The 536,487-nt window shown below is 54.8% G+C and overlaps 151 protein-coding genes and 4 non-coding genes across 155 annotated transcripts in view; 78 read left to right on the top strand and 77 right to left on the bottom strand.

The window, feature by feature from the left end:
• C8A04DRAFT_33609 (NADP-dependent malic enzyme) overlaps window positions 1-478 on the bottom strand; it is a gene marked incomplete at both ends in the record, with an annotated part of 2,750 nt that extends 2,272 nt beyond the window's left edge. The window contains one exon of the mRNA XM_062782524.1: window positions 1-478. This exon is cut by the window's left edge and continues 216 nt beyond it. Coding sequence (XP_062641460.1) covers window positions 1-478 — 478 coding nt within the window.
• Window positions 479-4,039: 3,561 nt separating this feature from the next.
• On the bottom strand, window positions 4,040-6,652 carry C8A04DRAFT_33608 (uncharacterized protein; the record flags this gene model as incomplete). Its single annotated transcript, XM_062782523.1, has 6 exons — window positions 4,040-5,026; window positions 5,113-5,946; window positions 6,004-6,031; window positions 6,110-6,148; window position 6,558; window positions 6,637-6,652. The coding sequence occupies 6 exons, from the start codon at window positions 6,650-6,652 to the stop codon at window positions 4,040-4,042; spliced, it is 1,905 nt and encodes a 634-aa protein (XP_062641459.1).
• Window positions 6,653-7,301: 649 nt separating this feature from the next.
• On the top strand, window positions 7,302-10,542 carry C8A04DRAFT_23880 (SNF2 family N-terminal domain-containing protein; the record flags this gene model as incomplete). Its single annotated transcript, XM_062778858.1, has 3 exons — window positions 7,302-7,347; window positions 7,514-10,232; window positions 10,332-10,542. The coding sequence occupies 3 exons, from the start codon at window positions 7,302-7,304 to the stop codon at window positions 10,540-10,542; spliced, it is 2,976 nt and encodes a 991-aa protein (XP_062641458.1).
• A 1,254-nt stretch (window positions 10,543-11,796) lies between these two features.
• Window positions 11,797-14,453, top strand: C8A04DRAFT_33606 (uncharacterized protein; the record flags this gene model as incomplete). The annotated part of the gene is made up of 3 exons (XM_062782522.1): window positions 11,797-11,958; window positions 12,033-14,118; window positions 14,203-14,453. 3 exons carry the CDS (start codon window positions 11,797-11,799, stop codon window positions 14,451-14,453), a joined length of 2,499 nt encoding a protein of 832 aa, XP_062641457.1.
• Window positions 14,454-15,415: 962 nt separating this feature from the next.
• C8A04DRAFT_23878 (uncharacterized protein) lies at window positions 15,416-16,788 on the top strand (the record flags this gene model as incomplete). Its single annotated transcript, XM_062778857.1, has 4 exons — window positions 15,416-15,464; window positions 15,606-15,705; window positions 15,806-16,152; window positions 16,220-16,788. The coding sequence occupies 4 exons, from the start codon at window positions 15,416-15,418 to the stop codon at window positions 16,786-16,788; spliced, it is 1,065 nt and encodes a 354-aa protein (XP_062641456.1).
• A 3,997-nt stretch (window positions 16,789-20,785) lies between these two features.
• Window positions 20,786-25,434, top strand: C8A04DRAFT_23877 (ATP-binding cassette transporter YOR1; the record flags this gene model as incomplete). The annotated part of the gene is made up of 3 exons (XM_062778856.1): window positions 20,786-21,841; window positions 21,902-22,980; window positions 23,052-25,434. The coding sequence occupies 3 exons, from the start codon at window positions 20,786-20,788 to the stop codon at window positions 25,432-25,434; spliced, it is 4,518 nt and encodes a 1,505-aa protein (XP_062641455.1).
• A 1,501-nt stretch (window positions 25,435-26,935) lies between these two features.
• C8A04DRAFT_23876 (uncharacterized protein) lies at window positions 26,936-28,132 on the bottom strand (the record flags this gene model as incomplete). The annotated part of the gene is made up of 1 exon (XM_062778855.1): window positions 26,936-28,132. The coding sequence occupies one exon, from the start codon at window positions 28,130-28,132 to the stop codon at window positions 26,936-26,938; it is 1,197 nt and encodes a 398-aa protein (XP_062641454.1).
• Window positions 28,133-29,454: 1,322 nt separating this feature from the next.
• C8A04DRAFT_23875 (Fcf1-domain-containing protein) lies at window positions 29,455-30,570 on the top strand (the record flags this gene model as incomplete). The annotated part of the gene is made up of 10 exons (XM_062778854.1): window positions 29,455-29,490; window positions 29,557-29,660; window positions 29,731-29,782; window positions 29,840-29,857; window positions 29,926-29,979; window positions 30,032-30,087; window positions 30,145-30,188; window positions 30,243-30,304; window positions 30,359-30,404; window positions 30,458-30,570. 10 exons carry the CDS (start codon window positions 29,455-29,457, stop codon window positions 30,568-30,570), a joined length of 585 nt encoding a protein of 194 aa, XP_062641453.1.
• A 4,968-nt stretch (window positions 30,571-35,538) lies between these two features.
• On the top strand, window positions 35,539-36,966 carry C8A04DRAFT_8563 (NmrA-like family-domain-containing protein; the record flags this gene model as incomplete). Its single annotated transcript, XM_062785161.1, has 1 exon — window positions 35,539-36,966. One exon carries the CDS (start codon window positions 35,539-35,541, stop codon window positions 36,964-36,966), a length of 1,428 nt encoding a protein of 475 aa, XP_062641452.1.
• A 1,017-nt stretch (window positions 36,967-37,983) lies between these two features.
• On the bottom strand, window positions 37,984-38,777 carry C8A04DRAFT_33603 (C-8 sterol isomerase; the record flags this gene model as incomplete). Its single annotated transcript, XM_062782521.1, has 2 exons — window positions 37,984-38,348; window positions 38,441-38,777. The coding sequence occupies 2 exons, from the start codon at window positions 38,775-38,777 to the stop codon at window positions 37,984-37,986; spliced, it is 702 nt and encodes a 233-aa protein (XP_062641451.1).
• A 736-nt stretch (window positions 38,778-39,513) lies between these two features.
• C8A04DRAFT_23872 (uncharacterized protein) lies at window positions 39,514-40,332 on the top strand (the record flags this gene model as incomplete). Its single annotated transcript, XM_062778853.1, has 2 exons — window positions 39,514-40,083; window positions 40,156-40,332. 2 exons carry the CDS (start codon window positions 39,514-39,516, stop codon window positions 40,330-40,332), a joined length of 747 nt encoding a protein of 248 aa, XP_062641450.1.
• Window positions 40,333-41,396: 1,064 nt separating this feature from the next.
• Window positions 41,397-42,380, top strand: C8A04DRAFT_23871 (uncharacterized protein; the record flags this gene model as incomplete). The annotated part of the gene is made up of 1 exon (XM_062778852.1): window positions 41,397-42,380. One exon carries the CDS (start codon window positions 41,397-41,399, stop codon window positions 42,378-42,380), a length of 984 nt encoding a protein of 327 aa, XP_062641449.1.
• Window positions 42,381-42,816: 436 nt separating this feature from the next.
• C8A04DRAFT_8580 (pseudouridine synthase) lies at window positions 42,817-44,371 on the bottom strand (the record flags this gene model as incomplete). The annotated part of the gene is made up of 2 exons (XM_062785167.1): window positions 42,817-44,243; window positions 44,338-44,371. The coding sequence occupies 2 exons, from the start codon at window positions 44,369-44,371 to the stop codon at window positions 42,817-42,819; spliced, it is 1,461 nt and encodes a 486-aa protein (XP_062641448.1).
• A 738-nt stretch (window positions 44,372-45,109) lies between these two features.
• Window positions 45,110-47,231, top strand: C8A04DRAFT_8602 (uncharacterized protein; the record flags this gene model as incomplete). Its single annotated transcript, XM_062785174.1, has 3 exons — window positions 45,110-45,335; window positions 45,397-45,827; window positions 45,888-47,231. 3 exons carry the CDS (start codon window positions 45,110-45,112, stop codon window positions 47,229-47,231), a joined length of 2,001 nt encoding a protein of 666 aa, XP_062641447.1.
• A 686-nt stretch (window positions 47,232-47,917) lies between these two features.
• C8A04DRAFT_23868 (gamma-tocopherol methyltransferase) lies at window positions 47,918-49,243 on the bottom strand (the record flags this gene model as incomplete). The annotated part of the gene is made up of 3 exons (XM_062778851.1): window positions 47,918-48,198; window positions 48,265-49,010; window positions 49,083-49,243. 3 exons carry the CDS (start codon window positions 49,241-49,243, stop codon window positions 47,918-47,920), a joined length of 1,188 nt encoding a protein of 395 aa, XP_062641446.1.
• Window positions 49,244-49,870: 627 nt separating this feature from the next.
• On the bottom strand, window positions 49,871-49,982 carry C8A04DRAFT_t2. Its single transcript has one exon. It is a non-coding gene; the product is annotated as a tRNA-Leu (tRNA).
• A 1,052-nt stretch (window positions 49,983-51,034) lies between these two features.
• C8A04DRAFT_23867 (uncharacterized protein) lies at window positions 51,035-56,734 on the bottom strand (the record flags this gene model as incomplete). The annotated part of the gene is made up of 2 exons (XM_062778850.1): window positions 51,035-56,541; window positions 56,656-56,734. 2 exons carry the CDS (start codon window positions 56,732-56,734, stop codon window positions 51,035-51,037), a joined length of 5,586 nt encoding a protein of 1,861 aa, XP_062641445.1.
• A 1,062-nt stretch (window positions 56,735-57,796) lies between these two features.
• C8A04DRAFT_33599 (peptidase family M1-domain-containing protein) lies at window positions 57,797-59,812 on the bottom strand (the record flags this gene model as incomplete). The annotated part of the gene is made up of 4 exons (XM_062782520.1): window positions 57,797-58,081; window positions 58,134-58,636; window positions 58,708-58,817; window positions 58,875-59,812. 4 exons carry the CDS (start codon window positions 59,810-59,812, stop codon window positions 57,797-57,799), a joined length of 1,836 nt encoding a protein of 611 aa, XP_062641444.1.
• Window positions 59,813-67,226: 7,414 nt separating this feature from the next.
• On the top strand, window positions 67,227-69,617 carry C8A04DRAFT_33598 (Up-regulated during septation-domain-containing protein; the record flags this gene model as incomplete). Its single annotated transcript, XM_062782519.1, has 4 exons — window positions 67,227-67,340; window positions 67,440-67,740; window positions 67,809-68,677; window positions 68,745-69,617. 4 exons carry the CDS (start codon window positions 67,227-67,229, stop codon window positions 69,615-69,617), a joined length of 2,157 nt encoding a protein of 718 aa, XP_062641443.1.
• A 2,243-nt stretch (window positions 69,618-71,860) lies between these two features.
• Window positions 71,861-72,943, bottom strand: C8A04DRAFT_23864 (uncharacterized protein; the record flags this gene model as incomplete). Its single annotated transcript, XM_062778849.1, has 1 exon — window positions 71,861-72,943. One exon carries the CDS (start codon window positions 72,941-72,943, stop codon window positions 71,861-71,863), a length of 1,083 nt encoding a protein of 360 aa, XP_062641442.1.
• A 1,766-nt stretch (window positions 72,944-74,709) lies between these two features.
• Window positions 74,710-75,753, top strand: C8A04DRAFT_8581 (nitrilase; the record flags this gene model as incomplete). Its single annotated transcript, XM_062785168.1, has 1 exon — window positions 74,710-75,753. The coding sequence occupies one exon, from the start codon at window positions 74,710-74,712 to the stop codon at window positions 75,751-75,753; it is 1,044 nt and encodes a 347-aa protein (XP_062641441.1).
• Window positions 75,754-76,216: 463 nt separating this feature from the next.
• C8A04DRAFT_33596 (Spermidine/spermine synthase) lies at window positions 76,217-77,887 on the bottom strand (the record flags this gene model as incomplete). The annotated part of the gene is made up of 5 exons (XM_062782518.1): window positions 76,217-76,494; window positions 76,813-77,053; window positions 77,130-77,422; window positions 77,483-77,518; window positions 77,857-77,887. 5 exons carry the CDS (start codon window positions 77,885-77,887, stop codon window positions 76,217-76,219), a joined length of 879 nt encoding a protein of 292 aa, XP_062641440.1.
• Window positions 77,888-81,304: 3,417 nt separating this feature from the next.
• On the top strand, window positions 81,305-82,628 carry C8A04DRAFT_33595 (guanine nucleotide-binding protein alpha-2 subunit; the record flags this gene model as incomplete). Its single annotated transcript, XM_062782517.1, has 5 exons — window positions 81,305-81,425; window positions 81,488-81,672; window positions 81,736-81,893; window positions 81,950-82,208; window positions 82,284-82,628. 5 exons carry the CDS (start codon window positions 81,305-81,307, stop codon window positions 82,626-82,628), a joined length of 1,068 nt encoding a protein of 355 aa, XP_062641439.1.
• Window positions 82,629-86,874: 4,246 nt separating this feature from the next.
• On the top strand, window positions 86,875-89,831 carry C8A04DRAFT_8644 (uncharacterized protein; the record flags this gene model as incomplete). The annotated part of the gene is made up of 6 exons (XM_062785190.1): window positions 86,875-87,214; window positions 87,333-87,415; window positions 87,506-87,803; window positions 87,861-88,053; window positions 88,108-88,404; window positions 88,454-89,831. The coding sequence occupies 6 exons, from the start codon at window positions 86,875-86,877 to the stop codon at window positions 89,829-89,831; spliced, it is 2,589 nt and encodes an 862-aa protein (XP_062641438.1).
• A 568-nt stretch (window positions 89,832-90,399) lies between these two features.
• C8A04DRAFT_t1 lies at window positions 90,400-90,484 on the bottom strand. Its single transcript has one exon. It is a non-coding gene; the product is annotated as a tRNA-Ala (tRNA).
• A 449-nt stretch (window positions 90,485-90,933) lies between these two features.
• C8A04DRAFT_t6 lies at window positions 90,934-91,016 on the top strand. The gene has a single exon. It is a non-coding gene; the product is annotated as a tRNA-Arg (tRNA).
• A 583-nt stretch (window positions 91,017-91,599) lies between these two features.
• Window positions 91,600-91,691, top strand: C8A04DRAFT_t7. Its single transcript has one exon. It is a non-coding gene; the product is annotated as a tRNA-Phe (tRNA).
• An 848-nt stretch (window positions 91,692-92,539) lies between these two features.
• On the bottom strand, window positions 92,540-94,594 carry C8A04DRAFT_23859 (nucleophile aminohydrolase; the record flags this gene model as incomplete). The annotated part of the gene is made up of 4 exons (XM_062778848.1): window positions 92,540-92,576; window positions 92,657-93,192; window positions 93,247-94,230; window positions 94,334-94,594. 4 exons carry the CDS (start codon window positions 94,592-94,594, stop codon window positions 92,540-92,542), a joined length of 1,818 nt encoding a protein of 605 aa, XP_062641437.1.
• Window positions 94,595-96,254: 1,660 nt separating this feature from the next.
• On the bottom strand, window positions 96,255-98,897 carry C8A04DRAFT_33592 (glycoside hydrolase; the record flags this gene model as incomplete). Its single annotated transcript, XM_062782516.1, has 5 exons — window positions 96,255-96,402; window positions 96,478-98,219; window positions 98,280-98,404; window positions 98,469-98,532; window positions 98,682-98,897. The coding sequence occupies 5 exons, from the start codon at window positions 98,895-98,897 to the stop codon at window positions 96,255-96,257; spliced, it is 2,295 nt and encodes a 764-aa protein (XP_062641436.1).
• A 2,446-nt stretch (window positions 98,898-101,343) lies between these two features.
• Window positions 101,344-103,806, bottom strand: C8A04DRAFT_33591 (uncharacterized protein; the record flags this gene model as incomplete). Its single annotated transcript, XM_062782515.1, has 2 exons — window positions 101,344-103,321; window positions 103,394-103,806. 2 exons carry the CDS (start codon window positions 103,804-103,806, stop codon window positions 101,344-101,346), a joined length of 2,391 nt encoding a protein of 796 aa, XP_062641435.1.
• A 2,529-nt stretch (window positions 103,807-106,335) lies between these two features.
• On the bottom strand, window positions 106,336-108,361 carry C8A04DRAFT_33590 (dityrosine transporter 1; the record flags this gene model as incomplete). Its single annotated transcript, XM_062782514.1, has 4 exons — window positions 106,336-107,344; window positions 107,439-107,581; window positions 107,763-108,112; window positions 108,271-108,361. 4 exons carry the CDS (start codon window positions 108,359-108,361, stop codon window positions 106,336-106,338), a joined length of 1,593 nt encoding a protein of 530 aa, XP_062641434.1.
• Window positions 108,362-110,884: 2,523 nt separating this feature from the next.
• On the top strand, window positions 110,885-112,827 carry C8A04DRAFT_8649 (POT family-domain-containing protein; the record flags this gene model as incomplete). The annotated part of the gene is made up of 2 exons (XM_062785193.1): window positions 110,885-112,043; window positions 112,133-112,827. 2 exons carry the CDS (start codon window positions 110,885-110,887, stop codon window positions 112,825-112,827), a joined length of 1,854 nt encoding a protein of 617 aa, XP_062641433.1.
• Window positions 112,828-113,926: 1,099 nt separating this feature from the next.
• Window positions 113,927-115,291, bottom strand: C8A04DRAFT_23854 (uncharacterized protein; the record flags this gene model as incomplete). The annotated part of the gene is made up of 1 exon (XM_062778847.1): window positions 113,927-115,291. One exon carries the CDS (start codon window positions 115,289-115,291, stop codon window positions 113,927-113,929), a length of 1,365 nt encoding a protein of 454 aa, XP_062641432.1.
• Window positions 115,292-118,192: 2,901 nt separating this feature from the next.
• C8A04DRAFT_33588 (uncharacterized protein) lies at window positions 118,193-120,478 on the bottom strand (the record flags this gene model as incomplete). Its single annotated transcript, XM_062782513.1, has 7 exons — window positions 118,193-118,333; window positions 118,391-118,743; window positions 118,810-118,892; window positions 118,987-119,301; window positions 119,367-120,084; window positions 120,209-120,283; window positions 120,355-120,478. The coding sequence occupies 7 exons, from the start codon at window positions 120,476-120,478 to the stop codon at window positions 118,193-118,195; spliced, it is 1,809 nt and encodes a 602-aa protein (XP_062641431.1).
• A 1,076-nt stretch (window positions 120,479-121,554) lies between these two features.
• C8A04DRAFT_23852 (mitochondrial ribosomal protein subunit L20-domain-containing protein) lies at window positions 121,555-122,247 on the top strand (the record flags this gene model as incomplete). The annotated part of the gene is made up of 1 exon (XM_062778846.1): window positions 121,555-122,247. One exon carries the CDS (start codon window positions 121,555-121,557, stop codon window positions 122,245-122,247), a length of 693 nt encoding a protein of 230 aa, XP_062641430.1.
• A 705-nt stretch (window positions 122,248-122,952) lies between these two features.
• Window positions 122,953-124,594, bottom strand: C8A04DRAFT_23851 (uncharacterized protein; the record flags this gene model as incomplete). Its single annotated transcript, XM_062778845.1, has 4 exons — window positions 122,953-123,425; window positions 123,495-123,559; window positions 123,973-124,215; window positions 124,344-124,594. The coding sequence occupies 4 exons, from the start codon at window positions 124,592-124,594 to the stop codon at window positions 122,953-122,955; spliced, it is 1,032 nt and encodes a 343-aa protein (XP_062641429.1).
• Window positions 124,595-129,024: 4,430 nt separating this feature from the next.
• C8A04DRAFT_23850 (glycosyl transferase family group 2-domain-containing protein) lies at window positions 129,025-132,227 on the top strand (the record flags this gene model as incomplete). Its single annotated transcript, XM_062778844.1, has 4 exons — window positions 129,025-130,227; window positions 130,310-131,055; window positions 131,148-131,794; window positions 131,869-132,227. 4 exons carry the CDS (start codon window positions 129,025-129,027, stop codon window positions 132,225-132,227), a joined length of 2,955 nt encoding a protein of 984 aa, XP_062641428.1.
• Window positions 132,228-132,526: 299 nt separating this feature from the next.
• On the bottom strand, window positions 132,527-134,652 carry C8A04DRAFT_8667 (acyl-CoA dehydrogenase/oxidase; the record flags this gene model as incomplete). Its single annotated transcript, XM_062785200.1, has 3 exons — window positions 132,527-134,195; window positions 134,252-134,468; window positions 134,556-134,652. The coding sequence occupies 3 exons, from the start codon at window positions 134,650-134,652 to the stop codon at window positions 132,527-132,529; spliced, it is 1,983 nt and encodes a 660-aa protein (XP_062641427.1).
• Window positions 134,653-135,720: 1,068 nt separating this feature from the next.
• On the top strand, window positions 135,721-139,035 carry C8A04DRAFT_8577 (switch 2; the record flags this gene model as incomplete). The annotated part of the gene is made up of 2 exons (XM_062785166.1): window positions 135,721-138,807; window positions 138,970-139,035. 2 exons carry the CDS (start codon window positions 135,721-135,723, stop codon window positions 139,033-139,035), a joined length of 3,153 nt encoding a protein of 1,050 aa, XP_062641426.1.
• A 1,489-nt stretch (window positions 139,036-140,524) lies between these two features.
• C8A04DRAFT_23847 (isocitrate lyase) lies at window positions 140,525-142,434 on the top strand (the record flags this gene model as incomplete). The annotated part of the gene is made up of 5 exons (XM_062778843.1): window positions 140,525-140,755; window positions 140,833-140,988; window positions 141,041-141,383; window positions 141,446-141,995; window positions 142,077-142,434. The coding sequence occupies 5 exons, from the start codon at window positions 140,525-140,527 to the stop codon at window positions 142,432-142,434; spliced, it is 1,638 nt and encodes a 545-aa protein (XP_062641425.1).
• Window positions 142,435-149,514: 7,080 nt separating this feature from the next.
• C8A04DRAFT_23846 (uncharacterized protein) lies at window positions 149,515-152,180 on the top strand (the record flags this gene model as incomplete). Its single annotated transcript, XM_062778842.1, has 2 exons — window positions 149,515-149,675; window positions 150,347-152,180. The coding sequence occupies 2 exons, from the start codon at window positions 149,515-149,517 to the stop codon at window positions 152,178-152,180; spliced, it is 1,995 nt and encodes a 664-aa protein (XP_062641424.1).
• Window positions 152,181-156,531: 4,351 nt separating this feature from the next.
• C8A04DRAFT_33581 (cytochrome P450) lies at window positions 156,532-161,895 on the top strand (the record flags this gene model as incomplete). Its single annotated transcript, XM_062782512.1, has 7 exons — window positions 156,532-156,547; window positions 157,006-157,113; window positions 157,193-157,289; window positions 157,361-157,965; window positions 158,057-159,137; window positions 160,616-160,831; window positions 161,052-161,895. The coding sequence occupies 7 exons, from the start codon at window positions 156,532-156,534 to the stop codon at window positions 161,893-161,895; spliced, it is 2,967 nt and encodes a 988-aa protein (XP_062641423.1).
• Window positions 161,896-162,986: 1,091 nt separating this feature from the next.
• Window positions 162,987-163,946, top strand: C8A04DRAFT_23843 (uncharacterized protein; the record flags this gene model as incomplete). The annotated part of the gene is made up of 1 exon (XM_062778841.1): window positions 162,987-163,946. The coding sequence occupies one exon, from the start codon at window positions 162,987-162,989 to the stop codon at window positions 163,944-163,946; it is 960 nt and encodes a 319-aa protein (XP_062641422.1).
• A 548-nt stretch (window positions 163,947-164,494) lies between these two features.
• On the bottom strand, window positions 164,495-167,982 carry C8A04DRAFT_23842 (uncharacterized protein; the record flags this gene model as incomplete). The annotated part of the gene is made up of 5 exons (XM_062778840.1): window positions 164,495-165,868; window positions 165,949-166,112; window positions 166,181-166,221; window positions 167,519-167,884; window positions 167,939-167,982. 5 exons carry the CDS (start codon window positions 167,980-167,982, stop codon window positions 164,495-164,497), a joined length of 1,989 nt encoding a protein of 662 aa, XP_062641421.1.
• A 552-nt stretch (window positions 167,983-168,534) lies between these two features.
• Window positions 168,535-170,687, top strand: C8A04DRAFT_23841 (GTPase-activating protein gyp1; the record flags this gene model as incomplete). The annotated part of the gene is made up of 5 exons (XM_062778839.1): window positions 168,535-168,573; window positions 168,648-168,663; window positions 168,740-168,749; window positions 168,820-170,350; window positions 170,424-170,687. The coding sequence occupies 5 exons, from the start codon at window positions 168,535-168,537 to the stop codon at window positions 170,685-170,687; spliced, it is 1,860 nt and encodes a 619-aa protein (XP_062641420.1).
• A 656-nt stretch (window positions 170,688-171,343) lies between these two features.
• Window positions 171,344-172,805, bottom strand: C8A04DRAFT_23840 (NASP-related protein sim3; the record flags this gene model as incomplete). The annotated part of the gene is made up of 2 exons (XM_062778838.1): window positions 171,344-171,920; window positions 172,009-172,805. 2 exons carry the CDS (start codon window positions 172,803-172,805, stop codon window positions 171,344-171,346), a joined length of 1,374 nt encoding a protein of 457 aa, XP_062641419.1.
• Window positions 172,806-173,833: 1,028 nt separating this feature from the next.
• Window positions 173,834-177,170, bottom strand: C8A04DRAFT_33579 (uncharacterized protein; the record flags this gene model as incomplete). Its single annotated transcript, XM_062782511.1, has 6 exons — window positions 173,834-173,845; window positions 173,917-175,129; window positions 175,229-175,717; window positions 175,790-176,399; window positions 176,460-176,668; window positions 176,740-177,170. 6 exons carry the CDS (start codon window positions 177,168-177,170, stop codon window positions 173,834-173,836), a joined length of 2,964 nt encoding a protein of 987 aa, XP_062641418.1.
• Window positions 177,171-178,140: 970 nt separating this feature from the next.
• C8A04DRAFT_33578 (flavoprotein) lies at window positions 178,141-179,815 on the top strand (the record flags this gene model as incomplete). The annotated part of the gene is made up of 9 exons (XM_062782510.1): window positions 178,141-178,253; window positions 178,322-178,350; window positions 178,449-178,649; window positions 178,835-178,858; window positions 178,933-178,958; window positions 179,051-179,164; window positions 179,242-179,393; window positions 179,523-179,548; window positions 179,733-179,815. 9 exons carry the CDS (start codon window positions 178,141-178,143, stop codon window positions 179,813-179,815), a joined length of 768 nt encoding a protein of 255 aa, XP_062641417.1.
• Window positions 179,816-180,357: 542 nt separating this feature from the next.
• On the bottom strand, window positions 180,358-184,983 carry C8A04DRAFT_23837 (uncharacterized protein; the record flags this gene model as incomplete). Its single annotated transcript, XM_062778837.1, has 4 exons — window positions 180,358-183,438; window positions 183,503-183,555; window positions 183,618-184,500; window positions 184,552-184,983. 4 exons carry the CDS (start codon window positions 184,981-184,983, stop codon window positions 180,358-180,360), a joined length of 4,449 nt encoding a protein of 1,482 aa, XP_062641416.1.
• A 2,415-nt stretch (window positions 184,984-187,398) lies between these two features.
• C8A04DRAFT_8641 (Sec1-like protein) lies at window positions 187,399-190,149 on the top strand (the record flags this gene model as incomplete). The annotated part of the gene is made up of 9 exons (XM_062785188.1): window positions 187,399-187,438; window positions 187,507-187,646; window positions 187,764-187,837; window positions 187,943-188,328; window positions 188,387-188,400; window positions 188,472-188,711; window positions 188,765-188,915; window positions 188,991-189,432; window positions 189,489-190,149. The coding sequence occupies 9 exons, from the start codon at window positions 187,399-187,401 to the stop codon at window positions 190,147-190,149; spliced, it is 2,148 nt and encodes a 715-aa protein (XP_062641415.1).
• A 2,073-nt stretch (window positions 190,150-192,222) lies between these two features.
• On the top strand, window positions 192,223-195,505 carry C8A04DRAFT_33576 (chitin synthase I; the record flags this gene model as incomplete). The annotated part of the gene is made up of 4 exons (XM_062782509.1): window positions 192,223-192,241; window positions 192,730-192,908; window positions 192,964-194,708; window positions 194,785-195,505. The coding sequence occupies 4 exons, from the start codon at window positions 192,223-192,225 to the stop codon at window positions 195,503-195,505; spliced, it is 2,664 nt and encodes an 887-aa protein (XP_062641414.1).
• A 4,416-nt stretch (window positions 195,506-199,921) lies between these two features.
• C8A04DRAFT_23835 (uncharacterized protein) lies at window positions 199,922-200,416 on the top strand (the record flags this gene model as incomplete). The annotated part of the gene is made up of 1 exon (XM_062778836.1): window positions 199,922-200,416. The coding sequence occupies one exon, from the start codon at window positions 199,922-199,924 to the stop codon at window positions 200,414-200,416; it is 495 nt and encodes a 164-aa protein (XP_062641413.1).
• Window positions 200,417-201,370: 954 nt separating this feature from the next.
• Window positions 201,371-202,817, bottom strand: C8A04DRAFT_23834 (Actin2-like protein; the record flags this gene model as incomplete). Its single annotated transcript, XM_062778835.1, has 4 exons — window positions 201,371-201,433; window positions 201,537-201,851; window positions 201,935-202,390; window positions 202,509-202,817. The coding sequence occupies 4 exons, from the start codon at window positions 202,815-202,817 to the stop codon at window positions 201,371-201,373; spliced, it is 1,143 nt and encodes a 380-aa protein (XP_062641412.1).
• Window positions 202,818-203,718: 901 nt separating this feature from the next.
• Window positions 203,719-204,977, bottom strand: C8A04DRAFT_23833 (uncharacterized protein; the record flags this gene model as incomplete). The annotated part of the gene is made up of 2 exons (XM_062778834.1): window positions 203,719-204,041; window positions 204,110-204,977. The coding sequence occupies 2 exons, from the start codon at window positions 204,975-204,977 to the stop codon at window positions 203,719-203,721; spliced, it is 1,191 nt and encodes a 396-aa protein (XP_062641411.1).
• A 2,200-nt stretch (window positions 204,978-207,177) lies between these two features.
• On the top strand, window positions 207,178-208,898 carry C8A04DRAFT_23832 (Trans-aconitate 2-methyltransferase; the record flags this gene model as incomplete). Its single annotated transcript, XM_062778833.1, has 9 exons — window positions 207,178-207,222; window positions 207,304-207,321; window positions 207,435-207,540; window positions 207,614-207,655; window positions 207,833-207,934; window positions 208,042-208,085; window positions 208,155-208,192; window positions 208,254-208,394; window positions 208,478-208,898. 9 exons carry the CDS (start codon window positions 207,178-207,180, stop codon window positions 208,896-208,898), a joined length of 957 nt encoding a protein of 318 aa, XP_062641410.1.
• Window positions 208,899-210,176: 1,278 nt separating this feature from the next.
• On the bottom strand, window positions 210,177-211,467 carry C8A04DRAFT_23831 (GHMP kinase; the record flags this gene model as incomplete). Its single annotated transcript, XM_062778832.1, has 3 exons — window positions 210,177-210,518; window positions 210,618-210,916; window positions 211,035-211,467. 3 exons carry the CDS (start codon window positions 211,465-211,467, stop codon window positions 210,177-210,179), a joined length of 1,074 nt encoding a protein of 357 aa, XP_062641409.1.
• Window positions 211,468-213,443: 1,976 nt separating this feature from the next.
• On the bottom strand, window positions 213,444-219,204 carry C8A04DRAFT_8658 (uncharacterized protein; the record flags this gene model as incomplete). The annotated part of the gene is made up of 4 exons (XM_062785195.1): window positions 213,444-213,478; window positions 213,552-213,933; window positions 213,970-215,502; window positions 215,581-219,204. The coding sequence occupies 4 exons, from the start codon at window positions 219,202-219,204 to the stop codon at window positions 213,444-213,446; spliced, it is 5,574 nt and encodes a 1,857-aa protein (XP_062641408.1).
• A 2,610-nt stretch (window positions 219,205-221,814) lies between these two features.
• Window positions 221,815-223,170, bottom strand: C8A04DRAFT_23829 (interferon-related developmental regulator-domain-containing protein; the record flags this gene model as incomplete). The annotated part of the gene is made up of 1 exon (XM_062778831.1): window positions 221,815-223,170. One exon carries the CDS (start codon window positions 223,168-223,170, stop codon window positions 221,815-221,817), a length of 1,356 nt encoding a protein of 451 aa, XP_062641407.1.
• A 2,208-nt stretch (window positions 223,171-225,378) lies between these two features.
• C8A04DRAFT_23828 (uncharacterized protein) lies at window positions 225,379-227,062 on the top strand (the record flags this gene model as incomplete). The annotated part of the gene is made up of 4 exons (XM_062778830.1): window positions 225,379-225,390; window positions 225,452-225,636; window positions 225,694-226,187; window positions 226,236-227,062. The coding sequence occupies 4 exons, from the start codon at window positions 225,379-225,381 to the stop codon at window positions 227,060-227,062; spliced, it is 1,518 nt and encodes a 505-aa protein (XP_062641406.1).
• Window positions 227,063-228,265: 1,203 nt separating this feature from the next.
• On the bottom strand, window positions 228,266-233,060 carry C8A04DRAFT_33569 (uncharacterized protein; the record flags this gene model as incomplete). Its single annotated transcript, XM_062782508.1, has 9 exons — window positions 228,266-228,660; window positions 228,787-228,982; window positions 229,490-230,704; window positions 230,738-230,921; window positions 230,954-230,967; window positions 231,095-231,888; window positions 232,128-232,461; window positions 232,522-232,708; window positions 232,996-233,060. The coding sequence occupies 9 exons, from the start codon at window positions 233,058-233,060 to the stop codon at window positions 228,266-228,268; spliced, it is 3,384 nt and encodes a 1,127-aa protein (XP_062641405.1).
• Window positions 233,061-238,913: 5,853 nt separating this feature from the next.
• Window positions 238,914-240,098, top strand: C8A04DRAFT_23826 (WD40-repeat-containing domain protein; the record flags this gene model as incomplete). Its single annotated transcript, XM_062778829.1, has 4 exons — window positions 238,914-238,935; window positions 239,001-239,022; window positions 239,125-239,623; window positions 239,682-240,098. 4 exons carry the CDS (start codon window positions 238,914-238,916, stop codon window positions 240,096-240,098), a joined length of 960 nt encoding a protein of 319 aa, XP_062641404.1.
• A 1,050-nt stretch (window positions 240,099-241,148) lies between these two features.
• On the bottom strand, window positions 241,149-244,001 carry C8A04DRAFT_33567 (armadillo-type protein; the record flags this gene model as incomplete). The annotated part of the gene is made up of 7 exons (XM_062782507.1): window positions 241,149-242,420; window positions 242,473-242,767; window positions 242,825-243,198; window positions 243,257-243,403; window positions 243,467-243,577; window positions 243,649-243,786; window positions 243,879-244,001. The coding sequence occupies 7 exons, from the start codon at window positions 243,999-244,001 to the stop codon at window positions 241,149-241,151; spliced, it is 2,460 nt and encodes an 819-aa protein (XP_062641403.1).
• A 5,640-nt stretch (window positions 244,002-249,641) lies between these two features.
• C8A04DRAFT_8627 (aconitase family-domain-containing protein) lies at window positions 249,642-252,147 on the bottom strand (the record flags this gene model as incomplete). Its single annotated transcript, XM_062785184.1, has 2 exons — window positions 249,642-252,011; window positions 252,103-252,147. 2 exons carry the CDS (start codon window positions 252,145-252,147, stop codon window positions 249,642-249,644), a joined length of 2,415 nt encoding a protein of 804 aa, XP_062641402.1.
• Window positions 252,148-253,332: 1,185 nt separating this feature from the next.
• C8A04DRAFT_23823 (uncharacterized protein) lies at window positions 253,333-255,385 on the bottom strand (the record flags this gene model as incomplete). Its single annotated transcript, XM_062778828.1, has 4 exons — window positions 253,333-254,396; window positions 254,453-254,488; window positions 254,555-255,288; window positions 255,378-255,385. 4 exons carry the CDS (start codon window positions 255,383-255,385, stop codon window positions 253,333-253,335), a joined length of 1,842 nt encoding a protein of 613 aa, XP_062641401.1.
• Window positions 255,386-256,892: 1,507 nt separating this feature from the next.
• On the bottom strand, window positions 256,893-257,714 carry C8A04DRAFT_8674 (Cut8 six-helix bundle-domain-containing protein; the record flags this gene model as incomplete). The annotated part of the gene is made up of 1 exon (XM_062785203.1): window positions 256,893-257,714. The coding sequence occupies one exon, from the start codon at window positions 257,712-257,714 to the stop codon at window positions 256,893-256,895; it is 822 nt and encodes a 273-aa protein (XP_062641400.1).
• Window positions 257,715-259,485: 1,771 nt separating this feature from the next.
• C8A04DRAFT_8561 (uncharacterized protein) lies at window positions 259,486-260,898 on the top strand (the record flags this gene model as incomplete). The annotated part of the gene is made up of 1 exon (XM_062785160.1): window positions 259,486-260,898. One exon carries the CDS (start codon window positions 259,486-259,488, stop codon window positions 260,896-260,898), a length of 1,413 nt encoding a protein of 470 aa, XP_062641399.1.
• An 891-nt stretch (window positions 260,899-261,789) lies between these two features.
• Window positions 261,790-264,323, bottom strand: C8A04DRAFT_8548 (uncharacterized protein; the record flags this gene model as incomplete). The annotated part of the gene is made up of 2 exons (XM_062785155.1): window positions 261,790-264,111; window positions 264,201-264,323. The coding sequence occupies 2 exons, from the start codon at window positions 264,321-264,323 to the stop codon at window positions 261,790-261,792; spliced, it is 2,445 nt and encodes an 814-aa protein (XP_062641398.1).
• A 3,177-nt stretch (window positions 264,324-267,500) lies between these two features.
• Window positions 267,501-269,334, bottom strand: C8A04DRAFT_8518 (uncharacterized protein; the record flags this gene model as incomplete). Its single annotated transcript, XM_062785147.1, has 5 exons — window positions 267,501-268,419; window positions 268,491-268,773; window positions 268,871-268,888; window positions 269,017-269,151; window positions 269,262-269,334. 5 exons carry the CDS (start codon window positions 269,332-269,334, stop codon window positions 267,501-267,503), a joined length of 1,428 nt encoding a protein of 475 aa, XP_062641397.1.
• A 1,636-nt stretch (window positions 269,335-270,970) lies between these two features.
• C8A04DRAFT_8698 (uncharacterized protein) lies at window positions 270,971-273,259 on the bottom strand (the record flags this gene model as incomplete). Its single annotated transcript, XM_062785209.1, has 2 exons — window positions 270,971-272,495; window positions 272,583-273,259. The coding sequence occupies 2 exons, from the start codon at window positions 273,257-273,259 to the stop codon at window positions 270,971-270,973; spliced, it is 2,202 nt and encodes a 733-aa protein (XP_062641396.1).
• Window positions 273,260-276,175: 2,916 nt separating this feature from the next.
• C8A04DRAFT_33560 (aspartic peptidase domain-containing protein) lies at window positions 276,176-279,289 on the bottom strand (the record flags this gene model as incomplete). The annotated part of the gene is made up of 5 exons (XM_062782506.1): window positions 276,176-276,364; window positions 276,440-277,270; window positions 277,328-277,717; window positions 278,481-278,503; window positions 278,554-279,289. The coding sequence occupies 5 exons, from the start codon at window positions 279,287-279,289 to the stop codon at window positions 276,176-276,178; spliced, it is 2,169 nt and encodes a 722-aa protein (XP_062641395.1).
• A 686-nt stretch (window positions 279,290-279,975) lies between these two features.
• Window positions 279,976-282,086, top strand: C8A04DRAFT_8566 (uncharacterized protein; the record flags this gene model as incomplete). The annotated part of the gene is made up of 4 exons (XM_062785162.1): window positions 279,976-280,164; window positions 280,290-281,256; window positions 281,314-281,787; window positions 281,851-282,086. 4 exons carry the CDS (start codon window positions 279,976-279,978, stop codon window positions 282,084-282,086), a joined length of 1,866 nt encoding a protein of 621 aa, XP_062641394.1.
• A 1,166-nt stretch (window positions 282,087-283,252) lies between these two features.
• C8A04DRAFT_23814 (t-SNARE) lies at window positions 283,253-284,485 on the bottom strand (the record flags this gene model as incomplete). Its single annotated transcript, XM_062778827.1, has 3 exons — window positions 283,253-283,630; window positions 283,691-284,314; window positions 284,423-284,485. The coding sequence occupies 3 exons, from the start codon at window positions 284,483-284,485 to the stop codon at window positions 283,253-283,255; spliced, it is 1,065 nt and encodes a 354-aa protein (XP_062641393.1).
• A 1,237-nt stretch (window positions 284,486-285,722) lies between these two features.
• C8A04DRAFT_23813 (anticodon-binding protein) lies at window positions 285,723-286,751 on the bottom strand (the record flags this gene model as incomplete). The annotated part of the gene is made up of 3 exons (XM_062778826.1): window positions 285,723-286,360; window positions 286,441-286,684; window positions 286,746-286,751. The coding sequence occupies 3 exons, from the start codon at window positions 286,749-286,751 to the stop codon at window positions 285,723-285,725; spliced, it is 888 nt and encodes a 295-aa protein (XP_062641392.1).
• Window positions 286,752-287,385: 634 nt separating this feature from the next.
• C8A04DRAFT_33557 (P-loop containing nucleoside triphosphate hydrolase protein) lies at window positions 287,386-290,783 on the top strand (the record flags this gene model as incomplete). Its single annotated transcript, XM_062782505.1, has 2 exons — window positions 287,386-287,693; window positions 287,846-290,783. 2 exons carry the CDS (start codon window positions 287,386-287,388, stop codon window positions 290,781-290,783), a joined length of 3,246 nt encoding a protein of 1,081 aa, XP_062641391.1.
• Window positions 290,784-292,405: 1,622 nt separating this feature from the next.
• Window positions 292,406-293,581, top strand: C8A04DRAFT_23811 (AhpC/TSA antioxidant enzyme-domain-containing protein; the record flags this gene model as incomplete). Its single annotated transcript, XM_062778825.1, has 2 exons — window positions 292,406-292,618; window positions 292,769-293,581. The coding sequence occupies 2 exons, from the start codon at window positions 292,406-292,408 to the stop codon at window positions 293,579-293,581; spliced, it is 1,026 nt and encodes a 341-aa protein (XP_062641390.1).
• Window positions 293,582-296,583: 3,002 nt separating this feature from the next.
• Window positions 296,584-297,749, top strand: C8A04DRAFT_23810 (uncharacterized protein; the record flags this gene model as incomplete). Its single annotated transcript, XM_062778824.1, has 3 exons — window positions 296,584-297,025; window positions 297,116-297,636; window positions 297,687-297,749. 3 exons carry the CDS (start codon window positions 296,584-296,586, stop codon window positions 297,747-297,749), a joined length of 1,026 nt encoding a protein of 341 aa, XP_062641389.1.
• A 519-nt stretch (window positions 297,750-298,268) lies between these two features.
• Window positions 298,269-299,660, bottom strand: C8A04DRAFT_23809 (aminotransferase; the record flags this gene model as incomplete). The annotated part of the gene is made up of 2 exons (XM_062778823.1): window positions 298,269-298,442; window positions 298,512-299,660. 2 exons carry the CDS (start codon window positions 299,658-299,660, stop codon window positions 298,269-298,271), a joined length of 1,323 nt encoding a protein of 440 aa, XP_062641388.1.
• A 2,942-nt stretch (window positions 299,661-302,602) lies between these two features.
• On the top strand, window positions 302,603-304,640 carry C8A04DRAFT_23808 (uncharacterized protein; the record flags this gene model as incomplete). The annotated part of the gene is made up of 2 exons (XM_062778822.1): window positions 302,603-302,817; window positions 302,882-304,640. 2 exons carry the CDS (start codon window positions 302,603-302,605, stop codon window positions 304,638-304,640), a joined length of 1,974 nt encoding a protein of 657 aa, XP_062641387.1.
• Window positions 304,641-305,552: 912 nt separating this feature from the next.
• On the bottom strand, window positions 305,553-307,169 carry C8A04DRAFT_23807 (uncharacterized protein; the record flags this gene model as incomplete). Its single annotated transcript, XM_062778821.1, has 2 exons — window positions 305,553-306,405; window positions 306,472-307,169. The coding sequence occupies 2 exons, from the start codon at window positions 307,167-307,169 to the stop codon at window positions 305,553-305,555; spliced, it is 1,551 nt and encodes a 516-aa protein (XP_062641386.1).
• Window positions 307,170-308,527: 1,358 nt separating this feature from the next.
• Window positions 308,528-310,034, top strand: C8A04DRAFT_23806 (uncharacterized protein; the record flags this gene model as incomplete). Its single annotated transcript, XM_062778820.1, has 4 exons — window positions 308,528-308,627; window positions 308,707-308,824; window positions 308,897-309,632; window positions 309,690-310,034. The coding sequence occupies 4 exons, from the start codon at window positions 308,528-308,530 to the stop codon at window positions 310,032-310,034; spliced, it is 1,299 nt and encodes a 432-aa protein (XP_062641385.1).
• A 1,422-nt stretch (window positions 310,035-311,456) lies between these two features.
• C8A04DRAFT_8653 (WD40-repeat-containing domain protein) lies at window positions 311,457-312,721 on the top strand (the record flags this gene model as incomplete). The annotated part of the gene is made up of 3 exons (XM_062785194.1): window positions 311,457-311,726; window positions 311,817-312,277; window positions 312,364-312,721. The coding sequence occupies 3 exons, from the start codon at window positions 311,457-311,459 to the stop codon at window positions 312,719-312,721; spliced, it is 1,089 nt and encodes a 362-aa protein (XP_062641384.1).
• Window positions 312,722-313,470: 749 nt separating this feature from the next.
• C8A04DRAFT_23804 (uncharacterized protein) lies at window positions 313,471-314,361 on the bottom strand (the record flags this gene model as incomplete). Its single annotated transcript, XM_062778819.1, has 2 exons — window positions 313,471-313,998; window positions 314,200-314,361. The coding sequence occupies 2 exons, from the start codon at window positions 314,359-314,361 to the stop codon at window positions 313,471-313,473; spliced, it is 690 nt and encodes a 229-aa protein (XP_062641383.1).
• Window positions 314,362-316,848: 2,487 nt separating this feature from the next.
• On the top strand, window positions 316,849-318,611 carry C8A04DRAFT_23803 (uncharacterized protein; the record flags this gene model as incomplete). Its single annotated transcript, XM_062778818.1, has 2 exons — window positions 316,849-317,045; window positions 317,144-318,611. The coding sequence occupies 2 exons, from the start codon at window positions 316,849-316,851 to the stop codon at window positions 318,609-318,611; spliced, it is 1,665 nt and encodes a 554-aa protein (XP_062641382.1).
• A 776-nt stretch (window positions 318,612-319,387) lies between these two features.
• On the top strand, window positions 319,388-320,708 carry C8A04DRAFT_8660 (endoplasmic reticulum vesicle transporter-domain-containing protein; the record flags this gene model as incomplete). The annotated part of the gene is made up of 3 exons (XM_062785196.1): window positions 319,388-319,472; window positions 319,564-320,157; window positions 320,236-320,708. The coding sequence occupies 3 exons, from the start codon at window positions 319,388-319,390 to the stop codon at window positions 320,706-320,708; spliced, it is 1,152 nt and encodes a 383-aa protein (XP_062641381.1).
• A 268-nt stretch (window positions 320,709-320,976) lies between these two features.
• C8A04DRAFT_33552 (uncharacterized protein) lies at window positions 320,977-323,698 on the bottom strand (the record flags this gene model as incomplete). Its single annotated transcript, XM_062782504.1, has 2 exons — window positions 320,977-322,476; window positions 322,550-323,698. The coding sequence occupies 2 exons, from the start codon at window positions 323,696-323,698 to the stop codon at window positions 320,977-320,979; spliced, it is 2,649 nt and encodes an 882-aa protein (XP_062641380.1).
• A 1,883-nt stretch (window positions 323,699-325,581) lies between these two features.
• On the top strand, window positions 325,582-327,245 carry C8A04DRAFT_23800 (glycoside hydrolase; the record flags this gene model as incomplete). Its single annotated transcript, XM_062778817.1, has 5 exons — window positions 325,582-325,660; window positions 325,756-326,176; window positions 326,256-326,314; window positions 326,366-326,607; window positions 326,682-327,245. 5 exons carry the CDS (start codon window positions 325,582-325,584, stop codon window positions 327,243-327,245), a joined length of 1,365 nt encoding a protein of 454 aa, XP_062641379.1.
• A 370-nt stretch (window positions 327,246-327,615) lies between these two features.
• On the bottom strand, window positions 327,616-328,490 carry C8A04DRAFT_23799 (uncharacterized protein; the record flags this gene model as incomplete). Its single annotated transcript, XM_062778816.1, has 2 exons — window positions 327,616-327,699; window positions 327,810-328,490. 2 exons carry the CDS (start codon window positions 328,488-328,490, stop codon window positions 327,616-327,618), a joined length of 765 nt encoding a protein of 254 aa, XP_062641378.1.
• A 456-nt stretch (window positions 328,491-328,946) lies between these two features.
• On the bottom strand, window positions 328,947-330,072 carry C8A04DRAFT_23798 (prolyl 3-hydroxylase 2; the record flags this gene model as incomplete). The annotated part of the gene is made up of 2 exons (XM_062778815.1): window positions 328,947-329,284; window positions 329,370-330,072. The coding sequence occupies 2 exons, from the start codon at window positions 330,070-330,072 to the stop codon at window positions 328,947-328,949; spliced, it is 1,041 nt and encodes a 346-aa protein (XP_062641377.1).
• A 786-nt stretch (window positions 330,073-330,858) lies between these two features.
• C8A04DRAFT_33550 (ABC1 family-domain-containing protein) lies at window positions 330,859-332,840 on the bottom strand (the record flags this gene model as incomplete). Its single annotated transcript, XM_062782503.1, has 3 exons — window positions 330,859-332,166; window positions 332,224-332,374; window positions 332,446-332,840. 3 exons carry the CDS (start codon window positions 332,838-332,840, stop codon window positions 330,859-330,861), a joined length of 1,854 nt encoding a protein of 617 aa, XP_062641376.1.
• A 1,680-nt stretch (window positions 332,841-334,520) lies between these two features.
• C8A04DRAFT_23796 (uncharacterized protein) lies at window positions 334,521-334,787 on the top strand (the record flags this gene model as incomplete). Its single annotated transcript, XM_062778814.1, has 1 exon — window positions 334,521-334,787. One exon carries the CDS (start codon window positions 334,521-334,523, stop codon window positions 334,785-334,787), a length of 267 nt encoding a protein of 88 aa, XP_062641375.1.
• Window positions 334,788-336,650: 1,863 nt separating this feature from the next.
• C8A04DRAFT_23795 (uncharacterized protein) lies at window positions 336,651-339,511 on the top strand (the record flags this gene model as incomplete). Its single annotated transcript, XM_062778813.1, has 4 exons — window positions 336,651-336,758; window positions 336,809-336,944; window positions 337,004-337,166; window positions 337,222-339,511. 4 exons carry the CDS (start codon window positions 336,651-336,653, stop codon window positions 339,509-339,511), a joined length of 2,697 nt encoding a protein of 898 aa, XP_062641374.1.
• Window positions 339,512-340,060: 549 nt separating this feature from the next.
• On the bottom strand, window positions 340,061-341,087 carry C8A04DRAFT_23794 (P-loop containing nucleoside triphosphate hydrolase protein; the record flags this gene model as incomplete). The annotated part of the gene is made up of 4 exons (XM_062778812.1): window positions 340,061-340,317; window positions 340,427-340,795; window positions 340,857-340,886; window positions 341,012-341,087. The coding sequence occupies 4 exons, from the start codon at window positions 341,085-341,087 to the stop codon at window positions 340,061-340,063; spliced, it is 732 nt and encodes a 243-aa protein (XP_062641373.1).
• A 599-nt stretch (window positions 341,088-341,686) lies between these two features.
• Window positions 341,687-342,311, top strand: C8A04DRAFT_23793 (uncharacterized protein; the record flags this gene model as incomplete). Its single annotated transcript, XM_062778811.1, has 2 exons — window positions 341,687-341,902; window positions 341,976-342,311. The coding sequence occupies 2 exons, from the start codon at window positions 341,687-341,689 to the stop codon at window positions 342,309-342,311; spliced, it is 552 nt and encodes a 183-aa protein (XP_062641372.1).
• Window positions 342,312-343,410: 1,099 nt separating this feature from the next.
• C8A04DRAFT_23792 (PRELI-like family-domain-containing protein) lies at window positions 343,411-344,019 on the bottom strand (the record flags this gene model as incomplete). Its single annotated transcript, XM_062778810.1, has 1 exon — window positions 343,411-344,019. The coding sequence occupies one exon, from the start codon at window positions 344,017-344,019 to the stop codon at window positions 343,411-343,413; it is 609 nt and encodes a 202-aa protein (XP_062641371.1).
• A 1,083-nt stretch (window positions 344,020-345,102) lies between these two features.
• C8A04DRAFT_8587 (peptidase M24, structural domain-containing protein) lies at window positions 345,103-346,644 on the bottom strand (the record flags this gene model as incomplete). The annotated part of the gene is made up of 4 exons (XM_062785171.1): window positions 345,103-345,159; window positions 345,233-345,319; window positions 345,386-346,524; window positions 346,599-346,644. 4 exons carry the CDS (start codon window positions 346,642-346,644, stop codon window positions 345,103-345,105), a joined length of 1,329 nt encoding a protein of 442 aa, XP_062641370.1.
• Window positions 346,645-347,015: 371 nt separating this feature from the next.
• C8A04DRAFT_33548 (uncharacterized protein) lies at window positions 347,016-348,249 on the top strand (the record flags this gene model as incomplete). Its single annotated transcript, XM_062782502.1, has 3 exons — window positions 347,016-347,218; window positions 347,307-348,035; window positions 348,222-348,249. 3 exons carry the CDS (start codon window positions 347,016-347,018, stop codon window positions 348,247-348,249), a joined length of 960 nt encoding a protein of 319 aa, XP_062641369.1.
• Window positions 348,250-348,633: 384 nt separating this feature from the next.
• On the bottom strand, window positions 348,634-353,418 carry C8A04DRAFT_8635 (uncharacterized protein; the record flags this gene model as incomplete). Its single annotated transcript, XM_062785186.1, has 13 exons — window positions 348,634-348,783; window positions 348,857-349,342; window positions 349,685-349,795; window position 350,321; window positions 350,977-351,081; window positions 351,147-351,430; window positions 351,497-352,489; window positions 352,571-352,722; window positions 352,782-352,817; window positions 352,900-352,926; window positions 353,008-353,033; window positions 353,122-353,172; window positions 353,393-353,418. The coding sequence occupies 13 exons, from the start codon at window positions 353,416-353,418 to the stop codon at window positions 348,634-348,636; spliced, it is 2,448 nt and encodes an 815-aa protein (XP_062641368.1).
• A 1,268-nt stretch (window positions 353,419-354,686) lies between these two features.
• Window positions 354,687-355,387, bottom strand: C8A04DRAFT_23787 (ubiquitin-conjugating enzyme/RWD-like protein; the record flags this gene model as incomplete). The annotated part of the gene is made up of 4 exons (XM_062778809.1): window positions 354,687-354,940; window positions 355,012-355,035; window positions 355,115-355,275; window positions 355,353-355,387. 4 exons carry the CDS (start codon window positions 355,385-355,387, stop codon window positions 354,687-354,689), a joined length of 474 nt encoding a protein of 157 aa, XP_062641367.1.
• Window positions 355,388-356,446: 1,059 nt separating this feature from the next.
• Window positions 356,447-357,678, top strand: C8A04DRAFT_23786 (Pex19 protein family-domain-containing protein; the record flags this gene model as incomplete). The annotated part of the gene is made up of 4 exons (XM_062778808.1): window positions 356,447-356,606; window positions 356,666-356,871; window positions 356,937-357,506; window positions 357,580-357,678. 4 exons carry the CDS (start codon window positions 356,447-356,449, stop codon window positions 357,676-357,678), a joined length of 1,035 nt encoding a protein of 344 aa, XP_062641366.1.
• Window positions 357,679-358,273: 595 nt separating this feature from the next.
• C8A04DRAFT_23785 (uncharacterized protein) lies at window positions 358,274-359,237 on the bottom strand (the record flags this gene model as incomplete). The annotated part of the gene is made up of 2 exons (XM_062778807.1): window positions 358,274-358,708; window positions 358,788-359,237. 2 exons carry the CDS (start codon window positions 359,235-359,237, stop codon window positions 358,274-358,276), a joined length of 885 nt encoding a protein of 294 aa, XP_062641365.1.
• A 494-nt stretch (window positions 359,238-359,731) lies between these two features.
• On the top strand, window positions 359,732-361,073 carry C8A04DRAFT_23784 (uncharacterized protein; the record flags this gene model as incomplete). Its single annotated transcript, XM_062778806.1, has 2 exons — window positions 359,732-359,749; window positions 359,814-361,073. 2 exons carry the CDS (start codon window positions 359,732-359,734, stop codon window positions 361,071-361,073), a joined length of 1,278 nt encoding a protein of 425 aa, XP_062641364.1.
• Window positions 361,074-361,796: 723 nt separating this feature from the next.
• On the top strand, window positions 361,797-362,871 carry C8A04DRAFT_23783 (formyl transferase; the record flags this gene model as incomplete). The annotated part of the gene is made up of 2 exons (XM_062778805.1): window positions 361,797-361,924; window positions 362,010-362,871. 2 exons carry the CDS (start codon window positions 361,797-361,799, stop codon window positions 362,869-362,871), a joined length of 990 nt encoding a protein of 329 aa, XP_062641363.1.
• A 369-nt stretch (window positions 362,872-363,240) lies between these two features.
• C8A04DRAFT_23782 (uncharacterized protein) lies at window positions 363,241-365,303 on the bottom strand (the record flags this gene model as incomplete). The annotated part of the gene is made up of 4 exons (XM_062778804.1): window positions 363,241-363,466; window positions 363,534-363,690; window positions 363,757-363,833; window positions 365,206-365,303. 4 exons carry the CDS (start codon window positions 365,301-365,303, stop codon window positions 363,241-363,243), a joined length of 558 nt encoding a protein of 185 aa, XP_062641362.1.
• Window positions 365,304-365,814: 511 nt separating this feature from the next.
• Window positions 365,815-367,049, top strand: C8A04DRAFT_23781 (cytokine-induced anti-apoptosis inhibitor 1, Fe-S biogenesis-domain-containing protein; the record flags this gene model as incomplete). The annotated part of the gene is made up of 3 exons (XM_062778803.1): window positions 365,815-366,653; window positions 366,718-366,916; window positions 367,002-367,049. 3 exons carry the CDS (start codon window positions 365,815-365,817, stop codon window positions 367,047-367,049), a joined length of 1,086 nt encoding a protein of 361 aa, XP_062641361.1.
• Window positions 367,050-367,521: 472 nt separating this feature from the next.
• Window positions 367,522-369,586, bottom strand: C8A04DRAFT_33545 (Alpha/Beta hydrolase protein; the record flags this gene model as incomplete). Its single annotated transcript, XM_062782501.1, has 3 exons — window positions 367,522-368,919; window positions 368,976-369,336; window positions 369,423-369,586. The coding sequence occupies 3 exons, from the start codon at window positions 369,584-369,586 to the stop codon at window positions 367,522-367,524; spliced, it is 1,923 nt and encodes a 640-aa protein (XP_062641360.1).
• Window positions 369,587-370,487: 901 nt separating this feature from the next.
• C8A04DRAFT_23779 (SAM-dependent RNA methyltransferase) lies at window positions 370,488-371,210 on the top strand (the record flags this gene model as incomplete). The annotated part of the gene is made up of 3 exons (XM_062778802.1): window positions 370,488-370,806; window positions 370,866-370,994; window positions 371,044-371,210. The coding sequence occupies 3 exons, from the start codon at window positions 370,488-370,490 to the stop codon at window positions 371,208-371,210; spliced, it is 615 nt and encodes a 204-aa protein (XP_062641359.1).
• Window positions 371,211-371,485: 275 nt separating this feature from the next.
• Window positions 371,486-372,613, top strand: C8A04DRAFT_23778 (uncharacterized protein; the record flags this gene model as incomplete). Its single annotated transcript, XM_062778801.1, has 1 exon — window positions 371,486-372,613. One exon carries the CDS (start codon window positions 371,486-371,488, stop codon window positions 372,611-372,613), a length of 1,128 nt encoding a protein of 375 aa, XP_062641358.1.
• A 3,582-nt stretch (window positions 372,614-376,195) lies between these two features.
• C8A04DRAFT_33544 (type I 3-dehydroquinase-domain-containing protein) lies at window positions 376,196-378,496 on the top strand (the record flags this gene model as incomplete). Its single annotated transcript, XM_062782500.1, has 1 exon — window positions 376,196-378,496. One exon carries the CDS (start codon window positions 376,196-376,198, stop codon window positions 378,494-378,496), a length of 2,301 nt encoding a protein of 766 aa, XP_062641357.1.
• A 5,490-nt stretch (window positions 378,497-383,986) lies between these two features.
• On the top strand, window positions 383,987-387,067 carry C8A04DRAFT_8668 (fungal transcriptional regulatory-like protein; the record flags this gene model as incomplete). The annotated part of the gene is made up of 7 exons (XM_062785201.1): window positions 383,987-384,085; window positions 384,172-384,238; window positions 384,314-384,563; window positions 384,620-384,784; window positions 384,840-385,018; window positions 385,086-386,726; window positions 386,847-387,067. 7 exons carry the CDS (start codon window positions 383,987-383,989, stop codon window positions 387,065-387,067), a joined length of 2,622 nt encoding a protein of 873 aa, XP_062641356.1.
• A 739-nt stretch (window positions 387,068-387,806) lies between these two features.
• C8A04DRAFT_23775 (uncharacterized protein) lies at window positions 387,807-391,426 on the bottom strand (the record flags this gene model as incomplete). The annotated part of the gene is made up of 2 exons (XM_062778800.1): window positions 387,807-391,031; window positions 391,106-391,426. The coding sequence occupies 2 exons, from the start codon at window positions 391,424-391,426 to the stop codon at window positions 387,807-387,809; spliced, it is 3,546 nt and encodes a 1,181-aa protein (XP_062641355.1).
• Window positions 391,427-393,548: 2,122 nt separating this feature from the next.
• C8A04DRAFT_33541 (vacuolar basic amino acid transporter 1) lies at window positions 393,549-395,578 on the bottom strand (the record flags this gene model as incomplete). Its single annotated transcript, XM_062782499.1, has 5 exons — window positions 393,549-394,496; window positions 394,556-394,708; window positions 394,759-394,824; window positions 394,897-395,249; window positions 395,320-395,578. The coding sequence occupies 5 exons, from the start codon at window positions 395,576-395,578 to the stop codon at window positions 393,549-393,551; spliced, it is 1,779 nt and encodes a 592-aa protein (XP_062641354.1).
• A 715-nt stretch (window positions 395,579-396,293) lies between these two features.
• Window positions 396,294-397,746, top strand: C8A04DRAFT_23773 (putative dihydroorotase; the record flags this gene model as incomplete). The annotated part of the gene is made up of 6 exons (XM_062778799.1): window positions 396,294-396,602; window positions 396,698-396,991; window positions 397,050-397,097; window positions 397,151-397,256; window positions 397,320-397,396; window positions 397,486-397,746. 6 exons carry the CDS (start codon window positions 396,294-396,296, stop codon window positions 397,744-397,746), a joined length of 1,095 nt encoding a protein of 364 aa, XP_062641353.1.
• Window positions 397,747-398,300: 554 nt separating this feature from the next.
• On the bottom strand, window positions 398,301-401,253 carry C8A04DRAFT_8571 (Spc98 family-domain-containing protein; the record flags this gene model as incomplete). Its single annotated transcript, XM_062785164.1, has 2 exons — window positions 398,301-401,022; window positions 401,108-401,253. 2 exons carry the CDS (start codon window positions 401,251-401,253, stop codon window positions 398,301-398,303), a joined length of 2,868 nt encoding a protein of 955 aa, XP_062641352.1.
• A 795-nt stretch (window positions 401,254-402,048) lies between these two features.
• Window positions 402,049-403,788, top strand: C8A04DRAFT_33539 (transcriptional regulator of RNA polII, SAGA, subunit-domain-containing protein; the record flags this gene model as incomplete). The annotated part of the gene is made up of 4 exons (XM_062782498.1): window positions 402,049-402,283; window positions 402,457-402,746; window positions 402,809-402,917; window positions 402,989-403,788. The coding sequence occupies 4 exons, from the start codon at window positions 402,049-402,051 to the stop codon at window positions 403,786-403,788; spliced, it is 1,434 nt and encodes a 477-aa protein (XP_062641351.1).
• A 1,291-nt stretch (window positions 403,789-405,079) lies between these two features.
• Window positions 405,080-409,476, top strand: C8A04DRAFT_23770 (uncharacterized protein; the record flags this gene model as incomplete). Its single annotated transcript, XM_062778798.1, has 2 exons — window positions 405,080-408,264; window positions 408,327-409,476. 2 exons carry the CDS (start codon window positions 405,080-405,082, stop codon window positions 409,474-409,476), a joined length of 4,335 nt encoding a protein of 1,444 aa, XP_062641350.1.
• Window positions 409,477-411,145: 1,669 nt separating this feature from the next.
• Window positions 411,146-414,756, bottom strand: C8A04DRAFT_33538 (uncharacterized protein; the record flags this gene model as incomplete). The annotated part of the gene is made up of 2 exons (XM_062782497.1): window positions 411,146-411,898; window positions 411,958-414,756. 2 exons carry the CDS (start codon window positions 414,754-414,756, stop codon window positions 411,146-411,148), a joined length of 3,552 nt encoding a protein of 1,183 aa, XP_062641349.1.
• A 4,617-nt stretch (window positions 414,757-419,373) lies between these two features.
• On the bottom strand, window positions 419,374-421,496 carry C8A04DRAFT_33537 (mediator of RNA polymerase II transcription subunit 1-domain-containing protein; the record flags this gene model as incomplete). Its single annotated transcript, XM_062782496.1, has 2 exons — window positions 419,374-421,089; window positions 421,146-421,496. 2 exons carry the CDS (start codon window positions 421,494-421,496, stop codon window positions 419,374-419,376), a joined length of 2,067 nt encoding a protein of 688 aa, XP_062641348.1.
• A 753-nt stretch (window positions 421,497-422,249) lies between these two features.
• C8A04DRAFT_23767 (uncharacterized protein) lies at window positions 422,250-423,518 on the top strand (the record flags this gene model as incomplete). Its single annotated transcript, XM_062778797.1, has 2 exons — window positions 422,250-422,673; window positions 422,758-423,518. 2 exons carry the CDS (start codon window positions 422,250-422,252, stop codon window positions 423,516-423,518), a joined length of 1,185 nt encoding a protein of 394 aa, XP_062641347.1.
• Window positions 423,519-425,198: 1,680 nt separating this feature from the next.
• C8A04DRAFT_8586 (uncharacterized protein) lies at window positions 425,199-428,994 on the bottom strand (the record flags this gene model as incomplete). Its single annotated transcript, XM_062785170.1, has 3 exons — window positions 425,199-425,971; window positions 426,038-428,869; window positions 428,943-428,994. The coding sequence occupies 3 exons, from the start codon at window positions 428,992-428,994 to the stop codon at window positions 425,199-425,201; spliced, it is 3,657 nt and encodes a 1,218-aa protein (XP_062641346.1).
• A 2,238-nt stretch (window positions 428,995-431,232) lies between these two features.
• Window positions 431,233-432,365, bottom strand: C8A04DRAFT_23765 (60S ribosomal protein L5; the record flags this gene model as incomplete). Its single annotated transcript, XM_062778796.1, has 3 exons — window positions 431,233-432,097; window positions 432,195-432,232; window positions 432,363-432,365. 3 exons carry the CDS (start codon window positions 432,363-432,365, stop codon window positions 431,233-431,235), a joined length of 906 nt encoding a protein of 301 aa, XP_062641345.1.
• Window positions 432,366-432,795: 430 nt separating this feature from the next.
• C8A04DRAFT_23764 (putative hydrolase) lies at window positions 432,796-434,000 on the top strand (the record flags this gene model as incomplete). Its single annotated transcript, XM_062778795.1, has 2 exons — window positions 432,796-432,921; window positions 433,008-434,000. The coding sequence occupies 2 exons, from the start codon at window positions 432,796-432,798 to the stop codon at window positions 433,998-434,000; spliced, it is 1,119 nt and encodes a 372-aa protein (XP_062641344.1).
• A 372-nt stretch (window positions 434,001-434,372) lies between these two features.
• On the bottom strand, window positions 434,373-437,190 carry C8A04DRAFT_23763 (DNA replication licensing factor mcm2; the record flags this gene model as incomplete). The annotated part of the gene is made up of 3 exons (XM_062778794.1): window positions 434,373-434,636; window positions 434,698-437,095; window positions 437,186-437,190. The coding sequence occupies 3 exons, from the start codon at window positions 437,188-437,190 to the stop codon at window positions 434,373-434,375; spliced, it is 2,667 nt and encodes an 888-aa protein (XP_062641343.1).
• Window positions 437,191-437,638: 448 nt separating this feature from the next.
• Window positions 437,639-439,428, top strand: C8A04DRAFT_23762 (protein mlo2; the record flags this gene model as incomplete). Its single annotated transcript, XM_062778793.1, has 3 exons — window positions 437,639-437,757; window positions 437,821-437,875; window positions 437,926-439,428. The coding sequence occupies 3 exons, from the start codon at window positions 437,639-437,641 to the stop codon at window positions 439,426-439,428; spliced, it is 1,677 nt and encodes a 558-aa protein (XP_062641342.1).
• Window positions 439,429-441,035: 1,607 nt separating this feature from the next.
• On the bottom strand, window positions 441,036-447,682 carry C8A04DRAFT_23761 (uncharacterized protein; the record flags this gene model as incomplete). The annotated part of the gene is made up of 3 exons (XM_062778792.1): window positions 441,036-441,053; window positions 441,141-447,386; window positions 447,509-447,682. The coding sequence occupies 3 exons, from the start codon at window positions 447,680-447,682 to the stop codon at window positions 441,036-441,038; spliced, it is 6,438 nt and encodes a 2,145-aa protein (XP_062641341.1).
• A 1,927-nt stretch (window positions 447,683-449,609) lies between these two features.
• Window positions 449,610-451,573, bottom strand: C8A04DRAFT_33531 (uncharacterized protein; the record flags this gene model as incomplete). The annotated part of the gene is made up of 4 exons (XM_062782495.1): window positions 449,610-450,263; window positions 450,368-450,618; window positions 450,681-451,266; window positions 451,442-451,573. 4 exons carry the CDS (start codon window positions 451,571-451,573, stop codon window positions 449,610-449,612), a joined length of 1,623 nt encoding a protein of 540 aa, XP_062641340.1.
• Window positions 451,574-453,508: 1,935 nt separating this feature from the next.
• On the top strand, window positions 453,509-455,059 carry C8A04DRAFT_8570 (acyl-CoA dehydrogenase/oxidase; the record flags this gene model as incomplete). The annotated part of the gene is made up of 1 exon (XM_062785163.1): window positions 453,509-455,059. One exon carries the CDS (start codon window positions 453,509-453,511, stop codon window positions 455,057-455,059), a length of 1,551 nt encoding a protein of 516 aa, XP_062641339.1.
• An 870-nt stretch (window positions 455,060-455,929) lies between these two features.
• C8A04DRAFT_23758 (uncharacterized protein) lies at window positions 455,930-457,445 on the bottom strand (the record flags this gene model as incomplete). The annotated part of the gene is made up of 8 exons (XM_062778791.1): window positions 455,930-456,078; window positions 456,141-456,291; window positions 456,353-456,489; window positions 456,546-456,560; window positions 456,632-456,645; window positions 456,705-456,739; window positions 456,834-456,853; window positions 457,394-457,445. 8 exons carry the CDS (start codon window positions 457,443-457,445, stop codon window positions 455,930-455,932), a joined length of 573 nt encoding a protein of 190 aa, XP_062641338.1.
• A 2,621-nt stretch (window positions 457,446-460,066) lies between these two features.
• C8A04DRAFT_23757 (DNA repair protein endonuclease SAE2/CtIP C-terminus-domain-containing protein) lies at window positions 460,067-462,102 on the top strand (the record flags this gene model as incomplete). Its single annotated transcript, XM_062778790.1, has 2 exons — window positions 460,067-460,154; window positions 460,205-462,102. The coding sequence occupies 2 exons, from the start codon at window positions 460,067-460,069 to the stop codon at window positions 462,100-462,102; spliced, it is 1,986 nt and encodes a 661-aa protein (XP_062641337.1).
• A 1,185-nt stretch (window positions 462,103-463,287) lies between these two features.
• C8A04DRAFT_8618 (uncharacterized protein) lies at window positions 463,288-466,514 on the top strand (the record flags this gene model as incomplete). The annotated part of the gene is made up of 5 exons (XM_062785178.1): window positions 463,288-464,109; window positions 464,210-465,022; window positions 465,072-465,178; window positions 465,232-465,394; window positions 465,450-466,514. The coding sequence occupies 5 exons, from the start codon at window positions 463,288-463,290 to the stop codon at window positions 466,512-466,514; spliced, it is 2,970 nt and encodes a 989-aa protein (XP_062641336.1).
• A 1,945-nt stretch (window positions 466,515-468,459) lies between these two features.
• On the bottom strand, window positions 468,460-470,448 carry C8A04DRAFT_8550 (uncharacterized protein; the record flags this gene model as incomplete). Its single annotated transcript, XM_062785156.1, has 1 exon — window positions 468,460-470,448. One exon carries the CDS (start codon window positions 470,446-470,448, stop codon window positions 468,460-468,462), a length of 1,989 nt encoding a protein of 662 aa, XP_062641335.1.
• A 1,280-nt stretch (window positions 470,449-471,728) lies between these two features.
• On the bottom strand, window positions 471,729-472,624 carry C8A04DRAFT_23754 (band 7 family-domain-containing protein; the record flags this gene model as incomplete). The annotated part of the gene is made up of 2 exons (XM_062778789.1): window positions 471,729-472,235; window positions 472,301-472,624. The coding sequence occupies 2 exons, from the start codon at window positions 472,622-472,624 to the stop codon at window positions 471,729-471,731; spliced, it is 831 nt and encodes a 276-aa protein (XP_062641334.1).
• A 393-nt stretch (window positions 472,625-473,017) lies between these two features.
• Window positions 473,018-473,705, top strand: C8A04DRAFT_23753 (cytochrome b-c1 complex subunit 8; the record flags this gene model as incomplete). The annotated part of the gene is made up of 4 exons (XM_062778788.1): window positions 473,018-473,076; window positions 473,197-473,222; window positions 473,420-473,597; window positions 473,651-473,705. 4 exons carry the CDS (start codon window positions 473,018-473,020, stop codon window positions 473,703-473,705), a joined length of 318 nt encoding a protein of 105 aa, XP_062641333.1.
• A 1,698-nt stretch (window positions 473,706-475,403) lies between these two features.
• On the top strand, window positions 475,404-477,173 carry C8A04DRAFT_8589 (HAD-like domain-containing protein; the record flags this gene model as incomplete). Its single annotated transcript, XM_062785172.1, has 2 exons — window positions 475,404-476,919; window positions 477,022-477,173. The coding sequence occupies 2 exons, from the start codon at window positions 475,404-475,406 to the stop codon at window positions 477,171-477,173; spliced, it is 1,668 nt and encodes a 555-aa protein (XP_062641332.1).
• Window positions 477,174-478,843: 1,670 nt separating this feature from the next.
• C8A04DRAFT_23751 (uncharacterized protein) lies at window positions 478,844-479,889 on the top strand (the record flags this gene model as incomplete). Its single annotated transcript, XM_062778787.1, has 4 exons — window positions 478,844-478,856; window positions 479,263-479,567; window positions 479,631-479,764; window positions 479,838-479,889. 4 exons carry the CDS (start codon window positions 478,844-478,846, stop codon window positions 479,887-479,889), a joined length of 504 nt encoding a protein of 167 aa, XP_062641331.1.
• Window positions 479,890-480,524: 635 nt separating this feature from the next.
• Window positions 480,525-481,423, bottom strand: C8A04DRAFT_23750 (50S ribosomal protein L30e-like protein; the record flags this gene model as incomplete). The annotated part of the gene is made up of 2 exons (XM_062778786.1): window positions 480,525-481,000; window positions 481,087-481,423. 2 exons carry the CDS (start codon window positions 481,421-481,423, stop codon window positions 480,525-480,527), a joined length of 813 nt encoding a protein of 270 aa, XP_062641330.1.
• Window positions 481,424-482,051: 628 nt separating this feature from the next.
• Window positions 482,052-483,523, top strand: C8A04DRAFT_33527 (uncharacterized protein; the record flags this gene model as incomplete). The annotated part of the gene is made up of 3 exons (XM_062782494.1): window positions 482,052-482,149; window positions 482,230-483,315; window positions 483,430-483,523. 3 exons carry the CDS (start codon window positions 482,052-482,054, stop codon window positions 483,521-483,523), a joined length of 1,278 nt encoding a protein of 425 aa, XP_062641329.1.
• Window positions 483,524-484,287: 764 nt separating this feature from the next.
• On the top strand, window positions 484,288-487,041 carry C8A04DRAFT_23748 (uncharacterized protein; the record flags this gene model as incomplete). Its single annotated transcript, XM_062778785.1, has 1 exon — window positions 484,288-487,041. The coding sequence occupies one exon, from the start codon at window positions 484,288-484,290 to the stop codon at window positions 487,039-487,041; it is 2,754 nt and encodes a 917-aa protein (XP_062641328.1).
• A 399-nt stretch (window positions 487,042-487,440) lies between these two features.
• Window positions 487,441-488,307, bottom strand: C8A04DRAFT_23747 (N-terminal acetyltransferase A complex catalytic subunit ard1; the record flags this gene model as incomplete). The annotated part of the gene is made up of 2 exons (XM_062778784.1): window positions 487,441-487,892; window positions 487,995-488,307. 2 exons carry the CDS (start codon window positions 488,305-488,307, stop codon window positions 487,441-487,443), a joined length of 765 nt encoding a protein of 254 aa, XP_062641327.1.
• A 946-nt stretch (window positions 488,308-489,253) lies between these two features.
• On the top strand, window positions 489,254-490,151 carry C8A04DRAFT_23746 (uncharacterized protein; the record flags this gene model as incomplete). The annotated part of the gene is made up of 2 exons (XM_062778783.1): window positions 489,254-489,305; window positions 489,358-490,151. 2 exons carry the CDS (start codon window positions 489,254-489,256, stop codon window positions 490,149-490,151), a joined length of 846 nt encoding a protein of 281 aa, XP_062641326.1.
• Window positions 490,152-490,670: 519 nt separating this feature from the next.
• C8A04DRAFT_23745 (uncharacterized protein) lies at window positions 490,671-491,450 on the top strand (the record flags this gene model as incomplete). The annotated part of the gene is made up of 1 exon (XM_062778782.1): window positions 490,671-491,450. One exon carries the CDS (start codon window positions 490,671-490,673, stop codon window positions 491,448-491,450), a length of 780 nt encoding a protein of 259 aa, XP_062641325.1.
• A 221-nt stretch (window positions 491,451-491,671) lies between these two features.
• On the bottom strand, window positions 491,672-492,445 carry C8A04DRAFT_23744 (NADH-ubiquinone oxidoreductase; the record flags this gene model as incomplete). Its single annotated transcript, XM_062778781.1, has 3 exons — window positions 491,672-491,696; window positions 491,760-492,271; window positions 492,380-492,445. The coding sequence occupies 3 exons, from the start codon at window positions 492,443-492,445 to the stop codon at window positions 491,672-491,674; spliced, it is 603 nt and encodes a 200-aa protein (XP_062641324.1).
• Window positions 492,446-493,747: 1,302 nt separating this feature from the next.
• On the top strand, window positions 493,748-494,617 carry C8A04DRAFT_23743 (AhpC-TSA-domain-containing protein; the record flags this gene model as incomplete). The annotated part of the gene is made up of 2 exons (XM_062778780.1): window positions 493,748-494,054; window positions 494,151-494,617. The coding sequence occupies 2 exons, from the start codon at window positions 493,748-493,750 to the stop codon at window positions 494,615-494,617; spliced, it is 774 nt and encodes a 257-aa protein (XP_062641323.1).
• Window positions 494,618-496,772: 2,155 nt separating this feature from the next.
• C8A04DRAFT_8669 (mitochondrial carrier domain-containing protein) lies at window positions 496,773-498,153 on the bottom strand (the record flags this gene model as incomplete). The annotated part of the gene is made up of 2 exons (XM_062785202.1): window positions 496,773-497,578; window positions 497,637-498,153. 2 exons carry the CDS (start codon window positions 498,151-498,153, stop codon window positions 496,773-496,775), a joined length of 1,323 nt encoding a protein of 440 aa, XP_062641322.1.
• Window positions 498,154-499,473: 1,320 nt separating this feature from the next.
• On the top strand, window positions 499,474-500,006 carry C8A04DRAFT_23741 (cytochrome b-c1 complex subunit 7; the record flags this gene model as incomplete). The annotated part of the gene is made up of 2 exons (XM_062778779.1): window positions 499,474-499,592; window positions 499,748-500,006. 2 exons carry the CDS (start codon window positions 499,474-499,476, stop codon window positions 500,004-500,006), a joined length of 378 nt encoding a protein of 125 aa, XP_062641321.1.
• Window positions 500,007-501,208: 1,202 nt separating this feature from the next.
• C8A04DRAFT_33524 (Anp1-domain-containing protein) lies at window positions 501,209-502,746 on the bottom strand (the record flags this gene model as incomplete). Its single annotated transcript, XM_062782493.1, has 6 exons — window positions 501,209-501,357; window positions 501,423-501,557; window positions 501,620-501,700; window positions 501,754-501,801; window positions 501,859-502,487; window positions 502,574-502,746. 6 exons carry the CDS (start codon window positions 502,744-502,746, stop codon window positions 501,209-501,211), a joined length of 1,215 nt encoding a protein of 404 aa, XP_062641320.1.
• Window positions 502,747-504,424: 1,678 nt separating this feature from the next.
• Window positions 504,425-505,567, top strand: C8A04DRAFT_8634 (DNA glycosylase; the record flags this gene model as incomplete). The annotated part of the gene is made up of 1 exon (XM_062785185.1): window positions 504,425-505,567. One exon carries the CDS (start codon window positions 504,425-504,427, stop codon window positions 505,565-505,567), a length of 1,143 nt encoding a protein of 380 aa, XP_062641319.1.
• A 4,319-nt stretch (window positions 505,568-509,886) lies between these two features.
• C8A04DRAFT_23738 (uncharacterized protein) lies at window positions 509,887-511,224 on the top strand (the record flags this gene model as incomplete). The annotated part of the gene is made up of 3 exons (XM_062778778.1): window positions 509,887-509,938; window positions 510,001-510,844; window positions 510,909-511,224. The coding sequence occupies 3 exons, from the start codon at window positions 509,887-509,889 to the stop codon at window positions 511,222-511,224; spliced, it is 1,212 nt and encodes a 403-aa protein (XP_062641318.1).
• A 1,731-nt stretch (window positions 511,225-512,955) lies between these two features.
• Window positions 512,956-518,270, bottom strand: C8A04DRAFT_8661 (putative mRNA splicing factor; the record flags this gene model as incomplete). The annotated part of the gene is made up of 5 exons (XM_062785197.1): window positions 512,956-513,054; window positions 513,164-513,948; window positions 514,056-514,562; window positions 514,643-514,857; window positions 515,404-518,270. 5 exons carry the CDS (start codon window positions 518,268-518,270, stop codon window positions 512,956-512,958), a joined length of 4,473 nt encoding a protein of 1,490 aa, XP_062641317.1.
• Window positions 518,271-519,275: 1,005 nt separating this feature from the next.
• C8A04DRAFT_33521 (uncharacterized protein) lies at window positions 519,276-520,923 on the top strand (the record flags this gene model as incomplete). Its single annotated transcript, XM_062782492.1, has 2 exons — window positions 519,276-520,742; window positions 520,822-520,923. 2 exons carry the CDS (start codon window positions 519,276-519,278, stop codon window positions 520,921-520,923), a joined length of 1,569 nt encoding a protein of 522 aa, XP_062641316.1.
• A 1,582-nt stretch (window positions 520,924-522,505) lies between these two features.
• C8A04DRAFT_23734 (PapD-like protein) lies at window positions 522,506-523,798 on the bottom strand (the record flags this gene model as incomplete). The annotated part of the gene is made up of 7 exons (XM_062778777.1): window positions 522,506-522,964; window positions 523,040-523,162; window positions 523,220-523,335; window positions 523,398-523,456; window positions 523,512-523,534; window positions 523,603-523,673; window positions 523,759-523,798. The coding sequence occupies 7 exons, from the start codon at window positions 523,796-523,798 to the stop codon at window positions 522,506-522,508; spliced, it is 891 nt and encodes a 296-aa protein (XP_062641315.1).
• Window positions 523,799-524,695: 897 nt separating this feature from the next.
• C8A04DRAFT_23733 (uncharacterized protein) lies at window positions 524,696-525,849 on the top strand (the record flags this gene model as incomplete). Its single annotated transcript, XM_062778776.1, has 4 exons — window positions 524,696-524,780; window positions 524,844-525,051; window positions 525,111-525,261; window positions 525,325-525,849. 4 exons carry the CDS (start codon window positions 524,696-524,698, stop codon window positions 525,847-525,849), a joined length of 969 nt encoding a protein of 322 aa, XP_062641314.1.
• Window positions 525,850-526,674: 825 nt separating this feature from the next.
• C8A04DRAFT_23732 (uncharacterized protein) lies at window positions 526,675-527,393 on the top strand (the record flags this gene model as incomplete). The annotated part of the gene is made up of 4 exons (XM_062778775.1): window positions 526,675-526,763; window positions 526,851-526,906; window positions 527,026-527,180; window positions 527,349-527,393. 4 exons carry the CDS (start codon window positions 526,675-526,677, stop codon window positions 527,391-527,393), a joined length of 345 nt encoding a protein of 114 aa, XP_062641313.1.
• A 370-nt stretch (window positions 527,394-527,763) lies between these two features.
• Window positions 527,764-529,373, bottom strand: C8A04DRAFT_8701 (uncharacterized protein; the record flags this gene model as incomplete). The annotated part of the gene is made up of 5 exons (XM_062785210.1): window positions 527,764-527,952; window positions 528,015-528,414; window positions 528,468-528,634; window positions 528,704-529,089; window positions 529,160-529,373. 5 exons carry the CDS (start codon window positions 529,371-529,373, stop codon window positions 527,764-527,766), a joined length of 1,356 nt encoding a protein of 451 aa, XP_062641312.1.
• Window positions 529,374-531,444: 2,071 nt separating this feature from the next.
• C8A04DRAFT_33519 (amidase signature domain-containing protein) lies at window positions 531,445-533,554 on the top strand (the record flags this gene model as incomplete). Its single annotated transcript, XM_062782491.1, has 7 exons — window positions 531,445-531,747; window positions 531,803-531,906; window positions 532,156-532,258; window positions 532,318-532,701; window positions 532,809-532,884; window positions 533,171-533,305; window positions 533,382-533,554. The coding sequence occupies 7 exons, from the start codon at window positions 531,445-531,447 to the stop codon at window positions 533,552-533,554; spliced, it is 1,278 nt and encodes a 425-aa protein (XP_062641311.1).
• A 551-nt stretch (window positions 533,555-534,105) lies between these two features.
• On the bottom strand, window positions 534,106-535,587 carry C8A04DRAFT_23729 (uncharacterized protein; the record flags this gene model as incomplete). The annotated part of the gene is made up of 4 exons (XM_062778774.1): window positions 534,106-534,273; window positions 534,340-534,927; window positions 535,006-535,323; window positions 535,390-535,587. The coding sequence occupies 4 exons, from the start codon at window positions 535,585-535,587 to the stop codon at window positions 534,106-534,108; spliced, it is 1,272 nt and encodes a 423-aa protein (XP_062641310.1).
• Window positions 535,588-536,487: the final 900 nt, after the last annotated feature.

The raw sequence follows: 536,487 nt of genomic DNA, 5'->3' as shown, positions 1-536,487 counted from the left end.
AGATGCGCTTGGAGCTAGATATAGATGATTGCGATGACCGGCCTGACGCCACGGAGGAAGAGGGGGAGATCGACCGAGGTGTTGAAATGTCGGAGCTGGAAGTGCTGTACGCATAAGACGCCATTGCATGTGTGAGAGCCGGGAGAGGAAAGAAGGGAAGTCGGACGAGGGAAACAAGAGTGTAAATCCACGGGGCAAGCTCGAGGCAGGGCTGGACCAGGTGCAAAAGAAGTGCCCCCTGCGGCGTGAGTCTAGCAATATTATTAGAATTACGACGATGGCTGGGTCCAGCCGTCCTGTTTTTAGGCGCAGTCGCGGTTGCGGAAGCTGTCCGGGCCACCAGAGCTTTTGTCAGGAAAAGCGACAGTTGGAGCGTCTTGCCCACACGCCGGTTAGTGAGGGCGAGCTGGTTTAAAAGCTTTTGCGCGCCGGCCACTCGAGACGCGACCAGCGCCCACTTGGCTCCCCGTTTTCCCATACCCAGCCCGAAAAAAGGACGTGAAAAAGAGTTGATGCTGTTGAGGGTGGTTGATGCGACAGAGGCCTGTTCTGTGAGGTTTCGGCGCACGTTTCAAGGGTTGGCGGCGTTGAGGGCGCTTTGCCGGACACGCCTCCTTCAGTTGGTCGGAAGGGGCGCGGGAGAATTAAAAAAAAAAGTGGGAAGATTCAATCACGATGTCAGAGCAAACCGGGCCCCCTGGTAGAACCGGCGGGTACAGGTACCAAGGCCAGACACGATCCGAGGAAGCAATGGCTCCTTCCCGTCGCCGAGTTTGGTGGGCAGTTTGCGAGTCGTAAGTCTCTTTTTGGGGAAGGCACTTACACCGCGAACTGGGCCAACCGGTAGTAACCCCAGCGGCAGGAGTCACCGAGATGACATCCCGGGTGGGCACCGGAGTGGATGCCCGAACTAGCCGTTCGATTAAATCGAACCATGCATGTTTATCAAAATTGGAAGGCAGCGCGGCCACTAACAAGCTGCGCAGATTCCAGTTGTGTTCTGAATGCCTGCTTGATGGGCCGTCAAAATCACCTGATTTTTTTGAGTTGTTTTGTTGGGGGGTCCCCGAAAGGTTGAATGGATTGGGGTTCACGGATCGCTGACTGTGACCCCTGTACTATTACTGTTATGCGACATCAGCAAATGCCCTTTTGCCAAAGTTTTCCATGCGGCATCAAGGGAAGCACCAAGCAGCCTGCTGCTCCTTCAAATCGAGGACATTCGTTCTACATTCAGGTTCTCGCGGCGGACATCCCCATCAACACCTGTTCCACGCCCGAGCTTCCGATTTGTTTGCTCTTGTCGTTTGTCTCTCTCATCAAATTCAGACCGACGTTGGTCACAAGACATGTCTTCGGGATGGTCTTGGGGAAAAGTCGGTGGGCCACCCAAGTAAACACCATTCAAGACAGCTTGGGATCCATCCGTCATCCGCCCAATCACACACCGAGCAATGGAGAGCAGGTTGCCTTTTTTGGCTAAGACCACGTCCCGATCCGCCGGATGGCCGTTCGGGATCGGTTGTCTGCGTGTTGATGGTTCCTGAACGGCCTTCACAAACGAATTATTCTTTCCCTTGCCCTTCCCCTTGTCTCCGACAAGAAGTAGGAAAAGGGGCACGCGCCCTCGATCTTCTTGGGAGGCCTTACCGCCTTTGTCTGTTACCTAATAATAATCTCGATGTGCCGGGAAGTTTGGTCTCCTGGCCAAAAGAAAAAAACTCAAGATTTACGCAGCGCTGTCTCGGGGTACGGCATGGGCGTCTTGTGGCGCTCGACTAACTAGCCGCTCGGCGCTCGGTCGCCGGGAAATCCCCTATCTCGACAAAAGCCGGTCCGGCTCGAAAAAATCAAATGTTACGCCATCCTACGATCTGTGACCGTGGGTATGATCACTCCCGTCCTTGCAGACGAAGCGAGTGTCGTTCTTTTGAAAATCGAGTTGCAAACGCATGCAGGTACTTCAACGCGGATATTGTCCCGGTGATGGACGGGCCGGCAAAGCATTGAATTGAACCTGGACTTGAGGATGCCCAGCAAGACCCGCAGTGGAGCATTGGGCATCGGGACTTGGTGGGTCTGGTTGTGGGTCGTGTTTCTCAGGGGCATGGCCGGGCACCCCGGCAAAGACACGAGGGGCCAGCCATTCGTCCGACTTCTCCCGATTGCAACACCAAGAAAAGGCACGAGGGAGGGACACAGCTGGGACCGGAAGTTTGCCCATCGGGGGGTGCCCCGGACACAGCTTTGGGGAAGCGAGAAGGCTTCCAGAATAACAGAGGCTCGGGATGAAACAGGTCACACCCGTGTGTGATATTCCCTTGGCCAGCGGCCCGCCTCCACCGCCCTCAGACGAAACGAGCGGGCTGACTGTCGGTTGCTGCCCAACAATTGGCCGAGCTGTCGTCGGATTTCACGATGCTGCGACGGGCAGAGGCGTGTGCCTTGCGCGCTAAGCGCGGGCAAGCTCCTGCTCGCGATGGGGGCGTCTGAAGTCCCTCTCCTTGCTCATGCCCCCACACCTCCAAACCACGAAGCCCCCTTCCAGGGTAACGGAAGAAGAGACTCCTATCTCAGTAGCAGAGGTTGAGCAAGCGAGACGAGAGGGAAATGAAAAGTTTGCCATCCAACCGCAGGAACTCGGCATCTGGTTTGATCTTCTTTGCCCTGTCCGTGGCCTTCGGCAGCTTCACCTTCTCGGGGCCTCGTACCCGCCAAGTTGTTCGAGGTTGGCCAGGGCGAGTGTACGGATTCGTGCGAAGTACTTTGCACATGCTCATTTCATCAATGCCGCCGCGGTAGCCGTAGCCGTCCCAGCCCAGCACCGCTCTCCACACGCACGCCGGCCCGGTAATCGGCCTGTCGGCTATGGGACGGCCTTTTTTCAACATCTCTCTCTCCCGCTGTGCCTCACAACGTTCCGAGTATCGGACACGGCGGAGAATGTCGGAAGCACATGAAAGCAAGCTTCGCGAGGATCTGCTGTATTCGCACGATGGCGGGTGTACTATGTAGGACCCAGCTTATAGCAGGCTGGCAAAACACCAACATTTGCTGTGTTCATGCTCAGGACAAGGGTGCTATCCCAAAACACCAGCGGTGGCTGGCGAGGCTTCCCCAGACTCCACAATCTCCAGACAACAGGGCCAAGAAACGGTTCGGCAGGGCTCCCGGGGACTGTGCATGCCACGCTCCACCGTCCCCGCGAGGTTCGAGAACTTCACCGCTTCCCTTCCCCGGTTAACGGCAATGACCCCGGGCACAGCTGACTACACTCTGTTCCTCATCACCAAGCCACCCCCAGACTTTTAGATACAACATATCCATAGCCTGCAGCACGCTTCAGAGCCAAGAAGCGGGAACCAAGCCCTGTCTTAAATGACGGGATGGGCCAAGAGCGATGGTCCTGCTGCATGTTTGTCGGGCAAATTGCTATACTATGTAGATCGAGATTTGCTGTCTCTAAAAAAGGTCAACACCGAACCTCTGTCCGGTGTATGACCTCGCGACTGGTCGCCAGTAGCCTCGGTATTGTCGATCTCGGTAATCTACAAGATCACACATCGGAGATGGAGGGGGTTTGGTGATGAAAGGAACTGATGATGAGAAGTTGAAGCGGGGGTATCCGTGGTGAATGAGTCAATATTCCCCAGTTTCGACCCGCCCGATGGGACTCTCTTCCACCCCACTCACCTCCATGACTGACATCAAGAGATCGGTGGCTTTGGGTCTGTGCCTTGTTAAGCACGTGAAACACGTGAAGCGCGGCGAAAGGTGGAAGATTGAGAAATAGCCGCGCCCCGATTCTCCTTACTCGTTACTTGTCCGGCACTTTCCGGTTCATCCAGTCAAGGTCCCCCTTTTTCACAGCCACGGCTGGTTGACTTCGTCGATTGCCTGCTTGGGTCTCACAGGGACTCGAATTATTCTCAAGATCCTGTTCAAATTACACGTAGAAAGCTATCGCTACAGGGGCGTGTTGATACGACCTAGACTCTCTGTCCTGCTGACGGGCAACTCGCTCTAGCCGCCGAAATGTTTAAGCATCACCCATGACAACATCGTCGACATCGTCGTCTCCTTCTATCACCATCCCCTTGGCGTTCGGTACCCCCACCAGAATCTTGCCTCTGGGTACTCTCACATCCCGAACTTTCATACACCCAAACACGTTGAGCTCCCTCAAGTTGGGGCAGCTGCGGAATATGGAACCAACCACAAAGTCGGTTACCTCTTCACAGAAGCTAATCTCCAGTTTCTCCAACGCCTCGTACACCTTCTCCCCGGCCCCGGCGCGAAATACTTCCTCGAACGCCTGTGCTTCTATGTGTCGGCAGCCGTGGACGTTCAGTTCACGTAACTTAGCACCTGAATGATCCATCAGTTCGCGAAACCCGCCGGAACACAGGCCAAGCCCGTCCGGGTTCTCACGCGGGTGCGCTGAGTCCAGCTGGCGACACTTTTGTAGGTCAAGCCACACCAAGCCAGGGTTGGCCCACCCGCGGAAGAGTCGAACAAACCCAGCATCGGTCATCTCCTCGCTCTCGGTGATCCGCAGTTTAGATAGCTGCCGGCAGTGCGAGTGAAGCGCGTCGAGAAGTGTGTTGTCGGCGCCGGGCACGCGGGTGAGGGAGAGTGTTTCGAGATTGACGCCGAGGCGGGTGATCAGGTCGACATAGACATCCGAGTGTAGTTCATTGCGTAGATCAAGGCTGAGGTGCCGGAGTGTGCTGACCTGTGCGATAGACGCCACGCCAGCGCCGGTGACCTTTTGGTTGTGGCAGACTTTAAGGCGGGCAAGGAGTGGGCAGGTAGTAGGCATGAGAGCAAGCACTTCGTCGCTGAAGTGTTTGTCAGTGAAGTAGACACGCAGGGAGCGGAGAGAACCGCCCTTCTTTTGAAGGTACTCCTTCCACTTCCCCTCCGAGATTAGGTTGGCACCGTGAAGGTATAGATCTTCAAGGTCGATGTGCCGCGACATGAGATAATCGACGACTTCGTCTTTGAAGTGAATCCCGTTGCGGATCTAAAGTGGTGTCAGTGTTCTCCATCTTAAAAGTTGCGTAAGGGCTGATATCTCGAGGCCCGCTGTTTTCAACTAGGTCGACCTACCTTTAGTTTCTTGAGGCCAGGCACTGTCTGAAAGATCCGTATGAAGTCATTCGAGCTGAGCTTGGCTCCGTCGTATATTCGGACTTCCTCTGCGGCGGGCTGTAGAAAAAGAGTGAGGGTCCTCGAGTCGAGAAGGCGATGCTTAGAAAGCTTCCGCGCTATCTTGTCGATAATAGGCTCCGGAAGATCACCCAAGTCTTCAGCAAGGTCGATGTTCTTGGCCAAGGTTTCAATGCAAAGAGTCATCAGGCTCTTAGCACCGAGCGCGTAAGTCCCATCCAAAATATTGCTTTGCACTTGTCGTCGCCTGCCGACGGAACCGCCCGTGGCCCGCTTAGGCAGTGCCTTCTTCTTGGCGGCATCGCCCTTCTCAAGCTCCTTGCTACAAGGACCACAAAGTAACCCTCCCTCTGGCCCATTGCGGCTGTACGCGGTTACGGTGAAACGCTTCCCGCAGCTCGCACAGTTCTCCTGTTGCCCGGGCAAGGGCGCAGAGCTCTGAAGAAGAGCTCGGGCAAGATCGTCTTCGTCATCCGAGTCAAGACCGCGCTTCCGCTTCTGAAACTTTTTGCTAGCCTTGATCTTCTCCAGTACCTTCTGCTCTTTCTTCCGGGCTTCCTCGTCCCGCTGCGTTACCGTTCCCGCTGCTGAGCGCCTTGCTCGTGTGGCTGGTCTCGAACTGGTGGCCGGCGTGGGCGCATCAGTGGGTGGATCAACCGTGGCCGGTTCATCGTCCTGGGTGTTCTCATCGGTCTGTGCATCCCCGTTATTCTGAGCTTGCCTACGGCGGGCATCGGCATCCAGGCGGATCTGATGGGCCGAGATGTTGTGGGACTAGGGACAAGCCGATTAGCGATTGGAACAACATGTAGGAAGGGAACCAAAACTTACAGCCAAAAAATCAGTGAGAGCCGACTGTCTGCATTAAAGGATAAGCGGTGTCAGGAAAACGCTAGGATATTTGGAGGCATCGATCACATGCTAAGAATACACCTACGGGCCCATGATACGACGTTGCGGTCGCGTGTTTCGAGACCTACTTTTCGTTTAGTGAAATCGCCTTGGGTAATTCTATTGGGTACGGGAGCATACATTTTGGTAAGTTGGTATGAGAAGACGGTTTTGATGCGAGAGCCCTCAAGCGGTATTTCGGGATGAATACCTAAGTTTTCGGGTTTGGCGGAAAACGCAAATTTCGGAAAGTGGCCGATTGAGCCTCTGCTGCCTTGGTGGAAAGTGCACGGAGACACGTCTTGACGCGAAGAGGGGCAAATTGAAGAAAACCGCAACGCCAAAGCACCTGACCTGGGCCTAAGACAGTAAGGGGAGGAGAAGGGCACGGTGCGGCTAAGTAGACAAAGCACTAACCAAAGCAGGAAGAAGAAGTCGTCTTCTTGTCGAAACACTACATACGCAAGATACGCTAGGAAAGTTTCTCACAAAACCCTACAAAAAGACTTCGTGTAGTCTATAGGTCAACTAAGGGAGGCAAGGACCTGATTTGGTTGCCCGGTTGCCACTTACCAACGCAAGGAGGCATGATGGCATGTATGCACATTTGACATAATACTCACCAGGTAATGGTGGCAAGTTCTACGAAAAATTCAATCCACACATTCCATCTTCATCCTATCAAGTGGAAAGAGAAGAGGAACACAGTGTCGATAGTGTGGTCAAGATCCCCTTATTTTCCGAGCACATCTTCAGCAACCTTTCACAGACCAGGGACCATCCTGCCTTTGCCTGCTGCTGCCTGGGGCCCGAAATAAGCAAGCCATTAAAATTGATCCGCAAGTCATGTGCCTTCGCGTTTGAGGAAACGCGACCTCCACCCCCTTTCGCTGAATTCTACGCCCTTGCGTCGCAACCATCGAACATTTCTGCCCCACCAACTCGTTGACACTCTTTTCCGTAATCTCTCTCTCGGATTCTACGTCAGCAACTCCGCGAAGCAAGAAGTAACCCGCACCGTCTTCTTCCACTGCTAAAAACTGCTAAAAGTGTGGACAACCTTAGGCTGCAAGCTGGTGGTGTTGGCCCTGACTCCGGCACCCAACTTCTAGTCGTTCTCCTTTTTCTAGGGGGGAACAGCATTTTCATCTAGACTTCAAAGACCAATCCTTGATGATTTAATCAGGGTGCATCTTGAAACATATCGGTTTTCGCCCTTTCAACCCCAAGTCGTCGTCATGGTTCGAACGAGGCGGTCCCTAGCCGCGGCTGACGGCACTGCCGGTATGTGGCCTTCTCCGGCCTTTCTTGATTCCGGCTCCTCGCTTTTGAAAATGTGTCCGCTTTAGCTCGGGCTGTTTCCTTTGTTCTCTTTTAGTTTGTTTTTTGGGGCCTTGATTTTTTTCATTCCTTCATCACGATTCACGACTTTGTCTAATTCAATCATTAGTAGCACCTCCGCAGCCTCGCCCCTTGGATCCCGCTAAGCGGCCCAAAGGCCAGAGCAGCAGGTCAAGTGTGACGTCCGACTCACCGACTGTCTTTACCTCCGCCACCCCTTCCCTTCTTAGCGGAGTTACGACCCCTCTGACTAGCAATTCCGAGATGGCGACCCCAAAGGAGCCTCTGCAGCAGCCTTCGGGCCAGCGAGTCAATAGGATTGAAGTGGTACTCCCATCTACGAAGATACCACTGCATCGAAACCGCGACAATAGTCTTTTGGCCATGGGCACGAAGCGGAAACGCTCCGTGGTTCAGGATAGCGAGGAAGAATTCTCGGACAGTTCCCCGGATGCGGCCATGGCTCGGAAACTACAGGCGGAAGAGTATGCCCCCGCCGAAAACGTTGACAAGCCTTCTGTTTCTGAATCTGGCCCCTCAACTCGACGTCGCGCCGCTGCTCCGCCTGCCGCTCGTCCATCGCGACCCGCTAGCTCTTCTAAGATCCGAAACAAAAGACGGGCCGTCGCCGTACCAGATTCCGAAGGCGAACAAAGCGATCTTCAGCAACCCTCAGATGAGGATGAGAGTGACGATGAGCCTTTGCGGAGATCGCGGGCCACTGTCAGAAAAGCTTCTACGACCAAACCTGGGGCACCACCCGCCCAAGCACGAGGATCGCACAATAAGAAGCCCCAGGAGGATGCGGCACTCCCCGACAGTGATGATCTGTCAGATGATGACGCCAGTGTTAGCGCCTTTGGGTCCGACTACCTGATCTCGGACAGTGATCTTTCCGACGCTGGGGACGATGGCCGTGCCGATCCTGACGCTGGCGGAGCCCCCGACGGCAACCTCGTGGACAACGACAACGGCAACAATGATGACCATTTAGCCGCACTAGACACGGCCTTTCAGGCCGCGATGGCCCACCGCCGCGGCCTCCGAGACGCGATGACCCAGCGCCGCGCCTACCGCGCCCAGGCTGACCAGCGTCGTGTCAAGATCAGCCGGATTCGCTTAGAAACGCACCACCCAGAACTTACCACTATGTGGAAGGAACTAGAAGACATGCCTGTTTTGAAAGCTGGCAAAGCAAATCAACCAAAATCCATCTCTCGCCACCTTAAGCCCTTTCAGCTTGAGGGCTTAGCTTGGATGATGGCGATGGAGAAGACAAAGTGGAAGGGCGGCCTGCTCGGCGATGAGATGGGCCTCGGCAAGACTATTCAGGCCGTCTCCCTCATCATGTCTGACTTTCCGGCCAAAAAGCCCTCGCTAGTATTAGTTCCTCCCGTCGCCTTGATGCAGTGGATGACGGAAATCGAGTCCTACACGGACGGAACTCTGAAGACGCTCGTCCTCCACGGAACCAACTCCAAATCGAAAAACCTCACGGCTAAAGACATCAAGAAGTACAATGTCATCATCATGTCTTACAACAGCCTAGAGTCGATGTACCGCAAGCAGGAGAAGGGCTTCAAGCGCAAGGGCGGCCTATTCAAAGAAAAGTCAATCATCCACCAAACCAGCTTCCACCGTGTGATTCTCGACGAGGCTCACTGCATCAAAACGAGAACGACCATGACAGCCAAGGCCTGTTTTGCCCTCAAGGTCACCTACCGCTGGTGCCTATCTGGCACCCCTCTCCAAAACCGCATCGGCGAGTTTTTCTCCCTGATTCGCTTCCTCAACATCCGCCCTTTTGCCTGCTACTTGTGCAAGCAGTGCCCTTGCTCCACACTGGAGTGGCAGATGGACGACGACAACAGATGCACAGGTTGTGGCCACGGTGGCATGCGCCATGTATCCGTTTTCAACCAAGAATTGCTCAACCCCATTCAAAAGTTTGGCAATCGGGGCGTTGGCGCCGCGGCCTTCCAGAAACTGCGTATTATGACGGATCGAATCATGCTTCGCCGTCTCAAGAAAGACCACACGGATTCAATGGAGCTTCCAGTGAAGGAGATTAACGTGGAGCGCCAGTTTTTTGGCGAAGAGGAGAACGATTTTGCCAACAGTATCATGACGAATGGTCAACGCAAGTTCGATACTTACGTCGCCAGCGGCGTCCTCCTCAACAACTACGCCAACATCTTTGGTCTCATTATGCAGATGCGCCAGGTAGCTGATCACCCAGACCTGATCCTGAAGAAGAACAGCGAGGGCGGTCAAAACATACTCGTGTGCAGCATTTGCGACGAGCCAGCCGAGGACGCGATCCGGTCCCAATGCAAACACGACTTCTGCCGTATGTGCGTCAAGAGCTACCTGAACTCGACGACAGAGCCGAACTGTCCGCAGTGTCACATCCCACTGTCCATTGACCTCGAGCAGCCTGAGATGGAGCAGGACGAGGTCCAGGTCAAAAAATCGTCTATCATCAACCGGATTAAAATGGAGGATTGGACGTCGTCCTCCAAGATCGAGCTACTCGTGCACGAGCTCCACAAGCTCCGCTCCGACAATTCGTCACACAAGTCCATCATCTTCTCCCAGTTCACGACCATGCTGCAGCTGATCGAGTGGCGTCTGCGTCGTGCCGGTATCACAACTGTGATGCTTGATGGCAGCATGACCCCTGCTCAACGGCAGGCGTCGATTCAGTATTTCATGACCAATGTCGACGTCGAGGTCTTTCTAGTTTCACTCAAGGCTGGCGGCGTAGCACTGAATCTTACCGAGGCTTCTCGGGTTTTCATCGTCGACCCCTGGTGGAATCCTGCGGCGTATGTATTATTGCCATCACACCTCTTGCCAGCCCCCAACTTGACCTCCCTTCTCGTCACACCCTGCGGCACATAATGCTAACCCAAAGTTTGAAACAGTGAATGGCAGTCTGCTGACCGGTGCCATCGTATTGGGCAAACCCGTCCATGCACCATCACCCGCCTGTGTATTGAGGACTCCGTTGAGAGCCGTATGGTCCTCTTACAAGAGAAGAAGACAAACATGATCAACTCTACCATCAATGCTGATGATGCGGCGATGGACTCGCTCAGCCCGGAGGATCTGCAGTTCCTCTTCCGCGGCAGCTGATTCCTTCTTCCTTCCCACTGGACAAGGTCTCCCTCATCGATCTGGGTTGTATTGCTCGGGCTTACGCTCGCTTTTCGTTTTAACTTTGCTCCTGGGGCCATTTTTACTAGCACTTGTTCACTAGCGCATTAGATCATCCCCCCCCCGGTGCCCCCGAGGCCAATATTGAGTGCCAAGGGGATTACGAAGGTCATGTCGGGGGATGGATATGTATGGGATATACGGAGACAAGGTTGCGGAGTTGGGGGTTTTCATTTCCTCAGCGCGACGTTCTATTTTTTGCTCTAGGTCAAGAAGGCAGAACAACGTGGATGGCGGGGGTCAGGTGGTTGTTGAGTCGGTTAGGCGACTTTGCATGTTAAGGAATCTCCTGGGTGGCACCAGGTTATGTAAATGTACATCCTATAGATAACTTTCTAAAACTGATTTGTAAACGACTGAGCTCTTTATGAACCCGCCCTTTCTCGAGCTCGAGGGGCTCGTTTAGGTTTTCCATCTCAGCCCATCCATACAAGTATCTCCGAATTTCCATCCCAGCCGCTTCTCATTCAGAAATGGGTGACCACCTGCGGTCGAGGTGCTGCGGGGTGCGTTTCAACACACACCTAAGTCCCCACACAGTGGTGGGGACCACCAACTCAGCTTGCGCACGCCAAGATTCCGAAACTGCGGGGTTAATCAGCGCGCCAGTAGCCCTGAAAATGGAGCCCCCTAGGGCGATTCCCCAGCTTTTAGCGATTGGGCGAGGGGCTTCATGGAACATTGGAAGGACCGAGCGATCAACCTCAAGGCGTCGTCATCAAGCGTTGCTCAGCATGCCGAGGATGGAAAGGAGCTGGAGCTAAGGTCCCCCTTTTCATTCCTTTTGCCAAAAAAAAAACCGGGAACTTGAAAACTCCAGGGGTCTTTTTTATCTTGTACCGTTCTTTGCTGTGGGTTCATCCCATCTACATCTTAAACAGTGCTGCCGTAGCTAGACATTCTCGAAGTCTTAACCAGCTAGCGTGGACGCTATCATCATTACTTAGTATCTTTTCTGTTGTCTCGAATAGGTACTACGTACGGCCGGAGACACAGCCATAGGGGCGCCTCGATTATCGATTTGACAACACTTGAGCTCCCTGGCTAAGCTTCGCTTCGTACCCGACCGGAAACAGGACCGGTGCTAGGCGGCGCAGTGCAATGGGGAGCTGTTAGTTTCGACTACAGTTAACGACCTCCTACCTGCTACTTTCGACCCAGGCACCAAAGAAGATGCGTCTTGACTTCCTGGCGCTGGTCGTTCTGGCCAGCGCATCGACCCTCACCCCCAATGTTCTACCGTTGATCGTCCGAAACCCATACCTGAGCACCTGGTTATACAACGCCCGCGATGCGCCGTGGGAGAATTGGCCGGTGTTCTATACTGGAGCCCATGTAGGAAAATGATTTCAATTACTGTTATTATTGAGTCCCTATTTGCCCGCGTGCTAAAACGTTCTCGATCGCAGGTCGGTTTCTCCGTCATGGTCTCCGTCCCAGAGACCGGCAAAGTCTATCCTCTCCTCGGGCGGCCCCATGACTCCCTCCGGCACGACCATGAACATTACCAAGTGGGGTACCCCGAATATCTCGGTGCGGCTTTCGATGCGTCAACGACGAACTTGACGTATCAAGTGTCTGGGACATCGTCCGATAAGAATGCTCGGCTAACGCTGTCATTCTTATCTCCAATCACCCCGTCATCCACGTTCCGACAATCGATCCCAGCGGCCTACCTAACTGTGATCGTCGAGGGATGTCTTGATGTTAACATCTACACCGACACCAACGGCGAATGGGTTACGGGAAATCGAGGCAACGAGGTACAATGGGAACTGCACAAGCACCGCCGCTCCGGGAACGAGAGTAGTGGCAGTAATGCAAATGCGGTGCTCAAGACTTGGAAGGTCTCGAGGCTTCATGAACAGCTCTTTACTGAGTTTGCAGACCGCTCCGAATGGGGAACATTACATTTCACTGGACCCGCTGATGTTTACCATCAAAGCGGGACATCCGCGCTCCTGCGCCAGCACTTTGCAGAGAAAGGCGTGTTGAAGAACGAAGTCGACCAGAAGTTCCGCTCGGTTATGGACCAGGAACCCGTGTTTGCCTTCGCCAAGTCGTTCAAGTTAGGTGACAAGAAAGGGAAATGTCACAGGAAAACGGAGAGCGTCACCTTCACCTTCGCCCTCATCCAAGATCCGGTGGTCCAGTTCGCAAGAGCAAAGGGGTTAACACACATGAAGCCACTCTGGGAATCACATATCTCCAACCCCAACGAGCTGATCAAGTACCACTACAATGACTTTGAAACCGCTGTAACACTTGCCAAGAACTACTCGGACTCGCTTGCCGTCGATGCGTACCGCTCCGGCTCGCAAGACTACCAGGACATCGCCGCGCTCTCGGCCCGCCAGGTTCTGGGTGCTACCCAGTTCTCCGGAACGCCAGACAACCCTATCTTGTTTCTAAAAGAGATTTCATCCAACGGCAATTTTCAGACCGTAGATGTCATCTTCCCGGCCTTTCCCTTCTTCCTGTACACCAATCCGCAGTGGCTGGCGTACCTGCTGGAACCACTACTTGAGCATCAGCTGAGCGGCCAATATCCGAACGACTACAGCATGCACGATCTCGGATACCATTTCCCCAATGCGACAGGTCATTCGGACGGGAGGGACGAGTATATGCCCGTCGAGGAGTGTGGGAACATGCTCATCATGGGCCTCGCGCTCGCCAATGCGCTTCGCTACGATACGGAGCCCGCCTTCGCGAAAGCAATGGTGAGCAGCGAGGCAGGAGAATTGACGTCCTTTGCCAAATGGCAAGGTCATGTCGACAAGCACGGTTTTGATGTGTCACGAACTCAGGAGTCTGAAGCAACCACTACCAAGGCCACAGGGCGCAAGACCGCTGAAAAGTGGCTCTCTCGCTCGTACAAACTCTGGTCTAAGTGGACAGGTTACCTCGTCCGTGAGTCACTCATCCCGCACAATCAGCTCTGCACCGACGACTTCGCCGGCTGGCTAGCCAACCAGACGAATCTCGCGCTCAAGGGCATTGTTGGGATCAGGGCCATGAGCGACATCGCGGACCTAGTCGGCCAGGACGAAGATGCGAAGCGCTACAAGGACATCGCCGATAACTACATCGACAAGTGGCAGGAGTATGGCATATCACGCGACGGGACGCACGCCAAGTTGGCATACACGTGGTACGGCTCATGGACCACCATCTACAACTTGTACGCCGACTCGCTCCTATGCTTCCACGTTGAGGATGAGAACAAAGCCGGGAACGGTCGCATCGGAAGAGTCGGCCAGAAGCCGATCGGAGGCGACATTGGGAAGGAGACGGCATTTATCCCCGACAAGGTTTACCAGATGCAGAGCGACTGGTATCATGCCGTGTTGCAAAAGTTCGGCCTACCCCTTGACTCAAGGCACTTGTACACCAAGAGCGACTGGCAGTTCTTTGCGGCGGCGGTAACGGGAAGGGAAACCCGGACGGAGATCCTGACGGCCGTGGCACGGTGGGTGAATGAGACTGTCGTTGGTATGTTTATTCCTCCCTGTTGCTTACAGCACACAGTACCCCAGCGCGTGAACATATATTTGAACAAGACTGATGGCCTCGTAGATCGACCGTTCACCGACTTGTACGAAACTGAGGGCGATGGGAACTTCCCTAACAACATTCGTTTCATGGCTCGGCCGGTCGTAGGCGGCCACTTTGCCTCTTTAGCACTGGAGCGAGCTTGTGGTGGAAAGGCTGTCGAGGCGCTGCGGTTCTTGGACGAGAAACCTCCAGCTGCGCTCAATGTCGATAAGGTGCTTCAAGGGGAGCGGAATGTTGGGATGGGCGGTGATGACGAGTGGGAGGATCTCTAGGAGAGCGCCGGGTGATTTTGTACGTTGCTTTGTACGATAATGAGGGTGTCGCTAGCGGTCGACAGTATTAGGGCTTGTTGCTTCAGCTCCCACAGGAACCCCCCGCGACCCGTATGACAAACATATTGAAGCCTGAGTGTGGTTTTCCCATTTGCCACCCACGCATTGCCCCCGCATTGTTATAAGCTCTTCAACATTATTCACTCAGCGTTCCTGTCCCGGACAGCCAGGGCGACCAATTGTCAGTTGGGATTTATGTTCTTGTGGACAAGAATGCGTTTCGGGCATGATTGGCTAAAAGAAGTTGGGTTGCAGGTCTCAGAGGCTCTAATGAACCCGATTCTAGGTTATTTGTCATTTCTTGGTATTAAAATCATGGGCATTGAAAACCGCCCTCTTTCCGATTCCTGAAAGCAGAGTTCCTCATGTTGCTGAAAGGAGGGAGCGCAGAGTTGAATGTTTGCGAGCTGTGAATATCGAGCGCCAAGCCTCATTCCAGCAGCTGACTAACTAGCTCGATCAGGCTAGCTCCCTCTCTCCCAGCTGGCTTCATCTTAACTGCTGCGTATGCAATAACAAGAAGAACAAGGGCAAAAGCGCGACGGGTAACGTGGTTTGCATGCATCGTTCTCGCCTCCAAAAATTTCGCCCTTCTCTTCTTTTCTCTCCCTACCGTGCTGAGATTGAGCTCGCCATTCACCGAAGCATTTTCTTGCACCACCCTGAGTTTCTTTGTTGTTTCCCATTGGCGGATACCCGCATTGGGAAGAGCCTGATAATTCAGGTGTTGCAGTCAAATAATTTCCCGGGAGCCTGGTTGTTTTTCCGTTCTCCCTCAAACCACACAGCACACCACTTCCCCAGCTCCGCTCCACTTCGTAAAGTCGAGCAGCTCCTTTCAACCTTCTTCTTTCCTTTCCATTCCCATCCAACCGAACCACGCCTCCCATTTATCAGCCGTCATGGCGACTACTTCGATGGATTACGAGGCCACTGGCGAACGCTATGACGGTAAGCGCGCAGCCTTCCCTCTCTCTCCACCCGCGGCCACGATTGCGACACGCGTGCTTTGCGGCTAGCATCCATGTCGCCACCACCACTCATCACGAATCCTGCATCTGCAATCAGTCATTACTAACTCGCTGGGACTAGATGATGGCCCCCGCTACGAGCGCGACCGTAGTGCGTCTCCGCGCCGCGACGATGGCCACGATTCTCGTCGTCGCTCCATGTCTCCCAACGGTAACGACCGGTACGTTGCACGCGCCCGCAGACAATCACGTAGCGATTGATCACAGCCTAGACATACTCGCAATAATAGTAGCCACCTGCTGACTTACCATATCCTCCAGCGCTCCGATCAAGAGCGACAGCGGTAAACAGGATGACGATGGCGCCAGCAACCCAGGCTCCAACCTGTTCGTGACCGGCATTCACCCCCGCCTGGAGGAGTCGGAGATCACTCGTCTTTTTGAGAAATATGGTGAAGTTGAGAAGTGCCAGATCATGAAGGACCCTCACTCCGGCGAGTCGCGTGGCTTTGGCTTCGTCAAGATGGTCACTTCTGAGCAAGCCGAGGCTGCTATCGAGGGTCTGCGCGGCGAGGTAATTGAGGGCCGCACCCTTAACATCGAGAAGGCGCGCCGTGTCCGCCCGCGCACCCCGACACCCGGCAAGTATTTTGGTCCCCCCAAGCGTGGTGAGTAATAACCCAAGCATCCCCCCCTCGCCTACGTCTGAATCGTCCACGACTAAAAAGATGACAGACCCCCGTGGTGGAGGAGGTCGTTTCGAGGACCGCCGACGTGGTGGAGGTTACGGTGGCGGTGGCTATGGTGGAGGTTACGGTCGTGATGACTCGTACCGCGGTGGTCCACGTGGCTATGGCCGCGAGGACCGCGGCTATGACCGTGGATATGACCGTGGCTACGACCGTGGCTATGGTGGCAGTGGTGGCGGCGGTGGTGGTGGCGGACGGGACTACCGCGAGGACCGAGGCTATAGCCGCGAATACCGTGAGGACCGTGGCGGCTACGAGCGTCGTGAGCGCGGAGATGAGGCCTACGGCAGCCGAGTTGACCGTTATGGTAGCGGTGGTCGTGAGGACCGCGACCGTAGCTATGGTGGCCGTGGTGGTGATGACCGTCGTGGTCCTAGCTATGACCGTGAGCGTTACGACCGCCCGAGCGACCGCGACTCCCGTCCTCGCGAGTCCGCCCCCAGTGGCACTGGAGGCTACGGTGATGCCGCTCCTCGTGCTGATACCCGCGAGCCCTATGGTAACCCCCCTTCCGAGCTCCCGCTTTGCCATTTGGTAACAACAAGTAATAACTGATTGCAGCAGGTGGCCGTTAAACCATCCGTCCCGATTCCGAAATTTGCTAAGTATGGCTGCATATGCCAGCTGACCGAGTCACAGCACGGGTTTCCTTTTTTCTCTCTCGTTTTTGCGTTTGGCATGGGCACAGAATTCGGATATCCCAAAAATTCGATCGGTTGGAGTTCACGGCAGGCATATGGGGGGTTTAAACGGCCCTGTTTCGGCACATCGCCTTTCATCAGACTGGTTCCCTAGATCGTTAAGCCATGTATGGTGCGGCACTCGACATTCTCGATGGCAAATGGGACCTGGCTCAATCTGCAGCAGTTACTGGCCGACCTTTTTTTTCAGGCGCCCGTTCAAAACTGTCCCTTCGCTTCCTTCAGTTGGATCGGAAAACGGGGTAGATGGGAGCCGCCTCTGTACGATTATTTTTCTCTCTTTGCGCCTTTACGCTACTGCGGCACATCACATCACATACCCGTGACGACTCTGCAACAGCAGCAACTTTCTCATCGCCGGGGGGAGGCTTTCTCTTCCGTAGTCGACATGATACGAAGACAACCATCAACCCACAACAGGTCCTAATTGTGACAAAAATTCAACACGCGCCTAATGAATCCGCTTCGAATACGTGGAAGCGCCTTTCTCAGATCGGCCGGCAAACTATCGGCCCGTTCAGGAAACAAAACAAACACGGCCTGTTGCCCCGACCTTGTAAACTGCGACTGTCGCTCGCCTCATCCGCTCGTTGATTCTCGTCGTCCATCATTTTGCAACCCTCGATCCCGTCGTCCCTTGCGTGAATTTTGCAACTCGCTCACTGCCCGCGCCTTCGTCCCCTCCGCCTAATCCCATTCCGTGAATGGTGACGACGTCGAACGGTCTAATTCAACTCGCCTCACTTAACTTTTGCGGTGGCCGGCATTTGGCTCCGGCATGAAAGCATTACATTACACCGGCTGGCTGAATCAGGTAGGGAATTTTTCAGTACAAAAATTACTAACGTCTTTGTTCTAGTTCATTCCGGTGTGCATCGTAATGCAGAGGGGCTGTACTAGGCGGGTCCCTATTCGAACGGATTTCGCATTGCGAAAGGAGTGCAGCCTATTACTGTCTCTCTGTTTTCACTTCTCGTCCTGGCCTGATGTCTGCCCAGCGAACAGTCCCGCGTAGGGCTGATATGCACCTATGTATTCAAGATGCGACACAAATTGGCGTTAGGCGTTACATGCCTTACCTTCGGGCTATGGCGTGTTTAACCCCTAGCTTTTGCGTGCGACGGGACTGTCGCGTGCCTCTCCCGTTCCCTGGGTCCGGCTCAGCCGGTTGGGAGCATGCCGTTATCGGGCTGCTTGGGATGGTGCAGGAGGATTCGCCCGATCTCTTCCCATCGATCTAGGGATCTCGGCCGCATCCGAGAGATGCGATTGCCACGGCGGGAAGGCAATGATTGCGGCCGTTCCATACACACCCGCTCGGTCAACCCCTTAGTCTCAGTCTATTGTGGGGAGGTCGGTACCGGCCGGCTGGGTCAGGTGTGAGTTGGGCCCGGTGAGTTGGGCCCGGTGAGTCGGGTCTAGGTGGGTCCTTGTTGTGTTTGACTTCATTTTTCTTGACATGTTGAATGTCCTTGCCCGATTCACCATTTCTTAAAGGATCAAGCGATCCTTCTTCTAGTTTCCTCTTTTCTTCAACCCTCACAAGCCCACCAGGCACAGGGCAATATGGTCTGAGGCAATGACAGGTATCACCGCATACCATTTCAACCAAGATAGTCCATAGAAATAGGATACTGAAATACTACCAACCGGCTCTGGCCTGTTTTTGCTGCCCCAATATCAAGTCGTATATGACACGAGTCGGCGGACCTGACGGGCAAAGAACGTCGGCCAGGGGAGGGCATCAACTGTTCCCTCACGAGAAAGCGAGAACAAAATCCGAGCACAAACAAGAGCGAACCGTTACGGGAATTTTCTTCAATAGGATGACAAATTGACAACCCCGTTCCTTTACGTACATCCCACCTACATTCCCAAGCCGAGTCTCCCGTCGGGAGGATTGTGATACCGGCCGAGAAAGTGGGGAGGGGGGTCTGGAGCGCAAAGCTTGTGCCGGAGATAAGACGGTGCGTTGGCCCCGATCCCCGAAATGACATTCCAAAAAGGAAAAACAAGTCCGAACCAAAGAAGGATCATTCTGTGGTTTCAGTGGACAAGTCAAGGTTGAATTAAGGCACGAAAAGTGTGACAGCGCCCACAGGTTAAGTTCAATGTAACTTCAGTCATGTTCAGGAAAGTGGGGAAGTCATTTGGAGGAGGGTGAAGTGATGACGAGGCTGCGTCGGTTTCGGTTAAGCACTCGAGAAGTGTAGGAAGAGACTGGAACCGAGCATGGCGCCTCGTCGGCCTTGCTTTTTTTACTTTGGTGAGTCAAAAATCAAGGCCGATAAACCGCCATTGCAGACTTTGTGTAACCACTCCCCTTGTTGGGGTAAGTTAGGGCTTGAGGCGGACCTCCCTGGCTAAGCGGATCTGTTTGTTGAAGTTATCACGGATGGCCTGGATACAAGCTGTTTGCGAAGGTTTGTAAGCATTCAGTAGACAGTGTAAAAGATACTGTGGTAAATATGGTTTCAAAGGATATTGGCCAGGTATGCCCGTTGGCCATTAAACAACTCCGCTTCCTCCTCGGAGAGTTAACCCTCGAATTCTGATGAAAGACAGCGACAAGTGTCCGTGACATCTGCCGGCAACAAACATGGGCTAAAGGTCGAGGTCGAGGCCCATGCGATGGGCCGGGAGAGGTTTGCTTTGCTTGATCATGGGCCAATCAACAACCGACATTATTAATGGACGGATAGAACTTGCCGAGAGAGCTGTTTCCGAAGCCGGAAGCGGAATCGCCTTGTCTCCCGACGCAACCACCGCGTTGAGTTCAAATGACTCCCTTGTTTGTGCAGGAGTTGCGAGCCCGGCCGAGAGCTTCTTAAATAGGCAGCTTGAGTGTAGGTACCTAGCCTTGGTGGTAGTTACTAGTTAGTGACCTGTCTTTCCACGAGGCAGCCAAGCCGCGTGGTGCGCGACATGCCTAAAAATTCCAGAAGGCAGGTCGCGAGAATGATGGCCAATGACACAAATTGAAATGGAGCCAAGAGGTCAATTCCCTGTTATGTCCGTGGTCTCGAGAGCGGTGAGTGGGCCGGCAACTTTCTTGACACTCACCAAGCGCAGGGGCCGCAATAGGCGAAGCCAAGAGAAGGCTTCGTTTTTTCTTTTCAAGCCCGAGAAGTCCCCACAGCCGCCGGCGTTAGAAACCGCCGTGCGCCGATGGGCTGGCGCGCCCACATCCCATTTCATCTATGTCATGTCGCCAGCGCTAGTGTTAAGCTTTCGAACGTTACACTCGGCCGACCATGCATGAGGTTGCTGGGGAGGGGTGAGGTGAAGAGGAAGGAACGGGGGCGGGCAACCACGGAAACAAAATGGGGTTGTTGGTCAAGTTCTCCGGGCGCCTTCCCGAGTTCTGCATTTTTTTTATTTCCTTTCGTTTTATCTTAGCCGTGTTCCCCTCCATGATTCTGTTGGGCTATTTGTCTACTATTTCGTGATAGAATCCGGAGGGCAACCCTGACGGCCATTCTCTCGCTCGCTTGTTCCTCGTTCCCTGGTCGTGCTCTCCACCGACCGCTGTGATTTCGCATGTCCATCACGTTAATATCATTGCGCCGCCCCGTCATACCAATAGAAGGAATAACGGAGGACTTGTCACAAGCGTCTGCACCAGCATTTCTATCAGCGTCCGCGCCCGCTCCCGCACCACGGGCCCCTCGCTGCTCCCCACTTGAACCACACAAGCCGCCTCGGCCCAGGACCTGCACGCCGTGACCCATGGCCGCATAAAGCAGCCGGTATTACCGAATCAACGACGCCTTGCTCTCTAACGAGCCCGGGACCTACTAACCAGCAAACCGTACGTTGAAAGGGGTCCTCGACGCTTGCACTGGCCCGCCATGACAGACCCTTCGCACGAAAAAGAGGTGAACGCGGCTGCAGCCGGCCCTGTATCGCCCACCGGGACACCATCACCTCGCTCCGCCTCGCCATCCGCAGAGAAGGAGACCTTACACGGAGACGATCAAGGACGAGACCAAGGCCAGGACGAGCTGCAGAGGGTAGAGACGGCGGAGGAAGCGGCCGACAATGGTACTAGGCAAGCTGAGTTGGACCGACTAAGAACCGTTGCTACCGCTACCAGCGTAGCCAGCGCCACGCCAGTAACAACAAACCAGCTGCCCGAGCAGAAGCCATGGTACAAGCAACCGAACCCCCTCCGGTGGGGGAAGATCCCCCCCGTGCCCAAGGAACAAGAGGTCTGCCCGGAGTACAACGCCGGGTTCTTCAGCTCCCTGATCTTCCAATGGATCGCCCCGCTGATGAGTCGAGGCTACAAACGGCCTCTCGAGTTCAACGACATATACAGTGTCAACCCTGACCGGGCCGTCGACCCCATGACCGACAAGCTCCGGGCCGTTTTCAAGCGCCGCCTTAACGAAGGGGACAAGTTCCCCCTGATGTGGGCCATCAACGAGACCTTTTTCCGGGAATTTTGGTTCGGTGGCGCTTGTGCCCTCCTCTCGTCCGTGATGCAAGTCATGTCCCCTTTCGTGCTTCGGTACCTGATCCAGTTCGCCGCCGACGCCTACATCGCCAGCCTGCGAGGTCTCCCAGCTCCGAATATTGGTCACGGGATCGGCTTGGTCGTTGGTATCACACTCATGCAGGTTGTGCAGAGCTTGGCTACCAACCACTTTCTGTACCGTGGCATGCTCGTGGGCGGCATGACCAGAGCTGCATTGATCAGTCTGATCTACGAAAAGTCCATGGTAATCTCTGGTCGTGCCAAAGCTGGGGGGGCAGAATTGCCAGATATTCCTGCTGCTAGAGCTGCCGAAGACCAAAGGAAGAAAGACGCGGCGAAGAAGGCGAAGAAGGCCAAGGGCGCAGGACCGACAGAAAAGCAAGCGGCTCTTTCCGGTGATGGCGTTGGTTGGGATAATGGGAGAATTGTGAGCTGGACCACCCTTTTGCTCTCCGCGATGATACTCCCCGTGCTAATCAATAGGCAGATGGCTCTGATGAGCGTCGATACATATCGAATCGACCAAGCCTTTGGGTTTTTCCACATCGCCTGGACCGCTCCCCTTTCTATCCTCATCACTCTCGCCATGCTGCTAGTGAACTTGACCTACAGCGCTCTTGCCGGCTTCGGTTTGTTAGTTGTCATGCTACCCCTACTGTCCAAGGCCGTCCAGAGCCTGTTTGCTCGCAGAAGGGACATCAATAAGATTACCGATCAGAGAGTGAGCCTCACACAGGAAATTCTGCAATCCGTTCGCTTCGTCAAGTTTTTCGGCTGGGAGGAATCGTTCCTGAAGCGCATCGACGATTTCAGGAATAGAGAGATCTCCTCGATTCAAGTTGTGCTGGGCATTCGAAATGCCATCATGGCCGTCGGCATTTCCTTACCAATCTTCGCCTCCATGTTGTCCTTCATCACCTATTCCTTGACCAACCACGGCCTCGCGCCCGCCCAGGTGTTCTCCTCACTTGCCCTCTTCAACGGGCTGAGGATGCCTCTGAACATATTACCCCTCGTTCTCGGCCAAATTACCGACGCCATGTCTTCGGTTGGCCGTATCCAAGAGTTCCTACTCGCCGAGGAGCGCGAGGACGAGGCAATCCAAAAGCCCGATGCCGTGAGCGCGGTCGAGTTGCGCGACGCGTCCTTCACCTGGGAGAGGACGCCGACCCAGGACACTGAGACTACCCGTTCCAAACCAGCAGCTGCGGCCGTAGCAGCCCCGGCCGAGGGGGTTGCGGATAAATCTCACGAGGGTACGGCAACGGTCCCCAGCGAGCCGGATAGCGCTCAGGGGGGCGAGCAAGAGCCGTTCAAGATCCGAGATTTGAATTTCGAGATTGGAAGAAACGAACTTGTCGCTGTCATTGGCACCGTGGGGAGTGGCAAGACTTCCCTCTTGGCTTCCTTAGCCGGCGACATGCGCCAGACCAGTGGGGAGGTCATCTTGGGTGCCTCTCGGTCCTTTTGTCCCCAGTACGCGTGGATCCAAAATGCTACAGTGCGAGAGAACATTCTCTTCGGCAAAGAGATGGACAAGGAATGGTATGCCGACGTGATCAAAGCGTAAGTTTTTCAAGCACCTCCTTTCCTGAGGGTTTGCGTACCCCCTACGCCCGCTAACTGACACCCCGTAGATGCGCGCTGCAGCAAGACCTAGATATGTTGCCCAACAGTGACATGACCGAGATCGGTGAGAGGGGCATCACCATCTCTGGTGGTCAGAAGCAAAGACTGAACATCGCCCGTGCCATCTACTTTGATGCGGACATTGTCCTCATGGACGACCCTCTCAGCGCTGTTGATGCTCACGTTGGCCGCCACATTTTCGACCACGCTATCCTAGGTTTACTCAAAGATAAGTGTCGAATTCTGGCGACACATCAACTATGGGTCCTCAACCGCTGCGATCGCATTATTTGGATGGACAACGGCAGAATCCAGGCTGTTGACACGTTCGATAACCTCATGAAGAATTCCACGAGCTTCCAGCAGCTTATGGAGTCGACAGCCGTCGAAGAGAAGAAGGAAGAGGGCAGCGTGGCCGCCCGTGTCCCCGGTGAAAAGGACAAGTCCAAGAAACAAAAGAAGACCAAGGCGGCTCTGATGCAAACCGAGGAGCGTGCCGTGGCCAGCGTTCCCTGGTCAGTGTACACTTCCTACGTCAGGGCGTCCGGTTCGATTCTCAACGCGCCTCTCGTTTTCTGTCTCCTAGTCATCTCCCAGGGCGCCAATATCTCAACAAGTCTATGGCTGTCTTGGTGGACTGCGGACAGGTTCGGTTACAGCATGGGGACCTACATCGGCGTCTATGCTGGGCTCGGCGCTGTCCAGGCCTGTCTTATGTTCCTCTTCATGGTTTCTCTTTCCATCTTTGGCACCAAGGCCAGCAAGGGGATGCTGCGGCAAGCCGTCTCGAGGGTCCTGCGGGCACCCATGTCCTTTTTCGACACCACACCGCTCGGCCGCATCACGAACCGGTTCAGCCGCGACGTTGATGTCATGGATAACGCCCTCACGGACGCGTTGCGCATGTATTTTTTCAGCATCGCCAGCATCTTTTCCGTCTTCATTCTCATCATCGCCTATTTTTACTACTTCGTCATCGCCCTGGTGCCGTTGGCTATCATTTTCCTCTTCGCCACCAGCTACTACCGCGCCTCTGCCCGCGAGGTAAAGCGTATCGAATCGGTTCTTAGGTCGACCCTTTCGGCCAAATTCTCCGAAGGCCTGTCCGGTGTTGCCTGCATCCGAGCTTACGGGCTCAAGGACCGGTTTATTGTCGATATTCGCAAGGCCATCGACAATGTGGACTCCGCCTATTTCCTCACGTATTCCAACCAGCGATGGCTGTCCATGAGACTGGACATGATAGGAAACTGCCTCGTTTTTACCACGGGAATTTTGGTTGTGACGTCGCGATTCTCGGTCGATCCGTCTACCGGTGGCCTGGTTCTCTCGTACATTCTCGCTATCGTCCAGATGATCCAGTTTACCGTGCGCCAGCTGGCCGAGGTCGAAAATGGCATGAACTCTGTGGAGCGTCTCCGGTACTACGGCAACGAACTTGAGCAGGAAGCACCCCTCAAGACGGTCGAGGTCCGTGACTCGTGGCCGGAGAAGGGCGAGATTGTGTTTGACAACGTCGAGATGCGGTATCGTGCTGGGCTCCCGCTTGTGCTGCAGGGCCTCAGCATGCACATCCAAGGCGGCGAGCGCATCGGTATCGTCGGGCGTACTGGCGCTGGCAAGAGCTCCATCATGTCGGCGCTCTTCCGGCTCGTAGAACTCTCTGAGGGTAGCATCACGATTGATGGGCTCAATATTTCGACGATTGGCCTCCACGACCTGCGCTCCCGCCTCGCCATCATCCCGCAAGACCCTACCCTCTTCCGCGGCACTGTGCGGAGCAACCTAGACCCCTTCAACGAGCACACCGATCTCGAGCTCTGGTCCGCCCTACGACAAGCTGATCTCGTGTCTGACTCCTCATCGGGCTCGGATTCAGAGGGCGCTGCGCACAGCAATAGCAATGACGACGAGAAGGCCGACGGTGCACCGGAAGACCCGGCCGTTCCCGCGCCCGCCGCCAAGGACACGTCCCGCATTCACCTCGAGACGACTGTCGAAGAAGATGGCCTCAACTTCTCGCTCGGCCAGCGCCAGCTCATGGCCCTCGCGCGTGCCCTCGTGCGTGGGTCTCAGATCATCGTCTGCGATGAGGCCACGTCGAGCGTGGACATGGAAACGGACGACAAGATCCAAGCCACCATCGCCACGGGTTTCAAGGGCAAGACATTGCTGTGCATTGCTCACCGGTTGCGCACCATTATTGGCTACGACCGCATCTGTGTCATGGACAAGGGCCAGATCGCGGAGATGGGGCCGCCTATTGAGTTGTGGGCGATGGAAGGCGGTATTTTCAGGGGCATGTGTGAACGGAGCGGGATTAGGATGGAGGATATTCGGGGTGCGAAGGATGAGTTGGAGGCATTGGGGTCTGCGGGGCCGTCATCGTAACGATTGGGAGGGATGTGTAAAAAGGGAAAAGAACAAAAATAAAAGAAGCGACGATACTCATTATGCATAGGTACTTTTTGGGTGGGCTGTAATGGACTGTTTGGACTGTCATCAAATTGGGTACAAACGGGTGGATAGAAAAGTTTAGCGGTGGTGGACTGTTTGGGTGGACGGGTGCATACTTAGATTTCTGTTTTCCCTTGTTCTAGTCTTAATGTTATTAACCTTAACGTGTCGTGGATGCCACGACCGAGCAAATAAAACACAGGGTATAATTTCAAACATCCCATCACCTTTGACGATATAGGTGGTGCGAATACGAATTGTGAAGGAGTACCACACGGCCACACAACCTTGATATATTGTGAACCGTTTCAGCACATGATAGCAACTAGTCGACAAGACCGGAGATAAACTCCCCTACCCAAATATAAAAAAAATGGCACTATGTAACCCGCCCGTTACACACCTCACCCATGCACCCTCCCGCCCACTCGTACAACTAGCACGTACCCGTGTACACACACGTGTAGACAGACGCCCACGAATCGGCACAATCATCTGGCATAGCTCCTTGTTCCACGACATCAGTGGCTGTACTACATCTCTCCGGACTAACTACACTGTAACATGTCTCACGGCAGGCCGGGGGTACGGTACAGCTATGCCGGAACAATCATTTGGAATGGAGCAGTTACCTGGCTTTACCCTGGTTTGTGGGTGGTCGGGTAGATCTGCACGACGTAGAGCATGTCTGACATAGGGCATGGCATGTACATACACAGTCCCGTGCTGCCGGGCCCTCTTATCTACTTTCCGAAGTGACCTAACCACGGTACCTCGTGTCATGATGTTCAAATTCAAAAAGCTCAGTTACGCCGGGGGCGAGTGGCCCAAAACAGCATGCTTGTCGTGTTTCTAGAATGAGACTTCGAATTGCGTGGGTAAAATGGAAGTACTGTATTGTATGGTATGTTCATTACTAGCAAGAAAAGCATAAGGCGAATGGATGCTGGAACAGGAGATGAAAGAAAGAAAGAAAAAGACCCAGAGCTACTGTGTGTATGTACGTGCAGAGAGAGGGGAGCCAGGGGATGGTGAGAGCAGAAACAAGAAACGAAAACGCGAAGAAAAAAAGAGACAGGCTTGGTCAAGCTGACTACAACACCATCTAATGCCGGATGAAGAGAAATAGAGAGTCTCCCGGGTAAAGAGACCTGGACCAACAGAGAAAGTCTGCTGCAAATAACTCTCCGTTCAACATTGCTACGCCTTGACCACAAGAAATTTTCGATGCCCGCGATCCTCCTTTGGGAGCCGCTAGATGGGTTCCCACATTGAGGGGAAAAGGCAACCCGGCCACTGAAGAAGCCAAAAAAACGCACATCCAACCGCGGTGCAATAAGAGAAGCCGATACCCAAACCCAATTAGTTGTATATTTTTACCACTGCCCCAATCCATCGCCAGCCCCCACAACCCTACTCCCATTCAATGCAGTGCTCAGTACCTCCCGCGCTGACTCCCGTGTCCCTGCTGGGGCGGCGGGGTTCCCTGGGCGGGCGGAAACAAGCCTGGTTGCTCATCAAGCAAGTCGTCCAGATACGCGCTAGGCGCCCGCGCTCCGGCACTGGGCGGCCGGTTCAAGTTCAGCGAGCTCGTGCTGAAATTCCTGGAGGCTGCTCTTGGTCCGACGTCGGGCGATTCAGGCGGGGAGGGGCCGAGTTGGCCACCGCGGCCGCGTGAAGACGGTCGCAGCGTGCTCATGTTGATCGAATTGCCATGTGAATGGCCGCCCGCAACAGGCGAGGCTGACGCGTAGAAGCCGGAAGGGAGGAAGCGGGCCGAGTCACGGTTCGAGCCACCCGCGCCACCAGCGGAGCCGGCAGCAGTAGGCGAGAAGAACAAGTTCGTTTGGCTGGGTGTGGCCGACGGTGTTGGGCCCCGGTTGGTTCTCCGCCCCGTAGAAGCACCCAGGCCGGCACCAGCAAGGGAGGCCGAAGATTCACGTTCGATATACTTATAAAACTGGGCCGGAGGTGCCGGAAACGAGGCCGCGTTTTTGTCGGTCGGGCCGCGGCCGTTATTGGCGGCGTGCTGGGCTAGAGCGGCACGCTCTACTGACCGATGTAGCAGGCAGGCAACGATGGTACGCCAGAGCAAGATGGCAAGACCGAATGCACCAAGGATAGCACCGACCGCAATGAACACGGTACCGTCGGGGAGTGTGGAGTGGTTCATGAAGGGGGCATTGTGGGTCGGCGGGACCGTCGGCGGGGGGTACTCCGGAATATCGGTATTGGCCGTCTTGGAAACCTTGGGCATGTTCGTTGGGACAACCCGGGAAGAGGAAGAAGTAGTGGTACTCGTGGTGCTGGTGAGGCCGGGAAGCGTGGGCTTGGGGCTTGACGTGGAGGATGAGGAAGACGAAGTCTCTTCCGTCGATGTCGTTTGCTGTGTAGTCGTGTCTGAGGTAGTGGTTGGCGGAGGGGGAGGCGGAGGCGGAGGAGGGTCACCAGTCGTCGCGGGGTCTCCCGTCGTCGCGGTGTCGCCGCCCCCATTGTTCCCATTGTTTCCCCCGTTGTTTCCGCCATTGTTCCCTCCGTTGTTGTTGTTGTTGTTGTCGCCTTGCGCCATGACTCGGAGAGCTAGGAAGGTGGTGAGAAGCAAGGCGCGCTTCAGCGAAAGATGAGGTGCCATGGCCGCGGTAGTGTGTCGTCGCGCGGAGGCGACGGGTAGAGACTGGTGCTTGGTCAACGGCGGGGCTTCTCGATGCGACCCGGTCGGCGGGCCGAGATTGAGGTGTACGAAGAAGAGACGGAGGAGCGAAGCGACCGGATCTGTGGCCTGGGGAAAGCGGCTGGTTGCTGATGGGCTGCGGAAGGGTATCACAGCAGGGTTCCGGAGACCGAATTGCTGCCGAGCGACCGAACGGGCAAAACGGAACAAAAGCTTCTGTGCTGGTCTTGTGCGGCAATCTCAAAACAAAGTTGAACGAGAGAATACAACACGCATTTCAACGGTCGACCGGGAGAGAAACCAGGCAAAAAACTGTCGGTGTTGGGGTTTCAGTTCCACCCGGCGACTGGGCGAAAGGCGCAGGATCTGGCGATGGAAGAAGTGGGTTGGCTGTGTCTGGCTTTGGCGCAGCAGCGCGGAAAAAGGAGTTCGTGAACGGAAAGGTATTGCCCCTGTCCGGCTTGTTGCTTGCCTGCTTTCGCTGGGCCCGCCTCGCGCCTGGCGCCTGGCTGAAGGAGCGCCCCATGCCGCACCCTGTTCTGCCGCTGTCTCAGCTACCCAAAGGAGAACCTGCGAGCACTGTATGGGTGGTGCGGGGACACGGTCACCTCCAATCCTTCAAAGATGACGGGACCACTTTTGCGTGACTGGCTGTTCAGCGGGGCATTCTTGAATACGATGTTGGCGGGATTGTAAAACTCAGCAAGCCCCGGGATACGTATTTTCTCCGACACGACGGACCGAACGGGGTGTTGCATAGAATCCGTACACAAGGCCACAAACTGCACTTTTCCAAGACCCTGGCGGACCCTGAACAACCCTGAGAGATCGCGCTTGTCCAAGCGTGGTTCCTGCATGTCTGACAAGGAAAAGCTGTGCATGACGGGCGTGCCACATCCCAGTGACCCAGTTCGATCGCCCACTTTTCATACTGTGCCCTCAGGTCGCTCCCAATCTGGCACAAAGAAAATCTGAACCCCAATTTTAGCCTGATCCTTGACTTGGCCCGTCGCGCAGTGCCGTTCGCTCCTCCGGCAGTGGCCGTCAGCTGCCAGCGCTGGGTCACTCAGAACCTGCGGCTGCAACGACGACACAGCAACTCAAGCGCTGGCGTCTGCAGCATATAATTTTCACACGACGTCTCCAGCAACTATACTAAGTCCAAACATTTCCCACCGTCTCGACAAACTCAACCCGTTTCCGACATTTATCTCGCCACATTTCCAACAGGAATTCAAATTTGCGCCGCTCGCCACTTCCTCAAAGTACAACCGCAACACAAGATGGGCGTCGCCAAAAGAACAAGAAAATTCGCAACGGCACGTGACTTTCATCCTTCGCGAAACCTTCATGGCAGAAACAACCACCACTAACCCCCCGTATAGGTTAAGCGCATGATTGGAAAACGGGATGACCGTCGGAAGGATGACGCCGTCAAGAAAGCCGAGATGGAGCTGAAGAAGAAGAAGGAGGAGGCTGTCCGCGAATTGTGAGTTGCCTCGTTCTACCGCTAGCCCCAAGACGATGTCCTCTTGTCTCAACTAACATGTACTTTGTAGGCCCCAGATGCCTTCATCTATGTTTTTTCAGCACAACACAGCTTTGGTTCCTGTTAGTACCGTGACCCTAGAATCTATGAACCGGAATAGCGCTGACCTTTCTTGAAAGCCGTACCAAGTCATCGTAGTACGTCGAGCCGGCCGTTTGGGCCAATTCAGTTGTGGTTAACCGGGATATTGGCTAACTCACCCTAGGATACCAACTTTATCTCTAGGACAGTGGGAGCAAAGCTTCCTTTGCTGGAATCAGTAAGCTTTTCCTCATGAATAACTCGTTGCATTTCGCTAACTAAGCCAAAAGGCAATGGACTGCCTCTACGCCTCGTGCAACATCATCATCACATCTTGCGTCATGGCGTGAGTCTTACTACCCTGAGAAGTCGACCATTTGTTTTCCTGACAATTGATGTCTAGTGAGCTGGAAAAGCTTGGGACAAAGTACCGGGTGGCGTTAATGAGTGGGTGTGACCGAACCATCTTGTTGACGGGCTAAGAAACTAACCACCGTACAGTTGCCCGCGACGAGAGATGGACACGCCTTACCTGTGACCACAAGGGAACATATGCCGATGATGTATGCCATCTCTAAACTCTCCTGGCCCCGAAACAAATCAGCTAACGGACGAAGTGCATCGTCGACCGCATACAAAAGCACCGTATTTATATCGTTGCGAGTTCGTACACCCCTCCTTTTTGCCTAAAAGCGTCTCCCTAACATCCGTCGCAGCAAACGATCGTGACCTCAAAAGGCGCATTCGCAAGGTCCCCGGTGTTCCTATCATGTCTGTCACCAAGGGGAAATACGCTATTGAGAGACTCCCGGGTGCCCCGGCCACATGAGACACCCACCGGTGATCAGGCATAAAACACCAGCTTCACGAAGAAGCGATCCAAGAAGTAATGAAGCGCCGAGTCGTGGAGCGGGGCATTAGTATGCCCTGGGGACGTCCGTCTCTTGGGGACGCGAGGGCGTACGCCCGAATTTCTCAAGCCCACCAGGTCTGGTTGGTGGTGAAGATGATGATAATGAAGGCATGGGTAACTTCCTATGCAGAGCCACTTTAGCTGGCAGAGGGGAACATAGGCATCCACGGATTATGTTGAGTCGGCTGGTTTATGCCAAGAAAACGACGGGATTCGTGGTCCATGGCGGCGGATGCGCTGTTCCGCTTGCGTGAACCCTCGGGCAAAGCAAGCGACGCATCCCGCCATCAAAGGCGGAGATTTTTGGGGGGAAACGGTGTAGGGAGCCACGGTTTCAATTTACAAATTCATCAATATCTTTCACTCCTGTTCCGCCGAGACGGACTGCGACTGTTTCACCCAACTAGTTTGGCGGTATCTTGATCAATAACCACACCGACGTTGTTGTCTAAGACCACTGACCGCCATCTCAGGAACTCAGTGATATCCCAATATCCAAAACATGGCCCAAGTGAAGTCTTAACTCCGCACTTGCCCCCCTTAAACCCGACTCCGAACCCCCTGGCACGGATGGGAGTTTATCGACATCACCGTGCAGAATGGCCCCGTCATTGGACGTGTCTCCCGAATGCAGTCCCGGCGTTCCTCGTTCCCCATGCGGAGATCAGCGCGTTGAGAACAGGGGAAGGCAGCCGGATCTCGCTTAGCGCGTTTAATCGCAGAACTTCGGACAACAAATAAGTTTTGATAATAACCTAATGGAGAAAAGGTGAGGCTAGGCGCAAAAAAAAGTCAACTCCACGATAACTACATTGGCCCGGTTGTTGATACACTCGCTATCCTCTCACTTGGGTTGAAATACCCGCTTCCACCCTCCGGAACATTTATCCTCTCGTTCTCGACCCCTTTTCAGCTTCAAGGGTTGTGCTTTGGCCCCGGACGCAGTTTTGGCAAGCTGGAATAGGGGTGAGAAAGAGGAGGGCAACGCATCTTATAAGGAGAAACTGCGGGAACAGTCGTAGATAATACCTTCCTGGCCCATGCCCGATATTGTTGGTGCCGTGCCCAACGAGAGAAATCTCCGAGTCGAACTATCAGCGAGCCTTGTGTTGAGGATATTGGGGAGTTGCCCCTATGAGATTCAACCTAATCCTCGGACTTGTCCTCTTGTCTACGGGCCGAAACTTTGTGCCTAGTAAGCATGGCTTACAACAGCTATATCTTGGACGGCACGAAAGACACTACGAGTGTTGAGGTGAGCGATTGCTGTCGGAGTTCCTAGACTCTTGACTTGAAATGTTCGTCCGACTCTACAAGAGCAAAGGCGCAATCACTGAGGCGTCGCGTTTGTTGTGGCCACGATCGCGGTGATGCGGGTTGTCCCGTATACAAGTACTTGGACCAAGTTAATACTGTCCAATATCAAGACCTGTACAATGGGCTAGACTCAAATCAAATTTCGGGGACCGGATAAAACTACGAAAGGACATAGCCACGTCTACACAGTCCCCATCGCTCGTGTGTGATGACCCAATCGGCGCGGGTCTTATACTTAGACCGGTGTTTCGAAAATGGCGGAAGGTCATCACCATGAAAAATAAGTATCCTCACCTCTTCGCTCGGCACGCCATTGAGCAGCCACATCGAAACGCGGGTGAAGCTCGCTGCACCAGCCACCAAGGGCGCACCTTGGAGGCCTGGTTAAACGCGACGGAAGAACCCGTTGAGGAGAGCTTGATCCGGTAGTGCTTCGAGGGCCGTGGGGAAAGGTTTTCGAAGTTGATGAGCGTTGACTAGGAGCGAGGCTCTAACTGAATCGTCACCGTTGGCTGAGAACTGGAGTCGGTCATCGCCAGCGTACCTCCGTATCTTGCTCCATGTCAACTGGTAAGGGGTGGATGGCGAAATGCGGCGGTGGTTTCGGGCGTTCGTTCGTCACCAGTGCTGAGCGGCTGGGGAGTTGTGTGGTGGGCTGCGTCCATGCTGTGGCCGCTGGCGCTGAAAAAGTTGGGACGTTGGCTTTCTTTTCAATTACGTACAAATAGGACGACTAGTCCGCTTCCGGACCGGCCTGGGCCCTCTTCCGACAAGTTCTGGGTTGCACCACGCACCAGGGCAAAACCTGACATCTCCGCGGAAGACACCGTCTGTAAACCGGTGTTAACGTTATCATTTCTCCTGTGCCAAACACCGCGATTGCTGTCCTGTCTATCAACGGACAAGCGACAAACTGTGCATGATTAACGACTGCGTGCCTCTCGCTTCCCCGTGACAAACTTTCAAAGGGGCCACGCTAGCCCTAAGGTTATTTCCCCGCAATTCATCATTAGCTCACCCATATCCCCCAGATCGCGGGGCAAAGAGATGTCAGGTAACTATTGTGTCCACTGCGGAATCATGCCCGAGTTCGTGACCGGCTTGGCGGAGGAGAAACTTTGAAAACCCTGAAGGTTTTTTACGGTGGAGGCTCTCCTTAACACCAGCGCCCCGTCTCCCTTCCCACCCGACACTCGTATCACCAAGAGGGATACCTCGCCCGATCCCCTCAGAGCCAGAGAAAGCGGAATAGCCGCAGTTATGGGAAATGGGAAGTGTGAATCTTGCAACTCTCCGCCATCAAAGAGGGCAATTTCCCTGAGCCCGAATTCCTTTTACTGCGTATCAAATGTAGCCGATCTGATAAGGAGACGGACGAGTAAATCGAGCACCCCAGGAAGCAAGCGACATGGAAATCTAACCAGCCAGCACCTGGGGATGGGACCCGTGCGGCAGTTCCGCGTTTTTGGAGCTCAGGCTCATTCTCGAAGTCGTCGATAGAGACGAGAGGGAGGGATGATGCCTCCCGGATCACAAATGCAATTCGTCCAGCCACGATGCTTGCCAAGAGTTATTGCTAACAAAATCATCCTCGGATATGAATCGCGGAGACTGGGAGGTAATCATCAAGTAACGACAACCTCTAGCTGCAGGCGAAACCGGGGCCTTGGACCCAACAGTTCGCAGCGGCCCAGTTCCAGTTGATCGCCAAACAATTTTTGCTTGTGGGGGGAGGGGAAAGGAATGGTGGATGGGAAAATTGACGCCATCCGTGCGGACGCTGACGGTGGGAGTCTTATCTTTGCCTACCACCTGCGCAGTGATTGTGTCAGTACAGGGCCAAGTCGAAAACCAGTGCCGAGCAGCCGCAGTTGCCTCTTTAGGACAGCCCGAGTTTATCAGTGCAATGAGGAAGCGGCGAGGCGCCCAGCCCGGAAGAACCTGGGAAGGCAGTGGACGTCAACTGGGAGGCGCGTCCGGCCCCAGCACCTTGTGTGACACCTCTTGTCGAAAGTACACCGTTAACAACGCCGCAAGCAGCCCACCATCTGATCTGGTGCTGTTGGAGCAAACTAGAAAATGTGTGCCTCGTGCGCGCTTCGCTGTTATCGATGGGGATCCATTTTTTTGGCCGTTCTTCATGTACATCCCTGCATGGCCAGGTCATCCAAATCCCGTTCCTCGGCCACGGTCGAAGCAGGATGCTACTTGCCGTACGGCATGAGCAATTCGGACCCTTGATTCTGTGACAAACTGGCGTCCTTCCTGCGTGTTGTTTTTCGCAGCCCACTGGCCGAAGTCGGTGACCATGCACCATTGTGTTCTGCTTGAATTGGTGCCCGCCTAGTTGCTGGAGACCCTCTTCGAAACCTTCTCCCATCCTCCGACGGCACCACACGCCGCCTCTGCGATCTTCCCGATTGGATGAGCCCGCTGCCAAGCGTCTCAATGAAGCTTTTCACTCATGGCCGATTGAGCCTTTGAAGCCTGTGGGGACGGTGGGTTTCCATTTCTCCCGTTGCCCCTTCGTTGTTTGCACGTTTGTCGTGCCCCCCTGGGGTCCCGGGACCCCCTTTCTTCATGAACCTGCACAGGAGCACGATGGGGACGTGGGCGGTGGAGCCATCTGGCAGCCGAGTTAGCCAGTCTCCATCGAAACATACCTGTGTACTTTTTTTTCTTTTTGCTCGGTATCACCTGTGGGCGCAAATGTTACCCGTCAGCCGGACGCGATCGGTGCTGGGGCATGACCGTTGCAATCGCAGAACAGTGTCTCCATCCCGGCCGGCTGCGGCTCGTCATGTGGACAAACTTGTGGCCTTAGGCTCCCGGTCAATTTAGTCATTAGTTAATGTGCTGGACATGTCGTTGATACTACAGGACGTCCTTCCCAACGTGCCTGAGTTTCTTCTGTCCCTCGGCCACTCCCTTCCGTCCACCCCTTTGCTCTTGTTGTTGGTCAGGTGCAGTCCCTTTTTTTCTTTGCCCCAAGCTCCCGTCCAACGTTTATCAGCGTTCCTTGTCATGCAGGCAGCCTTGACTGCCCCGCAATTCGGGGAAGAACCCCACTAACAGATAAACGCGATTCCAGAATAATACACCATTCTGCGCCGAGCTTTGACTGGTCGATTGATGATATGCAGCACCAACTACCCGTCAAGGCCCTCGATCGATCTGCCCTTGCGATTGCGGACCACTTCTCACCTTGGTGAAGTTCACTTACTTCGCTACCTTCACTCCTCACCACCGCCTGCGCAGCATACCAAACGCCTTCCTGCCGCTTGTCCGTGATTGCTCTGCTGTGCATGGACCTGCAGATTCACTCAAGATAGCCAGCCCTTGCATTCTGTATCACTACAACCAAAGGCTCGGGCCATTCCGCCATACGGGAACCCAACGCAGGGAAAAAGGAGAAGAAAACAAACCACTCGTGGCCACCCTCGGGCGCATATCAAGGTCTAATCCCGAGATCTTCAAGAGGACTTCGGAGGGGGACGAGAAACCACCAAACTGGCTTAAAATTTGGGAAGATTTCTGGGTCAGCGTCACGCCCTAGCCTTCTCTCCGATGGCGGCCGAGCTGCATTCGGAACTCGCCATCAGGCCGATTCCGCGGGACATCAGAGTGGTCAGCAACACCAACAGCGAAGAACGGCGGCACAAGCACTCGCGATCGTCGTACTCAGAAGCCTCGCCTCTCACATCCCGGAATAATTCCCTAACATTTCGCCCGGCGAAACGGTCAATGCCCTCTCCAGACAAGACCATTGCCGTCATCAACGCCAGTGGGAGACAAGCCGCGTCGTTTATTCGGGTAGCTACCGCTGTTGGTTACCATGTTCGAGCGCAGTTGCGGAATCTAGAGGGCGTTGTGGCGACCGAAGTGGCCACAAATCCAAATGTTACCGTCCTTCGAGGCGAGCTATACACGAAGGAACGCCCGGCGGAAACAGCACAAGTCGACGTGACGCGCAATGGCCCCATCTCTGGCATTGGCATCAACCGCACACTGATCTCAGAGTTGTTCAGGGGGGCGCAATTGGCCTTCATTAACACCACATTTTATGGGGACGAGCAACACATCGGAGAGGCATTGGCTGATGCGGCTAAAAAGGCAAACATCCAACACTACGTCTACTCGTCAATGCCCGACCATCATGCTTACAACAAGGAATGGCCATCACTGCCGCTTTGGGCTTCTAAGCACCAGGTCGAGGAGTACATCAAGAAGATCGGACTGCCCGCAACTTTTGTCTACACCGGCATCTATAACAACAATTTTACCTCCCTTCCCTACCCGCTCTTCTGCACCGAACTCCAAAGGGATGGGTCTTGGATCTGGCAAGCACCCTTCCACCCACACGTCAAGCTGCCTTGGCTAGACGCGGAACACGACGTCGGGCCGGCCATCCTCCAAATCTTCAAGGATGGCGTGAAGAAGTGGGGAGGAGGCAAGCGTATCGGCCTCGCGTATGAGATGCTCTCTCCGACCGAAGCGTGCAAGGTCTTCTCTCGGGGTGTGGGTCGGCCGGTCCGTTACATACATGGGCCGATCGAAATCAAGACTACGATCCCGGATGGCTACCGCGCACAGTTGGAGGCGCTGGAGACTTTGTTCGGCCTGGGCCACGATGACCCCAAGAAACAACCCCCCTATTTTGGCGATGTCGAGCTCGAGAATAGCTGCCCTCGGCTAGCGCTGGAGCTCTGGGAAGGCCCCCGGGGATTGGAAGAATACGCACGAGAGGTTTTTCCCCTGGAGGAGCAGGCAAATGGCTTACGATGGATGCTTGAGGACGGCGACAACGACGGCAGCAGTAGCCAGTCACACCGGAACGGAAACGGTAACAGCCACGGTCCTCAACCGCACCCCCACCACATCAACGGCTATGTCACCACCCTTCAACAGGTGTCACTTGAATCGGATGGAGAGGATGAGGAGGACGGTCTGGTTATGAGGGGCCTCAAACGGGACGATGAAGAGTGGCTCGCGTAGGTCGCGGGCCTTGACAAGTCGCTGCCGCTTCGATGTGGCAACGCTCCGCTTCACGTATCTCATCGGTCAAAATCACTACACCCCTCTCTTCATGAACAACAAAAAACGGGAAAAAAAGGAAAGGGAACACGAAACCCGCGATCAAAAACCATGGTCTAGGGCTGCGACGGCAACGAACTTGAAAACGAATGAAATAATTTGGCGGGTCAAATGGACTCGGCAGCCCGCTGGTACACGGAACGAACGAATAAGTGGTCCACAGCCGGGTGATATGAAAGGTCAGCTAAGATCAGGTCTGGTGTCAATTGTTATCTAACCATCCATTATTATTTTCGGGGGTTGTTTTGTTTTCCCCCATCGTGTTCCATAGGCGTTCTTAAGGCGTGTTAAAGGGGGTAGGGGGCGGGTAACGGGGAGTTGATCAAGAAAAGTAAAAGTCAACTTGTCTTCAATGAACTTCTCGGCAGGTGGTATTACTGGTGGGATTGATTGTGCTCTTGAAACGGGGACTGGACCTTTTATGTTTTTGTTGGAAGAAATTGGGCCGGGGCAGCGTTCATGTTCGGTATGTCTCCGGGGTTGGTTGGGTTGACAAAGATGTTGGGATGGGAACCCGGATGAGGAAAACTGGAGGGGAAGGTCTAGTTAAAGAGGCTTAACTCAGGGACTGAGATGCTGTCCAAGGGTATGTCACCGGCTACCTATCAGAAACGCGCCGTCCAATCACCACTCATGTCGTGGCTCGAAAAGAGAACCACCGATAGCGTACTTTACTAGCGAGAGTCGGCGTTCGCCACCACACACATATTTCATTATGGATTATATATATGATCGTGTAAGTCTAGGTATGGGGTCCAGTATCCGTGAACCTCCCGTCTATCAGCTTTCAAATGGTCCGTGCCTATAACATCACCACGAGCGGTATGCCCCTCGGATGGGTTCCATGACTCGCGTGTACACAACATCTTCTTCGTTAACAAAACCATGGTTTTCTTCGTCGCAAGCGCGGGAGCTTTCTTAAAACTTCCCCCGCGCCAGGTTTCCGATCATCTGCTTGCCCGTAATCCAGGTGGTGCGCCACAGAGTCGGCACGTCCAGGGTGCTCGACAACCCATCGGCGAAGCCAAAGAACAGCATGGGAGGGATCCACCCGCGAGCATACTCGAGCGCGAAGCAGCTCTCGGGCATCTTGTACTGCTTGACGGTGCCACGGCGAAGGTGGTGGATGGAACCGGGAGGGTAAACCTCGGGCTCGTACTCCCCGGGGACGTAGGCGGTCTGGGTTCCGGTAAGGATGTGGAAGTAGTCGTCGGCGGTGTGACGGCCGGTGTGGCCTTCGGTACCGACGGCAGTGCCGAAGATGATTAGGTACTCGGTGACACCTAGGAACAAATACTGTTAGCCAAAACAAGCCCTATATCGTTTTTTTTTTTTCTTATTCTCTTGCGAGAGGGGGAGAAAGAGGGATACTGACTAGCGTGGATGATGTACATGGCACCCATAGCACCGCCGGCGTTGTTGAATACCCATTCCTCGTCGCGGTTAACAAAGCTGGTCAGGCTGACCTGGCCGGCCAGCTCGTCGACAATGAACTGGACGATGGCGCGCGTGTCGTCGCCATGAGCGGCAATGGCACGGGACGACACGTCCTGTAGCTGTTCGAGGTTGAAGATGTAGAATCGCTCCAGGTTTTGCTCCAGCAGGTAGTAAACGGGCGTTAGCACACCCAGCAGAATGGCGAAGAACTTGAGCCAGCCGCCTAGACCGCCGGCGCAGCAGCCGGAGGACTGCTTTGAGGATTTGGGTGCCATTGTGGCCGGGTAGGATGGGTGTTTTGGGATGACAAAGGCGTGAGAGAGAAACCGGGAGGAGGGTGATGAAAGGGAAAAGGGTCCACGAAAAGGTAAAGGGAATGAGGATTGTTGTTTTCTTATGGAGATTTCAGAATTGCGCGTCGCCTATTGCCCACCGCAAAAGAACTTGTTCCCAGTCGCGGCAGCACACCCCTGAACCCCGAGAACTCCGTGGCACCGAGAGAGCGAACGAAAGCTTGTGCCTGGGGAAAAACGGACATGATAGGAAGGCGGTGAGTGGGCTGCACCTGGGGTGATCTTGCTCATCGGTGGGTCTGCAGCGCACTGTGACAAATAAGATACCAGTCTCTCTCCCTGCAGGGAAATTCAAGAAGCACCCTGCACGGCAGAATTTCGTTGAGAGCCTGCCAACATTATTTTCTCGAACCATCCGGGTCAAGAATTGCCGACAGGCGCCAAGCCCAGCCAATTCATCTCTCAGTGGGTTTTGTGAGCGCATCACCACCACCACAACAACACCAAACGGCGACTTTGGAGAGACCAATCCGGAGTATTCCAGCGTTAGGAGCGGAACCCGAGACAAAAAAACTAAAACAAAGCCCTGGGATAGTCGACGGCTTTCTCCATCATAGCCACAGTTCCCAGAAACCGACCTGAGCCCTGTTCTTCACTCAGTCTTTTGACCTGCCTCACTCACCTCAACTCAACACACCCTCAAAACCAATTCCCAGATATGACGACCGCTGCCCCACCAACACTCGCCATCCCCGGCCAACTTCTCGGCCCAGCTTCGCGTTACCGGCCCGGGCCCGGGGTTCACCTACACGACGCGAACCTGTACGCCTCCTTGCTGGGGCAGGTCCATATCACGCACCCTCCAGCACCACCAACGCAAACCAGTTTGCAAGCACCACAACGAGCACCGGGACCTGTGAAGCGGCTGAACAGGATTGTTCCCGCGTCGGCACCAGTGTCTGTAGCGGCTACGGACTTGCCGGTCATTTCGGTGTCTGTGTCCGGGGCTGGATCGGAAGGGCAAGACCCAGGGGGCGAGGGCGGGGAGCGCCAGAGACAACAGAAGAAACGGAGGGAGGTACTCCCCGCGGTGGGCGATGTGGTGTTGTGCCGGGTGATACGGATTGCGCCGCGGCAAGCGGTGGTAGCGATCTTGGTATGCGGCGACTCGGTGCTGGAGGCGGAGTGGCAGGGTTTGATCAGGGTGCAAGACGTGCGGGCGACGGAGAAAGATCGGGTCAAGATTTATGAAAGTTTTCGGCCGGGGGATGTGGTTAGGGCAGAAGTGGTAAGTTTTCTTCTCTGCGTTTTCCTACACTTGTTTCCGGCCTGGGCCCAGGGGAGAAGCTGATGGTAGTAGATTTCGCTCGGCGACCAGACCAACTACTATCTATCGACGACAAGGAACGAGTTGGGCGTGGTGCTTGCGGTCAGTGAGGCGGGCAACACTATGCAGCCCGTTAGCTGGAAAGAATTCCGGGATCCTGAAACAGGCGCGATGGAGCTGAGAAAGGTAGCGCAACCGCAGCCAGAGTAAACTACTGGCTAATCAAGCTTGATTTAGATCTAGTGTGGGACTATTGCATCATTAGTCCTCGCGGATCAAGCCCCGGCAGTCGTGTTAGACGATACTTTTGATCGAAGCAGCTCAGAGGGCCGCAGCGGTTACACGAGGAGTAGTTCACCGCGAGGACACGTCCCCATGGGTTGGGTCGATGATCTGGCTGAGACAAAGTTTACGCAGAGCGGGCCGATGACACCTTATCCGGAGAAGGTAGGCACTTCTGGTGCGCTAGCCACCGGTGATCGATGTCATCCTAAAGCTCCAAGTTGTCGTCCATGACGACCCAGATAGTTTGTTGAGTGGCCGAAACGGATGATCGCACCACGGCGATGCTTTGTCCGCGTCCACACCGTGCATGACAAACATGTACTTTCTAGGAGTTGCTGAAACATCCAAAACATGGAAGTCCAACCCCAATTTCTGGGTTCATGGCCTTGAGATCGCCCGGCCGCGCTAATCAACGGCACGACCTGGTACCTGCAGCAACTTTTGCCTTCCGTAAATACTACCACGTGCGGCCCAGTCTTCCACGGGTATTGCATCTTGTCCCTAGCCGCTGAGCTCTATGTGTGCGCGTCCTCGGTATTTGGTGCAGATCGTGGGGGCTTTGCCATGCAGAACAATGCGTGAACTTCCCCATTCGGTTGTACTGGAACCACCTGCAACGGTCTTCAGTGGCTCTTTGGGTTGGAACGTCAGAGCAACCTTCCTCACTGATTGATCCCTGCTCGCTCCCCGCCAAGAAGCCACAGGTGCGTCGATTGTGGGCCACAAACCAACCAACCCCCCTCCCATTTGAAGGAGGCACCAAGTTTCCAGCCACTGCAACCCCTCCCTGCTATTCATTGTTGGGACCCTTTCCATCAATCCCACTGGTGGCGGCTCAGTCTTTTTGTCTCAAACAACAATTAACGACGGCGCTTCGGCACTAGGGCTTGGGTTGGGTTCCCAGAATATCGACAGCGCGCTGGACCGATGCTTCTTTCATGGGGCTCGCGTGAGAAAACACTTCGGATATTTTTTTCCAGCCTCGCACCATGACGACAACCGTTGTAGCGATGGCCCCCGCAAGCTCGGGCACCCTGACGGCTGGGCCTACAGCGGTGACCACAACAACAGAGACAACGTCAATAACCCATAGCTGCCCAGGTTGTGGGCTCCAAGTCGATCTAGCGCCATTCGGAAACACACAAGCGGCCCTGCTCGATGCCCAAAAGCAGATCTCAGACCTCCAGGCGCAAGTCCGCCTCCTCAACCAGAAAGCGACCGCCGCCGTCGACCGTTGGGCGGACTACGAAGACGAGCTCGCCCGACTACGCTCACAACTCGGCGTTTCCCGCCCCCAGACCCCGTCCTCGACCACTGGCCAACCGCACCAACACGGCCAAAGCCACGAACAATTACATCCTTCCCAGCAACCAAACTCCCTCCCGACCCCGCCAAGCTCGGCAGCCGGCCTGCCCTCTCCATCACCTTCACGAACCTCTTTCCTGACGACAGGCGCCGCAAGTCGTATTTCCGCACTACTAACTCGCAAATCACCGCCCGTACCCATAGCTACGCCCGTGCCAGCAGCACCGCTACCAACACCCACCCCAACACCCACTACCCTCCAACCCCGGCTCTCGGCGGGACCCCATCCGACGCAAACTCACGGCCCATCAAACCAAAATCAACAACAGCAACAACAACCTTCCCCCGCAGACCTCCTCCGAGCTCTATCTCGTGAACAAGCCCTGCGACGTGAAGCCGAGGGACGCCTCACCCAAACAAGCCGAGAAGTGGAAGAGCTCAGCGCCAGCCTGTTCGAGCAGGCCAATGAGATGGTGGCGACAGAGAGACGGGCGCGAGCCGCACTCGAGGCGCGCGTGGGTGAATTAGAACGTCGCGAAAGCGAGAAACGCGGGCGGCTGGAGAGGTTGGAGAGAGCCGTCGGGCGGATAGAGAGGGTCAGGGGTGTGTTGGCGGACGTCGATGCTGAAGTCGAGGCAGGGAGGCTTGGAGATGGGGATAAGAGGTAAAGGAATGGGAGGATAATCATAGGGCGTTCTTGAAACAACCTGGGAGTAGAACGTGGTGCCTTAACAACTTGGACGGCTGGGCGTAGGTCGGGATACTTCTTTACACAATTGGGCATTAGCATGGGAATAGGCACAGGGCGGAATGGTACATCATGGACAAACGGCGCAAAGGAACTCGGTGGTCTACTTCGAGGTTTTAGTAATCGGCATGGCGTAGGATGGCTTTAGCAAGGTACATATATATATGTTACATATCATGGGTAAAGCCCAACGTTTTCGTCTCATCATTATTGAGTATACACCGGGCCCGGGAATGGTCTCGCACGTGGCGACAACGTCTTTGGATCCCTTCCAACCATTTCTGCTTGGCCTTGCCCGGGTACTCACCCAGCGACTCGATTTTAAATCTGTGGTATGTCCCTCACAGAAGGCACAGCTATGCACCGGCCGCCGCTGCCACCGGTGTTTCTTCCTCTGCCGCTACTTGCTCTGGAATGGCCCCGTCCTGCTTCAACGACATAGGTTCTGCCGCTGGCGGCGAAATCTGTTGTGGAGTCGCTTCCTGTTTCTTCTCCATAATATCCTTCCCCTCACTGGCGGGCGCGCTCTCGGCCCCAGCGTCCGTTTTAGCACCAACAGTCGGGACTTCTACCTTGCCCCCCCCATCGTTCCATAGATTCAACATCTGTTCTACTTGCGGCCCCCACACCTGTTCACCCTTGAGCAAATTCTCGTACTCCATACAATTTGCTCCGCCTAGGACGAACTGCCCTTGCCGGGTGCGGCTCAACTCAGCCATCATGGCGCCGCACCCTAGTTTCTCGCCGAGGTCGTGGCACAGGCTGCGCACATAGAAACCAGACGTGACCGTCATCCGGATTTTGGCCGCTGCGGGACCCTTGCCTTCCCAAGGTGGAGGTGTATCAGCTGAGGGGGCCGGGGCAATCAAGTCGGAGCCTCTGCCTTTTGGTGGTAGCTGCCCGAGGGCGCCAGACATGAGGGCTGGCTCGGCAGCTGTGGCAGCGGGGGCGCCGGTGTTGGTCTTTTTGCGCTTAGCGGCCGGGGGTTGTGGTTGGTCTTGCTCCTCGCTGACGAGATTGTCGACTCGTTCCTCGGCCTCGCGCTTCTTGGTGTTGTATTCGTCACGGGCACGCGTCTCTTCCTCTTGTTGCTCGGGCGTAAGTTTGGTGATTTCCTCGTCCGTGGCGATCTGCCGTCTGGCCACACGCCAGACTGAGTCGACCAGGTTCTTCTCGGCTGCCTCAGCCTCGTCCGTAGGCCACCGGTGGTTGTGCGTGCCGGGCTCGTACCATTCAACCAGATCTAGTTCGGCTACTTCCACCTCGCGCGTCTCAATCTCTCGTGGGATCGGCCGCCCTTCCCGGGCATATTCATACAGCGGCTTTCCGTTCATCTTAAGTGCCGAGTACAACGGCGGCATCTGACGGATCTTGCCCCGGAAACCATTTAGCGCCGTTTCGGCCGCCTGGCGGGTCACATCATCATACCTGCCGCGCTTGATGATGCGACCTGTGCGGTCGTACGTATCGGTGCTGGCGCCGAAAAGGACGACGGCCTCGTAGGTTTTGGTGCAGGTCAGAAAGTTCTGCAGTGACTTGGTCCCCCTCCCAACGCCTAAGATCAGCACGCCCGTGGCCAACGGGTCCAGCGTGCCGCCGTGGCCCATTTTCACTCGGATGTCCTGTTTCGCCTTACTACGGCGTCGTTTCTGGTAGCGGGACTCCTTCTCGCGCAGTTTCCTATCCTGCTCCATCAGGGACCCAAAGACAGCCGACGGGTTGAAGTACTCCTGGCAATCGCGGATCACTTGCGCAGAGCTCATGCCAAACGGTTTGTTGATGGCTAGGTTGAAGGGAGTATCAGAATCAACCCAAACCATCCCATTGAAGGTCATATAGGTAAGATACGGATGAGAGCGATCGTGAAGAGAACGTACCGAAAACGCCTTCTAAAACCTTGTCCGCGGCCATCTTGGTGAGCGCGGGTAACCTCATCGGCCGAGATTCAATGGTCGGTGATTCATACAGTAGGACCACAACGACCAATACATCAATTTAAAGGCCCCCCTTGTTGAAGCAGCAATGTGAAAGTGAGAAGATTGCGTCGGCCAGGCTGGGATTTTTTGCGGGAGACTGGGGCGGATCCTCCCCGGCACCCTTGCTTGATCCTTATCGATTGGAAGTTGCATTGACGTAACTAGTACTTCCGTGGAAGAACCTCCAAGATTGTACGGACGTTGAAAACACGGTGCTTGGGTTCAAAGTGCAGCCCAATAAAGGTCTTTTAGCTCCTCCCAATGTATCAGAGGTATATTGAGCCTACTAGGTGTAGATTGTAGAGCGCAGCGGGGGCTTTACTTGTCCTCTCCCCAACAGTAGGCGAGGTTCAGAGGACTTGTAACGAACGCTCCGGGAGCCAACCCCACTTCTTCCCGCAGAAGTCGCGTTCAGGTGAACCTTCCCTCCCATCACGAACCGCGTAAAGGGCTGCGCATCGCGAAACCCACCAGTAGCGAAACCACGCTTTCTTATTTTCCAACACGACCGCACTGCAATTCTCCAACCGCTGAAACTCCCCCCAAAATTTTGCGCACCGCCAAATTTTTTTAAACTCGGATGATCGCACCTGGTTTAGACCATGGTCAATCGTCAACGCCGCCGCGCCTACCATTGATCTAGTCCAACTTCCTCTCCCGACCGCAAACATCCATGGCTGGCCGACCGACTCGCTGGATTAAGGAGCAGACAGTGCTCAAACCTGCACCGCAAGATGTGCCAGATAGCGACTGGCCCTGCTACGTGCTGCGCGATGCCACAATCTACCGAAAAGACGGCGAAACACTCGCCAATCCTCTGCTGGTCCATCTCGAAGGCCCCCTCGTCATTCGTGGTATCTTTGACGTTGACGACGTCGAGGAAGCACTAGTTTCCAACAGTACGCTCTAGCTCTAGGGTATTTATATTTGCATCCTTATAGGCTAACACACCTTTCCCAGTCGTCAAACCGAACTTCCGCACCGCCAAGATCGAGATCCCCCATTCTGAGCGATACTCCATCGGCTACGGTCCCCTCACCCTCTGGGGTTCGGGTGCCGCTGGCTGGTTTGAGATCCGACCATCCTTTAGGTACCAGCGGATGTACGATCAAGCTCAGGAGGCGATATCACTTTACTACAGCGCGCTCGAAGTGTACGAGCGCCATATCAAAGCGTGCAAGGGCAAAAAGAAGGCTCAGCGGCCCGCTGCTCCCACTCTCGACGACGTTTTTTTCAACTACGCCCTTAGGGCCGGAAATGGCATTGTCCGCGACGAGGTCGAGGCTTTGTGCAGCAAGTGGGCGGACTTTTTGATCCCACAATTTGACAAGGAGGCTGAGCTGGACTGGACTCCAACTAAATTTGCGAAGTGGCTACGCAAGTTGCACCCCGTATGTTTCTGGCTGCTTCCGGTAGAAAGAAATGATGGACGCACAGCTAATAACGAGTAGGATGTGCAGAAAAGGCTCGATGATATTGCGAGGGGGGTGATTCCTCCGTTGCCTCCCCCGCCAGAGGCTGATTTCGGCGACTCGCACCCTGCCAGGGGTAGGAGGAGTCGATCGGCAAGAGCCAGCAGTGAAAGCACGCTGAGCAGCCGAGATAGTGGGCCTGATACTGGAGGGGTGCGAGGCAATTCATCGAAGCGTCCTCAGAGCCCGAAGGCGAAAACGCTTGCGAGCAGAGCCAAACCCAAAATCAGCGAAACCCCTGTACCGGTACCCGAGAAATATCGTCAGCTTACCCGTCCGGCAGCAGCTGCTAGTGCATCTCCAGTTCCTTCCAGAGCTTCGGATGCTGAAGGGCCAGGCGTTGCGCATGCATCCCAGACTCATGCGGAATCAGTGAATCGACTTCTCGGGACACTCCAAGAAATCGCCGAAGAGAGAAACGTCAAGAAGTCTAGTGCTTCCTCGATCCGTGGCCATATCTTCTTCCGCTGTAAAATTCGCAATTACCATGAACGCGACAATATCATCGCATTTTATGCGAAAGATTTACTCCCCCTCCTTGACACGGCGTGGAACGACTCGCCCATGGAGGCATGGCTTAAAGAAACCAGTTCAAAGCCATGGGAGCCACTCCCCGGCCTGGATCCAGCGAGAATTCCGGAACAGACCCAACGGAGAACAAAGTTGGTTCCGAAAAAGGATCCAGCGGCAAAAACAGCCAGGGTTCCTCCTGCTGTTACTTTCAAAGCCAGTGTCACGGCCGCCCAGGCGCAAATTGAAAGCGACTGGGAGGATGATGAATTCGCAGACTTGCGCCGGATCGCATCGCGACCCCCGCCGCGGAATCAGAGGTCTGGCAAGGGGGCCACTCTGCGCCTCGCTACCAGTTCCAAAAAGCGGCCACGTTCGGAAGTTGATGACCAAAGCATTGGAAGCCAGCGCGGTAGGAAATCAACTAAGGTCAACCACAGCTTTGAAGATGAGGAGTTTGAAGAGGATACCAGCGATGAGGATGTTTCCGCTGTCGACCAGGAGACAGCGGTGGGCTCCCAGCCTCCTCTGCCCGAGGGTGTGGTTCGCGTCGTTGTCCATGCTGAGCGAGTCCCTACATCATCCCCCAAAGGCGCCGACGGTACTTGGACCTGCGAGCAGGAAGGGTGTACCTATGTCGTTCGGTCTGCCGATGAGCACGACTCGCAAGAAGTTATACAGGCACACTTCCGCGACCACGAGGCGCAAGCTGACAAGATTAACCTCGCCGTCAAAGAGAGCCGCGGCCACATGCCCATCAAGTACGCTTACTTTCCCCCTATTCTCTTAGTCGTCTGCATGCACGGCACCTAGGCTAGCTAGTGGCCAGTTGCTGTATCATATCAACCCCGCCATCCCGCAACCGCACCCCTCGGCCAACTAACCAGGAACCCACGCTAATTCTTATCAACAGCAATCTTCTTACAAAACTACAGGCCCTCGGCAAGGCGGCATTGTTCAGGGAACGAGAAACAGTGGGCGACAAGTCTGCGCCGGCGCCTGTCAAGCGTCGGTTGCTCATTTAAGCATTGCTTGATGAGAGATGGGGGATACGCATGGGTGACTGAGGTTCTCATCGAGGTAATTCACCGGGGGGGGGGGGGCTATTTTGTTGGGTTATACTATGAACTTGTACAAACGCCAGGCATATATGGCGTATCATCGGGAACGACCTTGTTTTTTGGGATGGCATGGGTCGGAGTTAGGCTGGGTTGGTGAAATCTTGCCTGCTCTAAGGGTTTTATTCGCATCGCCGTTAGCTCACGGAATTGGGCAGGTTGGGCAGGTGGTTTTTGAGGCGTTGTAAATTATGTATTATGATTGCTATGCGTCCACGTGGGCACCAGTAGGAAGCTACTATCAGGCCAGAAAGCAGGAAAGAGCAATGAAGAAATCCTTTTCTTGAGAAACACAAAGCACTCCAAAAGCATTAGTCTGGGATTCGTCCCACCCCAACTAGACGGTTTGGGTCATGGACTCGTTTCGCACGTCCCGCCCTCTTACGCATTCTTGCTGAACGCCATGACCGCATATCGGAAGCTCCCATTCGCATATCCCCGACGCATGGCGCGGAAGGCTTGTAGAAAGGCAATGCCGTCGCGCCCCTGGCTAAAAGCGAAGGCCCAAAGCGAAGGGTTTTGGATGAGGGACCAAGAGATATCCCATGTTTTGCTGACGTCCAGACTAATATCTTTAGGCCCGCCGAGGACCTGTAGCCCCGCAGTGGTGGCTAGGTTGACATAGTCTTGTTGGGTACAAAGTGGTGGAAGAAGCATGCCGTCTGGGAGAGTCGGTGTCAGTTGGTCAATGGTAAATGGGGTGGCAAGGGGGCAAAGGGAAAACAGACCTTCAATGGGCTTGATATCCGCGTCAAAGACACCCTCGCCAAGCTCCTCGGCCTTAAACCAGTCTGCCAGCACTAGCTTACCTCCTGGGCGGAGCAGCCGATGGGCGTTTTGAAAGAAGAGTGCTTTGTTGGGGAAGTGAGACAGAGCTTCACTGATCCAGACAACATCAAAGCCTTGGGCATCTCCAGCCTCAGCAGTAAAGTACTCGCCCATCTTCTCAGCATCAAGCTCGACAAACTTCACTTGCCCACCTTTTTCACCAATGGTGATGAATTCTGCATCGGTCTCGGTCGCACCATCCGCCCGATTCAGGACTACACCCTCATCGTTTGATAGAACGTTTCCACCGCTCTTTGTAATCGCGGCAGCTCGGCTTAGCCTCTGGGCAATCTGCACCTGCTTCCCCGAAATCGTGATGCCCGTCACCTGTGCCCCGAGAACCTTGGCGAGGTACCGTGTTGTCCCGCCCACTCCGCAGCCAACGTCTAGAATGCGTAGGGGGTGTTGGGGGGTTCTTTCTGTCGAGGCCACATGGGTATCGTTGGCCACGGCAATTGGCACGGCGGTGCCGGTGTCGGCTGCGGTAGCAGCGGTGGCATGACTAGCGGCCTCGACCTGAACGGCCTCGTTTGTAACCGCGGCCGTTGTCAACAGCAAATGGATGAGGTTGAGCTGAGCTGTCTCCTTGGACTCGGTAGCTTTAGAGGCGGCGGTTGGCCAGTATCCGTGATGAATATGTTCACCCCTATGAGCGAGTGTAAGTAGGGGATATATGCTGAAGCCAACGGGCTGCTAGAGGGATTCTGATCGTTCATACCATAATTTCAAGTAGTAGTCACTCGCCAGGTCGTAATGCACCTTGATGCGGTCCTTGAGCGCCTGCATGGTGGTGTGAGCGAGGCCGAGTGGGATGTCATATCGTTTGCTGAGATCCGTTGTCTCCTCGCCTGGGTTCTGGGGAACCTGGGGGGTAGACATCCTGAAGGTTTGTTGGAATTCTGGGCAGGACAACTGGTGCTACCAGTCACAGCTAGAAAATTGTATTGAGTAGGTGGCTTGAACACTGAGTCTTAGTTCAGAGCGGTTTCCGTATTCTATGCCCCTTCTTTGGTTGGGAAGAAACTCGAGCCGGACGAACTAGAGCCCTCGAAGCACACCGAAGGGAGAAAATAGTGCCAGCGACTTGGTTGTATCCTGTAGCCCTAAAATTCTTAACCACCCAAGTTGGCCCATCGTTAACAAGTCGGCAACACCTGCCCGATGTTCATCCCGCTCCTTCCTCTGGCCAGTTGATGACCCTCCGTTGCCAACTTTGGTCGAAATAGGCTGGGCATGGCAGGCGCTATGCAGTACACCAAAGATTATGAACGTCCCCAGTTATTACACGCGGCCTTTCCTTCCTCGGTTAAGCCTGGGAACGGGACTTACAACTCGACACAAATATATGGTCTCTTGGTGGTTTATTCCAGTGTAAAGGAGTCAAAGGTGTTCAGGGGTTATTCTGCCAAGGCTCCCGAGCGGGTCTCCGGCCAATGGCCCCGCCGACCCCGCTCGTAGTAAAAAAATTCAGGAACCTGTGTTGTTACAAACCAGAAAAAAGCGAGTTGACTGGAGCGCGATTCGAACGCGCGCCTCTTGCGAGAGTAGAATACACCCCTTTTCGGGGAAGAATCCAATTTCTTGAGTCTACCGCCTTAGACCACTCGGCCATCCAGCCATTTGATTGAAAGACGGCGATGGATCTGGAGCCTACATTCCCCACTCCCACCGCAATGGCCGCGGCACAACAATCAGCATAGTTAATTCATCTCGCCTGGCGGGCGAGCCGAAAAGCAGTGGGATTGGCTCCTGAAGTTTTTCGGGCTTGATTTATTCTCTTTTGTCTTTTTTCATTTGTCTAAAAGATGGGACTAGCGCCGACCACAGCGAGGTACTGTAGCCCAGATAGCTAGCTAGCTTTGTTCCGATGTATTCGTGGTCAAGGCGCCTTCATGTGAAATGGAAACCCATTGATAGTCAAGTCAAGAGTCTAAACAACAATACTATCGTCACGGATGGGCGCAACTGACCACTGCGCAACATCCTCAAACGAGGAGCCGTGGTTCGAACTGTCCAGTCAAGCGTCAAACTAAGAGTTGTGCCCATGAACCTCCGCTGTCACAATTGTGACAAATATGATCCTATGGATATTAGGCTTTTAGGCGGCTATTCCAGTTATAATCGTCAAAATCTATTAAGATACTCAAGGTATCTGGTTCGGTCTGCCGTTTTTTTGGGCCCCAGCGAGGCTACCTTATTCCCCTTCGCGACCCCTGCGATCGCTTCAGTTGTCCCTGCCGTAAGTTATTTTACGGAGCTTGAAATACCCGTTAGGTCAACTGCCATATTCTCACTCACCACGGCTGCCACCAAAAGCACGAGGTGGACGGCTGTGAAGACCGACAGAAAAGGTGTAGAAGAATGATCAGCGGAATGAAAACCGGTCCTATATTCGCGTGTAGTCGTGCCCACCCAGTCATGTGCCTCCTGCGTTAAAGCGAGAGGAACGCCATCTCTGTCTATATATATACATAGGTACGAAGTTGATAAACCAAAGAAAAAAGCGAGGGGGTTTTCTCTGTCATCCCCTGGGTATCGTAGCCTCGGTCATCATCTATAAGCACCGCCGTCTTTGTTTATCGCCAGCAACGCAACCCCTTTCCTTGCTTTCCGCCGTTGTTTCCATGCCCTTCCGTCAAAGCAAGTTTAACAAGCAAGTTCTCATCAGATTCACCACCCTCCACTACTGCCACCAGGAAGACGTGGGCTGGTCATCCCACTCCCCATCACACTCCCGCCGCGGCTTCCGAGCCCACTCACACTTGCACTCACACTACCGCTGCCCATCGTAAAGCTCTGATCGATCCTCATGATCCAGTCCATCTTATCCCGCTCGCTACGCGCCGCAAACAACCAGGTGTTGTCTGTCCCATAGACCGCAAACACCCCCGCTTGCAGCCGCTCGCTGAGCCGGCTGACCCCGCCACTGCTTGTGTTACCGCCGCTCGGGCTAGCGCCGGTCGCTCCGTTAGAGCTGGCGGCGCCGTTCCTCCTGGCTGGTGTACCGTTCGGTGCGCTAGTGACACCGCTGGTGTTGGTGCCGTTAGCCCCACCGACAGCGCCGCCACCACCGCCAGGCCAGAGCGAGGCAATCAGCCGACCGGTACCGCTAGCCGCTGATGGCATAGGGTGAGGCGAGAGCGAGCGCGATGAGGGGGTGGGCGACAACGTGCGAGTAGGCGTGCCAAATTCGTTCACGCCCTCACCACGATTCGCGTCCCCCCCATGGCCATACGGACCATTTCCCACAACCGATGCATTCCCGTTGGAATTGGCATTGACATTCAGCAGGCCCAAAATCCCCGGCTGACTATCCACCCTCGCGTTCCTCAAGCTCACCACACCCACCTCCTCCCCATCCCCGACTGTATGTACATGCAGGTACGGCCGGCGCAGTTCCACAAACCGCTTGACCCATCGCGTGGCGTCGGCGTTAGGGACCAGTAAAAGCCCGCCCTTGAGCAGCGCCGGGTTTTTGGGAACGCGCACGACAGTTGCGATCGAAGTGGGCTGCTGTGGCTGCTGGTACTCCTCTTCCTGGGCGTGTTGGTCGCGTGAGAAGGCAGACGGGGAGGGCGCACTGCTCACAACGCCGTCCTCGGGCGGGTCGGTGTTGGCGGGGGAGAGTAGCCGGAGGGTTGGGTCGGGGTAGCGGAGCCAGAGTTTGAGACATTTCTCGAGGAGGAGCGTTTGGCGATCTGGGACGGGGGGTTCCGAAGATTGTGATTCTTGTGCTGACTGCGACTGTGATGATGAGTTGGCTTGCGGTTCCGTTCCCACTTCTGCTTCGTCGTCGGACCCAGGAGGAGCAGATAGATCTTCCTCGTCATCGTCAGGAAGCGGGGGCAGATCACTGAAAGGCAACTCTTGGGATGATGTCGGCGATGGTTCCGGGGTATCGTCCTTCAACAGCTCCGCGATGGAGTCGGTGTCCGAGTTGATAGCTGGCCGGGGTGGTAGATCCAGGTCCTCAGGCTCCTCAACGCTTTCAGGCTTATCCCGAAAGCCAATTTTTCTTAGGAAAGTCTGGACAGCCGCAAGGTCCGCCATCATTTGCAGCTTTTTGCGCGAAGCAAGATAATCAGCCACCAGGGACACGCCGCGAGGTGTCCACGTGGTCAGGCTCTCTTCGCCCTTGACATAGTCGTGTTGACTACTCATGCGCCAGAGGTCACCCACGCGTTTTATGGGTGCGGGACGCAGTTGCAGCGTAAAGATGCTTGTGGCTGCGTGCACGATGCGAACTTGTTGGAAGAGCGACGAGAACATGGACGTCTGTCGGACGAAGGACCGCGACAGGATTTGGCAACACACATTCATGGAGAACTTCATGGGCTCTGCCAGCTTCTCTGAGCTGATCTCCCACGACACAGCCATCTGCACGCGGTACTTATCCGCCGTAACGCGGTCGAGGAGCAGCGAATTGTGCAAGCTCGAGTCCCACTGCCCAATCATCGTCGCTGTCCGAGTGCCGTTAGCGTTGGTCTGGAACGACGGCGCAGATGCCAGCTTCAGCGGGATATCAGGGCTAGTCGAGCCCATGTCGGGCGTCTTGCCCGCGCTGTCCATCAACTGGATTTTGCCAGCTCGCATGGCCGTGACATTCTCCCACGGCAGCGCATCCCCCGAACTATGGGTAAGCTTAATCGAAATGCGCCGCTGCAGGCCCTGATGCAGTTGATATGTGCCCCCGTCCAGTTCACTCGTCTGGTTGACTTCAACAGGTACATACTCGCCCTCTTCATTCATCTCCAGTATCTGAACGCGAGCCAGCAGGTCATGCTTCTCTTCTGTGAAAAAGTACGACTCGCTAATCCGTGCGCCCTTCTTGCCCTGCGAGCTGGGCACCGCATCCCGCATATCATCCCAGCTAAGGAGTTTATCCAGGTGCATGGTAGACGCCTTGGCGAAAATGGCCACGCGCAGCGTCGTCTGCGGGGGCGCGAACAGCGGCACGCTCATGCTATGAACGCTCTCGAACCGGATCGGCCCTTCGTCAAAGTCCTTGATCATTTGCGTTGTCGTGATCCCATCTTCGGAGATACCGGGAATGAAGAGCTGCGCGTGCACCTCGGTGCCCTCGCGTTCTGCAAAGCCAACCATCTCGTGCATGACAATGTTGAATTTGAGGGTGTTAGTCGGTGCCCGCGCGCTGGACGGCTCCAGTGCAAGCTTGATGATCCCGATAGCATGCCTCGTGTGGGGCGAGAAGACGTCAAGGGTGAAGTCCTGTACTCGGCTCTCGAAGACGGCTTTTAGGGGCACGTCAGCCTCGCCGACAAGCGTAAACTGAGGCATGCAGGTCTCGATAAAGGGGTTGTCGAGACTCAGATGCTGCGCATACTCTGGCTGGTCGAGGTACTGGTGCATTTGGCGCATTTGCCGGACGCGGTCGTGGAGCTTCTCGATACTCCACAGATGTACCACGCTGTGCTTGTAGTCGATGACGCGGACGCCAATGCACGGCTTCGGCGCGTCCTCAAGCGCAATGTCTTCCCCTTCTCCCGTAAGTCCGTTGAGAACCATGTCATACGATGAGCACACCACGTGGCCAACATCGACCACCGTAAACTGGAACACGACATGCTCGTCCAACTCATGGCTCATAATTTGCGCTTCTTTTAGCGTCGAAGCGTGCTGCAAAACGGCTTCGGCCATGCGCACCGAATGCCGGTTCCGCCAGTGCTTGACGGCGACTTTGGCCCGCTCAATCTCCTCTTCGGACAGCTTCGGCTTGGCCTTGGGCCGCTTGAGAGGGTCCAACCTCTCAATCTTTGCCTCAAAATCCCGGCGCTGTACCTCGAGCTGCTTCTGCATATCCTCCTTGAGCTGCACGAGCGTCTCCTCCATGCGGACCTTCTCCTTCTTGATCTCCTCCACCTCCACATTGGCGGTCTCGGCATTCTTGAGCTGGTCACGGTACTCTTCCTTCTGCTTCTCCAGCTGGCTCTGCATCTCCTCGCGTATCTCGCGCAGCCGGTCCTCAGCCTCACCCTGCTTAGGGGTAGACGGCATGGTGAGAATCGTGTCAAGCGAAAAGTTGTCGATGGTGCCGGTGGACAAATACTTCTCCCGAATCGGATACGAGGCCATGGACTCCATGTCGTCGTCGCCCTCCCGGCCAATGACACGCTCCGCCCTTGCGCGCTGGACATCCTCGAAGAGCGCGTTAAGTTCCTCGTCTGTGAGCTTGGCGAAGTTTTGGTCGGTGCCTAGGATCGCAGGGGCTGCCTCCCGTCGGGCGAACGACCAGTCCGACTCTTTTGCGTTGCGCTGGAAGGGTGATGGCGAATCGGGGCGGCTGTCGCTAAATTCCGAGAGAGCCGTACTCAAGCTCCTATCGTGACCCGGCCTCGGGCTTGGCGACGGCGACGTCCTCTCGAGTGCCTGCAGTTGGCTTGCCGTGATGGACTGGCGCAGCAAACTCTGCTCCTGCCTTTCGGCTCTTTCGGCACGCGCCTCCATCGGGTGGTTGAACCGGAAAATGTGAAAGTCCCCTAGGATGATGCGGTGTCCCGAGTGCAGTCTCGTCGGTTCCGTCACCCGCTTGCCGTTCACCATAACCGCGGCACCTTCCTTCGGATGAATGGTGACTGTCCCATCTTGCGCATTTTCGAAGACACAGTGTTCGTGGAGGATTCTAGACCCGTTCAGACGAATGTTGGCTTGGTGGTCCGCATTAGACTCCACGTTGCCGACAGTCGTCGCGCCGGGTTTCAAATTGTAAACCAGGCATTCCGCCAGCAAGGGGTCGTCTGAAAGATTGACTAAGTGGGGCATCTTCTTGGGCGTGGACATGCCGATGAAGCCCTTCTCGATGCTAATTCCCAATTCTTCCAAGGCAGACTCCCGCTCTTTGTGAATTTCTTCCGTTTTGGTCAGTTTTTCCTCCCACGTCTGGTTGAGATCTTGGAGGAGCTTCTCGCTTTGGTTCAGCTGTTCCGCAATTTCCGCCTTGGAAACCTTCTTGACTGAGCCGTCGGCCTGCGTGATGCTGACGATTTGCTTTTCCAACGGTGTGCCCTCGGCGTACACTTCCTCAGCAGGGACTGGCGCCCCTCCGGTGGCACCTCCGCCGCCCATCTTGCTGCGGAGAAGGGCCAATTCCTCCTTGAGCTCGCGAATCATGCGGGCGTTGGCGTCCTCGTTGATGACCGCGTGGTTCTTGATACGCTTTGCGGAGTCGGCATACCGCAGCGTGCTCAGCGTTTCGTCGTAGTTGATATCTGCCGGACTGATCGCAGCGATCATGGCCGTCATACTGTTACCACCGAGCGAGTCCTTCAGCAACCACGTCAGAACACTGTCTCGATATGGGACCTGACCCGCTGCGCCTTTCTTCTTCTTGGTCCCCGTTGACAGGTCCGCCAGGGCCGCAATGACTCGGCCAAGTGTGGAAAGCGAACGGTTGATTTCAGCGCCTTCTTTTAGGCGGGCGCCTGTTGCGCCCGTGGAAGTGGCTCTTTCCGACCCTGCAAGATCAACAAGACTGATTTTGGCTGCCTTCTCCATTTCCATTTTTGTTTCCGGGTCGAAGCGCTTCTGGGTCAACATCAAGGTAAACACGGCATGACTTCGACTCGACGTCTCGTTCATGTTGGTAGCCGCCACTGTTCTGGCCTTGTTGCCTTCGTCCATCAAGTGCTCGATCTCTTGAAAGCCTCCAACCACCAACTTCGCTAGGTCCTCGACGTATGGACCCGTTGACGGATGCTCTCGGACCTTCAAGTTCCCCTTGTTTGCCGGGTTGAGCAGGTCGCGCACCCGCTCGTTGTAAATTTCGAGGTACGACACTTCAACGGTGCAACGCAGGTTTTTATCCTGCTGCATTTCCCCAATCCTCCGAAACATGTCCTGGCAGATATTTGGGATGATACCCGCATCCTTGCCATATCCCATCATCGAGTATGACTTTCCCGAGCCGGTCTGGCCGTAGGCAAAGATACAGTTGTTGTACCCTTGAAAGGCGTTATCCAGCAGCGGTTTGCCCAGGTCGCCGAAAAGATTGTCTTGCCCGGCGTAGTTCGGCGCGCTCTTGTCGAAGGACCAGTACGACTTGTCGAAGGCGAAGACTTTCTGGCCGTGGTCCTTGCCCGTCTTCCCGGCACCATCGGGAGGTGTTAGGACAGTTTGGTTGTCTTTCATTTCCACGATACATTTCGCATTCCGGTCATGTTCTTTCAGAAGACACCACTATCAGTTATACTTCCCAGCTAACTCGCTGCTACCGTCACCAATGCCACCAGTCTACCCCCCCAAATAACCATCGAACGAACGAGCGCACAACTTACCTCTCCCATTGAACGGCCGACATCTCACTACCACTTTGATATTCCCGCCCCCACCGGGGGGCCCCGCAGCGGGTGCCATAGTTGCGAGTGTTGCAAACGGCTCTGCGGGAGCAACGATAGTGGAGCGGTTCGGCCGACCGAGGTAGCCCTCGAAAGCCTTCGAATGGCCGGTCGTCACACGTCGGGTCGTATCAAGGTCGTCGGATCGAATATAGCCTCGGCCTCAGCCGCGAGTATCCCAGAGTCAGTGCGACAATATTACTGCGCAGCGCTTCGGGGTCCCAGCAGCAGCATGCGTGTAATGCAGTTCCTGACCTGCAGTGCAGCAACCAGACACATCCTCCCGCCGCACAACAATCCAACACAAAGGCCCGCGAGGGTCAAGAGGCTGGCGCTAACGCTAGCGAATTTGTCGAGGCCCAGTCCCCTCAGTCGGCGCTTTGCTAACGCAGAGCTGTCTGTTTAATGGTGTAAACACAAGGCGACGTTGGGACGCTTCACGAGCCCCGGGGGGTGGGGGGAAGCGGGGGAGCCGTTGGTGTGTTGTTTTTTTGTCGCCGGAATGTCGTCGGGACAATGCAGGTCTTGGTGTTGGCAGGTCGTTGTTGATCTGCAGCGGGCGGCGCAAAGAAGGAATGGGCACAGGCGGGTTTCGAGAATGCGCCTCCGTGTCAACAAATTCGGGAGTTGCAGGTGGCCTGGCAGAGGGGAACGCGAGCCGGCGCGCGCCACTCGGGCCACAACAGGGGTGTGGATTGACACAGGGCTAATTTCAGTGGGGTCAAATGGCCGCTCATTGGCGGACGCGGTGCGTCATCGCTAGAAACACTTGGGAAACAATGCGGTTCCTTCACGTGTCAGGGGTTTTCATCTCAACTTCACTCCCCCAGCTCGCGGAGATTTCCCGCATGGTTTACGGATATTGAGCAGCGAAACATTATGCATAATGGACCCCCAATATCACGATAAACACCTCACTTCAAGAAAGTGAATGGTGTTAACGGTATACACGTCGTTAGTTTGTGTTGATTCCTCTATGTAACCAACTTAGATATTCTGTCCAACGTCTTGCCTCCATTTTCCGGGCTCGCCACGTTACTCATAGATCAACCGACAAAATGCCCCAATGATACCATCAAGCCTACTTCCCATCGCCCAGCCCTAGGTCTTTCTCAACTAGCTGGCGGCAGATAGGATGATAGAAGTTCTTGTTCTCTTTGAAGGTTTTGACGGCAAGGTCACGATCCACCTTGTTGAGGGTCCGGAACAGTGTGCGGACAAACTTCATGCGGCCAACATTTCCGAGGAGCGTGGCAACACCGGGGTAGGCGCTGGTGTCCTTAGCTCGCATCGCAATCTGGTAGTAAGCAGCTTTGAGCTCGACATTCTTCGAGTCGACAAGCCCATAGACTCTGCCCATGTTTTGCTGCAAATAATTAGCCCACAGGACACTGACGCAGCAGAATTCGGGCACTTACTGCTTGCTCCACCGTGAGAGGCTCTTCGAAGTCTTGCACCGCATTCAAAAACACAAGAACTTGGTTACCCGTCCAAGATGCCGTGTCCGATGCGCTAGGCGAGTACTCCTTGCTCTTCCACTTGCTAGCAAGCTCGAAGCAGACGTCGACAAGCGACGTGTTGAAATCGGGCTTTGGTGGCAGCCCAGTGTTGAAAAAACGGCCGTCCCAGTCGATCTCGGCGATTTGGCTCTTCAACGCCGTGTACTCAGCAGCATTGAAGAACTCGAGGAAGGTGTCTTTGAACTCAAACGAGTCCAGAGACTTGTTCTGCCACTTGCCAAAGTAGTACGGGATGAACTTGTCAAAGTTCTCTCGGCCGACGAGGCGATCGAGGGACCAGATGAAGTGGAATCCTTTTTCATAAGGCACTGTGCTAAAAGCATCATCCGGATCGATGCCATCATGCTTGATGGACAGTTTGGTGTACTCGTGGTCCTTACCAAATTCCTCGATAGCTTCCTCTGAATGTGGTACATCGGTCAGTAACACATAATGCATACAAGCGACAAGAGGGAAACGTGGCCCTACTAACCGAGGTGTTTCCAGCCGATGATGGCAGAGAAATCAAAGTAAGCATCGTTCTTGTGAATGGACGCAAGGATGCGGCGCTCCAAATACACAGTCCATCCCTCGTTCAGCCAGCTACTTAGGTTTAGCGGGAATGCTCCCCGGATCCTCGGGAATTGAAAGGTGACTTACAAGTGCTCCCAGCTGCAGCTCGTCACCAGATTGCCACTCCAACTGTGGGCAAGCTCATGAGCAATAACATCAATGTTTTGCCGGTCACCGCTAATAATGGTGGGCGTAGCAAACGTGAAGATGGGGTTCTCCATGCCTCCGTAGGGGAAGCTAGGGGGCAAGACGAGAACGTTGTACTCCCCCCATTGGTAAGGGAAAACGATCTTCTCAGCCGCATCCAGGAACTTGTCCATGTCATCCTGAAGCTCCCACTGTGACGCCTTCAGCTCGTTGGGGCCTGTGGCCACCGAGGAGCAGCGTCCGATGGGAGCGCTAGCAATGTCACCGGACGCCACGGCAAACAGATACGACGGGATGGGAACCTTCTGCTGGAATTTGTAGATCTTGTCCTCACCGGCATCCTCCGTAGCGCCGGGCACCGGAACGCCGCTAGCCACGACCACCTGGGGGCTCCGGATGGTGAAGTCGTAGGTACTCTTGATATCTGGGGTGTCTTGGCAAGGAAAGATGGATCGCGCATGAATGGCCTGGCACTGGCTAAACATAAAGGGCGCCTTCTTGTTGCTCGTTTGGGCTGGAGTAAGCCATTGCAGGGCGGTGCACTGCTCTGTACTTGACAGCTCAATCTCGAGCTTCACGACCTCGCCCTTGTTGGCGCCGCCAGGCACGGCAACGTGGACGGGCGAGCCGTTGGGGCCCGCTCGGTCTTTGACCTCCCATTTAGACGCCGCAGCGTTGAGCTTGATAGCTGAAACGTCGACATAGCTGGAATCAAGGATGATTTCCTGGCTCGCCTTGTCCGTCTGCGACTCAAGCTCGAGCATGACCGACCCGCGTAAACGCTTAGCGGAGAAATCGACGTGGAGGTTGGCCGTGGTGTGCCTGGTACGCCATTGATCGTAGTTGGAGACAGTGTTGGGGTCTCGCACGCGCGCCATTCTTGCTGTACTGATGCTATACCAACGGCGTTGAAGTACCAGGAGTCCGGGGGGAAGAGATCTGGTTTCTTGGGGCTTCGCGCTTCGAACAATCGCCGAGTTTGTTGCTTCCTGAGCAAGCTTTGCCCTCCCACGGAGAATAAAACCCCACATTGGCGCTCCACTTTCACAGCTGCAGTTTGACGCCCAAGCTGTCCCTCACGCCTTCCTCCTTTGTCCTATGGGTGTTGGAAGGTTCCATTTGATAGGTCTGGTGAGGATTACGTCTATTGGCCACATGACCTGGGGGCCTGGGTTGAGCGGGAATCCGCGGCTGATGATCGATTGGGCCCACAGTGCCTCCCCATTGACGAACCTACCTACCGAACTGCTTAACTTTTGCACCGCCACAGAAAAAAAAAACCCAACATCAAAAACCCCCAAGTACTTTCGCCGCAACGCTTGTTCGTGTCTTCCTCAAGCTCCTAGCCTGCACCGTAGCCCGCTTCCTTTGGCACGACGGCCAGAAATGCCCGGTTTCTTGTTCCGCTGAACACTTCTCCCACGGCCAGATGTTAAACAATGTCCGACCACGTCCGTTCGCGCGACGGACGCAACCGCTTTAGCCCACCCTAATGACCACTATGCTTCGACAGCGAAACAATCATTCCTGCTCTTATCCCCAGCCGCTCTCAGGCCTTGTTCTTGGCCCAATATTGCCGTGCAGAGTGGACCACGACCCCGTGGGCCCTTTTCAACGTCCCTTTATGCATCCAGGTAATCGTGGACGGTTGATTTGGAGCACATCGATGCATCATGAGAGCAACATCAGTCCTGCTTGCTTCCAGCAAATCACTCTCTGGTCCAAGGGCTGAACGGCCACCTGGAATCGCACCTCGATCTTTCTTCCCCAATGTAAGCAGGTTCGCACAGACACCAGCAGGTGCCTTGCGAATATCGAGCGCCCGCATACCATGTAGTGGTGTCGCCCTTTTTCGTCCCCGGATGCCACGGCATGATCAATCTGGACCCCTCGATATGTTCACCGATGTAGTGTACGTTCAGACAGCAACGGTGCTCTACAGATTGCCTAGATCCCTGTTCCGGCAGTCGTCCTTGAGCGAAAGACAAGTTTGTGCTAGGACCCCTGAGAATAAACACCCACTTCTCCTGTTTCTTGGTGGGCTCGTTGAAGGACAATAACCATCGCGGCCCTACTTTGGATGCCCGTTTCTCTCACTCGTTTTCCAAAATGACGAAAGCGGATTCAAAACACCACCTCCTAAAACACCAATATGTGTGATCGATTTAGGACAGGATCCCACAAACCCGGCCCTCGCCCGGCCCCCTTCTGTGGGGTTAAATGGCAGGGGGCTGGGATTTCCAAGGGATGAGCTCTCTGTGCTGGTGATGTATTTTGGGTCCTGTATCTGTACCCCTCCTCGTCATATTGACCAAACACCGGTCGTTGCGCCGAGACAAAGGAAACCAATTTAGTCTAGGCGAGAGATGATGGTCAACCGAGACCACGAGGAACTCCAAATAAGGTTTTCCCGTTACTGAGCTTGGGACAATCCACCCTATCACATCACCAACCCGCATCAAACAACTGAGACATGACCGTTTCGCCGTTTTACTGGGGTCTCGTTCAACGGCACGGCATGGATCCGTAGTTCGTGTCACTTGGTGATTAATGCCCGTCTTATAGGCATGCCCTCACTTGTTTGACAAACTACACAGGATTGAGCAATCGAGGAGCGAAGCAATACAATGCCTTGGGCAACGATATATTCAGTGCATCATCCGTCTGAAATACCCGAAGGAACTTTTCGAGCGAGAGGTGGGAGACGGTGCGGTTGACCAGAGAGCGATGTTGCTTCCATTTCCGCAGTAACTAGACTCTCGTTTACTTTTTCTAACGTTGTTCTTTGGGTCGCGGTGATCAACACCGTCAACCCCCACGCCATCCAGTCCCTTGATTGCTTCCCAAGGAGTGTATTCCAGGGCATCTCTTGTCCCAACCAATTCTTGTCCAAAATACACATTACACCTTTCATGCTTAGGAAACAACGTCGGTAATATTATAACGGATACGACCAGGCCCAGTTTCAGAGATCGCATTCTCAGACTCGGGGTTCATAGCCCTAGCCCGTCGGTGATGGGCCATGACGTTATCAATACCCAGGTGATTAACGCTATTTGTGTGTGTTTTGTGGTGCAAGAAAGGGAAGCTTGCTATCATACCGTATATCTAAGATACCGGCAGGCACTCTCGTACAATTGCTTGTCCCTCGTGCTGTTGATCTCATATAGGAGCCCGCATTCAATGCGAGTTAAAGTGAATCAACATTACAAATTACTAGGACCCTGCTCCTAATGCCCTGGCTCCTCGCCCGCAACTATTGTGACATCGTTTAGGTACGTCGTAATATGCATCCCTCCGCTGACAGCACCCAGGCCTTACACTACAATGCCCAGGCCAAGATCGTACGATGGCCCAGGTCCGGGTGGCCGGAACTCGACCAACAAGTCGCCACCTTGACGCCGGCCGTCCCAGCGCCGGGGCCCGGCTCGAGCCCGGGCACCGATATACCTCGCAGAATTTCGTTATTGGAGCGACAGTGGTTAAGCGAGGCAAGCATGCCCACTTGGGTTCCGGTGTGCTGGACGAACGCATGTACATACATGGGTTTGTGACCTCAGGAGCTAATCACACAGCATGCAGCACACAACACGCACAGTACTTCGCCATCCCGTGACTTACGGCGGCAATTCACCTTGCACAGATGCCGCATTTGGCAACATCCGGAATGCCCGGGGCAGATAGACTAATGCCTTCAATAGACGGCACGGCATGGAATGGCTGAGCACGGAGGGTTGTACATCAAATGCGTAAATCACCAGCAGAAAGGGTAGGAAGGCGATTTGTACCTCACGGCAAAACCTCACCGTGTTTCATGGTTCATCACACCTCCAAGAAATCCTGCTGTTGGCGGCTTTGGGCGTCACGGTGCTCCCGCAACATGATCTGGACCCCATGTCCATGACGAAAAGAAAAAGAACAACTTCCGAGATCGCATCAGACGGAGATCCTCAAGCTGTTAAAAAGGTAGCCATGCTGCTCAGCAATGGTATATTGCAGTACACTTTCCTGCGAGTTAAAACTTGTATGAAGGAGGTTGCCAAAGAGGAGAAGGGGAAAAAAAAGGGGGGGTAAGGGACAAGGCCCTTCCCGTGTCGTTGAGCAAACGCACCCAAGCGCCGTCCCGCAGCCTGCCCCGCAGTCTGTCGACATGGTAAAGGGTCAGAACCCTAAAGCGCGGGAAAGCAAATCTACACACTTTGACTGCTTCGTAAGGGGAAAAAAAGAGACGTACCTTTCACCCTACGGGAAAGGCGTCGTTTCCCCCCTTCTTGACAAGCCTGGGGAAAAGCAAGGAGAGCAGGGCTCATCAAGGAAAAGAGGAATAGGGGGAAGCCCGGAGAAAAAAAAGGAAGGCGCCGAGTCTCCCACGATGATGACTCCGAATCCATGAAACCAGGTTCTGAGCCACCCCCACATGTTCTCATTCCTCTGTAACCAACACCACCTTTTCTTCAAAACGCCTTCACCAGGAGCTTTGGTATGGGCAGCCTTGGGATGCAGTGGACACTGCTCCGGTGTTCCCAGGAGATTCGGACCGTTGACGTTCTTGACAGGGGAGCAACAGGGGCTTTGAGCGATTGACGAATCAGAAGCTCAATAAGGGGGACGAAGCTGTCTCGGACCCCTGTCAGGTGGGAGCTTGCCGTTGCCCCGGAATCAGGAAAAAAAATCCGCTTGTGAGGGAAATCGTTTCGTTTCCACGTTTTTAGGGCGGGGAGCTGTTCACCCACATTGCCATATCGGGCCTGGTTCTGATCTGTTTCCTCACAACGTGAAGAGATGACAGTTGAAGGAATTCGCCCAGGTATGAACGGGTTGGTCATGAAATATCATCACTCCCTCCTAACAAGATATCCACCTAATACGGATAATAGGTGTAATACCGTTTTAGGGCTCGAGCCCAGCAACTGAGAGGCATGAAGCCATAACAGCCATCGAGTACCGTCCTACGTCCACAGTCAGCATCAGTCCGGCTCTTTGACTCCAGAACGCAACGCTTCACAACCAGATCCCTGTCGGTTTCGGGGTTTTTGTGACCATCCTGGTGGTCTAGGTGTGCTTTTTGACTTCTCGCTTAACTTGAGATGTCGAAAACGGCAAAACCTCCAGAACGTCAGCGCCCCGACCTTGCCAGGGGCTCAAGCTTGCTTGGTCCCCCACCCCCACCCACGAATGTCCTCGACTCTCAACATGCGTTACCCACCGACGTGGTGGTCGGGAAGTCTGATTCCTTCCGAGTCTGTGGCACGGTATATCCCTCGTTGGAATCTCGCAAGTAGATCGCGTAAGAATCGTCCTGTGTCCATGCAGGCTTCCTGTCTGCTGCGGCTGGTCGAATGTTTCACGCGTCCGGGAGTCGTGGATATCTTGCCGCAATGCAGTAGCTCCCTAGCCGATCTTGAGATCACGCACTGCGAGGTCCCCATCGGGAGGACAGTGACAGCCATCGCGACTTGGTGGTGAGGGTAGTTAGGGTGACCTAACGAGCGTTATTCGCAGAAAGAGCCACGGCGACGATATTAAGAGAGCCATTGATACGTTAGCTGGATTCTGAAGTATATCCTCAAGTTGACCTGCTGTACTTACTATGGTATGTGTTCAACCAGTCCCCAGAAGCAGCCAACAGCGAAAACTTGACCCATCCCAACCTAGGAAAACCAATCTCTCAATCTTCCCACTTGGGCCAGATGCTCAGAGACAGAAACGGCAGCAAGCACGCGGTGTGATGAGAAATGCCACAGGGAGCTCTTTGCTGCAGAGGAGGTTCGTCGATGCAACCGCATGATGCTCGAGTTGACGTTCAAAACGTCCAGGTCAAGTTACTGGGCCCAGTGAAGGGCGCAGATCTCCTTGCAGTTACAGGAGAACAAGCATTGACGAGAGAACTTCCAATTCCTCCGACGACCAGCAGCCGGCTCTTGAGCGCTCAGAGATGGGACGAAACGCCAAGCGACGCGGCCGGACGGCATACTTGCACCTGTCCAGCTTCACGAGAATCCGATCCTATCAGCAAACAGCCTGCCCTCCCTACCTCGAATCCTGTAGATGGTGGGTTCCCAGTCCTCGTTGATACCGGAGAAGCGGGGGCACCATGAGGATTGCATCTCTTTGCAAGTTTCTCAAGTAGCGAAGTCGTATTCAAGCGCCATGGCGTGGATTAGCGGGCGCACTGGCCCACGAATTAATTTATCTCCAAGAATATCATGCAGTTGTCAACCGAGATCGGCTGAGGGAACAAGGTCGACGGCCCTATGTGTTAATTTCGAATCATGAGAGTTAGCAGGAGTGTAAGTATGCCGGCCGGCGGTGGGAGTTATTGAAGGGTTTAGGATGAGCGGAGGTAGGTCCTTGCTGAAGCATCTTCGTTCGATGTAGCAAGTCTTCTGAGGACTCGGGCTGGCTGAAGAAAACTGCACAGCCAGGTGCCCCCCGGCGTAGTTGTGCCCGGACCTCGCCCCTCATTGAGTGTTGGGTAGTTCCTTCCACATGATTCGCAAAATGTCTGGGATGAACACTCGGTAGTTCTTTTCAGCAAGGCTTCTAGAAAAGTCGAACGCTTCGCTTGACGCCGATCTGAGTCAGGCGTCTCAACTTCAATCAACACGCTCGTCTTATGACTCTCAAAAGGCTGTCTGCTGCCCCATGTTTGCCACCGCCATCATGCGACTTCGTTTTCCTGGGTTGGGTTCTCAGAAACAGAGCAGCGGACAACGGTCTATGCCGTCAATGCAGACTTGAACAGCGAGACAGCTCAAGCGGCTCCGACCCGTCCCCTCCTGTTTTTCATCGAGACGACCGTGCAAAGGCCAGTGTGCATGGACGAAAGTCGATCTCCGCCAACTTCCATAAAGACCGTGTTGGCGCATACACTACTACGATGTATTGTACTGAAGGAGTAAGAGCCCGCTCGGAAATTATTAGCACGGCGGCAGGGAAGGTTGCTGCCGGCCCGGTTTCCGCTGGACGAGAGGATTGGGGTTGCCGCTCTCGGGCCTCTTCATGGCTGCGGGGCTCGCGGGGTCATTGACAAAGAGCTTCTTGGGCTCTCCTCACTGCGATGTTACCGATTACCTACCTACTTAAGACCCTAGTGTAAGAATCTGCGGCCCCCCAAACGGCCTGCTTTTGAAAGTTTTGACTGTTTCGACAGCGGGGCAGAAAAGAGAAAGAAATTGGCAGAAGTGAGCATGAGATCGCAAGCATTCTCAGCGCCTAGCCTATGGTCGATCTCCCGAATCTCCAGACGTCATGATCTCAGGGCGGCCTGGCTGTGTAACGAGAGCTCTTTCAAGCCCATCATCACTTCATCAGTTTTCACCGCATGGCAATCTAAAATAGTATTGAATCTTGGGCCATCATGTCGGCGCCGCGCCCGCTCCTCTCGTCTCGTTTAGGTCAATGCTCTTGCTCATGACCTCTCGACTGCATCCGCACTTTCTCGATTTAGCCAAACGAGTCACCATTGGCCTGATTGTGGTGGTCGGTTGCAGCGTTGTCCATAGCGGCCCCCCGATATGGACAAGGCGTGGATGCGATGGGAAACCCCTGCGACAAGGACCCCTGACAAGTACGTACTGTTCTGACAGGGATAGCGGGCCAGGGTCTGCCACGGCGCTCGAAAGGGTCTTAGCGGTTTCATTGCGTTTGCCCATGCAGACGGCTTCTCGCACCTTTCGGGATCGGTCACAGCATTGCTTTCTTTCTGACGGCAAACCAACCCCATCCAGGCTGCATCTCCATGGGCTGAGAGCAACTCCACTGGACGCCCCCAAGACGATGGCCGTGCCCTCCCAAAAAGAGAGGGCCGTCTCAACAACCCCTGGCTTGTCGCCGCCTCGGGCACCGGAGGAACCCTACTTTTCTGGGAGAACCGCTGCCCTCGCTCGAACCCCAACGTGCCAGACGAGGTCCCATCGCCACCCCCCCTTTCCCCCAGCAACGGGTTTCCTGGCGGCGATGCTGCACTTGCCTGCATGGGACCACATGGCTTGGGATGGCCCCCTTCTGCGACCCAGCTTTGTGCCTTGCCCCTGATGGTCGGGGCTTCGCGACCTTCGTGATCCACGTCAACCGTGCCTCCATATAGCGGCCGGCTGGGAAGGACTTGTCCGGGTTTGGGCTTGCATCCCTTGTGTTATATATCCTCGCCGTGGCCTCAAAAACCGTCGACCGGCTCGTCCCCGCGGGAAGCTTAAAGCATTTCCCGGCTCTTGTCCGCACCGCACCCCCTTGGGCCAGTGAAAACCCATCTACCTCTAACACATCACTTGGCCCCGCCTGCCCGCCCCAATGGCTCACATCGCTTCCTGCATGCTGGAGACGGACCCAGACGACCTGGACCTCGCCCTGGGCCTTAATAACTATATAGCAAAGGCGGTCTCGCCCCAAGATCCCAATGATCTGGTATGCAACCACTTTAACGCACCCCCCACCTGAACCAGACAATACTCGTACCGTCGATAACCGCTGGCCGGAGCTGACATACTGTTTACACTATATCAGGGTAGATCATCACCCTCGGGTGAGAAACCTTTTGCTTGGAGAATGCAGCAGCCAGAGAGGAAGTACCAGCTTTTCCCAAAGGACAAACCGGCGGGCGCGGGCGCGGCGCCGGGAAAAGCACTCGATCCGGAGCAGGCGTACGCTTTGGCAATGGGGCACAGCGGTGATAAATTTGACAAGATGCCCACTGTGGCTGGGTTAAGGGTGCGGATTAAGGAACACAATCTCATCCGCAGGCGAAAGATCAGCGTCCCGGAGCTTGGTCCCATGACGACGGTGCAAGAAGCGGCCATGGACTCTCGTATGCACTCAGCCTTCAACGGCCCCTTCACCCCCTAGCATTGGTTAACCTTAGCTGACGATTATTAGCTACCATCCCAGGGCGACCGGCTGTCCATGAGAGGTCCATCAGCGCACCAGGAAGCTCGTGGAAACCGCATCAGTTGACCGAAAGCGTGACTTTGGGCCAGCCAAGGGCGTTGGATGGACGGCCCGAGCTTCGGCCAGCACACAAGAGCAATGAAGAGCTACAGCGGCTTGCAAACGCACCACGACCGCCCATGTCACCCAAGAATCTGACGCCCCTCGTCATCCCAACCTCGACGCCGACTGGTTCCGGACTGATACGCCAGTTGTCTCTCAACCGGCTTCGATCCGGGAGCGCCCCCCTTGAGCCTCCACCTCGGCCGGCACGCTTCGATGATTCTCCACGGGCGAAAACACCTTTCACGCCCATCTCTGCCTCACTAGGCACCCCAAAGTCGGCCGCAACAGTGACCACCGCTACCACCGCGTCGACTTTACCAACCCCCCTTTCCGCGCCGGCCGACCAAAGGGAATCGCCGGTACCGTGGGAAAAGCCCGCGGTGCATGCCGCCACTGCGACACCCGTGGAAGGTGTCACAGGGCCTTCTGCTGTGTTCCAGCTGGAACTCGGTGCGCCCCTCAGAAATCTTCCCTTCACCCATCGGAGGCATCAGTCGGAATCGGGGAGTATCATGGAGAGGGGGCGGCCCAGGAAACGGTCCGAGATCATCCCAACCTTGAAGCGCACCGGTTCCAAGAGGAGCAAGAGTTCTGAGAGGCAAGCCTTTGAACAGCTGCCCAAGGGGTGGAAAGCAAGCGAGGCTGTGAACGTGCTTAGCCCACCGGCCGTGTTGGCATTGCAGAAACAGGCGCTTCAACAGGCGGCCCGTTTTGAGGTCCTCCGAAGGGAGGACGTTGACAGTCTTTCACGGGTATGTACACTCTTAGATCTCTCAGATCGACCATCCATAGTGGGCACTCACTCTGACCGGTCCTTAGGAGCTTCGCCATCTGGACGAGCGGACTGAGTATCTTCGCCACACCTACACGTCGCTCCGATCGGGAAGACGCAACCTGCATACGCGCATCTGCCAGTATCTTCGATCTCCCCGTATGGCCAGGTTCAGCCCCGAGTCCATCCTCAAGCAGGAGGAAGCGCTTGCGGAGCTTGACACCTCCATCGACGAATGGGTCAACAAGCTCGAGCAGGCTGAGAATCGCCGCACTCGGGTTCGCCAGAAGCTCCTTGAACATATCGCTGCCGCCGCCACGTTGGGTGTTTCAGCCAATGGCGGCGTCGTGGGTGTCAGCGAGAGCTTACAGTACGCTCTGGGCGTCGCGCGTCCTCACCACGGCGTGAACCTGTCAACACCACCACGAAGCCCAGTCAAGACTGTTTTCGCCCCGCCGCCGTCCTCATCGCCGTCGCCTCACCGAGCCCAGGTGCCGTCGACGATCCTGGAACAACCCCTATCCGAAGAGGCCGCCGCAATGGACAACAACACCCAAGAAGCAGAAAAGGGAGCCGCGGCTCTGCGCCGAGCTGAGACCATCCGAGTGTATGCCGATAACGACGTGTACGCCCTTCTTGCGGACGTGGAGAACACCATCACGAACATGGGTAACGGGTGTGACGCATCGCCCAAAGGCAAGGACCCGCGTACGGAGCTGCCGGACGCTGAACGGAAGAAGATCTGCCGCACTATCAGTCACGATGCTCTCAGTGGTGGTGCCCCTGTCGACAAGCCCCTACCATCTTTGGGACTGGGAGAAAAGCCGTCATTATCTTCCTTGTCCTCTACCACCGCCACTCTCTCAACGGAGCCGGCCGCTGAGGAACTGTTCCTCACCAATGCTGTCTTCAAGCCCTGAGGACCGCGTTGGTTGGCATGTCACGGACTATCCTCACATCCAATGGTCGCGCCTGGCGAGACCATGTCATCCCCGACGCTTACCTGGCGTCGTTTCACGATTCCTACTGTATCACGACCAGCGTTTATGGTTTATTATTAATGACCTTTCCTTTTCTAAAGGCACACGCTCCTTTCAAATGTTTAATTTTTTCATTACTATACTTATTTTGGGCCGGCTTGCTTGTTTTTCTACTTATTCTTTCCTCTTATTCTCTGTATTTTACTTGGAGTTCAGCATACCCATGGGCCCTGGAGTTGGTGGTAGTTTCCTTTCCTATTGTTTACCTTTTTACGAATTTCTCATTCATACTTATGTCGTCACGGCCGAAGACCAACCAACCCTTGCGATATCACGGCGAGCGCAAACAAAGGAAAGTTGAACGATATACCGATGATAAGGATGATGGAGAATAATTCAACATTTTTGTGTTATTATTTACTCTATTTTTATTTTCTTAGTTTATCAGGGGAGGTGTGATAGCGAGGGAGTGTGGGGCGGATGGGAACGGAGGGTTAACACCCTGTGCACCCTCAGCAGAAGGGGGATGAGGCGTGAAAACGGACGTTCAATAGGCTTACAGCTTACTTACATCTTATTGATAAGAAAATACATGCAAATGTCCAGGATCTATTCGGAATATTCCATGAGAAGATGAGCATGACAAGGAACCCTTGATGGCCGAGCTTTTGACACTTTTGCGCAGCCCACTCTTTGCTATCAACCTCTTAACACATGCTTATTTCCCCTCACTCGTAGCAAACATCGTTCCCTCCCTTTGTCAGTTTGTCCTTGAGAATGTCGTCCATAACTAGCCCGCCAGCCCAGGGTCCCAGGTCCAGGAAACGCCTTGCCACCACCCCTCGGACCTCAGGTCCGGTTCCGACCCTTCGCAGTGTAAAATGGAAGAGATTATGGGCCAGAAGGTGACTCTGAGTACGGAAAACGAGACCTGAAAGACATCGACTCTGACTCGATCCCACGTATCTCCCGATTGGTAGTCGGGTCCGATAGGTCCATTTTACGAACAACGTGTACCTGCGAAGGACAAATCGGGACAAACAACGAGGTTTATACAGTTATGCAACAGTCATGCTTAGACTAGTAACAACCGAGCATTCGTCGAAACCCGAATTCGAAAATTCTTTCTCGAAAACCCCTAGAGATCCGCCGGCACTTGAAACTCAGGAAGTCCAAAGAACATTTCGAGATTCCCCAAGGAGAACCATGATATCCTCCACCGTTGAATGCCGTTGAACGGGGCTACCAGTGATAAGCCGGCCACAACCAGACTCAGGGAATAAAGAAGGGTTGCCCGAAGGAAACGGGGATGTGTGGTTTTGCAAAAAGCACGAGTGTAACAAGGAACATTGTGCTTTCAACGGGATGTAGGACGACGGAAGAAGCCGACTTCAACGTCCGGGATCTAGGGGACATATCGACTTACTCCCGGCAGATATTCAGCTCCACATCTCTCTCCAACATTCTCGAGCTTTATCGAGGTTTGAACTTACCTGTACTTTGGTGGGGGTCGGGGAAGTGGGCTAAACTCCTCAACAGAGAACTATGTGGTTTAAGCAGCAGAAATTTTTACATAACCGGTTTCTTTTTTCTCTTCAACATGACTTTCGGAGAACGCCGTATGGTTAACGGCACGGAACATGGGGGAACGCTCAAGTCGGGAATAACTCCATAGCATGTTGAACCGCAATGCTCGATGAGCATCCTCGGAGCTTAGGGATCAGGGATGGGTGATGTGATTTTGTGGTCAGAAAACCTCCACATGATATGCACCCCAGACGATGGCCCCCGCTGGGCTGGAACCGAGGGAGGAGCCATGGAAGTGAAAGATCATTGAACTGTCCGGGTGCTGTCGATCCACTAGCTTGGAAGTCGCCTGCAGTAGGTCTAGGCATTGGAGAAATGACAAGAGGCGGATAAGCTAAAGATGTCTAACACGGGTCAGCAAATATCACACCAACTCAGTAACAAGGAGTCCTACGTCTGGATTATTACCAATTTGTTGGATCTCATTTGTGACCAGCTGGAAGACACCTCTTAGGGGTAGATAGAAGCTACGGTACATGAAGCTAAGATGGGAAGCAAGTTCAACGATAACAGTAAATAGCTGTGACTCTTCGTCCCATCCACAACGCAAATCTTTGAACAAGTATTAAGATTCCGTTTGAAAAGAAACAGCACCATCAAGTGAGCTCGAGAGCGGGGAATAGGGAGTTTTGTGGTCTATCTCCCTTACGAGCCCGTCCATACTCCTCGAAATCTTCAATAGGGTCACTGCTGTAGTTTGGGAGAGCCCGAATGTTTGCCCGACCATCGTTGGCTCGTTTTTTCGCCCGACCCCTTCCCTTTTTAGTAAGACTGATACCGGGTCTAATCCTGGTGAGGTGTGTTGCTTTTGGTATAGTCGAGCGGCTACCAACAAAAAGTCTAGGTTGGGCGAAGCGGAACTGTTCTGTCGCGGTGCCTACTTCGACGGCTAGCGAGGTTGTCGAAGGTGCGGCGGTGTCTGGCCCTGAATCTCTGCTGTCGGAGTACTCGTGCCTCTCAAAGGCATCGTGAGAAGTGTCGACGGAATTCTCCGTCTCTATCAGACCGATCATCTTGGTATCCACCTCGGCGCCTGGGTGTGGTGAGAGGACCGAACTGTTTGACGTTGGGAAACGTGAATTTAATTGAATCAGAGTTGGTTGGTATTCTACCTCGAGACTTCGAGGACTCTCGTAGCCTGAGCAAGTCTCTGGGGGAGCTGGTATCTCGTCGCTGTTGCCGGTGCAGCCAGTGCCCACAGTCGCAACGTTACTGGCTTCGTCGGATTCGCGGCCTTGCAATGGATCCGTGAGTGTTGAGGTTTGTACGTCCAGTACGGTATTGCGTTCAGCCTCCTCAAACACCTGCCTCTCAAGTTCCTCACTCTTGTCATCACCAAAGATAAACAGTTTCCACGCCTCGTCCGCGTCAGGACCATCTGACTTTGGGGAAACTTGTCTTCCAGCTGAGGGGAGTCCTTCCGGTAACATAGGAGAGATGGTGTGCTGGGCGCCATCTTCCGTCGAGGCATGTCCCTCTTGGGCTGTGGACCCCGACGATGATTGTGTGTTCTGGCCGGCGCTCCTAGTGCGAGCCGTACACAACTCATTATCTTTTCGAGAATTGCTCTTTCCCGGTGGGTGAACCACGGCTGTACCGACATTCTCGAGCCGGTGAAGCCGAGTAACAAGTCCTTCGTACCGAGCTAAGATCTCCGAAGTATCGCTGGAGCCGGGCATGGTGTTGATACTTGCGGGTTCTTTTGTACATGATTGGGTCGTGCGGCTAGTCGTTGGGACATTCGACGGAAGCAAGGGGGCCAAGGATTCGAAACTAGTCACCGGTATTTCACTGACTCCTGGACTGATGTTATGCTCGATCGAGACCTGGCTGCCCTCAACAGCGATGTGACTACTGATGGGGCTGCTTGGCTGGCCTACCCACTGAAACCATGTATTGTTGTCGGCTTTCTGGGATGATGGCACGGCAGAGACAGCTTGACCTACTCGAGCAATAGCAGTCCCGGTTACATCCGAATCAACTTCATGAAATTGGTAGAACGAATGGGGGACGGGCCGTATCGAGAGCGGGTGTGAGAGTCGAGGATAGGAGGCCAAAATTCGGCCTTCGGCGTCACTAGATATGCAACAGCGTTGTTCACCCCTGTCACTCCGATCACTCGATGACTCCCTCATCGGCAGCACGGAACGAGGGAAGCCATTGTCGGTTTGGGGAAGGTTGCCCGTCTTCTCGCCTAACGACAATCTGTTAACACACTCATATCCAGGTGAGGCAGGGATCACATACTAATAATACTCTTGGAGCCTAGCGATTTGTGTCGGCGATTGGGCTCTGCCCCAGATCCACGAATTGAACGCGACGCTCTTGATCTAGGGGAACTTGAGGTTGCTCCTGGTCGCTTTTCTTGGCTGCCGATCTGGACGAGTATATCCTTACGGCGAAGAGTATGGGCACTTTGTTTCTTGCGCTTCAATATTTGTCCGTGTTGTCCGAGAATGTGTGACCGCACTTTCCTGCTCCTTTGAGAGCCTTGGCTGGAACTTCGATCTTGCGATTTGGCACTTGGTGGTCTTTTGGAAGAGATGGGCAAAGGGGCGCGAATGATACCCTAGTCTTTCGCGAGCAACTTTTGCCTCATTCTTTCTAGAGCTTCCTCGTCATATTCAGCGCGGGGGCAGGAGCTGTTCTGCCCCGTACATCGTTCCTGAAAGAAACGACTTATTGTAGGCAACGGCGTGTCGTCAGGGGTTTCTGTGGGCTTGGACCGGTGTTTAGGCATACCGGCCTCGTGCTGACCAGAAGCGTGAACTCGACGGCTGGCGGAAGTGGCGGACTTGTTGGAGGCATGGGAGCGTTGAGACGACGGCGATGCGGAACACTGAAGATATGAAATTGGTGGAGGGCCATTTTCCTCTGCGGCTCTTTGCTCCGCGGCCCTGGCGCGGGCGCGTGCGAAATATTCCTTCTGGCGTTGGCGGGCTGGGTTGATCTTTCGCTGACGGCCGCGATTGTAGCGGTAGAGAGTGCCTTCAGTCCAATTCATGTTGGCGAGCGCTGTGAAACTCATAGTCTCAAAACAGAGTTTTCTCTATTCAGTGTAGCTGTCGAGGCAGCCGCAACTTTAAGAAGTCGCCAAGTAGTTCATACGCAAAGGTAGGGCAGGTATGTACATGTACTTGGTGCGTGGGCCGTTATAGGTCTATCAACATTGGGAAACCCGAGGAGACAGGAGATATGGTACAGGAAGTACGGATCAGTGACTACAACATTGACCGCTCCTGCCGTCCCGGTTCATTTCAAAACGAATATCCTGAAAGAGAGCCAGGAAGACCGGCTTGTTCTTTCCGCCGTTAACCGGCGCCTATGTCGGGGACTCCGGGACGCCGGGCCCACTTAAACTTATCAGAACCCCGCGCCGATGCCCTTTTAACCCGCAACCCACTGGGGACGGATTCGGTTTCACCCCTCCCGCTGAGTGTTTGCGATGCGGACATCAACCTGGAGGACATTGAATGTCCTCACGAAACGGTTCTTCCAGCCACACACCCCTCATTCCTTCAAGCAACTATTAGTTCCACCGACGATCGCCTCTCGCTTCCGCACCATGGCGTCGTCAACGTCTCACCCTATCGTGTTGAGCCAGCCCGTGAGGCTTGCTTGTGTACAACTTGCCTCGGGGGCCGACAAGGCAGCCAATCTTTCCCATGCCTCCGACAAAGTACGCGAAGCCGCAGCAACGGGTGCCAAAATAGTCGTACTTCCGGAATGCTTTAACTCTCCTTACGGATGCGACTATTTCCCCTCCTATGCCGAAACCTTATTGCCGTCACCACCGTCACGAGAGCAATCACCATCCTACCATGCACTGGCCGCCATGGCGCGCGACAACGGCGTTTATCTAATTGGTGGATCGATCCCTGAGCTTGTCGAAGATTCAACCACATCACCACCGACAAAAACCTACTACAACACCTCGCTCACCTTCTCTCCCGCCGGAGACCTTCTTGGCACCCACCGCAAGGTCCACCTCTTCGACATCTCTATCCCGGGCAAAATCACTTTCCGAGAATCCGACGTACTTTCCCCGGGCAACTCGCTCACTATCGTGTCCCTTCCACCTTACGGCCGTGTCGCCATCGCCATCTGCTACGACGTGCGTTTCCCCGAGCTCGCCACCATTGCTGCCCGGCGCGGCTGCTTCGCGCTGATCTATCCGGGTGCTTTCAACACGACGACCGGCCCGCTGCATTGGTCTTTGCTAGCGCGGGCGCGGGCGGTAGATAACCAGCTCTACGTGGCGCTCTGCAGTCCCGCGAGGGATATCAATGCAAACTATCATGCGTGGGGGCATAGTCTGGTGGTAGACCCGATGGCGCAGGTGTTGGCGGAGGCCGGTGAGGACGAGTCGGTGGTGGTTGCCGAGCTGAGTGGGGAGAAGATCGAGGAGACGAGGAGGGGGATCCCACTGCGGGATCAGCGGCGGTTTGATGTGTACCCTGATGTGAGTGAGGGGGCTAAGGTTGACTGATTGTAGGACTTTAGGGGGAAGGGGCTATATTCGTATTTATACTGTGTATGTACGAGCGGATGGGTATACGAGGCCTCGGTGTGAAATTTCCGGGACACAAATAGGCCCAGGATTTGTTGGCTTGCACACGCACAAGATGAGCGTTCCACTTTTGGTGGTCGGTGGTTTGTTTGGAAGGGGGAAGCTGGTCGGTCTATTCCGGGCTGTGCCTCTCCTCAACCGCCTATGGGGTTTTCTTCCCCGGGATATGGCCATCTATCGGACCGGTATTGGCCGGTCTCTATCTCTTGATTTTCCATCCCCTGTGCACCTTGGCACGCATCGCATTTATTGCAGCGATTACTGAGCCCCCCTATACCCAGGCTTCTCCCAACACCTCGCGGCGGGATATGGCCGTAAGACATTTTTTCGTCCTTCCTTAACACTACCCATCCAAAATCGGACTACCTTACCAGAACGCTGCTTATTCCAAAGCCTGTTGAGCGAATGTCGGGAGGACGAAGCTGGCCTTGTGGATATCGGCGTTGTAGTACCGGCACAGCTTGCGCTCCTCCTCCTTAGTCCACGAGCGGACGGGGACGCGCACGTTACGGTTGGCGTCCTTGCTACAGACCATGAAGCCGATCTGACCCGACGGGTAGGTCGGGATGGTCGTGTACGCATACTCAGCCACGGGGAAGATCTCGCCGCAGTCCTTTTTGAGCTTGGTGATGAGAGGCAGGTGGAGCCATTGGTTCTCGGCTGTTAAATTCGAGCTGTTAGTTGGCTGTCTATCTCTCACGGGATATTATTTTGTTTATGAGATGGTAGGTGGGTGACAAGGAGAAGAAAAAGAAAACAATACATGAAGTAAAATGAGATGAGGCGACGGGGCATACGTGCCCCAGAAAGGGATAAAGAGCAAGGAGGAAATTCGTGGCAAGGGAAAGCCGAGACGAACTACCACTTGGTAGCCTCCTGAGAGATACAACGCTGGATCAGGCAATGTTGAGTTGCCTGGCCCGGAGAAAGAGGGCATTCCTCCCAGGTCTCGACCTTCTCGAGTAAATTGAGACATACAACCTTGGGTGGTAATGACGCCGCCATCGCGCAGAGCGTCGTGGAGAAGTTGGAAGTACGGCTTCTGGAAGAGCGACTCAGCCGGGCCCTCGGGGTCCGAAGAGTCCGTGATGATCACGTCGAAGGTGTTCTTGTAGTCATCAAGGAACTTGAAGCCATCGCCGACGTGGACCTTGACCTTGGGGTGCTTAAACCCGGAGGACATGTGGGGGAGGTACTTCTTGGAGAGGCGGATGACAGCCTAGATGGTGTCCCATCAGTCAACTAGCCACTGACGCCGTAGCAAAGCTCGAAATCCCTAGACCGGGCATACATACCTCGTCAATGTCGCAGAGGATAGCCTCCTCGACACACTCGTGCTTGACAACCTCACGGAGAACACCACCATCACCGCCGCCGATGACGAGGACCTTCTTGGGGTCAGGGTGCGAGTTCATTGCCAAATGGGTGATCATCTCCTGGTACGAGAACTCGTCCCGCTCTGTGCACTGGATCACATTGTCTAGAACCAGCACGTTGCCGTGGTCGGTGGATTCGAAGATCAGGACGTCCTGGTACTTGGATTTCTCATGATGCAGCACCTTCTTGACTCGTAGGGTCATGGCTTGGCCTGGGAAGTGTTAGGAATGTGGGCATGACCCGGGTAAGACCGACTAGTGATTGCACCTACCGGGCCACATCTCTGAGATCTCGCGGAACCAGCCATCTGCAAATGAAATTTTGGGTCAGTATATGTTGTTCGCGTAACGGCTATCGATGTATGGAGCGCTGCTAGCATTCCCAAGTTTGCATGAAAAAGGGGACAGAATATTTTAGCGGCGTCAAAGGGGTGTCACCCCGTACGCATCAAGCTATGAGGGAAAAATAAAGTTTTTTTCCTTTTCTTTTTCCAATTTTGGGTGAGAGTGAGTTTTTATACGCGGGTCATAAATAGGCATTTTGTGCTTCTTGACTTGACTTGAACATCGAAGGGGGGTGATGAGGGGCAATGAGGTCATAAAAACGCTGCATCAACAAACGGGTCTCAGGAAGTCAAGAACATACCCTGAATGGTAGCGTGTGTAATGTCACCCATTTTGAGGATTTGTTTGGGACGAAAGGGGTTCAAAGTAGGGGATTTGAACGTTGTTCGAAGGGACTTGGAGAGTAAACGCCACGAGGGAATCAGAGCAGCCAGCTTTTTTTTTCTCTTGAGATCGATTTGGAGGAAAGTCGAGATCAAAGCGGGGTCGAAAGTCTGCAGCAGTTCACTTTTTTTTTCTTTGCCAGTGGTAGCGCAGTTTGGAAAATTTTCGGCCGCCTTCAACACCGGGACTGACAGTATGAGCGAATAAAAACGTCGAATCCCCCAAAACTTGGGACCAATGGTCCCCAAAATGTGGAGAGCCAGAGGCGGGCGTGTGCTTCTCGAAAACCATCATCCCGTTGTGACGAGACGGTGTTTTTGGACTCATGTGACGGCTTGTCGGGGACAGCACGACTCTTCTTTCGGACTACACGGGTATGGCCCCTTGCAAAGGTAGAGACTTAAGATGTAACTTCCGGCGCAATCCCATCACGAGGAAGTCGCCGATCAAAGTTCTTACGGAGGTACTGCGGTCCCAGTTGTTTTCGTCCCCGAAAAGTGTTTTGACACGGCACGGCCTCGGGATCGAGTGGATACATCTCTTGGCGACCACCCGGCTGGCTTTTGACCGCGAATGGGCGGGCGTGGCGAGCCACCGGCGCCGATGGCGATGATAAATATCACAACAGGCAACGGGCAGCAATGGCGTTAGTTGAGGAGACAAATTCGGCCCGCAATGCGTTTTCGACGGTGCCGTGCTTCTGCTGTCAAATGTGTGAAGCATTTGATGATAGGACAACCGCACGGATGGTTGCGAACGGACCTCGTTTCTATTCTTGCGCGTTGCAACCTTTCCCCTGATGTCGAAGATGCCGGGTCCGGCCGTGGACGGGGCGGGCTTGCGAGCTGGGGAAGGAAAACATTGAGGTTGCTACATAGTAGGTAGGTTTTGCGATTGGACTGGAGGATTCTGTATGGAGATATTGAAGGTCTTTAAACCAACTTGGCCGCCGGCACATGGGATTGAAAGAGAATGTATCCGTACATACCCTCGTATCGAAGTGCAGTGCCGGTGGCTGTTCCCCTGAGTTGTGCAGAGTGTTGCTGATGGCACCTCGTTAACTTGTTTAAGTTAACGTTATACCCCACGTGGCAGTTCGAGGGGAAGACCTCCTCGCAGGGAGTTGTGTCGATTTCCGTCGCATAACTAGTTAAAAAGCACAAGAGCTGGATATCGTCGTCATCCCCTATTTGGCGGCCCTCGTTAACTATTTCCAATGGGCTCTGTTTTTGACCTTTTGATTCCCCAAGATACGCGCTAGACGCCTCAGCCTAAGGCTCTTTTGAGATGTTGTCATTCTTTTCAGCCCGCCGAATGGATCGGCACCGCCCATCGGTCGAGCATGATAAATAAGGGGGCGCCATGCCAATGCAAACTAGAAAAGGCCATCAGGATGGAAATTGATGCGTGGGCGAAAGCAACGTTCTACGGATACAGCTTTTTTTGTCTTTCGGCTCAATATTACGTGGAGTCAAAGGAGAAGCCGGGTTGCAATGTTGCATTTCTCCTGACCGGCCTCGCCGGCCCCTTCGGGGGAAAAAGAAAGCCGCGTGGCAAGGCACCAATCATGACCGGCATTTCGAAAGGTGGGATTGAAAGGGAAATCAGCTCGCACCTCAAACCCCCAGGCTCAGAACGGAATGTCGATGCATGGGGCGCATGGGAGCCGGTTCAAGGCTGCGTCTGTGCTTCCCACCAGCCGCATTCCGCGACCCTCACGCAAGGTATGCCATTGGCTTGACACCCTCGGATACTCCATTCTCTCTCTTATCGGCCTAGCGAAGCTGCAGGAGCTCCAAAAGCACACCTTTTTGGTGCTTTCTCAAGGGGTTCCAAACAGGGTCTGCCGTCAGAATAGGGGCAGGCAGGCAGAACCGGGGAATTTGTTTCATGGGGCGATGGTCTATCTTACAGTGTTTTCACAGGACTGAAAAAAAAACTGGGAGGGCTAGTTACTTGCGGGCCTCGTAAGTCGATCGATTTCCGAAGGACGCGCCGAGGAAGGCGGTTGGTGACAAAACAATTGGGAAGAGTTCGGAGAAGAAGAGCGTGGCTCGAGGTATTGGTTGGGACCAAGTTCCAACATCTCGCCTCGTGGTTCATCAGGGGCTCTCCGGATCTCAAATGTCGCGGAATGGCGCCAACCCACAATCGGCAGAACCAAATGTTCAGGGGTGTGCTGCGAAGCGAAGGAAGAAAAACATCGACGGCTTCTGATGGGGCCCATCTCAGGTGAAACTGGAGCTAATCCGGTTGCGATCGACCGCCGTTGCGGATCCGCGCGTGCGGGAGCCCCCGATCACGAAGTTAAAAGTCGGCCGGCCCATGGAAGACGAATGACGGCCCGAGGGGGGTGTCGATTCGGTATTGTGATTGTGGTGTCAAGTATCAGTTCCGTGTGGTGACAGGTCGTCGGGGCGCCTCTCTCTATAACGAAACCTTGGAAGCTGCGATTGAGTTGCTCTCGGTGGTCGATCGTCGCGTTTCCTCGTCGCCAGGACGGGAGAACGCGCACCGAGGTGGGAGCTGGGAAGCGGCAGGCGAAATGCAGAAGCAGGGAGTCCAGCCCCACACCAAGCCCGGGCAAGCAGGCCCGAGAAAGCCATGCCTGGCGGGTCTGGGTTCGGGCTGCCCTCCCTGCACCATGCAGCGAGGCAGGCGAATAACTCATTAAGACGGAGAGCCCCGTTCGTGACTGCTGCTTCTGCGCCCCCGAGCCACCGTTTCATGCATATCGAGCGAAGCAGAGGATTCTTTTTGATCTGTCGACTTATTTCCGCCGTCTGATGCGAAGGGCCCGACTCGCCCTTTTTGTACCTCGCCGCCGCCGTCGAAGCCCCGTCACTTCGTGCATTTTCTCAACCAGGACCTCCGCTGTTCAAAAATCGGCTCGCCGTCTCTGTTTGTTGCACCTGACCACCCACCTCGGCAACCGACCGACTTGATTACGGCGACATTCGCTCAGTCTCGACCACCGCCTATCTAAAGGAGTGAGATTGGGGCTTACACACGACAACCCCTTGTGCTGAGGCGTTTCGATTCGGTTTTTTCCTCAACAACCGGGCTTTGCACGCTCCTCGGTTGCGACAACTTTTAACTCAACGGTGTTGAAGCTCTTCTCGGCGTCTAAAATTCGACGTTTTGGAAGGGCGAGGCAGCTGCGGTTTTGACATAACTCTCGGAGCCTTCTTTAGTTGGCTGCCCCGCCACCCACGCCAACAGCTGCCCGCCGGGAGCTCCGCACCGACCACCGAACGACGTCAGCGGGCATCGTCGGGGCATCGAGTCTCCCAATATTGCTCGGAAGGCGAGCACAATTAAAAAGGAAAAAAAAATCTCTTTTTTGCCCAATTGGGACCGCAATCATGTGTTTCGGGGGCCGCGACAAAGGCGACGAAGCGGGCGCCGCCCGGTCGCGAGAGCTCGATAAAATAATTCGCGCCGATGAGAAGCGCATGTCGAAAGAAGTGAAGCTCCTGCTTTTAGGTACGGCTAAATTGGTTTTAGTATCGACAAGATGGCAGAGCTGATCGCGTGTGATTGTACAGGAGCCGGCGAATCCGGGAAATCGACAGTTCTCAAACAGATGAAACTCATCTACGCGCAAGGCTTCAGCAAAAATGAGAAGTTGGAGTGGAAGCCCGTGGTGTTTGCCAACATCCTCCAATCGTTCCGCACAATCTTTGATGCAATGAACGATTTGGGTATCACATTTGAAAACCCGGACAACGAGGCAAGCTCCCCCTTCTCTTCCGGCCGCCCAATCTGACCTGATTTATTAACTCGTTCGCCACAGAAAAACATGGCTCAGGTAATGGTAGAATATGAGATGACGCCACACGAGCCTCTACCACAAGAATATCTGGAGCCAGTTAGGCAGCTCTGGGCGGACTCGGGCGTCAGGAAGGCCATGGAAAAGGGGAACGAATACGCTCTCCACGACAACCTAGACTAGTAAGTTGCGCTCGACACCCATTCAACTTGTGGAAAGGCTAACCCAGAGTTACAAGTTTCTGCAACGAGGTGGAGCGTCTCTGGGACAAGAATTACGTCCCCACAGATCAGGATCTTCTGCGATCGAGGTTAAGGACCACAGGCATCACGGAGACCATTTTCGACCTGGGCCAGCTGACATACCGCATGTTCGACGTCGGCGGCCAACGGTCGGAACGAAAAAAATGGATCCACTGCTTCGAGAACGTCAACTGTCTGCTTTTCCTGGTCGCCATCTCCGGGTACGACCAATGTTTGGTCGAGGATAAAGATGGCGTATGTGTTACCCTCCCGAAGCCCTCTTACTCGAACCTATAAAAAGAGCACAGAAGCTAACAGCATGGGATACAGAACCAAATGAACGAAGCGCTGATGCTTTGGGAGTCCATCGCCAACTCCCACTGGTTCACCAACTCATCGCTCATCCTCTTCCTCAACAAGATCGACCTGTTCAAGGAGAAGCTCGCCAAGAGCCCGATAACAGATTACGGTTTTACCGACTACCACGGTCCGCCAGACAATTGGGAGAAAGCCAGCAAATATTTCACGGACAAGTTTCGGGCACTGAACAGGAACCCAGAAAAAGAGATCTACCATCACCTGACCAACGCAACCGATACCAACCTTCTCAAGATCACGATGGGATCCGTGCAGGACATGATCATCCAGCGGAACCTGAAGCAGCTCATTCTGTAAGAATCGACATATTTGCATGCTCGTGCCTTTCCTGCTGGGGTTTTTCTTTTGTCTTCTACTCCCTCCGTCATCGGGGTCCGGCGGCGTGAAGCTCGTGCGGCTTGCCTGCTGTAAGCATCCAATTGCGGGTATGCTGGCACTTGATCGAGAACCGTTGCGAAAACGAACGCAACCGTTCCGTCGCACACCCCTCCCCCACACCAGACCCCCGTTACCTTGTTTCATCAATCTTGTCGTTATGATACCACAAAAACGCTTATTATGTTATTACTGCTACTTACTACCTTGGCATTTTTATTTAAAAATGATAATCCGTCCTAACAATTGTGACTTCTGTTGATAGGGTCTAAATGCGCGCCCCCCACTTCTACTCTTCATACATAGTACCCAACCTCTCAAGGTACCTGGTACAAACCGACCGAGAAATGTGGCTTTCACGACCCACGCAACGCCCAGCCACCGAGCCCGTCCGTTTCCCGTTTTCAAGACGAGCGACCTTTTGTTTGCGGATGGCAACCTCTTTCACATCCCTGTTTCTTAATTCGTTGTACATTACTACTTGGGGGGCGACATATCATTGTCGAGTCTCCCCTTTCTTCTTAAACTAGTTTCCTGGTCACCGCTCTTCTATTACCGATATACCCACGAAGGGTGCCGGGCCAGTGCGGTGATTCAAGCTGGCCGGAAAGAAGACTGACATCACCTTCCCCATCAACAAGATCACGGTTTTTGTGACGGCAACTGAGACCCGCATTCCCGCAGCTGGATGGTTTCCTCTCTTTGCTTTTCACAGGAGAATAAAAGTTGAATCGAGACTGGCAAGAGAATGGACAGCTTCTGAGGACTAACTGACTCCAAACGAGCGCAGGGTGGGAAGGGCAATTAGAGATAAACGCGTCTCTTCTGGACCCCATCAGGAGTGGGTCTTCTTCGGCTTTCTCCCCTGACTTGGAGTTATAAAATCGCCGGCGGCCGTTTCTGTGTCTCAGCTCTTATTTTTTCCCTTTCCGTATTTCTGCGGAAAGAGTTCCGAGAGAAGGGGACGAGGCGCACGACAAAGAGTGAAAGGGAAGGCGACAAGCGTCGAGGGGAAGCGAGGAAAACGTTAATATCCTATCCCTGCTACCACTCCCCTTGCCGAATGCCGGATGTCACGATGTGGGGCAGCCGACTTCAGTAAGATGGGGGCAAACCGTTACGCCGCCCCTTGTCCGGCCCAGCCGCACACTCCCCCACCAACCACAGGCAATCCCGCCCAGCAACCTCAACCCGGGAATCCTTCCGCTTGGCCTGAGTTGACCTCCCCCTTTCCCTCGTCTCTTGTCCCTCGAACTTAGTTTGTGGTGAAGCAGTGCGGGGAGGATTTTAACTAGTTGGTCTTCGGCAAACGATTTTTGGTTCATGTTTTCTGTTGAGGGAATGGAGGAAAAGCTTGAGTAAAACCTTTCTTTGATGGAATAATGATTGATGGCACTTGATCTCTTGTTCGGATGGAATATTCTTCCTTTTATCTTTGGTCAAATTTTAGGTGTGGATGGGATGACTCGTTGAGTGGGAATGTGTTACCCCGTATTTACCAGATAAGAAACTCCAACGCAAGAAGGATGATACTCAAATCCTCATCCCCTCGTCCGCCCTGGTCCAGGTGTCTCCTCCCGTAATCCGTTCACCCTTGCAAGCTAAGACACCGAGTGTCGAAACCCCCCCCCCGGGCGCCCGCAACCACTTCGGCACTCACGAGGGCAGAATCAAGGTTTCCTCAAGGAAACCTTCCAGGATTCCTAAACAGCTTTCTTTGCTGTTAGTCGGCTGCGTCAACGAACTCGTCGGCGTTCTCTTCACTAAGCTTATTTCTTCTACGGGTAACATCTCCAAATCTTCGCCGGGGACTCCGGGAAGCGACGGTGTTGGCAACATCTCTCCTCGCTTATTTCGGTTTCGCAGTCGGAAATTTGTGGAGGAGATCGGCAGTCTCGGCTGGGGCCGTAAAACGTTGGACCAAAGATTCCCCAAATCGAGCCAGGCCCCCTGAGTGATGAAGGATGACTACACTAAATGTTATCTCCTGGTACGAATAGGACTTCGTACATTTTCTGCGTTCGTGACTTGACGCGGTCAGCTTGGGAGCCTGGTCGACCCGTCCGCTCCGGATATTCGTTGTTGTTCGTTGTGATTTGAATTAACTAGCCCGGGTGTTCGGGGGCTGGGCGTCCCCCCGACTTTGCTGTGACGGTCGTGGGGGTGCAACAGGAATTACTCGGTGGGTTTACACGACCGGGTGAAGAGGGGCAAGCCGGAGAATGACCTCCCAAGGACTGGTGGAACTGGTTCAGAATACCGAATCGATGCAACGTCTGTTCGCAGGTACCAGAGAAACACAAGTCTGGATCATCTGCTGGACGGTAATGTTAATCCTTAAGCGGCTTTGCATATGCCGGGCGGGTGGGCAGGGAGGCAGAACTGTGTTAGTGTACGCGCTTTGGTTCGCTTTTCGAGTGTATCTATACTACTCGATTTGGTTTGCAAAGTTACGACTACACTATTCGTACCACAGTAAGCAGGCATGCTGACTCCATCCTTTCGCTCACGCAGGATGATTCTCGGAGGTTACACAGCTTTCGGTTCGCAGTTCGCAGCAGTGGGTCGGGCTTCCCCGGCCGGATGTGGGAGGATTTCCCGCGAACCTGTCACCGTTGACCTTTGCTTTTTCTTCATTTTTGAAGACCCACCTTGCTTTTTCCCCTGCAGAACGTGTTTGAAAAACGGAGGGTACACTAAAGAAGCCACCGAATCAAGGAAATGGGGGCAAAAACGACCGTTTTGCGGTGGGATGGGAACCATTTCGCAATTCAAGAACTGCACGCTGGCGTCGATGGAGTTCATGCAGCGCGATGTCTCGTGGGAGACCGCTCCCCGGCACCTGGATCGGCTGTTGGATGGCGGCCACGTGGATTCCGGCCGCGGCCGTTGCATGGCGGAATCTTGCACTGGTTCGCAGCAAGGCCCCTGTCCGAAAAGAAACGATAAATGGGTCTCGCACGTTTTTTGATGTGTTTTTGAAGATGCTGGTAGGAAAACACTGTACGTGATGTTTGTCTCGCCTAAGACACGGGGCGTCATGTTTTCCTCTTGCAGGATCTCATCGCAACCGCAAAAATAACCATGCATGACGCCACAGCCGGAGTGCCGATGTTGGTTGGTGCTAATGGTGAATTGCCGAGCAGGGCTGGTCTGCTCAGCTCGCGTGTTGGTCCTCCTCCAATTCACCCCGCCAACCACGAGTTCTCCTCAAGTACCGTGCGGGACAAGACAGCTGCACGGTGAACCCGTCAAGCCATCTTGAGAAGATGTTGCCGCATTGTAACTCGCATTTTCATGTAGAATAGACGCAACTCACACTAGAGGGTGTTGATACATCTTAGTGATATTTGCGTCACCTTCGTCAATTTGCATCTTCTGATACACACTTTTAGAGAAGATTCTTGTGTGGTCGACAGAAGCGAGGAGTCGGCGTCGGTATCTGATCAAAGGGGTTTATCAAGCGACATGGATACCTGCCATCAAAATGAATCTTGAAAAACTTGAAGTCGGAGCTGTTTTAGGCAGATGAAATTAAAGTTCAATACGGCAACATCTGTTGAAGCCAAACATGTGCAAAGTTAGGTGCGCGCAAACTCGTGTCCAGGATGGCTTGATGATTTCGCCATACAACGGGTAACAGCTGACCAACAACTCGTGCACGAAATCAAGATAGCTTCCACTCTCAAAGTTAGAAATGTACCTAACTCTTACAGAGGAGTATTTTGAGCTTCGTAAAAGGGGTCGATAAGAAAAAAAGCATATAGCCAAGTTGACAAGTGCCGTGCTGGAAGCTGTGAGCACAGTGTTAGCCCGCACGGCCCAAGTAAACAACCAACAACCACAGCCGCCGGTCCCTCTTTCCTCCTCACGACGACCCCTCACAATCGGATGTAACTCCCCATCCCAGAAAACACACAGAACGCCAGACCGCACCTACTTCTATGCGATTCGGGTATCAAAAAGTCGACAATATTCTCGGCTACTTCGGGTTTTACCCCGCCTTCCATTGTTTGTTGGGTGTACTGACCCCAACCTAGTGTAAATAGACATTTGAGGCCCCAGACTCCAGGGCAACCTCAATTGACTGCACTCACGCAACAACCTCACTACCACCATTTCAAAGCTAGGCCGATTTTTGTTCTATGAGAGAACCTCCAAGTTCACCATGGCGACGAACAGTCGCGCTTCCAAACCCCTCATAGGGGACAACAACCTAGCCGATTCCAACACCCCTGCCACTGCAGATATCGTAGGCGGAAAGAGTACCGTCGGAAAGCCCAAGTCAACGCAACGGCCCTCCTTTTTCCGAACGAAACGTGGTATCATCATTACAGTGATTGTCGTCCTCGTCATCATCGGTGGTGGCCTGGCGGGGTTAGCTGCGCTTCGTAACCGGGGTGGAGGCCAGAGTGGTGATACCGCGGGAGCTGGGGAGGGGGATGGTGATGGAGTCATTACAGATGATACACTGTTTTATGGACAGTCACCGGCGGTCTATCCTTCTCGTGAGTGATACTCCTTGTTTGCGTGTTTACGCCTTTGCTTCTTCAGGTCGTTGTGATGAGGGGATGGGACAGGCCCGGCTATTTTGGAATGAACGAGCTGACTGTAATTGATCTTCAGCGAACACTCCGGGTACGGGGAAATGGCAGGATGCGACACAGAAGGCCCGTGAGCTGGTAAAGAAGATGTCGCTCGAGGAAAAGGTAACGATACAATCCGCACTATGACGCTTCGATATCTTTTACCCCTTGTGAACATTAGAGATGAAGCGGTACTGACCTGTAGGCGAGTAGGTCAGCTTGACTGGTGGCGCCAGCTCTCACACCGGCTGCTCCGGATTTATTCCAGCCATCCCGCGTCTTAATTTCCCGGGCATGTGCTTAAGTGACGCAGGAAATGGGCTTCGTGGGACAGATTTTGTGAGCAGCTGGCCAAGCGGCATCCACGTTGGTGCCAGCTGGAACAAAATGCTTGCTCGACAACGAGGCTCGGGAATGGGAGGCGAGTTTAAGGCCAAGGGTGTGAATGTGTTGCTGGGACCAGTTGTTGGACCAGCGGGCCGTGTTGTGCTTAGTGGGCGGAATTGGGAAGGTACGTCGCCCCTTCACTTGTCCATAATGTTGGAACCAATGTTGACATCGGTAACAGGTTTTGCGAGCGACCCGTATCTCTCGGGGGCTCTGGCCCATGAGACCGTCACAGCGATACAAGCTGCTGGGGTTATTACTAGTACCAAGCACTTTATCGCGAACGAGCAAGAAACAAACCGGAATCCATCGGGGACAACCGAGTCCGTGTCATCCAACATTGACGACAGAACCATGCATGAATTCTATCTTTGGTAAGTTAGGTTGCTACCTTTTATGATCCCACCTTGTTCTGATCAGACACACAGGCCGTTTCAGGACGCTATTCGCGCTGGAAGCGCCAATATCATGTGCTCATATCAGCGTCTTAACAACTCGTACGGCTGCGCGAACAGCAAATCACTCAACGGTCTCCTTAAGACAGAGCTTGGCTTTCAGGGCTGGGTTGTCAGTGATTGGGGCGCCCAACACGCAGGTGTGGCTGCTGCTGCGGCAGGCATGGACGTCGCCATGCCGAGCGGCAGTAACTTTTGGGGCACTAATCTTGTAGATGCCGTCAACAATGGCTCCATAGCGGAGTCTCGTATTGACGACATGGTTGTTAGGTAAGGAAATCCCGTTGTGATCACCAACTTCCGCGACTGACAAAAATAGGACGGTTGCAACATGGTATTTGTTGGGCCAGGACCAAGACTTCCCGAAGCCTGGCGTTGGAATGCCCGTTGACCTTACCCAACCACACAAAATTGTGGATGCCAGGAATTCGAGTTTCCGCTCAATCCTTTCCGACGGTGCAATTGAAGGCCATGTGCTGGTGAAAAACATGCGCAACGCGTTGCCCCTGAAAAAGCCAAAGATGCTGTCCATCTTCGGCTACTCGGCCAAGAATCCGGACAACAATAACCCCACGCCCGGACTTTCTCCTTGGCTCTGGGGCTCTGAGTCCTTCAACTACACCGAGTTTGGCGGGCAGTTCTTCGGCTACACCGGCGAGTATGGGCACACGAATATTGCTTATAACGGAACCATATATTCGGGCGGTGGCTCCGGCGCCACCTCGCAGTCCACTATTGCTTCCCCCTTTGATGCGCTCATGCAACGCGCCTGGGACGATGATACCGCCCTTTTCTGGGATTTTGTCAGCGGTACTCCGTGGGTCAACCCGATGTCAGACGCGTGCTTGGTGTTTGTGAACGCATACGCCACAGAAGCAGCAGATCGCCCGGCCACGCATGATGATTACACCGACGGGCTGGTCAAACACGTGGCGGACCGGTGCCGTAACACCATCGTTGTCTTCCACAACGCCGGGGTCCGGCTAGTCGACCAATTCGTGGACCACGCCAACGTCACGGGCCTTATCTTTGCTCATCTCCCCGGCGAGGCGTCTGGTCGGGCGTCCGTTGCCCTCCTTTACGGCGATGCCAACCCGTCCGGCAAACTCCCCTACACAGTCGCCCGCAACGAATCTGACTACCCGGTCCTAGGGCCCGATAAAGCGGCTAAAGGCAGCAAATTTGCTCGCTTCCCGCAGAGCAACTTTACCGAAGGTGTCTTCCTTGACTACCGCCACTTCGACGCCCACAACATCACCCCGCGGTATGAGTTCGGTTTCGGTCTCAGCTATACCACCTTCGGTTATGCCAATCTTGCCGTAAAGAAAACTGACAACGGGGACTTTTCGGCGTACCCATCCGGTCCCGTGGTTGAAGGTGGTCAACAGGACCTCTGGGACGTGTTGGTCGAGGTGTCAGCGGACTTGTCCAACACAGGCTCAGTGGCCGGGGCGGAGGTTGCGCAGGTCTATGTGGGGATTCCAAGTGACGGCACTCCGGTGAGGCAGCTGCGTGGGTTCGAGAAGGTGTCTCTGAACTCATCGGCCACCGAGACTGTAAAGTTCGAGTTGACGAGGCGAGACCTGAGTGTGTGGGATGTGGTGGCGCAAAAGTGGAAACTGGCGAAGGGGGATTATAAAATCGAAGTGGGTGGGAGTAGTCGCGATTTGCCGTTGGTAGGCAAGGTTACCATTTAGGGTCATTCATTGTCCACAATGGATGGGTAGGAGTTATGGTGATTTCGGTATTTGGCGGAAGCCGGCGAGCTTGTTTTTCGTTTTCTTTTTTCCTTACATGTCACAACGGCTATATGAGTACATGAGAGCATGGGGGGAACGATGTATTTTACGATATCGCGGCCGGCGCAAGAGCGGGTAATGAAGCACTTTCTCCTCGATGATATAGCATAACATCAGCTGTCTTGGTCCCATTTTGGGAGTTAAAGCCCCTTTTTAGGTCTTGGGCCCAGAACGAAACAGCTCTAGGTCACTTCTCGACTGATTACCACTTGCCAACACATACACAAACAGGCCCTTTTTAGATGGAGATTCTTCCAGTCTAATAGCTATCAATGCAGGTACAAGAACCTACCCTCATGTTCAGCATTTGGCCCCGAGGTACCCCACTCACCGAAGGAGGCAAGGCCTGAGAAGTAAAAGCTAAATGATGGAGCGGAAAAAATGAGAGGGGACAAATTACATTGGAGATTCGAGGAAAAGGTGAAAAAGGATGGTATTTGCTGTAACAAATACACATCAAGTGCGTTGGACATACCGCGGATTGAACGCGGGACCGTCTGTAATCAATGGATCATTGCAAAACAGAAATCATACCACTAGACCATATGCCCGTAGACTCTGATGTTATGCTGACACCAACCAACGCTCATCAGCCAGGGCGGGGTTTGCTTCCTGCACCACAATGGAGCGCACCACGGCGGGCTGCCCGCTTCTATTGGGTTCCTCCTGTCGAGCTCCAGGAGATGTGTCGTTCAGGAAAGGGTGTTGGTTTTGTTTTTGGTTAGACCCTAACCCCCGCCAAAGAATTCAGCAGGCCTTGAACAACTCCTCGCCAATCTCGAGGCATTGGACTCTTTTGTTGGGGAGGAGGAAAATCATGTATCCGCACCAAATAAAAGAGTCCCCAGTGAGATTTACAACACCTTGAAGATTTCCTCCCAAAAGAGCCCCCCAAGCCCCCACAACCCATTCAACTTTCTCCGCACTCCTCCTCCAGTTCTGCTTCCCGATTGACAAATGCATCATCACGACCCCTGTCTTTAACAAATCAACAACTATTGGTCGTGTGGCGCAATGGCAGCGCGTTACTTTCCGGTTTGTCCCACCTGGTAAAGGTTCTGGGTTCGAATCCCAGCATGATCGAAGCTTCCTGGAAAAGAAACACTTCGCGAGTTAAACTTTTGTACTTTTGAGGGTTGTGGTTTTCCTGTGGTGGAGTTCAAGGTTTATCATCGTTTATCTCGACTTGCCCTACGACTCCTTGGCAGGGGATGCAAGAGACGCACAAAAGGACGATATCTTCAGTGTGTATCTACGCTCTTGTAATGTCGCTGTATTATTTTTCCGAGAGAAACGCTTTAGGTACCTAGTAAAATGTGACAAGACTGGCGAGATAGTCTCCCTCCTCGCCTGGATGGAGAGACACCCAAGCTTCCCAGCGAGAAACCATATACCCCCATGCCAAATCCAATACCTCCCTTGGTCATATCCCAGCTTCCTCCCACCACCCGAATAAAGATTTTGTCAAATTCAAGCCAGTTTGCACGACGGTCTTAGCTCCACCCTTGTCATTAGCCGAAGACCGAAATATGCAGCCGCGCGAGACAAAAAAAGCCATCCCCTGCCATCGTAACTCCTCCACCAACCCTACCCGCTCTAGACTCCACCACGATCCTCCCATCCACAATGCATCTTTTTCTCTCGGCCACACAACAAACTAATCAATGCGGGTTTAGCTCAGTTGGGAGAGCGTCAGACTGAAGGAAAAACTTCAGGAATTCTATCTGAAGGTCATGTGTTCGATCCACATAAACCGCATAGAGCAAGAAAGCTAGAGCTTCATTTTTTCGGATCTGGGTGTGAGGGGTATGACTCAGTCTTTGTAGGTAGATTTCTTCTTTTTGACATTGCTAAAATAATGTGGCGTAATATGATACATCAACTTCGTAGCGTGACATCTCATGAACCTGATTTTTGTGGTTGGCTGGCTGGCGGAAAGCTGCAGTTGTTGGGATGTCGAAGGGTGTGTAAACTGACCGGTCAAGACTTAGACCATCACTTCACCTCACGTATCATTCTAATCACATCATGAACTCCTGACTCTTGCAAGCGCTCTTCTTTCTACTTCATCGTTGTATACAGTATAGTGATACCCATCGTATAACCACACCCGCTCCTCGAAGGCGACCGAATCAGGTATGAACGAAGCAAAACATGCCCCCGCCTGTCCCAATGAATATCGGTATGGTCACATCATTTTCCAGTCCTCGCGGCCCTTTCAGCGCTACCCGGGCATACCCATTCGCCCTTTTGGCCCGATAACAGCCCTTTGCCTGCTCTTGGGCGATCAGGTCGCCATCCCAACTAATAGCAACCCGCCCATGGGCTTGTGAAGGAAACATGAAAAAGGACAACTCTCCTTGGGTGCTCAAGTAACAGAAAATACCGCCCAACCTGAGAAGATGACAGGGATACAAAATGAACAAAAAGATGTTTGGTCCTTCTCTACCTGTCTATTTCGATGCACAGCCATTCTTTTCACAGAACAAGCCCCCTTCTTCCCTTATGAGTGTAAACGAGGCTTTAACAGAAGCAAAGAAGGGTCAAATCGCGATGTTAACACAATATTAACAGCGCTAGAAACTGAAGCAGGAAGGGGGTGACTTTTATTGGGGAGCAGGTTCGGTGGCCCAGTTGTGGAGACTAGAGAGACCGTCAAGTTAGCAAAACACACTTTGGTAGATGGGTAAGGCGAAAGAGTCATGCAAGGGTGTCACACATACCTGATATCCTGCCTGTTATTCGGGTTCGCCATCCCCGCGTTCTTGTCTTCCCCATGAGCTGCCTCGGCTGACAAGACAGCTTCTGTCTGCCTTAGCCCATTGCTGGCAACACCGGCGCTGCCCGAATTGGAGGGAGCCGGTCCGTCAACCCCGTTGTCCACCAGCGTCCGCTTGGCAACATTGACTGGCCCACCGTTGCCCACCACCGCATCTGCCGCCTGCGCAGCACTATCACCACCGTTACCGTTGCCCTCACCGCCCGCGGCGGATGCCTGCTCAGCAATCTTGCGCTTCTTGCCGCGGCTGGCGTTGAGTTGCTCAAAGTAGCCCTCGGGGACCTCGGTTTGATAGCGGCCACAAAACACGCCGACCTCAAAGTCTTCGACGCGGCCGTCGGGTGAAACCTCCATGCAGGCGGCCTTGAGGTCGTCCAGATCTTGGTAGATGACGTCGTCGGCATTAATGTGGCGGGCGATGTCCTGGCGTGTCTTTTCGTGGGCGATGAGTTCTTGCGGAGTCGCGAGGTCGATACCATACTGGGATAGAGGTTAGCTAACGGGTAGTTTGGGTCGCTTGGAGACTGAACTTACAATATGAGGATGTTTGATGGGTGGAGCACAGCTAGCGAAAATGACCTTGCGAGCACCGGCCTCGCGAGCCATGCTAACAATCTCACGACTTGTAGTACCACGGACGATAGAGTCGTCCACCAGACAGACAACACGGTCACGGAATTCAGACTCCATAGCACTCAGCTTGCGGCGTACGCTCTTCTGGCGGGCTTTCTGGCCGGGTAGAATGAAGGTACGGTATACATAGCGGTTCTTGATGAAGCCGTTGGAGAAGGGCTTGCCGAGACGCTCCGACACAACGGCCGCGGCCGTGTTGCTCGTCTCTGGCACGGGAATAATGACGTCGATCTCCTTAATCCCCTCGTCGCCGAGCACCTCGCGGATCTTGTCGGCCAACTTGGCACCCATGTTTTGACGGCTGCTGTTGATCGAAATGCCGTCCATGATCGTGTCCGGGCGGGCAAAGTAGACATACTCAAAGATGTCGGGCGAGTAGGCGTTGGCAGGAACAACCTGGTGGAACTGGGGCTTTCCACCCTTCTGGATGAAGACGGCCTGGCCGGGTAAGATGTCTTGGAAGTCACGGAACCCCAGCTGTCGGAGTGCGATACTCTCCGAAGCCAGCATGTAGTCCGTACCGCCTTCGATCGTGGACGATGGCCGGCTGCCCATGATCAGGGGGCGGATGCCAAAGGAGTCTCGGAAGGCGAGAATGCCAAAGCCAGCTATCATGGCAGTGGCCGCCCAGGCGCCCTGGCAGCGCTGGTATGTTTGGGCCAGGGAGCTGAAGATATCGTCGACATTGACACGGGCCTTACCGGTCTCGTTGAGGGCATTGGCGAATACGTTGAGCATGAGCTCGCTATCCGAGTCGGTGTTAACATGGCGATGCGCTTCCTTGTCGAGGAAGTGACGCAGCTCGGGCGCGTTGATCAGGTTGCCGTTGTGAGCAAAGCAGATGCCATAGGGGGAGTTGACGTAGAACGGTTGACTCTCGGCACTCTGTTTGTTACCGTCCGATTAGCCAATGCCATACATTCAGCGTGTAAAAGCAAGTAGGAGCGAAAAAGAAATAGGGATAAAAGAGTTGGACAAGGGAACATACAGAGCTCGTCCCTGCAGTCGGATATCGCAAATGCGCGATGCCCATGTACCCCGGCAGATCAGCGGCACGGCGGCCGTCTTCAAACACCTTCGAAGCCATGCCATTGCCCTTGCACTGAAATATTCTGCCGCCAGTTGCACATGTCGCAATGCCGCAAGCATCTTGGCCACGATGTTGGAGGTAGTATAAACTCTCGTGCAGGTCGACCGCTGCGTCGGTGCTCGACGAGTCGGCCAATATGAGGCCGAGAATGCCGCACATCTTTGCGCTGTCCGCCGGCCAATTGACCGGGAAAGGAACGACAAAGTGGTCGGAGGAGACGAGGATGGAATAATACTAGCGGCGACCCTCTTGCCGTCGTCACAAAGTGTCACAACGACAAGAAAGAGTACGAAACAAAGGGTCCGAATCGGGCTCAGTGGAAAAGTCGCAGAGGTTAAAGTTAAAGTGCCTCTTGGTGGAGTGCTGCCGAAGTCGGTCTGGGCTCTGGACCAAGGGACAGGACCCCTAGTATTTTTTTCACTCTTTTCCCTTCCGTTGGCCACACTTTGCGCACGGTTCGTTAGGTAGTTCCCAGGAGCTTGTCGCAGGGAACCGGCCTGCCTGAAGCACCGTGTTTTGGAGCAGGAGTGTGAGCGAAAAAGAAGTTTTGGGGACACTCTCAGGTCATACACCCTTAACAACAACGATGCTGATACATTCACCGCTGGGGTAGTAGGAAGACCGAAAGAGAGAACAAGGTGGGGAAGTGATGATTATGTGGGTAACTCGAATAACCTGCCATCTTCCTAAAAACCAAGATTTACTTCCCTTCTTTCATCAAAGGATGGACAGCGGCAGCTCTCCATAAATACTTTCTCCTGGGCCTGCTTGCCATGCCGAGAGGCATGTGGATGGCGGGGAAAATTTTTTGGAGGGACAGACCGAACGGGAACATTTTCACTCAGCATTGCGGGGCAACCCTGTCCTGTCGCCTTCTTGGCACCGCTAGCAGCTCTTATCTGGGCTTATCTGTTGGCCGCCGTTCCGGCAATGACGGGCGAGTTCAACCGCTGTGAGCCGCCCCCGAATCCTGAGGAAGGTGTCCGGAAAAGAATCAGAAAGTGGATAGAAGCTAACAAGACTTCCCGTACAAAGCTTGACAACACCATTAGCCAGATGGAAATGTTCTTATAACACCGCTTAAAGCAGGAGTTATTAACAAATATTAAAAATGCACATGTGAATTCCTACACTGGTAACCTAGATAGCCAGGCTTATCTGGCAAAGGCCTACCTAGACCAACACTCCCAGTGCTTTGGGTATGTACACTGGGGATCGCGGATCAATAAACTTCCCTCCAAGTACCGTGCCCGCCTAGTACCGTCATTCCGTCCGTTTAGCCCCGGGGTTATGAATGTCTGGTACCCTCTACCACCAGAATGTCCATCTCCCAAACTACCTCTGTCAATCCACCTCCCATTCTCTTTTTTCCCCTCCTCACCATATGCAGTTAGTCCGCTCCCAAATGAGGAGGCAGATATGCAATAAAACAGCGGCATGATTACCGAAACAAAAGGATCGCTGCCGTAGCTTTGGTCCTAGCCCCGGTTGCATGTTGTCTTTTGCCCTCAACCCCATGTCGAGGCCAAATCGCCAAAAACTTGTTGGCCAAAAAAAAATAGGGGCTGTGGCAAGAAAGAAGAGGAAGAGGGTGAAAAGGGAGACCATGAAGCCCGAAGTCCGTAACGATAGACCTCGCTGCAAAACGCCACCATATGCTTGGTGTGAAGGGGCCATGTATGTGTAAAGTGACTTTAACCGCCCCCGATTACCCTGATGACTAATGGCCAAACAACACCAAGCCCATGGCCAGAGGCGGGCCAAAAAAAAGAGTAAAAGGAAACCCCCCAAAGGCGGGAAAGAACAAGGAATCTCGATGCTAGACCAGCTCAGCAAGAGCTTTGGCCCGGGTTTCCTCAACTGCCTTGATAAAGGTTTCGTAGGGGGTCAACGTGCCAAGGGCGCGGCGCATATGGGCATTAACAATCTGCAGTCCGTAAATGTAGCTTGCGTTGACCCAGCCGAATCTGTGGAAGAATATTAGAAACATCGTTGACTCGGGTGCATGTAAGCAAAGAATAAAGGAGAAATTAAAAACTCACCCCTCCCTGGCAACACCCTTGAAATCTAGGCCCTGGTTGCCATACTCGGCATCGACTCTGTGAGGATCAATAGGCCTCGTCACGTCGTACTTCTCCACCACCACGCCGTTGAAATCAACAAATGCTTTGGTGATCATAAACAGCCACTTGTACGCCAGCCGCTCAGCCTCTTCAGTGAAGCTGTACCGGTACAGGCCCGTCCATGCCAGCATCTGCTGCGGTGCCCAACCATACGGGTAATCCCATTGACGGTTGGGCCGCTCCAGGCCAACCTCGCCACGGCTCTCCTTAGTACCCGACAGCAGGCCACCGAAAGCCTCGAACCGCGGCAGTGCCTTCGTAACCATGGCAGCAGCCTGCTTGGGGCTGCTGACGCCGGCCCAGAGAGCCCAGAAAGTTGTGGCACTCTCATAACTGCACTGCTGGCGCTTGGCGGTGTTGTAATCGAAGTACATGCCTTCCGTCTCGCTCCAGAGATACTTGTCAATGGCCAGCTTGCGGCGCTTTGCGCGGCGGTCCCAGATGGCAGAGGCCTCGACTTGGCCAGGAACCATGTCACCGACGCAGTAGTCGGCAGGAATGATGAGCTTGTCGCCAAAAACATTGCGGATAGTGCGCGCGATGTCGGTCTCGTACTTGAACAGCAGCGAGTTAAGGTCGATGGTTGCCAGGTCTGCACAGATGCCCTCGAAGCGGTACGTGGTGTCGTGCCCAGATTCGCGTACTGCTCGGTCGTGCATGAAATAATCATCGAGCTCGGGCTCGTGAACTTTGCCCGTGTTGTATGCCTCAACAAACTCCTCAAATTTCATCCCGTGCTTCTCCATGTACGGCTCCAGGATGTGTACGAAATGGCCAGCTTCCGTCTCGGGCGGGACGCCGAGACCTTCCGGGCGATATCGCGACAGCCCGGTGACAGGGTCTAGGCGCGGCTCGGCCACCCAGACGCTATGGTACTCCTTGATAGCAGCGAGGATAGCGGTGCGGAGGAACTCTACTGCATCCGGCTCGTGCTTAATCTTGTCGTAGACTCGGAGGGCCATGTCGGTTAAAAACGGCGGCTGCGAACGGCAGAGGTAGTAGGATCGCGTTGCGTTGAGAACCTTGCCGTAGTGCTTGATGCAGAAGCAAAAGTTGAGAACCATGGACTTGGCCAAATGGACCTTGTCGTGGACTAGCAAACCGAGCGACTCCATGTAGCTATCCCAGCCGTACAACTCATTGAAACGGCCGCCGGGGACCACAAACGGTCTCCCTTGCATCGTTTTCTCCCCTGTCGTGGGATCAACTACCTCTTCCATATCCACGGCCAACAGGCCGGGCTTGGCGTTCATGTCGCGGACAATCTCGGGAGTGATCTTCTCGGGGAGGAGTTGGACGTCAAGGCGAATGTCGGGCTTCTCCTCAGCTAGTTTGGTGTAGTACTCGTACTGCTCCGGGGCACCCCTGGGAATGTAGATGCGGGGGCGGGGATCGTCGGTCCAATCCTTGGGGTCGCGAGCGGCGATTTCGATGCTTGAGGCGTCGATGCGCCGGGTAAGGCCTTCCCAGAAATCATCACGGATCCGCCGTGAGAGGCGATTGACGGGGTTCTCGTTGAGCCGGGCTTCGTCGAGGATGATCTGCTTACGACCATACTCTTTGGCGAGTGAGAGCTCTTGAAGAAGATTGGAGAGCATGTAGGTACCACGGATATCGAATCGGTTGTGGCCGTTAGAGGCCGCTGTGCGGAGCGAGAGTACCTGAAAGAGAACAACCGGTTAACTTCCTCCTGAACCCGCTGACAAAACCCCACGGCATACCTTGGGTCCAGCATCCTCAATCGTAATCTGCATATTCTGGTCGGTGTCTTCCTGTGCTTGTAGACTCTGGAGTGTCGGCTCGACCTGGATCAGGAAGCGGCGGGAATGGGGGATGGTGCTCTCATCTTAACGCAATTGCGGTTAGTAGTTGATCGTCGTTGGGATCGTGACTGATAGAACAATACCTACCATGGCTTCCTCTCCTGTACGGCTCAGGCACCACCAGCCGTTCCATCTGCCTCAGCAAACTATTCTGTAGTACGCGAATCCAATCAGCAATTGTCACAAAGCGCACAAACATAGCCGACCTCGGCTTTTGCGACTTCAGCGCCCCCCGGCCAAAACATCGCCAAATTCCGATCATCGCCCTCCTCGACAACCCCCAGCAGGAAGCTGCCTTACCTGAGAGTAGGTACGTGTCCTTGGACCGGCACGGGTGTTCCTATGGCGGTCCTCGGCGGTGTAGTAGGTCCTCGCGTCATCGTAGACGTTAAGCAGGTCGTCGGATGACCCGGGGGTCTTCTTCAATTCACCCGGAGCCGAGGCGCTGGGTGCAGAAGCGGAACCCAAAGCGGAAGCCGAAGCAGTGGCCGCCGAGGGTGGGGCGGGCCCGCCCATCACGGAATCCGGAACAATGGGCATCGCGGGGTTTGGTAGAGTTGTGAGGCTCGGCGCAAAGACGAGGGTATGAGGTACTACTCGAGGGTACGAGGGGAGGTGAGCGGTTGGTTGGTTAATGGGTTGATTTGCAGGCGGCACCCAATAACACGAAGCTTTACCACGCCGGTTGGTTGGTCGGTTGGTCTAAACCCGAGTTCGTTCGTCGCCGCTTTTCGGGTTTCTGTCGGGTGCAAATTTTAGTTGAGCAGGCCCGAGAGAAAAAAAAGAGAAGGCCTGCAATAGCTGCTTTGTTCTCTGTTGGGGGAAGGAAAGAAAAGAAAATGGGGAAGTCGGATGGAAATTGGCAGGAAAGGCGCTCGGGTTTGTGGCGTTGCTAGGAGAAGTTGGAGTGTTGTCTCACAATTGCGTTCCACTAGAAGCGGCTAACTCAAGTGCAAGTCGGGTGCCACTTAACTCCCCGAATGCTGGAAATTCGCCAGGGGATCGCCCGAGATTGGGATCCGGTCACGCGCACCTGGAAAAAAAAAAGATATTGCACCTGGTTATTTGGTTGGTTGGGGTGGCAATGGTTTGAGAAAGGCGAGGTCTGGCTGCTACAGCCTCCAAAAATATTCCCAGACGCTCGTTTATTAGGACAAAGGGCCGCGTTGGGTTGATCGGTGCCGCATCAGTCGGTGGGTTGGCTGCAGAGCGTAAAGGGATTTTTGCTTCGAGTGGGCTCTGCCGAGGATCGGGTATCGACACAGATTCAGGCGGAGTGAGCCGCTTGTCCTCTCGTTGGTATATAAAGAGCGGTGGAGGATTGGTTTGGTGTTTAGACAAACTCCTGAAGTGAGAAGCACTTGTGAGCCTACTGGAGGCCAAACAACTGCTAAGTTCAGGGTTGTTTGGGTGTGCGCGGATTCCGTGGCAAACTCACGATCTTTTCGAGGTGAAAAGAAGGCGACTTGCATGTAGATCGTCAATTGCTTGACGTCAATTGGTCGTTGATTGCGCTTCCCCGAACCTGAGCCAACGACCACTGGACACAAAAACAGCTATTGACTTGGAAAGTTCTAAGTAGTGTCTTATCTCTATCTCTACGTTTTTGACCAGTATGCCTTTCGTTCGTGACTTTCCTTGTCCACGGGAGTCAAAACACCCCACAGCTGAGCCAACTCACAGCTTCTGCGTCCTCCTGATACCAACACACTGGGCACGGCTTGTCACAAGCTGGAGGCATGAGTGGGGGCCGATGACGCTGCGGATCGCTGCGGATGCAGCTGGCACTCACAGTTGGGTCCACTATGACGAAGCCGTTGTATGTACATTCGCATTTTGGCGGACAGCAGCCCAAATCTTGTGCACCTGTGTTCCCATGTCCGGCTTACTTCCAATTCCTGGGTCCCCATTGTTTTTTCGACAATAGTGAACAAGAAATCTAAACTTTGAATTCCCAAAAGCTCAGGGAAGCCCTTGGAGCATGAGGTGGTATCGGAGTTTCGTGTTACCGACCGCCGGACCCTGTGCTACAGGGCTGAACACCATCTTCTCGGTTCCCGATTTCATCCCCGATCACACCCCACCCACTCTCCGAATGAGCATCTCCAAATAATGGACTATACGGAGTACATGTTGTAGTGCAAACCCCCTCGTTAATCTCGCTTTATGAGGGATATTACAGATTGAATAATGACTACAAATAGAATTGTATCACCAAGTGACGCCGAAACTCGACAATCCTCAAAATATTTCTCAATCGCCCCCAGTCGTAACCTGGCTTAATCTTCTCATCTCACCCTTGAAAAAGCTCACATGACCTTTTTTAGCGCCTCTTCCCATGGTTCTCGAAGCTTGGCACCCGCTCGCCGCCAACTAGCCCCAATCAGGCAATCTTCAAATTAGCAAGGCGTGGGGGTGCGGCCGGAAAAGGGTGCGGTGAGCGATCACAGACCTCGAGCAACACGCTCAACAAGGCTTTACCCTCTGCACTCGACAGAGTGTTTGTGCGTGTGTTGGTGGCTTTGGTTCTCAACTTGCGTCTGCGCTGGGCCTGTTATTTTCTTACTCAACATATGATTTAAAAGTGTCTACGGATAATTACACACGCTTCCCCTTCCCGCCCTGGACATGCATCTGAAACAGGTCCGACCGAACGCCGCCCCTCGACCCGAAGGATGTTGGCTGTTCCAAGCCATCATCATCTTTTCCTCGATCCGGCCAATGCCCACGTAGCCCCCAAACTTGTATCCCCCGCATTTTGTGGTTCTGTAAAGATGTTACCTGAAAATGGTACAACAAAGGAAAAATGCAACCAGCCAAAACACGACCCTCTAAACGCCTTAGTGACTGACATACAGAGAGCACACAAAACCCCAAGGATAACCGAGGCAAAGGAAAAGCAGAAGCAAAACCCAACAACGTAACAAAACAGAAAAAGGATATACTATTATGTAGAAAACCCTTAAAGGTCCTCCAGCTCGCTTGGATGTTCCCACTTGATCGGATGTACCAACATGCTCCTCAAACACATCCTCCCTGTACTGCTTGCCCTCTCCTCCTCGACCTTACCCCCCCTCAAAGTACCCTCCCCGGACCGACCTCCATTAGGCCCCCGCCCATCATACTGCGCATACCCCAACCACCTCCGCCACAAGAGGCCCGCAAACTCACTGTGGTAGTACCAACTTGTCCCCTTGTGGTTGTGCTCATTGCGCAGATCGAACGGACTGCCGCGTCCGCCGCTGGTGTGATCGCGCCCGCCGTTGAAGGCCTTGTCCACAGCCGCCAGCTCCCACTCGCGGTCGACAAACACAGGGTGCGGCGCGTACACGGCCTTGAGTCCTCGATGCAGCGCTACCGAAGCCGGGAACATCTCGGTGAACATGGAGTTATGCAGGCGCCAGTTCTCTTCGTGCATGACGCCGAGTAGCCGGCGGCTAAGGCGTGAAGCGGTGACGATCGCGCAGCGTCGAGGTGGTGGGGGAAGTGCTGTATTGTAGCCGGTGACGTCGGAGGCGAATACCCAGCCGGAGTCCTCGGCGTCAAAGAGGGGATTAAGCGTGATGAGATCCGCGTCCTCGCCCACGCCACAGGAAGGGTCGGCGCGGGTTGCACAAGAGCGGGGGATGAAACTCTCGCCGGAGGCTTCAGAGCGGAGGGGGACGCGCCCGGGGAACGATACGGGGCCGAAGACGGCCGGGCGGCCGCTGGCAGCGGTTTCGTTATGGACTAGGGACGTGAAGTTTGCCCAGTCTCCGTGGTATCGTGGGATGTAGTACTTGGATGAGCGTTCCCAGGCCCCGACGCGCGACTGCTCGCGGCCCCAGTTGCCCAACCGGTCGAATAGCTCGTAGTAGTTGCCCAACCACCGCATGTCGAGTTCCCAGTTCCAAAAGTGGTCGTATTCGGGGTGGTTAAGCGCGAAATACTGCAGCGGCATGTGTGCGCTACGATACACGCCGTGGATGCTGCCGCTGCTGGGGTTAGAGAAGCTGCGCCCGAAGCCGCCGGGATAAATAAGTCGCATCTGGTCCTCCGACCACATCGTGCAGAGGCCATGGAATTCGGGCGGGATGTTGTCGTCGAGGATTCGTTGGGCCGTAATAGGATCTGCCCAGATCGCTTCGTTGCCGTCGCGTACGTGCAGAAGGAAATGCACGGTATATTCTCCGCCTGATCGGAGAGAAAGCTCTGAAATCATAGCTCGAAAGTTCAGAACTGCGTGGTGAGTCCATTGGTACCCGGTGTAGGCTCGAACTACCACGGCGGTGCGACCAATCTTCTTCTTGGGTCGTTCGCTGTGAACGAAAGTCGGGTCTTCCTGAGCCCCCTGCTTACTACCGTCCTGTTTGGCTTTTCCCGATCCAGAACCCTTCCCCGATGATGTCGTGGTGGATGGTTGGTCCTTGTCGGCAGGATCGCGGAACCTCTTCTTGTTAGCATCCAAGCACCGGGCTTGCGCCTCCGCCCAGTCGATGGTGTCATAGTTGATCTTTCCTGTTTTCTCCCATACTACTTCGTTCCCTGTCCGCTCTGTGTCCATGCCAACTTCCACACCACCCTCCTCAAAGGTGTATCCCAAGCCATACGGACCGTACCTCCCGAATCGGTCAAAACAGACGTCGTCGCGGAGCCCCAGGAGGTTATGCGAGCCGAGCACCGGTTCCGACTGGCCCTGGATGATGCCGTCGTATGCGTAGACCTCGGGGACGGGGATCTGCTTAGCTTTGTCAAGGTAACATGGTTGGGCCTCGTGATGCTCAGCGGTGTACTTTTCCGACTCATAATCTGGATGGGGCACATAGGGCGTGGGTGTGGGCAAGCCCGTGTAGGATATCGTAAGTGGGAACGGCGAGCCCTCCCCCGGTTTTCGGGGGTGTTCGGGCTGATACTCTCGAGCCGGTACGAGGGCCTTGAGGCCAACAAAGAATCCATCCAGGCTGTTTTGAGTTAGAGAACGCATTTCGAACCGGTGACAGTCAGAAGATACGGGGGTGTCGGGGTGGACTCACTGCTTGAATCGCAGCCAGTATGGCATACCCTCACGCCATGCTGGTGGGGGCGCTTTCTCCGAACTTGTTACCACCATGACCTTTTCCCTCCTACTCCCCGTAACGATGGCTTCTTCTTCAACAACATGTTCAGAAACATCGTGAGTCTCTTCGTACGGCCTAGATTGTACCAGCTCGAGTAACCTCTCCCGCCGAAGTCCGTTCTCGCTTGTGGTGGACAAGCCGAGAATCAAGAGTGCGAGGGCTGCAAGAATCCATAGGATAACCCTTCGGTAAAAGCAATGGCCTAGCAGTGTTCGTAACTTGAACCTGCGCTTTTGTTGTACCGAGCGGGGCAGGTAGTACTTTTCATCGCTGGTGGGGAGTAGGGTGGATAGTGAGGAGCTTCTCGGTAGGAATGAGCGGCGTTCCATCACTCAGGACTCTATGAGTAGGAGTGGGAACCGGTCGTTGTTCGAGGGCTATGGTGTGTATGCTTGCTGGCCAGCAACAGGCAGCGTCTAACGAGCGTGTGGTGATGAGGTTGACATGAAGATGTGGCCCGAGTATCGATTAGAACAATGGCATCGGAGGAACGGATGCCAAGTTAAGAGATCCGGAAACAGGAAGGATGACAGCATGACAGTCCTCCAGCCATAGAGAAAAGGGAAAGCGGGAAAGATCCGTACATCTTGAAAAGAAAAGAAGACGTGTCAGAGACGTAACAAACAGGGCATACGTCACAGGGCGGTCGAGTGAGTATCAGACGGCCGAGGGCGAAGGCCAACCGGACCGGTCACTTTAAAGCAGGCTCGGCAGGGCCACCGCACTGCGAGCCACCATGCAAACAGGCGGTGCCCAAAACGCAGCAACAAAGACAGGCATTGGGAAGAAGACATCAGAGCGCACGTCTTGCGGCTGTCTGGGCCCGCGTAAGACACCCACCTCCCCTCGAACCGCCTTGCCCACGCCCCTTCAGCATCGGTCCCGACGACTCCGGGGGCCAGGTGCGGCCAGGGACCTAATGGACGAGCCCATCCCCAGTATTCCCAGAAACGTTAACGGGAAGGGTGTGAGGTGAGAAATGGAGCTCAAGACTCTAGAGCCCCAGGGTGTGAGAGTAAAGGGATCGGCAACTAGCTCAATGCCTTCCCCTGTCGGACCAACCCAGCCGTTTGTGTCAGAACTTCGCAGTGAGCCGAGAAACCGCGGGGCTGCTCTCACATCCTCGCATCCCGTAACGCCGGCCGCAGTGCGAACGGACCGGGCGTGTGGGAGGACTGTGGCATGCGGTCTGATCTGGGAAGGATCGCTCGCTCACCTCACCAAGCAGCAACAAAAACCAACAGGGCTGTGCGGCAGGCAGTGACATCCTTGAAGCGAAATCGAGAAAGAAAATTTGACGGCATTCCAGAAATTCGGAATCAGATTTTAGGGAGTCGAATCAGTTACTTGGGGGGCAGGGTGAATGGGAGTCATTGAACTTGTTTGGAAGATTAGAGGTACAGAACTGATGGGGTGGACGAAAGTCTGAGCGAGTAGGTTGCGTGGTTTGAGATGGCCGTGCCTGGCAAACGGTGGGGTGAACTCAGCGAAACTCCACACATTTTAGCTGACCCCACTTTCTCGCCCCACCAACAGTTCATCCTCACCCAAATCGAGTAGCCACGCCCTCGTAACACTCGACAAAGTGCTGCAGACGGCGACTTGAAACAAACCGTCAAACACCCCCCCAAAGTCGCCGCGGCGGCCTCGGCGCCCAACAACGAAGCCACGGTTGGTCGTTTTGGATCAACCGACCCCCACACCCCAGCCATTGAGTCTCGAATTTGGCTTTGATGGCGGGTTGGGGGCTTTTTTCAGATCCATGAACGGCTAAACGAAGGCTTTGGCCAATCCTGTAACAGAAACAAGAACAAGTCCATAAAGGGTTGGATCTTGAATGTACAATGCCAGTTCATTGTCGATGAAAAAAGGGTTCATTCTGACTCCAGTGACGCACTCGAAAGCTGAGGATGTCTCAGGATCTCAAAGCGTTGCCGATCGGCTGCCAAGAATAGAATCAAGCTTTCTAAGTGCCGGGGGACCCTGGCACTCGCAGCCAAACCAAAAACGGCTTCAAGTTCCTCGGGCATTCTTCGAGCATCATCGGTTTGCCTCCCCTTTGTTTATTTTATCTACGGATAATTCCATTCTTCTACCTAGTTGCCTACTTCGGACTTTTATCACCTATCGTAGGTCACAGCGTTTTGCGGCGAACTCAGGCATCAATGAAATCATGAAACATCCCAACAATTTTTCGACTGCACCACACATGCATACCCCGAAGTGTAACAGCCGAGTCTGTTTCATAATCATCTAGCTAGCCGCACCCGCCACCCTTAAAAGCGGGAATCTGGACCGATCGTCAGTGATAACAATGCATAATAAGGCTCCAACCCAACACCCACCCAGCGACAACTAGAGCTCTAATGCAAACTTCAAGGCAACTCTACAAAGCCTCGCTCACCTGTCGACGTCGGTGTTACGTGCGGCGGTGACAACCTAGCACGGGTTACAAGAAGCTAGGATTCTCATCGGACCGGAGATCCATCCTAAGGGCCGAGGTTAACATCTTTTCCGCGGAGCAGATCTTATTTACGCTGTATTGCTTCGCCTAAGGGTCGAAGATGTTTATGCAAGTATAACGTAGGTGTTCTGGTTGAAGACTTTCAGCTATAAACCGAAGCAACTCCGGACAGGTCAACATAAGGGAATGAGGCATTTACGGATGCTAGTTATTTCTACGTACATCGGTACATCCAACCCTGAGGGTCCTCTGTTCTTCCTGCTCTCCCCGTCCCCAAGTCCCCTCGCGCGTCCTAGGAGTAACCAAAATACTCACCTGCACATCTAGCTTCGCGCGTCTATTCTAGTGACTTTCTCGCCGTAGTTTGCTGCCCCAAGGTCTCCAGTGAGCGACGTTACGCCCTATTAGCCAACCGATCTAGCTCCTTGCTAGCAATGCTCTGTTCTCCCATCCGCCTCGCCCTACGCCGGCGGTCCACACTTTCCCTCCAGTTCCTCCCCCTCCACACCGTGGCCTGCACAGCCACCGTGCTAATGACCAGAAACGCCGCGGTAATGGTTGAGAACCAACCCACCCCGATCCCCTGGACGGCCGGTAGGACACACGCCGTGGCTGCGCACGCAAAGAGGTACCGCACAAAGTAGTTGCCCGCTATGACCTCGGCCCCACGGCCCTGCATGACGTCGAGGCAATACGTGTTGAGACTTGGGAAACAAAACAGCTGCGCTACACCTTGCACAAACAAGGTGATCACTGCTAGCGGAATCCCGCCAACTTCCTTCTCTACACCCCAGCCGTAGATGAGTAAACACGCCGGGATTACGGCGCCCATAAACGGCAGCGCCGAGCGTAGTCGGTCCTCCGGTACTCGCACGCCATCGCGCTTGACAATCCACTTTTTGACAATATGGTCGGCATACCGACCACCGACCAACGTGCCCACAAGGTAACCGGTACCGGGGGCCAGATAGAACAAGCCAGATTGCATCGGCGTGGTCAGGTGGAAGCGCGGGTTGAGCACGTACCGGATCGGTGTCAGGAGGCTGTACATATTCCAGACGACGCTCGAAGAAGCTAGGCCGGTGGTGATTAGGTTGGGGTAGATGAAGAGTCGGAGCACCCGTGTTGGGTTGACCATGCTCCAGAGGACGGAGAACCGCTGGCGCGACGAGTAGCCTTCAAGATCATCTACCTTGCGGTGGTGAATCGTCTCGGGGAGTAAGGGGGTGAAGGTAAAAAGCGCCGCGAGACCAGATAGCCCAGTCTGTAGCCAGAATATGACGCGCCACGAGGTGTAAGTGACGATGATGCCGCCGATGAAGGGGCCAAAGGCGGGCCCGATTAATGTTCCCGATAGAAACCAGCCAAGAGCAGTGGCACGTTCGGTTGGGCGATAAATGTCACTATGGTAAAAAGATAGAGGGTTAGTTTGCCGACTCCAGTAATTATAGTTGCTCGACCAGCTCCCTAGATACCTCTTAGCACGGGGCTACTCACCCAATGCAAGCTGACCCAACCAGAATGAATGCCGTCCCCTCGAATGCGGTGAGGACTCGAAAGACGAAAAATGAGGCAAGATTCGGAGCTAGAGCAGTTCCAATGCTACACCCACAAAAAAGAACTGCCGTTATTTGGTTTATCTGCAGATTATGTGAGCTGTTTGTCCAGTTTCATTTCCTTCACCCCATATTTAGTGACTAGCCTCTGAGTCCCAAAGACTCCTTTCAAGCTATCCAACCCCAGCCGCGTTTAGAGTGAGACTGTTCCTTCAATAAGGGGAAGGAAGGGAGGAATAAATGAAATGAACGAGGTATAACTCACCCGCCGCCTCCCGTAAACCTCGCTCATTGGCCCCCACACCACCGGTGACAGGCCCATCATGAGCATGTATATGGCATTGACAACATTGATGACCGTCCCATCCGTCCCGTACTCGGCAGCCACCTCAGGCGTGGCGGCTAGCACGGACGTACTCGACACAGGCGATAGGAACGAACAGAACGAGAGCAGAGCCACGATGACAATCTTGCGGTGCCGTGGAAACCGGTCATATACTGCGTCCGGGATGGAGATGTGCGATGAAGCATGGGTTCCGGCGGCCGCGAGATGCTCACCAACGGAGACATGATCATCTAGTAAGGGTGGTGGTACTGGTGCTGTCGGTATTGATGCTGTCGATTTCGGGGCGGGGTGAATCGAGTCCGCTTCTGGGTCATAGCCCGGATCCGGGGCCGGGCTTGGCCCTGTTATCGGTCCCGGGGCCAAGGCGGGGTCTTTCGGAGAGGAACTACGGCGGTTTTGAGCTTCTTCGCCTAGGACTGGCTCTAACTTGTCCAGGTCAGGAATAGGTGGTGCCCGAGAGGGTTGGAGTTGGCGCCCCGTAGGCGGAGGTTCCCCTTCCTCGTGAAAAAAGGCCCCATCTTGCACACCACCGCTAGTTACTTGTTCAGGAGCAGTCATAGCCCACGGCTTTGGTTCAGGTTCGAGTACTAGCGGTAATAGCCGAGAAAAACTCAAGATTTCACCCCTATCCAGGCTCTGTGAAGTATTGTGCGATCACCTCCCACCAAGTGATAAGGTATATTGGATAACAAATGGCAAACATTGTGTGCGATGACGGACTTTTTCGCAAGGTTGTATCTTCATGCCGGAGATAGACCGGGGGCAAAAACTTCCGTTGCGGCTTCCGATCCGGGTGAAGATGCCGTCGGGCGAAGAAGAGCCGAGGATGTCAAGGATGTGATGTGTAACAGTAAGGGTGCAAAGGGAGGGTTAGGGTTGTATAAGTTCCTGCCATCGTCGTCGGAATGGCCCAACACATGAACTAGTTATTTCCTTACTATAACAGTCTGACGCAGGAGGCAAATATCTATTGCTGCAGAAAATGGACACTCTTGAATAACAGGTGGTGCTGGTGTTATGTTCGAGGAGAGGAAGTGCAAATCCAGATAGTCTAATATTTTGAAGATGCTTGGCTTCTCTCAACTTTTTAGAAGCTCGAATGCCTAGACACAAGTGCAATCCAATTCTTTGCCTTTTCACGGGCTAGGCTACTTTAGAAAAATCGCTGTCGCGAGACCTCCTGCAACACGCACGACGACGAAGCAAACATCCCGAGGTTGAAGAAGAGAGCGGATAAATTTTTCGGGTTGTTGCGCCACAGAGGCACAAGTCCCGAGTACCACTTCAACCAAATCTCAACCTCGACCGACCGTCCCAAATTGGCAGGTGCAAAGAGGATTGCCGGTCTCTTGTCCAGCCTTGCCTCTTCAGCCAATTGGGAAAGGGGAAAAATTGTCGAGAAAAGGTTACAGGATTGGCACTGGTTGGGGCGTTTGGACTTTGGAGGTCGACCTCTGTCCACACACGACCTTCCCCACACCCCCTCGCCATTGCAGCAAACGAGATACCCACCAACGACAGCATCCGAGCCGCACCAGCAGAGGTTTACTACCTAGTGTATGCTGACCATGCATACCGACCGTCCAAGGGTGTCAACGTGACACTACACTGCCGAGCGAAGCAAAGTAGCTCGGTACCTAATGGAGCGGACATGCTACGTTTCTCTCCTCCCCATCTCGTCTCCCCTCTCAGGTTTTCTTCACAAACCGACGGTCACAAACAAAGGCACAGGAAATTGCCTCTCGGCCGCCTAATGGGGCCGAATCCATCCGCAAATCCTTTACCAAGTGCAGTTACATGGCTAACCGATGGTGGTTTTGATAGTGTTTGTCAAGCCAAAACACCCAGCAACTGTTCGGGAAGGAGACAAAGCAAGCCAAACATGTGGATGGCGAGGATGAGGCTGGGCAAGCACTATCAAAACCCAAAGATAAATATTTCCATCCAAGGTTATCTTCTATCTGCAGGGAGCTCCTTGTGTGGCAGCATGTCAAATCAATACCCCCGGATTTGTTCACTACGTTCGGTAAAGCCAAGGGCCAAGGGACCGACTGAAGGCCGGCGGCGGGTGCTGCCCGGCATCAATTTCACTGGATGGGCCACAAGTGCCCCGACAAAATCGGCCAGAACTCCGGTTGCAGACGGCTTCCCGGCAAAGCGAAGCTTCCTCCACCGCGCTCGGCACGGCTCGGCATCGCTTGGCGGACACCGGACAAGACACGCCAAGCGTCGCACGACAAACATGGCCTATCGATCCAGTCAAACGAGAGTTGCCAAGCGGCTGGGCGTTGGTGTTTTTGGCTGTTGAGCCGCGGGGAAATGGTTACCTTGCTGCACCTCTCGGTCTCCTCAAGTACACCCTCAGAGTTCCTCGATTGGACTCCCAGTGGTTGCCCGTCGTGTTTCTCGCGGCCGCCGGAATATTCGAAGAGATTCGGTCAAGCAACGACGTTGTTTCTTTCTAGCGGCTAGGGGAAGATACCCGGTTAGATGTCAAACTTCGTAAGGTTCGTGGGGCCCAGCTAGATGTTCTTCAACAACGCCGTGTTTTTCCCCATTCATAGCTCTGTTCCAATCTGATATGGGGCTGGGGAACCGGAGGTCAAACCCTGCCGCTCACTTGTCTCTCCCTTGGCATTCTGAACCATCTTGGAAGGTGACAAGAGTTCCAAGACTTTTACGCACTTTCCAACACTCGTGTGCTCGCTGGATGGCCGGCCCCTCCCAGCACGCATTCTTACCTGAGGGTTACACAACTACACCAGAATTAGTTCCATGCCTATCCACTCCCGAGACGTTGCGAATTTGGAAAGTTCAACCCTTATCCCGGAAGGGTATCTTGCCATGCCCCATTGAACGGTCCCATGCGGGGCATGCGTTACTGTGACGTGGTGTGTGTGCCCCATGCACGTCTTATATATTAAAGATAAATGACGTGCCGGGCACTCGAGGATTTGATTCACGCGTCTCTCTCCACAATCTCTCTTTTCTCCTCTCTCAACCAAATATTTCGGATTCACTGATGTGTTTGCCTCTTCGCAATGGCGTCCGATCCCACCAGCGTCGCGGTCAGCGATGATGTCCAAGCCGTTGTCAAAGACAAGGAAACTACCATTGTCGACTCCGATGTTTCTCGACAAGGACAAGAGAAGGTCGGTATAAGAGCCGCCGCTGACGGCGCAAGCCCAACCGAGGAGGAGCTACACACGCTACGACGAGTACCTGACAAAATTCCTTGGAACATCTATACTATCGCCTTCATCGAGTTGTGCGAGCGCTTCTCGTATTATGGCACTACGGCGGTCTTTACCAACTTTATTCAGCAGCCGCGCCCCGAGTACTCGTCCACCGGTGCCAGCTACGACATTAACAATGGCCAGGCGGGTGCTCTTGGCCTCGGCCAACGGACGGCTTTCTCCCTAACAACGTTCAACTCGTTCTGGCAGTACACAATGCCCCTCTTTGGTGCCTGGGTTGCCGACAGCTTCCTGGGTCGTTACCGGACCATCGGCGCTGCCCTTGTCATCGACATCTTGGGCCACCTCATCCTCATCGTTTCCGCGCTCCCACCGGTCATCAAGAATCCCAACGGTTCCCTTGCCGCTTTTATTATCGGCATCATCTTCATGGGGGTTGGCACGGGCGGTTTTAAGCCCAATGTGAACCCTCTCATTGTCGAGCAACTCGACCTGGAGCGCATGATTGTGAGAACGCTTCCCAGTGGCGAGCGCGTCATTGTCGACCCTGCGGCAACGGCTTCGCGTGTGTACCACTACTTCTACCTATTCATCAACATCGGCGCACTGTGTGGCCAGCTCGCTATGGTCTACTGCGAGCATTACGTCGGCTTCTGGCTGTCTTACAGCCTGCCCACCATCCTGCTCTGCTTCTGCCCGCTCGTCCTGCTTTGGGGCCGACACAGATACAAGCGCGTGCCACCGCAAGGCTCCGTTCTCGGTCGTTCTTTCAAGCTGTTCCTGCTCGCGAACAAGGGCCGCTGGTCTATCAACCCGGTCAAGACATATCGGCAACTCCATGACGGCACGTTCTGGGAGAATGTCAAACCGTCGCGCTTCGATGCTGCCACCAGACCGAAGTGGATGGACTTCAACGACGCTTGGGTGGACGAGGTTCACCGTGGATTCAATGCGTGCGCTGTGTTCCTGTGGTATCCGTTGTTCTGGCTCTGCTACAACCAAAGTAAGTTGACTCTGCCCTGCTTGCCATTCACCACTCGTCTGCCTCAGTCCCGATGAATAAATCTTTGCATCATCTGACACTATTTCCAGTCAACAACAACCTCATCTCACAAGCCGCAACCATGAAAGTCGGTGGCGTCCCCAACGACGTGCTCACTAACCTCAATCCCTTCGCCCTAATCATCCTCATCCCCCTTCTCGACGCCGTAATCTACCCTGCCCTGCGCAAGATCCGCATCAACCCAACCCCGCTCAAGCGCATCGCCGTCGGCTACTACGTCGCGGCCGGCGCCATGATCTGGGCCTGCGTCATCCAGTACTACATCTACCAGCGCAGCGAGTGCGGCAACTACGCCAACGGCGTCATGGCCGACGGCACCGAGCGCGACTGCGCCAATGCCGACATCAGCATGTGGGCACAGACGGGCTCCTACGTGCTGATCGCCTTCTCCGAGATCATGGCGTCCATCACCAGTCTCGAGTATGCCCACTCCAAGGCGCCCGCCAACATGCGCTCCATGGTGCAGTCGGTCGCGCTGTTCATGAATGCCATCGCGTCGGCGATTGGATTTGCGCTGGTGCCGCTGGCGGATGACCCGCTCCTCGTGTGGAACTACGCGACGGTGGCCATTCTGGCGGTGATTGGAGGGACCATGTTCTGGATTCAGTTCAGACATTTGGATAAGCAGGAGGATGAACTGAATATGTTGCCTAAGGGTGAGGTTGGAGACGAAGTGGCCAAGGCCAAATTGGCGGAGGACGACAAGTCGGAGGTGAGGGTTTAGGAGGTTGGGTGAGTGGTAGTGAGGTTTGGTCAGATCTGAGCTGCATATGGATGGGTGCTGGGTTAAGTAAGGGGGCAATGATTATTTAGGTTCAGGGGTTACGATTTCGCCATGTTGGAAGGACGGTCTACGCGGGTAGACTTTTAGCCAAGCATAGGGCAGGAAATATACCCATTTCTATTGACACAATGCTCCTACCCTCGTTTATACTGACCGTAACATCCGTCGCGCCGTCGCCAGGCTCATCGTGTTTGCTGGTAAGATCAAGCCTGTATTTCCCGCCTGAGGGACTTTCAGAAGCTCTGGAGTTTGAGCAATAGGGGGTTACGAGGGGGTAGGGTATTGCCTCATGATCTTAGGGACTAGTACTCCACGTCAATACTTGGCACAGGACAGACACTATCTCCAACCAGGTGGTAAACCTCAACTGACGCAAAAAGCCCTGTGCCCACATCGAAGGATGACATTTATATATCTTTTTCAACCATGATCCACCATCTCACCCTTCCTGTACGCTGGGAGTTGAAGACCGACAGTTTTCCAAAGTGGTACTAGCCGAGCAATTTCTGTACCAACACCAAGCAAGCTCCCGATACCAGTCACATTGGGAAACCATGAACTAGGAAAAGCTACCTTCCTATCCTTAACTAGCCCGAATCGAGGAAAAACACAAGAGGAACACAAAAACCACAAAAACAGAACAAAACACAATTGGTATTTGAGCATAAACATGGCAGCAAGCAAAACTCAGACAGGGTAAACCTTCCATATCGCATCAACGCACAGAAAAATGAAAGCCAAGAACGAGGCAGGGGCGAGAAATCCAAGCGATAAGTCTCCGTCGTCGAAGCCCAGGGGGGATAAAATTCAACAAGTTGATCGCGTAAACACCCTCGGCCTCCCTTCCTCGCTTGCTCGAAATGACCAGTTACGCTGCTCGGTTGCAGCTGGTGAGGGCATCCAGCAACCTCCCTCACAACATCCGCTCCCGCAACACCTCTCGCCCTGTTTCCCTGATTCGTTCCCGAACCCGGCATGGCAGCCTCAAGAAGAGCAACAGCTCAACTGACGACCTTCCCCCTTCCGCCCGCAACCCAGATCAGATCGGACTCGTCGGGAAACTCCTGACCCCTCCACTTCCCGACACCCCACCGACACTCAAATCCCCACTGCCCGTTTTCCTCAACGCCTGGCTCATCGTTTCGATCGCAATCTCGCCGCCGCCGGTACCAGCCGAACCGCCACCAGGGAGCTGCATGCTGACAAGACTTGCCGGACTCGCCAGAGATCTGCCCCCGGCCCCGTGACTAAGGCTATGCCCGCTGGCGGGACTCGACGCCCGCACGCGCGAAGCGCCTATCCCCGCGGTTGTTGCCGTCGGTGCCGTTGCCGCGGCGCCACCGGCGCCAACGCCGAGACCGTGTAATTCCAAGCCCTTGACGGATCCGTCCTTGCTTAATGGGGGGCTGACGTTCCCACTGTAGCCCCCAACCCCAAGCTCATTCCCACCGCTCCCGCCAAAGGAGGACAATGATGTTAGCCCCGTTAGACGGACACTATCCCGATCCCGATCCCGATCTCGCGGCGGGCTGCCCGTGACGCTACTGCCGGGGAAGGGCGGCGAGCCGTGATGTTGTTCTGCCTGGACGACATCGGCAAAGGAGATGAACGAGAGGCGCCGCACGTCGGTGGTGTCGAAGGAGCCGTAGTTGGACGCGGTGTCTGGGCTGGCGCTGGTCGTTGTCGTTGTCGTGGCCGTGTTGTTGTTGGTGTTTGTGTTGTTACCGGTGGAGAAGGCGTCGAGTTCGTCTGTCCACAACGGGGGTTCGGTGGCGACGGCGGATTGTGGGCTCAGGGCAAGGCTAGACCCGTGTCCATAGCCACCGACAGCAAGCGAGGCGCCTGCTGGTTGGTGTGAGGTGTGCGTGATGATCTCGACGGTGTCTGGGCTGAGGTGGCCGTCGGTGATGGCCTCGGAAGAGGCGTCGAGTACGGGCGGGATGTAGTTCTCAGTCTGGATGTGCGAGGGAATATTGGGCGAGCTGGGAAGGAGGGCAGCAGTGCTCTCTTGGACGTCGCGCTCAAAGATCTGCGAGCCGGCCGGCGAGGCTAGTCGTGGCGAGGATGCGAAAGCGGAGCGACCACCGGGCGAGGATGGTGGGATACGGGCATGGTCGGTTTGGATAGGCGACGAGGGTTTGGCGCGGCCGGTGGTCAGCGTCGATGTTGCGGTCGTCGTTGTCGTGGGTTTAACGGCGGAGTTGGACTTGTTTGCAGAAGAGTCGTCTGCCTTTTTCCTCCCAAGCCCAAACAGGCTACGTCTCTTCTTTTTCTCCTCCCCTTCGCCAGCCCTAGGTTTCGCGGCCAAGGGCGGCTTTTGCAGTTTCTCCTTGCCTTTGGCGTCGACTGGGGCGGCAATCGACGTGGTGTTGCCCAGCGAGGGCGTTTCCGAGGCAAGACTCATCTCGTCTTGTTGGGCGCAAGACAAAAAAGGCGGAGCCTAATTAGTGATGCGGACGGTCGCTTTATCGAAGGGCCAAGCGAAAAGGCCTTGCGCAGGGTTGCAGCTTGGGAAACTCGTCCGAACTCTCCTGTAAGTGATAGTGGAGTTTGTTAGCAAATGCAGACCCTGAAGATCGGTGGAGCAGCGCTGGCCGTGATTTAACGTTAATTGATAAACCCTCGTTGTCATAAAATTCCAAACGTGTGCAAACGGCTGAGCCGTATCCGCTAACAAGCAGGTTGCACACGATGAGTGTGTTGAGTGTGTGATCCCTTGGGCCAGATGTCCGGTTCCGCCGCAAATATATCAATGATAAAGTGGTCTTGTGGTCGGACCAATGACCAGGAAATTGGGGGGAAGGGAAAGGGGTGGGCGCAACCGGCCCTCCAGTCAGTCCCTCGCGACTTAAGAACCGACTTACCAAGGGACCAACGTACCTACATGTATGTTGGTTTGCTCAAGTTATTCTTCCAGTGCTAGCTCCGTGCGACGTTGGGAGAAAAAAAAGTCTTCGAGGCCAACTGCGAACTTTAAAAAAGAAAGCGAGACCGGTGGGACGTGACGAGTGTTGCAAGTCGGCACTCAGCGGGGAAGCTCAGCCCTCCCAGTGGAATGGCTGCTTGCGTCCTTTTGCGCTTTTCAGGTCTGGCGCGAAACGAGGGCGGCGGCGTGATGCGACGATGCAACAGGTTGCAGGAAGGTGGTCGGCGTTCCCTGCTTGGTTCCCGTTCCTGGATCCAAGCCCGATTTGTTCGAGGTGTTCTTGTCGTAGGTTACCGCCCACTGCTGTGATTCCGTGGCCCAACTGTCGTTTCCCCTTCCTTTTCCTTCCTTTCCTTTCCCCTCTCCCTTTTTTCTCGCCCGGTTCCGTCGGTTCGACCGACAGCGCGGGGCGTGGATACCGTCGGTACCTAGGTACCTATGAGAAGAGGACAGCCGGATGATACGAAGTACTCGGTGCGCAATGCTGACAAGAGACACTGCACCTCCCGATATGAATGAAGTGTTGTGGCTTTCTCTTACTCTTACAAACGGACAGGAACAATAAAGTAATAAAGGCTAGCTATGTCAGCTGCAGAGACAAGGGAAGGGAGGCGCCGCCTTTCCGCATCTTCGTCATTTTTTCTCTCCTTTTGCTTTGTTAGCGGCCTGGGAAGGCAAGCGACCCGGTGACCTCGGGACTGCAAATCGCGATCAGCAGGGAATGACGCTGTTTGGCGGCGCTCCAAGGCCAAAAGAGGGGTGTGATCCAGACCGGTCCCTTGACGACGTAATGCGCTACAGTGGGGCCCACAGCGCCAAGATCCGGCTTTTTGGGCAGGCAGTCGGCCGTTTTCTCCTTTCAACCAACAATCTTCTTGTTGTCTTCCAGCTTGAACTCGGTCGTTCTCCCCCAAAGGAAGTTTGGGTAGAGGCAGCCTCAAGGTTATTGTAAGTCCAAGACTGAACGTATAGGGATATGCTACCTGTCAGTAATGCGCCGGGAATAACGAACGACCCCTCCATGCCCCCTCAACATCTGAAATGCATCGACAAGGAGGACATCGACGTTGGTAAGCTTGTATGTGTAAGTACCCATGTCATAAGCCTCGAGCTTCAATATCGGCTGCTATCGCCATGGGACATGAAACCTCCGCTGGTCCCAACTCTCTAGTTCCTTGACATTTTCTCTAAGGCGTTTACAGTCGAGCAGATTCACCCCTGCTTTGGTAACAAGAAGATTGTACCAGATTTCCATGGAATAAACCCAGCTCGTGGAGTTTCCCTCGAGCCATCCCGCAGGCTCTCAGATACTGAATCAAAGGACAACTTCCCTCGATTTTCTCCAATGGAAACCCTATGACCCTCCCATTCTCATGAACATAACCAAAAAGCGCGGGGCCCGCCCGGAGTCCTCGAGCAACTATTGGGGGGATCGAGGGCGAGATGGCTTCAAAAGCCATTCCCGTTTGCTGCTTGGCCTTCTCTAGATTGAGCCAGTCAACTTTGGTGTGACACCATTGATATTTTGATGCGAAGGCTCGGTTCGAGAGGGGAACGCTCTAGTCGCCGCTGGCCGTATTTCGTGAATGTTGGCCACGGTCCATTTTCGTTTATGCGTTAACATTGCCGTTTCCGTCGCCGTACCCTCTTACCCCCGTTTTCCTATTCTCCCAAACCGCGGCGGAGTACCGAGGCTGCTTTTGGAAGAACATACCACAACTATTGTGGTGTTCAGATGCTTCTAGGGGTTGATGGTCAACAAACGCACAAGAAGTACGTAACTATCAGTGTGGTCGAAATTCTGTTAGAAGGGCCTCTACTAGAAACACGGGCCCCGTGTCTCTAATGAATCAAAGCCCTGTTATACGGCTGCCTCACTGCAGGCACCAGGGGACGCCGTGGTTGGCGGGAACGCGACGTATTTTGTTGCACACGGGACCATGATACGTTCCTTGATGAACCAACCTCACTGTGTACTCTGGATCAAGAAGGACGCTTTGAGGCGGCAATCTAAACCGAAGCAACAATGTGCTGTTGGTTGTTGAATTGTTGGTCACCAGCTTGTTGGCCGCCAACTTGTTTGCACCCTCCACGAAACTTGGTATTATAGAGCTAGGCGCGCTGACCGCGCACCGCCTATCAACCGACAGGAAACCGTGAACGTTGGAATATGTGACCTCGAGACACCAAGCACGACCACCTCACAAGGCCCTGAGGCGGCATGAACATTGGTACTGGGGCATTGCGTTGCCCGATTCATTTATTTTTATCACGAAACTAAAACCATTCAAAAATTTGTACACGGCGATTAAGCCCGTGCGAACAAGTTAATGCAACCTTCCCACGAAAACCACATACATACACGTATATACCTATGGGTCATGTCCGGCCCCCAAATTGCCTCCACCCGCCACGTGAAGTATTATCCATCTCGGCAGCCGGCGGCCGCGAGTCCATCTCGTGAAACGCATACGGTGCTTGGGGATCCATCTCGTAATAAGTGTGGGAAGTTGGATCCACCTCATGATGGGTTTGATGCGCCCCCTGGTTCCCCATCTCATGATGGGTTTGAGGCACCCCCTGGTGCCTCATGTCGCCGCGCATTCCATGAGAATCGGCCTCAACTGGGGATCGTGGTGAGGACAGTTCTGTCGGCCCGCGAGGTGCCTCGGTTCCGGGAATGTGAAGGTATTTGTCGTCACCAGGGCCGTCGGTACCATCCAGGGTGGGATCTGTCCCCGCACTGCTGCCCCCTTTCCGGCGTCGGAGGAAGAACCAAATTGTTATGGCAATGAGTGCCAGCCCCGCAACACCACCGATAACACCGCCAGCAATGGCACCGACCGGAGTCGGTGAAGACGTCTCGGGTTCACCGGTTGGGCTTGGTTGAGTGCCGGGAGTATTGGTTGGCGTTGACCCGGGATTTCCGGCTGTGCTTCTGGTTAGCCGGCCGCCTGGCTGTGGAGTAAATGACCTTCAGGGCGCCAGAAACTCACTTGTGCTCGAAGTCGGCGAGGGCGTCCTAATTGCAAACAGCCGTTTCATTTCATTCGAGGACCACTTCACCTTGTCAAACGACCTGTGTACTTTATTAGACCCACATTCCGCAATACCACACCAACAGAGTAGACACGGAAAACAATAGAGAAAGGAGACACAAGGAAGAGACGTACCCATTGTTATACCACGTCTTCAGGTCGGATGGCCGTTCGTATTCACCAGCGGTGGCATCGTAAGAGTCTCTCCACTGCATGGCGACCAAATCAAAAATCAACATGCCGTTGGGCGCCGGGTCCTGCGTGAGCCCCCAAATATCTTTCCCAAACATGCTCAGTACATGTCTAGGCCCTATTTGCACGCAGGTGGCGTCGCCGCGCGCGCTATACGGTATATCGGGGACCTTCCTCCACACAAAACCAGGCAGGCTAAGCATGTAAGCGTCCTGGTAGGTGAGGAGATCGCGGAGGTTGATCCCGCCGGAGATGAAGCTAGAGCGCCTTGTCAGTCATTCCAGCTCTCCATTAGGTACCCGGGCCTCACCGCACACACTCACATCTCGTAACCACCGTCGGGGGATTTAATCATCGCCGTACAAGCCTGCATCCGGGGCGTCGGTGGAATTTCGCCTGTTGTTGTCTGCCAATACACCTTTTTTGTCTCCGGGTCAAAGAAGGTGAGATTATACAGATCCGAAGCCGGGGCGGTGCCATCCATCATGCCCACTCTGCCGGGTGAGAGCCCACCGAGGAGCATGATCAGGCCGTTGGACCCAACCCCAGGAAGGAAATGAGCCGAGGCTCCGACAAGCGTCTTAAACGGGCTGTTGTCGGTTTCGTTCGTCCACACACGTGACGCCAAGTTGTATGTCACCATCCCGCCCACCACCTGCCCGACGGCGGTTAAATTGGGCTCCGCGAACCTATCGACTTGACCTCCAATTATGAACGCCGTGTTATCCGTGTTGGCGGTCGCGGATAGTTGGGTTGAACGGATGGCCTGAAAGGCTCCCTCGTTTGCTGCTCTCACTTTAGACCATTCCCCGCCCCCTTTACCGTCCACCTTAAATTTCCAAAGTGCGGGCGCCGTAATATTGTCGCTCAGGCCAGCTGGAAACTGACCGCCCCATGAGTAGAATTCCCCGGCCTGGCTGTCTGTCCAAAGAGATAGGCCGGACTTCTGCGGCCCAGTTTTAAGAAACGAGCGGATTGGGGCGTCGCTGGTGCTCCATGACCTGCTGATATCGATGGAGAGGGTGTATTCGGCAGGAATGCCTATTTTGGGTTTACCGTTTAGTATTGACGGTTGCTGGCAGCCGTGATGGAATGACTTCAAACATCCTGTCCCGCCCTTTGTATGCTCGGGGCTAGATCAGGAGGTCTAGAAGACTCTACCTACCTTCCCGGACCCGGTTTACCGACCATTGTGAAAGCTCGCCCCCATCAACGTAAACATAATCGCCAATAACGGTCGCTGTCGAGACATCAGGATCATTGTACACATGGGGAAGAAAGCGCGAGTGATCGCGAAGGGAAGAAACGAACCAGCAGACTTTTCTCGCACGAGAAATGTGTTGCGCGCAGGGACTTCAAGAACAGCCGTCACAAGCGCGCAGAACAGGCTCAGGACACTGAGCACTGTCAACGATTGCCTCCTGGCGAGAGCCATTGGGGTTCGTAACTTCGCCCTTCTAGCGCGACATGAAGAAGCCGACGGCACGCGAAAAGAGTGAACGTCGCACCAATTGGGGTTGTCCCGCGTTTTGAGAGATTGTCGAGCACAAGACTCTTGCAGAAACGGCCGGGTTGCCTGGTGGGGCGGACATCGGCGCCAAGAAAGGGGGATCTTCACGCTGACTGCGGCAAGCGAGGAAGGAGATTTCAGGCGCGTCCTACCGTTGCATAGATTGCGGGACCTTGGCGGTTATTTTTGGCCCCCACAAAGGCCGTTCGTTGTTACAGCGGTTACCAAATAGGGGAGGGGAAGACGGCGTTATGAGCCCCGTCTGACGAATAGCGCAGCCCTGTCCTGCAGTGTGCGCCCGTCTTTGCCGGTGACGGCGATGCCTAGATGGCGGGGTTCGCCAACCGGCGAGCATCATCAAGGGTGTGGCCGCCAGCAACGGCGCGCAGGTGGGAAGGCTGGAAGTGCTAGGTTGGGTAGCAAACAGCAAAGGAAGAGTTTGGAAGGAGGTTTAATAGATACCGAAGACGGCAAATGGCACGATGGTCATATCCGTTTTGAACGGAGGTCGGAGATGGAATGAATTCTTCGGCGGAAGGCCGATGGCCTGGCTCCACCCGGCCCGGCGAGACTCGGGAGAGTGGGGACTCGAACCCGGCGATGTTATGATTGGCCGAACCATCCAAACCCCACACCACACACGCTAATCCCAAGATAGTGAAATCTCCACGTGACGTTGCCGGCCCGCGGCGAAAAAAGTTGAGTTCGAGAACACGACCTCATATTCGACGTCGAGTGTGTGAAGGTGGTGTGGACGGCGGCCCCCAACATCGACGGTACAGATACTCGCCCTCAATCGCAACCGTTATCTCTCTTCCTCTCCGCCCCTTCCCGCATTGAGACCGATCGCCGCGGGTACCGAGCCTGTCCCCGATTCGGGCAGCGACTTTCTCTTATCCCTCGCACATCGGGAGACCCCCCTCCCCCACCCTCGACAGATGGAAAGTATCCTCACAAGACCTGCGGCACCCTGCTGCCGGCAGGCTGTTCTCGCCCTCCGAATGCTCCCCTCTGGAGTCCGACACAAGGCGACGTCGGCCCGGACCCGGCGCGCCCTTCGAATTGGCCCGCACGGTTCGTTCATCAGCCCTGACGGGAGCCCCGCCGACCGCGCCACCCGCCCGACAGCAGACCACATCATCTACAACCCGCCAGCCTCTGCTGCCTCCGTCCTCCACACGCCATTCAAGTTCCTGCCGACCAACGACCCCCGTCGGCGTGCCAATCTCGCCTCTGAACTTTTCTCCGTCTCCCACCCCGCGTCCGCCTCACCATTACGACCCTCCCCGGCTTCTGCAGCACCTACACCTACATCTTCAACAACAGAAACATCACAAGCCCCGCCAGATCCAACAGTCACGTCCACGGGAATCTCTCCCGAAAGCTTCCCCGCATTGGGCAAGCGCAATGGCGAGCCCCTGTACAAGCCACAACACCATCTGACCAAGGAAGACATAGAGGAGATGCGGAGATTGCGCACCGAAGACCCCGTAACCAACAGTGTGCTGACGCTGGCCAAGCGGTTTAAGTGTAGCAAGCTGTTTGTGCTTATGGTGTGCCAGGCGCCGCGTGGCCACAAGGAGAAGATTGACGCCCAGCTGACGGCGACCAAGGAGCGCTGGGGTCCGCGCCGGCGGGCCGCTCGTGAGGAACGGGCTGCGCGGCTTGGGTTACTGTTTAACGGTCAACTTTGAGCAGCCTGCTTCTGCATGGGTGTGTAGTGGATAAAATATGCGATAGCTGGGGCATGGGGGGACGAAAGTTGGGCTAGCTTTTGGCCTGCTATTTGATCCCTCCGGGTTTCCTAGAAGGACTTGGTGTTAGGTGGAGGGACTCGGAACTAGCACTTGTGTCACCCTTCTGCTCCAAAGTCTTGGAACTAAATTGCTAGTGGAGGGAAGGAGACAATGAATTGAGCGCGGCCAGCACAACGATTTAACGGAGTACTCCAGTGTCGGCATGACAATGGATGGGGGGAAGATTGCGGCAGGCGATTTGCCGATGTACGATCACATATAAAATGTTGGTTGGTTGTTTAGTTGTTGGGAGGGTGTATGTTGCTCAAGGGCGTTGAGTCAATGGAAGGGGATGACTGGATGTGTAGATGAAATCAGACGACGCGGTCCTCTGTATGGCGGGCAGTCATTACATAGCCTTGCATTCACTGTATCATGACACATGTACAACTTGTATACTCTGTCGCTCATGTGCCCCCCATGACTTTAGCCTTGATCCGGCAGACTTCAAAGACCTGGCTTGTCGGATAGACAGAAGAGTCCCTTGGGCAGAACTTGAGAACTTAATTCCCAATTGTAAATTTTATAAACCTGACGACGTAAAGGCACCCCATCCCCAAAAGAACCCTGGCCTATAATCTCCATAGTGGCCCTGGAAAACCCTTATTCATCTTTCTCTTTTCCCTTCCCCGCGCCTTCGGGATGTCTATCCGCCTCGTAATCCACCGTCGACGGAATCACCCTCCTGCACCACCCGCACCAACTCCTTCGTTTACCATGCACCTCCCTGGCAAGGACCTCGGATTTTGCTCTCTCATCCTCCCACTCGGGCACACACGCACCGACCTTCACCATTCGCACCCGCATTTTCTTCATCACACCACCAATGCCTTCAACCTCATGTCTCTCATATCCGGGCTTCAATGCCGGACTCGGTGTCCTAGGATCCAAGGTACCCGACCCGCCCGGGGAGCTGACCAGGCTACTGAGGCTAGCGCTACTACTCCCAGCGCCAGCCGCGGTAGCCCACGGCGGAGCGAGGGGCGAGGGGCTGTTGCTACTGCTTGCGCCGCTGTGTGGTGTGCTCGTAGCATTCTGAAAATACTCCGCCTCTCTGGCATCTTCGGCATCGCCATCTAGGTCTTGTTCACATTCGCGTGCTGCGCAACAGGAACTCTCCCGCCCGCATATGACTCCCCGGTCACCTTCTCCGATTCCGATGCCGAGGCCGCCGAGTACTTCAGTGTACTGGTTGCGCCATTTCCAGATACTATGGTATTCAACAGTGAGCAAGAGCCAGGAGTAGTTAAAAGTTATGGGGTCTTACCCTTTGTATTCGGAGTCATCTCCACGAATGGAGCGCCCACAAGGCTGGCAAAGCCAAACGCCCGAGGTACCACACTTGCAAATGGCGCGTTCCATATCGTCTGAGTCGATTCGAACTTCAGGTCCAAGTCGTGGCCTAACAAGCGAGCCCAAAGGAACCGCTACACACGCCCGGCAGAGACGCCGATGACGGTCCCGGAGAACGATGGGGGCCGGTGGCTTGATTGCACAATTCTAATCATTTATAAGTTAAACTTTCCACTCGGATGGTATCAACGCAATGGTGCTAGCCAAATCCATACCCGACAGACCACAACTCCGCACCGCCGACACTCGGCTACCATGTCTCGAGCGCACCGGCCCGACTTCCCGTTGTAGTTGCCCCGGCCTGCGTCTTGCATGTAATACCAGTTACCGGCGCGAGCGCGGTACCGCAACGTCTCCTCGGGGTCAACGGGGAGGGCGTCATTGATGCAGCGCAGCGTTGATGCAATCAACACTTTGCGGTACTGCAACAGGCCATCGCGGATCTGGCGACACGTTCGTGACATGTTGTCGAGGGTGTTGAGGTCGATCGAGGAGGCTACCGACATGACGATGCTGGTTTATCTGGTCAGTAAGGCTTAGTCCTTGGCAGGTGTGGTCTGCCAAGGTGGTTGGTGACTCCGTGTAACAGGAGAAAATCACAAGGGAAAGGGGGTGCGTAAAACGGGAACGGTGCAGCCTACGGGTACAATCCAAGGGCCTGCGTCACGATGTTCAGATTCGGGTTCTCCCTCGCGGCGGACCCAGGTTCCTCCTCGCGTTCCATTTCTCCAGAATGGCCGATGGTGCTTCCGGCACCATCGCCGGACAGACTTCGGCCTGCGCCCATCGCGGCCATCGGTTTGATGGCGTCGACCGGGCCGCTCCACGGCGGCAAATGGTCTTGGTGAGGAGGTTCGCCGTCATCCTCACCCAAATCCACGAATACGGCCATTCTTTCAGAATGAAGGCAACCACATCAGGCAATGCCGGATGATTTGAGCGAGTATCGCAGTATTCGTGCAACAATGAGAAATTGGCCTCGAAAACCACGAGTCAGCACTTGGTCGCGTTAGGATACGATACGTATGCACGACCCGCGCGTGTCATCGAATCCCAGTAGTAGCGGATGAACCGATGGCAGAGGGCCGGGAAGGAATCAACACAAGATGATAACAACACAGAGAGGGAATCATAAAATCGACGTGATTAAACTGATGGTCATCGTAGTGATGAATGGGCTGGCTCGATGCCAGCTCAACCGACTTGAATGGATCGTAGTTCGTGAACAAAGCTCCTTCCCAAAGTTCAGTCTCCTTCCACCCCAACTCGAAGACCCCACAGCATCCTTGTGCCACGCCCCGCCTGTTAAGGAATGGCTGCACATACCATATTAACCCTAACAACGCCATTGCGCTTGACCATGTGACGTCTTTGTCCCTGGCCGCCCGTTCTCGATCCGATAAGAATCATTGCGGGCCTCGCTATGGCCAAAAAAAGCGGCAGACCAAGTCCCTGGATAGGTAACTTACTTTTCTACAAAAGTGAAAGAAGCCGAAGAGAATAATTCCAAAAAGTGAGAAAACGCGAAGAAGAGTAAACTAATCAAAATCTTTCAAGATTTGATCCAATGTTGATGGATTGGACTCGGGCTATCTGTAATCTGTTTTTGATCTGCCCCTTTTCTTTTGGCTACAGCGAGCGCTGGTCGCTGGGAGTGCAATACCTTATTGTATCTCACCCAAATGCACTTTGCTTTTCAGCATTAATTAGGACCTTAATGTTTCCAACCCCCCGCACGTAGACAAGATATTCTTGAAACATCGCCATGGTTTTCCCCTGCCTGTCTGTACATGCACCTATGCCGACCGCCGTCGCCGGCACGCCATATTACCCCTCGTCGTAGAACTGAGGGGGAAAATATACTACGACCACTACTCCTACTACTTCTTCTTCTTCTTCTTGGTGTTACTTGGTACAACGTATCCTTTGTCGAGACGTATGTTAACACGCGTTGACGTACTCGCCAAAGCGGTTGATGTTCACTTCTTGGCCTGAGGCGGTGTTAGGCGCGAAATTTCCAGACAGGACCGCCACCCAGATATTGTAGGATGGAAAGATTTCTGCGATGAGGATCGGGACACGCAAGCCTGGATGACGGATGAGTCGGTCGAGCGCCATGGGACGCTGATGGCCATCTTGTTCTTGAAAACTATGCCGAATGTCAAACTCTATATTGGGCGCGTAGTTCAGGATCCTTCTTCTCGCAAAGAAGACGACAAGGCTTTTTTGCTGTCAGAACAGTAGAAGTAACACATCCTTCTTTTTCTTTAAGCCCCGCTTCTTCTGATTTTTCCCTTGGCACGGAAGAATGTATGTTAACGCTTCGTGAAGGCGGCTGAATACGCAGTAAATAACTGGGGGGTCGATATTATCAGTATCTCTCTAAGTCTGGATGGAAAAGAAGAGTCAGTCCGCAGGAGGATGGCGTCTATCGCCTCCTAGGTGCTGGTTTTTGCCTCGGCCGGCAACGACCAATTGCCCAATCTCAACCCAATAGCGTTTCCAGCGCGTTGCCTTGGGGTGTTCAGCATACACTCCCATGATGGCTACGGCAACCCGTCCCCATTCACGCCCAAACCGCAGAAGGACTCCCCCGACTTGCAGGTCGTTGGTCAGGATATACAAGTCGTTGGTCTCGGGGGCTCAGCACCCCATACCGTTCGAGGCACATCGTGTTCGACACCCATCGCCGCCGGGATCGCTGCCTTCGTCCTCGACTTTTCCAGGGCCTACGGGAACGAGTGGAAGCGCAAAAAGGCCAAGATGGGGGCCGCCGATCGAAAGGATTACGATCTGGCTGGGTTAAAAGATACCCTCCTTGAGCGATGCCACAAGCTTAAAAGCGAGTCCGTCATGAGCCCGATCATGTATCATTGCATGACTGACCGGCTTCGGGACCAACACAACATAGTCAAGGCCGAGAAGCTGTTTCAGATAGCGGACCCGGAATGGCGGGTCCTGGTACTTATCGAAGTTGTGAAGGCTTTGAAGAAGGATAGGGGCGGAGAGCGGCTGTAGCACAGGGTTTATCGTTTCTATCATGTTTCGGTTCTTAGCGTGGGATGTAGTGGTGTAGGAAGACCAGGAACCCGTGAGTTTATTTTGATTTTAGAACTAGACATTGCTGTATCTCGGGTGAGGAACAGGTAGTTATAGAACGTGTATTTTTAGCTGGTAAGTGCATGAGGCACACTTCGATAGGTAGCAATGTTTGAGCACAGTATGAGTTCCCTTAGGCTTTTATATTGGAACTCCGGAGGCGTTTGCGTGTGGGATAACGTTGGTTGTGAGTCCTTCAGACTGCAAATTGACTCTGATGAAGAAACCCAGTTTTGACCCGAAGCTTGGCTCTTCTTTAATTTGGGTTGTCCTAGCCCGATTTTTCCCTCGACCAGAGGAAACAAAGTAGCATGGAAGAGCTCGGGGTGCTGCATCGTATTTGCAAGGAAAACTCCTCAAACTTCGAACAATTGGGTGATGCATCGTCAGTGTCACCACAGAGCTCAAGCTCTGTGGTTGATGGGCAACACGAACCCTTTGCGTCGATCATTTCCCTCTTTGGTGCTTCCGATGGCTCGAACTAAAAAAAAAACGAGGTTTGGTGGGGCCGACCCTTTCGGGAAGGTTACGATCTGGAGCAAAGACTCTGCACTCTCATCACTCAACCGATAGGTATTTAAGCTATTCAAAACGTTTTATTCCTCCCAATTCCACGACATCGGCTCTAGTGTAGTCAACCGCTGAAATCCACGGAAACCAGGATCTCATGGACATATCCTGGAGGACCCCCGACGTTTTATATGAATCCATATTGTGGTATGTGTGCATGTACATCGATATGTAACGTTATGTACGCTCCTGTTCGATCCATGCCACGAGAGTGAGATATCAGAGCGAGCCGCGAGCCGCCAGCTGAACGGAGACCTCAGAAATCGCCCAATGCAATGATGCGCCAACCGCCACGGCGAGGAAGAAATGTCCTGGTTTATTACGCGCCTGTCGGGGACATAGACAGGAACCATTGGAATGCAAGGAACGCCCTCGAAACAAACAGAAGCCCAAGGCACTGAGTAAAATTATGCCCATGATCTAAATTTGTCGGAACGCCTTCACTAGGTACATTACCTCCTTAATAATAATATTCGTACTCCCTCCCCTCTTCGGTTTTTGATACCGCCAGCGCAGTCCCACGGCCAAAGCTCGAACGGAAAAGGAAACCAATTTTTCAATTTTCAATATCGGCTTTTCAGCTCACACGTTGCATGGTCGAGATTCCGATCTGGCCGCCGTACTAATCCCGATATGGAAGAAACTAGCGCCAGCAAAGAACGCCCGCAGCAGGATAAGGACCACACATGAAGTTATCTTTGCGATTGCCTCAACTGAGAAAAACGATGGAATTGAAAGTGAGAGCTTGGACATGAATGGGTTGGGTAAATGAATTTGGCGTTTTCGATTACTCGCCTCTCCGTCTTTGGGGCTATTGTTCTTGAGTTGGCGGCTTGTTGTGTCTGTTTGCACATTGGAACCGGGAACCCGGCTCGCTCGGCCAACCCCTGTCTGTCCTGATATCCACCGGAACGAGGCCGCTTGCAGGGCTGGCCGACCACCCCTGCCTGACAAGGATGGCCGACGGCCGCAAAAAGCACCATCTTTTCTTCTCTTCTTCCTCTCCACGGGTTGCTGCGTTGTCAAAGCAAGCCCGGCTGAGCGATATTGCAACTGCGTGGGATGCGCGCCCAGAAGCAGGGGCAATCATGACCCCCTCGCTCCTCTACCCCCACTAGGGCTGAGAGGAAAAGATATCGGATTTGGACGCCAGAGGCTGGGCCAGAACTCGTAGCAGGAGCACCCACCCCGCTTGGCAACGCCATCGTCGCTCTGGTCCGTTGGCGGGCGGCAAGCAACTCGGAAGTCTGGGCGCGCGGCTTCGGGTTCGTGTGCTGTCACGGTCTCGAGCCTCTTCGTTCCAGACACGAGCGGTTCTCCGTTTCCAGCCGCATTGCGACTTGATTGTCCTGGATGCACCTCATCAGTGAACCCAGCTTCCCGCGTCGCTTCTTTTCCTTCTTTTCCATTTTGCTTCTATTCTTGTCGATCGCCCACAACCCAGCTTTCCGGTCACTGTCTCTTTGCCCCCACTCATAATCGAACTTCATTCCTTCGAGCGGTGACTTTACTTGCAATACAACAAAACAACGGGCGTTTTAAGTAAGGGGTGTTACTGAGTCGAGGCCGCAAGAGGAAAGGGGACAGGGTGCTCCGGGACTCACCCTTCTCTGACACTCACACAACCTTTGTTCCGGTCCGGTCGCTATCAAAATGAAGAAGTTCCAGTCATATTTCACGCCCTCAGGTGGCAAGGAGGAGGGGAAAAAGGAAAACAGCGGCGCTGGCAGCGGCGGCACCACCGGTGAGAAACCGCCAGCACCTGGCACTCGATCAAAACTGTCGACTTCTAAGGCAACATCAACACACCAGCTGCAACCGATCCATCCACGACAAGGAAGGGATTCGGGGGGATCCTCTGCTTCCGGCCCGCCAATACCACTCCCATCCACCGTTTCGGACCTCAATGGCCCGGCCTCTGCCCGCGCGAGCATGCTCTCTGTTCCAGGTGTAGCCACCCCGCAGCAGCAACAAGCAACGAGCCACGGCCTACACCCGCCTGAAGCACTACCCTCGACGACAAGAACCAGCCCGAATGCCTCCCGCGCGCCGTCCCTCCACCACTCCTTCCTCCCGCCCCACGACGCGCGCAGCCGCGATGCCGACACCATCAACGAGATCCGCAACGACATGATGGTCAACTGGCTGTACGAGCAGCAGCTGCGCAAGCAGTACGCCTCCGGCCTGGACCCGTACGAGGGCGTCGTGCTTAAAAAGGCCCGCGGCACATTTACCTGCTGTCCGCCGCAGATGGCCGCCATCCCGGACTCGCTGTACGCCGTTGTGTCGCAGATGAATGTGCGCTGTGCCATGACCGTCCACACCCCCATCGTGCGCGCCTTGCTCGACTCCATCATCCGCAAGACCGACCTCGACCACGTGCCCCTGCCGGACGGCCTGCGTGTTCAGGTCCTGCACACCATGGCCGACTTGCCGCGCGGCCAGCTGCACCATTTTGCGGCGTTTGTGGAGGACGTCAGGATGTTGGTTGTGTGGGATGATGAGCCGGAGAAGTTGCTTGGCCGCGTGCAGACGCTGGAGGCTCGGTTGATTGAGATGATCTGGGGGAATGGGGAGGATGATGCGGGCGAGGACGAGGATGACAGGGAGAAGAAGGGTGCCAGTGCGGGTGTTGCTGTGCAGGAGCTTGACCCGAGCCAGCTGGAAGAGGCCTTGGATAAGGAGCATAGGCCGGTGCGGTTGGAGAGTGCCTTCATGGTGGCCCTCACTATGGCACTGTGGATTGTGTGCCCTGCCTTGGGCTGGCGGTGGCTGGCGTATCAGACTGTGGTGGATGGGACGTATCTACGGTTTGCGCTTTTGGCAGCGTGTCCTGCGCAGTTGTTCGTTAGCTTGGTATGTTTATCTTCCTTAACGGGGGCCGGGTATCTTCTGGGGCTCGGGCCATCCTTACTAACCACTGGATTTGTGCAACAAGTTCTTCTTTCAGTCGATCATTACGAGCCTGTTCCAGGTCTTTGGCCCCATCTCGGCTGTCGCCAGCAACAGCAAGTACTACAGCGGCCGAGCCCCCCATCGTCTTGACCGCGCCCAGGGCACACTGCCGCACGTCACGATTCAGATGCCCGTGTACAAGGAGGGCCTCGCGGCCGTCATCAAGCCCACAGTGGTATCACTCAAAGCCGCAATCAGCACATACGAGATGCAAGGCGGCACCGCCAACATCTTTGTCAACGACGACGGCATGCAGTTGATCTCGGACGAGGATGCCCAGGGGCGCCGCGACTTCTATGATGAGCACAACATCGGCTGGGTCGCACGCCCCGCGCACAACCCAAACCCGGAGGCCGGCTCCGAGGAGAAGCGCTTCCTGCGCCGCGGCAAGTTCAAGAAGGCCAGTAATATGAACTACGCGCTGCACGTCAGCAACCGGGTCGAGGACAAGCTGGCGGCCGTGCAGCGCGGTAACAAGTGGGATGCCGAGCGCGAGAATGCTGCGTACCAGAGTTGTCTGGCGGATGTTTTGCAGGAGGACGAGGGTCGCACCTGGGCTGAGGGCAATATCCGAGTCGGCGATTACATCTTGTTGATTGATTCTGATACGCGCGTGCCGCACGATTGTTTGTTGGATGCGGTCAGCGAGATGGAGCAGAGCCCGGAGGTCGCTATCCTGCAGTATCAGTCGGGTGTCATGAATGTGACGAATTCTTTCTTCGAGAATGGGTAAGTTGACCACCGAATAAGCCCCTTTATCATTTTCCGAGTCTGGCAAAAGAGAAAGAGAGAATGAGCTGACATGACATGTTTGTTTCCAGCGTCACCTGGTTCACCCGCCTCATCTACTCCTGCATCACCTTTGCTGTGGCCTCCGGCGATGCCTGCCCCTTTGTCGGCCACAACGCCGTGCTCCGCTGGCAAGCGCTACAAGACGCGGCCTCTTTCACAGACGAAGATGGCTACGAGAAATACTGGTCTGAGTCGCACGTCTCGGAGGACTTTGACATGTCACTGCGCCTCCAGGTCGCCAACTACACCCTTCGCTATGCCTCCTACACCGGCGACGGCTTCAAGGAGGGCGTCAGTCTGACCGTGTACGACGAGCTCGCCCGTTGGGAAAAGTATGCCTACGGCTGCAACGAGCTGCTGTTCCATCCACTGCGGTTCTGGGTTGTCCGCGGGCCGTTTACGCCGCTGTTCCGCCGGTTCATCGCGTCGAGCATTCCATTCCCCAAGAAGATGACGATTCTGGCGTATATCGGGACTTACTACGCTATTGCGGCTGCGTGGCTCCTGACGCTGGCCAACTACTTTATTACTGGGTGGTTTTATGGTCTGTACGACAAGTATTATCTCGACTCGTTCGCCATCTACATTTCCATAATTGTCGTTTTTACCGGGTTGGGTAATCTCGCTTTGGCTGTGTTGCGATATCGTCTAAGCGAGCAGTCGCTTTTGTCAGCTTGTAAGCTCATATCCCCCCTTCTTTATTCTATTTTAATTTCTCTTTTTCTTATCTTGACACACTAACAATCTCAGACTTCGAAAACCTCAAATGGATCCCCATGTTCTGCATATTCCTCGGCGGCATCTCACTGCACATGTCGCAGGCCATCCTATCGCACTTCTTCGAGATCGACATGGCCTGGGGCGCCACGGCCAAAGAGCTGGAGGAGGTCCGCTTCGGTCCCGAAATCCTGCGCATCATCCGCCGCTTCAAGTGGACGTTCCTGTACTGCTTCGCCTGCACCGCCCTCATGATCTGTGGCAACACCGTGTTCCCCGTCCAGTGGCGCATCGAGACGCTGTATAGTATCTATCCGCTGGCGGCGACGGTGGTGTCGCATTTTGCGCTGCCTGTGTTGTTGAATCCGGCGCTTATGATGTTTACTTGGTAATGATGTGCGAGGTGGGAGGTGTGTGTTTGGGAAAAGGGGGAATTTAGTTATGACCGTTTGGATTTTAGGCAATTTTCACGGAGGGCTTTCTCTTGGTCTTATTTATTAGCTTGCATGGGAGTTGGGAGCATTCAGCAGTCGTTTAGAAGCGCGAAGGTTGCGGGATATCGGAAGACATTGGGAGACACTTAGCAACATATAGATTTCCTAAAGAGGTTTGCTTACTCGACGAACTGGCCCACTAAGGTCTTCAAGCTATCCATCACTTCATTATTATTTCGAGCCTTTGAAACCAACCTTCATAGCTTCGTGCCCGCAGCCACTACACCAGGCGCCTTGTCTGCTCCGTACACAATCGCCTGGTCCATGGCCAAGTCCTTCTTCCCTTCCCCTTCCTTCTCAAGGACAAACCCCTTCTCGACGAGATACCGCCGACACATCTCCTCAATCTCCGGCCCCGGGTGTGTCGCGGCGTCCACCAGGTACAACACCGCAATTAGCACCTCCGACAGTCGGAAAACAACCCCCCTAGCTTCCGGCAAAAGCTCCTCCTGCCCCTGACGCTCCATCCTATCCCTCACCTTCTCCCATTCCACCCTCACACTCTCCACCCATTCCTTCTCCGTCTTGCCCTCCTCCCTGACATACCCCAACCCCTTCTCAACAACCCACCTCAACCCCTCACTCACCGCCTTCCCACCCTTGGGATGTCTCACCGCCCGGATCGTATCCCCCGCCAAGACATCCGTCGTGCCCTCCCAGATGGCGCCGACACAGGCGTCGCGATAGATACGCGCGAGATTGGCGTGCGGCGTTTCGTCGTTGAGTAGGTAGCCGACGCCGCCGAGGGCTTGCATGCAGGCGTAGAGGAGGGGGAGGGCGCGGTCGGAGGCGTGAGATTTGTGCAGCGAAGAGAAGACGCGGAGGAGGGGGCTGGTGAGGGTTGGTGGTGGGGTAAGGGGGTGTGGTGGTGATGGTGATGGTGATGGTGATGGTGATGGTGAGGGTGAGGGTGAGCAATGGGAATGCTGCCGTTGTCTTTCGGACAGACCCAGCAGCTGGACGGTGTAGAACACCAGGAGCATCAACCCGTGGTACTCCACGGTCAAGTTCGCGAGCGTGCGCATATGTAACGGGTGGGAAGCCAGGGGCACTCGCCGGCCACGGCCCACGCCAACTTCGCGCACCAACGCAAACCCCTTAGCCACTCCGAGGCCTCGGCCAAGATAGCCGACTGAGGACACAGCCGTGTGTACCCGGGTGATGTTCAAGATCGTGCTGATTTCTTGGATGCCTTTACCCTCTTCGCCAATCAGCCAGCCGCGCATGTTCTTGAGCTCGAGTTCGGCCGTGGGGAGGGATTGTGTCCCGAACTTGCGCTTGAGACGCTGGATCGTCACGCCATTGAGCTCGCTGCTGCTGCTGCCGCCGCGGACTCCCGTCGCGGAGATGTGGATTGGGTCGTGCCGGCGCATCGGGGCGAAGAACGCGCTGACGCCCTTGGTCGGGTCGGTTTTGGCGAGGAGGATGGTCATCTGAGAGTCGGTAGCAGACGAGAACCATTTGAAGCCTGATATGGACCACGGGCCGAGCGGTATGTTCTCGTGGGCGTCCGCGAGTGGGATCGGGGAGGAGGTTGGATAGGGGTCGTAGGTGGCGATCGTTTCGGTCTGCGAGACGTCACTGCCGCCGGTGCGTTCGGTCATCCATTGTCCACTAGTCCATGTCTTGTTAGGGTCGCGGGAAGTGAGGTGATCATAGGCATTTTGGAAGACTCGGCGTTCTGTCGACGACAACTTCGTGGCCGCCTGCCCGAAGATATGGCGCTGGAGAAGCCGAGCTGCGCCATCCTGCATGGCTGCTGGGCAGAGCGTGTTGGCGCAGGAGCCCTCCCAAAGATGGCAGCGTATGAACTGGATGAGCCGGTTGTATGGGCCATAGTCGGAGTCATAATTGAGAGCGATGAATCTGTAACATAGGAAGTAAGCATAATTGACACTTACTCGAACGAGAAGGCCTATTACCCTTTTTGATACCCAAACTCTTGCAGCTTCCGCCAGCCCTCGGTCACGATCAGTTCGCTCTTGGACTTCCCAAAGGCGTCTCGACCATCGCCGCGTAGGTAAGGTTGGTTATGCTCGGCGTCGACTACCCAATCGAAGATCTGCTCTGACAGAACATCATCGCCGAGTTGGACAATATCAGGGCGAATCCCGCCGAGGACAGAGGATGGGAGGAAAACTGAGTTTGTAACCCCGTAAGTATGCTTCGAATCACGCTACCCCTCCTTCACTTAGAAGAGGAAGATGGTTTGAGGAAAACACATACGCTCGGTGATACGTCGGACGCTTACATCGTCGTGAAATTGGTTCTTGATAATGGGTTGGTCCTGGAAGAACCCCTTATTGGAACCGGACGCTTCCATCGCGATTGACCACCACGATTGTCGGAACCGACGAAGTGGTGGAAAATGTACACCGGCACCACATCCATGGCGGAAGTGAATTAAGGGGGTTTTCAATGACTTTACACTCCTGCTGCGGTGGACGCTGATGGTCCCGTGGTCAAGTGATGGTGCGGAATCAATTCCGTGGACCCTGTCAGGATAGGCGGGAGTTCCCAGTCTCACAAACCTCGGCCCCCCCTCGTCCGCCCTTGAGCCATGCCCGGCATGCCCACTGCCTCGCCATGCCTTCCAGTTCGGGCCTGAGCTGGTCGGTGATTATCAGCCATCCACGGGGCCGGGAACGCGGGGAAGCCAGGATGCTGGACAAAAGAAGCTGGAAACAGAACGGCGGTGATGGCCCAAACGGAATTCCGTCCGCGGGGAGGTACCTAGGTAGGAAGTTACATCTGAGATCTGAGTGGTTTGGCGGGCAACGTCGCTCATTTCCAGGTTACTGTGTACAATGTTTGCGACGGAAAGGGCCGGCGACTTTTAGTTGGCCCGTGAAGACCTCGAGCACTGCAGGTGTCCGCCCCGGGCCTTTCCTTCCTTGTAAGAGCCCTTCGGTCCGAATTCTGTGCCCCCATGCGAGGACACCTCAGAACATAAAGGCGGAATGAAGCCAGAGTTTCATAAGTGAGAACATTATGGCAGGAGGTACCTCGCGAGATGGATCAGAAAATGACGTAAAATTCGACGAGTCACACTCGCGTCCTCGAAACCTCGAAAAAGCCCATCCAAGCAAGGAGCAACCCATGAAATTATCTTTTAATTTGCTGCGAGAGCTAGATTCGAGCAACCTAACCCTCAGGACGGCTTGGGCCAAGGTATCCTGTAGTTATTCTGGAAGGATTGAGTCTTGTTGCGTTACGCGAGCGCCTCGCCCGACCCGGTCACGTGCGCACGCTGTGCAAGCGCGCCATCTGCGGTCCCCCACAACGCGCCCACTTCAAGCAAGTTGCACGCGCGACGGGACTTTGCTCTTCCATCCCACCCGCCCGAATCCTCGCCCTTCCCGCGCCGCCGCGATGCACTACACTCGAAAACATGGCCAGTACGATCGAGATATCGGATGATGATCTGACCGCCTCGTCGGTGGAGGATCGCAAAGCCCCGCCAAGCGCGAAAACATTGGGAAAACGGAAATCGACGGTTGACTTCGAGGAGAAGGTTTCCTGGACGGATGACGAGTCCGATTCCGGCATCGGTTCGAATAGACAAACATCTACGAAGCGTCGGGCTGTATCAACAAAAGGGAAGAAGACGGCCAACAAGTCCACCGCGCGAGGCCCAAAACCGATTAGAAAGAGGAAGCCTGGAGATCTGAGGGCTTGGGTCAATGCCGTCGACGAATCGAGCCCCCAAGAAGAATACGCCGACGCAGGTGTCCCGGACTACCTACGGAAGCGGAGGGAGGGGTTTGACAGGGATAGGAAACTGTTACAGGAAGCCGGTCTAAAGCTACCCCCAGATTACTCGGACATCTACTTCTCTGACGACGAGCATGGATCGAAACTCGAGGAGCGTCCCATATTTGAAGGCGCCAACAGTGGCATCAAGCCGTGCCGCCCGTACCAGGACATCGAGCTCGAGTACTCAGCGGGTGTTATCCCTGCGTCGGTGGCCCAGTATCTCCGAGACTACCAGATTGCTGGCGTCAAGTTCCTGCACCAGCGATTCGTGTATCAAAACGGGTGCATTCTCGGCGACGACATGGGCTTGGGCAAGACGGTGCAAGTAGCTGCCTTCTTGACCGCCGCCTTTGGAAAAACAGCCGACGAACGGGATGCCAAACGAATGAGGAAGATGCGTCGGGCTGGCGATCAGTGGTACCCACGAGTCCTGATTGTGTGCCCGGGCTCGCTGATTCAGAACTGGAAAAATGAGCTGAACCGCTGGGGTTATTGGCATGTGGATACCTACCATGGGGCTGGAAAGGAAGACGTCCTTCAGGCCGCCAAAGCCGGGCGCCTGGAGATCATGATTACGACCTACGTGACCTACAAGAAAATGCGCGAGGCTGTGAACGAGGTTGAGTGGGATTGTGTTGTGGCCGACGAGTGCCATGTCCTGAAAGATCGCAGGTCTGAGACAACACAGGCTATGGACTGTGTGAACGCCCTCAGCCGCATCGGTCTGACCGGGACCGCCATTCAGAACAAATACGAAGAGCTTTGGACATTGTTGAACTGGACAAATCCGGGCCATTTTGGGACACTGGCCGAATGGAGCAACACCATCACGAAACCTCTCACTCTCGGACAATCTCACGACGCCACGTTGAAGCAGCTCAGCATGGCCCGGAGCACAGCGAAGAAGCTGGTCCAAAATTTACTGCCCGAGTTTTTTCTGCGGCGTATGAAGACCCTTATCGCCCATCAACTACCACGGAAAACAGACAAGGTTGTCTTTTGCCCGCTCACTGAAATTCAACGCGAGGCATACGAAAACTTCCTTGAGAGCCCCCAGGTCACCTTGATCAACTCGTCGTCCGATCCCTGCGACTGTGACTCTGGTCGCAAGGGCGGCTGGTGCTGCTACAAGGCACTTCCCGACGGGAGGTCGTGGATGAGTGTGGTCTTCCCCAGCATCATGACGTTGCAGAAGATTTCGAACCACCTCACGCTGCTAATCCCGTTGGCCGCCGACCCCAATGAAAAGCAGAGCTCGGAGCTTCAGGCCCTCCAGACCTGTGTCCCCGACGACTGGGCAGAGCTATACCGAAACCGGGACTCCATGCTCAACCTGGCCAACCCGGAGTTTTGTGGGAAGTGGAAGATCCTTAAGAAGCTACTACGATTCTGGCATGAGAACGGAGACAAGGTGTTGGTGTTTTCGCATAGCGTTCGGCTGTTGCGTATTCTGCAACATCTGTTTCATAACACGAGCTACAACTTCAGCTTTCTAGATGGCTCTCTGAGCTACGAAGACCGCCAAAAGGTGGTGGACGATTTCAACTCCGACCCTTCTCAGTTTGTGTTTCTCATCTCCACCAGGGCCGGGGGTGTTGGACTCAACATCACATCCGCGAACAAGGTGGTCATATTTGATCCACACTGGAACCCATCTTACGACCTACAAGCTCAGGATCGCGCTTATCGAATCGGCCAGGTCCGCGATGTCGATGTATTTCGTTTGGTCTCGGCGGGGACCATCGAGGAAATTGTTTACGCCCGACAAATCTACAAGCAGCAGCAGGCCAACATTGGCTACAATGCCTCCAACGAGCGTCGATATTTCAAGGGCGTCCAGCAGGATAGTAATCGCAAGGGAGAGATCTTCGGCCTCAGTAACCTATTCAGTTTCCACGGCGATCAAGTGGTTCTTCGAGAGATTGTTAACAAGACCAACATTGCCGAAGCGAAAGCTGGCGTCCAACTGACGGATGTCGATCTTGAGAAAATGGCGAAGGATGAGGACGACGACCTCAATTACATCAAGCAAGAGAACGATGACGACGAAGAGGGCGGGATGAGCCAGCTCGCCAAGCTCATCACAGCTGAGAACCAGGAAGAACTGATCCGCTCGCGCAAGGCCAACAAACCAAAGAGTGATGCTATCGCCGGCATCCTAACTTCTGCCGGCGTCGAATACACTCACGAGAACTCCGAAGTCATCGGCACCAGCCGTGTCGAGGCGCAGCTCTCACGCCGTGCGGAGCTGGTGGCCAACAACCCCGTGGACAGCCAAGACCCGGAGGGCAACAGCGCACTCTTTGCGGACAGTCAGGCAAATATCGTGACTCCGACCACCGGTGCTACCGGTACTCCCGTCGGCGTGGGGGCAGGCAGCAACGGCAACCCATGGCGAATGCACCACCAATTCAACCCGCCCGAGGACGTGATGCGACGTCAATTCTGCTCGATGGCGCGCGAGTTTGGTTTTGCTAGCGCCACGGACTTTGCGCTAGTTGTTGAAAGCTGGACGCAGGAGCAGCGACGGAATTGCTTGGATATGTTTTACCGGGTGCGTGAGGTGAAGGTGTTGGAAAGGGAATTGGCGGTGCTGAAGAAGGAGGAGGATGAAAAGAAGGCGGCTGGGGTGGATCTGGGGGACACTACGAGCACTGCGGGGAGCAGAAGTCAAGAGAGCCAGACTCCAAGTGCGGCTGGGGTAGAGCAGAAAGGTACTACAGTGAAGGATAAGAAGGCAGGTTCTCCTGTACGGCTGTCGCCTTTACCGGTCATCAAGTTGGAGGAGGCCGCATCACCAGTGCAACCCCCGGCCACGCCGTTGGTGCCACGCAAGATTAAAGAGGCGGAAGTCATGACAACGGGGATGGCGACCAAAGCAGAGAAACTGCAAGCCAAAAGATCCACGACTATATTTCTCTCTGATGATGACGAGGACGATGAGCTTTGAGACGAGCCGGAGTATGAGGAATTTGGACGACAATCTACAAGAAGAGAAGATATCCCATGTAGTTATTTACAAGGCCGAACTTACGAACAAAGAATGGCCCCTGTTGATGCCATTCCCATCATCGATTCCTCTCCAACGCTGTCGAAACACACAGGAACAAATCGTGTGGAGCTCATTCCTAATTCCTTCACCTGCTGATTTGCATGTGATATCTGACCATTGTCTCTGGCTTCTCCACCTGTCATGGCTCCATGGCTCGCATGACTCCAGAATCAATTGTGGAGGGCCGAGGTCAACGGCAAACAGGGGTCTGGATGGAAAGTGGGGCGCGGGGGAACGCGCTTGGACACCAATGACGCAGCCATTCGACCCTTTCACATGCTTCGCTCGCAGGAATGCGTGATTCAAGTTCTCAAGCCAGGGAGCCTCCTGAATTACAGGAAAGAAAAAGGGAAGTCGTCAATTTATGAAATTGGAGGGCAATTAGGGATACGGGTTTGCTGCTCCCCCATCGTTTTGTTTTCTATCTTCCTGACCCGATTTCCTTTCGTGGTGTTGTCCTTGTCCTGATATCGCTTAAGCCCGGATTGTGTAGATCTCCAAATCCAAGCGGCGAATCACTCAACCGCCTTGGCTCAACGCAAGCAACTCATGAGCCTCTCCCTCAGCACAGTTTTGTTGCAAGCGATTTGGTACATAGTAATTGGCCCTTCCAGCTCCATGGTGTCGGCTTGGGCTCGGCAATCCGACGGCGGTGGTAACAAAACCGGGGGTGGGCAAGTCACTTGGCGGTTAAGGTGGGGCTTGTGCCGAGGGCACGAAGCTCGGCTCAACGGGAGGTACGTACCGCAGCAATTGTTCGACTCAGTGGGTGTTTTGTTACTTGTTTTAGGTAGGGGGATGATCATGTTGTTGGCGCTTGGGCTTTGGACTCGGTCTTTATGGTAAGTCGTGATCTCTTCGTATAGTGGCATAGAGGTTCGAGTTCGAAACGGCTACAGAGAGTAGTTGTCCTTTCATCAACTGGCCAAATCCAATGGCCGAACTGAGCGGAAGCAACCCTTCTTGTGGCATGAATGTGCCAGTCCGCGGCGCCTGATGCCATTTCCTTCATTGCCCTTTCTGGAAATATGGGCAGGGGAATAGCCGCTAGGCCGATCTCTCCCGACTCACAGGCCCGGTCCCTGGCCTCCCATACGCCCCGTTCTCCGGAAACCGCCCCGGTACTGGCCCGGTCTGGTCCCTAGGTATTCTCGGATGGGCCAGCCATCCTATGTCACGGGTGGCTAGATTTCTCGGGTCATTCATGTGCTTTTTATTGTTTTGGTCTGTTTTTCTTCGCTTTTCACCTTTTCTTCCTCTTTCCTCTGTTGACTGTTTTTTGTCAACATATCCCACTACTGATACCCATTCACCACTGGCGTCACCGCCTTCCTATTGTCCTGCTTCTCATTCCTCTCTCTACCATAACAACACCGTGACGCCCATCATGGCTACCAACAAGATGATCAACCTCTCCGTGGACCCAGCCCGGGAAGACGAGCTCTTCGCCAAGGAGGTCGAAGATGTCAAGAGGTGGTGGAGTGACTCAAGATGGCGGTACACCCGTCGGCCTTTTACTGCCGAGCAGATCGTCAACAAGCGCGGTAACCTCAAGATCGAGTACGCCAGCAACGCTCAGAGCAAGAAGCTGTGGAACATTCTCGAGAACCGCTTCCAGGTACGGCGCCCGGACGCTTAGTTGCACCCACTGATCGATAGCCAGGAGGAAATGTGCTAATACAGTTACAACGTCAGAACAAGGATGCTAGCTACACGTACGGCTGCTTGGAACCTACGGCGGTCACCCAAATGGCCAAATACCTCGACACCGTCTACGTCTCGGGTTGGCAGTCGTCGTCGACCGCTTCGTCGTCCGATGAGCCTGGCCCGGATCTGGCTGATTACCCCTACGTGAGTCACGGCCGGCTTAAAAATGAAGAAAGATTGGAACTGACGATTACAGACCACCGTTCCCAACAAGGTCGGCCACCTCTTCATGGCGCAGCTCTTCCACGACCGCAAGCAACGCCAGGAGCGCCTATCGGTACCCAAGGCCCAGCGTGCTAAACTGGCCAACATCGACTACCTGCGTCCCATCGTCGCTGATGCCGATACCGGCCATGGCGGCCTGACTGCCGTCATGAAGCTGACCAAGCTCTTTATCGAGAAGGGCGCCGCTGGCATCCACATTGAAGACCAGGCGCCGGGCACCAAGAAGTGCGGCCACATGGCCGGCAAGGTGCTTGTGCCCATTTCCGAGCACATTAACCGCCTGGTCGCCATCCGCGCGCAGGCCGATATCATGGGTATGATTTCCCATTTCCTAACCAACGAGATCATAATGAACAGTCTTCCTAACACCTTCTAGGCTCTGACCTCCTCGCGATTGCGCGCACCGACGCCGAGGCCGCGACCCTCATCACCACGACCATCGACCCACGCGACCACGCCTTCATCCTCGGCAGCACCAACCCCAACCTGCAGCCGCTCAACGACCTGATGGTTGCCGCCGAGCGCGCCGGCAAGGCTGGTGACGCCCTTCAGGAAATCGAGGACAAGTGGCTGGCCCAGGCCGACATCAAGCGCTTCGACGACGCCGTGCTCGACGCCATTGCCGCCTCGGGCACGTCTGCCCAAGCCGACCGCTATCGCCAGGCGATCAAGGGCAAGCAGCTGTCCAACACTGAGGCGCGTGCTGTGGCTCGTGAGATTTTGGGCCGGGATATCTACTTCGACTGGGATGCGCCGCGCACTCGGGAGGGCTACTACCGCCTCAAGGGCGGGTGTGACTGCTCGGTCAACCGCGCCATTGCGTATGCGCCGTACTGCGATGCCATCTGGATGGAGAGCAAGCTGCCCGACTTCAAGCAGGCCGAGGAGTTTGCGCGTGGCGTGCACGCCGTGTGGCCGGAGCAAAAGTATGCAACCCCTTTTTTCCCTTTCACCCCTTTTTCTCACCTACCCCTGAATTTTGTGACTAACATTCTTGACTCCCCTAGGCTCGCCTACAACCTCTCCCCTTCGTTCAACTGGAAGACCGCGATGCCGCGCGCTGACCAAGAGACCTACATCCGTCGCCTTGCCGGCCTCGGCTACTGCTGGCAGTTCATCACCCTGGCCGGCCTGCACACCACCGCGCTGGCGAGCGACCGGTTCGCGCGTGCGTACGGCACCCAGGGCATGCGCGCGTACGGCGAGCTGGTCCAGGAGCCCGAGATGGAGCTTGGTGTCGACGTGGTCAAGCACCAGAAGTGGAGCGGTGCGACCTACGTGGATGAGCTGCAGAAGATGGTGACGGGTGGTGTGAGCTCGACGGCGGCTATGGGTAAGGGTGTGACGGAAGACCAGTTCCATTAAGGGGTTCGATGATATTGGGGGTGGAGGGGGCTAGACTAAAGTGTGATTGTATATACCTTACGGAGGACCAATTTGGGCTGCATTGTGGTCTTGTTCAGGTTGACTGCGGATTTTCTTTTCTACTTATTTTTCTGGATAGAGACAACTAAGTTACTTTCTTTGCGTCTTCCTTCGCCATCATCTCTCCGTCAATGGTGATTTGAATCATACGTTTAATCAAGTGCCCACCCAGACGTCCCAAATCCCAAATCATCTCTCCCAATGACAAACCATCAACGGTTTCCTCGTCTGGACGTCTTACCCGCCACCTCAACTTCTCAAACAGCCCAACACAACCACCCACAACAATGAGACGAGACGGACGACAAATCCGAGCACCAACAGCCAAGTAAAACAAGGCATCAGCAAATCCCAAAAGCGGATTTATTTAGGAGCAGGCACAGTCAGCACCTTAGTCTCAGCCGCGATCCATGGTGCGACGGTCTCACGCCATTTCCTAGCTTACACTGCGGCGTGGTCAAATCCCGCCTCGTGCTGTCGTTCATGGTACACTTCATTCGCTTTCTTAGTCCGGCAGTTGTGTTACCAGCATGCCTTTTGACGTACATCAATCGGAGAATAACCCCAGGTCTGGAAATGCATGTTGGGGGTGTGGATCTTGGCCATGTGTCAATCATAAGTGCCATGCCGTTTCTTGGATGACGGTTAGTGTCACAAACAACGACAAGAGGTGCACTAGAAAGTTTCAGGAAGTGTTGAGCCGTCTCATAAATCCCCCGAGCCGTACCGCACCCAACCATCCAAAGGCACGTCCCCGGGTTGATTCATCAACTTACTCCAGACAAGATGGCCTCCAACAAGCTGGCAGTGCTCCGTGGAGAAACACCATCTAATCTGATTACGTCGCTCATAAACTCAGAGCGCCACCGCAGAGCTTCATAGCCTCTTTGACCTGCATTCAATATCTCCAATTTATTGCTGCTGTGCATAGAAATCAAGGTGGGTAGGGGGTGACTGTTGAGAATCTAACCGTTAGCCTGTTATTTGCTAAGTTTCTACACACTTGACTACGCTGATGGGTTGGACCAGACAAATTAACGAAACTAGATCCTCTCAACCGGCCAACAATGACATTCTCGCCCACAAAAACACAGATGAAGCAATCTTCCGGAGGGGGGCGTCATCCCGTCTTCATATCTCGACGGATAATACCGACCTCGGGTCCCGTGAAGGAATGGATGCATCCCTTTCGCAATTATCATAGCCACGGTCGAGAGGGCCGGACACTGCCGTCTCCATAGCCCTGACACAAGGTCCGATCCTATCGTTTTCCTTCCGAAGCGGGGAGAAAGCACCGATGGAAGCGATGGGGCTTATGCAAACTCTCGCAGAAAAGTTGCGAGCGGGCCAACAAAGCCCGGTCCCATCTAATTCCGAACCTTTGATTTCAAAAGCCCTTACAGTCCGAAATATCGCTCCGAGGCGGGTACGGTCACCGGTGTGCAATCCATATTCTAAATCCCTACCGAACCATGAATACATCGTTAAGGCGTGTTTGGGGTGGGGGTGTGTGGGTGGGTATGAAGGCACAGCCCCCGATATCGAGTCAAAAGGAGAGGCATTCACCAACAATATTTCGCCTAGAGACAAAAGTCCGTCTCGTCTAACGTTAAAGCGCCACCGCCACTACGGCGAACCCCGCCAAACGAGAACACAAGATGGCTTGCTTCTTGGGAAAACTGGGACGGGAGCACTTTCACATCCATATACGAGGGGAACCTCGCACTTCTCGCCCCCAAACTGGCGGTTAAACAAACAAACATATCTGATACAGTTCAGGGGACACCGGCGCACGTACTTGAGATGATCTGGGCTTGAATGTTAGCCAACAAATTGAGTGCACGGTCTTGTCTGTGGGTGAAACATGTTCAACACCAACAAAGTAAAAACAAGGGAATGTGCCTTTGAACACAATAGAAGTCAAACCACAACCGTACAGCTAATACGACACTTAAACGCTCCTCGCGAGTTCGGTGTAAAGAAAGAAAATAGACCCCGGAAATGAGAAGACGAGATGAAGAAGAACCCCGAAAACGAAGATACGACATTGTGGGGGCGATTCAGACTAGAAGTTGGGGGCCGCGAGGGTCTGTTGGTGAACCACCACCCGCGTGTAAGTGACGAAAAGGGAATCAAGCACGCCAGCCCCAAGCCTGACCATTCAATTCCCCGATTCAGTCAATGCCGCCGACCCGCTCACCTGCATTGGTGGGACAGGTCGACCCGTACCACGATGATGGGACGGGACGAAACGAGATGAGATGGGGGCCGTTGGATTAAGAAGAGGAGTGCAACATGCCGATAGCCATGACCTTGTCGTATTTTGCTCAGTTTAGCTCTCGAGAGTGATAATTTTCCTTCGACGGTTATGGCTGTAATGTGTTCCGGTGATATTGGAAAGACGGCGTATTAGGCATCATGTTCCTGCACGTATCCCGGAAAGAGTGCGTATATTACGTCTTGGTATCCAAAAAGACCCACTTGCTCGGTAATTTCAATGTACTGTGCCGTCCACCGTGCCGCCGAAGCGAGACGGGGAGAGAGGAATGAGATTCCATCTGAGCGGCACGGTGCCTCGATTGTGCATATTGCCCGGTTTGAGGCTGTTGGTGCCTGCTGGAAGTGCGATCTGATGGCAAAGAAGAGCAAAAGAGCCGGTGTGTGGCCAGGAAGTCTGGGTATGGATGCCCTTTTCTTGGCTTCCGTTTTTTTAACTTCCTATTTCGGTTCAACCTTGGCACGGTTGGCAAAGATTGATATCGCGGTAGGGTTGTGAAGTTGTTGAGAGAGCCGGAGGGTTAGAAACAAGGGGAGCCTGAGAGGAAGGCTGGATCATCGGAGGGCCACAGTTCTCTTCTTTTAGAACTGTCTTGTTTGTTTCGGTTTCGAAAATGTTGTTCCAATAGGTCATTAGTGACCAACAAAAACCCCCAAATGAATCATGTGGTTACACATTGCATCCCTGGTCAGCCCGAAAATTCCCCACGCGCTCGTTCAACATTAAGAACAAAGATGGGTCCATACTTACAAGAACTGGCCGAATTCAAAGTTCATTCAAAACAGTATGTATATTGTTCAAATTCTCGCGAATCGAACAGCCGAAAGACACTGAAAACGCAGGGATTTAGCGACTGTGCCGCAGACTCACGTCCGCCGATCGTCTGAATCGAGATATCGAGGCACCCCACCCCATGGAACGCCGTTAGGCACTATTTTTGGCCATCCCAACCCGACTAGTCCCCGTTGCCGCATCCAGGCACCGATATAACACTAAGGGACTGCAGGTCATCACGGTAAATGCCCATGACCCTTGCGAGGGTGTATTGCCGGTATGAACGAGAGTACAATGGAGAAACGCCGTGTAAACAATCGGCAAATTTCCCATCATGGCCAACCTCGCGACGAAGGGAGACCGGTGCTATCCGAGGTGTATGGCTCGCTCTTGAATCTGCAAAATCTAGGTCACGGTACAGAGGGCGTAAAGGATCAACAAAGTGCATGTTAGCAAGCCATCATACTCGGGCAGCTCGGATCGGTAAGCCTTCCCGAGAAGCATACGCCCAAGGTCAGTCCGTTTATTCATTGGCGGAAGGAAGGCGGCGTATGAAACCGCCAGGCAGAAGAAAGAAGAAACTTGGAAAAAAGGACATTGACCTATGGGCTCGTATCTTGATTCCTGTAATTGGCTGTCAGGTTTTAACCTCGTGGGTAAGAGCCTCGGGTTATTCTACGGACTATCCGTAGCGAGGCCACCGTAAGACGGTTGTTTCGATCCAAAGGCGTAGGTTCCGTCTATGATAGTATTTCGCTCTCTACTTCGGGACCTGGTATTCGAAATTCAGTATGCCAGTGTTCCATTCCAACCTCTCTGGGCAAGGAACAGCGCCCACTGCTACCCAAAATCTTGGGAGTTGATGTTGACGCTTCACAGGTTCAACATTCTACCACGTTGACGACTTGTTTTCCGGCACGGTACGTGAACCTATATCCGGCACTTGAGCCTCAGCCTGATAGTTCTCGCACCGCCTCCCAAGCATGTTTCGATTTGTAATCCTGGAGTTTTATAGCCTAGTGTTCTGATGACACTTGGGATTCGACCAAAGGTGGCTTTTCCTCCTAGGCTGCCGTGATTCTTGTTCAATCACTACCTCCCTCGGTCCCGGACGTCAGGCTAGAAACTTTCTCTGCTCCTATCTATACTTGGGGTTTCGACGGCGGGATTGTTCTTTCGGGCCCGGTATCCCGGTCTCTAAGTAACTTTGGCGGCTGTGGTGTTTTCGAAAGCTTCGATGACCAGGGGTGTGTCGATCGGGCGTCCCAAATATTTGTCCTCGCAGCTCAGTGTGTAAAATAGAGACGGGGAGCCCAGCGGGTGACCTTCAGTGTGGATTCCGCCGATTCTTGGGTTGCTAGTTGTGGTCGGGTGACCAGATGGCCGTGGGTAGCCACCCGATGACCGTTCATTTGTTCCACATTACCAGTTTTTGGTATCACCAAGACGCACCGCAACGCGACTAAGGGCTTTGTGTCGACATATGTACTGTAGGTTGATGTGGTGGCATTGTGCTGGCCCGTTGCCCAAGGTCGGGCACGGTGCTTGAAACCTGCGGCACCTCCCTGCAGCTGCAGGGAACCTCATTCCGAAGCTGAGTCAGAACCCATAGATTTTGGGGAAACCTCGTGCATTCAGAATCATGCCACAGCAATTGTGGTCTGAATAATTTTCCAAACGCATTCGATCTAAAGGCCACCAAACGTTGTACCAAAATAGGTGTCCAATCGCAACGTTGATTCCGTTTCGTGCTTGTAAATTACACCCGGCCCGTACCTGCGTGTGGTGTAACTTACCTGTTGTGTCTCACCCCGGACGCCCAGCATGGAATCTGCAGTGCAGATCACTTTGGTTCCAGACGCTAACCCTTGTCGGGTGGTTGACGTCTGTCTGAGGCAATGGAAGTGGGAGGTTTGTGCATCCCACCTCCAACCTCCACAACTTTCTCGATCGTTTTGTCCTAGGATTGGCGAATGGCCTCCGGCTGCTCCGCCAAAAGAGATGTTAAAGAAGGAGAAAAGTAAACATTTTTTCATGTGACCGTTATGGCCTTCCGCCACGCCCGGCCTTGAGCCAATTCCTTCATTGCTTTCTATTTTTTTTTCTTACCGTAGCAGGAACAAGGCCCTAGGGGCACGAGACCGGGACCGAATTCGCAGTGCTTTCGGTTGCTCGGGCATGTTTCTCAACACATGAGATTACCCCACGATGCGAGCGATGGATGAACCGACTTCGCCCTGAGCGTCGCAGTGACAATAGGCTCCCTGTTGACCCAGTCTGATCGCACACCGTTCCGGGGCCAAACATGGCGTCCCTCCAAGAGCCGTTTCAGCCCGTCGATCCTCGCGGCTGCTACGCCTCATCCAGCCAGCCTGCGAGCCCACAAGGCACCGGGTCTGGACGGTGCGGTCCCAAAGATGAGAACGTTCGATTGTTGTGTAGGATGTGCGTACCGAACGAGGCCTTTCCGGGTTTCCGTCTGTTGAGCCTCCCGCATCGTCCTGGACTGGGCCACCCCCTCGCCTTTCCCAGCCCTGTTTGGTAATTCGATGGTTCAATCTGTGTTGGAGGCGTTAGAAACTTGGGAGAACAAATCGTCCTGTAAGTAGTTGTGAGACTCATCTCTCTTTCTCCCCCATCTTGTGTTTGTTTCCGACCTTCTTTCACTCTTGTTGTTGTGCTTGCTCCACCAACCCTCCGATCTCCCGTACCCGACCCGTTTTGTGCTTTCTGCTTCATATGCATCACGCTACCGTTCGCAAGTCGACTCTCCTTTTTTGGCGCATCCTCGCGTGGAGTAGGTATGTGGCGACTGCTGTCGATAACTCGACACAGCAGTAATCGACAAACAAACTCCTCCCCTTCTCCCCCCGTCGACTCCTGTGTCGGTATCACTGCGCTCATCACGCAAGTGTACTAACATGTGGGCTTCTCACTCCTTCTCACACCCCCCGCCCCATGCTTGACACACATCCCAACCTTTCTTCCCTCTTCTTGACACCCACGCCCCCTGCCGGGTCACCCTGGCTCTCCTCAAAACGCCGCCCAGGGTCAGTCCCAGTGGACTCGACTGCCTGAGCTCAGACATTCACTGTTTCCAGACTGTGCCCTCGATTCATGCTCTCGAGAGGGCGGCGCTTTAAGGCCATCCCGTCTTGTCTAGTTCATCCTTCTTGTGTTCTGTTTCTTGTTTCGCCGGCTCAGCTCTGCTTGTCTCCTCGTCCTATGTTGGGTCGACACTCCTTCGACCACATTTCGACGCTGCTTTCGTGGCGGGAATGATCTAAATTACCTATGCAGCTTCCTTAGTCCTCTCCTACTTCTTTTCCATTCGCCTTCGTCGTCTATTATTTCTTCTCGGCTTGGCTCACCTTGTCCTCGTCGTTGTCGTGGATGCTCTAGTTAGCTCACATTATCATCTCTCAGGTGCCAGGTGCCTCCTTCCCGAATAATCGAGTCACGATCGTGACCAACACGATCGTGTTTTGGTTCTTGCCCTTCCGGCCGCCTATTGTTCGCATTACGATTATCCTTTCAACTCGGTACCTCCGCTGCAACAATCAATCACATGCACTGCTGGCCGGCGCGCTGGCGGCATAGTCAACCTTTTATCTCATCTCGACAACCTCACGCGGTGCCAGCTCATTGGCCAAGTCACAATGAGCGCGCCGTCAGGTATTGACCACCTGTTGAATAGGCCGGAACAGGAGGGTTGTTCACGGCAAGATGGTTCTATCCCAACTTTTTCGCCTGGTCACCAGCCCCTCATCGGCGAGGGTCCCCGCGGCCATAAATACTCGCATTCTCAATCCTCGACCGACTCTTTTGCTTCTTCCACAAACCTCCCACCTTCAGCATCCCATTCTCGCAATACTTCCTACTCAACTACTTATTCCACCACACCTCCATCCGCAAGTTCCATCAGCGGCACATTTCCGTTGCATTATAACATCGAACGTTTCAAGAAAATGGCCGATATGGTCAACCAAGCCGACCAAGCGGGCAATCCGCCGTCTCTTAACAATCGAACCGCCATTTTGCTCGAAGACGACGACCGCGCCGAGTCGCCTACCGACCTTGCGATGCCCATGTATCGCCGACAGCCTAATGGACAATCTCAGACAAGCAGGTAAGTTCACTATCGAGCATCCTCATTCATAGCGAGTTCCCCCAATCATCACCGCTGGGCAGCGGCAGCTGCAAGTTGCATTTTTATCGCTCTACGATAATCACTTTTGCAATCACCCCGCAATCCTCAGACTTCCGTTTTTTCCCCCATTCATCCCCCCCAGCCCACAAAAACCTAGACTCACAGAAGAGCACCTGAAAACGTCGGATTGCAAGTACCATGAGGGATCCCATCCCTCTTGATACTCAAGATCTTGACTTTCAGATTCCCCTTCGGTCTTGGTGGGGTTCCTGCAGCCGCATCTTGCATCTGTGGGGCTCCTGCACATGGGTGCCCCACCTTTTGCAGCCTGGAGTGCACTGCAGAGCTCGGGACCTTGCATACAGCCCCACATAGGCCAGGGCCCTGCAGATCCCCAAGCCACAATTCCCCGAAACACCATCACCATCCGGTCACCAACATGGCTGCACAAAGGCTGTGATCCCGGGTTGCTCCGGGCATTGGGCGGCGGCCTTTAATGAAAGTCTTTGCCATCATCAAACCTCATTCTATCACCGCCGCCCGTTTTCCATTACCAAATCCTTCTCACCTCCCACCAATTCTGATCAATGCCTACCTACCCTGACCTCAAGACATTTGTGCCCGGACCATGCTAACAAAACACCAAACAGCCCATCTCAAGACCAGACTACCATTGTCCAATCGGTTTCTGCTTCTCAGAGCGCCGCGTCGTCGCCGGATGCCCAGCCGACCGCTCAGCCCTCGGTCACCCCTGCGCTGAACAACAACTCCAATGCTGATACCGTTGCCGCTCTCCCCGCCGCGGCGGTTCCCACTGCGACTGTTCCCGCCGTCGCTACAGCCCCTATTTTGGCCGCTCAGTCCGCACCGGCTGTCGCAGCTTCGGGTGCCATCTTCCAGGCCAACCCGGCCAACAACCCGGCGGTGGGGTTCCGTCTTCATGACAACCTCATTGCTATGGCGGTCCCTCGCCTATGCGATACCCGCCGCCGCCTCTTCAACGAAATAAACATCCACGAGGCCCGCGTTTGCAAATTCATGGACGATTGCAACATCAGCAGGGAAGCCAATGGAGAAATCCCATGGCGCAAATCCATGTCACATATTTTTGGCCGCAACAAAAACTGCACCCGCGCGATTCCGGAGAACGTGTGGATGTGGGTCTGCCGCAAGCACTATCAGCGCGCTCGCTACCGGAATGATCATGAGTACAACATAAAGTTGTGCCGTATGGTCGAGATCCAGGTCCTACGCCTTGAGGCCTGGAGCAACTACAACATGGACACTGGTGCCATTGACGATGGCATCGTCGTGGATTGGACCCTGGCTGTTCGCCGTCGCGAGCAGCTCCGCCTAAACGATGAGACCAAGTCTCGTAAGCGCAAATCTCCTGACGAGGATGACGACGATGTGGACCCGGCGGCCGCCGCGGAAATGGACCTCAGTCTTGTCCCGCAGTGGATTCTGGCGGTGGTGGGCAGTGGCAAGCCCACACTAGAGATCATTCGCATTGTCGCTCGCATCCACAGCGAGCTAGAGGGCGGCATTCTGACCCATTTCCCGGATATCGAAATCCTCCCCAACATTACCGGTACCAGGGCTAAGCCTAGGCAGACTAGGGGCGGATCAGGCTCTGGCCCTGGCCCCGACAAGAAGGGTCGCAGGGTGCAGCAGCCCAAGCGTCAACGCTCTAACGAGAGCGACCATCGCGCGGAGCTCCCCGATGACGGTTCTCGCGGAAATGTTGGTGATCTTCAGCGTTTCCCTCCCCGGGGAGCTCCCGTGCCCAACCACTACGGCGGCGCCCCGAACTTCCAGAGCATGTACCCCGCTCCACCGCCCCAGCCGGCTCACCATCGTTCCGCCTCGCTAGGCACCAACAACTACAACCAGTATGCCCAGCAACCAGTGGGTTATGGTGGGTATGGCCAGAACGACTATAACACTGGCTCATATTTCGCCGCCCAGGCCAGCCAGCCCCAGAATGGGTACTGGACACCGGACTACGATGCTCGCCAGCGTAGATTGCAACAGGCTAATACATCCTCCTACCCTCCGCCGAACAACGGCTACATGCCGCCGTATGATAGCGGCTACCAGGGTGTCCCTTCGGGACCTGCTCCTCCCGTCAGCGCAGCTAAGCACTCGCGCAACCTGAGCACTCCCATTCGCCCTACCCAGCCCGCGATGGGTAACGATCGCCCCGCCTATCCTGGCTCAATGTACCAGTCGGGCTACCCTTCGGAGCGAGACCAGCGACCGCGCTACGATCCCGCCTCTCGCTACCCAGCCTACACCGGTCTCCCGATTCCTGGCGTCAACACCGGGGCTGACTCCATGGGCCACGCCCCCGCTGCGTCGACCACCGGTCCTCGTCTTGCCCTCCGCGGCGGTCCGCCTGGCCCCTCTGCCCCTGGCTCGGGTCCCAGCGCTTCGGGCCCGGAGGGTTATGAATACCCGCCCATTTCCAACCCCCGACCTTAAACGTCCCAAGTTAAGGGGTAGTAGGACATCATGGGTGATGATGATGAGCGAATGATGATACGATAGCGGCCCAACTTCTTTGTCTTTCGTCTTTCTCTCTCTTTTCTTCGCCTTTGGCTCACAATTCTTCATCAAGCGGAAGGACACGGACGACAAACAAATCGACATATAAGAACTGGACCTGCAACCGGATGTCAGTGTTCAGTGTGATATCTTCCGCCTGAAAGGAAAACAACAAAAAAAGATCTAAAAACAACACAAATTGGCTAAAAAAATTCGCTTCTTTTTCGATAGCCAGTCAGTGGGTCTTGCTAAATGCAGACCGTGATCCGGCCGAACACCGTTACACATACAACCTTTAATACTTCGCTTTTCATCGGTCCTACTACCCCGAACAAACCGACTCGGTCTTTTTTCTTTCTTCATTTCTTCCTTTCTTTTTTCCTTTTTTTCGGCATCCGTGGTCCGGGCACTGGGACCATCGCTCGCACATCGAGCATCTATATCAGCGTCGGCATGGAACGCGGGGGTTTGGGACATACCAACCATGAACACATCGGACTGGCGCAACGGAAAATAGCGACTTCGGCATGGAAGATAAAAGGAGAAAATTGGGTCATGGACGGCGTTCGGGGTTTATTCGTCTTCTCTCATTTTTCCCCGGCGCATCTACATTTTGCGCCGGCTTTCTTCGCACCGGTTCATTTGCTACACATATCCGAGCTGGGTTCACGTTGCTCTTCATTCCCGACCTCTCCCAGAGTGGCATATGCCTACTCACCCTCAACCTTCGAGAAACCCAGCCCCTAGCGGTCTCTTCCTGCCCGGTCTTATCTGCCCGCCTACCACGGCTAGATCATCATCGCCATCTTCGACCATCCGGCAGTGCCCGCCGCGGCAGCACAAGAGTATAATGCGGACAAAAGTCGACACAGGAGGACAACAGATTAGCAAGGCAAGGCAAGGCAAGGCGATGGACAAATTCAGGGGGGAAGGACAAAATCACGACTAGGGACGGAGGTCAACATGGGTTGGGAGAGTCCTCACAAGAGGAAACGTGGGGTCTTTTTTTCCCTTTCTTTCATTCTTTTTATCTTCACTTGTACATGTACGAATCGTTCTGTATATCTCCTTTTTTCATCACCCTTCCCCCCCCTTCCCGAGCTCCTAGCCCTCTTCGCGTCACATTCATCCTACCAACTCCATCAAGCAGTCGGGCCTTGGACTCCATTCCTCTCACGAGGGGGTTTGGTATCCTCACCTAGGGGGTAATTACATCGTCCAAAGACAGGGTGCACGAGAAGTTGGTTTGGTCGAGCTGGGATTAGTTGTCGTTCTACTTACACACAAATTTGCGTTGCAGTTTTTTTTATATTTTCTCGTTCTCATCGTGGTTTCTTCTTGCTTTTTATGTCGTCGATGGTGACTGCATGGCTTATGACTATCTATGGTTGTGAGGGTGATCTGATAGCAGTGGTTTATGATGCGGGCTTACGACGGTGTTATGGCGATGATGACGATGACTACATATGGGCGGTGAACCGCTATGCTTGCATTGGATTGGTGATGACTTGTTATATTTTTCACATATTTTCTCTCTCTTTCATGAGGTATAATGTACTCTTGGATTAGTTTGATGGTTGGGTTATGGACGGTAAAGCATCGGTTGGTGGACGTTGATGGTATTGGCTGAGTGGGTCGAAAAGCATGTGGCCGACTGAGCCTTTGCCGGGTTAGGAGAAAGTGCATGGGACAAGGACGGGGCGATGATTTCACCAAAAGCTTTTTTTCCTTTGCGGTGATTACCTAGGTTGGCGGCCTAGCCGGGTACCAGTTGATGATGCAGGTTTTCTGGGTGTTGAGGACCCTAAAGTTGTGGTAATGGGTCCATATGAGCCCAAGCACGAAAAAAAGCATTCCGTTCATCGCTTTTTGTCTTTGTGATCAGGGAGTGATATACTATCTCGTATTGTTGCAGACCACCGTGCCGTGGAGAACACACGAAATGTCAACCCTTATTCGCCCCAGGATGATCACGCTACGTCGGTCATTCTTTAGCCCTTCAAAATCAGTGGACACACATGTATGTGTAGACAAAAGCAAGGATCCCAACAGTAGGAATAGTTTCGGTGCTTCACATGCTTCACGCTGCTCCCATAGCTTATCCAACTACATAGGTATAGGCTCAGATGGTGTAAACGGGATTTTCCCAGCGAGTTTGCGGTCTAGACACAAGCTCGTCGGATGCTACCTCATAGACCCCTTCCCCGATGACGGGTAGGGCACACACTGTGTGGACAAGGTGGAGCAAAGAAAATCATCTCTTGTGTCATCCTTCTCGAGATATGATCATCGGACGGGGAGTTCCTCCGGGAGTGTACAACTGGACGATCGATCAGATGGGGTGACAGCGTTAGTCTTTCGGCTGTCTGCTCAAATTCTAGACTTGCTCGAGGCTTGCTTGGTATGCGACTCGAGAGCCGCAATCGTTACATTTGTGTCCAAGCCCCTCTTATGGACTTTCGCAACTGCTTGGAAATGGTCCATGGCGTCGAGGTCCCAGCTTCATACCCTCAAATTCGTCTCGATCTCATTCTCAATCACATGCAACCGTTGGTTAACCGTGGTATCAACCAGATTGTAAGATCGTTGCCATCATTATCATCAGCCGGCGAAAGCTTTTGCCACTCATCGTAACCTAGCCGGTAGGTTCCGCGGGAAAGCTCTCGCAAGGCGAGGTCTAGCCCAAAGGATGACGAGGGATCCATCACTCGACGCGGGGTTAACGTTGATGATTTTAAGGGGGGGTACAGGTAGTCACAGTATGTAGATACACCTATTAGCGGGAATGACTCCATGTGGATGATTCCCGGAGGTTCCGATGCCATTTACGTATCGCAAAATCCGCGAAACCCCTAATTCGCGGCTTTACGAGTTAATATCAAGGTTCGAGGAGTCTGCTATGTAGGTATTTCAGCAATTTGTTTCTGGTGGCTCACAGCTGACGGAAAATAAATAACGTTAACGTTAAGCTCAGCCCTACGCTGGCCGAGCCAGGGTCTCTTGTTCATCCCCGGTCCCCAACCCTTTCGGCCCGCCAGCTCGGATTCCCTTTTCTTCGAAAGCCATCGCCTCGGAGCGAATCACCAAGGCCGAAGGAGTGGGCGAACCGGCAGCGGGATGATCCGTTTCGGTTGTTGGTTCCCGGGTGGACAACGGCCTTGTTGGTCATTTCCCGGGCTCGTGTCACCCCAAAATGCCGGGCCTGCCCAGGCCCAGGGTGCCTAGCGGCCAACCGGAGATCGAAGCGCCTTCGTGGAATGATGGATGGCTTTAAGCAAGATTCCCTCCTGCTGGAACGAGGAAATTGAGGAATCAGAGGGCTGTCGGATTGGGGGCTGCATTTCGCAATCTAATAGTACACTAGGAGTCGTCTGTTCTGGAACGAACGGGCGGGAGACACAGCAGAATACTTACTGTATCGACGGAGATAAGGACAATCTGGTCATAACACGTAGTAATTGACAGGTAACGACCTACCGGGTCAATCGATGGGGAGAAAAGGCCTCAAAACAAGAGAAATCCGGCTCGTCAGAGATCCGGCGGGTTGGGAAGAGACCAGGTCGAGGTTGAAAAGTTCCCGCATGAAGCTCAAAAACTCGGAGAATTCCATATGGTCTACCCGAAAGCGGAAAGGCACAGGAGGAACTTTCCCCAGGCCGATCAACAAAAAGTCCAGACATGGGCGACTTGGCACTTCCAGCTGCGCCCGGAGGAGTTTAGAGGATGGAACTTTGAGTGCGAGAATGCCGACAGCATGCGAGCAATTTGATTCAACAGTCTTGTTTTTCCTCGCTGTTTCGGGCAAGCCAATGACATCAAGGTGTTTCGAGCACCTTATCGTGACACCTGTTGATCTCGAGTGCGTCACAACCTCTCATCAACTCTTACGGATCGATTAGATTTTTTTTTAATATATCTTTTTTTACCTTTCGCGCTCGAAAAGCCCCGCGGAGTGTACGTTTTTGAAGTGCTCTAGTAGGTTGCTGGTGCTCCAACGGAGGAGGGTCACCGGGCCCTTTCCCCCGTCGGACTTGACATGCGTCACAAAAGTCCAATGCAAGCGAAAGCGAGCCAATCTCTCTTCGACTTACGGCAGGTGGAGCGCAGATGTTCGCATGCACTACACAACACTAGTCTTCGGATAAACGGTCCCCGAACACCACCATGTTCTTTGGTTCTCTGAGTTCTTTTGGCCACAGCCAATCGCGCCTTCGGGTGGTGGGCGCAACAAGTTCCAGTGGGCCAAGCTCTTGGTTCCAGGGCCCGTTTCTCGGGTGTGTGTGGAAACATGGCGTGGAACTTTTGTGCAATGTCGAACGCATCGTTGCTCGTTTCATCGCCCGTCCCGTCCCCATTCCCAGGGGTGTGTGCTTGGGGGCCGGGAGGGCCGGATTTTAAGTTCTGGATCTTGCTGGGGGTTCCAAATTCTTGCTCGACCGGGAGACTGGGATGCCGTAAGTTGACCTACCAGCAAGCCCACGTTGATTAAGTTATCTCGCCCCACTGGCGAAGAGACATCATCACAGAAAAGACAGCCACGCCGCCCTTCCCGGCGTTTTCCTCTTTGTGGTTGTTTCTCCTCTTTGGCGTTTTGGACTTGTTTCGAACTCCCCATCGAACTAGCGAATACCGGACACGAACACCGGGCACGAACACGGGCGGAAGGCGGATTTTCGTCGAGGTCTATTAGGAAGACAGAAGCACTCTTCCAAAGCTGGGGCGCCAAGTGCCTCCACGGCCTTCGCCATGACCTCAACCATAGTTATTGCCTTTGGCGCCACCCTGGCACTCGGTCTTTACAAATATGTCTCAGGACTATGGATCAACGCCGCCAAAGCAAAGAAGACGGGGCTCCCATATCTCGTCGTCCGTACGTTCTTTAGAGCCTCGCTAGTTTCTTGCCCACATTTCCACATATATACACTTATCTAACCGGGTCCTTCTGTTAGCTATCTCACCTATCAATATATTGTGGCAACTCACGTTCACCTTTCTGGTTCCCTTAATCAAGCTATTACCGAAGCCATTATGGGAGAACTGGTTATTGTAAGAATGCCTCCTCACCCCTCACCCCAAACCATTAGGAACACCTAGTTAACTTACTGTCACCCTTAAAGTGTCATGATACCCGAATGGGCTTACAGCACCGGCCAAACCCACTGGGATCGCATGGGGACTGAAACTTTCCTGATCGCCTCACCCGGCGCACTCGCATTGTACAGCCAGAGCGCCGAGGTCATCCACCAAGTGACGCAGCGTCGTGAGGCTTTCCCGAAGAACATTGCCCAATATGGTCTCCTCAACATGTTTGGGCAGAACGTGCTCACGACGGAAGGCACCCTGTGGCGCCTGCACCGCAAGATCACTAGTGCTAGTTTTAACGAGAAGAACGCGGCGCACACCTTTTCCGAGGCCATCAACCAGACTAGGGGTATGCTCGACATGTGGTTGGGGCCTGAGGGCAAGAAGACCGGCATGACGCCCACGATCAAGTCACTGGAACACGATACGATGACCTGGGCGCTCAACATTATCGGTTACGTCGGGTTCGGGCTGCGGTTGCTCTGGCCTGGCCAGACGTTGCCCAAGGATATTGATCCCACGCTCGCCAAGTACGGCAGCTTGGAGCCCCCGCCAGGCCACAGTCTGACCTTTGCCGACTCGGTGGCACTTACTTTGGAGAGACTTATTACCATCATGTTGTGGAACGACACGTTGCTACGTATGTGACACCGACTTCCTCGATAATCATTGTTCTGATTTCTTCATCCCCCCCTTTCCCTTTTTGAAGGTAACGCTAATGCGCCGTCCAGGAATTCTTCCCTTTAAAGCGCTCCAGGAGGCGTACAAGGGTAAGAGCAACTACCTCGGGTACATGAACGAGTTCCTCCAGGACAAAGTGGAGGAAACCCGACGCGGCGGTTCGCCCCGTGAAGGGATGGACATTATGGGCCAGCTCGTGCAATCGCAATACAGCCCCCAAAAGGCCGGCGGCGCCAAAGCCAAGCCCGGGTCCGCGGCCGCGTTCTCGCTCTCCGACAGCGACATCGTCGGCAACGCCTTCATCATGATCGTCGCCGGCCACGAAACAACAGCCAACACCCTCCACTTCTCCCTCGTCGAGCTCGCCACCAACCCAGCCACCCAACGCCGTCTCCAACAGGACGTCGATTCCCTCTTCGGCACCACCGACCCCTCAACCTGGGACTACGAGAAGAGCGTCAGCCCACTGCTGGCATCCCACGTCGGCGCCACCGTCAACGAGACCCTGCGCATGATGCCCCCGGTCATCGGCATCCCCAAGGTGGTGCCCCCCAACACGGAGCAGACCCTCAGCATCGACGGCAAGACCTATGTGCTCCCGTCCCTCGTGGACATCACGCTGTTCGCGGTGTGTGTGCAGCGCAACCCGCGGTGGTGGCCGGTCCGCCCGAGCGAGCGCACGGGGAAGGCTAACGACTTGGACGATTTCTTGCCTGAGCGATGGTACCGCACGAGCAGTAGCAGCAACGGGAGCAGCGGCAGCAGTAGCGGCGGCGACAAGGACATCGACGACAAGGACGACTACGGTGGATTCCAAGGCAGCGACGTGGCGGCGTCGTTGTACCGGCCGGTTCGCGGGAGCTACCTGCCCTTTAGCGACGGTCCGCGGTCATGTCTGGGGCGGCGGATTGCCATGGTGGAGATGGGCGCGGTGCTAGCGGTGATTTTCCAAAAGTACAGCGTCGAGCTGGCTGTGGACGAGTGGGCGTCGGATGCGGAGGTGGAGGCAATGGGGCCTGAGGCGCGGAGAGAGGTGTATGCGAAGGCGCAGGAGAAGAGTAGGGAGACGATTCGGCAGGCGAACTCGTTATTGACGCTCAAGTTACATGGGGGGAAACATGTGCCTGTGAGGTTTGTGGAGAGGGGGAAGGAGAGGTTTGTGGGCGATGAGAAGCTGTCTTAAGGGGGAGGTGGGTATATATTTTGTACAATTCATTGCGAAAACGAGGGAGCGAATAACGAATTTCAAGGTTGGAATGGATGCATACAAAACAGAGAGTGAGGTTTGGTACTTCGTACCTACTGTGTAGGCTGATTGCGAGTTAGAGGGGCTTTCGGCTGGTTTCTGCCATGACACGACGACACAAAACAATAATGACAGACATCTGAGCTCTGGACATGAATCATTTCCCTCGATGGCCCAAAGGTTGCGATTGTGACGGCCTGAACTTCTTCTCTACGGATACTACTACCTCGTAATGGACGTACCGAGTTACGCGCTGAGCAACACAGTTGAGCTTTCGTCGAAGGGGCATTCAGGGCAACAACAACAAAGCCAACTCGGAAAACGGAACGAGACACATGATTGGCCAGTGGAGCGCTTCCCCCAGAACTTGCCTTCACTAAACTCCTTCGGGGTGCTGATGAGCTCCCCAGCCCCCCCATTTTCGGGGTAGCGTTGGCCTAAACGGGACACTCCAGGGCAATCCATCACCCAACTCAAGCAGAGAGCTCCCAATTCCGCCAGACACCCAAACACACCCGACGTTGTTGGGCAAAGAAACATAAACAACGCACAGGTCACCCCCCTCCCCCCTCTCTCACACCTCCTTCCTCCACTACGCACAACCCCCCGACCCTAGAACCCAAGCAAACCGCAGCTTTCAGAGCTTCGCTTTGCTTCCCGGAGCTCCTCCAAAACACAAAACAAACACCACCGCAGAAATCATTTCACGATATTTGGTCGTGTGCACCATCGCCACATCACCTGTTTACAGCAAGGAATTTAGTCGCCATCTTTACGCGACCGTATTGATACCGGTCTCGTTTATTGATTCCAATTTTTCTCCTTTCCTCTTTGTTTGAAGTAAAGCCATTTTGGGCTCTCGCCACCTCGAAACATGAGCGGAAACGGTTGGCTCGCGCGACAGCGCAAGGGGGATCTGGTGGACATTGCGCAGTCCCTGGGGTTGAAAGAGTATGTCTTGTTTGCCCCTCCATCTCTGGGTTTCTCCCGTTGTTTTTGGTGTTTTCGTTTCCTTTGCGCCCATGTCCCGGCGCATTCCTCTTCGCACCCTTGCACGCCCACCAAGGAGGGGTGGTGGGGTGCATAGCTGGGGAATGTTTTCTTGGTGGTGATCATGGCATTGGTGTTGTGGAAACACTCGCATCCGCATCGCATCCCGCGACATGGCATTGAATGGGATCTTATCTTGTCCCGCTCACCTCGGTGTCGTCGTCATTGCGTCGGCGCATCGTCGCACACCAACACCGCCGAGGCGTCTCCCATCGCAATGCGAACAGAACGCGTCGTGGCATCCAACGCGACAAGATATCATCGCTATCTTGCGAGAAACATGAATTAACGCGTCTTTCTCTCCCGAACACAGCTACGAGAACTTCCGCAAGACCGACCTCGAGCTCGCTATCGATGAGTACCTGTCCGACAACACGACGCGCTTCCAGTCGGACCCCAAGTTCCTGGACTACTTCAAGAGTCGCGCCCGCGCCGGCGGCTCGCCCATCAAGAAGGAGATTCCGGACCTGAAGCCGACGTCGCGCCGTCGCGCGCCCAAGCAGGTAGAGGAAATCACGCCTGCTGCAGAGTGAGTAAAAACCCATACTGTTCTGTTTACAACCAATTCGGAACATGCGCCTTCGTCGCAAGGTCCATCTGTCGCGTTCTCTCTCTCTCTCTCTCTCTCTCTCTCTCTCGGACGATCTCCCTCCGGGTAAACAAAACAAAGCGACCAGACGATCGCGAATCCACCCCCCTTTCGGTAACCCAGCTGGACAAGTCAACTGACCGTTATGCGCCATCAATAGAGAGGACGAGGAAGAAGAAGACGAGGAAGAGGAGGAAGAGAAGGAGGTCGCTGACGACAACGAACAAACCGCGCTCACCACGGCGACCCAAGCCGCCGCCGATGCCGCGCAATCCACCTCCACCGCGCTGACGCGCACCCCCGGGCGCGTTCTCGCCGCGACCGCGCGTCTGCAACTCCCGGCTACCCCCGCCGACGTCGCCCGCGCAGTGGACCGCGGCACGGTAGCGCTCCGGGCGCAGGCCACCTCGCTGCTGGAGCGCTCGCGCCTAGGCGAGGGCACGCAGCTCACACGCGAGTGGCTCTCCACCGTCCACTCCGTGGTGTCCGCGATCGCCCTCTTCGAGCTGTACTACCTGCGCCCGGAGGTCCTCCCCGACCGCTACGCCTTCACCGTGCCCGCCGTGCCCGCCCTCGGCACGCCGGATTACCCGGTCCACCTGCCCGACATGTTCGCCCTCGTCACCGCCAGCTTCTGGGCCCCGGCCCTCACCTGGGCGCTGACCTCCGTCTTCCTGCCCAGCCTGGCCGGGTACTTCTTCAACCTCAGCGGCGCGGCGGCGACTACCAGCCACAAGGCCCCAGGGGTGCGTACTCGCCGGTCCACCGCGGCGACTGCGGCCGCGGAGCAGGTCGAGTATGCCGTCGACCCAGTCGTGTTCAGCGTTGCCAAGGCTGTTGTGACGTATGTCGTGTACGCGCAGGGTGTTACGTTCGGTGGGCTTATTGATCCGACGTCGGTTAGCCGGATCAATGGCGCGCTGTACTCTGGCTGGCGCGGTGTGTTGGCGGGCACTGCTGTTTCCGGGCTCACGGCCGTGTATGATGCCGTGCTGCGGAAGTAATGATACCCACCCAGTGTGCATTGATTGACCTGGGGATGAGGCCAAAAGCTGGATGGAATGGGAAAGGTTCTTTGAACGCGGGTCGGCTCGGTTCGACCCGGTCCGCTTGGAATGTTTCATGGATTGGGGCGGTTGGCTGGCTGGCTTGGTTGGGTTGGGTTAGGTACCTCGGTTGGTCTGGGATGGGGTCGGTTGCGTAGCGGCTGCGAGCAGGCTCTTACACCCTGCTGCCGTCGGTGTGGACTCAGGGGGGCGTTTGAAGGCGTTGAAGTGGTTTTTTCCTTTTCCTTTTTTTCCTTTTCTTGTTCCGGTTTCCTATTGCCCTCGCGCCGTATCCCCCTTTATCTACCCCACCCCTTGTTTCTGCTTTTGACGATTTTTTGGTTTCTCTTCACTTTTTGTATTCCCCCCTACTGGCGTCATGGGATTCTGGATTGTCGAATGCCTGATACCAAACCATCTTTTAGTTAAACTCGTTACGTTACCGACATACCTGGCGTTACCGAGTCCCAAGTCCCTTCCTCTCCTGTTGTCCACTGTGTCTCAGTTTGGAGACGGGACAAGCTGCTCTCAGAGGACTTGGGACGTGAGCGGGCCGAGGGTGTGCTTCCGTACGCGGATATGTTGTAAATTGAATTTCACTGCTTCCGAATATCTTGATTGGCCTACTCTTCAGACTGTGACGTACAACGGCAAGTGGTTTGTTGAAATGTGATATGTTGTGCAACGAGAAGGTTAAAAGTCTTGGCATGCCGATTGATACAAACTTGGGCCGTCCACAGACGACCTAGTTTGATTAAGGACAAAATCGACGTCGCGGAACTGCATTGGGTGTTATGTTCTTTGGAACACGAGCTGCCCGTCTTGGAAGTGGGTGCCCGGGGGCTTTCCGATAAGGGGCCACAGCGGGGTCAACCCGCACTATCAACGTGACTTATACATAGCATCCCAATCTTCAGCAGCCTTGAAACCTTCGGATAGGTATTTAGAAACCAAACTCCTTCTCAATAAAAACAGCGCCGATCCACCGCATCCTGCGTTTCACGCCATACCACTCTAAACCGAAGTAAACCCAAGAAAACACCCCCAAAATGTCCAACGGCCTGACCCCCGCCCAACTTGAAGCCTTCCACCGCGACGGCTACCTCATCATTCCGGATGCTCTCTCTCCCACCACTGTCTCCTCCCTCCTCACCGAAACCCACCGGCTCCTCGACGAACTGGACCTAACCAACCACCCCCTCACCTGCTTCCGCACTGGCGGCGACGACGGCACAGACCATGTCGGCGATGACTACTTCCTCACCTCAGGCGACAAGATCCGCTTCTTCCTCGAGGACGACGCCTTCGACGAATCCGGGAAATTGACCAAGCCCAAGCACCGTGCCGTCAACAAGATCGGGCACTATCTGCATGTGCTCTCACCCCCCTTTGCTTCGCTCCTCCACTCGCCCCCTGCCCAAGACCAACAACAACTACAAAACCCAACACCCGCCTCCATAGCCCACTCCCTCAACTTCACCGACCCCCGCGTCCTCCAAAGCATGATCATCTGCAAACAGCCCGAAATCGGCGCCGCCGTCCCACCCCACCAAGACTCAACCTTCCTGTACACCGACCCGCCCACCGCCGTCGGCTTCTGGTATGCGCTAGAGGACGCCACGCTAGAGAACGGGTGCTTGAGTTTCCTGCCTGGGTCGCATCTCTGGGCGCCGGTTGAGAGACGGTTGGTGAGGCGGGTTGATGAAGGGGGGAAAGCGGTTGGGACGGTGATGGTTGGGAATGAGGGGGCTGTGTTTCCGGTTGGGGAGGGGTACGGGAGTAAAGGGACGAAAACTGGGGTTGAGGAGGCGTATGTCCCGGGGGAGGTCAAGGCTGGGTCGTTGGTGTTGATTCATGGGAATTTGTTGCACAAGAGTGAGCGGAACTTGAGTCAGAAGGGGAGGGTTATTTACACATTTCATATTATCGAGGGGGGGGAGGAGTACAAGTATGATGAGAGAAACTGGCTACAGCCGCCGGCTGAGGGGTTTACTAAGTTGTATGCTTAAAGTGCCGGTCATAATCAGAAATTTTCACCATTTGTGGTTGACGTTGAAAGACTGAGCGGTGGTCGAAATAGTGGACAATACTACAAGCTACCTAGGTAGATAACGGAAGAAAGAAAAACCCCTCGCTGTGTTTTCCGCCCGTCCCCTTTTTCCGAGTGTACCGAGTCCGAGGTTGTGTCCCACCCAATAAAGGTTCTTCTTTGACCCCCTTCCTGTACGGTAAGCACACCTTACGGCCTAGGCTTAGTCATACTACGAACCACAACCCACGCACGACATTGACCAAAGAGGTGATGATATTAAACCCAGCTCGACCCAAGAACACAACTACCAAACGACAAGCGCGAGAGAGAAAGAAGAAAAAAGTGCAAGTAGCAGAAAGAAGGCAAAGTGACGGGGCGAACCTCCAATCTCCCTCAGTGCTTGCACAATTACACGGCTAGACAGCCCATTCCAAGGTCCATCCCCTGCCGAAATCCAGACACCATAACTTGTGTGTTCGCTTTCTTTCCCCTTTCACTTTACCAAAACCTTTCGCTTTGCCCACCTTAGGTCCTAGCATAGGGATGGAAGCCTCTGTTCCCGCCCCGACCACCCCCACGGTAGTTAGCACCCGGCCGACCCGCATTCTTCGGCCCCGTCGGCGCATTCGCAGGCGGAGCATTCATCGGGTCCATCGGGTTTCCACCACCAGCTCCAGCTCCAGCACCACCGCCACCACCGCCCCCACGGCTGCCCTTGTGGAATCCGCCTCGTCCACCAGCCGCTCCTCCTCCAAAGTTACCTCCGCCCTGGGCCATGATCGGCTGCGGAACGTCGTCGTACATACCCTCCCAACTAGTTGGGCCGCCGAGACCACCGCTGCCGCCCATGTTGTAACCGCCTTGGTTGTACGCCTGCTGCTGCTGGTGATGGTGATGATGCATGTCCCCACTTCCGCCACGGCCTCCACGACGTCCACCGCCCCTGCCTTGCCCGCCCTGCTGCGGCGGCTGCTGCTGGTCGAACTGCTGTTGTGACTGTTGTTGTTGTAGCTGCTGTTGTTGCTGCTGCTGTGGGTCAAAGGCGGTGTTGTTGGTGTTGTTCCCGTTGTTGTAACTGGGCTGGTTCTGGCCACCCGAGTTACCGACCGGAGAAACACTGGAACCCGGATCAACCCCGCCCGGGCCCATACTAGGATCCATGCCTTGAGGACCACCAGGACCGCCGGGACCCATGCCACCGGCTTGCTGGTTCATCATCTGTTGCATCTGCTGCATCATAGCTGGGTTCATACCAGGCGGCATACCCCCGGCGCCACCTCCGCCGCGGCCCTGCTGCGCCATCATGTTCTGCATCTGCTGCATCTGCTGCATATACATCATCTGGGCCATGGCTGGGTTCATGTTGCGGTTCATCATCATCTGCTGCTGGAACATGGCCATGGTCTGCTGCATGCGCTGAAAGTACTGCGCCATGACTTGGCCTGACATTCCGGCGCCCCCCGCGCCCATGCCGCCCATCATACCCGCACCGGCCGCACCTTGTCCGCCGTCGTCCATGCCGCCGTTAGGACCACCCATGCCCTGGCCCTTTCGACCGAACTTGCCGCCCGCACCGGCACCACCACGGCGCGCGGCATCTTCTTCGTCGCGCAGGTTACCGCGGGGCTGGGCCTTCTTGACTTCGATCGGCTTGCCGTGGATCTCAAGGCTGGTAGCGAGACAAGCATCGACGCCGGCCTCGCTCTCAAAGGTGACAAAACCAAAGCCACGGGGGCGGCCGGTGTCTTTATCCATCATAAGAGTGGCATCGACAACGCGCCCGAATTGGGCAAAGTACTCGCGGAACTCGTGGTCCGTCGTCTCTTGGCTGACGCCACCAACAAAGATCTTGGACGTCTTTTCTTGTTCATCGCGTGGGATAGCCCGCTTAGGATCAATCTGGAGCAACCAGGTTAGTGGCGGGAACACGAAATACCAAGAAAGAAAGAAGGGAAGAAAAAAAAAGCAAAGTGACTGACAATCTTCCCGTCGAGGTAGTGTTCCTTGACCATAACAATGTTCACCGTCTTCGGGTCCTTGAAGGTGAGGAAACCGAAGCCACGAGAACGACCAGTGGCCCCATCGCGCATAACGGTGCATTCCAGAACCTCGCCAAACTGTGAAAAGTAGTCCCTCAATGATTCTTAGGGCACCAAATTAGCATCAGATTTCCCCAACCCGGTAGAGACAAGTCGTGGAGATTTAGCTTACGGTCCGTCGTCTCCCAGTTAAGGCCACCAATAAACATTTTCCTGTTTACCACAACTAGTCAGTACTGGCGTCCCACTACTAGCAAACTGCGGACGATAAAGCCTGAAAGATGTTAAATCGAGGAAAGGCATGTCGATTGGGTAGAACAAGTTAGAGAGAGACTGGATGGACAATCCCGCATCCAACACCAATAGAACGGTGAAGCCCTCGGCCGAGCAACCAGTTTACGTTGCCGATAACAGATCGCGCATCATAAAAATACTATGCATAACCAGCATTCGCCAGGTTCATGAATTGCACCCTCGCGCATTGCCCGACCTTCCGTTTTGCCCGTACTTCCTTCGGCGGCGGCGGACGGCAGAAATCTCGGCTGGATCATTTGGTTGACTTTCAATTTGAATGCCGGGAGATATGGGCGTGCTTGCGAGCGAGGACGAAACTGTTGAGTCGTCGGATGAGATCTGGGTGTCGCTAGAGCTGAGAGGGATAAAGTCGGGCCATGGCGCTGCCAGAGTTGCTTCGTTCTTGGCCAAACCCCAAGAGTGTGTTTGGTCGGGCATTTTTGGCGATGGGTGGGCGGTTTGATCCGAGGCAAGATAAAGTGAGGCGAGGTAGGGCGTTGTAAGTGAGGTGTGATGGTGTTGCAGTGCCGCACGCGGAACACGCTACAGGCAGGTCCCACGCGCCCACAGAAAAGATGCAGCGGATGACTTCTCTCTCGCCGAACTGGTCTTTCTTGTTCCTGTCTGGTGCTCTTGCCTATCGTCAAGCTAGCTGTCTCCTGGTTGCTGCGCTAATCGCCGCCAAATCTTGAACTCGATCCCCGGGGTTTGGCAGGTCACTCTGCATACGCTTGGCCCTGCCGTCCCCCGGTTGTCTAAGATTATCTGCGATGGGCTATGAAGACAGATGCGCAACTGCCAAGTCATCGTGTTGGCGCGGTCTTATCGAGCGAAGGTGTGTTTAGGCATTGCAATATCCCCCTCTTTCTCCCCTCCCAGATATTGCTCGGTAGTATACCTGCGAGCGAGGCTCTCTCCCCGGCCGTCCGTTCCACAACACGGTTTTCGAACACGACCCAGAACCATAGTCACCCGAAACCATTCGAGGCGACTCCAAATGCCATCCGCCGCTCCAAAGCCCTCCAATCCTATCCTCATTACCCTTGCCTTTGGCTCCCAGGCACCCAGCATGTACAGCATACGCCGACGAAATTGACGTTGGATGCAGGACCGGTGACCGCCATTACGACAGCCGCATAGTGTACCATTGCGATCGTTGTCCTGTGTGTCATACCCATCTAGGGTGAAAAGAGAAGAAAGAAAACAAAACACTTACCCGTCTTCTTTGGTATTCGGCCCTTTTGTATGGGCAAGAGCTGCAGATTGGCCGCCGTAGGACTGCTTCTCATCTTGCTCGTCCTGCTGGTCATGGTGATCGTCGTAGTCTTGGTGCTCTTCGGGTTCGTCGTGCGTCGTCAATGTAGGAGGCCCATTTCCGAGGTTGAAGTCAATGTCATCATCGTCATCTTCCTCCTCTTCTTCTTCATCGTATTTGATTTCGTCACCACCACTTTGATCCTGGTGCTGGCCAACGGCGTCTTCTACGTAGTCATTACTAGGCTCGGCGGCAGGCTGCGCGGCTGAGGATTCGTCGGGCTCGACGGGGCGTGCCGCCTTGCTGGTCGGCTCGTCATCGTTGTAGCTACCCAGAGTCAGTGATTAGCTGCATCCAAGAGCATAGAGAAGAGGGACATACAGGTCGGCGAAGAGTTCATCGTCAAAGTTCTCGGGTTCTGTCATGGTTGCTAGAGTTGATGCCGAGGATTTGGCCAGGTGAATGAGGTAACGCGGCAAAGGGACGGAGAAAATACAAAGATTGAAATGGAGATAAGAGGGAAAAGGAGGCCGCCCGCTCCTCAATCAAAGATGGATAAATACCGTGACGGTTTGATGATTTCTCAATGGATGACTTGGGTCTGGGTCTCGAATGCGTGGGCATTGAAAGTTGAGAGTCGAGGCGCGCTTTGGGCAGACCCTGTCATTGTTTCTCGGCCTTCTAGTTTGTCCTTAGGCCCCGCCACTCAAGCCCGGGCCATCTGCTGTGGAGGTCGATGAAAGTGGGGCACGGAACCCCAAACCAGTGGACCACCGAGCCACCCACCTCACCGTCTGCCGTGCAGGCCAGTGGGGAGCAATGCTGGGCATTGAGTTAGCGGGTGAGACAGCGGCTCTGGCCAAAGCAAACCGCCCAGAATCCAGCTAGCCCCAAGTTATTAGAACTCCAACATTCGACAACACCGGAAAGAGGAAATTGGCCATGCCATTACTCGGCGGTAGTTCCAGGACCTCGTAATGTTTTCGTCTTCCGGCGGCGGCAAGAAGGCTCCCCAGGTAAGCCCGCCACCGCGCTTTGTTTCATCGTTTCAGGGTCCTGGGCACTGACAGCAGTTGGTGGGATCAAGCAGGAGATGGTGCAAGTCGGTATGGACTGCCCGCTTCCCTTCCCATCCATACCGAGCGCGCATGCTAATTTGAGTGACTTCTATTGCTGTATCAGATAGGTCAGAGTAGGTCACGCGGTCTATCGTATACGTCTTCAGATCTCACGGCGGTACTATACTAACCCCATTCCTGCAGCTCTGCCTCGCCCTTCTGGAGGGCCCCTCCTCGAGACGCCCCGCCCCCGAAGAAGACACGCGACTCCAGTTTAGTTGTCGGGGCCGCATACTCTCATGCTGACGCCCTTACTCTTGACTCCTTGTGCGCCGTTTACCTGACCTTCCTCTACTTCCCCCTATTTACTTACACAGGCCTCAGGAATCTGTCCAGTTCCGGATCTCGACCACGAACCCCGCCTTCTGCCCCCGGGCACGAACGAACCGGTTCGATAATCTCCCCCTCACGAAAGCCGAGCTCCAAAGGGAACGTACCGCCGTTCAAGACGTACATGAATTTCTTATCCAACACCAATGATGATTGGACCGTGGACGATGGCGATGATATGTACGAGTATGAATCGGATGATGGGGACGACTTCGGTCTCCCGAGTCTGTCGAATATGAAGAGGAGGACAAAGCGGAAAGCTGAGCAAAGCAAGGCGCAAACTGAAAATGGGCTTGAGGAGATGGATGATGGTCCCTCGTTACCACGGCGGAGGAACTCGGATAGTGCTGATATTGCGATCGAGAGGCCGACATCAACATACCCCATGCCAAAAAAGAGTGAGGGCAAGATCCTACGACCACAGTACAAGGAAATACTCCGCGACCCCGCGAATGCCCTTCACTTGATCAACTATCCGTCACCACCGCCTAATGCCAGCGTCAAAGAAACCGATGCAATCAACTCGCGCGTAACAAGGATAAACAAGTTTAAACGCCTCCTCCAAGCCTCAACAATATCACTGTCTGAGCTCCGTGCGCTTGCTTGGTCCGGTGTGCCGGAAGAGGTTCGTGCCATGACCTGGCAGCTCCTCCTCAGCTATCTGCCCACAAGTAGCGAAAGGAGGGTGGCCACGCTTGAAAGGAAACGAAAGGAGTACCTCGACGGCGTCCGCCAGGCGTTTGACAAAGGTGGCAGCAGCAGCACTGGCGCCAACACCAACGCCAACGGCACTCCTAACCCCCCAGCCCGGGGCGGCCGCGGGCTAGATGAGGCCATCTGGCACCAGATCAGCATCGATGTCCCACGCACCAACCCCCATATCGAGCTGTACAGCTACGAAGCGACTCAGCGCTCGCTCGAACGCATCCTCTACGTCTGGGCCGTCCGGCACCCGGCCAGTGGCTACGTACAAGGCATCAACGACCTCGTTTCGCCATTCTGGCAGGTCTTTCTCGGCACTTATATCACCGACCCAAACATTGAGCGGGGAATGGATCCCGGGCAGTTACCAAGGGCGGTGCTGGATGCGGTCGAGGCCGACTCGTTCTGGTGCCTAACCAAACTATTGGACGGGATCCAAGATCACTACATTGTCGCCCAGCCGGGCATCCAGCGTCAAGTGTCGGCGCTACGCGACCTCACCGCCCGCATCGACGCCGGCCTCGCGAAGCACCTGGAGAAAGAGAACGTCGAGTTTATTCAGTTCAGTTTCCGCTGGATGAATTGCCTGCTTATGCGAGAAATTAGTGTGAAGAACACAATTCGAATGTGGGATACGTATATGGTGAGTGCCTCTGCTTTGAGCTTCTCTACTTCCTTGCCACGTCACGAACTCTGAACTGACAGTTTCCCCTTAGGCCGAGGAACAAGGATTCTCCGAATTCCACCTTTACGTTTGCGCCGCTTTCCTCGTAAAGTGGTCTGACAAGCTGGTCAAAATGGATTTTCAAGAGATCATGATGTTCCTCCAATCGTTGCCCACCCGGGACTGGACCGAGAAGGATATTGAACTCCTTCTCAGTGAGGCCTACATTTGGCAGAGTCTGTTCAAGGGCTCATCAGCTCATCTTCGAGGGGCGGAGGCTGGAGGGAGGACGCCGAATGCGAATTTCCAGCTGTGAACTGTGCTTGGATGATTCGCGTCCTGCTAAGTAATAGTAAGGGTGTTTGGCTGGACAGCCTTACATCGGGAATACGCATATCATACAAAATTTGTTCTGGATTGAGCATATACATAATACTGTGCGATTGGTTTCAAAGAAACAGAAATGGAATAGACTAGGAGAACGAGCATCGCATGACAGGCCGGATAGGATAAGCATAATACCCGGATTTGGGAATAATAAGCACCAGTTTTTGTGAACCAGCTTAGCATGTTGCATTCTCTTGCTCTACATTGGCGTTCCACCACTCCCTGAGCTGGGGGAACCAAAGAGAACGGTTCCCATCGGACCACTACCTAACAACCCGCCCGGATTATCTCCAGTTCGCCGTTTTGGTGGTCAAGGCAAAGAAAGGGGAGCGGAGGGTACAGGGGATGCATCGGACAAACTACGTACTCTTCGTTATCATACAATATGTCATGCAGCCCATCTGACCGAAGTCTGTACCTTTCCTGCCACTAGCTGTTGCCTAAATAGGCAAGACCCGTCACATAAAATCATGAATAACTCAACCCTTTCGGCTGACCAGAAAATGAGAAGAGGGCGGAGGGGGAAAAAGCCAGTACTGGCGCTTCACTAGGCGCCCCTGTTCATCGACCGAGGCAAGTCAAACCCTAACTCATCTCTGTATCACCGCTCGCCTCCTTCGCTTTCTTCACCGTTTCTCCCTCCCTCCTCTCCTCTTCCTCCTCCGCCTTCCTCTTCTTCTTCCTCACCAAACCAGACAAATCGGTCGCATTCTTCTTCACCTCTTCTGACACTTCCGGCTGAGGCGCAGGAGCGATACCCAGCGCCGCGTTGAGGTCAACTGGCGGGCGGCGCAACTCGACAAGCCGCTGTTCCATATCGGCCAAAACCTCCTTCACATCGGCAATCTGCCGGCGCGTGGCCGTGTTGTCGTCCGGGTTATGGAGGGTGGCTAGCTCGACCTCCTTGTTTTGTAGCTTGAGCTTGGTGCTGTTGATGGCGGCCTCCAGGGCGGAGGCAGCTTCGTCACGGAGGGTTTGGTCGACCTGATCCGCACCAGAAGCATTCGACTCGGCGTTATCGTCGGAGGACTTGGTGACGGAGGCGAACTCAAGCGCGAGGGACAACTTGAAGTGGGCTTCGGCGATGATCTCGGATTCGAAAGGATAGAGCTCTTCCTTATACTTAAGCGAAGCGCGTGAGTCGGTGATCGCATTAGGGTACCTTGAGAGCGGAGGAGTATGTCAGTTGGCCATGTCGAAAATCGGTTTCTTCAGCTCGCAGTGACCACTTTCGACATCTTTTGCCATACCTCTCGTTCTCAAGCGATATTTCCGCGAGTAGATCATGCGTATCAGCGAGACGCTCCTTAATGTGTTTGGTCGCAGCCGAGTCGCTGCCAGCCTCCGCAACCTCCTTGCCCTTGCCCTCTTGCGCCCCGTCCTCCGCTTGGACAACCTCAAGCCGCTTGTTAAAGAGTAGCCGCGCTAGGTCAAGCACTTCAAACGCCACGGCGAGATCGTCGTCCTCTTCATCATCCTCACCCTCGTCTTCCTCCTCCTCCTCCTCCTCCTCTTCATCCGAGTCGGCAAAGTTCTCGTCGCCTTGAAACTGGAAGAGGGCCATTTTCTGCTCTGTCTTGGGTGCCTCCTCCTCCTCCTTTTCGGCAGCGCCTTTCGCGACTACGTCGCCAACAGCATCATCCACCTTCCGCTCCGCCTCAGCAACAGCACCACTGCTCTCAGCCGTGGAGGCACCGCCGTTTGCAGCACCAGCCACCTTCGTGGGCTTCGGCTTAGCTTTCGGTTTCTTCGCCTCAGGTGCTTTCCCGCCAAGAACATCGCTTTTGCTTTGGCCAACCTTGAACAGGGCGCGACCGTAGAGGAAGAGGATCTCGGCGTTGTCTGGGCTCATTTCGCCGTTCATCTCCGCTTGCATCTCGGCCGCCTGGGCATACAACTCGGAGGCCTGCTCATATTCTTTGTGAGCGTACAACGCTGTCGCTTTTGCGGAAAGATCTGCCAGTGACACCTTGAGGCTCTTGACGGTTTCGTCGGGGTCGAGGTTGAGCGGCGTCGAGGTGCCGGTCGCGGGTGTAGGTGTCGTCATGCCGGGCGTCTGGGGGTTGGATGTATGCAAGTTCGCTTTTTATTGATGAAAGTTGGGAATAAAACCCACGGAAAGTCGCAATTGATGTCACAGACGGGACTTGTGTGTTGGCCCGAGTTCCAAATTGATAGTTTACGTTCCTGGCTTGATAAGCTCGCTTGAGATTTGCATTGGAAGTGGTGGGAGTGAGCTCGTGGCTCCTGACGCGCACAATGCCGAGCTTGAAAGGGACGCGTTCCATTGGCTTGGAGTGTCATGAGTGGGACTTCCCGGACGCGCTGCAGTATTCGTAGAGTGAGTAGCTAGACTGCGGAAGAAGTCTCCCTCCTTTGATTGTTCGCAGAGCCGCTTAGCCAGGTCATCGCATTTTATAGGCACAACACTACTATTTCTTTGCTTCAATGCTTGATATTTCCCCTTGTGGAATGTAAAACTCCCTTAGTTTCTTTATTCTGGTGTTTGATGGTCTGGTGCCAAGTTTATGACGTAATAGGCGACATCAAAGCGCTTCCACTCAGTTTTACGCTTTGACCCTAACCCTGAGCTGCGCAGCGCTCTGTACCCCAATTCAGCTTGAAGACCTGCTCCCAAATAGTGAAATGTCTCCAAAAACAAACAAAGCGACAGAAGTAGAAGCTTTCCAGCCCGGAGGATCCTCACCACTCAAGTTTCGTCTCCGTTCTTCTTTTCATTACCTGTTTTCTTGTTTTTCACCTGTGATTATACTCCTATCTCAAAGTCCGGCGCCCTTAAATATGCCTCGAGGAAGACAATCAACCCATACGGTACCGTTATGTACGCCTCATCGGTCAAGTTCAATTTGGTTTGCTCCGAAACATCTTCTTGGCTCAATATCGAGAAGCCGGCTCCTATCAGCACAGCCCGATTGACGCTACGTCCCATCCTCCTTCTCCCCGAGGCCATGGTCAAGTGATATCTCGACGCTCCTGGACCCGGTTCCGGCGACACTTGGCCACAAGCGAACTTCCGGTTCTGTGGCACCACCTTTTCCACGGTCGAGCAAGAATTTATGTACAGAACTACCCCCAATAATCGCCGACGCAGTGTCAAGGAGACTGCCATAAATGGTGCCTCGGTTTGGCAAGTTGACGTCCGCCCCCTGGTCGACTAGAAACTGGACAATTCCGTGGTGTCCTCGAACAACCGCCGCCGCGAGCGCGCAGCCATTTGGCCCGTACCGCAGCTTCATGTTGACATCCGCGCCCTGTTGGATTAAGAAGTCGACAGTATCGGTATTTGACTGAGACGCTGCGGCCGCGAGCGCACTCCCATGCCTCCCATGTCGAACCTGCATATTGACATCCGCCCCGTGTTGAATCAAGATCCCAATCTCTTCAATCTTTCCGCCAGCTGCCGCTGCACACAGAGCACTCCCGTACCAGCGGCCCCGGACCTGCATGTTGGCGTCTGCCCCGCCCTGGAGTAAAAGCTGGACAGCTTCAGTCCTACCCAAGTTCGATGCGGCCGCAAGGGCGCTCCCGTAGTAGCCACACCGGAGAGGCAAGTTAATGTTGGGGGAATGCTGGGTCAGGAGCTGAAGGGCCTCGGTATCCTTCCGGGCGCTGGCTGCCACAAGGGCACTACCGTACTGCCCATGCTGGTCCTCCACGTTGATATCCACCCCCTGCTCGATGAGGAACTGAATAACATCCAAGTTTCCTTGGAGAGCCGCCGCCGTCAGGGCACTGCCACAATCGCCAGCCTTGAGTTGCAGCTTAACATCCGCTCCGCGACTGACCAGAAACTTAACCATCTCAAGGTCCCCCTTGGAGGCTGTGGCAGCAAGCGCGTGGCCCCGCGCGCAGCTAGCGAGTCCGTTAATTGCGATCCCATGGTCGAGAAGAACTTTAACCATGGGTATGTCCCCCCCTTCGGCCGCAATGAGGAGGAGATTCTCGCCCACTTCGTTCTCAACCGAATCCAAAACGGGAGCATTTGCCCACCAATCGTGTATTGCGGTGCTAACGGAGCCGTAACACGCCGCCAACACATTGAAATCCTCGGGGGAAATGTTTTTTATGGTAGCACCGCGAAAACCAGGTAGCCATGCACTCTGTCCCTTTGTCGCCATTTGCCGATGCCACCGTCGGTACTGGGAGCTGCTATTGTTCGGGGGGCCAAGAAAGGCCTTGAGCAATTTAGCGAATTCTGGTTTCAGTTCCGCTTCGTGTTCTTCCCACTCTCTCTGGGCCTGGGCGTGTAGCAGGAGGTGACCGTGTACATAGTTTTGAAAGGGGTGGCGCGGATGGAGTATGTCAGGCGCATCATCTTCCGCCTCAACTTCCAGGGCGACATCTGGCTTCCTCTCGAACGCTGTTTGGATACCAGCCCTTCTGCGTTCTGCCGCACGTATTTGTTTTTCAAATACAGCCGCCTTCTCGCGGTCGACCCGCTCCAAATACTGATCATGTGGCTCTGGGTCGCCGCATCTCGCGTCGTCGTACGTCTCAAGCAACAGCTTGAGGGAAACCACGGCCGCGTGGTAATGTACCTGGCGGAGACTCCATCGGGTCTTTTCGAAATATTCCACTACTGACAGGTGGGAGAACCTCCAGACGCCTCGCAGGCTGTCAATGAGAAGCAAGTGGTTGCAGAGGTGAAGCAGCTGGGACTCGGTAATCTCGGGCTCTAGACTAAAAACATCGCTTTCGGAACCCAATCGGATCGCGGATAAAAGTTCGACGCTGGTGAAAGGCGTGCTAGCACACATTACCCACTGAAAGGCGCGGTCCGCTAAGATTCGATCATGGTGATTCCGGGCTTGTATTTTACTGTATATCTCATCGTACGTTGCTTCAAGGGTAGGGGGTATCTTCCCCAACCGGTCGCGGATGGCGGGTTCCGTTTCGAGTTCGAGAAGCTGCTGAGTCTGCAGAAACACCCACTGGAACCTGAAAACATACAGCGTGAGCAAACTCGTTCTCGTCTTCTTGCTGAGCGGTGAGGGGGCTCCGGCGTCTTACATTCCTTCGCTACGTTGAAGAAGAGTGTGCACGATTTCGTTTTGTAACGTCTGAGACATGCCCTTCCAGTTGCCGTGTTTCATGACTTCCCCCTGGACAAACTTTGTGATGTCGCCTTCATTATGCCTTGCTTGAATCTCAATATTAGGCTTATCGGCGAATTGGCGTCGGATATCTCGGTCCGGGCGACTTGATATAAATACCCTGAGCGCATTGTTGGATTTTGAAAGCAGAAACTCGATGGTGCTGATAAGCTCAGAACGTGAACTAGGCTCACACTCATCTAAAGCGTCGAGTATGAGGGTGGTCCTCGGGAACAAATTCACCGACTCCAGCAACTGGACTCGACAATTGGCGATACCGAGTTCTGACCCATGCGTCGCCCTATCCCTCCACATCTCCCGTAGCTTCCTTTGTATCTCCTTTGGGTAACCTGGTGCTGTAGCCAGCTGGCGCACAAAACTTCGAAGCACTGAAAGCGGCTTCCGGCGGTTCTCTTCATTACGATTGCAGTAGAAGAACGCAAATCCATCCCCGCCCGGCGACCTCTCAATCGAGCTCAAAACATGGTCAATGACTTTGGAAGTAAGAAACGTTTTCCCGGCACCAGCTATGACAAGTCAGCAAAAGCGTTACTGAGATGGACGGGGAACCCGATGGGGTGACGGACGGGAACCTTGTAGCCACAGAATCACAGACGAGCTTGAGGTGTTCCAGTCCCCAAACTTCTTGTGCTGTAAGAGCCATTCACATGTGTCGGGGGTCCGGGCCTCTTTCACCGTATCATGCTGTTTTCCATAAGGGATCGGGGACACCCATTCTAGAATTTCGCGGCACTCTTCATCCTCCACACGCTCGAGATGTTTAGAAAGGAGCCGTCTAAGAAACGTTGTTTCAGTGTGCTGTATGACAAGAGGTTGCTTAAAGTAAAGAGATATTTTTTCTCTTACGTCTGGTCCAGGTTAAGAGCAGCGGAAAACGTATCCCGGAACTTGGTGAGGGATTCAACGGTCCGGTCAATCTGGGCGCTCTGGAACGGCCACTTAAGGTCGCGGAGCCCAAAACGCATCAGCAACCGCCCACGTTTCCCGGGTGCCAAAGGTTGCTCCAAGGTGTTTCCCAGCCCGTCTAGTTCCGTGAAGCACCGCTGGAGCGCCGGCATCAAGAGCTGCGATGTTTCAAGCCGTGCCCCGCTTGGGCCTTGAACAAGTTGGTGCACGCCATTCAGGACGTGCCTAAGACCTTCAAGCTCGCGCTGCAGGCGTTCGATGTCGCTTTTTGCACCTTTGACGGCCTTGACATATCGGGAGCAAAGTAATGTAATCCTTTCCACGAGCTGGAGGACGGCAATGATGTTCGCTGCCGCGGAAACCGCCTCCATGGTGATGTTTTCGAAGCACGTCCGGCGCCCGATTTCCCGCGAAGGTTATCGGGCAGAGGTGAGTTCTAGGTGGGAGCCTCGCGGACGCACTTCCATATATTATCTATTGTTGGCATAATCTACAGGAGGGGCTTGCAGCAGAGCGTGGCTGAGTGTCTGCATCGTCGACAGGCAGCCTGTCGCTTGCTTGCCAATCATTGCAATCAAGCACTGTTGCGTTTAAGACGGCGGGCCACCCACGTTTCAAGCTCATGCCCGAGTCAAGGAGCAGAACAAGATGAGGGAGCAAGAGGGAAAGCTGAAAGAACAGAAAGAGGGATGAGAATTTCCTACTCCGGTGAGTACCTGCCAGGTTTTCAAGGGAGGGTTGCAGAGAATTGAGGCGGCTTGGCTTGTTTCTGATAAGATGTTTCTGCCGCCTTATATGGTGCATACGAGGGTAGGTACTTACCTCGGTAGGGAGCATGTTCCTCCTCGGGCCAACTGTTAGGTCCTCTTGTATAAAGATGGGGGGAAGGTGCGACTTTTAACACTTTTGCCATCCCGGGATTTGGTACCTAGGTAGGTAATGATGGAATAATACAATACGTATGAAGGGAGAGCGAAGCCCAGAAGGGGCAAGAGGCTAGCGACCCCACGTCACCAGTTCGTCAGACAACCGAAAAGGAGCCGGCGGGGAGGCATCTTTGAGAAAGAAAACCTGATGGGCGCACTCTCAAAACAATGCGAGCGCAGAAAACGGGACAATAGGCGATACGCTCGAGCAAAAAAATATCAAGAAGCGAAAATACAAATGAACTTGAATACTTGTGGTCGATAACGATCGATGACGAGGCGTGTTCGAATTTGTCAGAGAGGAACACAGCACAAATCGCTCGCACTTAAACTTGCCCGGGACCACATCTCGGTATCCGTACTGGACTTCAAAAACACACCGAATTGAAACAGCTAGCAATAAGGCCGGCCCATCATGTTGCAGTCGGTCGGTAACGAGCACGACGACCAATTTGAATCCGGTCAAGCCAACTCGATCGAGGCCCTAGTCGCAGCACGGAATGACGGTAGAAAGCATCTGCTTCTTGCGTGAGCGCTCATCGCTAGCCCCCTCCCTTGAGTTCACAGGCCTTCATCTATTGACCGGATTCAATCAGTGCATCGGGATCAGTAGCTACCATCAAGAGCAAGTCTAATTGAACCTCCCCATTGGAAATTCAGTCTAAATAGCGATTTTATTATGGTTTGGCTAACCTAGACACATCGCGACACAATCCCCAATAGTTCCCGTCATCGTCGCAGCCCTGGCAAAGTATGAGAGCACGCTGTCCATCCGTATCGTCCTGACCGAACCTGCCACCCACTTCCTCGGCGGACAGAGCACCGAGCAGCCCACAGTGTCCTCGCTGCTGAACCTACCCAACGTCGACGCCGTCTACCGGGATCGTGATGAATGGGGTCCGCGGCCATGGCGTCGCGGCGCGAGTATCTTGCACATCGAGTATGTGATGGAGTCCTTTCCCTTTTGGACGATTACCTCATTCTCCATGAGTACGAGTGGCTGATAAAGATGAACCTTTGTAATTTTGCATAGGCTGCGTAGATGTAAGCCGAGATATTTGAGGTGTGCCGCACGAGATAACTGCTAATAGGAGATTGGTCAAAATCAGGGGCGGATCTATTAGTGGTTGCCCGTATGTCCCTCCTTCTGATGAGCTTGTGGATTCTCAATTCCAAGATACACACACGGCCACTAACTACCCGCCAGCATTAAGTGCAAACACCTTAGCAAAGGTCAGCAGGCACACTCGTCCAAGACGACGGACCGACGCGCGCCGGCCGTTCTTAAAGGGGGAGATATTAACAACTATTCTTGCGGCACGCAGGTCGTCAACGGCATGTCAGATAATCTCCTCACCTCGATCATCCGTGCCTGGGATACGGATGCCAGCATCGACATGAAGAAGAAGATTATTCTCGTTGCCCCGGCAATGAACTCGGTAAACACAACAGCAACCCTATTCCCTCGTCTGCTGCTATCTTGAGGTACCTTGACTAACCCTAGATGCAACCCCAGGCCATGTGGCGGCACCCTGTCACGGAGAAACAGATCCAGGTGCTCACCGACGACTGGGGTGTCAAGGAGGAGGCGGTCGGCGCTGCTGGAGAAGCTCGAGCAATCGTGGGTTGGTTTAAGGTCATTGCGGTAAGTTCGGCCCCCCCTCCGCCGTTGGAGTTCAAGAATGCTGATTAACTCGCTACGTTATTGTTTCTCAGCCCATTAGCAAGTATGTCTTCTGCCGGCATTTCGTTCCTAACTCTTCCAAGAGGGCTGTTCTACTAACCTAATGCCCACAGAACACTCGCCTGCGGCGACACGGGAGGTATGTTTTCAACCCATCCAGGCACTCTTATTGATACCGAATCAGCTCTAATGTTTACTCTGCGGTCCAGATGGTTAGTTGTTTATTCCTTTCACTCAGATCCCATGGCAAGGATTGAGAGCTACGCGTATGCCCAGATGACGGAAGGAGTGCAGATGAGACTAACCCGCTTGACTTGACACAGGTGCTATGGCCTCGGTCGAGTCCATCTGTGCGGCCATTGAGCAGAATTTGAACCTTGTAACAACTGGAGAACTTCTGGAGTAAGATTGGGAGCGATGACCGGGGACGTTCCAAGTTAAGAATGATACTGTCGGGAACCGGATCAGTGAAGTCCATTTTCGTCATATTCTGTCATACCTGTGATTAGAGAGCAACCTTAGCTTGTGAGGCCTAACCTAGCATCTTAGGTCTTGGACTAGAGAAAGCTAGATGGATCACGCAACAGTTGGGTTGGCTCGGCCCCGTCGCGACAACATGAATAGTGCCACCCATGGCGACACTGCAATCACAAAACCACTTATTTTAAGAAGCAAGTTTATTCTTGGCTATCAGAGTTATGGAATTCTCCATGTTTTCCTCCGTGCGCCCAAATTCCGGCAATTGCCTCCGCAGCCGTCAACGAAAAGAAAGTATAACATGACATCGGTCGAAAAATGCAGGACCATCCATCGTCCCTGAGAAAACTAGTAAATTACAGGTTGAAAACAAAACCGGGGTACGGATAATAACGTCCCGCGGATGTTGGCCGAGCTGTGGCCGCATGATGCAAGGCCGCTTAACAGCCGGCTCAACAAGCACTCCGCCCTCTAATCATGGCGGAAAGTGCATTTGTCGCCTTTGGCGCATTGGCCCTTGGCCCAGAAGGCACAGGCCTTGGTGCCGATTAGGTTGCGGTTGATGCCGCGGAGGTGGTCGGGGACGTTGTCATTGCCCCTTCCACCACCGCTGTTGGCACTGTTACCACCGTTGCGGCCTCGGCCACTGTTGCCGGTGTTCCCGCCGCGGTAGTGGTGGTCGCGGTCACGATCGTTGCGTTCACCACGGTCACGGTCGTTTCGGTCCCAACCGGAATTATCCCTCTCCCGAGCCCGCTCACGGTCGCGATCCTGGCTGGAATCTTTGTTGCTATTGCCGTACAGGTTGCCATAGCCCTGACCGTAGTTCTGCGCCGCAGCTTGGCCATAGTACTGTTGGTAGGGCTGGGTCTGAGTGGCCGGCGCCGAGGCCTGGGCTTGATTCTGACCGTGCAGCCCGAGGGCCATGAGGACAGTGTTGAGCTGATTCTGGTCAGGGGCAGGGTAGCCAGAAGATTGGTTTTGGGCCGGAGGTTGGGCAGTCTGCTGCTGGGCCCCAAGGGCTGCGAGGATGCTGGCAACCTGGTTGTTGGAATCCGTAGCAGGCTGGTGAGTAGGAGCCTGCGGGACTTGGGGTGGGACATAAGCGTTGGCGGCTTGCTGAGCATACCAACCCTGCTGCTGCTGCTTTTGCTGCTGCTGCTGCTGGCTAGCATAGTATTGGGCCCACGCCGCGGTGTAATCGGGCGCCGCGGACTGCTGCTCGGTAGTCTGGCTAGCGGTGACAGTGGGTTGGTGGTGAGGCTGCGGGACCTCTTGCTGCAGCGGGTTGGAAGCAGCGGCCACTTTGGCTTCGCCAATCTTCTTCTCTTCGGCCTCGCTCTGGACCTTGTTGGCGTTGATTGACCCAACCACGATGCTGAGATTCTTGAGAACATTCTGGAGCTTGGGATCGTTGTCCAGCTCCTCCTCCGTCTTTCTGCGCGGCAAAGTCTCGTCATACTTGTCGCAATCGCGGAAGAACCTGGTTTTGGCTGTCGAGAGTGCCATGAGCGTTTTCCGGTCACGTTCCGCGGCTGCGGACGGGTGGAACCAAGTGCGGGGATCCTCGGCGATGGTGTCAGACGGCGGCCACTGGACTCTAACCACGGGCGCCTTGAAACTGTCGCGTGTTCGGACTATGTCCGGGTTGGCAGCGCGCCACTCGTCATGGACGCGCTGTTGATCCTCGAGTCGCTTCAGCACAGCCTCGGCAGCAAATTTGGGACCCTTGGTCTTGTACTCCCAGGCCCTCAACTTCGCTTCGTCATGGATTGCGGGCATGGACGAAAGGTTCCACTCCTTGCGCTCGAGACGCTCCGCCGGCAGCGGTGGCTCGTAAGGAGGCGACCTCGGCGTGGGCGGGATGTCGGTGCGCCTGGAATAGATAGCCACCAACTCGATGGACTCCCGTTCCTTCATCCGCCTGCGCTCCTCGCTCTCAAAGGTTTTGAGACCACCACGGGTGTCGAAGGTGTGTGTCCTTAGCGATTCATCGATGGTCGTGAAGTCAATGGGGGTCAGCTCCTCCCACTCGCGATCGTTGATATCCGTGGCTATGATGTTGCCGCCCTTGTGATGGCGTTTCATCGTCTGGGCCTCCTCCGCATTCTTATCGCGTCCATCAATGAGGGCGCTACGCGCCATGTTGGCCTCGGCAATCTCCTCGGGTTCGCGCGTGAATTCCCTAACTTGGACCATCTCATCGCCGGTCTTAAAGGCGACCCTAAGGTGGCGGCGGCTCTCCTTACGCAAGCGACGCTCGCGCTCCTCGGGTGTCTCGTTGGGGTCCACGGTCGGGGCCTTCTTCCGGTGGCTTTCCGGAGCACGAATTGTTTTCTCCTGCTGGATTTCCTTCATCAAAGTAGAGAAAGTCGAGTTGGTTGACTCGCTGGGCTTGGTCGCGTCGCCAGCCTTGGGAGTGGTCTCCGGGGCCGCCGCCGCCGCCGATGGCTTTGCAGTATTGCTCTTGGAAGCCGCCTCGGGCTTGGTCGGCTGGGGCTTAGGGGCGGGCTTGACTGTGGGACGAGCCTTTCCAGGAAGCAGAAGTCCGGTTCGCGGCTTTGGCTGGGTTGTCGAAACAGAAGTTGACGAAGCGGCCGTAGCGGGCTTCGTGGTGGGGGTTGTCGAGGCTGTTTTGCTGGCGGACGTTGCCAGAGGCTTGGTTACCGACGCGGGGTTGTTCATTTTCTTGGCCGAACGAGCATCGGCGCCGCCCTGATCTTCATCGCGGGACCGTTTGACCCCGATCGCGTTCGAAGGCATCTTTTCGGTTGCCTTAGAGACCGGCTTGTTGGCCTCACCACCAGAAGCCATCTTTTTAGATGAGGTGACTGCAGCGGAAGAGTTTTTGAGATCGCTGGTTGGGGTGGTGGATTCCGTAGTGGAAGAAGCGGCCGCCTTTTTTCGGTCGCTGCCCACGGTTGTTTGTTTCGAAGGCGGCACGGTCTGCGCAGAAGTGTGGGCGGCTTTCTTCCTACCAGCACCGGGCCTCGCACTAGGGTTGTTGCCCTCACTGTCACTTGCCTCCGGGCTTTCATCCCCAATCCCGCCCACCTGAGAAATAAGGCTCAAGCCAACCTCGTCTTTCTGTTTCTCCAGCGCCCTCTTGACCTTCCCGAGCTTAAACTTTTCCCATTGCGCCGGCGTCACACCAGTAAGACGGATGTAAAACCGGAGTATGGCATGAACCAAAGACGACGGTCTCTCACCCGTGTTGAGCAGTCTTACCAACGTGTTCATCAACCCGGCAATCATCCTCTGGCTGCCGCTCATTCTCTCGATCAAGTGGCTAGGCTCGGCCCTCAACCCTTGTTCAATCGCGCTTTCCAGCTGCGTTTTGGCGAGCTGCACTTGCGTAGCCGTCACCGACGGATTTTCGGAACCCAGGAGGCGATAGAGAGATGATGCCTTGGTCTGAATAAAAGTGCTGAAATTGGAGACGACGTCTCCAACCATCGTTGGGTTGCTAAGGTGGACAGGGTGAATCCGAAGAAGCTCCATAGCTTCAAACGCAGTGAGCATAGGCTCTTTGGGCTCAATGGGGGTATTTGGCTGTAGACGGTCAGCACATCTAGATATAGCTCTGTCGCAAAACCGCGCAGTAGGGATCGCTTACCACTCTATTGAGGCGATCCTTCAATCCCTTCTTGTACCAATCGCCCGGAATTTCTACCCCATTTGTGTCAGCATCTTAGGAATTTAGGTCCACTTTAGAAAGCAAAGATGCCTACCCATATTGAGGCGTTTCAAGTCGAGTTTAAGACGAATATCGGCACTTTGGCGGCCTGCAATGTCGACCGGGTCCTTGTACGTCTCGTACGCCTTAAAGTGGTTGCCAAGAATCTCGGCCGGCATCCAACCCCGCGATGCCTCCGGGAAGAGAGGGTTGGCTCCGCCTTTCGTCGCGAGGGTCACATACCGCTTGGTAGGGGGCCCGTTTTTAAGTTTCACGGGCGCCGTGCCAATGACGAGGTGCGCGACGCCAGGCCACGTTGTACCAGGTTGGGTTGAGGATGCTAAAAGCTCGTCATCCACAAAGTTGATGCTGCAAATCGGTTCGGCTGGGCTCTGCGGTTGAGCTTGGGCGGCGACCGCCTGTTGGATATCGGCCGGGGCCGGGGCCGGGGCCGCAGTCAGGGCCGGCAAGGCAGGGGGCGCTGGAGCGGGTGTAGGAACCCTAGTGAGTTCCACAGCAGCCGGCGCTACTTGGATCTGGGATGCTGGGCTCTGCTTTGGGTTGACATTACCTGGGCCCTCGACCGGACGAGCCGGCGGATGACCGGATGAAGGTTGAGGCTGATGGTCGAAGATCGGCTGCCGCCCAGCTGCCGGTTGAGCAGCCGGGAACCGGAACGTTTCTAATGCAAGCTTCTGTCCTGTCTGATGTGCAAATTGTGGATGGATTGATCTTGAGCTCACCGGCATCTGTTGATGTCCGTCGGGCTCAAACCTTGCAGTCACTGACTCGGCTGGGCCGTGATTGGGGTAAAATGTGCTCGATGCGTCACCCGACACTGTGTTTGCGTGTAGCGGGTTATCGAACATCTGGTTCAAGCCATAATCAGTGGGCTCCTGCCACTGTGCTAGCCGTTGATGGTGGTATCCGTCAGAGGTCTATTATGGGGGATTAGTGGTGCTTTGACTAAAGGTAAGACATGGATTTACCTGGGACATATCCTGGGTGAAGTGGTTTGGAAAACCATTTCCCTGTGGCAGGTCGACAGCAAACCGACCAGCTACGGTCTGGTTACCACCAGAGAAGTGCTGTCGATCCCGTTGGTATTCATGCGACGAAGGGGAACCTTGATTGAACGACGCAGTGGTCGCTTGCGGATGACCCGGCCAGACATCATCTTGCCGGTAAAATCCGTAGGCGTTCTGTAACCCATCGCCGTGGTTGACAGCTCCGGTCATGTGGGAATTGAGGGCGCCATTGTTAGTAAACTCCGGACTCGGGTAGTCGCCGGACGCGCCGACGTCGTGATCAAACGGGGTGGCGTATTGTTGTCCCCAGGGCTCGCCAGGACCAAATCCACTGGGGTCCCAGGAAACGGAACCATGGCCCTGGCCTTGGCCTGGGCCGTGGGTTGACTCCATGTGAGAGATTGTGTCCAACACTCTATGGTTCAGGGGTAATCCTCCCAAGTCAATAAAGGTTAAATGAATGGGCTCGGTTAAGAACATACCTCTTTGTTGGTGTATCGGGTTATCGGGGTTCGAGGTTGAAAAGAATTGGTTAACGGGGAAAATTTTGTGGGTGGCAGTGTCGTGTTGAAATTGGGTTAACGGGGTGTAATTTAATTTTCGGGGTGGAAGGAAGTGCCGTTCAAAGTTGGTGAATGGGGAGAGATTTAGTTTTCGGGGTGGGGGTGTCGTGCAAACGTCGGTTAACGGCAATTTTGCAAATATCCGAAATATTTCAGAGAAAGCACTGAGTTTGTGGGAAATAGGGAGTGGGGCTGGTGGATCTTGCACCGGATCTGGCTTAGTGCGGCAGCTAAGGAGAAGGGGAGTTAGCAAAAACGAACTGCACCACACCAAGTCATGAAAGCCAAGCAACCAAAGGCCAGCAGCAGACAGCAACAAGTGAGCTCTCGGGGAGAGCAGCCAGCAGCACGACAGGTTGTGTTTAGAACTGCGAGTGAGAGGCAAGATTGTTTTTGTCGACTCAAGAGGGGGATTCCGGCCGTATTTCGAGATTGAGACAACCACAGTCTCGTTCGTTCGGAGGGCGGTTTGGGCGTGCGGCAAGGCTCGCCCGTGGTGGTGTGAATGTGATACCCGTATAGGTGGTCGTCCAAGGCCCATGGTCAGCCAAGACTTTTCCTCGTCTGCATCACCAAGCACCCGGAAGTCCAGGACAGCACTTCAGCCCACAGCCTGATTTCTTTGTTTTGCACATCCAAAGGATTCTGCTTGTTCCTTTGAATTACCCGGGTGAGTTTGAGCTGGTCCCATTCTTAACTGACGAGAAAGGAGTCCGGTTGCTGGTGGCCGATATCTGCGGTTGGCAATGTACCCATCGGAGACCCATTCCATTCCTGGGTTTTGATGATGCGCAGGGTGCCCCGCAGCCTCCCCAATCCCAGTCAAGTCGCCTGCAGCACCACCCACGTAGCTGACAAGCCATGCTAGGCGGTTCAACTCAGTCTCAACCCCAGAGGGAATTGTTGGGACAGTGAGGTGGATGGGCTGCTCGCAGAACCGACATTTGGGTTAAATGCCGGCGCCTGCAGACGGAGGGATTTGCCCTTTTTTCCCCTCGGAGCTGTGGTGGCCGTTTGGCCGTTTCAAGTTGCCCCAACACGGTAGCTTGCCTGTCTGTCTGCTGTGGTGCTCTCCCAATGCTGGCTGCAGTTGTCTCCCCCCGCGACAAGAACTCAGGTCCGTGTTACGTGCAGCTGGTGGTAATCCAGCCTCCAACCAGATTTCCAACGCGGTTCTCCCAGCCATTTTGGCACACAGATGGGTGCTGCGAGGTTAAGGTTGTTCAAATGAACATTGCATTTTAAAGGGAAAAGCACGCATTAAGTCTGTTGGAAATTTTCAAGGGGGTGAATGGGTGAGTATATGCATACCCTTGGGCTGTGCCTGTATCGGCAACTTTGTCTCGTCCACTCCTTCGTGTCGCGATGCCACGTCATGGCCGGCGCCCCTCCAAGAGCAGCGACGAGGTGCTCACCCGTCTCTTACAGCATTTTCTGCGTCTATTTAAGCACGAGACGCCGAGTAATTGACCAAAAAAAGGAAAGAAAAAACAGTGCTGAGAAAAGGCGGGAGTACGCAAATAGCGAGAGGGGTTTAGTCGAGCAGCCGGGATAAGGCAAGTCAAAAGCGTGTTTAACGCCAGTGAAGCAGGTTAAGCTGCCTATTTGATGGCTGGACGAATGAGCAATTAAACAAGATCCACGGCCGAATGTGTAAAGCACGGCGAAGTGGTTCAAGTTGATGGATGGCGTGTTGAGGAAGAGAAGGGTCACCGAAAGATTTGATTGTTGAAAGAAGAAAAGTTGGCTGGAAGGCCAGCGGGCCAGCTGCGGCGCTTCATGAAGGGTTGGGTTCAGGGGCTTGAACTGTGGCCAGTGCGTGTGGCGAAGCCCACCTGCCTCGCACTGATGAAGACCTGCATCTTGTCTTGGCAAGCGCTCCCATCGCCCATGTCCGCTAAGCCTAAAACAGAACATGCATCAGTGGGCAGGAGTGGCCGGCGTGGCAGGCCACTTTGGTTCACGCTTGGACGTCCGGCAACCGGGAAGCCGAACTACACGACGCCTGTGGGGAAGCTCCATGACAGCTTCGTCGGAAACGAAAAGACACAAGGCCCGTTTTGCTGGTCTCCCCAATTGCGTCATCGGCTTCAATTTTCCTCTTCTATTCTTGGTCTTTGAGGCGGCCAATTCCGACGACCCTGTCGGAGCGGCGAGGTCCATTCCCGACACATGACAGATTTGACAACAACCGAACCATATTCTAGAAGTCGGATAAGCCAGCCACCGTCCCGGGGAGTCAATCATGGCTACCAGGGAAAACTCTTTGCGCGACAAGCAGATCGGTATGAGTCTCTACCTTCCATATCTCCTGCCTGGTGTCAAGATTTCCTAACCACGGTCAAACGGACAGCCTCCATCAAGAAGATTCTCAATTTAAACGAGGCCGTCGAACCGAGCGAAAGTGACGATACTCCCTCCGATGGCGCGGTGGCAACCTCTGCCCCGATATCGAAAGATGGCGTTCCTATCTGGAAGCTCCTTGTGTTTGATGTCAGCACCACCGACCAGTCGTAGGCAGGGGCGCCTCATCCGACTGTCTATGATGAAGTCCCGTGGTCTTGGCGCCTGGAATGATGGAAAGTGATGGGCTGATTTGATTCTGTACAGGACCTCGGCCGTGATGTGATTAGCCCAGTGCTCCAGGTGTCAGACCTGCGGTCGATGGGGGTGACGATGCACATGTGAGTTTCTCTGTGGTTGCAGCGCCCGTCCGGTTCCCCCCATCCCTACTCCTCCCTGTTCCTCCCTCCTTTCCCCTCGGCGCCATCACTAACTAGTCGGCCAAGGCATATTGGATCCCAGCGGGCCGCGATTCCCGACGTCCCCGCGATCTACCTTGTCGAACCCACTGCCGCGAACCTACAAGCGATCACGAATGATCTTCAAAAAGGATTGTACAGCTCCGCCCATCTCAATTTCCTGTCCTCGATACCGCGGCCCCTGCTAGAGGAGTTTGCGGCGCAAACCGCTACAACCGGCACTTCGGAACAAATTGCGCAGGTCTACGACCAATACCTCAATTTCATTGTCACCGAGCCGGATCTTTTCAGCTTGGGGATGCAAAAGGAACACACATACTGGGCATTGAATAGTGCCAAGACGAAAGATGAAGAGCTAGACCGCGTGATAGACCGTATCGTCAGCGGGTTGTACAGTGTCGTAGTTACCTCAGGTAAATGGCACAAGAGTTCTCGAGGACCAACGACCCGGTAAAGCTAACACAACTACAGGGGTGATACCTATTGTAGGTTGAGTATTCTGGAGGATAGCAACCATTCGCCAACGTGCCAACTTGTACTAACAACCAACGGCCAGATCCGCTGCCCAAGGGGTGCGGCAGCTGAGATGATTGCCACTAAACTGGACCGCAAACTCCGGGATCATGTCCTGAACTCCAAGGACAATCTATTTTCTTCTCAGCCACGATCCGCGCCAGGGGCAACTGGAACCCCTACGTCCCGGCCCGTCCTCGTCATTCTTGATCGCAACGTTGATTTGATACCCATGCTCTCTCACTCTTGGACTTATCAGAGTCTTTGTTTTGATATCTTCAAGGTAATTTCTCCTTTTCAAAGGATTGATCGTGCGTTTGCTAATCTATTTCGTAGTCGGAGCTAAACCGCATCACAATTGAGACGCTTGTTGATTCCGGTAACCCGGCAAAAGGAACCTCGAAAAAGACGTATGATCTCGCCGCCAATGACTTCTTTTGGGCAAAGAATGCTTGCCTCCCATTCCCCCAAGTGGCTGAAGACATCGGTAAGAGACCTAAGTTCCCGGAGATCATACCGCCAAAAGGACGTGTTACGAAGCGCTAACTTATCGGTGGTGAAGACGCGGAGCTTACCAAGTATAAGGAGGAAGCAGAGGCAATCACAAAAAAGACTGGGGTCAGCGATTTCGAAGACCTCCAACAAGATACGAGTGCCAGCGCGCAGCATCTAAAAGCGGCTATTACCCTACTTCCTGAGCTTCGAGAGCGCAAGGCCACCCTCGACATGCACATGAACATCTTGGCTGCCGTTTTAGGAGAAATTCAAAACCGGCAACTCGACAATTACTTTCAATTGGAAGAAAACGTCATGAAGCAGACTAAAGCACAGATGCTGGAGTTGATCAAGACAGACGGCAAAGGCCAGCCAGGCGATAAACTAAGGCTATTTGTCATTTGGTTCCTCAGCACCGAACAAGATGTGTCGAGGCAAGAGTGGTCCCAGTTTGAGGAGGCACTCGAGGCCGCCGGGTGTGACAAGACCAGCCTCGCATACATCCGACAGTTAGTCATTACCCGCACCGCCCCCAAGACTCTGCATCTCTAACCGTGCTTTCCAGGGTCCGAGCAACAACCAAAATGACACAGCTCACAACCGTGACCAGTCAAGCGACAGCGGGTCAACAACAATCCGGGTCCTCAGATCTCTTCAATCGCTTCTCAGCAATTTCTACCCGCTTGACAGACCGGCTCAAGGAGACAGGTGTCCCAACCAACGCACTTACGTCCAATGTCGCCTCGCTCCTCGGAGGAATCAAGAACTTTCTACCTGTAGACAAGGACCTGACTGTGACCAAGATTACTGAATCCATCATGGACCCATCAACTGCAAGTTCGTCCGCGATTGCCAAGACCGAGAATTACCTATACTTCGACCCACGGAGTGCCAACGCGCGAGGTACGATGCCACAACCGTCCGCGTTACGTGCAGGGGGCGGCGTGGCGACGACACCAGGTGGGCTTCCCGGGTCTGCCCTTGGCGCCCAAGCGGCCGGGACTAGTGCTAGCTTTGGGCAACGGAGGCAGGGCTTTTCGGAGGCAATCGTGTTTATGGTTGGGGGCGGGTCAATGGACGAGTACGGGAATCTTCAAGAATGGGCGACCCGCACCGCGGCCGGTGACCGGGTCAAAAGGAGGGTAGTTTACGGTGCGAGTGAACTAGTGAATGCGGGGCAGTTTATCAAGGAAGAACTTGATAAACTTGGTAGGGAGATATCTTGAGGGTGTTCTTCAGGAGGCACGGATGTAGACAACAAACACGCATGTGTAACTGATCCTAGAGACATTCGGTCCGTGCACCCTAGTGTCGCTGGCGGCTAGAAAAACGGGTTTCCCCTGTTGCAGTCGTTGGAAACCGCAGACTGCGATGACATGCAATATCAACTTTGATGTTTAAACATGCCTCAGGCCAGCCTGGAATCCAGACCCTTCTCTTCGTGTCCTCCTCTTCCGGGCGATTATATGTGGCTTCGACCCCGTCTAAAGAACGATAAATTTCAAGGGTCGGCGGCGGGAATGGGGAGACGCGCGTGGACTAAACCCCCACCAACGCTGGGACTCCCGACCTACGTCAAATCAGTGGCGCACGTCTCTCTGCTGTGGCGCAAGCCGACCTGGTGATCACGAGGCGTCACACATGGATTTGACCACCACTCCGGGGGACTTCGGGTTGGGGCACGTTGGGACACTGCAGATGCACGCAAATTGAATTCCGGGCTTTTGGCTAAACCTCAGGTACCACTGTAAACTAACTCATGATAGGGGACCGAAGAGAGGAAGGCGAACGAGAAATTTGGCGACTTCTGGGCGTCCCGTGACGCATCAAGGGGTGGACTTCAACATTCACCTTGCCACGTCAGATTAACGATCTTTCGACCCAAATAACCGGATCGGAAAGCAAAAGCACAGCCCCTTGTCCCGTCACGTCTGTGGAATCAACAAGCTGCCGCCACCAAAGTTGCGCCTCTTTGATACTTTAAAACTGGGGTAATTACGAATACCAAGCCGGCGCCATTAGTTTAGAGTCAGCCTCAGGGCAGCTTGAGGTACCGTCGGTCCCGAGGTCGACGGCGCTGGCAGCGTACTCATCCACAGAAGAAACGAGGCACAATTCTTACTACGTACACAATGAAGTCTTGTCTACCTTCATCCTCTCCATAATAGTGTAGTGTACTCCGTATTCCTTCCCCCGGCGGAAACAAACACTATGGTCAACGACGATAGGAAAAAGGTTCAATCCCCACTTCCTAGGGCAACCGGCCAGTAAGAATCCTCTCGCAGGGCAGAATGGAGCTCGGAGGTTGGCGTGTGGGCTCCCGTCTGTCACCGCCCCCTGAGCAGCCTCACTGCGCCCAATCAGCAGCGCCGCAGCCCGTCCGACGTCACTTGCCTGCCCAAACCGGACGCTGAAACACCACGCTCTGCCTGGCATCTTCCTGGCAACCGAAGCCCCTTCATTCGCGTCCAATGCAGGCCTCCTCGAGATCCCTGCGTTGCCGTCCAGCCGCCCATTGAGAATACTGCCGTGCAAGCGCAAGTGGTCGGAACGTCGCCAGTCTGAAACCTGCAACCTTTGGCTCGTGTTGCTGCTCTGTCCCTTTTCTCCCCTTTTTTGTTGGATTTGCTATCGCTCCCCGGAAGTCAGAGGACTATTCGTCGCAACCGCCCCGAACACCCGCGAGACCCTTTTTGCCGCCGCACGCCCGATTGAACGCCTGGCGCATCGCCCGTCCTCTGAAAGAACCCTCTCGTTCGACTTCTCCACACCCAACAAAAAACAGCCGGGCGGCGCAAGGAAGCGGCCGCGCGCAAAGAGGAGGCTCCTCGAAACACAGCCAAGCGATCGACGGCCGCGCGGCTGCGGCAAGTCAAAGGGGAACCCAGAAAAAAAGAGAGGGGCAAGCAAGGCGAACCGAGGAGAGAGCCGAATAAACCAACGACACGGGTGATTAAGGTTTTTGATACACCCACAGCAACCCCAGCGACCACCCTGCCCACTTTCGCAACATCGCACACAGTATTTTTTTCCAACCCAGCGAGCCGCTGGCATTTGGCGATCGATTATCTGAGACGTCCAGGTGTCCCGCATCGGGAACAAACGACCCTCTTGCGTTAGCGCTGGCCCCCTCAATAAACACCTTGACAGCTTGATCTGCCTCGACTTGACCCCCTCCACAGCCAAGCAGTCGGCGGGGTGCCGCGTGCTTCTCCTTTCATCTCCGTTTCCCTTTTCTCGATATCCTACGAATCCGGCCCTTGTGTTTCATCAACCGGCCCCGTGAGCGTTCCGGAACCATGTCGTATAATCGATTAGGCAAGTGTTATCTCTCACCCCCCTTCTCTCTACCCTTCCATTCATCGATATCCCTTCCTACCCGTCTCCTACACTACGATCAAGTTTCGAGTTTGATTTCGCCGTCTGCCAGCCTCATCACGAGCGCCCCGGTCACCTTTTCTGTGCCCATCCAGTGCAATACATTGCGATCCAGCCCTTGATCGTTGCCTTGGATGGGAAAAGACTGTCTATTGTTCGCTTTTCGTGGGCCGAACGTCAGTTCTTTTTCATCGTAAGGGTTGTATCTGCGCCGCACTTGTGTGCCGGAAAGGGGTTGAGCATAGTCGGCAACAACAACGTGGGCTCGCCGAGTTGGGACGTCTCAGATTCTACGGCGCACGTCGCTTGGCTTCCCAGTATTCCAAAGTCCACCGTCGGTCCGTCGCACACTGGCCTGCGGCTTGTTGGCCATCTTGTTTCTGCTAGATCCTAGGAGAATCCTTTGCTAACAATACCCGGCGGTGCAGACGACGATTATTACGAGAGCCACCCCATGGAGAACCGGGGGCACAGGTCGCCCTCTCCGGCGCATCCACTCCAACACGGGTACCATCTCGAGGACAACCCGTACGGCCATTCCCAACTCGACATACCTCACGGCCCTGGGAGATTCAGCCCCGGCGACGCTCTACAAATGCAGACAGCAGTAAGTGCAGCATTAGCACAACCGCGAGTGGCCCACAAGCTCACAGAATCGTTAGCAATCCGTCGACAACCTCGGGAGCTACTCCGTCAATCCCGAGGCGCATCATGATGCGTACTTCAATCAACCCTACGAGCCGAACCACGGCGGCCAGTCGGGTTATGACCAACCCCCATTCTACGATGACGACCGGCGACCGATGCTGGCGCACAACGACTCGCAAGTCGGCGCGACCGACCCATATCATGACAATGCCCAACAACCAAAAAAGAACAACGGGATTAAGAGGTGGAAGACGGTGAAACAGGTGCTCCTATACCGCGGCAATTTGGTTCTCGACTGCCCCATCCCCCCGAAGCTGCTGAACCAGCTCCCCCACGGCGAGCGCGACGAGTTCACCCACATGCGCTACACGGCCGCGACCTGTGACCCCGCGGACTTCTACGAAGAAAACTTTACGCTGCGCCAGAAGCTCTTCAGTAAGCCGCGGCACACCGAGCTCTTCATCGTCGTCACCATGTATAACGAAGACGAGATTTTGTTTGCGCGCACCATGATCGGCGTGCTCAAAAACGTCGAGTACATGTGCAAGCGGGCCGAGAGCAAGACGTGGGGCAAGGATGCGTGGAAAAAGATTGTCGTCTGTGTCGTCAGCGATGGTCGCGCTAAGATCAACCCTCGCACGAGGGCGCTGCTGGCCGGTATGGGCGTATACCAGGAAGGCATTGGAAAGCAGCAAGTCAACGGGAAGGACGTCACAGCTCATATCTATGAGTACACCTCGCAAGTCGGGATGGTCATCAAGAATGGTGTCGTGCAACTGATTCCCAAGCAGCAGCCGGTTCAGATGCTGTTCTGCCTCAAGGAGAAGAACCAAAAGAAGATCAACTCCCATCGCTGGTTCTTCCAAGCCTTCGGCCGGGTCTTGGACCCCAACATTTGCGTGTTGATCGACGCCGGTACCAAGCCCGGTGGTAGCTCCATTTACCACTTGTGGAAAGCTTTTGATTTGGAGCCCATGTGCGCCGGTGCCTGCGGTGAGATCAAAGCTATGCTAGGGTCCGGTGGGAAGAATCTCCTCAACCCGCTGGTTGCGACGCAGAACTTTGAGTACAAGATGAGCAACATTCTCGACAAACCCCTCGAGTCCGCGTTTGGCTTTATTTCCGTGCTGCCCGGCGCCTTCTCAGCCTACCGGTACGTGGCGCTCCAGAACGACAAGAACGGGCAGGGTCCCTTAGAAAAGTACTTTGCGGGCGAGAAGCTACATGGCGCTGGCGCGGGCATCTTCACGGCCAATATGTACCTGGCGGAGGATCGTATCCTCTGCTTCGAACTCGTCACCAAGCGCAATTGCCACTGGATCTTGCAGTATGTCAAATCCGCCACAGGCGAGACCGATGTGCCCGACACGGCCACCGAGCTCATTCTGCAGCGTCGCCGTTGGCTTAACGGTTCCTTCTTTGCGGCCATCTATGCCATCGTCCACTTCCACCAGTTCTTCCGCTCGGATCACTCCTTCTTGCGCAAGATTGCCTTCTTCGTCGAATTCGTCTTCAACACCATAAACATGATCTTCGCCTGGTTTGCTATTGGCAACTTTTTCTTGGTTTTCAAGATCTTGACCACCAGTCTAGGCGACCCGACCTTACTCGGCGATGTTGGGCGGATCTTAGGCGTGGTGTTTACCTGGCTGTACGGCGTATCACTTGTGACGTGCTTCGTACTGTCGATGGGTAACCGTCCAGCCGGGTCCGGTCCGTACTACATGGCTATGGTTGTTTTCTGGGCGATCCTATTCGTGTAAGTTTTGACTATAAATGCTGTTGGGCGTTATCCCGTTGTATAGCAAAGGGAGAGTACTAACAATCCTGACCAGGTACCTCATGTTTGCAGCCATCTACATCGCAGTCCGCGCCATCATGACGGACTTGGAACACAACGGCTTCAGCATTGATTCGCTCTTCAAGAACAAAGTCTTCTACACTCTGATCGTTTCCGTCATGTCGACGTACGGCATTTGGCTCATCGCCTCATTGCTCATGTTCGACCCGTGGCACATGATCACCTCGCTGGTTCAGTACATGCTCCTGTCGCCTACATACACCAACGTCCTCAACGTGTATGCTTTTTGCAACACCCACGATATCTCTTGGGGTACCAAAGGTGACGACAAACCCGACGCCCTCCCCTCCGTCAACACCAAGGATGGCCAAGGCAAAACGGATCTACCCGACGAGGGCGATCTCAACGCCCAGTACGAACGTGAACTGCAAGTCTTCAACCGGAAACCGGTCAAGGAAGTCAAAGCGCCGACGCCCAGCCAGCTCGAGGAGAAACAAATGGACTACTACCGTGGCGTGCGCACTGTGGTCGTGCTACTGTGGATGATCATGAACTTCGCGCTGTGCGCCGTTGTGCTATCAACAGCTGGTGTCGACAACCTTGTGCCGGAGAACGGCCAGGATGAGGAGCAGCTGAAGAGCGATCGCGCAAACATCTATTTGAGCGTGGTCTTATGGTCCGTTGCGGGGCTGTCAGCGTTCAAGTTCTTGGGGGCAATTTGGTTCTTGGTGGTGCGGATGTTCAGAGGTGTCTAGTTGGCGTTGCTATGGCAAGAAGCTCAAGGGCTTTTTTTTCTTTCCCCTTTTTTTTGCTTCATTTTCTTTCAACCCCTATCCGCCGCCCTTGGTGGGACCTGAGACTCGAAACCGCCTGTTCGCCAAGCGGGAACGAGCGTCTATTCAGTCTTAGACTTTGGGGGTTTGCGTTGGCTTAAGGGCGCTCGCACGTTCGCGCCGGTCACTCGTCCGGGGCGTTGGTGGTGTATGAGAAACCAGGAGTTCTCTTCACAACACCTAGTGGGCCGCTTTTTTTTCCGTTCTTTTTTCGCCTTTTTTTCGAACCCCTCAGTTTATTTGAAATTCCCAACCTAAAGCTTGCTTTTCTTTCTTCCTTGTCGCTTGGGGCAGACTATGTTTTAGCTTTGATTTGGGTTGTGAGGTGAAACGAGGGCCGACTTGCTGGCTTTTGTGGTTTTGAGAGTTACCCCGGCGTCCACACATTCATAGAAGGACGGAGGGGCAAGGAAGATGACGAGATGAGACGACGAGGGGTAGGCAGTGTGGAAGTATGTTTTTGATGATGTCAACTTTGGAGCTATGCCTGGATGTTAAGAATCATACCCCTTGATCATATCAAGTCTAGCGAGTTCATTGGATCGATTGAATGTTCGTCAGAGCGTAAACCTTCCCCGTCGACTACCGTACCGTGTCATGCTAGGTTGCGAGCGCCCTCAGTGGGTTCTAGTAGGGGTCTTTTTACGCGAGGAGCCCACCAACAGACTGGGAGTGACCTTCCTAAAGTAACGCGAGCATCGGTCAGAGGGGCCTGACATCAACGCCAATGGATGTCTTGCCGTTGAACAGGGGCAACGGGCGTGTTACTGAGATGAGCTGGTTGATTTTGTTGAAGATCGACGGACGGCCGCGTGTCGGTTGGGCTGAGTTCTGGATAGCAACGTCCCCATCCTTTCTACCGCGGGCTAACCGCTCATTTCGCGCGAATAACTACCCCGGTTTGGCCCTCACAGCGTGGCTGAGGCGACGTGTCTCATAAAGTACCGCTTCAACGGCGTGGACGGGGCCGATCGCCGGGGAAGGAAGATGTAGCCTCCTCGTCCCACCGGAAGCATGTAGGTCGAAAGGGAACGGAACGGAGTGCCTTCTCACTTCCTGCTCTGAAGCGGACGATCATTACAATATCCCTCACACCTCACCCCAAGTTTCCATTATTCTCATATTATCATACATTCCTTGTTTGTTTCCTCCGTACCTCCAGTGCTATGTCGGCATTTGTCGATGTTTGGACATGACCAAGGACCGCTGGACGGGCCGTACCCATGTAGTACAGCGCGATGGGTTCACACACCCTCCCGTCTCGTTTTAAGGTTGCCTTGAGTACTGGGAGCCCTTCCGCGTGGGTTAGCCATACACTCACTGGTAGCCAACGTAGGATATTGGTACTCAGCCCACAGCTCACCGACCTTGGGCGGGCGGCAATCGCGTCTGTGGAACAATACGAGTATAGAATCTCAACCCAGGCCTACCAGGTTGATGCTGCGAGCTCAGGCCATCCTTCCTCTCCCAGATTCTACTCTCTCCGCCCGTCTTAGGCCCGGTCGTGGCTCCGGCCTCCTACGGGTACACAAAGACCTGCAGAGAAACGTAGCAACGGCAGCAACGGTAACACGGCATTTGAGACACGGGAGGACAAGCGAAGCATCTCCGTGGAAAGCGAAAAAGCTTGTATGGGCGGGCTCGACGGAATATCCGGGGGGAGTAAAAGGGGTGGAGCGGGTGAACCGTGAGCAGGTTGTTCGGGAGGCGGGGAAGACGCGGGAGGGGATGATGCGGCGACAAAAACAGACGGCAGACTACGACAGACTACGAATGACGACGTCCAAGCATGGAGGGGGAAAGAGAGATGGGAAATGGCGCAAACGAGCGCGGCAATTATTTGGGTGTTTGACTTGACTCAAATTGCAAGCCCAAGGAAGTGGCCCTGACGGGCCCCGGACGGACTGAAGAGAGCGGCGTCGAGCAGTCACCCCATACCGTGATTTACTAGTAAAATAGCCTTCTCTGCGGGACTTCGTTCTGAAGTCGAGGTTGAGGTATTGGGACTGAACATCAGGGGGTTCCTCCACCTCCTAGGACAATTTCACGCAATCCATCTTACAGGAGGAGTTGTAGAAAATCAAGATTTTGGATCGCTGTGACCAAGGGGCGGCAATTAAAAGCCTAGCAACGGAGCACACGAAGGACCTAATTGGGAGACGATATTGTGGACATAAACACAGTTTAAAGGCATTGTTTTGTGAACTAGTGTAAAAAGTTAAACATTGACAAGGCGTGAATATAACTGACGTTAGAGTTTTCGAGTACTTCTGAGTCCTCACCGCCAAAATCCCCTGTACCGACGATGCCGTGGGAAAGAGCCAGCGAAGGGTCTGTAAAAGTCCCCCGTTCGGAAACCTCCTTCAACGTTCGATAGTTCGGATAGCACATGGTTAGTGTAGTGTAGGCGGCTCATGGGTGGACTGGTTCATCAGTGCTGGACGTCGAAGCAGACAAAAATGGAACAGAAACTTGAATCGGTCAGTGGTCCCATGATCCTTGAAAATCCGGGGTATGCTGCCTCCTGGGCTGGGTTTCTGGAAACATCGACCTCCAATTGGCGATCGACAATTCGAGACTTGGCAAAATCTTTTCACTCGAGTTGAACCCAACCACAGGGGAAACGGGAACACGCTTGTCTGCCATGGCCGCGCATGACGAAGCTGAACTTTTGATTTGAGAATCGGGGTCCCATAGCCACGAAACCTCGACCGCCCAAGGTACGGAGAAAAAATCGTGTCCCTGAAGCGCTGTCCTTTCATGGAGATGGATTTGGAACTATTCCCCAGTCACGCCATCTCCTCACCCAATCGCCGGGACCAAGTGACAACGGGGCAATCCTCAGGGCAGTTTCCAAACTGTCACGATTCTGATGCGATTCCACATTGGAAAGCGGCAAGCAACTCCCGGTCGAATCGGACAGGCTCAAGACGTGACGTGAGGAGGCTGCAGGTGGTGCAAAGCCAAGTTGCTAAACCCTGTTCGTTGCAACGGCAGGCGTGTGGTCGGACAGAATTTTTCGTGTCCCTTGTGAAAAAGCTCAGAGGAAACCGCCGGCCAGCGCCCCTTGCAGGCTGACAGGCCCATCGAATCCACCGCCGAGGAGGAGTTAAGTACTTTGGCGCTGGGCCTGCAGCGAAAGGGGTACTTCGCTGGAGGACCCAAACGATTGCGTAACAAATTGGGTGGAGCGTGCCGCGTGACCACCCCTGAGTTTTCATCAGCTAAGCGAAAAGCTCTTTCCCCAGAGGGCCAGCACGCCTGCCAGCCTCGTGAGTTGTCTGGGCCAAAGTCTCCGAGTCTTTGAGAGTCTCGGCGTTGCAAGCTTGGCGTCCTGCCGGAGCCACAACGCAAGGGGAAACGAGCACCTGACGCCATCGGGGTTATCCCCGGTGACGCTGATGAGAGAGAGCTGACCGGCAAATTTTTGGGCAAATTCGAGAGCATCGGCTCGGCGTGCTTGGCTCATTGCGCTCATCGCCTCGGCGAGCTGCGACTTTCCATGCCAAGATCTAGGCAAATCACTGAGTTGAGCTCGATTGGGCGTTTTCGGGCACTTTGGGACGAAAACTGTTGCTCGAAAGATTGAGCCAAGCTTTTGTGCGACTTCCCGCCGCATGCCGTGGCTGTCGATTTCGCCAGGGGAGCCATGAGCTCGTGACTAACAAAGTTAAGAAAGTCCAGCCTGGCTTGGCTTGGATGTGCCCCTCCTTACCCACCCCTCGTTGCCGCCCTGCCTGTGCAAGCTGTGGAAGCGGCTTGCGGCGGTTGCTTCACCCCAAGCGTTCCTTCCACAGCTGTGCCGCAGAGACGTTGATACTGTGAGGATGTACCTGCCCTGCAGCTGAAGCTGGCTCATCCGGAAGGCGCACCTCGCTGGGGTGTGTTGAGTGGTGCATTGCGCGATTCGGGCCCGGGGCGTCGTGGTCATGCGGCTTTCCCGCCCAGGAATGCGTGTTGGAGGTGCAACTTTCTTTGGATGGAGCTCGGTCTCGGCGCCAAGAGGGGCTGGCACCACCTTGCTCTCATGTTGCCTCCTGATCGTACCCACCTCACTTACACAACCGATCCTGGTCTTATAAGTGCCATTGCTCCTGCTCCAGCCTTTTTTCTTCTCCCACAAGTGCCACAGCAACCAAATTCAGGATCCGCCGCAGGTCAAAAAGCTTTGTTTGGATCATACATATATCTGCCTCGCCGATACCCCATCAACAACCAAAAGTGCTACTTTCTCCTTGCTGAAAGCCTCGCCATACAACAAGCAACACATCGTTGTCCACCACACACCACACCCCTCCACCACAAAATCTACAACACTAAAGAAACAACCGCGAAAGGATGCCGTCCTACTACACTCTCACTGAGCCACACCCAACCGTCGCCCAGAACAGCTACACGCACTCCGGGCGCGGCGGCCTAGGCAACTTCTTCCGCGCGCCCGCCACTACTGCACCAAGCGGAGTACCCACGCCATCGACCTCCACAACCGCCGCCAGCACCCGACGATTCTACTCGGGCCGCGGCGGCGCCGGGAACGCCCACTCGGCTGGCGTGCGACCCGTCTTGTCCTTCGACGAGGAGTTTGCCCGCGCCGAGGTGCGCGAAAACAAGAAGGCCTCCGGTAGCTCGGCGATCCATGTCGGACGTGGCGGCGCCGGGAACTTCATTTCTAGTTCTTACTCGAACGGCAAATCCCAACAAGCGGGGGATGACTACGATGGCGAGACGCTTGCCCGGCGGGGTTCGGCCAACACCGATATGAGCAGCCGGTCAACATCCAGCTCGGGATCCCTCTCCGGATTCTGGGGCCGCGTAAGGAGCGCTGGGCGGTAGAGCCGTCCGGGTTCTGCGAATGCGGTCGATCATCCGGGGGCCGCGACGGCTCCTGCGAAAACAGCCGCTTCTGGAAAAGGGATTTGACAATGGGCCCACGTTCAACAATAACAACAACAACAACAACAACAACCACAACCACAACCACTCTCACTCAGTTTCATTCCATATGTATCTCGGTCTGGTCACGGTTCTTTAGGGCTTTTTTTTCTTTTTCAGCAAGGTGTTATTATGGGGCAAGCATGGCGTTTTTGGCTGGTTTGGGTCTCTGGTTGACGGCGAAATCCCGATGGCGAAGCGACGGAATGGAAGGCGGGGCAAAAACGGAAAAGGGAAAGGTCAATGATGGGTCATGGCTTGGGATGGCGGTCAAAAAGGAAAAAAATCAGTTATTTGACTCGGTGTTGCGGCCTTGAGAGGGGACGATTTGTCTCTCATTCACCATGGAGAGTTAAAAGGGAGGACTGTACAGTACGAGTTACTCATATACCCCCCGCTGCGATGATTATTCATCGCAATGCATTGCGTTTTAAACCGCCACTTTTGGGTCTCCAATTTGTAGTTGCCGCGCCTAAGTAGTGCTCAAGTTTACAACATCCCTGGTAACTAAAGTACTTAACTCTCTAGGCATGGAATCAAAACTGGGTATCATTCGTTGTACCTAAAACGTCCTCGCAGCGACCTGTTGAGACAGCACATCCCCGCCCACCATGAAGACGGTGCCCAGACTACATCATACGCCATGCCATACTACTCAACTCGTCAGACATGATCCGCCATAGCTCGCCGCCACATTTGTCACAGACAGGTGGCCTGTTTCGACGCGCTCCTATCGTGGCACCTCCCGCAGAGATCCTACGCAACCATTTGCTAGAAATTTTGACACGAACTACGCCACGTGTCGAGCTGCTAAAAACACCAGTACATCGTACTCATCGTCACCCCCAACACAACTCATGTGAACTTGGTATGAATGATATCGGGGTTCTCGTGCCAGTCGTCGATGCTCACCCACATCTGTTATGATCTCGTTAGCTAGAGGGAAAGGGAAAAAAGAAAGAAAAAAGGGGAGGGGTAGATGAAAAAAAAAAGCGTGGCGTCGTAACCGGACGCAACATACTTTTCTAAAGGTGCTCAATCCCGCCAAAATACTTCCGCCAATCCAGGTCGAATACTTGCGCTCGGGTGGCGCAAAGATCTTAATCCGCATATCCTTGACGGCGACACGCTGTACTTCGGAGAGCAGACGGTCACCGAAGCCCTTGGTCAGCGTGCTGCCGCCCGACAGCACAATATTGGAGTATAGGTCCTTGCGTAGATCTAAGTCTGTCCGGTTGATTGAGTCCACCACGATCTGGTGCACACCGGGGTATTCAAGCCCGATGATTTCAGGGTCAAAAAGGATCTCAGGGGCGCGGAAGCGTTCGGCACCAATCTGGGGAGGAGAAAAGAGTCACCGGTCAGTATGAAGCTTCGTGGACGGCCGATGGAGTGTGCTACTAAACGCGGACTGCTTACCTTGAGTTTGTTCCCATCCGGTAACACATACTCGGCAACCTTCCCCTGGTCCAACTTGGCGGCTGCCCACTCCTTTTCCTCCTTGCGAGGGTCGCGGGCCACGTACGTGACCGACTCTTTGATCAACCGGACAACCTCCTTCTCGGCACTGGTGTGGAAGACGTAGCCGCTCTTGCGTAGTAGCGTCTGCAAGTACTCGGTCACATCTCTCCCGGCCACATCGATCCGCCGGATGCTGTTGGGTACCGTGAAGCCTTGGAATACTGGGACCGCGTGTGATACACCATCCCCCGCATCCAACACCACGCCGGTTGTCCGGCCGCTCGCGTACAGGGAGAGCACCGCTTGGATCGAGGTGTGGAGGGCGGGGACGTTGAAGGTCTCGAAAAGAATCTGCGCGGCCGTGTCGCGATTTGAACGCGGGTTGAGCGGTGGTTCCGTTAGGAGGACGGGGTGCTGCAGATAGTAGTGTCAGCCGACCTAGTTCTCCCGTGGTTCCTTCCAGCTCCAGTCGTCTGCTTCGCCTTCTGCCCTGGCATCCATCCATACAGAGCCACCTCAAGGGCTGATTTACCTCTTCACTAAGCGTCTTCAACCCCTCATCATACACATATGCCCAAATCTTCTCCATATCGTCCCAATCCGTCACAATGCCGTGTTCTAGTGGGTACCGGATCTTCAGCAGCCCACGCAGCTCTGTCGCCGCCTTCTGGCCGATAAACACCTCGCCCTCCAGCGCGCCCGCCAGCACCCGCAGGTGCTTCGGCCTCCCTACCCATGATGGGAAGTGGCATTTCGGCACGTCCTCCCCTGCGAAACCGGCCCGTATGGTGCCGGACCCGTTGTCGAGCACAATGGGCGCGTTGTGCAGCGTGTCTGCCATAGTATGTTTGGGGGGTTGTCGTTGTTGGTTGAGGGGTTATCGACTCAACATGCAGCCGTCGTATCTAAGGATGAGTTCGGATCTCGCTCGCAAGAGTTGTATCGCTGGCTAATGCCTTGTACCCCTTCCGCAGGTCGCCTTCGGCCCTCGTACTTGGTGATGGTGGTGTCTGTCCCGTTCTGTTACTGTTGAGAGGGGATTTTCGTGGTGACAAGGGTGAGTCGAAAGTATTTGCACAAGCACAACGTGAGATTGTGGGAATCACGGGGTGCTTTGCCTGCTGTGTCGACTGTGGACGGGTAGTTGTGTTGAGAGTTGCGTTTGCCCAGAGTCTAAAATAACGACGCGTTCTTCCTGACGGCCATTCTGTGATTGCTCTGCCGCGGCGCATCATTGGCGACTGGCTGGAGCTCCAGGGTGGGTCCGGAAGCAAGGGGTTGAAGAGCTCGGACCACTTTAGAACCCCTGTCCATATGGAAGTTAATTGTATCCCGCAACGTTATCGATACAGATGGATGTCCTTGCAGCCACAGAGAGGTTCAGGATCAGACTACACTACGGGGTAGGATGGTGCCTTCCACTGGGAATAATGTACAAGAGGCAAGTGCATTTCGCGCCACGGTGTCTAGGGCAACCTTGATCTTGGTGGAACCCATTCAGTTTCTCCTTTCTCGTTCTTGAAAACGATGTGCCGACGTCCGACTCCGGGAGGTATAAACCCCCCCCACCTCGGATGGCCGTTCCCAGGTCCAACCTGACTTCGTAGTCTCCGTTTTACTGGAACCACACAGCCGGAGTTCACGGAGTTCCTAGCAAAATTGGGAATCTGATTTCATTGCTATGCAAGTCGGAATTTAAAAACCTGTATCCCCCCCAGCGTACCCGCCCCCGTATCCCCGCCTCATGACCTCTTCAGCCGAGTCTCAAGTTGCACCGTCGCCCCTATGTCAGACGGCCACACCTTGACCAACTCCAAACCGACGGCGTCAAACATCTCCTTGAACTCCTCGAGAGTCTTCTCCTTCCCGCTAATGGACATCAAGTTCAGGTCCAACCAGTATAGCTCCTTCAAATGCCCAGGCTGGACCCGTTCAGGCACCAGCATGTCGCAGACAATCAAGCGTGAGTCGGGGCCCATGGCCGATACGGTGCTCCTGAGAATGTCAAGGCAGACGGGAGGGTAGAAGTCGTGGAGGAGTCGCCGCATAAAGTACACGTGGGCGTCTGGTGTGGATTAGCATGTTGACTTTCATACCGCTGCGGAGGTGCTAGGGAGGCTGGGAGATACTCACTTTTTACGGGCTGGGGGGTGAAGATATCGTAGGACATGGCCTCGATGTTTGGGATTTCCTCGGGCTTCAGCGAGTTGATGACGATGGGCAGGTCTTGCAGAATCAACTTGCCGCCGTAGGCCCCAGGGATTTCGTCTTGTAGCTTTAGCAGCGCCTGGCCTCGCCCGCCAGCAACGTCAACAAAGAAGGGGCGCTCCGGCTCCTTCTCCACATTCTCTTTGAGCGATTCCCAGGGGAACATGCCGGTAATGGGCATGTTCTTCTCGATGATCTGGAGGCAGGCGTTCCAGATATTCCGTTGCTCAACGTTCTCATCGATCGCCTCGTAGTACGTCTTTCCTTCCTGCCCGATGCTGAAGCAGAAGGGCGACTTCTTGATGTCGTATAGTTCCTCCGGCTGGTGTGTCTTGAAGTAGTCGGGTAGGGTCATGCACATCTTGTTGAAGTCCATGCAGAGGACAAAGAAGGGACCTTGGGCATGGAGCTGGTATGCTTGCGAGAGAGCGTTGTGCGCGTAGACGCTGGGTTCTGGCTCGTCGAAGAAGCCAGAGACGATGGCCACACGCATGAGCCGTTGGATCGCCGAGACGTCCATGTTCATCTCCGCTGCCAGCTTATCGGCCGTGATGGTGCCTTCGTCTGGGACCTTCTTGATGGCGCCGGTCATGATCAAGGTGTACATGACACCCGAGGTGCACATGACTTCCTGTTGCCTCTCGATCACATCGTATGGCGTCTCGAGGAGATTGCGCACCTTATCGACGCGCTCGAGCAGAGCTAGGTGCTGGGCGGGGGTGACTTGGGACTGGCTCTTGAGGGCATCGACGAGCTCCTCGGCAGCCCTCAGCGCGGCGCTTGTGTCATCCATGCTGGCTCACTTGGAGGTGGGAAAACGGGTTCGTGGAAAGGCGGCTGTAGTCTACAATATGCTTGATGAGAAAGAATTGGGAAGAACCTTCTTCTTGAGTACTCGAGGGAGGGAGTGAGTTGGGGAGGGGCAGGGAGCGGAGCAGCACCTGATATGGACCTGAACACTGGAGCTAAAGCGACCAGGGCTATATCACGAATTCCACCTTGTTTCCGGCTTGGGTTCAAGGTGACCGGGGACAAATACGGGAGAGCATTTAACGGTAGGCCTGGAGGTGGAGGGAACACCGCACATCCGCACTTCCGTCCGTCATCCCGTCTCCTGAGGCGGGTCAAACCCAGAGGAATGGGTTTGTTCAAGCCCTACCCGTGTCAGATCCCGGGCCCACCGGCGGCTTTCATGACTCCATTTCTCTCGGCGAGCAAGCTCCCCGGCTGCCCGGGTTCTCCTTTGTGTGAGGATGGGGAGAAAAGAATGGGTCTTTTCCCCTTTCGTTTCATCAACCAAGGGCCTGGAAACCCCGCAGCGAGCCGGTTTGTTCGGCAGGACGATTGCGTTTCCAAGAAACTCTGTTCTCGGTTGGACAAGAACCCTAGCTTGGCCAACCACAAGCCAGTGACACCGTTATCCAGCGTGGGAACCGTATTGCCGTCGAAACTATCCCCAGTCTGTCCCTCGACGAAGCCGAGCTGCCAAGCTAGCTCCTTGGCGGGAGGCTCTTCCCCCCCTTCCACCCTTGAGGGAAACTCCACGTGTTTGTTATCAATCTCCTGAAATTAAACCCGGGGTGGTTAATGTTAACGCTACCTAGACAACTAGCCTCCCGAGCACGGAGAGTAATGTTAAGCGTGATATACGAAAGTATAACCGACCTCCCGTCTCCCGACCTTGAGAAAAAATCACAACGAGCCCAGAGCAGGGAGGAGGAGTGAGAGGAGGTGAAGTGAAATCCCGAGTCGCTGGCTCCGCCAGCCACCACATGCGATGTGACACCGTGCGGGTGGAGGTGTTGCGTGACGCTGACGAGGAAGCGGAAAGGGGTGTGGAAGATCTCTCCGCCCTCAACACAAACGTGGTAATTTCAAGACAAGGAAGCGGCATTGCTAGCTCCAAGCTAAATCAGAAGAGCTTGCCTGCATGGACACATCGAATGGCGCCGACCCACCGAGCCACCCATCTGCCCCTCTCGGAACGTTTCCCTGGGACCGCGAGGGCTGGTGGGTGGGTGGTCTCGGTGGTGAGAGCCCGGCAGCCCAGCTTTTTGGGTGTTCAACCTGCCAGGCCGCTCGCTTGCCCACCTCCCACCTCCGAGCCACTCTTTTTAGTGTAGCTTCGCCGGGCGAATTGGTAGGAACGGTTGTCCACCTTGAGAAAAGAAGAGCGAGATGCTGACAAAACCTGAGATGGATGGCACCCGGTTCCCCGGGCCTGCAGAGGTTATCCCCATCGTTTCGCATGATGCTAAGTCTCACTGCGTTAGTCCATGTATGCCGTTTGCCCGTCACAGACCCGTGGATGGGACGTAGGCAAGAAGGCACACTCGGAATGGTTGAGACGCAACCAAAGAGGACAACCCTCTTCTTCCGGCTGCTGCAGGTGTCCTGAGGTGGTGGGAAGAAACACTTTAAAAAATCGGTGGGCATTGGGGGCGCTCTGGCGCTGGAACTGGCCGGGTTCGATCAACTGGCGAACCCCAATCAGAACGGGGAAGACCCTGGGAATGGGGAACTTGTGTTCACCGGGACTGGCTAGTGGGTTCGCCCTGTGGGCCCCAAGCCCCCAATGATCCCCCAAACACTGCCTTCCCATTCAGACCCCACGGCGGAACGGGAACAGCCCGCCTCTGGTTCCTTTGGAGTTGGGATAGACGCCAAGAGGGATGCACCCCGTGCGCGCGGGCAGGGAATCAAAGCCAGCAAGTGCCAACTGTGTGGTCCATTCTCTGTCTTTCCAACCGCGACCGACAAACTCCGCAATTCGCAGCATTCGACACTGCTTTTCTCCTCGAAGCGAAGTCAGCCCTTACCTCATCAACTATACCTTGTGGAATCTTTTTTGGGCATTCCGTATCCACACCCGCCTAGCCGATTAATGACCGATTGACGAAAAACGAGGCGGCGCCGACATCCGCGGAGACAATCGGTGCACGACCGCAGACAGAGAGGCCCTCGGCCGTCTCGCACCAAAACCGAAGCGCATCATGATGCACCCACAAGATGCGGAGAACCTGATTCAGGCGGACGACGTGAGTTGCCCATGCGCGTTACGGGTGTGAGCTTTTATACTCTTTATGCTGCAACACGAACCGGCTAACTGTATGCGACAGACATGGGACGAGGACGAGGTGTGTAGCAGCGTTTTTATTCCCACCGGCGCTTAGTTATCTTGCAGGGGTCGCGAGGGAGGAGAGGGGGAGAAAGAGATCCAGCCATGCTGAAACGCTCGATGAACCTATAGGGCGCCGATGTCGCGAGCTCAGGGAGTTCATTGACCTCCATAACATCTTCGGTCCTCCGAGGCAAGGTTGAGGATGGACGTGTGTATGCCGTGTACGGCAAGGAAGGTGAGATGTTCTTGCCGCGGGGAGCGCGGAATGTGGGACGGGGGAATGGCAGCAGGTCACTAACGCTGCGCAGAATATGGAATGCCGATGGATGACGTGGAATTGGACAGGATCGGTTGGTGTTGCCTTTTTCTTTCGACCAACTCTTTCATTCCCCAACCGGGACCGACTGGCAGGGTTGAAGAACGCAGCGCGTTTGCTCTCTCGCCTATCCAGCCAAATTTTTCGACAAACCTTAGGCAACCTTGATGGGAGAAAGGTTAGCATGGCATGACTAACAAGGAGGAATTAGACATGTGCCACGCCAAGTACTACGCCTTACTCGAGAAACGGCGATTTCTTGCGCCAATCACCGAAAACCCCCAAAAAATCTTAGATTTGGGCTGCGGGACGGGTACGTTATATGTTCCTTGGGCGGGGTGTCGTGCATGACGGACCCGGGGATCCGGTCCCGAGGTTTGTCTGTGTGTGTGTGGTGTGGCTAACAGTTTTGTCTGGTAGGCATATGGTCGATCGATGTGGCGGATATGTATCCCTCAGCAGATGTATGAACGTCTCACAGCTGCATGCTGTACTACCGAGGGAGGGGCTATGTGTAACTGACTAGCTCACAGGTGTTGGGTGTTGATATTGCGCCGACACAGCCAGAATGGTATGAAGATTTAGGAAGCCCATTCCTTCAACTCGTGCAAGCTACTGATACGATGGCTTAGGGTCCCACCAAACTGCCAGTTCGAGCTCGATGACATTGAGCAGGAGTGGGCATGGAGGGAAAATTCATTCGATTTCATCTTCGCCCGCGATCTCATCCTCGCCATTCGGGATTGGCCCCGACTCATAGACCAGGCTTACAGGTACGACATTGACCCCCGCTAAAGTTCCGCAGAGCCTCAATGAGAAAGTCAGCCAGGTAGTCCATGATTAACCTTGTACCCAGACACCTAAAACCCGGCGGCTACCTGGAATTTCAATGTGTAACCGGCATCCTCGGTTGCGACGACCACACCCTCCGCGAAAACAGTCCGATGCGCCGGTTCTCCGACGCTATGTACGAAAGCACCTGCCTGTATGGGACACCTATTGACGACCCCACGCGGTGGAAGCGCTGGTTTGAGGAGCGCGGTTTTGAGGACGTCACCGAAGTCATCCACAAGATGCCATTGAGTCCGTGGCCGAGGGATCAGCGGCTGAAACTTATCGGGGCGTTCGAAATGGAGAACTTGCTGTTTGGCTTGAGCGGCATGGTGACAAGGCTGTTCTCCAAAACCCTGAAGTGGACACCTGAGCAGGTCCAGGTTTTCTTGGTGGAATTGAGGAAGGAGATCAAAAACCGAAACGTACATATGTACTGGCCATAGTGAGTATCCCCTCCCTCGCACCTCTCGTCTATTTCCCCGAGCGGGCTAGCGTCCTCTTTGGCGATTCTGTTGTTGACATGCCTAGCTACACGGTCTACGCGCGAAAGCCAGGGGGGTCGACATCGTCTGAACCGACACCGACGCCGCAACAAAAACTCTCTCCAGACTCTGCGCCGGGGTCATCGCCGCCTTGAGAACGTGGCTTGGAAGGCGGCCAAGGGGAGAAGGACTATCAATCATGGAGGACAAAAAAGATTGACGCATGAGGGTATCTTTTGAGGAGCAAAAACTCCGCGGGGGGCATTTGGCTTTTTTGGTCTGGTTATTACTTTCAACGGCGTGGTACTGACAGGGGCATCATGGGAAAGCGAGCGCGTTTTATACCACCAATCCTCATCTTTACCTTGCTCCGTTTTTCTTTCTTTTGGTCCTTTTGTTTTTCTAACCTTGAATGAGAAAATTCGAGTACACAACGACAACACTTGTTAGTATAGGAGTCATGGCGTCTCTCCTAGGGCGGGACAGGGTATACGCTCTTCTATTAGTTAGGTATGGAAGACCTTGCAGTTACCCGGTTTTTAGAGAACTTGGCATCCGAAAGCGAGTGAGTTCTAAAATCTCGCTTCGAAAATGTGTCAGATCTGGCATGTTCGGTTAATTAACCACAGACAGAGCTGTTGTGTTTTACGTTCTGACACAATGCCTCCTCCCGCGTACGCCTCCTCTCGCCTAACGCGCCTGGGCTAACTCGCCTCGTGTGCACCTCGTGGGAAAAAGGGTGGGATGGGGGGATCCGTTTTCATCTCGCATTTCCATGCCATGCAATGCAGGGCGCCTTGTCTCTGTGCACACACTTGCACTGTGCGGTATGCAGGGTTTATGCGGTTTGTTGGTTCCTTTCCAGCCTGACTGCCTGACTGCCTGCCTTCAGCCTCTGGGAGAGATTGCTGCGGGTTATTTGGGTGAGCCGCTGCTCGGCGTCCTCGGCCCGGCTGCTTTCTCACAGGGAGTGGGATTTATCGAGCCGGGGGACCCAGGTTCATTGATGGAGGAGCGTGACGCCATACGAGGGTGTGGTTTGGATTGGATGGGCTTGGTCAGCGCTGCACATTGTGTGTTGCGTGGCAATGAGCATGTGGGCCGTTTTCTTAAGTGAGAAAACGATTTGAAGTGTACTGGAGGATGATGGGGTATCACAGCAATTGTATTCCAAAATTTCCTCTTCCTGTGCTTTCTTCGTTTCAAGGTTTAGCCAGCCGCCTACGCCCACGCCTGTACCTACGCCCGAGTCACCGTCGTCCCTTCGGCTGGCTCCAACACCTTCCAATTGCAAACAATCTTGTTCTCCCTGAACTTAGAAATGATGCGCTCGGCGATCTCGGAGAAGTTTTCGGTCGCCAACGCTAGGATGGTCGGCCCGGCGCCGGACAGGCACACACCTAGTAGGCCAGGTTGGGTACCGGGCGTCATGGACTGGACAATCTCGCTCAGCCCGGGGATCAGGGTCTGGCGGTACGGTTGGTGCAGCTTGTCCTGCATGGCTAGGTAGATGAGTTCCGGGTCGGGAGGCGACTGGCCTAGTGCTACGGGAAGTAGGGCGATGCGTTGCAGGTTGAAGGTCTAAAACAGCATCAACGGTCAGCTCTCCGACATTGCCTACCATCTCAACCAACAACGATAACTGGAGAGAAGGAGGGAAAGAGAGAGGACAAAACGTACCACGTCGGGCCGCGGATATTGCGCAGGGAGCACCTCGCGAGCCTTTGCGGTGGGCACCTCAAACTCCGGGATAATAGCCACGGCCTTGATTTGGGAGGCCCAGGGGAACTTGATGTGGTGACCGATACCATTGGGTGGTGAAGGTGGTTTCGCGCCGGTGTCGATGCCGCCAGCGGGAGCGGGAAGAACTTCGCTGAGAGGGATCTCCACGCGAGCCACATCCTCGGGGGCCAGTGGCTTAAGGTACGTGCCGACGAAACCGCCGAACAGAGCCGCGCCTACGTTGTCGGGATGACGTTCTGTTTGAGGTTAGCTAGCCGTCGTACTACGGGTCCCTAGACAGAACTTTGGAGGGCGAAGAGGGCCAGGTCTTGAAGGGGTCCAGGTGGGCGGGTGGGTGGTTGGGTGCTCGCTCACCAATCATCAAGCAAAAGTCAAACAGCCGCTCTGGCGTCAGATCATGCAGGCCGCCGCACTCCTTCCCCAGCATCACACCAGCCACGACAGCCGCACCCGAAGAGCCGAGGCCGCGGCCGAGCGGGATGGGGTTCTTGATGTGCACATGAGTCTCGGCGGGAAAGCTCCGCTGGTCGTGGCAGCGCAGGACGTACAGGGCGACGCGGGTGATGAGGTTGACTTGGGGGTCGAGGCTGATCTCGTCGGTGCCCTCGCCCTCACCCTCATACGTGACGCGGCAGTTGAGTGGCTGGTCCGATTTGGCGACGGAACGATCGATGGTGACGTGCAGCTCCAGGTACATGGACAGCGCCAGTCCGATCACGTCGAACCCGGGGCCGATGTTGGCGCTGGAGCAGGGCGTCTTGATGACGAAAGACTCGGTGGGTGCCATGGTGATGAATCTCGGGTTGGCGTGAGCTCGGAAAACGTAGTGCTAAGGGTTGACTGTGAAGGTCGTACTTCGTAGATTAATTAATTATGGTGACTTTCCCTGTTGAAATGCTTGTCGGAGTTTGTTATGTTAACTCTATTAATTCTCCAATTTATGCGTCATCAAAACGGAAAACCAGGGACATCAGATGAAGGACTCGTACATACCTCGTGGTATACGCCCGTTTATATACCCCAGACCCAGCGTTCAAAATCATCGAATCCTCTTGCGTGTTGTTGAGAGTCACCCACCCACGCGATCACCAGTCACCAACTGAATTTTTGATGGGCCCGGGGCCCCCGATTGCGGAGCGGGGGTGGTTGGTGGTGCCAAGCAGCCCGGTCCGGCGGGCCAGGCGCGTCCGAAACCCCCACCTTACAGGCGGCGACAGCCGGGGGGCCCCGAGCGGGCGTTGCGGCATCCGGTGATGGCCACACCGAGCGTCTTAAGTGGGAATGGGATGGAAAACCTGTGGAATCAAGGATAGCTTGCGGCTCGCAGCGAGCCCGAATGTTCATTAGTTTGCTTGGTTTTCGATCTGCCGTTAGTAGTATATCTTGGAGCATTTCATCTCGGAGCATTTTCTACGACTTGGCCGGGGTAAACATTCCGCACTTCGGCACAGAGTACCTTGAACCTTGGTACATTCCAGATTCATCATCTTGACACCAAAACATAACCTCGCCTTTCCAATACCCATACCTCAAACATTCAACCCGCAAACTAGACAAGTTCCAAAGCATTGACCTCATCCGGCTGAGACATTCCATCCCATCTGTCGCGTGAGTTTTCCCTTTCCTCTCACTCATCGGTCAGTCCAAACAGGCTAGCCCCGAAAAGAGGCAACTCACAACCACCCGCCCCCCACGCTCGTTTTCCAGGGCTTCCGACATGATAACGTTCAACAACCGGGGACAAACAAAAAACATGCGTGTCACTCGGGTCAACAGGAATGCACTCGAAATCCCCTCAAACTCGATAGTCACAAAACACGCGCGGGGATCAGAAAATGTAATCCACAACAGCAAGACAAATAGTGACTACCATTTCTCATTTCAGTAAACTCCCTCCCCTATGAACACACATCAATCGCATCGTTTACGCCACAGACAAGACAATATCAATTCACTCCACACCCTTATCGTCCCATTTACTCCTATGTAGCACACACTGAACCTCCTCCGTCCCACCGTTGCTTCCATGACAGACATCTCGCTAAGTCAACAACATCATCATGAACAAATGAACAACAAAAAGCCAGCTCTACCCCCCCTTCGTCAGAACCCCCTCCTTCCGCTTACTAGCTAGCCAACCCATCATCAGCCCGAGCCTTCCCATCCCTCCCAAGATCTCGTAGAGAAAAACAACACATCTATATGAAAACAGACCGTTTGAATCGAACCCACCCATATCACCACCGACCCCCTCCCAATGAATCATCCCTTGCGTTATGTTTTCTTTTTATTTTCATATTTTTAACCACACGAGACAACATCGAGTGTCCTCGCGATCTCCGCCCACTCCACCACCACGACCGATAAACAAAACAAGGGGCGAAACCCAGACCAGCAGGCTGCCCCTTGTCAGTGGACCGGGTTGGTTTCCTTCTAGTGAGTAATTAGTGGTCACATCTTACTTTCCCGTGCCAGGTGTTCAAATCACCTAGCCACCAAGGAGGCAACCAGCCCATCACTTTAAAAAGTACCCATCCGTGTCTTGAGAGGATTGGTAATCGCGTCTTAGTTTCCCGCGGGATGTGCTTAAATCACTTCGCCGCTAAGGAGGCAACCACCCCATCACTCAAAAAGGTTTGTCAATTAAAGGGTATCCCGTGTCTAGCGAGAATTGGTGGACACGTCTTAGTTTCCCACAGCAGGTGTTAGTTCACCTCGCCGACAAGGAGGCACCCACTTCATCGCTTAACAGGTATATATCCCTTAAAAGGTATCCGTGTCTTGCGAGCCAAAAGTATCTGTGCATGTCGTTGTTAGTTCGTGGCTCGAATATGGGATAACGAAAAGAAGATTAGCAAGAAAAAAACTGACCCCTTCTCCGATCCCTATCCTCCAACCCTAAGCTCCTCGACCCCGAACCCGACCCAGTCGGCGTCATCGGCCTCGGCCCGCTCGGTCGCCTGTTGACACCGCCGCTGGGCGCGGCCAGATGCGCACCGCTCAAGTTCCTGTTCTCCAGCCTCGGGCTCCCGTTCCCGTCCCGGCTGCTTGGCTGGCTGTGCTGGCTGTGCTGGCTCTGGCTATGTTGGCTATGCTGGCTGTGTTGGCTGATGTAACTGGCAGTCGGAACGCCGTGCGTCATGGTGCCATACCCGCTCTCGACGCTGTGGTGCGGCAGGGGGCTGCCGCTCTTGCCCTGGAGCTTGCTGATGCGCTTGTTGGTTGGGGGCGTGGTGGTCGCTGCCATCAGCGGCTGGGGTACCGGGCTCGGGCTGGGCGGGGCCCCAACGTCTAGGGCCTCCTTGGGCGGACGCGGAGGTGCACCGCCGGATGTGGCAGTCATGGCCGAAGCGGCCAGAGGGGATGACATCCAGTGTGGTTGTTGGTGTTGCTCCTGCTGCTGGTACGCATCGCCATAGCTGTCGGCACGACGGTGGCCCTGCTGCTGCTGCGGCTGGCCGAAGCGCTGTAGGCTGGTAGCCGAGCCGGCCCAATCGGCGGACCGGGGTCCCAGGCCCGAATCGTATCCGAGGGCTTGCGACTCGAGGGCCGCCTTGAAGCGCTCCGTCTGGCCCTGGCGAGGCTGGGGGTGTACGAGGTTAAGCGAGTCGCGGTGCACCTTATATTTGGGGTCTTCCGGGGTCATGTTCATCGACACCCAGTTGGCGCCACCGCCCTGTTGCTGCGAGGGTGACGATACCTGCGAGTTGTACACCGGCTCGTCGTGCTCCTCAGGATACGCATCCTGACCACCGTGACCACCGCCGTGTGACAGGTTGGTCTCCGAGAAACCGGTGTGGAGCTTGTCTGTCTGCAAGGGCTGAGGCGGGGAAAACTGGTAGTTCTCTTGGTAGTGGTCGAGGGACCCGGAGCGAGACCCTGCTGTGGGGTAGGTAGAGAAATTCTCCTCCTTGCTGGACTGCTTGCTGTGGCGAGATTCAGGCACACCACTCGACGCGGTCGTCTCGGACCACCGCGAGATCTTGGGAATGCGGAACCAGCTGGACCTCGACTTCTTCTTCCCGCTCTCCTCGGTGCGGGGCGTATTCTCGTTGCTCATAGGGTTTTGCGCCTGTGCAGCAGCACCGGGCGGAGTGGTCACCGGCGTCTGGTTGCCGTACCGTTCCTGGGTGGGCGTCATCAAGCGACTGTCGTCATTGCGCCGGGCGTGGTCATAATCTTCTTCGTTATCCTCTGGCACGGTGCTGATCCGGTTCGCCGACACCTTGCGATCATATCCCGGCTTGACCGATGTCCCACGCGATTGGATGGAAAGGAACCCCGAATGCGAGGGATGGCTTGCGGTCGAAGTGCCGGCCAAGCCCTCGGGGTCGTACCCGTGGTCCTGCTCGCTCTGGACCTCAGGCTCCAAGTGGTCGTACGGCTGCTCAGGGACGTGCGTGCTCGGAGCGCCCCCTTGACCCGGAGCGGTTTGCGCCTTGAGCACATCCACTTCCGTCAGCAGCTGCATGAGCATGTCCTCGATGCGGCCAAGGTCGTTTGCCCCCTTGGCGTTCAGGCCCTTCAGCGCACGCCGAAAGATGCTCCGCTTTTTGGCGTTGATCTCCTCGTTGATGGTGCCCGATTGCGAGCCACCATGGATGGAGCGCGGGGCACTACCTGGATAAGGACGGGGGCCGTTAATGGCGCGCTGAACAGATTTCTCGGTATTATCCTTGACCTCGGTGATGATGACGTCCTCGGTATCGGCCAGCATACGCTTGATGTCTTCAAAGTTGTTGCGCATCTCGGTCGCAGAACGCACGAGGGTCACCAGGATCTCCGTGTCTCGCGCGCTGCGCTGGGCGTCGCGTACCATCAACTAAGTCGGTGTTAGCATTTTTCTATATCAATCTTCCCGTGTTTGTCAGCCGGCTGCCATTGGGCTTCATAAACTCACATGTTGCATCAGTGCAATGATATCCTTCGATTCAATCGTCTCGATCCCAGCCCCAGTCGATGCATCGTAGATGGGTGAGCCCATGGCCTGTGACACACCACTAAGGTGTTGAGCGGCGTGTTGCTTGGGGGTACCATAGAACGGATCCTCCGTGTCCATGGCTCCCGCGCCCGGAGCGGCATCAGCACCAAGCCCTTTGCCCTTGACGCTGCCTTGGAGATCCGGCGTCTTGTTGGGCCCTTGAGAGATGTAACCCTCGTCGACCTTGTGCCCAAGCGGGCTGCGGGTGGTATACAAATCGTCATAGCCCGAGTTGTCATAGCCGGGCATAAGGTTGTTATTGAGCCCAGGGATGTTGGCGATTGGGCTTGAGCCCTCATACGGGTTGGTGATGAGTGTGTCGCGCTTCTTGTCCTCGGACGTCCGGTACCACTCGTCATGCTCCTGACTGGCCTGGTTGTTGTTGTTGTGGTTGTGTGCCGCTGCCATGCCGACAGCTGCGGCAACTGCGGCCGCCCCCGCCGCCATGCCGAGATCGTGCCCGCTACGCTGCTGCGGCAAGGTCCCGTCGTCATGGGCCCCATCAAGGTCATGGTAGTCCACATCGTCGGCACGCGCTTGGGGGTGTTGACGGGGGGTGACGTCGCCGGCCCAACGCGCTTCCTCATCGCGGCCGCCCTCGCCGTTAATCAACGACGGGTTGGTGAGGAGGTCGTCGTCGTCGTTCCAGTCGCCGATCTCGGGCATCGGATCGTTCGGGTCAGGCATGCCACTAAAGCCCAGCTTGGCTTGATCCTGGCCGTGAACCAGCTCTTCCGCGCTGGCCGTATCGATTCCCGGCCGCGGCCCTTGTTGCGTACGTTCCTTGAAGGACTTGTTCCGCTGGACGCCTGCGCCCTGGAAATCTAACTCGTCATCCGCAACAACTTGCTGTTCCTTTGTCTGATTCCGGAGGGCGGCAGCAGCAGCGCCGACTGCGGCGCTGGTGATGGCCGCCTCGGAGACGGTCGGGGATTGCCGGTAAGTAGTCTGCGGCACTTTGCGGCCGTATTCATCGAGCTCGTACTCAACAAAGTCACCGGAACGGTGGCCCGCCGAAGTGGGAGTCGCACCCCGTCCATCCACGATTTCGCGCTGGTTCGCCACAGAGCGCTTGGTGGGTGTGCCCGGATCACGGGACATCTCCTCGTCGAGGGTTGCCATCGACTCTCGGCCCCCGTAGAGCGGGTTCCCAACGGCACTGGAGGAGCCCGTCAGGGCAGAGCCCTCAACTCCCGAGCCGTCGATGAGAGATGCCACGTTCGACTCGACACCTGCGAGGTGAACGAAGTCAGGGTTGTTGTAACCCACCGCGCGAACGGCCTCGCCGGATGGGATACGGTTGAGCTCGCCGCTCTGCGCGATCACACCGTTATTGGCGTCCCCTTGAGCAACTCCATCGTGAAGCGGCGATTTCCTAACAGAAGAAACGGAATCGATGGTGCGGTGGGAAGCCCGCGAATCGGCATGACGCAGCTCGCTCCCGGCTTCTGTGTAGCCCGAAACGCTCGGGATTGGGCTGAGGCCGCGCCTCTCCGGCTGGTACGGGACGTATTTGAGAGGAGGGGGGACGTCCTGAGTGCTGTAGTAGTCGTACGGGCCATCGGGTGCATATGGCTGGCCAGAGTCGGAGTCTTCGTAGTCCTCCTCGTCCTCCTTGTAATGCTTGGAGGCGCGAGACGGCACCCTCTTGCCGTTGTCGTCAATGATATACTCGTCCCACTGCCCGGTTCGTTGGGTCGGCAAGGTTTTGAGATCTCCGTGGGAAATGTTGGCGTGCTGTGTACCCAGCGCTTGTAAGGTGACTGGCGTTCGTGTGGGTGTGGGGGTGGAGGTGGTGGATGTTTGGTCCTGGAGGAGCAGCTCGCGGCCTGGGGCGAGCTCTTCGCTTGCGGAATGCGGCCGGTCCGATTCGGCCGAAAGGATGGACGCTCTTGTCACGTCGGAGGCGTTAATGTCACTCATCAAGGGCATGGGTGGTGCTGGCGGCCCGAGTTCCGATTCCTCATCCTCCAGGGTGAGATCAGAGCCCACCCCTCGGCTTCGCAGCTCCGCGCGGCGTCTTCGTCTAGATCGCTGTTTGTCATCAGGCGGTGACAAGAACACTTCATTGGCAGCCAGGGCAGCCGCGCCCACAGCACCGCCCGCAACCGCGGCAGCTTTTAGACGATCTATCCCACGCCCCGGAGTGTCGTCTAGCTCGCGCTCGTCCTCGATCGAATCGTGGCTAAGAGCGCTGCTGTCGTCAAAGTCATTACGAGCCTCACGATCACGGCTCTCTTTGCTCCTCATGCTGTCGCGCGGCGTTGCGACTGCTTTGTCGACGGCACCCGATCTTCGCCTCTCCGCTGCAAACTCGTCTCTTGACGCCGTTGTCGTGCTGGACGTGGTTGAATCCCGGCGTGTCCCCCGGCGGCTCTGCTCCCTCTTCAGGGCGTTGAGTTCTGGCAGAATAAGGCGACGGATGGCATCTTCGACCGTCTCGAGCAATTTGGGGTTGTTGATTGAGGATGCCTTGGAGGTGGCTGAACGGATCGAGTGCTGGTCCATCGACCGATGGCTTGGCGCAAAAGCAGAGGAGACTACGCTAGAGTCTGCCCCCGAGATGAGGGAATCGGAATGGCCCTTGGATCTCCTGCGCGGCGACCTCGCGCGCTCTGAATACTTCTCATCCTTGCTCACACTGCTTGTCCGGCTCTTGCTCGACCTGTGTTTGCGGTCCCTATCCTTGCTGTCCCGGGTCTTAGACACCGAGACCCTGTCTCGATCGCGATCATCTCGACTCTTGCTTCGGTGCTTGTCGGCAAGAGCGGCTGCGCCTAACCCGGCAGCGGCACCAAGAAGGTAATCGCCGCCACGGGACGGGCTTCTACTTCGGGTGCTTTTGCCTTCCGACATGCCAAAGGATGTGGCTGGTCCGGAACCGTCAAGAAAGCTGTCTGCAGGAATCGCTGAAATCTCGCTCATTGTCGACGCATGGTAGCTGCCCTTGGCGTCAGCGGCAGGAATCAATGGGCTGGCGGGGCGGCGACGGCGTGTGATGTTGTCGCCCGGGTCGATCTCGATGTCGATTGGGTTGCGGCTGACGTTACTCTCTTCGGTCGCCGACGCATATGAGCCAACATCCTCCACGTCTCCACTCAGGACCGAAAGGTCTTCCGTCTCGCTCCGAGCAGGAACCGATCGTCGATTTGGACTCGTTCGCCTCGACTTGGTGTGCGTGATCTTGATGCGGTCTCGTTCCGATCCACCCTTGTGCCGATGCTTGCTGCTTGGTCTTACACGGACTCGGACGCTGGGTTTTCGCCGTTCGCTCGTGCCGGATACGCTGCTTGCCTTGCTCCCTTCGAAATACTCGATCAACAGCGAAGTTTGCGACTTGCTTTGGCGATGCCCTGTCCTGATGGTGACTGGGGTTCCGTCGTCAGGGAGTGAGTATGTGGATTTGTCGTCGCCGGGCTTGGACAAGTCGGTTGAGACCTCGCTCGGTACAAGGTTGCTGGGGGCGGCGGAGAGGAGGGTCGAGTTGGTTTCAGTGGGCGCGGGGAGCGGTGGAGCTGACTTGTTTCTACTCTCGATGCCCATGGTTGCGTTAAGAGCCGGTGGCCAGTGAGTAGCTCCCTACTGATCGGTTAGGTATCAGCGCGGCTTGGGTTTGGCGCCCAATTAATCCTCTCCACGGATCCCTCAATCTCGAGAACCATTCAAAACGGGCAAGACCAAATATTAAGAGGACGACAACGGGCCAAGTTGAGACGAAAGTGTCCGACAAATAAAAGCGAAGATAAAAAGAAAAAGGGTATTTGGTTGGTGGTGTAAGAATGCCGACGCCGGCAAACGGTCAAGGCGATCCCGAGTATTGAGGAAGTAACCGTAGGTGAGAGAGGCCGCCGTGAAACAAGGATGTGTGTTGCACAGCTCGTCTCCCAGCCAAACAGTGGAGCGAACGAGGGAAAAGGAAAGGTCAAGGTGAGAGAAAAACGGAGAAGAAAGACGATAAACTAGGGTCGCCGTGGAGACCGCAGAGTATGGGGGAAAAGGAAAAGTCACGCAAAGGACGAGTCGCGTTGTACGTACGGTTACCGAAAACGAACAATTTGAAGTAACGAAAAGGCGGGAAAGAAGCAGCTCGTTCTTCCGTCCGTTTGCTTGTTCGTTCGCCTGAGAATTCGTGGCAGCGGGGCAGGTCGCAACGGGCGGTCGATCCAATCGGCCTTGGGGTTGAGTGGCGAAGAAGCCAACAACAATTATCTTGTTACGCAACTCGCTCACTCTCTCTCTTAACTCAACTCACTGATCAGGTGAGGAGGAAGGAGCGAGAATGTGTTGGTTATTGGTGATGTTACGTCGAGCTTGGCGTCGGAGGGTGCCCCCCCAAGAAACACCCAAGTTAACGACTGGCGCAAACAATATGGTGTTGAGTCGGCAACCAGTCGTTTAGGTGTCGGAAGGGTCGACGATGCGTGGAATTTGCCGTCTTGGACAGTTTCTCCTTCTCTGCAGAGCGGGAGAAGGAAGAGATGATGTGGATGTGCTCTGCAGACCCCGGGAGGGCCTATCGGAGGCGTTGTGACGGGGACGTGGGAGAGCGAAAAGAGGGGAGACTGTGGCCGGGAAAGCCTGATGCGCTGGCGGTGCGTTGACGAAATGGCCAATTGGGCGTGAATCCGGGGGTCTGTGGTGCACCGACATGCAGCTCGCAAACGGTGAAGAAGAGAAAAGACGAGGCTCGGAGACGGACTGCTGCAGGGCGTCGATATGAAGGCAGGAGGTATCGAAAAACCAGAATGAAAACGAAGAAGAGAAAAATCGATGAAGAGCCTTAAGCAGTTTCCTGCAAAGTCAGGGTACTACTGTATGTACCTAACCCAAGGAACTGTAGGTCGGGCGGTAGATCGGTACTAAGCCGATAGCTTCGCCGTTTCGCTCCGCTGTCGCAACGATACCCCCGATGCAATGAACTCAAAAAGTGAAAGGAATTGAAAGAAGAGCCGAGGTGGGAAAAATGAAAGCGTGGTCATCGGGAACTCAAAGGACAGAAACGACCTCCAAATCAAGGAGGCTGGGCTCGCGAGCTGGCGGTTTGTTGACGTTCAGCTCCGTTCTTTGCCAAGAAAAAGCCAGCAAGGACCACAGCAGTTCAATCGCTGCGGGGGGCCATCGGAAGAGACGAACAGGATTCGACTCCCCACCCCTGCTCCCTGCCCCGCCAACGTTTTGCCTCGACTGGGAGCCCCGCCGGGGCGAGTCGCTCTCACTGGAAGGAAAGGTGATGGGTGATGCAGAATCACCCAACCACCCCACACAAACGCAGCAAGCCTCGACAAACGCAAGTCACTCTCATTAACTAACTTTAACGTTTGGTCGAAAAGGTCAAAATGAATCGTCTATTTTCTGGGCAGCATTCTTTCTAATGGCCTAAATCCCGGCTCCGCGGGCTGGGGAAGTTCATGCTGCGTAAGATACGGAGTATTTCGCTTGTTTCCCAAGACCCGCATCACGAGAGAGGAAGAGAGCTGGTTGGTAGTTTCTTCTGCTTGCACAGTTGGTGTATCACTTTCCGTCATTCATTCATTGATCTCGGTATCTGAACTCATCACGCTTTGAGTTCTCGATGCACAGCTAAGAAGGCTCATTTCGTTGTTTCTGCTTTTCAAGTCCACTAGCTATGCTTTTGGCTCTCTTTAGAACGAAGCCCACCAGCAGTCTCGTTCCACTCCAGCGAGAAGCACAGCGATAGGCCGCGGTAGCGGTAAATATAATTGGAAAGCTGCTTGCTTCATTCAATTCTGATACAACGAATCATCAACGGGATGGGCCCGGCTCCATTCATGGAGATGTGAGCTGTGGCAAGCGACAATTCCAAGAAGCCGTTGCCCCCGGCAATGACCCCGAGCACCTCACCCCACAACAATGTTCTACCTAGAGCTAACTACTGGTGAGAACACACAGCCATAACGTGAACACGAGCGCAACAAAGAGATGTTGATATTACTACTCTAGAGGTATTGGTCGAGAAAGGATAAGGGTGCAAAATACCTCCATGCTACGATAGTGGCCTATCCACACTAGCATACCCGTGATACGCAGGAAAAAAGGTATAGGGAAAAAAACAAACAAAAAGAGGTAGGAAGAAGGAAAGAGGGAAAGGGGGCTAAAACTATGATTACCCCTTCAGTCTGTGCCTCCGCTGTTTCATTTCTTCGGTCGCCGTTCCGAGACAAACTCGACCTCTGCGCCGCTCAGGATTTCCCGCACGAGGGGATTCTCGAGATAATGAATGCCGAACCCACCCTTCAGTAACGCTTTCAGCATCTCCACCCTAGCCTCCAATGACCAAGTATTTATCAGCAAGAACTGATTATAGATACGGATTCGTTCGCGATAGCCAAACTCGTGGAAATCCCCTTCGTCCTCCGTCCTCGCCCCGCCTGTGTGTGGGTTTGGACCCTGGCGGCCGGCCGTCGAATAACCAGGCCCTTTGCCACGTTCCAATGAAGTGAGGACGCTGGATAACTTCGAGCGCACGTTGCGCCGGTCTTTCTTCGAGACAGACTTGGACGAGTCGCGTACAATCTCTTCCATGCGCGTGGTGGTACGGTGCTGGTTATATTGCATGTCGGGGCTCTCGCCCGTCTCCTCTTCGTACTCCCGGGCCCACTCGAAGAGCAACGCAATGTTGACACCTGCGCCGGTTTGTACCCCCGCATCTGAGCTGTTCAGTTGTTCCTCGAAGGCTTCGATGGCCGCGCCTTGTTGGAAGGTCAGGTCAGAGAGGTGGCTGGCTACGAAGGCCCATCCTTGAAGGGCAGCTGTGACGACGGGCCCGCTGTCAAGCGCGTTGACGGACTCCCCGTCGCTTTCGATGATTGCAAGCAAATACTCGAGGAGATCCTTAGCTGCATCCTGTGACCCACCTCCCTGAATCACGGCAATGCAGAGGGCGCGAAGTGCCTCGACTTTATTCTCTTGTGTCTCTGCATCGTAGCACGCTTCTTCCAATATTGGTAGGGCTTCTTCGAAAACAGTGTCCGAGCCGCAGGTTAGGATCGTCAGCGTGAACGCCTGTAGCGCTTGCGAGCGCTCTTCTTCGCTGCCGCCTTGGATCAACTTGAGGAACAAGGGCAGTAGTTCGGCGACGGACTGGTCGAGCTGTCGTTGTGCAAAGTTGTGTTCGAGCAAGAAGTTGTATGCAGTCAAACTCTTCACGCGCCCCTGTAAATTGCTCCTTTTGCGATCCTGAAGCTCGGTTACTCGGTCTCGAAGCCGCTCGGCCCAGTTGCTCGTCTCCCCACCAAAGGCGCCCTCGTCCCCATCAATGGAATTAGTGTCCACCCTCATAACGTCGTCAGTTTCGTGGTCGCTCATGTACTCGTCTTCGGAAGCGTATCGGCTACCAGGGAGTGAGTTCGCCCTCGAGCCTGCGCGCGAATTGCCTGGAGAGACATTCGGAGAGGGGTTTGACGAAGAGAGGCCGGATTCGGGTTTCGCGCGTGCTTTGCGGGATACGGTCTTGCCCCCGGCAAGAGCCCGCCGGTGAAGGCTAGACATTATACTCTGGTCGCTGTTTGTTTCGTTTGGGTGTTCGGGAGTCGGCTTGCTTTCTACACCAGGTGTGTATGTGTGTTGTAGTGTGTGTCAATCTGAGCGGGCCAAAATTGTGTGTTCGTGCTCTGCTGTGAATGTTAAAGTGTCCAGAAACCGTGTTCTCGTAAAATTTTGTATTCTTCTGCCTCGAGAAGACTAAGAAAACACTGGGGTTTCAAGAAAATGCCTGGTGGGGACGTGAGAGCGAAGGTCCAGCTTGGGATGATGTCAGCTGGTAATTCTTGCTGCCGTGGAAGGAATTCTGGGAAATCCATGTGCTCTTCCTTGGGTTGGTAAGCTTGGCAAGCAAGGCAAGGTACGTGGGTACCTCGGGAGCTTTCAATAGAATGCCGTTCCCCACAAAGCTCCATGGCATTGAATGACGCATGAAACACCGCCACTGCAAAGAGGACATGACGAGAATTGAGCACAGCGAATGAAGCGGCAAGGGCGGTTCCGGGCTCGGAGGGTATATTCATGCCTCTCGTAACTAGGTAGGCTTGCTGGGAGCCTAGACAGTCTCGTAGTGTATTCATCAAACTACAACGGTGTGTTCAAGCTTTTGTAACGCCCTGCGAGCCTGCCAGTGCCTGCTCAGAAAGTGCGCATGCTGTAGGGCGGGTGCGGAGCCCGCTGTCATGGCGGGGTTGATTTGCCCCACGGTGCCACGCGGCTCCAGATCATGAATTGCAGGGTCATGGGTAGCCATATGGACTGGGAGTGTACTATGTACATACAGTCAAGAACTTCCTGTGTAGAAAACCTCTAGGTAGTTGCGAAAATCGTATATAGGTTTCGGTATATGAAACAAATAGATTCGGAAAGTAGCCATCATCATGTTTAGGTAGTACATATCCCACAGTACGGCGCCCAAACTGTCGCGGAGCATCTGTCAAGCTGGACGTACCAAATAGTGTAAACGGACGCACGTGAAAGTGGAACCAGGTCATGTCGCTAGGGTATGCGATAAGATACCTGCCTGATCAGGGAGGTTTCGGTTGACGACATTGCGGAGTTCATGGGTGCTTTCCTCAATGCAAGAATCTCTGGGAACTGGAAAAAAAAAAGAAAAAGAAAGAAAGAAAAAAGAGGGAAGCAGAAATATGAAGTATAAATTATGATGTCGGGAAGCCAGGCATCTTCAATGCTCCAACGTTTCAAGAGAGGATGTTGCGAGTTGGCTGAGTTCGTTGGTCAAAGACCCCGCATTGGTCTCACCCCACCCCAGCGCCCCGCCGCTTGGAGAGCCCCAATCCCATGACCACCAACAGGTTACCTGATTCCGATAGGAAAGAAAGAAGAGATACCTACTCAAGAACTTGCCTGAAGAATTTATGACTTTTTTTCCGCATCGTCCGGGCATTCCAAATTTAAACCCTACGCTGATTTTCAAGGAAGGAGTGACCATCCCTTGTTTTCAGAATCTCCCACCCCGAGCACGGTGCAGCCGGTCAGATCACACACACAGACGGGAGCCCTTGTGCCGGGCTCCATGCTTTGCCTAAGGTGCCCCACCACCTACCTCACTTCACGGCCGTGTTCAAGGAACTTCTTGCTGAGTTTCTCTCGCACTAAGAGCCTTTTAGGAAACAGACCTTGATTTTCCGTATCCGACCGTTCCCGCTTCTCGCGGGCAAACCAAAGTCGTCCAACATAAGCATACCGCAAGGACGGGCTTGACGCCACCAATAGCGGTAGACGACAACGCTCGTCTCGCGATCCTCTCTAGAGGTAGTTACGCCTGGCACCGTGCCCCATCTACGAGGTTGATTCTGCTTCCTCCAAGTCGATACCCATCCTCCCACGGCCCACACCGTCCTTGCGGCGGATGAAGAAAATATGGCGTCAGCTCCTGACCCCGCCAAGTCCGGTGCGTACTGGTTTCCCCTATCTCTATCTCATTTTCTTTATAACTTGCCCAACTGTTGGTGGTACGCTCGAGGCTCAACTGACATGGTCGGATTTTTAGTTGTACTAAGCCTCACACCCGACGGAGCGTCTGGTGCCAACCTCCAGATCCCAGAACGCCGTATAATCCTCTACCCCGGACATTTAGATATATCCATTGGGAGAGCCTCAAAGGATTCCCGAAAGGGGTTCGTTGCAGCCAAGGATAACGGGTGGTTCGATAGTCCTGTAATGTCTAGGCTTCATGCCAGACTTTCGGTAACAATGGACGAGAAGGTTCGTCGTCGCTAAGTAGCTCGGTGCTTCCCTCCTCAATGCATTGCTAACTATCTACCAGAAGATCCAGATCAGGGACCTAGGCTCCCTTCATGGGACATTTGTCAATGATAACGACCGAGTCCCGAAAGACCATTCATATGAGGTCAAGGATGGGGACTCACTTCGATTTGGTGCTCCGATCTGGCGAGGCACCGAGCAATTCATACCAACTACCGTCAGGGTTGGCGTACAATTCCCGAATCGGTAAGTTTATTAATCCCAAATTCCAATGAGCTACCACATTCTAATCTACGATGTTAGCGATGGGACCTTTCAAGTACCCGACGGCTCAGACGATGAAGGAACTGATGACCAAGTCATCGATCTGACTACCAATGAGTGGAAAAGTGAAACCATTGACCTTTCTACACCATTTGGGACCCCGGGTCACATTAATAGTAACATCGAGCCTGCAGAGAATCACGTGCGCAGCCCTGATATCACACTTGACTCCCACCTGACCGGCTCCCCGGCCGGGTACTCCATGAAGCCTCCAGGCCCCATTGATGTTCCGGCCTGGCATCCGCTTCAGGCTGAAGAGCACTGGTCTGGTAAGACCGACAACGATGACGAGTCCGAACTTTCTGCCGACTACGAAAGCGGGTATTCGGATGATGAGAATGAGAGCAACTTGGAGATTGATGAGGAAGACAATGACTCCTCACCCCCGGTTTACGACGAAGATCTCGAAATGGGTTCTGAGGACGAGTTGGAATCTGGGGATACCGGCTCAATGAGTGCTGAGCCCCTTGGGGGTAAGTTAACGTACTTGACCTTGAATGACACTATCTTACGCTTTCCAGTCGACCCTGGGGCCATATGGGACAGAGTTCCCTACTGCCCAAACGATTTCCCCGAAATCATGCCTTTGGTAGAGTCGTTGTCAACGCTCCCCGCTCCGTTGCCTAGCTTGCGCCAACCTAGTGTTGGATGGGCCTTGAGTGGCGGGATGCAACAGTCCTCTTGTCCGCACCCTCTACCTACTGATTCACCCACTTCAATGGAGCTTGCCGAATCTCTCGGGGCTAAGATCGGAAAAAGCGACTTCTTTCTGGCGAGAGAGGAGAATAAGGCCACTCTGGAGAAGAGATCAACACAGGCTCGGCCTACTTCTGTGCAGGACCTTTGCAATCAAGACGACTCGGTTGATGTACCAAGTCATTATAGCTTTGGCCCCGCTGAACAAGCTATTATGCCGGAGAAAGCGAACGCCAACGATATCCCGCAGTTGGAACCCGACTTTTCGGCAACACCGATTGCCCCCGCCTTGCCGCAGACGATCTCGGATGAAGTTCCTAAGGGTCTAAAGCGTAAAGCGGACGAAATATCGGAAGAACAGGAGCAATGGGCGGCAGCCGAGGATATCCGGGTTGCCTTGGAGTCTTCATTGGTCAACGAAGAGGATGGCCAACAACAACCGTCGGTACCGGAGCCTCCCGTGGCTATCCAAGAGGCCACTGAAAACGTTGAGGATAACCCCAAGGCAGCGGGCCCGACCACGGAGCGGCCCGCAAAGAAGAAGCGTATCTTAGATGTTGCCGAGCGTCTTGGCTATGCTGCCCTGGGTGGAGTCACCGCCGGGGCTATGATCGTTGGAACGCTCATCTACACTGCGCCGACATTTGCCTAAGTAGGGGTGACCCTTACCGGGATCTCCTCGATTTCCGCATTCCTGAACTGGTTTTTTTAAAACCTCGCTTTTCCTTTGTTATGTCGCTACGGGTCTGGTTTTAGGAGCATTGGGTCGGGGCTTGAAGGCGGTAGGATTGCGGATTGACTCAGGGTTGGACTTGCGCTGGAGTTTCAGGGACACCAACGCGGTCACGATCTGGAGAACGGGATAGGGCGGAAACGGGATATAGGGGCAGGGGTTAACTAACGATTCTTTCCTATGAGGTGTTTATTCGGACGAGGTGTTTTATTTGGCGATCTTGCCTGGCTCAAGCTAGATGTCTCTCGCTTCCCGACGGGCATCGATGGGGGTTGTGCTCTGGTGGTTATGGGCGTTATCCCAGTGGTCATTCTTTGTGGGCTTTACGGATGGTCGTATTATACTTGCTCTCAACTAGGAGGTTTCCCTCCACCCGTGGTGACGAGGCAAGGACGGATACCAGATTGAGACGAGTCATGTGCTACAGATTAAGATAGGAATGGAATCACTTTCATGATATGCCTTGTGTGTTTTAGGCATGTGCTATACCCACTGTGGCTTGTAGAGAGTTGAAGGCCGTGTATGCTGCCCCCTTTCCTTGACCCCACGTTTCTAGGGACGACATAATGTCTTCTATGTTCAGCGGGTCCGGAAGGGTTGCCCGTTCAAGTTGATTCATAACCGCAGCTTTGTGGTGCATCAAGTTCGTGGTTTTGCCTTGGGCTGCTACACCCGCATCGTTATTTCGGTTCCCGGAGGGCCGTGTGGTCTGATTCAGGGTGACCTAGTATATCTTAGGTTTGTGATGCAAATATAGTCTTTCATGTTTTGGGCTAATAAGAGTGCAGTGCATGTCAGGTTTTTCGTCTTGCTGAAAATAAGGTGACTATTCTCTATTATCACGAGGTTGGAGGGGTAACTTCTTTATGGGAGATAGTTAGTTCCCCAGTTATATATTCTTTTCCAAACTATAAATTTCACGCTTTCTCATCGTCCCACATTGAAGTGGCGTCTGTTCCAAACTATTGTCGCTTGAGCGATATGTGATGTGTCCTTAGTTGCCTACTGACCCTAGCTAGCTGTCGAAGACATTCATCTTGTCCGTCTCATTTCTCCAAGCGAGTATTTGACGCGGGGTTTTTGCCGTCCGTGTTTGTTATTTCCGGATTCGCACCCCCTTTGTCAAACAAGGTACTGAAACATAGCTTCATCACCTTGATTAGCCGCTTCGTGCAGCGGTGTCCAGCCCAACACATCCTGCGCATTCGCATCGGCCCCTCTCGTAATGAGGCACCGAACAACGGTATCGTGCTTTTCCTGCGCAGCCCGATGCAGCGGAGTGTTGCCTTTTCTGTTCTTCGAATCTATGTAAGCTCCAGCCTCGACCAGGCATTGGACGACGGGCTCACGCCCTCGTTTGGCCGCTAGGTGTAGTGCCGTGTCGCCGAACGCATCTTTTCTTGACAAGTCGGTGCCGGCTTCGATGAGACGCTTTACATTGGCTTGCCGGCCTGCTACAGACGCTAAATGCAGCGGTGTGCGCCGATCGATGTCCTGCGCCTCGTTGTCCAGCCCGGCTTCGCGGATGAGGAATTCGATGAGCTCGGGGCTGTCGCTTGCTGCGCCGTCCTCTGCCATGGCAGCGAGATGCAGAATAGTCCGGCCATCGTAGTCTCGCAAATTGAAGTTTGCTCCTTGGAGACATTCGAGAAGGTCTTTCCTCCCTCTGTGGGCAGCCAGGTGCAATGGAGTCCACCCCCATACATCCGCCCGGTTGATGTCCGCGCCGGCCCCAATCAACAGCTCCATTGCCCCTCGGTTTCCTCCCACGAGCGCATAATGTAATGGTGCCCTTCCTTCCATGTCTGGGTCATTAATCCTAGGGCGTGCTTGTAAAAGCTGTTCAACTAAGTACTTGTCCTGTTGAGAGTCATGGTCGAGCGGTATCCTTCCACTCAGGTCTGGCGCCGTCAGACCGGAACGCGCATGGGACAGCTGCTCGCGCGAATACGTTCCATACCAGGCGGCATAATGCAACGGTGTGCGGCCGCGTACGTCCCCTGCGTGGATATCGGCTTGTCGATGCAAAAGATATTCTGGGACACGGGACAGCCCAGCCCTCGAGACAGCGTAGTGGAGCGCTGTCCAATGAAGAACATCTCGATCGTTGACGTTCACGCCGGCCTTGGACAACAGGGTGGTTACTTCCAGGCCCCTTCCCCGAAGAGCCAGCCAATGTAGATCTTGGAAATGGAGGTCCTTGGTTTCGCACACGGTCTTTGCCTCTTCGTCTATTTCCGGGATTCCACTGACGAGGTGAAGCAACTGGCATTCCCAAGGACGGCCCTGCAACGTGAACAATGCCACAATGGTTCTCAGAACCCCCCCGTCGATTTCCCGCAAGACCTGCTCGAGCGCAGATCGGGCGTTGAGCAAATATGCTTGGACCCGATGGTCCAAGTACAGAGCTTGGCTTCGGTTGATACCATTCATGATTGTTGCCCAATATACCACTAACAAAACCACCGCCCTATTGAAATTGTGCCCAGGGAAAGTTCTCGCAGCGCGAAAAAGCCACAGATAGGCTGCGGTGGTTTCTTCCCACTGCCCGCTCTGCTGGGCCGCCGCAACGTATCGCAGGGCCCAGTCGCTGGTGTCCGGCTGCGGTAGCTTATTGTGCATACTTAGTGGGGGAATGATGGCTAGGTAGACATCATCTAGTGTTCCGATCCCGGTACCTCGGATATCCTCCGCTAGAGTCTGGATTTGTGTATCTCGTACTTCGAATGATTGCCACTCCGGAGCACCTGCATCGGCTGTGCCGTTCATCTGGGCTGGCCAAATCTCCGCACTGCCGGGTAACGGTTGCATCTCCTTCGCCGCAGCCCACATGAAGGCAGTGAGGAGGTGTTGGGAATATAAAGTTGCTAGCGGGGTGTGCGTCTCAACCGCCAAGGTCCATTGAGGATCGATATCTTCGTCCCTGGGGATGGCCTCGCGGGGTATAGGAGCAGTATACACCGAGGTCTTTTCCGTGTAGTTCCAGCTAGATGCACACCCGGCGACGCGATGGACGGCAACTTCCAGTTTGTTGGGCTCAGGGGCGAGAAATCTCCTGATCTCAACACCCGGGTCTGCTGCACAAGCGGCCACAACCCGGGCAGCACAATCGGGCACCCACCACCGAAGGTCTCGATGGAGGGCTAACGTATGGGGACCCAGGAGCTTCAGGTTTCGCTTTGCCAGAGTCCCTTTCGTCCTGAGCCAAGCGTCATCCCCGGAGCGCAGAGGCTTGATATCGAGTACGCCCTTCGCTGCCTCACTTTCTCGCCCCAGCAGCTTTCCTCCGCCCCCCAGGGGGTCTTCATCCTCATACACTGAATAGAGCCACAGGGATAGTGCGGCCTCAATCTCATCGGAGAAGGCTCTCCACCTCCCAGTCTCACCTCGCTCCACGCGGAACTCGACAGAGCCACTGTGTGAGCTCTCCCCAAGGAGGCCGATGGCCGGTAGAGACCAACGGATAACATCTCCGACTGTGTTTGTGGTACCAAAGAGCGAATCCATGGTTATTTCGATTGCATGGGTCAGAGCAATGGCCTCAGTGGCGGCAGGCCCTTGCTAGTCAGAAATCTTGCCAAGGTCTCTCCTTACTAGCATCAACTGATGCACCCTGTTTGACTGCGAGAACGGTGATGCTTCGCACTCGACTCCAAGATATGTGGCTTGTGGTGTAGCTTCCTTTTGTTGATCAGGACCCAAATTCTCGGCCATGTCATCCGCTGCTGCCGACATCGCTAATGAACTGTTGTCATTGTCGTATTCTACTCCCGACATCCTATCATAAATCTCATCGTCGAACTCACTCACCATGGTCGGAGCCTCTGGTCCGAACACGTCAAGAGCCTTCCATGAACCCGGTCTAGAGTGCCAGTTTTGGTGGCCTCTATCTCCGGGTTTCTCGGGGCTCTCCTTTGCGGACATTTCGTTGGAATCTTTCGGGATTTTAACATGCTGGGGTCCTGACATCCACATGGGGTTTGCGGTGTCCGCCCCAAGGGACATCGCTAACCAATCCAGTTCATGGCCTGGAAGTAGCGGGGCATACTCCGGCAGTGTTGCAAGATTACGGCGGACCCAAGCTCGGAGCATGACCATGCTACCGGTTGCGATGAGTTGGGCAATCGAGGAAGACCAGTGTAAGCCGCGCAGGCCAACGAACTGCAAGACAAAACCGACCAGGCTAACAACTGTTCCAACCACGGTGATAACTAGGTCTAGGCCGGACTGAGATCTCTTCCGCTTTGATGTTGTGATCAAGGCAGACGGCTCTTGGGGGTATACCGCAAAGGACTCGAAGCGCTGGTCATTGACTATTCCCGATCTTTGTAGCCAGACCACACGAGCCTCACGTCCCTCGTGCTCGGCGGGCCGGTAGCTGTCTTCTGTCGTGCTGCTCTCAACAACGTAAGAACATACCAGCATGCCAACTACTAAGAGTAGGGTGCCGGTGGCATTGCAAGGATAGGCATAGTCAGCGACGGGCATGTCATTCTTGAGCCATTCGAGCCTGAACGGGGGGTGATAAGCGGTAAATCCGGAAAATACGAGGACCCCAAGTTGTAGGAAAGTTCCGGTCGCCGCCACAAAATATAATTCACCCCGGCCCAGCTTGTTTCGTACATTGAGAGTAAGGTTTGGCGTCTGGGCGGTCACGTTCTGGATCACGGTGATCGGTTGATTGAGATTACACTCATCCAAACTTGCTGGGCCGTTCTGGCCAGTCTCCTCCAAGTTGATGCTCTCTGACGGGCTTTGTGCGGCTGTTCAAGATCGCCGCTCCGCTGAGTATTCCTTTTCAGCATCGCCTTGAGTTTGGGGACAGCGGTAGGCAAGTTTTGGACAAGCACAGACAGGAGGGTTCCGACAGCTCTGAAGAAATTTGTTGCGGCGCTACGAAGGTGAGGTACTAATGGACTCGAGTTGATTAGATTGGCTACAATGGGCAGAGAACTGGGGCTGGGGAGGTTATTGAGTAATTAACCATGTTTCTCAAGGTACTTGTTAGGATCCTGTGTGTTGCTGTCCTCGTTTCCATTACTTTCGCTCCCAATATCCTCCCGGGGATCATCTTCTGCCGTCTTCGCCTCGTTTCCTTCGGTATGGTCTGTTGTATTTCCGTGCATCTTTTCCTGCGTCTCCTTTCTTCGAAACTTGTCGTAGAGCTTCCTCTCTTCACGCTCTCTCTCGCCATCCCGCAACTCCATGACTTGGATATAGCCATCCTTCTCATCGTCCCCGCTTTTCGGGTTTTGCTCTTTAAGAAACAATACGACAAATTCCCGAATTGGGGCTTTCCCCATTACGCGAACAATCTGCTAGTCATTCCAGAGCTCACATATTTCCTGGGAAGTCTATGACATGAGTTCGGCTTCAACTGTGGCGCGGCTCTCTCTGGCTCTCCCGATAATGGCTCGCAGCCAATGCGGACCACCAATTCGAATGGCACCAACGATGGCGGTGATAACGCCCAACGGGGCCATCGCCAGGATAATATTGTCAGCCCATCCTGTAGCCTGGCTCATAAACTGCATCGTTACCCTCTCGCCAAACAATGCCAGCAACCTATAGTCACATCTAATGTCAGTTTACATCCCACTGTAGACTGTGTGATGTATGAGAGCAGGAAGTACCTACGGTGCAAGGTCAGAAAACAAATTGTTTGAGAAATCGTCTCCGGTGTCGGCGGCGACATGTGCAACAAAGCACAGGCCGGCAAGACCCCATAACCATTAAGTTGCCGGCATGTTGGGAAAGCAACCTCAACAAACCAGGAGTGGATGGGCGACTTGAGACCCGGTGACATTCACTCTGTCTTTGAAGGAAACAAGTTGCCCAAACCCCATGCTCACGCGAAGAGGGCAAGCCGTTCCGGGAAACGCTTGGGTGGTGGTCCCCCAGGCCTGCGGCCTGCCATTTTGGCCCCCAATCTCGAACCACGCACCCACGTCTGCATATGTTCGCCCACAGCCAACAGCTGGGGCAGAGGAAGACCACCAATAGGAGCAGCCTATTTCAGAGAAGCGAGAGGCTGTCGTTCCTGGATGTCAATGAGAGTCGGCTGTCTTGAGGCTGTGCAGTGGTTCGCGAAGGGCCTGAGCAGGGGGTCGGCGCCGAAGTCTGTTTCTTTCGCTGTCTCATGTTACTCTATATTTTATTTTTTGTTGAAGAAAAGAAGAAAACGCTGGAGAAAAACATCACGTATTGGCAAGGAACGGTGAATATGGCATTTAGACCCGAGTTCTCCTTACCGTATTGCCATAAAGCTAGTGAAAGTTGACGCCCCGTTGGCCGACGAATTGTTTATTAGTAACCACTTCAGAGCGTGGGTTGAGATTCGGTATCGCGGCGTTGAGGCCGTAAAGTTTATGTTGCGGGTAGAAGAGTCTAGCTTCTACACAACTCCCAACCCTCGGAGAGGGATAAAAACGGCGCAGACATCATCTAGGTTTCGTCAGATCTAACACTACTAGGTATTTTCGAAATCCGACAGTAGGGGCTTGCGTAGTGTTTTCTCCTGAGGCGCGCTGAGAGATAGAATGTATTTCACAACGCGCTGATACGCTCTGCAGCATTTTTCTGTAGCGTAAATCCTGCTGATGGTGAGGCACGCATCGCATCACTCTGGCTTATCAACCCTAACCCTAATGGTAGACGGCTAGTGGAACCCCGCACATCATAGCACATCTTGAAGGTAATTACTAGAAAAAGAGCAGGTCAAGCTTCAACCCCGCACATCATAGCACATCTCGAAGGTAATTACTAGAAAAAGACCAGGTCAAGCTTCAACCCCGCGCTTCTTTCCGCAAAACATACCCTAAACAGAGGATGGATCGAGACACTTGACTATTATTCATCTGCGGGCCAACTTTTCGACATCTTAGAGCAGAAAATTCTCCCTGTCTGAACAACGGTGTACTACTGCGTAGGAAGCCGATTACAAACTTCGAACCACGATTAACACAGGGAGAAAAGGCGGGCGGGAGGGGAGGCGGGAAAAGTTAAGAGGAGACGGCTGGCGGCGACTTGGTCGGCCGACTTTTCTGCTCAACCTCGTGGGAATTATGGCCCGAAGAACCCGTGCTCGTGCACCCCTCATCAAAGGTTGTACTACCTACGCTCCCACTCTCACGGCGATGAAAGACAGCCCCGGCCGACCTTTCCAATGATACGTTCCAGCCTGGCCGTTGTGGACCGAAACGGAAAGAGTCTTTTATGGGACCGGTCTGCATGCGCCCGTCATACCAAGACTTGTCAGGGAAGAAAGATAACTTCGAAATATGTGTGTTGGTCAGTTGATTTTGGCGATCTCCCTTCGGTTCCCGCGCCATTGGGTGCTACGTTGCAGCCTCTCCAGAAAAAGGATGGGGACCGGTGAACTTTCAACCGTTGTTCTCGTTCCCGTGCGCGACTAGTGTACATGTACCTTCATCCGTGATACACAAACTGCTCATGGAGTCCAGTCTCCTCTAAGCAAAACGGCTGAAGATATGCTTTCCCCGTTGTTTTTGGCAATAGCTTCCTCTACGTAGCGACTAGCGAGTATGTTAGACCCCTAAGGGGAAAAGTCAGAGTACGAGAGCCACATTCCAACCATAACGTGGTATTTAGGGTCGGGCGCCCCGTGGGGAGAAGGGATGAACATGCAAGTGCGAAAGCACATGTTGGGCATGCAAGGATCGACGTCTGTTGGGCAGGAGCAATCATGGGGAGCTTGGGGGGGGGGCTGACTGAGATAACCTCAGCGGGGAAAGGAAGAATGCGCTGAGCTCGGATTTCGTTGCGAGACGCAGGGTAATGGGGGAGCGGGGATAACGCCGAAATGCTATTTGCTGGTTATCGGCATCTCCTTCTAGTATCTCGAGTCCACAGTACTCACGGCTGGGAGGGGTAATACCCGCGGTCAGGACGATCAGTCCGGGTCTTGATGTACTCGGTAAGCCCATATGTTTTTGAATTCGGCCCGCTCCCAGGTTCCTGTCTCTTCCCCCTTTCGGACATCTGCCCCTCATCGAGGGAACGTGCGGGATGAACCGGTGTGATCATTGCCCCTCACTTACTCCGCGAGAGGCGCGGGTCTGTCGGTTCGTTTGAGAGTTTCTACTGACTGTAAGCTTGCATCTGCTTCCGCCTCCGATAATGTCTTAGTTTTGTCCCCAGCTGCAGCCTTAGAGAAGGGACAAAAGGAGGGTGGCTGCTCGTGTACCCGAGCCAACCGTGTCCCGGTCTTGACCACCTGGGCGGTCAACGAGCGACGGGTGGGGGATCTCTGACCCTGCCGCGGTCCTTGATGTTGGGAGCTTGATTCTACCATTGCTACATGAGAGCAATCATCGAGGGTCCAACAGGGCCCCGAAATCGTTTCGAATGCACAGGTTGTAAGCATAAATTCCATACAGCAGCTCGCAACTGGCCGCTATGGAGTGTTCGATTTGCGGCGACCATATCCGAGCTGGATACCTCCCCCTAAACGTCAGACCTCTGGGGTTATAAGAAGAAACTCGTGCTTCATTTTCCAAGAGCGGCATGCCGAGAATGTCCTTGGTAATGGAAGGCTGTACACGTGGGCACACTATACCCCAGAGTTCATGACCTTTTTGGACTGCCAGTCACACCCTCGGTCAAACGGGGAATACACCCACCTTTACCCATCCCGGATTCTTCAAGAAGCGGCACACCTGCAGGATCTCAACTACAGGGTTTCTCGCATAAGGATAGTAGATGTCTTCTCAGCGCTGCGTGCTCCCTTGGGTAATTACATATCATGTTTGCACCCGAAGTTTGGGACTCGTACCTTAGGTGCGTAACACAACTTTATATCTGCACAAGATATTTGCCCCTGGTATACTTCCGTGAAGAGAATGAAAATTACGACATGAAACCTGGATCAAAATTTCCCTAGGTCTGGCCGACCCTATTTTGGTAGACATGAAAAGCGTAGGGAAGGACGAGGGGGTAGCACAAACTGCCCTCGATGAGACCCAACATGAATTGGGCTTTGATCTTTTTTGGCGTCATCGAGCGATCTCCCCTTCTTCTTTTGTTCCCCGCCGGAGGGAACGCGGGTAGCTGCAGGAAAAAGACGCACATGGTTGAAGGGCGGCAAGTGTTCGTGGGCAGGAGCCAAGGATATACGTGACCTATGAGCGTGCTGAATTTGGACGTCAGTGGGCTGAGGGTAATACTCGCAGGACATCTCGCATGTTCTCAATTTTCATAGGCCGTTTCCTTCTGTAAAGTAAGTGCCGGTTCCGTGTGTCCGCCTTCAAGGCGAGAGATTTTATAACGAAGTATAGAGACTTCGATACTTGCTGAGTTTGTTGTAGGAGCAGGAGTGAGATTCGGCGCGAGCCGGCTCGGCTAACCCTTTCAGAGCTAGCTACTTCGGCTAAACATCAACTGAGGACTCCTACTATCTGATCGACCGGTCACAGGAGTGGCCGTCCTTCCGGAACGGAAGGGTTGCAAAAAGATGGGCACTTAGAGGTGGTCGTCCTAAGAGGAGGGGGGGGGGGTCGCCGAGATCAGCCGACCGTCATCCGTCCTGGAATGATACCCCTATTATTGGCTTGATAGCTACCGATGACTCGGCAATGTGGTGGGCAAGCGGATCGCGGCTCAATATGAACTAGGCTGTCGGGTAAGGGACCCGAAGGTAATCACTCAGGTTGATGAGCTTCGATCATAGCATATAAGACCGGGCCTCTTCTCCTCAGAAATCTTGTGCTGGTAGTAAGCACCTTCAATACCTAGTTCCTTCACTCACGACCCGTTACTAATAGCGCGCCTCATAATTAGTCTTGTATTATATTTTTCAAAGGGTCCAGCACCCGATAACCACCCCTACAACAAGTCCCACGTCATGTCCTCAGCCTGCGGTTGTTTCCAGTACCCAGACGGGTTATACCAATTCGTCAGCTGTCAGCTGTGCGCAGGAAACATGAGAAAGTGGGCGAGCCTCCTGAGACTTGTTGTCAAATCAAAGCTAATCCGAGAAGCGATTGCCCTTCTTGCCATGGGAAGAAAGTAGTGTTGAGCCCGTGTAATCACCACCGAGTGTTTGGGTCGGCTCTGGCGGGTTTAGGGGGGTCACTACCTCCCAGGGCCCCAGGACGCTCATCATAGAACCGTACACGAGGTTGGTAGATGACGGCGGGTACCATCCAAGAGCGATGGATATCACGACTTGAGTGGTATGGGTACCTTGATGGGCGGGGGATTGGTGGATTAAGCGTTGGGTTGTCGGTAGTTACGGAAGTCCGGGGAAGGGTTTTTGACATATCTGCGCTTCTGCGTCTTTTTCTGTGTTCTTGTTGGATTAGTTAGTGATGAGGAAATCGGACAAGCATGTTTTAACTCTTTCGGTCTCTTTCCCCCTTTTTATGTGTGTACCCGGCGGAACTTTGTGAACTGGTGAAATACTAACTACTTCCCAAAATCGTAACTTTCTCCTAGAAAAGACCCGAAAAGGAGATAATTAGTGAACCGTGAGGATTAGGTTATGGAAATTGGGGTCCTATCACTATCACAACATGCAATGGTCTTCGAGTATTATCGATCCACGTAGGCAATCAGAGCGTTGATTTGGAGCGCCACTGATTCCCAAGTCGGACGTCGAGCTCCACCTCACTCGTCGTGAAACTGTAATGCCCATGTACCAAAAACATTACATAAAAGAAGCACAACTCTAGAAACCACAGGTCAAAGATGTTCATTTGCCTAGTTTGTTGCCTGCAGCCGACTCTCAGGAAACCCGGAGGTCTTACGTTTGGTGTTTGCAATGGTATGTACACTCACATGGATGTGGCCTAAACTCTAAAATGGGCTGAAAAGAAACGATAGAAAGAGGTAAAGAGAAAAAAAGGTGGCCAGAAAAAGGAAGGTGGGCGGAATTTGTTTGTCTAACGGCGTGACGTAGTGGTGATACTGGAGGATGGGAGTATGTCTTAACCGTTAAGCCCACACGGGTATTTTGGCCGTGCCTTGGCCAAAACGATGCCGGTCTTGGTGCTTCAGAAGTCTTCTACGAGGGGAGGGTCTCGGAGACCCGAACCGGTTACATACATACGGTCCTCTGCCGTATATGGGACATACCAAAGTGCAGATAACTACGCAATACTCCGTCGGCTTCCGTAGGCGGGGCGTGCGCAGGTCATAGTTGTGGAACAGTCCAATCTGCTATCCGTAGTGTTAGGTCGTGCCTGATTACATTTATTCTGTTTCCACGCCTCGCCGGCTTTGGCAAACCTCGGTTGAGGGTGACCGTGACGTTGGGGGCACTAGATAGGTACCCTACCTACCTAAGTAATGCACACCAGTACTGTAATTAGTAGTTTGCGCTCAGTCTGTGCTGTGCAGCTGTACAGCGCTGGGCATTTTCAAGTTGCGGTACAAGATATTCTAGGGTTCTAAGGGAGATAAAAAGGCGATGGAGAATCATGGTGAGAGAGTTACAAATTAATTCTTAGATAGTTACCAACACGATTACTTGAAGTATTGACACAGATTCGTAAATTGGTGTTCAGTTTGCGCCTTGTGGCAGTTTAGTGAGACCCAGAGCTGATGCCAAGCCAAGCAGACAAGGGGTCAACTTGGACCCACAATTCCGGCCCCGCCTGGAACCAATCCTCGGGATTGGGTTCATGCATAATGTTGTTTCAACAACCCACCTCAACTCATTCGTACCTAGATTTCGGAACTGTTCATCACTGAGAACGGTCCAATTTCAGAATCTCAACTAAACAGCTATTATATAGTCGCGGTTGTTAGAATGTCTGTCATTCTCTGTACAGGTAAGATCGACAGGACAATGTAATCCCAGAACGAAATGAATCCATTGCTAAATGCATTGCAACAGCTGGCTACGACCACACTATTCGGTATGTCTGAGATTTTCGGTGTTCTAGGTCGCGGAATCGTCATTGCGCGGCTTGGTCTCAAATCTTGGCCCTCGCTCCCTGCTGACCGAAATGGACGCCTAGGTTTTGGGAGGCGTTGTCCGGAATTTGCTCCCGGACGATTCAGCACCCTGATTCACAAGTCAACCGATTGTGTATCTCCCCAGACAAGCGATATCTCGCGGCGGCCGGCCATCACAGTGTGAAGCTATTTGATATACGCTCTACCAATCCTGCCCCCCTCACCACACTTGAGGGTCACACAGGCAATATCACCGGCGTTGCATTCCACTGCGAGAGCAAATGGATCGCAACAAGTTCTGAGGATGGCACCGTAAAGATCTGGGACACAAGGGGCGGTCACGGTATCCAAAGAAGCTACAACCATGGTTCCCCAGTCAACGACGTCGTTATTCATCCAAACCAAGGCGAGATCATCAGCTGCGACAGGAGTGGTAGTATTCGGCTCTGGGATCTCGCTGAGAACACCTGCGCCCACCAGCTCATCCCAGAGGATGAGGTGTCTGTGTCCAGTGTCACTGTCGCAACCGACGGCACCCTTCTTTGTGCCGCTAACAACGCCGTATGTTACCTCTATCACCCATACCTTGTTTTGGAAAAGCAAGTATTGACAATAGTAGGGCAATGTCTATGTCTGGCAACTCCTTCAAGCTTACGAGCGGACCCAGCTGGTCCCCCTGACTCATTTCTCGGCACACAAGGAATATATCACGCGCATCTTGCTCTCACCGGACGTAAAGAAGCTAGCTACCTGCAGCTCTGACCACACCGCCAAGATTTGGGAAGTCAAGGACATGGAGCCCGTAGGCCCCGACGAAGAGCCACGAGCCTTCCCTCTCGAAGCCACCCTAACGGGCCATCAGCGCTGGGTGTGGGACTGTGCTTTCAGTGCCGACAGCGCATATCTTGTAACAGCATGCAGTGACCACTATGCACGTCTGTGGGAGTTGCACACACAGCAAATTATCCGTCAATATAACGGCCATCATCGCGGCGCAGTCTGCGTCGCGCTCAACGACTACTCCGAGGGTCGATAAATGCAAGTCTTCAAGTATGCCGATTGGGAGACCCCCGCCGGGCACAAGACGGCCGAGACCAGGAACAACTCTTCAACGCACTGATCGGATACCATGTCACTAGGGCCACTCCAACCTCAGGAGGCAGCGGTCGCGGTTCCGCCAAGGCAGTTCCAGCCACAGTAGCAGTGCTCATCCTGCAGGACGCTGATCAGCCCAACTTTTCCTGAAGCCCCATCGTTGTAGCAAGGTATCAGTGGGCCAACTACGACGACAGACCATCGACCATCAACCATCGACATCGGCCCTCGTATGAGCCTCGGGTCAAGTGCTCGCCGGGTTCTGAACCTGCTCCTCCTTTAGCGAAAGAAGCGCGTGAGCTGGATTGAACTAGTGAATGCACTCTGTAGGCCTCAAGTGAACCGCCTGAGCAAAAGGAGTCTTCTAGCGTGGGTTAGGTGCTTAGTTGGGCGGTTGGTCGCGTCTTGGCATTTATTTCCTGACAGTGGGGAGAAGTTTCAGGTCAAGTGGTGATAGATTTGGTGTAGTGTGGTTGTCATGGTCCGATTTCGGTTTTCCTGAGCGTGTGGTTACAGCTTGTTGGCCAGTTTGCGTTAATGTTGGTGACGAGGTATCGGGGTAGGCTTGCCGGGAGTAATCTTCTCGGTATAGATGGGCCGTATTTTATTTGTTTTCATGATTTGGGATTGCGTAGCCGGGGTATGTGTTGTTGAGACCAAGGGAACTGGCGCCAGAAGAGACACGATTTTAACTTGAACTCGGATGTTTGGCATCCTCTGCCCACAATCAACGCCGAATCGACGAATTTCACACAGCCTAATAGAATACAGTCCACAGGCCCAACCCAGTCTATATCAACCTCCTCGGTAGTTACATTCAAGCACCTATTGTAGCCAAACCTCCTCCCCTAAGTGTACGCTTCCCAATACCAATGCCGTGTTTTATGAACAAAAACCCCTGCCTTTAGGATATTTCCACCTACCCATCCATTCCTTTGTACCTACTACCACAAATGATGGGTTCCCGGCCCTCAGTGTCTACACTCATCTCTCACCACCCGCCCCACCCATCCTCCTCATCATCCGCTTGCTTCGGCTTCATGTCAATCGCTTTCTTCTTCTTCGCCGGCGCCGCTGAAAGCACTTTACTCGTCTTCCCCGCACCGCCACTTGCGGTCGCCTTCTTAGCGGGGCCTAACGAAGAATTTGACGCCCCGCTCGATTTGGACAAACCCTTTGGCAGGACTTTTCCGGAGCCCCCGCCCTTCTTTTGTGCTTGTGCAGCCAGCCAGCCCGCGAAATCTGGTTCCGAGCCATCATCGAAGGGTGTTGCGGTTGCGCTAGTAAGAGCACTCGAGGGCTTAGTGCTGCTCTTAGGAGGGGTGGTGGTGGTGGACGTCGCGGTACTAAGCAACTTCGGACCTGCCGTGGCGAAAAGTTCGGCCGCTGAGCTGGCATCGTTGTTGCCGGCTGTTGTGTCATCATCGTCAATCATGTTATCCATATCGCCCCATGCATCAGCTCCATCGTCCGCGTCCGCGTTGTCGCTGTTGGCGTCGTGGAAAGACTGCTCGTGAGAGAAACGCTCTTTGTTCGTGAGAGCGGTTGGGGTCAATGGGGGTTTGGAGATAGATGGGATAGAGAGGGTCTGAGAGGGTGTCGCAGGGTGCTTTTTTGGGGGTGCGGCCACCGCCCCATTAACGGGTGTTGAGGAAGACTGAATTTCACCCGCCGCACTAGACAAGGTGTTTGTGAAGGAGGAAATGGCCCAACCAGCCCAAGAGGCAGCGGCCGACTCCGTGGGCTGCGGGGTACTCATCCGAGGGCCAGCAGCAGCAGCAGCCGAGGTTTCTGGCGGAAGTATGGTCTCGGGCATTGTGGCCGCCGCCTTTTTGATCTTTGCGAGATAGACGTCGATGGTCTTGCTCGCTTGGTCGCGGATGAGCTTTTCTTTGTCGATCAAGGAAGGGCAAATGGCAGGTACGATGCGATGGGCACAATCCTCGTCGGAGAAGTACTCGGATGTCACGGAGAGCGCCATCAGGGATGCGTTACGAGCGTGAACAAAGGGGTCACGCAGTGACCGTGTAAAAGCGGCAATAAGGACCTTGGACCTCGAAGAGCTTCCAAGATACTTTGCAATCTTGCCAAGACAAATCGTCGTGTTAGTACGGATCCCTGGCTGCTCGTCGTTGGCTGTTTTCGCTAAGTATCGCAGCAGCTCGCCGTTTATGGTTCGATCTGAGAGTTTCGTGATGAGCGTGAGAACAGACTTGAGCGTCTGCTCTCTTACCACAGGCGCTACGTCGGTGAAACCGGTGACCTAGACTAATATGAGAATCCGGTTTGAAGGCCAATGGAAGCGATTCACTCACGATTTGTGGAAATATCTTGTCATTAACAACCCGTTGAGGTAGCCGGTCAATCATAAGAGGTAAGTTATCTAATAAGCAGACGCGGATGGCCCTGTCGGGGTTCCCAAACAGGCGGATCAATATTGGGGTGATTTTGACCTCGAAGTCCTCATTTGACAGTTTCGTGGCGATCTTCATTACGACGGAGAAGGCCTTGGGGCCTCCACCGCCGAACTCGACCGATTTCAAGAGTTCTGGAAGCACTTTCATCTTGAAGAAATCCTCGGGGAAGTCATCCGTGAGTTGCTCCAAATCGCTAAACCGGTCAGCTCGCCGCATCTTTTTTGAGCACAAAAAAATTTCAGGCACTTACTCGAGAAACGCTTCACGCTCCTCCTCTGACTTGACGCCCAAGTTTTCAATGCCGTCGGTAAGTTTGATCAATGGCGAGTCAAAGAAAGAGCCATTGCGACGGCCTTGTTCGAGGAAATGGGCAACACTCAGTCTTGACTTGGGGTTGGGGTTGGTCAAGCGCTTGTAGCTTGACTGCATGCTTGGCGGTATGTTCTTGGTCTGCCCCGCCTGGTCGCCGCCGCCAAAGGAGCCGTTAAAGACCTCGAACACCAGGGCGCCGAACTGGTAAGCATCAACAGCCTGGTGGGGACTGCGCTTGACGGCATCCCAGCCGGACCTAGCGAGTTCAGGGGGTGTGTACCTCCCCGAGTCGGGTACAAGGCTGCCATACGTCTAGAGAGACCGTTTAGTTTCACGGAGCAGTGACTGACTGGAAGTGTTGGAGCCTCACGTAGATCACCGCCTCGTCGTCTTTAACATTACTGAGCACCTCGAATCCGCCGAGTTTCCATTCTCCGCTTTCGGTGGTGTATACCGAAGCCACCTTTAGACTGCCGTGGACAGAGGATGCCTCGTCGTTGATGAACTTGATCGTTCTCTATTCTTCATCAGCATAGTGCCATGCTAGAAAGTGTTTTGCTTTGCCTCCAAGTGCACGCACCGCAACGTTGTAAAGACCCCATTTTGACGTCTCGGGGCTAAGGCTTTTGCGTTTAACAGGCCACCGCAGGGGCACTAGGCGCTCGGTCGCAATGTAAATATATGATTCGGTCTTGGTTTCGGAACACCGTGTTAGCGCCCGTTGGATGGGTTGTCCAGGCTGGAAATCGAGCGGTGTCATACCTCGACTGTGTCGAGCACTTTGATGACGCCGGGGTGTCGAAGTGTCCTCAACTTCTTAACCGCGTTCTTGGCAAGAGGCAGCGCGGAACGATTGGTAGTGATGTCGAACGAGAAGATGCTGCAGTTGGAACCGTCCTCCTACATCACGATATCAGTACAGGCGTATCTTGGGGAAGGACCGGAACAGGGAGAGAAAGTGAATGATGGTACGCCGACTGAGACATACATACCCTTCGGGTGCCGTTGTAAAGGGTCCAAATGGAGGGGTCAAGGTCCACCTTATCGCCAAAACTGTAGGGGAAAGGAGGCCCTTTGGCCATAGCCGAGGCGACGGCCGATTTGAAAAAGTCCATGGCGTCGGGTCAAGTCCACATCCACGGACGAGCGCCGGAGCTATGTGGGGCATAAGAACATGTCACTATACTCCGTCGTCGAATCGTCCAGAATAGGAGGGATTGTACTGTCCTCAAGTCGCGATCAGGAGTTTGATTTCGCGAACAACCCCGGCCCGCATTTCGAACGCTAAACCCAGTATGGTACGTGGGTACGCAGCGACGCACGGATCTCTGCAAGCCAAAGTAGACCCACCCGCACGCCTTGCTTGCCGCGGATTGAACTTCGCTCGCAGATCGAACTTCCACATTACCCATCCAAGGCCCTCGTTTCTTTCCCATCGCCTCACCTTAATGGAAAGGCTAAATCACACCGCGAGTCGTCGGGTTTCACGATTTGCCCGACCATTTCTTTTTTTCCGTATCACCGCCGCCAAACACTGTAAACTAAGAAGGGCTGTTAAATTTAGGTTTGACCTTCGGCTCCGCGCTACGCATTTTCAGCGGCAATTCAACGGTCATAGCCACGAACAAGGGAGAAAGAGCAAGCCGCCTTCCGTCCACCCAACAATCGGCTATCCGACATTAGTCGGTCCGGGCAACGCTACTTCCAAGTCGTACTACCTTTAGACTAGAAGTTCCTCCTGTATCAAGTAAGTTAGTTCCTATTTTTCTTAGTGGTCAGCCTTTGAGTTTTCCAAGCTCCCCTCGTCCCCTCCTGTGTCGATGATGAGCAAACTGGTAAAAGGTCAGACGGCCTTGTGCTCTTCTGGTATTGTGGCCCCAGGCGACGCGGTCATTGCGTCCTAACGCGTCCCATCACCAATATCCCCTCTCAGGCGCCGTCTGAGTCCGTCGGTCACGAGGGTCTGGTTGTTGGATACATCGAATCACATCATTGGCTCATGCTAGCGATGCTGCCACTTTCGGAGTCCTGCTTTGATTGATATCACAAGGCTGGGCCTAAAGGCTCTGGCAAACAACGGGATGGACTAAGGGGAGCAAACCGCTTATCCCACCTAGCCCTGACCAAATAGAGAAACGCACTGGATATCAACCTACCTACCTAATAGGTAGGCGAGGTAGTTTATCCGTCGCTTTAGGGGCCATGAAACCGCTGCAGCTATGCTGGATGATGACCAAAATGAAAACTGAAAAGACCTGAGACACATTCTTGGATTATATTGCCGGGGGTTTTCTTCTGAAATTCAAACCCGTCGCCTCATTCGAACGGAGACAGCCGCTAACTGACTTGTGGTTTTCAACTTGACAGATTGGGCCACACGAGGCCGGAGGGTGAGCTCATGGCACCCCACTGTAGACGATGCAAAGGGTGGGCGGCGGTCAGCAATCCCCTCTTCCAATGCGTTCAATGCAGCAAATACTATCATGCTGGCTGCCAGAGGCCTCATCCACAGGCACTCACGTAGGTTCCCTCTTCGCTCCCCCCATCACCATTTCCTGCCATGTATTCCGTCCCGGCGTCCCCACCCACGCACTGTTTCCTAGCCCCGGCCGTCGAAGTCTGGACACACCCATTTCCCCCTGTAGCAATCCCCGACGGCCCCCTGTACCCAATGACTCGGCTCACCAACCAGGTCCGGGTTTGTGCAGCCAGCGTCCCCACCTTACTTTTTTGTAGCCTTCCCGGTCCTCTTTTCCCATCCGGCCAACGAGCCAGCCCGTCTTCTGCTCTGCCTCGCGCTTCCCACTCCCCGTCAAACCGTGCCTCGCCCTAGCTTACCTAGCTTTCCCAACACCCGTTTTCTATCCCACCTCACCCTCACTACCACCTCAGATAATGCTCAATTGAGCTCGCTAGTCGGGCCCCTGGGTGGCTGACCAAACCAAATAAACAGCTGCAATTGGGTCTGCAAGCGCTGCCGGGATGGCCAAGTAAAGAAGAGACGCCACCTCTACCATGACAAGGCGCTGCTCCCATCGCGGGCCACCCCTCCCAGCTCCGCCATCCCAGCCCTCCACAAACACCACCACACCAGAATGTCTCCCTCCGCGGCCGCTACCATTTTCCCAGCTGCCGTACCTTTTACGGCCCAAGAAACCGACTCTACTGGACCCATCATCCGCTGCTCTGTCCCTGGGTGCCTCACCGGAATCGACAGTAAACACCAGACCGTGTGTGAGGACCATCTGCGGATTTTCTCCCAACCCAACCAAGGCACGGAAGACGCCCAGGTAAATCACACACGCATTCTCACAGGAGGCCTTTCGGGAACCTCCAGCTCAGTTTCTCAGGATCTCACTAGATCTAACCCGAGAAAGCTGTTGCTTGAATCGGGCAAGGGCCAACCATTCGTGAGACGCAAAACCGCAGTGAGTCCGACTCACTTTATGGTCCGGCAGTCAACGTCCCAAGACAACGCCCCCTCTTCTTCTCACGGTGTTTCGGCCTTGTCGCCTCCGTCCTCTCGACCGTTAGCGCCTCGTCCTCCTGTCCACTCGCCGCCCGCAAGCCCCGGGTCGGTTCGGGATGGGGATCCCGCACGGAAACGGCAGAAGCTGTCACCCCCCTCAACCCCTTTCACGGCGGCCAAAGTGAACGGAGTTGTCCCGCCATGGCTTTCAACCTCGGATCCGGCTCTTGGCAAAAATTTGAGCCAGCCGAAGAGCCCCCAGGCGGACCGCCGAGCTTCAACCTCATCTCAGTTTGGGAAATCAAGAGATGGGGCCGGTAGACCGGGCCCAAAGCCGAACCCAAAACCTTCTTTGAGGAAAGTGGCACCCAAATGGTCTAAGCTTAGGTTTATCGACGACCCCGGGGAGCCCGACCCTGTATCGCTAGGTGACCAGCCAAACTCCACGGCGACCGAATCTAGAGCCGATTCCCAGCCGCAAAGCTTCCGGGAATCCGACTTGTCACCAAATGGTGAGACGCCGAATGATGAGACGGAAGGCTATGTTGGGAGGAAACCGAGCAGTGTCGCCTCTTCGACAACCCTTATCGAGACTGTGGATCCCCTCAGCAATTCGGCCCGGAGACTATCTGAGCTTTCAACCGACCAAGGGCATAATAAGTCAGGGGCAGATATTCAAGTGCTCCAGCAGTCCTGTCAGAAGGACGATTCGACCCCAAATCCACAGCCTCGAAGGCCCTCTTTCCATTTAAGACCATCACAAACCAAACCTCCATCAGGACCTGAGCCGAAGGTTCCGGCAATAGATTCCTCCCGCTTCGACTCTCTCATATACTCTCAGCCAGGCGCCGCTTCCCCGCCGCCTCAACTCGACCTCGACACCACAGTACCAGTCAACCCCCCCGATTCATATTCAACAGTCAATGCGCCGTTGAAAGAAGACAAAGACGAAGCTCTGTACCTAGACATCGACCCACGCATCCATTGGCCCCAAACTCATTCTCAAGAATGGCTTACCAGAAAACAAGCCGAGATCCAAGCCCGCGGGAACCGAAAGATGAATTTCGGGCGTGCTGCCTCCACACTGAGGAAGAGACACCGGCAGCAACAGCAACACGCTGCCGTCCCATTTGAGGATTCTCTCCCAGAGAAGATCGCAGAGAACCCAGCTTGGGTGCGCGCTCTGACACGATTGCAAGGCTTACCGGTATCTCCGTCACTCGCTGAAGACGACAATGCGTCCGTACATCGAAGTATCGGGAGCGGGAGCGGCGCTGGATGCGAGAATGGAAGCAGTACTGAAAGTACGAACCCGGACGGCAATGGCCAGCAACCACAACCACAACTACAGGATCACCAGCGAGGGCGGGGGAGGAAAGCAAATGGTAGAAATGGCAGTCACAGCGGTGGTAATGGCCTCCGCGGGTCTGCTGGCGGTATTGCGAGTAAAAGAATTGGGAACTCAGGCGTTGTGGTTGTGACAGGTTTGAATGGCTTAATGAAGGGATTCGACAGAGATGTGTAGTAGTTTTGGTAAATTCACCCCCATCGCTGTTGAAAACAAACACGCGGAGGTGGGAAATGTCTAGTATTGGTGTAATGAATGACGCAAATAATTGGCACATTGCTAGTGTTAGCATTGATCAATGCAAGTTGAGTGTTGTAGATTGGGGGTGATCGGGACAGAAATCGGCGTGTTGAGAGTAACGGAACCTAGGTGAGGAGGTGACTACCTACCTAGGTGTCTAAGGCATCATACCACCGGCACTTTCTACAAGGACAGCGGCGTGGAGGCTTCGGGATTCATAGTCATTCAAGAGGTTAGTATCCATGATAGCAACTAACCCGGCTTGCACAGGAGGTATTACCAGGTAGAAATTCAAATTTGTGCATGCGTGAAACTTGACGTAGACCAAATCAACAACCCGTTAAGTAACAACAGGTCTCGTAAAACGCAAAGTGGCGAGAATGAATGAACGGGGCAGCGGTCCATGACGCATGTCAAGTGATGATGGAAAGGATGTAAGTCTCGCGGCCAATGTTCAGAAGGAAGTAATGAATCAATTATGCTATTCTCCTCCAGGAAGCTTAATTACCAGGTGCGATTTTGCGATTACAACGCCGACAAACATACAAATCGCTCTCTACAATCGAAACCCAAAAGTGTTGATAGTGGAATACCAATTCTGCCTCTCACCACTCCTCTCCGTGAACGATTTGTCTTCACCCGATCCGGACCCCCAAGTTCTTCATCGTGGTTGTGGGACGATTTCGGCGGTCACTTCGTTGACAAGCTATAGCGAGATCGGCCCAACTGTCAACGTTCCATTTCCTGCCAGGTGGAGGGCCCGCCGAGAAAAGTATTCGTGTTACCGTCACTTGTTTAAATTGGTGTCACAGAGGTATCAAAAGCGGTCAGTTTGCCGTGACGAGAAACGATCATCTTTTGTCATAATTGGCGAAAATATGATTAGTACATCCGGACCGTCAGCGTCTAATTAATTACTGGCTGGCGTCCGGGGACGCCATGTTGCGTCAAGTTGGACATTTTTGATCGTAGGGCTTTTCAGATGCGTTCATGGGTTGCTTTCGGGTAAGAAATACCTTGACTACCTATCCGATCAAAAACAGGATTGAAAGTATGATAGACAAGACAGTTTATATTATGATGGACAATGTGCCAGACAGCGTGGATGAGAAGACGATGGAATGGCATATTAATCGCTTCCGGAAACAATACCTCATTACCTCCGTAGGTAATCGCCAAGACTTACATTACAATTCGCGTTACTTGGACATAGGTAGTAATTAAAGCTCACCAAAAAATTAAGGAAATCATTGGACTGTATTGGTAGTCGCAATATTGGCCGATAGTGATACTGTATTCCCAAAATAATCGACACGCAAAACCGCCACGAGACAAGGACCTGGTTGTTTTCGTGCGTGTTGATTGCTTAATTAGCTCTCGTCCTCAAGCAACCATCAAATGGAACCGCGGCCGAGGTCTGCCACAGGACGACAATTTTAGGGTAAGGCCTGGGCAGAAACTACCAAATACACTTAAGGCGTTGTATTTCTATCGACAATTACCACACCGATTTTTGAGGTATCAATTGTGCGACCAAGATTTTCCTACCGTCTCATAGATTCTCCCGCCTGCACACACACCCTCGTACCTAGTCTAGTTTGGCCCCAAAAGCACAACGCCCGACTCCAATGTTGCGTGGAAGCGAAAGGCCGCTTTCTCCGTTTCCCACCGCCGTGCCCTCCCTTCCATAAATGCCCCTCATGCCCCCTTGGCTAGCAAATTCAACGCACTCCCCGCCAGGATAAAACTCGCCTGATCCTCACTCACCGCATGTTTCACGGGTATATCCACCACCTCGCCCGACTCCCGCCTCTTCACACGCAAGCTGACCTCACCCTTCCCACCGTTCTTCAGCATCTCGTGCAGCCCCACTGTCGCAACCTCATCACCAGCGCCAATACGGTCGTAGTCAGCGGGTTCCACAAACGTCAGCGGCACGACGCCCTGTTTCTTGAGATTCGTCTCGTGGATGCGGGCAAAGCTCTTGCACAGCACGACGCGCGCGCCGAGATAGCGCGGCTGCAGCGCAGCGTGCTCGCGCGCGGAGCCCTCGCCGTAGTTGTGCTCGGCGACAACCAGCCAGGGCTGGCCACGTTCTTTCCAGCGCTGTGCGAGCTCTGGGATCGTGGTGCGGGACCCGTCACCGAGGTGGTCGTAGGCGGCGTTGACCTCGCCCGTCTCGGCGTTGACGGCCGTGTTGAGGGTGTTGGCCGAGATATTGGGCAGATGGCCCTTGTACTTGAGCCACGGGCCGGCGGCGGAGATGGTATCCGTTGTGCACTTGCCGGAAACCTTGACTAGTACGCGCAATCCGCTCAAGTCGGATGACGAGAACGGCTCGAACGGCTCAAGGAGCGCGAGGCGCTCTGAGGAAGGTGAGATGGCTACCTGCACGGAGGCATCGGGCGGTTGAGAGGCAACGGCAAAATCGTCCTTGCCCTGTTCAAAGGGAGTCTGAGGCCCCTCGAGACCACGTGGTGCCGGGAAGCGGAACTCAGCGCCCGAGGGGGTGGTAAGGGCGTCGGTCATGGGGTTGAATGTGGTGGAGCCGGCGTAGGCCATGGCGGTGACGATTTCTGGTGATGCTAGGAAATTCATGGTATCCGGGTTGCCGTCGTTGCGGCCGCGGAAGTTGCGGTTGTACGAAGTGAGGATGGCGTTGGGCGTGCCTTTTTCCACGCCATCGATACGTTTCCACTGGCCGATGCATGGCCCGCAAGCATTGGAAAGGAGAATGCCGCCGGCGTCCGTAAAGGTCTCTAGGGTGCCATCGCGCTCCAGCGTCGCCCGAATCTGCTCGCTGCCTGGGGTGATATAGAAGTCGGCCTTCGGCTTGAGCCCGGCCTTCTCTGCCTCGCGCACAATGCTTTCCACTCGCGTCATGTCTTCATATGAACTGTTCGTGCAACTCCCGATGAGTCCCGCCGACAGCTTTTCCGGCCACTGCTCCTCCTGAACCGTCTTCTTGAACTGTGACAGCGGCGTAGCAAGATCAGGGGTAAACGGTCCGTTGATGTGCGGCTCAAGCTTGGAGAGGTCGATTTCAATGAGTTGGTCGTACTGCGCGCCCTCGTCGGCCTGGAAGCGGAAATGGGCATCCTCGCCCTTACCCGAACCAGAGAAGTTCTGGAACACTTCCGCGTTCCGGCTGGCCTCCTCCCGCCTCGTCGCCTTCAGGTATCGGCCCGAGGCCTCGGTGTAGGGGAAGATGGAGGTGGTAGCGCCAATTTCGGCGCCCATGTTGCATGCCGTCGCCATGCCGGTCAAGCTCAGGGTGTCGACTCCGGGGCCGAAGTACTCAACGATATAACCCGTCCCACCACGAACGGTGAGAAGGCCGGCAAGGTGAAGGATCAAATCCTTAGGGGAGACCCAATCGTTCAGCTGGCCAGTCAACTTGATACCTAGGATCTTAGGGGCCTTGAGTTCCCATGGAGCGCCCACGAGTGCCTCAACGGCATCCGCGCCACCAACACCAATGGTAATGGTGGTTAGGCCACCAGCGTTGGGCGAGTGGCTATCCGTGCCTAGCATCATCAATCCAGGGAGGGCATAATTCTCCAGGACGGTTTGGTGAATAATGCCAGCGCCAGGAGGCCAGAAGTCGATTCCATATTTTCTCGCCGCGGACTCTAGAAAGTCAAAGACCTCGTGGTTCGCCTGGATGCCGGCCGACAAGTCGTCGTCGGCACCGCGCTCGCCGACAATCAAATGGTCGCAGTGGATGCTTGCGGGGATGGCGGTGCGAGGAAGGTTGCAGGACATGAACTGTAGCAAGGCCATCTGTGCCGAGGCATCCTGCATGTTGACACGATCGGGCCGCAGCTTAAGATTGGCGCTACCCCTGATATCTCGGCCATTGTTGGTGCCAGAGAGCAGCGAGCCCTCGACGTCGTCTAGGTGGCTGTACAAGATCTTCTCGGCTAGGGTGAGCCGCTGCGGACCCAGCACACGGCGCACTTCGCTGTATTTCTCGTGGAGCTTTTTGTAGGTTGGGGTAAGTAAGGGTCCATTCGAGTAAGGTCGCGGAGCCCCGATCCGGCCGAGTTGCTGGGCCTGGAATGCCCTCTATTGTGGTCAAGTGCCGTCAGTAAACACGCTCTTTATTCTCAGCGGCGTTGACTTAACAAAATTAGATAAAAATATGCCGGGCACCCACCTTCAGGGCTGCGCCCGAACGTCCGGCAAGATTAATTGATCTCATAGTGGCTGGTCTCCCCCTTCCCAAACTTTGCTCATAAAGTGGCGGGGTTCATTGAATGGTGGGGGAATATAAATTCGTCAAAAAAGCTTCTGCCGTCACTCAGGCCGGGGCCGATTCCGGAAAGGAAACTCGGCTTGAAAAAACATGGGGTTAGGGGTCGAGGATTGGCAGGGAAGCCGACAATTCCATGGCAGTGTACTTTGTCCATGCACTGTGCTCATCTGCTAAATTTCTAACATGACTCGAACTGATTAATTTGCATGCCTTGCAGAGGCCTTCGGGCGGAACGGAGAAGAGCCTAAAATTCTAAAAAAATGGTAGGGCATCAACTAGGTAATTCAAGTACAACGTTTTAATGCTCAGACTTTTCATTTGCCCTCGCTTTACAGTGGCATTCGCCGTAAGTGATCATTTCCATTTGCCGTGGCATTTACGAAGTAAACTGAGTGTAAAGTGGCATTCACCCACGTGCCCATTGGTACAGCACTGTATCTTTAGCTGCAGGGTATATGCGGGGCGGCATCTTTTGTTCCCATCGACTTCCGTAATCGGGCGGGTCAAGGGTTGCGTTCGTGACCTATCATGGTTCAAGGAATGCAAATCGTCCGCTTTCGTCCGCCGACATCACTCGGGACCCGTACATCGTACGTGTAAAACGTATGGACTGAAGGGCAGCATTGACCTAAGGTTCAAGTTGAACAATGCGGCCATTGGGTAGGTACGTTATGCCCCATCCAAACTTCAAACGTGTGGTAAATGAAGACGATGTGAGAATTCACGACTGAATCGCATCTGTCTCCTGGTAATCTTGAACACATCATGTTCCATAACTATCGCCGTCTCCCAATGAACTGGACTCTATGAGCATGCCGTCGACAATGGCGATGTCTCTCGCCACCATTGCAAAACCCGTATCATCCCCCAATAACAGATAAAGGCCCAAAGCAAAGAAAAGAAATACGACGCCACAGAGCCCCGGCCATAGGACGTGTGAGGTAGCTAAAGCAAAGAACGCCATCCCTAAGACGGTTTCTGGCAGCCAGAGTGTATGCCACCGCCCAACCAACTAACCCTTACGTCCGTGATCCTTCCAAGAAAAACGAAAGATGGTCCCTATGTTACGAAATGTAAAGGCACAATACCCGATGCCCTCATGAAACGAATGTTTCCTTAGAACCCCGAAAATCAAGTTGTCCTCTGTCGTTTTGCATCCGGCACTTTCCCACCCATCATGCCATTACTCGACACATCCTCCAACGGCACCCTCTCTGAGGGGTTCCTACCCCCACCAGTCCCAGTGTCACCAGCGGGGCCATCCGCTGCTGCAGGCCTTTTGACCGTTGGCGGTTTGAACTGTCCGCGATTTCCTAGTGGACTAGACGAAACAGGCGCGCCGATTCGTCGCGTATGGTCAAGTTGGGGATTGACAACATTGTTCGGCCGCGCAATTGGCCCGCCGGGACGGGACATTGCGCCGCGACCTGCACCAGTACTGCCTCCTCCGCCAGCGGCAGAGACTTGATTACTGGCGGCGGCATTCTGGCCCGGCCCAATCATCGCTGCAGCAAGGTCCTCGTCACCCATCCCCTTATTTTCTCCATCTCCTTTCAAGCCGGGCACGTGTTTTCCACTACGTGACCAAGGCTTGGTCACCGTATGATCCACACCAGGTGTGCGGCGGATAGAGGGGCTTTCAAGGCGTGGGTTGAACGCCTGGCCTGCATTCGGAGCCACGTTCCCGGGCAACTTGTTCACAGCGCGAGCGGAGAAGAAGCCCACGCTGTCACCCCCTGGCAGGTCTGGTTGGTCTGGTTGGTTGGTCATATTGGGCTGGGGAAGAGGGGTCATGTGGGACTGCGGGTTCGCCATACGGGCCTGATTGGCGTTGTTTGGCTGTGGTTGAGGATGGGGCTTGTTTTGGTTGTTAGAAAACTGCTGCGGTGGGCGGGCGGCGGTCGAGCCATTGTTTTGAACGCCGGCTCCGGGAAAGTTGTTGGCGTTGGGCCGCGCGGGTTGTTGCTGGATGGGAGTCTGTGGGGCTTGCTGTAGTGTGTTGTGTGTTGTTTTTGAATTTGGATTCGAAAACTGGCGGACTGGCGGTTGCGGAGCAGGGGCAACACTATTTCTAGGCGGATTATGACTATTAGGGACAGTGTTGGCGGAGGCCAAACTTGTGTCGGCGGAGTTGGGTAAAAGAACCCCGTCAAAATGGTGCTCTTCCGCGATGTTGAAGTCTTCCTCATCCAGATCTCCAGAACCGTTAGCGCCGCCGCTGAGGGGGCACCCAATTTTGGCTGACACTTACCTCCTAAAAAGTCATCAAATGAATCGGAGTTTGGTACTATCAATGCGATCAGCACAAACCACAGCTTCTATGCATTAAATACGCATACGCCGTATCACTTACATTGCGGTCGGGGAGGTGGCGGCGCCACCTGTTGTTGTTGTTGTTGTTGTTGTCGTTGCTGCGGCGGTTCGGGCAACCGAGGGGGTGGCCGTGCCGGCACCGCCGGTATCCCTGTGTTCTGTCCCGTGCTATTCTCCTGCGGCTCCTTCTTCACCACAAAGTCAGGGTGCCGGTGGAGGCCATTCTCATCGAACCTTGCCGGCTGGACCTTCAGTTTCGTGACCTTCGCCAAATAGTCCTTGTCGTAGATGCAGTTCCCTAGAACGTTCCCAAAGTGCCGCAAGGCCCTCTTCAGCGCGTCTGTGGTGCCTTCTTTTTTCGCCTTTTCAAAGGCGGCAGCCTTGTTCCTAGCGTTCTCAATGTTCCCGTAACCAATATCCTCATGGTATGTTCCATCACGGAGGGTGACGCGCACGGTGACGGAGAGCCCTAGGTTGACTCTTTGAGTACGCGGGTCCTCCTCCACAAAGTCGACCTGGACCTCCTTAATGGCGGACGACCATCCATTGAAGCCGAATACCTCATTGGCAAGCGAAATGCATTTCTCCGCCGTGATATAATGTAGCCTTGATCCAGACGGCCCGGCGCGTGACGATAAATATTCCGGACCCAACTGCTTCTCGAGCATACATTGCAATGTTGCAATCTCTTGGGCGGTGAATTCGGAAATGCGTTGCTGCGGTTGCTGCGGCTCTGCGAATGGGTTCGGGTAACCGGTGTGCTGGTCACCTGGTCTATATGTTTGGCAGAAGTGTCAGTCGTTCGTTGATTGTTGAGCCATCCCCCTCATATGGATTGGATTGAATGGGACGGGAAAACGTACGCAGGCATAACTACGAGGTTTTCAGCAACCGCGTCGTCATCGACTCTCCTCTAGCTATTTCGTAGAGTAAAATAACTTGAGAGTAGAATGAGATTGCCAGATATCAACCGAGCGGAATATGAGAAAGCTTCAATGAAATCGGTTTGGGGGGCTTGTGTATTCGGAGTTAGGCGTTTGTTGCGACGCGTTCCAGGAAATAGCCCAACACGCGGTAGTCAGGGAGTGGGGCGCGTCGATTACAGGCTATCACGTGATTACGGGTTGCGGCCCCGCAGCCCGAGGACCCCGCCTTAACGAAATGCAGTCCATGAGCTCGAAAATGGACCACAACCACACTAATGCCCCAAAATCGCCCAAATAATCGCAGGGCCGGCGCCAAGTCTTTGGTATTCGACCCTTGACTTTTCTTGTTGACTTTCAGGTGTTCAATTTTGCTGATACCACAATCCTATGGACTAAGTTGTCCCGTGGCGTGTCTCCCCCCTTCAATAGAGGCACTGCCTTCGTCCTCGACCTAGGGGTTTTCATTTACCACTCCACTCTCATCAACTTCCCCTACGTATTTTTCAGATTCGAGTTTTTAAATGGCGGGCTTCGATCAAGAGGCATAAAGTAATAGCGGTCACCTTGAGCTTAGGGGAGTGATGCTCGTCTTCCCCGAAATTTATTAGGAACCTAAGGGAGCTTAGGAAATCGACAGTGAAGAGAGAAAAGAAGAATGACCAGGAATGATCTGATTTGCGCGGCTAGCCCTTGATCGATGGATAAGTGTAACCGGAAACTTGTGGCTAGAGATTGCAAATTCTTTCCAAAGGATGAGCTCTACCGACCCGTTCCTTTTGTGAAGACAAGAAACCCAGGTCGTTCGGGTCGTGAATCACCAATTACTTGGTTGCTAACAAAACACAACTGGTGATTAAACCTAGGGTCGCTCCATATCAACAGGGGACGGCATGATACAGGGGAATGCTGAGATCTTCCCCTGTTTCCGAAAGCGTAAAAAATTCATAACCAGATCAAAAGGTTGATACCCGCGATTGTACAAATTATTGACCAAGGAAGTAGATGGGAGGCCGGAGTCCGCTCTCGTCCCTACCCACCCTACTGCTACTAGACAATGAGGAAAAGGAATCAATCAACCAGAGTGCTCCCTTAGCATAAACATATGAGACAGAAAAATAACACAAAAACTACGGCCGCTTCCCTCGGGCTCCCAAACGGCCCCGCCCCAACTAGAAAATACGTAGGAAAATGGCGATAATGCAGCCCACAAAGCTAGTACATAGGAAATTGGCGGCGATGGATATCCGAGGTATGAAAGAGTCAAGAAGAAGAAGGTATGAACGCCGTTGGCCCCCATCCACCCCGAAAGAGTCTATGCCTCCCAACCATTCCTCCGGTTACTTGATGGCGAAACGAAGAGATAAGGGAAATAGTCGTCACGTCGTCAGGCGAGACTGGCATCCAACCGGACGATAATAGAGATCGGCTCGCCCCGTTTGTCACCACCTTGATCTACCAGGGACCAACACGGACAGGCGAACCATAGGCGCCGCTAATAAGCTGGTTCAGGATTGAGTTGGGGTCCGATAATCCGGATCCCGGGGCACCCACCGCTGCCGGGTTACTGCCAGCCCAAGGGACCTCGGTTGCCATGGCGCCCATCGCTTGTTCGAGCTTCCCTCCCGACTGCTGGTTGTGCTTAGCCAGCTTTTGGTCCCAGCCGCTCGAGTGTAAGACAAATCCCCCTCCGCGCTTAGCAGCTTCATTGATGACTAGTGCCCAGGCGCCCGAAATTTCGTCATAGGCGTTATCCTTGTGGTGGCGGTACTGCTGACTCTCCCAGTCAGGGAGTTCGTGGATGACTCTGGTTGCGGCGTCTAGGTACTGTAATGAAATGTTGGCTTGCTGCTCCACCGGCGGGAGGAACTGTGGCGTGAATTCGGAGATGGCATCGACAAGCGCGGCGAGCGGTTGTTTGACACGGAAATAAGTGTAGTCGGAGCTGGACTGTCCGAACGGGACGGCGTCCCGTAGCTTTTGTTGGTAATCACCCAGGACCTGAAGCGCTGAGGCAACCGATGGCCGTGGCGCACCCGACACAACCTCGCGCCCAATGTCTGGGTGTCGCATGCAAATGGTCTGGAGGACTGTGCGCAATTGTGTGTTGTCGAGGGTCTCGAGTAGGCGTGGGAGAGATAAGGGGCGGCCGGCCATGTCGGTGGTACCTCGTATTTTCTTCGATGGCCTCGCTAGTTGTCTCGAGGATGTTGCCGGTGAACTGAGGGGCGAAACGGACATTTCGTCGTCGTCGGCTTTCCGCTTCCTAGACGCCATGTTGTGCTGCGGTACTGCAAATGGGTCAATAAACTTGACCTTTGGTTCTGATGGCGGTGCTACGGCAAAAATTCGCTTTCTGATTCCCATCATGCGGCAAGAGGTACGAAAATGCCCAAGCGGGATCTCTAGGGGCGCTGTTTTGCGGTAGAGAAAACAAGGGTGAAGAGAGGGAGCTTACCAGGGAGCGACGATGGAAGTCGAGAGAGATCGTATTGAAGGGGGGAAATCGGGGGTTGCGCCGATAAAACAGCGTTCATTGTCCACTGGAGCAACGTAGCAGAGCGGGCGGGTGGCCAGCGGTGCTGACGTGACGATGGGCGACGGTTTTGGTTCGTCGGCCTCTTCGCTCAAACCCGGCGGAAGTCTGCAGGAGCGAGCGAGTGAAGTGAGGAAGTGAAGTCGGCGGGCATGTGGACGGGAGTGGTGTGAAAAATGAGGAGGTACTGCGCAACCTAAGCGGGCAGCGAGCGTTCCGAGCCACCCACTCAGTCCGGTCTGGGCAGGGTGTGTGAGGTGGTCGAAGCAGCCGGGGGGCAGTGGATTTCTTGCAATCACGGTCCGGGGCAACCTTGACAACCGGGCTTGCTGGACGAACCTCCCTAGCCGAGAGTTATTTTCCACTGCCAGCCGCCCATTTCGGGCTTTGTTGTGCTGGCAGGGGGTGCTCAGCCCGCTGCCCTCAGGCTCCCAGGCGATCAGGCCCCCACATGGAGTCAGGACTAGGAGGTGGTGCCGCCTGACCGCCCTAACTGTAAATGGGAAGTGGGGCGCGTGCTCACGGCTTCGTCACCTCCATCATCCAGGTCCAGTCCTGTGACTTTCTACCTGGAAGCAATGGGAGTTCAACTCCCTCATTTTTGGTCTCATTCAAGTGCCTTCATACCGCATAAAGTGTTCCGAGATGCAGCAGTGCCTCTGCTCAGTCTTTTCCCACTCCTTCCACCAACCCGTAGACACACGGCACTAAGTAGCCGCAGGTCTGTGACAACGGGGAAGAAGCAAAAGTTCTACGATTGCGCACGGTAAGCTTGCGACTGAGAACAGATTCCTTTTAATATCATACAGTAATTTAAGGTACAAAGCGGCAGATACCTAAGCCGTATCCACTCCGTGATGCAGGGCTGCCGGCCATCTCGATAGCTGCTCACAGATGGGCTTACAGAAGTATGCCCCGCCGGGGTTTATAGGATGGGAGGAAGTGAAGTCAAAAGACTTGTCGAATTGCGGCTTATGAACTACCCGGAAACCCCAGATAGTATTCCTGCCACAGCCTTAGACACCTATGCATATGTACACCCAGACCTGCTCCCCTCTTGCAACGCCCAGCAAGTGGCGACTGAACGGTACCGCCATGGAGGTTAGGCACTTTCAGTCCTATTTTCAAAAGTGGTTGTTCACAGAAGGAACTTGACAATCCTTATTTTCCCCCCTCCACGCCATAAATTTTCGGGGGTTGGTTCTATTTTTTTCCTTCTCTACCGTCCCCTTTTGTTTCTTCGAGGCGCCCCCATTTCGTGTTGACTATCGACCTCCCGGCGGCCCCACTCCCTGTTCTTTGGCTGCCCCGCACCCACCCCCTAAAAATGGAAGCCAGGGGCCGAAACCCGCGTGACGAACTTCGCTAGGTACGTTATCGCTTATCGCCCGGGGAATTTTTAGCGAAGCGCTGGGCAAGAAAACGAGAGTCGACCGATTTTTCAGCGAGAGCAACCTCGGATTCAATACCTTACCGTAATAGACCAACCACATTGGTCTTAACAGAAGCACAATGGCTATCGAAGAACCCCAAAAATCTGCCCCCGACGCCCAGCAGGCCGATCCGGCCTCCAAAAAGCGCAAACCAGCCCTGGACGAAATCGAAGTCGACCTTAATCTTCCGGAGCCTCCCTCGAAGAAAGCCCGCCGTGCGCTCAAGAAGGGCAAGGCCCTCCCTACAAAGCCAAAGAGCGACGACGAGGACGAAGGACACGAAGGCGAATCTGACGCGGCCGACGGTGCACCGGATGGGAACAAGAAAAAGAAGGAACGCTCGCCGCATGGAGTGTGGATTGGCAACCTGCGCTTCTCCGTTACAAAGCCCGAGCTACGACAATGGCTTGTAGACAACTCAGGCGGAAGCATTCCCGGCGACGCCATTACCCGTGTACACATGCCTACCAGCAAGTCCACTAGAGGTCCGGGCCCCAAGACGCCTTCGGAGAACCGCGGTTTCGCCTACGTCGATTTCGCCACCTTCGACGCCAATGTCGCAGCAATTGCTCTCTCTGAGACCGAATGGCACGGCCGGAAATTACTGATCAAGGATAGCAAGAGTTTCGAGGGGCGTCCGAAGAAGGAGCCGGCGCCTGTCTCCGCAGACGGGACCAACGGTAACGCCAATGCAAACGGGCTCCCGGCGGACGGCAAGACGAGCGCGGCGCACGGTGCTGGTGGTAGCACCAAGATCTTTGTGGGCAACATGTCGTTCAACACGACTAAGGACGACTTGCACGCGCATTTCGAAAAGTGCGGCAAGATTCGCTGGATCAAGGTGGCCACCTTCGAGGACTCGGGCAAGTGCAAGGGGTATGGATGGGTCAACTTTGAGGATCCAGAGGCCGCGGCTTGGGCGGTCAAGGGTTTTGTCAAGGTGCGAGAAACCGTCGAGACGCTCGAGGATTTCATGGACGAAGATGAGAAGGTATCAAACACAGCCGACAACGACGGAGAACCCGAACCGAAAGTGAAAGCGGAAGCAGACGGTTCCAGTGGATCCGACTCGGATTCAAGCGACTCCGACGACGAAGCCAAACCCGAAAAGACCAACTCCGGATCTAAAACGAAACCCACCCCCGTTGCCACTCGAGAACCTGCACGAACACGCACCCGTAAATGGTGGGTTAACCAGCTTCTCGGCCGCAACCTTAAAATCGAGCTTGCCGAAGACGACCAGACCCGCTACCACAAACGCTTCGGTAAAGGCGCCGCTTCCAGGCGACAGCAGCAAGAACAGAATCAACAAGACGGTTCAAGGCCGGGTGGTTGGCAGGGGCAACGACCGGCCCGAGAGAGGGGACAAGTTGGGGAGCGTAGTGGGAGGAAGGAACCAAAACCTATCGGCCATACTCAGACAGATATCAGTGTCGCGCGGTTGACTGGTGCGGCGGTTGCACCACAGGGAAAGAAGGTTACTTTCGATTAAGCGTGGCAGAGAGTAATATGATAGAGAGCTGTGGCTAGCGAGCCAAGCCACTGGTAGGTTTGGCGGCCCTGCAGGAGGCTAAAGAACCCGAGGCGAAAGGGTTAGGCAGGATGGGGGTGGGACGCGGCGGACAGCAAGCATTGTGAAGTGCTAGGTGTGAAGCTCTGTACTGTATGTGAGGCTTAATCGAACGTTTCCTCTCTTGCGGGGAGGTGATCATGAATCACTGCGGCGGAAGAGCATCAGGTTATTTACATTTCATGCCTCACATTGATGGCGCATTAGACATCACGTCACAGTGATACTGTATCAAAGAATCCTTATTTCGAATTTCCCTAAACCGTCCGTCCTAAGCTAAGACATAACAAAGGTGGTGACAAGAGCACACATCAATCTGAGCAAAACATCCCTGGAGCAGACACATCCAAAGTCAAGCAAAGTAACAAGGAACAAGGAACTAATTGCCGGGGCGCACTGTCGACGGTTGTCAACCAGGTTAAGACCGCCTCGTATTGTCGCCCGCCAGAACGGTGTGTTTGGTCTGTACCGGACCAGTCGAGGGCGATGGCTTCTGGTTGAACAAACCGCCGGGATGAGAGCAGGCCCACGTCGTGAAGGGTAGACTGAATCTGGTGCGTGTCCAGTTGACCGCCCCGAGGCTTGGTACTTAGTACTTCCAGGTACTACGTGCTGCTTCTGTGTGGAAAGAAAACGAGACAAGATGGGGAGGGGAAAGATAGGAAAATTTCCGACGGAGACGCCGACTAAAGAAAATAAAAAGCAAAGCAATCCATGACCGTTTCCTCAAAATTGCAAACATAACAAAATGACCGCAAAGTCCAGAATATCCGTAACGTCCCAATCCTCCGAAATAGTAGCCTTGGTTCAGTCCTAGTGCGCACGGCCGCCGTGGTTGGACTCCTCATCCGAGGCATCCAGAATGTCGTACTCGTCGTCGGTCAGGAAGGTCGGGCTAGAAGCGTCCTCGGCCCACTCAGCATCTTCGCAATCCTCGTACTCATCCTCCCCAGTGACATTAGACTCAGTGTTGGCCTCTTCGTGAACACTGGCCACGGGGGACTCCTTCTCAAGCTTCGGGAAGATCATTTGGCTGTGCTCCAACTTGTCTTCCGACTCGGGTGCAGGCGGCACCTCCATTTCCTTCTCCTGTGCGACGGGTTCGGTAGCTTGGACGGGGGGTAGTACCACTTTAGGTTTGACAACAACGTCACACCACAGGCGATGTCCAAATTTCTGGCCATCCTTGGAGGTCAGGCGCCAGTACGACACAATCCTACCGCTCCGTGCGGGAGTCCTGAGGAGGACGCTGAACGGGAACTCCTCTCCGGGCTGGATGGAGGCATAGCAGATCGTGGATTCACACGAGAATTCCACGTCTTTGGTGGCAGCGGGGTGGTTGGAGTCAAGGTGGCCCATGTAGTCACCCCCGACAAACTTGACGGAGCATCCGGATGGCCACGCAACGTCGCCGGTGTTGCGAAGGATCCAGGTCTGTTCAAAGACGTGGTCGGGGCCAAAGACGGTGCCATCCTTGACGGTGTCCTCGAGGAAATCAGCTTTCAAGTTGTCCACAAGAGCCGACTTCTGCTCGGGCTTCTTCTCGCTCGGCTTCTCCGGCTGCTCAACCTTGACTCGTGGCAACGAGGGCTTCACGTCGACAACGGTCTGAATCCCGGTGCGAAGCGAGGACGCGGGGCTTGTCTCGCGTGCCTGAGTTTCAGTCATGGAAGGGCGGGAGCGGGGGCGATCGCCCATAGCGGGCATCTGGCGGCCGTTGACGTTCTCACCCGTGGTAGTGACGCTGACGTGGCGCACGGGGGATTTGAACTTGATAAGGGGGTGAGTGCGGTTGTGCGAGTTCGAAGGGCTGGCCTCACAAGAGGCGCAGAAATCCGTGTCGTGGCACACGGCACACTTGTAACGGTCGCCCACGATGTAGCTTGAATTGGCGCGGGACGCGGAGCACAGCGGACCGTCGCAGCAGATGCCCATGTGGACGGGGCGGTTCATAGTGCGAACACGCACACCACCGTCGTATTCGAGAGGCTCGTAGACGGGCACGAAACGATGGCCGGGGTGGATAAAGCCAGCGTTGACCACACAGCCAGAGCAGTAGTCCCAGTCGGGACAGTCCAAGCACTTGTGGCGCACGCCCCGGATCCCCTTGTCGCAACCATCGCAGACGGCACTGTGGAATTGGCCACGGCCAGCCCCAATGCGGCCCAGAACCTCGGCGTCGAGCTTGGTTCCCTTGACAGCTACGACGAACGAATGTTTGGGATGGTGGCCGTGGCGGTTCTTAGACACACAGTTACGGCAAAGGTCGAAGTCGTCGCAGGAAGTGCAATGGACAAACTCGGCCTCGGGGAGTTCTCGTACACAGCAGTTGCAGGTGCGCATGCTTCCGTCCAGGTTGTCATTGAAGACGGGAATGATTCTCTCGGGAGCAACCGGCGCCGGAGTGGCTGGTGCCTGCTTTGGCAGGGGTTTGCCCTTGGGCTTGGGAGGAAGGCGCTCGGTAGTGCTGTTAATGATAACGCCCTGCTTCACGAAGCGCTTGATCAACCAGTGGTTGGTCCCGTTGCAAGTGACGCCCCGCTCAACGCAGTTCTCGCAGAGGTCGTAGTCGCCATCATCACAGGTGGAGCAATGGTAATGTGCGTCCGGGATCGTGCTGTCGCAGCTGTTGCAGCAAACGGCATAGTTGGCGTGAATCGCGGGGCAGTTCACAGCACACGTTTGCGTCGTGGCCGAGGTTTCGGCCTCCGGCACATCAACAGAAAGGGCGCCGAGCTTTTCCGTCATAGCCTCAAGCATGGGCTTTATCAGCTGCTCAGAGTCATCGGACGTGTCGGCCGCCTTCTCAGAATCGGGCTCGCGTTCGGTATCGGTAGGCTCGATGATCGAGTTTGTTTTATCTTCGATGGGTTCCTCGAAGGCCTCCTTCGGCTCCAGTAGTGACTCATCCTGAACTGCCGCCGTGGTGTCTTCTTCAGGAACCCCGTTGTTATCGGTACCCTCCTTCTTGACGGTCACGCGAAGCTTGAGCTTGTGCTTTGCCTTAGCGGCGCGGTACAGTTGCTTGTAGACGGCGATGTTGGCTTGATCCAGGACAACATATGTGGCAGCGGAGTCGGAATAGCGCTCAAAAAGAGCGTCGGCATCGGCAGGAATGTCCAGGGCGTTTCGTAGCTATGAAACGGCGTCAGTAGCTGTCTTCTCGGCTGTGCGTCCGGGAGATACACCAGTCGCACAGTGTTGGAATACCGAGTGAAACTCACCTTAGATTCGAGGACATTGACGCCGACATCACGAAGCGACAACTTGAAGCGACGGGCTACGCCATCGATATTCACCTTGATGGTAACGGGCGTCTCAGGGACGGGTTGGGTAGCAGACGCCATAATAGCCTTGACGGTCGACTGTGGACCGGTCAGCGATGGTATGGCTACAATGAGGATGGAAACAGGGTGGGAGGGGTCGAGAAGATAAGATGTTGTGCTGTCTGGCCGGGCGGCAACGTTGGGTGATGACGACGGCAATGCGGAGACCGACGCGTGGCATAGGCAGCCGCTGGTTGGCGTTTCCTGCAAGGGGAGAGGCTGGGGGCGAGGGGACGGAGAATACAAAGAAGGGCTGGACTCACTCAAATATGTCGCCGCCGCTTCTGCTACTTCTGGTCTCGCAGGCGCTGTTGGCGTTTTGCCGGTCTCCCAGCGAGCTGCAAAGCAACACTGGCAGGCTGGATGCTTTGCACGAGCGGGGGCGGTGGCGATCTCACGACTACACCACCTATGTGTGTATGTCGGGGGGGGTTGGATTCTCGGGGGGGTTGAGTAATCGGAGGCGCTGTCTGCGCAAATGAAATGGAGGTGAATAAGGGGTGATGAAAGATAAAAGACGACGGGTTTTGAAAAAATGGGGATGGGGAGACAGAAAACAAGAAGGTGGTCGAAGCCTTCTTTGCTTTGCTGTGTTGGATCGGGAGCCTGGGAGGGCGGAAGCCGAAGCGGTGACAACAAACGACGTAGCGGCCTGAGGCAAGTACGCTCGGGAACAGGGGCGGGTGACGAGCACCACCTAAGGGCCAAAGCACAGATGGTCAGGGAAAGGTGGTGGAACAGGATCCGTCATCACAGGGCGCCTGGCAATCCAATGGACCACAATCAGGCGAATGGGCTCATGGGTTCGGGGGCAAACGGGCCAGAGGGCGAGGGAGACCAGGAAAAGGCTGGCGGTGAGTGGGAGACCGAGCAGGACGGGAACCGCGCGCTCAGGGCTGAGGTGGTCGGTGCTTCCTTTGTGGCGTCGGGCAAGTGTGCAAAGGCCGGCTTGTTAGGTCCTGGGCGCCTGTAACTATCGGGCGTCCAATGGAGCCACCGCGGCACTAACAGTGCGAATGTCACTTTTCTGAACTGCAAGACTGCCTCACACGCCCGAGCAAACTGGGCATGGACTGACGGCCAACCAACGGTGACCCATAGCACCTTTGATGTGCATGAGGGGTTCAAGGGGGTCTCATGCCGGGCTCTTCTCGCCATTCCATTCCAGGTTCTTCTCCAGAGGTCAATAAACAAACCAACATCAACAGGCCCAAAGCGGCGGGTGAACCCACACTTCTCACGGATGCTTTTCGCCTGCCAGGCAAGCCAGGAGTTGCCTGATCGCTGAACATTGCCCCATCGCCCGGTCTCCTGCTCAACGACCCGGGCCAGCCGGGCTCCCGACCTCCGAGGATGCCCACTTTCTCAACTTTTCAGCGCCACCGGAACGTTAGCTCGAATTTGAGCGTGTTGTTCCTCCGTCGAGACAGTTGGAGGAAACATCATGCCTCGAAAAAGCCTACGCATCCACGGCATCTTCCATCTCAACTCGAGAGTAGGGAGGAGGGGTGTGCGACAAGTACGAAGTACCATGCCGCTGTTAGCACCCGTGGTGGACATCGCACCTGGACGTTCACGTGGGGCCATTTCTTCTAGGCGGGGGCAGCAAGAAGACGCCCAACGGCCGAGCCCCGCGGCAAGCTTCTCCGGCCCGCCAGTGGAGGTCCTCTGCCCCACTGGCCCAGCACCCGCGCTTCCAGGTTGCATTGATCAGCAACCCCATCCTCGGGGATGAGGGGAAGGACGCCGGGATTACGTCGCTGTTTCGGTGCCGCAATGTTGACGACGAGACTTGGGGCCGAGGCTGGCGTTGCATCGGCGTGGCCTTTGTCCTAATCTGGAAAATCGCCAAAAGTGATTGGGGTTCGGTGACCGGCCGAGGCGGCCACCCCACTGAGCGACCCCGTCCCAAACCAAGCAGGCTCTGGACGAAGAGGAGCTCAGCTGAGAGCAGCGGAATATAATTCCGAGAGAGCGAGGTTACCGTCACAAGTGGACAAATGTATCAAAGGTTGGGGCGTTTGCGTCCTTTCTTCTAGGGCGGAAGTTTGACTCGAGACCTATCCTTTCTCGGTCGTTTTCATCGCATCCGAAGGTGCCTCAATCTTGACGCTAGCCCGACGACCTACATGTAGCCTTCGACTTTGGAGACTTCCGGCACGAGGTGCACGGTAGAACCACCAGGTACCGCAGGATGCTTTTCGTCGCCTCGCAAAGGAACCCACGAACTAAACGGGACCGAAATGGAGCTCGCACGCTGGCCACCGGCCGGATTCAGATCTCGCTTGTCGGGATTTGTCGGGTTACCTGTGACAACATCAGAGGTCGAAGGCCTTGCTACCCTATTGCGAATACTATCAAGGGAAAGTAGATATCACCCTTCCGTCAGCAGCATCGCGCCGGTATCGCCCATCTCGTGCAGCAGAGATAGATTGATTGATCTAAAATGACCGACTCACTTCCATACAACCAAATGTCGTCCAAAACCTTACCCTAGCCAATCGGCCGCCGTGCCACTGATGTCGGGAAAAGCGGGAGAGCGAAAATTGAACGAGCATCGTTACGTCCCGCGCCCCTACCGTCCGTGGCCATCCCGATCCGACCGCCGAGCCTGACACGACGGGGATAGAAGCAGCTGACAGGGCAGCCAGATGTGGGACATACCGATACGCAGTACGCAAGCCGGTTCCAGCCTCCGTCGCCCAACATGCCCCGTCGATGGCGCCGCGGCGTCCTGCTGTGCTCTCCATCCGCGTCAGCCAAGGGGGCTTTTACCTCCACTGTAATCTCGGTGACCGCTCGCCTTTCACGTTTACTGGAGGAAACGGGAGAACACTCGAGATGCCGGCTTGACGTAGAGCCGCTGCGAGCTTAATTGCTTTACCCCCCATCAAGGGTGGTCTTTCCGACTAGCAATCGAGGAAAGGCATAGCTTCGGGACATTTAATTGAGGCACGAGGACCGAAGACCTAAACGCACGTCCGTCGCGTCGAGTTTTGATGTTACCGAGTATGGGGTATATATTTATTAATCGACCACCGGAGATTTTCACCTTCCCCTACACTACACAACATGCTGACATCACCAGAGCACCCACCAACCGGGGGTTTTCCCCGGAATGTTCCAGAAATGGGCTCAGGCATGCTGGCACCACGTCAACAAACCCCCCTAAGCCTCAATGAGCGTTTCAAAAAATAATCAAGACCCGATGATCGATTCCAGCGCCTCCCGGAGCGCCTCTTCGTCATACCGGGCATCTATTCTCTTGGCCCCGCCGCCACTGGCAACCGCCAGCTTCCCAGAAACCTTGATGCAAACAATTCCGAGACCGGCAAGCTCCTCGCGATCCACCTTGGGCCCCCCACCCTGCCCCATGTCGTCGAGATATATCAAATGTGTCACATACTGCCTCAACACGACCTCATCCCTCTCACCCACCAGCTCCGGGTTCCAGCTTTCCACGCATGCCCGGGCGATGGCAGCCACAAAGTCGCGTGCTGTCATGGGGTCGTCTTGTGGACCCGTTTCGCGGTCGAGCTTGCTATTCAGGATAAGCACTTTCCTCTTGATACCGCCATCAACACCACTTTGGGCCTCACTGCCGCTTGCACCGATAGCCTGGCCGACGCGGCGCAAGACTAGGCTAGGCACAATACTTGTGTAAAGAGAGCCGATGCTGTAAATGACGGTATCAGAAGCCGCAAGCGCCTCGACCACCTGGGGGTTAACCGTGGGCGCAATCTCGTGGCCGTATGGGTTGATGTACCACAGCCGTTCGATGCGCGCGGGAAGATCTTCCTCGTCCTCCTTAGAGAAGGCCAAGTTTGGGCGCCGCAGCGCCGGGAGCGAACCTGGCAAGTTTGCGTCCTCGATGCGATCATGATCCGCCGCGGTCAGAGCCGGTGCCTCAGCTGTGTCGTCGGGCAGGGCTGTTGGCGCCGAGGGGTGACTGATGGCAACTTGTCCTGCGATGGTGCTGCCATCGCGCAGGCCCGCTGATATGTGATGCGTGAAGTTGGAGTTGACAGCGGGCAGGACGGAGACCCAGGGTGGGATGGAACAGATCATGGAAAGCAGGTAGATTGCGGACTCGAAGGAGCCTGTGAAGATACGGGCGCTGGACGCAGGTAAGTCAGTTTGGTACGTTATCAGATGTGTGTAAAGGGGGACATGGGCGAGGTGACCTACCCCACCAGGAACATATTTCCCACGCTAGCGCTGGCGAAGTTGAAGACATTTGGCGGCCGCGCCCGCTTGACGATCTCGACATTCAGTGTATTCAACACTGACCGGATGAGCTCTCGTTTAGGACTGGAGATGAATCCCCATAGGAGAGACCGAGATTCGACGATGTCAAGCCATTCCGATCGTGCCCTTGTCGGCTCCTCATCTAGTCGATGCTCAAACAGGAGCTTTACCGCCGACATTTCTTTGTCGCCTTCATGATTGGGAATCAACCGGACAAGCCGACCTACATCGTAAGAGTTAGGTTCCCGCGACTATTACTCCCTTTGGGCAAGCAAGTCCACCACCACTGTTGGTTATTGCCGGGCTTGAAGGTCACTCACTTCGAATATCACCCACGCCTGAGATATGACGATGATAAACCAATGCTTGTCAGCCAACCCCATCTTCTTCAACCACCATACTCAATCCTCGTCCCTCATCCCTTGATTCATCGGTCCTCTCCCAATTCATCCCCAGTTGCACTCACTCGGCCCACCAACAAATCTGATCAACTCAGACGAGCTACCGCCGTTGTCGCTGATCGGAATGACATAATGTAACTGACATCGCCGCTTCTCGACAATGCGATTGAACACGTCCACTAGGCTGTTGGCTGCGGTGCCTAGACAGAAAAAGAGCGAGTGAGGAGGTGCAATATGTCAGTGCATCTAATCATGGTATATTGTGGCCTGCTGCAGGTCTAGAAAGGGGCCCATGTGCCAGCATACATACCTCCTGAGAAGACGGTAATGCCCGGGGTTTTAGGCACAGTGACGTTGCCATCGGTTATGGTTGGTGAAGCCATTTTGAACAAGCGAATACAAACAAATTGCGGCCCGCGATAAGGAAAAAAACAATTGAGAACGTCAGCGCTTTGTAGTGGTCAGGGAAATTATCACCGAATACGTATGGAAAGTAGTAAGCGGTTGAAGCCCCTGAATTGGGAGGCCAAATGTGGAGTAACCACAGCGGACGGTGTAATTTACTGTGTCATCTGGAGGAACGGTGCCGCAATGGCTAAGTTAGGAAAGTCCGCTTTTTGATGAAAGAGACACTTTCGAGACACCTTCATTGAAAGAGAGATGGCTTTCATTGTCTCACTTTACCCCTAAGTCACACTTCCTGTTCTACACTACATTAAAGCATCGAGTTGTGAGATGTCACTCAATTCTTTTGGGCATCAAGGCAACTGCCAACAAATAGTATTTCTCCATTTCTTATTTTCGGCCAAGTAAAATCTAGGGTGTAAGTCCGGTACAAACAGTGAGAGAGAGCGTGTGTGATGATGCTAATAGCCATAAAGTGTCCAGCATTCGAAATAAAGAGATACGTGAACCCAGACATCGCGGTTTCAAAATGCGCCTAGAGAGAGTGCCGAGTACTTATCATCCATCTAAGAAATCACCACCTCCGCTACCTATGTGATCGTTTCCGAGAACAATAACTACATCCGTCTTCCCATCCAGATCCAAGAAAAAAGACAAGCGGGTGGATTGCAACAGCAGTGTGGAGGGCATAAGCAGCCTTCGTCTCGGTGGCACGGTAGACTGGATGTAACAGGGAAGTTTTTCATAAACCAATCCATCGCTATGACTCTTGCCTACAAGTCCGCTAACAAACATAACCAAGATTCCTTGCAATGACCAAAGTGGGATAAATCCAAACATCGCTGAAAACCATTCATACTTCCCCCTCGCCTCCCCTTCTCCGTCCAAGCCCCGGCCTCTCCCCCTTTAAGCCCCTTCTTGACCCCATCAACCCCTGCTCAACAACTACCGAAAGTAGTTCACGGGGGCTCTGCTTCAATGATTCTTTTCTTTCCATATATCCCCCAATTCGCACTCTCCTTGCTTCCCCCTTTTTCTTTCGTGCCTCTTTTTTGGGAGAGAGAGAGAGGTATCACATCAGCTTCTCTCCAAAATGAGAAGCCCGGAGGGTGGCGGCATCGAGGGTGCAAGCTGTTTTTTCAAGATCGGGAGATGCTTCACAAAGGGAAGCAGTAGTTTGTTGGGTTTTCCCATGACATGCCCCAATGGGAGCTAGGATGAAACATTGGCATGGCGTATAAGAGCTTGCAAAAACAACAGTGATAGTGGTGATGATGAACGCGAGGAAGGAAAACGCTGGGTAAGGGTGGTGGTAATAAACGTTATTTCTGGCTGTCGCTCGTGTCCCAAAAGGGTCCATAGGTACTTGGTCATCCATCGTCACCTCACTCCCGAGTCCTTTCGCCCTTCTCTGGCTCCGGTTTACCGATCCCACGCACTCCATGCGGTTAGGTCCAAGTCCTTCTCTTTCCAAAACCATCCAATGAAAGAAAGGTACCTGCCGCATCCAGGAATCGCCCGTCTACAACTCTCTCCTTGTTTTTGGGATTTTGGTGTACATTCAAGCTGATTTCATCCGCGTCTCGAGGAACCTCTGAACGGGGCTCCTCTCCCCTATTGCGGGTGATAATAAGCCACTGGCTGCTGATAATAAAACGTATCCGGGCTTGGAGCCACCATCGGTGCACCACCCATGCCCGGCATACCCCCCATACCAGATCCTGTAACATATGAGTGGGGTCCGGAATAGGCCGGCGGGAAGCCCGGCATCGGTGGTGGGGCTTGTTGGTAATAGTCGTAGTAGACCGTGCCCTGTGATTCGCGAGTATCAACCATGTTTTGTTGTTGGGCCGCACCTTGCACCGTGTATGGGGGGCCGGGTACCTCATTCTGGGCGGGCTGCGGGTAGGGGATCGGTGGGGCTTGTTGTTGCGCTGCTGGGATAAAAGCTGGGGCGTTGGCGTTGGGTCCCATCGAGGGATTATACGTTTGGGCGTAATAACCTTGCTGTGGCTGCGCCGGTGCGTATGGCTGGTTATAGTAGGTGGGCTGTGCGTAGGTGTTGGGCTGGAACGGGGCTGCGTGAACCGCGCGTTCGGGAATTTGAGACAGGGGCGTGGAAGACGAAAACTGAGAGTGATATGACGGGTGGCGGGCGTGAGAGTCGTGTGCAGAAGGCCCAATAGGTAACTGTGGCGGGACTTGCTGGTGGAAGGCCTGCTGGTAGGGCCCGGGCGCGTGGGATGCTTGCTGGATCGGCGGCTCGATAGTCTCAACCGAGACGGCTTTCTGCGGCCGGGGTTGGTGCATGGGAATGGTGTTGGATCGAGTCTCCTGAAAAGTCGGTTTCTGAGGAAGCGGGTGTGTCTGGGGTTGTGGTAGTTCGTTGATGGAAGCCTCCGATGCCGCCTGATAGACACCCGACTTTGGCGGCATGGACATGCCTGTCATGGATGGTTGGGCCATGGGGGGTAGACGGACGATGGGCCGGGCTGGGTCTGTGGGAAGAGGGGGTCGCGAAATAGCAGAGCCTGTAGGGGACAACATGAACTCTCGGCCTAGATCGGGAGCAATGGAGGACCTGCGACTTAGAGCAACGCTTGGTGAGTACACGCTTCCGTAGGCGCTACCGCCCCATACGCTTGTGGAGCGTGAGAAAACACCGGACCCCAACACGGACCGCGGGCCTTTGCCGCGCGCCCGTTGTTGATTGGGTCGCATAGCCCTTGGAATGAAGATGAAGGAACGGTCGCTCGCGGGGAAGATATATCGCGGCATGACTGGCGCGTCATGGTAAGGGATAGAAATCCGAACAGGCTTGTCGCGACGGAGAGGGGGGCGGTGGTCAGGCAGCTTGGTGTATTGTTTTAGCGCAAAGCCGGGAAATGATTTAGGTGCGCCGAGTGCAGGCATCGACACTCGAATGGTGGTGTTTCCGATGTGCCTCTCAGTCGACATGGCTCTATTAATCGGAAGCTTGCTGGTGGGCGCAGTCGAAATAACACCGTTTCCATTCGGGGGACCCTCATGGTGAGGAAGATAGCGAGTTTGTCGGGGTGTTTGAGGGGCGGCGACAGCCTCGTGCATGTCATGCTTCCACAGACCATTCACGACGGGGTCCGGGGCATTGTGTACCTGGCTAGAGGGAATGTCAGCACTAAAGCTAAAGAAAGTGAGGGCCTACTATGATCATCTAGGAAGAGAGGAAAAGGTAGCCTCGACGTACCTGATCGGAGCAAAATGGCTACCGAACGCCCCCCGCCCTCGGCCGCGGGCCCCCCTTGGGAAAGGACGAAAACCGTTCGCAGCCGGGCCCGCATGCCGGTGATCATGCAGGAAAAAGGCGCCCCTGTTAGGGACAAAAGTTGGATCTTGGTCCCTCTTCCGCTTGTATTCCTCGTGTTCCCGCCGTTTGATCTCCTGCTGAGGCAACCGTGGCTGTTGTTGGGTGGCAGAACTCGAGCTCACGATCAATGGGGCGGCGCTCTTCGCAGATGGTGCCTGTTGGACGTCATCGAACTGAATAACATCCAGCACCGCAGTATCTTTGTCGGCCAACGACAGCCGGCTCAGCGTAGACTCGGCATCCGCAATTGTAGGCTGGACCGGCTTTGCGGCTGGACTCCTGAGCGGCTCAGAACCCGTCCGGCGGCGGAACCCCGGCTTCGGCTTGCCGTTAGAAAGGGGTTTCTTGAGGTTCGGTGAGGTTGGCGAGGCATCGTCAATGTTACTCGTGTCGCTATCATCGGCGGGGTCGTGCTCGTCGCTAACGATTGAGCCATCTGTTACCGAATCGTCGTCGAGATCAGCCAGGGCGTCTGGACCGCCATCATCCTCACCCTCGTCCTCGAGGCGGCGGCGTTGCCCGATAAGCTTCCTCCGTCTTGTACCAGGTGCTGCCATTATGTGAGAGGACGGGAAATAAGATCGAAGGTCTGGGATAACGGGTGGGGGTTTAAATGGACGTTTAGTCGCAGCGATGCGGGGAGATGTAATGACGTCGAAAGCGCTCGATCACGCGCTGTGGCTGGAAGGACTCGGGCTCGTCGTCCGTATGCCTTATCTCCGGCCGGAAGAGAAAGGTGGCGGCAACTGCACAGCTGAGAATGCCTTGCTGTTGCAGAAGCAGTCGGTATTAAGTGGAGGTTAGAAAAGCAGTGCCGTCGGGTTTCGTGGGACGTTCAAACCCAGGTGGGCATCAAGCAGCAGCAGGTCGAAGGAATAGCAAACCCAGCAAAGCGCAGGCCGGTGAAGGAAGGCAAAACCCAACTAGAGCGAAGAACCAAAATGCGGAGATCCGATCGGGGATAGATAACTAGCTAAGCAAGCCTAGGTCGAGCCAGGTCCAAGCAGGGCGGACCAGGTCAGCGATCGAGCGACCGTGGTGAATGCTCCTCCAGCGCACCCAGGAGCAGGAGCGAGAGCGCTTCAAAGGGCGCAACGGAGGGGGTCGAGACCAAATGGATGCTCTAATGCTGGAAAGAAAAAAGAGCCACTACCAAAAAGGGGGGCAGGAAAAGGCGTGAACGGAGATGCCGTGGTTCGGGGGAGGTCTTGGGTTAACAAGGCTGCGCTCGGAAGAGATGGTGTTGGGTTGTCTTTTTTTTTTAGGACTCCTCGCAGGATGGCGTTGAATTGAGCCTGGATTCACTCAGAGTACAGCCTGGAGTGGTGGGTGGGTGGCACTTCCAGGCTGAGTGGGCCAAGCACAATGCTCGAAGAATCCGTGCCTGGCCGCTTCAAGCTAGCGCGAGGACAAGGATAATCTTCCCCATCCCTTCCCCATCAATCTGCTGAGAGCAAGAGAGCAGGGACTCCCCAATTCCTCCTTTCGAGTTCCCTGCTATTAACACTCAGTAAGCTTCGATTTTTTGCCATCCCTCGTCGTGAACAACATTTTCGCCCCAGGAGCCCCCTGCGAAGCCGATGCAGCGGCCTGCCCTCATGTACGGTACACCGGCAGTGATCTTTCGCCGGATCTTTTGCAATGTACGACCGCAACCAGCTTATCAGCTCATTCGGCTGAGGCCGCCAGCGTCCAGGTTGAGCTTGGCCACGCAGTTGTCGACGAGAGGTGCGGGCGCGCGTTGATGTACAGAGGCGACGGTTGCCTACCAGCTCAGTACATATGGTGTAGCAAGCCGAAGCAATACCGCCCACTCAATTGCTAAGCGGGCGCCAGACCTCCACCCAGAAAAGTGCAGCAAACAGCTATCGACCACACGCCAAATTCCTTGCCTCCAAGACTCAAGGAACCTCAGGCTACCTAGTTGTGATACCCCAGAGCTCTGGAGCTTGCAGACCGACAGGCCACCGGGTTTAACCCAGATGTTTTGCGATGCACGTTCTCGATGTTATCAGACGATCCAGGATTAGCTATTCAGAAGACGTGTTGTTGAGGTCATGCATCGAAAGGACCGAAGCCAACCGCCGTCGCCTTGCCCATGCAATGGTGTGCATCACAGCATTGAGTCTGAGAGACACATTAGCACTTATTTATGTTTGACTCTTTTCCGACAAAGGACGTGACGAACACATGTCGTGACGCGCCTTCAACCCGCAACACAAGGATGGCTGGCCGACGATTTGCCAACCCCAAATCGAGGCTGCACAATGCCTTTGCTTGGAAAGAGACGGCACTCCCACCGACCAACCACGGCGGTCTCAGAAGCGGCTTCCAGACCCGTGGGGTTACGTTTCCTCGACCTCTGTCTGGCGTGGCTTTTTTATGGGTATTCCGTGTTCGACGTCCCCTCGTTTCACCCCTGTTGACATCCAAGTAGAGAACCTGCCTGCCACTCAGTTAGTCGCGCGTCGGGTCTGCCGGTTCATGCCTGGAGTGCTTGTCAGATATAACAGGAAGTTAACCTGTAGAGAGGTCTTCCCAGGTAGAGGCATGGAGGCACTCAACGGCATTTTACTGTTACAACGACTTTACATCTTTCAAGAGGTATGTACATACGTATGGAAGATAGCTCAAGGAAACGAACACAGCCTTCCCCCCACCAGCGACTAACATAATGTTGATAATATTCTCTCAATCGTTATGCGGCGCTACTCCGGCGCTCCCGCCACATCCACCCTTTCACGCTCCTTGCCGAACTCACTCAGCCCTCTCCGTAACCCACACCGCAATGGCTGATTGACGCCGGTTAAGCTACTCCGGGGTACATCCATAGGCTGAGAGCACACCCTCTTACCTTACCTTCGAAGATATTGTCCTCCTTAGGTTAACCCCAACCATAAAAGCCTTCCCATCCGTCACCCCCACCTCTTTTCAGCCCCCATCCATACAGCTTGAGTTCGCCAGGTGTTATCAACCGCAGGGTGGTTAGGTGATCCGGGGCACCAGATCCTGATACACTTGAAATGCCGAAACCCCGTTAAAAGGGAGAGATAGGCAGATATCGTCCTAGTCTTTGAACATCGCACCTGCTCAGCTTTTGTTATGCATTTCAGGTGATGCGGGCTCAAAAATGACAATCTTCCCCCTTCCTACGGTGCTATATTATTCTAGGATTCTGAAAGGGTTGCCGTAACGCAACGCCGGGATCTGCTGACCTAACACAAGAAGTCCTGGTTCTTGCTAGAAGAGAGAAAATATCAGCTACCTTCACCTGCGGGAGGTTTGGGGTAGTATTTTGATTAGCTGTTTAGGAGTAACTTAAGTGAAGCTGCGCATAGTGAACAAGAAAACCTAATACACGGAGGAAATGAATACCAATATTCGTATCTCATCTCACCAGAGACTGTTGTTCCCCGTTCGGCATAACAAACAAAAATAAGGAAGAAGTCACAGATAGCCTCCCCATCGTGCAATCACTCCTCCTTCGGTTTGTGAACGGGCTCAAAGTAGTGCGAAGAGATATCCCCATAGCTCTTCGCGATGCCCATCTCCCCGCGGTCCTCTTCCGTCAGGGGGCGGAGGTCATACTCTGGGTCCTGCTTGATCTCCGTTTCCTGAATCTTCGGAACGGCACCGAAGCGAGTATTGCCTTGGTCCCAAATCTACATTTTCAGAGTTCATTAGCTAATTTAACTTGGGTATGGGACTGGATAGGGTTGCCATTTGTGCAATCTTACCGCATAAATCGACTTGAGAAATGTGCCACCGAGAATGTCAAAGGGGTTTTCCCCGCGGGACTGCACACCGCCGTACCAGTAGTTGTCCTCCGCCGGCGCAAAGCGCAGGTCGTCCCTGGAGAGAAAAAACTGCTTTCGCCCAACGGAAATGCTGAGCTTGGGAAGATTGTGTACCCTGACACTATGCGGGATGAGCCAGCCCTGGTACTCCTCTGAGTACTTTGCTCCCGGAATCTGAGCATACAAAGCATCACACAATTCGTCGGAGACAAGTGCAAGAGTGGTACCGGTGTCAGCAATTGCCATGTTGTTCTCGAAAGTGAGTTTCTTCTCATTGACGGTGGCGTGCTCGCTCGGGAACATCCAGAAGCCGTTGGTCTTGTCAATGTCGACCCAGGCAATCTCTTCGCCGGAACTCTTCACGAGGGCCTCGTCGATCCACCCAAAAGTGTAGAATGAGTCCTTGCTCTTGGATCTGCCGCTGTACATCGCCGAGGTGAATAACTGGGCCTGCTTTGGAATGTCGTGTTGGGAAATCATGTTGTCGACAGGTGTACGTTGCGGGTCCGGTGTCCCATTCGAGTGGACGGTGTTGAGCTTGCTGAATGCTAGGCCGAGAAGTCCATCCATGCGGCTCCTCATAAATTGCGAAGACATTTGAGTCGCAATCTCAATAGTCTGAGGATTGACTTCGATCCCGCCGATGGTGAGCGAATCGGTACCCACTGGGCCGGAAGCAGAGCTGCCATCACCGTACTGAATCCTCCAAGTCTTCTCTTTCTGGAGGCGGAAGGTTCGCGATTTCTTGTAGTGGAACCTCTCGCTGTTGACCTGTAAATATCTTCCGTCAGATTTGAGCTACGTTCATATCCAGCGCGAACTACTTACCCAAAGATCAGCAGAGCCAGTGTCAAAGTCCAACAAGACTTTTTGGGCGTCACTACCAGAGCCAATGGCAACTTCACACAGGTACTCGGCATCATTCGGCTGGTCCTCGGCGGTAACCTTCCCGGGCTCCCCACCATCCTCGGGCTTCTTGTAGAGGCCTTCTCGAACAAGGCCGGGTTTCACACCTGGGAGATCAGGCCTTCTGTTGGCGGCACCAAGTTTCGCAAACTTCTGGAAGTAAGGGCCAGGCTTGGTGGGCTGAAACCCAAACTTGTTGAGCGCGTAGACATACGACTTCGTGCCGTGACGTCTGTAGTTGTTATTGAGAAGCGGACGGATCTTGGACAGGCCACGAGCTTTGCGGAACTGAGTGTGCTTGCGGAAATCAACCTCCATATTGGCACGCACGTTGTTGAAGGGCCGCTAGAGAAGGTCGTGGGGGTTGTGTTAGACTGAAACGCAGGTGAGTAAATGGGTATCAAAGGGGTGATAGTTGAAAAGACAAACTTTGATCCCTGGATTGTAGCGAAATCTGAGAGATTAACGAGCAGGTAATTTAGCCAACGGGGAATTAGCTACGAAGAATGTGGACAGAGTGCAAACGAGAACCATTGTGGTACTCTGGCGTAATGGAAGGCCCGAGGGGCAGTATAAGAGCCTGGGTTGGATGCAAGTGTTTCTGCGGAAGGCGTAGAGGAGGTCACGAGATAGTTTAGGCAAGCGAAGTGCCCTAATGCCGGGTTCGACCGAGCCACCATTCGTTTAGGCGGCCGTAACCCGAGATAAGGCTGTGGATGGAGGTGGGGACTATTCAACTTCCATTGAGATGGACAGACGGGAGTTGCCTGACTTCCAATGGAAATGCGGGTTTTAGGACGTCGAATAGGCAGGAAATAGTCCCAGGTTCCTAGGCTGTTTCGGCCCTGTGGCATGAGTACCACTGGATGGTTCCTGCTTGAAATTTCGGTGTCTTCTTGCGGTCCCCATACGGTCGAGCCTTCTGTAGAAAAGTACGCGGCTAACCAGAGATGTTTTCGGGGCGCTCTTGCCTTGATGGGCATAAATCATGTCAACCCAGTCTCACTGTCCCATACACAAAGCCCCCAACAGCATTACTCAACCAACACTCCTCTCCATCGACAAGGGAATCTACCAGTATGGTATCTTCAACGGCAACTCCCCTAGGTCACGTTAGAAGTAGCCCTCCAGTAAGCTGGTGGTGGCACATTTGACAAACCTCTCAAGAGCCCATCTCCTCGACGTGCCGCTCTGGCCGCCACTGCCTTGTTCCTGACTGTACTCCTTACTCACGGCCGGCGTGACCCATTTCCCCTGCCTCCAAAAGTAAGGTGTGGTAAGAGATCCTTCCATTATGGCTCCGCTAGTATCGTTGACAATGAGGACTTCGCGTTTGTCGCCAAGATTGACGATGTGCGCCCTTTCCCGTGCTGCGGTATATGCATCCCGCTTGGTGGTCTTGAAGTGTGTGTACTCCGAGCGAGCAGTGTTGGGTCCATCCACGACTATGTCGTACCCGGGAGACTTGCTCGGGATTTGGTCGTCATTCTCAGCACTCTGAGACCCGTCTGGCGTGGGTAGCTGTCTCGGTAGGAGGTGCGCGAGGGTGGTCTCTGGGACAACACCATGGGTGATAGACAGCTCACCGTCTCTGGTGATTACGACCCTTAGCTTCAGCGAGACGTCAGGGTTATCTCCGATGTTGCTGAGGAGGTAACGCTCTAGATTTTTCAAACCGGCCTCTCCCTTTAGCACGTCGATGGCGGCAGCCCAACCCCAGTGGGTGGCTGCTTGTAGCATCCGATCTCGGTGATAGTCGAGCATGTACAGAGGGGACGCATGGTCCCAATTCCATCCGGCATAGCTGATGTTGGAGGTAGGGACGCTTAACAGCACTGGATCATAGCGCAAGGATGTGAACAGCTGGAAGTTGTTCTTGTCCATCTTCGAGACTTAGGCGGGTGAGGGATGGAAGTGGGTATTGAACAAACACTGGAAGCTCGAGTCAAGCCAGTATCCGTATTGGGCAGTCGTTCGTTAACGATACCTCGTTTCTAGCTTCTTGAGGACGGAAACGGCGGGTTTGATGACTCGTAACATGAATTCAACTCGAAGTTGAGTTTCCTGTGTTTCTTGTCAATACCTCAATGCTTCTCGATATTACAAATCACACATGGCAACCCGGCTGGCTCAATGGAACATGGAGGGCTTGCAGTCTTCAATACCTTACGGTCAATACCTACCCCACCAGCCCACCAAGCAGCCAAGCAGACAGGGACCAGGGCACTCAGCCCCGGCACCCGGGACTGCCAGCAGAGAACATTCATTTGCTCGCCACATCTCGGAAAAACAGCTCTCAAGGCCCACTGCGGCAGCACTTGCTTGGCGCCCCATATCAGCGCGCCGATTTTTTTCCCCAAGCTCCCGTCCCGCCTTCGGCCGAGCAAGCGCACAAGCCAGCCGGCCGAGTCCAGTCCAAGTCCAGTTTTTCGATGCGCTCCTGCATCATCGAATTGTTGGCAAAGCATTGCGACACCTCACCGTATCCATCCGTTACCTAGGCCGGCATACCAGTATCTTTGCAACATCTTTGCTCCTAATTCCACCACTTTGCGGCTTGTATCACAAACATGGCGCCGTCCCTCCCAACTGGCTCGCTGGGCACGCCCTCCGCACCAATACCGGCCGATACCTCGTTGTGGGATCGCATTTCGACATGGGTGTCCGAGCACAAGGCTGTGGTCTACACCATTGCCGGCGTGGCCGTGGTCGTCACCACAGCCGGTGCTGTTTACTATGTCCGCAATGGGCCTAACCAGGTGAGAACTTGGTTAATTTTGCGCTCTTATGAAGCGGCACGCGGACGGGCTGCCGTGAACCCCATTGAACCAAGAAAAGAGGAGGGCAAATAGCCCCGCCATGCTAACCCCGCGCGCGCCACCAGGAGACAACGCCGAAACTTAGCAAAAAGGAAAGACGGAAACGGAAGCAGGCTGAAAGGGAAGCTGAGGGTGGCCAGGCTTCCGCGCCTACAGGAGAAACCGCGGGGGCTGCCACGACGACCAAGAGTGCCACCGTCGAGTCCGCCGATGAACTACCCGAGATTGACGAAGCGACTGTTCAAACATTTTCAGATGCCCAACGCAAGGAATACGCTCAAAAGCTGAAGGAGGCGGGGAACAAGGCCTACGGGGCGAAGAACTATGAGAAGGCGATTGGCCTGTACTCCAAAGCGATTCTTTGCAAGCCGGATCCAGTCTACTACTCCAACAGGGCTGCCTGTTACAACGCGCTCAGCGAGTGGGAGAAGGTCGTCGAGGACACTACCGCCGCCATTAGCCTCGATCCTGAATACATCAAGGCCCTGAATCGCCGCGCCAACGCCTACGATCACCTTGGCAAATACAGCGAGGCCCTGCTCGATTTTACCGCCAGCTGCATCATTGACGGGTTCCGGAACGAGCAAAGCGCCCAGGCTGTTGAGCGCTTGCTCAAGAAGTTCGCAGAGTCGAAGGCGAAGGAGATTCTTGAGACCAAGCCCGCCAAGTTGCCGAGCTCGACCTTTGTTGGCAACTACCTCCAGAGTTTCCGCAGCAAGCCGCGGCCAGCTGGGCTAGAGGACTCGGTAGAGCTACTGGAGGAGAGTGGCCCGGGTCAACTTCAGAGGGGAATGAAAGCATTGGAGAGCAAGACTGGACCAGGCTACGAGGAGGCTTCCGACGCCTTCGACAAAGCCCTGGAGCTGGGCGATCTCGGGGAGTACGAGGCATACGCGTACAACCTCCGCGGTACCTTCCGGTGCCTGAAGGGCAAGCACGAAGACGCTTTGGCAGATTTATCCAAGAGCATTGAACTTGATCCCGAGTTGACACAGAGCTACATCAAGAGGGCGAGCATGAACCTCGAGCTTGGTAAGTTCGGGAGTTGTTTGGATATTTGCCACAACATCGCTGACCGACATGTCATAGGTGCGCCTGAAATGGCCGAGGAGGATTTCAAAGTTGCCCTGTCCAAGAACGGCGAAGACCCCGATATCTTCTACCACCGCGCCCAGCTACACTTCATCAAGGGCGAGTTTGCCGAGGCCCAGAAAGATTACCAAAAGTCCATCGATCTTGACCGCGACTTCATATTTTCCCACATCCAGCTCGGTGTGACCCAGTATAAGATGGGATCGATCGCGTCGTCCATGGCCACCTTCCGTCGGTGTATGAAGAACTTCGAAAAGACCCCAGATGTTTACAACTACTACGGCGAGCTGCTCCTGGACCAGGGCAAGTATCAAGAAGCGATCGAGAAGTTCGATACTGCGATCGAGCTGGAGCGTGAGACGAAGCCAACATGCATGAACGTGCTGCCTCTTATCAACAAGTCACTCGCCTTGTTCCAGTGGAAACAGGACTTTTCTGAGGCTGAAAAGCTTTGTGACAAGGCGCTCATCAGTAAGACTACCTCCCCCATATACCTAAATCTACAATTAAGATGAATCCTAACACCCCTATTAGTCGACCCTGAATGCGACATTGCCGTCGCCACCATGGCCCAGCTCCTCCTCCAGCAGGGCAAGGTGACGGACGCACTGAAGTATTTTGAGCGTGCCGCTGAGCTTGCTCGCACTGAAGGCGAGCTGGTCAACGCTCTGTCTTATGCAGAGGCAACCCGCACTCAGATCCAGGTCCAGGAGAAGTACCCGAAGCTCGCCAACAAGTTGCAGGGCATGGGTCAAGGTATGATGAGATAATGTGTCTGAGCATCGCAACCGGAATGCGGCAAATCAAAACCCGAACTCAAAAACACGGGCCTTTTGTTTTTTAAAATGATGGTTTGAACATCAGGCTACATGTGGGCGGCTCATCTGTTAAACATATACAAACATCGGGCTTTTGGCAGGGAACGGCCGGAGGGATTCCCTTTTGTGCTGCATTCTTTGGCCTTTCTTTCATGTCTTGCGGTTGCGGTAGGTCAGGCTGGTGGATCTGTTTGTCATCTTTCTTTGTACGATTGAGGGAAAATGGGAAAGTGTGGCTATATGAATGGATGGGCAAACGATATGGATGGGTAGCTTATCGTGAAATGAGCATAAATGAAGTTTAGCGGGAACGGGGGGTGTGCCGAAGGACTTGGAAAGAGGGGGTCAGGGGTTGGGCGCCTGTATGTACATTCATCGTACGTACAGTATGCTTCTTCCTAGTTGCTCGAGGAGGGGGGGAGGGCCACCATGAGCACATCATTGTCCAACGTGCGGTAGAAAAAAGGGGCTGAGTGGCCTATGAGACCACACCCACGGTAGTGTAGCTGTAAATGTGTACCTTGACCTAATAGTATACTTCCCTCTAAAAATTACAACGGCCCCTTTACCCAAGCTGGCCGTCTAGAGCCGAGTAACGTAAACCGCACACCGCACGCCAACCACATGCTGTGACGCTTCTCTGCGTAGTACATAAAATGTTGAGTACCACTCCCTAGCTACATAAGATGAAAGTTTGTTTTGACGGGTATGTATTGACGCCGACTTCATCGACGACTCTCAGAATATATGAGTTAAGCGAGCCAAGAAACCACCGAGACGAAAAGAAATCATTACTCCCATCACTCGACCCTGTGGGCACGCCAGTTTGTGCCACGAAAACCAAGACACGGTAGGCAGAAGAGGCTCAACCCCTGTTCTGCGCTGCTTGGGACCTTGCCCCGTCTATAAACCGTAACAGATCGGTCTGAGGCTCATTACCACAGCAGCGCATGTGCCGCCGGAAACGAACATACCGTCCCCTCATCCAACCCTCCCAACCAAACCTCCGCTGGTCCCAAAACGCTCCTGTTGGTCCCATGAAACAAGCAATTGCCAGTATGCCGAATATTTTACCGCCTCACCACTTCCCACCACTCCAAGACGAAAATACCGGGCACTTATTGGTTGTTGTTGTTGTTCCCCGAGCCGGCAGTTGCCACCTTCGGGAGCCCCAGGGCAAGGCCAACACCAAGAGCAATGGCGATGACAATGAGCACGGAGACAAGCAGGCACCACCACTTGAGCTTGCGGCGGTTGCGGGAGCTTTTAACGCCCTGTTCAATTTTCACGTTGGCCTTACCAAGTTGGGTTGTAGCTTGCTCGGCATTGTCGCTAATTTGTTGGATGACCTGACCCTGTTGCACAATCTGCTGGTTGAGGATCTCGAGCAATTCAAGCAACTCAATGATGGACTTTTCAATCTTGACCATGTCGTTGTGTCGCGCGCGTACATTTCCGAGCACCGTGGTGGCGTGGCCCGTACGGTTGGTCCGCAACTAGGAAATGTTAGCCGTTATGATGTATGGGATTTAGAAAGTTATGTGGTGAAAACGTACAGCGGCCTGGAAGATGCCCTCATCACCCCAGTCGGCTTCAACAGCCTGTTGCACTTCCTCTTCTGTGGCATCCGCGTTCATGATACGATAGTGGCGAGCAATCTGCTCACGGTTGCGCTCGCGGTACTGTTGTTCTTCCTGCAGAAAACGCTGGATAGTGTCCTTGAACTCGCCATTGATAGTCTCGAACTGGCGCTTCTTAAGGTTGAACGTGCCGTCGGTGGTGCGCTCCGTGTCTGACTTGAGCTGTTGGATCTGCGAGCGGATTGACGTGTTCTTGAGTTGGGTCGCGGCGACGAGGTCGTCCAGCTGCTGTCGCGGGCCATTGTCGCTGCTCGCGAGCGTCTGTTGGTGCAGCGTCGCAATGTTCCCGATACTGGTTGTCAGACCCTTGATCTCCTGACGAATGGCTGAGACGCGTTGTAGAAATTCATTTTGCGAAAGGAATGGCGCCCCATCTTGTTGCTGATTCGGCTGAGGCGAGCCGTATTGTTGTGGTTGTGGCGATCCATATTGCTGTTGTTCGGGGTGAGTTCCGTACTGACCCTGCCCATAGTCCTGTCCATATTGCTGCTGAGGGGAGCCGTATGATTGTTGCGGGTACGAGTGCATTTCATGTTGTTCCTTCGCGGGCGACCAACATTAGCGACTGAAATGAACCAATTGCTCGATTGTGGTCTAGGACTACTCAAGACCAAATGCGCCGAGCGTTATATCGGGTGAAAAACTTACCGGCTGCCCGTATCCGTGCCCGGCTTCAGCGCCCGGCCCTTGGTTGTAGGGGTTGTAGGACATCGCGCGTTGATTGAGGTGACGTTGAAAATGTGTCTCTGTGATATCGTGTATCGCAATTGTTGAATAATTACCGGGTGGATGGAATGTCGGTGCTTGCGAGAGTAAAAGGTCGCGAGAAAACGAGTCGCAATTCTAGGGTGTGGCACGGGGATGAGGAAGAAATGTCGGACAGAGACGGGCGGCCGACCTTTTTGGCGAGATTGCGAGACAGCTGCTTCGCCCTGCTGATGGGATGGCTGACCCTGGCAGCCTGGCCGTGTTTCACGCCAAGATTGGTCGGGCTCATGGCCCACCCTGGCACCCTGGCCCCCATCGATCTTACTGTGGACAAATAAATACCACTGGAGATGCCACCCACTGTCGGCCAGACAAACTCAGGCCCACGTTCGGGCTTCTCCGTTCCAGCAGATATGTGAGATAAAGAAGGTGGCCGGGCCATACCATAAAGAAGTGATAACTCATAATAAACAGTGTCAAACGCCGGAAGCCCGAACTGCGTTTCTTCCTCTGCCGAATAGTCGCTGCAACGTTTTTACATAGCCGTTTTGTCTCACAGGAAGATGGCGTCACGGAGCGAGGCTGAGGATGGGATCTGCAGGTCTCCACTTAAAGTTTCGTTCCGTGCATATGGCATGGCGTGGACGGTGGACCTGAGCTCAATCGTCCACTACGACTTAAGGCCGTAATACTTCGAAATACCAAAGTGACGGCAACCAGGACTGAGCCCCGCGTCCCAGGTCGGCTGGCGGGTATCTGCACAAGTACAGGCCGCCGGCCTCGTTTGGTATTCTATTTACAAGGCATTTGGCGAAGAGATGCAAGGCTGGGCTGAAAATCTTGGAGCCTCGTGACCGGGGGCGAAAGTTTGGCTTTTCATCGCCAATGGTACCAGTGCCTGTGGTCTGCAACTGACTCTCGAGCCGTGCGTTTTCTCAAGGACTGTCTTTCCCGTGCCCGCTCGGAAGGCAGGTTGTGTTGCCACTGGCGACCGCCATGTTTCCGAAGGGGCTTGCACCTCGTTTGCTGCTTGTGGCTCTTGATGTAATTGTTCGCACGGAAACGCGGGTGACTCGTGCTGCCTTAGGTCGTTAGCATGGCGCAGCACTAAATATTGGGTAGCCGATCTTTTGAGGGATGTACAATACCAATTGCATCCACTGAGCCACCCAGCGACCTCAGTCCTTACGCTGGGTACCGTGTAGTTTTTTGGGACTGTTGAGAGACAAGCCATGGCGGACTAAAAATAATTCTTTTTCCTGCTAGTGCGAGTGTATTGGTTTAGGTGCCACTCCACGTCCGCATCCTTGTTCTCCAGAGTGCCCATGTTGATAGAGAAAGGTCGCATAGTAAACCGTGGCCCAACCTCACTCAACTCGACTGACTCGTAACCCGTTCGCACGTAAACATGGTGTCGTACTTCAATGCAGTCGTCTTGGTTCACAAATGTGATAACTCGGTTGCCTGCTGTCTTGGTGGTGGCGTCGCGTGGGGGGAACAGGTGCTTAAGGATCTTGACAATGCGCAGACCGAGAGGGGACTGGAAGTTTTCGAAAATCAAGTGCGGATAGCTCTCGCTAACGGTACCCTTGATTGATCGCGGGATATCGGCGCGCAACACGACGTTGTGTAATGATGCCATTAGAGTAGGCCCGTGAGGAAAGTGACTGATGGTAATCGCTGTCGGGGTCCCGCGGTGTTCATGAAGAAGGATCACGTCGCTGAGACGTTCGCTTTGGGCCGATCGTACGAGTTCGGGGAGGACAAGATTGCCACGGTTGAGTCGAATGCCGGTCGGAAACAGTAACCGAATTTCTTTAGAGAAGGACATCAACCTAGAGCTAGGATCTCGGGATGTTGTCACCAGGACTCTCGGGTCTATATTGAGTCAGGAGCTGTAAGACGGAATGTCGGTTTCTTTTATGTCTGCTCTTGTCCGACCATCTGGAGACACCTACCTACGACACCCGACAACTCGGAGTATTCGTCGTCAATGTCAAGCGAGGAATCGCCAGCGACGTCTCGAGACGCATCGTAGTCATAGTCTTTGCGCAATTGCTTGTCGTTCGCAATCTCTGGGTCCAACGGCTTTCCCGATGCCAGCGCCGCCCTGAGTTTCGCACGCTTCTCTGCCACCTCAGCATCGCGCAAAAGAAGAGCCCGACGGTAGAGGTAGTCCCTCCTTTGGCGTGCTTGTTTTCGCTTAAAAACGGTTAGCGGAAGTATTGATGTATCGGGGGTGGTTCTTGTGGACAACACGCACGATCATCCTGGCTTGTGTCAGCGGTCTCTGTCTTTTTCTTCGATTGTCTTGAGGCGCAAAATCCCCAAAAGCAGCCGCGATGCGCTTCGGGAAGTCCACTGAAAAAAAGTTCAGAGCACAGACCGCAGCGGGTCCCGCCGTCAAACTTTCGATTTCTCCGCCCCGCTTGCACCAGAAGAATGTTACACAGTAACCATGCAACAGCCGCGACATTGGAACCACCACCAAAATCTCAGCCGAAAGAGTTTCAAGGCACGGAATCCAACACTGCCCACGACGAAACCGATAAACGAAGCCAGGGCCAGGCGCGTTTGTGTCTCTCTCAACTCATACAAGCGATGATGTGACCGTATTCGCTTCCATCCCCTGCTTTCTTCCACAATCACCAAATCGGGACAGTCTACACATCCTATTTCGACCACCGGCGATCAAGGTGAGCTTCGGCCCCTCCCTTTCAGCCTCTCTTTGTCGCATGCTGCACTACTTCCGGGGGCATTGCTCTCCCGACCCTTTCCGACCATTCATGCACCGTCATTAGTGCCTTTGAATATTTCCATGTGTTGATTCTACCCTTTTCAGCTCTGGAACTGACGTTTGACGATACATCGCTCCGACAGTCGCCCTACTCTGCACCCCAAACATGGAGGGCGCGTTTACCCACCTGGGGAATCACCTAGTTTCGGACTCGGCGGCCGCAATCAAGGCTGGCAACTCCGACGAATTGTCCAATCTCGACCCGGATGAGAGTTTGCTGTACGGCGTATATGGAGGGCGCGGCACCCGCACCGGCCTAGGCAACACCAGGCGTCGCCAAGACGATGAGGACAACGAGACTGAAGTTTTCGACGATGACGATGAGAGTGTAACGAGCGTACCGGTCGACGGCGTGAAGGCCCTGAGTTTGAATGCCCCAGAGGAGGGAAAGGAACTCCCTGCCCACGCTTGCGCGTGAGTACCTTACCTTTTTCCTACTTGCTAGGTTGCACCTTATATTTTTCTGAAGCACAGCAGTTGGCTGACAGCGGCTTGAACAGGTACTGCGGCATTCACTCACCTGCCAGTGTTGTCAAGTGCCTTGCTTGCAACAAATGGTTCTGCAGCGCCCGCGGCAACTCTAGCTCCTCCCACATCGTCAATCACCTGGTCAGGGCTCGCCACAAGGAAGTTCAGCTTCACCCACAATCCTCCCTAGGGGATACAATCCTCGAGTGCTACAACTGCGGAACCAAGAATGTGTTCATGCTCGGGTTTATCCCCGCGAAATCAGACACCGTTGTCGTCCTCCTCTGCCGTCAGCCGTGTGCCGCGAGCACCTCGACCAAGGATATGAGCTGGGATATCTCCAGGTGGCAACCTCTGATTGAGGATAGGTCGTTTCTCAACTGGCTCGTGCAACCGCCAACCGATACCGAGCAGCTCCGAGCGAGGCATCTGACACCTCCGATGATTGCCAAATTGGAGGAGGTGTGGAAAGAGACGCCGGGAGCTACCGTTGCCGACCTAGAAAAAGGCACTGGAGTCGACGACGACCCGCATCCAGTGCTGCTAAAATATGAAGACCCGTACCACTATCAGAATATTTTCGGACCGCTTGTCAAGATGGAGTCGGACTACGACAAGAAACTGAAGGAGGCGCAGTCAGAGGACAACCTTCAGGTTCGCTGGGACGTGGGACTCAACAACAAGAACGTGGCCAGCTTTATTCTGCCCAAGATCGAGTCGGGTGATGTGAAGTTAGCCGTGGGTGACGAAATGAGGCTCCGGTACAAGGGCGATCTCCGCGCAACATGGGAAGGTGTCGGTTATGTGATTAAGATCCCCGACAACAGGTCGGACGAGGTCACGTTGGAGCTACGGAAGTCCGGCAACGACAAACTAATTCCAACGGACGTCTCAACCAACTTCGCCGCGGACTACGTGTGGAAAGCCACCTCCTACGATAGAATGCAGCTGGCGATGAAAACCTTTGCGGTCGATGAAATGAGTCTGTCGGGGTACATTTTCCACAAGTTGCTGGGACATGAGGTTGCGGTGGCCCCGATGAAGACGCAGATGCCGAAGAAATTCCACGTCGCAGGTCTACCAGAACTGAACCACAGTCAAATTACGGCCATAAAGACGGTACTTTCGACCCCGCTCAGTCTAATCCAAGGCCCTCCGGGAACCGGCAAGACAGTCACCTCGGCCACAATTATCTATCACCTAGCCAAGATCAACAACAGCCAGGTCCTTGTATGCGCGCCATCCAACGTCGCGGTCGATCAATTGTGCGAGCGGATCCATCGCACTGGCTTGAAGGTTGTCCGTTTGACCGCCAAGTCCCGCGAAGACGTCGAGTCGTCCGTAAGCTTTTTGGCACTGCACGAGCAGGTCCGGATGAATGACTCCAATACGGAGCTCGCCAAGCTTACGCGCCTGAAACTGGATCAAGGCGAACTCTCCTCTCAGGATGAAAAGAAATTCAAGCAGCTGACGCGCGCCGCCGAGCGTGAAATCCTTAACAACGCGGACGTTGTGTGCTGTACCTGTGTGGGTGCCGGTGACCCAAGGCTCGCCAAGATGAAGTTCCGGAACGTCCTGATCGACGAGTCAACACAGTCGGCGGAGCCCGAGTGTATGATCCCCCTAGTTCTCGGTTGCAAGCAAGTGGTGTTGGTTGGCGACCACAAACAGCTCGGCCCCGTCATCATGAACAAGAAAGCGGCCAAGGCCGGCCTGAACCAGTCTCTGTTTGAAAGGCTGGTGAAGCTGAACCTGACACCGATCCGATTGAACGTGCAGTACCGCATGCACCCTTGCCTATCGCAGTTCCCGTCCAACATGTTTTACGACGGGTCGCTACAAAATGGCGTGACGGTTTCTGAGCGTCTCCGAACCGATGTGGATTTTCCGTGGCCGGTAGCCGACATGCCTATGATGTTTTGGTCAAATCTGGGCAATGAAGAAATTTCGGCGTCGGGTACCTCGTACCTCAACCGGACTGAGGCCGCCAATGTTGAGAAAATTGTGACCCGCTTCCTCAAGGCGGGCGTGAAAGCCCTCGATATCGGCGTTATCACCCCATATGAAGGTCAACGCAGCTATATTGTCAGCACCATGCAGAACACTGGCACTTTCAAGAAGGAGACATATAAGGAGGTCGAGGTCGCATCCGTGGACGCATTCCAGGGCCGCGAGAAGGACTTCATCGTCCTGTCCTGCGTGCGGTCCAACGATAATCAGGGTATAGGCTTTCTGTCCGACCCCCGCCGCCTCAATGTTGCACTCACCCGCGCCAAGTACGGTCTGGTCATCATCGGGAACCCCAAGGTACTCTCTAAACATGAGTTGTGGCACCATCTCCTGGTCCATTTCAAGGATCGCAAGTGCCTAGTCGAGGGTCCTTTGACAAATCTGCAAACCTCACTGCTACAGTTCAGCCGGCCCAAGACAGCCTTCCGCCCTCCACGATATCAACAGCAGCAGCAGCAGCAGCAGCAGCAGCAGCCACAGCAGGTCCCGCATGCGGCCGGCGGCTACTCCAATGGGCGGTTCGGCGGGGTGAATGGCTCGACTCGGGATTACAACGATACTGGGTCAATGCTCTCGTACATTCCAGATGATGTATCCTCTCTCCACAGCTCCGCCCTCGGCGGCGCCGGGTTGACCTCATCCTATCCACACATGTTCTCAAACTTCCATCCTGAACAGTGGCCTGGCTTGCCGGGAACGAGCGGGCCCGGTCGATTGGGTGCCAAGGGTCGTGGGCGCGGCGCCGAGAGCATCGCGGGCGAGAGCGTAGCCAACAGCGAATTTACTGACGCCACCGCGAGCGTCATTGGTGGCAAGGGGGTCGGCCAGGGCGGCGCAAGCCTAGGAGCGGGCTTGAGTGAGGCGATTAACTCTGCCCGACCAACCTCGTTCAGTCACGATGAGCGGCTCAAGCAGTTCGTGGAGACCGCTCGCATGGGGACTGGAAATGGCTATGGACGGCGCTATGAGGATGATGAGGGCAGTGTTAGCACCTTTGCGAGTCAAATTGGGTCTGGGTTCGACTGAGCGTCTTGAAAAGATGGCTTGTTGGTGTTCTACTTCCAACATGGAAGACCCAATGGGCCAAACTCAGTTCTCCGTCACAACAAATCGAGGAGTAGCAGCTTGTCTGCTAGCCTAACCCACACGCTCTGCCGTCAGGGTTGTACCAGCGCGTCAACACCGAAAACACCCACCGGCTTGAGGGGTCGCTGTTAGCCGAGCGAGTTGATGCCTCCAAGAGCACACTCGCTCCTAACAATATGTACGCCCCGGGCCACTGGTGGCCAAAGCCACCTGGGCTATCTCCTTGCGGTGGCTTCCTCGGAACAAGCCGGCCGTAACTTGCCCGATCAATCCGGTATAGTTCGCAGGGCAGCTCGTGGAGAGAAGCTCTCGTTTGAGCTGGCCTACAACTTAAGGAGAGGGAAGGCTCACCAGAAACAAGCCGTCGGCTAATTGGAGTAGTCGGTAGAATTTCTAGTCCGTGACCTCTTGTGGTACGACCTGCTTTGACCGACAATTGAGGGGCAGTTACGGGGAGCAAAATCGAGAGACAGTCATTTGCGAGAAGCCCAAAACCTTGCTTCGCTTCTCAACTAACAACGGCACCCGTCAACTATCTTCTTCTCCTATTATCCAGGGAAAGAGTTATTGGCACTTGTCTGCTGTTTGCGTCGTCGCTGCACCGATCTCCCCTAGTCGCTCTTTTCTGGGGAGCGGTACCGGTGACATTTTTGTTTTGCTTTATTTTGAAGGGAGATAACGGATAAGTGCGAGGAAATTAGAAAATACAAGACGCTCTTTTATATATCCCTCGCGTTGCGGAAAAAAACGTGAGTTACCGACTAAGGTACCCGGTTACCAACTGACAATGTGGCGCGATTTACACACTTCGGCCGCCCGTTAGTCTAGATTCACGATTTTGATAACCCCCTTGGCCGTTTTTGCACCTCAAGTAGGTCGTGGTCGAAGCCTTTCAAGCACGCTTGACATTGTTTACACAAACCCTAACCCTCTAAACTAACTTATGGGGTCCATCTCCATGTACCGTGAGTGGCCTCGCTTGGAGGCAACTACCGCCTAAGCCGGGGTTACTTTACCTGATGGGTGGTCTAGACCCCTGGTGACCCGACGAACCATAAACAACGATCGGACTTGGAAAGGAAAATCCCAAACGGAAACGGCCTCGTCTTGGCGGACCTGCGAGATCTCGAACTTGGCTGGGCGAGCGAGTGGGTCTGCTGCGGTTTAGTGTAAAGGTGCTTTTTCGTAGCATCACAAGCAGGAAAGAGTTGGCTCTTCTTCTTGGTAAACTTGGTAAACTGGTTTGTTCTTAGCTTGCCTTGTGACCCGACGGGCCCAGTATCGATTATACTCGCGAGGGCTTTCTTTATTTCCTTCGCTACGCTTCAGTCAAAGTCCTGTCATCGGGCGACCACCCTCGCCCCCAACCCGACGCAGCGACTCGTCTCAGCTGGCCGTCAAGATCAACCGCCAAGCGTTTCGACTCGGTCTGTGTACTGAGACTCAACCCCACAACGGCCAGCACTTCGTCCCACCCCGCTCTCTTCTCTCATTCTACCTCCCTTGGTGTTTAGGTGTGAAGCGGACCCGATTCTTATTCTATAATCCGGCTTCCTTCTACCATGGCATCGACGCAGGTGACCTCGGCAGAGGCCGCATCGGCCGCAGCGGCATCGGGGATGGATGAGTTTGAAGGCGCCGTCGACACTACCACCGAGCTCCCTTCACGGAAGTTGATCAGCGAGATTGACAACTTTCTTATCTTCGACCGGTATGGGAAGAGTTGCCGTTTCCGTAATATATACACCGGGCCTCATATCGCGCGACGCGTACTGGTGATTTTTGTTCGACATTTTTACTGTGGTGTAAGTTTCTCACCCCGCCTCTCACCCCGCGTGGCTCTCTCTATTGCAAGTCTATGACGAAGCCACGGACTGCCCAGTCAGTCACCTTGGAGATTTTATTCACGTTCTAACAATTACTAGAACTGCCAACAATACCTCAGTTCAATCGCCAACTCCATCACCCCAGCGGATCTACTCAACGAGCCCCTGCTTTCCACCGCCATCGTTGTTATTGGTTGTGGAGACCCCGGGCTCATCGCCAGCTACGCCGAAGAGTCCGGCTGCCCCTTCTCTATTTTCACCGACCCGACAGGTCGTCTGTACGAGGCGCTCGGGATGATACGCACCCTTGGACTGGGCGACCGGCCGGCATATACGTCAAAACATTTAGTCTGGAGCAGCATCACAAGCGTCGGGCAAGGCTTGAAACAACTCCGTTCCGGGCTGGCGGGGAAGGGCGGGGATATGAAGCAGGTCGGGGGCGAGTTCTTGTTCGAGCCGCCTTTGGGGGCGGAAACTACGCCGCTCCAATCGCCGGTGATAGGGGTCTCGGGCGAAGGCGCAGACCAGGAGGAGACCGATGCGGGGGGCCAAGAAACAGGGCCCAGTTCCGAACCCCGACCGAAAGCGGACGACAAAAGTAATGTCGACGAGTTTGATGGTGACGACAAGATTGTCACTTGGTGCCACCGCATGCGTACCACACGCGACCACGTGGAGGTTCCTGAGCTGATGGAGGTGCTAGGGTTGAAGGGCGACGGGAAGCTGACGGGGGATAAAGAGCGCTGGGAGCGTGCGCTCAAGGAGAGGTTGGGCACGGGAAAGCCACTTTATGGCAGAAATAGGACTAAGTTAAACCTTTCCGGGGGTGTAGTGGATGCGGATGGCAATTATGTGGTGAAGGTGGACAACGGGGTTGTGAGTGTTAATGGTAGTGTGACGGGGAGTGCATAGGGAGAATGCAAAGGAGTTCGTAGGCGAGATTCGGCACCCGGGATGTGTCTAAAGGTCAAGAGGGGAAAGGCGAAAGGCTGGGGCTAGAAAGTGATCGTCTTATATTTCTCGCTGGCTTGTTGCGATACTGGGTTTTGGTTACGGGGATTCTCATTCAACGGTCAATAATGTCAATATTCTTTTAGTCACGCCCTCCTTAGTGTACTTGCCACCAGCACCGGAAGGTAACCGATGATCCTGCTAGCTTATGTGTAGGATCGTAATAATTGGGATAGCATTGTGTTTGACGCATAACGCACTCGACACAGTAGTGTCAATGTGTGAAAATCGTGGCTGTTGCCGGTGCGAGCATGTGACCAGGTACGCCAGCCAGCGAGAGGGTATATGTAGAAGGTCCGCGAGCCAGGTCAATAACTAAGTGGCCACACGGTGGGCCAAATGGCCTAACGGTCACCGGCGGTGGCCCTCGGGAGGGCACCACGCTGGGGTAGAATCTGGTAACCTCTTTGAGGTCGAGGGTTCGACTCCCAGTGTGGGCGGCTAACGGTTAGGAGGTGCACTTTCTTTCGAGGAAGGTTCGGCACCTGCTAGCCCGGCGACGCAAAATCCTCCGCCCTAGATATTGGTTCCAACCCCTTATATCTAGGGTGCAGCTGGGTTTCGTAACTTAGCACCCATCTCACCAGGAGATGGTTGCTTGGTGAGCTTTTGCTATTTTGACGTTACTTTTTTGTGTCTCTATAGTTTCTTGCTTTTTGTTCCATAATCGCGTCATCAGTGTGAAAGGGCTTGGAAGTCTCGTGCATCAAGTACTTACTTGGTCGACGGGGACACTCAACTCAACCTCTCCTTCCCCCAACGTTTTGATATAAATTCCACGTATGAATTATCCGACAGAAATGAGTATTCCACGGCAGTACAACGTTAACCCGTGTCACATTCGGGCACATTTGCCTAGTAGTTGGTTCCTGGTGTTCTGCAGGTGCAACAAGTGGTCTGTTACCAGCAATATGTTCGTAGCATGTTGCGCAGGTGAGAATTAGTCAGGTCTGGGTCTCCGGAATTCCCCCTTTTTGGAAATAAACACCTTTCACCTTCAAACTTCTCCCAACTCGCAGAACTTGGCTCTGAGGAAGAAAGTATCAAACGACCCATCATGCCTCCCACATGCGCCATACTAGGCACTCCGGATCTCTACGGTTTGGGCATCCGTGTTAGCTTCTACTTACTCTGGTTCTTCGTACTCTTAGGTGAACACTGCCATGAACGTCACGCTCAGGTTCCCCGTGCCCTCGAACTTGTTCTTGCCTACGCGGTCTTTCTGGGCCTCGTAACTGCAGCAGCCGGAGGATATCTATTCGCTGTGGAGGTCTACATTTCCCTCCTTCTAATCTCAACAACCGTTTATTTACTTGTACCGAGACATACTACCGACATGCTGGGTTTCTTCCGGCGAAATATTGGGACACGCGAGCACCGAAGCGGCTCTAGAGCTGTGGCAGCCGCTCGGTGCGTGTTTGTGCTAGCGGTTGTTATCCTGCACATATGGTTCTGGGTGGCAGGTGTCAGTTCAGAGGACATCGACCAGAGCTTGAGAGGTGAAGGGGCACAGGGGGGATGCCAGACTCCCCAGCAGGTCGGATTTGCGTTCGGTCCAATGGAGTTGAGGAGCCCGAGGTTTCGAGTATTAAATTTCCTCCTGATGTTCATTCTCCTTATTAGGGGCGTTATTATGGGGGCCATGCAGACTGGTCTTCTGCTAAAGAAGAGGAGAAATGGGCCGTGGGCCCGGAGTAGATCTAGGTATGAAAACACGCTTTCTAACTATCTTTACGATGCTAGAGATCTAGCTAACGTAAATAGACGCGCCCGAATGGGAGTCCTCAAGGGGATCGAGACCTTCTGGGGGTTGGTTGTTGCGACTATCCTGACTGCAGCCATTGAGCTCACGATCCAATGGAATGGGATATCAGAAGCCGTTAATCAAGCAACAACAGCCACGCAGATGATTCCACTCGGTGTTGTCGTCTCTCTCATTATGGTGTTCTTATATGATCTTAGGAACGGTTCCCGTAGGAATGGTGGGAGCCGGGGAGGAAGCAGAGTCTCTTCGACTCGCAGCTCTGGTAGCAGTAGAGGAGTCACCTACAGGTACAGCCGGCAGTCACCATATGGTGGCTGGGTGGCTGGTACATCGTATATAAGGTCAGTGTGGCGTACAGTCGGGAAAGCTAGGGAGTATTACTAACGATATTTCCATACCTCCTTCAAAGTCCTGATATTCCATCCTTTCGAACCCCGCCTGTGTCTATCCATAGTTCTGCGCCACCTGAACCGACCCCCCCTCTCGCTCCGGATCCGCCGTCTTCGACCCACGAGCCATCACCATTGGCGATGGAACCTCGGGATACAAGTTTGGATTCTCCTAATGTCCAACCGGCCCCGCCTTCGGCGACATATATCCCTCCGCACCAGCCATCCCATGAAGGCTGACAAGATTATTGTTGGGACGTCCGCTCTTACGGTTTATTGCCGCCCCGAGGACCGCGACTGAGGCACTTGAGATCGACGTACAGCTCGGGCGAGCAGCATATATTGCCCAGTTTAAAATTTCGGGAGGCCACGCAAGCATCTAACCAAGTCGTGAATTGCTGATACCGATGAATCCACCAAGAATATTAAGCATTGGATTCCAGAGGGTGCGAGTCTGGCAACCACGAACAATCTGGGTGGGCATTGTGATCCCATTTTGGGAAGGCTCGGGAGGGCATGGCGACCCTGGTAACCTCCATCGCGCCTTCTTCTCTGAGTAATAGAGGGCGCACCAATTTAGTACCCCCCTAGGTAAAGAATTAGGGAACTTGATTCAAAAAGGAATAATAATTCTCCTGCGTTCTTATGAGACTCAGCCCTACGCTCACTGTTCTTATACTGTCGTTCCATCACCACACCGCTTTCGAGACGACAACCCAGCACCCTACACTCGTTAACCCTTTCTTACCATGCGTCGTTCCATTGATATCTTCGGCTCTGAGCAGCCTTGGATTAAGAGATTGCGTACTACCAAGTCTCGAAGCCCAAAGGCCGGGGACCAGCGGCTTTTTGACCTCCCATCTCCCAAACCGACCAACCCAAGCAGTACAGAAAATATCCCGTCCTCCTCATCACCTGCCGGGCACCGGGCCAGCCTAGAACGACAGTCCCTTAAATTCCTACGAGAGCGACTAGTTCCCCGACTAAAGAAACCCGCGCCACCATCGGTTGTTGAGATTGTAGCCAACACCAATAAGCAGCCTGCCAAGCCTTCTGTTGCCCCCTTTTTCCAGCGCACCAAAGCCGCTTTTTCGGACGAACCGGCACTGAACACAAAGAAGACTGCTAAAACAAACAGCCCAAGTCAGAGACACCCCGTAGATGCAGATGACCTGATTCAGCAACTCAAAGGTATCGTTGCACATCCCTAATGTCCCCTCCTCGTACCTCCTTTTCGTCGCTGTAGCAACCGTGCTAACACCCGACCCCTTTTCAACACAGAACACTACCTTCAGACGGCCACATCGCTCCACCAAAGCGCCATCATCCGCCTCGATCAAACGCATGCAGACCTATCACGTAAACTTACCCAAGCCGTCACTAAAGCGGACGACGCCTTTCTTGAAGCAACAGAGTCACACATTACCAAGCTTGCCGAGCCGCTTAGCGTATTTCGCATTCGATCACAGCAGCGTAGTGCTGATGGCAGCTTGCGTACCCGAGATGACGCGGTTGGAGATCTGGTGGCGCGCGCTGAGGCCCAGGTGCGGGAGTTTGAGAGGGATATGGGGAGGCTGTGGGAGGAGTGGATGGTAATGGAACGCGAGGCGAAGGAGTTGGTGGGAGAAGTGGTGGCCGCTGTTTCTCGGGGGAGTGGAGCTGGGAAAATAAGAGGGACAGATGAAACGGGAGATGTTCTGAGTCGATTTAGAGAGGCGATTGTGGGAGAGATTGATGCGGCTGAAGAAGGTGTTGCGGACCTTGGCGAGGAGGCGTTGTGTGCGATGAAGGAGATTGAGAAGGTGAGCTTGAGAACCATTATGGAATAGATAAGAGGCTAACAGATGTTCAGAATTTCAGGAAGGCCACACTACCGGATTTGCATACCTTCTTCCAATCTATCGATGAGCCTTGAAGGTGTCCCGAGCGGAGGTCTCGGGCGGAGAAAAGAGGTGGGGGTTCGCCGGGGAAGCCTTCCCCGGTGTCTCGGATGTGGTCGCTGATATCTTTCGGCGTCCGGGGAATTTTTGGGTCTCGAATGCCACAAGGCATTCATTTACACATAGCTTGCACCTACTCACGACCTGTGGGATCTCGATTTATATACTATGATTGATCTTTATCATTCATTGCTTAGGTGCGGTAATCTCGAGCATTGACACCTATCAACGTTGAGTCTCCGTGCTGTCTATCCGTTGTCGTCACACACAATGCTTGTCATGCCGAACCAACTCAACACCTCAACGCCTATTCCCGCACGCTCTGCAAAATAAGAGTGCCGGCAAAACCAGAAACCGCTTTTTAGGTTTCCTCAACTGGTCTCTCGCAATGCTAGACGTTCAGTGATGCAATGACTAAGGCCTTAGGGAAGGAGGAAAGAAAAACATCGCATAAGACAACAATAAAAAGGAGAGAAAGCAAATAAAGTAAAAGTCTACTGCTTTTCCTCGTTGACGACAACACCCCACGGGTGTTGCTCGTTCCCGTACATGATGTCGCTCATCCATCCCTTGATCTTGGCCGTGTACTGGCCACTCTCCCCCTTGATCATAGGGATGTGCACATCCTGATCGCGGTGGCGGATCTGAGAGACAGGGCAAACGAAGAACTAGAGCCGATATGTTTAGCAGGGTTTCATTATGGAAGAAACTTGGGGCGGTGGGGTGTGGGAACATACAGCAGTGCCAGCGGCAAAAGCCTCAACCAAGCGGCCCTCACGGTCCGCCTCGAGCACCTCGTCGATAGTGTACTTGCGCTCCACAACCTCAAGCTCATTTTGCAGCCGCTCGCGCGCGAGCTGCACCACGCTGCGGCGGGTCACACCGTCCAGGATCAGTTTGTCATCCAGCGGTGCCGTCACCAGCTGGAGCTTCGCCCCCTCGCTCTCCTTTGTCCTCCAAACCACGAAGAAATTGCTAGCCCCGGCCTCCGTGCAGAACCCTTCGGGCCCGTACAGCCACAGGATCTGGCCAAACCCTCTCTGCCGGGCCTCCTGGGTGGCCAGCAGGCTGGGGCCGTAGTTGGCACCAACCTTGGCGTAGCCGAAACCGCCAACCCACGCGCGGATCATGTCCTCGGGGTTGGTGTGGAGCTTCATACCGCCGACCGGCAGGTCCATACGTGGCATAAACGAGGCGGTAATGAAGAGTAGGGCCTCCTTAGGGGCCTGGACTCCAAGCTGGGGCTGCGTGCCAATGACGGCCGGGCGGAGGTAGAGGTAGGACCCGGGCCGGGATGTGGGCAGCCACTTGGGCCCGTCGATGGCCATGAGAGCAAGGATGAGCTTCTCGAGCTCGGCTGGCTCGAAGCCAGGGAGGGAGATGCGGAGAGTGGACATGAGCATTCGCTTGGCGTTGAGGTCTGGGCGGAAGAGGCGCAGGGCGCCGTCGTGGCCGCGGTATGCCTTGAGGCCCTCGAAGCACTCAGTTGCGTAGTGCAGGACGGAGGCGGTTGGCATGAGGGAAAGCGGGCCGTATGGCTTAAGTTCCGGGGTCGACCAGCCGGCGCCCGCCTTCCAAGTTGCCGTGATCATGTGATCGGTGCAGATGGTCTCGTTGCCGGAGCAGGCCGTGGCTTCGTCAGGGACGGCACGGGCCGTAGGGTCCGCACGGGTGATGGTCAGCTTGGAAGCGTCTAGGGCCGGGAGAGCGGAGATGCCGTTGGCATGGCCATTGGTGGTCCCATTGGCGTGACCGTTCGTGTGCCCGTTCGTGGCGCCGTTGGTGTGGCCATTGGTAATGCCGTTAGCCAGGGATGGCTGCTCAGCGATCTTGTGCTCCATGGCGGAAGCGGTGAGATCCTCGGGGGCACGTCCTTGGGAAACCATGGTGGAATGTGTGTGCCTCGGTATGGGACGAGAATCTAGTGAATCTAAAGTCTGAAACCCGTGTGGTGTTGAAGGGAAGTAGGATGGGAAAGGACACTTAAAAGGAATTCAGAACGTTAAGACACTCAGCCAAGGGTGAGTGATTCATAGAAGATAGGGGGGAAAGAGAGGAAGGCGGAACAAGGAGGAGTCACGGGGCTAGCCAAGTCTTTTAAAGAAGAGTTCTATAAAATCTCCGTCGAACAGAAGGGACGAACTAGGATCTGGGCTTGAGACTTTCGCCCGTGGGCGTGGGAGGGTCACCGATCTCGACGGCTTGGGTCCCTGAAACCTTGATTGGCCAATTGATCGCAGTGGGGGGTTGGATGTTTGATAGGAAGTATGTCCGACAACACAGATTCCATCTTGACAATAGGGCGCACTGTAGTCTCGTCGATTATGTGGGACTTCTGGGCTCGTAGTTTCCGTAAGCGTTCGGTCAAAAGGTCAGTCTTTGCTGCTGGCATGCAGAGTTACCTCCATTCCGCCCCCCTCCAATTCCGAGACTTCGGCTCCGTGTGCCGGAGGTTTCCGCTTCCAGGGGCCATGCGTCAACCTCAGCCCATTTTGATTCGCTGGAGTAATTCGAAAGCGGAAGAGGTTTCTTCCAACGGCTGCCAGGTCCCAGGCACTGTGGTCGTGCATGCGGTGGTCCGCGTCGCATCCTCGGCCCTATCTTTTAATATTCATCCGAAGACCGGAGTTTGGGACTGATAAAGGTAGGATTGAATGGAAATTAGATTCGTTAGTTCTCGTCGAAAGGGTCTTTCTTCATTGACTCATGGTGGACTCGTCTCAAAAACAGAGCCGAGTCGCGAACCAGTGGAGACCGACTAGTTAACCATCCCCGGCCATTCAATACTCTTTACCGACACACAAATAGTTACAAGTTGTATTCCAAGCAATCCCTTTCAACACGCATCACCGGCCGCGTGACCGGGTCATCAGGCGGATCAATTGGTGGTTTTTTGAATGGTTCAAAGAAGACAGCAAGGTCCACACAGTCCATGGAATCCCGATACAACGCGCCAGAAAGCGGTGTCGTTTCTTGTAGGTCGTCATGGGGACTGATAAAGGGGCACGGGTCCGGGACTAGCCGCCGGTAAGCGCGATAAGACCCTAGCGCATGGGTGAGCCAAGAAAACTTGGGTGCTTGGATGCCCCACGTCAAGGACCAAAAAGTTGAAACTTTGCCCCGCATCGTTCGGACGGCGAAGTTTTCTTGCTGCTTTTTCTCTCTGAGTCAGATGATTTGGGGAGTTGATCTGGGGAAGTTGATTTGGGGTCACTGAAGCTGCTCCCATCAGCGAGTTGACGGTTCTGCCGCTTCAATCGAACCGCTAGCTCAAGAGTTGCATTCGGGGTGGTGGCATTGGCTAACGTTATTGCGGATTGCGGGGCGAGGTTGTGTGTGTGGCTGTCTCAGTTTGAGTTTCTTCGACTAACATGCCACTGCCCGCTGTCGTGCTCGGAGGTTAAACAACGTGATGCCTACCTCATGCTATCGCTTCCTACTTCAACAAGAGACCAATTTGGGAGTCTCTTCGCCTTTTCTCTTTCAATATCCTCCTTAACCACGAAGTCACCTCCACTACAGCCAACAGAAAGTATCAAGGATGCCGCCAAAGATCCGTCACCCCGGTTCGCCGACGCAACTCCACGTGGACCCCGGCCATTCACCGGCCGCAACAGGGACACCAACCTACCAAACATTGTAACATCCGGGGCCACTACGTCAACAGCGCGGAACACACCGTGCTGGCCATCGAGACATCCTGAAGAAGTCTGACACGCGTCTCGCATTCGGGCGACACACATTCGCCAACTCACCACAGTGGCCTCGAACCTCGCTAGCGCCCCAGCGAACAGCAAGCAAACGCTTGCATTACAACACCTGAGCCTTGGCTATCAAATGGATGCCATAGGTCTGCTAAAGAGCCTTGTCGAGCGTGTGTTTTCAATGGCCCAGCCGCCGAATTATGTTGCAGGTTTCCCCCGTTGACACTGCCCGCCTCAGGTAGGAGAGAACTGCCGGGTCCATCACAGATCGGACGCGGCCTCGGTTGTCTTGTTGCATGGCTCGTGAGACGTCCAACCGGCGACTCGCCTTGCACTCGTTCGAGTGGAGCTACTCGAAATCCCACAGCCAGAGGAAGTGGTATGCTATCCAGATTTGGATACCAAAAACCCACAGGTAAAGTCCGCCCGCATCGAGTGATGCCAGATGGCACAATGGGAACGAGACCTGCATGATGGGGTGCCATCCTCCACGATTGGACCCCCACAAACCACAAACGCAGATGTGCTGCAGTTGTGGCCCAACCTCCATGCCCGAATCCAGCTTTCACAAAATACACTCCTGAGGTCGGTCCATGAGGGCGCCTCGCCGTCTGTCCCTGTCGCGAGAGAGCAGTCATGTTCCTTGCTATATGAGGAATTTTAATGCTATTTTATTTAATTTATTCGTTAAATAATCCTGGATGGTTTCGTCATTCGTGACGGTCCTCCTTCGCTCTCTTTTCCTTCTTCTTCTCACGGCCTCCAGCATCATGTCCAAAGATTCCAAAGAGTCTAGACACAAATCTGAAGGTGTCCGCCAGCCTCACAGAAAGGACTCGATATCATCCGTGCTCTCGTGGGCCGTATTGCAGGGCAAGATCACCACGCCCAAAGTGTCCGCTTCTTCCTCTCCATCTACTTCCTCATCCTCATCCACACCCTTATCCCAGTCAACACAGAGCAACAGCACCCACCATCACAGTTCCAGGCCACGAAGACACAGCCATAGCACTAGCACCGACTCAAAGGCGAAGGCACGTAGAGGTTCCACAGCATTCCGGAGACTGTCGTTATCGTTTGCGACAACCATTCACGATGGGGCGAGTACTAAGACGAGACACACCATGACCTCCACCGCGGCCACGCAAGACTCAAAAGCCTTGTCAGGGGCCACCAAGGCTGGCAGGAGCAATAGCAACGGCAGCAATAATAACAACCATGACAACAGGGGCAACCACTCGTCCGAGAGAGCCGGCAACAAGGCCACGCTCACCGACACCACCATGGACACTAAGGACACAACCCCACTCCGCTCACAGAATATTGCGGACAAGTCGAGGTATGAAACGACGCTGTAAATAACTTGCAATATACAAATGGCATCTGCTAACATCTTATACTAGGCCTGTCTCTTCACCAGGCGCTATGCCCAAATCCATTCTCCGGATCTCCAGCCCCGACGGCTATAAACGGCCGCGTCCACTCAGCTCACATGGTCTAACTTCAGACGCTGCCCCTCCCGGCCTCGCTCCATCACCTCATTCTCTACCAAGTCCCAGCAACACTATCACCGTCAAAGACCCGCCGTCAACCACACCACCACCTTCACCCCCCATCACACGCCCCATGTCTCCAGGCACGACGGTCCGTTTCGCCAAAGCCACCATTCACCGCGTAGAAGTCGGCCCCGGCCGCCGCTTCATGCCCGTCAAACGCAAGAGCAAAAGCACACTCACCTACATTTCTCCACTCGACCCGGGAACGCAGAGGGGCGCGCCCAAAACCATGCTTCAGAGCCCGACCAAGCTACGCCGTCACCAGGAGAACCAGGCCGCCATGGGGCGGTACTGGCTCCGTACCGAGGAGGAGGAGGCGCAGTGGCGCGCTGAAGCCGAGAAGAGGGCTGAGGAAGAGGCGGAACGGTACCGGAACGAGCCGGCTAGTCCACCGCCGTCGACTAGCTCGGGTGCGTCTGTCAGTGGGGATTCGGATGGTGGAGGTGGCTTGGCGAGTAAAGTTAAAGATATCGATAAGTTACCGTTGTTGAATAAGAACGGGCCGGCGTTGGATAAGGTGGAGGAAGAGGAGGCCGAGTCGGAAGATGGGGATGAGGAGGCTGGAGCGAGGTGCGATGCGGAGCCCGAGGCCGAGGCCGAGCCAGTCCCATCAAAGAGGGCAGAGATGGAGGTGCGGACGACCAAGGAGAGCATGCCGGAATCTCGGGGGTTGATTGTCGCGACCAAACCCGCGGTCTTAGACTCCCCCGTATCGGCGATACCCGAAACACCTGCAACGCGGCCGTCGGAGTCCAAATCTTTCTCTCAGAGGCTAGCCGATAAAAGGAAAGAGGCCGAAGTACGTGCCGTCCGAACAACCACTGTCCCGACAACAACCTTTGCCCACGCTCGCGCGGCATCCCCCAGCTCCAGCAGCGGCGAGAGTTCCGGTTCCGCTCGATCGTCTTCCTCTTTCCTAGCTCAGCAACCCCCTCGAACCAGCACGACCAATATCAACCTTGTCAACACCCAGCCCTCGAACCTTACCCGCATCGACGCCGTGACAGCCCCAGAAACCCCAACTACGCCAGCAACCTCAGCCACGCCAATAATCACCCCGGCCCCTATCCGCCAGCAACTCACCCGTTCCCCTTCTCGTCGCGCCTCCCGACTCCTCTCCCGACCATCCTCCCGCTCTCCCGCCAACTCCCCCTGTTCATCCCGCTCTTCTTCCTGTTCCTCCTCCCGCTCCTTCGTCTCATCCGAGAAAGACAAGACCACCCAAAACGAAAACGACACTCCAACCTCTCCTCGAGAGAACCACGCCGGTACCTACCACCCCCAACTCCAGCACGCACACATCACCCGACCCCTCTCTCTATCCTCTCCCCGGTCAACCATGAGCCTGAGGGCGTCATCGTCGTCATCATCGAGTGGTGGGAGTTCAAGCGGCACCGAAGAGCCTCGGTCGAGAATGTACGTCTCGCGGTCGATAAGCCACGGGAACATGAACCTCAGCGGCGGGAGTCGGGGTGGAATGTCGGAGGAGAGTGCCACCGCCAGCTGGAGCAGTGGGGGAGGGAGTGGTGTGAATCATTTGCATTTGTCTGGGAGGAGGGGGAGTCGGCGGTTTTTGGAGGATCATAAGGAGGGGATTGTGGCGTAAGGGAAGGCGGGAGGATGGATACCATTCGTTGTCCCCTTATTTGCGTTTTGTTCTTTTTTCTTCCTTTTCCCTTTTCTCTGTAATATCCCCTTTTTTCTATGGGCATCGGGCATGGATGGATATCTGAAAAAATTCGGGATACCGAATCATAGCAAAGGCGTTTCTTTCTCTTCCCCCGTTATTTGATTTATCATTTCCCTTACTTTGTTTCTAAACCCCCTTTCTATCGCCCTACCCGCTCACATTTCCTCTCCCCAATACTTCCCTTGGCACCGTATCCCTCGGCTCTGCTTGTCCGTGTTTGGCTTTCTCATTCCCGCCTCTTCAATTTCCCCAGTTGTTTCTCGACGGGTCTTCTACCCTATCACACAGCAGGCGTCATCTTGGTATTTGCATTTATACGGCCTCAAGTTCAGTCTCGTATCGGCGTCGGTCTATCTATCTTTTCTAACATTTTGGCCCGGCTCTCTTCAAGTTTTCAGCAGGATAGGAATAATGGTATATGTGTCAGTTACGACTTACGGTCTCGTTTTATATCTTTATATCCGCCGCCCACCATTTGGGTTAGGCACGAAACAGAAATTCAATGCATTATGATATTGCAGACGAAACAAGAGGAAGAGTTTGTTTGACGTGGTATCGGAACGCCATGTCAGAGCGATAACTCAGATTGTGGTATTGCGTGTTTATAAAACAAGATAAAAAACATATTCCAACCCATGAACATCCCGCTACGCGATGCGAAGATACCATGCTATAACGACCGCAATCCACTCTCCAAACGCCGTCCACATGATCGCCTCAAGCCCTCTCTCTTATGAACAACCATTTTTGCTCGCCAACAGGTTTCTCCTGGGCGCACATAATCCTTCATCTTAACACCAAACCACCCGCCCGTCCTGAATCCCACTATCACATTAACCCACTCAAAACCACCCTCCCAATACTAGCCACCTCCCCTTTTACCCCAGCCCGCCCGGTATCTTCGAATTCACGCAGGACCGACTGAATAAATAACTTCCGAATCTTGCTATCCGCCTTGGTAAACAATTCCGCCACTGACCCACCACAGTCCCGCGGCGAAGCCACCAGGTTAAGTAAGCGAGTGTACGTATCGATCAGCGCATCGCACAGGGTAGCAAACGTCTCGAAAAAGTCCGGGTCGAAAGGCAGAGTCGGTGTGAGCAGGTAGGTGTATTCTTCGCCGGGGAGGAGATCGACCTCGCTGGCTCCAAAGGCCATAATGCCTGCCGGGGCCGCATCTGCAGATGCGCTGCCACCAACCGTGGCGCCAGGGCCCCCCATAGCGGAAGGGGGCCCAGCCCCGACCACGCCGTTGGCTCCCCCGCCACCACCGTTCCCACCAGTTACGGTGCTGTTGCTGTCGACTTGTTCGAGGGAGTAGCCAATACCGACGTCGCCGTCGCGGCCTGCGGCGGAACTGCTGCGGCGGCCTTTGGAGACGGGGGCCGCGGCACGGCGGAACATTTGTGGGATGCGAGTACGTGTGAGCGAGGTGGCGGCGACGCCGGTCTCAGTATGGATTTGCTGGAAGGCGTCGAACTCGGCAAGTAGGGTATTCAAGGAACGGAGGAATTCGATGGGGTGGCTGGAGTTGAGGTCGATGACGGCGGGCAGGGAGATGCCGAGGAGAAGATAATTGGTGGCACGGCGGCCGAGTTTACGGGCGTCGAAGTATGGCATGCGTTGTAGATCAGGCTTATCAAAAAGAAGGGTATTAAACCAGTAGATGCGGCCTTCGTGGCTGGAGTGTGTTAGTCCGGCTGATGGGGAAAAGAACGGAAATGACGCGAAGAAGAAAAGCGCTTACGCTTTGCGAAGGTAGTCCAAGGTAGATATTCGCTTGTTTGCCGTCTCCTGTATGTGTTGATGAACGAGAGCCAGCTCGCTCTGCTGGCCCGAGTTGGCACCACTTAACAGCGATCCTCCTCCTCCCCCTCCCACTGGGCCGGATACGGGATACCCCGAGACGGGGGTCACTGCACCACGGCTAAGCATCCTGGATAGACTCTCGGAATTTGCTGTCGTAGTTCTCGGAGACGGCTCGGGCAGTGGGGGGACGGCGTCTTCGGTAGGTAGCAGTTGGGCCGCAGAGGGACGGTGTGCGAGACTGGGAAGCGCGGGAACGGGGACGCCGCCGCCATCGGCCGCGGCCGGGGGTGCAGTGTTGGAGGCGGCCGAGCTGGCGCGACGGCGGCTCTTGCTAGGAGACGACGAGAGGAAGCCAAACGATGATTTGCGGCCGGACGAGGGCTTGCGGTCCTTGAGCAAGGTCTTTTGTTGGCGCGGGCTGGTGTCTTTGGCGTCCTTCCCTGAACTTGTTGGCCGTTGCGCTTGCGTGATCGTTTGGGTTGGTGAGAGCGGGATGTTTTCGGGTAGGTTCTGATCCTGGATCCGGTTCGGGTCGTGGGGTTGTTGTTGGTTTTTCGGGTTTCCGCCGCCGCCGAAGAGGGACGAGAAGGAGAAAGGGGCGGCGGGCGGCGTCGGAGTGGTCGCCGAGCGCTGCATGCTGCTGTGTTTCCAGGGTAAAAGCAGCCACGTTCGGCCTGTTCAGGAACCGAAACGCAGCGCTGTCATTTGCTGCGACCGGCTTAGCGCCCCAAATTCGGCAGGAGGGTACCGCCTGGCTGGGTCTGGGTGGTCCTTTCCGCGAAAAATTGATCCTTTGGAAAGAAAAATAATCAGAAAACTCGAGAAGTCAACCGCAGGCGCATTACCGCCGTGGTAAGTGGGATGTGGGAGGTCAGAACCACAGGCGGGGGCACGAGAAGCGGTCTGCTAGATGATATGAACTTCCCAAGGGCCTATCCCACGAGTCAATGGAGCGCATCGGGCAAGTCCAGGGATCTTCCAGGTGCTGCATTCTGCGACTGGGTGTGATCGAAGCGTCGACCCATGTTCCGTCGAATCGTTGCAATGCTGGGCAGGCACCGAAAATGGGTGGATGGAGGTGGATGGGTTGCATCTTGAGCGCTGGAAGCGGGCTCGACAAACTCTCCGACGACGGCGTTGATGTCGATCCTCCAGGGGCGGGACAGCTCACCGTTGACGCTATCTCACAGCGGATGCACAAGGCCAGGTTAGGTCAGGCGAATATCTAGTTAACTTGCTACACAGTAGGTACTGTACAGGACCCTTAAGTTTGGGTCGTTTGGTGTCGTAGCCCAAGCAGAGGCCGATTTTAACAACAGATGCGAAACTACCGGTCAATGGACGGGCAAAATTCGTCGTTTAAGCATGAATACATTCACGAATCCTTCCCTTACCTTGAAGTAGGTGCGAAAAGCCAACAAATACACCCGAACCTTCCGCCTTGTTATGACCCTCCACTCGTCCAAATTGGAGGCCAAATCGGACTGAGATTCGGATTATCTGCGACTGCGTTGTTCGCATCCTTATGGCTGCAGAAATTCGTCCTCTATTTAGTTAATCCGTGGGGTCAGTGAGGAGGAGGGGCATCTCCTAGCGGCAGCGGGGCATTCGCTGTCACATCTAGTCACTGAACACACTGCTGTGCTGTGGACATGTTTCGGTCGCAAGCGTCGTGGCGTCACAGGCGGTTTTAAAGAAGCTCCGCAGCAACCGCCATCTATCCGCAATTGCGCCTTTCCGGGCTGTTCTCCGCTGCACCCCGCTCTTTTTGTTGACTGCAAACAGGGAGCGTTCTTAATCACTGTTGTTTTTGTTGTTGTATTGTCCTGAGAAAAGATCAAATACACAGTCATCCACCACGAAAACAAACTACTTACGGGAGTTTATAAAACATCCCCCCAGCCAACTGACTTCTAGCATACCCCTGAAGGTTGTTCAAAGCATCGACTTGCCGGGTTCGACTATTTAGTTGTTGAGCTTGTTAGGTTGCAACCATGGCTGCTGCCGATGAGATCCTTCCTCCCGGGGACCCCGCGCCCGAGCTACTCGAAGGACGCCTCTGGGTTGATGGCTGCTTCGACTTTTTCCACCACGGTATAGTTTCTCTATTCTCACGACTCCTTGGGTACTCTCTCCGGGACCTAACCGTGGACGGTTGCTAACCTAAATCTAGGCCATGCCGGCGCCGTTGTACAGGCCCGCCAACTCGGCGATGAGCTCTACGTTGGGGTGCACTCAGACGAAGCAATCCTCGAGAACAAAGGTCCTACGGTTATGAACCTGAAAGAGCGGTATTTGCCCCTGTCTCTTCATACCTAGCCCGCTCTACTTTAGAAAAGGATATATGCTAAACATTTCCCCAGCCTTCTTGCCATCGACGCCTGCCGCTGGGTCACCAAATCGATCCCGGACGCCCCCTACGTAACCCAGCTGTCATGGATTAGCCACTTCGGCTGCAAATACGTCGTCCATGGCGACGACATCACGTCGGACTCTTCCGGCGAAGACTGCTACCGATTTGTCAAAGCCGCAGGACGTTTCAAGGTCGTCAAGCGGACACCGTCGATTTCCACCACCGACCTCGTCGGCCGCATGCTGTTGTGCACCCGTGGGCACTTTATCCGTTCTCTAGAGAAAGTCTTGGCCGGCCAGGAGGGCCATGGCACCGATGCCGAGCGCAAAGCGGAAGGGGCCGCTATGACGGAGCGTGTGAGGCTGTATGCAACGGATGAGACCGCGAACAAGCCAGGGGCCGATGTTTGGTTTTGGGGGCCTGGAAGCGGGTTCCGTGAGTTGTTTAAGGGGATCGGTCCAAGACAGGGACAAAGGGTGGTGTATGTGGATGGTGGGTTCGATTTGTTCTCTAGTGGGCATATCGAGTTCCTCAAGCTGGTGACCGAGGCGGAGGAGGAGCTAGCTCGGGAAGATGGGTGGTACTCGGAGCAGGCCGTGAATGAGCGCAAGGGGAGGGGTGAGGACTACGGCCCGGTATTTGTCGTGGCGGGCGTGCATGACGACGAGGTTATCAACCAGTGGAAGGGGGTCAATTACCCGATCATGAACATTTTCGAGCGCGGACTTTGCGTTTTGCAGTGCCGAGTAAGTCCTCCAGACCTTGGACGCTGTCCCCCAGGAGTTATTGCTAACAAACCATAGTACGTCAACGCCGTTGTCTTCGGCGCTCCCTTCACGCCCACCAAGAGCTACTTGACCACCCTCCCTTGGGGCACGCCCGATGCCGTTTACCACGGCCCGACATCCTTCATGCCTTCCACCGAAGACGTCTACGCCGACCCCAAAGCCCTGGGCATCTACCGGGAGATTGGCCACCACGAGTTCGAGAACGTCAATGCCGGCACCATCGTGCAGCGCATCATGCAAAGCCGTGATCTTTACGAGGCGCGCCAGAAGGCGAAGGGGATGAAGGCAGATCTCGAAGCGGCACATCGTCAGCGGGAGCTTCTTGAGGAAGAGCAGCGCAAGAAGGAGGCGACCCGCTAAGTCAACAGGTCGCCCGCCGGGGGGGGGAGTTATTGCTGCAAACAACCCCCCATCTCCAGTCGCCACATGGACCATACGCAGGGCCTCAAAAAACGGAGCAGGGCTTCAACATCCCAAGGAACAGCGAAAGAGCAGTAGAGTCGAACAAGGGTCGACGAGCAAGATGGCTACATAAGTGTATTTTAATGATAGATTTAGAAAGCAACCTTTGGACAGTCCATCAGATACCATAACGCATTTTTGAGTCATCAACGGGGTCGCGCGATGATTTACACCGGCTCCACCTCAGAGCTTGACTCTATAAAGGTTTATCATCACCTAGACTGTCCCATCCAACACGGTCCAAACAGGTAGTCGCCAAGCACCAAAGACAAAAGGACCTCCCGCGAAGCCTAGAGTTTTGGTTTGTCTTGCTGCTTGGCGCAAATACCTAACAACCACGAAGACGAGGTAAAAAGACCCGGCTCAGCGAAAGCAAAAGCCTTCACTTTGCCTGGGTGAAGTCCTCCTCGCGCCAAGAATGAGCCCCGTCGAGTTACTCGGAGCGACACTGTTTCCAGTCCCGCCAACGAGCAATCGCATATCTATAAGATCGTGACGAAATGTCTCGAGCCAGGCCGTGGCGCTCCCCAGTGCAAACCCGACCAGCGGCAGCCCACCGCCAACCCAGTCATAAACTCCCAGCTTTATCCTCACCGACCAAAACACCAGCAAATCTGGACCTCTCCTGGAAACTGGAGCGCGGACTCGTATCTTCGTCCATGATGGTCTCCAGCCCCAAGGAAGGTAAAGACTGCGGCGCGGCGACGATGAAAGGAAGTAAACCAGAATGACTAGAGCCAACTTTGGAATGGATAGGCCGGGCGGTACGGGGACAACCAAGAGAACATTGGCCGGCCGAGATCAGCCGCAGTGCTTCTATGGCGGCGCGTTTCCGCACAACAGACGTCTTCGTGAGAAGAGAGGTCTGAATGTCCGGGGACTTTCTCCCAAAGCTTTTTGGTAATGAAAGAGTCGCGAACGACTCTCTCCGTGGGTGAGCTTCGAATAGCGATTTTTTGGGCGAGGAGGGCTTGAAGGAAAAGAGGAAGGAAATTTTTTTCTGGAAGGTGGGACATTTTGTTGTTCTCGTTTAGGCACAGAGTGGGGAACATGTGGTGAAGCACGGGCCATCTTTTCATGTTTAGTCAGGGTCGGGTGTTCCCAGGCTTTGTGCCTTGCAACCTAGGGAATGCAACCACAGTGACATCCGGCTGGCCCAAACACGACGCGAAAGAGGCGGCCACTCAACACCTCTAACCAAAACCACAACACCAACCCCGAAATCCAACCACACCCATCCACATTAAACCGGGCGTGATCTCCCATCTACCAACTTAAGAATAATACAAAGGTCCGGCTATCCGGCAGGAGGTCGCGCCGATGACGACCCTTTTCGGATCGACGCAGTCGACGGCCACGAGCAGCTCCAGCCTCGGTGACCTCAAAAACGATGTCGAGGTTGCCAACCCGCCCGAGGACAGCATCTCGGATTTGGCGTTTAACCCGGACCCGGAGCAAGCCAACGACCTCTTAGCCGTTGCTAGTTGGGACAAGAAAGTGCGCATTTACGAGATCACGCCAACCGGCCAAAACCAGGGCGTGGCACAGATTGAACATGATGCGCCAGTTCTTTCTGTTGATTTCTTCAGGGTGAGTCGATGTGATCCTGTTCGAGTACAAACATGGGCAAGCAGCTGTGTTCAGAAGTAAGGGACTAACCTGACTGTTTGCGTTAACAAGGACGGCAAAAAAGTGATCTCAGCCGGCGCCGACAACAACATCAAGGTTCTCGATCTTGTCTCCGGTCAAACGACGCAAGTAAAAGCACATGACCAGCCGGTAAAATGCGTGCGGACCTTCACCGCCAATGGCACACCGATGGCAGTGACGGGATCGTGGGATAAAACGATCAAGTACTGGGATTTCCGCAGCGACCAACCCGCCATGACCGTCAACTGCCAGGAGCGAGTTTACGCCCTCGACGTCCGAGACGATCTACTGGTAGTTGGCACGGCCGACCGTTATCTCAATGTTGTCAAGATGAACGACCCATCCAGATTCTACAAGACGATCCAGAGCCCATTGAAGTGGCAAACCCGGGTCGTAAGCTGCTTTCTCAAAGGAAAGGGCGACGATGGGTATGCGATTGGAAGCATCGAGGGGCGGTGTGCGATCCAATACGTTGAAGAGAAGGATTCTGCGTACGTTGATTCCCTCCCTCCTGACTAACCCGTCTTGACACAACTACCCGAGCTAGACTGGGCTAACCTCTGATACAACCTTCCAGCTCCAACTTCTCCTTCAAATGCCACCGCGACGCTCCGCAAGGCAACGTCACCAACGTACACGCCCTCAACGCCATCTCCTTCCACCCGCAACATGGAACGTTCAGCACAGCCGGTAGTGACGGCACGTTCCACTTCTGGGACAAGGACGCCAAGCATCGGCTCAAGGGTTACCCCACTGTCGGCGGCAGTATCAACGCGACGGCGTTCAACAAATCTGGCGCTATCTTTGCGTACAGCGTTAGTTATGATTGGTCGAAGGGCTATCAGGGCAACGTCGCCTCGTACCCGAGGAAGATCATGCTGCACCCTGTCCAAGGGGACGAGTGCAAGCCGCGGCCGAGTGTGAAGAAGAGGTAAACGACCTCTCGGTACGCTGTTTTTTCGGAGAGGCGACGGGCCGGGGGAATATGGAATGGGTTGGAATGAGAGACAAGTGAGGTTTAGGTTGTATTACGTGTTGTATTCGACGGCGAGATGACGAACTCTTAGCTTAGCGTTGTCTGGGGGAGATGATAACCGCGAGGCAGAAAGGGAGATATGTATGTAGTCAAGATACCAAGACAAGTGACCCCGACAAAGGCGGTCCAAAAACTAGTCACCTACCACCACCACGGGCATTACCATCGCAGGTCCCATAAGCGCAAGGAACATAAGCACAGTGTACCGAGGATAACAAATGTCCCATTATCACTTAACATGGAGATAAATAACTGCAACTACAAGTCGTAAATTCGTCGAAGACCTCCGGGAATATCAAGAAGAGACCCCTGGCACTTGCAGCGCCGACCGAGGGAGAAGTAGAATAAGTTGTCCTTCATAACAACCTCAAAGATAATAAGCCCGCGGTTGAGCACCGGGCTGCCGTTCAAGCTGCCGTATCATAAAAGCGAGCGGCAATTACAACCAAATGTACGATGTCTCCCAAAACCCAACGAATGAGCCAAAGCCAAAAAAGAAAAGAAAAGAAAAGAAACAAAAGGCAGGGCTAAATCATCCACCTCGCCGTTGGCAGACCCCAATATCTGCTTTTCCATCCCGCCCCATAATTTTTCACGAAACCCGCCCCACCGTTCGCTTTACACGACACGACATAGTACATTACAACACTAGTTCGCTTGACTAGTTTTACTACCCCCAAAAACATCATCCACCATCCCTCTCCACAAATCCCGAATCATGCCCTCCCCCATCTCATAGCTCTCCTCCACCGCCTCACTCTCCCGGCCCAACAAGTGTGCAAACCCCAACTCCACACCGTCCACCCCCATCCCTTCCACCTCCGTCAGCGCCGACGCGCGCACCAATTCCGGGTTGGCCGCGACGACGAGGATCTCGGGCTGCGGCAGCGGCGCGTCGGGTGCTTCCTGCCGGCGGAATTGGGCCGGCGGGGAGGTGTTGTCGGGCATGAGGGGTACGTGGAGATGCGGGATGTGGGAGAATGTGTCGGTGTCGGGGTTGGAGAGGAAGGAGGAGGCGAAGAGGTCCGGGAGGATGGCGCGGTCCATGGTGCTGAAGGAGGGGGCCATGGGTTTCGGGGCGGAGTGGTGGAAGGTTTGCATGAAGGGGATGACGCGGTTGGTTTTGGGGACGAGCGGGCGGTGGGGGCTGGTGGTGGTGGTGGAGTGGTTACGCTGCTGAAAAGAGGGAGAGAGAATGGTTAGTTTTCCTATTGGTTTGACTGATATCGGGGTAGAATAGGTTGGTTGTCATGTTGGACAAGACAGGTGTGGGTGTGTGTCTTGGCAAGAGGTATCGAATGTCCCCGGCGCCCACTGATACAAAGATGGGTTTCGGGAACTTCGACGATATGCATCGGGGACTTATTATTTGCTTACTTCAGAAGGCTCGTCAACTGCGGGCTTCATTTTCCTCCCCGCCCCGGTGACAGTTGTGGCTTTTGGTGCATTGCTGAGGAGTTGGCTGGGACGGGCGACAGCAGCCGAAGTGCTGATGGTACGGGTGAGTTTGGAAACGGGCATCGAGAGTCGGGACGACATGATGGGTTGTGTCAAAGCGAAACAAGTCGGTGAATGATTATTGTGATGGAATTCAGAAGGAGTCGATGGTTATATGAGCGTGGAAGGCAGAATCGGACAGTTTACGAGAGGTTGCGAGATGGAGGGGGGGAAACTCCGACTTCAAGTGCAAACGGGGCGAAGGTCGGTATAAGTGATACCATGGATGCGGACATCCGCCTTGAACTCGGGGGGATTGGGTTATGGGGGGATGTCCTCTTCCGATTCGCATGCACAGAGCACCCCTCACCTCATGGACTCCCTGACACTTACGTTAGTTAGTGGGCCGCTTAAATTTGGAGTCTCAGGGTCTCGAACTTGGGTTGCACAACGAAGCTTGGATCTGACCGTCGGCGCTGCATTGTGCAGGCCACTTGGCGGACACCTCCGACTGACCTGGGCCATGAATCAGTCCCAGAACTTCCCAGCTGGGATCGGTTCAACGCTCGTTTCGATGCTCCAATGCTAGCGTCGATCGTTCCCCCTCCTCGATTGTTCTTCCCATTTCTCATCTTCTGGGCTTCTTCTTTCAAATTTCCCATCCCAATCGTGTCTCCCTTCCTTCGAAAACTCTTTCCCATGTCCATGTCGATGGCGCGCCACAATCTCTCAACGGCCCACCGCCGGTTTCGCTCGCCTGTCTTCCTCCCCCGGCCTGGCACGAGATGAACAAGCTCAGCGACATGGGGGATGCGGGCCAGGCGGGCAATCTCAACGGGTCCTTCCCATTGCTGGGGCCCGACGCACCAATTGCGCACCGCTGACCTGCAAGCACGCCCACTTTGTTGAGGGAGCTTGGGCCATCCGACAGCCTGTCTGCATCGAGGCAGTCGAGGCGGTCAACCTTGACCTCGACCTAATTGAGTTTAGCCTGGTTCCGGCTGTCGTCAACAAATCTCAGGTGTCAAACGCCGAGCCCTCCGGGTCTTGGCGATCCCATCCATCTTGACGGATTGGAGCCACTTCAAGACTCACGCGCAGCCCACGTCGCGGGATAAAGTCGAGAGGACCCTTGGAGACCGGCTCCCGGGCCAGAAGCTGGTTATTTTTGGTGAAATTTTTGTTTATTTTCAACGCTGAATGTGATGTTTTAGCGATGCGCTGGCTGCGTTTGCCAGCAGCTAACTTGGCGGTTTCGCCCACTGATGAAATGGGCGAGGTTTAGGGTTAGATATGGCGGTCTTTCCACCGGGGTCCCGCCCTCTCCGGCGCCGACGTCCGGATCAGGCTCTGGGTCCGGATTCCCCGGGCCCGGATAGCTTCCGAATTTCCGTGGTCAAAATCCACCGAGTCGTAAGCACCCTTGAACCGGAGTAACCCCAAGAGACTGGGCGCTAGCACACGTACACTAGAGTGATTTGTACTGTGAAGTCGAGGTCAGCTCAGCCTTCCGTTTAGGTTAGACTACGTAGGTCTTCAGGTCACAGGTGCTTGATGGCTTTAAGCACGGAGCAGAGTTGCCGTGGGTTGCTTCCATGGACACACTGTATCAGGAACAATGTTGGAGTTAGTTACGTGAAAGATTTATTGCCCCCAAAATTGGGGCTGACAGTGAATTAACGGTTCTTACCATAGTAATTGTTCAATCATCCAACCTGGTAAGCTTTGAATGTGTAAGATAAGAATGTATAATTATCACTTTACCTTGAGGAGGTTGCTGAGGTCAGTGAATGCCACTGACAACAGCACGGGAAAGCGATGTCCAGTCCAGTCCAGGGGCGCCTTCCACACTGCGCCTCTTTATCTACTAGGCACATTGAGGAGTGCCTTCTCCAATCACTAGGAATTGGAGCAGGGAGAGGACTGTGGCTGCTCAGTGAGCCTGTGAATATGGCATTACTTCATGCAGAACAAGCAAATAACCAACTAAGTAAACAACATGAGTGTGCTGTGACAGCCTACGGTCAAAAGGATGTTCACACCCACCGAAACATCAATACACCCAGCAGTATAGGTATGTTTCTGTGCATCTTGGTCTATCTCCCCCGCCCATTGTTGCCCTTGCTACTTTGTCCCCGGCGAGCCCAGTTGAGTGTAAATAATGCTGGCGTGGAGCCCGCACACGAACAATAACAACTACACCCGCCCAGGCCCGGGCCCGTCTCCGCCAGCTACACTTGGAGAGGGCTTGCTGAGGGGCAATACCGAGAGAGAACGCGGGTCCGCCATCTCTTTTGATTTATTCCTGCTCCTTCTCCGCCTGCTCGGGGATTTGAAACCCAAATTCAAACCTGAACTCATCTTTGAAATTGAATTCGGCCGGCATTCAGACTCGAAGAGACGACATTCACCTCCCCAATCAACGCCTATACTAGCTGGCCAAATATTTGTCGCTAAATTGTCGACCGTCGAGTCAACAAAACCGGCGACAAGCTCTCTGAACCTGTTTCTCGAATTCTGGGCTCTGACCGTCAAATCTACCGACCAGCGGAACGAAAGCTCTCAGTCACACGCTCTAAGTAGCACACAATGAACCACATGGGGTCTCCCGAGTCTCCTATCAGCATCGCGAAGCTTCAGGGCTATGGCCGTCGGGATGACCTTGTTCCGGGACTCGTCCTCACTGGCAACGCTCAGCAACGTGGTCTTAAGTACGGGATGCATTTTCGCGACCAGATCAGGGCAAATGTAGCCCGGGTTCTAGGTAGTCCCATATTTCCGTCATGGTAAGTCGGTCGATCCGCGCCTCCGGTCTCCGTTTTATGGGGGGCGACAATGGTGAGATGAGAAGGTAGGGGTGGACAAAGCTAATTTTGGTCGGTAGGGACTTCTGCATAAGAATGGTCAACGAGGTCTACAAACCGAGTTTGGAAAACCAGTGGCCGAACGGGTGGAACGAATTGCTTGGGATGTCGTGGGGCTCCGGGGAGCCTGTGGAGAACCTTGTGTTCCTCAACGCCTGGACCGACCTCGCTGCCCTAAAGCTGAAGCCGAAGATGGATATGGGCGAAAGCGTGAGCGCCCATTTTCCGGAGAATCTCACGGCCGGCTTCAACCCGGTTCTCGCGCACACGTGGATTGCCGATCCAGACGTCTATGACCAAGGTCTTGTTGTCTGTCTCGAATACCGGTACCCCGAGGATGAGGAACCGGACAACATGATCATGGTAACAGAGGCTGGCATGATCAGCGGTTGTGCCATGAGCGCCAATGGCATGGTCATCTCTGGTAACCGCCTGCTTTCAACCGCCGACTACATCCCTAGGAAAGGATCTCCATTCCCAGTGACGTGCCTTGAGCGCTTCCTTCTGGAGTCCACGCATGAGATTGGACAAGTCCGCGAATTCCTCTTGGCTGTTAACCGGCACGCTTCAAGGCACCTTATGCTCGCCGACGGCCTAGGCACGATCCTATCGCTCGAGCTGGGGCCAGACACTAACTATGCCTTTATCCATAACCGCCCGGTGGATGGTGGCCTTCACGTCCATGGCAATTACTTCCAATCATTTCAGGCGTACGCAGCCTGCCGCGAGTTGAGCGACGCAGCCAAAGCGCATACCAGCCGGTCGAGGGTAAATCGGCTGAATAGCCTCGTCAAAGAGATGCGTAGGGGCGTCATGTCTAGACAGGATATCAAGAACCTGTTCTCGGACCACGGGCGAGGGCTTCCCGCTAGCCTGTGTCAGCATAAGGGTACGGTACAGACGGATGACACGGCCGCCCTGGTGGTGTTTGACCCGAACCGGGGAGTGGTTTCGGTGTGCAAGGGACCGGCATGCCGGGGCATTATGGTGCACTTGGGCATCCGGAGGGAGCAAGAAGGCACACCGGCCAAAGTGATGGGAAAGGGCAATGGTCATCCCGAGGGCCAAGGTGGAGGGTCGATGGACAAGGCGCAACTAGATGCCAGCCCCATGAGAGAAGCATCGATGGACCTGGGCTCAGCTAAGCCCGAGGCGAACAAAGCTTCGGAATACACAGGCATGGCACATGATAGTGATGCTGCCGCGATCGATGGCCAACTGCTTCGGCAACAGCTACTGGCTGCGTTTCGTGCATCGAACCAGTCGCACGACGGCTCCGATAGTTCCAGCAGAAAGCGAAAGTCGTCGTCACTGTCGTCCTCGGAAAGCAATGAAAAGGATAGTGGCACGATGCTGCATACCCCGGCTAAGGACCTGGAGTCAGAGAGCGATGGTAGTGGTGGAGTTGTGCGAATGATAAAGAAGATCAGGCTCCCGGACGCGGTCAAGGAGGATGAGGGTGAAGACGGAGAGGTGAGAGATGATTAGGAGGGTAGTCAAACCTAGAAGCCTTGAAGGAAGGTGCAGTTTCCGGGACGGGGTCTAGGAGGTGGCCTAGCGGTTTGGGCTTTTGTTGTATTGCTAGTATTGTAAACATACTGCGGAGTAAGTAGTCAACTTGGACGACTTCATGACCGAGAGTCAAATCGACGACGTGAAAACACACCAATCGAACTTGCCAAGGAGCTCCCAGACGAAGTCGGAAACCCCCAAAACTTGAAACCGACGGCCTGTCCAATGAGGGTTCAGGACCTGAGCCAGGGTCGCCAGGGGTCCTGTGCCCCACGTTTTGGTGCAGCCTGCGGGCCGGGTTTCCCGCTTTGCAGGCGCAAGCTGTCCTCATCCCGACCTTGCATTCGCAATGGCGTCGTCTCCGGCTTGTTGGTGCTGATGCTGATGGAAAAGGCAAGGTGACATGCCAACCTGCACACCACTTTGGCGACACCCCAACACCCAATCTGCTTGCGCCCACCGCGCACAACATTGATATCGACGATGTGCTTGTAATTGAGTACAATTGACACTCCTTTTCGACGAAGACGCTGGTTTCTTGCTGCGTGCGCATCGCCCATCGAGGGCCCGGTCCCTTTCACGCGCTTATTCAGACGAAGTACCCCCGGCCGCGATCGAACTTGGTCTTGGTGGTTAGAACCAACCCCGCGAGGGAACAGAGGTATTCTCTTCGGATTTAAGAACACGAGGACGACTACGCGGGCGAGTACAACAACGACAGTGGTAGCCTTCTCAACCACAACGTCGTCAAGATGAACGGCTACGACGAGAAGCGGCATCTCGACGAGGACGCCTTCGGGGCGAAGGGTGGCATCGTCAGCGCCTTTGATGCGTTCCGTGAGTTTTTTCCTTCTCGTCTCTTGTCACCATCCATAATGATTATGGTGTTGTTCCATCTGCTAACACACGCTTCCCTCCTTGTTCCCAGCAAAATCCAAACCACAATACGTCACGCATACCTCCTCCGGCGGCAAATGGACCGTCGCAATGGCCATCATCTCCGCAATCCTCTTCTGGACCGAACTCGGCCGCTGGTGGCGCGGCACCGAACAACACACCTTCGCCGTCGAGAAGGGCATCTCCCACATCCTCCCCATCAACCTCGACGTCGTCGTAAACATGCGCTGCGCCGATCTGCACATCAACGTCCAGGACGCCTCGGGGGATCGCATCCTCGCCGCTTCGGCGCTGCACCGCGACCCCACCCGCTGGGCTCACTGGGTTGACGGCAAGGGCGTGCATAAGTTGGGGCGGGATGCTCAGGGCAGGGTTATTACGGGTGAGGGGTATCTGCCCGAGCAGCAGCGCCATGATGAAGGGTTTGGCGAGGAACATGTGCATGATATCGTGGCGTTGGGTAGGCAGCGCGCGCGGTGGGCGAGGACGCCGAAGCTTTGGGGCGCGCAGGCGGACAGCTGCCGGGTGTATGGGAGTTTGGAGTTGAATAAGGTGCAGGGTGACTTTCATATTACTGCTCGTGGCCACGGGTACATGGAGGCGGGAGAACATTTGGATCACAAGTGTAAGTCGGCGAGCGATTCTAATCTGCTTTCACCTCCCTGCCACAGCACTTTTCTTGACGACTAACGTATGTATCTAGCCTTCAACTTCTCCCACATCATCTCCGAGCTCTCCTTCGGCCCCTTCCTCCCCTCCCTTGTCAACCCCCTCGACCGCACCGTTAACGACGCCCCCGGCAACTTCCACCGCTTCCAGTACTTCATCTCCGTCGTGCCCACCACCTACAGCGTCGGCCACCCCGGCGAGCGCGGCTCGGCGACGCTGGTCACCAACCAGTACGCCGTCACGGAACAGAGCCACGCCGTGGCGGAGAACAGCATCCCGGGCATTTTTGTCAAATATGAGATTGAGCCGATCCTGCTGAATATCGTGGAGACGCGGGATGGGTATCTCATGTTCTTGATCAAGGTCGTGAATGTGATTAGCGGGGTTCTGGTCACTGGGCACTGGGGGTATCGTCTGAGTGACTGGGCGCGGGAGGTCCTTGGGAAGCGGAGGCGGAGGCAGACTCAGGGTATGCTGGGGAGGAAGGAAGAGCATTTCGAAGAGTAAACAGGGTTGTTGATGGCACAAGTGGGAAATAAAAGGAAGGAAGACGGGGCAGGGGGGGTAGAGTAAATAATTGCTCTTTTTTATTTCTGGGAGTTGAGATTTGGCTGTTTTTCTCCCTTTTCGGGTATAAACGGGGGCATGCATCGCTACTATCGGATCGGCGTACAATATTTTATATATATAACCGTCCATACTGTTGTTGAGCGTGAATTTGTGGTGAACACTAGATCAGCCAGTCATTTCAATCTCGGGAACTCTCCAGCGCGGTCTAATACCGCTCCATCAGCCACTGCCTCCTTTCCTCCGCATCCATCTTCCCCAAGAACTCAGCCTCAAATTCCTTAATAGCCACATATCTCTCCACCAGCTCCGGACCAAGCAGCTCTCCCAGCACAGTATCGCCCTTCAACGCCTCCAAAGCCTCCGGCACACTCCCCGGCAGCATCTCCGTCACCCCCAGCTCCTTCCGATCATTCGCCGTCAGCTTCGCCGGATCAACCTCACAGTCCCCCCACACCATCGGTTCCCGATCCACCACACCCTTGATACCCGCAAACAAGACCGCCGCGATAGCCAGGTACGGATTCGCCATGCCATCGATGGTCTTGAGTTCCCAGTGAGATGGCGGGGTATCGATCCGGCGCAACGGCGTCTCGCGGTTCTGCGTGCCCCAGGTAACCCAGCGGCCGCCGGACCAGGCGCCGTCGACGGAGCGCTCGTAGCTCGCTGGGTTGGAGTAGGTGAAGGCAAGGATGGCGCGGAGGTGCTTGAGTACGCCGGCGTAGAGGGAGCGGTAGATTTCGGGGCGGCTACCGTTGGGTGAGGAGAGGGACATGTGCATGTGCGAGGCGGTGCCGCAGGCGTGCGCGAAGGGCTTGGGGTATAGGGTGAGTTTGAACCCGGCGGCTGTGGCGAGGGCGGACATGACGTCGCGGGTGTGGAGGAGGGTGTCGGCAGCTTGGACCGGGGGATAGGGAGGGAGGATGAGCTCGAATTGGCCGGTGGCGCTCTCGGCGTGGAGTTGTTCGACGTAGATGCCCATGTCGTCGAGGGCGGATACCATGTCGCGAAGGAGGGTGGCGATCTTGGGGTCGGCAAAGTACCGGCTGACAGACCAAGCATGGCCATCGGTACGGAGGGTCTCGTAGCGAGTGGTGTCACCTGGCTTGGGATCAACACGTTGGACGAGCAGGAATTCGATTTCGAAACCGATCAGGAACGTGCAGTCGTTCTCGGCGCCATACTCGACGGCACGTTGTAGAGCGGAACGGGGGCAAAACGGTGCAGGAGCGCCGGACTTCTCACGAAACTCGCCGTTCATGCTGATGTGCCCCTCGATAGGGCCCTTTTTGAGAGACGAGAAATCGGGGTGGAGACGGTATTCGCCCGCGGGAGAAGCACTCGGGATCAACCAGTCGTTCTGAATCAACCCAAACGCGGCCTTGGTAATGCCAATGTCCAAGCCCTTCCCGTCGTCCAGGAGAGAAGTGATTTTTCGGAACGGAACCATGCGCATGCGCTGTGACGCGGTGAAATCGTTCCAACAAATCCGGACAAAGTCGGGGGCAGTTTGGTTTTTGAGAAATGCCCGGAGGAGGTCAGCATCGCTTTGGCCAGCGCCCTGTGATATGCCACTCTCCTCCTCCAGCTCGATGAGCTCCAGGTCAAGATGGTACAATTTGTTGGCATTCTTGAACAAAATGTCCTGAATCAATTGTATGGCGGCCCTCCAGCCAATGTGGCCTTTTCGAACATAATCGCATACAACCTAGGCGTGTCATTAGTCGGCTATCCTCATGGTGTATGTGTATGGCATGAGCACGAAAACGAAAGAAACCCACTGTTTCAAACACCTCCCGCATCTGTAGAACCGCAAGGAGATACGTCTCCGGGAACCAATGTCCATCCGTGCTCCAAAGGATCTTGGACCACGGACAAAGCTCAAGGATCTCGCGCAATATGCGCTCCTGACCGTCCTGACTGACGCAAGGAAACACCTCTCCAATATCAGCGTAGACATTCTCATACACCGATGCAAGGTATCCCGTTTCGCGGGTAAATGGATAGCCGGCATGAAGAAGCACAATGGGCACGGTCGGGTACGATTTAATGAATTCTTGTAGATGCGAGGGCGAGGATTTGGACAGAGCTAAGTCGTTATCGCCGAGGCCAGTGTGGAATTGGATGGGCTTTTTCTGGCGGGACGGGCTGTCGTAGATGAGCTGGGCGGTGCGATGTACGATCAAGTCGTTCAGGCTCTTCGTTTGTAACTTGTTGAAGTCCAGAAGGGCGAAGTTGGCCAAGATTTCCCTAAAGTCAGCCCGGGCTCGGGTTTCATGGACTTCATTGGGCTCGACCGTAATATCAAGACCGGTCCGGTAGCAAACCACGGATTTGAAGCCCACGACATCGGGGTCTTCAATGGCACTGGCGATGTATGAATCGAACTCCTGTGTCCACTCGTCGAAGGCATCGTCGAATACATCGCCTGTTTGGGCCGACTTGTCAAAGCCACTCCCGATACGCTTCAGGATATCCCCCGCGATCTTTTCGATGCGCACAATCCGCTTGCATCGGCTGCGGGTATAGTCGTCGTGCCAGCTGAAGGCATTCGCGTCGTCCTCGCCATCTAGCCCGTCATCCACCAGGATCGTCTCGATGCCGGCGAGGCATTCGGCGGTCCAGTCTTCGGGGCAATCGAGCCGCTTTTCCTCGATGGCAGCGACAACGGACTCCCAGGTGTAGCCGCAGCTTAGGACCGAGGCGAGCTGACGGACGGCACGGAAGTGCGGCAGCGAGGTCGTAGCGGCGTGGATCGCATCGCCGTTGGCCTCGGTAGTAATGGCCAGCAGTGGCTGCTTGCTCTGGGCCTCGAGCTTGAGAAGTGGATGGGCATGGTGGTCGATGACTGGGGTGATGCGGATGGTGCGGGCGACGGCATCGACCTGGGCTGGTGTGGCCGTCGCGCGTGCTCCAACCCACGACGTCATGATGTTTTGGGGTGACTTTTTACGGGCGTTCGTTGGCCGGTTTTTGGTGAGATTCGTAGGAATTGGAGCTTGCAGCTCTTGCTCTAGAGGAGCTTCGACCGTTGCGCAGCTGAAGGCAGACTCGAGGCAATGACAACAGAGGGGTTGGCCATGGACTGACGTGTGGACGCACCGCGGGGTTCTCAATTAGCGAGGCCGCCAAGCCAGAATGTTGGGACGATGATCATCTTGGGCTTGAGCACATTGGCCCCTCAGCTCAGGTAGTTATGCATGGAGCGCGATCGTGTAACGCGGAATCTCATCGTGGGAAAATTTGGGTTTAATGCATATAGGCTTGAAGCTCTAAAAGGCTTTGAGAATTACACATGGACGCTAGTAAGTCTCCTTCGCGACTAATTACTACCCCGCCTTGCCCGCACAACCTTGGAAGCGGGAAATCTGAGGAAGGAAGACGGGCGAATAATGGCAGGGTTCTTCGAATTGCGGGGTTGCCGTCTGCCAAGGAGGGAGATCTCTTGGCATCGAGGTCAAGGGTTCTCGCTTTCTGTTTCTTCAAGACCACCTCACAACACACGTCGCATTGGTTGGTCCCCAATTTTGAACTGGAGGTCAACTTTCATGCCTGGGTCCGGCTTTACACATGTATCTGTTTCAGTCTTCACGTACATTTTATTTCCCTCTTCCTTAGTTGCAGGTTTCGTTTAAAGCGCCGACTTACACTACAGGTGTACAGTAACCACCAACAACGACACTGACGTCGCAACTCTCGAATCTTTGCCGGATACAGGAAGCCCACGCAGCCCTGCCCGGTTGTTCGGAAATTGCACTTCCTCCACCCAGCGCTCACGGAGGGCGCGACGAATCGCGTGGGTGGTGGAGCCTGTCCCGGCACAGGGTTCGCGCGTCTTTCCCAGCCCGAGGAGGAAGAATTCCTGGATGTGTCCATCCAGCCATCCACGGACGGAGTCTTCGACCCCAAACTCTGTATCAAGTCCGCAGTGTTAAGGCTCGTCAAACATTGAAAAACATCAGCTTGGAACTCTGACGGGTTGGTAGGCTTGGCAATGCTTGTTTACTCGCTAAACAAAGCGGCATGGCAGCCATTCGTCATCGCTGTGGGGCCTCCGAGACAAGCTCCGCGCCCAGCAAGGAGCCAAGGAACGATTCCCTTTCCAGCGCCTCAAGCGAAAGCGTGAGACGTTATGGGAAGAGGGGCATCACGTCATTGTTGATATGTCGAAAAGAGACAAGTGAAAAGGACAACGGCAATGTTGAAGAAGGGAAACTCGGAGCCCAGTGGAATCTTAGTTATAATCCGCAGTCAACACCATAGTCCTTTCTCTTTGTGCCGGGAACCGTGAGTCCCCACTGATCAACCCACCGTCACGCGTTCCTCTTGGACGAGATTCGTTTGAGGTTCCTGTTCTGCCGACCTTGGAACCCACACACACACACACCCACATCCCAACCCCCAAAATCGCCGGACGATCCCCACAGAACTCGGAATCTGTTAGTCAGGTGCCTTGAAATGCCAGCAAGATGTTATGAGAGCCTGTGTACTGCAAACTGAGGAACACAGCCGCGGTCTCATCACCGGGACCACCCCTGGTATCTGCATAGTGTACACACACACCTGTAATGTGATCGCCGACTGCCCCCATTCCAAGTTTTCCATTCTCCTTTCTCCAAGAAACAACAGAGCCACACTACACGTGTACCAACGCCTCCTTTTTTGAGATTCCAGGGAATCACCACTCGCGGCTTGAAGAAGGCACTTCGCTCCCTAATCGAATTCGTAGTCCTATTCTTTCTCTCGTTTGTTTTGCGCCTTCTGTGTTTCCCGCTTTCCCGCTACGGTCGCTCGCTTTTGGTATTTACACAACATGCTTGGGACACGGTTTGCGGCTGCAGTCCTGGCTGCGGCCGGGGCCGTCAACGCTGCATACAGTATTGCGTCGACAGGTGCGTCATCCGCTGCGGACCGACCCGAGCCGACATAAATCCCTAGATGGGCATGAAAGCCAAAGCACGTCCGGCTAACATAAATGGTGCTCTAGCGGATATCAAAAAGACAGCCGCCGACGTCGCCTGGGATCTCCTCCAATACTACAACGGCAACGAGACGGGCATGACACCCGGTATTCTTCCCGGTCCGCCACCAGCAGGCGACTACTACTGGTGGGAAGGGGGTGCGATGTGGGGGACGCTGATCGACTACTGGAAACTCACGGGCGACGATACCTACAACGACGAAGTCACCCAGGCCATGCTGTGGCAGGTTGGTCCCAACCGCGACTACAAGCCGCCGAACTACACGGCTTCGCTTGGCAACGACGACCAGGGCTTTTGGGGTATGTCGGCCATGCTTGCGGCCGAGAACAACTTTCCCAACCCGCCGGCGGATCAGCCTCAGTGGTTGGCTCTGGCACAGGCTGTTTTTGCGACCCAGGCTGCTCCGGAGCAGCATGATGATACTTGGTAAGTTGGTCTCGATACGGGGGGGTTTTGCCTTGTTAGTTGGTTGCGAGAAGTGTGTGTTGACGTATAACCCGAACAGCGGCGGTGGTTTGAGATGGCAGATTTACTTGTCGAACAACGGTTATGACTACAAGAACAGTGAGCCACCCACCTTCTTTGTGAAGTCTGCCAACATGCTAACAAGACTAGGTATCGCAAACGGTTGCTTCTTCAACCTCGGGGCCCGACTGGCGCGCTACACAGGCAACCAATCCTACGCCGACTGGGCCGAGAAGACGTGGGACTGGGTCAGGAGTGTCGGTTTCATGGATGATCAATACAAGATCTATGACGGCGCGCACGTCGGGAAGAATTGCACCGATACCAACAAAGCCCAGTTCTCCTATAACAACGCCGTCTATATCCTGGGCGCGGCTTACATGTACAACTACGTAGGTCTCATTCCCAACCCCACGTCAGTCAGCCGTTTGTCTCTCACTAACACGGTCATATCCGTATCCGTTAGACCAAAGGCAGCGACGTCTGGCGGGACCGCCTCGACAAACTCGTCGACGCCACAATCGAGACCTTCTTCCCCAACAACATCGCCTACGAGCTCGCCTGCGAAAAGTACATGTCCTGCACCGCCGACATGCTCAGCTTCAAGGGCTACCTGCACCGGTGGATGGCAACCGCCACGCAAATCGCGCCCTTCCTCTCCGACAAGATCCTCCCCGTCCTCAAAACCTCCACCGAAGCCGCAGTCTCAACCTGTACGGGCGAAGCGAACCAGCGGACGTGCGGGTTCAAATGGAACACGCACGCGTACGACGGCAGCCACGGCGCGGGCCAGCAGATGAATGTGCTGGCTGCCGTGTCGTCGTTGCTTATCACGTCGGCTCCGCCGCCTGTTACGAATAGGACGGGGGGTACGAGCAAGGGGGATCCGAACGCGGGGATGCAGTCGGATCATAATATGCCGGAGCGCAAGCCGATTACCACGGCTGATCGTGCGGGGGCGGGGATTTTGACGATTTTGACGGTGGGCGCTGCGGTGGGGACTTTTGGGTGGATGAGCACCGGGATTTAGGAGGGAGGGGGGTAGTAAGGGTTGAAGATGGGGGTGGTTTGAGGGTGTTGATTTCTGGTATTTGCTGTTAATTTCACGGATTTGAGGGAGGGCGGGGCTGGCGTTAAGGTTCACTTGTGTGCAATGGGTTACGCGGAGTGGTGTTCATATCCCTTGGCACGGCTTTTCGCCTTTTTCATAGCTTGTTCTTCTTGCGCTGGCTTACGGGGCCACATAGCCTATATCCGTTGTACTTATCTCTGGGTGTTGGAAACGGAGGGTATGATGCACTCATTCCTACCTTGCTTAGCTTACATCCTGGCTGAGAGATCCTGAACTAGGGTTTTTATGTACGATTGTATTTATCCATGGCCGTCAGGAGAGTTGTTAGTCAAGGCCAGATGGCACGGATGGCTTTGATAGCCTTGCAATCACCCTTATGTCCGCCCTCGTCCCATCCTCTAAGCTGGCATTCCTGCTAAAGCGTCAGCGCTGTCCAACCAGTTGCTAGTCCCACCTCTCGTAAAACATCTCAACACACCCGCTCACAACAGAACCCCGGAGTGTAAAACAAACAACACATACCTTCCCACAATACGCCACCTCCCCACACCCCGTACACTTCTTCAACAACGTCCCCTCCATCCGCCCACACGTCTCACACCCAAAAACCACTCCTTCCTCACCTCCCCCTTGCTGCAACCTCTTCTCATCCCTCTCCCTCAACCACACCCCCAATTCCCGTACCTTCCCCACGCCCGTAGGCACCACACTCACCAATCCCTCATCAGCCCTCTCCACAGCGACAAACCCAACCTCACGGCCTGAACCTGAGCCCCCGCCCGGCTGGCTGTTCGAGCCTGGTAACTCCTCTTCCGACACCGCCGTGGAAGCTGACGCACCAGCATCGCCACCACGAACTCGTCTCCTCGCACCGCGTATAACAAGCGTCGAACCCTTTTTATACCCCAACCGACGGAAATCGAGGGTATCCGGCCCGGAACCGGGGCGGGAGGGAAAGACGATTGCGAAGCGGTTGCTGGGAGATATAGGTTGTTGTTGTGGGGTATTGTTGGTGTTGTTTGTGGTAGGTGATGAGGGGTGGACGTCGGTGCAGATGAGGGTTGGTTTGGTGAGGGTCATGTTTTCGAGGATTTGGGCGAGGAGGAAGGTTTCTGAGGAAGATTCTGGGGGTGGTTCGGTGTCGATGGGGAGGGAGAGGAAGGAGGGGAAGAGGGTGGGGGAGGTGAAATCGGGGAGGGGCATTGTGAATGTGTTGTTGTGAGTTAAGTTGTTGTGTTTCTGAAAATTGAAGTGAGGGTGTTGGTGGTTTAGTTTGGGAGTAAGATGTTGTGAGACGGGAGTAATTACTGTATGAAACGCGGGGCATTTAGTATTACACCTGCAGTGAGGAGTGCTCCACCTGCAGGAACAGCTTGGCAATGGACCCTGAAAAGAGGATGGGTACAGTACCATTAGCAATTTGATGCCCTGTTCTTCTTGAAATGAGATGAGGTCAATTTGGAGCGTTTAACGGTGTATTCCCCGAGCGCGGATTGTGTGAAAAAAGGGAAAAAAAAAAAAAGCTAAGTAGCGGAGTAGCTTTTGCTATATTTACCCCTATGGCCATCTGCTATTCATCTCACTATCAGTTCCATTTTATATTACCCCTGACTTGTCCAACTCTTCGCTTACCCACCCATGTATTTCACCCTGTCACCCTTACTGAACCACATCGCTCTCCTCCTCGTTGCCCCTCCGCTTCTTCCTAATCTTAAACTCATACATAATATCCGTCCGCATCGTGTACTTTGTCCCAGCCAGCACATCATCCCCCGAATGCAAGAGTCTCCGGTGCTGGAAGATAAGCACACGCCCGGCCTTGGGATGGACATCCAGCCTGCGCTTCTCGTCGTTCGAGAAGAAAGTGGTGGCCCCTCCTACGAGGTCTGCCCCGGGCACCTCGGCCTTGGAGTCGTTGAGGTACAGGTGGATGGTGAACATGGTGACGATGCGACGCGAGGGGTCTTGGACGTCTCGGTAGGGTGAGTCGCAGTGAGCTAGTTTCAGTCAGAAGTCAGATAACCATTGTTCAATAAGATCAAGAAACATATGCAGGAGGGAGAAGTGATAAAAAAAACTCACGTCTAAAAAACCCGCCCTTCCCATATCTCAAGAACCGCATCCTCTCATTCACCCTCAAAAACTCCCACCACGCCTCTTCTTCCTCTTCCTCCTCCTCCTCTTCCCCATCACCACCAGCACCCCCCTCCACCCTCCTCCTCGCCTTCTCCCCCCTATCCCCCTTCCCCCTTCCCACAACAGCCGAATACCCAACCAAATCCCTCTCCCCCTCCTCAATCCTCGCAAACCTCCCCTTCAACCTCCCCCCCTCCGCCTCCACACACCTCTCCCACACCCGATCCACCACCTCCTGACAATCCCACACAATCCTCTCCCCATTCCGATACCCCGCCTCCAACACCTCAAACCCCCCTCCCACATTTACCAACGCCGGCATCCACGGATCTGTCTCGCTGCGCCGCAGTTCGGCGCCTTCCGCCCCGAGGGGGGGCACGGTTGATTCGACGAGGCGGAGGAGTTGGGCGCATTCGGAGGGGGAGAGGACGTTATCGAGGACTGTGGCGTAGAGGGGGGCGTATTCGGGGAGGGGGGTTTGGGGCCAGGGGATCGGGGTTATGGTTATGGGGAGGGCGTCGTCGGGGAGTGGGGTGGTGAGGAAGGATGGGGGGAGGGTGATGGGCAGGGAGGTGTAGGTTGTTTTGATGGGGATGGGGGCTTTGCGAGGGGGTGGGGGGGATATGGCGGATTTGAGTTTGGAGAGCATTTTGGGGGCCAATAGGTTGGAGTCCTTGTTGTAGTGTCTAGTTTGCTGAAGGTAGAGAGGATATGAAGTGAAGTAGGCAAAAATATGTGAAATGTGTGGTTGAAGAATTGTCGCGGTTGACCTTCCAAGGCGTGTTGCTACTCGGGCTTGTGTACCGGTTTTATGAAGAAAAGGGATTCGCAAAGTGGGCTTACTGCTGGGATATAAAGGCATATTCCGTCGAATCAAACACGTCGCATCTTGACGCCCTCTTCGGCCAGTTTTCCGTGGTCTTAACTGGTTGACTGGTTCCCGTCCGTGGCAGTGTTGATGCCTGCCTGGGAAGACCGCCTAGGCTTGGCATCAGCCGTTGACGCAGAATGGAGATTCAATCGAGAACCCCTGTTTTCCGGGCCAAGGATCACAGTGAGCCTTGCGTGAAGAAACGAACCGTGACCGTACGATAACGTTAACCCAGAGAATACTCAATTAGAACGCTTCGGGCCCCGGTCAACACAAATCGCCCGGGATGTGTGCGTTTGTCCCTCTCGTCCTAGCAACGTGTCAGTTGAGAGGACACCCCAATACTCGTAAAATCCACTCGCAAGGCTGGTAGCCTAGCTGATCACCACAGGCAACAACCCCCTTCACAAATTCTCGCTTCATCCAAAACTTCCAAAAACAAGAACGCAAAACGTGGTCTCATGTGTATGTCATGTCGTATAACAAGATAACAAGGAAAATCCAAACCTATGTACCTTTCCCCCACCCTCTATTTCTAAATGCTCGCTTTGCTTGCGCCCACCCTTACGCCATAGCACCCAAGTCTATCCCATTTTGATACCCCAACACCCGCTTAACCCGAATCCACAGCTCATACGCCTCCAGCTTGGCGCCCACTCGAACATACCCCAACCAAGCCGCCAGTAGCCGCAACGCGTTGGGCGGCCAGTACAGCGAGCCGCAGGCGCGGATCTCTTCGAGCTGCTCGTAGAAGACGGTGCGCATACAGTAGCGCGCAAGAATTAGAAACTGGCGCGCGGGGCCCTGACGTGTGTGCAGGTTCTCGTCCAGGCTGCGAGTTAGGTCGTTCGTCTTGAGGATGAGCAGGATGATGCGGGGTACTTGGCCGAGCATCTGGACGAGGTCGACGAGGAGGCCGTCTTGAAGGGCGCCACTCATACTTTGTTGCTCGGCGGCATCCTTGGGAGCGGTAATGGACGAGCTGACGACGCTGAAATCGCGGCCGGTGATGGCGGAGGCGAACAGCGGGAACTGGTCCTCGCCGATGCCCGCTACTTCGTTGACGTATTTCTTCATCCGCTCGATATCGCCGTCGATGATGGCCAGCCACATCTTCGCGTACGATCGCCGCAGCGATTGCGGGATGTCACGGTACAGCCCGTGGTCATAAAGGATGAGGTCAAAGTTGGCGCCGCGGCGTCGCGTCGTGTTCTTTCGGATCGCAATATTGCCTCCATGCGGGTCGCAGTGTAGCGGAGCATCATCGCCAAAGATCATCTCGTTGAACACCCGCGCCAAGGTGGCCGAGACCTCGTCGCGGTCGATGCCTTCCGAATCCAAATAAGCGAGGTCGTCTAAGCGTCGGCCGGCCTCGCACGCCATGACAAGAATGCGTCGCTTCGCCCAAATTACGTTCGGGATGACGAGCGGCAGCTCGGGGATGCGCGAGAAGTGCTCCTTGGTTCGCCTTGAATTCTCCGCCTCGCATACAAAGTTGAGCTCCAGGGGAAGTGAGACCTCGATCTCGGAAGACAGCCATTCCAGGTCGTATTCCGGGAAGAAGCGCTTCAGCATAGAGAATGTAAACGTCGTCAGGGACATGTCCAGCTTGGCCCATTGTTGTAGGCTTGGATGCTGGACCTTGACGGCCACCTTTTGCCCTGTATCCTTGATAGTCGCCAAGTGTACCTGCGCTAGTGATGCGGCGCCAATGGGTTCGGGGGAGAATTCAGAGAAGTAATCCCATAGTTCGCTGCCCGTGTCTTTGCGGAACATTTCCTCGATCGACTCGAAGGAGGACACCGGGCACTTGTCCTGCAGCGGTATGAATGTAGTCGTCCACTCGGCGGGAAGAAGGTAGTTCATCGCACTCTAGAAGATCGTTAGTACGTACGGACTTCTTTCTCCAAGAGGCTTCGCCATGCCTACCAAATGCTGTCCCAGCTTGATAAATATCCCCCCATTCTTCTCCAACACTTTCAATGTCCTATCGGCACACCGCTTGTGGCATGCTTTTAAGAAATGCTCCTTTTCGTCTTCGTCCTCGAGTGTCTCTCGCTGATTAAGTGTCGTCCGGTAACTAGAACCCATATCAGCCTCTGGACGCTCAAAAAAGTCTCGCCCCCTAAACCCCCATTGCAAATAACCTACTCATTAATACATAGCCACAATGTCGAAGCCACCCGCCCCGAGCGTTCCATCGCTTCGTAACTGTTCTTAACATCATCCCCTACAGACACCAACATCGCGGTGGCTCCTCCCCCAGCCGTGGCCAACAGCGCCGCCGTAATTCGCCGCCGGGATCTCCCCTTTGGAGGGGTGTGGGATGTGAACGACGGCCTCGCAGTGCCATATTGCCTCACGGGTGGAGGAGGTCGAGACGGGTTCGGTCGAAAGATCCGACTGCCATTGCTGCTGCTACCGCTACCAGTGCCACGGCACCGGGCGCAAGTCCAGTTCCCAAGGCCGGTACCAACACCGGGGCTGCCCCTGGTGCCGAGGAGGCGCCTCGCGATCAAGGACGGGGGGAAACTCGGTTTCAGCATGATCGTGCTCGGTCGGGATGGGGCTAAATCATCGGTCTCTCGCGCATTGTTGGGATCCTCGCAGCGTTGCGGACATGCGCGGACATTCTTTCTCGAGGAGATGCCGGGTGATTAAAAGCCAGGCTGAGCGAGCGAGCCAGCGATAATTATTATTAGTTGGCAAAGCGGAATGAGAGACAAGACACTGAACTGTGGTTGGACTTGGCCGCAGACCGCAGCAGCCGTTAGCCCCCCCTGCAAGAAATTTCACAAACTTGGCCCGCCTATCGCCGAGAACGGAAAAGTCTCGGCCCCCATTTTGAAAAAGGCGAGCGCAACCAACCCCGGTACGTGCACGGAAATTTAAAGATGCCTCGGTTGTCTGTTGCAACCTCCAGACGTTTCCTCGCCACGTCGTCAAAGCCAATTGCGACGGCGGCGACAACGGGAGCGTCTTGTTTGGACGAGATTGTCCATTGCCAATGGCAGTTCGGCGCTGCGCGGGCTGCGCTGTGATTGTAGAGGCTCATCCGCTGAGCGCGTCTCCGCCCCATAAGTGGAGAGTCAGCAAGCCGGTGAGCATTTGCTGCAAGCTGTCAACTGCTGTATTCGTATGTGTCAGCGGCTCAGGACCGGTCCTCAACTCGTCCCCAGCAACACGGTGAGTAAACAACCGGAGATAGAGGGAAAAAGGGGATTTAGACGAGACGCAGGTTAAGTATATAATTCCTCCGTTGGAATGGGCTTGAGATACTGAAGCATGCTTTTAAATCTTAGCTATCCTCTCCGTTTTACAAGGCCGATACAACGGTTTCTCGATCTCTTCCATTTGAAGCGAGCGGAAAATGCTCATACGGTTAAGCATTTGTTGACATTCATCAACCCCCGCTGAGCTTCACTCCCCTAGCCCTCAGTCTCTCCTATCGGCCACGATACTACCCCTTTATTTCCATGTTGCGAGTGTGAAGAGTAGGATTAGGTGGAATAATCCCGACTTAGAGCGGAAAAAAACACTAATTAGACGCTTGTCTGTTAAGACTGAATGATGGGCTGATGCAAGCTAATTTATTAAACGCGCCGCACCGTCCCAAAGCTTTCTCCTTTCGGTTTCCCATGAGTCAGGTTACAAAAGTGGATTCACTTCAGGACTCTCGTTATGGCTTCAATGATGCTCGCTTGATAAACAAATCTTCAACCATGACGAACATTGTACCCTGGCTCTCTGGGCAACGGTGGCAGCAGCCAGGTTCTCGACCGAGTCCGACATCCCGACGTATTTCCCAACGTTATTAGATCCGCAATTCCCGGTCCACAACATATTTCCGTCGATGTCATGACTTGCTAGATATATCAGAGCATTGGCGTCAGATATGGGTCAATGCAAGGAGTGCCTTGAAGTCAGTGACGTCATTGCCATCTTTCTTCACCATCGCTATCGATTTTAATACCGTGTTAAAAACTTATAAACTCGGTTTCCATTCTGCTCAGTTGTGAGATCGAAATCATTAGAAGTTCTTCCAGTCAAGTGTCAAACTTGTTATCCCTCTTATCGTCAACAGCCGAACTCTTTACACCCCAACCCCAGTACTTAAAATCACCAAAGAATTCCCAATCTTCGTACTCAGCCAGTAAGAATACCCGTTATGGCATTTGTCCCTAAATACCAGCTAACAAGCTCGAAGATTACGAAACCCACCAAACATGGCGTCCAAAGCATCCAAGATCGAAAAGGCCCAGGCTAACCTGCCCCTCCCCGAGCAACCCCCGACCGCCTCCGATTTCAACTCAGCCGATGCCAGAACCACCGCCAGCACTGGCGTTTCAGCAGGTGACATCTCTACTGGTCCAGGCACAACAACTGGTCTCCGCGAGCCTGCGACCAAGGCTTCGGAGGATGTTGATATGAGTAAGATTGGTCGCCAGGGGAAGGACGGGCTGAACGAGCCGCCAAAGGATGCACGGGCATAAGGGCTCTCTGTTTTTGCCTAGGGCTACCGGGGAATATAGAAATTTCATAGAAGTCACCATTGTATCATGAAGAAATTTTATCCTTTGACATAGCATATCGCAACTGTTACGAGTTAATAGTTGACGAACACGGTAATGGGTTGGCCGTTGAAAGAGGATCTGACTGTGTCTTATTTTCGTTATAGGGCTTGATGGCAGGACAAAGGCAAAACCAATAACAACCCATCCCGAAAGCCGAAAATTCCAACTCTTCATCTCCCTTACCTGATGATGTTAACCACCCAGAGGCTGGTGCGATAGGCAATGGCTACACCATCCAGTATTGCGGTAAGTATCGTGCACGGGCCAATATTTTACCCCTGAATCGTTTTCAGGGGTAAGACGACGAGTTAGTAAACAAAGAGGGAATGCTAAGAGGGGAGTTCCAACAGCAAATCAAAGGAAATTAGTCCACAGCTATATTCTGATAGAAAGGGACAGATGCCACGATTTTGTATGCCGTGAACCACATGTTCCACCAGCTCGTTTAGCCCACTTCTTACAACTACACAGTTGAAAGCAACAATATCCTTGACTCACCACGCTCGATACTGTTAGTTTTGTGATTCTATCATAGGTATAAGCTGCTTAGTGTCAAAGGAGTTTCAATGTCACTCTTATCAGGCACGCCGAGTCTCCTCCATATCAGAATACGAACCACCTTTTGAACATGACACCCTCAAATCCCACCTTTGACTTAGCTCGGGCATGAGTGGGAGGAAGCCATATTCCGGTTCCCGTGCCACAGATATTCCGGCTTTCGTACTGTCGCTATCGAACTTGGACCCGCCTCTGCTCTTAACTCATGATTCAATGTCGCCGGCCCCGGCCCGCTCTTAACTCACCGTTCAATACCTCCGCCAGTCTTTTGAATCTCTCGATACCCGCCCGGCCCGGGAGTTTAGGGCCGTTTACCCTACCTAGTTCCGCTCTGCCTCTTGCCATAGCTGGTGGCCGGGTTCCTACCACACACGTTTCCATTGTTTGAAAAAGCTAAAAAGCTTTTCTTTATTTATCTTCCGAACACTCTCCTTCTTCCTTCTACCTCTCTCTTCCCCAACACCAACAGAGCTCACTTGCTACCAACGGTGCTGGTGTTGACCACTTCAATACTGCAATCCAGCGACAATCAACCTTCTTCCGCACTGCCATTTTGCAATTCGAAGGGAAGATCGAGTTTGCTTCCGGTGCTAGCATTCGGGAACTTGACAAACACGTGGCAAGGTAAGTTGCGACCCATCTAACCGTCGGACCCGGTGTTCATTGACACATATCTTCAGGACCATCGACAAGTTTCTCCTTTCGCATCATCTTTCGAGCATCTGGTTACCAAGCTACTTGAGCTTCCGCCCTCACTTCCAATTGCTTTCTCCAGCTCGAAGCCATTTAGAAGGTCTTCCGGAATCCAGTGAGTTGCTACCCACCAGTGCCTTCCCTTCAAACGAGGGATCGCGTCCCCATCGCACCTTCCCATGCTACATATTACACATCACGGCATTATTTCGGCCTTGGACCGTTTCAATCCGGACGTACTTCCCTCCTTCCTCTACTTTAACAAATCTTTCGATCATTTCCTTTCTTTTGCCTTTAGAAACGTTATCCCGCCCTCTACCAAAGCCCGTCCCCCACGCATGATACAACCATCGGTCTCTAACTATCTCTCAGATACCTACCGCACCCTTTCCCAAATACCTGTTTCAGGCCAACCTCTAAATACCCTTCACAACCGGGCTGCCCCAATTAAAGAGGGTGAAGTTCGCTGGACATATTTATTTCTCCTCAGCGTTGCGTTGCCTACAACACACACGGGTAACCAGCGTCGCCATGCCCTCTAAGGAGGTAAACAACCCCTCTAGCCAGGGTGCTGAGCAACAGCCCGGCACGGATATGGAGATGAAACTCAAGGACGAGGCCGCTAGGCGAGCAATGCTGGTTAGACCTCCCATCCGTAATTCTACCGTTCTATTCTTAACGACTTTTAGGATGACCTCGGAATTTCGCGCATCGAGAACCTACCGCTCGATACCGGCAATCGAAATCAGCAGTTTCACCACCCGCCGCCGCCGCCTTCACGACGGCTACCCTCGCAAGGGATGAGATTCGACGAGGTCTGGGAAGGTTCGTTAGTCATGGTGAAAAAAAGGCCAAATCTGGAGACATGCTGACCTTGTTTGGAGCTGCCATAAACTCCGGGGTGTTCAATGATGATGACGCCGAAGGGGTTAGGGGTTTGGACGATCTTGGCGGCGGCAGGCTTTATGATAACACCTCAACCGGTGTGTCGCGGGGTGCTCTTGTGGGCAACATGACCATGTCCATTCTCAACCAGCGCAATGCCCAGTAGGTCCTTCTCAAGTCCTTTTTACTACCTAACTAATGACACTGACTATCCAAGGCCCGGCGGAAGGAAAAAGAAGAAGAAGTCTGCCAGTCCTCTTCAACAGCAGCTACATATGGTCGTCCTTAAACAGCAGGGCCCTCCCGCTCAGAATGGCACGGTCAGGCGGCCTGCATCTTCCACAACAGCTCGGCCCAACCCGAAGGGAGTTTCACTTGCGAATACCGCCAAGATTCCTCGCCGAGAGAACATCTCGAACCTGACCATATCTGAATCCTCCAAGGAATGGGTTGATCCGGACACCCCCCTCCCAGTCCACATCGCCAACATCATTTACAGGGTTGGTGTTAGGTTCTCAAGCCGAGATATTGATCCTGCGATGCCGGCAGTTGCAGTGCTATCGGCTGCTAAGAGGCCTGAGATGGGGGTCTTTCAAGTTGTTCTCCGCAGCCGTGTTCAATGCCATTGGACTATCGCTACCTGGGACGATTATTTCACTGGGGCAGACAACCACTTGAGCGTCACATTCCGAGATGGGCACAGCATTCACGGTTACCAGCTTTACTTCAAAACCTCGGTTGAGTTGGTGAAGTTTATAACTACCGTCAAGGATCTTCAGAACGGTGAATATCTACACACCGTGGATATTCCGGCGACCGCGGCACAGGACCCGGCCCCGGCCGGGGCCGCAAGCAGGCGCTCCACCGAGATGCCTGCTGCCCATGTGGCGATCAATGGTCGCACAGCAGAGACATCGGCTCTGGACCCTGCCGAGTCCCTTTTAGAGCTGTCCGAAGCCCCCGTCAGGGAGGTCGCGAAGAGGTTTCCTGTGGCGGATACGTCTCTGTTGGATTCACCGATTCCTGCGGATGAGTTTGATAGGATGTCCCAGGCCACCCACGAAGTGGACAGCGAAAGTGCTGCTCCGGACCAGCCGTTGTTCCAGAAGTCCGACATGCTTTCTGTCATTGGTGCCAACCACGCGAGCGACAAGACTCCCGGCGGGCATGCAATCCAATCATTCCGCGACGCCGTCGTCAACACCGCCCGCACGGTGTTCCAATTCTTCTGCTACAGTGGTGCTGGCGGCAAGACAGTGACTGAGCATGAATTTCGCGAAACGGCTGAGGGCGTCAAGTCAGGCGTCCTGCAGTACATGATCCAAGAGGCCAAGCAAGGAGGGCTTGGAAAGAAAGAATTGGAGACGCTTGAAGATGCAATCAATGAGGTCCTAAGGTCCAAAGTTCAGTCGCGACTTGTGTACTCCATCGAGGACTTGTTGTCCATGAGGAGTAACGCTACCAAGCCGCCGGGATGTCTAGCAGATATTCCGTACCTACCGAAACCTGTCAAGCGTCAGGTCAGCGCCTCCTCGACGGCGAACAGCGTCCATCGACAAAACGCTGCCAATAGACAGGCTGCAGCCTCCATCGACGACACGCAAAAGACTTTGAGTAAGAGTGGAAGTGATGAGGACAAGGAAAAGACGTCTGGATCTGGGTTCGCCAGCCGTCAGACCCCTGTGTCGGAGACGAGCTCATTCGATGCTAGTAGTCTTCAAGACAAGGGACTTCGAGGCTCCCGCTGGGCGTCTGGCACTGCTGATGTCAAACATCCGGATTACTTCACCGGCCCGAAGTATGAGAAGGTTGGGGGGCGGAGCTATCTGAACGATCTTGCGCAGCTTTCGCCTGGCGTTGCGGTTACCACCGGAACGGAAGATCTTGTGGACTTATTTTTTCCACGCCCAGAGGAGGAGAATCACCATCTGGATCCTGTTGAATCTCGAACCCTTTTCAGCTACGACCAGGGACCTACAGCGGCGCCGTCGGGTCCAGGGGAGCACACTGGAACCGAGATTTCCACTCCATCGAAGGCCGATAATATGGAAACCTTACGCCTCGAGATGTCGCGTCTCTCAATCTGGTCTCCCGCTGCCCCTAGTTCTGAAAACATTGGCACAGTTGCTCCTGTGAGACCTTCTGGGCCCAACTCTTCGAGCCGTGCCCTAATGGAGTTGTGTTCTCAACCGGCGTCGACCGAGCCGACTAAGCCGAATGGTATATCCACAGTCAAGAAGGTACCGCGCCCGACACAAATGCTGTACGCGCCCCCTCCAGCCCAGGCTAGTAGGTTGGCGAATACCGCGACCACTTCGACGGTGCCCCCTCTTGAGGTGTTGCAGCCCCTTATGGCCCAGACAAAGGCCGCTGAGCACTCGGAATCACCGTCACCTCAGGTGGTTCCCCAAGCCGTGCCCAAAATGCGTGGTCTTGCGGCGTCGAGGCACAGCTCCGGTGTGGCCCCGTCGAGCTCTGGAAATTTCAACTTCCATCTTCCTCGTTAGAGCCGCCAGTAGGGCAGAGCTCAATCATTGTTGAAAGGAATTTGAAGGCACATTGTTGGTCATGTAATGAACATCTGGCGAAAGTTCTGAGGGCGGCTCGTTCCGCCTCTTTTGCCATCGTGGCAGTTGCTCAACCGCCATTTTCGGTTGGGGTCTCCTCGCTTTTTTAGATGCTGACCATTTGGTGAGCATCTGGGGTTTCTTTCCGGTTTCATCACGGCTCATTTGTTGCGTTTATGCTTCCGGAGTTCGGATTCGGAAAGCCGGAGTCCACATTCATACGTCACTATTCTAGGCACACAGCCTTCGGGCGATTCTGCGTGCGAGATTGAGGTGACATAATGGACAAGGGACACTCATAACGGGAGTTTTGGTAAGGTTTATAGAAGGAGGTCCGCAAGGGAGCGGCGCCTTGGTAGTTGTAGTTAGACGATTGTTAGATGTAATAAAACTATAAAACAATACCGCGGGCTATTGATGTGACATGATACCACTGTCTCCCCATCTACACCGTAATTGCCATACCTATCTCTACCAACTCGCTTTCACTCACACCCACCCCCCATCCTCTAAACTCTCCACCTCAACGTCGACCTTTCCCACTCGCCTCTGCAAGATCTCGTCCCCATTCGGAAGATCATTCTCAATCGCGCGGCGGTCACCGTCGGCGAGAGTGGTGACTAAACCAGCCGCGACATGTCGAGACGCTAGACGAGCGCGGGCGGTAGCTCGTGGGACGGAGACAAAGATCGTGAGTGAGAAGAGGGGGATTGCTTGGGACCAGGGCGGCGTGTCGAGAAGGAGGTCTGAAGATGGTATCAATCAGTAAGCCTTACGTATGAACCGAACCAGCTGATGATGGATAGCCCAGGTAAGGGAGAAAAAAGAAAAGGGGATGGGGGGCTGGCAACTAACAATTCCCCTCCAAAACAACAATCCTCTGCCTCCCCCCAATCGCAATATCCCCCTCCTTCGGATCCTTCACAGCGTGATCAAACGACGGCGCGTACACCGTCGGCGTAGCCTCAGTCAGTGGTTCCCCTTCCTGTTTGAGCTGGCGGACGAGTTGCACAAAACTAGCGCCGTCAAAGGTGAATTCGGCGCCGCGACGGGCGTGTGCGGTGGCGGGGTCTGGGAGGGCGTCGAGTTGGGCGCGGGTCAGGTGGTAGCCGTCCATGGGGACGAAGGCGGCTATGGGTTGTTGGGGTTGTTGGGGTTGGGAGGTGAGGGCGGCGTGGCGGGCGTTGAGGGCGGTGGTGAGGCGTTGGGAGAGGGTGGTTTTGCCTAGGGGAGGTTAGGATGGGTTGTGGTTTTGGTTTGGATGGGGAAAGGGAGGAGGGTATACCGGAACCGGGGATTCCGCCGATGGCGATTACTGTTGAGGGATGTTAGTAGCCATGGAGACAGTGTGCTTCATTATATTTGAAGTAAACAGACTCTTGGAGGGCACCGGGTAGGGGGCGACTCGGGAAACATGAATGGTCAAGATATGTGACTTACAAAACCGTGTGTTCTCAGGGGCTTTGGTGAACCGGTCCCATGCAATGTCGAGGAGACGGCTCAAAGTGGCATCCATCATACTCGAGTGAATGAACCGATAAGGCTGAAATGGGTTTAAGTCGACTAGAACTATGCTTCGTATAAGTCAGCACAGTTCTAACAGGGACTTTCATATGCACAAACAAAACAGACCTCGAAGGGGTAGATATCGGTTAGATTTGCGGGCAGCGGAGACTTTGGCCGACTGGTCAGAAGTAAAATTTGAATACGTACCGTCCCTAAGATCAAAGACAGGGCCGGGATCTAGATCGAAAACTATTCCAGCAAGTCAAGGATACTCATGTGTTGTTGAGCCGGGAACAGTGGAGATCAAGAAACACCAGAAGCGGAGATGCGGTGCTCAGTGTTACCGGGCTGCCGGCTTGTGGGCTCCGCACGGCATACCGCAGCTCTTTTACTCCATTTCCAGAATTTACAAATTCGGTCGATGAAAAACAACCACACATTTCGACGTTGAATTAGTAGACTATCGACAATTCTCCAAACCCGGAAACCCTCAAGGCGTAACAAAACTTATGATCAGAATTTCCGAAGGTTCATAAACGCCTCAAATCCCTTCAACGCCCTCAAAAAAAAAAAAAGAACCCAACTCAAACCCATACCAAAACCCAAACCATGACAACAGAACCAACCGACCCCGACCTCTTCCTCCTCGCCCTGGACCTCTCCGATTCCGAGCCCGACGAAGCGGCTCTCCCGGCCGACACCCCCTCATCAACTTCCAACCCAACCACTGAACACCGACCCACCCGTGCCGAACGCAGTGCATTATCAGAAGAAGCGTTCCAGTCTCTAAAGAAGACATATCTACCCAAGATTGAGAACGGCGAGGTAGATATTTCTCTTTTTTAACCCTTTTTGTTTCTTTGTGAGATATCGGATTTACTTACTTTTTCACCTCAAGATCCACACCCATGTCCTTTCGCTGGTCACCTCCCCATCATCATCACCACCGCCATCATCACCACCAGCAGAACCCACCCCACTCACAAAACCCGAAGCCCAAGACCTTCTCCACGCTGCAGAGGAGCTCTACTTCTTCAAGCGGTATGCTGAAGCAGTGAACTTTTTGCAAACCGTGCTCAATCATACGGACAGTGGTGACAGCGTCAACAACGAGCTTGGCGATAAGGCAAGGAAGAGGGTGGATGGGGAGACGAGGAGGTTGTTGGGGTATTATTTGGAGAGGGCTACTGCGAGGTTGGGGGAGGGGAGGAGAGGGGGGTTTGGGTGTACATAGGTGATATATTGGGTGTGTAACGGAATGCCTGGGGTCTAATGTAGTATGGTTCCAAGGCGTATTTGCCTCTAATTCATTTCAAATTGAACTTGTTGCAGCCAAGGGCGCATCTCTGAGAAGTTGGGAGGTGAATGGAATGTAGGATAGGTTGTAAGTAGTGGAGAGGAATAATCCATCCCGTGCTTCTTTATAGCTAGGTATCTATCGTCTATCGATATTCTAGGGACGTCTCTGCTGGCCCCATCTCTCTCAACAGCACCAAGACCAGATCAGGATCTATCACGCCTCGCCATGCAAAACTAGTAAAGGGAAGAAGAGTGGAGAGCCTCTCGTAACAAAAAACGACCACTCCCCTCTTTTCCTCCTCCTCCGTTTTCTTTCCTCTATTTACACAAGAGTCTTCTTCCTAGCGCACCAACTCGCTTGCGGGGGTATATGTGTGCGAGCGATCAGTGTACGAATATAATCCCGAAATTTCGTGGATGACAGGAGAAGGACAAGCGGAAGCCAAGAATGTAGAAGAAAAGCAGTCCAACCCCTGTATTGGTGGTACATGGGAGGAAAGAAAAACAAGCAAAAAATAAAAATCAAGGAAGCCAAGACCGCGACGCCATGCTTTCCCAAACGCCAAAGAACTCCCTGCTGCCCACAAGCATCGCTTTCTAAATGCTTGCCAGTTTTTCATGAACCCCAATCATAAAATTCCCCCGTCGCACTTTTCTCCTTTTTGGAACCCTAACCGTGCCTCCCCGGGTGTTTCCGGGAGAGGATGCAAAGAAGGAAATGAAAATGAATCTCTCAATGTTGTTTTGTGGAGAGGTGTGTGCGACTCGTTTGTCTCTCGTCGCAAGGCGCCCACCCTATCGTCGGGCACTTTTTGTGTTGGCTCGAAGCCGGTGCCATTGCGAATGCACATTGTCGTGGTCGCCTTTTCGTTTTGGGTTAGGTTGGGCTAGTCGCCGGTCTGGTATCAGGTACCGCTGCGTTGAAGCTTTGCTGTGAGGTGATTGGTCCAGGTCGATTGGCATTGGAGTTTGCGATGAGGTGGCTCGCGAACCGCCCCATCAGCTTCCTCGTCTGCCCCGCCGCCGGTCCAGTTTCATGCTGTCGCCGCCTCGGCCAAGCGGATGTTGCTGGCCTGCGACTGGAGCAGCATCAGACGCTCACGCTCGCGTTCCTCGGCAAACACGCGACGGCTCATAGCCAGCACGGCCTCGAACCCCTCCTTTCCCTTGACGGCGTTCTCGTGGAAGCGTTTGACGAGTGTGTCCTCGATGCGGTTCTTGATGCGTTGCCAGCCACCGCAAAGCGCGGTGATCTGAGCGGCCTGCTCGAAGGCGGTTTGGTGGTCGTTGAGAGGGCGGTAGACGACCGTTTCTTGTACGCTGATCAGGTTGTTCCATGTGAGATTGGCCGAGACCATGGTTACTGTCTTGCTGCGCGGGTCGACGTAGGACGTCTCAAACACTTGCGACTCGTCCATGCACCCGCCCATCAGGCTCTTGAGCCAGTCGGGGGCGCTTTGTCGGCAGGTGATGAGCCGTTCTGTTCGCAGGATGCCGGTGGCTGGGTCGACCGTCCGGCTGACGGTATCAACGGCGACAACATGTGTGGATTTTTCGTTCCATGGGCAGTACTTCCGCCAGTTGGCGGTCGATACCTCCTCCCAGGAGTAGTTGAAGGTTTCCGAGTTTGAGAATACCTTCATTGTCGATTTCGACGACGCTGGTTCGGGGCTCGGGGCTCAGAAAGCGTCGAGTCAGTGGGCAGTATTCTGGTGGTTGATTGTTGATGTAGCCGGCTTTGCCGGAACTCCGGTCGTGTGCCGAAGTCGAGTGAAGAGATCGGCAAATTTTTAACGAGGGTTTTTGGGTGTCTCCGCAGGCCAGCGGTTGCGGTCAGGCGGTTTCGACAATCGGCTTTCGCGTTGTCGACAAGGTAGAAAGGACGCTTTTTTTGTCGGGATTTCTGTTTTTTAGGGGAGAAAGCCAAATGGCGGTGCGGCACAATGCAGAAAAGAGCAAAGAAGTCCAACCGCCTGAAACGGGGAGTTTTTGGTTGTGAGCCTTTTTGAATGGCGTCGATTGGGCACGCCAACTCCAGGTCTTATCGGAACGGTGAGTGGCGACCCCTGCCAGCGCCCTCTCTTTCGCTTGCTTGTGGGGGGATGGTGAAAAATTTCGGAACAGCGCTGGTTGGTCTGGATGCAAACAGCCCAATCGGTGAGAGGGGTTGGTTGGTGGGCGGTGGGCCTTCCAGCCAGAACGGTGAAACGGGGCTCGGGCGGTGTCGGAATCAATTTCTGCCGTTTTCCATGGTCATGGATCTCGCTGTCGCCACCGTCTGAAGTTGTCATGCATCATCCGGAAAACGCCGGCTTGCCAAACCTCGTCTGCGACTGTCGCTGCGCCCGCAAGCCAGTTTCACTCAACGGTAGACTTCATCAAATATCAGACGAAACGGAGTGCCCGATATCTTGAACCAGCAAATCCCCCGCTCCCCCGTTATAGCCCGTTCAACTTGACGTCGAGAACCAGGGGAGAACGCGGGGGTTGTGGCACATGCCCCACGGCTCGGCTTCGGCTTAACTAACTATAACCGGGATGCGGGACAAGACAAATGATTTTATCACTTTGACTATTCGTAGCCCTGGCTTTTACTCGTCAAGCTTGTTCATTTAAATCTTCTACGTAGGAAGCCCAACGGTGACATTGCCGGTGCTTCCGCAACTTGACGCCACCAAGGGTCCTGTAAATAATCGTTATAACCTCTTCGATCCTGGTTGTGGTTTCTAGAAGTCCTCGCCACGGCTGATGACCTCCTTCACAGTGGGTCGGATGAGGATGGTCTGCGGAAGAAAGGAGTGGAGGTTAGCGGGATTCCTACGAGCTCCTTCTCTTGTGCAGGCTTTGGTAACTCACATGCTCGAACTGCGCTGTGTACGAGCCTTTTTTGTCCACCAAGGGTGGATACGACTCAACGATGCCGTTTGCGACGAGGTTGTTTAACTACAGCTTGTGTCAGCGTACATCCTCGTTTCCCAGTCTAGGGGTAGTAAAAGTAAAGAGTCTCACCCCCAGCAAGTATTTATCCTGGCCGAGACGGTCTAGGTATCGCCGACACCATGGGAGGGTACCAAAATTCTTGTTGATGACGCTTAACAACGACTTGGCGGAGCTCAAGCGGAGGTCGACCTTAGATGCATCACCGCGCTTGGCATAATGCGATACCTCACCCTCTTCGCGCACGTAGCCAACGCCCGTGCTGCCGAATGTTTCGATCGCGAACACGTCTCCCTCCTCCATTTTGGTGGTGTCGTTGGATTTGACGATAGGCACACTCTTCGTACCGTGGATGTTGTACGGGAGAATGCTGTGCCCGTTCAGGTTTCGGATGGGCTTGACGGGGTAGGTCGTGCCGTTGATTTCCACCTCGTAGCTTTCCATGACTTCCTGTATCACTCCGCCTATCTCACCGAGCCTCGCGTCGATGCCAGCCTCCTTGATGCCTGCATTGGTAGCAGCCTTCACGGCTTCCAGGAGCGGGTCGTACCGGGGGTTAAATGCAAGAGTAAAGGCGCTGTCGACGATATTGCCATTGACATGGACGCCGATATCAACCTTCATCACGTCATCTTCCTGCAACACCATCTTGTTGCCCGCGTTCGGCGTGTAATGCGCCGCGCAGTGGTTGATACTGAGGCCGGTCGGGAAACCCATGCCCGCAATAAGCGCATCCCCCTCTTCCAGTCCTTGATGCCCGACAAGGGCGCGGACCGAGTCCTCAATACCATTGGCGATCTCCGTCAGCGTCTGACCGGGCTTAATGTTCTTCTGCGCCCACTGACGGGCTTGGCGATGGGCCTCGGCGCCATGGCGGTAGTCGTTCAAGAACTCGCTCTTGAGATTATCGAGATGGCGCTTCTCTTCATTTGTGGTGCGGTAGCTATTCTCATTCACATATTCAACCTCCTCACCCTTAGGGTATATCTTATCCGGGAACAACTGCGAAATCAACACGCGGGGCGGGTCGGATTGCTGGGTCGGGTTCTTCTTCTTCTTCTTGGGCTTTCTCTTCCTCTTTTTCTTGGTGGCTCCTGTGCCTGCGGCAGGGGCGGCTCCCTCAGCGTCATCGTCGGAGTCGTCGCTGTCGTTCAAGTTCCCGTTATCCGCCGCAGACGCATCCGGCTTTGGTTTGGTGCTCGCGTCCTCGACTAAGCAGTTAGTTAGAGACTACGAGCAATTTTGGTGGGGTCAGTCTAGTGTAGTTTTGAAGAATTCACCATACCGCTTAGCTTGCTAAGCTCCTCCGTCGGGGGTGCTTGAGCCGCCATGTTGAAGATTCCAGTTGTTCCCAAGAACCAAATGGTTAATGAAATCCTGAGTTGAACTTGAAGAACCAACTCCGGATCCTTGCCCCACCAACGGCTTTGAGGATTTACAGCGAGCCTGGCGGGGCAGAAATGTGGCGCTTGCATGAGCGTGATGAGATAAAACCTTGGTGACGCCACAGTTCCCTGCAGCACGAGAGCACCCCGGGCTTGGCATCGAAGCGTCTTGGTCTCGCTTGTCGATTTCGTCACTCGTTTCTAGAAACGGGGCCACACTCACCCACTCATCCACCGCATCATCAACCAGCGGGCATTCCACGCACGCTCCAAACCCACCGCCAATTAGACCATGTGAGAGCCCATTAGGATGCGGCATGCCATTCCGCTATAGTCTTACCGGCGCTGCCTTGCCCGCCCACATCATCACCCAAACCTCTCGAGCAGCATCATGGGGCTGCCGTCGTTTCTTCCACCCAACTCTATGCGTCCGCGGCCTTGAGACCAATATTAGCGGCCATGATAACCACTATGAGACATTGAACGTCCCGTTGAACGCCTCGCCAGCGGATATTAAAAAGTGCGCCATCACAAAAACAAATTTCCCATCCCTCTCCAACCTAGAACCCTTCTCTGAACCTCCCCCCTTAACACCCCAGTCCACCCAGATCCTTCTACGTCCTCTCCAAACGCCACCACCCCGACCACAACCCCTCCGACCCTCACGCCTCCACGCGCTTCATGCGCATCAACGAAGCCTACTCCATCCTCAGCCACGCCGACAAGCGCGCCCGCTACGACCGCGACCACCTCCGCCTCAACCCACACTACCACCACCACCCTGGTAACCGGCCCGGCGGCTCCTACCACAGCAGCTCCTCCAACAACCCGGCCGGCGGGCGCCCCGCTTCGGGCCTCAGTCGGCGCCGGGGAACGTACCAGGGCCCGCCGCCGAGCTTTTATCGGAGTGGGGGGTGGGGGGTGCATGGGGCGAAGAGACGGGCTGCGCATGAGCAGAGTACGGGCGGGGCGGAGTCGAGGTATGCTGGGTCGGCTTCTTCGTCGTCGTCAGAGTCATCATCGGGGGAGACGTCGGCAGGGGGAGGTAATGCGGGTGGACAGGGACATACACCACCGCCGCCGGGTGGTGGTTCTAGCGGAACCGGTGGACTGGGCGGGATGGGTCCCGGGCAACGGCCGTTTAAAGACGATGTCGACTACGACACGCCGCATTTCAACCGTAAAGCGCACGAGCGGGCGCAACGGCGGAGTGATGACCGACGGGCACACAAGCAGGCTAGAGAAAAGGGCGTGGATATTGACCATGAGGAAACTAATACCACGATGAGCTTCTTTGGGGTTGTGGCTATTTTGGGCGTGGTGGTGCTTGGCCCGATGTGGGTGTTTTCTGAACCGTGGTCGGAGCCAAGACTGGAAAGGAAAGGAGAGCGGGAGATGGAGAGGAAGGAGGGGAAGAAGGGAGGGGGGCAAAAGGGGGAGAATGTGAAATGATGAGGATGTTTTGATGCTGGCTCAACAGGATGCTTTGGTGGAGCACTACCGCAATGTTATGATATCGCCAGAGGTCTATTTACTGTACTCATTGAATAAAAAAGGCAAACACATCAACAAGAGTTCATGACGAGAGAGCAGGGTCATAAAAGTTGTATACGCTACCTGGGAAGTCTTTATGGATGCCAACAACTATGCCCCTCAACATATGCACGCATATAGAATATGGTACGAGGAAAGAAAGGGGTTGATGCACCTCTCTATACAACGTCTGTCGTGCCTCACAGGCTTAAAGTCCCCGCGTCCGTTTCGCCTGACCCAGACGCATCATTATCACTCACTCACCACCTTTGCCGTAAAAGTGACGTTGTTTTGTCGCGAATTAAAAACAACGCTAGGCCCAAGGTTCCGCTTTCACAGGTAAAACGAAATGCAAGGCTACCCATCTCTCCTATGTTTTTGTACAGCTAGCTAGCTACCAGCTTACGACTCAAAGGTGAAGCTAGTGCCGACCTTGTGGGTGGCCTGGTCGAGCTTCTGGGTGTCGAACGAGGCGCCCACACCGAGGGTCACACCCTCGCGGAGGAGGACGTTGTAGGCGACAGCGGCGACACCGCGGTCGTTGATCTTGGCCTACACGCGAGATTAGGTTAATGGGAGCTCGGAGTGGTGGGCGAGGGAGGGGGGAGGGGGGTTTGGTACGTACCTTGACAAAGGAGACGGGGTCCAGGCGGTACTTGGCAGCGACCTCGAGGCCGACGTTGTTGCCGCTCTTGGAGTTCCAGGTGGCCTTGGAGCCGGCCTCGACCTGGCTATTGACCTTATGGTAGTAGGAGGCGGCGAAGATGCTCAGGTTGTCGGTCGCGGTGATCGCGGCGCTGTAGGTAGCGGCCTGGTAGCCGACAGCAGCGCTGTAGCCGGTGATCTTGGCCTTCTGGACGTCGTAGCCGGTCGAGGCACCAGCGAGGAAGCCCTCGTGGCCGACAATCGCGTCGATGCTGGCGGTGGGGCCCTTGAGCAGGTCGACAAAGGCGCGGCCGTGGAAGTTGGGCTGCTTGAAGTGGAGGTTGAACTTGGCGCCGCGCGACTGGGTAGCGGGGAGGAAGGCAAAGATACCCTCAGCCTTCAGCCCCTTGGCCAGGTTGTCCGACATCTCGACCTTGGTCTCGAGGGTGTTGGCGGTGTTCCAGGTCTGGGTAAGGGTGAAGCCTGCGCGTGTCCACTGAATTAGCGCCTGTGCCGAGCCATGCCCGTCCATGACCACCGTCGACTAAACGGGGCGCTTGTAAATGACGGGCCCCCGAATCCCGCGCAGGTACCCTCGCCAAGCGACCGAAGCCGGCCTCGAGTGCCGACGGTACGCATGTCGCGAATCGTTGGTGTTCTTGTGGTGGGATGGATGGTTTGGTTTACCATTGGGCTTGTCAACGTATTTTCCCTCGATCTATTGCCAGGAAACGAAACTAAATCAGCACTAGAATCCCAACACCACCCCCTATAGCCTCATCACCAACTTGGCGGGGTTGTCACATACCGCGCCGCTAGTGGCGTTGTCGTGGCTGCTCTTGCCAGTGACCTTGAAGGCAACATTGTTGGGCGTGTTGCTCTTGACCTCGACGGTGCCGGCGGACAGGTGGTAGAAATCCTTGTTGAGGAGCTAGACGACCAAGTTACAACAGTCAGTCCATCGTTCATGTTGTTCCCGATGCGGGGGGAACTCGGGAGACAGGGGGTAAGCTTCGCGAGAAATCCCGCTTCTTTTCCGGGCGCGGATGCGCGCAAAACTTCCCCACGAGCCCCGCGGAGGAACTGTAACGTACATCGTTCGCCGCCTTGGCGATATCGGTAAAGGCAGGGACAGACATGTTGGCGATGTGTTTGAGCGGAGGGGTTGTTGTGGTTGGTGGTGTGGGTGTGAAGATGGGATGTAGTGGGAGGAAAGGGGACTGGCGCAATGGGGGTCAGGAACAAACTAAATTCCAAAACTCCTTTGACTTTTTGGGGGAATTGTTGGGGCAGGACAGTGTCGGAATTGGCCCACGATGTTACAAGAAATTTCTCAGGGTCCTGTGATTGGCGGCTCGGCAGCTGCTCTCCAAGCGCAGCGCCCAGTGGTGGCCCGCTGTCTGAATCCACGTGGGCCCTCACTGGACGGGTGTTTTCGCCTAACCCTAACCCTCTTCAACGCCCTGGAGTCATCATTTCCTCTTCCAGAGCAATTTTTGAGGATCGTCCAATCCCGAACAGGGGCCATGAGTTGCCGAATTACCGAACCTCAGGGGCCATTAGTTGACGAATTACCGCCTGTTGAAAACACCCGACCCTGAGCCTTTTAGAGTTATTGCCAACAACATCAGCACCCCGCTTGCAGGATAGACGTGGGGTGAAGAAAAAAGCCGCTCTCGAAGTCTCGGCAAGATAAACATTAACCGCCGGTATCCGCTTGCCCGACAAGCGGGCTTGCTTCCGACGAGTCATCCCTATAGTGGAGCGTTTATATCGGCGCCCAAAGTTGACCAAATGCTATGTTGAGTCAGCAAATCACTTTACAATCGAATGGTCGCGGTTCGACAAGAACAGATCAAGACTCAGGGACATGGTGATCATTTTAGAAGACGCCAAAGATTCAATGATGAGCCCTATTTCATCCAAAGATTTCCCGAACTATATACAGGGGCAAGTGAACACTTGAGGCTTTCGGTTCTTCTACGATCCGGCTTACGCATCGTCATATTTGGCCTTGTGGATAGCGATCGCCCTAAACATCCGTGGTTAATCCCCAGTTCAACTCTCTCAAGCTTTGTTCAGGCCCAGATGTAAACTCACCTGCCACTAGGGTCGGTCTGTTTAGACCACTTGGGGGTCCACCGCATGACCGTCGAGGCGCACGACGGCGGGAAGTGCTCGTCGAACATAGTGCGGTACCAGTAACTATGATTTTGGTGTTAGTTTCCGGGGTGAAAGCTTTCCCTCTTTGGTCCACGGCTTAGACTTACGCCTCCTTAGTATCTGGGATATCAGAACCCCACTCGGGCTTGGGGTTCTTCATCATCTCGTCGGTGACGTTGAGCTCAGCGTGGTCCTTGAGGGCGTCAATCCACCCGTAGCCGACACCATCTGAGAACTGCTCCTTCTGGCGCCAGAGGATCTTCTCAGGGAGGTACGGCTCCGTCTCGGGCTCGTCTGTGGTGTCGAAGGCCTTACGGAGGATGTACTTCTCGAGCTTCTCGTCCGTGATCATTTTTTCCTTGGGGTCGATGTCCATCGAGACTTCGAGGAACTAGCACACACCATCATTAGCTTTGAAAACGTATGAAAGTACTGGGCAAGCGAGAGATCAATTTACCTCCTTGTCCAAGAACGGCACGCGCGCTTCGAGACCCCAGGCCGAGGTCGACTTGTTGGCACGCAGGCAGTCAGCCAAGTGCAGGTTCTTGACACGACGGACACACTCCTCGTGGAACGCCGCCTTGTCAGGGGCGCCGTGGAAATAGAGGTAACCGCCAAAGATTTCGTCGGAGCCCTCGCCACTGAGCACCATCTTGATTCCCATGGCCTTGATCTTGCGCGAAAGCAAGTACATAGGCGTCGAGGCGCGGATCGTGGTGACGTCGTACGTCTCGAGGTGGTAGATGACGTCTGACAGGGCGTTAAGGCCGTCGTCGATGGTGAAGGTCATAACGTGGTGCTTGGTGCCGAGGAACTTGGCCACCTCAAGCGCGGCCTTGTTGTCAGGCGACCCGGGCAGGCCGATGGAGAATGAGTTGAGTTGCGGAAGGAAAGTCATGGTCGACAGTTTGTTGTCGTCGTCAATACCAACGAGCCCCTCGCCTCGGTCCGCGTCGGCCGGTTGTTCGGAGCTATCCTTGGCTTCCTCGGCCAGCTTCCTGAGCCGCAGTGTTTCCCGCTGCGCAATCGACGCGACCAGGCTGGAATCTAGCCCACCTGACAACAGAACGCCATAGGGAACCTCAGCCATGAGGCGCTTCCTCACTGACTTCTCGAGTGTCTGACGCAACAACTTCAGGTCGAGCGGGGTCTCCGGGGCCTTCGTGCCATCCCACCACGCCGGCTGGAAATACCGGGTCCGCTTTCCAGTCGAGCTATCGTAGATGTGGCCGGGCGGGAATGACTCGATCTTGTCGCACACGGGGTGCAAGGACTTGAGCTCGGAAGCGAAGTAGACGGTACCGGGCTGCGAGGACGACCAGCCCTGGTAAAGAGTGGTGATACCGATGGGGTCGCGGGCGGCAATGGTGCGGTCCAGCTGCTTGTCGTAAAGAACGAAAGAGAACATGCCGTCCAGGTGTACGGGGGCCTCGAGACCATATTCCATGTACTTGAATAAAGTATAACAGGTTAGCCTGTCGCTGCCCCCCTGATCATATCCGCCGCTCTCTTTCTATTCGTCGAAACTCACCAGAGGGATGATGACCTCGCAGTCCGATGCGGTCTTGAAGTGGTAGGGCTCCTTCAGGCTTCTGCGAATCAGACGGTGGTTGTAGATCTCGCCATTGACGGCGAGTACAATGCTTTCATCGGCATTGGTAAGTGGCTGCGCTCCGCTTTCTGCTCTCTTGTTAGACGGCCTCGACTCCAACGACGAATAAATGGAGGATAGGGTATCGTACCAACGCCGACAATGCTGAGCCGCTCGTGGCACAAGACTGTACCGAAAGTCAGTCAACAATCCCGATCCCCTCCTCCTCCCGTCATTTTTATTCTTCCAACCCTAAGAAGAGAACATACTCGTGTTGTGGCAGGTGACACTGCCGCCTGGGAGAAAACCAAATGTTAGCTGTGGTTGCTCTTCTGTTTATCTCGTGCGACTCGAGATTCAGGGGGGTTGAAACGCACTCCAATCGGGACCCCGATGCCGAATACTGCAAGATAAGAGAAAATGGATGTCAATTTTCGCGGTTCGTTCTGGGATGCGATAACTCGAAGGAGGGCCAATTGGGAGCCACATACGCCTTGGAAAGCTTCAGGGCCGTCGGCTTGAATTTGGCCACATCCGGGTGGCTATGCGCGATGTTGTTAGCGAATGCGCCGTTAAAGGGAGACAAAAAATTGGTACTTGAAGGCGAGTCGCGAAAAGTATGCGCATCGCGATGGCGGGGCAAAAGGTTTACCCCTCCATCCATATCTCACACACCAATGACTCCCAAATCCGGGGACATCTGCGCACCACGCTCTTGGAAGCCAACGACAAGAAAAAGGAACAGAGAAACGGGCAGCTTACTTGTGGCAAGCGAAGATGCCGCACATCTTGAAGGTTTTAAGAAAGCTTCTGTTCCCTCAGGATTGTCAAGGGGAATGTCGATCTATGAGAATTCGCAGAGCTTAAATAATAGCGGGGTCTAATTGATGTTCGTTTGATGAGCTGCCGAGGTGACACTTTATACTTTGGCTCGGGGTGGGAGGGAGATAACCGCCTGGGATGAGAAACGTGGGATGTAAGGAGATCTTCATACATAGAAGAGAAGCCACACAAGCCAGGTTCCGTGGGATGAAGTCGGATGGGTTAAAGAGTAAGTTGTTGTGTGGAGGGCGAGAGGAAAAGAGTCACACGTCTCAAAATTTGTGTGGTGTCCAAATTCGGCTGCATTCGATACACCCGCCTTCTCGCCTCCGGGAGAAGGGACCCCTGGGCAGCTGCAAATTTTGGCTCCAATGTTTCCGTTTCCATGACCAAGGATCCCAGTCCAAGAACCTCGCCTCTCAGGAAGATGGGCACGGAGCTCCAGCGCTAGGAAGACTGGGAGTCAGAGAAACCGAGGCCGATGTCGGGTGTGTTGTTGATTGGCCCACGAACAAGGGGTCTTCACTGGATTGAGTTCCACTTAGGCATTACCTAAATCAGACTGATAAGGAACAAGACCAAAGAATGAGGACGAGAGACACCGACTCAAACGACAAGTGACAAGACTACGAGAGCTTCTGTTTCCGGCGAAATACAGAGGGATTAACGTAGGTATTGAGAAACAAGAATTGTCAACTGACCGTCAGCACCTTTGGGGGCCATGAGATTCCCTCGTTCGGTAGTGGGGGTCAAGCCAATGGCCAAGCCGCGGCCAAGACCCCGCGGGGTGAGTGCGCAGGTGCCCCAGATGCGACGCTGAAGAACGACATCTGTCAACAAGATCGCTGCTTGCGGCCCATGTCATGAGACTCTGGACACCCCTACCTGCCTCACCCTGGGGGACATGCCACGGCACGGGGGCCGCCGAACTGCGCATGTACTTGCGAACAAACCCCTTGGCCCCCTCATGCCACATAGCCATACCTTGGCCGTTGTCCCATCCCACCGGTCCCATGCCCCCGGTCCCATCCCCCCGAACCAGTTCCCAAAATCAAAATCATTTCGTAATTCAACGCGGAAAGATTATCCCGATGGATTGTACCACATGAACTCCGTGCGCTTGGGCGCCCACCGCCAATGGTATCCTTGAACTCCATAAATCGAACCCCAAAGCCCGCTCATGTCCCCAGCAGCTCCGGTACCACCCGGGAACCATACCCGCCATCATGGTTGTCTATGGGGCGGCATTCTCGCGCACGATCTGTTTGATGCGCCTCTCGTATTGCGTCCGATCCCGCTTGAACATATTGTACGCTTCGGCCTGTGCTGGGGACTCCGGATTCGGGTCGTTGAGGAGGTCCTGGACGCCGAGAAGTATCTGTTTGATTGTGATTGCCGGCTTCCAAGCCTCCTCCTCGTTGAGAATCGAGAGACAAACAGTTCCGGAGGGGTAGACGTTTGGGTGAAAGAGCGGTGGCACGAACTTGCCTGCGCAAGAATGAATGTCAATCACATGGCTCAAAACAGTTGTGGTGCGCATTGGAGTCGATCGGGCTTACACTTAGGTGGCTTCGTGGGATATTCTGCACGATTATCGGGTGGTTAGTTCTGCTGTCATGAATTTGCGTAAGTGGTCGGGTCAGGGACCGCGGCGTCACATACCATCGGGGAAAGTAACGACCAGCTTGAAGAGGCCGCCTTCCCAGATTGTCTTCTCTTTGCCTGGAATACCGCATTCCCACACCTTGAGGTCAAGCACTCCTTGGGCGTTCTTTTGCGGCCGGGCGTAGAAGCCGAACGGATGGTCCTTACGCCATTGCTTCCTGTAGAGCGAGCGAGAGGTTAGCAAGGCTGACGCGGGTTGCTTCCATAACCAGGTCGAGACGGATAGCATGCGTACCGCTCTTCTTGGAGGCGATTCTGACACAATGACATCTTGACTTGTGTGCTTGTGTGCTTGTGTTGAAACAGTTTGATGGGCTGCCTAATTTGAAGATAAAGTGGGTTCGTGGGTGATCGGGTGCCGTCTCGAACCGATAAAAAAGGCAACTCGTAGGTAAGGGCGTTGTATGGCGTAATCGAGATGCGAATCACGAGAAGGCTCAAAAGGAAAGATTCCAAGGTGAGAAACGTGGGGGAAAGGCAGCGCGCCCGTTCGGTTTGAGGAATAGTTTCTGGATCGCGAAGCGCTGTTCGAACCTTCGTCTGATGTCCGCACAGACCAGGCTGCCTCAGCATGGACGCTGCTTCATTGTGGGGAATGGAGGCTTGGGAAGGCTTGGGGTTTCGGCCGGCAACCTGACGAGCAGCGGGGTCACATCCTTTCAAGCTTGCCGCTCGGTCAGAACTTTTCACAAAACAAAGAATTGGCCATTTTATCATAGGACTTCTCAATGTCTCAAAGCCCGTGCCCTTTAATCTATAAAGAAACACAAACAGCATAACTGGTGTTTGGTAGCCCTCTGCCCACTAGACAACCTCATTATAGCATGGCTTCCGGTTGTTGAATGCAGTCCACAACTCAATCATAGTAAGATGTGATTTTTCAAGCAATTTCCCAAATCCAAGCCTTTACCAACTCTCTCCTTTGTTGCCGAAGCCCCTATATTTACATAAGGGGGAGGAGGCTCAAGGGGATTTCAAGGGTAACGTTGGGATGTCCCGAGATGCGGCCCGGGGCCTGGGGTACATGGTGGGGCTTTTCGCCTCGGAGCGTCAAGCACATGCCAGATGATTTCCGACAGAACCCATCGCCTCCTGCGAATCTCGTCCTAACGATACCCAAACCCGTCTCGCAGTTTCTACAGTTGAATTTACTCGGTGCTCTTGCGGGATTCCGGCTTTTTTGGTGTTCGCCGCCTTTCCGCTTCGACTTTCTTCACACACTTTGCCCAAGCCTAACAACACCAACTCATTTGCCCATAACCTCGGCAAAAGTATCCTCCTCCACTCGGGCGCAACCCGCAGCGAAAGAGCATCATCATATCCGCGACGATGTCTTCAGCCACTGAGAACACGGCCACCGTCCCACAGGAAAAGGAGAACTCAACACCACCAGCAAAGATCGAACAGCCCCCCGCAGCAACGGTAGACGATGCGGACAGCCTGGACGATGTCCCCGACCCGGACGAGGATGATCTCGATGATCTCGACGGCAAGTTTACGGCCGGAAAGTCTGGCACAAAAGAAAATGAGGCTAACTCCGCCGTTCAGATATGCTGGACGATTTCTCAGCGGTGAACATACAGGCGCCGGCGTCACGGGTTCCTCCGCCACCAACGAACCCACCCACGACTGCGGGTGCGGGTGCAGGCGCGCCCTCAGATGCTCCCACGGAAGAGGGCGCTTTTTCCGAGGAGGAATTCGCGAAGCAGCTTCAGGCTGGTATGGCCGATCTCCTTGGAGAGTTAGATAGTTCGGTATGGGGACCCCCTCCAGCGGTGTCGCGGCGTATGGAACATACAGCTAACAGCCACGCGCACAGCCGGATATGCACGCCCAGTTTGAAACAATATTCAAGGAGCTCGGCGCCGCGGCATCAACAAACACAAACCAACCCACGCCTCCCATTCCACCCACAGGCGGTGCTAGCTCCTCCGCGCCCTCAGGTTCCGCCGTACCCAACCCCGCCGACGAATCCTTTCAAGAAACGATCCGCCGCACGATGGAACGCATGCAGACGTCCGGCGACCAAGCAACGGCCGCAGCCGCCGCGGAAGGGTCAGACGACTTCTTGGCCGAGCTGCTCAAACAAATGCAGAGCGGCGGGGCCGGACTTGATGGCGAAGGGAATGAGGAGGATTTCTCCAAGATGCTGATGGGCATGATGGAGCAGCTCACTAACAAGGAGATTCTGTATGAGCCGATGAAGGAACTTGACGATAAGTTTCCTGCATGGATGGAGAAGAACCGGGCGACAACACCGGCGGACGACTTAAAAAAGTACGAGGAGCAGCAAACCCTAGTGAGAGAGATTGTGGGCAAGTTTGAGGAGGCTGGGTATTCGGACTCGAATGCCGCGGACAGGGAATACATTGTCGACCGGATGCAAAAGGTGAGCTATTCCCTCCCAAAAAAGGGCTGGCCTGTCATCCCAGTGTGCGGTATAACTAATCTTATATCAACAGATGCAAGCTTCCGGGTCACCACCATCTGACCTTGTTGGAGACATGCCTTCGGCCCAGGACGTGCTTAACATGCCAGATGAGTCCTGTAATCCACAATAGTCAACATCGTTTACCGGCTCGACAGTATTTTGGGATACCATAGATCAATACCTACTCAGGATACGCAAACTTGCTTTGTTTCATGCCGTGAGGTTTTAAGGGGGCTGCAATAAATGGTGTAATCCCCCAAAGTTCACATTTCCGTGCCTCGTATATGCTAAGGACGGGCCACCGCTACTCCCTCTCCTATCGCTTCTTTTCTCTCTGACTGTTTAACCGAGGTTGACCACAGTCGAAGCAACCAAATCGGTAGGACCGCAGCTGGTGGGCGGCATCTAGACATCGCACTCCGAATTCAGGGCCAAACTCCCCGGGACTCCGGGCTCCAATTCCCGACCCTTAAACCGGCCCCTACCCTCTTGGTCAGTTTTTTTGCTCAGATTTTAGCAAAGTAGCCCATGCAAGATGCAAGATTTATTCTTCATGTCGGAAGCTGGCTACTCAACACAATTGCAAGCTATTTCTCTTGCCCCTGAACGCCAACCATCCTGTATGGTAACCCCGAACGCCAAAACCCAGAGATCTTCCAAACAGCCCAACCAACCAAAGCATACTCCATGGTACATTACAATATAGTTCCCACAGTTGACAAGACTCAAGTCATTTCCACATCCTCAGACTCCCCTATCCTCTCCTGATTTTGCTGCTGGTGCTGCTGCTGCTGCTGTTGCTGGATGAAATCCATAAACAACCCATCATAATCATCCTCATCATCCGAGAACTGGCCAGACTTGAAAGGGGTCTGGGCGGCATCCTGGCCATTCTCCATCGCGGAGATAAGGGCATCCATCTCGGCCTGTTCCTGAAGCGCAATAGCATCGGCCATCATCGCGTCCATGTCTGTCCCGTTTTGCGCTGCGTGCTGATGGTGATCGAGTTGATGTTGTGACGGCTGGGCATAGTGCATGCGCATTTCCTCCTCGTCGCGCGCGACCATGTCTGCGTCCAAGAAACCGATTTGGCGCGCCTCCTCCGCTTGCATGGCTAGGGCACGCTCGCGTTGCTGACGCCACCATTCAAGTTTGTAGAGCTATTGGGTGAAGCCTTGAGTCAGCAACTTGATGTGTCTCGTTTGGATGCAATTATATTTGCTAAGGGTAAAGACATACTTCATCCTTGCCACCCCGCATGTCCCAACGCTTGTCATCCTGGCGTTGCCGGACGTTCTGGAAGAACAATCGTCGCCGGCCCTCTTGCGCTTCCTCCCGCCGTTTGAGCATAGGGTTTGGCCGCGGGTTGCGAGAAGCAAAACGGAATTTGTTATTTGGGGCGCTTTTTGGTGGCTGGAGGCTGCCGTTTTCGCTGCTGTAAAAGCCCGATTGTTGATGGCTGTCCATGATCGGGGAGGACTGAGTCTGGCGGGGCAACGCATTGAGGAAGTTGGATTTGCATGGTGAAAGTGGTTGCTGCATCATCTGTTGATCATGTGGTAGTGCCGGTGGCGATAGTGACGAGGCGCGAATTGGCGATGAGGAAAGAGGCGAGGAGAAGGCCGGCCTGTGGTTGTAATTCCCCTGGGTCTGACGGCCAAAGGTAAATTTTGGCGGGGTTGTCGGCATTGCTGCAAACATTGCGAGTGTGAGATGATCCCGAACTGTAGAATAATTGTATGAGGGGGTGAAGAGTGGTATCTCGAATATCTGAATACAAATTCGATTGAAAGTTAACAAGTTGGGTGGGGGGAAAGCGAACGGCCCGCAGATGGGACGGTGTTGGATGCTTGATTGTGAGACGCGATCCCCTGCTCGCGGCGCGCCGGTCGCCGCCTGTTGCGCGGCGCGCTCGCAATTTGTTTAATGGCAACTTTGGCGCACAGACCATCATGTAATATACATGTAATGCCCGTACCCACACCGATTGTACAATGTGGGGCGAGGCATCCTCAATTACAGGGTTGGGGTTAGGGTTGTTGTGACGTTTCTCTCGACAAATGGGCACCTTGGTGTCTCAACTTCGATCATTCCACGCTTACATCTTAGTTAGTTCTAGTCCTCTTTGTACATTTCTCTTCTCACGGATGCATTGGATTTCAGTAGGCTAGGCATTGCCCGGAATGGTCTTACCGCCAACAGTGAGTGTGACATACTCTCCGCGACTGAGACTGAAGACGGGAATGATGATTAACTAGTCCATAGACACCTGCTCCCTCACGGTTCTTATCCTCCAAAAGGTCGAGTACTCAACTGTCGCAAACCCAAACCCCAAATCAAAACGTTACGCAAAGGTCGAGCCAGTTCCACGCCACTCCCCGGTTCGCCACATCAACGCCTAGGCCATCTTCAACCCGGGCAGGAGCAACCTACGCGACGCCAGCATTGGCCATCAAGTCCCGAGTGCCTAGGAGTCGCTCGACCCAGGACATTATCGATGACAGCTCGCCCGTGGGTCCCGAAGATGGTTCACCGCCGGCATCGGCCAGCGCATGGAGCGCATTTCCCGAACCCATTGAGTTTGACTCCTCGTTGGTTGAGCAGTCACCGAGTTCCGAGGACCCCCGCTCTCCCAAACGCAGGCGTATTTCCATAGCCTCCTCTGAGCCTGAGACAGAGGGGCTGGAATTATCGCAAGATTTTGAGGGGGGCCATCCCGAGTCATCCTTAAATGCTCCCGGTGACCGCATCGCATCCTATTCTCCGGAATTAGAGAACGGGGTGAATTATGACCAGGACCACCATGGGAGTGTCGCTGCCCCGGATACACACATGATATCCTCCTCACCAGTCCAACCTTCTTCCCCAATATATGGTTCTGAATGGGATCAAGTACCGCAGGAACGAGAAGAAGAAGAAGAAGGTGTAAATTCAGAACCCACCATCTCTAAAGCTGATTCCAACGCCTCGCCAGCTCCAGCAACTCTCGAACCAACCGCCCGATTCACCGTCTCCAAATCTGTTCCCCCCGCCTTCCGGGCTGGCCCTCGCTTCAAGCCCACCGAGCCACCAGACAAATTCCCCATTCATCCCAACGCCTACCTCACGGCGGATATCTTTTCTCCCCAACGCCGCGGAGCTCGATATCTTCCTGGCGGACTAGCCGCGGAACTACGAGACTGGCTGGTAGATGTCAAGGGTAGTGCTGATGGGAAAGAAGATGTGAAGGCTACATGGTCTGCCTCGGGTCTTTCTGCGGGTAGTACTCGTGCGGTGCAGGTGACTGTGGATGCGGTTTCGAGCGGCGGAGTTGGGATGACGTTGGTCACCGGCAGGGTCCAAGATGATGGCCGGGTCATAAGGATTGTCTTAGCTGGGGAGGGGAATCTTGAAGGCTTAGAAGGAAATAGAGGGAAGGTCATTCCTGGCGCGGTTGTGAGTATTGCACCACCTGCTTGGGATGTCCACCTTGACGGGCAGTGGACGGTTGCATATCGTTGGAGTGTTGTGGATCATGGGAGGTAGTTGAGGGGGATGGGTACTCCGTCGAAGGAGGATGGGAGTTCCGGATATTTCTCAGGGTTAGAAACCCTCCCCCAGTGTATCATACACCAGTTTATCACTCGAGGTAGCTCCCTCGTTGACTTGGTTGTTGTCAGGTTGTGCAACACTTCTCAACGGCCGGGTGTAAGAAAAGTGGGTCGTGATTCAATCTTGGCAGGGCCTCGATTCCAGACTTCAGTGTCTTCTTGTGATCAAGCACAACCGACTCGACCTAGGCGACTAGTCACGATGCTTCTTCCGCGGCTCCTGCGCTGCTCGCGGCCGGCATTGGACTTTTCAAAACGTTCATTCATATCCTGGCAAAAATCGTACAGCACGGCATTGAAAAAATCTGACCCCCTGCGAATCTTGTTTTGTGGTTCAGACGAGTTTAGCTGTGCATCTCTCAATGCTTTGTATAAGGAACATGGACAAAACCCGGATCTCATCCAGTCTATCGACGTTGTGGTCAGGCCGAGCAAGTCAACGGGGAGAGGGCACAAGGTTTTGCGAGAGGGTAATCTAGCCCTCAACTATAGTTAAAATTTATCTTCACCTCCAATGCTTATGAAACAATAGTTCCTCTCCGTACGCTTTCTGGAAAGCTTAATCTCCCTATTCATGAGAGAGACACATTTACAGGCTGGGAGGTGGGTGACGGCCCCTCTACGCACATTTAGACCATCCTCGTTAACACCAGATCAGATGCCCAAGCCAGACAGCAATCCCATCAACTTGATAATTGCCGTTTCCTTCGGCCTCTTCGTCCCCCCTCGGCTCATCCATGCGGTCAAATATGGCGGTCTCAACGTCCATCCCTCAATTCTCCCCGAGTATGTTGTCACTCCATGCTCCCCTTCCCCATTTGAAGTTCCTTCAACACGTTAATCTCCTTGCTCACCATTTACGCCCCATAAGCCTCCGCGGCCCAGCCCCGATCCATCACGCCCTTCTACGCGGTGACTCCCACACCGGCATCACCATTCAGACCCTCTCTACAGAGGCATTTGACCACGGCATACCCTTACTACAAACCCCTCCCACAAACCTCTTCCCCATCCTCCCAGATCACACCCCAACACAGCTCCAGGCCGAGCTCGCCGTAGAAGGTGCCAAGATGCTAGTCCAAACCCTCCGAGAAGGATTACACGTCCCACCGCACCAGTCATGTCAGGCTGCCAATGATGGTGGCTACGCCGTGGCCTCACACCAACCACCGCTTCAGCACGCCCCCAAGATCACCCCGCAAGACCGCCAGATCTTATGGACAGCCGATAATCTGACGTCTGAGGACATCATACGTCGCGCACGCGTGCTGGGTCCATTATGGACCCATCTAATCGTGAACGAGAAAGGCGAGGAACGGGTAAAGAGGGTGATTCTCGAGGATCTTACTGCTGTGACCGGCACGCCGCGGCCGCCTAAGTTGAAACCGAATCCCAATCCTGGTTCCTGGAAGAATGGAACGTGGGTGCCCGCGGTCGACACTAGGAAGGGAGTTGGGGAAATGACTTCTGTTGGGAAGGGAAGCGCGGAAGATGGGGAGCTGACGTGGGTGCAAAAAACACCCATACTGCAGACAAACGGGGGGGGGAAAGGCGAGGCGAACCTTGAATGGGAGACTGAGAATGTGCGAATGGGTTACTGGGTAGGGAAGAAGAGGGGTGACGAAGGGGTGACGGTGCGGGTGAGCAGGCAATCGTGGCTGAGGATTGGGAAGATAAAAGTGGAGGGCTCAACCGCGAAGCCTGCGAAGGTGGTTCTAGAAGCGAAGGTGTGAGTATCAAGGTTATATTTGTTGTGTAACCCCTTAGATCGTACGAGGACGGAAACTCGGTGCTTGTACGGATAGGGGACACTGTTGAGACAATAATACAGCTCGAAACGGAACCATTATATGTTACTATCGGATCTTGGTCCGTTGTTGAAAGGTAGCTATCATACATGCAATGCAGTACGCTTGCAGCGTCACGCCCATCATCCCAAATCATGAACATATCGTACCTAGTGCGGCAAGCCAAATAGAAGGGAGCCCGTGCTAGATCGCCCAGAAACGCCTTCCGCCAAAGATGGAATCCCGCAGTGCAAATTTGCAGGTGACTTTGCCCACTTCCAAAGAATTACCTCTTCACCCAACATCCTACAGGCCCTAGTGTGACTTGTTCTCATCAACGCTTGAGTCACTAGCCTGGCTCTCGGGCTTTGCTTCCTCGTCCTGAGGTCCCATATTCTCCTCGAAGACGGGCTCGGGCTCGTTGACCTCGAACTTCGTCTTGAAGTTCTCAAGGTTGGTTGAAATGCTGCTGCTGTTGGAACGGCGGCGGGCGTTGTGGAAGTTGAAGTTTTCGTCGACAACCTCGGCACCGGCGTTGCCCCTATTACGTGGCATCGATGAGTGTCTGGACCTTGGATAAATATAGAGACGTTTGGACGGATACTTACCAGCCAGCTCGACCCGCGCCATTCTTTTTGGCTTTCTTGGGGTCGGCATCGGCGAAGCCATGCTTTCCAAAGAATTTAGGAACCGACTCCTGCGGCAGGACCGTACCATCGGCCAGGCCGGCGTGGTCCTTGTCGTTGAACTTGTGGGAACGAGTCACTACAAACCGGCGAATATCATTAGCACTGCTAGAATGTTATCTTGGCGGTAGATCATTGGCCTTACTCTTTACTGACTTGTGGTCGAAGATATAAAAGCGTTTCGCTGCTTTGTTGCTGTGGTGGTGGTTGTCCAAGATGGTACTACAGGAAGTTGGGCTCAGTCAGTCACCAACCCGTAGTGCGGGGTTTGTTGTGCGGGTAAAGAAGGTGCCTAGGAACTGAGGGGTGGAAGCTTGGGGAAGTACCTTGGGGAAGCCGTCGATATCAAAGATGGGAGTAAAATCACCAGGCAATGCCTCAGATACTACGTAGGAGTAGTGATCTTGTTACTGACGGGGATTGGGATAGAAGTAGTAAATGTGGAAGCAGTTGGTTGATGAGTGTGTGATGAGTATGGACTCTACGAGGAATGGTGACGGCGGGCAGAGGATGGAACTCCCAGCCTTTAAAAGCATCGGGCGAGATCCCAATGGGTGTGGCTTGATATCAACCAGTCATCGTTCGAATCGGTCAGGCGAGCAGCTTCAAGGGGAAAGAGCAGGGGGGCGTGGGGCGGGACACTACAGCGATTAGGAGCCAAGCAGCCGTTAAGGGAGAGTCGCGTGATATGATGTGAAGCGGAAACGATTAGAGAATGGCAGGAACGTTGAGCGTCTGGCCCTCGTCACCTCCTGGCGGACGCCTTCACACCCTTGATTTCGCGATCTGCGCCCCGACCTGCCCCAAAACAGGGGGATTTATGACCAAAAATTTCCAATTTATCCATAGTACGAGTTGCACATCTTTTCCTTGTCAATTGATGCTTTTTCAGCTCCAAAACTGCTCCCATCCCGCTTTGTTGAGGCGCTCTTGCCGCCTGTTTCCTCCCATGTTTGGGGATACCAGTGACATCAGCTTCTCCACCCATTTCAGGGACTCCTGGTCTATGGACCCACCGACCACTTTGCGGGGAAGCATGGCATTTTGCCGATCCTTCCCCTATACGGAAGCCGACAGAGACTGTGGACACAACTTCGTACACTCTCCAACAGTGCCGCAAGCGCGAGAATCTTCCATCATCACCACCTCGTTGATGGCACGGCCGGAGATCGAGAATGGCTCCAGTCTCGAGCCAGTCCTTAATCTTGTCAGTTACACTAGACTTCCAAAATGCCTAGACATCCCTCTTTTCTTGCATTGACCTCTCACGTGCCTCCCTATCCAGTTCCGAGTACTTCCATTGGCACGCTGAGGCCCACCAAGAGAAGTCGAGATCGAACGACTCCGAGACCGTCGGAAATGGAGCCAGAGGGCAAGGTCCAACCAAGAGATCGCGGGCGTCAGCCACAGCGCCGGCCCGCTGCCCCTTTGAGTCTCGAAGGCGCCTTTTTGACTTGCTAAGATATGTGTTAGGTTATTGGTTGCTTTCCGCTTGACGCCCAATTGATCTAAATGATCCCAATGGACTGAGAAGAACATGAGCGACGGAAAGAAAAAGGTCTGAAGTATACGAAGTAGTTACAGAACCACGAACTAGCCAATGTCAAAGTGGTCTCGTGACCTCTCTCGCGAGCCAAGTCTTTCCAGTTCGGCAAGGTCGGAGGGCTGGATTTGGTGGTCTTCACAGGACATGACTAAAGCCTGTCAAACGGTTCCATTCACCTGGAGATCCGTAGCAAGTTGCATTCAATTTGCTAACCAAGTCGTTTCCTCCAAATACGATCACCTCTCTTTTGGCTTCTTGTTCGTTTTCACGCGACCCGCCGATATCGGGCTCCGGTCCTGGACAATGGCGTAAGGACCCAGGATAAAGCCGGGCTCCGCCGAAGCAGCTGTCCCCACTGTTGTATTAGTGGCGATTTATGCCCGATGCTTGGTAATGCGTACCACTGGACGACAGTCCAATTGCTCACTGGAAAAGTGAGCAACTCCACGGAAATTCTCGCCATTACCAATCTTATCGCAACCACCCTCCCACGCTTCCCCCAATATATTTCATCCCGCTCCACGCCCGCGTCTTCAAAAAAGAGGCTACTACCGTGCGAAATTCTCAATCTTCCGGTGACTCTACCTTTGTCCCCTCAGCAACACCATTCGATTCCTCGATTCCTGATTTTCCCTCGACTTTTCAACCCCCGCCAAAATGGCCCCCGCACTCGACTTGACCCCCGACTTCAATCCCCCCCCCACCACAACAACAAACGGCACGAACGGCACGAACGGCACAAACGGTAGCACAATGACCAAGTCTAGTCAACGAACTCTTCTCCTCGCCCCCCCATCTCTCGCTTCGCGCGAAGACCGCCTTTCTTCCCTTTTTGCACTCCACCCGCGCGCTTCCACCGACCTGCAAATGCTCGACCGCCTTGCTGCAGGCCTCGTCACTTTGCCCCCCACCACCTACGACCTCGTCCTAGTCTTGACCGACCCCGATGGATCGCGCCGTGCCGAGGCGGCCACGCTTCTGGCCGAGCGTGCGGTGTGGACGGCGCTGGTGCCCGCGGTCAAGGCCGGCGGGAAGGTGAGGAGTGAAGATGGTGGACATTTGAATAATGGGGTTGAGGGGCGGGAGGCGGTACTAGCAGGCCTGGTGAGGGACGAGGAGGGCGGGTTCTTGAAGCCCGAGTACGCTGAGGAAGAGGTGGTGCCGTTGAAGTTTGGCAAAAAGGCTGGGGCAAACAACAAGACTCAGAGCTCTGCGGGGCCAGCGGTGCAGTCTGTGACTGTCGCGACACCGAATGGGGGAAAGGAGGAAGTTAGTATGGTCCCACCGGTTATTGCTACGGGTGCTGTCGCTGCTGCGGCCCCCGCGGGGGTAGGGTTTGTGGATTTCAGCGATGATTTGGATTTGGACGCGGACGACGACGACGATGTGATCGACGAAGACACGCTTCTTACGGAGGAAGATTTGCGTCGGCCGATCCAGCAACCTCCCGAGTGCCAACCACAGCCCGGGAAGAAGAGGCGGGCCTGCAAGGACTGGTAAGTTACCTCGCTCCAACCCCGTGATTACTACCTCGTTCTACGGTACTAACAAAGTTTCTAGCACATGCGGTCTGGCGGCACGGATGGAAGCGGAAGACAAGGCACGCCGCGCCAAAGCCGACAACGCGCTGAAGCTCAAGTCGGAGGATCTGAACGAACTCGACTTCACGGTCCAGGGTAAGACGGGCTCGTGTGGGAGCTGCTACCTGGGAGACGCCTTCAGGTGCTCCGACTGTCCTTACATCGGCCTTCCCGCCTTCGTACGTCTCCGTCTTGCGTGTTCTTGCCTACCCTTTCCCCCTAAAGAAGATACCCCAGACTAATAATGGACTCGTTGCTACACAGAAACCCGGAGAAGAGGTCAAGATTGTCAACAACGCGGTCCAGTTGTAGATAGAGGGAGGGGACCTGCACATCATGCTTCGACACGCAACTCGAAGAACAAGAGCGGCTACTATGTAGCGACACATCAACCCATAACAACTGGCGTTCTTTGATTTCAGACGGGATACATGGACGACTAGCGGGCTGACGAAGCCGGGATTTGGGAAATGGGAGCACATCTTTCTCTTTGATTTGTTTTGATACCTTGTAGATTCCATCGCCAGAGCAGTTGGCAACTGGAAAGGAGGAATTAACTCCATCAATTGACACCGAATCGATCACGCAAGCAGGACTAGGTCATTCAGTTCGAAATACGACCGGGAATTCGCGCTCGTGTTTATGGTATATCTACTCAAACGCTCACGGGCGACCAGGCCGCCCAATTGCACGCCAAGTGTATGTACAATGTGCGAGGATATCGCCCCTTGCTAGAATTCTACCCAATGAACCGATCAACCAAGAAAAACGGAGACAAACCAGATCATGAACTCCCATCTGCCTTGCCCGTTGCCTTTTCCTTCCCTTTCCCAGCAGGCGTTCCATTTTTCGCTACCTCCTCATCGTCGCTCTCATCACCAAGGCTGTACCGTGCGTCCTCCTGCCCTTCCGCCGGCGAGCGAACATGCAGGGAATCAAGCTGCGTCTCGTCGAAATCACCGGCCTCCACGTCTCCTCCGCTGCGATCACGGCCGCTGCGCGTGTTACGGAATCTGCTACCCAGATTGTCTGATGGTGGACCAGAGCCACCACCGGCCAGGCCCTGGTACCCATGCCGTTTGCGCCGCTCGCGCCAGATGAAGTACCCCCAAGCAGCAGCAGCGACGGCGACAATGACGAGGACAATCTCCCCAGATCGGCGGTAGGCTTCCCACTTAGCGGCATCCAGTTTGGCCTTCTCAGCTTCCTGGTTGGCAGTGCCGTTCCCAGCCGTGCCGCCCACAGTTGTCTCCGGGCCTTTCTCGCCGTCAAGGCGCGAGTCGGTAGGTTCACCGCCGATAGAACTGATATCAACGCCCATAAATCGGTCAAGCATATCCCGGGTGCGGCGCGGGTAATCGAAGGGGACCATATGCGAGGCGTTGTAGAAAACGACATATGTGAGGTTGCGCGCCTCCTGCCAAAAGCCGGCGTCCTCGCCCTCGAAAGTCCAGTCACGTCGGGGAGCCCAGTTGCCGGGAGAGACCTCGAAGCCACGACCGCCGTTCCAGTTAAGCCGGCTGATCAAAGATTCGGTGCCAAGATGGTTGCAAATAAGATCCTCGGCGCCCGAGAAAAGCATAATAGGAATCTCGCTCAGGATGTCGGGGAGAAGGTCAAACGACGGCTTCGACTTGCTGGGCCGGAAGTTGGAACCAACTTGGCCATTGCATTCAACCCAGCCGGTAACCTTGTTAGGGTTTACATGAAGCGCATCGATAACGTCCTTGCGACGGAGGTATGGGGCAACATTAGTCAGGTCCGGCGGCCAGTTCATGCCACAGGACGGGTGAACGTCCTTTAGGCGCACATCGTACATATTGAAGCACTCCTTACGGCCATCCTTGCCCGGTGTGACGGTAAAACTGAGAATGTCCTGAAGAACCTTTTCGCACTGAGAGTTATCAAGGACGCTGTCGGCTGTGGCGAGATCCTTTTGGCAAATCCGAAGTTGAACTTCGAGCTTGCTCGCAATGTCGCTCCCCTTCTGTACAAGTCCTTTCTCAAAGGCAAATTGGAGGTACGCCTCGTATTGATCCGGCGGCGAGATCCACCCATTGCCGATAAGCAAACCCTTCAGGTTCCAAATGTGCCTGGTGGCGGGTAGTTTGTTGCGCGCCAAGATGTGTTTAGCGATGTAGGGGATGTACTGGCCGGCGTAGGATTCTCCGGCAATGTAGATCTGGGCGGCTAAGTCAGACGAGGTAAAGGGGGGAGCAAGCACTGGATACAACCCACATCATCATGCTCATACTCCGGGAACAGAGCATACCACTTCTCCAGGAAAGTGACAAATTGTCCGGCCATCTCATCGAGCTCATGTACAAAAGCGTTGGTGTCGACGTAGCTGTAACCAGTACCGACGGGGTTGTCCACGAAAAGAACGTTGGCAAACTCATTCCAGGCGCCATCGTTATAGACCAAATTCTCGCCATCCTTCAATCGGTATGGCCCAATCTCCATCAAGGCGCCGTCCTCGGAGCTGCATCCTGGACCCCCATTGAGCCAGATAACTGTTCGCTGCTTATTTGCGATATGCTTGTTCTGAAAATGCCAGAAAAACATGTTGCCGTTGTGTTCGGGCGTGATTTCGATGTGCCTTCAATATCGCCGCGTCAGCTCCGACTGTCCCCCCCAGGAATCCCAACCCCGGAAACAACGTTCCGGAATAGCGAGCGAGCTTACCCAGCATGCATCTTCACCACAGGTTCCTCCGGTGCCCCGGGAAGAGAGTGGACAAAATAGTCACCGGCTGACTTTTGAGCCGCCGCGAGATTGCCCGCCCATGGGAGGATGAGGGCGCCGGCAATGGCGGGCAGCCACCCCCCTGATAGCCAGCTAGGAGCCATGGTGTTGCGCGGCTGCGCCAAGCTTTCGGGGGAACGCCCAGCTAGCAGCGCGGAGGGAAACGAATTGAGGGTCGGTACAGGGCGCCAGAAGGCGACCAAAATGTTGGCTATCCAACGGTTCCGGCAACGGGCATCGGCGTGAATAGTGAGGGTCGAAGGAGAGTGGAAGCCGAGATGCGAGAAGAAGCAAGTCAGCGTTGTGTGGAAAATGTGTCCTGAGGCGGCGGGATGATGAGTACCGAAGCTTGGCGTCCGGGGTCTAGCCAAAGTGGGACAGGTTCTCAGCACGACATCAATAAGGAGTAGAGGTGGTTACAGATAGAGGGATGAGAAAAGAAAAACAATAAAAGGGAGGAATGATAGGTAGGTAGGTGCTCGATGCGGAATTGAGCCCTAGAGATGTCAATGGGATTATGTGTCCAAGGCACGGGCGCAAGCGGTTTCATCATGCTGGAGCACTGCAAACAAGCTCGCCCTGTGCCCCTTCCCCATGAAGATGTGAATAGCCTAGCCCAAGCCCCATCCTTAGAAAGTGGGGTATACCTATGGCTTGGTTCTTCTCATTTCAAGCTCCTTCGAAAAGATGTATTTCCTATTAGTATGGTTCAATTGGGCTGAGATTTACGATGTTATTCGGTTCCCTTATCACCACAACAAGGGCGTTTATTGCGGACTTGACATGTACAAAAGGGGACAGGTCTTCGGAAACTCGGAACACCCCATTAGATCGTGGTGGGGTATGATCTCCCGCAGCGACGTGCCTTAGCCGTCTTGGCATTGGGGACGATGTGCAGTTCCAAGGGCGGGGCATTTCGAAGCTAAAATTTCTTGTTTACATAGTCCTCAGTCTCTCAGTCATCCACAGCATTCCCGTGATCACAAATCTCCCTAATTTCTCACAATGGCCTCCACCGGAAAGACATACATTGTCGAGCATCTTGACCCAGAGCTTGGGACTTGGTCGGAGCTCGAATACCTCGCCGTCGCCCGCGAGTCTCAAGATGCAGGTGCCAGGTTTTGTTTGTCTTCTCTTCCTCAAACTTTCCAAGTCCCTGAGGCATTGAAGAACATCCCTGCATTCACCGCGGAGACTAGGAGTGTTGAAGAGCTGTATGCAAGAGACAAGTCGCGCGTGTGTCTACTGGACCCAGCTGCTGCGAGTGATCTAGCGCCAGAGGATGGCGATAAGTTTGACGCTTTCCTGTTTGGCGGCATTTTGGGTGCGTTCCACAACTGCATGGCCAACCCGGTTCAAGCTGGTTCGTTGACCCCGATGTAGGAGACGATCCCCCGAGAGACCGCACTTCGGAGTTGCGGAAAAAGGGGTTCGAGGGCCGCCGGCTTGGCCCGGTGCAGATGACTACCGATACCGCGGTGCGAGTGACTAGACTTGTTGTCGAGGGCAAGAGTATGTTTGGACCGCCCTCACTGTTAAACGCCCGCTTACCGGCCTACAGCTCCCCTGAAGGAGGTTTCTTATCTGGACCACCCTGAGCTCAAGTTCAACGAGCATGAGAGCACTCAGATGCCTTTCCGTTATGTCAAGGGTGACGACGGGAAGCCCATCATGCCTGGGGTAAGCGTCACGTCCTCCAATCTCGGCCATCAAACTCACTGGGCATAGGGTATGGTGGATTTGATTAGGCAAGACTCCGATAAAGCTATTGATGACATGTTTTGAGCGGCTATTGCACCCCTCATTTCTGTCGATACTAAAAAGAAACACTTGAGGTTGGTTGCTTGGCCTTGCGTGGGGCTGCCCCCCAAGGGCTTATCTTATCTCATGAACCCCTCAACACCACATACTTATTGTCGACCGCTGTGAAAGACCGTCTCAACAGACACAAGAGCCCCAACCGCCTACGTCCACTCGTGATATTTTTCAAGGGTTATTTCCAGATGGCTCAAGAACTGCCCCCGTTGGATATTCACCCACCGCTAATCAACACCGCATGCCCCTGGGCAACAACAATTGACCAACTCAAGCGCCTCTACTTCTGCCCTTCCACGGGCGCCGTCACCACTCGCACATCTCTGCTGAAGGGATTCGACGACAACCCAGAGAAGCACCAATATGCCTTCTTTGACGCAGGACACACGGGCACGGCCCAGAATGCTAGTCTCAACTCACTCGGCTACAGCCCACACACATTAGAATCCTACCTTACCATGATTAACTCGATCTCGGCAGAGCTTTCCCACTGGCACAACAAGTGGTTCATCGTGTCCGTTACGGGCTTGCCGGAGGACATAGCGGAAAGTTATAAACTTGTCACAGCAGCCGCAGCAGATGTCCAGTTTCCCCTCGCCATAGAAATTAACCTCAGCTGTCCCAATATTCCCAACCTGCCACCACCAGCTTACTCGCAGGAAGCTCTCACCACCTACCTCGCCCATCTGCAGCAAGCCATCGTTGACGCTCCGCCCGGCGCGAAACGCATTCCCGTCGGGGTCAAGACACCGCCCTACACCTATTCTACCCAGTTTGATTCCTTCATCGCCGCCCTCGAAGCCTCCGCTCCGCCAAACGGAGTCTGCCCGCTCTCCTTCATCACCACAACCAACACCCTTGGCTCTTGCTTTCTCTTCCAGAACCCGCCGCTCTCCCCACTACCACTACCGGATAAGCCAACATCATCAATATCCGATTCTTCAACGTCACCAACCATCGACTCGTCTCTTAGCCAACCCTTAGTCGCCCAACTCCCGGATCTCGGCTTAGGCGGCATGGCTGGCTCACCTCTCCACCCACTATCTCTAGGCAACGTGCGAATTCTCCGGCGACTACTAAGCGAACGATTTCAGACATCACACCCCAGTACTAGCGAAAACAATAAGAAGCTCAGCCCCCACCTGCGGATCATCGGCGTAGGTGGGGTGGCAGATGCTGCAGGGTATCGGCGGATGCGGGCAGCAGGAGCAGATGTGGTGGGCCTAGCCACCGGGCTGGGGGTGAAGGGCGTGGGGGTGTTTGGGGATATTGAGAAGGGGGTTTTAGATCAAACGTTAGGGGGCGGGGCGTGGTGAGGAGGTTCGGGAAAGACAGAGGGGTGTTTCGGCAGGTGATATCTGGAGACAAAGGGGGGCTCCTGGGGGACGTTGGAAGCTTGGGACCTAGCGCTTTGGAGACTTTAAGGTGGTTTAGGGTGTTAGGCTACTATCCCGGTCATGAAGTGAGGGATGTCGGGGGTTCACAAGCATTGAGGCAGTTCAACCAACACAGGGGATGGTATTGGCGGAGAACAGAGGTCACACCACGGGCTTTTTTTTCTTCATGGGCCCGTCTTGGCTCGCATGACCTGCTGACTCCATCATGCGAACATATGTGTGATATTGAGGAGGTAGAGGTTTGAAGTAAGGGTTGGGAAGTCGTCGATCCCCGTTTTCTCGGTCTCGATTTCGGTTTCCCATTTTTCCGTCTCGCTACCAATGTGAACGAAGGACGGGTGAGAGGGGAGCAGCTGAGGTGGAACTGGGGCTTATCCCGGACTTATTTTCTTTCTCAACCGCCTCACGAGGAGAAACCGTACGGTATTCCCTTCCATGCCCACATGCCGTTGAAGACTAAGCGGCTCATAGAAACCCACCATCCCGCATGCCAAAGGAGAGCGAGGGAAGATCGAAGAGGATTGACCGTTTACCGCTGCTCCCCGATCTCCACGTTTGAAATACGCACACGGATATCACCCTAGTGCTCCGTCCGCCGGTTCTCTACCTGCTTCGTGACCAAGCCCTTCTCTTCCCTCACACTCATCACCCCTGCGCTGTTTCGCGGCTCACGCAGGCCAAACCTCCTGAGCATAGACAGGGGTTGAAAGGGGAGGAGAGTTGGCGCTCGAAGTCTTCCGGTGGTGGGAAAATATCTCCTAGATGGATAACGAGCTGTTCTTGATCATGATGTTCGGTGTGGGGGTCCCACCCGGTAGCCTTGTCGGATATCGTGCTCTTTTTTTCCGTTCTCGCCAAGAGAAAACCCTCCGGGATCCAAAGCTTGGCTCGGGCCCGGGATGGCGACGGATGAAGTCGTTTTGTTCTTTCCTTTTTTCCGTCACGATCGAAGCCTTTTCCCGCCTTCGACCGATATTGCCAGCAGCCGTCGGAGAATTAAGTTCGGCGCGGTAACCGGGTAGGCGATTCTTTTCTTTGGGTCTCTAACGTTGTCTGGTAGTTCCCATTCTCTCGCCAAGGATGGCTTTCCCGTGTGTTACTGTAAGCGGCTGGTCAACAATACAGGAACCGAGCTTTGACGAATCGACACATCCCAAGGCTGCGAGTGGGTTCGATGTCAGTTGTCCTTTGCACAAACAACTCTTTTTTTTATCTTCGAGTTTCAGATATCCGCCTACTTGGATTCCTTCCCACATTCATGGCCTGTGATACAACACAACCTTTGAAACGTAGCCAATCGGTTGTCGACCAGTCGATCGCCGAGTACCAGCGCTCCCCACTCCTAAGGGTAACGTTAGTTTGCTGTCAACCTCTGACGGGACTTGACATTCCCTATTCAGCCTAAAAGCGACGTGCGAGTTGAAGCACCGCGACTCTTAGGACGGTAGAAACGGGGACCGCATCCTGCCGTTTTTCAGACGGAACGTGGGAACTTGCGAAGCAGTTTCCGTCATAAGTTTCGAGTTTCTGGAACCAACCTAGAAGCCAGCCCGGGCCACTCAGTTAAGCCTCGAGGAGAGGTCGAGTTGTGGATGGAATTTCGGAATCCCGTCTTCGGCCCGCCCCTGGAGGACAAGACGGAGGAATTTGGGGGTGAGGGGGTCATCTTGCCGTCCGATAGGTAGACAGGCGGGAAGTGCGCGGGGTCTGGCTGAAGAGTTCGCAACTCCATGTCGCCCGGTGCCGTCCAGGGACTTGATAATTCCATGCTGCCCGGTATCCCACCGAAAAATGGAGCTGGGGATAGGCAGCGGGTTTGGAGGTCGGAGCCTGGCGAGACATTGCCACTGGAACTTATCAAAATTAGCGGGCTTTCAGGGTGCTGCGTCCCGTCCCAGGCGCATTGTCCCCTAGCATCAGGATCTCCAGCACCTGAATCGGGCCTTCGATGCCCTGCACACATTTGAGCGCCGGGCCACGCGGTTCGGCGACCGTTATTGGCGGACTTTTGTAGAACAATTCTCCAGGGCTGGAGAAATTGTGGAGATTATGCGGGGTACCCTGCTTATCCACAGGATCCAGCCATGGAGCTTCCCCTGCTTCATCCTCAAAGTCCACTTCTTGCGACCATTGCAACGGTCTCGGCTGAGCCCGTCGGCAGCAACCAACAACACTCCCGTCCAACACATGAACCCATGAAATAGATCTCTCACCAAGCTTCAGTACTGTAACGTTTATTATTTTACCCCCCTTCTTGTACCTGAGTAGCAGAGCTTGGCGGGTTGTGACACGGCTTCAACGAGGTATTCCTTTGCTTTTCGAAAGTCACCTTTTGAAGAGGAACTTCTTGAATCCAAGAATCAGGCGTTTTCCAGTGTGGGCAGTGGAACCGGAACATCACCACGTCTCTTTTGGGACTTGGACTACTACTCCACCCCCCCGGTGTCTTGCCAGCCAGTCAGGGTGATTCCCCAATTCACTTTCGTACCGTTCCAATCCCTTGTTCGGTGTCCTCACTGGCCTCATTCACGCCTCCATTCCATCCTGGGCAAAACGGGACAACAAGGTCGGCCAAATTTCCATTCGGCTTGGCAATTGGCCGCTCAGGTTATCTGCTCCCGACGCGACGCCTGGTATCATTCTAACATAATCAACCTCCTGGACAACGCCGCCTGTGTTTCGCAACACTTCTGTCCTCACGGCCTTTCGATTCCCGGGAATCCGTTCCGCCAACGCCAACGCCATGCCACGGCCGGCCCCGGTGTCGTGATATACCCACTCCTCGAACCCGATCGTCGTTTTGCGCTGTCCCTGGCCCGCTCCGTTTCGTCCTTCTTTTTTCCGGTCGCGTGTTCCCCGGGCTCCCGGCTGTTTTGTGAGGCTCTGATGCCGGGCCACCTCACCAATTAAGCCTTGTTGAAAGAGCATTGTGATCCCAGTGCTACATTTTCGGTTCTTTCCAGGCACCTTTCGACCATCACACGCCACTTTCGTTGTTCAGTCAAGAGCAAGCCTGCAATATATCCCCCCCATCCTTCGAGAAGCTACCGTTCTGTCTTCTCTTCAACCTTGTTCTTCTCCGCCGATCTCTCAACTTCACAGCACTCATCGTTAGGAAACCGACTTCTCTACTCCGTCTGAGGTCAAGGAACGAAGCTGCCTCTCCCGTCAGCAACGCCTTATCGGGTCCCGTCATTTCTCGGCTTGCCATACTCTCGTCCTCCTCGTCTTCTCAGTCTGACCGCCCTCGCCTCGACCTTAAGTTCCTGGCCTCGCTAAATACTAACGTTTTCAATCGAGAGATTGAGGCCATGCTGGCTAGATCTCGCTGTCGCAGCTTTGTTCATCTTTTAGTTGGATTTTGAGGACCTATTTCGTGAGGATTGGGGTGGAAAGTGAGCGCCAACAGGACGTCAAACCGCCTATCTACGTGCTTGAAGACTGGTCATCACGGCGTTAAGTCCTCACGTCGAGTTCAACCAGGGGGTCACGCAGCTCGTCATGGCGGCGGTGCAACCACCGGGGCCCGTCCCAGCCTTAGGGCGGCCGCAAAGTATGGACGGCAGCATTTTTGCCAAAGATGTCGACATGGAACACCCATCTCCGCCGGTTCAACCTGATGTGCATCTATGCAGCGAGCCGGAAAGAGGGGATACTAGGATCGTGGTCATCGTGTACGGCCTAGGACAAGAGAAGATTGTCGACGTCTTCGCAGAAGTGCTGGGAAAGCCGTCGCAGATCAAGAATAGGTTCGAGGACGTGACGCAGCAAGATCAAAATTGTGTCGTGGGAATTCCAGCGGAGAGTGCCAAGGAGGACATCGCGACACGAAATCGAGGCCTCCTTGTTTCCGTCAACGCCCACTGTACCGGCCTGGGCATGCCGCCGGATATCTATCTTTCCGCCCAGTGCGACTACGAGTTTCTATACACCGAAACGCCGTTTTTCCGTCGGGATCTCGCCCGGTTTACTTCGCACATCTTGGGCCAGTTATGTCTCCACCGGGCGCTAATAGAGAAACCAAGGACCTTCATTATTTCGACCACCTTCCCCGACGTCCATGCCGCTTTGCCGAATATCGATATCTTGACTGTGGGAGCTGACGCCATCGAGATTCGTGTCGATCTCCTGAAAGAACCACATGCCGATGGGACCTACTCCGACATTCCCAGCCTCAGCTACGTGGGCGAGCAGGTCATGTTGCTACGCCAGAGGACAGAGCTCCCCATCATCCTGACGACAAGATGTACCAACGAAAACGGCCGGTTTCCGATGGACAACCCAGGGCTGTATTACGAATACCTTTACCGGGCTCTTCAGTGGGGTGTTGAATACATCGATGTCGAGGTTTGGCTCCCAGAATCGATCCGGAAGAAGTTGTATGAGCAGCGGGGCAACAGCCGCATCATGTCGGCCTTCCACGATTTTTCGGGGACCTTCAAATGGACTTCGGACCAGGCCGAATCGATATTTCTTGAGTCACAACGCTACGCTGACTGTGTCAAGATGATTGCGATTATCAACGACCACAATGAGAACTTCGAGCTGGAATACTTTCGCTCCAAGATCAAATCAAAATACCCTGATTCCGTCCCCTTGTCCGCCTTGAATATGGGAGAAATCGGCCAATTTTCTCGGACTCTCAACAAATTCTTCACGCCAATCACTCACCCCCTCTTACCCATCATCGCGGCCCCCGGTCAGATGAGCGCCGCCGAGATCAACCAGGCGCTTTCATTACTCGGGCAGCTACCCAGGAAGAACATGTACGGGATCACCAGCCCAGCGATGCGGAGTGCTACGCCACAAGCGCCCTTTTACGAAAAGTGCTTCAACGAACTCGGGATGCCCCACCAGTTTGCCGTCGTGGAGTGGTTACCAAAGGGATACGGCTGCATTGGGGCGTGGTGCAACCAGAGGAACTTTGGTGGTGCTTATTTCAACCCGGCCGTCTCGCTCAGGAGTTTGACCAGCCACAGCAACTTCCTCTCATCTCTCAACAACGGATCCGGCCCGACGATTAGCGAAGCGGCCCGCCTCATCGGAATGGTCGACACCATTGTCGTGCGACCAGTTTCTTCCAGCAACCCGACCTCCGCACCACCATCCATCCCATCGAGTCCCCCGCGGCACAAAAACGGGGACTCGTATAACTCCCTGGGACCCGCGCAATCCGGCCTACCACCCAACACCTCTCTCGTCCTCGAAAACGCTTCTTGGAAAGGCATACTAAGCACCCTGACGCGAGACCTGGCCCCATCAGCCTACTTTGGCTGTGCTGCCGTTGTCCTCGGGTCATCAGCCGAGGAAGCCGCCAGCGCCCTCTTCGCCCTCAAGGCCCTCAAAGTCGGCAAGGTCTACACCGTCGGCTTCAAAACACCACCGGCATTCGGCAAAGACCTCCTCATCGAACCCTTCACCAGCTTAGAGAGTATCCAACGAGCACGAACGGTCGGGGCAAACGGGGCGAATGGTGCGGACATCGGGATGGGAGGGGGAGGATCTCCCTTCCTCGTCGTCAGCGCTCTGGGGCCAGAGAAGAGCACGCTTGTTGGGATGCTGGTGCGCTTGTTTGGGTCACGGGAGCCGTCGGCAAACTCGCGGAAGGTGTTTTTAGATCTGGCGGACCGGTCGGCTTCGCGTAAGGGGGACCCGGGCCTGATTGCCGAGCAGAGCGGATTTGCGGCGTACGGCGCGGCGGATGTTACGGCGTTTACTACGGTGGAAACGCTGCGGTTGTTGGTTGGACAGAATGTGCCTTATAGCTTTGTTCGGCTTGCGAGTGGGCGGACGTTATTTTGAGGGTCTCATCTGTACGGCAGACGGTGGTATAGGGCGGAAAGTATCTGAGCTGGGGGACCAACCCCGAAAGCGACGGGCCGAGGTTTATCGTTGGTATGCGTCACTGAAACTGCCACGAACCAACGCACCGAAACCGAGGACGCATCCATGGATAGCTCCCCCCCCTTTTTACGAAGACACCCAACCCTCGGCCCCCTCGCGATACCCCGGCAAACCCCAACTCCAAGCCTGGCGCCAAGTCGCCCAGCAAAAGGCAACAAATATCGACGACGAAGTGAACTTCTGGACTGAATGGGTTAACTCGGGGCGTTAGGATTGAGTCAGCACCCCTGAAGCACCACCGAAACACCACCATGGGGCCGGGCAGAGACCCTGGGCTTACAAGCCCACACGCCCACACGCCCACATGCCCATACGCCTACCGAATACCTTCCCGTTTACCGTATACACACATTCGCACACACACATCCGCACACATACGTCTGCCACCGCATACGGCACGCACCGAATTGAGGGCTCAGCACAGCCCGCTTTACAACACACACGCAGCATTTAGCCTGTTATTGTCATTCTTTTCGCCGCGGGTTTGCAGGTGAGAAAGTCGGTTAGGTTAAATAGGGGAGCAAGAGCAAGAGCAAGGCCAGGACCAGGAAGGACGGAACTGGGAAGCAGTAGAGTGAGTTGCAGACTCGGCATTTGAGTTGTTTGGAAGTTAGACATGTTGAAAGGGAAGAGAAAGGAAAGAAAGAAGGAAAGAAGTCACGTCAAGCATGCATCAGGATCAGGATCAGGACGGGCCCGTCATCTGGGAAAGGGGTCATACATGTACGCATGCATTTCGGAGTGTGGGGCGGATGTGAATCTCCCTTTGCGGTCTGTTTGTTTTGACCAGCCATTGCATCCATTGGTGGGAAGGGAGGGCTGAGACTGGATGGGTGAATGTGGGGGGTTTGCTAAATGTTTTAGCATTTTGAACTTTGAGCTTTTCTTTTTCTTTTGTTAGCTTGGTTTTCGTTGTCAAGTCCCCATAGGTATATATCCTCCATGTTGAAACTACACTCCTACAACACGGGCCTAGCAGATATACTTCAAAGATGTTCAGCCCGTTCAGCTTTCTCAAATACATCCTTACATTTCTTGATATTTGATATACCTCCTCACCCTCACTCACACGCCCCCCCCAACCGGTTTAAAGCCGCTCTCTGAAGATATCAGTATAAATGCCGAGGAGAGAATTACTAAAACGGTGAAGGTCACCACCAGTCCCACATAGACTTATGCAAAGGCCCTCGCTTCCTACACACATGCTACACTAATAGCAGCGCCAATCACAAGGCATTAGAGATCCAATGAGAGAATCGGTCTATGGGAAAACACAGTTGTCTCGTGTCATGGCAGTTTGACATCTTTTTACACTTGAGCAAAGTCCTAGAGAAATAACAGGCCGGTATGAAGACAAGTCAAGGACACGACAGCATTTGCATCTCTGAAACTTTGGAAAAGACACGCGATCTCAATGCCAAGACACACTAGAGAATACACCGGAATAAGCTCCGTGGCCGAGATGTGGTCAAGGTTCATCTCGGGCCGGCATATTTTGAATCAGGACGAGGGGGACAGGATCTCATTCACTTGACCATGCCGGAAACCCCCTGTTACACCGGCACCAAGCGATCAAGTGTGAAAGTGCCGTGACAACACAACAGGCGACGGTGGCGGTGGTATGGTCCGCGCAGCCGTTGAGGCTCGGGCGAGGGGATCTTGGGGATCGACTTGATATCGTTAGTCTCTCGGTATGTGTCGGTATTTCATTTTCTTGGCGGCATCTCGTTTTGGTGTAGCGAAGGGGACCGTAGCGTACTTCCACCTCTTGAGCGGAACCGGCCCGCCTTGACGAGATCTTAACTAGTTATTGAGCGAGGTCACGTTGGGAGATTCCATGCAGCTAGACGGTTGCGGTTGTCTGGGCATGCAATGATGCGTTCACCGCTCGAGTTCTGAAATCGAAGTTCAAGGCCGAGGCACTTCGTAACAGTTAGACCTTCCTGTTACACATGTAACTCGAGTAGACTGCCGAAAGTCGGAATCGAAGATGTTGTGTAGCGCCAAGAAAGCGAAAGCGAACATTCCCATCCCTGTTCAAGAGTGTCAGATGTGCAGTTGATAATCGCTGACAACAATGACAATCGAAGTTCGGTGGCCAAACAACCCTGGGCTCGAAAATCCGGCGAAGGTCCGTGGGGAGCTAAGACAACTCGCATGACGAGCTCTGTCGGAGAGCCGCCCGGAAAGCCGAAGCCATGCAGCTTGCCCTGTTCTGTGAGGGTGCAGGTCGGAGGGGTTTCGGTCCGATAGAGTGAGATTCTTCCGCACGCGCCTCGGGCAGAAGGCGACAAGACGATGCGCAAAAAAAACATGCAAACACGGGACTCAGACGACAGGGCTGAAGCTGTGGGGGACGATCCATTTGGCGGGGGTTAAACGGCAGCCAAAAGCTCGAAACCCTCTGTACACGTACCTTTGGTAATTTTACCATAATTACCAGATGTTAAGCCACCGGAGCCGTGTTTTTCAAACCAGAACACGGTTTAGTGTACGTCTCGTGTTTGACCCTTCGGGGCTGGATATCCCTCTGTCAGGAACCACGTCTTCAACGCCTGATTGCTGATCATCACGACAAGGCGGTTTCTCGAACCATGAAACGGGCAGGCGCCGGTGGGTTTTGGACGGCCCGCTTTCCATGAAACCAACCCAGATCTCTGGGAGCTGGAAGGGCGGGTGACTTGGTGCAGCGGGCCAATCTCGCCGTTATCCCGGACATGGTAGGCGAGGCAGGGTCTGGGGAAACCTAATTCCTCAGCTCGATATCCTTGAGCGCAAGATATGTGAAGTTGTTTTTCATTGTTTCGTTCCAGAGATCGAGTTCCATGTCGGGGCTCGAGACAAAGCAGGAGGACAGAGGCGAGCTCGGGTGTTGAACGTCCGCGCATCTCCAAAAGGATCGACGGCAGTGGGTAGCGGGCACAGGGGGTCCCTGGTTGACCGAGATTTGCGGGGTGCAGGGGGACCACGCGTGGCGCGTAACCGAGCAGCACGGGCAGCGATGACCCCCCTGAAATGTTGCAAACGCCCCACTGTTGTCCGCTAATTCGGGAGAATGGAACAGCACCGACCGAACTTCGAACTGCCGAGGAGATCGCTGTGTTAACTGCCTTTTCAGAGGGGGTTGAAGATGGGTCGGGCCCGCCCGGGTCTCACCAAGGGATTCCAGGGGGATTCGAGAAAAGGTCAGCCCACTTGCGCCGTCGATTGACAAGTTGCAACAACCAGTTCGAGAAGGGCCCAATTGGGGCATCGAAGCGGAGCTGGGTGTCGATAAACCGGGGAAGAAGCTTGATGAGATTAAACCCATCTGTACGGATCGGGACGTTGCCTCGCAGGAGATGTGCCGCTATTGGAGCGGTAAACCAGCCAGACACTGGGGCCTCGACGACATTGCTGTGCCTTTTGCTCTTGACAGAGGCGAGAGCTACATAGTAAAAGCTGGGCGAGCACAAAGGACCGGCTGCGGCCGGAGAGGGCGGGTTGGATTTGTCTGTTCTCCCGGCGCTTGTGGTGCCTTGCACGTCGGAACGACCGAACACGATCCTTAGTCGCTTCCAAATTCCAGGTTTGCCTTCCCGGCGTGGGGCACGCGGTCGGCCTTCGTTTATGCACGCCTAAGTTGCGTGTCCTGCGTGCCTCGTCAGATTTTGAGGGAAGCGGGTGGAAGAGGCAGCGTGTTGTTGTGAAGTAGTCTACCTTATCCGTATGTATGTACAAGGCGAGAGTGATCTTCGGATTTAGAGTTTTTTTTGTCGGTGTCCGCCAGCGGGTTCGTGGTCCTGGTTTTGCGATCGCCGTTGCGGAGTGGCAACCGTTGAGACATGCATCGTTCCTCAAAGCGCCTCGAAGGAACATTCAAGACCGCCAAGCCGAAGCGATCGTCCAGGGCGTGCGGATTCACTCCGAATCGGCATCAAGAAGGGCAAACACCTCGCTAGTACGAAGCTAGTGTACTTCGAAGTGTACCACATGTGAAGGAGCTACTAACGTGAGTGAGGTGGTATGTAGCTTGCGGTCGCGTGTGGGTCCGCACGAATCAAGCGCCGCAGCAAAGCAAGAACGGTTCTCGTCCTAACTGCAGGTGCTCCCCAAAAACCCCACATTCCTTCTCCAGCTCTCTTCCCCGCACTGCCTGGGGAGGTGTGCTTGCCCCTGCAGCGGCTCTTCCAGCAGAACCTGGAAGCGCACCCATTGGCGCTCCTCTTCTGAATCCGATGCTGCTCTGCTCGAAAATCACACCCGACGCAAGAGGAGACAGCCCCGGCGCTTCCATGTATGATGCTGTTGAACTTTTGAAGGTTGTCTTCCAAAGCCGCTTCGGCTACTGAGCCCAGCTTGAGGTCGGCGCTCACCGGGTCCACCGGGATCCCTGTCGACAAGATTCCCAGCCGTTCGAAATCATCGCAATTGACCTTCTCTTGTGCTCTTTTGTCTTTTGCCCTAGATCGTCCCGACCATTGAGAAGGGGCAAACAGATAATATAAGTGCGGCATCATATTTTAGCAGAGTACGGATACCACTGCTGTCATTCGGTTCGGCTGATAACCCCTTCGAGTACACGGACAACGTGAAAAGTTATCGTGTTCGATGCCCGGGACCCTGGTCAGGGATGAATGCGAGTGAGGGTTCCCCGTTCGAGTCGAGACCGGGGTTCATAACTACCCGGCTCCTTAACCGATGCCGCGTGCTTCGCTCAACAACGTGCTCTTTTTTTGACTTCCCCCGACCCAGCCGGAGCAGATCCGTCTTCATTCACATCTCTCAACCTCCGTCTCCCGGGCTGGTTGTCACTTTGGAAGACCGGCGCGCCCACGTCCATTCTTTTAAGTATCTTCCGTCAAGATTCAAGTATCCGCAAGGGAAGTGAAACGACGCATAGCAGAGGTTGCTTCCTAGTCTGGCGGAACCCACCCCTCAACCACCGATCTTGAGACGACGCACCATCACGACGGCGACGACGAACTACACTAGGAACGAAGGACGGATAACGAAAGACGAATAATTAATGAATAACGACTAAGCGACCAGCAATTGGCCCCTTTCACCACTTCCCTCATTTTTCCACACTTCCTCCTAGTTTCTGTATTCCCATCATCACGCTACTAAAACGACAACGCGGAGACGGCCAGGATCGAGTTCGATCTCACTCGTTGGGGTGGCTTTGTGGTGGCTTTGTGAAGACAAAGCCGGGGGACGTTGTGACAAAGTAGCGTCCGCCCCGAGGAGTCATGCCGACAACCACACGGTGACCGTCTACCCTACCGCAGCTTCCCAGACCAACCGTTTCACACTCAATGCATCCTTGAAGACACTATCCTCGGCAAGATGGCTCAGCCTTACGAACCCGGACCGCCGGCGGCACTTCCGCGCCTACCCCTAGCCCCAATGCCGCGACCACAAGTCAGCATCGAGCGCCTTCCCACCCGCCGCATGAGCAATGAGCCACGAGAATCCATGAACTGCAAGTCATGCCGGAAACGAAAAGTACGTGGGGTACTCTTAATGGCTAAGAGTGGCCCAGGTCCCGCACGGTCTCTCGTCTAGAGGGCATAACTAACGTCTTGGTGTAGATCAAGTGCAACCGGCTGCGCCCTGCCTGTGAGGCATGCCAGGTTTTCCAATGTCCTTGTATTTACGGTACGTTATGACTCCGAACCAGCGAAAAACTCCTTTTGTCTCTCATGAGCCGCCTGTGTTGATATGTTCCCGCAGACGCCGTCCCGAAGAAGAGGGGGCCGAAAACCGACGTGTTAGAAGCTCTACTGAAGCGAGTAGACGGCCTGGAAGCCCGACTCAAGGATAAAAAGGCAAAATCTGATACGGAAACCCTCGAAACCCCCGTGGTAGATGACCACGAGGCATCCACTTCCACCTCCGCGACGTCGGACGCGGGGCTTGGTCTCAAACTCGACGTCGGCCAAGAGAATCAAGACGTCGCAACATTGGCTTCGAGTCACTCCAGGTATGCTTTCTAACTTTCGAATTACAATGTGTTGTCTAACTTGAACTCAAACACAGTGAACACCTCCCAGGGTTCGACCCCGATGTCTTACTCGACATCTACTTTGCCCGCTTTCACGACAAGCCTTTTCACGTCTTTGATGAGTCCACATTGAGACAACGGCTTCAGCTGAATCAGGTGCCCGGCTACCTAGTTCACGCAATCTACGCAGTGGCTGCGAGGTAAATCCATCAACTTCTAATGCTAATGCCTTCGTTCCTAACGCAACACTTCTAGATACGCACCGCACCCCAGCGGTTACCAGTCTGCTGTGAAACTCAGCGAAGAGTATGCCGCTAAAGCAAGATTTGAGATTGACACGGATGAGCCGTCTATCGATGCCTTGCAGGGTCTAGTGCTGCTTGTGACTGCTTTTACCGCCTCTGGGAAGGGGAAGAAAGCGTACATGCTGCTGAGTACGTCTTTTTTTTTTTTTCTCGTCAAAAGGCCGCGTCTTGTGAGTTCTAACTGACAGGTTAATAGCGAGTGCTGTCGGTATGGCCATGGCCCTGGAGCTGCACAGAGAGCTCGATATGGGCGCCCGCATCACGCCAATCGAACGAGAAACCCGCCGGCGACTGTTCTGGACATGTTACCTGCTCGATCGCTTCCTATCTTGCGGGTCGAAGAGGCCTTCTCTCATCTCGGACCGGGCCATAGTTTTGCGGCTTCCATGTTGGTTCCCCAGCCCTACCTCAATACCGATGGAAGGAGACTTCTTTCAGAGTTACACGAACCTACAGCAACTTCAGGGGGGTGGCAAGAAACCACAGGGAAGCAACGGGATGCTCATTGATATTTGCCGTATTTTGGGGACGACCAACCAGTACTTGGCAGCCGGCGGCGTCAAAGGGGACTCCCACTTCCCATGGCACTCGTTGTCCAACCTCTCCAAGATCCGCCAAGACCTGGACGTGTGGGCATCTGGAAGTGAGGACGTGTTTTCCAGCGTGGAGTCGCTCTTCGGGCAGCCCGATTCCACCGTGCTTGTTTTGAGCAAGCTGATATACCATCTCATCCACTGCCTCATCTACCGCCCATTCCTCCCCATTGACCTGGCCGAGCTCGCTGGGTCTGGGCAGCACCAGTCGTGGCAAATCGAAGCCACCAATATGTGCTTCTTGCACGCCAACGCCATTGCAGAGCTGGTGGAACTCGGCAAACAAATGGCCTCCGTCGAGTGGCCGGCCTTTGTGGGATACTGCATCTGCACGGCCGGCACGGTCCATATTCACGGAGCACACTACAGCCGGATCGGGGCCGCTGGAGAAGTCAACGTCTTCAGCTCGTCGACCGATTTTTTGTCTCGGGAGATGCAGCAGCTCAGCGAGCTACGGTACGCCTGGGCCAGCGTCCAACACCAACGCGAGACGCTCCAGGGGATCTACAACGCGCACTCGGAACTCGTCAAGAGCATTGCCCAGAGTCCGACGCGATACTCGCCGGTGTTTACCCTAGAAGATTTCTTTGACCGGTACTCCAACATTGGGGGTCCGGGAGGGCAGAGCTTCAGTTTCGATTCGGCCAACCTCAGCCTTGCCGATGTCGTGGTCGATTTCACGGCCGATACATACCCGGGGCAGACCCTCCACGCGCCACGCCCCAGTGCCACAGAAGGGGCCCAGTCGCGTCCGAATCTTAAAAGGAAGAACACGGCTCCTTCGGGGCGCCCGCGGCCAGACCTGAAGAGTCTGATGGCTCTCAACACCATGAACCCGCCGCCTACACCCTCGCTATCCACGCCATCCACCGCGGACCGCCCTCTCTTTTCACCGAGTATCATCCAAACACCAACATCGCTAACTTCTCCACATGACCCGCTCCCACCACACCGACGACCAAACGCGAGGCATGGCCCGGGGGGCAGCAGTGCCGCGGCACACGGCATACCGGGCTTCTCCATGGGCAACGGTACCGCTAATCCCAACAACCCACCGGCAGACTTAGCGGCAGCAGCAGCACATGGTTTCCACGGCATCAGTAACGGCGCGTTTGCAGGGTCTTTCAACTTTGCCCAGCTCCCCGGCGGTCCAACACCCACCAACCACCACCCGCAGCAGACTTTTGATCCCATGTTTGGCGGGATCCCTACCAACGCTTTTAGTACACCGACTGCCTGGCACGGTGACGAGGCGAATCCAAATCCAAATCCAAATCCAAATCCAAATCCAAATCCAAATCCAAATCCAACTTCAAACCCCAACCCAGCCGGGCCAAACGCGAACGCGAACGCGAACGCAACAGCCGGGACAACAGCAGGAGGGGCAGGACCAGCAACAGGAGCAGGAACGGGTTCAACACCCAAAGACACCAGTCCACACGAGAGCGCGGCGACGACGGGGCCGGGGGAGGAAAAAGATCCGTTTTTGAGTTTGTTGGAGCAGTTGGCGGAGAATGAGTCGTTTATGGGGGGTGTGGGGCCCGAGTTGGATTTCTTTTTGAATGGGGCTCCTAATACGGGATAGTAGTATCTGGGCCTGGGCAGGACATACGGGGGTGTATGGGTTGTTGAAGGGGGTTAAGGAAGGGGGGTAAGGGGAAAGGAAAGCCGGGTAAAGGGGGTGAAAGGGGTAAAGGGGGTAAGAGGGGAGTTGGTTGTTCGTAAATAGTACGATACCCTGTATAAATGATTGTTAGTGAAACAATGGGCTACTGTGTCATTGATGTTGGGTTGATGCGTGAGAGTTTTATGGATGTTGTGATGTGTTAACAGCGGAATGGGGGTACATACATGGATGTATTCCCGTGCTGGTTTGTTGAGGTAAGAAAAGGAGGTGAGAAGAGGTTACGGATACAACGTTGGGATACCTAATGCACCTCGAAACGACGGGCTCGAAACATGATGTCCACGAAGTAGCTCGTATAAATGCCCACAGCAGACGAAGGAATAAATCATAAGGATTATGTATTTATTTATTTATTTATATTTACTTGTCATTTCAACGTTATTTCATGTGTTTTGTAAGGAGCAACCAACGCTCTCAACCAACCCTGGGGTATCTATCAGTGTCTTTCGCTCGCAACATCCGCTTTCATGAAACCGACCAAACTCCTACACCAACCCCAGATCATGCTCCGAAATGTTCACTAACATGCGCTCCGCTCAAACAAGACAGACCTTAAAACGAAACCAAAAAAAAAGACCAAAAGAAACCAAAAAAAAAAACCGAAAAATAACAGATAAAAAACACCCGGCCCGTAAACCTAAGGCATATCCCGCAAAATTCTCGTATCCAACACCTGACTCTCCCACGGCGCATCCTCCTTTTCCTTTTCCTCTCTGTGCCCACTCTGCTGTGCCTGGTGCGACGATCGTGTGGTGTTGTGATGATGCGACCAGCCAGGAAACAAATGCTGGCTGAGTGAACCGCGGTTTTTGCTGTCATGCTGCTGGGTCTGTCCAATGTCGTTGTTGTGACCACTGCTGCTGCTGGTGGTGGTGCCGTTGTCGTCGTCGTTGTCGTCGTCGTTATCGTCGTCGTTGTCGTCGTCGTCGTCGTTGTCGTCGTCGTTGTCGTCGTCGTCGTCGTCGTCGCTTTCGTTACCGTTACCGTTATCGTTGCCGTTGCCGTTGCCGTTACCGTTACGGCCACCCATATCATGATCATCACCACTTCCTCCCCTTCCAGACCTTCCAGAGATCGGCATCTGCAACCCCACCATCTCCCTTCCCCCCCTAACCACCATCAAAAACCCCGGATAAACCCCCGCAACCGCCATCAACACAACAACCACCACCAACGACACCTGCACATTCCTTTCTCCTCCCTGACTTCGTTGCAAAATCCCATAACTAACAAAAGGCCACACCCCCGGCCCACAACCCCCCATAGTCAACCACGCAGCGGCCTGCTTAGTACGGACTCCCTGACCGCGTAGGCCGAGGGAGAAGATGAGGGGCCAGATGGGGCCTTCGAAGAAGAAGAAGAGGAGGATGGGGAGGGTGGCGAGGTTAGGGTTTGTTGTTGAGGGGTGGAGGGTCAGGGCGGTGAGAAGAGAGAGGGTTGAGAGGAGGATGGAGAGGAGGAGGAGGGTCAAGGGGGCGTTGGTATATTTGTTGGTTTTGTGAGTGTTGGGGTTGTTGGGGGGGTTGATGGTGAGGTTGTCGTCGGGTAGTGCTGGGGGAGAAGAACCGGAGGATGATACTGCTTGTGATGATGGGGATAATGCAGGAGACTTGTTCTGCTCCCGCTGCACAGCCCAAATACACACCCCCGCGGCCGCAAACCTCGACACCGCAAACGCCGTATGCGCCACAAACAAGTAATTCGGCAACGACAACGCCAACCCACCGGGCCCTCCACCTCCCGCGGCCCCCCTCGCCTGCGGAGAAGCCAACGCCGCATCCCGATCGCCATTCACGGGGGTCACAAACGCCGAGATGAGCTGGTCAAAAAACAGCGACATGTTCTCCTGCGCTGAGACGTAGCACCATTGCGCTAGCACGGCGAGGGAGAGGGCCCAGGTGCGGAGGGAGATACCGGCGACGGATTTGCGTTCGGGGGGGATGGGGAGGTTGCGGGAGCGGTGGGCGGCGGAGAAGGCGAGCTCGGCGTCGGTTACTTCGGGGAGGGGCATGTAGAAGAAGAAGAGGGCGAGGAGGACAGACGACAAGGTGATGGCGAGGTAGGTCCATTGGACTTCGATGAGGATGGTGGAGGAGGACCCGGGGGAAGAAGTTGAAGAGTCGGAGTGGCCCCGTTCGAGACGAGCAGCGAAAAAGACACGGTCAGCGAGCAAACCGCTGAGGACACTCCCAACGGCCTGGACGGCCTGAGCAAGCAGCAGCCGGGCATCGGCGTACTCGGGCGGACCGCAGAGGATGAGAAAGGGGTTGGCGGCTGTCTCGAGCACGGCGAGTCCGAAACCGACGACGAAACTGCTGGCCATGAACCCGCCGTAGGATCCCACGACGGCTCCGGGCCAGAACATGATGGTACCGGCGCCGTAGATGCAGAGGCCTGCAATGAAGGTTGCTTTAAACCCGCCAACTGACTCGTCTCCGGTTCTTCTTCGTCGGGGTCTTCTTCGTCCGGGCCGTCTTCGTGTGGCTCTCACCCTGTCCCCTCCAAGATTTGGATCAGGATCCCCATTAAGACCCCCCTCAGCAGTCCTTGCACACTCCCCCCTCAACCGATGATGTTCATCATGTCTCAACAACCACCCGCCCACCAACAACGGTCCCAACAAATACCCCCCGCCAAAATACACCGCCGTCAGTCCCAGCGTCTGCGCCTGCGTCATATTCGCCACCGCAGCCACCGCATTGTTGAGGGTATTGAGCAGACCGTAGGAAAACCCCCAGAGAAAGAACAGGATGCTGGTTACGGTGCCGTACCGCAGGGAGTCGCGGAGGGAGGTGGTGAGGAGGTTTTTGGGGGGGCGCATGTTGACGAAGCCGAAGTAGACTTGTCGGGAGGATCGGCGGGAGTGGCGGGATTGCCAGGAGTGGCGGTGGGCTGTTGTGTTGGTGGTTGCTGAGGTGGTGGTCGTCATGGTTGTGGTGTCGGTGAGGATGGAACGGCGGTGGTTGTGATTATGATGGCTGTGATGGTGGTGGTGGTGGTGATGATAAGGGTGAGTGGGATTCGGAGAGGTAGTAGCGAGGAAATCCCGGATCGAGATATCTTCTGACCCCGATTGGGACCCCAGACCAAGCAGCGAAGGAGACGCCGTATCTTCCTCCTCAGCCGGCGGTGTCAACGACAACGTCGGAGCCGGAATAGCCACCTGAATCCCCACCGACTCTCCTCCAGCAGCTACGCCTCCGCGCTCATCCTTCGCACTCGCCGTAGTACTATCAACCGTCCCCGTACTACTCCTCAACGTCCCATCCGGATCAATAATCATCGCCGGCAGAATCCGAATAATCAACGGCTTCAACGTCGGAATACACGCACAAATAATCCCCACATTGACCTCCACGGCCGACCACATCAACGAGAACGAAGCATTCCACGAGAAATCCACACTCATCCCAAACGCCGCCGACGGATCCGCCGATGCACTGGTCGGCACATGATCGATCGCCTGCTGGAGATAATAAATCCGCACCACATCCACTATCGTCACAAACACCCCCAGAGTAAACGTCAACACCAAAATGGTCTTCTGCCGCGGCGGTAGCCGCATACCCGTCAGCACGGGGATGGGCAGAGCTAGAATGGCCAGGTCGGTCGTGATGTTGACGGGGGCTGAGCAGATGAACTCGGTGAGAAGCGGGATGCAGCGGATGGGGGGCGTGTGGATGTCCCAGGCGGCGCGGGTGGGCGTGCATTGGAAGATGTTGAGGAAGGTGAGGATGGTGCCGGCGAGGTTGACAACTCCCAAAACGGCCCAGGAGGCGAGGCGGAGGACTTTTTGGGTGTTTTTCGAGAGGCGGAGGTAGAATATGAGGATGGAGGTTTTGGTTGCCATGAGCGCGGGGTTCTTTTTTTTGTTAGTCTTCCCTTACCCCTTTTCATTGTACTTCTTACGTTGTGGGGGTGTGCGTGAGAACTTACATAAAGAATAGAAAAAACATATTCACACATCCTCAACACCCCCCTTCTTTCGTCTTCAATATCCTCATCATGTCTCCCCAATCCCTCCCTCGTCCCCAAATCAATACTCAACCCCAGAAACACCGCCAACAGCCACGCCAGCACAATCATATAATCATCCCAGCCCGTGCGCCGCACCAGGCCGATGCGTGAGACCAGCCGGGCGGCGACGAACAGGGTCGCTAGCCCCAGCGTGGCGGTTGTTACTGCGAAGACGGCTGGGCCCCGGTCGGGGAAGGTTGAGGCTATGGGTTGAATGTCCCGTGGGTTGGTGGTGTCCATGTTGGCTTTGGGTGATGTGATGTGTACATCTAGTTTAGGCCAGACCAGACCAGACCAGACCAGTTCTGGTGTTTTGAGCAAACGAGAGAGAGAGAGTTCCCTCAACACACCCGTCAAAGACAAAGATATATATCCCGTCACTGCACACCTCTCCTAGCCCCCTCACCTCGCACTCGCAGCACATAAGCCGTTCCTCGACCAGACAGCAAGACAGCGATCCGGTGGTGGGATAATAGTCGTCTCTCGGCCATATCGCTTCTAGGTCGGTCCCCCTTCCTTCAAAAGGTCGGACGGTTTGGTTGTTCGTCAACCCTAGCTAGAGAAGAACGAAAAAAAGACAAGGCGGATGGTTGATGGGCGATGGTGGATGATGAGAGCAAAGGTTGTGTGTGTTTGCCGTCCCGTCTTCGTCGAGTTGACTCGGGCAGAGCTTGATAGAGCCCAGCCTAGGCTAGGTAGCCTTATCGGAATCTCGGACTGAATGCGAAGGATAGGACTTGTGAGAGAGAGTTTGCTGTGTGGTGTGGACCGTCTGATGATTTTTGTACAGCTTTCCCTGAGTCCAAAAGGAAAAGTGTGGGCGTGTGTAATCGGACGAAATGGGACGAAACTCAAACAATGTCCATGCTTTTCAAAATGATTGTTCGTTGCGAGTCAGGAGGGTGGGTACTCTTGAGCATCCAGTTGAGCGAGAGGGTCAAAAAGAGGAATCGAAGGTTCGAGGCCGTTGTGTAGCAAACAATTTCTTCCAAGGTTGAACGATCGTCTACACAGTATGTATCGTGAGTCGTGAGAGAAGGGAGAAGAGCAAGAAGAGTAGAAACGATAGGAAAAGAAGGCAACGAGCTACGGAAAGGAACCAGCAACAGTAAGTAAGAAAAAAAGGCCCCCCGCGGCCCATTTACACTACGAGACTAGTTGGCAGTGCCACAGCCTTTTTGCTTCCCACAACATCCTTCGTCCATCAATTCTTGTCGTCAGATCCTTGAAGCCAACCCGTTCCCGCAGCGATTCCCGCCTCACCGCTTTCCAACGTTGCATCGATGACCGAACTGTAGAATCTCACTGGTAACCGAGGGCATGGCTTCTATGTACTCAAGTACTGTAGCTGCACAGTAAGCCCTCAAGCCGGGCAAAATGGGGGCTACACCCCACTAGTGAAAGACGGGAAGACGAAAAAAAGACTCGCTCAATTGGGCAGCGGGACTTTTTCTACACGACGCCTCCAGCACAGGGATGATGATGATTGGGGAAGCTTGCCTGCCTGGTGATTGGGAATCTTGGCTGGTTGGTGATTCGTGATTTGGAACACCCCGCGAATTCCGCCCAAAAAAACCTCCCCCCAAGACCCAAGAAAATAAAAAAAGCCCAACGCTGAGCCCCGCACCCACCGAGCCTCCCCCATGTAAATCCCATGCAATGACATCGTCAGTTGAAACACCCAGCCAATCGCGTCGAATCGCACTGGACGCCGTTCGAAAGAACCCCCCCTGGTCCTGGGCGGCTCGTGTCTTGCGAGCAGTCCTTGCGAGACTCGCTTGCCGAGCTTGCCTTGGCGGGGGTTTGGTCACTCAGATCCTTGACCCGGTCAGCCGGTGCTGCTCACTGACATACATGCTTGACATGCCTATACTGTGTAACTTGATGAGGGATGATGTTGGAGGGATAATCTTGGAGGGATGTGATGTATGCCGTCCCAGCGGGGAAAGCGCGGGGAGATCCTTCGGTGAGGGGCCTCGTGCTTTGCTTGTTTTTCTCTCTCAAATCTCTCTCTCCCCTTCTCGGCCACCGATACGGAGTAGTCTCGGCGCTTCTTGTGCTCGATCTTGAGACCGGTGGCCATGTGCTGCGATCCTTGGCAGTGTTGAGGGAAATGTGCCTCTTCACTGCTTCAGTACTTCAGCGAAGAGTGGAAGTGGGTATTGCCGAATGTCCGAGCTTTCTCCTAGGGCGTTGTCTCAGCGCGTTGTCACTAAAATCAAGCCGTTGTAACATGGCCACATGGGCTGTACGCGATACTGCGTATGCAGGGAGTGACAACGTTGCTTAAATTACAAACTATCTCGTTGAGACAGACAGGCAGGCTATTCCCCTTCAGAAACAATTATGCCCTCTAGAAACATCAAGCCTCCATAGCCCGATCACTCTCCGCAACAGCCTCCTCAAACTCCTCATCCTCATCCTTCACCCCCGCCGGCGCAGCCCACCCCGTCCCGGCCTGCATGACCAACACCAACACGCACATCGCAGCCGCCGACTTATACAGAACATCCATCGCCCGCTCATACCCAGTCACAGCCACCACTCTTTCCGCCGCATTCAACACCCCGCCCTGCCAGACAGCCGCCGGGCTACCGATCAACACCGTGATCAGCTTCTCCCTCGCCTTGTCTAACTGCTCTCCGCCATCTAGTCTCCTGAACCCCTCGGTGAGAGCATCCCGCAGCGTTCGCGTGAACACACCGCCTCCAATGGCCGTCCCAAAACTCCCCGCAAACCCCCGGAAGGTGGACAACAAACCCGTGACGATAAAATGCACCTCCGGGCGGGTGAGATGGAGTAGATGAGCAAGCGTGTACGTGAGCGCGGCACCCGTGCCCAACCCGTTAGCAAACAAAATCGCAACATAGCCACCCACCGACGCCTCTGCCTTGCTAAAAAACGACAGCGCAAACAGCGCCAGTGAAAACGCCGCCAGCGACAGCAGACTCCCCAACCAAAACGACCCCGCGTGCCGGATATGCAGCGCACCCACCAACAACCCACCAAGACCAAACCCAGCGTTGGTAGGCACCAACACAGACCCAGCAATAGCAGGCGGTAACCCGCGGACAGCGAGGACAAACATGGGCGCGTAGAAGAGGACTGTCCAGCGGGCGGCCATGAAGCCGAGTTGGGAGAAGCAAGAGAGGAGAACGCCGCGGGAGCGGATGACGGCGAGCGGGATGACGGGGTCGCTGGCGCGGGACTCGACGAGGAGGAAGATGGCGAGGGAGAGGATGGAGAGGAGGATGGGGAGCGGCTGGATTGTGCCTGAGAGGCCGTAGAGGAAGAGGACGATTGTTATGGTCTGGGGGTGTTAGACTGCCCTTCTCAACTTTTCCACTTGGGAGAATTTAGGCGACTTACCAAAGAGGCCGCGCCGGCATAGTCGATACCGGCTAGCTTTTGTCGAGTCGTTCGATCCTTGACATGCTCGTCGGTGGCAAAGCGGGGGATGCTGAGGGTGACACCGAGGCCAGCGATCGCGGCCAGGGGTGCTTGAGCTCCGAATAGGAGCCGCTGAGACCGTTAGCCTTATACACGACACTTTATGCCCTCAGAACACTTACCCATCCCAAGACCGGCAGCAAAGCTCCAAACACAATAGCACCCGCCGACACACCAATCGTAAACCCCTACGACACATGTCATTGTCAGCCCACATGCATACTCCCACTTGACAACCTGCCGTGAAACACAACACTCACCGCATTAGTCAACCCAATCCACAACCCCCTCCTCTTCTGCGACGTAAGCTGAATGACCACAATCATACACAACGTCATGATCCCCCCGCTCCCAATCCCCAACAACACCCTCCCCAGAATAAACACGCCAAAACTCGGCGCCAACGCAGTAACCAAAGCCCCCACGGCAAAGCACCCCGACGATAACAAGATCATGGTCGCCGACGAGAAGATCATCGACAGCCGGCCGGCTAGGGGCGCGACCGAGGACATGCTGATCATGTAGGCGCTGGTGAACCACATGGCGGACTCGTAGGAGTCCAGGTCGGCGGCGATGGTGGATTGGGCCGTGGACATGCCGCTCATGTTGCTTGCTGGGTTGGTCAGTTTTCTTCTCCGGGTATGTGTACTCGATGATGAAAACAAAGCGGGAATAGAACTCACCCTGCAGAAAGATCAACACCCACATGCTGGAAACGATACACGCCGTCCGCTTCCAGCCAAGGCGCTTCTCTGATGCCGCAATGGGGTCCGGTTGATGCTGCTGCTGCTCTCTCGCGGGCGAGCCATCTCGAATGGTGATTGAGCTGGATCCGGAAGAGAGAAGCGGGGTGTTTTCGGTGGTTGTCGCGGTTGGTGAGACGGTGACGGAGCTGTCGGTCTCGCCGTCGTCGCCGTGATGGCGCGTGTCGAGGTGGGACATTGTGTTAATGTTCAGTTGCACCTCGGTTTAAATGAACGGTCCCATACACAGTATTCGTATGTACAACAATCAATCAGATTTGACAGGTCCCTAAGGTCCGCAGACACCAATTGAGTCGGACTATTCGAAAAAAATAAGTAGACAAAAGGTAACAAATAGATGAGAAGACAGAAGAATCCTAATGGACGTATCAATTTACCCGTCACATTGTGTTTGCCGTCCGGGGTCTTGTTGGTTGACTCGCGAACGTCCTTCCGGAGACTTTTTGTGATTGTTCCCTGATTTGTAAGGGCTTCCGGAGGGAGTGGAGGATTGGGGTCCTTCTTCAAGGGCCCAGAACAAAAGTCCACAACATGTACGCAATCCTTATCAGAGTAAACCTTCACAAACCCGTCCCGTCCGTTTCTAGGAGAATAGAGCTGACGTGACATTTCTAAAACTCACACTAAAGGCCACGAGGCACAGGGAACGAAGCACCTGCAGCCTCTGCAGGAGATCGCCATCAATGTCTCAGATCAACCCTAACCCTTGCCGAGACACTTCCCCTGCCAAGGCTTTTCGGCAAGGAGACAAGCCCCACCATGAACTTCAGAGCCCCTCCATGCCCCTCCATGAGAGCTTTAGTTGGGCGTTCATTACAACATGCAAAGTGGCAGTAAAACAAAACAGGATAAAACAAAACAAACCAGAAAAAATACCCAAATAATCCGACAAAATGCCCGCCCTCAAAGACAGCTACATCATCCCGGCGGCAGCCGACATGCACGTGCACCTGCGCAACGCCCCAGGTCCCATCGCGAGCCTCGTCACGCCCACCATCCGCAAGGCCGGCATCGACACCGTCTTTGTCATGCCCAACTTGGCTCCGCGGCCTGTTGTGTCGGTTGATGAGGCCCTGGCTTATAAAGATGCGTTGGTGCAGCTGGATTCGGGGGTTAATTATCTTATGTCGCTGTATTTGCATGAGAGTATTACGCCTGAGGAGATTCGGAAGGCGAAGAGCGCGGGGGTTTTTGGTGTTAAGGTATTGATTTACATTTCCCCCCTTTTAACCCCCCTTTTTTCCTACCCACCTTGTTTGATATGATTGTATGAGTCCCCTAGTATTAACTACCCCAGGCCTACCCCCGCGGCGCAACAACCAACTCCCAATGGGGCGTCGTCTCCTTCGACCCCTTCCACGACGTGCTCAAGGCAATGGAAGAGGAAGGCCTCGTGCTGAACCTGCACGGCGAGGTACCCAGCAGCGCGGCCGACAATGTGACGGTCATGAATGCCGAGGCCAGGTTCCTGCCGGTGCTCAAGGGCTTGGTCGAGAAGTACCCCAAGCTCAAGATTGTGCTGGAGCACTGCACCACGGCTGATGCGGTTGAGGCGGTACGGTCGCTGGGGGATAATGTTGTGGGGACGATCGTACGTATCTCGAGGGAAGTACAGTAAGGTTACGCAATTGCTGACTGGGGTCCGAAAGACCGCCCACCACCTCTCGCTTCTCGTCGACGACTGGTCCGCCAATGTGGTACGTCCCTCCTCCCCTCATTATGTATTTCCACAGTTAACTAAGAACCCCAGCACCACTACTGCAAACCCGCAGCCAAGACACCCGAAGACCGCCGCGCCCTCCTCAACGCCGTCGTCACAAGCAACGGCAAGTTCTTCCTCGGCACCGACAGCGCTCGTAAGTCATCACCCATTCCGGTACCAAAAAGCCTGATACTAACTCCTGTTCACCAACAAACAGCCCATGACATCTCCTCCAAAAAGGGCAAAGGCAACACCGCCGCCGGCGTCTTCACCCAGCCTTACGCTCTCGGCTACGTATATTCCCCTTTCATTTCCCCCTTCCCCCTTTCCACCTTTCCTCACCACATCCTTCCCCTCAACTAAACTAACGAAAAAAACCCCAGGTTCTCACAGCCCTAGAAGAAGCCATCGCCCGAAACGACATCCCCGCCTCCTCCGTAACCGACGACGTGCTCAGCGGATTTCTTTCGCGGTACGGTCGAGCTTTTTACGGTCTGCCCACCACAGGTCTGCCACAGATCCGTCTGACACGGGGAGCGGCACGGGTCGAGGAGTCGCTTCGTGGGAAGGGTGAGGACGGGGTGGAGGTGGAGGTTGTGCCGTTTCGCGCGGGGGAGGTGACGTGGGGGGTTGAGTGGTTGTGATTTAGCTGATGGAGGAGTTTTGGGTCTTGGGTTATAGGGGTTAAAATGGTGATGGGATGGGATGGGCATGTGGGATACTAATGTGGGAAACTGGTTCTGGGGATACAACCGGGAATGAAAACGGTGAGATGGTCGATATAAAAGGGGCTACGGTACGGATAGCGAGTCACATAACCAGAATATACCACGGTGCATGTATTGAACAAACAAAGTCAGATGTATGCATTTCTACCCTCTCAAACCCGACCACCGACCAACCCACCGCCGTAAGTAATGCTATGCATGCGTCCAAGAGATCCCAACAACACCTATTTTCAATGTCAACTTATCAAGCTAACCACCAGATGGATAATAACCCACTTGAAAACGCCGCCAGTTACGATGCGCCACCAGCTAATGTCAACGATAACAGCCTTCCATACCAACAATCGCCTCGGAGCGCCGCCCAGAAAGATGTCAGATAAATCGTACAGCTTTTCCATCCCCACGCTCTCTACTCCGCCTATGCCTGCACCTGCACCTGCGCCTGCCTATACCTACCCCTACGCTTAAGCCTAAGCCTGCCCCCTCTTCCGCTTAACCGGCTGATACACATCATTAAAATTCATCGACACCCCCAAAAACCGCATATCCACATCCGGCTGGTACGCCAAATCCCCCAACAGCCCCTGCAAATGCGCCTTAAACCCGGCCCCGAGCTGTCTCAACCGCACCTGCAGCGCGGGTAACTCTGACTTGGGCGTCGTCCCGTCATGGCCTGAATCATCCGCGGCGGGTCCGCCGCTTCCGGAGGAAGTAGTGGTGTTGATGAAGGGGTCGTCGAGGTCCATGCTACTGCTTGTTGGGTTGCGGCCGCCTGCGATACGAGGTTTCTTGCTGCGGTGCATCATGAGACTGACGGCGTCGGCTTCTTGGCGGCGGGTGAAGTCGGACAGGGACCAGCTGTAGAGGCCGTCGACGGAGTCGCGGTAGGCGAGCATGATGCGGAGGAGTTCGCTGAGTTGGACCATGTAGGAGTTGCGGTCTTCGGAGGCGGCGATGCCGAAGGTGGAGGGGGGCGGGTTGGTCGTGGGGTTGGTGGGATCGCCTGTGGTGGTAGAGTTGGGGTCTGATGGGTTGGTGGTGGTGGTTGGTTGGTTGGTTGCGGCGGCTGCTGCTGCTGCGGCTTCTTTGAGGGAGTCGTGGTATTGTCGGCGGCGAGCACCGAGGAGACCCTTGTGGGTGATGGAGGTGAGGTATTTGGTGTGGGCGGTGATGAGGTCGTCGAGGGTGCAGTCTTCCTTGTGGATGTTGGCCTGCAGTTCGGTCCAGCTGGACTCAATGACCTCGAAAAGAATGTAATACTGCAGCTGACCGACAAAGTGTACCATCTCGGCCAACACGCCGCGGGTGCTCTTCCAGGTCAGGATCACGTCCTCGTTGTCGGTCTGGAGCACGCCGCGCGCGCCGGTCATGCACTTGCGCCAGGTGGACGCCAGCGCAAACTCGACACGCTTGATGCGCCAGAGGAAGTTGAACACCTTCAGGTACTGGCGGTTGCCCCATTCCGTCACGACCACGTCCACGGGTGCGTCGATCTTGTACTCGAGCGTGAAGCAGTCCCAGCCAATGTCGCCGTGGCTGAGCTGTAGCATCCGAGCGTCCAGCCGGCGGAGAACCTCCTCGCTATCATACTGTGCGTTGGAGCCGCGGATGGCGTGCTCCAGCTGAGCCGTGAGGGTGTGTCGGTACTGCGCAAAGGCCGGGCGGTCGAGGTTCGCCGCGAGAGACTCCATCAAGAGGGCGATGAAGTCGCCTTGGCCTAGCAGAATGTAGTTCTTGAGCGCCTGTAAGTGGTCGAAGAGGTGGAAGCGGTTGCTCATCAGGTGCATGAGGCGGCGCATGGTCGTCTTGTACGCCTCGTCGATCCATTTCTCGAGGGTTGCCGTATCGCCATAGCTCAGCTGCTTGGAGGATGTCTTGCTGTAAGCGTCCACCCACTGGCTGTCACCGCAGCTGTGGCGGATGAAATTGAGTGATTTCCCAATCAAAAACACCTTTTGCGCAAAGTCGGCCGTGATGACGCTGGGGACCATGCCGTCGACGACTTCGTACTTGGAGTTCCAGACACTAGCTTGGCCCTTGGCCTTGGACTCCATACGGTCTTCGTCGTCCGCCCGCTGCTCCCTCACAAAAAACTCCAAGTGCGGGTCGGAAAGCTCTCCGTCGTAGATCCAGCGTCGCAGGATATCGTAGAATGGCCGTGTCACGTCCACCAGCAGTCGCTCCGCAAAGGCCGCTACAACAGGGTCGCCGTGTGAGGTAGAGAAACCGTGGATCATGCTGATAATTTGCCCGCCGTGTTTCGCTTTGCTCTCCTCGGCAATCAAGGACATGAGCCGCAGGCCCATCGTGGCTTCTCGTGTCCATACTACGCATCGTTTCAGGGTAACGCCAGCCTTTCCTATACCGCCGCGTGGAGCGGACTCGTCGATGGCGGAGAGTGCCCTTCGTATTTGGGCTTCAAGGGTGGCAACGAGAGTGAGATAGGACCGGAGCTCATTATTGATAGCTGCCCGTAGGCTCTGTCCAAGCAGGCCCTTGACCGGTGACTTGACAAAGGTTGCGAGTCCCCGGTACAGTAATGACGGTTCGGCTAGTGTGTGAAGAAGAGATAAGATTGGAATCGGTAGGGTAGGCGGTAGCTTGAGCGTTGTCTCCTTGGCAAAAGGAAGGGTAGTAGATGAGAGTCCCTGGAGAGTATAAGGTAGATCCCTCAATAGCCCCGTCTCAGTAGGTTCGAAGTCGTTCGAGTTGTCCGCTAGAAGCGTAGACTTTATTGAGACGTCTCTTGCTGCCTTTTTTGGTGACCCGTCCACGGGAGCAGACGCCGTTTGACTTCGGTCGTCGGCCACGGATCGCTTTGGCTTCTCTGTGGGAAGCTTCTTCAGCCCCCCGGGAGCAAACGCATCGCTGACCGCTTCCTCCTCGGGCGTTTGAATAACGGTTGACGCTCTTGAACGCCTTTCTTTCTCGACTGGTCGGGGCGGAGCAGCCCGCTGCTCAATAACTGGTTTTGGTGGGCTTAGTGGTGGGGGTTCGTTTGGATCTGGCGAGTCGGAGAGTTGATAGAGTAGGTAGAGGATCGCCCATTTCTGGTTGAGCACTGGGAGCGACAACAGTCGCGTGTAGAGGTTTGAGAAGCGCAGGGCCTGGCTAGGGTTGCTCTGAATGAGCTTGCGCTTTATCAGGTCGGAGGCGTGGTTTACATCGGAGGAGATACCAGGAGAGCTCGGGCTGTACGGTATTAGCAACAAAGGGATAAAAACAAAGTAAAACCAGACCAAAAGCAAAGCCAAGAAAACCACAGTAAGCTCCCTACCTGTCTAGAATATCCCGGACGATCTCAAAAGATGCATCGTGTCTCTCCTGCGCGGTCTGCTCGTCGTCGTGGACATTGGCGGGAACGAGATGTGTGATTAGGCTGTCGATTGCGTTTGCCACGCGGTTGCGCTGGTTGTTGGCCATGATCGCATGGTGAACTGCCAAGCTGTGGGATGCGCGACTAAATTCCGTCTTGGTTCGGGGTGTGTGGGTGTGGGAGCTGCTCAACTTTTCTGTCCTGCCCTTTACTGCGTCATGTTGTTGAGGTTGTCGACCTCTGTTGAAACACCAATGACCGAACGGGAATGGGGCGGAAGACGCGACGCGACGAGGGGAACAAAAGAAGTGCTGGGCTCTGAAAGAATGCCAAGGCGGTTTCAGCAGCGCTCCATCCACTGCAAGCACTGGCTTCAGCACCCACACAGCGCTGGGTAGTGGTACCTCTGACTCCACCAAAATTGTATGAGATCCTAGGTACCCCTCTACAGCCCACGGCCGCAACCAGCAATTATTTCCGGCGCAACACCCACTGTGACCCGACCTGAGCCTTCAATGCGCCTGGCTCACTGGCTCCATAAAATTCAACGACAACCGAACCCAAGACCGACCACCTCCGTTCCGCCAGACGGGCACAACATCATCCATTTGGCCGCGCCACCATGCCCGATCCATCGATTTGAATTCAGAATCTCGATCGCATGAGCCTAGGCTACAGTTTGATGCGCAAATGAACGCAGTTCCACCCCACGATTGTGCAGCAACCCGCTCGCGACGGTCCTGACGACGCCCTTTCCCCCCCCCTGTTGCTGCAGCGCGCGCTTCGTCCTTTTGTCTTGCTCGCTGCTGCTGTACCGCTCGAACAGCCCGCCGATATTCGCATCCGCTTTCGCCAGGCCTTGGCCACAACCACAACATCACCCCTTCCTACGCGGCAGCAGCATGGTCGACATCAATCCGGCCGCTCTAAGCCGGCCTTCGATTAGCTTGTCGACGCCAGTGCTGTCAAAACAGTCCATCAATGTCTCGACTTTGTCATCAATACCCAAAGCCCCCAAGACCAGCCAGCTAATACCGGCCCGCATCGACCTCGAACCAATCTATGCACCATTAAAAGCTAGCATTGGCGCGGAACAATGGCCTGTCTACAAGGAGACCATCACCAATTTCCTAAACGGTACTTGCCTACCCTCCTATTCCATTGATGGCGTATTGTGGGGGTGAGCAAGGAATGGGAGGGGCGAAGAACCCCGTGGGAGAAGTGGGCCAATTGGGAAACCATGGACTTTGTTATACAAATGCTTACCCCCAAAATAACTTGCTAACCGGTGGTGTGTATGTGTTGTACAGGCCGTCTCAACCAAGTCGAGTTCAGCGAACGCATCGACCCCATCCTCGCCTCCCCCGATGGCCACAAAGAACACCTCCACAACCAGCTTGTGGCCGCCATCTACGGCAATGTCACGCGAGAGATGCCCGACCAGGGCCTCGCGCCCTGGGTCAGCGCGAATGACAAGCCGTCGGCGGCCGGCGGGAACAAGCCGGTGTCTGGAGATGCGGCCGAGCGCAGGCTCAAGGGGGAGGTCATGCAGCTTCCGGCGCGTGACCGGCGGCGCATCAAGGACCTTGCTCTCAACGATGTGAGTTTTGTCTGGACAACAACTCCGGGTTTAACGGATATGCTGACCATGAGCTTCCACAGTTTGACCCATTCGAGTCCCTAGCCAACGTCTTCACCGACCATGCCCGGATACGGCCCCCTAAACCAGCCGAGGTACCAGCGAGTGCAGGCGGCGCACTAAGTCGAATGAGTATGCGCCCCCTCCCAACTAACTACCATCTACCCCGTCCCTCAATACTTTACTAACATACCCACCCCAAGACTTCGACCTCGAAATTAGGAAACGCTACGCCCAACCACTAGCCATCGAATCCGGCGAATTCCCCGACATCAGCAACATCGAAGCGCGCATGCTCCCCCACTGCTACGAAGCCGGCCTCGCATCAGGCCACGCGCCAGACGCCGCCCAATTCATGTCCATCGCAACCGAGACCTTCATCAAAGAAGTCCTCTCCTCCATCTTCAGCCGCACGCGCAGCAACCCGCCCGGCGACTCAGGCAACGCCGGGTTCGGCCCCAACAACAACTGGATCCTGACCCACAAATACCGGCGACAGCTGGCGCGTGAGGAGGAGGCGTTCCAGCGCGGCGAGGTCACGCGTGATAAGACGGGCTTGCTGCCGGTCGAAGCTAAGGCCGCGAGCGAGCGTGGGCCTTTGGGGATTGCGGATCTGCGGTTGGCACTGGAGATGGGCGATTGTGGGTTGGCGAATTTCCCTATCATCAGCACGTCGGTTATCTATGGGTATCGGGAGGGCGAGCTAGAAAAGTGGAATGATTACACGTACGTGGACGGGCGGGAGCGGGTGACGGATGTGGATGGGGATGTTGAGATGGGCGGGGTGAACGAGACTAAGCCTGGGACCGGGGCTGGGGCCGGGGCTGGGCCTGCGAGCGTCGGCGGGCCGGTGGTGAAAACGGCTGCTGCTGAGCTGCTCACCAATGGGGTCGGTCATGACGATCTTATGGATATTGACGACGATCTGTGGTGGGAAGGCGCTGAGAACACGGACAGCAGTTTCCTTGATGGGGTGCTGGATTCGTGTCTTGCGGTGGGTTGATCTGATCATCAACGGAGTCATCACCTTGCAAATCTTGGAGTGGGTGAGGGAGGTTACCATTATTACACGACACACGACCACAGGGGTTTGAACCCCCAAAAGGAAGCGTGTGTGGAACGGAACGGGACAGGACAGGACAGGAGTCGTTTTACTATATCCTTGCGCCCGGAGTCGGAGTTCATTGGAGTCTGGCTGGCATGGGGAACCGGCGTTCATGAATCACTAGGGCATAAGGGCTCGGTTGGTTGGTTGGTTGGTTTGTTGATTGGGTCGATGGGATGGGATGGAAAGAGACCACGGCGACCGGCCTGCTTACCTTACTACGCATTGCATGCATCGGCACTGGCACTGGCATTTTATCCTTGATTTTTTTTCTTTTCCTTTGCTCTTTTTTTCTCTCTCTTTTCGTCACTACCTCTGATCCTCCCCTTTTTGGGGTCGGTTTTTCTGCTCTTTTTTGGTCCCAGCATGCCCTGTATAACTTTTTTTCTTGCTTAGGTGGGCTCAAAAGGGTGGTTCCAGTGGTGTTGATGGATGGCTGACGGACCTGGGGTGTGATGGCAATGGCGATGGCAATGGTGATGGGCTCGCGTGCATTGCCATGTCGCAGGATGCATTGAGCAAGATGCCGCGGAGCCAAGAGCGGATGGATGGATGGATGGAATGGAGTGATTCGCGTCGTCATCATCCATGTACGATGTTGGTGATGTAGGCTGACTGGGCCCTTACCTGGAGGCCGCGCCTTTTCCTTCTCTTTTTGGTCATTTTTCTCTAGGCTCTCCCTTTTTTGGACCTGTAATCATAACGAGCGATACCCGGAAAAGGCCCTTCGTTGAGGGGACCGAGATGGTCATTAAGTTCTTTTTTTATTCATCTTTTACTTTCTCCGATGGGGTATCTCAGGTAGTTGACAAGTTGAGCACGGTATGGAGTTGACAGTTGTGTTGTAATTACTGCAAAGTTTCAGTTGTGAGTGAGTGTCAGAGTGCAGAGCTGCAGCTGGCAGCAGTTTACCGCAGGACGAACTGTAATACAGCGGGTGAGCGGGCAGGGGTGTCGCGTCACAGGCCCGCCCACTTACACCAAACGCGTCTCGCGGCGCGCTCCCCACCAATATCAACCCCGGCACCTCAGCCACGGCTCGGTCCACCTTTCAACCCGTTTCCCTCAGACCCAAAGCCTTAATTCTTGACTTGTCTTCAAGCTTGTTCTCTTCAGATTCCCTTCGATCAGAACCTGATTCTAAGTATTTCGGCTTTTCCACACCAGATACCCTCCCATTACGGACACAATGGCCTCGTCCAGGTCCCCATCCCCATCGCTGCAGCGTTCCCGCAGCGTGTCGCCTACCACGGCTACGACGCGCCTGATCCAACAAAACCGGAATCAATTTGCCGGGCTTTCAGACAGCAGCAGCTCAGAAGAAGAAGACAATGGCATTCTCCGTCCTCGCGGGAGGATGGCTGCACGGATGCAAGTACGCGGTAACGAAAACGAATCATCATCTTCGGCACAATCAGAGAACGAGAGCGAGCAAGAAAATGCGGGTACGATTCAGCAGAGTAAATCACCCAAGAAGACGACAACAACAACAGTAGAGAATGTCAGGTTAGAAGGGAGCAACGAAGGGACTCTTGAGGAGGACGACGACGAAGACGAAGATGTGATCACAATGCGCAGGCCAAGAACCCTCAACAAAGCCCGCCGCGAACGCACATCCACCCCAGAGACCGAGACCACCGGACCCCAACCCCCCCAAGACGCACCTGCTTCACCAGGCTTATTCGTCTCCCCCTCTAAGCCCCAATCTCCGTCCCCCATCTCCGGGGAGCAGAGCAGTGACGACGAACAAGACGCAGTCAAAAAGCTCAAGAACTCGCGATTCCAAGCCCTCGTAGCCAAGAAACGCGAAGAGCGCCTCGCGCGGGAAGCCGAAGAAGCGCGGAAGAAGGCGGTGCGCAGGCAACGTGCCGGGTTCGAGGATCACGACGATGGGATGCTCGCGGACGATGATATTCTTGATGATGAAGACGACAACATCACTGACGACGAAGGGGGCCGTCGGCTGACGCAGGAGGCTGGTGCCTCCCGTCCTGCTCGCAAGGCTAGCAAGAAGGCGCTGGAGGAGATGAACCGCGAGACGCAGCGGTTGACGAGGAGTTTGCAGTTGGCGCATGAGGCCAAAGTAAGGAAGAAGATTTCCAAGGCGACGTTGTTTGAGAGGTTTAATTTTAAGCCCGGCGGTGGGTCGGTCACGACTACTACTACTGCGGTTGAGGAGGTTGCTCCTGTTCCTGCTGCGGGTGTGGATGCGGGCTCGAGTCGGCCGCCTACACCGGGATCTGTCCAGCAAAGCGATGCGGAGATGAAGGATGCTGAGACGCCGCCTAGTTCGCCGCCGACGGCTGAGAAGGAGAAGGCCGAGGGTGTTTTGCCTACGGTTGTGGAAACGGCCGCTGCGGAAGAGGACGAGGAAAAGTTCCCCGATCTTGATGAGCTTGCCCAACAAGCCGCGGTGAAGCAGCTCGACAAGGGTAAGGGGAAAGCCACCGCTGCCGATCTCGCAGAGCAAGCGGCACCCCCCGCCGGCGTACCACAAAAGCGCAACTTCCGCGTCAAGCTCCCCCAGCTCCAAGCCAACCGAGCCGCGGTCTCTGTCTCCTTAGATGACGACCTCGAAGTCATCCCCACGCGCAAGTCCAAGCTCGACGCCATCTTCGACCGCGTCCCCGCCAACCAAGCCAAGCAAGCCAACACCCTGCACATCCTCCGACGCCTCGCGCACCTTGACGACCCAGACAAGCGTGCCGCGCCCCCCACGCGCGCCGGCAACAAGCTCAAGAAGGAGCATCAAGAAGTCGCCATGACCACGGGCGAACTGCGCGCCAGCCTGCTCCAGCGCGCCCGGCAGCAGGCCAAGCTCGAGCGGGACCGCCATCTCGAGATGCTGCGGGCCAAGGGCGTGCATGTGCAGACGGCCGAGGAGCGTGAGAGGGAGGAGCAGGATGTTGAGGATATGGTTGCGAAAGCGAGGCGGGAGGTGGAGGAGATTATGGACCGGGAGCGTGAGGCGGCTAAGGCGGAACGGAAGCAGAGGCGGGAGGCTGGGGAGGAGGATCCGTTAGGTTGGGATGATGAGAGTGATGATGAGGATTATGAGGAGGGTGCCGATGAGGGTGCCGATGAGGGAGAGGAGAAGGAGATTGAACTGTCTGGCTCCGAGGACGAGGAAGAGGGTGATGAGGAGGATGAGGACGAAGAGGAAGGCGAGGGTCTGATTGATGACGTTGCCCCTGTTGCGGATGAGTCTGAGACCGGCGAGGACGAGGACCTTCCCAGCACCAGACAAGTCAGACGCAGGCCCAGAAAGCAAACCACCATTCTCTCTGACGACGAGGACGATGTCGAGCTGCCACTTGTCAAAGCCACTCAGGCCCCTCAGGCCACCCCGCGCCCCAAGACTCAGTTCCCCAAATCGCCCTCAGTCCGGAACACCGAATCCCCCAGCGTGCCGACATCTGTCCTGCGCTCCGCCACCAAGACCTTCATCCCCGGCCTCCCCGTCGCCGGACCGGCCGGTCTCGGTCTCACCCAGATCTTCGCCGGCACCATGGACGACAGCCAGGTGGGCATGGGCATGACCCAGGCCTCGCCCTCCCAGCCGCGGCCCACCTTTGACGACACCACTGCCTTCCCCGACTCTAACTTCTCGCAAACCGCGCGGGAGAGCGGCGATGCGGCGGACGACCTCATTCTCGACAGCCAGCGACAGCCAGGCCGCGAGACCCAACAACAAACCGAAGAGACGCAGGGCATACAAATCCGCTTCTCCCAGTCCCAAGTCCACGGCTTCGACACTTTCCTCGACGAGATGGCGGCCCCGACGCAGATGTCTGATCTACTCGAGCCCACGCAAGACGGCGGGTTCTCCGACCTGTCGCCGCTGCGTCATCGCTTTGTTGAGCGGCCTGCTTCGACCATTGCCACGGTCCCTGTGGACCGGACACAGACCCAGGCGGACGAGGCGGATGAGCATAATGAGTCGCCTTTGGTGCGGCGGACGGGGAAACTCCGCCGGAAGGCTGACATGGTTGCTCCTGTGTCGCCTTCGCGTGGTTCGCCTGTTGAACGGGGAAGCGCCGGCGAAGATGATAGCATCGAGATCGGCGAGTTCGGTCTCAATGCCATCCCAAACAGCAACACCACCGGTACCACCAACGGTCCCAACGCCTGGGCAGCCATGAAAAAGGCCGCGCTCAAAGAGAAGAAGCGCAAGGAAGCGTTTGACAAGAAGAAGAGCAAGGCGCGCGAGATGGTCGAGGAGCAGGCCGAGGAATCCGAGGATGAGTACGCCGGGCTTGGTGGTGCCGACGGGGAGGACAGTGATGATGCGGATGATGAGATGGTCAAGGAGATGATTGACGATGAGACCAAGGAGAATGAGGGTGATGAGAGGAAGTTGGCGGCTTTTTACGCGTAAGTTCCTCGTGTTTTACGGTGAAGCAAAAACCCCCAGGGAAAAAGCTAATAAAGTCCAGTGACCGCGAACGCGCCGACGACGAGAAGCGCGTAGAGAAACTCTTCCACGACGTCACAACCGGCCAGCTTCGACGCAAGCGCGGCGGCGGCGACTGGGACGACCTCGACGACTCGGACGACGACGGCGAGGCCCGCCGTCGCATGAAGCGTCGCCAGTTCGCCAAGATGCAGCGCACCCTCTACGCCGACGAGCGCATCAGCAAAGTCGCTGAGAACCCGCGCAACCAGGCGTTTATGCGGACTATTGAGGACCGTGGGAGTGATGATGAGATGGACTTTCTCTTTGCTCCGCCGTCTGTTCCGGCGAGTGAGTCCCAGTCTCAGTCTCAGTCTCAGTCTCAGTCTCGGGACTCGATGGTTGGGCCAAACGCCATCATTCCCAATAGTCAACCCCAGACTGTTGCTGCTGCCGGTGGTGGTGGTGGTGCCCCAATCACAGCGCCCAACCCGCGTCGCACCAAAACAGGCAAAAAGCCCTCCAACATCGGCGAGATCCGCGAAACGCTCTCCAACCTCCTCGACGAGCCCTTTGGCGGGTCCGTCATCCCCGCGACCGAGCTCGGTTCCGACGATGACGGTGACGATGAGGAGAACCAAACCCGCCCGGGATCGTCAAACAGCACCGCCAGCGGATCAAGCAACAAAGAAAACCACAACCCTCGCCGAACCGGCAGCGGGTCTGGGTCTGGTACCAAACCCGCCATCATCGACCGCATCTCCCTAAAACGCAACGCCTCCACGGCATCATCCGCCTCTAGCAAACTCGCCTTTGCCGCCGCTGCCAACCCTACTACCACCACCGGTACCGGCTCATCAACATCAGCATCAACATCAACATTCAAAGTCCCCGCCCTCCTCCGCCGCGCAACCACCAACTCCCTCCTCTCCACTTCCTCCTCTACTTCCTCAACATCAACCACCTCCAGCACCAAAAACACCAACACCACCACCACGCGAGAAGGTGCGGGCGCAATGAAAATCAAGAAACCAGCCGGTAAACGCTCAGGCGTGTCGTATCTCGCACGTGAGACAGAGAGACGCGCGGCGCTGGCAGAAGCTGAGCGCCGCAGGGAGGCGAAGAAGATGAGGGGGGCGGAGGGGAGGGGGAAAGTTGTTGGGGGGTTGTTTGGGGGGGGGCGGTTTGAGTGATGCCTTTACCTTACGTAACCTAGCCTAGAGGGAAGGGTGAGGGGGTGAGGTAGTTGGTTTGGTATGTGGCTGGTTGGCGTTCGGGTCAAGTTGGGTCGGGTGGGTAGCTTATGTCGTGGTGTCTTGTTCAGTTTAGTCTGGGGTGGGAAGGTCTCCTTTAACATGGCTACTTGGGCTCTCTCGGGTACTCAACAGGTTGGCGGTTCTTAATTCCTTCGGCGTCTGGTTCATCTACTTCGCAGGGTTATGGGTTCTAGGGGTAGGCAGCTAAAATGCATGGTTTTCTTACATGTACGGATAACACCTTGGTGGAAATGTATTTACTTTTCAGCCGACTATCAACAGGCCTTCAGACAGTGATAGTGATAGTAAGAGACCATTGATCATTATACGCAACGTCGTCTCCTCCATCCTCGGTCGTCTAGACACTTGTTCGAAACGCTCCGGGACATCATGCGGGATGCTTGATGCTGTTGGTATGTACTGTACCTAGACTTGACCAGCACCAAGGAACGAACATGTCACTAGCACTCACCACATAGAGTTGAATACTTTGTATATGCGACTCGGCTCGTAGCAACTATCAACCACCATCCGAGCAAATAGCTATTTCCTCCCCCCGTCCTACACCTCCTTTCTTAATCGACAAAGGAAAATGATTAGGTAGGTTGTAGTACGTACATACAGGGTAGGTTCTTTGTCTCTAAATCGTGTCATTCCGTCGTCGTATTGTCGTGATTGATTCCCCATTCCTCCTCCTACCCATGTCTCTTCCATTTCCTCCGTAACAAAAGAAAAAAGAGAAAAGAGAAAAAAACAAATTTTCGATGGTGATGATATGTGTGCGCGTCTGAGTGTCTGCGCCAAACAAAATGCCAATCCTTTAGCCAGCCAGCAATGCAATGCCAAAATCCTGCCTGCCGTAGTTCTATACACGGAATGCATGGATGCCGTCTCATAATACACGTCTCGGTAAAATGAAAATGAAGAAACCAGTGAGACGAGATTGCGCCGAGAAATGTGCAAGTGGTAGTAGCCCGGAAGCCGTTGTAACTCCGGACCCAACGAACGCCCCGGGGTCGCGCGCAAGGGCTGCGTCCCCCACATTAAAGCCGCCCAATGTGTGCTGTTGTTCCCCATCCGTCGCCGCGGAAGGTTATGCGTCCGTCCCAGAGCGCCTGTTCGCCTCCGCTTTTAAGAATGCCGTGACCGAATTCCGGAGAGAGAAACCGCGCCGGAATGTTGCCGGGCGGGTGGCGATGTTGACCGCCGAAAAAGATGTAAACAAAGGAAAGAAGAAAAGGAAAGAACAAATGAAAAGATCCGAGTCGGAAGTAGGTCGATGGGGCGGTCGTGATGAGGGGGCGTCGATACCAGAGTCAGTCGTATACAGTCTGTTGAAAGAATGCACCGCACCAACCAAGGACGTGAAACCCAACCAGCACCGATATAAGCCGATCATCCAGCCCATTCCAAATAGCCGCGGTGGTATATCTCTCCACGGCGGATTATCCAGCTTTGATAGCTGGCCAATTCAACTCCATACTGCCGAGACATATTCTTCCTGGGTATGCCGTGCTCACCAAAGCGGTGGCATATCCAGCATCTTTAACGATGCAAGAGCAGAAACTGTGCTCCAAGATTGTCATGGCGTCGTAAGAGTAGTAGTCTAAACGTCCATCATCTCGGTGTCGATGAGTTCATGAACAGACGGACCGATCTGGGGACCCCAGTTGCCCTCATAGACGGTGGCGCCGGCGGCCCTGTGGGTGGTGATCCAGACGATAGGTTCGCAGCCAAGCACCTGCTCGGCAGTGGGCCGCTTGGCGGCGTTGGGCTCAATCATCCACCTAACAATGTTGTCAAGAGAACTCGCGTCGTTGGAATCCACCATAAACTTGGGGGGCCGCTGAAGCTCCGCTCGCTTGGGCGCACCAAAGAGGTTGCTCGGGTTGTGAGTGGTCGTGCCAAAGGAGGTCGATCCGCGACGAGCGTTGATGCCAAGCCCGATGTCCCGATTGTCAGACACCTGAGAGATGCCCGAGTCGTGTGCAACAGGCAGGCCGTTGGCGTCGCGCGAAATGGCACCGGCCTCGCCGCAAGTCAGCGAGGGAACTACACTGAGGTCCCCAGCACGGAGAGCCTGCCAGGTGGGGCCGTTGTCCGGGAGGAAAACATTGCAGGCGATCTCGAGGATGATAAGCCCGAGGGCGAAAATGTCGGCCGGCTTGTCATACTCCCCGCGCAGGATCTCCCCCGCAATGTATTCACGGTCGCCTTCGCCATCAATGTCCTTGGGGGCCGGCCAGGTGGTGGCAAGGCCAAAGTCGCCAATCTTGAGATAGCCATCAAAGGTAATAAAGATGTTGGCAGGCTTGATGTCAAGATGGATGAAACCAGCCTTGTGAATCGCATACAGACCCTAGTAAAATTAGTAAACGGAATGGGGACACAAGAGAGCAGAGCAGTGTAAAAACTCACCTGAGCGGCCTCCAAAAGAATCTTCCAGATTCTGAAATCATCCAAACGACCAGCTTGGCCAACCGTTTTGAGGAAGCTGTCCAAGCTGCCCTCGCTGCAGAACTCCGTCTGGATAAAGAGGTGTCCGTAGTGCTCCCAACTGTCAATCAGCTGAATCACCTTGCTAGAATGACGCAGTGCCCTGAGGGTGACAACTTCCTGGAGCTTGGCCTTGCGATCCCTAGCGCCATGGAACGGTGCGCGAAGCTTCTTGACAGCGTAGACCCGGTCGGTATCGGGGCTCGAGGGCGTGCGCGGCGTGGTCGAGAAGTTCATCATGAAAGACGGTGGAACAGTGGACTTGGTGACCCGGTAGACCTGGGAAAATTCACCCTTGCCAATGAGCTCCGACCTGTCGAAGCGAGCAATTAGAGACTCGTCGGCGTCGCCCGAGCCCATCCCATTCTGAGGGGTGATGCTCAGTCGGCGACTAGCGAAGCTCGAAAACAGCTGGCGCGAGCCCGAGTTGCTGGGAGTGGCCGGCGTGCGTGACACTCGGGCATGACTGTCCTGCGGGTGGGAAATCGACAGGCTGCTCGGGTCCGGCGGGGTCATGGAATACCCAGCAGGATCCTGTGGGGTATGAGGAGATATCGATCCCAGGTGCGAGGGGCTCACGGCCGCGGTGGGGGCTTCAATCATGGCATACTCGCCATTCGGGGTGTTGAAGGTCGCAAGGACAGCAGGCGAAGTTCTCACGGGTGCCGGTGTGGCAAAGGAGACTGGGTGAGAACGGCTCCCAGCCAAGGGGCCAAACGAGAAGCCATGGCAAGGCGAACCGCCCGAGAAGGGAGTCGAGGGCCGCGGGTCGGATGCACCAAAAGAAGGAGAACCCTCGCCCTGCAGCGCACTCAGGTCTGGCGTTGTGGTCTTCGCAAACCTCGAAGAGCCGTTCGTGTTCCTCGGGTCGCTGCCCAGAGGGAACAAGGGGGCGCGAGCGGCAAACGAGCGAGAGTCGCCCGGAGTCTGCGCAGTCTCAGCAGACGGGGTAGTCAAAGACTTGAAGAACAAGTTCTTGGTGGGTGTTGGGGGAAGCTCATCGTGGGCCTCGGGAAGCTCATCTCCATCCACGCTCAGCATGCTACTCTTCCTAGTGTGGCTGGGCCGAGCTTGTTGGAAAAAAAGGCTGCACGATTTGTCCTGAGTCCCAAACAGGTTTCCGCGAACCGGGGCCGCAGGCGCGCCGAAGGGCGTGGAGGGGCTGCCGAACGAGATGCGGGAGCGACGACCACCACTGCCACTGCCGCTCTGGGGCGGGTAGGTAGCCGAATAATAGGGCTGCTTCTTGCACGGAGTATCCGGCATAGGCATCGCCTTAGCACCGGGATGCTCGACCGGGCCACCGTCCGGGTTGCGGTTCATCTTCGACACTAGACCAGTCGACGCAAAGGCAGACTGCAACGGCTTCACTCCCTTGTAATTCGGAGTGGTGGTCTCGTCAGCGGTGGGCGGGTGGGCTCCCGGGGGCAGTGACTTTGACAAGACCTGCGAGAGCAACGGCCGCTGCGTGGGGAACTCATCGTCCGGGCGAGTCGGGCCCGAAGGGGCTTGCGAGACCAAACGCGAAAGTGGATGCGGCTGGTTGGTCACGCGCTGAGCTGGGTGCGGTGTCGCGCTCGGCAACGCACCCTGGGAGAACGGGTTGTTGGTACGCTCGTCCGGCGGCACATACTGGTCAAGAGAGAGCCGGGGTCGGCTGCGAGACGCCGGGGTGCTCGGGTCGGTGGTGAGCTGAGCCAGCTGCTTTTCGCCAGCGCGGCGACCCAAAGAGGGCTGGTTGCTGCCATGACGCTGCTGCAGTGTGCTCCTGCGCAGAGATGAAGTGCGCTTAGGAAGCGCGGACGGGGTGGGTGAGGCGGCGGCGGCATCGCGGAAAGGTGTGCCGAAAGCGCCGATCAATTGATACTCTTGATTGCCATCCTCGTGGATATCGAAGTTCTGAGGTGGGACACCAACAGGGGTCGTGGCGGGGTCGAAAACCGAGGGTTCGGGTTCGGCGGTAGTGGAAATCCCATGCAGGCTGCGCCGCTTCGCGACAGGGCTGCCGAAGCTTGTATGACCGGTACCCATGGCCGCGTCGCTCCGCTTGAGCGGGCTAACGGAAATGGCAGGGAATGGCTCGTTGTTGAGTTCCATAAATTTCGACAGACCGTTTTTGGTCGATCCGGAAATGTCGAGATGAACCGAGTGACGCGAAGGGCTCGTGAGGCTACGACGCGTTGCGGGGCTCAACGCGATTTGGCAATCGCCCACAAGGGTCGCGTTTTCCTGACCCCGCGCCTCAGCGAAAGAGGTTGCGGGCGGAATTGGATTGCCGGAGTCGGTGGATGGGCCGAAAACGCGTTTGAGGGGGCTCTTTGGCGATAGACGAGGCCGCGAGAGGGGCCGGGTCATCGGCTTCACCCGAGATGCCCGCACAGAGAGCTTGAGGTTTGATCTGAAGGGAGTTGCGGCCGCGGTTGATTGAAATTGAGGCGGCGCAGAATGTGAAGTGGGTGAAAAGGACCCGCTGCCAAAGGCAGGAGTCGCAGGGGCCGTGGCTGCTGCTGGTGCGGCTTGGGCATCCAATGTCGCGGCTGGTGATTGACGCAGGGTCGGCGAATTCGTCACGGACGATGCGAGGCCCGACAGGCGGAACTTGGAAGGTGATCGGGAAAGCGATCGTCGCAGTGATCGAACAGTGGACCCAACGTCGACGTGATGAACGTGGGTGGGAGAAGGTAGAGTGAGAGTGCCCCCGCTTCCGCTAGAGAAAGACATAGTCGCTCGAGCGCCGAGTCGCTGAGTCGCCCTCTTCGAACAAGGGTAGCAAAAAAAAGTGACGAGCGACTAAGCAATGGACCTCGTTATGGTTCCTGCGCTCTAATAACCAGAACCAAACAAACTCCAGGCACCGACAACCACAACCTGTAACGATTCTCCAAAGAGCAACCACCAGGGTCTCAGCAGCGGCGAGGGTCAGACGGGCGGCAATAAGCGCTTTGAGGTGTGCGAGCGATAATTTCGATTGTTCCTTTGGCGAAGAGATATGTTGGCCGATAAAAGGAAGAGGCGAGGCCGGGTCGATGATGGAGGGAAAAGAGAGGGAAAAAACGAAGCGCGCGGGACCCAAAACCTCAGGATTCTAGGCGCAAAAGTCGGATGATTTGATTGTTGGAATACTTCGACGACTGTTGGAACGAGAAAGAAAATAACGAAGCAAGCAGGCCGTGCTTGCCCCAAAGAAGAGCTTCAAACTGGAAAAGCGACTCGAACGGTGCGTGAACAGGTCAGATCAGGTGCTCCTGTTGGGCATTTTCTGAACGGGTCGCGACTGCCTGTTGCTCCAACAAAACTCCGGTCCTGCCTGCCTCAGATGCCAGGCGTTACCACACTCATATCGCAGAAGTTGGAAGGCGTGATCGAGATGGCGAGTGGGTTGCGACCTCGGTGTTGAGTTCTGTTGTGCTGGTATCCTTTTTCGGCGCAGCGCACAGTTTGCGACTTTTGGTGGGAGGGCGGGGGATGATGCGCCAGGATATCGGTTTTGCGATGCGATCAGCGGGGTTGACACAATGATAGTCCAGTGCTAGATTTGCGAAAGAGGCGAAAGGCACAGATTCCGGACAATATCGATAATAACGGCTGTGAAGGATTCGAGGGGAACAATGGGAAACTTGGGACGAACGGTTAGTAGTAAAATCGGGTGTGCAGGCAAAAAGAGGATGAACCCCAAGGTGGGTAGATCACGCGGCGAAGCACCTCAGAAAGGTGGGAGGGTCTGTTGTTTACTTCACGCGTTTTCGCGTTCAATGGACGCGTTCCATGCGGGCCAAGGGGGTATCCCTGCCGTGCCTGACGTTAGCGTCCCGTGCTCCCCCACCACCACAAGCAGCGTGGGGCTGTGCCGCTCCCCAACCCAAGCGAAACCCTAAAGAAAAGAGCAGCTCGGAACTCGTTGTGATAACTGATCCCGCTGATGAATGAACTTTGCTTGACTTTGGAGGGAACGACCCAGCAATCCAGCAGTCTTTCGGCTCGTTTACAGACTCCCTTCATGGGAAACGGCTGAAGTGCATGACTCCCATACCAGGCCCCGCTCAGAGGACGGTCAGTGATGTACCTATGTACTTGCACCAAGTACCCTGGGCAGTCGTAAACCCACGCACATCATCCCCTTTCGCCTTCATCAAGCGGGCTGCTTTCACCGCTTCAGAGGACCGAAGATCTAAGTCCCCTCCCCTCAAGACCACCACGTTCAAAGCTCTGAGCGGTGAAAATTTCCATCTCAATAACCATCGGAGTAGTGAAGGGGTTTCCCCAGCCTTGAGCAGTTCCTTCAGCGGCATCCAACTGAGAGACAGAGGGCTAAGACATTCGCAGGAGGTGCGTGTGGGGAAATGCAAGATCTGAGAGCCTCACACCGCTCCGTGCCCTCCCGTTGGATGTTTCTCTTTCTTCCTCGATGCACCCGCTGCAGGGCGTTGCTCTCCCGTCTGTCAGCGGCCGTCAATGGTTCTCAGCCTGTCCCGAGTGAGCCAAGAGGCCAACAACCCCCATTCGAACCCACATGAGAGAGCACTCTGCCACAGATGGAGCAAATACACGCTTGAAACGTGTGCCCACTACCGTCATACGCCTAAAAAAAGGAGAGGATGCGTCACAGAACGTGTGTTGTGCCCCCCTCAAGCCCCAAATATGACCGCGTCAGGGCCAACGGCAAGAGGCCAACCCACCATTGACAGCCTCATACCCTCACACCCTCAGCGCACAGTCAGAGTTTTGTCGCCTCCGCCGCCTTCGCCAGTGGCGGAAGTGTCATCATGGTTAATGCTAATGGCCTCTGCCTGGGTCGCCACCCATCACGACCACAGGAAGCATCACCTGTGAGCTCCTGTTGTTTTGTTTACTTTTATCCCAACGCGTCCAAAAATAAACAAACATCAACAACCACCGAATTCGAAACTCTTCTACAACGGGCCACGTCCACCACCATCCTTTTCCTCTCTCTTTCGTGCCCACCAAAATCAATCAAGTCGCGCCAGGAACGCGAAAATCAGAAAAGAGTCCCCCACGCAAAGGTTGATCCCGAAAGAAGAAACGGTGGCTTCGACGGCCCCATTCCACCTTTCCTTTTTCCTTTATCGTCACCATAACCCCTGTCTCTTGGCATGGTACCGGGCCTCGAGCAGACTTTCCCCTCTTTTTTTTCTCTTCAACGCCTGCGATTTCATCAATGTTTTCGCCCCTCTCACGCCCTCTCAAGCCACCAGCGGGGCGATCCCAAACTCCCGACTGGATGCCACAAATTGACCCTGGACCCTGAGATCCTTCGGAGAAAGAGAAAAACCAGCACAGACACGCCTCCATACCCATAGGGGAACGGGAAGCACAAGAAGGGTTCGATCGGCAACTCGGGACGCGTTCGGCCAGTTACCAGAGTCCTTGCGCTCGATATCAGTCTCTCTTCTCGTGAAACCGCACAAATTTTTTTCTCATGTGCGACCCTCCATCTCCGTGCCATTATGGTGTTTCTGTCTCTCCATCCCGCAGCCTCTCCCGCACTTTTAACCGGCAGCATGGCTGACCATTCTGTGTGCCGTGCACATTTAAACTGTGGTCCATGAGTCCATGACCATAGTGTACCCAGAGACCCCATGTTCGACTGTAAATCCACGCGTCTCCAGCGCGTTCTGGAGGCGGGGGAACAAGGACAAGGGGTGGTTTTCCTCTCATCCCCTGCAGAACGCCAAAGGGTCAAAACAAAGTTGCCTGCCGGGTGGCAGGACTCCTCCGGAATGGAAACCAAACCGTTGGGCGGCCCCCAAGGCCCCATTGGGTTTGCCGTCCGACGATAACATTAACTGGCCCGGACAGCTTTCCGTTGTGCTAATATTGCGGGGACTGCTTCCTGCTGTCATATCCCGTGAAATGCACTTTGTAAACAGACGCGACAGGTCGAGCTCCAGGTCATACCGGGACGCTCTCTTTCTTTGCCCCCCGCCCGCATTTGGCCTCATGGCACACGTACGCTACACTAGTGTACAGAGTAGTGTATTCCAGAGATGTATCCGTATTCCATGCGTTCATCCCATCATCTCCGACCCGTCCCAGCGGGAAGGCCGCAGATATTAATTTTAGATTGCCCAGTTGGATCTTCCCCCTCGGCGGCGGCTTGGGCGGGTCGGGTAACAGCACATTAACGGCCACTACTGCAGTGAACCCGCTTCGAGGAGAACGAATGAGAGGGCACAGCAGCGTCATACACCAGATTACACGGGAGCGAAACGAGCGAGCACCGCAGGTTTTCGAATACAGAGCGGGACATCCGATACGGAGTAGTGTAGTGTACATACTCGTAAAAACAGGAAAGTCACGGAACAGAACAGCTCTCTCGCCTCTTCTCGAACAGGTCAGGGTTAAACAAGCGAACCCCCCTCCCCCCTTCAATTTGCCTCGCATAACCCTGGAAATGAAAGGGTTGCGTAGCCGAATGGGGAAAGTAGCGGCCCCCCAATGACGTACGCCGCGCAAACGATCCCCCCTCCATCGTCATTCAGATCAGATCACCAAGTTCCAGGTCTGAAATTTCAGGACCCCTGGGAAATTAGACTGTTGGAGAGGGAGAGGGGCAGGAGGGGTAGTGTGCAAGTGAGGTTGTCGGCGCATGATGGTTTTTATTGGAATTCGGGGGAGGGTTTGTTTGTTTATTTATGGTTGTAAATATGGTCGGTGTTTATTCGAATTCTTAATGCGGCAATTTGTAAACATCTGGCGATTCTAACTTTAAAACAAAACCAACATCAACTGACAGTGTCCGAAAATCGGTTCAAAGGCAAGATTTGAGGGTGGGCATATCTTGCAGCTCGCCAAGGGGCTTATTAAATGTGTATCGAGACTATTAATACTCTAAAGATGAAATAAATTAAAAAGACGTGGTGTTTTCTAAAGTTGCAACTAAATTATTAAGAGTTGTGACTTTTAAAGTACAACCACAACAACATTATCCCACCAGACCTCCGATGCACCAATTAAGAACTCTATGTTAACTAGACATATTCTCAATTACTAGTAACAGTTATCCCACGAGAAAAATAATGTAGTAGAGAATTGGAGTCTTCAATGAGATAAAAAAATCAATTTAGTGGTGTTCATTTTTCTCAACAACAGTTAATCATTCACATGTTCATCTCTATCGTCCCATAGTGGCCTGAGATTGCAAAACACACAAGATATCATCATACCTTCCTCCTATCTACGTCCCTACCCGCCTCACATAAACCCAAGTCACTGTCCCAACCGCACCAAACCAAGTACCTCATCACGCCCCCCGGCTCAAAACTCACCCACAGCACAACCCCTTCCATAAAAAGCCCCTAAGCCCTTACACAGTCCCCCCTAAACCCACCTCGACCGTACAAACTCAACCCACCCCCCCACATCCTCCAAAACCTCCAACACCCCCCCAACATCCTCCACCCTTCGCTGCCGTCCATTCGGCGCTATCCTATTCCCCTCGTCCAGCACATCCTGCGACTCAACACGCACGTGTCCGTTCTCGCGGATCTCGAGCGTCACGTTGGCGGTGCGGTTGCGGAAGGGGAATATTATGGTTAGGCGGGGGACGGGGAGCATGGTTAGGGTTATGTCGATGTTGAGGGGGGGTTCGGGCGTGGGGGTTGGTGTTGTTGGGGTTGGGGGTGATGGTTGGGAAGGGGAGGGTTTGGGTTGGGGGGAGATGAGGTTGTTGTAGTCGTCTTGGTTGGTGGTGATGGTTTTTGAGATGGTGGGTGGTGTTGCGGGGTGTTGTTGTTGTTGGGCGTCGGTTGGGTCGAGCAGGGTGTTTGGGCTGGTGTGCTCGGTGAAGGTGTTCTTGAGTAGTAGGGAGAGAAAGGCGTACTGCCGGAGGTATGGGAGGATGGTGATGAGTTGTTGGGGGTGGGAAAAGGTCATGTCGCTCAGGGTCCGGCTCGGGATGGATTTGTTGACGTAGAGCGTGCTGGCGTGCGTCTTGAGAGAGAGCTTAGTCTGGCCCGGCGCGAGATACGGTACTTTCCTGTTGCAAGAAACCGTCCTTGACTCGGTGCTGTCTGGCCCCTTACCGGCGGGGTAGGGGAAAACGAGGCTGTCAAAGGTCGTGATGGCGAGTTGCTTGAACAGCGCTGGCTCTTCCATTACACAGCCCAGTTGCTGGATCTGACCCCACAGAGAAGTCGGAATGTGGACCGGAGGGTCGAACGTGGCGTGGAACACAACGTTAGGGAGCTGTGGTCCTAGAAGCGACTGATCCGGCTGCATGGGATCAGCCTTGGACGGGTCGGGCGGCGGGGCGAAGGTGCTCTCGGGCTCCTGCCAGTCGATGATGGGCCCTCCCGCGTGCATGTCCTCCGGGCCGGGCATTTTTACGACTTCAGGGCCGATCCATTTGTCTGAGATGCGAACAGGGTTGAGCCCGATCTCCCTTAAAGGCGCACAACCGATCAGGATACTCCATGGCTGTTGGTTGTCGTCCGTCTGCTCGTCGACTGCTGCCCCCGTGGGCCGACCCTGGAGTCGCCTAGTCTTCCAGTAGTCAAGCACCATGCCGACGCGCCCCCTTGTATTCATACTCGGCTTCCCGCTTCGAGTGCAAAGGACGAGGCCCTCGATGTACTCGTCTCCTTTCGCCACGGCTGCGGGGTCCTCGCGAACCTTTTGGATTTCCCAATCGTATAGGCGGCACAGGCACTCATAGATGCCGGCGACAGCCTCAAACAAATTGAGTTCAGGCCCGAGACTCAACTTATCCAGCATGGCAAGGCGCTCCAAATTGGCAGCGAACCTCCCCATGGACTTGGTAAGTGGGTTCTGCCCTTTGGCGAGTTGCAAGTCCTTCAAGAGGATTTCCCCGCCCGACTTGGCATGCTTGTTGACGATTTCCGCCGAGCCCGGGAAGTTCATGGTCACGGACTGCACGACGTTGTCCAAGAACTTAACATCCAACTCGAGTGCCGATCCGCCCATGATGAAGCTCTTGGTGTTTCCGCCACCCATGGAGCTCTCCCAGAAAGACTCGAGCTCCAATTTCTTAGCTAGCCTCTCTATGCCAGCCTCGCTGACTAGCCCTTTATTCCGCTTCACCAGGTTAGCTGAGTTGCTCATAAACTCCACGGCCCTGGGGACTCCCTTACATTCAAAATCGCGAGCACCGCATCTAACCGCCTCGCCCTCTCATCATCGCTAGCCTGCCCCAGGTTACCAAGACCCTGGAGACTGACACCCAAGGCGTTCATGTCCAGCGCACCCAAGGCCGCGGCCGCCGACGGGCTGTCGAAATTAACGGGGCCAGTGGAGCGGTTGAGGCTCCCGGCCGCGGGCGATTTCTTGAACTGCTGGGGTGATGAACGCGCGCCGTGTGGGGAGAATGCCGCGGAGGCGGAGAAGGGTGTTGAGACGGAGGGGGTTGCGGCGGCGCCATGGTAGGGCTGAGAGGGTGTTTTGCCTTGCGACAGAGGGTTTTTGCCGGGGGTTGGTGTTGACATTTTGATGTCTGAGAAGGCGCTGACTTATGGCTGGGCCTTGTAGAATGGCGGGACAATGCTGGAAAAGCTATCGCGAAATCTAGGAACGGTAACGTTTTGTCCCGAGGTTAGGTTTGAGAATCGTGATCGGACGTATTGCGAATTGGGGATGAGCATGAGCACGGTTGTTGCTCACACTTCGATCCCTGTGGCGGAAAGTAATTGCGAAAGGGAGGGAGAACCCAATATTGCTGTTCAAGATTGTTGAAAGTTCAAATTAAATGTTAGGCGGCCACCTTTTGATTTGGGGCTGGGTGTGTAAGAAACTGTAATTATTGAATGTGCAAGCACAGAGTTAAACCTTAAACTGATGTCAGGATGCTGAGCTCCTGGTGCACAAGGTGACAAGCTATTCAACCCTAACCCTAGGTCACGAACATTCGACCCCGGCATGCATTGAGCAGATCACAATCAAGTGACAGCGGATATGGTTCACCTTGCGCTCGCTCAGCGGACTCCGCCTCGTTGACTGACCTTGAGGTGAATCTCCCCTGCCATTACTTGGAGTTTATTAAAGACTGCTTTCAACAAGAAACCACACGAATTCCTCAAATCGATAAACCGGCATTCTTCATCCGCGACCCAGAAAAAAAGGTTACAGCAGCCACTCACAGGGCCCCTGTCATTGTCCACAGGGGGTTTAGCGCCTACAACACGGTGCCCGCAGAAGGAGCAGAAGTGCAGGAATACCAAGAAATCAATAGCGCCGGCGCCATGAACCTCGCAACAGCACCATCCCAAACTCCATCCACCAGCGACCCGTCGCCCACGACCTCGCGCCCGCAACAACAACAACCCCTCTTAATCCAACAACAACAACAACTCCCACCAGCCCCACCAATCCAACAACAACAGCACCTCCAGCAGCAACAGCAACAACAACAACTCGTCATGGCCATGAACGGCATCAACGGCGGCAACATGCCCGGCGGGATGGTGCCCTACCCGACGCCGGCAGGCCACCAGGCCGAGCTGAATTACATCTACGGCATGGTGGAGGAACTGAGCCGGCAGCTGGCCGACAACCAGCGCACGCTTGAGGAGGTGGTCGCGGGCGTGGGCCGGGTGCGCAGTCGTGCGAGGAATCAGGCGCTGGGGAATGAGGATTTGATTAATTCCGCTGCTGATGAGGCTAAGGGTATGTTGTATCCGTCTTTTTTTCAATTCCCATTACTATCCCATATGTCTATGCCTAAAAAATTACTGACACTATGTAACGCAGACTCCAACCTCGACACGCTAATCTCCATCCTCTCCGAGGCCCTCGAAAAAGCCAAATTCTCCCGCGACGCCAACGCGGCCCTGCTCTCTCAATACGCCGGCGTGGTCTCCACCATGCTCAAGCAATTCCACGACTACAAATCCAAGCACGTCTCCGACGTCTCCGCCTGGCACCGCAGCTACCGATCCCAGCTCGCCGAAGCGCGCGCCGAAAACTCCCGCCTCCGCGAACAGATCTGGGAGATGCAAGCGCGCGCGGGAAATGCGAACGAGGCGCTGCGGCAGTTTCGCGGGAAGTATGATGAGGATGGGGGGAGGTGGGAGAGAAGGGTGGAGGCGAAGGCGGTGAGGCAGGAGTTGAGGTTTTGGAAGCGCATGGCGATGCCGCATTTGCCGGAGGATGATCCGTGTTGGAGTGATGATGATGATTTGATTGATGGCGCGGAGAAGAGGAGGTTGGAGGAGATGAGTCGGTTGGCAGCTGAGCAGCAGTTGGCTGCGGCTGCGGAGCTGGGGGATGTGGTGGGTAATGGCGGTAATGCTGGCAGCGGGAGTAATGGGGATGATGATGACTCCGGGATTGGGAGTGATGGGGAGGTGCCCCCGCAGGTGCCGAACGCGCCGGGGGCGGGTGGACATGGTGGGATGGTCTTGGGCGGGGTGCCGATGCAGAGGGAGGATTCGGGGGCTGTCACGGTATTGCCTATTTTGCCGCCGCGGCCGTCAAGCGCGGCGAGCAGTACGGGTTCATCGGGGCAGTGAGTAGGCGTCTTGCTTGTGGTCACGTTGGGTGTATAGTGTGTATTAGGTGTGTACTGATAGGGATGGCGGTCTTTTTTCTTTTTTTTTTTTTGTTTCCCTTTGAAGACAGGGCCCAGATATCTGCTGGCAGGTGCATGGTAATGGGGTATATCGGGGCGGAGGACATGGCGTTGGGAAGAAAACAGGCTGTTTGTTTACTCGTTTCGTGTTATGATATCCCAGGCAATCAAGGACATAGAACATTGTGTTGCAGTGTCTGTCGAGTGCTTTTCGCGGTTTCTCGTTGGGGTAAAAGGAAAGAAAATGAACCCAAAAAAGCTCACCACCGAACACTATCCCCATCCGGATCTCGACCCGGAAGAGGGATAATTAGCACTCGCGTCGCTACGAAAAGTCTACCGGTGTAGACTTTTGCTTCAGTGGTCCCGGGAAATCGAAACCGGGGCCTCGGCAATTCGAAGTTGGCATGGCCAGTGTGATGCCCCCCAGTGCCGTTAAGCTAAACCGGTGTTTTGGGCCTGTTGAATTGGGGGCGCTGGTGACTGGGCGAGGGGGAGAGGGGGATATATGGGGTGGAGCGGTGTGATGAAGGAGTGAATTTTTGGGGGGAGTTGAGATGAGAAAGCAACCCAGGCCAGCATTTGCTTTTCCCCTGAGCTTCAGACCAACCACCACGTGTGTGTGTGTATGTTTAGAGAGACAACTATTCTACCACGCTCGTCAGTGAAGCAAGAGCCATGATAATCAGCCGTTGAAATGTACTGCCCTCGGTCGTTGCCGTTGATATAAAAGAACTCCAAGCTAAGATCAGTATCTTAGGGGCATCAACCGAAAACAAGATTTAGTAAGTACACAAAATAATGTCAGAACACAACGTCGCTTTGCCTAATCAAGGAACACCCTGTTTGGGGAAAGTTAATAATTACCAGCCAAGATCCCAAGGTGAAAACGAGCCCAGGGCCCTCTGGTAACTTGAATACATGAACTAATTGTTCTGTTAGAGTACGTGTACCTCAACCAACGTCAGCCAACGTCAAGTCTAAGTGAACGCCAACATCGAACTGTAACTAACACCCTTCAGACCGACCATTTCACAAACAAACAAAGAGCACCATGATTACAGCATGTTACTTCACATTTACCAATTGAATCCACACCTGCCACTGCAATACTGCAATACAACCGTACAACATAGTGACGTGCATGACAAAACACCATCATATATTCAGATCCAGATCCAGGAGATAGCCTATCTCCGATCTGCTAAATCCGCCCTTCCCTTTTCCCTTCAGTGTACCTGACACATTACCCAGCCTACCCTATCCTAGCCCAATAAAAAACGCCTGTTGAAAAGCGGGATAAATAACTAACAAAAAAATCTTGTAACCGTTTGGCCCGGCCTGGTTCGGTTTGCCATCTTATTTCCTACAACAAACCCAAGCTACACACAGATGTTTAGAAACCCTCACTGGACAGACGTCCGTCCGTCATGGTATATCCTCCGAGTCAACGCCCGTCCGGGATACGCCCGTCCTTCGACCAATCTTACAACCTGTAAATTAGACGCGAGAAGACACGGAAACAAAGGGAACATAAAATGAAATTGTTGAAACCACCACCACCATCTCCCTCTTTATTCCCACTCACTTCCTTTCAACCACCTCTCATAAGGAAAAGAATCTAATCCTCCACAGCCGTCTCACTTCCCCCTTCCAGTTTACCCCCACCCGCCTTCCCATTCCCATTCCCCCCCGACCCAGCATTCGCCCTCGCCATCTCCTGACTCTCCACAAACCGCTCCCAATAAACCGGATCCACTTCCCTCAACCGTCTCAACACCTCCTCCCGGCGCGTGGTAAACACCTCCACGACCCCTTTCACCTCCGCCTCCTCCTTCAATTCCTCCCCACACTCCTCCAGCATCTCATGCAGGATCCGCACGTGCTTGGGGTCGTTCCCGACCATTTCCACGCCCGAGGTGAGGAGGGCGTAGTGCTCCGCGCGGAGGTCTGGGTCCGAGTGTGGGTTTGTGGGGTGGGAACTGGAGCCGGGGCCGTTGGTAGAGGAGGAGGTGGTGGGGGATTGGTCGGCTACGACGCCGACGCGGAATTTATGCCCGGCGCGGAGGACGCGGCCTTCTTCGTCGGCGAGGGCTTTGGAGCTGAGGGAGAGGAGGGAGTTGGAGCGGGAGAGGGCGGGGGATTTGATGGCTGTTGGGGAGGCCGGGTCTGCGTCGTCTTCTGCGGTGGGGTTTGTGACGTGTAAGGTGCTGGTGATGATTTTGGGGTCGGCGTTGGAGGAAGAGGCGGATTTGATGCTGTTGTTGTCGTCGTTGGGGTTGTCGGGGAGGTCGATGGCGCTGTCGGTTGCGTCGGTCACACGGGTGTCGGGGAATTCGTCTTCGAAGCGCTTGATGATGTTGTTGAGGGTGTTGGAAAGGAACATGAGGCGGTCTATCAAAGGTTAGTTCCGCATTTACATTGAGTGGGAGAGCGCCCCAGAGGCAGAGAGAGACATACGGTAGGTATGGGTATCGCTGGACGTCGCCCGCGCCTTGTCAATCGCAGGCTGCAGCCGCAACCGAATCTTCCTAGCACTCAACAACAAGTGCTTCGACGTCTCCTTCGCCTTCCCACCGCTCGGCACAGCCCTTGCCGGCTGGGGTGTCACGACGCCATTCTCAACATCCCGAATAAACTCCCCCGACTGGCGCCTCGATTCATCACCACGGTTCTTCAAACAGCACGCCAGCGCCCGAACAACCCCCGTCCCGCCAATCATGTAGTCCTCGTCCGGCGCAGCATCCACGTCGGCGTCGAGCCCCGTCGACTCGAGCACGTCGTGCCCGACCAGCCGCTGCAAAGCGTCGGGGTACTTGGGTTCCGACTTGGCCAGGACCTCGGCCTGCGCCTCGGCCGCTGTCGCCGTCGCGACCTCCACGTTGCGCAGGCAGTACGCCACGACCTGCTTCGCGAGCGCCTTGACGAGGTCGCTGGACTCTTCGCTGGGTACCTCAATGTCGACGGCCACGAGGCTGGTCGACACCCGCGCGGCTGCCAGCAGCGAGGCAAACAGCGCGCAGGCTTCTTCTTGCTTGTCCTCCGACGTGGCGTTGGTCGCGAGCTCGACTAGTTGCGGGTTCTCTAGGAAGCTGACGTGCGCGAGCCCGCGGATCTCGGGGATGATCTCGGTTAGGGCGATGACCTGCTCGGGGGTCATGGCGCAGTCGGCTAGGTGGATGCGCTTGAGGCTGCGCATCTTGGGCAGATAGCGCCGCAGAACCGAGACGGCGCTGGGATCCGAGTTGAACAGTTCCTGGTTGTGTGACAGGTCGATAAACCGGAACTGCCCCAGCTTTGCTAGAGTTGGCAGCAGCTTGCATAGAGAGGAAGGTGTTAGGTTGCAGTCCGCCAGACTCAGCGCCCACAGCGGACAGTCCTTTGTTGCTAATGCATCTGCTAGTATCGCCAGGTTGTCTCGCAGGTCATTCCCGCCCAGATCCAGCCCTTCGCACACCCCTGTTTTGAGAAACCGCGCAACGTGCCCAAGTCCGCCGGCGTCGATGTCGTTGTTAGCCAGTCCGAGGCGCTTGACGCCACACCGGACGAGCCCATCGATGATGAGCCCTAGTTGCTCCATGCTGATGCCCGTCTGACCGAGACCGAGTAGGCTGAGAGTCGATCCGCCGAGCCGTTCCCCGAGTGACTTGGATAGAAGCCGACACAACAGACTCTGTGTTTGGAGCCCGGCCGGCACTGCGCCATTGCCGTTCACGCTCACCGGCGTGAGCTGCCGAGGGAACTGTATCCCAGACAAATCCAGGCTCTTGAGCGTCCGACAGAGGTAGATAAACAAGCAGACATGCTTCCACCCCTCAGGGCCGATCTTATTATTTTTCAGAACTAGCCTCTCCACCACGCCGCCCTGTTTCGTGTCGGCCGGCTGGTCGAGACCGCTGAAAGACTTGCGCCGCCTGGTCCTGGGTTTCCGCGCCGCGAGTAGGCCGGCAAGTAGCACACGCAGACCCTCATCCGTGAGACCACAGTTCTCCAGCACCACCTCCCGTACCGGCACGACGGCGAGGTAGTCGCCAAGGGTAATGAGATCGGTGAGCTGCATCCAGTACCCGCTGAGATCGAGCTTCTCGACCATGCCCGCTTCCGTCGAGCAGTTGGCCGGGTCCATGAGCTGCTCCGTGATCTTGCGCAGAATCGGCGTCTCTCGGAGCTGGCAGCACCGGCGGTATATCCGGACTGGGTTTGTGGTAGGCACGTTCTGCGTCCTGGGCGTGTCGGTGCCTGTGCCTGGGTGGAAGCCCGAGCTGCTGGAGGACGAGTCGCTATCGTAGTGTAGTTCCATGGGGATGGTGCCATTGGCCTCCGCCTGTTTCCGCCTCTTTTCCTTTCTCGCTTTCCTCTCTTCCTCGCTCTTCTTCTTCTTTTCCTTCTTCTTGTCCGTCGAAGCGGGCGGTTTCTCGGGTATGTTCTCTGTAGTCAGCGGTGGCGGGCTGTCGGGCTTGACACCCTCTTTTGGCGGTTCCTTGGGTACCTCTTCCCCGGTCGCCCTGATCTCGCCATTGGCCTCTTTCTGGTCCTCGACCGCCTTCGGGTGCTTCAACGCCTCGCCCTCGCCCCGCTCCTTAACCTTCCTCTTTTGTTCCTTAATCTTGGCCGGTTTTTGGTCCCCCATCTCGTCTGCGTACCTGGGCATGGGCGCAATCTCCACATCAACGCAAAAGGCCACCCTCCGGAGCTTGGCCTGGTTGAGCCCGTTGATGGCGCATCGCTCTCGGTTGGCGTCGACGTTCAACACGCGGCGCTCGACCAGCCCGTGGTTGTGTGATTTCGAGCTCGGGCCGAGCGCGCCGTTGGAGGACGTTGATAACCGCCGGAATACCTGTAGTAGCCCGGTTTGCGACGATTTAGGTGGGGCGGGTGTGTATGGACCCTCGCCTTCTGGCCGCGCGCCGGGTTGGAGGACGGCATTTTTGGCTGGGATGATTTTTGGTACGGAGAACTCGGTGGCGCTTGGGGAAACATTGTTCGTTTGTGGGGGGCTACTTTGCGCAGCGTTGCCGCTAGACGAGAACTTGGACGAGATGTTCGAGAACCATGAGTTCCGCCGTTGGGGGGAGGAGGTCCCGGAGGGCTGTCGTTTCTCCTCGGCGGCGGACCTCGCCGAGTTCGATCGGGTCAGGGGATTTTGTTGTATTGGGTCTGCCCGCAGGTTCGGGTTACTGTTGACTGTCGCTAACGTCGGCGATGTGCTCAGGCCAGAGGTCGCGGTTGGAGATTCGCGTGCTGAGCTGGAGAGTGATCTTGCACGGCCGGTTGCATTTCTTGCAGCTTTATCTGACAATGGGTTCAAGGGTTAGCTAAGCACCTTCCCCTGAGGGCCTCGGCCCAACCGCTCGAGTTGGCAAACCTTTTGGATTCCCATGGGTCATCCAGCTGACGTCTACCTCAACATGCTCCATTGTATTGGTGGTTTCTGCGTTGCACTGTGGTTTGTTGATCAACTAATACCGTAAACCACCAGCAACCGCAACAGCCCAACAAAAATAAATTCCTCGATGATGCGAAGAATCGCGCGATGCCAAGGCCGTAAAAAAGACCAAGAATCTGCGGCTGTCGTTGCGGCTCACAAAACGCGGGGCTCCTTCGCTAGTGCCGTGTCGTGATAGCGGATATCGCCATGGCCTCGATGATAACAGTGCTCAAAATAGTGTCGTCAGTGCGGCTGGGGGAAACGAACCCCGTCGAGTCGAATTCAAGGGATGAGTGTACAGTCGCGTGCTTGTGCTCGAGGGATGCGCCTTGGCGTCTCTGGCTCCTTTTCTACTCTTTTTTGTCCCCCTTTTGGCTGACAATTGCTGGGAAATGGATAGACGTTCTGGACCGTCTTCGGTTTTAGTTATTAGAAGTGGCGGCTGAGCTGAGACCTTGCTCCTCACTTGCGCACCGATCACGTTGAGGTTGAGCTAATGTCGAGAGGTCGAGTACCGCTGCCCTGGGAGCTGGCGGGGTTCGGGGTATTGTTCGAGTGGCGGGGGGAGGCTCCCGTCTTTCTTGAATAACTGAAGGAGACCTAACCAGGGTACGGATTATATTAAAAAGTTTGGTGTGGTACGGCGTGAGGTTGGTAACAAAAAGAAACAACTTGGAAAGAAAAACCGAGGACCGGCTTGGCGAGAACTCAAGCCCAGGGAAGCTCGTTGTGATATTATTTACGCCGCAACTGCACCACAGCCGCAGATCGGAGCCCGGAGATTGAGGGTCCTTTCTCAGCAACGTTTGGAAAGCTCACGAGCCAGTGGCGGTTTTTGGAACGTTTTGGGACAAGGCGCTGCGGCAAACTGACCGGTGGCCACCAAGCGAGCGAGTTCAAGTGACCGGGATCAGATCGACTGGGATGGGACTTTCCGTCATAGTCCGTGGGGTTGGGATGTGGGAAGCGGAATCGCCAAAGCGCGTTTCCTGCTGGTTACTCTGAGAATGCCTCGGGATATAACTAATCCTCGACTTTTTCCGTCTTGTTCTGACCTCATCCCTTTTGACTTGGTCTGCTGGAATTTACACTAGGGGTCCATCCGCGGGGCTGTTCCACCGGACAAGTCTAAGGAACGGTTGTGTGAGGGAAGGCTTGTCCCAGAGTGTGCAGATCGGCGGGGTGGTCGTGATTGTGCGATCTGCTAAACAAACCTTGGAAGTTTTTAGGCCCGCGGTCTTTGGTAACGACGGCCGTTGGAGTTTGTAAGCTGAGAGGGATGACTCTTCAACCAAATAGAATAAGTCTAAAATCAGACGAGTTTCAGTCCGATGCCCTGTTGTACGACGCAGCTCGATGCCGAGGGGCACCGGACAGCCCGAAGTGCAGCAAGGAGGCCGGCGAGCGCGAGAGAACACTGGGCGCGAGCATAGTCTATCTAACACCAACTACGACGAGCCCGAGACCGCCCGAATATGGCCGAAAGCCCTCCTCGCTTCGGTCTTGGCCTTTAAACAGCCGCGAAGGTGACTCAAAATTATCGAGCCGACCACAAATCTAAATATCAAACATATGGGGATATAAAATCTCGTAAACTCAGCAGTCTTTGGGCTAAGTTTCATCAGAGAGGATCAGGAAAAGCTCACGAGCAAACAGTGGAGAGGAAGCGCAGCGCCGTTCGTTCACCCAATACGGCAAGTGTCTGCATGGCCTCACGTTAACTATTGTGGGCGCATGACCTCATTCCTCAGACTGTCTGGAATTGTCAGCGAAAAACTGGGGGAGGTTGGCCCAACCAGATGCTTCGAGTGTAACCCGCTCATCCACCCCCAAGCGGCCGCCGTACACTAGGGTTAGAGTTGAGGGTTGGATGCACTGCGCCTCTCGGCAAAAAAGAGGCCTCGACTGGGTTTCCGAATTTGACATTGTCTCGCTGCGGACAGACAGCGGTGTCATGGGTATCTAATGACAGTGCAGTCCCATCAGAAACATCACGGTTACAAACGGCTCTGGTATCACATGATCATCACCTAAAACATGTACGGCTTTGAAATCACACTTGAACAAGTCAGAAGTCGATTGGCTTTTGTTTTGGTGAACCCTGGTCATTACCCCGTTGTGCCCCACGCCCAGTGTGTGTGTGAATGAGAAAATAAACTCCTAAAGAACAAAGCAGTCATGAGCCCCCGATGATGCGACCAGTCCCGAGCAAACAAAGAAAGCCAATCTACTCGTCCCGAAGCTCGGCAATGCGAGCCTGGACACGCTCCTGGCGCTGGGCGTGGGTGAGCTTGCTCGTCCTGTACTTGAGCGACTCCGCCTTCCACTCCTCCTTGGTCTTCTTGGGCGCGTCGCTCTCGTACTTCTTGAAGGGGTCCTCGCGGATGGAGGCGTGCGCCTCGGTGTACAGGTCCTCAAGGGCGTCGGCCTCAACATCGTCCTCGATGTACTTGACGAACTGGCCCTTGTAGCGCTCCTCATCGTCGTCGGCAAGGGTCTCCATGTACTCGGCAACGTGGCCGCCGAGGATGTACTTCTTGAGGGTCTCGGCGTCGAGCTCCTCAGACTCCATGTCGAAACCGGGGAAGCGGTTCTCGGAGTGGGGGACCAGGATGCCACCGTCGGAGGCGCCCTTCAGGACACCAAAGACACGGGCACCGGTCGAGGTGCGGGCAAGACCGACATCGAGGTTGGCCTTGAAGGGGCGGCGCTCGCCGTCGTCGGTCTCGGCGGCCTCGGTGAGGGTGAACTCACCGTCGGCCTCCTCGACACCGGCAAAGGTCTCGTCCAGGCCGAGCTTCTTGAGGACACGGCGGGCGAGGAGCAGACCGGTGGCGTAGGCGGCAGCCCAGTTGGTCAGGCCGTGCTCGATGCCGTGGGCGCGGAGCTCGTGCGAGTAGGCAGCGACGAAGACCTTGTCACCGCTGATCTCGGAGGTCACGATCTGGGTGATGATGTCGCGGTTGGTGAAGCGGACGACTAGGCGGTACTTGGGCGCATTGTACTTGTTCTTGGCCTGGGTGATCAGGCGCTTGCGAGCATAGTAGTCGGTCTTGCCGGACCTTCTGCGCTTGTACTTGGTCTGGAAGCGGCTGCAGAGGGTCAGCTCATTGTTCAAATTGGATTCTTGTCTTTAACAGCCGGATTGCTCCAGCTGGAAGACGTGGGAAACCGTAGAGAAATACTCACCTGTAGTACGCGCTGTTCTTTACCAACTTGTGGAAAGGCTGAATCCCAAAAAATCCTCGAGTCAGCAATTTGCGCTTCAGAAATATTCCCCCTTCCGAAGCATCTTGCATTGACTCTCCAATTCCATCATCATGTTGCCACGAGGGCGTCGGCGGCGTGGTAACTCACCATTTTGGCTGCTTGTCTGTGGGCGATGCGTTCTCTGACGGGTCGACACACAGGTTGGAAAATCGAGAGAACGATATTTCGCGGGCCGCAATATTTCGTGGGCCAAAAATTCCACCCCACAACCCTAAATTGGATTGAGGTGGGGGACGAGAGTTGTTCCAGGTTGCCAGGGTGGGCGACGAATGTTATGTAAGCGCCAAGAGCACACGCCAAGTCTTTTTCTTTACCCTAACCCAGAGATTCTCAAACATCGAACAGCTTGCCGTTTCTGGACCATGAAGCCGAGCCGAGGTCTGTCCCACCCAATCCCGGCTCTCATCTTCCACGGTGAACACCGTTGCCGGGGGACAACTCATCTCTCACCATCATGACTTGTGAACGAGATTGGTTTTTATATCACTGTCGAGGTGTCCCTTAGTTACTCAGGCCAGATATGGAATCGGAAGAATACCCAGCCGAAGTCATTCTCGAAGCGATCGACACTATGGCCACTTCCCAGCAACAATCCTCCACTCCCAAGCGGCCCAAGGTGATTTTGTTTGACATTGGCGGCGTGTGTGTAAGTGAAGTTCATTTCTCACTTCCCCCCTTTCACAAACCATCTTAAATCTTCCGAACCGGGCACCGCCTCTAACCCACATCCAGGTCATCTCCCCCTTCCAATCTATCCTCAACTACGAACTCCGCCTCGGCATCCCCCCAGGCTGGGTCAACTACTCCATCTCACGCACCGCCCCGTCGGGTTTCTGGCACCGTCTCGAAACCGGCAGCATCCCGCTCGACGCAGCCTTCTTCGAGGGCTTCAACCGCGACCTGCACGATCCCGCGCGCTGGGAAGCCTTCTACCGCGCCCAGCACCAAGCGCGTCAGCCTTCTTCATCCTCCCCCTCCTCGACTAAGGACCTCCAAATCCCCCCTGTCCCCCAACTCGACGGCGAATGGCTCTTCAACGACATGATGACCTCCGCCACGGCCCCCGACCCCTGGATGCTCCCCGCGCTTAAGGCACTCCGCGCCAGCGGCGAGTACATTGTTGCGGCGCTCAGCAACACGGTCATTTTTCCACCTGGTCACCCGCTGGCTACCTGGGGCGGCGGCGACCAAGGGAGTAGCACCACCACCACCAGTACCACCGCCACCAGCAGCAGCACCAACACCAGCACCAGCAGCAACAGCACAGACACCGGCAACAACAACATAGAAGACTTCGTCTCGAACGACCCCCTCCGCCAACTCTTCGACGTCTTCGTCTCCTCAGCCCACGTAGGTCTGCGCAAGCCCGACCCGCGTATCTACCAGCTCGCCCTAGACCGCGTAGACGCCTTTGCGCGAGCCAACGCGGATACAGAACGCGGTCAGCGAGCCGCAGCCGCCCTCACAGCAGCAGCTGCACTCCCAGGGAATGGAGGAGGGGGATGGAAAGAAGGCGTGCGCGCAGACGAGGTGGTCTTTCTGGATGATATCGGGGAGAATTTGAAAGCGGCGAGGGCGGTGGGGTTTGGGACGATAAGGGTGCCGTTGGGGAGGGCGTATGAGGCGGTGGAGGCTTTGGAGGGGGTTACGGGGTTGAGGCTGGCGGGAGGGCATCCGAAGGTGCCGGTGAAGCCGGATTATGGTGGGGGGAGATCGAAGATATAAGCATAGGAAGTGGGAGGATGGGCTGGGTGTTAGAGTGGATGATTGAGGTTTTGATGGCGAATACACATAAGTTTAGGCACGCACTTAGTATCTCGTAGTACCGGATTAATGATCACATATGTTACGGCCTTGCAAAGTAAATGCAAACGTAGATTTCATGCTACTTCTGAGACAGTTCTTTCATCCTCATTCCCCACCCAACCTACCACGTTCTTATTTATCATCATTCCACAAGTGACAAGAGTACCAACATAAAAGGAAATCACCGTCCCAAACGCCCTCTCATAAAAACCATCCTAGTATCACCCACCCACCCGCCTACCCCCCATCCCCCTTCCAAACCTCCAAACCAATCCCTCACTCACACTCAAACTAAGCCGAAACAGCCCCCAACACGCCCCCCCTCCTTCTACCACCCCCACCCGCCCCCCTCGAGTTACCCCCACCAGGCCTCGCAAGCGTATACTTGGCAAACGCCCTCGCCAGCGCCTTCTTACAACTAACCTTCTGACTACCAACAAAACTGTCGACAGTCACAGCAATGGCGCGGTCAATGTCCTGGGAGGTGCAGTACTCGGAGAGACGCATGCGGCAGAAGGACTCGCTGATGCGGATTATGGCTTCGAGGTGGCGGACCTGTTTTTGCGGTCAGTCAGTAAGTTGCTTTGAGAAAGGGGGAGATAAAAGGGGGACCTACGGTGATGGGGTAGGCGCCGGTGGCGAGACTTTCACGACGCATGTCCGCAAACAACCGCGCTACCTTGTCCTCGTCCATGTGGTAGAGCTTCGGCGAGCAGCGCTCACGGGCATAGAGGATATACTTGCGCAGCAACTCCTGGGGGATCTCACCCTCCTTGGGACGTTCTGCCCCCGCTGCTGTCGTGGTCTGGGTGTCGGTGCGCAGGGAATCAGCCTCGACCTCCATGGACTGGCCGTTCGTCGCGCCGGTACTGCTGGCACCCTGCTGGGTGTTGTTGGTGAGCGGATGGCTACGGCTGTGAGACCCGACGATAAACCGGGCGAGACGCTCGTCCTCCTCCGGCTCGACAGTGTCGCGCACGACACAGAGGATATCGAAACGGGAGAGAATGGGCTCGGTGAGCTCGACGTTGGCGGAAAAGGGGATGGTGGAGTTGTAGCGGCCGCCGATGGGGTTGGCAGCGGCGATGATGCCGCAGCGGGCTTGGAGGGTGGTGACGATGCCGGCTTTGGAGATGGAGATGGTTTGTTGTTCCATGGCCTCGTGGATGGATGTGCGGTCTTGGTCGTTCATCTTGTCGAATTCGTCGATCAGGCAGGTGCCTTTGTCGGCGAGCACTAGCGCGCCGCCTTCGAGCGTCCACTCGCTCGTCAGTGGGTCTCGACGGACGCTAGCCGTGAGACCGACGGCGCTGGCGCCCTGGCCGGTGGCGAAGACCGCGCGGTGGGCGGTTTTTTCGACGTACTTGAGGACTTGCGACTTGGCCGTGCCTGGGTCACCGAGGAGCAGCACGTTGATGTCGCCGCGGACGTGGTGGGCGCCGCGGGTGTTCTTGGCTACGCCGCCGAAGAGGGACAGGGCAACGGCGGTCTTGATGTCGGTGTGGCCGTAGATGCTGGGGGCGATGGAGTTGACGATCTTGTCGACGATTTGCGGGTCCTTGGCGAGCTGGCGGATCTTGTGCTCGTCCTCTTCGGTCATGCGGAAGCCGGCAAGCTGATCGTGCGACTTGACCACGTTGTTGGCCTCGAGGATGGTCGCAAACACGGGGAAGCCGTTGCGGTTGTTGAGCTGGGCGTCGTAATTGTTCCGGTAGATACCCGTGACCTCGATCTCCTCACCGGGCTTCGCCTTGTCGATCAGGTCCCAGAGCAGAATCACCTCGCGGTGACGCGGGAGACGGCCGGCTGGGACGGTGCCGGGGGACTCTTGGAGGGTGAGCTTCTGGTAGTTCCGGTAGACGGTCTTTTCTGAGTTGAGGGTAAAGGGCCCGCGCGACTGGCAGCTCTGGCAGTAGGTGATCTTGACCTCGACATTGGACTCTTGCTGGAAGGGGCCGAGCGTGACACCACACTTGCCGCAGTCAAACTTGACGTACTTGAGCTGCGGGAAGACACCGGACCGCCTGGTCACGACACCGCTGACCCGCACGAGGCAGTTGAGATGCGACTGACGCAGCTGGCGGAGCGTGTAGTGAACGGGGAGGTCGAAGATGCGGACGTGGATCTCCGAGTGGATCCGCTCGTAGTCCGGGTAATGCAGCAGGACGACATCCATGGCGACTTCGTCAAACAGCTTCAGGATCTCGGCGGGCGCATTGGCCAGGAAGTAGGCCAGGATAGCCTTGGAAGTAGACAGGTGGTCGTAGGACACCTCGAGAGACTCGGCGTTGATCTCACCCAGCGTGCGAATGCGGTTGCCGTACACCGAGGAACCGCTGTCGTCGGTGTACTCGGTCAGGAAAGCCTTGAACTCTCTCTTGATGGTCCGCTGCACAGCGGGCTGGGCAACCCACTCGGTCAGACTAGAAGACTTGACGTCGTGCAGCGCCTCGAGCGAAAGCTCCTCGTCCATGATGTCGGCGTCCATGTCCTCATCAGGGTCCTCATCATAACGGTGCCTGCGACGACGGGGCTGTGCAGTGAGATCGATATCGCGGTCGTCGTCTTCACCAGGAAGAAACGCGGCCGGGATCCGCTGTCGCCGGGCCACCTCACGGTCTCTGCGGTTGAGCTGGGCCTCGAGACGACGCCTGTCGCCGAGGTTCATGTCGTCATAGTCCCCCTCGTCGTCCAAATCGAGGCCCTCGTAGGTGTCGTCGGCCCGGTCGCGGTAATCCCGCTCGAAGCCTTCGCGGAACAGGTCGACGTCGTCCTCGGCCATCTCGTCCAGGTCGTCGATGTCGTCCTGCACCTCCTCGGCGTCCTCCTCGATGTCGTCGTCGTCATCGCCGCCGTGGGCGATGTTGAAGGCGGGCGGGGAAGAGGGTAGGATTGGGCTCGAAGCACCGATCGAAGAAGCGGCATCGTCACCGTTAGTGCGGGCACGCTTGCGACCGGCCCTCCCGGGCGGCACGCCACGGTTCGCCGAGGATGGATTCTCGCGAAGCGGGGAACTAAATCGGTCAGTCTCAGTTTGCTTCTAGGTAGTTGGGTGCTAAAAGTAGCGGGGAAAGGGGAAGAAACAGGGGAAATATTGATAATACCTCATTGTGTTTAATGTTTACCCGGGGCTGTCTTATACGTAATATGTATGAAGGTCCCAACTCCGAGTTCGACCGTGGATAAACTAGGGTTGGTGTTGCAGCAGGTTGCGGGAGCGAACAAACACAGCTGCGGGAGTTGTCGAGGGGAACGGAATTGGGCCACAAAGCCCTTGTTCTTCCTTGCTCCTTTTCGCGTCCTGGTCCAGTCGACGCGCTTTCGCGAACGCGCTAAGCCTGATCGGGCGTGTCGCGTAAAGTGGTTGCGGGGTGTGGGGCCTGTACATAGTACTGCTAGGTTGCAATTACACACTTACACAGCTTCCAGGCTCACCTTTCCTTCCTTGCAACTCGAAAGATCGACGAACCATCGCGATTCAACACCTGTTTCATCGCCAATTCAACCTAGGTGTTGTAACTGGGTTTCTCATATTTTCTTGAGTTCACTCAGTCACCATGGACGCCTCGACTTCGCAGAACTCTGCGACTGGAGGTACCGACGCGCCGGCCGCGCGCGACAAGGCGCGCACCGAGAGCATCTCGCAACGGTCGGACGATTCGCAAACCGCCGCCGAGTACGTCAATTTTAGCGACGCCAATTCTGTCTAGATAATTTCTGTATATCTAACACATTCTAGTTTTATTCGCGACCAGATGCAGCTCGAAGCCGATGCGCGCGAAGCTCTTCCTTACGTACGAAACGACTTGACCCCACGGTGAAATTGTCTACTAACACACCCCAGAGCATCGAGCACTGCACCAACTCCCTAGGCGCCCTCCGACAGACCGTCTTCGCCTGTCTAACCTGCAACCCACCCCCCGCCAACCTGTCCGATCCGTACGATGGCGCCGGTGTCTGCTACGCCTGCTCCGTCCAATGCCACGGCGAGCACACGCTAGTCGAAATCTTCACAAAGCGCAACTTCACCTGCGACTGCGGCACCACGCGCTTTTCCGAGACGAGCCCGTGCAACCTGCGCATCAACCCGGCGACCAACACCAAGGGCGGCGTTCACTCAGAGGAGCCCAGTGCCAACAACAAGTACAACCAGAATTTCCGGAACCGCTTCTGCGCCTGCGAGTGCGACTACGATCCTTTTGAGCAGAAGGGAACCATGTTCCAATGCTTGGGGTTGGGTACGCATGAGTCGGGCGGTTGTGGCGAGGACTGGTACCATCCGGGATGTTTGGTCGGCTTGGGTCCGAAATGGTTCGAGAACATGGCGACGGATAAGGTGAAGACGGAGGACAAGGATACCAACGGGCCGTTGCCCACCATTGCCGAGGACGCAGAGGCTGGTGGTGACCAAGCTGCTGCTGCGGATGCCGAGGAGGCGGATGACGATAACGACCCGCCGCCTCCTCCTGGCTTCCCGGCGGAGGAAGATTTTGAGAGTTTTCTTTGTTACAAGTGTGTTGAGGCGAACCCCTGGATCAAGCGATACGCCGGCACCCCGGGGTTCCTCGCTCCCGTGTACCTCAAACAAGACGACGCGACGACGACCGAGTCAGCCCCAGTCGTTCCGACTATCACTACGAGCACCGAACCGAGCAGCAACGAATCAAAGAAACGCAAAGCCGAAGACGACGAGACCGACTCGCAGACATCTAAGCGCCCACGAAGCGAAATCGGCACAGTCGACTCCTCCTCCGACCTACCGTCCCAGTCCACAGCAATCGAAACCCCCGACCCGTCCCAGCCGACCACCACCAAACCCTGCAAACTCACCACCCTCCCTCCAGCCCCTTCATCCAGTACCCCCTTCTCCCTCTTCCTCACATCCGACTTCCGCGCCCACCTCTGCCACTGTCCCTCCTGCTTCCCCCTCCTCACGCCCCACCCCCAACTCCTCGAAGAAGAAGAAACCTACGAACCCCCCGTCTCCGAAGACGGCGGCGACGACAACAACTCCCAAGGCCACCACACCGCCGGCAGCGGCGGCGCAGGAGGCTCCAGCAACGGCGGCGGCAGCCTCTACGACCGCGGCGAATCAGCGCTGCGCAACGTCGATCGCGTGCGGGCGATAGAAGGGGTCATGGCGTATCAGCATTTGAAGGATAAGTTGATGCCGTTTTTTCAGCAGTTTGCGGAGAGCAAGCAGGTTATTAGTGCGGAGGATGTGAAGGGGTATTTTGCGAAACTAAGGGGGGATGAGGAGGCGATTCGGGAGGCGGGGGAGAGGGTTGAGAGGGAGGGTGGTGGGAGTAGCGGTGGGGATGAGAGGAGGGAGGAAAGGGGGTATTGATGAACATGTTCGATAAATTGGGCATGGCTCGAGAGGGGAAAGGTTGTGGGATTACTACTGGCGGCTGGCTGGCTGGGACAGTGAGATTTGTTTAAGTACTAGGTTACTTGTATTACGACGGAGGAGTCGCATCTCCTACGAATGGTGTTTGGGAGGCCGAGTCCTAGGTCTGGGATATCTGGGATGGGAAGAGTGTGCGCTATGGAGATAGCTCTCTTAGCTATACATGTATGTGTATATGTATCTTGCTGTACGACACGAAACTAAAATGGCTCTTATGCTATATGCTTACATGCCCTGTCCCACTCGAGCATGGAAACGCCTCATTTCAAGCTCCCAAACGCCGCTTTGGACGAGCCACCGGACTACTCTTTCTGTTCTGTTGTTGAACGGCTAAACATTTATGTTAACCCCCCACGCCGCTAATATCCAAACCGCCACGCTTATCACTGACAGTGCTTTGAACAGCAACAGCTTGGACATCCCGCATCTAATCACTTGGTTGGCCTTGAACATGCTCTCCTCCCTCCTTGCTTGGCTCTGGAAGTTACTGTCCTTTTTTCTTGCGTATACAATATATCCCATATCCCACACACAACGTCATGAAAGACATAGGCCCATAGATAAAGTAGGCAAGGGAGCTCGCGCCCGCCTACCATACATACCCCAAACGTGGTTATAAAGTACTGTAGTCCTTTTAGATCAACTACCTTTACTCGTGATGATCTATGAATATAATCCGTGATCTGTCTAACGATCTACCCATCTTATCCTTCCCTTCCTGTCTGGGCTTAACCTAGTCTCATCGAAACCAACACAAGCAAAACTCCAAGTCAAATTAAATTGGGAGCAATAATGATAATGATAAAGTAACTTGATAACGTGGTATAATCGGCGAGCGTGGTAAAAATGAGAAATGATAAACGAGAAACAGACGATGGAGTGAAGAAAGTCGACTAAATCAACCGACGAAGGTCAACTAAACGTGACCGAGGAAAAGGTTCAAATAAGTCAGGTAATGGAGAAAGGGTTCAAATAAACTCAATGGAGAAAGCACTCAGAAACCCAACGGAGAACTCAGAAAGTCAGAAACTCAAAAAGTACCTAACTATGTTGGTGAGCATGGAGAAAGAAACCTCCTCCATACAACCAAACCGAAACATGGTCCAAACAACTGGGTCTTGTGTGTCCCCATTTCACTCTCCTCGTGTCACCCCCCTTCCTGTGTCAAACTGCCTGCCTCATCCTATCTGTCTCCGTAACGATAACTCTCATGCTCCCTCTCGCAAACTCATCCCATCACGTTCCGTTGGATATTCATCGTCGGTATCCATCCTGGGAAAACGAATGTAACAAACAAAACAATGCAAACAAAAAAAAAAGAAAACAAAACAAACCCAACGCCAACGCCGACTCCAACCAACTCCAGCCCATGATATGATGATTGAAGGGGGAATGATGATGTCCATGCTTGATGCCCGTGCTCGACGATGATGGTGATGATGGTGAACCCAACTAACTCCTTGACTGACTGATCTGACCTGATCCTGCTCGTTCTCTCGGGTGTATCTCGTCGTTCGTCGTTCGTCGCATCTGCATTGTGCAGATCAATGTTTCTTGTATTTCTATCACACCGTTAGTATCAGTCTCACCCACACAACACAAAAGCTAGAAGCCAAAAGATAACAGAAAGAGACCGAGAAAGAACTTACAGCCTCCACCCTCCTCCGCTGCATCGGATCCAAACTATTCGTCGCCCCCAACAGCGTCTGCCCAATCGCCTTAGTCGCGCCAATCGCCGGGCGTAAAATAATAGTCGGCGCCTTCTTCAACACAGCCTTCGCAGCCCCCTGCGCCCCCTGACTCTCCATGACCTCTGCGGGAACAGCAATAATCGCATCCCTCGCCACCGACAGGTCTCTCGCAAGACTAGCATATGCCCCGCGCACGCCCTGGATGATACCCAAAGGTTGGTCGGCGTAGAGGGAGATCTTGCGGTGGATTTCCTCTTCGTAGTCGTCTTCGTCCCAGTCGTCGCCTAGCAGGGCGGCTGCGGCTGCTGCGGAGGGCGGGGTACTGCCCATTCCGCCGCTGTAGTTACCATCTCCGGAGTCGTGCGGGACGAGGAGGCCCTCGGCGCCTTGGAGAGCAGACTGCGCGCCGATAGCGAGTTTGGCGCCGAGTTTGACGACTTCGGTACCGGTGGTTTTGGCAAATGCCGTGGCGCCTTTTGTCAGGCTGCGCACGATGCGGCCGTCCTTGCGGTATTCGCGGATGGGGATCTCGATGAGGTCGCGGAAGCCGGAGCCGGCGTTTACGAGGGAGCGGACGGGGGCGAGGCCGGCGAGGACGCCGGGGAGTTGGTGGCGCTTGACGTCGGCGGTCCAGATGTCGTTGAGCTGTTCGCCGAGACGGTCGAAGCCGGAGACGCCGTAGAGGATGACCCGGCGTAGGACGAGGCGGGCTTCCTCGAGGATCATGAAGTTCATGAACTCGGTGGTTTTGCCCGAGCGCAGGCCGGCGTAGTCGACGCGTTTGGGCTTGAAGTCCAGCTTGACGGGGATGCTGTTCACGACGATGCGCTGGACAAAGGGGACATCGCTCGGGGTGGCGTGGACGGGGGCGGACTCGTCGCGGAAGGTGAAGAACCGGGTGATGAAATCGAGCGCGTCCTGGTCGACGTGCAGGCGCAAGGGTAAAATCGTCGCGCTGATAACCAGTTCCGTGGCCGGGGTGTCAACGGGCCGGGTGGTGATGACCTCGGCGTGGACCATGTTGGCGCCCATCTCGCGCTCGCCGGCGTCGATGTCGTACATGGCAAACTTCTTCCACGTCGACTCCGGGACATGATCAAAGACATCAACATCGCGCAGCCGCACGTCCAGCGAGCTGATGGTTTCCCCCGACCCGGGCGCAAACATGACCACGTCGGCGCTGACCCCCTTCAGCTCAAACGTGATCTTGTGGCGCTTGCTGCGGCCCAGCTTCAGGCTCTTGGCCCGGCCACGATGATGTCCCTGCTGCTGGTGAGCACGCAGGGTCGTGGTCGTCACGTTGCTGGTGGCGACAGACTCGGTATCGCCAAAGTCCTGCAGGCCCTGGTTGATGGCCTGGGTCAGCTCGCGCGGGTCACGGTTGGCCGGAATACCGATATAAATCGAGTTAAACAGACAGTCCCCGATAACAGCCTCGTCCTCATCAAACTCGAGATCATAACCCCCTCCTCCTCCTCCGCCCCTGTTCGGGTTCGTCCGCGTCCGTCGCTCGTGTGCCTTCGCCTCGACCTCCTGCACGGCCTTGGCGATGACCTCGCGCGTGCGCACCCAGTCGTAGCCGTCGAACAGGTGCCAGATGACATGCACGTCGCGGACACACAGCTTAAGTGGGTTCCGCTGGTCCGTGAGCTGCTCATCGGGGGAATCGTACCGGTTGGCCTTGGAGTTCCAGCGGTGCGCCGTGCCGTGGGGGGCGGCCCCTTTGGCAAAGTAGTCGTCGTGGATCGATAGATCGCCGCTGCTGCCATGATTGCTGTGCGCGTCCTCCGCCGTGCTGAGCAGAACCCCGTCGCTGGTCTCCTCGACCCGAGTGCCGAACTTTTCCAGGATCGAATCCGATGTAGCATCAAACAGCTCCTCCTGAATCGTCATCCTCGCGCCCGGTGTTCCCGTCCCAGCCTTCCCAAAGTACTGCGAGTCCACGTTCAGCGGACTCTCCGTCTCACTAGGCCCAGCCGCAAAATCCACCTCACTACCCTCGCCTACCCCGCCCAGATCCTGCGCAAGCTCAAAGTCGTTATCAAAGTCATACTCACCCTCCGCCTGACCGAACGCTTCCGCCCGAATCGACGCCAACAAATCCTCCACGGGTACCACCGACGTCCGGTACTTGATCTCCTTACTCGGCGGTGTCGGCGGCGTCAGCGCATTGGCCAGCGCAATCAGCGTCTGTGTCGAGTCGGCACACGTCTCCAGCACGAGCAAGTCATCGTGCACTTCCACCTCCAACTGCGTACTCGAATTCCCATCTTCGCCCTCGGGGGCCTTGGACGCCTTAACGATAGCCTTGGCCGCTGAGATCTGACAGATGTTGACATACCCCTTGGCGCACAGCTCCGTAACCTGTGCCGAGGGGGTGGCCTGGGGCCGGCGTGTCGACGTGAACGGTGCGCCCGGTGAGTCGAGAATGGAAGTGTCGTCGATCAGCAGGATCGCAGCACGCTTCATAGTCGTGACGGCGGTCACTGTATCGCTGCCCGGCGCCATCTCGAGATGCGCGTCGGTGAGGACGACGGTCAGTTTCGATGTCAGCGCCAGGGGGTTCAGGCCGATGAGACAGTCCCGGAATGCAACGTCCACTTTGAGCGGCTTGGGCGGGTTTTTGTTCGCGTTGGCCGCGGTCGCAGGGCCGGCTGTCGACGATGACGGCGATGAGGACGAGAGCGGCGCTTCTCTCTTAATCGCAGCGTGGGCTTGCTCCCCGAGGTTCGCCACCGACGCCGCCAGCCCGGCCTCGAAATCCTCCGGCGACACATTCTCCGCAAGCCCCAACACGTCCATGATCGTGGGCACCCGGTACTCCAGACCCAGCCCCATAAGCTTGATCTTCAGCACCGGCTCCATGTCATCAATCAGCCGCATCATCAACACCGGCGGCTTTTCCGTGGAGCCGCCCGCTAGAGCCGTCGCCGTCGCCGTTGTAGCCGTCGTCGGAGCAGGCGACGTCACCACAAGCTCCTCAATCTTGTTCCGTACAACCGACACCTCCCCCAGCGCAACCGCCACCAGCTGCGGCACCGAAATATGCGCAACCTCCAAGTCCGTCAGCCCAGCTTGGACCACCCCAAACCGCCCGCCCACATCAACCCGACAATCGGCATTCTTCACATGACACAGCGTCATCATGCCGGGTCGATCGTCTTCAGGGAGATACTTGGCCACAGTGCCAAGCTTAGCGAGATCATCCACCAGTCCCGGCACGCAGTCCAGCTGCTGCAGCGCAGCGGCGTCAACACGGACCTGGCCCATTGTCAGCGAGAGCACGGGACCCTTTCTCCGCTGTCGCAGTAGCGTATCGACCATGATTTCGTCCTCGTCCTCGTCGAATTTGATCTTGGACGGCGTGATGAGTTCCAGCAATCTCTCGAGATCCTTAGGCCGAGGGACGGCAACAAACTCAGCCCGCGTGTCGACCAGCTCAACCACGACCGGCGCTTCGGAGGCTCGCGAGTGCCGGAGGTAAGGGCCCGACAGTCGGACCCGGCTGAGGTGGATGCCGATGCCTCCTTCCCGGCTGACCATCTTAAGTGCGCTGGTGTTCAGGATCGCGCTGCACTCCCTGCCCACGACGTCGACGCGGAGGCCGTTGACGCGCACGTCTGTTTTGTTCTCCTTGATCGCGCTGCGGTCGTCGGGTTGAATGGGTTCGTCGAACCGGACGCCCTTCGGTTTCGGCCCCTGTTTGGCTGGGGTTGATCCCTTGCCGGCCCCTGATGTGTTAGACGTGATGGAAGCGCCCAGGTTAAGGAGGCTGCTGAGCCCGCCGAACCAGCTGAATGTCTCGTCTAGCCTGGGCAGATCCAGCTTGACATGCAGCGGCAGCGTATTGACGTCGAAGCGAGAAGAATCCGGTCCGATCGCGGCCTTGATCGAGATATCCTGTCCCGCCGACGGGAATGTGTTGGCCACGGACTCGAACAACAACACGGAGCGGTCGAACGAGATGATGTCGTCGTTTCCATACCCAAACCGCAGCTTCTCGACGCCGAACGTCACATCCTTCTGTAGACCTTTCGTAGATAGCGAACCCCGTAAATCCACCAGCTGCGCTTGCAGCAGCACATCGGTGCTGAAATCGTTCGCCGGCTTCTCGAGCCGCCTTTGCGGGATATCTGCCACCCCTGCAAGTTTCTCTAGGAAAAGCACCGAGAACTCATCCACCGTCACCTTGACATCCGGAGTTTGCGAAGGTTGTGGCTGAGCGCTAGTAGTCGCCGAAGTCGCAGCATCGCTGCTCTTCTTCGTCCCCTTCTCTTTCGACTCACTCTGCGCGGCCTCCAAGAGCCGAGAGACGATCATGGCCAGAAGGAACCCAACTGAAGCGTCAAACCGGACCTCGACAGGCTTCACAATGATCTCAATAGACGAGTCAACGCCCGTTGTTGTGTCTTCCACGGCCGCCGGGGCGTTGTCGTCCACTGCGGCCAGCTTGGGGCTCATAACCGACCCTGAGTGCACCGAAAACGCCCCGGGAAGATGGGGGGATACCGACTTGCCAAGGTCGGGAGCGCTCACGTCGATATGTTTGGGATTTGACGGGATGTAGATGGAAACCGAGCTGAGCGATAGAATCTCCTTAGCCAACCGGGTCGGCCCCCGCGGTGTTGGGATGTCGTCTTGTGGTGGCTCAGGCTCTGGAACGGGGACATCTTGGCCGTCCACACCAGTCGTTTCCCCTTCTTCATGTCCCTGAGAAACTGACTCCTCGGGTAACACATCCTCACCTAGCTGGGAGTCTCGTCGCGCGCCGAATGAAGCAAGCTGCTCCTCAAAATCATCCACCTGATGAGAGTGAACATCCGTCGGAGTGGGCAGGGAAGATACTGTAGCTGCCGTAGCCCCGTATTCGGCCGTTTGAGTCGTATCGGCTTCCTCTTCCTCCTCATCCGTATCCCATGCACCCGGCATACCACTGCGCACCTTGGAGGCCCCAGTCTGCGAGAACGCACTCATGTACATGCTCTCGGCCTCCTCATGGCTGTAAATATGTGATTGTGCCAAGTCGTCTGCCACAGACCCCCGCGAACTTCGGCTCGAATGCACCGAGGCCGCTGGTGATGGGTCGTTAGAGAGCGAGAACCCCTCAGGGGGTCGTAGGAAGGGCTCCGACCGCGCTTCACGGTCCGCTTCTGTCGTCGACCAATGCGCCGGCGAGGACTCGAGTACCGTCGATTGCGCATGCTCTGTGATGACGGGTGGTGGAGGCGGCGAGCCTCGGTATACAGACGCCCTCGGCGTTGACAGTGTTGATTCTGGATCTGCTGGTGGATTCAAATCGCTGTCGTTGTCATCAAGTTCCCAGGGAATATTCAAGGCGGCTGCGCTGTCGTGGATCGGGTATTGGCTTTGCGAGAGTGAGCCGAGATCGGAATCCTCTCCATCAGAGCCGGCAGTTGATCGAAGGCCGGCACTCTGCGCCAAGTCACGGGCAATGAAGCTCGGCGCTTGGCTCACCGCGGGTGAGCGCGACGCCGCAGACGATGGCATCGACGGGCTTAGGACCAGCGACGAAAACACGTTCGCTTCCGTAATCAAAGCAGCCCGGATGTTGTCCAGCACGACCTGGCGTTTGCCCTCCTTGGGCACTATCGTGGACGATCCATCCGTCTTCGCCTCCACCCCTGTCGTCACCGTCACGCCCTCCACGATGACGCTGTCGACCGAGAGCTGGAAAGTAACGGGTTCTGCAGTCGTGGAGCTGGGATCGACCGCCACGGTCATATCGACCTGGAAAGTGACGCCCTGTACACGAACTTGAATCCTATCCACAATGCCCTGCAAGAAGTTGGCTAGAAAGGTGGGAAGCGAGAGGGCCTGGCCGGTGCCTAGAGATGCAGAGCCATCGTCGCTCCCGGATTCACTGGTGGCGACTGAGGCCGCGAGGTCCTGTGTCTCTGCCAGCGCTTGCTCCAGCTCTTTCGTTTTCGCCATCGGTTGTGTTTCCAGAAAGGACTGCGCGAGGTCCGCTGCCGTTGGCACTACTTCCTCGGCATTTTTATCCTCCCCGTTGTCGCCCTGGTCATTCTCTTGTTTCGTTGTGACCTTGACGCGGATGTCGACACCGTCGATTTCGGCTGTAATAGGACTCGTGTAGAAGTCCATCGGGATTGTAACTCGGAGAACGAGGACCTTGGCCCGTTGGAGGGTAAACGCTAGGGGCAGCCCGAGAAGCCGCTCGAGTTTCTATCAACCGCTTCTTGTCAGTAACAAACACCAAACAATACCATTGTATCAGCCTTTGATAGCCTGGTCTGGCCTAGCCTAACGTATCCTCGTCCTGTAGCGAATCAGAAAATCAAACCTACCTCCAGAATCAACCCAACATCTCGAAACTCAAACACCGTATTCCGGCCAATCGCAAGGTCGAGATTCTCTAGGTCGAGAGCCTGCGTATCGAGGAGGTCGAGGCGCGAAAGCGCAAAGCGAAGCAGCTGCTTCGCCATCGACGAGTTGCGGAACGACTGAAAGAAGGACGCCATGGCGGACACTGGAGTAAGTCCCGAGTTGCGACGAAAGAGATGCGACGAAATCGGTGTTGCTCCAGGTCTTCGAGACATCTACTAAGACGCGTACTGAAATCCGCAAAGATCTTAGTAGACGGGGGATTCAGAGTCGTTTCGGAGGGGCAGAGAGTGTCGGAATGCTCGATATTTCTCGGATGTGCGAGGGAATTCGAAGGCGGGCAACACCTTTCAACTCGGGGGCTAGAAGAGTGAAAGGGAGAGGAAAGAGGCGGGGACCGCTCGAAAAGCGCGCAGGCGGAGAATCGGAGAGTGTAGTCGCTCGGCGGGAGCGGAATGAGTCGACTTATCGATGTCGTTTGTCGGTATGGTCGTTCACCAGGCTTAAGCTCACAGAACGGGAAAGACCAGTTGCGGCGGTCATGTTGAGGTGGGCATCATCTCTCGGCGAGGGTGATGCACAAGCGGGTAGGTAATGGAGATACGTCGTGGATGAGTAGGTAGGTACGTAGGCACCTGCGGGTAGAGTGACCTAGACACCTTGCCCCTGATATTTATGGCGTGTGTCTGTCGACAGACTCGGCACGATCGGTATGGTACGCTGCAGTGCGGGAGGCTGCGCATGCATGGAACGCTCCGTGCTTCGATAACGGCAAACGACAACGACAATTCACGATGGCGGTGATGGTAACACCAGGAGCTGGAAACCCGGAGTGAAAAGAGGGGCCGGGACAGGAGGAAGAAAAACAGCAAAAAGAGGACCTGTGTTGCCAGAACACAAAGGGAGGAGGAAGTGGGAGGGGGGATTGCTGTTTTGCTGTTGTTCTACCGTGATGGATGGACACAGCACGGACACTTGGTTATCCGTAGGTGCTGCAGATTAAGGCAGATGAAACTGCACCGGTGCGCTGAATATGTTGAGGAAGAAAGCGGTTTGAGTTATCGGGATGTGATTGCGTGGTAGTGTGAGTTCCATGACATGGCGCGGGACGCCCCGGTGACGAGTTCCTGTGTGTTGAGAGCGTGCTCGGTCATCGCCCGGTGGTGGCTCGGGACCTGAAGTGGGTTGCTTCGCTGATCCGGTGTTGGGGAGGGGAGCCCAATCAGACCATCAAGCCGCCGATCCGCCTTATCGTTTAATGTTAGCGCGTGAGGCGTGGGGAACCTCCACTCGGTACCTACAGGGGGTCTGAGTGTTTGAGAGCCCCGCGCTGTGATGTGCTACATGAACTGTGCTCACTGTGCTCAAGGGCCACTGACATCAGAGTCTCAGACGCTTGCAGTCTGCACTGCTGCACTCTGTAAACTATGGACATGAGTAATGCTAGTGTGAGGCCATCAGCTAGGATTAAATCATAAGACTACAACAAAGATGAAGAAAGTTGGAGAAATGAGAACAGGCAGCAGGCGTGAATCATGCCCCTATCAGTTTGACCAACCCCGTCTCTCAGAGAGCTGATTCAGTGATACCTTAGTTATGCAAGTGAAAACGAGTAAAAACATCAATCATCAACCCCATCCAGTCCTCAGCGGCAGCTGCCTTGCAGAAGATGCTTGATTGGATTCGAGGACAAGAGCCGTTGGCGGGCCAAGCAAAGTGGGTGAACACCGTGGATTTAGCCAACCGTTGCGGCGTCTGACCGCCCAAACCGGCATCGCGGTGTTTGAGGGGATCAGATGACACCAGGGTCGTTGAAACTGCGGAAAAACGACCGCTCAGAGGAAGCAATGACCCTAGAAAAGGCAACTACTGGGTCCTCGGCATAGTTACACTACTCAACTGCTTATATATTCCTAAAATGGCTGTTTCTAGACTAGTTAAATAGCTGAACAACAAAGCAAAGCAAAGCCAAAAAGAAGACCGTAAGATCTGACGAACGCCGGCTCAAACGCCCGTCCCCCAAACGCCGTGACAACCCGCTGCTTGGTTCAACCCTAACCCTAATTAAACCTCAACACCCTTCTTCTCCCCGACTTCCGTCTGTCCTTTTTTCTTCTGCTTCTCCTCCCTCCCCTTCCAATACTTCTGCGTAATACGCCTCGCAACATGCTCGCCACTCCAATACGCTCCCGTGACGGTACCCAGTGCAACAAAAGGCGCTGTGTGCTCACCAGCTAACCAAATGCCCTCCCCCGGCACGCCGTTTCGCATGGCCATGATATCCTGGTCACCCTCTACCAAACCCGTCTGGAAGTTTGCATAGCTGCCATTTCCCGAAAGTTCATCGCCCGACCAGTCTGTTGCAAAGCAAGCCATAGGCTGGCAGTCCGGACTGACGGGATCGTAGGATGGGAGACGGGAGTAGTACGGCCGGAAGTAGTCGTAAAGGAACGCTTCTTTTTGCTTCTGAGAGGGTAATGAGCGGGTGGTGGAGGTGAGGTGTTTGGACTGGTCGCCGAAGGTGTAGAACAGGAGGGTAGGGTGAGCAGACTCGCCCAGAGAGCCTAGCTCGACCACTTCGTTGATCCAGCCGTGGGGGTTGCTGTCGCGCGCATATTGTGGTGAGAGCCACTGGCAAAACCCTTGAACTGTGCGGCCGCCGTCTGTGGGGTTTGTAGAAGGGGTGAGCCAGAAGGCAGTTGGGAACGAGATGTAAACCTAAGAACGTTAGTCGCGTGGTGTTCAACGGTAATACATCGAGGAGTCAAGATGCTCACCTTCTCGAGAGTCCCGTAGCCAATACCCTGAATACCCCGACACACCCGGTCCGGGAGCGGAGGAGAAAAGGCTTGGAGATTCTGCTTAAGCCAACCAAGGGGGCAGGTGACCACCAATTCGTCAAACTCAAAGGTCTGGCCCTTCGCGGTCTTGACTCTGGTCTTGCCGTTCGGCCCGGTAGATTTGCCATGGATTTCTGATACTTGTGTTCGGTAATGAATGTCTGCACTGTCGAGAGCCGGCTGAGCAACCTTCTCCAGGACTTTGTTATAGGTCCCGGCGCAAAATAGGTTTTCTAACGAGTAGGTTAGACCCTGAAAGAAGGAATATAAAGGAATTTTAGACGTTGTATCTTACCACCCTCAATGCACTCCTCGAGCCAAAAGAACTTTAAGCTCTGTGTGCTAAGCGGACTCCCCACAAAACTCCCCCAAAGCTCGGCCATCCGAAGAACGAGATTCCTCTTCTTCTCATAGTCTTCCTCCGTGTCTGGTATCTTCTCCGCGATATGCTCTTGGAAAAAGTCCAACAGCGACTTTTGGGGGTCGATACTCGCCCCGTGCTTGTTGGAGTACTCAAACGCCTCCTCGATAATGCCCCATAAAATCGTTGAGTACTTCTCGCCCTCTTCTTCGGGAAGCAGTTTCCCCTCCTCGTCAAAAACGTATGAGTGGCTATCCCAGAGGCGGACTGCGGTCTTGGTTTCTTTGACTAGGTCCATGATGGGGTTGTCGGTTGTACCGTGGATCCAGTTTGCACCAATGTCTACGAGATGACCGTTTTGTAGTCTCTCTTGGTATATCCTACCCCCGAGACGATTCCTGGCCTCCAATATGGTGACTCGGAAGCCGCTGCGGAGCATCACGTCGGCGCATCTCAACCCGGAGAAGCCGGCGCCGATAATGCCGACATGTGGCCTCCTGTTCGGGTCCAGCGTCTCAAACTACATCAGATAATTATGTGAGTATGGTGATTTACTACATTTCCACGGAGCAACCCAGTCCTGGACGCCCACGCCGCATCCTGCCCATGCACCATTGGTGTCACGACACCAGATGCCGCACCATACGAGGAAGTAGGAGGGTTATCTTTCAATTTGTGGAGTGGGGGCCAAATACCTGAAGGGCACTATCCATGATGCTCAGTTTTCGTGACGAGGCGCCGTAAAATCGGGAGGTCTTGAGGTCTTGGTAGATTCTAGACGTCTTTTTGCGAGCGGCACTAGTGACCGACATAGAGTGAGAATCCATACTGGCAACAACTGGCGATACTGGAGGCTACGATAGTTGGGACTCGGAAAGAAAATGAAATGAGGGTGTGAGGTGAGTCGGCGATTAGGTATGTATGTGCAAACGAAGACACGCGCAAACTTAGCAAAGGCAGGACTTTCTGCTTTTATGCTCAAGAAAGGGGGATGGTGGCCATGCATACGGCCTTGAAACTGAACAAAATCTGTTGCAGCGGCTCAGCAAGCGAGATGTTGCGATGGAGGATTATATAGGTAGGTGAGGAGGCCAGGCCGGCAAGGCCCCGGGACGAGGACCGGTGTTTTGCGGGGAGAACTCCCCCGATGGTTTATGGGCCTAGAGCCACATAGAATGAGGCTAGCAACTGCCTGGCCAAAAAAAGAAAAACACCATTTTGGGGACGCGGGACGGAACCGGGCCACCAAACCCCCCGCCTCCCATTGAACAAGCTGGCGTGATGCAAGAGCGAGGGCGCGAGCCATATGATGGAGGTGTGGGTTCAGAGGGGATCGATCATCATCTCGGGCGGAACCGATAACGGCCCGGAGAAACCCTCGATTTGAAAACTAAAAGGAAACGCCGTAACTAAAGCAGACCTTGTCTGTTCGAGGCAATGCCGCTACTGGCTGGCTTTGACAAACACGCAGGTGAGGGAATAATCGCATTTCATTTGGCGATGCTGGAACAGCAGGTGACAGATCTCCTATCAAGGAGACAACCAAGTCCCTTGCCTTTGTTCTCCTTTTGGGGGGATTGACCAATGATAAACGCGCAACTCAGCATGCATCTGACCTTAGGTCTGGGCCGCCGGTGCGTCACCGTCGGAAACGGGCTGGGTAGATGGGTCTTGGGTTTGGGAAGAAATGTGAGATCGACTTACCGAATAGAAACAATAGAAAGACGCTGGAGCCCGAAAAAGTGAGGACGGCATAGCGACAGGGCGGTGCTCATTTATACATTGTACTATGTAAGATATCTCCCTGTGATCTGAGGTTTGGTGGAAAGGGACCACGCGAGATCTAGACCTTTGATAACACCGTTGGCCTTGGCGGGGCACGGAAGTGTGCCGATCGGAACACGTAAGACCCCGCCGTTGCTCTCTACTACTCGTGTATTCGTATGTCGGCTGTCTTTGAGTTACAGTGTTGAATCTCCCGGCTTACACCTCAGGGTTGAGGCTTATTCATCAAATCCCGAACATCAACAAGCCAACGTACTATATAACTAGCACGGAATGCCATCCTGTTTCGCTGGCCGCCGAATCTCACCTCTCCGTAACAGGCAAAGCTGGCCGAGCGTCGGCCAAGGCGGGGGGAGACGACACAACGACGGCGGTTTTCTACAGGGGCATCGCTGGTCAGCGCTGGCAGGATCGGGTGACCGTTGGATGAAACAGGTCATCATTGGCCACCAGAAAGCGCATCCCGCCGAGTTGTTGGTACGGTAATATGAATCCCCAAGTAAACATAAGAACTTGATGTTTCGAGTCCGAGGCTAGTGGTCCTCTTGTGAAAACTATTGAAGAAGTTGGCACGGGACCTGTCAAGATGTCGAAGTGCTAAGAGTGGGGCCGCATTCGAGGTTGAGAGCAAGGGTTGAGATATTGGCCAATCACAACACTGTTATTACATCTCTTGGCGGAATTCCCCACATTGAGCCCCAGGTTTCCAAAACGCCCCCGAGTGAGCCGAGGCATTCGAGAGGGAGAGCCGAAGCAAGCCCCGGGTTGGCAAGTCTGACTGACTCGGCGAGGCGCGCTCGTGACGCCGGCCTCTCGATATGAATCAAACATTGTTCCCAGGGAGTCCTATTTGTTCCTCTATTAATTTTTGACGTCGCTCTGCTTCCGCTAATTGCCACGTTTGTCATTGATCAGAAAATCACCGAGTAATACTTCCCCCCCAACGAAGTAGATCGTGACGAGTGTTCGCCGCAAGCATGCCTCTCGAAGTACCCAGCAAGACCTTCACTCGCGAAGAGGTCGCGAAACACAACACCGAAGACAGCATCTGGTTCGTCATCGACACCGTTGTCTACGATGTCTCGGATTTCCTAGACGCCCATCCCGGCGGCGAGGCCGTCCTCCGACAGGTGGCCGGCACCGACGCGACCGTAGCGTTCTACAACCTCCACAGGCACGAGGTGCTGCAAAAATACTCGGACCTGGCTGTCGGCTCCATCGAGGGCGAGAAGCAGTCCATCGTCACCCCAGCCCTCGGCGAGATCTCGACTGTGCCCTACGCCGAGCCGCTCTGGCTCACCCCGGCCTTCAAGTCTCCCTACTTCAACGAGAGCCATCGCCGCCTGCAAAAGGCCATGCGAGCCTTTACCGACCAATACATCACACCCGAGGCTCTTGAGAAGGAGCGCAGCGGCGAGTATGTGAGCCAGGAGTTGATCGAGCGCATGTCCAAGGCCGGCGTCCTGCACATGCGCATGGGCCCCGGAAAGCACCTGCACGGTGTCAACCTGCTCGACGGCGCTGTCGATGGCAAGGAGTTTGACTACTTCCACGACATGATCTGCGCTCAGGAGCAAGTCCGCGCCGCCTGCCGTGGCTTCCAGGACGGCAACATGGCCGGCATGGTGATCGGCTTGACCTGCATCCTCAACTTCTGCAAGGAACCCACCCTGAAGAAGAAGATCACGGACGAGGTCTTCTCAGGCCAGAAGAAGATCTGCCTTGCCATCACCGAAGCCTTTGCCGGCTCCGATGTGGCCGGTCTCCGCACGACAGCCACCAAGACCCCCGACGGGAAGCACTACATCGTCAATGGCACCAAGAAGTGGATCACCAACGGTGTCTTCTCCGACTACTTCGTCACCGGTGTCAACACCGGCAAGGGCCTGTCCGTTCTCCTGATCGAGCGCGGCGAGGGCGTCGAGACCAAGCCGATCAAGACCTCCTACTCCCCAGCCGCCGGCACTACCTTCATCACCTTCGACAACGTCAAAGTCCCCGCCACCAACCTCCTCGGCGAGGAAAACAAGGGCATCTACGTGATCCTCTCCAACTTCAACCACGAGCGCTGGACCATGGCCTGCGCCACAATCCGCTACATGCGCCTCGTCGTCGAGGAATCCCTCAAGTGGGCGCACCAGCGCCTCGTCTTCCGCAAGCGCCTGATCGACCAGCCCGTGATCCGCCAGAAACTGGCCAAGATGATCGCCCTGTGCGAGGCCCACCAGTCCTGGCTCGAGACCATCACCTACCAGATGTGCAACATGGCCTACAAGGAGCAGGCCAAGCACCTCGGCGGGCCCATCGCGCTGCTCAAGATGAGCGCTACCCGTGCGGCGCATGAGATTGCCGACGAGGCCGTCCAGATCTGGGGTGGCCGTGGGTTGACCCAGACCGGCATGGGCCGTGTCATTGAGAACTTCAACCGGACTTACAAGTTTGATGCCATTCTGGGCGGTGCCGAGGAGGTTCTTGGTGACCTCGGCGTCAGGCAGGCCATGAAGTTTATGCCCAAGGCCGTGTTGTAAGAGGTCCTGTCAATATGGCCCACGACCTACGTAGCTGTGCGGCATTCTTGTAAATACACATTTCGTTTCGGGTACAGGATGGGGCGTAGGTGGTTCGAGTCTTCTCAGTAGTATCGCATCATAGCCATCATCTCCGGGCTTGTTCGGTTTTTCCTTTTTTGGATAGGATAGCATTTCAAGGGCAAGGTATCCGAAACGCCTACTTAAATGACATTTCACCCAATCTTCAAGAGACATAAAAAGTGGTCAGAACTTTTCTTTTCTTTCCTTTTTGTTCCCATTGCCCCGTGGATCCGTGATCGTCGTGACTGCCGTTTTACTGCATGAGGTATCTGGTTTTGGGCCATGCCATGATTCGTGCATGAAAGATGGAGAAAACACATAGAAAAAAAGGGATGAAAAACAACTCGTGATGATGGGGGAGACGTTCCGTGGCTCCCTAAAAAAACCTAGCCGAAAGATGCGAGAGAAAACCCCGGGAGAGGCGAGGACATTGCCAACTGAGAGGGTATCCAGGCCGCACTGCGATATCAGCGAAACACAACCAAACCGATCGCCCTTCACTGTGGAACTCCCAGCGCGTGAGCACCCGAGACTAGTGTTCCACCCGGAAAAGGTAGTAAGTGTAGCGTATAGCGCACCCGCGTATTGTTCAACCTCCCATTTCCCATTTCTTTTTCCGGAAACCGCCCAACCGCCCAACCGAACCTCCAAACCCCAGCAAGCCTTCCCCTTGTCTCCTTCGTTTCATCTCCGCCTGTATGATGGGGGGAGCTAGAACAGATCGCAAAAGGCTGGCCGGCCGACGAAAGAAGCCGGGTGGCCGTCCAAGGTAACCGCGGTCATCTCACACCTCCGTCTGCCACCACTTTAGTTGTTGGGGCACTGTGACTGGACGTGGCCAGGCTGCTGGCACTTGTAGCAGATCTTCTCACCGCCGGTGGACTCCTTGGGGCAGTCACGCGACAGATGGCCGGAGACGCCGCAGTTGTAGCACTTGTTGCCGTTCACGCAGTCGCCTAGATTGAGCATGTTAGCCCCTCGTCCTCGCTTGTATGATTTGTGTTCCATGGAAACCCACGAGAGAGATGGCCGATGCCGCCGCACGAGTAGCAGGTCTTCTGGCCGTAGCCACCGCCGCCACCGTAGCCACCGGCGTTGTAACCGCCGCCGCCGCCGCCATACGCGCCGCCCTTGCTGCAGTTGCGGGCAATGTGGCCGATCTCACCGCACTATAATTCAAACGAATTAGCAATCCGGCGTTTCAAGGTCCCTAATGACCGAGATATTCACCTTGTAGCACTCAGCGCTGGACTGGCCGCCACCGGCGCCAGGGCCACCGCCCGAGGAGCAGTCGCGGGAGATGTGGCCGGGTTGGCCGCAGCGGTAGCAGGTCTTGGTGTCCTTAGGGCCCTCAGGGCAGTCACGGCCTATTGTTGGAATCAGCGTCGAAGTCTCGATATGGAGATGCAATAGCGTTACTCACTCATGTGACCCTCGCCTAAAACCGACAAATTCTCGTTAAAATATGTTCACGTCGCAATGTTTCGTCATGGACTCGAATAAGCTTACCACCACAGTTGTAGCTAGCAATCATTAGCGGACATCGATCAAATAGTTGAGGTAGAGACACGGTACGACTTACCACTTAGCCGCACCCTTGTTGGGGCAGTCACGAGCCTAAAAAACATAGTGTTAGTGGTTGCAGGGCGACACGGAGATACTTCTTCCTCAACATTGATCCTTCACCACGCGCGCCGACGGTGTGGCATACCTGGTGAGTAAGTTGGCCGCCTAGAATCTCTCGTGTCAGATGATTTTTCTCCCCAACCCAATAGTAAGGGCGTTTATGGTGTCATGTAGTGAAAATATTGGCTCCCGAGCGCAAAATAGAAAACCGGCGGAAAGGCTCAGCTTCTCTCCAGCCCATTTCTGGGCATTGGTCGAAATGGCCAGAATCGAGGTTCGTTTCTCTCTCCTCTTCCAACCTGTTCCGGCGGCGCAGGTGATGTGTTAGGGGAGCTACTCGAGCTGCTGCATCGATTTGCCTCGGCAAGACACAAACAAAACCAATCAAGAATTGATCCTTCTCTCTGGATGTTTTGTGTCTGCGTCTTGTGCAACTGCTCTTGCGCGCGGCGCAAATCATGCAGGATATCTCCAAATTGGAAGACCCTGACCAAGGGCCGCCAGTATTGCAGTGGAACTTGCGATGCAAAGCATCAACTGGACATGCAGGGCTTTTGGAAATGCGTCCATGGGCTGCCGGTGCGGCGACAGAGGGCGGTTGCGCTGGGAGCCGCGGGGCAGATAAAAGGGCCTAGGGCAACTCACAGGTGAAGCAGGCCCGACCTTGAGGAGGAGCCGGAGAAGAGTTGTACTCCATCTTGAAGATTTGGGGGTGAGGTTTTGCGGTTAGAGTTCGGAATTGTGGTGTTTGTGAAGTTTTCTGCGCGACGCGATGTTCGGGTCAGTTCTGGTTGTAAGTGGCGAGGGGAAGTTTCCAATCGCCTGGGTGCGAATTGGAAAAGTGTTTCGGTATTGGAGGGATTTTGGGAAGGAGGGCGCAAAACCAGAAAAGGTGGGGTGCTTCTTTTTTGCTTGAGTGTGGGGTAATTTTTACTGACCAAAGTGGAAATTGTTCTTTTGTGGAAGAGTGTGAGTGTGCAACACAAACTGTCCACGCGGTTGATGAGAGTTGGTTGGTGACTGGTTGGGAAGAAGGAAAAGCCGCGGAACGGCAGGAGGGACATCGAGAACTAAGTACTGTTTCCGATTGCTCGATAAGGCAGGTAAGGCAGGGAATCGAGGCGAGAAACAGATTGAACGAAGGAGCGGGCTCACCTGGCGGAAATGGTCTGCTGTGGTTGAAATTTTTTGAACGTGGCAGTTTGTGTGGGGCACCCTTGCTCGATGTTCGTTCGCCTGCTTGAGCTTGCCGTGGTTGCTTGGCTCCTCTCTTTTTCCCGGGATGCTTCCACAGCCTGCAACTGAACTTGCCTCCTCTGTCTCCTCTCTGCCAGAGTTGCCGGGCTCGGTGCAGCGCGCCGATCTTGGGGGGGGGAAGGAGGGGTTGTCAGCTGGGAACGGACGAGGGAAACCGCTCCGATGCAAGAGTTTTCGGTTGAATGCAGCTTCTGCGACATGGATGCGAAAGTCGAGTACATACGAAGTACCATACTCCTACCGTGGCCTGTCGTACTTTGTCTCTCTCATGGGTGACCCGTTCAAGATCTAATCTGTCTCCTGCACCTTCGAAGTGGACATCTCCACGCAGACGGCGCATTTTCAAGACCTTGCGCTCAACATCCGCTCCAACTCTCTTCCCCTTCTACCCCATCTCATCTCGGAGCATAGGCGGACCCGAGCCATGCACGGGCTATCTGCCCCTGCATAGAGAAGCGGATCTTTTCGTCTGACCTGCTCTCCAACTCGTTTTTCTCGAACCTCCCGCATGCCTCGGTGTCTGTCTGAATTGGTCCCTGAACCAATACTTGAGCTGCAGGGAGCCAATGTGGTTATGATACGTGGCTACGCCTGCTTCCTCGTGGGAAAAGAACGAAGCGTTCCGCCCGGGGGTTTCTTCTCATGCTTTAAATGTCTTGGGAGGTTTCGTTCGAAAGCTTCTCCCGCGATACCTCGATGTTCTTCCCCAGCCAACTTTGACTCGTTGATTGAGCTACCAACAACAGCGGCCGATATAATCAAACTGCGATCTCATACCACGTGTCATTTGATGTGTGACGTTGTTCGGGTTTGTTGCCGTTGGCCGGTACTCCTTATTCATGCTCTCTCGCAGACGGTATGGTGTCTCTGCAGATCATGGGAATCCATCGGCGGAACCAGAGCGGCTGGTCAGTTGGCTCGCCTTCATCGATTGCCCCAGGGCTGCCGCCCTCCCTCCAGCTTGAGTATGCTGTCGGGTAGGGTAACATTGTCATTTTCCAGGAGACATTCTGGAACTCTGCTAGAAGCACATCTGCAGATGATGTCTTGGCCGCTTTGTTTGATGATCTAAGGGGCGCACGACAGTTGTCTACGGGCTGGAGTTGAAATCGTGGTTGGTGTTACATCACAGGCATCTTTCGACGCAGAGTCCTTTTCGAATCCGACCAACCACCCCTGTCCAGCATTGTTGGTTTAACAGTCTTTCAGCCTGCTGATCGAGGCTCTTGGGGTCTCGGCTGAAGCTCTCTTCGCCCTCGAAGGCGACATACATCCAAGCTAGCGCCGTGGTAGGGGCCATCAGTTGCCGGTGGCTGCCGGGGAGGGCGCATTGGTCCGTTCAGACAGTAAGTAGTACGGAGTATCACGGTTTGAAATCGCGCGCGTGGCAGTGGAAAGGTTCCCAAGCGCCCATCGGTGGGCGACAGAATGTTGGGGGCGAGAACGGCAGGCCACGATTGCGATAATGCTACGTTGTAGTCGCCGCCAGGACATCAACCAACAACGAGGCAGTCAACTACCGTAGCTCTGTCACGGCTGAGCACCGAGTTTTCGTGGGTTGAAGGTGAGGGTAAAGCCCGCCAACAAACCTAATGCTATTGTCATGTTGTTTTCTTCAGAAAACGAGCAAAGGTTAAGAAAGAAGACGACGGCCTCTGGTTTCGAAAACAGCCACAGGTTCGGGACGAGTTGAGAAGCGAATGCGGGAGAGTGACCCTTGTCAACCTCCGAAAGTTGCTGCGACGTTGTGGCTGACTTGCATTGCGGGCCGGAACAAAGCTGATTGGCATGACCGTTGAAAGATGATGCATGGCGCACGTGCCGGGCCGACAGCCCACTAAATGAGTCACGTGATAAGGCGCGTCCGTTCTCAGAAGTAAAGGACGTGCCTCATAGTTAACTCGCGAGCTGTGACGCGTCGCGTTCCAGTCTTCCCCGCCTAACTTGGACCCATCATGACATGACCGGATATGGGATCATTGTCTCCCCGTGTTGCTCTTTCCATTTTTTCCTCTTATTTTCCCCTTTTCCCGCTCAATTGCCCATATTATACTGATTCTCATGGAGTACTGGGCAGGCGAGGGCCGGGCGAAGCTCCGTGCCACGCTTGAAACCGTCTGCGATTCAGTAGAGGACCAGTTAGCGGCCGGTAGGTCATCACCGTGGAGGCTTGATGAGAATCCCACTAACGATACATAGCGATCCGGGAACAAACTGCACACCAACATGCATCGCTCTTTGGCGAAATTGACCGGCTGAAGACAGTGGCTGCTAGGGTAGACGACTTGGAGAAGGAGAATCGGTCTCTTGTTGAAGAGCTTTCTCAGCTCCGGGAGAAACTTGCTTCCCAAGACGGGAGATCTAATTCCCCGACCGCCCCTCTTGTTTCCGAAGAGACCCTCCCGCGGGCAACACGTACGGCACTCGCGGAAGTATCCGTCAATCGCCAGCTTGATGCGAGAGCTATCAAGTCAACATCGTCTGTGAAGCAGATTGATTGGAAAAAGGAGTACTCAAAGGTGTATGTGCAGAAGTCGGCACTGGAAGAGCGGTGTGAGGGTCTGCGCGGTTCTGCAAATCGATTACGCGAAGCGCGGGACAGTTGGACAACATACGCGCATTCGTTGGAAACGAAGCTCGAGAAATTGAAAAAGGCCCAACATGACAGCAACTCGACTCACAAGTCTCTGGATGCAGAGCTTCGAAGGAACCACGGCAATTCGACCGCGAGTTCAACCGATAAGGAGACCCAGGACGGAAGTGACGGGGCAGAGCAACAGCCGCCTTTGCCTACTGGAGATCCCGAAGGACTGACAGCGGTTGTCAAAGAAGAACCATCCTCAGATCCAGTCGTCGTCTCGGAGAGAGTAATACGGAAAAGGAAGGCTGCGGATGATGATACAGGGATGCCGGCACCACCGCGGAAGATCAAGTATGAGAAGAGCCCCAGTTCCGAGCCGGTAATCATCAGCGAAGTCCCCGTTTTTTGCCCTCACGAGAGCATCGACCTGGACGAGGGGGAAGTTGGGATGCCAACGCCTAGAAAACAACCCGAATGGGAACAGCGGTATCTCCTCCGAGAAGAGAAAAGCGGGAATACTCCACCAGGCCATTATGATACTCCCCGAATCACGGCTCCCAAACACACCAATACCCCAGCTGGAAACGCTACGGTTAGGCCGAATTGTTCGACTCCAGGAGACGCTCCCTCGCCCGTCAAAGCGCGGTGGTCCCTGAGTTCTAAAATTGCCGACCTCGCTGAAGACGAGGCCGATTCATTGCCCTCGCCCCGGCCAAACCGGGCGGGGGAACAACCTACACACGGCCGCCTACACTCGCTGCTCAACGATGGCTCGCCAATGAAGCTTGCTGCTCTCCTCTCACCGGTCCGCCCCGACCGGGACGCTACAAGTTCTAGCCATGAGAAAGAAAACATCGAGAATTTGGCCCCCGGCCAACACCCCAAAGTTGCCAAGAAAAGTCCCGCGCGGCCTAAGAACGGTGCGACAACGCCGATGAAGCGGATGGTGAGGTCGGCCAAGGGAAAAGCTCCTGTCAAAGCCAGCCGGCTGCGCGACCGGCCCTTAGCCGAACTTGCGCCAGAGGATTTTAAGGTGAATCCTCGGTCTAACGACGGATACCGATACGCGTTTGATGAGGTCGTCCGCAGCAGAGAGGAAAGGGCCGAACTCGCCGGATGCACAGACCCGAACTGCTGCGGGCGACAATTCAAAGCAATGGCCGAATCTGAGCTAAACGCCGGGGGGGCGGCCATCCTCTCGCGTCCAGCCGAGATCCAGATGATGGAAAAGTATCTGGGCGATGGTGAGGCGTACCGGCTAGTCAACATGACCCGCCAGGAACGGCAGGAGACGTGGCTCAAGGCCAAGGTCCAGGACCTGGCGGATCGGTATGGGAGGCATAGACATCGGTTTGCGAGGCGGCCATCGCCTCCGGGGTACTGGAATCCGGACTTCCCTAGCACGCAGGAGATTGAGCAAAATAAGGAGGAAGCGAAGCGGGTGGAAAGGGGGGTAGTGGAGGAGAGATGGCGAGAGGCGATGCGGGGAGGGAGGTGGCTGTTTAGAGATGAATAGCGACGCAGGCCGCGTTTGCTATGGATAACTTTACCCCCAAGTACCTTAAATGACTTATTTGATATGATGATGCTTTCTGGTCTACAAAACTCTCCCGTTATCTCGGCGTTTTCTACGTTTTCATCTCTAGTTACCTATTGGAGAAGTCGTTATCCCGTTTCTATCAGTCTTAACTGGAACCCACAAGATTCATGTTTTCTCCGGAATACTTCGAGGTGCTGTGCATTTGTATTCGGAGAACCGCATCGACAAAGGGCCCCTTTGTTCGGGACTCGGGATATGTAACGCAACGTTGGTACAGTACATTATGCAATTCGCAGAAGGCGCCGCGGAAACGGGTTTCTTGGCGCTCTTGTTGGTGGCATAAGGCCCGAGCGTCTCCAGCTGAAGACCTCTGTTGCCGCCGCCCAAGAAGTTTTAGCGTGGGCTCTTGGCTGGGCAAAAACGGGAAATTTTGTCACAAGAGTGGAAACCCTGAGGGCCACCACCCAGCAAACAAGCTCCAACAAACCGCCTCCGCTTGGAGGACCCTTGCGCGCGTTTGCTTTCCCACGACGAGCCCGGCCGATGCGCTCCAACCTCGAACCTGCCACCTCCGAGTCCATCGATCAAGGGCGGACGGCAGCGGCGGAAGTTGGGCGGCAGGTCTTTACTTTTCGTTCTCCCGAACGTGCATCAATCGACGACAACCCGTTGAAGTCATAATCGCAGCAGCAAGCAACAAACACAGCCCGAGCGGAAAGAAGAAGGAGCATTTATTTTGGCGTCGCAAATAATTCCGAAGAGTCAGCAGCAACCGGTTCTCCGCAGCAGTAGCGGCAAGTGCATTCCGACCAGGGACCACACAGTTCCTCTCGCGGATTTGGTTTTTTTATTTTTTATTTTTGGCTTTGCTTGTCACTTCTTTCGGCTCGTCATCGTTGAGTTAGGGATTTCCACCAGGAATCCATCAACACCCTCATCGCCCTCCGACCTCCGACCTCCACCCGGACAACTCTCTATTGAGTTGCATCCTCCGACCTTTCGGCCCTTCACTGAGCTCTCGCCTCCCGACCTTTCGCCGCGGTGGCCCTCACATCCGGTGAGCAGCTACCGCAACAACCACACCACCACATACCCCACGCCGGCATGATGAACAACAGGGGGCATCTGCCGGCTGGGCAGCAGGGGCAAAACGGTGCCGAGATGGGTCCCGCGCCCACCGGCGGTCCTCCCCCTCGTCGTGGAGGTCGGCCCCAGCACTATTCGCCGGCTCATGGCTACCACGGTCATCACGGCCACCACAACCATCATGCCCAACATTCCCAACACTCTCAGCACTCCCAGCATTCCCAGCACTCTCAGCACTCCCAACACTCCCAACATTCTCAGCATGTCCAGCACGCCCAGCATGTCCATCACCAACAGCACCTCGGCCAGCAAATGTACCAGGCCAACTACATGGCGAACCCCTATGCCGCCACCCCCTACTACATGCACCCGCCTTACCAGAACGGCGTCATACCCGGCCCGGCCGGCTACATGGGGTATCCCAACCAGGGATACGTCCGCTCTCCCGCTCTGCAGCACTTCGTCCCCATGCCGCAGTCCTACGGCCGTCCTCCGCAACACTCCCCGATCGTCTCGTCGCCCTATCATCCACCACCGCCTACCGCAGTGCCTGGTGCTCCTCCGATGCCGCACACTCCGACGTCCACACACTCCCATGCTACTGTTCCGCCTCCCCCTTCTATGACCCCGCCCGTGCAGCAGCAGCTTTACGAGGCCGTCCAACCCCCTGCCCCGGATCTGGCCCCGACCCAGGCTCCGTCGCAGCCCCAACATCTCCCCGAACCGCAGCCCGAACCGCAGCCCGAGCCGCAGCCAGAGCCACAGCCAGAGCCACAGCCCGAGCCGCAGCCCGAGTCGCACCTCGTCCCAGAGCCGGAGGACCCTACTCCCCAGCCGGTAGCAAAGGCACCATCGACTTCTTCTGTCCAAAGCTATATACAACCTTTTAGGCCACCCGTAAGTCTCCGTGTTGGAGTCTACATGTTATTGAATTTTTTTCCCCGTCAAGGTGCCGTTCCGTGAAGGACTGTTACTGATATTTCTGTCTGCTCCCCAGCTCCCGTGGCTCTCCCATCCCGACGACCCTTTCCCACAGCGCACATCCAAGTTGAGGAGGAAAAAGAAGCTTTTGGGTGCCGATGCAGAGAGATTGGAGCTTCCTGGCCAACACGCCCCCGGCGCTGAAGCCCCTGTCGAGAATCCTCAGGCTCAAGCGCCGGCCCAGACTGTGCAACAGGCCGCGAGTGTTGCTCCCAAACCTGAGCACAAGGCCGCCGAGACCCTTGTTTCTCGTTCCGAGACCCCTTCCACGCAGGAAATCCCTTCTGAGGCTGCCATCTCTAGCGTGCCGACCACCCCGAGCTCAGCGCCCCCGCTCAAGTCGTCCGGAACACCTTCCGCCGTGAGGCCTGCAGTGCCGGTTGTCCCGATCCTGCCCAAGCCCAGCCCCAAAGAGCCCACATCCAGACCCACCGCCGCGAAAGATGCTACCGAAGGAAAGCCGGCAGTTGCTGCTCCTAGCGAACAACAAGCAGAGGCGGCCAAGCCGAGCACCGACAGCGCTGAGGAAGCTGCCGAGGCGCCTCAGCCAGGCCCAGCATGGGGCAAACCTAAGCTTTGGGCTGGTCTGTTCTCCAAGCCTGCCGGTGCGGCCGCGAGCACGAGCTCTTCTACCACCGCCCAAGGCCATGCCAACGGTAACGCGGCAGAGGCGACGGCTGTCGTACCGGGGATCGGTAGCTTCGCCAAGGCAAACGCCAGCTCTCTGGCGCAGGCCCTGCAAGCGTACCGTCCCAATGCCCCCGATAAGCTTGCTTTCCTGGAGCCAAGAGGCCTTGTTAACACTGGAAACATGTGCTACATGAATTCGGTAAGAGTCCAGCAATCGATTTAGCACGTCACGTCCTAACATCTCGTAGGTGCTGCAAGTCCTGATCTTCTGCATTCCTTTCTTCGACTTCTTGGACCAAGTCAGCAAGAAGGCGGCCCATAGCTTCAAAAGCGAAACGCCCCTGATTGATGCCATGTGAGTTTACTAGGGCCGTGAGCCTTGTGCTTCAGGCGTGCTGATTGAGATAGGGTCATGTTTATTCGTGAGTTCAAAACGATCGATGCTGCGGTGTCCGCTGAGCAGCTCAAAAAGCGCCTGAAGAGCGAGGAGTATGAGAAATACGGCGAGCCCTTCACCCCTGAGTTTGTGTACGAGGCTATCCGGACCCTTCCACGCTTCGCTAGCATGAGGGTAAGTTCAATATTGATGACATGAGGGTTTGCGAGCACGTGCTTACAATCAGCAGCGTGGTCATCAACAGGACGCCCAGGAGTTCCTCGGCTTCCTCCTCGAGGGCCTCCACGACGAATGTGCCCAGGTGATGCGTGCGGCGCCAGTGTCCACCGTGTCCACCGCTACCAACTCGTCACTTCCGTCTCCAACCTCTGCTAAGACCAACGATGCTTCTGAGGGAACTGATGACTGGCTCGAGGTTGGCCCACGCCAGCGCTCTGCTGTCACCCGCTCGTCTGGGCACTCCAACTCAGCATCACCCATCACCAAGATCTTTGGTGGGCAGCTTCGTTCCGAGCTTCGTGTCCCGGGCAACAAGCACTCGGTTACCCTTGAGCCGTACCAGCCCCTTCAGCTCGACATTGGGTCTCCTGAGGTCCGCAACATCATCGACGCTCTCAAGGGACTCACGCGACCCGAGGTGCTTCACGGCGACTTCAACTCACCCCACGGCAAGGATGTCCGCGCGACCAAGCAGGTTTCTATCGAATCCGTGCCGCCGGTTCTGATCCTACACCTGAAGCGATTCCAGTTTGATGCTGAGGGCTATGGCGGGACTGTCAAGATCTGGAAGAAGGTTGGGTATCCTCTGGAGTTCGAGTTCCCGCGGGAAGTGCTGTCGCGCCAGATCCGCAACACCATTCTCGCAGAGAACTCGGGCGCCCCTCGCTACCGCCTTATTGGCGTCGTATACCACCACGGCAAGAATGCTAGCGGTGGTCACTACACTGTCGACGTGCGCCGCCAGGACGGACGTGAGTGGATCCGTATCGACGACACCGTTATCCGGCGCGTTCGTGACGAAGACGTCGCGGAGGGTGGAGCTGAAGAGGATCCTGGGAAGGCCGATGGACGGAAGGATGGAGGCAACGCTGCTTCGGGCAACCGGTTCCAGGGCATTGAGGATGAGGATACCGGTGATGACGACGGCTGGAAGCAGGCTGCTGGTGGGAAGAAGTGGAGCAGCGTCGTCAACGGCGCCTCGGGCCCCGTCAATGGCCAGAAGGCCAAGCAACAGCACAAGGAAAGCATCAAGGAGAACAAGGTCGCCTACTTGCTGTTCTACCAGCGGATCTGAGGATACGATTACGCACTTCTTGGCGGACCTGCTTCGGTGCTTCGAGCCTCGCGAAGCCGTGCCGTTGCTTACCCCTTTTCGGGTCGGTCGCCGTGAGGGCACTGCCTTCTGACAAAGAACGATCCGGACGCGGGAATTGCGGCACCTCGGCGCCGGATTCAGCGATGCCCCCAACGACGCACACAACGTTAGTAGACTTCAAGTTTCAGGACTACTTCAACACAATTCACATAATAGGAGACAATCCGTGAACGCCAACGTCTCGAATAATCATCGGCCGGCTATGGTGTCTCCTGTTTTTTCAAGCTCAACCTAAATACCCGTACCTACCGACACACATACTCGACCAAACCCCCAACCAACCTCACCAAACTCACTCAACTGTTGCCCACCTACATACTATCACCCGCTTCACCCCAACACATCACCATCGCATACCTCGCCTCACCTGAATATCACCACCTCACCCCTAGTAACACACCACCCTCTGACCCCAACACTGGGATGCGTGCCCCGGCAACAGTGTTCGGCTCGCCCGGGATTACGAGTCCCAGCAAGATGGGGTGCTTGGGACAGATGCGCTTTTTCAAAGCAGCCGAACAACAAAAAATGGACGTGGGAAGTGGGTGTGATTCCACAGTACTTACTGGATGACAGACATGTATGGGGGGGTTATGAACACGGTCTTTCATGGTCATCCATCATCATGACTATGCCATGTATGTTGCGACGCGATCACGTTAAAAAGAAAATCTTCTAGATAGGGGATAGGGCTAGCGTATTGCGTAAATAAAAGTTGATATTGTAATATTTACTCGGTGGTGTTCCCAGCGTTCCTAGTGTGAGATTGACTGTGATGAGACTAAGGTCGATTGTGATACGACGTGTTAGGGTTTGTCTGCCCTGTCTCGCGGGTGTGTAACCTGTGCATGTACTTGTGTTCCAACTCTGATGTACGTACCAATTCCTTTTCTGTAAAAGCTTTCATAATACAGGCTAAGTGAGTATAAGACGAAATCGAGAGAACATAGTTAAGATCCAAGGAGTAGGAGGAGAAAGCCGCATAACAAAAGTACAGATTTGTCAGTGTGAACCTCCAGGAAGCGAGTAGCGAGCACAAGTCAATCATTATTAAACTGTACCTCTAGGTATTGTCAGTCACTAAACAACTTTACCTATAGGTATTCTCGACCACTGCTAAGTCATGCCATCGTCCCTATTGTCTACTCAGTAACTGTACAGTACTAGCCAGGTAAGTGACATAATGTACCTAACCGATTACATAATGATTTAATTTAATTTTACACCTTTTCATCTTTTTTTTTTTCATCAATCACATTCAGACCCAGAAAGTAAGCAAGCAAAGTAACCGCTGGTAAACAAAACTCCAGTTATGCCTATGTACCAGGAATTAACTGGAGAAAAAAGGGGGAAGAAAGAAAGAAAGAAAGATTCCGAGAGAGAACGGGGGAGAAGAAACAAGAAAAGGAAGTAAGAGGAAGAGGGAATCACTTTCACACCCTAGAGCCCCCCCTTCTTTGTCTTCCTTTCCTTCCTTCCTTTGAATATTTCCTGTCCCCTTTCTGTCTCTTCTCTTCTCTCTATCCTTGTTCTTGTTCTTGGATACCTTCCCTTGTGTGAAGGGATAGGAATAGGTATCTCCAACTTGCCATCTATGCTCAAGACCGTGGTTGCCTCTCCCTCCTGACCAAAAAGAAGAAAGAAAACCAAGGTATTGAAGAGTATGTGTGGGCGGGGAGAAAAGAGATGCCATGTCTACCGCCTATCGTCTTTGCCGTTCCCCCATCTATCCCGAAAAGTCGCGTTCCTATCCACCCCTGTAATGGAAAGCCCCATCCCCACTGCCTAGGAACGGAGGGGGAAAAAAGAGGGACGGGAAAAGTGAGAAAAACTCAAGCCAAAAAGTTATCGCCATGCTGTGCCATTAAGCGTGCGCCTGCGCCAGCGCATGTCCCCCTTCCAAAAATGCTTCACTCAACTTCCCCTTCCCCTGCTCCTCGTTCTCCGGCGCTATAAACTTCCCATCTACCAACTTCCACCCCAGTCCCCTCATGGAGCCCCACTTCTCCTCCACCTTCAACCTGACCAACTCCCCCGCAGCGCGAGCATCCTCAGCGCTGTCATGCCCGGTAATCTTCCCGCTAGCGTCGGTCTCGGCCTGGATGATCTTGTTGAGCCGGGTTTCCATGAGCATGCGGAGCCCATGGCGCATGGGCATGCCGTTGCGGTGTGGATAGAGGAGGATGGTATCGATGAGGGTGGGATGGATGATGCGGACAGCGTTGAGATCATTTTCAAGTCCGTGGCCAATGAGCGGTGTGTCGGGGGAGATGAGGGAGAAGAGCGCCGCTCGGGCCGCAGCCGGAGACGGGACGATTTTCAACCGTCTCGGCGCGTTAGGATCTGTTGCTTTGTTTGTATTGCCGTCATTATCTAGGGGTATAGTAGTATTGGTGTCCTCGGCGGACCAAGGCACGGCGTTGACAATGTCTTCCGGCCAGACACCGGAGTACCTCGAGTTGAGGTCGAGGATCTCGCCAACCGGCCGGACAAGGACATCCAGCAATGTCTTGCCGTCGGGCCAGCTGGTGGCCGTGAGGCGGATCAACTCCAGCCCGCGCACAGTGTAGCCCATCTCGCAGTCAAAGCAGACGGCGCGGTCTGTTGGTGCTGACGGGTTGGGCGGGGTTTCCTCAAACGGAAGAACGGATGCCAGGCGCGCAGGCGACGATGTTTTGAAGACGTGAGTGTTGCCAGCCACACAACCGGCTGACTCGCCCACCACCTGTTGACAGCAACGGTAACGCCTGGCCGGGCGGTCCAAGTCAACAAGAGAGCGCTCCGGGTAATACGGTCGCCCTGGATGGTGCAGGCACTTGCCGCCGGATGCGAGAGCGCCATCTTCTTCACGGCGGCCGGGGAATACCTGGAATCGTGTGTTGCACCGATCGCAGACCTCATAGCCGAGCGATGCTTCTTCTCCTTCACGGGCTTTGGCGATCTCCGCTTCCGAAGGCGGAACCGGAATATAGCCCCATTGGGCGAGCTTATCGATAGGTGTGCTGAGATGTTCGAGGAAGTTCACTTCTTCTTGGGGAGTCAGGCCAGTCTGGATGGTCCTTGGAGGCCCCAAGACCGACCTTCGCGGTGTTTTCGATGGCGGTGTGATTGGAGCCGCTTTCTTTTTGAGCCCAGCGGCCCGCTCGTCCCTCCATTGGCCGGGTGTCATGCGCTTGTAGATCATAATGCGGTTCTTGATGATGTTTTGATAAATCGAAGCCTTCTCGGTCGCCATCTTTTGCTCCTCGTCTAGCGCTAACCAAATGAGTTCCTGAGGTGACAGAACGAGTTGCTGTTCATCTTCTGAGGCGTCCTTTTTCACTTCGTCGTTGAGACGCCGGAACTGGTCATGGAGTAATTTTAGAGCCTTGTAGCGAAAGTCATGGGTCGCGGGGGCGGTTGTCTTGAGGTGGCGGGGGTTAAGAGTTTCAGGCTTTCTGGGCGCGGCTTTCTGTGGTGTTGTGTGTTGAGGTGTAGCGCCTGGTGACGTGGAGCTCTCGTTAGGCTTAGTTGTTGGCGCTGGCGATGCGACGGAAACGGTTGGTGGTCTGGCTGACTTTGTCACGGGAGCAGCTTGGGTTGGGACCTTGCGCTTCAATGGCGGCGGCGACACTGTGCGCCCAGCTGAAGAAGGTTCCGATTGTGATGGCATGGCGTGCGTTGGAACGGAGTCAGGTTCGGAAGAGACCTTTCGACGTTTTCGTGGCCCGTCTTCGTCCTGGCTCGCGCCGTTTGCTTGGGTTGTTGCCGCAGAATCCTGGATCTGGGCGTGTTCCAAAGGGCAGATTGGTTTGGTGCATCTGTCCCCGGCCGGGCAGGGGATCAGTTTGAAGTTTCGTAAAACAGCATCCATGGTATTCGTGGTTGAATGAGAACTAGCCTGTCAAAGTGTCAGACGCGCTGTGCTAGTGTGTAAGACCCGCGGCCAGCAGCAGTGGTGCATGGGGAAAGCTGGCAAGCGGATAAAACAACAGCTAAACCATTGGCAAAGAAAGCATGGGGGAGATGTGATGAATCCCGCTGCAAATGGGATTTCGCGGAGACCAGAAAAGCAATTTGAGGTCTCTTAGACGGCGATGCAGGTTGAAGGTGATGATAAATCGGGTAAGCCGAAATTGGAAAAGGAAACCTACGGGAGAACTAGACTTAGCGTAGATTTCTTGTGTTGTTGTTAAATTATGTTTGAAGGGTTTGGAAGGGATGTCGGGGCCGAAAAGGATACGCCAGAGGAATGAGCGGCGAAATATCGAAATGAAACGGTTGAGATTAAGAGGCCGGTTGGACGAGGCGGCCGTGCCTCTTGGGATGTGTTGGAGATTGTTCTCGGGTTGCGTTGTGGTCGGCTTTGTGTGTGCTGAGGACAATGGGCTTGGTCCCGCCCGCCGTCCTTTCAGGGTCCCGTAACAATGGATATTGGATGGAAAGCGCGGATCTTGAGACACTTTCAAGCAGGACCACCGAGGCTGGAAGCCTGAAACGCAAGTGAAGAGATATTCATAGGCAGGTGCGAGACGCCGATGTAAAATAGGGAAACAGGGTGTCATATATGAAAGGAACTGGCATAAAAATACCAAACCGCAATTCGCTAAAAATAAATCGTTACTAATATGTAGAAGCGCACTTGGCGAAGACGAAAATATTTTGCGAGGTTTGTTGAAGTGATGTTTGATGTCAGAAAGAGAGCTGCCGATGAGGCCTGCCAACTGCCAAGGCTGCTGGGTGTCGACAGCTGTGACAGACTACCCACATCCCTGTAAGTCCCCAGAGACTGCAGTGGGAGGACTGGATTTTCCCGACACGCTGCTACGCACGCGACACTAACGTTACCTTACTTGACCATGAGAGGTAGTCGAGTCTGTACTCTCCCTTCGTATCAATATTATATGTGGGTTAACCAGAAAGACAAGAAAATGCGGCACTTTCTTGCGAGACATCGTCTCATGCTAGGCTTCAACAACCTTGACTCCGTTTTGTTGCGGCATCCGAAGCGGGGAATAAAAAACAATCATGGGATAATGTACATGGGTCTTCTCTCATCCAGTTATCGTCGCACATTCCGCCATATCCCCTCCCTCCACTCACTCGCGCTCTCTCCTCTCACTCAGCTCGTACCGCGGCCGAGTGATTCGCTGCTTATGGCCTTCCCACATTCATCAACAAATTTGTCCCCTTGCCGCTCCCTGGCAGGTAGGCAACATTAGGGTTGCTGGCAAGGGTCTGCGCAATCTCGCGGCTGGCCTCGATCTTACGGATCTGAATGAGGCCATCTCCTGATTTGGCGATGGCCTTGCTGATGGTGTCGGCGCTCTCGGCCTCGCCCTCGGCCCGGATAACGTTGGCCTGGCGCTCCTGCTCGGCCTTCTCCACGATGAACCGCGCGCGCTCGGCATCTTGCTGCGCAATCTGCTTCTGCTCGACCGCCTTGGTGAACTCCTTGCCGAACGTCATGTGCGTGATACTCACGTCCTCAAGCGCAATGTTGAACTCCTTCGCCCGCTTCATCAAGTCCGTCCGGATCCGCTGCGAGACCGCCTCACGCTGCGTGATGAGCTCGGCCGCGTCGAACTGCGCCACGATGGACTTGAGCACTTCGTTGCCGATCGAGGGGAGGACACGCTCGTCATAATCTTGGCCGAGGGACTATATCGTACAAGTGTTGGTTAGTCTGCGAATGCGCTACGGAACGCCCGGAACGGAGAACGGACCTGGTAGATCTTGGGCAGCGCCTGCACATCCGGGCGGTGCAGCACACGCAATGTCAGGCTGACCATCTGCAAATCTTTGCTTCCCGTTGTGGTTGGGATAATGCGCGGCTTGGTGCGGACGTCGAAAATGATGGCCTTTTGCAACCACGGAATAAGGAAGTGTGTGCCCTCGTTGGTCACCGTATCTTTGACTCCCGACAACCTGTCAAAGATGACGGCCCGCGTGCCGCCCTTGACATCGTATATCGACGACTGTAGCAGACTGTACCCCACGACCGCCGGAATCGCGGCCGAGTAGAGCAGCCCGAGTCCCCTCGCCGCCATGGTGTCGTAACGTGTGAAGCGTTGTTAGAGAAGCCCTAAAGAGCTGGTAGTCGCCAACTCGGAGCGCGGTCGAATCGTGGGAGGGCGTTGAAATAGGCGTCGCTTGCGTTGAGCTCGTCGTGGGGGAGGGGGTCCTTTCGTTTTGCTGCTCTGCATCTCGAGGGACGAGCTTCCATAAAATGTGGGGCTACTTAACTTAACCCCACAATTTGTGTGAATGAGCAAAAGCTGCAGCCACACGCAAGCCACATTTGGGGCGCCTTGCTCGGCATTCCGAATTTCGAGGTGCCGACCTCCCGCATCTTGTGCCTGCGCCCGCAACCAACCCGACCACACTCCCACCTTTCGACGCTCCTAGCTCGACACACACACGCTCACGCACTCCGATCCACGATGCGCCCGACTCAGGCTCTCTACGGCGGCGGTGGCGGCCTCGTCGGCAAGCATGGCCTGTCAGTTTTCCCCCAATTGATTGTCATGCGCGTTTTCCCCAAAGCTCGCGACGGTCCCGACCTTTCCCGGCGCATTGACCGGTCAATCTCTAATGTGACAATTTTCTAACGGGTTTACAGCTTCCTCGGCGGCTGGGGTAACTTTGGTGAGTGAGACCCGAAGCGAAAAGAGACATCGATGGATGAAATGGACCTGCATGGAGAGAGAGGGGAGGGGCAAACGAGGTTGGACAACGACAAAGCGAACGACCACGCTCTCCCATGACGATGCCTCCTTCGCCGAACCCCGAGACGCTGAACTTCAAGACAACGAAAGAGCTCTATCTAACGGTAAATTTTGCAGGTGGCTCCAAGCAGAAGGGGGTTATTACATACGGCATTGCGCCCAACCGCCAATTCCCGCTCGCGGGTGCCGCTCATGATGCCTTGTTCAACACATGGAGGCGTTTCCGTGGCCAGGTTCTCTACTGGGCGCCTCCTTTTATCGCCGGTTACTACATTATCCAGTGGGCTGTTCACCGGTACGCCAAATCTACCCGAGATATAGACTCCCCTGTTGCTAATGGAGGACTAGGAACCACTACCTCAACTCGAAGGCCGGCCGTGCTGAGTTTGCCGACGAGGAGTAAGGGAGAGATTGAGGGACCAATGCCCACGAAGAATTATCAGTCAAAGGGGAAAGGGGTGACCAATAAAACGCACTTTGTACATCAATCACAGAAGAGGATCGAGGATAGATCTGGTTAGCTGCGTGTACTTTCCACCGAAGGCCGTTTTCATATGTTCCCATCATCCAGTTAACAGCAAGGGGCATCGTGGATGAAGGCTCTATGACGGTGAAAACCTCACAGTCCTCCGTCTACCACATATCTCCCCGGATCTCGGCGACCGCGAAACGAGTACACCCCGGATTTGAACCTGTCTTGCACACTACCAAGCCTCGCCCAAATCTCGTAGGCCCCGGTATCACACATGAAGGTGGTCAAGCGGTTGGACGGCCAGTTTTTTGACGCCATATTCCCTCCAGATACGTTCTACAGATGCCGAAAGATGTATTTCCCGCGGGACACGCCGCGCACGATGGTTGCAACGTAGGAGTTATATTCATCGTCAACTTCCATTACCTGTTTCATAACTTCCCCCACGCCCCCAATGACTCCCGTGGGAGTTTCTCGCAGTACGCTCTCATGTCCCCCAATAGAAAGATAGCATTTCGTAAACTCAATCCTGAGTGGACGGCTGTCTTGAAGCTGTCGAAGTTGAGACGGATGAGATTCACCAAAAAATCAACAAAAAAAAGATGATGATTTTCCCCTATAAATGCAGTTTTCCTACTAGAATAACGGATCCATTTCTCTTCCCGCCTCTAGCTTCAACCTCTTCGGCTTTTGTTATTCACAAACGGGAAGCTTGCTTGACGGATCACCTACACCGAGCAGACAACGGCTTTGTTGGTGGGGGACTTTGGTGGATCCGCTCCGGATCGGGATTTGAACATTGCCCAATTCGCTAAGTCGGCGCTAACTATCGAACTTACACGTGAAGGAATCTGCGGCTTTGACAGGGGCCTCTTTTGTTGAGCAACCGCTCTCCCGCTTAGCTCCAGGGCTCGGCCCATGACCTTGCGGCCGTTTAGCGTTGCGCGCGCCAACTTCTGCAGCTCCAGGCCAACCTCTAGTAAGCCAAAACCTCCACTTGGAGCTGGGTGGAGAGTGACCTCCATGGAGAACTAGCTACACAAGCAACAACAAAAGCGTTGCAACTTGGCATGGTCCTGGAAAATTCTCTGCGTTGGTCTTAGGTATTCCCCCATTTGAAGTTTATTTCCAGGCTCGATCTTGTCGGGTAAAGAAAAAGAAGAAAAAAGATTGGGCTGCAATTTTCCACGAAAGCGAGGAAGCGAGGTCGATGTCATCGCCCCGTCCCGTTCCGTCCTGAACACGCAGCATACCCCGGCCTTTGCCGCAGCAGGTAGCCCCTTGGAGTGGTGGTCCCTCACCATTTTCGCTTTCTCGGCTCTCAGCAACCCGCATCCGCATCCTCCGACCACACCAGGTTCTTTCCTGGTCGACTCCGCAAACTTCAAAACTTCGAACGAAAACCTAAGTAACGGCCGGAATCGACATCCTTTCCTCCGTGTGGCATAGCGTTGCTTCTTTCTTACTTTTGGGCCTTTTGGCCGCAAACCCGCAACACGCACCCGAATTCGCGAGCGGCTTACGGACAAAAGCTTCCATTACCCCCTCCCACCCCTTCCGCTCTTTCTTTAGGTTGCTTTGGCGCGGTCGCATCCCGTCATTGATGGCCTTCTCTATGTCGACGGCAAGATGAACTCGCTCAACATCATCTCGGCCCGAGTCTCTCCTCCGCCGAGCCCAGGACCAACGCGATCCAACTCACTTGCCAGCCTCGGACTGGCCGCCGATTCAGATCCCGATCGGCCACCGCAAGACCAGACCCAGAACCAAACTGAGAACACCTCGGGCGACACCGACGAGAAAGCTGCATTAGTGGCCGACCCCGACGATTATCGGTTAGGTGACGACGACCACCACCACCACCATAACAATGGCACCACAGCAACCGAGGCCGACCACCGCGGTCGCGAATATCGGACCGACGAACGAACACCCTTGACATCCCAAGCAAAGGAGCTGAGCCCGCGTGGCTCCCCATGGGTTTCTTATCCCAAGCGCATCGCGACCGCCTTTGTGGAATCTATACGATGGATGCTGTCGACACTCGCCGCCCCTGGCGTATACTTGTACGCCTGCTTTTGCGACGAGAACGGAAACTTTGCCCCCCTGCAGCAGCTGGGCAAACTATTTGGGCTTTACGGGGGAAACGCGAAGAAAATGGCGCTGGACTACCACGAAGGGGTAGCCGCATCGGAAAAGCGCCGGCAGGGCGCGGATAATTCAGCATCCGCTGCCGGCAGCAGAGGCGGAAAAGGACAGAATCACAAAGGGTCATTGCGCGTAGTCGGGTCGAGCGGGTCTTCATCGTCCAGTCTCTCTTCGGAATCCGAGTCGGACCTGGACCGTAAGAGGCAGGGCAGCGGCGGCCGCCGGAGCACGAGCGGGAGACACTTGCGTTCCAAGTCGCTACCGGACTCGGAAGAGATCGCGCCGGCACAGCGCTCAATACGGATCAAACTGCACTCGGACGAGGCTATGCGGCAACGGAAGCACAGGAAGACGCAATCAACCTCTGCGCGAGGCGGGAACAGCGGTGGTCATGACGGTAGCGGCGGTGACGCCGTGGACAGCATCTCGGCGCAGCTCAAATCTCCGACGTCCCCCGTAGGCGCTCTCACCAAGTACCCCAAGACGCCATCTCCGCCACGACCACTCATCCCACGCCGGCAACCCTCATACCTCAACAAAAACGTCGAGCTGACCGATGTGCGACACCAAAAGACGCTCATCCTCGACCTCGACGAAACCCTGATCCACAGCATGTCTAAGGGCGGCCGCATGAGCTCCGGGCACATGGTCGAGGTCCGGCTCAACACAACCTACCAAAGCGCCGGGGGCCAGGCCGCGATCGGCCCACAGCACCCCATCCTGTACTACGTCCACAAGCGGCCACATTGCGACGAGTTCCTGCGACGGGTCAGCAAGTGGTTCAACCTGGTGGTGTTTACGGCGTCGGTGCAAGAGTATGCCGACCCGGTGATCGACTGGCTGGAGGCCGAGCGTAGGTACTTCTCGGCCCGGTACTATCGACAGCACTGCACGTTTCGCCATGGCGCTTTCATCAAGGACCTTAGCTCGGTGGAACCGGATTTGAGCAAGGTTATGATCCTGGATAATAGCCCGCTGAGTTACATGTTTCACCAGGGTAAGCTTTCTTTCCCCCAGTTTGATTTGGTTTATCTTATCTCCCTTGCCGACTCCCCTCCTTCGCGTGCCTTGTAGAGTAAAATACTAATCGTTCCACCAGACAATGCAATCCCGATACAAGGCTGGATCAGCGACCCGACAGACAGCGACCTGATGTATTTGATACCCCTGCTCGAAGGCCTGCAGTATGTGTCGGATGTGCGTGCCCTCTTGGCTCTACGTGGAGGCGAGGACGGGCAGCATATGGCTTGATGTTTTTGACGTTTACTTGTTTTTATGCCCTTTTTCTATTGCGGGTTGTTTTCGTTTTATTCTTTCTATTTTGCGACTTTGAAATTCATACCTCATTGGCAGCGGAGAGGGGAGAACAAAAGCGGGGGGCGTAATGGGAGGGGCGAGAAGACGTCTATGGAGGATGGAACTGAGGAGGGAAGACGGAGCATTGGGTGGAATACCTAGGGGTGATATGGCGAGGGGCTAGGAAGACCAGGAGAAAGAGGCAGGCAACCAGGAGCTGGAAAGCAGCGAATGCCAACAGAGCCAAGCATAAACATTGCTTGGGCATCGCCTAGTTGTGTATTCCCACCTATCTTGGAGCAGGAAGTATACTGAGTTGAGTCGAATAAGTGCATAGAGGAAATGTAAAGCGAGGTCTCAACTCCCGTTAACCACACTTCTAGTCCAAGGTTTTTGCACTGGGTGATGTGAGGGTTTGGGTGGGGTATAGAGGTAGACAGACGAGAGAGCTAACTGTGTTATCTGCCCAGTAGGACTGTTGAAAATGGCCTGTCTGGGCGCAAGCCGCAGTTACAAACACACAACTTAGAAATTGACACTACGTCTGTCAAGAGATACCTCGGGTGGATGGCTGCCAAATGGCAACTCTGTTGTATCAATTACCATTCGATAGCTTGTTACCTGCTAGAGTCATGGAATGCGGATCATTAGTCTTGGCTATATCTATTCTGCTCAACCGGTTTTCGATTTGGAAGTGATGAATCGAATGTACAAGAATCAACCAAGCGAAGCAACCTCTCGGCGGCATAGGTATGTACCGTAACTACCTGCTCATTCGGAGACAGCCACAATGGCGTAGGTCGGTAGTTCATAGCTCGCCATCTCACTCCAGACCCAATCATCCAGTGGTTCTAGTAGTTTTCTGTGCCTTGAAAAGCTGTGGAGCGGGTTCCTGCGGCATCTCCGTTGGGGCCGGACGTGTATGCAGGCAGAACGGTCTTGGCCTAGAACAGCAATTTTCGATCAACTCCGCCAACGAATGACATTACTTTCTGAGGGGCAGGCAAGACAAGCTAGCACATAGGATGCATACAAAATCTAAATCTCCGTCTACTAAGCCACAAGCGTGCAAGAAAGCTGCGAACCACCCGTCGTTCTCTGCAGCGGAAGCCTCTGGTCCCGTTGGCCAATGCGGGGCAATCGAACCGGGGGGAGTTTACTTGGGGTTTGGGAGAAATCTCAAAGTGGTGACGTCATTCCGCAGCTGCTCAATGGCGCATAGCCATGGGAGCTACGATGTGATGATGTGATGCAATGGGTGTGCGATGGAGTGCAAAAAACACTTCCCGTTCATGTGGCCAGCGTTGTGGAGAGAGTCCAGATGTCCAGTGTCCCGGCGTCCCCTCCCTCGCCCGCCTACTATTTCCCTGGCGGTAATGTGTTGTGACGCACCAAGGAAACCAGGGGGGTAACACTGGGAAGCTGCCCTGCTACTCTACTGCCGCTGTGCTATAAACTAGCCCGCCCTCGGACCACACACAAACAAACTTTCCCTCTTTTCCTTCTATAGATCTTCCTATCATTGACAGAATCTAACGAACTTGCTTTATTTCTCGAACAAATAGTCAACATCCTGACACATAGTCGACTCGGTATCACCCACTCAACCACATAACACCACCACCATGTCTTTGCACTGTCAGTACCCCCTTTCCCCCTGCATGAAGCTTCATCGTACACTTCCCTTGCCCCTCCCGCCTTTACCTTCAATGTCAGATCTTGCCCAACCACCGCAGTCTACCGAGCAGATTCTCGTCGGTTCTCAAACTCGGAGTTGGGTTTTGGTTGGGCTTCATCGGTAGTTCCAGTTCCGAATTGGGCGCTGTTCAAGAGGGGTTCGGGCCTCGTGTAGTCCCAACTGCTTGATGTCATCCCCTCCAAAATGCGGGGAATCCAACTCCGAGGCCGAGTCTCGTCAGGCCATCATCTATCGAGCTAGGCATGAGAAAGAGAAATGGCAATGGAGCATGGGCAGCACCAGCAAAACACCCTCACACAAAGCACCACTATCTTCCCCCCACCAGAAAGCTAACCCAACTCCCAGATCTCCCCGCCGTCAAGCCCTCGGCCATCGCCCTCGGCACGATTTTCAACCACACCACCGAGCTCGCCGTACTCAGCCCCATCTTCGGCCAGACGTACCAGCGTGCCAAGGCCTCCAACACAAAGGAGGAGTTCCTCCGCTCGCGGGAGGCTACCGGTGCCGCTGTCGCGTGGGGCACCTCGCTTGTCGGCTCGGCTCTGCAGTCATACGGTGTCGGCGCTCTGATCAATGCTACTGGCACGCTCAGCTATAAGGGCGCTGCTTACCTGGGCGGTTTGATCTTTGCTGCTACTAGCGCTCCTACGGTATGATCTCCGCGTTTCTCCGAAGAACTGTTTAACAAGTTTGTGCTAACAAATCGGGAAAAGTTCTTCAGCCAGCTGCTTGTGGAGAAGCGGGCGCTTGAGCAAGTCGGTGTCAGTGTTCTGGCCAAGCTGTTTGAGACTGTCGGCCTGTCTCTCATCCTGACCTGGTGGGGAACTCGCACCAACCCCTTTGAGCAGTAAGTAGTACCTAAGGACTTTGCGCCGAGTTTTGCAACATAATAAATATAACATGCTAATGCCCCCCTGTAGCACCGGCGCCGGCGGCACCCCTCTCGGCCGCAGCCCTTTCCGGTCCGAGTAAATCCGGTCCAAGTAAATAGAGATGAACCATAGGCTTGGGGGCGGAGTTGGCTGTGTTTAATAGCATCGAGCGGCGCCCGGTAGAGTGAGCTCGGGACGGGAACGGATGATGGTTGAAACCACAACCACAACTTTTCCTTGGCTGTAATTATATCTCGGTGTTAGCATTCGGGAATCTGAATAGTTGGATCACATTCAAAGGCATCTTCCATCACCGTGACCTCATCATCAAAAATAGCCCTCACTAGGCAGTGTAAAAAGGAGGAACTTTTTTGGATTTCGTTAAATACGAAAATATCCCTTTAGCTCCGCGGAAGAACCTATGCACAGTACCGTACCCTCGTAAAACGCCAATCATTACACAAGAGAGCCATAAAAGCCAACAGAGCAAAATGCCAGACAACAATCGCCATACAGCTAGCCAGCAGATCTGGGAAGCAGCAACATACACCCCCCCGCGCGTGTTACATCATGTTGTTGAGATTCCAAGACAAAACAGGCCAATCAATCAGAGCGGGATCGGGTCCGGCTGCCTGACTGACTGACGCCGTCAAGGACAGATAGAAACGGCGAGCCAAAGCTACCCGCCTCAATGCCAAGAAGAAAGAGTACGCATCAGAAAGGGCGCCCTCGCTCTCAAGCACTCGCGGCCGCTTGCCTCTGACGCTCGCGGTCCTCAATCTGCAGCGGATGCGTGCCCTTAACCCACGGCTGAACCTGGATCTTCCACTGCTTATCCGCCGTCTTGGCCAGTTCAGTCCACGCCTCAAGGTACTCCTCAGCGCTGACCTTCTTGTCGTCCGCATCATCCATCTCCGTGTCGCCATTGGACTTCTTGCCCTCGGGCTTGAGCATCACCACGCTGGTCGCGCGCTTGGTGCACGCCGCCACGCCCAGGTCGGCGCGCGAGCGCACGTACAGGTAGGGCACGCCGTGCTCCTCGCAGAGCACGGGGAAGTGCATGATCACGTCCATTGGGGAGATGTCGCCGGCGATGATGACGAGGCCGGGGGCGGTCGCGTCGGGCTTGGAGGAGGCGGTCTTGGGAGGGCATTTCTTGATGGCCTTTTCGCATTCTTTGACGCCGCGGTGGATGGACTTAAGTTTGGCGCCTGGGTAGGGTGAAAGGGAAGAGTTAGTTATTGTCCACTTTAAGAATGTCATCGTGATTACAGGGTGAGGAATTGACGGAACGCACCCTTCTTGATTAGCTTGTAGATCTTCTTGTGGACCTTGTCATCGGCAAGCGGCAACGCAAAAGGGACCAGCTCCTCGGCGGGCTTGATGATGTCCTCGGGGTCGACAGCAGCGGCGGCATCGTTGTCGTCCTCGAACGACGCGGCGGCATCGGCTTGGAGGTGGGCATCGAGGGCGCGCGCAAGCTTGTCCTGCTTCGCCTTGTCCTTCTTCTTGTCCTTCTTCTCCTTGGTGACGCCACCGGCTTCGCTGCGCTTCTTGTCTTTCTTCTCTGACTTGTCCTTGCTCTTCTTCTCCTTCTTCAACTTCTTGTCGTCGACGACGTCCACGACGGCCATTGTGGAGGGTTTAGGTGGCGCGGGGGGGGAATTGAGGGTCGGGATTTAATTGCGTGGGAATTGGGCCCTAATAGGTTGGTTTTCCAAACTTCCCGATGAGAGGCGATATGGAGTTTGGCGTTAAAAAAAATTATCAATGTTTCGTTGTCGAGTCTCGCCTCACGCTGCTGCCGCAGATTTTCCAAAAGCAGACCGGGCCATGAAATTTTGAAGGCCAATTGTATCGCCGATCCGCCGGCCTTATCTTAGCGCGAAATAATCGGCCGGATTTTAGCCGGCGCCAATTGTGGGGTGCGGGGCACACGAGCCAAGAAACCTGCCCCGCTGTAATTTTCTCAGGAACCAGGAGCTTGAGCTGAATGGCATCCATTGACTCACAAAACTCCATCCCTTTTGGGTCAATTCAGTCCTCAACGAAGCGATTCCATACCACAGTTCGTCTCCGCCACTACCCTCTAGATTTTTCGTTGTCGATACACAAGAAACTGCTCCATCCTCTCCATCACCGGTTGGGATTATATCTCTTCTTTTTTGAAGTCGACCGTGCGGGTCCGTTGCAAGACGAGCGTTCCGCGCCGAGCTTCCGGAATCCCCTCTGCCCCGCGCAGAGTCACAAGCACGCACAATCATGGCGCCCTCGCAAGCGAGCCATGTGCCAACCCTAGACGGCCTGATCAAATCATTTAACAACCAATCTCTCGAGGCGTCTATCGAGTCCCTGATATTGTAAGCTCTTTGTTTTTGTCCCATTTGCGCGACCAGCCCCGCTTCATGCACGCACATGTCCTCTAATTCGCGGGGGACAGTCTTCTGAAGCGGCGACAAGTCAAAGGCGACGAATGCGCAAAGGCAACGGCCTATATTCTCCGCCAGGTAGTGGCTAAAGCAAAATGGAACGACGTCGACCAACTTCTTTCCCGGATCGCAAGCGCTGGGTCGCGTCTGGCCCGGGCTGCCCCCTTGGAGCCGGTCATTGGGAATGTGGTACGGCGCGTGTTGGGGCTGATCCGGGACGAGGCGTCCGAGGACAGAAATGCCGATGATATAGCCAGCGAGGCCGCTTCCGACATCCAGACCTTGACTCCGGCCACCAACCCGAGCGTACAACCACCACAACGGCCCGCCCTCCCGCACCGGCCGACCCTGTCAGCCCTCTCGAGCGGCCTGCAAGTCTCCAAGTCCATGTTCAACCTGCTCTCGGTGGCCGAGCCTGGCGATTCGCCCATGACGGGCGCCTCCACACCAATGTCACAAGCCCAGCCGGCCAGCATACACTCCCTACGATCTGAGGTCATGGACGGGATCGAGGAGATCTTGGACGAGATCAACCAGGCAGACGACCAGATCGCGGGGTTTGCGGAGATCCAGATTCACCCGGGCGACTACGTGCTGGCCTACCAACCCTCAAGAACGGTCGAGAGGTTTCTAGTTAAGGCGGCATCGAAACGGCGATTCACGGTTGTTATTGCCGGCCTCGAGGCCTCGGGAGCTGGCACGGAGGCCCCCTACGCCTCGCTGCGCAAGAGGCTCAATTCTGCTGGGGTCAAGACGGTCAACCTCGCTAGCAACGGGTTGATGGCGTACATTCCGAGGGTGAACAAGGTCATCTTCAGCGCGAAGGCCGTGTACCAAAACGGCGGATTGCTGGTGGATAGTGGATCCTGCATCGCCGCTCAGGCTGCACACGAGTACCTGAAGCCTGTTATTGCCCTCTGCCCGGTGTATAAGTTCTGTCCTGAAGATCCGTCGGATGAGGTATCGCGGGGCGAGCTAGGCAACCCTTCGGACTATGTGAGCTATGCGAATGGGCCAGCCGTGGGTGCGCTTGATGTTGAGAATACGGTCACGGATTATATCCCGCCGGATCTTGTTGATGTTTACCTCACCAACCTGTAAGTCTATCCCCCACTACCCCCCATACTTTAAATCTCTTTTTTTTTTTCAAAAAAAAAAGAAAAGAAAAAGAAAAGAAACAAGGGACCGGACTCCGTATTAACGTCAAGTAGTGGCCCCCAAACGCAGCACCATCTGGCCAATATCCTGGCGGATCACTACAAGACAGAGGACACTGGTTTCTCGTTGCAACTCGGCGAGCCGTGAAGCCGCTTTTGCACATGCTCCGCAGGGCCGCCTACCTAAGACGCGACAGCTCTTCGCGGCCTCCGTAGTGGATCGAATTTTGGCCATTCACGGCCAGCCCACTGAAATGTCGAATTTCCAGGTTTGTCTTTGCGGCGCTGGAAGCTGGATTACTCACTCGTGTATCACCGTCGCTTTGCAGTCCATCTTGCCATCCTCATCCACGGGCCGCGTCAGCCTACGTGCAGGATTGCGTGGGACATGGATGCGGGGCACTAAAAAGAACCCCAAAGTTGGGGTCGTTCGGGTCGCTGGCAGCCAAGCCTTACAGGGTTCGCACTCGCTTAAGGCCGGGGATTCGGGCTTGGGCGAATGGGGCGCTCAGCTTCTGGCATGGGGGGAACAGATTAAGGTTCTCCATGCTGACGACTTCAGGCCCTCAGGCGACACCGAAGGCGTCCCGGAGGCCACCATGAGTGACTGGACTGGACTGGACTGGACTGTATTGGGCATCCAATAAACCAAATATCTCCCCACCTTAGGTCCCGCGCGCCGCTTTCTCCCTCTTCGCAACTTTCTTTGTTTGTTCCCCCGTGTCTTGCGTGTCGTGACCCTCCCCGGAGAATTATTCTGGACCATTTATCTTAACTAAAGCGTAATCCGTCCGAGTGGCAACCCCCGACGGCGTCGTTTTCCTCCTTCTCGTTCCCCTTCTCCTTCCTCTTCCACCTTCATCCTTGCACTTTGTACTTTGTACTTGTCGCCTCGCACTCCGCTCTCCCATCATGCCGTCTCACCTGGAGGAGGATATTCCTCCGCCGCCGTACAGCGAAACAGACCTATTCTCGGCGTCCGGACAGGACGCGCAAGTGGCTGACGACACGTCTCGGTCCACTCCGTCGAGCAACGGGGATGTCATTTATACCCCTCCCCTCACACCACGGAGCTCTCAGCACTCCCACTCCCACTCATACCCTCACGGCGACCCCGGCAACTTGTCAACATTCTCATCAGCGGCTTCTTACTTTGCAACTCGCCCATCACCTCTACACCCGCTCAACCAACCATTCCTCGTCCACTCCATCACCCTCACTTCGACCTCGACCCCGGACACTCTACCGTACCCAAGTGAGCTTGCTACCCGAGACGTCCGGCTCGAAGACTGGCAGACCTTTATCAACTACCTCTTACCCCACCACGCGGCAACGGCGAACGACCAGATCATCGACCGCAAACTGCGAGCCGAAGAAGCCATGACGGCCACCAACACCAACTCCAACTCTAACAACGACGATGCCCGGTCCCAGTCCTCAGGCCGGAGCCACGCCGAGGTTCATCTGAACAGTATCCGCTCGCCCATCGATGCGGACGACAACAACCAGCCCCCACCGGCTTACCACCGGCCTAGTGTCGAGAACACCGTGCGGGACTGGAACAACGGCTTTTTCACCCCGCGGCGGGTCACTATCCAGGTAGACTTGGATCCGAGTGCCGCTGGTGGAAACAACAGCAACAACAACAGCAATGTTCACATCGGCGTGAACGAGGCCCAGCCCCAAACATACCCTTCAGAGAAGAGTCCGATGCCAGGCGCCTGGGATGCCTCGTTTGACCAACCCCCCGCGGGCAACCCGAACCAGAACCAGAACCAGAACCAGGATCAAGACCGCAGCGCCAACGACGCCCCTCGTCGTCCGCTGGGCTTCGGCTTCCTCTCCCATTTTGCCAACCGCGGGAACTCGGACCCCAACAACAACAACAACAACACCAACAACCGAGACGCCCCTGGAAGCGGAAGCAGCTTCCGCTTCGGCGGTATCAACATCAGCGAAGACCTCGTCAGCATCGGCAATGCATTCGTCGCCGACGGCCGCACGGGGTCTCTCAAGATCGGTGGGATTGTGGCTGATAATACTGGGATCCGTATCCGTGGTCAGCCGCTGTTTGGTACGGGTGTTACGAACCCTGATGCTGCTGCTGCGGGTGAAAAGGGCCCTGGCGCTGGTGCTGGTGCTGGTGCCACCTCGCGTGGTCCGCCCGGGTGGGGGTCGATGGGAGGAGGTCCAAGATTTGGAGGGTGGGGTGGTTGGGGCGGTTGGGGGAATACTGGTATTGGTGCTGGTGGTGCTTGTGATCGCCGTGGTGGTCGAGGTGGTGGTTGGGGACGGGGAGGTCCATGGGGTAGAGGTGGATGGGGAGGACCGGGTGGGCGATGGTGGAATCAGGGGCCGGGCAGCGGGTGTGGTGATGGGGCAGACGATCACCACGGTCACGATCACGACCACGACCACCACGGCCACGGCCGCCACGGTCATGGTCACGATCACGGTCATGGTCATGGCCACGGCCGCGGCCGGAGAGGTCGGCGCGGAAGCCGAGACCACCACCACCACGGATCCCGCTCCCGGTCCAGCTCCGCATCCAGCGTCAGCTCCCGGTCCTCCGTCAGCTCCGAGTCCTCAATCGGCTCGCTCCCCGACTACGACGACCTCAAAGACTCCCAGCTGCCCGTGGCCAAGCACATCCTCCAAGACACTTTACACCATCCAGACCAGCACATCACCAAGGAGCGAGTCAAGCAAATCAAAGAGCAAATCAAAGCCGCCAAGCAAGGCCCCTCCGTCACGGCCACGGGCGCCCCAGCACTCGACAGGAACGCCCTGCGCCGCGAGGTGAAGGACCTCCTCCGCGACTGGAAGCAGCTCAAGCGCGACCAGAAACGGGCGCGCAAGCACCTAAAGCGCGAGTACAAGCAACGCCGGAAGCAAGAGAAGCGTGAGCGGCGACAAATCAAGCGGGAGCTGAAACGTGCGGCCCGCGACGTACGCCGGGAGGCCCGTCGTGGCGGTCCCACCATCCCGGCCATGCCGGCTATGCCCCCTATGCCCCCTATGCCCCCCATGCCGCCTATGCCTCACCACCCTGCGGCGTCTCATCATCATAACACCAACATCCCCAACATGCCGCCCATGCCACCCATGCCTCCCATGCCCCCGATGCCCTTCAACCCCTGGGCTGGCTCAGCCGCAGGGGCACGGGACTTGCACTCGGGCGGCCCGGGCGCCTGGCCGGGATCGTACCACGACGATCCGGACCATGAGCATGGGCACCACGAGCATGACCATAAGGGCAGTGGCCACGACGAAGGTATCGCCCCCAGCAGCTCGGTCACCGTCGACGGGCACGACCACGACCATGACCACGCGTACGCGGCTTCACAGGCTAAATACCAAGCCGCGTGGGAATTGGAATCCCGCATCGTGGAGAAAGAGGCGGAGCTCGTACATTTGCACGAGAGGATTGCGGGTGACTATAACTCTTACAGTGGTACCACTGGGACTAGAGGACTCGGTGGGGATGAGAAAGAAAAGGAGAAGGGACAGGGCTCGGGGAGTAACCCGAAGATGGAGGCTGAGGCGGCGGCGGTGGAGAAAGAGATTGAGGAGTTGGGGTTGGCGATGGAGAGGTTGAGGACGGAGGCGGATGCGGAGTTTGCGAGGGAGTTGGCTGAGGAGGAGGAACGGGCTTTGGGGAGGTAGTGTATGGGGTTTGTACGCTCGCTCGGCTTTCTTGTTGTTGTTGTTACTGTAATGCTGGTTTGGGATAAGGGGTTGGGAAGTGGGATGAGATGGATGTACATTATACGTATGATGACATGACATGACTTGGATGGAGTGAGTTAGTTGGCTGCTTATGTCTGGTGACATTAGGGGTTTGGGATTTCTCCCTTCTTGTGTTAGTACTGCGTTCTTTCGAAATATGAACAAACGACAAAAAAAGCGAATAAACCAAAATCCAGAGAAAAATTGCCTTGTTTACATTTTATCCTCTACCTTTCCTGCTGTGACCGGGCATGCGCGTTTCTGTCGTGACGTGACATAACCAACCAACTCCTTTTTGACCCCTTTCTCCCTAATCTCTTAGCCGTTTACCCCTAACTAACCCCGTTTACTCTCAACCTTCTCCACCAACTCACCCACCCCCAACCCCCTCCCAACCTTGACCTTAATCTTCTGATCCTTACTCCCCCCCTTCGATCCACCAGCAGCCGGATCCCTCCCAACATCCCCCACCGCCTCACCCTCATCCACATCCTCCCCATCCACCGCCTCACCTTCCTTACCCTCTTTCCCCTTCTTCTTCTTCTTCTCCCCCTTCTCCCCCTCGGCCACCTCGGCCTCCTCCTCCTCCTGCTCACGGATCTGCTCACGGATGAAATCCAAATCCAGCTTCATGCAGTAGGCATCTTCGCCATCGGCGTAGTACTTGCTTTCGGTCTTTTCGGTTTTGAATTTGAGGGTGTCGCGGTACAGGTGGATGGCGGCTTTGTTGGAGACGCGCACGTGCAGGGAAACGTAGTGCGCGCCGAAGGACTCGACCATTGCTTGTTCTATATTACCGGGTGCGGTTAGCATGGAGTAGGGAAACGAGGGGAACCGACAGAAAGTTGAGACGAAGGAAGGAAAAGAAAGGGTTAGGAAAAGGAACATACGACTCTGCCGCATCAACTTCTCAGCAATCCCCAACCGCCGATGAGTCCGCATAACCGACAACGAAGTAATATGGCCATGCTGCACGCCATCGGCGGGTTCTTCTTCCATCTTGGCGAGCACATAGCCGACAATCTTGGGGTAGTCGTAAGGTGTCTTGGGCGGGCGCGAAACGTCGACGGCGACGTAAGACAGCTGCGGCCAGGAGAGCGCGTGGTACAGGTAGTACTTGAGGAAGTAGTTCTCGGGCAGGTTCTCCAGGTTGGCGTGCTGGATTAGCGGGATGTCGGAGGAGCGGAGGAGGCGGATATCCATTTTGGTGGTGGTGCGGGGGGGGGACTGGTGTCGAGGTTTGAGGAGGGTTTGTGGTTTCGAGGTTTGATCTTGAAATCTCGGGTTTGGAGTTTCGATTTGGCTGTGGTGTTCAACGGCCAAAGCTTCAACTCAGTTCAGGTAAGTGGGCTGCTGAGGCGTGGCCTCAGGTGGTGATGTGGGGCAACCTGGGACGGAATTTCAGTTCGCGGCTGCCCGCCGAGCAACTAGGTGTGGGGCTACAGCCTGCTCTGCCCTTGAACCCCTGTGGGGGGCCTCGCAATGGCCAAAAAAAGCGGCACACTCAAATAGATAGCTCAAGTCCAATTCATTAACATGGATTCGATCAAATCTTGGTAGATTTTGATTGATTTACTCTTTTTGTCTTTTTTCACTTTCTAGATTTTATTCTTTTCTGTCTTCTTTTACTTTTTTTCGTTTATTTTTTTTGGTCTTTTTTTCACTTTTGTAGCAAAGGATGTTATCCAGGGACTTCCATGGTCTGCCGCTTTTTTTGGCCATAGCGAGCTATCCCTACAGTCCTCTATCCGGAGGTCAGCCTACTCTACCCTTGAACCCCTGTGGGGGCTTCCTGGGGGCACTGTAACCGCGCAAATGGCGGGGCAGCGCGGACAGAGCTCGACCGACATCGCGGTGCGGGGCAGCCTCTCGCTTCTCCAACACGGGCACACGGGAAATTTCCACGGGGCCTACAACTGTCGCCAGCGGGGTTCTTGTGTCCACCTGTTATCTTGTGTTTGTATATAAGGCGGATTGCATCAATTTACAAATTTACACGATAGTTCCCTCTTTCTACAGTTGTGTTTGACTTGTTGTGTACTGTACTTGACGGACTTGTTCTGACGCTCGAAGCTTACTACCTAAGTTCGACGACCGTGATCTCTTACGTACTCTCTCTCACCTAGTAACCACAGTAACAACAAGCACCATGGCACGGCCCCTCGAAGGAAAGCTCGCCATCGTCACCGGCGGCTCTCGTGGTGAGTACTCTCGACTAAAGAGCAACACTTGGTCCTGCTGCTAACAACCCAGGCATCGGCGCGGCCGTGGCCGAGAACCTCGCCTCCAAAGGCAGCAACGTGCTCCTCAACTACACCTCCTCCTCCTCCACGGAACTCGCCACCTCCTTCGCAAAGCAGCTCTCCACCACCCACCAAATCCTCGCCGTGCCCGCCCAAGGCGACGTCGGCACTCCCGCGGGCGTAGCCGCCCTCCTCGCAACGGCCAAGACCAATTTCTCCTCCGCCTCCAAACCCCTCCAAATCGACATCATCATCAACAACGCCGGCATCGCCCGCAACGCGCCCCTCGAGCACGTCACCCAAGACGACTTCGACGCCACCTACCGCGTCAACGTGCTCGGCCCCATCCTCGTCGTCCAGGCCGCCCTGCCGTACTTACCCCACGACCGTTCCGGCCGCATCATCAACCTCTCTTCCGTGTCATCATCCACGGGCTTTGTCGGCCAGTCGGTGTACGGCGGTACCAAGGCCGCGCTGGAGGCTATGACGCGGACCTGGGCGCGGGAGCTGTCGGAGCGGGCGACGGTGAACGCGGTGAACCCGGGCCCCGTGGAAGGGCCGATGTATGCGTCGAATACGCCGGAGTTTTTGGAGGGGATTCGCGGGTGGGTGATGCATACGCCGCTGATGCGGGCGAGGGAAGGGGTGGATGCGGAGGAGGTGGTGCGTGATGCGAAGGAGAGTGCGGGACGGCCAGCGTATACGAAGGAGATTGCGGGGGTGATTGGGATGTTGGTGGGTGAAGAGGCGGGGTGGTGTACCGGGCAGGTGGTGAGTGCTAATGGGGGGATGTTGATGCACTGATCTCAGTGATATCCAATTGGTGTTGAAGCTGTTATGTACTGTACCTAGTGACAAGTCTAAGAGGAAATTTGTGGTTAAGGATGAAATATATTTCCTTTCCGATTTTAAATATGTGACATGTCACCACTTCCAACCTGCATGACCAGGCCGACATAAGCCATGGTGTTTTGTCATGCCCGGGGATGTCCATACCGACATATGCCAGGTGTCCGTTGGAGATCCATATGTCCCTATGAGGTCCCCTGTAAATAGCGAGACACCCCCAACAATCCGCCACCGCTCAGGATGCGGGGTCTAAATTTTGCCCCGCGCTCCAGTGCCGACCCCGCCATAGCGACACCGGCCGCGGCCACCGCAAGTCTTTTGACTTTTGAAACTCACTCGCCAGTTTCTCACCGCGCTCACCATCTTCACCGTAACTCGGACTTGAACTCGACTTTTCAAGATTTTGAGTTTAAGGGTTCCCTGGACATCTCACGCCCTACACTTTATTCTTTAGACTAAAACCGAACCACCACAATGGCAACCACATCCCCCCAACCACCAGCTCCAACAGCTCCCACAGCAACCACTACAACCACATCCCCAACATCAACAGACCCCTTCGACTCCCTCCTCACACTCGAAGATCAATTCTACACAGAAGGCTACAACCAAGGCATGGCCGACGGCCTGGCAGCCGGTCGTGCTGAGGGACGCCAGCTGGGGCTGGAACGCGGTTTTCAGAAGTTTGCGGAGGTTGGGAGGCTTCAGGGGCGGGCTATTGTTTGGGCGAATCGGTTGGGGGGAGCGAGAAAGGGTGAGGGTTCGAAGGGGGAGGGGGGAGGACGGGCGGTTCAGCGAGCAGCAACGGCGTCCACATCCACATCCACATCTACATCTACATCTACATCCACATCCACATCCACACCCCCCACGAAGCCCGAGCCAGAAACAGAAACAGACACAAGAGCAACACTCCCCCCCTTACCCCCCAACCCCCGCCTATCCAAACACATCACCACGCTCTACGCGCTATCCGAGACAGAGAGCTTGTCAACAGAAAACAACGACGAGGCTGTCGATGATTTCGACGACAGGTTGCGAAGAGCACAGGGGCGGTTCAAGGTCATTGAGCGGATGGTTGGGGAGGGTGGGATGGAGAAGGAGAAAGAGAAGGATGCGTCCCAGGGGGTGAAGGAAGAGGTGAAGGAAGAAGTGAAGGGGGAAGTGGTAGAGGGGGGTAAGGATGGGGATGGGCAGGGGCATGATCCGGGTGATGATCTGGTTGTTGGGAAGGAGGGTGAGTTGGAGGTTTGAGACGGTCGGGTATTGGGGATCAAGTGTAACGGATGGTTGGATGAGAAACGGGGGGTAATGGGGGAGACAGTGGCTAGTGTGAGGAATCACGTAGCTTGACGATTGTACACGGGCACATCGAATCGAATCCACGCCTTTTTCCATTGCTGCGGTATATACACCGGTCTTCATCCGTTTAGGTCCTATGCTCAACCCTGACGTCCTCCATGTTCTACCAACCCTTATGCGAATGACCGGCACGGGTAGCTGTTCATCTGTTAGCATGACCTCTCACTCACTCGTTCCCAAACACCGAAATGGAATACTCACTCCTCAGTATAAGACTGCTCCGTCTCCAGCCCATACTTATGCACATCCCAGCTCCCACTCGCCAAACTCTGCCCGCTCGGCAGCGGCGGCAGCCCCCCCGTCAACTCCAACACCCTCTTCGCGGCCTCCACACCACTATTCTCCAAATACCCCGCCACGCCCGTCTCCTTCCCCGCCTCCTCCGCCGCGACCAATGCCTTGCTCCCTTCCTCGCCCACCAACTCAACCCGCGGCTGCGCAGCGCTGCCTACCGTCAACAGCGCGACCTGCTGCGCCTGGCCGACGACGCTGTGGCGCGGGTAGTTGCGCCGGGCGTCGCGCTTCCAGTACGGGTTGTCGGCGATGTCGCCCGCGGGGATGGTCACCGGGTCGTCGATCAGCTTGGGGTCGTTGCTGCCGGGCGCTGGGTAGCGGTTGTAGGGGTTGAGCGGGACGCCGTTGGAGCGGTTGGGGTCTAGGGCGGTGGCGCGCCGGAGACGCTCCCAGATGCCGACTGATTGGACGGTGTATTTCTGAGGGGGGAGGCCGTGTGGGTTAGTCTTGTTGGAATCGATCATGGGAAGTTGTGATGGATATCCCCTCAGTCTGGGGGGAAATCGCCCGAGTTTGGAGAAACTCACCTTGGAAATGGCAATGGCGTTACCGCCCGTCGTGGCCGCCAATGCGGCCGCCGTCTTGGACGCCATGGTGACAGGTGTCGGGAATGTATGCGTAGCGTGGTCGACTTCGTAGTTCAAGGTTGGAATCTGGAATGCTCTCCAACCTAAGCAAGCCAGGTGAGGGAGCACAGGCCAGGCCAGGCCAGACTGGGCGTTGGTAGGCTTGGCGGGAAGAGCTCTAGAGACCGGCGTTTAGCCGGCTGATGAACGCATTGACCAGTTGCGAATTGCGAGAAGAAAATATTGGGAGGGATGGCACGGACCACATCCCCAATTCCCCATCTCCCGAGTCCCCGGTGAAAACGGACGCCGTTCTCGCTCTTTCCGAAGACATCGGTCTGACAACACCGAAATTACACCATCTCACATGACTGCAGGCTCTTTTCCGTCTTTCGCTTCAGTGCGTTCCGTGGCTTGACAGCCTGGTTGCTGAGACGACCGAGATCGTGCGCAGGATTATACAACAAATTTATGCAGGGCGGGCGGATTGGCAAAATTCCCATGTTGTCCGATGCAGCGCGCGCCCGGGAAAAGGCGATCGAGCTGGAGCTGAACCCGAACCCCAAAGTGGAACTCAACTCACAAAAGAGAACAAGAAACGAATTTCAGCGGCCCGTTGCTTACAGAACTGCTTAGTTAGGTAGCCCGGGTATGAGCCGAATGGCTAGCCGTTTGCCCCTGCATTCTCTCTGTCTGTCTCTCCCAGCTGTTTGGGGTGACTCTCACACAGGCAAGACTTCCGGCCGCGCCCTAGGTTACTCGTATCAGAAGTAACCTCCAACCCTCCCCCAGAGACGGCATTTCCCACGGACCTTTTTGGGACCTGCGGCGTTGCTGCGGGTTCCTTTGTGCGCTGCCGCAGCGGAGCTCCATCCAAGCATTGCAACCGGACAAGCCCTTCCACACACCTAGGTCCCCCCTCCCCCCAAGTTCCCGTACCCTTCCTCCTGCTTCTTCGGCTCTGCGCGCCCTGTCTCTCCAAGGCCTGGCCTCGTCTGGGGGCCGCGCCAGCATCTCATTGGTCAGCACCTGCGCAACCAGCTCGACATCCTGTTGACCTCCCCAAACTCCCTACTTCTTCTCTCCCCCTTCTCTCTTCTTGTTTTCCGTCGCCGACCTTCCACTTCCATCTCACTACGATCGCAACCTCTTCGCGACCACTGCGCCGTAGTTATCTCCCGTACATTGGGACCCTTTGCCTCTCAATCTCTCACCCATCCACACACTCTTCCTCAACCATCACCTTCCTCTCTCTATCTCCTTCCATACTTTTGTAAGCCGTAAGCCGCAAGCCGCGCGTAAAAACCTACCCCCAACCGCGTCGCCATCATGCCCATGGAACTGCGCAAGCGCAAGGAGGCCCCCGCGCCTCCGCCGGCTCCCACGCGCAAGAAGGCCGCCAGCAAGCCTACCGCCTCGACCGCCTCCAAAGTCAAGGAAGCCGTCAAGGAAAAGGTCGCCGGCGTTACCAACGGCTCGTCCTCTCAGCCCGCCGTCGGCGATGTCATCACTCTCGACGGCTTCGGCGGCGAGATCGAGACCAACGATGGCAAGAAGACTACCCTTAAGGCTCTTGTTGATGAGAGCAAGGGTGGTGTTGTGCTGTTTACCTACCCCAAGGCGTCCACCCCTGGCTGTAAGCTACTCCCTATCCCCAAAACCGCAATCCCATACCTCCACCCACCCATATAATACCTGTACAACATATCTAACCCCCCCCCCCCCCCCAAAGGCACCAAACAAGCCTGCCTCTTCCGCGACGCGCACACCGCCCTCACCACCCCAACCGGTCTGTCCATCTACGGCCTATCCACCGACTCCCCTAAAGCCAACACCACCTTCCAAACCAAGCAGAACCTGCCCTACCCTCTGCTCTGCGATCCGGCTGCTACGCTAATTGGCGCCATCGGTCTGAAGAAGACCCCCAAGGGTACTACGCGGGGCGTGTTTGTGGTTGATAAGAGTGGTAAGGTTTTGGCTGCGCAGGCTGGGGGGCCTGAGGCGACGGTTGATGTTGTGAGGGGGTTGGTGGAGGGGTTGGGGGAGGCTGCTAACGGGGAGGAGGAGGAGGAGAAGAAGGAGGAGGGGAAGGAGGATGCGCCGGTGAAGGAGACAAATGGGGAGGCGGTGGAGGAGAAGAAGGAGGAGAAGAAGGAGGAGGAGGGGGTGAATGGGGAGGGTGAGAAGAAGGAGGAGTAGAAGCAGAGGTTTGGTGTGCTGTGTTGGGAAGCGCTTGGTGAAGTGAGAGGCCTTGAAACCTGGGACTTTTTTCGGTGTTGCGGATTCGGACTCGCTGTAAGGGTAACAAAAAGCAGCCGGACTTGTGTTTGTGTATATATTTTGATCTTTGCTAATTGGCCTCTGATTGATCAAGCTGATATCTTTATATTTCCTTCCTCCGTCCCAACTTGCCCCTATGTCAAGGTTACATGCTTCATAACCCCAGTTCCGGATTATTGCTCCCCATCTTGATTTCGATATTGGCGAGCAGCTTGTTGTCTCTCCTTGTCAAGCTTCTGGGTCCATGAATCTAATCAGTGTCTGAGAACGAAACATCAACGGGAACCCCTTAGGAATAACCAAATGATTGCGGCCGTTGCTCTCAAGCCGCGGCGAAACCACGCCCCCAAAAACACATGCTCCCTAAAAAGGAAAAAAGGCTTTCACTTACGGCATTGCTCTTCGCAGCCCGGATTGACGACCGTGTGTACCTTTAACCATCTCAAATCAGCCATCAACAAGGCCCATGGACCCCTACTACTACGCCTGACCCAAAGAAACAGAGCCCGCAGGAGCAACCTCAGAATCAGGGACCACATACATGAACAGAACACCAGCCATGGTAAACGCGGCTACCGGTGCCATGATGGTCTAAACGAAGGGAAGACGAACGTATTAGTTTACATCTCTCGTGGATACAACATGGAAAAAAGGTGTTTTGCTAGGATTGCCTTGCAGTCAGTCGGACATACCCGTGGGTTGATGCTACGAGACATTTCTCATTCTGGAGGTGTGTGGTGCTATTGTGTTTCACGCTTGCTTAGGGCATTCAATCCCATGTAACCAATGGCCTGGTATTATGTTTTGAGGTAATATGATCAAATACGGAGTGGAGAGGTTTTAAGTCGGGAGGTTGTAAGTTTGGGGGTTGTACTAATAGGCAATCGGACAAACGTGCGCGAAAGTTGTTTGGCGGAGCTGCTCGCCCAGCTGCTGTAGGCAAATGGCTAGTTAACTCACTGTCCCTGACGAAAGACCAACATAAAGAATGTCCCTTCAAAAAAAATAGGAAGAAAAAGGTAGAAAGGAAGGAAACTGTCCGTTAAATGGTGAAAGGAGTATCGCGACTTTTTTCTTTTCTCCTTTTTTGGCAAGCATTTACATTAAGACCTCGAGCCTTATTACTCGGGCTCTACTCACGATAAAACATCAACACCTCTACTACTAAAAGACATCACATACTTCACCACAGATTCACACCCATATTAGAACACATCGATATCTTATATTCACACACTAACCCAGACATTTCACCCCCCAACCCCCCCCCAATTCGGCAAAATCCCCATCTGCCTACCTGCCTACCCGCCCACCAGCCAGCCAGCCCACCCGGGCCGTCTATGCAAATATGTATGCCATGTACAGTACACCCAACAAACAAACAAACAAAAACAAAACAAAACAAAAACCAACGTAAGAACCACACCTGTTCTTTCTTAGCTGATTCAATCGCCCGGCCGGTCCGATTTCCCAAGTACTCCGTTGAATCAAATCCATAGATACCGTGGATGCAACATGCATTTTGCCCGTTTGCACGCCCGCCCGCCCGCCCGCCGGAAAAAAATAAGGCTGGAAAAAATAGGGGAATGGGTGGCGAAGGTGTTAGATAAAGGACGGAGGAGCAGAAGGGAAGGGTAGAAATCTGGAAGAAACAGAAAGCTGTTGGGCTGTGCAGTGCGGTCTAGCAAAAACAACGTCGCCATTTCCTGCTCGCTCTCTCACTTGGTAGCTTGCCACCATGACTTCTCGCAGCGGCGATACTTGCTAGAAAGCTCAACTATCTGTTGTGCCACCACGGTTTCTCCCATGGCCAAATTCGAGGTGGAAAATACGAGGCACTAAAATGAGACGGATGACGACTGGGTGTGCTCAGAAAGGGTGTTGCGCGGGCAACGGGTAGGTCGGGAACTGATCGAAATGGGCTGGGGTATCGTATTGATTTCGAAAAACAGGGTCATGTGACGATGGCAGCCTTGGGGAGGATGTCCTGATGGGTGATTCGCATCGCCTTCTCTAAAATGAACCGAAACAAAGCCGGTTTGGGTATCGGAAAATAACGCCTGGACCCCCAAATCTACACCCCCGAAAACTCCCTTCGCTCCGACTGCTCCTGCTGCATCTTCGCTTTCCCAGTTGTCCTCATACGGTTGAGGTTGCTCATCGTGTATTCGTACGTGAGCATGGTCACAGTGGCAGCCGGCACGGCACGTGTCATGTTTGTGCCCAGTCCCGCATAAAATGCCCTCCAGCCTTCCTCTCGAAGCATGGTTCGGACCGTGGAGACAATACCCTTGTACTTCGGCCCAGCGTTTGGCGGTTGGGCGGACCCGTTAGTCCCCGCCTGTGTACCGCCGAGGCCCTGCATGTACTCGTATCCTGGCATTGGTCGCCGTTGCGTTTGTAGTCGTGTTCGAATCACTTCGTGCGGGTAAGTAGCGCTGCTCGCAAGGATCTTCGACATTATCGACGCAGACAAGATACCGAACCAGTGCGCCTTCTCGTCCTCGCCTGGGACGGGTGCCGCACCCATCTCCCTCCCCGTAAATTTGAGCTTAAGGAACTCATAGGCTGGGAATTGTACGGCAACATGGGTTAACCCGAGAAGTGCTGGTGTCAACCCGGAGTAGAACGAGAGGATGCCCTCTGTCGTGTACATTTTGCGTGCTGCATCCCATGTTGACTTGTAGTGCCACGGCTGGTGCAGCGTTGGCCGTGATGTTGGGGTGTTGGCGCCCTTTGGAAACAGCGAGAACCGCGCCCTGTCGTGGCTCGTCGACTGTGACATCAGGCGGGTCTTGATAACCCAAATCGGGTTTGTGACAATAGTGCTACTACCGCCCGCTACTACCGATGACCAGAAGTTGACGACGAAGCTGTTATCTGTAGGGCTAGTTAGTACAGTCTGAACTTAGTTGCTGCTTGGCAGTTGAGCACATACCGTGGTACTCCCCGAGGAACCTCTTGGACTTGTTATAGACCGTGAACCATACTGCCCAGGTGGGCAAATAACCCATGATAATGGGGCCCAAGCCTCTGTACATGCCCCGGAGCCCCTCTTGGTTCCATATCACACTTGCTGTCCCAAACAATCCCTTGTACACCCTCGTGTGCCCAGCAGGTAATTGCGACGCAAAGCCGCCTTGAGCCTGCAGCTTGGTTTTGATGACGTCGAGCGGGCAAGTGACAATGCCTGATGTGAAGCCGCCGACGGCGCCTGACAGGGCATTGAATTGGGATTCTGAGGCACCAACGGCCCAGCGCTCCCAAGCTGTGAGTGGAGTTGAATCGGACATCGCTTCGGTCGCGGCCAAACGGGCCGTGTCTGTCCCTTTAGATGGTGAAATATCCGCCGACTGTGACTGCGGGGCCTGGGGCTCAGATAGCGCTACCCCATATTCTGACTGTGATCCAGCTGTCGGTTGAGTGTCGGGAGAAAGGTGTTCGTTGTGAGACATTCCGCCTCGAGAAGTGAAGAGGGAAATCGGTGTCGGAATGTGGTGTTGTGTGGTGGTTGGTTTCTTGGTAAACGGATGTTCGTTCGGGGCTTTTTTTTTTTTTAAAGCGGTAATGTGTGTTGTAACTCGCGAGGTCCTTTGTGTTTGCAAATCAAGGTGGTGTTTTCGTCACAGGTTTTCTCGATATCATCGAGCCTAGTAGCGCCGGGCGGTTGTTGGTTTTGTCTGCGATTCCCTTTGATGCCGATGTGCGGGGAAGATGCCCGCGCAGGCAGGGGACCGTGACTTCTGCTAGCAACAATTGGCGCCTTTCATGGGCTTTGACGCTTGTGGGCGCACAGGTGGTGAATGACAATCCCGAGTGCTTTGGCCTGGGAGTTTTGCCCGAACGAGCGCGCCCTGATTACGTCCCTCGTTCACCAAAGCGGGAGTTTCGACACTTTGACGGGGACTTGGAAGGGAAATGTTTCTTGGCGGGCGCGCGGGTGGACCGGGGTGGTGGATTGCACAATCCGACACTGCGGAGACCCGTGAGCACCGATGAACCGGAACACGCGGGGGTATTGTATTCGCGGGCTCTAGTAATCCGGCCTTTGTCCGCTTTGCTGGGAAGGTTGTGTTTTCGAAAGGCGGGGATTTGATAGTTTGCTGGTGAGGCTGTTTGGGGGAAGGATTGTTTTCAGACTGAAGAGTAGTGTAATTGTTGAGAAGAGGACGGGCTTCTAGAGTTATCGGGGGTGGAAGGAAGGAACGGGAGTGAGCACGAGGGCAGCCGACCGTTAAGACTGATACCGAGGTGCAGGACAGCGGGCCGTCCTTCAGCTGCAGGAAAAAAAGGCTTTGGATTCGGGATCCCGCGGGTTCAATTTGTTGTCTTCACACAACAAAGCGGTTGATTCGTCTCATCCAGCCAAACCCTTTTCTTTTTTCTCATGTCTCGGATGAAGATTCATTGACCAGTCAGTGAACCTGCCAGCGTGGAGGATCCTGGCAGAAGGGAACAGGGCTGTCCACCGTTATCAATTGCACCTGAGAGTGGGATGATGGAAATCCGGAATCGGGGTTCGCTGCCGGGACCCATTACCTCATCGCTGTTTGGGGGAGCAGTTCGAGGCCGGTGTAACATACCAAACATACCGCGTCATGCTTTACGTTACACAAAAATTCGCTGCCCGAATTTTCAGGCCATGACAAGAACCCCACGGTAATTCCCGGAGCTCTCGCAGCTTGTGAACCTCAAATGATTTCGCGCCAATTTGATTGATTGTTTGACGACAACATTCAGTCAGTACTCCAACCAACCACCTACCGACGCCCGCCATGCCTGTCGCGCCGTCCCTCAGCCCGTTCGTCCTCCGGCGGCCCTGGCTTAAGCAGCTGCTGACCCCTCTTGCCGCGTGGTATGCCAATGCCGCCGGCTACCGTCAGATGGGTCTTAAGTGCGTTCCCCCCTGCGCCCGATGATAGTGGTGATGATGGTAGCGGTGGTGGTGGTGATGATGGTGATGGCGACGGTACTTCTGTGTTGTCGTGTCGCTGTGTGACCCAATTGCATTCCCATTGAATTAATTCTAACACACACTCTCACCACTAGGGCCGACGACCTGCTCTCCGAAGAGAACGAGGATGTGCTCAAGGCGATAAGCCGTCTGGACGCCAAGGAGAACTACGACCGCATCTACCGCATCCGCCGCGCGACACAACTCAGCCTGCAGCAAAAGATCCTGCCCAGGAACGAGTGGACCAAGCCCGAGGAGGACACGCCCTACCTGTCGCCCATCCTTGAGCAGGTCTACGCCGAGAACCAGGAGAGGGAAGCCCTCAACACCTTGACCGTCCTCAAGAAGCACTAAACGGGCTGTCAACTGGGACTGGGATTGGGCAGACCGGGTTGACGAACTGACGTCAAACCACGCCAATGATGGATGCATGGGAGAGATTTTCTTGTTAGATGATGGCGGGGCTGTACTTTACGAAAGGGGGGAAGGACAATCACGACTGTGGCTAGAGAGTCAAAATAGAGGTGTTTTGGGAGAGCAGGGCTTGCCGCCGATCTGGTTGATGTGTATATCCGTCACTGCCGTCCAGCATAGTAAATCCAAACTCATGGATGTTCAATATATGATCAATGTCACGGCTGTGATAATGCCAGGCTCATGGACGCAACTCGTGGTTGGACTGGGTAGTGAGCTTTTTGACTTCTTTTTTCAAGTTGCCTGTCAGCCAGTATAGTCTCAATTACCTGACCTGTTTGTGCCTCTGTTCATGTTCTCCCTCTCCTACTAAGTATGTTTAGTCTTAGATTTTAGGGCGAGGAAATATGAAACACAGCCGCCACCGCTCAAAATCGGTCAAAGTATATGAATGCATAGTTATCATTACTGCCCTGCGCCAAATCCAAAATCTCGTCCGATACAGAAAACCAAACGGACCCAAGCGATCTCCTATTATTCGTCGAGCCGTAAGCAGCGAACACTATCCTGCCATAAAAAACGACGAGCGCCATTTTAGAACATGTGTATCTTGCAATAATACCCTCCTTTCCCCGGGACATAGACTCAATCCCCAAACACAACACCGGACCATTGCTCTCCAACCATGCGTTATACCACGTACTGAATGAACGGAAGATTATCGAGGCGTCTCCAATTCCTTCCCGTAAAACACGCCTTTCCACCGTCGGGCCGACATACAGAAAGAAGAAGAACCACCAACAAGTTTGAATTTCATCCAGAACAGCTCGAATACAACGCTCGATGTCCACCCACTCTCGACCTCCGAGAGAAGTAAAAGAATACCAAAAAACCGTGGTGAATAACGGAATGAGAAGGCTAAAGAGACAGATACAAAGACAGACACCATTACCGCCGGAACCCCATCCAACGCCGATTGCCTTCCCTCAAAACGTCATGGAAAGCATGTATAATTTGGTGTGTGTATGCGTTTGTGTTTGTGCACATCATGGGCTGTCGTATAAGCCGTGAAAAGCGGGTAAACCAAAATGGGGGAACAGGAATTAGAGGGGGCGTGAAGACATAGCATCGCCAAGCAATCACTACACGTTCCCCCCCTTTTCTTCCGTGTCGATATGCCAAACAACATAGTTGGGGAGGCCGTAGACGCCATACCCGGCACGCTTGGCCATCTTGGCGAAGCCTTCTGTCTCGGCCTGGTTCTCGAAGGCGTAGCATGGGAAGTTGATCCCTGAATTGGCCGTGTTAGTTATTACGTGATTAACCCGGGAAGCTGGTCAGAGGGGTTTAACGCACCTGATCGGTGAACGTCGGCCTTGACGATGATGTTGACGCCGCCGACGCCGTCCAGCTCGATCTCCTCGTCCTTGTTGTTCCGCCAGTCACCCATCCGCGCCATGTAGGTGCGCCCGGTGTCGAATTCCTTGTAGCCTGCGCATGATCAGTCTCCGTCCAATTTCTGGCAGACCTTAGAGGGAGAGAGTGGGACGTACCTTCAACGAGAATGACGTCCTTTTTGAGGCCCGCAGCGAGCTTGAGCGCCTTGTCGGATTCCACCCAGGAGTTGTAATCGACTGCTCCATGGTTAGCTAGATGGTCCAAGTTTGAGAGAAAAGGCCACACTCACATCTCCCTTCAATATCGCGCCCGTCCTCGTAACGGTGGAACCAGATGTCTGTAACCCGTTAGCTCACTGCCCTCAAGATTTCGTCACCAAAGGGGTCATCCGTACTGGGAACGAGAACATCTCGATCATGGACAACGAAATCCTCAATGATCGATTCCGGGCTGTCTACAATATCCGCATCTCTCCAATACACCCACGAGTGATCGTGCTTCAGCGCCGTCGAGAGGAGGTAGTTCCGGGCTTTCCCCAGGGCCTTGCGCCTCGGGGCCTGGGCCTCATAGCCATGACGGTCCTTAACCTCCTGGCTGAGAGTGAAGCCAAAGTCCTTCTGTACGATCGTCGCGCTGCGGAAGGCAGTACCGTCGTCGCGCTTCTGGATACGGTCGAGCTCGGCAGCAAGCACGGCAACGGTGTCGTCGGTGGTGTCGCTGACGAGGAAGGCAAGATCGATGAGGTCGTGGGGGTAGGTCAGTTTCGCGACGAGCTCAAAGTACTTAGAGAGGTAGCGCGAGGCGTCCTTGAGCGGAGTGAGGAGGAGGACCCGCTCCTTGTTCTGCACGGCCTTGATTGTGGACTTGATGGGGTTCAGGTCAACGTATTGGATGGTTGACGAGTCGACTTCGAGCGGGGCATGGTGGTTGAAGATGACGGGGGTCGTGAGGTGGGAGGACCAGGCTGCTTGCTCGTTTGGCGTCATTTCCATGGGCGACTTAGACGGACCCCAGCAGTAGAAGCTGTCGACGGATATAATGTTAGCTACACACATCCCGCCCAACGCCGCTGGTAACAACGAAGAAAAATAAACTTAAGGGTGTCGGACCTCTGCACACGAGGTGTGGTGCTCCGGATGGTGCGCCATAGTAAAACTACTAGGCCGGTAAGACCGACGAGGAAAAGCAACCGCGATTTTGCGAGTAGCTTCCACAATCCCCGCGTAGGAGGTAAATTCGTTCTCGCGCCCTTCCAGTTTACGCCGCCCTTCGGGAACAGCATCTTCAATGTCTCTTGTCAGGTTGTATCCCCCTGTGGCAACACCACGCGCAGCAATTGCGCGGCGCCTGGCTTAGAGAGCCGTCCCCGTCTATTGTTTCCGGCCCCGTCCTTGTCTAACAAGCCGATCCGGGATGCCGTGTGGCAAAGGGTCGGTCCCGTTGTAAGGGGCGCACGCGGCGGGCTGGCCAAGTTTGGTGCGACGCTGGGGTGATGATATGGAAGGGTCGTCGGGCTCGGCGACGTTGGCTTGCCGATTCTAGGTCACAACTTGCTAGGCGTAGTGACAACCGCGAGAGGCGGGGTTCGTGGCTAGTTAGGCTCGTTGCGGGAATGGCGTCCGTCGTTAGCCAGGGCCAAAATACATGAGAAATATCAAACTATTGGGCGTGTGGGAGTGGACGATGGAAATTCAACATGTCGCCAAAGTGAACAGGAGCACCTCACAGAGATTAGCGTCGTCTCTTGGCGGGGGTGTGCCGGGATTTGGTGGGCTTTAACTCCCGTTTCTGGGGCCTGGAACTCAGCCACCGTTGCGGAATGGCACCTGCGGAGGTACCCTGAAGCAAACAATAACCGTCCCGGCAAATTTGGTGACAAAAACCTCCTTGCTTTTCTTTACACGACATACCTCGTAAACCTGTGGTCAATTTCCGTTTGGAGGCAATGGAGGGTTTCGACACCATATGCTATGTAGATATGGCCGCTTCTTTCGTTCCCGTATGGACTGGAACGGGATGCCCCAGCAGCGAAAAGCAGCAACTGTACTTCGTATCGCTCAAATTTGCCCCCCCTCCAGTTACGTCTACGTCCGTCGATTTGTGCAGACAATATTGAAGGCCCGATGTGTTTCAGATGATTCTCCGCGACAAATATCCCGCCGAACGGTTCCCCGTTTCCGTCCTTCCTCTTCAAGCTTTGCGCGTCTGCCATCTGGTCTCGATGTTCAAGAACCCCACAAAACAACCTTGCATCATGGAGCTTCCAGGTTGTCACCTTCCATACACTGCCAAGATTTATGCTCATCGGCCTCTGTATCTCGTCCCGGGGAAGCTAATAAGTTGCTCGCTGAGAGAAGACCCCGTTTTCGAATCAACGATTTTACCCGTTGGGTTCTGGACCTCAACACCCTGCGCTTTTCAACAGAGCCGGGATTCCAGAAGCATGCCGAGCTCAATCTTCCCGCCTCGGCCGCCTTGGCGTGAGATTCATTGACTTACTAACCCAATCGGGTACTAGTTCAAAGAAAATCGGAGCACTTTGTCGCCCGGAGCTAAATCACGTGATCTGGTGGAAGGAGCGCGATTGACATTTTGAAAAGCGCGCGTCTCACTGGTTGAGGAGATGCGGTCTCCTTTTTGGGTAATTAGTCAGGGAGCGTTTCCCGGCCGACTTGCGACAAAAGTAGTCTGGGTTCCCCGCCTTTGGCAGTTGGTTCTTCGCAATGTCTTCTTTCTCGTGAGATTGCCGCTAGAAGACACGGCGTTGCGCTTCACATTCGTTTTGAAGTGATCAACTGCCAGCGAGGACAAACCACCCGTCACAGAATCGCCTGTTTGGCATGTCGTGACCAATCTGGACATTGTTCCCGACTTGTTTTACTTCTCCGCCCCCTCCCTGGCTGGGACTACTATTGGCCTCGATACAGGAGACCCTTACCTGGCATTTTGCATCCGAACACATGGCATCACGCAGGTCTGCCAGGCTTGCGGCCGTGGCCACCAATGCCGCTGTAGTTGAGCTACCACCTCGGCCGGCTGTAATGGCTCGCAAGCGCAAAGCCCAGGTTTCTGCGCCGGAGGAGACCGCGAAGGCGCCCGTCACACCACGGAAGCGGCGGGTGAAGGCTGTCGAGGAAGCGCCCGATACACCTACACCTACCGCAGTCAATCTCATCGCAGAGCCCATAGAGACACAGAAGCCCAAACCCGCCGCGGTCGCTCGTCTGGCAGACCCAAACCGCACCAATGCGGTCCTCCGCTCGCCCAAGACATCCCGGGTCATCGCTCCGACCTCCGTCGAGCCGATCCGCTCCAAGCTAAGCAGCAGCAGAGATGTCAAGCCCGCCCCGACGGGCCCGACGAAGATCACCCCCACCATCACATCGTCCAACATCCTCGAGGAGGCCTGCGCCTACCTAATCAAGGTCGACGCGCGGATGAAGCCGCTCATCGACCAGCACCATTGCCGCATCTTCTCGCCCGCCGGCCTAGCCGAGCAGGTCGACCCGTTCGAGGCGCTGTGCAGCGGCATCATTTCGCAGCAGGTCAGCGGTGCCGCGGCCAAGTCCATCAAGGCCCGCTTCATCAACCTGTTCAACTCGCAGCTGGAGACTGATGCGCTGCCCGATGCCGAGGTGGTCGCTCCGCGTTTTCCGACTCCGGACCAGGTTGCGGTGACGTCGATTGAGACCTTGCGCACGGCGGGGCTTTCGCAGCGCAAAGCCGAATACCTCCAGGGTCTGTCCGAGAAGTTCGCCTCGGGCGAGCTGACCGCGCAGATGCTCGCCGATGCGCCGTATGAGGAGGTCTTTGAGAAGCTGATTGCCGTGCGCGGGCTGGGGAAATGGAGTGTTGAGATGTTTGCGTGTTTCGCGTTGAAACGGTTGGACGTCTTCTCGACTGGTGACTTGGGGGTGCAGCGTGGGATGGCGGCATTTGTTGGACGGGACGTGAGCAAGTTGAAGGCCAAGGGCGGCGGGAAGTGGAAGTATATGAGCGAGAAGGAGATGGAGGAGATCAGTGAACGGTTTCGGCCTTATCGGACGTTGTTTATGTGGTATATGTGGCGGGTTGAAGAGACGGATATTAGCACGATGGAGTAACTGAGATGAAAGACCGCGCGGGGAAGAGAGAGGGAGAGAGACAAAGACATGTCGGGTGGTCGGCTGGTGGACACTCCGTTGTACCGTGTCAAACAGTGGAACGCGGGTTGTGAGAATGGCCGTCTGGCCTGGTCTGTGTTTATAGATTCTGCTTGCGTCTGCATACCCGTCTGGGCCTGTGTGGTTGCGTTTGCGGTCTGTGCCTGTGTCCCTGTGTATCGACAACACAAGAACATCAGACGACGTGGATACATACTGTCTTTTGGGAAGCCGTTCCTTCTGTCCTAGGGACCGTTCCATACGTGTAATCGGCCATGATCTTACCCTGCCATGTATAGCTGTGACGCAGAAACATGCGCTGTCTCCATTGCCTGACGAATTCCAGCTGGAAACTTGTTGCAGTGGCGGTCGACAGGCGCACAGGCTGTGGCTTAGAGCTTGTTGTGGTACCAGAAAAACAAGCTTCCGGTCAATGCATCGTTCATCCCATGAGCCGACTCGCCTCAACTAAGCCAATTGCACGAACCAAACAGGCAAAGTTTTTGTTTCCGTTTATCCTGTTATTTTCATTTTCACACGCAACCTGGAACGGTGAGTCGTGACCCTGATAGTCGCTGATAGCGGCCCAGCCACCCAAACCACCCCTAGTTTAGATCGGTGACGAGCGCCAGTGTGGACGTTTCAAAGTGGGTGATCGATATTTGGCCTCCACCAAACACAGCGAAATGCGGCACTGTGCTCTGCGTGGGGTCGCTAGTCGACATGGAAAATACCTCTTTGACAACTCTTCCGAGCGAAGCTTTTACATGAGACACCCATAACACAGCTCCTTTTCAAACTTTCGACACAGAAAAGATTCTTTGAGAACGTGGGAGGCCTGCGAGTTGTGATCATCCTATCGAGTGGAAGGGGCCCGGTAACGAACAAGGAGCTGCGCGGTCCGACCTGGAGAGATATCACTGCCGCTCGCCGTTTCATAGGCAGTGTCGAACGTTACACTCGGAGAACAGCGCGCTGATCGCGCAGCAACGGCAACGTTATCCCTGCCGAGGGGGGGTGTGCAACCAGCGTGAACTTTCAACTGTGCAGCTTTGCTATTAAGGTTAATACACGTACTACGGAGTTTACGGTGAAGTTACTCCCACACACATTTGACGATGGAGAGGCGGTTAAATCAGTACCGATTTTGGTGATGGCGACTTCAGTGACATCTTGATTTCGAGTTTCTATACGTTTCCATGTGTACAAGTGGTAAGACTGATCTTGCCAGTGTGCACGGCTTGGCTTCAGGCCGGCCGGGTTGCGGAATAATACCCGGAGCTGGTAGATTCACCAGGAAGCCGCTGAAGTAAGTTACGGCGTATGGAGGTGGCTTCTAAATTGTTTCCCGAAGCCGTTACTCTTTTGATATGGACTCAAGCCCCGGAGGATCCTAGACTCAGCTACTCAACTCAAAAATATAAGACATTAGCTCGGGAAGCAATCACTATGGTAATAGATGTGAGGTTCACATGTCAATGAGCCCCAAGCTGTAGCTCTCGTATTAGGGAAGAGTTGACGCGGATTGGCATTCCGTAGGTTGCCTTCGCCGTGACGGACTTACCCAAACTGTTTATTAGACGGCATTGTGCGCCGGATGGCAAAGTGTCCTACCGGGTATGGATAAGGATGATGCAAACTCCCGAATCGACATTTGTGGTCGTCGAGATCTGGCGGTGTCTCGCTAGTAACGTTAAGAAGGGCCTGGGTTGACAGTAACGCCAGCAAGTCCTGGATGTATGTACCTTAAACAAAACACACCGGCAAGTGTGTTGACAGCTTCACCATCCTACGCCCGGCTCCTGGACCAAATTTGATCGAGATCAAGGTCTCGCAGTTTAGCGGCCGTGTCTGTTACTTTGGCAGGTCCCGGTGGATGGGAAAGGATCTCTGTGTCCCTATGTCTTGTACCTCCTGGTGTTTGCATATAATGGTGTCTACACGAGAGACTAATGGACGGTACCGACGGAGTTGCGTTAGGTTTTCTGTAAATGGGAGAAAGAAGAAGAAGTCAATTTTTCGCCCAAGTTCTACCATGCGCGGTAATGGGGCGTGCCGGCGGCGGTCGGCCTGTAAATGGGAGGGTTGCTACGGTTCGGCACATAGGTAATCGGCTTTTCTTCCACGGATTAACAGGCACCCAGGTTACCTTCATCCCATCGGAGGTCGGACCTGCCCAGGAAGGTAGGTACTCGAGGCTTGCGGTGTTGGAAACGGATATGATGTGCTGAATGGCATGCGGTAAAACGTGAGAGGTTTTGAGAACATGCTTGACAGCCGCCGGCCTCTCTTGCCTCACTAACGACGGCCGCAATGGGGGCGAATTTGACTACGAAGATCGAAGCCCACCAAGGTGGAGAGGACTTGGGATTCGCGTCGCGCTGGTTGGCCAATCACGAATGACGACGGACGGATCTTCGTATCGTTCGGTGTGTTGTGGTGCGTGGTCTGGCAAGTCTGGGTCAAAGCCGGGTTGTGTTGCTCGGTTTGTGTGGCCAGGCGGCGAAACATCATGAGGGAGCCCGCGTCTCCAATGCCTTCCCGACCTTCTTGGCTCCGTCCCGTGTCCAATTCTTTGTTTTTTGGCGACGTCATCCACGAAAAAGTCGGGCAGCGCTTGCTCGGGAACGGATGAACGAATGACATTTCCGGCTGCACGTGCTACGGAGCTTTGCAAAGGCGCGAACAAATACACTAACGTTAGCTGCATGGTTTGCGCAGCTCAGACAGCGCAACCGGGGAAAGAGTAAACAATCGCACAGCGCGTGGCTGGATGTCAGTTAGTGAAAAAAAAAAGGAATTGGTGAGCGGAGGCCTTTTTCTCGAAGTGGTAATCTTTTGCTTCCCCCGATCTTCCGATCTGTGCCTCGATCCTGAAAAATTCCAGGACGGACCGAGGAACCAGAGCCTCGCCCCATTTGGTCCAGCTTGACCAGCGGCGGCCAAGCAGCTAAAAAGCGCCATCGACGTCGCCGTGAGAGAATGGAGGGATGGCGCAGCCGAGCTGGGAAGTTGGAAGGAGCTCCAAGGGGAACCATGTTCATCCAAGAATTTGACCCACAGCAGTGACACTGTCCAGCAAGGATTCTCTGCTAGAGCCACTCCTCTCATCTCGCCAACTTAAAAATCCATGCACATCGTCGTGGGATGAGATAACACGAATTGCCGTCTCGTTCTGGGGAATAAGGTAACGGCACATAGAAGACGCCGTAGTTGGGGGCGAGAAATATGAGCAAACCGACGGAGAAACGCTTGATCCAAAAGCTTCGCGCCATGGGTGTCCCATCGCCAGTGTCAACACACTCAACTTGGCAGCGCGGTCCAGCCCCTGAAACGCTGAGACAATCTTCCGGGGAGGCACCAAGACGTGGCCAACCGCGCTCATCGGCGGCCCCTTGTTCCTGCAGGGGGGGTGCCCGGATGAAGGCGGGTCCAACTTGCAAGATTCGAGCCCCAATTCCCCCTTCCTGGCAGGTTTCTGTGTTTTCTGCCCCCTTTGGCCGGAACGTTTTCTTTGAAGACACGCCTGTTTCCTTCCTTCCCGTGCCGCACCAACTTCTTCCTCCTCTCGCTAGCTTTTTTGCTTCACCACACTCGTTAATAACTTTCCCGTGGAAGAAGAGGTCCTTTTACGACCACTCGCCCATTTATCTTTCTCGCACTCTCTATCCAGCTTTGGAACCTCTTGACTTTTCCGCTTCATCCGTGCCAAGGTCATTCCTCTTAACCTCAAATAATTCAGAAAAGGTACGTGGACGAGAGCAGAAGTCAGTTCTCTTGCGCAGATTTGGTTTGGGTGGAAAGTGTATGCACGAAACCAGAAGCCACAACAGCGCGCCGTCTACGCTTGATGCTTCTCCACGAGACGCGAATCGCCGGTTTCAGCCCTCCACACGAATCAAGTCTCGCTGTAACCCGGCCCATCACACCTTCCTACGAGCTACGCTTGGCCATGGAGACGCTCCAACCTGGGAGCCGGACTTGGACGACAGGCGGGAGGCGGAGATTCTTCGGGGCTTCGGGACAGCAGCAGGTTGCTCTTGCCTACCACGTCGCGGTCCGGATCGCGTGGATTCCCCGGACATTGCACATTCGACCAACTCGGAGGGAATGAGATACCTGCACTCGCCATTTCCGCAATTGCATCACAACACTTCGTCTTCTACTTGACCTTGTTTTCGCTTCGTTTGATCCACCAACGCCCGGCATTGGATTACGGCGGGAGTCACGGGGAATTTTGCATTAGGAACTAACGGTGACGAACAACAGACTTCTTCAAAATGCTTGTTAAGAATCTTCTTCCCGCCTTTGCGGCGATCGGCTCTGCCGCTGGTGAGTGCCATTTTTCTTTTCAACGTTGGGTCCGAAACAAGCAGCTGACGTGACATGTTTAGCCCAAGCCGGTGTCTGCAAGGGTACCACCGTCAACAGCCAAGCCGATGCGAGCCAGCTGGCGAGCTGCAGGACCATCAAGGGTAACCTGATTGTCGGCCCTCAGAGCGGCGCTGCCATCGATATCTCGGGTCCGGAGCAAATCACTGGCGACTTCCGTGTTGAGGACAACGGCCAAATCACGACCCTGACGAGCACCAGCCTTCAGTCCGTTGGCGGTCAATTCAGGCTCAACAACGTGACCGGGCTCAACACGGTCGACCTCGGCAAGCTCACCACTGTCCAGTCGATTTACTGGGTGGCGGCTACTCGGCTGGACACCCTCACTCTCGGCCCATTGACCAAGGCTGAGACCATTCGCATCAGCGACACTTTCCTCAACACGCTGGACGGCTTCGCTCTCAAGTCTGTTGGCAGCTTCAAGATCGACAACAACCGCCGCCTGCAGAAGTACACCTCGCAGCTCACGGACTTGTCTGATGAGCTCGTCATCCAGGCCAACGGTATTGACCTTGAGGTCGACCTCTCCAACCTCAACTGGATCGCCAACATGGCCATTGCCAACGTCACCAAGTTCTCGGTGCCTTCGCTCCAGGTGGTCAACGGCTCGGCCAAGTTCGACTCCAACTACTTCACCAGCTTCAGCGCCCCCAACCTCACCAAGACCGAGACTGGTGACATCTCGTTCGTCGGCAACGGTTTCCTCAAGAACATGACCTTCCCCAAGCTTACCCAGATTGCCGGTGGTCTCCTCATCGCCAACAACACCGGTCTTGACCGTATTACTTTCTTCCCCAAGCTTCAGAAGATCAGCGGTGCTGTCAAGCTCCGTGGTAACTTCACTGAGTACGTTGTTCCGCATCTAATTGTCAAGTTCCCAATAGCGTGCCGCATATTAACAACCTCGTAGGATCCAGTTCCCGTCGCTCAACAACGTCAAGGGTGCTTTTGACGTCTCTTCGACCGCCAACATCCGCAAGTCCTGCGACAAGCTCTCTGAGTCTGCTCCGCGCAGCCAGGGCGGCAACGGCGACATTGAGGGTGTCTTCTCCTGCACCGCCGACAACAAGCAGGCCAACGACGACACCGACGGCTCCACTTCCGACTCGGGCAACGTTGACGGCACTGACGGCAGCACCGACGGTGAGAACAGCGCCTCGGGCGTTGTCCTCAACGCCGCGCTCTTCGGCCTTGTCGCTGTCGCTGGTCTGGCTTCGGCTCTCTAAGGGATGGGATACCACGATTGTCAAATTTGGGAAACCTGGCGTTTTACTTGGGTCGGACAATGCGAGCTTTTCTCTCTGTCTCTCTATGCGGCCCCGTGCACGATCGGCTCGTCACCTTGTTACCTCAACCCTGTCTTTTTCCTTTTTGAAAGTGGACTGTCTCGAGTTTTTTGCTGGCTCGCCGCTCTTTTTTTGATGCTCCGCGCTTCACCGGCCCTCGACATCCAATACCCGTCGTCATACATACTGCACCGCTAGACTTAATATCTCGATAGAGACGCTGGATTTGTTGATTTGGCTTTGGTCATCCCTCCTTATTACTTTTCAGGGCTCTCCATGTGACAGGCGATATCGTTTCTCCAGCTTTGCGGGAGCGCGTTCATGATACGGGGTATGACGACTAGCAGTGCATGTTTGTTTGGGCAGGTTTATTTGGAAACCCGGCCTCGGCGATGATGAGAAGAGTAACAGCTTTGTTAGGCCTGAGTGGTTTGGACAATGGGGGGACAGAAAAGGGCATGCATCTATGGCTATGGGAAAACGGAAACGGCCAAGAGAGTAATGATGTTGCCGGGCCGGTTGGAGGCAGAGGAAGGAAGGCGTGTCGAGCCGAGTTGGGTCGAGTCAGGGGATGGTAATCATCAACGTTGGGTCTGTGGACTTGGGGGTGTGTCTGGTTGTTTATTTTGCTTTGTATGAAGTTTCTTAGAAATTGTAATAACTGGGTCTGCTTTTCTGAATGGTTGTGTGCCGTGTCTGTGGGATGATTACTGTGTCAATGTCTGGCTAATACGAGGTAGTCGACGAGTTTCGAAGTGTCTGGATTCCGACTTATTCGACCTTGTATGGGGTGTGAGGTTCGTATTAGTTATGCTTGTCGTATTGTAAATCATTAGATCACGGCATATTCGTATTTATGCACCATTCGACGCTGCGGATACGGGTTCGTTTGCTGCTGCTGGGCCTGCGCTGCATTTACTGGTGGATCGGTCTCGAGTTTCAGTAACTAACTAATTGGGTTTTAGCTAGCTAGTAGAGTGCGTCAATTTATTTCCTCGAAAGTTGACTCTATCGCCCTGCTGCAGCGACTCGCTCATGGTTACAAGTTTACTAGATGTTAAAGCGGGCTGGTTGTTGAGATGACGAAAATAATGTCCAAGCCGTGCAGCAGCCCCACTGTATTACAGCGCCCCGACGGCTCCTGCAATAGGTATGGGCCATGTGTTACGGTAGACCAATTTCTAGCAAGCGTCTAGAGCGATTGAAATCGAACTTGAAGTTGAACATCCATATCCGTGGTTCGTTACTTGCCACTGGCTAGGTTTCCCCTTTTAGCTACCTAGTATGAAAGGCATCAAGTCTCAGCCCCGTCCTTGGCGTCAACCGAGTTTATCGACGCCACCAGTAATAACAAACGGTAAACGTCGAAATCTACTCGTCGACTGGAACGTTCACCTCGTCAACGGACGGTCAAGGAGTGGATCAACCGACTGCCGGCTCTACCCAGTCCGCTGGTTTCCTGGACCTATCCCACAAGATACAAGCAAGTCCACATCAGGCACTCGTATCATAAGAAGTTTACTTCAAGGACGGTGGCCTTCGATAGGTAGGACCCAAGCATACTCAGAAATCATACCTACCCCCATCGACGATCTCGTCCCATTTTATTCATTAACTCATTCTTTTGCTCTCCGCCCAGCACACCTCCCAGTCAAGCTGGCTAGCAAGCTATTACCCATCGTAAATCCCCTCTTCAAACTTCTCCTCGTCATAGAACCGCGCAACAATAGTGTTGCCGTTGAAGACTCTACCCTCAAGCGCGTTGACGGCCTGAAGGAGTTGATCAAGTTAGCAGGGTCCACCACCTCACCTCATATCCATCCAGCAACTAATGGAACAGTACGGAGTGAAAAGGGGTGGAAAAAAAGGAAAAACTCACCCTCAAAGCCGAAACAGCCTCCACAAACCGAATCAGCACCCTCCGCCCTTCAATATCCACCACCAACCTCTCCACCCTCCCATACCGCTCGCCACACTCCTCTCCAATCTCCTGACCCAGCCCGGCATCCTCGACTTCCGCCTCCAGATCTGGCATGTTGTCCAGCATGTGGTCCAGCACGATGACCACAGACGTGGGACCGAATTTGCCATTCCCACTCGAGCCACTCTCAGAAGCAGCAGCGTTAGACTGAGAATGAGCTTGGGATTTGCTCTTCGGCGCGATAACCCGCCCCCTAGCACCACCCCCCGACACAAACCCGCCGCCTTCTGCGTCGGGGCGACGCTTGCGCTTCTCGACTTGCACACGTAGCGCGGTGGTGATACCTGTCGAGGAAGCGCCGAGGCCGGAGCCTTTGGTCCAGCCGTACTTGGCCATGAGGCGCTGGGCGAAACCTTGTTGGCCTGGGCGGGAAGAGGGACCTTCGGCAGTTTCGGGGGTGGGGTTGCTGGTGGTGTTCACGTCGATGTCCATTGCGTCGTTGTCGTTGTCGTTGTCGGGGCCGAGGTGGAGGGGTTGGGTGTAGCGGATGGGGGCACGGGAGATGGTGGAGGTGTCTCCGTCGGTGGGTGGTGGTGGGGGTGGTTGTGCCATGCCTGATAGCGCGAGTCGTCTGGCATAGGCGTCGTCGCCGGTTGCGTCGTCTGGGACAGCGGCAGCCGCAGCACGGGGTGGAGACATGGGCGGTGGTGCAAAGTTGAAGGATGCTGGAGGCGCGAACTGGTCTGTGGGTGTGTTAGTGGCCAATCTCACAACGGGAGAAAGAAAAAGAAAATAAAGAAATGAAAACACATACTCCCCAAATCCCTCCCACTCCCCTCCTCCCCATCACTCCCACTCCTCCCACGAACCCCCCCTTCCCTCTCACCCTCATCATCCTCCTCCCTCCACCGTCTCGCATACAACACCCCCCTCCACTCCCTCACCTCCCTGACCCGTTCTTCACTCCTCAAATACTCCTCCACATTCGTCGGTCTTGCAGGGTCATACAACTCATCCCAGTCTGTCTCACGCGCATAACCCCCTTCACTCTTACGGTTCTTCTTGTTCTTGTTCCGTCGACCGCCGCGCTGGCGTTTCTCTGCGGCGTTGGCGGCTGTTGCGGCTGCGTAGTCGTTGTCGTCGTCGGCGGCCCAGTCCGCGAGGGTGGCGCGGGGTTGGGGGATGGGTGCTGGTGGGGGGTCGTCTGTGGGTGGTGGTGCTGCTGGTGGGATTGATGTTGTTGTGCCTGTTCCTGTGGATGGGATGGAAGCGGCAGAGGGGGGCTTGGGGAAGGCGGGTTTTGGTTTGGCGGAAGGTTTGGTGAGCTGGGGACGGCGGATGGGCTGGAAGCGAAGGGCTGGTGGGTCAATTGTTAGAATATCATTTCGGAGAAATCAACGAACACGGCCATAAACTAGGTACAAAGCAATTACATACCCGGATCAATGGCCTTCCTAGCCGGCACATCGCTCTTGTCGTCCTTGAAACGCACCGGGTCGCGCGAGATGGAAGCCGAGCCGTCGGCGTCGAGCAGGTTGGCGTACAGCGACATGCCCGAGCGGGCGGGCGGTTGTGGAGGTGGTGCCGCCATGTTGTGCGGTGTCTGGGGAATTTGTGACGTCTCGTTGTGAAAGACGACCAGAAGACCCCAACTTTGGTGTTGAAAGTTCAAGATTGACTTCAGCCTTGCGCGCAAGGCCGGAGGTCGCTGTGGGCCCCTAGAGGTGCTGTAATACAGTGGGGCTGCTGCATGACTTAAACACCATTCCGTCATCTCATCCACTAACGTTAAGGTACCTAACTCCAACATCCGGTTAATATGTCACTATGAGCGAGTCCCTTCGGCAAGGTGACTAGAATTAGCTTGCGAGGACAGAGATTGACAAAGCTCACGAGTTGGTTAATATCCTTACACTCGACTGGTTGAAATTGAAATTCACTTGACAACATGGGCAGGGTTGAAACAAGGGCCCTTCATACTTGAGTCGGAAATGGACCTGCAACTAGTGGCAGGTAATAAACCGCAGAGATGGATGCTCAACTTCAAGTTCGATTCCAATCGCTCCAGACGCCTGCTAGAAATAACTACCGTAACACATGGCCCATATTATAGTAAGACTATTTCCCGTCCCAGGCCGTCCTGTTGACAACCTGCCCCAATACTTCCCTTAAAATAACCCCTAATAGGTAGTTAGTACTTCCTCTCCTTAGGCAATTTCTTCCCCTCCAAAACCTCCACATCCTTCCTCTCATAATAATGCCCCCCAAACTCCGTCAACCACCTCGCCTCAACCGGTATCACCGACCGTACATACTCCCGCGACGTGACCACCAACTCATGGTAAATAATCACCTTCGGCGGGGGGTCCATCGATTTCACCACACTGCTCGGATGCACATACACCGTCATGTTGTTCTTCAGCGTGCGGTACCCGTCCCCGCCGCGGTTGAGACGCGCTGCGTTGAGGAAGAAGGCGGATGTTATAGCGCGCAGGATGGGTTGCATGTTGGCGATGCCGCCGCAGGAGGAGAGGGTTACACCCCCCCCGCCGTCGGGGTTGCCGTTGGCGACTACGCCGTCGACTAGTACGCGATCGCAGAGTTTGGCTAGTTGATCACGTACGTCACGGGCGCGGGTGAGGGAGCGTTGGGTGAGGAAGTTTTCTTTGGCCCAGATCGGGGAGTAGTCCGCCTCGACCCACTGGTTGTAGACATTCAGCAGCGTGATATGGTCGCCGCCGTCTTTGACAGTGAACCGGGCGCGGGCGCTGTCAGCGTGGACTTTCTTGTCCTTGGGGCGGAAGAATAAAGTCGCGACCTCTCCCAGCATGGATACCACCGTCAACACTTCCTCGACACAGCCTTCCTGCGTCGCGGCGATGAGGGCTTTGGCGAGCATGGGCTCGGCGGGAAACTCGCCCATTTGGCGCCCGACGCGGGTGAGTGCGCCGGAGGAGTTGAGGGCGCCCAGGGCGTAGAGCATGTTGAGGGATTTGATGAGGAGTTCGGTGGGCGGGGGGTCGAGGAAGTCGAAGCCGAGGAGGTCGTCGATGCCCAGGGCTTTGAGCTGGAGGACGACGGCGGAGAGGGAGGTGCGTTGGATTTCGGGGGTGGGGGACTCGTCCATTTCGGAGAGGTAGGCGAATTTGGTGTAGAGCCGGAAGCATTTACCAGGTCGGACACGGCCGGCGCGGCCCATACGTTGGTTGGCGGCTGCGCGGGAGCATGGGACTACGGCGAGGGTGGATTGGCCTGTGGTGCCGACGGGGCTGAAGGTGTTTTCTTTGACGTAGCCGCAGTCGATGACGTAGACGATACCGTCGATGGTTAGGGATGTCTCGGCGATGTTGGTCGAGAAGACGACCTTGCGGGCGTTGGGGGGTGTCGGCTCGAAGATCTTGGCTTGGAGTTCGGAGGGCATGTTGGCGTAGATGGGGAGCGCGATGATCTCGGGCACGCGGCTGCCCAGCTTGCGCTTGATCTCTTCGACGCGCTCGCAGGCCTTGTCAATTTCCTCTTGGCCTGTTAAGAACACGAGGATCCCGCCCTCGGGCTGCGTCGCGTGGATCTGGAACACCGTGACCAGGCTCGCTTCGAGGTAGTTGCTTTCGGGCGCCGACGTGTAGTAGGTATCGACCGGGTGCACGCGGCCGGGCACGTTGAAGATGGGCGCGTCGTCAAAGTAGGCGCTGAATTTCTCCGCGTTCAGCGTGGCGGACGAGATGACGAGCTTGAGTTCCGGCCGCGCGCGCGTCAGGTCCTTGATGAGCGCCAACAAGATATCCGTGTGCACCGTCCGCTCGTGGGCCTCGTCAATCATGATGGCCGAGTAGCCCTCGAGGGTGGGCGAGGTCACCATCTCGCGCAGCAGCATGCCATCTGTCATGTACTTGAGAATGGTCTTGTCGCTGGTGCAGTCCTCGAACCGGATCGAGTAGCCGACCTCGTGGCCGACGCGCACGCCCATCTCATCCGCCACACGCGCGGCCACGCTCATGGCGGCTACTCGACGCGGCTGTGTGCAGGCGATCTTCATGCCGTCGTTGGTGAAGCCGGCCTCGTGCAGGTACTGCGGGATCTGTGTTGTTTTGCCGGACCCCGTCTCACCCACCAGGATCATCACCTGATACTCCTTCATCGCGTCCAGGAACGCATCCCGGTAGGCATACACCGGTAGACTCTTCCGGACCTCCTGTATCGTCTTCTGCGCCTTCTCCGCCGCATCAATCTTGTCCTTCAAAATCCTCTGCTCCTGCGATAGCCCATCACTAGGCTGCGCATACTTGGCCGCATCCCGCACGAACGTAATAGCATCTTCATCCAACAAAAAATCATACTCCCCCTCCTCCTGGTCCCGCTCGCGGCTCTGTATCTGCGCCTTGGCTTTCACCGTCTGTTCCCGCTCCCACTCCTCATACTCGGTAACATGCTTCTCATTCCCGTACATATCCCGCTCCACATGCCGCTTATACAGCGCATCCTCCTTACTCTTCCCATCCGCCCCACCGCCGTATTGATCCGGCAGCCGGTACCCGTCCTGGTAATCGTCGATATGCGCGCGCTCCTCAGCCAAGCGCAGGATCTCGCGGTTCTTGGCGAACTCGGCCTTTTCGCGCTCTGACAGGCGCACGCCCGAGCGCAATTCAGCCGTTTCCTCGGCGACTTGTTTGCGGAGGAGGGCCAGCCGCTCGGTCTCGCGCTTGGCGAGGTATTGCTGGCGGGACTTGAGGCGTAGGTCGGACATTTTGTTGGCCGTGTCGTCGGCGGTGGCATCGTGGGTGCGGGTGCTGCGCTTGGAGCTGTCGGGTGCGCGTCGTGGTGGTGGTGGTGATCGGGAGCGTCGGTCTTGTCGTGGGGATGCGTCGCCGTCATGTCGTCTGCTTTTGTGTCGGCGTGGTGACCGGGAACGGTTGTGGGATCGATCGCGTTTTCGATCCCGCCTGTCTCTGTCTCTGTCTCGGTCTCTGTCTCGGTCGTCTCTTCGTCGGTCTCGTCGGTCGTCCTTGGATGATGGCGCCGGCGCCGGCTCATCGTCCATTGGAACGAATGCGTATCGCTTCGACATGGTGCCGGCGCTCGAGTGATTCGGAACCGGGAGGTGATTTTGTGGTTGCCGTGCCGTCGGCGAGTGGGAATGATGGGGGTCGGACAGCACATCGCGAAGTGACCGTGCTCATGCCTGCCGAATTCTTATCTTATCGCCCCACCACGGGCTTCGGAGGAGTACTTTGTACTTTGTAATTACAGAATCTCATCCTTGAATTGAAGCTCCGAAAATTACACAGACCGGAGCTCGAAATTGACACCTCGTATCTTCCTCTTTCATCGCACAGGCGAATTTATTAGATGCTAATAATATGACAGCTTTGGGTTATGAATTGGTCTTCTACCTGGAGACTTTGACTTCATATTTCTTAAAAAATAGCTCCCTGTCAGGGACATGTCTCACGTGGTCTCGTTAAGTTATGCATCCGTGCTGAAGCTCTTCCCCTTACGATCCACCTCACACATGGCAACCTGCAGCCATTCTGCATGTACTGTAAACAACATTGTAAACTACATCAAGTCTTCTAGTATTGGCCAGTTTTACTAGTTTTATACTCCTGAAACCAAAGCCCTTGAACACTTCTCACACAATTGCTCCCCCACGCCCTGACAGCAGCACCCGAGCGCGGGATGTAACATGGGCCTTGTGTTCCAAGCATGTGTTGGGACTGGGAGTGTCAGACCCACCTCCGTCTCGGGACAAGCGCGGATGGTGCGATCCGGATCCCGGCCATTTTCCAGTTTCAGTCGCGACGGCCACGGCACTCGGTTTGGCTGCCGGTTCCCGGATCTCGGTTGTGAAGGCATATCAATTGAGATGAACGGAGGTTATTTTTGATCTCGATTTCTCTCTCTCCCTCTCTCCCTCATATAGTTCTTTCGCCTTTTTGAATATTATACAACACTCAGATTCATTCTTGTACATACGCGCCGGCTCCACGTGGCCTGTGAGACAGACAGACAGATTGTCGCGATACCCTCACATATTCAATTCATAAAAACCCTCTCATTGGATTCACTCAACATGGCCACCGGCCTCACCCTCCAATCCTCCATCCGGGGCGCCCCCGACGCAACGGCCATCATCATCCCCGGGTCGCCCGCCCTGACCGTCACCTACAAGGACCTCGTGGCCGAGACGACGTCGTTCCAGCAGAAGCTCGCAGCGCTCGGCATCGCCCACGGAGCTGCCGTGTCCATCGCCACCGTCAACTCGTACGAGTTCATCGTCTCCTTCCTGGCCGCCTCATGGCAACGCGCCATCGCTGCCCCGCTCAACCCGGCCTACAAGCAGGATGAGTTCGAGTTCTACATCGACGACGTCAAGTCCGCCATCGTCCTCGTGCCCCGCGGCGCCTACCAGAACGCCTCCCCCGCCGTGAAAGCCGCCCAGAAGTTCAACGCTGCCATCGCCGAGTGCTACTGGGACGCCACCAAGCACGAAGTCGCTCTCGACATCAAGGAACGCGGCCAGCTCCAAGGCAAACCCCAACAACCCGTCCTCACCCCCCAACCCGACGACACCGCTCTCATCCTCCACACCAGCGGCACCACCTCGCGCCCCAAAGTCGTCCCCCTCTCCCACCGCAACCTCACCCGCACCATGCACAACATCCAACAAACCTACCAACTCACCCCATCCGACCGCACCATGCTCGTCATGCCGCTCTTCCACGTCCACGGCCTCCTCTGCGGCCTCCTCGCCCCTTTCCTCTCCGGCGGCTCCATGGTCGTGCCCCCCAAATTCTCCGCCTCCGACTTCTGGCGCGACTTCACCCTCCACCGCGCCAACTGGTACACCGCCGTGCCCACAATCCACCAAATCCTCCTCAAAAACCCCACCCCATCCCCCGTCCCCCCAATCCGCTTCATCCGCTCCTGCTCCTCCCCCCTATCCCCCACCGTCTTCCACGCCCTCGAACAAACCTACAACGCCCCCGTCCTCGAAGCCTACGCCATGACCGAAGCCGCCCACCAAATGACCTCCAACCCGCTCCCCTCCGTCGGTCCCCGCAAGCCAGGAACCGTCGGTCTCGGCCAAGGCGTGGAAGTCGTCATCCTCTCCGAAACCGGCGACCCGGTGGCCCCGGGAGCCGAAGGCGAAATCTGCATCCGTGGAGAGAACGTCACAAGCGGGTATCTGAACAATGACGCTGCCAATGCCTCGGCGTTTGTGGCAAAGGAAAAGGGCGGGTATTTCCGCACGGGGGACCAGGGAAGGAAGGATGAAGACGGGTATGTGGTGATTACGGGGAGGATTAAGGAGTTGATTAATAAGGGCGGGGAGAAGATTAGTCCGATTGAGTTGGATAATGTGCTGGCGAGGCATCCCGGGGTGGCGGAGGCGGTGAGCTTTGCGGTGCCGGATGAGATGTTTGGGCAGGAGATTGGGGTTGCTGTTGTGAGGAAGGGGGGGGTGGGGACGTTGGGGGAGGAGGAGTTGAGGAAGTGGGTGGGGGAGAAGTTGGCGCGGTTTAAGGTGCCGAAGAAGGTAAGTCGTCTTTTTTTGGGGGGGGGGGAGGGGGGGGTGTTTACTCTCGGGGAATATAGTAGCTAACCTTGGTTGTTAGGTGTACTTCACCGACGTCATGCCCAAGACGGCCACGGGCAAGATTCAGCGGCGCATTGTCGCCGAGACTATGCTCAAGCAGGAGGGCAAGGCCAAGTTGTAAAGGCCCAAAGTTGAGGTGACATATACAGAGGATATGTAAAGAGAAAGAAAGGGTGGAAAATAATGGGCATCTTGGTACATAAACCGTCGTATCAGGGTACAGATTTTGTTATCATTCAGCATATCAGCTATATAGTACAGCAGCGAGAGAGATTGAGTAGAGAAAATGTACTTGAGTTCATAAGTAGCAGCATGTTCCATACCCACCTATTCTTTAGAGATGGTAATGATTACTGAAACCTGATAGTGAGTTGCTCTGATATTTCGTCACGTTCACCGAACTAGCTACATGTGAAACGCCATTAAAACGACCTTGTAAAACACCAATGAGGATAAAAATAATAAGAATACAAGAATACAACCACCCCAACCCCACCTCACCTGGCTACTACTTAGACAGCCCTACCGTCTCGGTCCGCACCCGAACACCTGCCCGCCATTGCCACGCATGACAGGGAAAGTGCCGAGGGAAAAGTAACACATGGCACCCCAACTAGCGGGGTCCATGTTTCTTGCGACAGACAGAGACAGACAGCAGACAGACACGTGGTTCGCCTCAGACATACACAGTAAGAGATAGAGAGAGACAGAGGAAGGGAAGAATGTCAGTCAGCCCTGGATTCTTCGATTCGTTCTGGGTATATCGAGGAATAGCCAACCAGAGGGACTTGGACTTGGTCAGGTAGAACGAGTCAGTTGGTGGTAGCCAGTCCAACTCACTGTATTCCCCCCCTCTCTAGAAATACCCCTCGAGAAACAAGCTTCTCCCCGGCTTCGACGGGCGGTGGGTATGCCATTGCGAGCACCGCGACAGCCACGTTCTCGTAGAGATAGGTCACAACCGCCATCTCAACCTAGACCATTTCACACTGCGAGGGAGAGACCATCAGGAACATGGGTAGTATGCTCTTTTTGCCTGCCTAGATCGAAGAAGGTCAAATCCAGCAGCGTGGGTAGGTAAGGTAAATAATCAAAAGACAAAGAAAAAAAGTAAAAGCAGAGATGCGCAAAGGCAAAGATGTAGCAGAAAGCAGAAAAACAGAAAACACAAAACGCAAGGGAATAACGGGAAAAAAAAAAAGAGACAGACAGACAAAAAGAGCGAACAGCACTCCAAGAGGTATCCTCCTCAACAAGTACATACACATATCTAACCCAACTCCTCCCACTCCCCCCTTCCTATCCCCTACCCCCCGTCTTTTCCTCCCTTTCCCCCTTTCCCCCACCGATCCATTCTCTTAGTCCTTACCCCTCATTTCATTACCCTCACATAGATGGCCGACCCGGCCTGTAATTCCGTAGCCGTACATTTCCCTTTATCTCCCCGGTTGGCCTCCTCGCAGGCGCGAATCATCTTGGGCAGGTTCATCCTGCTCCAGAAAAGCTTCAGGTGTTTCATCAACCGCTCAGGGTGGTACATCGGGTAAATGAAGAGAGCGATGATAACAGCGAGGAAGATAGCGACAACGACAGTGACAAGTTTATTGCTTTGCTGCTGTCTCTTTGCGCCTGTCGTAATGGGTTTACCCGCGTAGCTAGCTAGCTGTATTTTCCCCTTTTGCTTGCTTGCTTGCTTGCTTGGTTTAAAAGAAGAAATACGCCAGCAAGAAACTGACGAGGCAAAGTACCGCCACAATCTGGACCGGCACGCCCTCCGTAGCCCGGCCTTGCGGCTGCTGCTGCGCGAGTTGCGGCGCCGCCTTGCTGCTGCTCTCGCCCTCCGAGGATGTGCCGACTGCCTTGCGCTGCCTGAGACCGCTGGCGACTTCGGTTTTGAGCGAGGCGATGGTGGCCTCGGCCTTGGCGAGCTGCTCCTTGAGCTCTTCGTAGGTGGCGCTCGCGGCCGATTTGACGGTCGCGGCGACGGCGGCCGGGGCGGCGAAGGCTGGTGCGGGTGGTTGTTGTTGGCGCTGAGGGGTGGATTCTGGGGTGTCGATGTCGATCAGCTTCGTCGACATGGCCGTGGTGTCCTCGAGCGCAGTGGTGTCATCGTCGTGGGGTGAAGCGTAGGACGGAGGCGCGGTGTCGGGGGTTGACTCGAACTGGCGCAGGGGGTGAGGGTTAGTTTATTTGCTAAGGGATCATCACCTTTGGGAAGAAGGGGAGGGGGAACAAACCCCGTTGACGGCCGTGGACCTGACGGGTGTCGCGACCGAATGCGCCGCGCCATCGTTTGCTGGCGCGAGCCATGTGACCCTGATCTTCTTCTCCTGGATCGCAGACCTCTCTACGCCGTCCCACTGTAAAAACGGTTAGCCCCTTTGTTCCTTTTGTGCACAAAAAGTCTTGAAACCTACAATCTGTGTCACGTTCGTGAACTCCTTCTCGGGGGTGATAACGACAGACTGAACGAGGAATTTGTCGCGACATTTAGCATCGGCGGGCGGTTCCTGCTTCATGGCCTGCAGGAGGACTGCAACGCAATGGGGTTAGTAAAATGACATCTGGTTTGCTATTTTTTGGGGGGTGACGTACCCGACACCTCGACATCGCGACCAGGTTCGATGCGACCCGAGTTTGGCCGTACACAGTACCTGCATCAATCGTTAATCTCCAGACCTGCAAAGGCTCCACAATAGCCGAACGTACTGCTTAGGGGCTGTTGTTTTGACCTGCGACCGTCAGTAAGGTGACCCCAAGGCAAGAAAACGAGCGTGAAAGAAGCCCAGTTGGTAATTACCTTGAACGCGATAGGCGACGAGTTGACGTTCTTGATCTTGAGGACCTGCGAGACCTCCACAGTGAAAGGCCCTAAGGAGTGGTTAGCGGCTGAGATTAGACAACCTGCGGATACTCTGCCCCCTGAGAACGTGATTCGGGGCGCGAGGCGACGTACTGCGGAACCCAAGTTCCACCGGATCGATCTCGACGGACATGTTCGCGGTATTGTCGGCTAGCCAGCGAAAGACACGTGAGGATTCCTGGGAGGATATTTGTTCAATCGGTGGGGGTGGTCACGGGCGCAAAAGTTCGACGCGGGATGCAATGGGAAGCCGAGGACCAGAACGGGCACGGTTTATCGCAAAGTCGAGATTGCTGGTCGTAAAAGTTGTCGCGCGGGAGGGTAGGTAGGAGTATTAAGGCTCGGGTTCGCGCTAGTTGTGGTTGGGGGGGGAAATCGGCTTCTTGGGGCGATTGTAAAAGGGAGACTGAGCAGTTGGTCGGGGAGGTTGTCTGTTGCGTGTTACGACATTTCCGCTGCGGTAGGTTGGCTGCCAGGTCACTGCGCTGGCTGCTGAAAGGGAGGGATCCAAGTCCGTGGGCCCGTGCTGATCACTTGGGGGCCTTGAGGGGGCCAGAAGCTCAACCCGAACCCTGGGCCGAATGCAGCGGATGACCAATCGTCGGCTTGTGCAGGTCGAATCAAACTTCCAGGCTGCGATGACGTCTGTTCCTACGGTTTATGAACGCCGTCAGTTATTTCGCTGTGAACAGCAATTTGGAAGTGTATTCAAGGGCCGCTTTTACTGAATCTCTTGTGGATTTTTAAGGACAATTTTCTCCACATCTTTGACATTCTAAACACCAGTTCAACATCCCATCTAGTTACCTACTACGAAGCAAGTGGGCTCTTTCTTCGCACTGATTGAACACCCTCAGGCTCCATTGCCCAACAGCCCACTAACCTGCCCCGCCTGCCTCACCACCAGCACCTGGCTGTTTAACCCGTCTTCATTCAACCACCGCCCCCAGACTCAAAACTACGAGAACTCGCAACTTTTGAGGGGTTACCAGGGCCACAAATCCAACACCATCATATAATATCCGCAAATATGACACAGTCAGATCTCGACCTCCTGCTCGAAATGGGCTTTGAGCGAGCCCGTGCCGAGCTCGCAGTCAAGAGGACGGGCGGATGTTAGTAACAGATTTCATTCTTCAGCTTTGTATTATTTCTACCAGTTACTGAAACCAAATTAGTACAGCAGGCGTTGACCTGGCTTGAGGAGAACCAGGAAAAGCCACTCGAAGAGCTCCAGGCGGCGCAAACGACGGCTGGCGCGACAAGAGGCGAAGAAGAAGGCGAAGCGTCTGTTCCCTCCGGCGAGACCGCCTCTTCTCTGGTCTGCAACGAGTGCGGCAAGAAGTTCCGTAACCATGATCAGGCTTCCTTCCACGCCTCCAAGACGTATGCTATCAGGAAACCCCTTTCTCGTTTTGTATTTAAGGTGTTGACACGTGTCACAGAGACCATACCGACTTCTCCGAATCGACAGAGGAAATCGCCCCCCTTACTGAGGAGGAGAAGAAGTCGAGGTTGGAGGAGCTGCGGCAGAAGCTGAAGGAGAAGAGGGCGAACCAGAGCGTCGTTGACAAGGAAGAAGCTAAGCGTAACGAGGTATGTACCTCAAGCCTCATTGTTGTAACTCACCGACTCGGTTTACGCTAACTTTCCATCCAGCAAATCCGCCAAAAAGCTACCAAGGAGACACAGGACGTCAAGGAGGAGCTCCAGCGCAAGGAGCAAATCAAGGAGGCCGCGAAGAAGCGTCAGGAGAAACTCGACGACCTGGAGGCCAAGAAACGCATCAAGGCCCGCATCGAGGCCGACAAGCAGGAGCGCAAGCGCCGAGAGGAGGAGGCCAAGGCGATGCGCGAGGGCAAGCCCCTTCCAGGCCAAACCTCTGCATCTGCCGCTGCCGCTGTGGCAGCCGCCGCAACCGCCCCGACAACGTCGTCATCGTCCGGGTCGGGCGCGGCGAATGCCCGCTTGAGATTGCAGACCCAGAACGGGAATCTCGTCAAGTCGTATCCCGGTGAGACGACACTGTTTGAGGTGGCTCAACAGATCGAGTCGGAGGTGGGCGCGCCCATCACCAAGTTCACGACAACTTTCCCGAAAAAGACTTTTGAGGCGGGTGTGGACTTTGGGCAGACGCTTGCCGAAGCTGGGTTGACGCCCAGTGCTGTGTTGGTTGTGAACTAAGGGGGGTTACGGAAGTTTGGGCTTTGTGGGAAACAAGAGGAGGATTTCGCCTGTCTACGCGCCTTTACTTTTACAAAACTTACATAGGTATGCTTTGATGAAGCAGTCTGAAGATAGCATGGAGATGCGATCTCGGTACAGTCGTTGGGGGTGGCTCCGAGCTACCCCTCACAGGGCGGAAGAAACGACGAATAAAACCCAGCATGGTTGAATCTCCGGAGTTGCTTGTCGACTAAAGGGCGCATCTGAAACCTGGAAGCCAGCGCCTGAACCATACATAGCCCTATCCTAGAGCTCATCACGTAGCCACATCCTGAAGCTAATGAACCTCGATTTATGTACAAAGTCTTTCGGTGCCGGGCCGCCCGATAATGGACATTGGAAGCTCACTGCTGACGCCCCTGTAACCCCGCATTCCCCAATGTTCCCACATCTGACCCCGTCGTGAACCCACAGCGATCTCGCACCGCTGCATCACGGATCCTAATGACGTTACCATAGGTTGAATATAACTCCTGATCGGGCCGTTAGTTGCCGTTCACATAATCCGTCATCCTAAACCACCCCGGCCACGCGGACTTAAGCCGCCTGTTACCTTACTTCCCGAGATCGACCTCTCTCACTCTCTTCCCTCTTAGCTTTTATAAAAAGTCCATGGCCTCGACCCTTCGGAGTTTCTCCAGCCGAGCAGTTTCAGTCTCGCAACCCTATATCCGTACTCGCCTTTATCACTCACGAATCCTCCCCGTCTCTTTTCCCCTCTCCCACAACACCCCCCGTCTTACTTCCCCTCTCACCCGATACCCCCACCAGCAAAGAAATACCATGGCCACCGAAGCGCCCAAGAAGATTGAATGGCTTGTCGTCATCCCCGATTTCCCCGGCGCCCATGAGAAGCGGATCGAGGTCCGGCCGTAAGTCCCTCTCATCCGTCCCACTCAAACAACCACACTATACCCTCCCATCTATGTCCTACCCCCTACTCACTAACATCTCATCAGTCAACACTTCGCCGGCCTGGGCACCTTCAAAGACTCGGGCGTGTTCCAAATGGGCGGTACGTATTCCCCCCTCTCCCCTCCCCAGAAGTCACCTTTTGCACATACCACCGGTACCTCCCCAGCAGCTCAACAACGGCGACGAGTTCAAGAACGAGGCTAAGACCAGTGCATACAGGCGCCGTGTTGAACGAAGTTCCGGAGGGGTCTGACGCTTCCAAGTTCTCCTTTGCTGGCAGCACTATTGTGATTCAGGCTGCTAGCCGTGAGGAGATTAAGGAGATCTTGCGACAGGATATTTATGCAAAGTCGGGGGTGTGGGATGTGGAGAATGTGAGTTGGTTTCTTTTAATTCTTTCTTCGCTTCTCCGTTTATTCTTGTTTTTTCTTTTTTCGTATGGGAAAGGGGTTATGCCGTCTAGTTTGAGAGTTTTGGCTTGTGATGCAGTAGGGTTTTAAGCCGGTGAAGTTTAGCGGTGTCACTGACATACTTGTTGACAGGCTCAAATTTGGCCATTCCTCTGTGCCTTCCGCAACCAAAAATAGGGGGTAAAATGGGGTTCTATCGAGTGCCACGTTGATGAACGACCAAGGACCAATATAACCTAGTTTCAAGAGGCTAGTTCATAGAGACCCCTTAGCCATGTCGGATGACCCCTGAAGATACTCCGTGATCCACAAAAGCACGCACGAAAACCAATGGTCCCGCAACATTACAGACTAAACAATGAGTATGGACCCCTATCCCAGGCCATTCACTGAGCCCGTTACCGGAATAGCCCTACCAAATTAAACCGCAACAAGCCGCCGTATCTCAGACCTCTAACGCCGTGCGTGATAATGAATCCTCCTCCCGTACTCATACACACCAACCAATCCCCTGGGATAATCGAAATAACCGCGACCCGACAGTAAACTATGAGGCATCCTCTTGCGGCGCCGGTGACTGGTTCTCATTCTCCTCGAGCTCCTCGGCTGCTACCCTTAGTTCATAGTTAAGGTCAAAGCACTCCGCCAGTAGCTCGCTCACATTTCCCTGACCTTCGGGAATGTCGTTGCCCACCATGAACTTGCCGTCCACTCGCATGTTGTCGATGGAATTCAACTGGCAGTACTCATTAGCTGCGGATATCTCAAAAGGTTAGAAAAGCGCTAGAGAGGACAAACCTTCATGCTATAAGGGTACAGCTCTCTCACGGAACCAACGCCCCCTGAGTTCTTGACCTCGATCAAGCAGCGCTTCAGGGTCTGAAGCTGGTTATAGATGGGTAGCAGGGCCTCCGACACGGGCTCGGATGAGTTCATAAGGTAGTAAATGTAGCCGTAGCTGCGCCGAATGAGGTACAGCAGTGTGCGCTGCACGTATAGCTCAGCTGGATGGCCTTCCGGGTCGAGCCAGTTGCCGTCGACACGGGCCTCGTCAATCTTGTCAAGCTGCCGCTGGAAGTCGTACAGGTCGGTCTCGCGTAGCGACCACGCCTGAGTGAGGGAGAGCTTTTCGAGGTCGTTGCGGATACCGATGAGGATGTTGTACTTGTCCTTGAACCCCTCGGGGATCACGCCTTTTCTGGAGTGGGGGTCAGTCGGGGCTTGGAAAATTTCAAGTATCAAGGAGCATACCTCTCGAGAACAATGTCAGACCACCGCAAGCAGTGGCCAAGGAGCACCGATACCTGCTCGCTCCCGCGGTACTCTTTGCCTTCCGCATCCACAAACTTGCCATCTACCTGAGTCGCATTGATCTCTTGCAGTTTCGCCTTAAGTTTCTGCACTTCGCTCGTTGAGAACTGCGGGTGTGTTAGCACTTTCGGTTTACCGCACGCCGTGAACCAGACCAATCCTTCTCGTTCACCCACCTTCGACTTTGTGTTGGCAAGCGACATCGACCGCATAACAGAAATTAAGCGTTCGTAAATGACCTGCAATGGCTCGTCCAGTTGGTCGAGCTGTTTGCGCAAGTTGGCCAACACCGACCTGCACCGGCTTTCCCTGTTCGCCAAAAGCTCCACAAGATACGGAGAGTGTTCCTTCTTCGTATTCTTCAAGATCCCCTCGAGCCGGTCTAGCGTGTTAGATATACTGGTCAGGTCCTTTCCAGAAAAGATGCGGGCTTCCGTCAGGTGGTCGAGCAGGCGCTTGATGGTGGATGTCAACGCGTACGCAGCCGGCGCCTCGGTCGTCCGTCCGATGGTCATAAAGAATAGCGAAATGAGCTGGAGGCAACTCTCTAGGACCTTATCCACTGTGATTTGTCTCCGTAAGTACATTGAGGTACAAAGGGAGGAACTTGCTCGAATCTCCCGTTGACCTACATCGATTCTCCTCCGTCTGCTGCCCCTTTCGAATCTCGTTCACCTGCCTGATCTGCTCGATGAGCTGGTCGTGCAGGACCACGACATCCTGGGTCCGGATGTACTTGGTGCGGTCCCTTTTCAGGAGGAGTAGGCTGTCCTGGATGGCAGTGAGGTTGTTGAGGATCTGCCTCTCCCGCTCATCCTTAGGCATTGGAACCGCCGGCGTCTCCATTGTGGTGATTGTGGGGTAATTCCTGTGGTCGAGTGACACAGAAACTAGGTTGGGGAGGAAAAATAGACGCTGGTCTTCCAAGGGGGAACTTCTCAGCTTTATAGTCGCCCTTGCTTCGGCGTGGTCGGGTAGTCGCCCCGCGTGACTTGGGTGGAACGATGGATCTGAGGGCCGATTTGCGATGGGCCACCCCCTGCGCCACTGGATAAAGAGTCACTTGGAAACTGTGGGTTGGAGATCTGGAGAAGACCGAAAGAGTAACCAATCCTCCGGTGGGAGATTTCCCAGAGCTCCTTATTTGTCAATGACCTCTGGGCTGGCTGCAACTTCCAAACTTCCAGGCTCCGTTTGCGACGTCAGTGGTGGGGGAAAGGTTGAAGGTGGGGTGTGTGTGCAGGGGTTGTAGTCTTGGCGTAGTCAGCAATCGCCAGGAAACTGCCCACCGCCTTTCTCCATTCTGTCCAGCAGAAAACACCAAGGCCCCCCGTTAGCATGGTACATAAGATCCTCGCGAGACTCTTGTCTGCTACATACGACCATAGGCAGTAGAAAGCTCGGGATCCCGTCCGCTCTCCCCTAGATAAACTACTGACCGCGGGACTAGTACTCAGGTCGGTGACGACTGGGGAATCCCCCGTGTTGTATGTTTTTGGCTATTTCTAAATATTTTTGGTGGTTCTCCTGTGGGTCTATGGATACCCTCTTTCATAGTTGGTGGATATCACTGAGAGCTGTTGAAAATATCTATTAGGGTTAGGGTTACTCTAACGCTTACAACTTTACTCAGGTCCCCTTAGTTGATAAGGATGAAAGATCCCGAGGAGCGAGTTTCTTATGAGACTTCGAAATATAAATATGGAATGTGCAAATGGCGGGGCTAGGTTCCGGGCGACTGGGGGGTACTGGTCCTCTGCTAACCCTCCCTAATTACCTAGTCTGAGTAGGAGATATAAGCGCCCGCTTTCAAACAATTATGAAGACAGGAAGCTATCGTTATCATCCTAGTTCTTAAAGTTGTAGCGTGGGCGGATTTACAAGGTTGGCCGCCCATGGGGTGTTGGCAGACTACCTATTAATTGGGGGTCGGTCGAAGATACGTGCGGTTTGACGGGTTGAGCATGTGGTCGTTCCGCTGTGATCAAGTTCCGGAGAGCAACCCCAACGGCTTTATCGGCACAATCGAGGACGAGGACCATGACAGGCACTTACACATCCGCCAGCCTACAATGCTCACTCAGGTATGAGTGCCAGTTTTGTGTGAGGCTGGAATACCTCCGAGTCTAATTCACCTTCTTGGTACATATCTGCCCCCCGCGACTGAGTATCTTTGCTCGAGGCACGTCTGCTTGGTTCGGCGTATCAAGGACAGCGAGGGTCAACGGACACACCTCCTCTACCTCTCATAGCCGTTGCCGGCTGATGGTACTTGTACTTGGGTGTTGTGATTTCAAATGTGACCCAGGCCCCAGGGTTTCCCACCGTGAGCCTCCCATTAATTACTCAACCAGGGTGATAGTCACCTACCTTATGCTGCATGTGCCCGCACTTCTAGGTTTCGAACGGATCGGCTTTTTCCGTAGAGTTATGGCTTGGGCGGCGCTCATGGGAAATAGACGGCACTCCCGCTGTTTTTCGGGTATTTAGCAAGGTGTCACAGTATAAAAGGGTAATTACCCACTCGCTGCTGCAATACCACCTTAGGTATGTAGACATTTGTGACATGCCTTTTCGACCCAAGATTTTCTACAATTAAGGATCGATCCCTCTGACTGTTACACCTGATCCTAGAACCTTTGGTTGTGCTGACGTCTCGCCCGGAAAAGTGAGACCAAAGTTCCAAACTGTGCGGGGCGTGCCTTCCCGCAGTTTCCCACTGTTTTACCTGAATTCCTTTACCGCCGAGGCTCCTCGCGTACTCTGCCTCTCCGTTGTTTGAAGCTTCTTTGTCGTTCATGCCTTGGTGTTCACGTGATGGTTTTGTGTTCTTCTGTCGGGTTCCTCTTGACGTTCATTTATTCCCCCGGCCCCGGGTGTCGGCGTCACATACAGCGTACAGGCGAACCCTGGGATCATGGGCCAGACCGTATCATTTCTCGGCCTCGCCCGCACTTCAGGCGCTGAAGGCGGACAGGCTTTTGACCTCCTCACCATTGATGCCAAAGGATTGCAAGGACTCTTGGACCAAGGCGAGCTCACCAGCCTCGACCTTGTCCGGCAATGCCTCACGCAGATCCAGCAGCACGACGGCAACCTCCACGCCATGATCAGTATAACGCCAACTGACGTTCTCGAGGAGATAGCAAGATTGCTTGATCGGGAAAGAGCTGGCGGAAAGTTGCGTGGACCGCTGCATGGAATCCCGATCACTATCAAGGTTAGGGTTCACAATCTCCTCTGCACTTTCTTGCTCTCCACACTAAAATCTGCAGGACAATATTGACACCCCAACACTAGGTCTTGCAACGACTGCCGGAAGCGTCGCTCTACTGAGCTCCAAAGCTCGTAAGAACGCAAAGATCATTGACCGAGTATGGTAAGTCAACGCACCACCGAGCCCCTCCATATCGCTGACAACAAATTCTTAGCTTATTGCAGCGGGGCTTATAATTCTCGGAAAAGCCAACTTGAGCGTGAGCAAACATCCCGGATTCAACGTAGCCGTGAAATCGCGTCATCTAATTACTAACAGTTTCCCTAACGTTTAGGAGTTCTCCAACTCTCGATAACAACTTGAGATCTACTAGACCCCCTTCCCATGAATGAAGTTTCTGACGGTCAGCAGGGGATCTGATATGCCAAGCGGTTGGTCTGCGGTGGGCGGACAAGTCCAGTCAGCCTACATCCTTGGGGGTGTTGACCCCGACGATTCGACGGATGGTCACTCGGTGGGTATCCCGGTGCCTTGGTTTGATTTTAATAGCTGGAAATCCTAACAACACCCAAGAACCCCTCAGGCTCATCCTCTGGCTCCGCTGTTGAAGTTTCTGCCGGGTATACGCCGCTTGCCATTGGCACTGAAACCGACGGATCGCTTGTGTGCCCTGCTGGTCGAGCTGCTCTGTACACGATCAAGCCAACAATTGGTCTCGTTCCCCAGGACGGCATTGTCCCCATATCTCACCACTTCGACTCGGCAGGGCCCATGACGAAGTCGGTTCACGACCTGGCTATCTTGTTGGATGTTTTAGCCTCGAGACCACGATCTGAGTCGTTCACAAGAAGTTTGACGGGGTCCTGGTCAGATATCTCAGTTGCGGTTCTCGATCCCGACAAGTGGAAGTTTCCCGAAGCTTCTGTTAAGCCTGTTGACGGGGCTGAGGCCCAAATCGTATGTGTGCATCTTGAAACGTCGTCAAATTTTATCGTTACTTGCTTGCGATTGTAGAACCGAGAAATACGCCAGGCGTATGATGTCATCCGGTCAAAGGACGAAAGTTTGCTAACGATGTCGATCTCATTTCGATCGATGAGTTTGAGCTGGATGGGAAGAATAGCGAGGGCGTTATCGCGAGTCTGTCAACCCTGGCCTAATGATTTACAGCTGAAGCTAACATTGATTAGCGGCCGATTTGAAAACAACCCTCAATGCTTATCTGCAGGATCTTGAGGAGAGCGAGGTCCGATCGCTTGGAGAGCTGATCGAGTACAACCTGAAACATGCCGACAAGGAGCTTCCGCCACGTATGAAACTCACAAACCCTGAGGGTCTATTCTATTCGTATGGCTAACACTATGCTTAGATCACCCTAGACAGGACGGCTTCATCAAGGCACGGGACCAAAATACATCTTCGTAAGTGTACAACCGGCACCTGGAGCATCTCCGGCACGTCGCCAGAGACCAGGGGATTGAACGGGTTCTCAAGACCTATGAAGTTGACGTTATCCTTGGTCCGACGGATAGTGGCCTCACGTCTATGGCAACTGGTGGAGGTAAGAGGACTTTTAAGAAAACAATTGATTCGAAGACCAAAAAACAAGTTAAGGCTGACGTTTTACACCATGAAAGGCTACTCGCTTTGCGGAATGCCGCTGTCGTACTTGGACTACAATGGCCGGCCGTTTTCGGTTTCAGCCATCACAAGACGAGGCCGGGATGATCTGCTGATCAAGGTCATGAGTGCCTGGGAGGCGACGTTTCCCCAGCGCAGGCCGCCCCCGCAACTAGTCAACCGGCCATAGTCTGACATAACATTGTCTGAAACAAACATGGAGAAGTGGAGGCCAAGCTCACAATCCTGGTTACCTGCCGCAGTCTTTTTCTCCCATTTGATTTCTTGAGAGGAGGATAACCGTAGCGGGTGGATTTAGGCTACTTCCCACTCATATAATTACGCGTTAGATAAGGTTCCGCTGACAAGCTGGTAATGAACAGTTGTCCGGCAAGTAATAGATACAAGTATGATCCTCTCCTTGGTTGTTCAAATGATTAGAGGTCCGAATGCTCCTGTTTGACAGTGACCCACCTGGTTCCTTTACGAGCCAAATCGTGACAAGGTATGAGCTAGATAGAGGCTATAGGAAAAATGATCGATCTGAGAACCAGATATGAAGTCTATCTGCTAGCTAGCGTTGTATATGGTCACGGTCTAATGTAAACCCTACAACCCCAACCGGCCGCTTTTCCTCTCCTTCAAAGCTGCTGAAAACTGGCGTTAGCCCTCTTGATAACTCGGTTCCAAGCCGTCTTTACGCTCGCTTGTAAGAATAGCGCCCGACGTCATCCTCCTTTTTCAAAACCCTCCGATCTCTCGAGTCCGCCTCTCAGCCCATTCCCCCAACGCCCCAAAGAATTCTTCAGGATCATCCCCGCGCCAGTCTCGGAGAGCATACCACAGGTAGCGAAAGTCCTTTCCGGCCCGTATGGCGGCCTCGTAGCCCGGCGCCTCATGATAAAGCTTCTTTGACAGTGGTTAGCGTGGAGTGGGCATTGCAGAATGGCAGGGCGATAAAAGAGATATAACTACCGTTATATAATGGCTCGCCCAGGCTGCATATGTCTCAAGATCAGCCGGAGTTGTGTCCTTTGGCAACCGCGTGGCCGAAGGCCGAGCATCCTCATCGACGATTAAATCAACAGGGCTAACCGCTACAAGAGGATCGGAGAGCGGCACAGGCCATATACATGCCGTCTCCCAATCAAAGAGAGACGTCAGTAGAGGCTCGCCGTTCTCTTGCGTCGTGATAGTTGTATTGTGAATGCCGAAGTCGCCGTGTTCAAGAACAAGCCTGTACATAGATGCTTCGGGGGTATCGGGTGGCAGCAGGTAGGGGATCGCCCTCAGGAGAGACTCCTTGGCTGCTAGGGCACGAGGTCCGACAATCCCGTCGTCGCCCTCCCATCCGATCATGTCACCCTCGTTTCGGATTGTGGCTTTGATCTTGGCTTCGAGCACATGGCTCCAAAACTCGTGGGTAGGGGCGACGGGCATGGACAGTGAGTTAGGCCTGAACTCGAATAAGCGTCCGTGGAGGAACTTGTCAGTGAAGTCGCGAGGTGGGTTGTAGCGGAATAATGCTGCACGCGAGGTGGCGAGTTGGTTGAGGAGGAGGAGCTGGCAGGCATTGAGATTTGTTAATAATGTTGAGACCAAGGCCGCCGCCGCCTTGTTATGGTGTGCTCTTCCTCATACCTTGTGGCTAGGAGTGAGTTCTTTCCACACATTCTTCACCCCTTCAGACTTCTCGAACACAAACAGCCGCCGACCTCTCAGGTCCAGAGGCACAGTGCTTGGTTTTAAATCTGCCTGCTCAACAGGCGCGCGGAAGTAGAGCAGACGGGAGGCACGAATATCTGGTTCTGACCGAAGCAGATTATACACGGCGCCCTCGAAAAGAACTTTAGCAGCCTGGACATCGACCGGAAAACCGTCAAAATCCGGCATGTTGACATCGCCGCGAGCCAGGCGGGCAACCAGGTCGAACCTGTCTGAAGTTTGGAGGAAAAAGCTCTGGGGAATGATTCAGAATGGATTCAAAGAGTTCGTTCCAGGCTTCCTAGCAACTAATTCACTCACGTAACTATTCGAACCGTTGTCGATGGTAGGAATATCCGTCACAGTCGTGTTTAGCTTCTCCTCTATCTCCCTGATCAATAGTCGGACATCCCATTCTCGGTGGAATGGGCTTTTGCCAGCCCGAGCCAGCTGGAAGAGTTTCTTGCCATCGTAGGGAGCGCCATCAGGCATCAACGGCCATTCGTCTCGCCAACCCATTGCGAAAGTGAAAGTGGGAGCGGGTGTGGGTTTGTGAAGCTGAGAGACTTTGATTCCCTGCTTCAGTGCTTATTGTAGCAACAAAATCGTCAATTGTCTTCACTATCAACTTAGAATTTAATTAGAGCTGACATTGCTATTGCCTTGACCGAGATGTTGAAACTTGAAGAGCCCCTAAATCATGATTTCTTTCAAAAGTTCCGAGTTACCTTTTCGCCTTCACCATGCTTTTCTGGAGCGAATTGGGGTTCGCACCGTGTCGCCTGCCGGTTTTGTGTTGGTTGGGCTTGACTTTGCATGAGTAGAGGGATTTAACCTCATCCAATTCGCCGGAATCCGTGGCGTACATAACTGTTGTGCATGCAGATTCAGTTTTACACCAGGGACGGCAGGTAAGTCATTCGGACAGCAACCTTCTAACAGTGATTCTGATGACCCGTTACCTCACAGGTTCGACACCTTGATAGTATCATCGCCGGCCCGGCGTGTGACGTGTTCATTGACATTCGATACTGCATGGAGAGTGCTTCCACCTTGTACCTCTCTCAGTCTCACCACCACCATTGGGTGGGCCACGACGGATTGATTGCAAGAGTAAATTGTATGGTTCGCTTGATAAACGGCAGGGAGATGGAGGACATCCAAGACGTGAGGGGACAAGGTATGCTGAGCATGAGGTGAAGGGGCCACTCAATGGCGGTGGAGAGCTTGGTGGAGTTGAGAATGTAGGCGCAGAGGTGGTTGGATAGAGTTAGCGTGTAGAGCGAGAACCGGATCTGAAGGTAATCAAGAATTCATACATCTGCTGAGGGAAGTATTGAGTAATTATTATTAGGTAGGTAGGTTGTGTGTGTGTGTGTGTGTGTGTGTGTGTGTGTGTGTGTGTGTGTGTGTGTGTGT

Source organism: Dichotomopilus funicola (genome assembly GCF_033296635.1).
Source record: "Dichotomopilus funicola strain CBS 141.50 unplaced genomic scaffold C8A04scaffold_1, whole genome shotgun sequence".
Taxonomy (NCBI): Eukaryota; Fungi; Ascomycota; class Sordariomycetes; order Sordariales; family Chaetomiaceae; genus Dichotomopilus; species Dichotomopilus funicola.
Note: the sequence above shows the minus strand (reverse complement) of the source record. Positions and strands in the feature narration are given on the sequence as shown.